The sequence below is a fragment of the Trachypithecus francoisi genome, unplaced genomic scaffold (genome assembly GCF_009764315.1).
Source record: "Trachypithecus francoisi isolate TF-2019V2 unplaced genomic scaffold, Tfra_2.0 Lachesis_group12, whole genome shotgun sequence".
Taxonomy (NCBI): Eukaryota; Metazoa; Chordata; class Mammalia; order Primates; family Cercopithecidae; genus Trachypithecus; species Trachypithecus francoisi.
The window spans coordinates 98,843,496-99,410,776 of NW_022681457.1; the positions used below are offsets into that span (position 1 = coordinate 98,843,496).

Below are 567,281 nucleotides of genomic sequence, written 5' to 3' on the forward strand. Positions count from 1 at the left end.
AAGTGTGCCAGTGACATCTTCCAGGTCAGTGCCGGGTGCAGCCTCATCCAGGGGTCCCAGGTGGCTACTCGGCTTCCCTAATGAAGCCCTTCTTCTCCCTTAGCCTTCCAACTGGGACAGGCTCTTTCCCCTTTGAAGTGAACCCCTGCAGAGGCCTCTAGACAGGGCTGAGAGGGGATGGGAGGCAGCTCTGGCTGTTGCAGTTCTTCTCCATGACGCATGTTTCCCCTCCCCACCCTGCCCACAGCTCCCCCACCCCTGCCCTGAGCACTGCTGTTGACTCTCTAATCAAGAGTCAAATGCCTCAAGTGATAAGCGGGGAAGGCAGGGACAGGAGAGAGAAACCAGACCCCTGGGGCTGGAGCCAGGTCCTGGTGGCAAGAGGCCCAGAGCTTTGGGAGGAGGGTGTCGGGGAGGCAGTGGGCAGTAGAGGCATTTTCCCTTTCGAGGCTGTTCCCTACAATATGGGGACAGAAGGGGCTCCAAATCCCCAAGAAAGGAAGCGGGTAGGTGTCCTGGCTGGGAGGCAGGATGCGAGGTTCCCCTGGGACACTTTACGATATGTTCTTTCACGATATTATCTTTAAAGTAGCAGCCTTAGGAGCTTGCTCTCATTGTAATACCCATTTCATAAGTGGGCAAACTGAGGCTTAGAGAGATAAGGTTGCTTGCCCAAAATCACTCAGAGAATTAACATGACTTGAACCCAGGTCTCCTGCCTCCCCATCCTGATGACTGCTTAGCTGCGTCTCAGGTGCTCTGTGTGTGAGGACTGGTTCTCATCGCAGCCTGCGGAGCTCCAGGTCATTAGGTTTGACTGGGGTGGTTGGGACAGGCAGAGGAAAGGATAACAGGAGATTAGAAAAGGGAAGGGCTGAGGAGGGAGCCCAGGCCTCACCTTGACCTTTGCCACGTGCAGGCTGCAAATCCCTACTGGACCGGCCGGGGCAGCTCGGTATCCATGTCTGGAGGCCGTTTCCGCTGCCCCACCTGCCGCCACGAGGTGATCATGGATCGTCACGGAGTGTACGGCCTGCAGAGGAACCTGCTGGTGGAGAACATCATTGACATCTACAAACAGGAGTGCTCCAGGTCGGTTCTCATGCCTGCTGGGGGCCCATCCTCCTTCTCAGCCATGCTGTGCCCAGCTCCCCCAAGCTCCTTCCCCCTCCTTCATCTGCTCAGGATCCAGGCCTCTAGCTGGACTAGCTACACGAGCCAGTTCAGAGACAGGATTGGAGCCCTATACACCCCAATTCAGCTCTCAGGATCACTCAGCGGATGGGAAGGGGTCCAGACATTAGGCTGCCCTTCCAGGCGATACCAAGACAGAGACTGGGGGAAAGATGAGATGTGAGAGGGAGAGGAAGGCCCTGGGGCCAGCTAAGTGGCTCCAGTCAGCAGAGAAAACGCCCAGTGAGAAACAGCTAGGTTGTCTATAAGGATAGCAACAGCTACCTTCCTGTGTGTCACGAGGAACTGTCAGTCACTGGGAATGCTTCATCTTAGTACCTTCCAATAACTCTATGAATCAGGCATGACTTTATTATCCTCATTTCACAGGTGAGGAAACTGAGGCCCAAGAGGTGAAGTCAATTAGCTAAGGTTTTCCAGCTGGAAAGTGAAAGAGCTGGGAGCTGGCCCAGTCAATCTAGCTCTGAGTCTCCCTGCTAATAAAATAGCAGCTCATTCAGAGGCAGAATGTGTGAGTGGTGGAGGTTGTGCAGGGTTGGCCTTAAACTGGGGAGAGAGGGCCGGGCGTGGTGGCTCACGCTCATAATCCCAACACTCTGGGAGGCCAAGGTGGGATGATTGTTTGAGGCCAGGAGTTCAAGACCAGTCAGGGCAACATAGTGAGACCCTGTTTCTACAAAGGTTAAAAACTAGCTGGGCGTGGTGGAGCATGCCTGCAGTTCCAGCTCTTCAGGAGAATTGTTGAGCCAGGGAGGTCAAGGTTGCACAGCCATGATCGTGCTACTGCACTCCAGCCTGGTGACAGAGTGAGACTATGCCTCAAACAAACAGACAAAAAAACTGGGAGGCCAGGCGCGGTGGTTCATGCCTGTAACCCCAGCACTTTGGGAGGCCAAGGTGGGTGGATCACTTGAGGTCAGGAGTTGGAGACCAGCCTGGCCAACCTGGTGAAACCCCATCTCTACTAAAAATACAAAAATTAGCCAGGCGTGGTGGCGCATGCCTGTCATCCCAGCTCTTAGGAGGCTGAGGCAGGAGAATTGCTTGAACCAGGGAGATAGAGGTTGCAGTGAGCAGAGATCGTGCCACTGCACTCCAGCCTGCGTGACAGAGTGAGACTCCATTTAAACACACATACACACACACACACACACACACCCCACAAAAATTTGGGAGAGACACAGCTACAGGAAAGATCTTTACAAACCAGGACATCCTGGTAAGACTCCAGGAGTGCTGACCCCACAGCCTTTAAGGTCTAAAACCTTCACCAAGCATCTGCCTGCAGGCACTGCCCAGCCCAAAGGAAGATGACAGACCAGATCTCAGGTGAAAAAACCCTGGTCTGGGGAACTGTGCTTGCTAGTCAGCCTCTGTAACTGATGTACTGTATCATCTTGGGTAAGCCTTTAGAGTTTCATTTTCTCTGTCTGCAAACAGAAACAGTAAGATCTGTTATTGTGGCTGTCAAATAAGATATTAACGGAAAATGGTTAATGTATCAACTATTTATTGGGTACCTACTGTGTGCAGGCGCGTACGAAGTACTTTCAGGCATTTTCCCTATCTATTTCTTATAGTAACCCGGGAAGGCATTCCCGTCTCCATTTTACCATGAGGAAATTGAAGCTCAGAGAGGACAAGAGATTTGTCCAAGACCACACAGCTAGCAAGTGGTAGAGCTAAGAAAGAAGGGTGTGAGAATTTTCTTTTCTTTTCTTTTTTTTTTTTTTGAGGCAGAGTCTTGCTCTGTCGCCTAGGCTAGAGAGCAGTGGTGCAATCTTGGCTCACTGCAATCTCTGCCTCCTGGGGTCAAGCGATTCCCCTGCCTCAGCTTCCCGTGTAGCAGGGACTACAGGCACGTGACAACGTGCCCAGCTAAGTTTTGTTTTTTAGTAGAGACAGGGTTTCACCATGTTGGCCAGGCTGGTCTCAAACTCCTGACCTCAGGTGATCTGCCCGCCTTGGCCTCCCAAAGTACTGGGATTACAGACATGCACCACCATACCCAGCTAATTTTTGTATTTTTTGTAGAGACAGGATTTCACCACGTTGGCCAGGCTGGTCTTGAACTTCCGACCTCAGGTGATCCACCCGCCTTGGCCTCCCAAAGTGCTGGCATTACAGTCGTGGGCCACCGTGCCCGGCCGGCCAGTGAATATTCTTAATTGCTGCGCTAGATTGCCTCTCACGTTGCTGGAGCGCGACACTACAAAATGCAAACATATTGTTGATCATAAGGAATAATAAAATCAATTCCACACCAATGTTAGCCCACCCAGTGCCGACCTATGAAGAGCGTGTTGTGTGTGAACCTTTGAGGCCTTTCCGCATAGTTGAATGGCAACGACAGCTGCCCTCTATAGAGGGTCTGCTCTGTGCCGGGCACTCCACATTCGTTACAGACAATTTCTACCATTATTGCAGTAGCTCTGGGAGGAATCCCAGGCAAGAGAGTGAAATCACTTGTCCAGAATCACAAAAATGAATGTGGAAGAACAATCTGGATATGAACCCCGACGCCAAAGTCTAAGCTTGAGAGGGTGGGCATCTGGGAGGAACTAGACCCTCAGGCTCTTGCCTCACCTCTGCATTCCCTGCCATCCCTTTATAAGGGGATGGAGGCAGGTGGCAATGGCAGACCCTTGCCAGCATAAGGACCCTGGGGTAAAAGATGCAAAAAGACAAGCCTGGAAAGGGGTTTATTTAAGAACTTAAGAGGACAATAGAGCCCAGTGTGCAATCAGTCATGTAAGGCTGTTTGGAGGTGAGGCATTGACACTGATGGGGACAGTCACCATTTGACATTTGCAAGATGCCTGTTCTGTTCAGGGCTGGGAATCGAAGGTGGTGTTGGCTCTCAATGAGTGTATAGTCTAGCTGAAGACAGAAGACTAAAAAAATCGAATCTACACCAGGCATGGTGGTATGCACCAGTTGCAGCTACTGGGGAGGCGGAGGCAGGAGGATTGCTCAGCCCAGGAGTTCAAGGCTGCAGTGTGTCTGTGAATTGCTGCTGCACTCCAGCCTGGACAATATGGTGAGACCCTGTCTCAAAAAAAAAAAAAAAAAAAAAGGAAATAAATAAAATAAAATAAAAAGCTGGGTGCAGGGGATCACGCCTGTAATCCCAGCACTTTGGGAGGCTAAGGTGGAAGGATCACGTGAGGCCAGGAGTTCAAGACTAGCCTGGCCAACATGGTAAAACCCCATCTTTACTAAAAATACAAAAATTAGCTGGGCATGGTGGTGCACGTCTGTAATCTCAGCTACTCAGGAGGCTGAGGTATGAGAATTGCTTGAATCCGGGAGGCGGAGGTTTCAGTGAGCTGAGATCATACCACTACACTCCAGCCTGGGCAAAAAATCAAAAGAAAACAACAACAAAAAAATCCCCCCCAAGCCCCAGTGAATCTAGGTTAGGAAATGACTGATGTCCCAAGAGAAGCACAAATAACAGGTTGGAGGTCTCAAGGAAGAAAGGTAGTTCTAAGCATATATGTTATAGGAGAAAATAAAGGAAGACACTTAGGCCTTTGGAAGAATCTCTGGACTAGAAGTCAGGCTTGTGCTGGGCTGTTGGACAGCCCTGGGCTACCTACTCACCAGTCACCATGACATGGGGCATACACACTGCTCCTTCTCTGAGCCTCAGGGGCAACCTCATGACTCAGAGAGTGTCAGAGGTTTATCCAAGGCCACACAGCTAGAAAGTGATGAAGCTAAGAGAAAGAGAGGGTATGACTGACTCTGTGGAAATATTCTTTTTAAAAAAAAAATTTTTTAATGGAAAATCTTAAGAAATTCAAGACAGTGAATATTATTGACTTCTATGCTAGTTATTGATTTATTCTTTCTTTTTTTTTCTTTGAGACGGAGTCTTGCTCTTGTTGCCCAGGCTGGAGTGCAATGGTGCGATCTCGGCTCACCGCAACTTCTGCCTCCTGGGTTCAAGTGATTCTCCTGCCTCAGCCTCCCGAGAAGCTGGTATTACAGGTGCATGCCACCATGCCCAGTTAATTTTTTGTATTTTTAGTAGAGACATGGTTCATCATATTGGTCAGGCTGGTCTCAAACTCCTGACCTCAGGTGATCCTCCCACCTCGGCCTCCCAAAGTACTGGGATTACAGACGTGAACCACTGCGCCCAGCCTTATTGATTTATTCTTTCTACCTTTGTTTAATTACCACCTCCTCTATGCCAGGCACTGTACAGTGTAGGCTCAGGGGTGAAGAAAACAAGCAAGTTTCCCTACCTTGATGGAGGTTACAGTCTGGTGGATTAAATATAGAATTAAATGAGGCAATCAGTATAAATTTCTTAGCTCAGAGCCCAGTCTGCAGTAACCAAAGCTAAAGTGACTATAATTAGAGCAATTGAACTCTAGCCTCCTCTGCCCTTACTTGCTGTATGACCTTGTACAAGTCAATTCACTTTTCTGGAGCCCAGTTTCCTCTTCTCTAAAACATCTCCAGGATGTTTTCCTGGAATTCTATGGCCCTTTCTGTGTCCTTTACAGTGGCAGAGCCTCAGGCTAACTCCATCTTAGGATGTGGGGACAGATTTGGTGTCATTGGCTTCCCAAGTCCTTGATCCCCAGAGGATGAAAAGATTTTAGGGCAACACTGAGAGCCCAGGGCATAAATCTGGAGATTCACAGACACACTGCAGCCTTGAACTCCTGGGCTGAGCAATCCGCCCGCCTCAACCTCCCCAGTAACTGCGACTGGTGCTTTGGAGCTGGGGTGGGGGGTGCAGGACACAGGGCCCCCATGACTTGTGACTGTTCTCCACTGCAGTCGGCCGCTGCAGAAGGGCAGTCACCCCATGTGCAAGGAACACGAAGATGAGAAAATCAACATCTACTGTCTCACGTGTGAGGTGCCCACCTGCTCCATGTGCAAGGTGTTTGGGGTCCACAAGGCCTGCGAGGTGGCCCCATTGCAGAGTGTCTTCCAGGGACAAAAGGTACTGGCTCCAGCCACTTTTACCCCCAGCCTGGGCCTGCTGGGCATGGCCTGATGATTCAGGAGGCAGATTTGATCCCTGTAGATCTGCTGATCCGGCCTTTCAGGAATAGTCCCTCTGGAGGGACTTCCCAGGCCACAGGGACAGCAGCCCTGGCCTTCCTTGGGGGAGGAAGCTGAGCTCATGGTTATACTTAGAGCCACTCGAGAGCACCTGGCTGTGGCCAGAGGGGAGCAGTCAGACGCCCCAGCCAGGCCACTGGGGTCCTCTCAGGCCACAGCTTCTCCATCCCCCAGACACCTCTTCCTGTGCCTCTCACCTCTTCTCCTAGACTTCACATTCCCCAGCAGCAGGAGGCAGCTTAGAGCCTTTTCCCTGGGGCCCTGGGCCTGTGGGGGCCTGCCACCCTGTCCGTGCAGTAAGCAGTAGCCGCCCCCTTTCCATACTCTCTCTTCCGCACTCCGCACTCTTCTCTAGGTCTCTGTCTTCTAGACGTCTCCGACTCTATTTCTTTTTTTCCCCCTTCTTTCTTAGAAACAAGCTCCTCCTCTGTCAGTTCCTTGCTGTGTGTTTTGGGCAGCTCACTTGCCTGCTGTTGGCCTCCTCTGTAAAATAAGGGGTGCAGTATCTTTCTAATATCCTCTGCTCTGAAGCTGAGCAGTACCCGAAAGAGGGGCCAGATCCCTACTGAAGGCTCTTTCTAGCACAGAGGGGAGGGAGGGAGCCATGTTGCTGCCATGCCCCGGTGGGTAGGCCTTGAGGCTATTTGTATCTCTCCTCTCCTGATCCCCACAACCCCATCTAGACTGAACTGAATAACTGTATCTCCATGCTGGTGGCGGGGAATGACCGTGTGCAGACCATCATCACTCAGCTGGAGGACTCCTGTCGAGTGACCAAGGTGAGGGGACAGAATAGTTCTGCCTGGGGGTTTGGAGCTTTCCGGGGCAGCCTGGTCTCTCGGGAAGGCTCACCCATGGGTTGTGGCTAAAGGTTGGGGCCTGGAGCCTGGGGAGTCAAGCAGGAATGGCAAGGGAGGGACTAATCCATTCACTCACTCTCTCAACAAATGCTTCTTAAGCACAGCTGTGTGTCCGGCCCCACCCGAGATGTGGGGGACGTAGGAATGAACCAGACAGACATGGTGCCTGAACTCAGGGAGTGTCCCATCAATAGTTCTCAGTATTTATTCAGCACAAATCGTTTTCAGAGCACAATTCTTTCCTATAGACCAACACTTCCCAAACTTTAAAGTGCATGAAACTCACCCTGGGATCATGTTGAAATTCAGGTTCTGATTCAGTCAGTTTGGAATGAGGCATAAGAGCTGCATTTCTAGCCAGTTCCCAGGATTTGCCCAAGCTGCTGGGTCCACGGACCACATTTTGAGTAGTGAGACTGTTGAGAGCAGAATGGAACTTTTCTTTTTTTTTTTTTTTTTTTTTTTGAGACAGAGTCTTGCTCTGCCACCCGGGCTGGAGTGCAGTGGCCGGATCTCAGCTCACTGCAAGCTCCGCCTCCCGGGTTTATGCCATTCTCCTGCCTTAGCCTCCCGAGTAGCTGGGACTACAGGCGCCCACCTCGTCGCCCGGCTAGTTTTTTTGTATTTTTAAGTAGAGACAGGGTTTCACCGTATTAGCCAGGATGGTCTCAATCTCCTGACCTCGTGATCCGCCCGTCTCGGCCTCCCAAAGTGCTGGGATTACAGGCTTGAGCCACCGCGCCCGGCCAGAATGGAACTTTTCTATCCCTGAAGAAAGCTTCCACGATTTTCCATGTTCACTTGGGGTAGGGACCTGGAGATGAGATGAGGGGAAGGGTTCGTCATAATTGCTAGTGGATGAAGAGTTGGGTGAAGGATAGGAAGGAGGGGAACATTCTGATCACCCATGAGAGGCTCCCGGGTCTGACGAGATGCTATTGTCACACCCATTTTACCGAAAAGAACATAGAAGGGAGCGTCAGTTGAGGAGGGTGCTAGGAAACGAGCTGTTTTTCCACCTCTCCTAGAACCAAATGATGCAGAGCTTCCTGAATCCAGTCTTGGTCTTGAAAGGGAGGGAAGAGTGTGATCTGAGACATATGGGAGGCCCAGGAAACTGAATGGAAGCAAATACATTAATTTGCTGAAGGTCACAAAGCTAAAAGGGAAACACAGCTAAAAGACAACGGAGAGCTGGGCGCAGTGGCTCATGCCTGTAATCCCAGCACTTTGGGAGGCCAAGGTGGGCGGACCATGAGGTCAGGAGATCGAGACCATCCTGGCCAACATGGGGAAACCCCATCTCTACTAAAATATACAAAAATTAGCCAGGCTTGGTGGTGCGCCTGTAATCCCAGCTACTCAGGAGCCTGAGGCAGGAGAATCGCTTGAACCTGGGAGACAGAGGTTGCAGTGAGCCGAGATTGCACCACTGCACTCCAGCCTGGGTGACAGAGCGAGACTCCATCTCAAAAAAAAAAAAAAAAGGTGAAAGAGAGGGCAGATCCCATGTTGGTGACTGTTGCATTGGTCTGAGAAGCGATGCTCCAATGACCAGCTAAGGCTGGGGGACAGGGGGAGGGTGCAGGAACAAGGAAGAATTTGTTGTGTCATGTGGCCCTAGAGCCTCTATTTTGGAAGAAGGGGCTAGCTGTTTTTCAAGGCATCAGCCTCCAAATATCACTGGTGTACTAAGTAGCTGTGAGGCCAGATGAGTGTTTTCTTCTTGTTAAGCCTTTGTTTCATCTTCTGTAGTGTGGGGATGTATGTAGTGAGATCTGTTCTAGCTTTAGATTCCTTGCTACTGTACCAGGAAGGGAGTATAGCAGACAGGGAGTAAGGACCCTACAGAATGTGACTGCAAGACTTCCGTCCTCAGGAGAACAGTCACCAGGTAAAGGAAGAGCTGAGCCAGAAGTTTGACACGCTGTACGCAATCCTGGATGAGAAGAAAAGTGAGTTGCTGCAGCGGATCACACAGGAGCAGGAGGAAAAGCTCAGCTTCATCGAGGCCCTCATCCAGCAGTACCAGGAGCAGCTGGACAAGTCCACAAAGCTGGTGGAGACAGCCATCCAGTCCCTGGATGAGCCTGGGGGAGCCACCTTCCTCTTGGTGAGCAGGACTAGAAGGGTCTGGGTGGGGTTAGTTCAACTCGACAGCTCTAAGGTTCCAGTTATGCTTCTCCACTGACCCCCCATGGGCCCTTGGAAAAGCCATTTAAACCTCTGTGAGCCTCAGTTTCCTCATCTGTCAAATGGGCATGTAACACCCCCACCTTCCTCTTACTGATTTTATGATGATCAAATAGGAAGATGTTTATGAAATGACTTTGTAAGCTGCAAAATACAGTGTCCCATCTATGGACTATTAATTGAGCCCCTACTGTAGGCCAGGCACTGAGGTGGAAGACAAGGAGATAAACCAGACACAGCCCTGCCCTCAAAGAGCTTGTTGGGGAGGACAGAAAAGGCTCAGTTATAAGACTTCATAGTTTAGTTCAATAAAAATGTTCTGGGCTTCTACTGTGGGCCAGGCTTTGTGCTAGACATTGGGTATGAAAAGGTGGTTAGCATTGGGGAGTTCAGGGTTTAGGAGTTTTTGGATTGATACCCCTAGAATCCAAGCTTACTGTCAAGAGAATGGGTCCTAGGGTGATGACTAAGACCTGTACAGACCACAGAGGGAAAAGTTCCAAATTCTGCTCAGTTTGGGGTGGGGAGCAGGTCACAACTGTGCTAGGGAATGGCACCAAATGTCCAGTCACTGGTTTTGCTGATTTCCTCGGGTTACCTCTTCTGCGGTCCTAATCCTTTGTTCTCTCTTCCCCTGCAGACTGCCAAGCAACTCATCAAAAGGTCAGTGTCTCCCCAGAGGCTATGATCCAGGCCCCTAGTTCCCACCAGGACCTCTGTCCAGGAAGCCTCCTCCTGGGCATTAGGTCTGCTGGGAGGGTCTAACTCTAGGCTGACTTCCCTGACCCTTTGCATCCCTGACTTTTTGGACCACTCATTGTGCTTAAGATTGGAGAGAAAATATTCCATCCCTCCAGGGTAGCCTCTGGGTAGAAGCCCTGGGCGTGGGCAAGGCATGTGCCCTCTCCTTCCTGCACGGAGCCCCAGAGATCTCATCCTGCCTCTCTCTCTGTCTCCCCCACAGCATTGTGGAAGCTTCCAAGGGCTGCCAGCTGGGAAAGACAGAGCAGGGCTTTGAGAACATGGACTTCTTTACTTTGAATTTAGAGCACATAGCAGATGCCCTGAGAGCCATCGACTTTGGAACAGGTAAAGGAGGTGGTGGTGCCACTTGTCTATTTGCCTGCCTGATCCCTGGAAACCAGCATCCCTCCCACTGAGCCCCATGGGGAGGCAGATACACTAATAAAGATCCCCAGGTATCAATCAAATTCATACAGCCAACTTCTAGCCGGCTGTGGTGGCTCATGCCTGTAATCCCAGCACTTTGGGAGGCCAAGGTGGGTGGATCATTTGAGGTCAGGAGTTTGAGACAAGCCTGACCAACACAGTGAAACCTCGTCTCTACTAAAAATACAAAAATTAGCCGGACGTGGTGGCACATGCCTGTAAATTCCAGCTACTTGGGAAGCTGAGGAAGGAGAATGGGTTGAATCCAGGAGGTAGTGGTTGCAGCCAGCCAAGATCGTGCCACTGCACTCCAGCCTGGGCAACAGAGCCAGCCAGACTCCATCTCAAAAAAAAAAAAATCATATAGTCACCTTCTAGATGAGCCCAGAGCCTAGCACAGTGCTTGGTGCAGAATTCCTGCTTCATAAATTACATAATGGATCCATGGCAGGGAGGCCTCTTGGGGCAGTAGAAATAATATGGCCTCTGGAATCAGACAGTCCTGAGTTTAAATCCTGGGCCTGCCATTTGTTTATTATCTGTGTGACCTTTGGTAAGCCCCCCTTCTGCCTGAGTTTTATTTTCTAATTTAAAAAATCAGGTTAGAAGTGAGCCCTCTAATAATGACCAACTCACGGTGCTGTTGCAAAAAATCAGATATTGATGCAGAAAGGTCCTGTAGAGTCCTAAAGATATACTAGTTATTGCCTAAAGGTAGTCTTAGCTTCAGCTTCTTCTTCTTTTTTTTTTTTTAGACAGAGTCTTGCTCTGTCACCCAGGCTGGAGTACAGTGGCACAATCTCGGCTCACTGCAAGCTCCACCTCCCGAGTTTACGCCATTCTCCCGCCTCAGCCTCCCAAATAGCTGGGACTACAGGCGCCCGCCACCACACCTGGCTAATTTTTTTTTGTATTTTTAGTAGAGACAGGGTTTCACCGTAGCCAGGATGGTCTTGATCTCCTGACCTCGTGATTCACCAGCCTCGGCCTCCGAAAGTGCTGGGATTACAGGCGTGAGCCACTGTGCCCAGCCAGCTTCAGCTTCTTCTTTTTTTTTTTTTTTGAGATGGAGTCTTGCTCTGTCGCCCAGGCTAGAGTGCAGTGGCGCGATCTCAGCTCACTGCAAGCTCCGCCTCCCAGGTTCACGCCATTCTCCTGCCTCAGCCTCCTGAGTAGCTGGGACTACAGGCGCCCGCCACCTCGCCTGGCTAGTTTTTTGTATTTTTTAGTAGAGACGGGGTTTCACCATGTTAGCCAGGATGGTCTCGATCTCCTGACCTCGTGATCCGCCCGTCTTGGCCTCCCAAAGTGCTGGGATTACAGGCTTGAGCCACCGCGCCTGGCTCAGCTTCAGCTTCTTAATGCTATCACCTATGATACTCAGGCACCTTAATTTATCAACATCATGTTTTCATTTCTGTTTATAATTACCTTCCATAAAGTGCCTATAATAATTGTAACAATGCAATCATAACAATAATAGGGGTGAAAATAATAAGAGAAATGAAGAAACTGAATGGAAGCAAAAATGTTAATCTGCTGAAGGTCGCACAGCTAAAAGGGAAACACAGCTAAAACGCAGCAGAGAAGGAGAGGGCAGATCCTACCTTGCTGACTGTTGCCTTGGTCTGAGAGATTGTGCTCCAATGACCAGCTGAGGTTGGGAGACAGGGGAGGGTGAAGGAACAAGGAAGAACTACAAATGGACTGGCATGGGAAGGAGAAGAGCTTCCTGACACCTCCTGTGTCGCTCTCTTGCAAACCTTCAGTATCTGGTGCTAAGTCTGTTTTCAGAGCTCCAAATATACCCCATAGGTAAGGACAAAATACATCCCAAAGCAGAGATACCAATGGACTTGGGGACATCCACTGCTGTAGATGAGCTGCTCCACTGTCAGCTTCCCTAAGCTAAGACATTCAAGAGTGGGTATGCTGGGCGCAGTGGCTCACACCTGTAATCCCAGCACTTTGGAGCCTGAGGCAGGTGGATCACCTGAGGTAGGGAGTTCCAGACCAGCCTGACCAACACGGAGAAACCTCGTGTCTGCTAAAAGTACAAAATTATCTGGGCATGGTGGCGCATGCCTGTAATCCCAGCTACTCGGGAGGCTGAGGCAGGAGAATCGCTTGAATCCAGGAGTCAGAGGTTGTGGTGAGCCAAGATCACGCCATTGCACTCCAGCCTGGGCAACATGAGTGAAACTCTGTCTCCAATAAAAAAAAAAAGATATTCAAGAGTGGGTCATACGTTGTGAACATAACATTGTGAAGTCCTCCACTTCATAGTCTCCCTGAGCCTCCGTTTCTCCACAAGTAAAATGAAGAGAGTACCAACAGTCACCAGTTACTGAATATTCTGTATGTCCTAGGCACTAAGCTCTTAACATAAGTTTTATCATTTAACACAACTTTATGGGATAGATTCTGTTACCGTTTCTATTTTGTAGTTGAGGGAACTTAAAGCTCAGAGAGGGTAAGCCACTTGTTCAAGGCCACACAGCTAGCAAGTAGCCCATGCAGATTCTAGAGGGCCATTTGGCTTGCAAAATTCTTGTGAGGATTTTATCAGATGGTGCAGATTCAACACTTAGCACACTACTTGGTACATAGTAAGTACTCAGCAACTGCTATTAAGAGTTGTCATTGTGATAATGATTAAACAGCAGAACTCCCTGGGTTATATTCTGATCCCAGTTACTTAGCTGGAATTTTGGTTGTCATTTTGGAGATTTTTTCTTTTTTTTTTTTTTTTGAGATGGAGTCTCACTCTGTCACCCACGCTGGAGTGCAGTGGTATGATCTTGGCTCACTGCAAGCTCCACCTCCCAGGTTGACGCCATTCTCCTGCCTCAACCTCCCTAGTAGCTGGGACTACAGGCGCCCGCCACCACGCCTGGCTGATTTTCTATATTTTTAGTAGAGACGGAGTTTCACCATGTTAGCCAGGATGGTCTTGATCTCCTGACCTCATGATCCGCCCGCCTCGGCCTCCCAAAGTGCTGGGATTATAGGCTTGAGCTACTGTGCCTGGCCCTTTTTTTTTTTTTTTTGAGAGGGAGTTTTGCTCTTGTAGCCCAGGCTGGAGTACAATGGTGTGATCTTGGCTCACTACAACCTCCGCCTGCTGGGTTCAAGTGATTCTCCTGCCTCAGTCTCCCAAGTAGCTAGGATTACAGGTGCACACCATCACGCCCGGCTAACTTTTCATATTTTTAGTAGCGACAGGGTTTTACCATGTTGGCCAGTCTGGTCTTGAACTCCTGACCTCAGATGATCCTACTGCCTCAGCCTCCCAAAGTGCTAGGATTACAAGTGCGAGCGACCAAGCCTGGCCTGGAGATACACTTGACAAATGTTCTGACTCTGTGGTGGCCCCTTCAGGGCCCCAAAAGATTAAGGAGGTGGCTTTGGAGAGGAGCGGGGAAGGGAGATGTTCCCTGTTAAAGCTTGACGGTGACATCTCAGGATGAAAAAGTGGGGACATGAGTTGCAGCTCAGTCACTGTCCCTCTGGTGCTCAGCTTCAGGGAGCAGAGGTGGCTCCAGAAGTGCTTCCCTGTCATGTCCACCCTCCCCTCCACAGGCTAAGGAATGAGGAAAATGGGACAGAGGCTGCTGAACAAGCAGATCTCATAGGCTGCGTAGCTTCCTTCAAGACAAGGACTCTGATCCCTGAGGATCGAGGAGGATTTTTTCTCCCCAGGCGATGTTTATCTGCCTACCTGAGAGATGTGCAGAAGCACAGAGTGTGCTTCCTCAGAGCCCCTCTCTGGTCACAGGCAGAGCGGGTGATAGAAGCTGCTGTGCCTGGAACAAGGAAGTGTCTTGAGCCCGGCTCCCTGGGACGGAGTGCGGGGGATTGCAGGAGCAGGGCCTCTGTGCAGCGTGGGTCTGGCAAGCCCATCACCTGCCAGACCACTGCCATCTGTGTGTGGCCGTTTGACCCAACTGGGCACAGGAAGGGGTTTAGACAGTGCTTTCTCTTCCCTGGTTCTTCTTCAAGTAACTCCTCAAGGAACTGGCCCCATCCTAACACAAGTGTTTTTTGTCACAGATGAGGAAGAGGAAGAATTCATTGAAGAAGAAGATCAGGAAGAGGAGGACTCCACAGAAGGGAAGGAGGAAGGTAAGAAATTCATCTACCTCCATTCCTTCATTCCTTCACTCATTCCACAACAACCTGAGGTACCTACTATATACAAAGCACTGTGTTAGACACTGGGAATGACGCTGAGACCTGTTCCCAGCATGTGCTTTAAACCTATTGAGGGTAAAGTCCTGTTCTCTTTACCCTTAGAAAAGAAAAAATTCCCCAAACTATTCATAATAAAATGCTCCCATTTCACATCTAAACGATCTGCTTAAATGGAAAGCATTATGGCACAGCAGAGGGAAAAGATGGGGGCTCGTGAGCTAGGCTGGGCCCATTGAGGTGCTTTGTTTGGCCAGCACTGTTTAAATTAAAAAAAAAAAATTACTTGTTTGCTAGGCACAGGGGCTCATGCCTGTAATCCCACCATTTTGGGAGACCAAGGCCAGCCTGGCCAACATGATGAAACCCTGTCTCTACTAAAAATACAAAAAATTAGCCGAATTTGGTGGCAGGTGCCTGTAGTCCCAGCTACTCAGGAGGCTGAGGCAGGAGAATCGCTTGAACCTGGGAGGTGGAGGTGGCAGTGAGCCGAGATCGTGTTACTGCGCTCCAGCCTGGGCAACAAGAATGAGACTCCATCTCAAAAAAAAAAATTACTTGCTGGCTATATGTGGTGGCACATGCCTATAATCCCAGCACTTTGGGAGGCTGAGGCGGGAGGATTGCTTGAGACCTGGAGTTTGGGACCAGCCTGGTCAACACAGCAAGTCCTCATCTTTACAAAAAAAAATTAAAAATTAGCCAGGCGTGGTGGTACATATGTGTAGTCCTAGCTACTCAGAAGGCTGAGACTGGAAGATCACTTGAGCCCAGGAGGTAGAGGCTGCAGTAATCTATGATTGCACCACTGCACTCCTGCCTGGGCACCAGAGAAGGACACTACGCTGTCTCTTAAAAAGAAAAAATTAATTGCTAACATTTTTTAAATTAGGTTTTTTTTTTTAAGAAAAAGGAGATTTCAACTAAGAATCTGCATTTTCACCTTCTTGTGAAAGTTTAGAAAAAGCAAACAATGCTGGACTTGAACTTCCCTGTAGTTCCAGAGTGCTGGCTCTGGGCAGTGGCTCTCCCCTTTAAATGGGACATGCTGGCGCGGTGGCTCACGCCTGTAATCCTAGCACTTTGGGAGGCCGAGCCGGGCAGATCACCTGAGGTCAGGAGTTTGACACCAGCCTGGCCAACATGGTGAAACCCCGTCACTACTAAAAATACAAAAATTAGCCAGGCATGGTGACGGGCACCTGTAATCCCAGCTACTTGGGAGCCTGAGGCAGGAGAATCACTTGAACCCCGGGGGGCGGAGCTTGCAGTGAGGCGAGATCACAGCACTTCACTCCAGCCTGGGTGAAACAGTGAAACTCTGTCTCAAAAAAAAAAAAAAAAAAAAAAAAGAAGAGAAAAGAAAATGGGACATGCCCTTGCCAGTTTGCTCAGCCCCACCACCATCAATTCTGCTTGCTTCACTCATTCATGTTTTCTGCTAGCCCCTTATAGGTATCTGAGTTTGCCAGCCTGGCAGAGTTTGATTAGAAGCCTGGGTTCTGAATTGCAGCAGCTCACAATTTCTCTGAGTCTTGGGCTACTCATCTGTGTACAGGGGCATAACAGTACTGACATCAAAAGGTTGTAGTTAGGAGTAAATAAGATAATCATTTAGCACAGTATCTGGTGCATAGGAAGGACGTTTGCTAATAAGCACATGCTTGCAAATGTTATTTTTCAAACCACAGCTACTGAAACTAAATTCCAATCCAGTTGAAAACTATAGGGTAGTCTTTTGGAGTTCTGTACTGATGTACAATCCATAATGTTTAGGCAGCTAAGTTCTATTTTGGTTTTAAAAGGAAGAGACCAGGAGGAATTGGAATTTGATGTTTTATTCAAACTCCTGTTTGAATAAACAATAGCTTGGTAAGCCTTGGATCCTCCTGAGTCTCTGTCTCACCACGTGCCTCTGTGTCTTTTTCTTCATTTCAGGACACCAGTAAGGAGCTGGATGAATGAGAGACCCCCCAGATGCAGAGAGACTGGAGAGGGTGGGGAGGGGCCCAGCGGCCTTGGTGGCAGGCCCAGGTGGGAGGGGTTGGGGCCCCTGGAGGGGCAATGGGGAGGTAATGTCTTCTCTCTGCTCAGAGAGCAGGGACTAGGGTAGGACCCTCACTGCTGCATCCAGCAGACACTGAACCAGAATTGAAAATGTGCTTGAAACAATCACACAGGACACTTTTCTACATTGGTGCAAAATGGAATATTTTGTACATTTTTAAAATGTGATTTTTGTATATACTTGTATATGTATGCCAATTTGGTGCTTTTTGTAAAGGAACTTTTGTATCATAATGCCTGGTCGTTGGGTGACCTGCGATTGTCAGAAAGAGGGGAAGGAAGCCAGGGTAATATAGCTGCCCACTTCCTTTCCTGAGCAGGACGGGGTAGCACTCACAGGGACGATGTGCTGTATTTCAGTGCCTAGCCCAGACATATGGGGTGGTAACTGAGTTTGTGTTATATGTTGTTTTAATAAATGCACAATGCTCTCTTCCTGTTCTTCAAAGGAGCCGGGGTTTCATTCAGCTTTTTTTCCTGGAGATGAGGGTTGGGTGTGAATGAAAAGGACCCCCGGTAGGAGGCAATGGCAGGGCTAGGCTTAGGTCCCAGTAAAGGAGTTCTTGACACCACCATTTCCCAATGTGGACTCCATGGAAAGCCAGCCCTGAGCTGGTCCTTCAAGAACAGGTTCAACGTGTTGTTCCTCTGGTTCTCCAGAAAACAGAGCCTGAGGCAAAGTTTAAATGCTTTAGTTGCAGGTTATAGGGACTTCCCCGTGCCCACTGAAGGTTCACTGAGAATCATCAACAAGAGGCAGAATAAGGCTGGGCAGGTGCAGTGGCTCATGCCTGTAATCCCAGCACTTTGGGCAGCCGAGGCAGGTGGATCACCTGAGGTCAGGAGTTCCAGACCACCCTGACCAACATGGTAAAGCCCCATCTCTACTAAAAATACAAAATTAGTTGGGCATGGTGGCGCATGCCTGTAATCCCAGCTACTTGGGAGGCTGAGGCGTGAGAATCAATTGAACTCAGGAGGCGGAGGTTGCAGTGAGCCAAGATTGCACCACTGCACTCCAGCCTGGGCAACAAGAGTGAAACTCCGTCTCAAAAAATAAAAAAATAAAAAAAAAAAGAGGCAGATTAATAGGAGAAAAGGCACACAAATACACAAATTTATTTGACCGTGGTTGTATGAGATACAGGAGCCTTCAGAATGAAGACCCAAAGATGCAGGAGAAACTGTCCATTTTTAGGCTTCAGTTCAACAAAGTATGGATGGCCATGTAAAAATACGATTGGAAAAAAGAGCCTGATCTAATGCTGATAGACTGAGTGGGGAACCCAGCGAGGCCTGTCTGTCGAGATTCTTTTCAGTCTCTCTGTGCAGCATTCCTTCCTTCCTCATATGGGGCAGGACTCTCTCTGGATGGGGGTCTTCTGACCTGCAGTCAGACAAAGGTCAAATAATTTCCTATGGCCAGTTTTACACAGAAAGAAAGGGGAAAATTAGGATAATATTTTTAGGTTTTACGGCAGGTTTTGGGGGAAGAGGGATTGTAGTTTTTACGGCTAGCCTTGGGGGAGAATAAGGAACCAGAGACAGGAGGGCAGGAGAAGGCCAGAGAGAAATGTTTGCTTCCGAGGGAGGCCTTCATTTTGGGGTATTGTTTTCTGAGACCCTACAAGGTACACTCCTGAGGCCAACAGAGAGAAGGAAAATGGAAGCGAGGCGGGCAAGGAGGGAAGCAAGTACAAAGCGCTGCGTGACTGAGCTGGTCACAGCTTCACCAAAGACTGGGCTGGCTGCTTAGTCATGTGAGATGTTTCCAGCAGGCCACAAAGAACAGAACATGATTCAAAGTCCTTCATTTGAGAGAAGAAAAGAAAGAAATGTGTCTGCTGGCTCCTTCCTGTCTCCCGCCTTCCATACTGTTCATTCTACCTTGACTTCAGGTGGCGCAGCTGCAGGGGGAGCAAGGTCACCTGCCACACTCGATGGTACTTCAGTTGAGTCTGGAAGTGGTGGGAGGTGCCAGGGCCTCCATGGTCAGTTGGGTTGGACAAGGGTGGGGGAGCTGCTGCTGTCTCCACCTCAGTGAACACAATGGGGGCCAGGCTGGTGCCCAGACTCATGCCAGGAAAGGCCAAGTCAGTCACCAGCAGTAGAGGATGAATTCATGACCATGGCCCAGTAGCATCCAGGATCTCCATGAGCAAGAAGCCGAGGGCCTGGAGAGAGGCAAGGCTGAGCAAATCTGAGGCAGCGCGTTCACTGGGGCTGATATACCAGGGATTTATAACTCTGAGGAGCATTGCAGAGCCTGTTCCCCCTTTAGACATTCAGATCACAGTAGTAAGTTAGGGGGTCTGAGCGAATTAACTTTAGACGAGGACCATCAAGTTCATGGTGCTTGGAATGCTGCCTGACCCTAAGTCTCTCATTTTGTGTGTGTGGACTGAATTTCCCAACTTATTCATATGACAGCCTCTGGAACTAGAGTTATGTGGAACTTGTTTTAGGACAGTGCTCAAAAACCCTCACAACCTCTGCCCATTTTCACGTCTGGGAGTTTTTCTAAGGCTAACTTGGTTCCTAACTTTGAATTTCAAGGAATCAGATTTTGCTCTCATTTCCAGTCCTTTCTCAAGTTCTGAAGCATTTTGTTTTAGTTTTCAAAACACAGCATAATACACACATACACCCTTACAAGTGCACCAAACTACTCATAGAGTTTAATAACCTATTGTAAAATGAAACCCTGTGTTACTACCACTCAGGTGAAAAAAAAAAGAAAAAAAAAAAAAGAACATTGCCAGCCTTCAGAAGCCCTCCATGTGCCCCTCTACACATCACAGCCCCTCTTTCTGATTGGGGTAGCAGAAAGAGGAGCAGTCAAATTTTTTTTTTTTTTTTTTTGACAATCACATACTTGTTTTTCTTTGTGGTTTGGTCTCCTAAAGTATCCTCCCATAGAAAACTGAAGGGATTTGAGTCCAGAAGGAGAAATTTGAGGCCAAAAAGACAGAAGCTTTCATCACCTTGAAATCACAATAATCAGTATTATAATGTGTGAACATTCTGTGACTTCTCTAGGCTACTGATCATGTAAGCAACAAGCATTTCAGTCCCATATCTTGTCACTTATGGAAGAGAAGAGAGAGCAGTTGAGACTTTGGGTAATCAGTTAAAGATTAAATTCCAGGAAGTTACCTGTTAATTGCAACTAAGGGGATCTTTCCTTTGCCATAGGAAGGGCTCTTCCTGTGCGTGCAAACTAGAACCCTTAAGATGGTATGAAGGGTTCTTGATCAACATGCTTCCTTTAAAATCATGCTGCAAGACAGGAAAGCTGGCTTCAAGGGGGTTCTTCCAATGAATCTTGAATACAGTTCCATGGGCTGCTACATCAGAATCGCCAGGAAAGGTTTATTTTTCCCCAAGTCTTTAATTCTGAAACTTTTTTTTTTTCCTTTTCTTTTTCTTTTTCTTTTTTTTAGACAGCATTTCACTCTCGGTTGCCCAGGCTGGAGTGCAACAGCATGATCTCAGCTCACTGTAACCTCTGCCTTCCGGGTTCAAGTGATTCTTCTGGCCCAGACTTCTGAGTAGCTGGGATGACAGGTGCCTGCCACCATGCCCAGCTAATTTTTTTTTTTTCAATTTTTTTTTTTTTTTTTTTTTTTTGAGACGGAGTCTCACTCTGTCGCCCAGGCTGGAGTGCAGTGGCCGGATCTCAGCTCACTGCAAGCTCCGCCTCCCGGGTTGACGCCATTCTCCTGCCTCAGCCTCCTGAGTAGCTGGGACTGCAGGCGCCCGCCACCTCACCCGGCTAGTTTTTTGTATTTTTTAGTAGAGACGGGGTTTCACCGTGTTAGCCAGGATGGTCTCGATCTCCTGACCTCGTGATCCGCCCGTTTCGGCCTCCCAAAGTGTTGGGATTACAGGCTTGAGCCACTGCGCCCGGTAATTTTTTTATTTTTAGTAGAGACGAGGTTTTGCCATGTTGACCAGGCTGGTCTCGAACTCTTGACCTCAGGTGATCCGCCCGCCTCAGCCTCCCAAAGTGCTGGGATGATAGGCAAAAGCCACTGCACCCAGTCAACATTTTTTAAATACTGAAAAGTAGAGGGAATAGTTATAGTGTACCCCCATTTACTCATCACTCAGTTTCAGCAGCTGGTGACATATTTGTTTCTTCTCTACCATTACCCGTACTCTCCCCACTGGGATTATTTTAAGGCAAATCCCAGAGACATTTTATCCCTAAATACTTTAGATAAAGGTTTTCCTTTTAAAAAATCGTAACCTCAGGACCAGCCTGGCCAACATGGTGAAACCCTGTCTGTACTAAAAATACAAAAATTAGCTGGGCATGGTGGTGGGCGCCTGTAATCCCAGCTACTCAGGAAGCTGAGGCAGGAGAATCACTTGAATCGGGAAAGCAGAGATTGCAGTGAGCTGAGATTGCAGTTGAGCCTGGGCCACAGAAACGAAACTCTATCTCAAAAAAAAAAAAAAAAAAAACATAAACACTATACATAAAAATGAACAATAATGCCATAATAGCACCAAATGAGAATTTTAAAAATACAGATTCCCAGGCCCTGCCCCAGACCTACTGAATCTTGGAAATATTGAGGCTCCACACCCAGAGATTCTGATTCGGTTGGTCTGATGCAGGGACCCGTAACCTGCATTGTAACACCTTCTCCAGGTAATGCTGAGCCTGCAGGTGCTCAGAGTAAACCTGAAGAAAACCAGGGTGTCTGAGGCTTTCCAGAGGAAAACCAGAGTCCAGAGAAGGCAGAGAGGCACTCAGTGAGGAACCAAGCAGAACAGGTGCACCTCCCTCCTGGCACCCTATCTCCTACAAGAGGAGAGACTGAAAGAGCCCCTTCCTGTCCCCAGTGGTGTGGGCAAGAGGCCTGTGCCTCTGACTCTTGTCTCTGTGAAAGACCATACCCACCAAGCCTATGGTCCTGGCGACAAGGGTGCCGGGGATGACGAACAGACAGGGAGGTCTCCAGCAGCTTCTTTCTACACAGAGGGCACCTGTCAGAGGCCAGTGTGGGGGCCACAGGCTCCCTAATCCCCAAGAACTGCCAGGGAAGGAGGCTGCTTCAAGTGGGTAGGGCACCAAGCTGGCCAGGAAGGACAGGGCTTCTCCCAGCGGTACCAACACGGTGGCACCTTCTGCCTGCATCTCCCAGGCTTGCTTGTGGGGCTTCCTGGGGCTCCCAGGAGCCGCTGAGGGGAAGGGGTGGCAGCAGTGGCGGTGGTCGGCTCTGCCCCGATGGTGACTGCCGATGACACTGTTCTCTGTGCGGGTGGAGACAAAGCTGGCCACTCCAGATTCTCCTGCGCGCAGGAGAGGAGGAGCTGGCGCTGCTTCAGTGGCGAGGATGGGTTCATCAGTCCCAGCTGGTCCCAGGGAGAGACACTGCCCCAGCCTGAGGGCCGCACAGCCCACCCCAGGACCCTCCTAGCAGGAGGGCAGGAACGCAAGCCGACCTCGGGCGCGGGGTGGGGGGCGGCGTCTCCAGCCTGAGGGAACATGATCAAGCCCAGGGCAGCCGGCAGTCAGAGGGGGCAGGCGCGGCCCCAGTAGCCTCTGGAGACCCTCTTCCGAAGCAAGGAGCCACATTCCTGCCATCGGGACCACCAAAGCGGATTTCTACAAACCAAAGTCGAGAACTTTTCGTTGGGGACGCGGCCTACCCGGCGCGGGAGAGGGGGCGCAGCTGTCACCCCGTCCTCACTCAGCAACACCGGGCGCCGCGCCGGGCTAAGGCTGGCAGGCTTCTCGCGGCCGGCAAGTGGGCTCCGCGGGCCCCATGCGCGCAGGCACAGGTGCGCGGGGCCACAGCCGGGCGCCCTTTGCAGCCAGCCACCGCCCCCTCTTCCCCGCGGGCTTTTGCACACGACGCGCCCAGAGCCGCTTCACACGGGTTGGCGAGGGCTGGATAAAGCCGGCGGCCGCGGGGCACAGCGGCGGACCCGAGACGCTGGAGCGCTTGGCGTGCGGAGCCAGAGCCCGAGCTGCAACAGCAGCGGGAGCCGGGGGACCTCAGGGGCCGCAGGAGCCGGGCCGGAGTGAGCGCAGCTCGCGGGGCCCACCAGACAGGCGGGAGAGAGCCACCCGGAGTCCCGCGCGCAACTTCCAGAGCGCACTCTGCGGGGCGGCCGCGCGGCTGCCGGGACCTGGCGCGGGCCTGCATGGACGCCACGGAGAAGCAGCACCTGTTGGACGCCAGGCCCGCAGTCCGGTAAGGCGAGAGCCTGGGGAGAGGCGGGAATTTGGGCGGCAGCCGATGCACCTCCGCGTTTGCCACCGCAGCAGTGGTTGGTTTTGGCGGCGGCTTGAGCTGGTACCACGCAGGAGCGGGGGAATGAGGTGAGGGAAAGAAGATAATGAGATGTGGCCCAAGGACCGTCTCTCCCTCGGTCGCCGCACAGAGCTTGACTCCTGCCCGCGGGGGGCCTGGGGTCGGGGGAGTGGCGGTTCCCGCCTGGAGTCCTGCCCTGCCCAGTACTTTGCCCAGGCAGCCCCGCCCTAGGGAGGCCCTGTGTCCCAAGTGCGCTGGAGGGGGCCTGCTTTTCTCCCAGAGCCTGCGCTCTGCTCCTTCCCCGCGCTCCACTGGACACTGGGAGAGTCCTTAGCTATTTTTCCCAGTGGACACAAGGCCTCACAGAGAAATGGGACTAGAGTCGGCCCTCCTTGCCCCATCTCAGAGTTGAGCGTTCCCTCTCTTTCTCTCTGGTCAGGTCATACATGGGATCTCTGTGGCAGGACGGGGCTGGCTGGATCCCTCTGCCCCGACCTGGCCTGGACTTGCAGGCCATTGAGCTGGCTGCCCAGAGCAACCATTACTGTCATGCTCAGAAGGGTCCCGACAGTCACTGTGACCCCAAGAAGGGGCAGGCCCGGCGCCAGCTCTATGTAGCCTCTGCCATCTGCCTGTTTTTCATGATCGGAGAAGTCGTTGGTAAGCACTTTTGGGCTAATGAAATGAAGTTAGCGCATGGATAGACTTCCTAGCAATACTGACACTAAAAGCCCCATTTACTGAACACACACTGCGCTAAGCCTTTATATACACATTATCTGATTCAGGTCTAACAACCTGAATAGGTGACGTTATTCTCCTTGTTTTACAAATGATGAAACTGAGGCATGTTCAGGTTAAGTGACTTGCCAAAGATCACGCACAACTAGTAGCTAAGGGAAAGCCTGAATTCCTAGAAGGAAAGAGCATTTACTGAGTATCTACCATGCTTTCCAGTCCCTATTTGAACTTGATGTGCACATTCACCCTCTAAGTAGATATTGGTGGCCCATTTCATAGAGAGTGGAAGTTGAGGCTCAGAGAGAGTAGGTCACTTGTCACGGTTGTACAGCTCATGGGTGGAGAGATCTTGAGCCCAGAATGTCTTCTTCCAGAGCCTGTGGTCTCCCTGCTGCACACAGTCTTGGGAGCCAGCTCTCTGGGGAGCTAATAAAGACCCTGTACCCTGCAGGTGGGTACCTGGCACACAGCTTGGCTGTCATGACTGACGCAGCGCACTTGCTCACTGACTTTGCCAGCATGCTCATCAGCCTCTTCTCCCTCTGGATGTCCTCCCGGCCAGCCACCAAGACCATGAACTTCGGCTGGCAGAGAGCTGGTGAGGGTCGCAGCTCGGCAGTAGATGGGGTTGAGAAAGAGGGTGGGTTAGAACAAGGGTTCTTAGGTGGCTGTAATGGGTGGATCCCCCATTCCTCCCCTGAGTGAGGCCAGGAGGGTGATCTGGATGGGGGAAGAGGATGTCAACCACGGCCTCTGTCCTCTGGGAAATCCTAGTCTGATGGGGAAGCCCTAGTCCCAGTCATCCAGGAGCTCTCAGTCTGCGGGGAAGCAAAGTCCACCTTCCTAAGAAGTGCAATAGCCAAGCTTCAAGAACAAATGACAATGGCATTAACACTGCACATAACTCTGTGGATCAGCTCTGGGGGGAGGGGAAGGCCAGCAAAGGCTGCTGGAAGGTATAGGCTTTAACCTCTCTTCCGTTCACCCCGGGTTGCATCGTCACCTTCCTCTTTGTGGGAGATGGCCCAGCCTCTCTTCCCCAGAAGCCTCAGTTTACTAGCTGAACAAAAGGCATACATTTTAATAAGTCAGCTTCTTTACATGTACAACAAAAAAGGTGGACCCAGATAATGACTTATTAGTTCCTTCTAGCTCTGACATTCCCAGATATATGAGGGGTGGGGTAAGGGGCAGCCATGCCGGCCATAGCTTCAGCAGAGCCCAGTGGGACCCAGGCCCTGACTTTGTGTGGGGTGGGGAGGATCCTGAAGGAAGGGGGAAGCCTCCTTAGCCTCAGGCCCATGCCAAGGTGGGTGTTGGGGTTGGGTTCTTCCTCAGAGATCTTGGGAGCCCTGGTCTCTGTACTGTCCATCTGGGTCGTGACTGGGGTACTGGTGTACCTGGCTGTGGAGCGGCTGATCTCTGGGGACTATGAGATCGAAGGGGGGACCATGCTGATCACGTCGGGCTGTGCTGTGGCTGTGAACGTCATGTGAGTGGGGCCCTGGTTCCCCTCGTCTCCCCTCCTCCTCCCGCCTCTCACACCCACACCTGTGTCTGCTTTGCAGAAGGAGACCATGCCACTTTCCAGCATCGGCCACAGGGACAGAACTTCCCTAATGGTCTGAGCTCTGGCACCTGGAACACCTGGGTCCTACCTTAGGCCTAGGCCAAGAACACTGAGAACTATAAATCTGAGTCTTCATCCACTCTACCCACTCCCTAATACATGTCAGGGACTAACCTTGGCTTCATACCTCAAGTGGGGCGGGAAGAGGCCAGTTGTTGCAGGAGTAGCTGTCCCTAGGGGCAGAACCCAAGTCTGAAATTGGTCTCAGAGACAATGGGTGTCTCTTTCGGGCTGTTTCTCTCCTTTGTTCAGAAGCCTCAGTTTCCCCATCTGTGACATGATGGAGTGAACTTATAGTGACCTCCATAATGTCCTCCTGCTCTGAGATTTAGCATCGTGGCATTGTTGTGCCCAGACTCAGCCTGGTATTGGCACTGAGCCCTATCTCCCATGGCTTTCTGAACCAAGGCCACGTGGGTTGGACTTCTCACATGACCAAAGAGATCACAAGGTTTGGGGGCTTGAGATTTTTGCCCTACGAATTGGCTAGTCCTAATAGGTGACTTCCATCTGCAACCTCAGTGAGCCCTTGGCTTTGTCTCCACTTCATAGAATGGGGTTGACCCTTCACCAGTCTGGCCATGGGCACAGCCATGGCACCACCAACCAGCAGGAGGAGAACCCCAGCGTCCGAGCTGCCTTCATCCATGTGATCGGGGACTTTCTGCAGAGCATGGGCGTCCTAGTGGCAGCCTATATTTTATACTTCAAGGTCAGAGCTGGGACACAGAGCGGTGGGGGTGTCAGGGGAGTGTAGACCACCTGAATATCCTCTCTACAGGGGGTCCTTTACAGGACTCCCTCCCAGTTCTGGGGAAAAGGGTGGGGAGAGGAAAGAAACATTTATCCAATACTTACCAAGTGTCAGCACTTCTGATCCTCACAACCTGAAGGGAGAGGTGGTAGTGTTTTCTGTAGCTCAGAAAGGTTCAGTGACTTGCACAGTGTCATATAGCTGGTAAGGCGTAGAGGCACATTCAAACCTACAACTGTGTGTTGTCAAACCCCGGGCAATGCCCATCACATAGAGGCAGGGAGCTGTAGTGGAAAGTCGCAGGCATTTGCTCTGAAGCTTGGCTCTCCTTGCTAGCCATGTGATATTGGGTGAGGTGCTTGCTCTAATGGAGCCTCAGTTTCCCCATCTGTCAAATGGGGATGAATGGTGGATCAGATGGTATCTAAGATGCCTTTTTGCTCTGTCCGTGTCTCAGCTTCTTGAGAATGAGGGGTGGGAAGGGACTGCCTTATCCTGAACTGTGGTCTGTCCTTTCTGCTCTTGCAGATGTGAAATAAAGAGCAGAAAACTGGGAGGCAGGGCCGGGGTGAGGCTCATGCCCACCCAGTAGAGAGAGCCCCTCTCCCCAACAGTGCTGAGTGGGAGGGGAGAAGGGAAGCTGAGGTGTTAGATGGTGAACCAAGGTCTATCTTCCTCTCTTCCTGCAGCCGGAATACAAGTATGTAGACCCCATCTGCACCTTCTTCTTCTCCATCCTGGTCCTGGGGACAACCTTGACCATACTGAGAGATGTGATCCTGGTGTTGATGGAAGGTAACCTGAGCTTTGTGGCTCCTTTTTTGCTCTTGACTTTCAAGCTCTAGATCAGCTCAAATAAGGTGTGTGTGTGTCTGCGGCATCCCAGCACATGGCAGGGAGCCGGAATCTGGAGCCCTGGCATCGGCTGGAAAACCTCCTGGGGCCCCCAGGCTGATCTTCACATAGAGTCTGGGCTTTTAGGTGTGGCAGTTCCTGGAACCGTACCCCAGCCCCGGTCTTCCCTGCCCCCTACCCCCAAGGGTGCCTCCTCTGCCTAGTCAGGTGGCTTCTGGGGGACATCTGTAGCATCTGGAGCTCTCCAGCTCTCCCCTATACATTTCCCAGGCTCTGGCTGCCTTCTCCCAGGGAGAGGGAGTGAGGATTATGCTTCCCATTGCACAGAGGGGCAGACTGAGGCTCAGAGAAGGACGGTCAGCCTTGGACAAAGTTACTTAATCCACTGCAGCTCAGGCCTTTCCTGCATCTCAGGGACCAAACAATGCCATACCCTGGGGGGGGACATGGCTGTAATTTGTGGGGCTGGAGAATGGTCAGTGGTGGAGAATGATCTGGTCTGCCCTGAATTACCTTTTTTTTGAAATAGGATCTTGCTCTGTCATCCAAGCCAGAGTGCAGTGGCGTCACCATGGCTCACTGCAGCCTCGACCTCCTGACCTCCTGGCTCAAGTAATCCTCCTGCCTCAGCCTCCCAAGTAGCTGGGACCATAGGCGCATGCCACCATGTCTGGCTAACTTTTAAATGTTTTGTAGAGATGGGGGTCTCACCATGTTTCCCTGGCTGGTCTCAAACTTTTGGGCTCAAGCAATCGTCTCACTTCGGCCTCCCAAAGTGCTGGGGTTACAGATGTGAGCCACCACACCTGGCCCTGCACCTTGGCTTTCTTATGCTCTAGGCCTGGGGTCTTGGGCCAGGGTCATAGGCTTCCGCGTGGTCAGGGTCAGTCTGGAATGGAGTAGGATGCTGGCCTGGGCTTAGCAGTATTTGGCTGCAGGTCAGAGCTTTTTCTCCAAGAATATGCTAACCCAGATAAAAGCGATAATGATGAAGATGATGATTGTGCCCTGGGTGGGTCCAGGGATTCTCAGGATCTGTTCTTTCCTTCTTTCCATTCAAAAATATATTCATTGGCCAGGCGCAATGGCTCACATCTGTAATCCCAGCACTTTGGGAGGCTGAGGCAGGCAGATTACCTGAGGTCAGGAGTTCGAGACAAGCCTGGTTAACACAGTGAAACCCTGTCTCTACTAAAAACACAAAAATTAGCCGGGCGTGGCAGTACGCACCTGCAATCCCAGCTACTCAGGAGGCTGAGGCAGGAGAATTGCTTGAACCTGGGAGAGGGAGGTTGCAGTGAGGCAAGATCGAGACACAGCACTCCAGCCTGAGTGACACAGCAAGGCGCTGTCTAAAAACAGACCAAAAAATATATTTATTGAGCACCTACCATGGAGTAGGTGCTGTTTTAGGCACCAAGGATACTGTGGTAAACAAAGGAGACTGTCCTGCCCTCATGGAGTGTTCCTTTTAGAGGGAGAGACTGACAATAAGTAAATTCATAAATAATTTCAATGTTAAGAGTGGAGAGGAAATATAACAGAATGATAGGGCGGAGAGCTTGGGAGGTGAAAGCAGCCTCAGACCTGCAGGCCAAGGAGGTCTTCTTTGAGGGGATGACGCCTGAGGAGCAGGAGCTAGCCCTGTACCAATGGGCAGGCGTGTGAGGGGCAGTTTACTTTAGCCCCTGTGCTTGCCATCCTCAGGGACCCCCAAGGGCGTGGACTTCACAGCTGTGCGGGATCTGCTGCTGTCGGTGGAGGGGGTAGAAGCCCTGCACAGCCTGCATATCTGGGCACTGACCGTGGCCCAGCCTGTTCTGTCTGTCCACATTGCCATTGGTGAGTGCTCGGGACACTCAGGGTGGGGTGGGAGACAGGCAGCCAAAGGCCTGGTGCCATCTCCACAGGGTCCAGGTGACCCAGATGCTCACAGCGCCCATGCATCGAGCCCAGCCTCATGCTGAGTACTTGATATGCATTATTCCATCTGATCATCACAATCTCATTTATCCATGAAGAAACTGAGGCTGGGGTTGGGTGGTAAAGTTACTGGCCCAGGCTTTTACAGCTAGTATATGGCAGTAGGTGGCAAATTCCTGGCCTTAAGGCCAGTGCTTTACCAGCTCTTTCAGGCATGAGCCAGGTCTGGGCTGGGAGGCTACCTGGCAGAGGAGTAGAATCTGGGGGCTTCTCCATGTTCATGGTCCCCCATCCTGTTCTGCTGGGGATGGGGTATGAGATTCAGGCTCCTGATGGTTTCAAAGGGCCAGAGTAAATGGTTTTCCCAGCTGTGTCCTCTCGGTCCCCAGCTCAGAATACAGATGCCCAGGCTGTGCTGAAGACAGCCAGCAGCCGCCTCCAAGGGAATTTCCACTTCCACACCGTGACCATCCAGATCGAGGACTACTCGGAGGACATGAAGGACTGTCAGGCATGCCAGGGCCCCTCGGACTGATTGCCCAGCCAGGCACCAACTGGGGCATGGACAGGAACTGCAGGTGGCTGGACTGAGTGTCCCCCAGGCCCAGGCAGGACTTTGCCTACCCCAGCTGTGTTATAAACCGGGTCCCCCTCCTGACCTCTGCTCCATGTTCAGTGCGGAGCCTTGTCCCACTCCAGGAATGGAGCTCTTCTCGACCTCCCCATCTGACTACAGCCAGCGCCAGGGTGGGGACTCAGCGGGTATAAAGCTAGTGTGACCCTGCTCTTCCAACTCCTGGGCCAGCTCTGGAAGGGCTGTATTTGGGCCTAATCCTAAGCAAATGTCGTTCTACCACTCGCAGGGGCAAAGGCAGTGAGCCATGGGATGTCCAAAGGGAGGCTGGCCCCAGCGCACCTGTACTGCCTGCCTCATCCCCCATTCTCAGCCTGGCTGGCCTTTGCCTTTATGAATCTGAGCCCTTCCCTCTGCCTATAGCAACAGGCACGGGGGTGAGGACCCTCACACTCTCATTTGAGCCTCCTTGAGGCAGGGAGCCAGGAGGCACCTGAGGCCTGTCTGTGCTTCAGTCACTTCAGCTGTGAGCCAAATGTTCCCTTTCCTGGAGGGAAGAGGCCTCTTACTAGGTAAGGGACAGGTTTCCTGTTTCTTATTCCCTCAGCTGTGCCAACACAAAACACAACCTTGGCACAGGCGGTGGGTGGAGGGTAGAGAGATTTCAGTTTGGGTTCTGCGCTAACAGCCTCCAAGCCCCTTGGCACTTCTGTCGCCCTGAGAGTGTCCCAGGGGATTCAGAGTCTCCAGCAAGATATGGCTGGGCCAGCTCTGCTGCCTACCTGGCCTGACCCAGTCAGAGCCTGGCATGGTGGAGGGAGAGGGAGAGAAGCGGGGCTGCACTCGGCCCAGAGGCCAGCCAGGAGGGAGACCGTGGCTTCCTGGGGCTTGTGTGCGAAGATTCCTGACTTAGGGTGGCTTATGTTTACAAGATGCAAGAGGGGAGATCTGTCCCCGACTCATGGAGACAACATGCCCAGTTATCAGAGAGTCCTGTGTCACAAGGTCTGTCTCTGCCGTTGTAAGCAAGTGCCTTGGGCGAGTTGGCCTCTGCCCTAGTCTCATCTGTAGACCGACCGGGTTGATGCCTCCCTCACAGGGTTGAGAACAAGAGCCAGTTGGCCAAGTACCTGTGGTTGTTGAAGACTGGTTACTTTTATCATCCTTGAGACAGGGAACTCTGCGGCCCGAGGCTGCCTCACTGAGGAGCTAGGTGGGCTTCCCGGCCTCCTCAGGGGCAGCACTGAGTTTGTCTTGACTGTTCTGGCCTAAGGTGGGAGGAGGGGGGTTTGGTCACTTGCCTCCCACTTTAAATCTCTATCTTTCTATCTGTGAAACGACCTCTTTGTGCCTTCCCAGCACTGTCATCCTGATTGCCTGTGTTCTAGGTAGGTGGGTCCTTCAGCCCCTCCAGGTCTGTGAAAAGTCTGTGGAAAGCACTGGCCTGGAGTGGGGTGGGGGGTTGCGGTGGGTGCTCCATTCCACTACAATCTCAGGGGACTCAACCTCCCCTACCCCACTCCTACCCCCCTACCCAAGCCATGGCAGGCCCCAGGAGCTTGATCATGGGCTTTGCTGTGTACCAAGTCCTTACACCCCTCTCAAGAGACAGTCATTGGCTGGACATGGTGGCTCCCACCTCCAATCCCAGCACCTTGGGAGGCCAAGGCAGGTGGATGACTTGAGGCCAGGAGTTTGAGACCAACCTGGCCAACATGGTGATACCTCATTTTTACTAAAAATACAAAAACTAGCCAGGCGTGGTGGCTTGTGCCTGTAATCCCAGCTACTCAGGAGGCTGAGGCAGGAGAATCACTTGAACTGGGGAGGCAGAGGCAGAGGTTGCAGTGAGCTGAGATCGCACCACTGTACTCCAGCCTGGGCGACAGAGCGAGACTCCAGCTTAAAAAAAAAAAAAGAGAGAGAGAGACCATCATTGCTGTGCCACATTCTTATGGATGAAAAAACGGAGGCTCAGAGGTGGAGTCGTTTTCCGGAAATCACACAGCCAGTGCGGGCAGGTCTGGGATTTCTGCCTCATTCCCACAGACCTTTTTCTACAGCAGGGCCTGGGGACCTGGTCTGGGCTGCCTGTTGGTACAATACGAACCGCTGGGACCAGCAGTGCCTGGCCCATGGGCAAGGCCATGCCAAGGCAGTTCAGTGTCCTGGGTGTCACAGCTGTGACTGGAAAGGTGCCTCTTTCCCCTGGCTGGGCCTGGCACCCAGCGCCCTCCCCACCCTGGGAATGCTGCCTGGGCGGCAGCTGTATGCTTTCCCACCCACCCTCAGTTCTTGACTGCAGGCCAGACTGCCTCTCCCCCGCCTCTTTAATTTCCACTCGCCCTGTACCTCCAGCATCTCACAGCACCACGCCTCCCGAGGGTAACCCACTCTGCCACTCAGCTGTGACTGGCTCTAGGGAGGACCTGAGTCATCCAGGGGCCCGCCGAGGTCAAGCTGGGGGGTGGGGGTGGAAGGCCTCGGAGAGGCCTAAGGGGACAGCATGTTCCTGCCAGTGAGACAGTCACGGGAGTTTCCAGAGCTGCGAGGCCATCAAAGCAGGAAAACACCTGACACCCTGGACCTGGGCTGGACCCACCACCCTCACCCTCTGGAGTCGCTCGCGCTCCCTGGCGAGCCCTGAGCCCTAGCCCCTCCCTCGAGCAGCTGCTGTAAGGGTATTTATAGCCTGGAGCATGAGGGGGCAAGGACACGCGCTTTATTTCGGAAGTGATAATTCCAGTTCCAGGTGGGTGAACCCCGGAGGACCTAGTGTCCCCTCCCTCACTCCATCCTCACCTATACCTCTGGGGACAGTACCGCTCGCGCCCAGTCCACCTAGAAACAGTCCCTTCTGAGTTCCAAGTGTGCAGGCCAAAGAGATGGGGCTGTTCTTCAGATTCCTCTTCCCAGCTTTCAGCCCCCGAGCTGCCCACAGCGCTCACCCTCCACACCCCGGCCGCCCTCTGGCCATGGGGGTGACGAGTGCGGCGCGGCGCTGACCTCTAGTGGTCAGCGTCGATAGTGCAGGGCAGACGGCAGAGGCTGAGCCGCCGGCGCGCGCCGTACAGGGCGGGGCCGGCCACTTGTTCCCGTCCTGCTTTCCTCGCCCACTCATCGTTTACCCGCACCCCTCTGCTCCTTGGCTGAGGCTCAAGGAGTGAACCTGACAACCTAGGCGTCTTTGGGCAGCTACCTTCCCCGGACTAGGAATCCTAGGAATGGGGTGGGGAGGCAGTTCTGTTTCTCCGCTCACCCTGTCCCGCTGCCGCCCGCATAGGGCCAGGCACGCAGTTAATGTCTGCCATCCACCTATTCGTCAAATATTTGCGGCACATCTGCCTAGCCAGAGAGAAAAGGACAGGAAACGACCAGACCCCCGGGGCTCGCAAGCCAGTCCTGGGGCCTGACCATGCGGGAACTGTGGCAAACACTGGGCTGCGAAAGCGCTAAGGAGACCGGTGAACCCATCGGGGGCGGGGAGGAGGGCCAGGCAATGTCCCTGGAGGCGGCAATGCTCTGAAAGACAAACAGAAGTTAGCCGGGTGGAGAAGCGGAGAGCGGCGCTCCGGGCGCCAGGCTGAGCCTGCACCTAGGCTCCGCGGCCGAGGGCGGGCGGGCGGGCGGGAGAAGGTAAGGCCACGCCCCCCGGTTGTGACTGGCCAACCGGGATCCGACGTGTGGGCCCGCTGGCTGCCATGATAGGTTCTGTGTCCCAAGGGCGGAGGCGCAGGCAGGTGTCGCTTCCCCTGGGAGCTGGGCTAGGACCTCCGCTGGGGTCTCCGCGGGTCGCCCCCTAGGGCTTCTCCAGGCTGCGGTACTTCTTGCGCTGCACGGACACCGGGTCCTTAAACAGCACCGGGTCCAGACGCAGACGAGAGGACAGCAACGGCATGTGGCCGAACGCTGCCGCTATCTGGTTGACGCAGTCGGGGGCTGGGGCCTGCGGCTTTGGCCTGGGCCCCGGGCCCCCGGAGGCCTAAGAGGGAAAGAAGCAATGGGTTAACAGGCTTCTCTGCCCTTCCGAACTCCCCACGCCCGTGCAGCAAGAAAGACTGGTATTAGACAGTGAGAGGGAATCCTCCCCGCCACCCCTGCCCAATCCCTGCCATTTCCGACCAGTCAGCCTCAGCCCTCACCAGTGGAGCAGCCTCCTGGCGTTGCTTGCTATAGGGCACCTTGATAGGGGGCAGCTTGGTGACTGCTGCTACTAGGAAATTCATCAGGACGTCCACACAGGTGGGTGCCTCATCTGCCAGGGTCCTCAGAACCTTGGGCAGGGAGTGGGTGAAGAGAGTGTGGTAATACCTGGGCAAGGGAAAAGACGGGGAGGCTGCAGCCAAATTCATCCCCAGGCCCCATTCTCTACCCTCCTGACCTCACCTCTCCCTTTGACCCCCATCCCCAAGCCTCTGAGCCTGGCTGCCTCAGAGAGCTCCCATCCCTGGCGTGAACAGCTCTCCACTGTGCTGTGGGCCCCGTGGCTCATCTGCAGTCAGTGATGTGTTCCCTGCCCTCTCTCTCACAGCTCCTTGGGGCACCCATCCTTGGGCTCTGAGCTCTGAACCCAGAGCCAGAATTAGATGGGTTGGGATCAGCTGGTTTCAAAGCCATCAAACATGGAAGCCCAAAGAACAGTTGTGGATGAACCAGGCTGATACTGCTTCGGGTAAGTCTCACTTCACACGGCCCTCAGACAGGCCAACTTCACCTCGCAGACATTAGGTTATTCACTACTCTACTGAGAATTCCCTGCAGAGTTCCTGAGTAATTTACAAGAGGTTCCAGGTTATGCATATTTGATTTAAACATGTTTAAGGAACACCTCTAAAGAGGTCTTACAGAATTCAGTCCCTGTCCCAAGACCAGAGCACTTCAGACAGCTTCTGGAAGGCCTGGGATGTTCCCCAACTCATCACATCCACATTTATAAAGCATCAGTACTATTCTCTTGTCACCCTACCCCCAGCAAACCCACACACTGCCCTTACTCACTGCATGGCTCTACTTAAAATAACAATAGCTACCATTTGTGGAACCTCCGTGCCAGGGACTTCATTTAATGTTCACACCAGCCCTGGGAGGTGAATCCATCCCATTTTACAGATGAGAAAACAAACTCTAGAGAAGTGAGGAGATTTGCCCAGGATCCCACAGCTGGGAAGTGGCAGATCTGGGCCTTGAACCTGGATCCCTGGGGTCTAGGCCACCCTACTCCATTCAGGGTGGGGGTCTTTAGTCCTCTGATCCTCTGATCCCTGGGCAGGGTGGGGGTCTGTACCTATGGTAGAAGGCGGCTGTGGTGAGAACCATGGAGAATTCGTTGGTCCTCTCAGCAGTGTAGCCCCAGCCACCATGGGCCTCATCCCAGAAATGGCTTGATGTCAGGAAGCCCACCATCCGCTCTGGGAAGCTCTGCCACACCACAAAGGCAAAGTCCACCTGGAGAGGGACTCAAGTAAGCTGTGAGGAAGGACCTCCTAAATGCCTAGAACATCCAGAGAGATGGAGGCAGGGCCAGCCTGGCTGAGGGGCCAGGGCAGGACTCAGGGGAGAGGAGGTGGGAGCCATGGCTTAGAATTGGCTGGAAGTATGGCATGAAAGCTTCTAAGGGCCACAAAAACAATTTCTCAAAAGAGTCCGTGGAAAGCCTCAACGAGACTCCTAAAGAGGAGGCTGCCTGGCTTGCTGGGGTGGTTTCAAATGCAAGAGGTTGGACCTCATGACCTGGGGTCCCCTCAACCCTGGGAACCTGAGGGGCTGCCGGGGCCCTCTGGCTGTGTCCACCCATACTGGGCTTCTCTTGGGCCCAGCCTCACCTCACTTGTGGAAAGACTGCTGTGGGCATCAAGGCTGAGGATGGCATCTGTTCTGATGGTGCTGTATGGGAAGAAGCGATCACTAACCTGCAGGGAGAAGGGGCGGGGCGGGGGGGACTCAGTCACTGGAACCTTCCCCCCACCCCCATCCAATAAGTAGGAGCCAATCAGGCACAGTGTAGACGCCTGGGCCATGAATAAAGCCTCCCTTCAGGCACAGTGTAGACGCCTGGGCCTCGAATATGGCAAGGCAGTGCAGAGCTCGTTTTGTGACCTGGGCAGCTCATTTGACCTCTCTGGATTTCAGTTTCCCCTTTGGTAAAATGGGGCAGTTGGTCTCTAGGGGCCCTTCCAATTTTGACATCTTGGGATTCCTCCATTGTCATACTGTTGCATCAACTGTGGGAGGAGTGTCAAACATCCCTCATTTGAAAGAAACAGATCTAGAGAGATGAAGGGACTTGCCCACAACCATGTGGCAGGCAGGTGGTTCACACCAACCACGGTTCCCAGAAGCCTCCCCTTCCTGGCCCAGTGTGCTGCCCTTGGTGCATATTTTCTCAAGATCCCAGGTTTCTCCTCTGTTCCTCATCTGAGATATCAGCGCACTCCTCTGTCTTCCTGCATCACATAAGCCCCCGTGCTCTGGAAGCACAATTCACAGGGACCAGGGAGGGAAGAGAATCATTACTATTAGCCCTGCAGCTGAAACCTACTGTGTCATTCTTCAGCCTCAACTGCGGCTCAGGTCCAAGTATTCATAAAACACCCATGGGTGCCCTCCCCCAGCTCCCAGCATGGGCCCACCCCTTTCATGGCTCTCCTCAGCCCTTACCTTCCTGTGCCCATCAATGACTGTCAAGGGCATGGCTGTCTCCGGCCAACTGGATGGGAGTGGCCTCTCATTGCTCCAGAGAACCAAGATCTAGAGGATAGGGGGTTGTTCCTGAAGTCTGGGGTCTAGGGCAGAAGGTGGGTTGCAGGGGGCAGGAGTGATCTTTCTCAAGGTGGAAGAAGTTTGAGAAGTCAATTTTATAAGCTGCACATGGGAGAAGGGTTTAGTTCATCACTGCTCTCTCCTTGCCTCTGGGCTTGTAGAAGGCAGGAATTCTGGTGACATGAGGGTAGTGACCTATGGCTTTAGAACTCAAGAGAGTTGTCTGTGGTAGTCCCTAGCCTGGGCCCTGACTCCATGCTCCATCCCCATCTTTTCTCGAAGCCTTCATTCTCTTCCTCAGGCTCTTTTATGACTCCCAGCCCAGCTCAATGGCCTGTTTCAAGCCGTCCCGTGTGCACCCTGGCTGAGCTAACTGCTTCGCTTCCTCTGCAAGGACTCTTATGAGTCTATCTGTCTTCTCTAGAAGTAAGACTTGACAGTCTGTGTGCCAGAAAATGCTAACCCAGTCTGAATCTCTGGGCAGGATCCTTCCCTGCTTTTTCCCTGCTCAGCATGAAGCCCACAACCTAGTGCTCAGAAAATGACTGCTGAGTAAAGGAATGAATGTTTCCTTCTCCAGCCTCCCTAAGAGACACCCTGCTTTTCACATGGCTTCATCAGTTTCCATGGGGAAGAGGCAACAGAATCTTGGGAGTTACAGAAGAAGGTAGCAAGAACACTTGGAAATCGTCCCCATTCCTCCCCTTAAAATGAGTGGTCATCCTTGGGGTCTGGAAGTCTTCAGGGCCCTGCCCTGTCCTTGCCCCCACCCTGGATCCCAGGACTCCAGCTGGGAAGGGGGCAGACCTGGGCACAGTGCTGGGAGCCTGCCACCGCCTGGATGAGCTTCAGAGGGGGCTGACCGGGGGGCCCCACCCAGATCAGGGCGCTGAATCTGCCCTCAGGGCGGGAGCCTGGGGGAATGAGACACAGGCTATTAGGGTGGGAGGGAATAGAACCCCATGAAGAGCCACCTGAGTAGGGAATCCCGGGGGCCAGGAGAAATGTCAGGGCTTGGGAAGGGTCTTGGTGGGGCTCTCCAGATGAGGCTGGGGCAGCCCTAGGTAGAGCTGAGGGGACTTCAGGTTGTCCCATCCCAGGGCATACCCTGTTGCAGGTGGTAGAAGGGGAAGTCCTGGGGGCTTGTGGAAAAAGTAGACAGAGCCAGGAGTGCCCCTGGGGGGCTATTCCACAGCAGCGAGGGGTGAGCTGATGTTCCAAAGATCCGGTCCTGAATAACCTGAAATGAGAGAGGAGCTGAGCAGAGCGAGTGGCCTGTGTGTCCATGGCCACACCTCCCCTTCCAGGCTCTGGGGAGGGTGACAACTGCATCACCAGTCCTCTGGGGTCAGAAGCTGAGGTCTAGAGTAGGGGGCACTCCATGATGTTGCTCCAGAGGTGGGAGATGGCAGGGTCACTGCTTCCCCTTCCTTCCTCACTCATGACACTAACGGGTCGTGACATTTTTCAGGACTCAGAATCCCTCCAAACATAGCACCCCAGGCAGCCGTCAGTAGTCAATTGGCATTGGCACGTGCTTTGAAATCTATTTGCTACAGCAGTCTTCTCTACAGATGGGGAAACTGAGGCCAAGATTGGAGAAGAAACTTGCCCCAAATCTCACAGCCAAGTCTCAGATTCATCCCAGGACCATCTTCAAGGAGTGGGGGTGTCCCCAAACACTGGGACAGAGAAGTATGGAGAGGTGACAGGGATGGAGCAGGAGTCAAGGGCCAGGACCCCCATCAGGTGAGCCCCTCACCTCCAGAGTGGTATGGATGACCTTCTCCACCGAGGAGAAGTAGGCATCCCATAGAAACTGGGTCTGCTGACGCAGGGCGAGGACCCGTGCAGGGGACATCTCCTGGAGGGCAGCCAGGACCTGGGGCAGAGAGGGATAAAAGTGCCAGATAATAGAGCAATTTTGAGCCCAGGAAGTCGAGGCTGCAGTGAGCCATATTTATGCCACTGCACTCCAGCCCGAGCAACAGAGCAAGACCCTATCTCCAAAAAAAAAAAAAAGCAGCAGCAGCGTTCAGGGGTCACACAGAGAGTTGGGTCTGAATGCCACTTGGTAACCATGTGACTGTGGTCGAGCTGTTTAACCTCTCTGAGTATTTGCTCATTAATTGCTTAGTACATTGTAGAGGCTCCATAAATAAATGGTAATTACTATTAACCCCCTCTACCATTCTCAGGGGATTCAAGGCAGGTCACACATACATTTTTCAGAGCTGGACAGAATTCGTTTCATCAGATGGAAAAATCTCCATGCATTTTGCTTTCCCACTCCAGTCCCCATGGAGGCGCTCTGAGTTTGAATTTTTTTGTACCCTTCCCCTAAATTGGTATTTAAAAAGTCATAGGCCATTGGAGCTGGGCCCATGGGGATTGTCTGGTCTAGCTCATCCTGTTGTAGAGATGGGAAAACTGAGGCTGCAAGAGGATCAGGACTTGCTCTCAGAGCCCTTAGGAATCTCTAGCTCCATCGGATCCTCTGGGAGCCCCAGAGGGGAGACTTGGTGCTAGGAGAAATTCATCAGTATCCATACAAGGCAGACAGGAGTGAGGACGGAGGCCAGCCTCGATTCAGGATTCTGGGTCCCTCCCCTGTCCTGGGTCCAGTTCCCACCCTGTGGGCAGGGCTCTGAGCTACCTGAAGTGGGAGCCTCTCATCAGCTACGATGGCTGCCTTGGTCCAGTCGATGACCTCGGAGAAGGGCAGCTCCCAGCGGGGACTGAGAAGCACTGGGATGCAGCCGGCCTGGGGGGCGGGGAGGTCACTGGGGAGCCCAGCCCCACCCTGCACATACTCACCCCCCACCCAGTTCCAAGTCAGTAGCTGCTGCTGTTGGGGGCAAGGGGCAAAGAGGACAGGAACATGGGGGTGTTCCAGGGAAGAGAGGTTATGGTTGTTCTGCAGGGTGTGCAGTGAATGGGGACACAGGCACACCTGAGTCCAGGAGTAAAGGGGCAGGCAGCTCACTGCTCCTTCTCATTGGCCTGGACCCAGCCAGCTCATGAGTGCTGAGGGACAGAGGACAGGTGATGCTCAAATTGGGGTTGTACCTGCAGGGCTTGGAGGAAGCGCGAGGCAGCTTCTGGACGGTGGCCAGAGATGAGGCAGAAGGTGGCATTGGGCAGAGTCTCCCGGCGCTGGGTCCTAAAGAGACACACAGGAAGGTCCCAGTACACATGAGCTTAGACAGTGCCCTTCGCCCCACTGGGCTCCCTCAATGGGAGCACCCCACACCCCTGTACCCCACACCCACACTCCCAAATGTGCAAACCCACTCATGCATACGCACAGTCACACACTGACACACACAAACACAAGCCTCACACCGGCCACGCGTCTGCGGTTGGACTAAGAGGCAGGAGCCCTGCATTCTAGCTCTGCCTCTTCCCTCAGTGGCCTTAGAGACCTCCCTTGCCTTTCTCTGACCTCAGTTTCCTCATCTGTAAAATGGGAGGCAGAGGGCGCTGATGTTTCCAAGGCCCTGCCTGACTTAGACATGCACGTCTGCCCTCCCCCACTCGGCCACAGGCAGACTTTCAGCACCCCTTGCCTGCGTGGCCTCTGAGCCTAGCCCTCCCCTACGCTGAAAGCCAGACCCAAGAAAGGCTCCTCTGTCATGAGGTGGGCTGGGCCCCCAGCCTGGAACCACACAGGAAGCTGCTGCCCAGAGGCCCCCTGGCCCAGAGGACAGGCCTCTTCTGTTCCTCCCACCTACCCCCCCACCGCCACAGCCCAGGGCCACACTCAGGCTGTGTGTGCCTGTGGGGGAGGGCAGGAGTCCCAGCCTCCTCAGAGCCACCCCCTGCAATTGTCCACCCAGGGGACCATCGCCTGTGACCCAGTCGGGGGAGGGATAAAGGGAGGGACCAGGACACAGGCCTGCTCAGTGTGGGACTCATGACTATGGCCCTGGGGGTCCTAGGACCCTCCTCAGTTACAGCCTGCTTGGCTCTGAGCCTAAACCTCCAAGAAGCAGACCTGGGAGTACTTAGGCAGCCTCGGGGCCTTGCCCCATTGAACAGATGGGGAAACTGAGGCCCAGAGAGACCCAAGGACCAGCTCAGGGTCACAGATAGGGTTGGGATGGAGCTGGGACTAGAGCAGAGATGTGCCAGCTCCTGACTCCGAGTTACCTGAACCACCCCAGAGCCGCTGCTTTAGGGGTCTCCCAGGGGACCCCAGCCTTCTTTCTCCTCCCTCCATGCTTAAGTGTCCACTAGGCCCTCCCTGGAAGAAGCCACAAGTAACCACCAGGACACCCTTCACCTCATTCTGCCACAGCAGAAGCCAACCAGGTACAGCCCCCTTCACCCCCAAGTCAACCTCTAAGGAACTGAAAACCTCTAGGTTAAGGCTGAATAAACTGCACCACTGATCCTTAACCTCCCTTGATCCTCTGTGCCTTTAAGATCTCTTCTCCCTCACACTGGAGGGCCCCTCCCTGCCTTGTCAGCCTGAGGAAGTCCTCCTACTCATCTTTTTCTTCTCAGACAAGCTCTTGTTCTGTCACCCAGCCTGGAGTACAGTGGTGCCATCACAGCTCACTGCAGCCTCGACTTCCCGGGATCAAGCAATTCTCCTGCCTCAGCCTCTTGAGTAGCTGGGACTACAGGCATGTGCTACAGTGTCTGTTTTTGTTTTTGTTTTGTAGAGATGGGGTCTCTCTGTGTTGCCCAGGCTGTCTCAAACTCCTGGCCTCAAGTGATCCTCCTGCCTCAGTCTCCCAAAGTGTTGAGATTACAGATATAAGCCACCACACCTGGCCTTTTCCTACGCTGTCTTAATGTGTAAGCTGAAACATCACCTTCTCTGGGAAGCCCTCCTTGATGTCTCCAGAGATGGTTCTCTCTGCTCCCACCTCCCGGTGGACTGCAGTAGTAATGATCCAAGCTAACCTATATTGAGTATGTAATTTGCTCCGGCACTGTTTTAAGTGCTTTGTATTAACTCAGTTCATTCTCACAGCACCTCTATGAGATAGGAGGGGAGGTATGCACTGTTATTATCTCATTTTACAGATGAGAAAACTGAAACCAAAAGAGGTCACACAGCTCTTGAGTAGAGGAGCCAGGTAGGCAGCCGGTGCAGCCTCTCTCTGCTTAACAATGTCAAACAATTGACTTGCCTGTCTCTCCTACAAGGCTGAGCTCCTTGAGGATGGGGCTGTACCTCCCCCATCTCAGTATGCCCAGGGCCTAGCAGAGTGCCTGGTGGAGAATGGGAGCTCAGTGGGTGCTGCCGAATGCTCAGTGTGACACTAGGGAATAGATGTGGGACCAAGAGACCAGGTATCTGGGAGGTCAATTTCAGCAGAAATTCTAGTGATGGAGCTGGCTGAGAGTGCAGCCAGTGGGCGGTCTTTGGAGGTGGTGAGTTCCCCATCAGTAAAGGTAAATAAGCAGAGTCTGGATGAGCACCTTTGGCGGGGAACAGGGAGTGTGTTACAGAGAAAACTTGTGCATCTATGTGGTGACCACTAAAGAAGTCTTAGGCTTCTGTGACCACATAAGGTACCTGCCATAGACTCAGGGCCTCAGTACCCAAGGGTGGTCAGTGTGGCTGTGCCCATGGCCTCAGTGCTCTACTAGGGCCTGGCCATAGGCAAGGCCACATTGTGACTTCCATGTGCCCTAGGCACTTCGGCCTTCACAGTCCCTCCTGCCACAAAAAAAGAATATAGTTGATAACTGTGTTGGTATAAAAACAAGCAATATTATATATTAAAACATTTTCTGCTGGGCACCGTGGCTCATGCCTGTAATCTCAGCACTTTGGGAGGCTGAGGCAGGCGGATCATTTGAAGTCAGGAGTTTGAGACCAGCCTGAGCAACATGGTGAAACCCTATCTCTACTAAATTTTTTTCTTCTCCCTGAAAGTTCATTTTTAATTCTGCTGTGTTTTTTTTTTTTTTTTTTTTTTTTGAGACGGGGTCTTTCTCACTCTGCTGCCCAGGCTGGAGTGCAGTGGCATTATCTCACTGCAGCCTTGACCCCCTGGGCTCAAGCGCTCCTCTCACCTCAGCCTCCCAAGTAGTGGGACTACAGGCTTGCATCACCACACCCAGCTAATGTTTGTAATTTTTGTAGAGACAGGGTCTCACCATGTTGCCTAAGCTCAGGCAATCCACACGCCTCAGCCTCCCAAAGTGCTGGGATCACAGGCGTGAGCCCCTGTGCCCAGCCCTGATTTTCAAAAAATGAAAATATTTTCATGAGCCTATAAAAGTATCATGGGCCCTAGGTACTGACTGCGCCCCTTGTTCCCAATGGATACAGCCTGGGGGATTTTAAAGCATGCATCAAATTTATGTTTAAAAATGGGGGAGAATATACATATCGCTTGTACACATGCAGAGTTTCTCAGAAAAGACACATAAGAAACTGGAAGCGGTGTTTGGCTCCAGGCAGGAAAACTGGGTGGCCGGGAGACAGGGATAGAAGGGAGGCTTTTCACTCTATGCCCTTTTGTGCCTTTGGAATTTTGTACCATGTGAATGAATTACCTATTCATAAAAATGAATAAATAACAGTTTGAAGGGGTGGAGATATATTCCAAAGCAACAAGAGACCATTCAACCAAGGTGGAAAAACATGGGCTTTGGAGCCAGAAGTACAGGGCTGAATCCCAACTCCACTGCTTCCAAGCGCCTGATTAGAAAAGTGAGGGGCCCATGGAGAACAGGGAACCTTGTCACCCTGGGCTACTCCACTCTCTGGGCCTCAGTTTTCCATTCCCTGAAATGGAGATAATAATACCTCCCTTGAAGGCTGCATGACAGGATCAGCAGTGACTTAGGTAAAGTGCCTGGCACAGCACCTGGCCCAAGCCAGGCACTCCTTAAATGTAGCCTCCTCCCCTCCCCACTCTCGCCCGGCTGAGTGAATGTGGGGCGGTGGCAGGGGCTGTGAATGGCCTCTTTCTCTGGCCGGCACTTGTTTATTCAAGCTATCTCTCTCACTCTGTCCCTACACTGTCTGGCCCAGGCAGCTGCCTGGCACTTCGGAGAAAGTGAGGATCAAGCCACTCCAGAGATGACAAGTCCTGTCACCTTCAGGGAGGCTGAGGCCAAAGACAAAACTTGAAGGTCAGAGGACAAGACTGCCAAGCTTCGCCCCCGGGAAATAAAACTTATCAAAAATGCTACTCAGAGGGTGACCCATGCTAATTAGAAAACTGTGGGCAGCTCTGGCCAATTTCAGATCCATTAGTAAACAGTTAATGAGTGCCTACCTGCTGCGCGCAGTTCTCTAACTTCCAGTTTTTCAGAGAAGTTCAGGCTGAAATCACTTTCAGGTTCATCAACAATGAACTGTGCTTAGCGATAACTAAAGTCAGCTGAAAAAAGAACTTCCTGCAAGCAAGAGTACCCGAGTGCCTCATCAGAAAAGTGAGGGAGGGCATGGCAAAGGGAGAGCCTTGTTGCCCAAAATGAGCTTCTGCCTGAGCTCTGAGCTGCAGGGGCTCGGGTGAGATCCCTGACTTTTCAGGTTCCCGCCCTGGAGACCATTAGGGATGGGTCCCGGCAGAAGGACCCTGGGGCTGATCGGGCAAGTCCGTTCTTACTCCTGGCTGTGAGGGCTGCCTGTACCCTCAGGAGGTGGAAGGATCCCATTCCCACAAGAGCCCTTTGGCTGAGACAAGTCCCAGGAGCCTCAAGCAGAGGCAAGAATTCCTGGGAGGGAGTGGAGCTCAGAATAGCTGATGTTGTTCCAGCAGAGAACAGAGAGAGAGACCTGAGGGAGGAGCAAAGGGAGGATACCAGAGTGATAGTTCCCTACTCAGGTCTGCCCCGGGAGGGGCGGGATTCAGAAGGAACCCTCTGCCACCGGGTCCCTGGACAGCCTCAGGACTCTCATTCTTGCCTGCCCAGCTCGCCTTTGGAGGCTGCTGGCCTGCTGGGGACACAGAGGGGTTAGAGTACTTAGGGGATAACTATCACCTGAGGCTCATCCCCCCAACTAGCCCAGGTGGAAAAGAGTTTCCGCGCAAGCTCACCATGTCCCACAGGCCCCCAGCCACTTATATGTCAAGGGCCTCTCACTGGCAGGAAATTCTTCTTCAGACCTGACCTACGTCATATTTGCTAGAACCAAAGGCTGTTTCCTTGAGAGGTTAATCCCCAAAATTAGACACAGGAGCAGCTTCCAGCTGTGACTGTGAGGCCCCTCTGAGGCATTTGATGAGGTTGATCATAAACTTCTGCTTAAAACTCAGAATTCTCATACTGAAGGCTTTGGAGATAGGCAATTCTGGATCAAAATACTGGCTCTTTCCGGCTGGGTGGCCTCAGGAAAATTACTTAACCTGTCTGAGCTTTCATGTCTGGTACACAAACACTTAAATGCTAACAACTAGCATATTTTATTATAATCATTATTTATAAAAGTGCTTAGCACAGAGTAAAGCACTATACAAGTGTATGTGGGGAAAAAAAAATCTTAGGGTAGGAGGTTTGGAATGAGTCATGTTTTATGTTTTGAAAGACCCCCAGGGGAAAATTCCAAAACCTACCTTAGACACCCCTTGTGTCAAGTCCCCATCTTAATGGAAGTGCTTTCTGCCATCTAACTTGGCTCCCACCTGCTGCAGCTGAGGCCTAAGTCTGCCAGGACTACCTGGTTCTCCCATCTCAGTCCTGTCTTCTGCCCTCGTCTCTGGGCTTGGCGTCTATTCCAGCCCCCTCCCATCCGGCCCCCAAGGCAAAAGTTTCACTTACTGCCTAGATCGTGGGTCTTGCTCACAGTGTGCATCCCAGGGGCAGGCAGAGGAGCCGGTGTCTGCTGTGCGCCACCCACCCCTCTCCTCTTCCACGGCTAGCAGGGCTATCCCGGGCTGGGGGCTGTGTTGCTGCAGCTGGCCAGGAGCCCCACCTCGCAACGGGTGGGCTTCAGGGAGAAAAGGGAGGGCCACATCAAAGCCAGGCCGGAAGGAGTCCACCGTAGGGCTGGCCTCAGCTACCATAGCCTGTCCCAGCTGGAAGGTCTTGGGGCAGGGAGCTGGGTGGAGACGGAGGACCAGATGGTTCCTGCCCCTGTTCCATTGCAGAGGCATTGAGCTGCACTCTCCAGTCTGGGCATCCAGGCTGAGGAGGAGGAGGAGGCAGGCCCCAGCAGGGCTGAATGTGTGGAAGCGAGAGCCCTCAATGGAAGCCAGGATCCTGTGATGAGTCTCAGAGATCGGTCCAGGAGCTGGGTACACGAATACCTTAAGGCCATCGCCCCTGCACTTCGAGGTGTCAAAGCAGGCTCCCCAGTTGCAGCTGCCACCATGAGGGGCTTGAGGAGGTGAAGCGGCATCTTCTGGGAGCTCTCCAGCCTGGGAGAAGCTCTGCAGGAGCTCTGCGTCCAGCCAGCGCGGCCAGCCTTGGGAAGCCCCAGGCCGAGGTCTGGGAGGCAATGCCAGGCGGAGAAGGGAGAAGCCTCCCAGCAGGGCAAGCAGGAGCCAGGAGGCTGACAGTGCCAGCCAGAGGGACTTTCTTCTCCTCCACGACTGCATGTGGCCACCCACAGTCAGGGCTGGGGAAGCTGGGAGGCCTCTGCCAGCAAGCAGGAAGAGCAGGGCCTGGGGCGGGCGACCAGAGCTGGGACCCACCTGCTAGTCCTGCCCTCTCATTGTACAGATGGGAAGACTGAGGCCCATTGAGACCAGGCTGCCTGTCTAAGGTCAGACAGTGGGTCACCAGCTAGGCAGGAGGAGGCCAGGTGGGACCCAGCTTGCTGGCCTGGCCCCCCTGCTCTCAGGACTCTGCCTTCTTGGCCTTTAGACAACCAAGCCAGCCTTTGCCCTCCCAGCAGGGACCCCTGCCCCTGGGCACTGCTCTGGCTGACACAACCCCTGTCCAGAATGCAGGGCCGTGTCCCCCTGACCTCCTGGCTGCACCCCTTGACCTTGCCCTCAACTGAGAGGAAGGCTGTCTGCCAGGCCATGGGGACCAGTCAGAGCTCCCACAAGGGGCGGCTTGGCCAGGGACGGGCTGGAGGGAGCTGGGCTGGTCTTCCCGCTCCTCCCCTTGCCTGAGCAGCCCTGGCTGCCCCTGTGCCCGCTGGCAGACACTCCTGGACTGTGGCCCCTGTGGCTGGAGCTAAAATTAGACCCTGCGTCCCATGTGGATCATCGGAGTCAGCTGAGGTCACAGCCTGGGTGCAGCCGGTGTCCCCCGCCTTGGATGGCCAGGCAGGTTCGGGGTCCTGGTCCTCATCAACTCTGCCACTGCACCAGCTCAGGAAGTGCAGCCCCTCTTCCCCGCAGCCCAGCAGCTGCCCTGCACCATCTGGCTTGGACCTATCATAGTGCAGGGGCCAGGGCCGCTGTGCCAAGCCCCCCAAACCCTACGGTGTCTTCTCCCGTCCCTCTCCAGTCGGCATCTGGCCCATCTAGATCTCTTTCCTTAGCAGCAGCCTGGCTCCTCCCCTGCCAGCCCTGATTCGCTCCTGGCTGGGAGGCAGGGTCTCCTTTTAACCCCTTTCAAACCAGTTTCCTCAACTGCTCATCAAACCATCAAGTACCGCAACTCACAGCTGTCCATGAGCTATCACAGCCTCTGTCTCTCAGTCCTCCAACCACCCTCCAAGGCAGAGATTTACCTGTCATTTCTTACAGATAAGGAAAGCACAGAGAGGAGGTGAACTCTTTCTAAGGTGACCCAGCTAAGAAGCGGCAGGGTGGGGATTTGAATCCTGAGCTCCTGAGCACTGATCGGCGGCCACCCCAGCTGTGGGCTCTGTGGCTGGAGCAAAAACTAGACCCTGCATCTGCTGTGGGCCATCAGAGTCAGTGGAGGTCAGAACCTGAGTGTAAGGAATCTCCGAATCAGCAGATGAGAAGGTCAACAGATGAGACGAGTGAGGAATTAAGGGGTGGGGGTGGCAGAATTGGGTAAGGTGTCCCCAACTGTCCCCAGGATTGGTCTCTTTTCCTTCAGCAGCCCCACCCCCGATCTCCTCCAATTCCCAGCCTTTTGCTCCAGTCCTTATGGAAAGTTCTTCCTGCACTTGACTCTCCATTAGTCCAGACCCCATACAGGGATTTCCCTGGTCAGTGCCCTGTGAGGGGAGTCAGGAGTGGGTGATGTCAGCCACTGAGGAATCTCTGGGGTGACGGGGGAGACACACTCTGGCCACGAGGAGTCCTGGGCTGATGAGGGAAGGCACAGGGAGTCGGCAGACTTGAGTGGGCTCCGCCTTTTCCCCTGACTGCCTCGGGAGTGTGGGGCCTCTGTCACCTTATCTCTGGGATGGGCATAATTGAAGCCAGGAATGGGTTGCCAGGTTGACCCAGGCCTGTCCCCTGGGGTCCCTCAACAAGTGGTGGCCTCCTTTCCCCTGAGTGCCTCCCCTTGATCTTGGAGGGCTGCTGATCAGACGAGGGAGCCGCCATGGGACTTTTTGCCCTCGGTGAGCAGCCAGCCTGAGACTGTCCTAAAAATGGCCCACAAAGGGGACACTGAGCTCTTGGCACTAACCGTTCAGCCACTCAGTAATGAACTGCGGCTCCTGCACACCTCAGTTTTCCCTTGCCGAGAGGCACCCACACAGGCCACTGGCTGCTCCCGCTTCGCACGCCCCCCTCTCACCGTGCCCAGCCAACACCTCATCCTGCAGGAGTCAGCTGAAAGCTTCCTTCGCACAGGAAGCTTCTCCAGTGCTCCTCAGGCTGGGTTAGAGCCCCCCTCTAGGTCCTCATGCCATTCCTTCATCCCTCTATCCCCATACACAGTCATCCATTCATCTAACAAACACTTATGAGTGTTGAATATGGGCCAGGTTCTGAGCTAGGCCAGGGGACACGACCCTGAGTAAGAGTAATCATAGCTGACACTCATTGCACTTACCCTGTGCCAAGCATCTCTCATTTGTATTAGCTCATTTCATCCTTGCCCCAACCCTAGGAAGGAGAAATTGTGATGATCCACATTTTACAGTGGAGAAAGCTTAAGGCCCAAGGAGCTTAAGTAATTTGCCTAAATTCCCATGACTTAGCCAGGTAATACACTCCTGTAACCACTGTACCATTCCAGCTCCCAACAGGGAGGGAGACAGACGCGTCCCCACCCTCCAGAGCTCACTGTCCTGGAGAAGACAATTACAGAACTAGGCAATTGCAGGCAAGTACAGAATGAGGGGAGAGTACCCCGAGAGTACACAGAGGGGCTGCCTAGCCCAGCGGGCCAGAGAAGGCTTCCAAGGAAGTGATACCTACCCTAAGACCTGAAAGAGAGCAATCTGGTTTGTAGAAAAATCGCTGTGGCTGTCTGTGTGGGGACAGACAGGAAATGGCAGTATTGGAGACAGGGACAGCTTTTTGACTGGTCTGTCACCCCACAAGTCTCTCATTCATTCAACAGCTATTTAATGAACCCCTACTGTGGGGCCAGGCAGGTCTTAAGGGCAGTGAGCAAAGCAGAAAAAATCTTGCCCTCCTGGAACTTACCCTCCAGGGAGGGGAAATAGGCAAGAAACAAAATGAATAAATATCTCATGCTATTTGACAATAACTGCTGGGGAGATGGGATGGGTTGCAATGTTAGACAGAAACACGGGAGGCCTCATCAAAAAGCTGGCATTTGTGGCCTGGTACAGTAGCTCACATTTGTAATCTCAGCACTTTGGGAGGCTGAAGTGTGCAGATCACTTGAGGCCAGGAGTTCGAGACCAGCCTGGCCAACAAAGCAAGACCCCATCTCTACTAAAAATACAAAAATTAGCCCGGTGTGGTGGCGCATGCCTATAATCCCAGCTACTTGGGAGGCTGAGACATGAGAATTGCTTGAACCCGGGAGGCGGAGGTTGCAGTGAGCCAAGATCACGCCACTACACTCCAGCCTGGGCGACAGAGCGAGTCTGCCTCAAAAAAAAAAAAAAAAAACAAAACAAAAAACACCTGGCATTTGTGTAAATTTCTGAGAAGGTGAAGGAGTGAGTGAAGAAGTATATTTTCTAGTGGAAAATAGCTCCAGGCAAGAGGAACAGCCGGGCCACAGGTTCTGAGGCAGGAGTGTGCCTGTCGCGTGATAGGCACGCTCTGACCTTGTTTTCACAGCACGACTCAGGCTCCAGGGAAGAGGCTGGCTGTAGGATCAGGGACAGCAGCAGGGAGCCCTGCTGGGCCAGGCTGTATTGCAAGTGAGCCACGGCAGTGGCTGGGACCAATGGCGGGGTGGGATGAATGAGAAGTAGTTGGATTCTGGGTATATTTTAAGCCAGGGCAAATTGCTGATAGATTAGATGTGAGGTCCGGCCTGCACCACAGACAGGGTAGAGTTGTCATTAACTGAGATGGGGAAAACTGAGAGGAACAATTCTGGGGAAGAAGCTCAGGAGTCTGTTCTCATACCTCCTTCTCATCCCCAGCAATAATAGAATAAATGTCCAGGCTGGGCACAGTGGTTCACACGTGTGATCCTAGCATTTTGGGAGGCTTAGGCAGGAGGATCCTTGTGGGGGAAAGAAAGATCAGACTGTTACTGTGTCTATATAGAAAGAAGTAGACATAAGAGACTCCATTTTGTTCTGTATTTGAGATGCTGTTAATCTGTGACCCTACCCCCAACCTTGTCCTTGCAAGAGATATGTGCTGTGGTGACTCAAGGTTTAAAGGATTTTGGGCTGTGCAGGCTGTGCTTTGTTAAACAAGTACCTGAAGGCAGCTTGCTGGTTAAAAGTCATCACCATTCTCTTAATCTCAAGTACCCAGGGACACGCACACTGCCAAAGGTCGCAGGGACCTCTGCCTAGGAAAGCTAGCATTGTCCAAGGTTTCTCCCCATGTGATGGTCTGAAATATGGCCTCATGGGAAGGGAAAGACCTGATCGTCCCCCAGCCTGACATCCGTGAAGGGTCTGTGCTGAGGAGGACCAGTACAAGAGGAAAGAAGGCCTCTTGGCGGTGGTTGGCAGCTGAGATAAAGAAAAGCATCTGTCTCCTGCCCGTCCCTGGGCAATGGAACATCTCGGTAAAAAAACCCGATTGTATGTTCTGTTTACTGAGAAAGGAGAAAACCGCCTCAGGGCGAAAGGCGGGACTTGCTAGTGCAATGCTGCTCTTTATGCACTAAAAAGGTTTATGAAGATGTTTGCATATGCATATCAAGGCACAGTACTTTTCCTTAAACGTATTCATATCACAGAGAACTTTATTCATATGTCTTACTGCTGACTTTCTCCCTACAATGATCCTATTATCCTGCCACTTCCTTTTCTTTAAGATGGTAAAGATAATTATCAATAAATACTAAGGGAACTCAGAGACTGGTGCCAGCGTGGGGGTCCTCTGTATGCTGAGCTCCGGTCCCCTGGGCCCACTTTTTCTTTCTCTATACTTTGTCTCTGTGTCTCATTTCTTTTCTCAAGTCTCTCATTCCACCTAACGAGAAATGCCCACAGGTGGGCCACCCCTTCAATCTTTTGAGCCCAGGAGTTTGAGACCAGCCTGGCCAACATAGAAAGTATTTGTCTCCACAAAAAAAACAACAAAAAAAATTAATTGGAGCTGGTGGCTCATGCCTGTAATCCCAGCTACTCGGGAGGTTGAGGTAGGAGGATTGCTTGACCCCAGGAATTTTAGGCTGCAATGAACTATGGGTGCCACTGCATTCCAGCCTGGGCACAAGAGGAAGACCCCATCTTTAAATGTATAAAACAGATATAAATGAATAAAAAAGCCAGGCATGGTGGCATGCACCTGTAGTCCCAGCTACTCAGGAGGCTGAAGTTGGAATGTCAGCAGGAGGATCTCTTGAGCCCAGGAGTTTGAGATCAGCCTAGGCAACATACAAGACTGTCTTTATTTTTTTTTAAGATATATATATATCCAACAAATACTTGTTGGATGAGTGAAGGAATGGAGGGATGGACAAAGTTGAGATGGCTAGGAAGCCAAGTTCAGCTGGTTTGGGGTTTGGAGGAATACCTAATCCCGTTCTATTAATAGCTCTATGCGTCCCCCACCCCAGTCCTGGGCTCCCTGGCTGGCTTCTGCCCATGCCCATATTTGTGCACATACATAAGCCTTCTCCTACCTTCACCCCTGTGGAGGAAGCTCTCAGGCCAGCTGGAACCTGGGCTTGTCTAACCTGCGATTCACATGGTTGCCCTGGGGCTTGGATGGAGGAAGAGAAGGCAGGGGCATCCTGGCAGGCAGGACTGAGGTCAGGGATCTGCCAGGGGCCTCCATCAGGCTTTTCGGTGCTCAAAAAAGCCACCAGGAGCCCCCATCCTATTCCTGGGCTCTGATCAATGGGACAGAAATGAACACTTTGGGCGATGGGAATAAGCCAGAGCAGGAAGGAGAGGATAGCACTGAAGGGGAGGAGAGGGCCTGGCCTCGGGTGCAATGGAAGAGGCTTCCTGGAGGAGGTAAAGGACTTGTTTCTTAGAGGACAGGGTTGAAGCAGGCATTTTTGTGAATTTGAGGACACAGATGCCTCTGGAGGCATCTCGGAGCTCTGAACACTGCAGCGTGTGTCACAGCTGTGGTGGTGTCACAGCTGCCTGGGGGCTGCCTGGACATGGGGGTGCTTCCTGCCTGAAGCACCAGGTGTCATATTGGCTAGGACGCCCAGGCAGAAAATGGGGGCTAACAATACCATGTTTCACCTGACGCGTTTCCTCTCTGCACCCTCCTTGGCCTTCCTTCCCTCCCTCCTGCTTCAGGCTGGGCCTGAAATCTCCAGAAGGAATGGCTCTGGTCCTCAGAGGAAGGGACTCAGCACTGTGTGTGCTGTGGTTAAGAGCACAGCTCAAGTGCTCTTAACAAGCCGTGTGTTCCTGTGGAGTTACTTCACCTCTCTGCTTCTGTTTCCTATCGGCAAAATGCGGATGCTAATAATAGCTCCTTCCCTGAAGGCTTGCTGGGAAGGAGATTAAAGAAATGAGGCAGTGAGTGTGTAGCATTCAGCACACCATGCCTGGTGTGGAGCAGGCGCCTAGCAAATGGCATCCTTCTGTCCCTCCTCAGACCTAGGAAGGTGAGGTGACTTGCCCAAGGGGTGCCGAGGTATCCATCTGGGTGGATCTGGACCAAGACTTGGGCTTCCCCCTCCCTGTTTCTCTTGCTGCACCTCCACCTCCATTCAGGAAGAAAGAAGATACTTGGACTCCAGGAAATGATCACCGTGGAAACCCATCTGCTGCTTCTTGTCTATGGCTGTTTGTTCCTGCAGCTCTGGGCTGCCTGAGTGTCTCACTGCAGAATTAGCAAGTGCAGAGGCTGGAGGTTTCCAGAGGCACTGAGGTCACAGCTCTCACTTGCTTGAGTGCAGATAACCATAAGCCATGGTGAATCCCAAGACTCTGCAGTATCAGTCAACTCCAGCAGATGCTTCAGTCTGCCCCTGTAGACCCCCCACCCCTGCCAGCATGCAGAGCAGTTCCTGGACCCCACAGGGTGCAGGGCCAGGGAAGCCATCTGGGGGACCTGGGGATGGGGGTTGGGAAAAGCAGGTTCTAGCCTCTGCTCCTCTTCTAGGCGTGGCTGTGTGACCTTGGACAAGTCACACCCTTTTCCTGGGCCTTCATTTTCTTTTTCATTTTTTTAAATTTATTTTTTATTTTAAAATTTGTTTTAGAAACAGAGTCTTACTCTGTCACCCAGGCTGGAGCTTACAGGTGCAATCACAGCTCATGGCAGCCTCAAACTCCTGGGCTCAAGTGATCCTCTCACCTCGGCCTCTTAACACACCGGGACTACAATGTGAGCCACCAGAACTGGTCCCGGGTTTTTCTTTTCTTTTTTAAGACAAAGTCTCGCTGTGTCACCCAGGCTGGGATGCAGTTGCACGATCTCCACTCACTGCAACCTCCGCCTCCCAGGTTCAAACGATTCTCCCACCTTAGCCTCCCGAGTAGCTGGGATTACAGGCACCCACCACCAGGCCCGGCTAATTTTTGTATTTTTAGAAGAGACGGGGTTTTGTCATGTTGGCCAGGCTGGTCTTGAACCCCTGACCTCAGGTGATCTGCCCGCCTCAGCCTCCCAAAGTGCTGGGATTACAGGCATGAGCCACCGCGCCCAGCCTCGGGGTTTCGTTTTCTTATCATCAACCTAAAGTGGTAGCAGAACTAGGCTTTTCAGAGCAAAAAGATCTGAAATTCTTACTCAGAAGTAATCCTGACATAGTTTGGTAGGTCAATCCTTCCCTTTCCCATCCTGTCAACATGACTTTGGTAAGAAAAATTTTATAAAGCTTAGAAGTGAAGCAATGAGGAGCCTGTGTGGTCTTAATCCTCCCACTGGGGCATTGCATAACAAGCCCTCAAGTGTCGTAGGAGTCCCTAAAGGGGAGTAACTTTAACTTTTTTTTTTGTTTTGGAGACAGGATCTCGCTCTGTTGCCCAGGCTGGAGTGTGCAGTTGTGCAATCATGGCTCACTGCAGCCTTGACCTCCCAGGCTCAAGTGATCCTCCCACCTCAATCTCCTGAGTACAGGAGTACTCCAGGACTACAGCCCACACCACCACACCTGGCTAATTTTATTTTATTTTATTTTTGTAGAGACGAGTTATCTCTCTGTTGCCCAGGCTGGTCTCCAACTCCTAGGCCCAAGCCTCATCCTCCCAAAGTGTTGGGATTATAGGCATGAGCCACTGTGCCTAGCCTTGTTTGAGTTTTTACACCCTGTGTATTGGGGCCCAAACTTTTTTTGTTTTATTTTGTTTTTGTTTTAGACGGAGTTTCGTTCTTGTCGCCCAGGCTGGAGTGCAATGGCGCGATCTCGGCCCAGATTCAAGCAATTCTCCTGCCTCAAGCCTCCAAGTAGCTGAGATTACAGGCGCCCACCATTATGCCCGGCTAATTTTTGTATTTTTAGTAGAGATGGGGTTTCACCACATTGGCCAGGCTGGTCTCGAACTCCTGACCTCAAGTGATCCACCCACCTCGGCCTCCCAAAGTGCTGGGATTTCAGGCATGAGCCACCGTGCCCAGCCTGGCCCAAACATTTAATAAGTCTGAAAACTATGGTGCTAATGTATAGAAAACAGATAAGTTACAAATGATTTTTGTCCAACAGTGATACAAATGACTTCTGACTAACAGAGATCACCCCTAAAGGTTCTAGTTCAAGCACTATAGAGCATTTCCCAATTTGGAATCTAGCAATCTTGTTCTGGCATTCCCTGTGCCTCCTCGACTCCTATCACTGGGTTCTCTGAACCAGCTCTGTCATCCTGAGATCTGCCTCATGAATTAGTGAAATTAACAACAGAGACATGTGCTTATTGTGTATTTGTATGATTTTTTTTTTTTTTTTACATTTAGAGGATTATAATTTGGGAGCTCACCCAGCCTCATTTTCCTCTTCTGTAAAATAGGGAATTCAAGGAGAGATTGAATATGTGCCAGGCACTACTGAGCTCTTTAGATCCACAATTTCATTTAAGCCTCACAACAAAACTGCCAGGGCAGATGGCTATTCCCCCGATTTTACAGATGAGGTTCAGAGAGGTGAAGTGATTGCCCCAAGGCCACACAGCCAGTGAGTAACAGCCTGGATCTGAGCCACTGCATCACAGGAGGCTAATTCCCTCCTCACAGGCTTACCATGGGACTCGTTGGATGAGATAAAGGTGGAAAAGTGCTTGGCAAACTGTACAGGTAAATACACAAGTGATCATTGTAATCAACCCGAGCCTACCTTGCCTTACCTTTCCCCTCATGCCACCTTGCCTAAGACCAAGTCTAACTCTAATTAATGTTGTCCCAGACCCAAATGGACCTCCACTGGGATTACACCAGCTTCAAGAGGCTACAGAAGAGAACTGAAGCCACAAAATGAGATATAGGATTTATTTGCGGAGACTTACATACAGGGTGGTCCCATGGTGGCAAGCTGGATGGGAGAACCACAACTGCTTGCAAAAATAAATGCAGTTTATATAGCATCCTCGGCCAGGCACGATGACTCATGCTTGTAATCCCAGCATTTTGGGAGGCTAAGGTGGGTGGATCACAAGGTCAGGGGTTCGAGACCAGCCTGGCCAACATGGTGAAACCCCATCTCTACTAAAAACACAAAAATTTGCTGGGCATGGTGGCAGGTGCCTGTAATCCCAGCTACTTTGGAGGCTGAGGCAGGAGAATCATTTGAACCCGGGAGGCGGAGGTTGCAGTGAGCCAAGGTTGCGCCATTGTACTCCAACCTGGGTGGCAGGGCAAGACTCAGTCTCAAAACAAACATACACACACACACACACACACACACACACATGGTATCCTCACGTAGCACCCTCCCTCAGCATTCTTCACGTGGCAGCTCTTGTTTCTTCAGTTATTGCTGTCAGGTGCATCAACCATACACCAGCCACCCCTAAACACCACCCAGGGTCTCTCCCTCTGGGAGGTGGGTCTCTGCTTCCTCTAGAGTGAGTTTCTGTTATCCAAAGAAAGCCAGGGGGGATTAAGGTGACCAGGTATCCCTGGTCCATCCCCTCACACACAGGAACTTGTTCATACCTCAAGTTGCAGGTTGAGATTTTAGTCCTGGCCACTCCTTTGGGGGTTGTATTCCTGGGACAGAGGTCTAGGGAACACCCCATATTGCCGGGGCAGGGGTCTCGGGACAAGTCAAGTGAAGTAAATTTCAAACCCTGATCCTGAAGTCATTCTATGCCATCCTCCTGAATGTCTCACCTGAATTGGACCCATTTGAAGGCTACAGAAGTCGTGCTCAGCCTCCCTCCAGTTAGTTTCTGGACCCTTCTAGAGCAGCCCACCTCCGAACACTTCAGCTCTGGGTAACAAGGGGTTAATGCATGGAGCCAGCTTGGCAAATGTTTACCTAACAGGCAGGCTGCTGGGAGCCCCAGGTAATTAACAGTCTGCTTTCCAAAGCCCAGACAGGAAGGTTTCTTTCTCCTCTCCTCCTTTTCCAGGGATGCCTCTTGGCAGAGTGAACGCAGCTTTCTGTTGGCTCTTTGAGAAGATGCCCAGTAGAGATGGGAGGTGAGGGCAGGGATCAGGCCTGGAGGGAAGCAGGCCAGAACTGGGCACCAAGGAGGAGATGAAGGGGGCTTTGTCCCATTTCTCTTTGAGTCTTGGCCCCATCTTGGGAACCTGGCCCCAGACTGCCATTCTTGAGTATGTGATAACTACTGCTATAATTGGTGGAGCCCCTGCAAAGGCTGAGACCCTTACATACTTTGCCTCACTTAACTTTCACCACTACTAGAAGAGCAAGGCCCTCTTATCTCTGCTTTCAGATTAAGGAAGGGAGATACAGGGCGATTAAATCACTTGTCTAGGCTGGGCTCAGTGGCTCACGCCTGTAATCCCAGCACTTTGGGAGGCCAAGACAGGTGGATCATGAGGTCAGGAGTTCGAGACCAGCCTGGCCAACGTGGTGAAACCCCGTCTCTACTAAAAAAAAAAAAAAAAATTAACCAGGCCTGGTGGCAGGTGCCTGTAATCCCAGCTACTCGAGAAGCTGAGGCAGGAGAATCACTTGAACCCAGGAGGCAGAGGTTGCAGTGAGCAAAGATCACGCCACTGCATTCCAGTCTGGGCAACAAGAGTGAGATTCCATCTCAAAAAAAAAAAAAAAAAAAAGAAATCACTTGTCTAGGGTCACCCAACCAGTGTGGGGTAAAGCCCATACTTGAACCACAGTCTATCTGGCACGAGATCTGCTGGATTTTTTAACTTTTCCTTATGGAAGAAAAAGCAGTGGATTTGTTCAGTACCTACTATGTACTGGACACTATGTTGGACATTTTATGTTTACCTCTAATCCTGGAGGTGTCATCTCCTTAAATTGCTTTAATAAGCTATTAGCATCAGAAGAGTGAGATAGTCACTTGAGTCCAGGAGTTCAAGACCAACCTGGGCAACATAGTGAGACCCCCCCATTTCTAAAAAAAAAAGAACCAAAAAGAAAAACTAGCCTGGCATGGTGGCACGTGCCTGTGGTCTCAGATACTTGGAAGGCCGAGGTGGCAGAATCACTTGAGCCCGGGAAGTTGAGGCTGCAGTGAGCTGTGATTGTACCCTTGCACCCCAGCATGGGTAACAGAGCTAACTAGGGGAGGAAGCATAAATGTGAATCTCAGAAATAAGAACAGAATGAGCCTCAAGTTGCTTCTTGTAGATCCTTTTGTAGTTCATGAGCATGATGATTGGGTGTGTCACACATTTGTGTGAGGTGTGCCACCATATTCAATCCTTGTTACGACATCGGCACATTCCCCGTCTGACCTGAAAAAAAAAAAAAAAAAAGTTGCTTCTTGTAATCTGAAAGGCTCCTTGTTGGATGGTCATCAGTCTCACCTCCACACAAACCTTGAAACCAGCCTCGCTCCCACCTCCCCTGCCCTCACCCTAAGCTAAGACACCCTTGCCCACCAGGATCACTGCATTGGACTCTGGTCCCTGCTTTCCTCTCTTCTTACTAAAGTACTTTCTCCTTCCAGCAGCCAGAGGATCTTGGTAAAATATAAGCCCACTCCCTCCTTGGCTTTGACCCTGTATTAACCATGTCTTTTTATTGCCTGTATTTTACTGCTTTGTCACTGGGACCTTGCTGACCCTGGAAAGACTGCGCCTCTCAGAGCTAGCCAATTCCTAGAGACAGCAAGCAAAGGGCCCTGGAGTATGCCTTTCAAGTGCAAACCAACCAATCAAGAGCCCACACCCCACGCCACCTCCTCTATTGGGCTCTCACACTCAGGGCAACGATTCTCCTGCCCTCATCACCCCAGAGCCAGGTACCAGACTACTAGGGGTAGCCCCTATCCCCTGAGCTGACAGTATTCAAACGAAAAAATGCTAAGCCTGCTTACCCTGCCTTGCCCGTTCCTTTCCAAGGAACCTAGACAGAGTGGGGATAGGGTTTGGCTTCAGCTCACCCTCACTAGAGCATTCTTTCATACATCTGCTGATCATAAAACCCACACCATTACCTCGCTGACACCATACCCGCTAACCCCAAGGCTTTGGCCAAACAAAGAAAATCACCATTCTATATTGTTCTGTGCACTCATAATGTGTAACCATGTCTTTTACTTAAAGAAATCCAGGAACTGGCCTTAGGAGATCCAATGGTTGTGGAATAATATCTGATTTACAGGCTTGTTGCTACTGGCCAGACCACCACCAGGTGGCCCATTACTCAAGAAAACCATCCAACTAGATGTGCTGACCTGCATCTCCTACCTCTCACACGCTTTGCCCAGCCCAGCCTGCATAACCTACCCACCATCAATTCTCATGCTTTGCCTAATAAAAAATCCCAGCCAGTTCTTTTCAGGGAGTCAGCCAGGGAATTCTCTCGCTCTCTTGTGCTGCCTCCCTTATGCCAAGGCATAAGCTCCAATGAAGCCTTGTCTGGTTAAACTCTTTTGGCCTCATGTCAATTTCGATTGCATTGGCAGCCCAAGAACCTGTGGTTGGTATCAAAACCACACTAAAGGCTCTTGCCCACCCGTTTTCCCCTCTGCCACCTGACAGACCCTGGTGTTTCCTCATGTGTCTCCCATGGTATAGCATGCCCCCTTTGGGATCTGTGAGTGTAACAAACTTCTTCTTCTTCTTCTTTTTTTTTTTTTTTTTTGAGACATTCTTTTTCTTTCTTTCTCTTTTTTTTTTTTTTTGTTGAGACAGAGTCTCGCTCTGTCTCAGCCAGGCTGGAGTGCAGTGGCGTGATCTCAGCTCACTGCAACCTCCGCCTCCGGGGTTCAAGTGATTTTCCTTCCTCAGCCTCCCGAGTAGCTAGGATTACAGGCACCCACCACCATGCCCAGCTAATTTTTGTATTTTTAGTAGAGACAGAGTTTCACCATGTTGGCCAGGATGGTCTCTATCTCTTGACCTCATGATCCGCCCACCTCGGCCTCCCAAAGTGCTGGGATTATAGGCACGAGACTATAATCTCTTCAATGGCAGTAATCTCGTGATATGCTGGCCTCACCATAAGCCAGTCCCTGATGGCTTCCATCATACTTAGAATAAAACCCAGACTTTTTTCCATGACCTAGAAGGCCCACCAAGCACTGGCCCCTCCCTGCCCTCCAGGCCCTTGCCTCTGCCCTCTCTTCCTTGGGGCTCCAGCCTCACTGCCTTCTTCCTGCACTCACACACAGTCGAGCCTTGGGAGCCTTCCTCTGCTCTTCCCTCTGCCTGGAACGTCTTCGCTCAGAGCTCAGCTGGGTGGCTCCTTTCCCATGTCCAGGGCTCAGTTTACAGTCACCTTCTCAGCCAGGCCTTCCATGAACACTCACCATCAAGGAACAATAACAGCCAACACTTCCTGGAGGTTTTCCATGGGCCAGGCACTATTTTATGTACTTTCTGTTTACTATTCACTCTTTGAATCCTCACAACCCTCTAAGGTAGATATCGTTACACTTTCTATTTTGCAGATGAGGAAACTGAGGCTCAGAGAGGTTAAATAACATGACCAAAGTGTCACAGCTAACAGGCAGGAAAGCCGAGACTCAAACCCGGCGGCCTGTTTCCAGAGTCCATGCTTGGAACCACAGAGCTGTATTTCTCAACACAGAGTAAGCACACAATAAATACTAGCACATTGTTGTTTTATCAGAGACTATGTTTCACCCACCAATTTTCTTTCTCTTTAAAAAAAAAAAATATCTTGGCCAGGCGCGGTGGCTCAAGCCTGTAATCCCAGCACTTTGGGAGGCCGAGGCGGGCAGATCACAAGATCAGGAGATCGAGACCATCCTGGCTAACATGGTGAAACCTCGTCTCTACTAAGAATACAAAAATTAGCCGGGTGTGGTGGCGGACACCCGTAGTCCCAGCTGCTCGGGAGGCTGAGGCAGCAGAATGGCGTGAACCCGGGAGGCAGAGCTTGCAGTGAGCCGAGATCATACCACTGCACTCCAGCCTGGGTGACAGAGCAAGACTCCATATTAAAATATATATATATATATGTATCTCTCTCTCTCTCTATATATATATATATATAGACTGTAGGACCCTAAGGGCAGTAGCCTGATGACTTTTATTTATTTATTTATTTTGAGATGGAGTTTCACTCTTGTCGCCCAGGCTGGGGTACAGTGGCACAATTTTGGCTCACTGCAACCTCTACCTCCTGGGTTCAAGCGATTCTCCTGCCTCAGCCTCCCAAGTAGCTGGGATTACAGGCATGCACCACGACACTCAGCTAATTTTGTATTTTTAGTAGAGACGGGGTTTCACCATGTTGGCCAGGCTGGTCTCGAACTCCTGACCTCAGGTGAGCCACCCACCTTGGCCTCCCAAAGTGCTGGGATTACAGGTGTAAGTCATCACATGTGGCTGACATTATTTTTTATTTTATTTTATTATTATTATTATTATTTGGAGACAGAATCTCACTCTGTTGCCCAGGCTGGAGTGCAGTGGCACAATCTTGGCTCACTGCAACCACCGCCTCCTGGGTTCAAGCAATTCTCATACCTTAGCCTCCCGAGTAGCGGGTACTACAGGTGCTCGCCACCACGCCCAGCTAATTTTTGTATTTTTAGTAGAGATGGCGTTTTGCAATGTTGGTCAGGGTGGTCTTGAACTCCTGACCTCAGGTGATCCACTCGCCTTGGCCTCCCAAAGTGCTGGGATTACAGGCGTGAGCCACCGCTCTCAGTCCCATTATTTTTTAATGTAGAGGCTGGGTCTCACTCTGGTGCCCAGGCTGGAGTACCATAGCTATTCATAGTTGTGATCATAGCTCACTCATCCTTGACCTCCTGGGCTGAAGCGATCCTCCTGCCTCAGCCTCCTGAATAGCCAGGATTAGAGGCACAGGCTGCCACCCTCTCCCTAATGTTCTTTCATTGAGTTTGAATCCCTTCACACAAGTCACTCACTGTCCAGTTTGTCCCACCTGCTCCCTATTGTCTCAGGCCAATTTAACTGACTTGGTTGAACCTTGAAGACATTTATGCCTCTTACTCAGCCCCTCATTCTTTTGTTATTGTCGTCGTTGTTTTTGAGGCAGACTTTTGCTCTGTCACCAAGGCTGGAGTGCAATGGAGCAATCATGGCTCACTGCAGCCTCTACCTCCTGGGCTCAAGTGATCCTCCCACCTCAGCTTCTCGAGTAGCTGGGACTATAGACGCGCACCACCACACATGGCTAATTTTTTTTTTTTTTTTTTTTTTCAGTTTTGTAGAGCCGGGCTTGACAGCTCACGCCTATAATCTCAGGATTTGGGAGGCTGAGGTGGGCGGATCACTTGAGGTCAGAAGTTTGAGACCGGCTTGGCCAACATGGTGAAACCCTGTCTCCACTAAAAATACAAAAATTATCCAGCTGTGGTGTGGTGGTGCATGCCTGTAGTCCCAGTTACTCAAGAGGCTGAGGCAGGAGAATCACTTGAACCCAGGAGGACATTGCACTCCAGCCTGAACAACAGAGTGAGACTCTGTTTCAAAAAAAAATATTTCTGTAGAGACATGGTGTCGCCATGTTACCTGGGCTGGCCCCTCATCTTTTAACCAATACCCACCATGCCAGGTGCTGTGCTAGGCCCACAGAAATGAATAAGAAGGTACCCTCGCCCTCCAGGAGCCCACGGTCACATGCGGAGGCAGACCTGCACCCTGGTCACTTCATTGCAGGGTTATGTGTGCTGTCCTAGGGATGCCAACAAGTGTTAGAGAAGCACCTGGGAGTACAGAGCAATCAGCCAAGGAGGACATCCCAGAGAAAGTAACATCTCTACTGGGTTTGAAGGACGAGACAGGAAGCAGACGGGAGAAGGGCAGCACAAACAAATGCATGAAAGGGGTTGAGCACTCGGGTGTCTAGGGACTGGCTGATCATGTCGGGTGTGAAATGTGTCTAGGAACAAGCCAGTCACGTTGGGTGTGAAATGCATGGAGGTGGCTGAGTGCATGCGTGTCAAGGGACCAGCTGATCATGTTGGGTGTGAAATGCATGGAGGTGGCTGAGCACACGTGCGTCGAGGGACCGGCTGGTCATGTTGGATGTGAAGGGGGTGTGAATCTGCCTGGCTGAGGGAAATTGATCCAGATCTTGAATGACTTCTGTAAGGCCTGCAACGTCTGTTGTGGAGGCTGCAAGCAATCCCAGAGGGATTTTATTTTATCTTGTCTTATTTTGCCTGGCCTCAGTTCATTCTGTTGTTTTTTTTTTTTTTTTTTTTTTTTTGAGATGGAGTCTCACTCTGTCCCCCAGGCTGGGAAGTGCAATGGCATGATCTCTGCTCACTGCAACCTCCACGTCCTGCGTTCAAGCGATTCTCCTGCCTCAGCCTCCCAAGTAGCTGGGGTTACAGGTAGGTGCCAACATGCTCGGCTAATTTTTTTGTATTTTTAGTAGAGATGGGATTTCAGCACGTTGGCCAGGCTGGTCTCCAACTCCTGACCTCAGGTGATCCGCCCACCTCAGCCTCCCAAAGTGCTGGGATTACAGGCATGAGCCACCGCACCCGGCCCACAGTCGGTTCTTAGAACACACTCCGTCACCTGGTTCCCAGAACTCAGACTGCACAATGGTGACTTCATCACTGGCCAGGGCTCACAGTTATTGCAGCAAAGGCGTCTCTATACCTCTCTCCCCTCCAGCGTCGCCAGCTGCCCCTCGCCTCTCCTGCCCCCGTCCCAGGTCCCTGACCCCACTTTACCTGCCATGTTTGTGTAATTTTCTCAGGCTCCCAGCAGGCATTGCCACCTACAGTGGGATCTGATCATGGAAGGAAAACACTCCCCTGAGGACCTAAGAATGCCCTACCCTACTACACGTGCTGCACCCCATCTGCTGCCAACCCTTCTGCCCTGCCCTGTACCCAAAACCAGTGCTATGTCACGCTAAGCAGTCTCCCTAGAAATTTTAAGCAGAGATTGGCACGATATTACTAGCAAGGTTTCCACCCCCACTCCCATTCTAACCCCATCCAATTTCTCCAAAGCTACTGAGAACTTGGTGCTCACCAAATCAGCTTATGTTCTGCAGGCTGGCAAGCCTTTACCAGGCATTTGATAGGCTTGATGATAACAGGGCTGGGGGCCAGGAAGAGAACACTAAGAGCAGGAAATCAGGCCTGCCTTGGCCTCTAGGCATCCCTGAACTGGCCCAGTTTCCAAGAATCATTTTTGATGAGAGATTCTCAGAAGCAGGACGTTGTTGAGGCCAAGTAAACTCCCAAAGGCCTGGAAGGAGCCAGAAAGCAGAAAGGGTAATGCTTCCCCCTCCCAGGTGGGAGTGAGCAGGATGACCAACTCCTTTCCTTGCAGGAAGTCTCCTCAACCTGGCTTCCTTCTGGGCTCCGTAGTCCCTTTTCCTCCCAGCCAGGGCTCTGGCAGCTGCCTTGGCAGATGCCCCCCATCTCTACACTTAGGCTTGGCAGACAGGGAATGTGACAGCAGCCTCAGAGAACCCAGTTTCCATCCCTTCCCTCCAGCCAGGCATCAAGTTATGGTAGCAGAACAGGGAAATCCGAGTTCAATCCTGGTTTTGCCAGCCATTAATTGTAAGACCTTGGGTAAGTCACCTGGCCTCTGTGTACCTTGGTTTCTGAACCTGCAAACTGGGGGTGGAGCTACTGACCTCTCAGAATCATTGTGCCAACTGAATGAGCTCAGGTGTGCCGAGCGCTTGGCACAAACATGTTCCTTCCCAGGGCTGGACACTGGCGTTTGGCATTCTTTGGGTGGAGTGGGGCCAGGGTGGTTATTGTCTGGACCACACAGAGTCAACCCATATTTTGGCAGAGAAGACAGCACTTGCAAAGGTATGCAGGGGTGACAGGCCATGGCAGGGTTGGAGAACGTTATGTTCCCAAGCAGTTTGCTGTCCCTGGAGCAAGGGGTGACCAAGAATGAGGAGGTGGGAGATAAGTCAAAAAAGATAGCTAGGGTCAGGACATGAAGGGCTTGAGCCAGACTAAAAAGCTTAGCTCCACATGTACCCCTCAAACTTAAAAGTTGGAAAGAATGTAATCCCAGCACTGTGGGAGGCCGAGGCGGGCAGATCACAAGGTCAGGAGATCGAGACCACCCTGGCAAACACGGTGAAACCCTGTCTCTACTAAAAATACAAAAAAATAGCCAGGCGTGATGGTGGGCGCCTGTAGTCCCAGCTAGTCGGGAGGCTGATGCAGGAGAATGGCAGGAACCCAGAAGGTGGAGCTTGCAGTGAGCCGAGATCGCACCACTGCATTCCAGCCTGGGCAACAGAGCAAGACTTCGTCTAAAAAAAAAAAAAAAAGTTGGAAAGAAGAAACTATATATATATATATAAAATAAAAGGCTTAGGCTCCATCTCAGGCTTGCTGTCATGGGGTACGCAGTGAGGATTGTGGAATGTGATCCAGGCAGACCTAGCTGCAAATTTCAGTTCTGCCACTAGGTTGGGTGGCCTCGGGCAAGTCACTTAGTCTTAGCTTGAGTTCTCCCATCAGCAGATCCTGAGACTCAGGAGGTGCCGGAACTAAATTGCGGAGGTAATTTCAGGAAGCAGAAGTGGGGCATGGAGAAAGTAAGACCGGGAAGAGAAAAGGTAATAAAGGGTGCATAAATGTGTGGGTTGCTGCCAGGAGCACCCGGGCGCAGTTCTGCTGGAGACCCTTTGAGAGGCAGTGTGAAATCATCCTATTTGATGGGGACATTGCTTGAGCCCAGGAGTTTGAGGCTGCAGTGAGCTCTGTTTGTGCCGCTGCACTCCAGCCTGGGCGACAGAGCCAGACTCTGTTTCTTAATTTAAAGGGAAGGAAAGGGAAGTGAGGGGTAGGGAAGCAAAGGGAGGAGAGGGGAAGGGGAGGAGAGAAGAGGGGAAGGGGAGGGGAGGGAAAAAAAGAGAGAAAGGAAGGAAGGAAGGAAGGAAGGAAGGAAAAAAGGGAGGGAGGGAGGGAAAGAAAGAAAAAATCTTCTATATGAGGACGAGGAGGTTGGGCATTTAGGCACCAACTCTCTTGATGGTTGAAAGTTGCCCTTGGGGTACATAACACGCCTATTCCTCCTGGTTCATAAATACCTAAGAAAGCTCTGAGGCAAGGAAGCCAAGAGAAGCAGGCTTTTGTGTGGCAGAGCCCTGAGCATGCTGAAAACTACCACACTGGCAAGGGAACTTAGAGAAGGGATGAGGGGCTATGAGGCAGGTGTCAACACTGTCTGCTGTTACCTCTTTGAGCCTCTGCTTTCTCGTCTGAAAAATGGAAAGCATATGACATACTTCACAGGAAGATTAAATGTAAAGTATTTGAAAGTTACCTAATGACACGGCTGACGCCTAGGAGATAATCAATAAATGGTAGGTATGCTTGGGCTCAGCTCAGACGCCAGCTCCTCAGAGAATCCTTCCCTCCCACCCTATTGAGAGTAGCTCACTCCCTTCATTCTCCATCAAAGCAGCATCCTATTTCCTGTGGAGCATTTAACATAGTATGTAATTATCTTGGTTATGTGTGTGTTTGGGGTTTTTTGTTTTTGTTTTAGAGACAAGGTCTCACTCTGTCACCCAGGCTGCAATGCAGTGTTGCAATCATAGCTCACTACAGCTTCAAACTCCTAGGCTCAAATTGTCCTTCCACTTCAGCCTAGGCACGCACTACCACACCCAGCTATTTTATTTTTTAATTTTTTATAAGACAGGGTCTCACTATGTTGCCCAGGCCAGTCTCAAACTCCAGGCCTCAAGTGATCCACCTGCCTCAGCTTCCCAAAGTGCTGGGATTCCAGGCGTGAGCCACCGCGCTCCACCTGTGTGTGTTTGTTGAAATCTGTCTCTCTTCACTAGAATGAAAGCACCATGTGAGCGGGGAATTGATCCCTCTTATTCACTGCTTTATATGCAGTGCCATGCAAAATGCCTGGGACATACTAAGTGCTCAATACTTTTTTTTTTTTTTGAGAAAGGGTCTCACTCTGTTGCCCAGGCTGGAATGCAGTGATGCGACCTCAGCTCACTGCAACCTCCGCCTCCCAGGTTCAAGCAATTCTCCTGCCTTAACCTCCCCAGTAGCTGGGATTACAGGTGCCCACCATCGTGCCTGGCTAATTTTTGTATTTTTAGTAGAGACGGGGTTTCGCCATGTTGGCCAGGCTGGCCTTGAAATCCTGACCTTAACTGATCTGCCCGCCTCGGCCCCCCAAAGTACTGGGATTACAGGCGTGAGCCACCGCACCCGGCCTCAATACGTATTTTTTGAATGGAAAAATGATTACAATAGCAAAGGAAAGAAGGACAGTTCCTGTTCTTGACCTTTGTGAAGCAATTCTTGTTAACAAGGTGTTCAAAAGGATTCATTTGAGCTCCACCTGGGTCCCAATGCTGATAACGACAAGGTGTAGCTATATGCAAAACCAGACCTAAGTCAGTTTCTCTGTCACTAGTGCATGGCCCACTGATGTGTAGGCTATAATGCAAGAAAGAGCTAAGAGTACTGGAGCAGTTTCCAGCTAAGGGCAAGGACATTTTGGGAGTGCTTATTTGAAGACAATGATTTGAAAAGAATAAAGCTATTGTATAATGTTGCCTCTTTGTCTCTTCCCACAGTCAGAGTTATTGAGAAACTAATGAAGTTTTAGCTCCAGAACCTCTTCTCAGGCCTGGAAGGAGACCTAGCAATGTGTTCCCAGGTCATATGTTTTGCAAATTTTGAAAAATATGTTTTTAAATTGTCTTTCTTTCTTTCCTTTTTTTAGACAGATCTCACTCTGTCACCCAAGCTGGAGTGCAGGGGCGCGATCTCAGCTCACTACAGGCTCCACCTCCCTAGTAGCTGGGACTGCAGGCACACGCCTCCACACCCAGCTAATTTTTGTATTTTTAGTAGAGATGGGGTTTCATCATGTTGGTCAGTTTGGTTTCGAACTCCTAACCTCAGGTGATCCACCCACCTCGGCCTCCCAAAGTGCTGGGATTACAGGCATGAGCCACCGCACCCGGCCTACAATTCTTTTTTTTTAAAGAGAGCCCCCCAAAACTGTATAAGTTTCAAGCCCCAAAACCTGGATCCATCTTGGCCCCCTTCCAAGTTCGACCTGCTTAAGTAACCAGTGATCCATGTTTAGCTCATTAACCCTTGCAACAATTCCATAATATAAATACTATTGTCATTCCAATTTACAGATGAGGAAACTGAGGCTTGGAGAATAGTCATTGCCCAAGTTCTCACAGTTAGTAAGTGGTAGAGCTGGGATTTAAATTCAGCAGCCTGTCTCCAGAGACCAGACCCTTAGTGCTTGATAATGGTGTCTATTTGTTTTCTTGTCCATTTTCCCCACTAACTAGGAAGTCCCAAAGGACACAAAGGCAAATCATTTCTTTTTCTTTTTCTTTTTCTTTTTCTTTTTCTGAGTTGGAGTCTCATTCTGTCGCCAGGCTGGAGTGCAGTGGCGAGATTTCGGCTCACTGCAATCTCTGCCTCCTGGGTTCAAGCGATTCTCCTGCCTTTTCCTCCTGAGTAGCTGGGATTACAGGTGCGCGCCACCACACCCAGCTAATTTTTGTATTTTTAGTAGAGATGGGGTTTCACCATGTTGTCCAGGATGGTCTCAATCTCCTGACCTCGTGATCTGCCCTCCTCGGCCTCCCAAAGTGCTGGGGTTACAGGCGTGAGCCACCGTACCCGACCAAGACAAATCATTTCTACATGCCAAGCATGCAGCCCAGAAGAGATGTCACCATATGTTGGGATGTAAGAAAGAGGAAAGTAGCCCCCAAAGTCCAGGGGCAGCCTAACACTCACAGCCAGGCCTTGGCCTTGTCCTGTTGAACATAAACAACTTCACAGACCGTCAACAGCAGACAAGGCCACTCTGTGACTGTGATGGATCAAAACACAAACAGGACCACTCTGTCATCATGTCTGAACACAAACAAAAAATGGGTATGTCCAAACCACAAAAAAGACCAACCATCCCCGTGTCTCTGCTAAAATGAGAGACTGCTGCTTCTTACCTATGACAGCTTCAGCCTTGGTCTAGCCTCCCCTCCTTCTAGATACGTTTTATCCAGACCCCCAGTCATAGAATTACCCTTGCTCTTAACAGCATCCAATCCAAAGCCAAGCCCTGCTTCCTTAAACTCTCCCCAGATTATCTAACAAAAGCCCAAATTCTGTAAGTTCTTTCTTCCATCCTCCTACTGAGATGCACCCCCGTACCCATATTTCCCCATTGCTTGCATTCTCCCTTGCTGCAATGAGTAATTAATACAACTTGTTTAATTACAGGTATGTTTCCAGTGGTCTTTGACTGGAATGGCATCGACACAAGTATCACCTATCAGTGAGCATAAAATGTTATTGTCAAAGTTTAAAAATGTTGCTTCTCAAAACTAGTTGATGATAAGAGAAGGAAAGTAGTTGTTCCTTCTGGACGATGGGTGGGGGTGATTGATTACAAACCGAGAAGCCAACCTTTTAGGATATTGGAAATGTTCTACATTTTGAAGTAAATGGTAGTTATAGCAAATGTTTTTAAGAAGTTAAAGTGTATATGTAAGATTAGTGCACATTACATAGTCTACTGTATACCTATTCTACCTTTATTTTAAAAGTTTTGTCCACTGGTGGCGCGTGGTGGCTCACACCTGTAATCCCAGCACTTTGGAAGGCCAAGGTGGGCAGATCACTTGAGGTCAAGAGTTCAAGATCAGCCTGACCAACATGGTGAAAACCCATCTCTACTCAAAATACAAAAATTAGTGGTAATGTGCCTGTAATCCCAGCTACTAGGGAGGCTGAGATAGGAGAACTGCTTGAACTCAGGAGGCAGAGGCTGCGGTGAGCCGTGATCCCACCACTGGACCACAGAGTGAGATTCTGTCCCTGTTCCCCCGCCAAAAAAAAAAGGAAATCCAAAGTTGGTCACCCAAATACCAACTTGAAGCAATTTACCAGCAAAGTAAAGGCCAGAGTTAGGATGGTAGCTGACAGCAGATTTGAAGAGAACTTTGGGCTATTGGAGGATGAGATCTATGATGAAAATGCTGGAAAATCAACCATTTGCTTAAAAGGTAAAGGCATTTGGGTTGTTTATCCTAGAAAAGACCGGATTGGAAGGAAGTGTAGTTAAACTCAACTGTTTTATTTTGCAACAGGGAAGAGTCAGATTGTGCCCAAGGAGGATCTTCCTAACTGTGACAAAGGAGGTAAAGGAGGCGGTGACATGCCCATCCCTGGGAAATTTTTAACTCAACTGGCCAGTAAATGGCTCCAGCATGGCCTGGTCTGGGAGTAGGAGACTGAAAGAAATGACCTCCAGCTGTCGATCTCATGACCAGGACTTCTGGCTTGTCCTGAGTGTTCTGGCCAGCTGCACAGCACGGATTAACGGGCCAAAGGGAGCCGCTCTCTGATCTGCACTAAGCTTTTCAGGTTCTGTGGCCGCCACCATCAGCCACAGATTTAATGAGATCCGGGGCTTAATTACTACAGTGCAGGGCTGCCAACACTCTCTCCTGATGACTTTATCTTGGCTGCTGGAAGGATGGGGGTGACAACAGTGTGTTGGCAAGAGAGGAGGGCCTAAAGCAGGGACTCTGGACCCTGGTGATTTAGGGGGATGTGTGCTGCAAGAGTGAGTGGCGGGGGCAACTGCAGGACTCAGTACCTGACCTCAAAGAGCTCATAATATGTCAAGAGTTAAGACCTCTAATCCAGGAGATACCCAAGGCAGTGTGAGTCAACTCACATGTGAGAGGCACACACAAATGTCGGCGGAAACTTTGGAGGCATGAACAAAGCTCCTAGAAGAGGAGGGCTGGAGGGTGGCGGGTGCCGCGTGGGGGCATGCAAGCTGGGGAAGACCTTGAATGCCAGGCTAAGCAGTTGGGACTTCATTTCATAGGTAGTAGAGGGCCGTTGAACGTTTTTGAGCTGCCTGAACGATCCAAATTTCTTTTTCTTTTTTTTTTTTTTGAGACAGAGTCTCGCTCTATGGCCCAGGCTGGAGTGCAGTGGCATGATCTCGGCTCACTGCAAGCTCCGCCTCCCGGGTTCACGCCATTCTCCTGCCTCAGCCTCCTGAGTAGCTGGGACTACAGGCGCCCGCCACCACGCCCGGCTAATTTTTTGTATTTTCAGTAGAGATGGGATTTCACTGTGTTCGCCAGAATGGTCTCGATCTCCTGACCTTGTGATCCGCCCACCTCAGCCTCCCAAAGTGCTGGGATTACAGGCGTGAGCCACCGTGCCCGGCTCCAAATTTCTTATAGAAGTTTACAGGACTCCTGAGGATGGGCTCTGCCTGACCCCCACTGCCCCCAAAATAATCTCCTTCCATCCCTCACACTCAGCTGCAGCCAGCGCTGAACTTAATGCCATACTCTGAAACGTTCTTCACAGTCTCTGTACTCCTGGCTACGTTCTTTCCTTATATCGGGTCTCAATGTTAACATTCCTCCCTCTAAGAAGCCTTGCGGACACCGCCCCTTTCCCCCAAGCCTGGCCAGAGGCCCCTTTTCAAGGCTCCAACGCTTGCTGTGTCTCCCCATGAGATCACGGCTCTGTGCTGTCATTATTCATTGGTCTGCATTCTCTGCTAGACTGTGATTCTGTTGAGGCTAGGGGCGGTATCTTGTCCATCAGTGTCGCTAAGAACCAGCAAAAGACAGTAATGTGGGGTGGATGCGGCCCAGCAGATCACTCGGGTTCCTCCCCTTTCTCGGCCAGGGAGTCTTTTGAGGACAATAGAAAATCACAGGTGTCAACAGGTGCAGGCTGGTAGGGAATGTCCCCTTAATTTGAATGATCAGTCTGTTATTCTTACAGGAAGCAAAGTGTGCAGAAGACACAAAACAAACGCCGACCTCCTCCCACCTCCTTGAGAATAAAGCGAAGCTGGTGCCATTTCTAGGCACGCCTGAGGACTATTTGAGGAGGGTGAGGCGGAGGGTTACGCACGGGACTACAAGAAAAACCCTCCGCTGGAGAGCAGAACTCGCGGCGGCTCCTCTTCAGGCCACCAGGGGGAGGAATCACACCGCATTCCCGGCCTTGGGCGGTTTCGCACGACCACGCGGAGCGGGGAGGTCGCGTAGAACTCTGGGAGTTGTAGTCTTAGGGTTGTAATGCGCAATCTCGCCCACTGCACATCGGGAGTTGTAGTTCTAGGTTGAGGAACGGGAAGTGCTTCCAAGTGTCCATGTTGAGCCCTGGAAACTACAACGACCAAAGGGCCACGGGTTCCTGGGCCGTTTCTCATTTCCGTCGAGTTAAACGTCTGGGGCTGCTTGTGAGGAATCAGCTTGACTGGGTAAGTTTAATTGAAGAAAACACCTATATGTTAATTGAGCTCCCTGCAGACTTTCGTATTCTGGCCCGGTTTGGGGCCTCGGCGTCTCTCAATCGTAGGAATTGCACATTAATCTTCGTCCTTTACCTTTCCTATTCAGACACCTGTAGCCACCCACCCTCTTGACCCTGCCACGGTCGCCTCGCACTTTTAAAGGCCAGCGCCCCTGGAATCCCCACTGAGCTCCCGTCCCAGGACCCAGCCCCCGCAGCCCCACCTTGGATCCCACAGCCCTACCCTGATTCCTCGGCCTTACCCTGACCCTGCAGCCTCACCTCCCTGAATCCCGGCTGCTGCTTTTTTTTTTTTTTTTTTTTTTTTTGAGACGGAGCCTCGCTGTGTCGCCCAGGCTGGAGTGCAGTGGCGCGATCTCGGCTCACTGCAAGCTCCGCCTCCCGGGTTCACGCCATTCTCCTGCCTCAGCCTCCCGAGTAGCTGGGACTACAGGCGCCCGCCACATTTTTTGTATTTTTAGTAGAAACGGAGTTTCACTGTGTTAGCCAGGATGGTCTCGATCTCCTGACCTCGTGATCCGCCCGCCTCGGCCTCCCAGAGTGCTGGGATTACAGGTGTGAGCCACTGCGCCCGGCCTCCCCGGGCTTCTTTATGCTCATCCACCCTTTGTATACTTTACTCTTTACTCTCAATTTTCTGTTTTTCACGGCGGTGGAAGAAGGGTCCTCATTCCTTCTTTCCGATCCGCGATTACCCTGGACTCGAAGTAAGCAGACCCGGTTCTAGGCCAGCTCTGCCTCCTGCCCTCTGTGACCTTGGGCAAATCATACAACTCTGGGACTCAGTTTCTTCCTCTCTAAAACGGAGATGACTGTTGCTCCATCAGTCTCAGGTGAGGAATGTTGAGGAGCCAATAAGCTAGTATGTGTGAAGATGCCTTGTAAACTGTAAGACCCTCACGAGAGACAGATTATTTTTATCACAATTATGAATGCTCTGGAACACTCTTATCGGGGCTCTTCTCTAGCTCTGCCACCTTGTTGCTCAAACCCATCCCTGGAGTGCTTGGTGTCTTCATTGTCTACCAGCTGGATGATATTTCTTCACTTCCTCCAGAGACCAAAGGTCAGGCCAATGAGCTTTTAGTCTTCAGAGAGCTTTATCTGAAAGGAAGCACCAGAGAAGTGCTTATCTTGGACTGTATCTTGAAATATCCACTGATGAAAGGGTTACACAGCTGGCAGAGCAGCAGTCCTCTGTTCACCAGAAACAGGGCCCCAGCAGGAGAGGACAGCTGCAACCTAAGCCCCATCCATTCCCTCTGGGCTCTTCTGGGCCTGTTCAGTAGACACTGGCTTTGGTAGGGGTGTCTGAGGCCTGAAAAGGCTGCTGGGAAAGAATCCGTTTTGCCAAAAGGCTTAATCCAGGAAAAATGAGAGACCTTGGCTAGGAAAGAGAGACATAACATTGTTAATTAGTTCCTAACATTTTATAAGCACTCAAAATGCACCAGGCCCTAGGCAATATTTTCACTTACGAAGTATCCATTTTACATATAAGGAACTTGAGAGGCCATGCAGTTAAAATAATTATAGTTGCCTCCTATGGTTATAGTACCTTCTATCCATTGAGTGCTTTGCATGTATTATTATTTTATTTTATTTTATTTTATTTCATTTTATTTTATTTTGAGACGGAGTCTCGCTCTGTCACCCAGGCTGGAGTACAGTGGCACGATCTCGGCTCACTGCAAGCTCCGCCTCCTGGGTTCACGCCATTCTCCTGCCTCAGCCTCCCGAGTAGCTGGGACTACAGGCGCCCGCCACCTCGCCCGGCTAGTCTTTTGTATTTTTTAGTAGAGACGGGGTTTCACCGTGTTAGCCAGGATGATCTCGATCTCCTGACCTCGTGATCCCTCCGTCTCAGCCTCCCAAAGTGCTGGGATTACAGGCTTGAGCCACCGTGCCCGGCCTACATGTATTATTTAATCCTCATCAACAATCTCATGAGCAGTTACTATTTCTCTTTTTTTTTTTTTTTTTTGAGACGGAGTCTCACTCTGTCGCCTAGGCTAGAGTGCAGTGGTGTGATCTCGGCTCACTGCAAGCTCCACCTCCCGGGTTCATGCCATTCTCCTGCCTCAGCCTCCCAAGTAGCTGGGACTACAGGTGCTCGCCACCACGCCCGGGTAATTTTTTGTATTTTTTTTAGTAGAGACAGGGTTTCACCACATTAGCCAGGATGGTCTTGATCTCCTGATATGGTGATCCGCCTGCCTTGGCCTCCCAAAGTACTGGGATTACAGGTGTGAGCCACTGCACCCAGCCCTTAGTTACTATTTCTTTTTGAGACAGGGCCTCGCTCTGTCACCTGGGCTGAAGTGCAGTGGCACAATCTTGGCTTACTGTGGCCTCTGGCTCCCAAGCCCCAGCAATCCTCCTACCTCAGCCTCCTGAGTAACTGGGACTACAGTTGCATGCCACCACATCCAGCTAATTTTTTTCTTTTTTTAATTTTTTGTAGAGACAGGATTTTGCCATGTTGCCCAGGCTGGTCTTAAACTCCTGGACTCAAGCAATCCTTCCCACTTGATCTCCCAAAGTGCTGGGATTATAGGCATGAGCCACCGTGTCTGGCCGTAGTTATTATTTCTGTTGTGAGAATAAATTATCAGAAGCTTAGAGTTTGAGGAACTTGTTCAAGATCACATAGCTAATAAGTGACAGGGGTAGAATTCAGAGTCATCAAAACCTTTTTCCCCCATTATACCATATAGCCTTATTTTTAGATCAAAAACAAAGATTAAAGAAGACTTGAGATGGGTTTAAATCAAAGCCAAATGAAGGAACATTTGTTGAGTCCCAACTATGTGGGGAAAGCATGCAGATAAACAGTTTGGCCTAGAAAAGCATATAAAACCCAGTCTTTACTCCTGGAGTAGATCTGAAGAGGTGAGGCATAAGTGTGCCAAAAATTAAATAGTATTCATTGGATAAATTAATTATTGAGACCAGCTGTATGCAGGGCACTACATTAAGTCTAGTGATAGGAACATGCTTCTGGGTGGCCTTGGGGATTACACCAAGTGAAATCGTAGTCGTGAAAATGGTGGACCGGAACACAGTATACACTCAGTAAGCGCCTGCTGCATGCATACATATCTGAATGAAAGAAAAATTCATCCAGAGACATTTCTAATCAAAGTCCAGACCAGAGGTTCTCAAACTTTGCTGATTAGAAACACCTGGGAAGCTTTTACAAACGAATTGATCCTCAGAAATAGGGGCCCCAGAATACACATTTTTTAAAGCTTCCCAGGTGATTGTGACAATAGGTTCAGGAACCTAAGATCTAGATTCTCCAGGGACCACTGTTGCAGGCAAGTCACTGATTGAAAACTGCTAGAATAGGTGTTAATCCAAGAGCTGCCCTAAGGTAGCCTAAGATTGGTTACCAGATAATGGATGTGGACAGTGATCAGAGATGAGAGGAGGAAAGGTTGGAAGGACATGGGAAAGCTCCACAGAGGACTAGAGATTTCACTGGGCCTCGCTGGATGGAGAGGCTTCTGGACAGGCACCACCATGAACCATTTAGACAGTGAGCAAAAGAAGGTAGAGACACATAGACTGATTTCCTTGGAAAATTCCGTGACTTTTATTAAAAATGACTCTGGATGCTTTGTGTGAATGTCTCTTTGACAAAATTTGCAAGTCAGATTGGATTTTTCCATCTCTCTATCCTATTTGGACATCAGTCAATGTGAGCCTAGGAAACAAAGATTCATTTGCATGTTAGCTTCACTCTGGCCAATTAGCTTCTGTAGTTTTTATTTCCAAACAATTTAGTTGATGATCCTCCCAGAAACTTTCCAGGAGCACAGAGAGTTCTGCTGTCTTCTGTTTTGGCCGTTTCCAAGTCCCTTATCCTGATTCCTGTCCCAAGTGCTGTTCTCTATGCAGGGTGAGACAAAAATCTCTTCCCATAAGAAGCTTAAGGACTATTGTCCTGGTTCTCCAATCTTAAAAGCTGACTTATTGGCTCTTAACTCTCCAGATTCACTCTGGCCAAATCCTAGTGTTTCTACTTTTCACTCAATCAACACGTTTCTTGGATGCTTCCTAAGAGTCAGGTGCCACACCAGGTGCTTTGAATGCATTATTTCATTTTATTTCCATAGCAACCCTGTGAGGATACATAGTGTTCCCATTGTACAGATGGGGAATCAAGCTTAGAAAGATCAGATAACTTGCATAAGATAAGAAAGCTAGGCAGGGCTGGCACGGTGGCTCACTCCTGTAATCCCAGTCACTTTGGGAGGCTAAGGCGCAAGGATTCGCTTGAGCCCAAAAGGTTGAGACCAGCCTGGGCAACATGATGAAACTCCATCTCTACAAATAAATACAAAAATTAGCCGGGCGTGGTGGCAAGTGCCTATAGTCCCAGCCATCCAGGAGGCTGAGGTGGGAGGATCACTTGAGCTGGGAGGGTGAGGCCACAGTGAGCCACTGCACTCCAGCCTGGGAGCCAGAGCAAGACCCTGTCTCAAAAAAAAAAAAAAAAAAAAAAAGTCTGGCAACATGGCAGGCAGAGAAGCTAGTGACTCTGGGGCAGCCACATCTTTCGCGTCAGGATCTCACCACGTTGGATGTTACCAAGTTGACGCCACTTTCACACGAAGTTATCAGTAGACAAGCCACAATTATACAATTATACAAGCCACAATAGATACAACTGGTCATGTAGCTCATGGAAATCCACAGTCGTCAAAGCTATTTCTGGAGTTCACACCATCAGGTTCAAAAATGAACTAGAAAGAAATATTACAATCAAGCTTAGATATGCTAATGCTGAGATTTATAAACTTGATGACCCAAGTTGCCCTCGGCCAGAATGTTACAGATCTTGTGGGAGCAGTACACCTGATGAGTTTCCTGCAGACATTGCAGGGACCAAAGGGAACTTCAAATCAGTCAGACATGTTTCCTTTGTTGACTGTCCTGGCCACGATGTTTTGATGGCTACTATGCTGAATGGTACAGCAGTGATGGATGCAGCTCTTCTGTTGATAGCTGGTAATGACTCTTGTCCTCAGCCTCAGACGTCTGAACACCTGGCTGCTATAGAGATCATGAAACTGAAGCATATTTTGATTCTACAAAATAAAATTGATTTGGTAAAAGAAAGTCAGGCTAAAGAACAATACGAGCAGATCCTTGCATTTGTCTAAGGTACAGTAGCAGAGTTAGCTCCCATTCCAATTTTGGCTCAGCTGAAATACAATATTGAAGTTGTTTGTGAGTACATAGTAAAGAAAATTCCAGTACCCCCAAGAGACTTTACTTCAGAGCCTGGGCTTATTGTTATTAGATCATTTGATGTCAACAAACCTGGCTGTGAAGTTGATGACCTTAACGGAGGTGTAGCTGGTGGTAGTATCCTAAAAGGAGTATTAACGGTGGGCCAGGAAATAGATGTAAGACCTGGTATTGTTTCCAAAGATAGTGAAGGAAAACTCATGTGTAAACCAATCTTTTCCAAAATTTTATCACTTTTTGCAGAGCATAATGATCTGCAGTATGCTGCTCCAGGCAGTCTTATTGGAGTTGAAACAAAAATTGACCCCACTTTGTGCTGGGCTGACAGAATGGTGGGGCAAGTACTTGGTACAGTCGGAGCTTTACCTGAGATATTCACAGAATTGGAAATTTCCTATTTCCTGCTTAGACGGCTTCTAGGTGTACGCACTGAAGGAGACAAGAAAGCAGCAAAGGTTCAAAAGCTGTCTAAGAATGAAGTGCTCATGGTGAACATAGGATGCCTGTCGACAGGAGGGAGAGTTAGTGCTGTCAAGGCTGATTTGGGTAAAATTGTTTTGACCAATCCAGTGTGCACAGAGGTAGAAGAAAAAATTGCCCTTAGCCGAAGAGTTGAAAAACACTGGCGTTTAATTGCTTGGGGTCAGATAAGAGGAGTGACAATCAAGCCAACAGTAGATGATGACTGAAGAATACTGGTTAAATAATACATTCGGATGGAGTTGGAAGTTGGAATTTCTCTTAACAACCAAGGGATTTATTTTCAAAGCAATATTGGGGAATTGATTTCACAGTTTGTTTCCTTAGTAGGTAACTGTAAGGTTATTCTCTTTTTTTTTGGTTATGAAAACTTAGGGACTACAATCAATATAAAAATTGGCATAATGTTGGATTGAATCTACATTTTGGCAGAAGTTAAGCGTTCCTACATAATGTCAAAATTATACATCATGCAGTTTTGGTTTTTTTGTTTATTTTGTTTTGTTTTTGAGTCTGGCTCTGTCACCCAGGCTGGAGTGCAGTAGCGTGATCCACAACCTCTGCCTCCCGGGTTCATGCGATTCTCCTGCCTCAGCCTCCCGAGTAGCTGAGATTATAGGTGCGCGCCACCACACCTAGCTAATTTTTGTATTATTAGTAGAGAGGGCGTTTCGGCATGTTGGCCAGGCCGGTCTCTCCTGACCTCAGGGTGATCAGCCCACCTCGGCCTCACAAAGTGCTGGGATTACAGGCGTGAGCCACCTTGCCCAGCCCACATCATACAGTTTGAAATGAAACTTAGCCACAACCAGTCTTTGCTGTAGCACACACATATATCACTGAACCTGCTTGAAATAAAGTTTTTTTTCTGTTTCATGATTTGTCTTTGAGTACCTCCAGGCTGAAGGACTGTTGTACCAATAAAAACTTAAAGGCACAAATTCTCCTTGAAGACCTTCTCCCTTTTCTTTGGCCCCATATTTTATGTTGCCTGAAATCCAATAGTCTTCCTCCATTGGAAAATACTGTTATACCAAATAATTCTAGATGAGTAACAAAGATCTTTCTAGGCCTTCATTTTATGTTTTTTCTTAACTGTTAAGATTGTGGCATAGATTATAATATTACTAATTTTTGGATGTTTCGAAAGGTCAAGAAGTAAAAGATGTTAGAAAGCAAAAAAAAAAAAAAAAAAAAAAAGCTATGCACCAAATGAGCTGGGCCTCCAATGTGGTTCTTTCAGACTATCTCTCATGGACATGACCTCATTTCCAGAGAAACAGAAATGCTAAAGAGAAACAACTTTTCAGCTTAGCACTTGAGGGACTGCTCCTCCCCAAATCTGGTCACAACTTTCTCTTCTCACCTTGCATTGTTTCCACACAAGCTTCCTTCTTACCGTGCTTTTACTCGCTTTCTCCTGCTGGAAAGAGTCTTTCCCATCTTCCCCTGCTCTCTACTTCCAAGCTAAAGGAGCACTGTTTCTTCTCAGAACTCCTGTGGTCTTTTATCTGCCTGTCTTTTATGACAGTTGAACTTGCAGCTGGTTCATTGTCATGTGAGTGACATGTGTCTTGTGGCCCCAGCAGTAGGTCTTCTATGTGTAGACCTCAACAACAAGTGATGGGGAAAGGTCAGGGTCTGAGGCTAAGCAGAACTCATCCCCCTTCACTCTGGCTGAACAACCCACTGACATCAGGAGCTTAGTTTCTCTTTCAAAAGATTTGGGTTTGTTTTTTAAATTTGCTAAAGAGAAACAAAAAGAAGACGCTATCTGTAGTAGAAAGAAAATAATTTCTTATCTTTCAAAGTTAAATAGAATGATGTTGGGATTATTAAGACCAGACAAGTGGCAGCTGACAACCAGGAGACTGTGTGTTGTTATCATCGTTCTGCTTGTGACTCTGAGCAGCTCACTTAATCTCTCTGGACCTTGGTGTCTTCCCTGGTAAAGCACGTGTATGTACTGGGAGAAGGGGAAGACAACTGTGGGGAGGACTGACAGAAATGCTCTCTTAGGCCTCTTCTTACCTAGACATGCTTTGACTGGAACTCCCGAATCTCTCCCAGAGCACCTTAAAAGAAGCAGAATAATGTAATCATGAGCATGTGGACCCCAGACACAGTGTGTATCCATTTAGATGCTTTTGGTTGCAACCAAAAGAAATCTAACTTCAATTGGTTTAAACAAGAAAGGGAACTTACTGACTTATGTAACTAGAAAGTCTAGGAGTGGGTCAGCTTTCAGGTATGGTCTAATCTGTGGATTCTTTTTTTTTTGAGACGGAGTCTCGCTCTGTCGCCCAGGCTGGAGTGCAGTGGCCGGATCTCGGCTCACTGCAAGCTCCGCCTCCCGGGTTCACGCCATTCTCCTGCCTCAGCCTCCCGAGTAGCTGGGACTACAGGCACCCGCCACCTCGCCTAGCTAGTTTTTTGTATTTTTTAGTAGAGACGGGGTTTCCCAGTGTTAGCCAGGATGGTCTCGATCTCCTGACCTTGTGATCCGCCCGTCTCGGCCTCCCAAAGTGCTGGGATTACAGGCTTGAGCCACCACGCCCGGCCTATATCTGTGGATTCTTAATGTCTTCACAAACGGGCCTCTATTTCTCCGTGATTCTCTCGGTTTTGCCATCCACCATGGGTATCTTCATCCTGTGCTCCAAGGCCACTTGACAGGTGACATCTGCACATCACACTAGTTCAAAACAAGGAAGAACTTTTCTCCCCTCAACCATCAAACCAAAGTCCCAGGCTTTACTCCTGTTGGACCAGCCTAATGCCATACGCCCACTCTTCATCCAAATACTGACCAGAGAATAAGAAGGACTGATTGGCTCCAGTTAATTAAGGCTCAACTCTGGAGGTTAAGAGGGGTCAGCCCCACCCAAATCACAAGGCAAGGGATACTGGGAAGTTTGATGTTCTCATGTTACAACCACATTGCCCATGATCGAATTCTGGCTCTGCTTGCTGTATGTTATTGGGTAAATTGCCTTTGTCAAGCATCCACTTCTTGATCTATAAAATGAGATAATAATATGTATCTCAGAGGACTGTTGAAAGAATTAAATAAAATAATATATGAAAAGCACTAAACATAGTTCCTGGCACAGAGTAAGTGTGATGGTGATGATGGTGTTGGAGATGATGAAATTGAAGAGGGTTAGGGGAGCACTGGCCCCAGTTTAGGAAGCAGATGAGCCGTAGGAATGTTATCTAGTCAGGAGCGTGCACGCCTGTCATGCTGAAAGCTTCTGTTTGATCTACTGCCCACATCATACTTTTCCCTACCTCTGCTCTTTTTCCTCTTAGGTTTTTTTCTGTAAGTGCTTTCTTCCTCCTCCCCTGCCTCTCAACTTCCTCATCTTTAAAGGCCCAGCATAAGTGCCACCGTGTATTCAGTAGTTTAAAGCTGGGTGTGGTGGCTCTTACCTGTTATCCCAGCTACTTGGGAGGCCTAGGCAGGAGGATTGTGTGAGCCCTGGAGTTTGAGACCAGCCTGGACAACATAGCAAGACCCTGTCTCTCAAAAAAAATAAACAGTTTTAAGAAAAAGCTTAGTTCAGTGACTTTGCATATATATAACCGAATCCCCCCCTGAGCAGGATCAGTAATGGTTAAGAACTTAGCTTCCGGATTAGGCAGAGATGGGTTTGCCATTGGGTAACTTGGGAAGGTTATTCAACCTCTTTATGCCTTAGTTTCCTCATCTGTAAAACAGGGTCTTTTTGTTTGTTTGTTTTTTGAGACAGGGTCTCACTCTGTCACCCAAGCTGGAGTGCAGTGGTACGATTTCAGCTCACTGCAACCTCCGCCTCCCATCTTCAAGGATTCTCCTGCCTCAGCTTCCTGAGTAGCTGGGACTATAGGTGCCTGCCACTGCACCCGGCTAATTTTTGTATTTTTAGTAGAGATGGGGTTTCACCATGTTGGCCAGGCTGGTCTTGAACTCCTGACCTCAGGTGATCTGCCCACCTCGGCCTCCCAAAGTGCTGGGATTACAGGCGTAAGCCACCACGCCTGGCCAAAACAGGGTCTTAATAGTACCTACTTCAGGCCGGGCGCGGTGACTCACGCCTGTAACCCCAGCACTTTGGGAGGCCGAGGTGGGTAGATCATGAAGTCAGGAGCTCGAGACCATCCTGGCCAACATGCTGAAACCCCGTCTCTACTAAAAATAAAAAAGAAAATTAGCTGGACGTGGTGGCATATGCCTGTAATCCCAGCTACTCAGGAGACTGAGGCAGGAGAATCACTTGAACCAGGGAGTTGGAGGTTGCAGCAAGCCGAGATCATGCCATTGCCCTCCAGCCTAGCAACAGAGCGAGACTCTGTCTCAAAAAAAAAAAAAAGTACCTACCTCAGAGAGTTGTTGAGACAATGAAATGATGTAATGTATATAATGTCTATAAAGAGGTCAGTACAGTGCTAACTGTAGATAACGGATCTTAGTGGTTACTGTTAGCCTTAGGAGAGCAAGGTCTGTGTGACAGTCTCTGCAGCAGTTACTGCTGTGCTGCGCACATAGTAGCTGCTGGATAAACATTTGTTAATGGGCTGTGAGGAGTATGGATGGCTCTCTTTCCTCTTCACAGCCATCTCATCACCCTAGCAAAATAAATAAAAAACAACCCCCAGTCTTGGCAAAGGCAATGTAGCAAAGTAGTAGGTGCAAGATTCAGTGAGTGACGGCAGGGAGGATGAGGTGCTAAGGAGGGGTGGACAGGGTGGCAGATAACACATATCAGCAACAGGAAGCCAAGAGGAAGCCAGCAAGCGGCTGTTCTATGTTCCCCCATCCAGCCAGCAAGTTCAGCTCCAGCAAGTCATTTGATTCACCTGGTGATGAAATGGGGGTCAGCCAGTCTGTGGGCTTTCCACCTGTCACAGGACCCCACCTCGTAGGCTGTGGGGATGTGATGGAGGGTCAGAATCTCCAGGTAAGTGTCCCCAGCTCCCTTCCGTTTGCACTGCTTCTGCCGGCACCGTGACTTACTGATCACAAGTCTGATCCTGCACTCCCACGGTGGGGAAGCTGAATCAGAGTGGGTCTGGATTTGGTTATCAAGCCCCCAGCTCTGTCTTCCCTGAGCTTTTTCTTCCTCTTTCCAAACATTAGAAACATCCCGGCCGGGCGCGGTGGCTCAAGCCTGTAATCCCAGCACTTTGGGAGGCCGAGACGGGCGGATCACGAGGTCAGGAGAGCAAGACCATCCTGGCTAACACGGTGAAACCCCGTCTCTACTAAAAAATACAAAAAACTAGCCGGGCGAGGTGGCGGGCGCCTGTAGTCCCAGCTACTCGGGAGGCTGAGGCAGGAGAATGGCGTAAACCCGGGAGGCGGAGCTTGCAGTGAGCTGAGATCCGGCCACTGCACTCCAGCCCGGGCGACAGAGCGAGACTCCGTCTCAAAAAAAAAAAAAAAAAAAAAAAAAAAAAAAAAAAGAAACATCCCAATAGACAGAGATAGTGTGTTCGTTTTCCACCTAGAGGGAAGGGGGAACTCTAGCTTTAGAGGGAGCTCGCAGATCCTCTCACCTTTCTTGAGGGCAGATGCCTGATCTTGGAAGGGTTTTAATCATATCAGAATCCGAGTGTGTGAGAGAAAGAGCCATGGGTGTGTGCCTTTGGGCTTGGATTCCGACCTGGGTAGGGGGACAGCTTCCTTTTCTCTCTCCTGCCTTGATCTGTTTCCCTTTCCTGCTTTGAATTCTGGACTGGTCCTCTATCAGGTCCTAGGACTTTTTAATTAATTAACTTATATATATGTATGTATAGTAGAGACGAGGTCTTGCTATGTTGCCCAGGCTGATGTCTAACTCCTGGCCTCAAGTGACCCTCCTACCTCGGCTTCCCAAAGTGCTGGGATTACAGGCGTGAGCCACTGTGCCTGGCTTAGTTCCTAGCCCTTTCTCTGCTAGCCCTCGACTTCCTGTCTCCCTTGAGAGGCACACCCTTCCTAGTAACCCCTCACCTACTCCCATGTAAAATGAGGGTGCTGTTGCTTCCCAATGGCCGTCCTAGCAGAGTGGCCTGGATGGGCTACCATGGCCACCCTGTTCAGCACAAGAACTAATCTCTAACTCCTGGGGCTCCTGCAGGCTTAGGCTCAGTGCCAGATTTAAATCTTCCGTTGTCCCAAACACTCAAATATTTTTGGTGCCCCCTCCCACAATGTAATTCAAAATACAGTTGGCTATTTGAAATAATGTAAGCTTTACATGTATTCTAAAAATCAAATTGCTTCTTTCCAGATTTCTGAATGTAAAATTCAGGTATGCTAATTGAAACTTAAGGTTCCCTGTTTTGCTGGTGCCCCAAACACCTGCTGAGTGTGGCTGTTGGGAAATCTAGCCTGGACTCCTTGCTCTGAGCAGCTGCTCTCTTCTTTCCTACAGGGGAGCTTCTTTCGACTCTTCTACCCCTGCCAAAAGGCAGAGGAGACCATGGAGCAGCCCCTGTGGATTCCCCGCTATGAGTACTGCACTGGCCTGGCCGAGTACCTGCAGTTCAATAAGCGCTGGGGGGGCTTGCTGTTCAACCTGGCTGTGGGTAAGGGCTGGCCTGACCTCTGCATGCTTTCCCAGTTGATTGGTTTTGTTCCTGGGAGATCCCCAGGTGGACACAGTACCTTATAGCCTACAGTGTCCAGCCTTTTGTAAGGGGCATCCATTAGTCAGTGTAGTGTGGAGAATTGGGAGAGAATTACATATGAAAGAGCTTTGGTGATTGAGTTAGACTTCTCTGGATTCAAATCCAGACTTTACAATTTACTAGCCATGGGGTTTGGGCAAGTTACTGAACCTGTCTAAATACCTGCCTTTGGGGGTTTGTAGTACGGGATGTACGTAAAGCCTCTAGTGCACTGCTTGGGACATAGAATGTGTTCCATAAATGGCACCGATTCCTCATTTATTCAGCAGGTATCAATTCCTACTCTGTGCCAGCTATTGTGTGTATCAAAGAAAGGTTCTTAACTATCAAGGAGCATACAGTATCCTGCAGTTTTCCCTCCAGTCACCCCTCTTCTGAGTAGGATAACATTGAGTCATCCACTTCCGCCAAAGGCCCCACACCTAGGAATTCCACCCAGTGCCTTGGCATCTCAGCAGTTTACCCCAGAATTCAGTACTGCCACTTTGGACTTAGCTTCCCATTTTCTTTCTTTCTTTCTTTTTTTTTTTTTTTTTGTGAGATGGAATCTTGCTCTTGTCACCCAGGCTGGAGTGCAATGGCACGATCTCAGCTCACTGCAACTTCCGCCTCCCAGGTTCAAGTGATTCTCCTGCCTCAGCCTCCCAAGTAGCTGGGATTATAGGAGCCCGCCACCACGCCCAGCTAATTTTTGTATTTTTAGTAGAGACAGGATTTTGCTTGGCCAGGCTGGTCTCGGATCTCTTGCCCTTGTGATCCACCCACCTTGGCCTCCCAAAGTGCTGGGAATATAGGCATGAGCCACCGCGCCTGGCTTAGTTTCCCATTTTCTATTGTGTTCACTCTTCCTATGGAAGAAAGGGAGAAAAAATAGGTGATTGACTGCCCTGAGCCACTCAGGGGCCGATGGTGATTGTCCAGAGGGGAGAAACACATGTCCCCACCCATACCTATACTCAGGTTGCCCTTGGGATAACAGCTTTGGGGCAGCCAGATATGCTATAGCCCATGTCTCTGTTAGGATCTTGTCGCCTGCCTGTTAGCTGGAATGGCCCCTTTAAGACAAAGGACTCTGGATACCCCTTGATCATCTTCTCCCATGGCCTAGGAGCCTTCAGGTAAGAACTTCTTTCCCCCAGACCATGCCATACTCCTTGCCTGGTGACAGCTGCTGAGTCTTAGCTTATTTCAAAGGGCAAAAAAAAAAAGACATTTCCATCTGCTAGCTGTCTTCTCTCCCATCTGCTTTGTCCCATAGCATTGGGTTCACCTTCTCCGGAAGGCCTTTTTCAAGTCCTTTTCACCTTGTGGAGCCTTTCGGCAGCCTTCATATGCTTCACTTCTCATGGTCCAGTATTTATATAAATATACACTTTTAGCTTTCCTCCTATGTAATAGCCCAGAAATGCTAGAAGGAGCATGAGCTTTGTGATCAGAGCATCTTTTATTTATTTTATTTTTATTTTTTCAGACAGAGTCTCACTCTGTTGCCCAGGCTGGAGTGTAGTGGCATGATCACAGCTCACTGCAGCCTCAACCTCCTGGGCTCAAGCAATGCTCCTGCCTCAGCCACCACGTAGCTGGCATGTACCACCATGCCTGGCTATTTTTAATTTTTTTTTTTTTTTTTTTTTTGCAGAGACGAGGTCTCACTGTGTTGCCCATGCTGATCTCGAATTCCTGAGCTCAAGTCATCCTCCCGCCCCAGCCTCCCAAAAGTGCTGAGATTATAGGCGTGAGCCATTGTGCCCCACCAAGAGTAATTTATTTCACATGAGAGTCCACTCTGTGTGTGGCACTGGCGTAGTAGCGAATAAGACAGACTTGCTCCCTGCACTTGTGGAGCCAGCAGCCTAACTTGCAAATCTCAGCCATATCCCTTGTGCGCTATGTGAGCCTGGGAAGGTTGTATAATTCTCTGAACTTAGATTCCGTCATCTGTCAAAGACGAATGCTGCTCCCACAGGGCGGTTTGTGAGGATTCAGTTCGATTGACACCTACTAGGTTCCCATCCTTGTCGGTTCTCCTCTCACTTTCTCTACATGGAGGGATGTGATGGTGGTGAACTGTAGGATCTCTTTTACCAGACCTGGGGAAACTTTGGCCTAACTTTCATTATTCATTTAGAATTCTTCCCATGAATTCTGATTTCTGCACCTTGGTATGTTATATAGCTTAATAACTGTAGTACATGTGTTCCTATTTAAGCTTTTGAATTTTCTCTCTGTTCATCCATCGACATATATGTCTAGTTTAGGTCTCAGAATGTTGCACATCTCAAAGGCATCTGTTTTTGCCTCTTAGCCCCCAAACCATTGTCCACACTGTAGCCACGGAGATCTTTTTTTTTTTTTCTGAGACGGAGTCTCGCTCAGATGCCTCAGTTGCTGAGGTAGGGGCATTGCTTGAGCCATTGATCACGCCCAGTCATGCAGTGGCATGATCTCTGCTCACTGCAACCTCAGCCTTCTGGGTTCAAGCGATTCTCCTGCCTCAGCCTCCGAGTAACTGGGATTACAGGCACCCACCACCGTGCCTGGCTAATTTTTGTAGAGACAGGGCTTCACCATGTTAGCCAGACTGGTCTTAAACTCCTGACCTCAGGCAATCCATCTGCCTCAGCCTCCCAAAGTACTAGGATTAAAGGCATGAGCCACCGCGCCCGGCAGGGAGATCTATTTTTTTTTTTTTTTTTCTTTGAGACGGAGTCTCACTCTGTCGCCCAGGCTGGAGTGTAGTGGTGTGATCTCAGCTCACTGCAAGCTCCACTTCCCAGGTTCACGCCATTCTCCTGCCTCAACCTCCTGAGTAGCTGGGACTACAGGCGCCTGCCACCATGCCCAGCTAGTTTTTTGTATTTTTAGTAGAGACGGGGTTTCACCGTGTTAGCCAGGATGGTTTCGATCTCCCGACCTCGTGATCCACCTGCCTCAGCCTCCCAAAGTGCTGGGATTACAGGCGTGAGCCACCGCACCTGGCAGGGAGATCTATTTTAAAACGAAATATGATATTGTCATTCTAGCACTCAAAGCAGTGCCCAGCATATAATAGGTACTCAATAAATATTTGTTGAGTGAATGAATGAATGTGTCTTCCCACTTAAAAGTTTTTGGCTGGGCATGGTGGCTCATGCCTGTAATCCCAACACTTTGGGAGGCCGAGGTGGGTGGATCACCTGAGGTTGGGAGTTCGGGACTAGCCTGACCAACATGGAGAAACCCTGTCTCTACTAAAAATACAAAAAATTAGCTGGGTGTGGTGGCACACACCTGTAATCCCAGCTACTTGGGAGGCTGAGGCAGGAGAATTGCTTGAACTTGGGAGGTGGAGGTTGCAGTGAGCCGAGATCGTGCCATTGCACTCCAACCTGGGCAATAAGATCAAAACTCCATTTCAAAAAAAGAAAAAAAATTAATAGCTCTTTGAACTTAATTCAGTTCTTTTCATGGTCTTACCTCGATGTAGGTCCAAGACAAAGTTTCCAGGCCTGTTCTTTGCTCTTTGTCCCACTGTAGCTCTCCAGACAAAATGGCCTTCTTTCACTTACTGAAAGGCACTGCATTATTTCCTGCCTCGCTGTCTTCATCTGTGCTGTGCTTTGTGGCTGATCTTTTTGCCTGGACTATTCACTGTTCTGCTCTTCTCTTCCTCTTCCCCCTTTCTGTCTTTTCCTGCTAATTCCAGATTACCTTTAAGATCTTAGTTTGGATGTCATTGTCCTAGGAACACCCATCCTGACACCTATATTAGGTTAATTTTTCCAGAATGTGCTTTCATAAGACAATCTGTACTTCTCAGCATTTAACATAATTGCAATGAATTAATTACTTGTGTAATTATTCTTTAACGCCTGTCTTCTTCACGAGATTGTAAGCCCTCTGAAGGCAGAGACCACATCTATCCTCTATTGCTCCGGCTTCTAGGACAGTGCCTGGAAAGTAGTTGTTTACCCATAAGTATTTATTGAATGAATACAAGGGTATACTGTGCTAGGTTCTCATTCATTCAGCAGACATCTGTGGAGCACCTGCTCTGTGCCAGCCTGTTGGCATGAGAGGAAGGTGGGACATACCAAGATTAACAAATCGAGGAAATTGCATCTGCTAGAGGAGCAGGAACAAAGACTCCCGTAACTGTAGCCCATGGCAGAAAGTGGAGAGTAAACATGGAGATGAGGTTAGAAAGGCAAGTAGATGGTTTTTTGTGGTTTTTTTTTTTTTTTTTTGAGACGGAGTCTCGCTCTCGCCGGGCTGGAGTACAGTGGCTGGATCTCAGCTCACTGCAATCTCCGCCTCCCGGGCTCACGCCATTCTCCTGCCTCAGCCTCCTGAGCAGCTGGGACTACAGGTGCCCACCACCTCACTCAGCTAGTTTTTTTGTATTTTTAGTAGAGACAGGGTTTCACCGTGTTAGCCAGGATGGTCTCGATCTCCTGACCTTGTGATCCGCCCGTCTCGGCCTCCCAAAGTGCTGGGATTACAGGCTTGAGCCACCGCGCCCGGCCTGCAAGTAGGTGGTTTTTGATGCTGCTTTCTTGTTCAATAAATTGAGTACATGCTGTGTGCCAGGGCTGGAAATTCAGTAGTGAAGACGAGAGAGTTCCTACCTTCAGGAAGATTATAGTCTCGCAGGGAAAAGAAGCAAAGAAACCTTCTCCTCCTAGGCAAACAGGAGAGAGCAGGTGAGCACTTTGGAGGTGGTCCTTTTGGTCTAAGAATCTGTATTGAGACTTCACACTTCATTAGACCTGGGCAAGTCAGTTATGAATACTCTCATTAACCAGAGTGAAATTCCAGGGAGAAAGAAAGGGAGGATAAGGAACATTATTTCCTCTCATTGCATCTGTGGTTAATTCAGGCTCTGAAATCCTTCCCATGGGTCATGGACCTATGGTTTCCTATCCTAGGGAGGAATGTGTGCGGTTAAATACCTAACCATTCTCAGTGTGCCATTGTCTCATTGGATTCCCACATCGCCCTGTGAGGTGCACAGGCAGGGATGCCTATTTTTCAACTGGGCAAACAGGCTCTGGAAGGCAGACTTGCCCAAGGTGACAATTTGAACTGGGAAAGGATCAGAAATCTCTCTGGCTGGCCGGGCACCGTGGCTCATGCCTGTAATCCCAGCATTTTGGGAGGCCGAGGTAGGCGGATCACGAGGTCAGGAGTTTGAGACCAGCCTGACCAACATGGTGAAACCCCATCTCTACTAAAAATACAAAAAAAAAAAAAATAGCCGGGCGTGGTGGCTCTCGCCTGTAATCCCAGCTACTCAGGAGGCTGAGGCAGGAGAATCACTTGGCTCCGGGAGGTGGAGGTTGCAGTGAGCCGAGATAGTCCCATTGAAGTCCAGATCATTGCCTTTCCTGGAAAAGTAGGAGAAAGTGAAAAGGAACTTAAGAACCTGATCTCCCTGTATCAATTAGAAATTGGGCAAGTTGTATTTAACAGAACACTCCCAAGTAATAGTGACTTAAATATGGTAATGTTTATTTCTCTCTCAAGTGAAAGGAAGCCAGAGGTAAACAGTTAAGGTTGATATGGTAGTTCCACAAGATGGCTGCTAGCAGAGCATGGTTGGAATAAGGGTGAAGACTCGGCTGTTCTTTTGATCCTTTTTCCTTGTTCCTTTCTGAATCTCCAGGACTTTGTATTCAGCCTTCTGCATGGAGCTGGCCTCACGTGGCTTTGTGGTTGCTGTGCCAGAGCACAGGTGAGGGATAAGCCGTCATGGATTGGGTGCCTGCAGTGAGCTAGGTAGAGGCTAGTCCCCTATCAATGTACTATTTCTAACCCTTTCGACAACCATGCAAGCCAGCATTATACCCCTTTTAAAGAAGAGAAAACCAGGGTTTAAAGGTGTTAAATAATTTGCCAAAAGTGACACAGCTGAGTTGGAATTCAAACCCAGGTCGGTCTCTAAAATCCGTATTTTTTCCACTTTCCTATGCATGCCCCAGATCTCCTTCCCTACTAGCCAAAGGGTGATCTAGAGCCTTCTGGATGAAAGGGAGGCTTTGGTAAAGGGGAAAAATAAGCTCAAGAATGTTTTCTGGTTTCTCTCTGATGATGTGTGTATTTCAGGGACCGGTCAGCGGCAACCACCTATTTCTGCAAGCAGGCCCCAGAAGAGAACCAGCCCACCAATGAATCGCTGGAGGAGGAATGGATCCCTTTCCGTCGAGTTGAGGAAGGGGAGAAGGAATTTCATGTTCGGAATCCCCAGGTAAGTTTGTGCCGGTTGGGGAAGGAGAGTTAATGAGTCTGTCCTCTCCCTACTATATTTGATAGCAAGACTTTTAGTTAACCCTCTTTTGAAATGTCAGTCATAGTGGGTCTGAGTTTGCCACATCAGTGGAAATACGTAGGATATTAATCAGGACTCTTACAATTGCTGTGACAGAAACCCAACTTAGGTTTACTTAGGCAAAAAAAGGGAATGATGGGCTCATATAAGTAGACTTATATGAGGAAGAGCAGGACAATTGGAACCAGACTTGAATGCCGTCAGGATTTGTTCTTCATCCTCATTTCTGTCTCTCTCTTGGTTGGTGGGTCTCATCTTCAAACTGGCCTACTTTCCAAGGTTAGAACCATAAGTTTTTTTTTTTTTTTTTGAGATGGGGTCTTGCTTTGTCACCCAGATTGGAGTGCAGTGGCATGATCATGGCTCACTACAGTCTCAATCTTCTGGGCTCAAGAGATCTTCCTACCTCAGCATCTTGAGTAGCTGGGACTACAGGCATGCATCACTATGCCCAGCTACTTTGTTTTAATTTTTATTTTTTTGAGACACAGTCTTACTCTATCACCCAGGCTAGAGTGCAGTGGCACCACCATGGCTCAATAGCAATGTCATCTCCTAGGCTCAAGTGACCCTCCCACCTCAGCCTCCCAAGTAGCTAGGACTACAGGCACATACCACAACACAATTTTTTTTTTTAGTAGAGATGGGGTCTTGCTATGTTTCCCAGGCTGGTCCCAAACTCCTGAGCTCAAGCTGTCCTCCCACTGTGGCCGCCCAAAGTGCTGGGGTTATAGGTGTGAGCCATGGCACCCAGTCAGAACCACAGCTCTTGACAGCTCTGACCTTGTGTGTGTTCAGCCTTGTCACCTATGAGAATAGAACTGTGTTTGAGTTGATCCCTCAGTCCCCTACCCTGGTGCCAAACTGCAGTTTGAAAAATCCTGGAGAGGGATTCCAGGCCTGGGGAGAAGTAATAAAATGGGAAGTTCCCACCAGAAATGCATTGTTTGATTGGGGGTGGGAAGGCCATCCTCAAAAGGCAGGGTTAACAGGAGAAGGAAGCGGGGTAAGTGCTTGGGAGACAAAAACAATAGATGTCTGATGTAAATGGGCAGTGGAATCCAGTACTGGATTGCTAATAACAGCACTCTTAATTCCTTTTGTTTTTAAAATGCTTTCATGTACATCATCTCATTGGATCCTTCTGACAGCCCTGTGGTTAGGTAGGTAGAGTCGGAACAACAGGGCCGAGTCTGTTATGCTGTTGGGCACTGCTTATGTGAGCTGCAAGGTAGCTGAGCCTTTCTCAGGATGTGGCGCCCAAGATGCTTGCTGAGGCATGGGTGGGCAGACTATCTGTGCATTCTTCCTTGGCTCTGTATGTGAGGGAGATTCTCACTGGACAGTTGCAGAGTGTTCCAGTCCCACTGGGACTATCTTTGTTGCAGGTGCATCAACGGGTAAGGGAGTGTTTACGGGTATTGAAGATCCTGCAAGAGGTCACTGCTGGGCAGACTGTCTTCAACATCTTGCCTGGTGGCTTGGATCTGATGACTTTGAAGGTATGAAAGCAATTGATATGACCTAGAGTCCAGTATTCAGGGCTTTCTTGGTTACAAGTAACAGAAACCTAACTAACTGGTATAAACCAAAAGAGAATTGATTGGCTCATATAACTACCAAGAAGACCAAAGGCCAACTTTAGGCCAGTGTAGTTAGACCCAGGGTCTCAGACATTATCATCAAAGCCCTGGCACTCTTCTCTCCCTCTCCTGGCTCGGTTTCTCTGTGTATATGTGGTTTTCTCACCGGACTCTCTCCTTTAGGCAAGAAAGGTGGTCGCTAGCAGTTCAAGCCTGCACATCAACTTACAGCTCCAGGTTTTTTGCTTTTTTTTTTTTGAGACAAAGTCTCGCTCTTGTCCCCAGGCTGGAGTGCAATGGCGCAATCTTGGCTTACTGCAACCTCCGCCTCCTGGGTTCAAGCGATTCTCCTGCCTCAGCCTCCCGAGTCACTGGGATTACAGGTGCCTGCCACTACACCTGGGTAATTTTTGTATTTTTACTAGAGACAGAGTTTCACCATGTTGGCCAGGCTGGTTTCGAACTCCTGACCTCAGGTGATCTGCCCACCTCGGCCTCCCAAAGTGCTGGGATTACAGGCGTGAGCCACCACGCCCGGCCTCAGCTCCAAGTTTGAAAAGAAAAGAGACTGTCTTAGCTTCCACTAATCTGGGAAAGCTGTGACCCTATGTGGGTCTTATGCCCCTCTGGGCTAGTCCCTGTATCAGAGGGAGAGGGTATTCCGATTGGCCTGCCTAGGTTACATTCCCACTTCTGGGTCAGGTAATTGACCACCCACAAGGCCAGATGGATGGTGGGGAGAAGATTCAGGCTACTGAGCAGCAAACATCCTGTGTCCACTGCGGGCTCAGTCCTTCCTTTGAGGGAATCCCAAGAACCCTCCCAGGAGGATATAAAACCATCCTGGCCATGAAATTTGGTGCTTATGAAGATATATTCTTTATGCCCCACCCCCACCCAATCTTTTTTTGTCCATAATTTCAAAAGTCATTCAGGTTCTATTCAGAGAACCAAGAAATTTCATAAAAGCATGAAGAAAAATGAAAAACCTTTTTTGATATTTTGATATTTTTCCTTCCAGTTATTTTTACATGTATTAATATGTGTATATATATTTTTTACACAATTATGTTATCATTTAATACAAGCTGTTTTGTGGCCTTATTTTCATTTAGCAAGAGAGTATGAGTATCTTCTTATGCCAATTAATATTTTTCTATGGCATGATTTAAAAATAAATTTTTTAGAGACAGGATCTTGCTATCTGCCCAGGCTGGACTCAAACGCTTAGGCTTAAGCAATCCTCCTGTATAGCTTGACTTTTATTATTTATTTTTATTTATTTAATTTTTTTGAGACAGGGCCTCACTCTGTCACCGAGGCTGGAGTACAGTGGTGTGATCACCAATCAGTGTAGCTATCGCAGTCTCCCAAGTAGCTGGGACTACAGGCGCCCGCCACCATGCCAGCTAATTTTTTGTATTTTGTAGAGATGGGGTTTCACCGTGTTTCCCAGGCTGGTGTCAAACTCCTGGGCCCAGGCAATCCACCTGCCTCGGCCTCCCAAAGTATTGGGATTACAGGTGTGAGCCACTGCACCCAACTGCATGATTTTTAATAGCCATGTCATATTGTATTGTATGAATAAGAATGGGGTGTGTGTGTGTGTGTGTGTGTATAAAAAATACGGCCAGGTGCAGTGGCTCACACCTGTAACCCCAGCATTTTGGGAGGCTGAGGTGGGCAGATCACAAGGTCAAGAGATTGAGACCATCCTGGCCAACATGGCGAAACCCCGTCTCTACTAAAAATACAAAAATTAGCTGGGCATATAGTCCTGGCTACTCAGGAGGCTGAGGCAGGAGAATCACTTGAACCCATGGGTCAGAGGTTGCAGTGAGCTGAGATTGCACCATTGCACTCCAACCTGGTGACAGAGTGAGACTGTCTCAAAAAAAAAAAAACTTATATATTTACAATTACTGCTTTATGAGACTTGGTATTTTAAGAGCTCCTCCCACAAACTTATGCAGTAAGCATTTGTACCTCTTTACCTAGAAAGAAACCAAGGATCAAAAAGGCTAAGTACCCAAGATTACCCAGCTAAGTAAGTGGTAGAGTCAAACATGAAATTGGGGCTTTTTGATTCTACAGCCTATGCTGTATGCCCCAAATGTATATTTTAGAATGTATATTTTATTTTTTTTTATTTTTATTTTTTTGAGACGGAGTCTCGCTCTATCGCCCAGGCTGGAATGCAGTGGCCGGATCTCAGCTCACTGCAAGCTCCACCTCCTGGGTTCACGCCATTCTCCTGCCTCAGCCTCCCGAGTAGCTGGGACTACAGGCGCCCGCCACCTCGCCCGGCTAGTTTTTTGTATTTTTTAGTAGAGACGGGGTTTCACCATGTTAGCCAGGATGGTCTCGATCTCCTGACCTTGTGATCCACCCGTCTCGGCCTCCCAAAGTGCTGGGATTACAGGCTTGAGCCACCGTGCCCGGCCTTTAGAATGTATATTTTAAAGGCTTTGGTAATATCCTCCAGGAAGAAGCAATCTACCTGCATGCCCAGTAGGTAAGACAGACCCTGGAATCTAGAGTGCTTTACCAACTACAGTGTTCATGTCATCAACCTGCATGAGAGTCAGAGGTGCCCTGGACACTGAGGTCCGGGCCTGCATGCTTGTGAGCCTGAGAAAGGCACTGGGAAGCCAGGCTCACGTCTGTAATCCCAACAGTTTGGGAGGCTGAGTCAGATGGATCACTTGAGCCCAGGAGTTCAATACCAGCCTGGTCAACATGGCGAAACCCCATCTCTAGTAAAAATACAAAATTCAAGCCGGGCGTGGTGGCTCACGCCTATAATCCCAGCACTTTGGGAGGCTAAGGCAGCCTGACCACCTGAGGTCAGGAGTTCGAGACCAGCCTGGCCAATATGGTGAAACCCCATCTCTACTAAAAATACAAAAAACTTAGCTGGGCGTGGTGGCAGGCACCTGTGATCCCAGCTACTTGGGAGGTGGAGGCAGGAGACTTGCTTGTACCTGGGAGGTGGAGATTGCAGTGAGTTGAGACCACTTAGCCTGAGCAACAAGAGCAAAACTCCATCTCAAAAAAAAAAAAAAATTTAGCTGGGCGTGGTGACATGTGCCTATAGTTCCAGCTACTCGGGAAGCTGAAGCACAAGAATCGCTTGACCTTGAGCCTAGGAGGTGCAGGTTGCAGTGCGCCAAGATCGTGCCACTGCACTGCAGCCTGGGTGACAAAGTGAGACTCTATCTCAAAAAAAAAAAAAAAAAAAATTGGGAAATGGCAGGCTACAGTCCAGTTAGATCAGTTAAGAGGGCAGCCTTCTGGGGGAAATACAGCATAAAAAAAAAAGCTAAGTACATTTTCATCTATCAAATTGAGTAAGATCCAAAAATTGATTACTTACTCTGTTAACAAAGTTGTGGGCAAGTAGATATTCTCCTACATTGCTGGTGAGAACACAAATCGTCCCATGGAGAGCATTTGGCAATTGATATCATCAGCAGTACAAATGCATATGTTTCTTTGACCCAGTAATTTCCAGTTTGGGGAATTTATCCTACAAATAAATACCTGCACACATGCAGCATAATAGATGGACAATGTTATTCATTCCAGTGTTGTTTGTTATGGCAAAAGTTTGATAGTAATCTAAACGTTCACCAGTGAGGGAACTGGTTCAATTATGGGACAGTGGATGTGTTTGCTTGGTTAATGCTAATTGCTAGAGTGTGTAAACCCCACATTTCAGTGGCTTAACAGAGTAGAAATGTATTTCTCTCCTACATAAAGTTCAATATGGGTGCTCCTGTATAAGAGGCAACTCAGGGATCCCTGCTTCTTTTATACTTTCTTATGGCTCTCCCCTCTCACAAAATTTGTGAATCCCAAATTTGTTGTTTGCATTAAGCCAACAGAATGGGAAAGGGCATAGAGGTTTGTATGAGACAATTTATGGACCAGGTCTGGAAGTAGAGATAGCACTTTTGCTCACATTCTGTTGGCTAGAACAATCACAAGTCCTTGTCTAATCGCTGGGAAATAGTTTAGCTATGAGACCAGGAAGAAGAGGAAAAGATTTGGTGATCGGCTAGCTGTCTGTCCCATGGCCAAGTGGCTGTGAAAAAGGGTGTGGAAACTCTTTATGTACTAATGTTGTTATGTACAAAAAGATACACCGCCACGTGTATGAAAAGAGGGAAAGTGTATATTCATGTTGACTTATGAACATAAGCAATCTCCTCAGGGACACATAAGAAACTGTTACCTGTTTGGAGGTAGATGGCGGGCAACCATGTAGAGAAAAACAGGGTAAGTAGGAGACTTCTTTGTATACCTCTGATTTTAGAGGTATATGAATATATTAACCTGTTTTTTTTAAATGCTGAAGAGGCATCCAACCAAGATGCTGATCTGAAGGTACTGAGTGAAGGGGGAGGATTTAGGTACAAAGCCTTGGAATAGACACTGGGGAGAGCAGAGCAAAAGTTCAGAGCAGAGGCTGGGCCGTAGAGCCTGGAGAGGCCTCCTGAGCCCCTTAGCAAGCAGCTGCAGTGGCTTTTTATATAACCATACCCTGAAGGCTTCTGGGGATGACCAGAAATAGATATGTGCAGAGCATGTTAGTGTGCACAGACTCACTCTTCCCTTGACTTTGGATAAAAATCACGACAGATATCCAGAGAGGAAGGAGAACCTGCACTGGCTTCTGCACAAGCAGTCTTTGCTCCAGAGCACAATGGATGGGCAGCAGGAGCATCCCTGTTTCACCCTCAGTTCAGTCCACGTGTCATGGACCCTTGGACCAGTTTATAAGGTGGAGATTCTGGAGGATGGAGGAGACTCTTATTCTGAACATGCTCATAAACCGATGGGTCAATGTGGAATCTGACCATTTTGAGCCATTCATTTCTTCATAGATGGTTTTTGTTTTTGTTTTTGTTTTTTTTGAGACAGGGTCTCACTCTGTAACCCAGGCTGGAATGCAGTGGTGCAATCATGGCTCACTGCAGCCTCAACCTCCTGAGCTCAAGCAGTCCTCTCACCTCAGCCTCCTGAGTAGCTGGGACCATACGTGTACACCACCATGCCCAGATAATTTTTGTACTTTTTTGTAGAGACAAGGTTTTGCCATGTTTGAGCCCTGGCTGGTCTCAAACTCCTAAGCTCAAGCAATCCGCCCGCCTTGGCCTCCCAGAGTGTTGGGATTACAGGCATGAGCCACCACACTTGGCCTATTCATAGATATTTGAATGTCTACCCTGGTCTACTATTGGTAGGTAGTGAGATTACAAAAGTAAACATGAAAAGTATGGTTTTCACAATTCCTGCCTACACAAGGCTGTTCAGTCTAAGGATTGCTTGACTGTTGCCCCTTCCATAGGCAAGAGATTCTTGATAGTGTGGTGTTGGTGGACTCACTTGCTGTATTGTGCCTTTGGCCTCATTGCATCACATTTCTTCCTCTTGCTCCTGATGAATTCCTAAAGAAGCAGTCCTGAGTTTCTGACTTGGCTAAGTTCTCCACTTTCCTCAGGGCAACATTGACATGAGCCGTGTGGCTGTGATGGGACATTCATTTGGAGGGGCCACTGCTATTCTGGCTTTGGCCAAGGAGATCCAATTTCGGTGAGTTTCCTAGTAGTGTTGCTGTGCTTAGCTCCATATACCATTTATTCATTTAGCAAGTATTTGTTACACAAGTACTATATTCTTGGCACTGTTTAGGGACTGAGGATTCAGTGGTTAAACAAGAAAACAAGATCTCTGATTTCATGGGATTATATTATTGTGGGAGGAGACAGACTAGTGAAAAAGCCAACAGATAATAAAATCCCCGTGACCAAAGTGCAATGAAGAAAAATAAGGCTGAGCATGATGGCTCACTCCTGTAACCCCAGACCTTTGGGAGGCTGAGGCAGGAGGATTGCTTGAAGCCAAGAGTTTGAGATCAGCCTAGGAAACATCACAAGACCCCGTCTCTGTAAAAAATTTTAAAAAGGGAAAAACAAAACGTAGCCAAGTGTTATAGTGCATGCCTGTAGTTCCAGCTACTTTGAAGGCTGAGGCAGGGGGATCACTTGAGCCCAGGAGTTCGAGGTTACAGTGAGCGCTGACCGCACCACTTTCAGCCTGGGCGATAGAGCAAGACCCTGTCTCAAGAAAAACAGAGAAAAGAAAATAGGCTAATATGTCTCTGAGAAAGTGAAACCAAGACTGGAAAGGCAAAGAAGCCAGCTGTGTGAAGATCTAGAGGAAGATCTTTCCAGCCAGCAGGAATAGCTAATGCAAAGGCCCTGCGGTGGAAAGAAGCTTTTTGTGTTAGGGTGGGAGGAGCATAGTGAGTGAGGGGGAGGCAATTTAGGCTGTGATCAGAAAGAGAAGCCGGGGCCAGATCACAGGGTCATTTGGCCGGGGTAAGGAGGTGTAGATTTTATTCTAAGTATGATGGGAAACTGTTGAAGATTTCAACAGAGAAATATCAGTCTTACATTTTAAAAGATCCTTCTGGCTACTATGTGAAGAATGGATTGTAGCAGGACAAGACTGAAAGCCTAGAGGCTCATTAGAGAGATGCTGTTTCAGAGTCAACGTGAGAGATGATAAATTTACATCAGGATTGAGATAGTGGGATGGAGAGAAGTGACTGGAGTCAGGATATGTTTTAGAGTTTTCAGGACTTGGTCATGTGGGAGGTGAAGGAAAGAGAAGAAATCCAGGTTTTCAGTTTTATTTTTTTCCCTTTGAGACAAGGTCTTGCTCTATTGCCCTATGCTGGAGTGCAGTGGTACAGTCAGCTCCCTGCAGCCTCAACCTCCTAGGCTCAAGTGATTCTCCTGCCTGAGCCTCTCAAATAGCTGGGACTACAGGTACATGCTACCGTGCCCTGCTAATTTTTTAATTTTTCTTTTAAGAGATGGTGTCTTGCTCTATTGCCCAGGCTAGTCTTAAACTCATGGGCTCAAGTGATCCTCCTGCCTCAGCCTCCCAAAGTGCTGGGATTACCAGGATGAGCCATCATGCCCAGCCCAAGGTTTTTCATTTGTGTATCTATTATTTGAGTGGAAGATGATTGTCCTTTATTGAGATAGAGAAGAATAGAGGAGAATTTCAGGGGTCTGAGGAGGGAAATGGCTAAATCTTAAGGCCATAATATTGCCCTTGGTGACATGGTTTTGCTGTTGGCACCAAGGAGGCTTTTCTTGACCTCACATAGAACCTTGTGCAATTGGGGCACTAAGCTATATTGTTTTGCCACCTTGTCTGTTCTGTCTTCCCTGCTGGACTGGGAGCTCCTTGAGAGCAAGAACACTCATTTATGTCTATATCCAAAGCACATAGTAGACACTCAATGAATATTGAATGAATGAATAATTAAATGAATGAAGTGCCATTCTATGAAACTCAGGTCAGTCACCTAAAGTAGATCCTGGAGAAGAGGGAGATCTGATCCTTGTTCTCAGGGAGTTTGAAATCTAGAAGGGCTGGGTGCGGTGGCTCACGCCTGTAATCCCAGCACTTTGGGAGGCCGAGGCGGGCGGATCACAAGACCAGGAAATCGAGACCATCGTGGCTAACACAGTGAAACCCCGTCTCTATAAAGATACAAAAAATTAGCCTGGCGTAGTGGCAGGCGCCTATAGTCCCAGCTACTCGGGAGGCTGAGGCAGGAGAATGGCGTGAACCCCGGTAGGCGGAGCTTGCAGTGAGCTGAGATCTCGCCACTGCCCTCCAGCCAAAAAAAAAAAAGAAATCTAGAAGGATCTTTGGTGAAAAGTAAAAGTGATCCCTATCTAAGATTCTAACTGAAGGCCATGGGCCCTGGTACCCCCTTCCTGGCTTTCTGAGCCTTTACCCCACCAGAGGGAGGAACTCCGCCCTCCCCTCCAGCACCCTAACTATTCTTGCCTGGGATTCCGCATGGCAACTCCAAATGTCTGGTCCTGTTCCAGGTGTGCAGTGGCTCTGGATGCTTGGATGTTTCCTCTGGAACGTGACTTTTACCCCAAGGCCCGAGGCCCTGTGTTCTTTATCAATACTGAGAAATTCCAGACAATGGAGAGTGTCAATTTGATGAAGAAGATATGTGCCCAGCATGAACAGTCTAGGATCATAACCGTTCTGTGAGTAAACCACAAGGTCGTGATCCCAGTGCCCTCTCCATTTGCCATTCGCTATGGCGCCCTTAACTTCTGGATTACCCAGAACTTTCTACCCATTAGTAGGATACCTGAATATTTCCTGAATTGCAAATAATTTAGAATTTTCTGTCTGTCCTTCTTCTCCACTAAGCTCCATCTACAGTGACTTATTCCGTAGTTTATCTGACTTTATGGCAGGATTTACCTAGTGCTTTCTGAAAAAGGGCATTATGGGATTGCGTGTTGGAAAGGAAGTGGTGTGGGTTTGGGTGAATTCCAGAGATTGCTAGCCTCATTTGGGAATTTTATTGGGTCATTGGAAGAGTGTGAATATGGTAGACCTTTGATATTCACCAGACACATTTCTAGAGACCTTCATGAATACCAGAATCACAGATCACTGTTAACATCTGTTGTCTTCCATAAACCAGCTATATTCTGGTCAAGAGAAGCCACATTTTCTTCACTTCCATCATCAGCACTATCAGTTGGTTTCCTTTTGGGAGCCATTTTCCCAGGGAAAAAAACATTTTTAGTGACTTTAAGAAATGTTCCACATGTGGGAGGTGATATTGAGGCACAGATGTCAGGCTGAGATCTCACGGACTGCTCTTGCCCTGCAGTCGAGCCCAGCAGCACACAGGATTCAGGGATCCATCTGGTTCCTATTTCAGCAGAATGACAAGTGACTGCATGCCGTGGACCTTTGGAGTCACTGGGTAGTTGAAATGCCAAATCTAGAGCCCTTGAGCACTGGGGCCGGCAGCATAGCCAGTGACTTCTTCCCTTGCTCATCTTGGTCCCGGCCCTCTTTCCTAGGGCCACCCCTCCTCCTTCAGTTAGGTTTTCATGGCAGTGGACACTGCCTGAATGCTTCCCCAGGTCAGATTCAGGATAATTGTGACCAGGAGGGAAGGGAGGTGAGGCCAGTTGGGAAGGGGTCACTCAGGGGACTTAACACCTGGCAAGGTATCATTTATTCAACCGAGTGCTGGATACTCAAGTATCCCATATATTATTCTATATACCTTTTTGTGTGCCTTAACTAATGCATTTTTTAAAGTCAGTTTTTCTGTGATATCAAATACTTTAGCATTTAAATTCTCTTTCTCTCACTGAATTTACTAGTGAATTCAGTTATGAATAATTTAGCCCAAAATTAACCTAGTGAGGATTTTACCTGCAAATTAAATGTATTTAGTGCCAAAAGACTTAAGTTCTAACCCAGGAACCGCCTTTTACAAAGCACTTACTCTTACTTTTCTGATTGTTTAAATAAAGGCAAGTCATTCCTTTTCCCTCTTCACTCTGTGGTACAGTTCTGAAGAATAACTTAATTTGTTTTGTGAATGGTTTGAAATTCACCGGGCAAAAGCCACAGCAGCTAATAGATTATAGTAACATAGAAACGCCACGTGCCACAGACCCCACCTCCTTGCTCCTGTCCCCGCTCCAGCTAGCTCAGCCTTTTCCCTGCACTGCCAGGCATTGTAGTCTAGGGGTCAAGCTCCCTTTGAAGCCAGGCACATCTGGCTTCAAATACTCACTCCACCCCCAACTACTTGTATGACCTGACCCTACGCAGATTATTTCTTCCCTTGGATTCTGTCAAGGGGGAAAATACTGCCCTTACAAGGTTGCTGTGAAAATAAAGTGTGATCATGCATGAAAAGCACCTTGCATATAGTAGGTGCCTAACACACATCTGTATGCCCTCGCCGCCAGACCCCTGCCAGTTGTTTTTCTTTTCCCCTAGTGGTTCTGTTCATCGGAGTCAAACTGACTTTGCTTTCGTGACTGGCAACTTGATTGGTAAATTCTTCTCCACTCAAACCCGTGGGAGCCTGGATCCCTATGAAGGGCAGGAGGTGACGGTGCGGGCCATGTTGGCCTTCCTGCAGAAGCACCTCGGTAAGGAGAAAACTGGAGCTCTTGGGGCAACCGTGGGGTCCCTTAGATTTCCTTGCAGCAGAGTGAAACCTCTGACGTGTCTGGGATCTGGGAAGGAGATTTATGGCAAGTGGAAAACCTGAGTGAAGGAGAGAGTTACATAGAATTACAGAAAAAACAAGGCCAGTTGCAGTGGCTCACGCCTGTAATCCTAGCACTTTTGGGGGTTGAGGTGGGAGGATGGCTTGGGGCCAGGAGTTCGAGATCAGTCTGAGCAACAGAGTGAGACTCTATCGTTACCAAAAAAAACAAAAACAAAAAAAAACGAATTAGCTGGGTGTGGTGGCACACACCTATAGTCCCAGCTACTCGAGAGGCTATGGTGGGAGGATTGGTGAAGCCCAGGAGGTCTAGGCTGCAGTGAGCCATAATCGCACCACTGAACTCCAGCCTGAGCAACAGAGCAAGACCCTCTCTCTAAATAAATAAACAATTAAACAAATAAATAAGAAAAAACACTTCACTGAAAGTTTGGAGATTCTGACTATCTTGCTTGCAGAATGACTTTGGCCTAGTCATTTAACCTCTCTGAACCTTGGTTTCCTCCCTGTAAAAGGAGTATTCACCTCTCTCTACTCCACCACCTCTCTCCTTACTCGGACTCATTATTACCCACCTTTTCTGCATTGTAGGGGAGCTTATGAGGATAATGGGCTAAATTTATGGAAGTGTTTTAAAGAAACAAAGCATGGAAGGACTATGAATAATGTTATCAGTCACAGAGCAGCTAAAGGGCCAGACCTGCAGAGGTCCGTGGTCCAGCTTCCACCCAGAGGAGGCATCCTCTTATTAAGCTTTATTGGTTACAAAGACTAGAGGCTCACAAACTCAGCTTGAGAAAAAAAGGGGAGTTTGTTTATGAGAGTGCACCTGGACTGGGTGGGAGCGCAGTTATAGAAATCAGGGTGACTGACAGGACTGACTTTTCTTTCCGTCTGTCTCATGGGGTCAGTCTCTGTGTTTTCCTCTCAGGACATCTCTTTTTCTTTGTTCCAGTATGCTTTTTTTTTTTTTCTGCTCTGTGGTTTTTCTCTCACTGATAGCAGCTGTTTATTCCGTTTCTACTTCCTCATAGCTTGAACCACTCAGAGTGTGTTCCCTCTAGCTTGTGGCATCCTTTCATCTTCAGCTCCCACTGCTCACTGCTGTATTTTTTTTTATTTCTTTGAATAGATTCTCAAGAGAGGCAATTTGATTGTATCAGCTCCTCTTTGCCTGCCAGAACACACTGTAGCCCTGTCCCAGCGAGGCTCCAACGCTGTCTGCCTCAGAGGTCCCTTTCTGATCCCTTAGCAGGTGCTGTGTGCAGGGCAGTTTCCATGAGAAAGGAACCAGGCTTGCCTGAATTTCAAAGGTTTGCCTTTAACCTAAGAGCAAGATCTCCCACTTTGTAACCCCCCTCTACTTGCCCAGATTAACCCCTCAAGAGCTACCCAGAAAAGCCTCAGACGGCACCTGGCAGTTCCCTAGATATTTGAAGTCACCTATGCTGGTCCTCTCTGAGTGTTCTGTTTATTAAGCTAAATGTCCGTGGTACCTCCACCTTTCCCTGCTCAGTTCCCCATGTTGCTATTTGTTATCCCCTTCCTTTGGAGTCAGTTTTTTGGTGCTCCTTCTGAAGTGTGGTGCCCTAGCTGGGCGTCATCGCTACATCTGTAATCCCAGCTACTTTGGGAGGCTGAGATGGGAGGATCGCTTGAGGCCACGGGTTTGAGACCAGCCTGGGCAACATAGTGAGACCCCATCTCAACAAAAAAATAAATAAAATTAGCCAGGTGTGGTGGGATGTGCCTATAGTCCCAGCTACTCGGGAGGCTGGGGTGGAAGGATCACTTGAGCCTGGGAGGTCAAGACTGCAGTGCGCCAAGATCATGCCATTGCACTCCAGCCTGGGCAATAGAGTGATACCGTCTCCAAAAAATAAAATAAATAGATAAACTGTGGTGCCCTGACTTGACTATAATGTGTTAGATGTGGTCTGACCGGTGCTGTCCTGGACAGTCGCTTCTGTGCTCTGTTTTGTTTTGTTTGAGATGGAGTCTCACTCTGTTGCTCAGGCTGGAGTGCAGTGGTGCAATCTCAGCTCACTGCAACCTCAACCTCCTGGCTTCAAGCGATTCTCCAGCAATTCTCCTGCCTCAGCCTCCCAAGTAGCTGGGACTACAGGCATGCACCACCACACCCAGCTACTTTCTGTATTTTTAGTAGAGACAGAGTTTTGCCACGTTGGCCAGACTGGTTTTGAACTCCTGACCTCCAGTGATCCACCTGCCTCGGCCTCCCAAAGTGCTGGGATTACAGGTGTGAGCCATCGCGCCTGGCCGCCTCTGTGCTCTGGACACTAGGCTTTTAGTTGGATGACCTGAGTGCATTCACATTCCTTATAAGCGCACAACAAACTTAGCCTGGATTGAGTTTGCATTGAAAACACATCTGTCTTATGCATTTATTGACTTTTTGGAAGTAAATTTTCATTTTTCTATTTCTGCCTGTTCGTTTCATCTTGCACATCATGAGCCTTGATTCCATTCTGTGTTTGGAGACCTTAGGGTCAATAAGAGATTTAGGGCATCATTCTTATCACCTGGCAAGTAGGGAATGGACCCATGTCTCAAGACTTTGATGGTGCCTGACTGCCTGGTCCTCAGCCCTCTTTCCCTGTCTCTTCATAGGCACCATGTCATTATAAAAGTTTAAGATGAAAGATGATAGGAAGCCCACCATGGCACGATTGTGCTCCCTTTAAAAGCAATACCCGGGCCGGGCGCAGTGGCTCAAGCCTGTAATCCCAGCACTTTGGGAGGCCGAGACGGGCGGATCACGAGGTCAGGAGATCGAGACCATCCTGGCTAACACGGTGAAACCCCGTCTCTACTAAAAAATACAAAAAACTAGCCGGGTGAGGTGGCGGGCGCCTGTAGTCCCAGCTACTCGGGAGGCTGAGGCAGGAGAATGGCGTGAACCCAGGAGGCGGAGCTTGCAGTGAGCTGAGATCCGGCCACTGCACTCCAACTGGGCGACAGAGCAAGACTCCGTCTCAAAAAAAAAAAAAAAAGAAGCAATACCTGTTGAGCTAAGATACTCACTGTTAGAGACCAGCAGACATGGAAATGGGGTAGGAGGCACTTAGACTGAAGGAAGATTGTTGAGGACTTACTTTATGCCAGGCCTTCTGCTCCTACTTTATCGTGGTAATTCTAGAGACAGCCCTTTCCAGAAGATACCTTTATTTTTAACTCCATTTTACAGGGGAGGATACCGAAGCATAGGAAATTAAATGATTTCTTCAAGCTTATCTGGTTATCAAGTGGCAAAGCCAATATGTAACCTAAACTGGCCAGTTCCAAGGCCCATGCCCTTAGTCACTTCACTATGCCGGCGGTGACTCTGAGTGATAAGTTCCATGGCCACAGTAGGCACTCAGTCTTTAGACTGTCCACACGGAGGACAGTTGCCTAACTTTGACAGGAGAGGAAGAACAGCTAGGAAAGGAGGCTTCCTTGACAACACAATGCTTGCCTTTAATCTTAGCAGAGGGTTCACAGGCAGGAAAGGGCGAGGGTCTTCTGGACAGAAGGCACAAATGCTTGAGTGGGCCTGGTCAGGATTGGGAAACTGTGCTTAGTGTATCTGGAGCTCAGGAGAGTGAATTGTTGAAAGACAAGGATAAAGACGTGAGCAGAAGCCAGATGAAGACGCCCATGGATTTGCTGAAGTGAGTTTGAATGTTATTCCACAGGCCGTCAGGAGCCCCTGCTGGGTTTTAAGCAGGTGAATGTCGTGATTAGACTTGTGCTTGCAGTCTGGTGCATTGTGTTGGATGGGGCAAGGTGAGAGGCAGGGAGCTTTTAGGTAGGAGGTTCTTGCACTAATCTGGGTGATAAGAGATAAGGCAGTCTGAAAAAGTTGGGCGCAGTGGCTCATGTCTACAATCCCAGCATTTTAGGAGGCCGAGGCAGGAGGATTGCTTGAGCCTAGGAAGTTGAAGCTGCAGTAAACTGTGATTGTGCCACTGCACTCCACCCTGGGTAACACAGTGAGACCCTGTCTCAAAAGAAAAGAAAAAGGCCAAGGGTCTGGGCTTGGGCTAATTAGCTTTACAAAGAGAGAAAAGCTTTTAGTAGCCACACAGTACATTGTCACATGGGAAACTAAAATAGGCTGTAAGTGGCTCAGCTGAACCTCTCACTCTGAAAAAAATCCTTCTGAGAGCACTTGTTTGGCTGCTCTGGGGATATGATCTTCTATGAAGACTGGTGCTTCCTTCATATTAACTCCATGCAGCTCCTGTCTGCACCTACTCTCCTCTCCCACTCTCCTGGAAGACTATTTCACACCTTCTTTCTCCTCAAACCTCTCACACCTCTTCCCTTATCCTGTCTCTCAGTTAACTTTGCCTCCCACTTCACCGAGAAAATGGAAGCACCCAGCACTTCCTCAGACTCCCAATACCACCTCTCCCCACCTTCCTGTATATAATCAGCTTTCCCTTTGGTTTCTAGAGTTCCTGCCTCAGTTGCCTAATGAAGGCCAACCCCCCAACACGAGATTCCATCCTCTTCTGTCTGCTCAACATGATTGCGCCAGTGATTCTTCCCTCTTTCTTTTATTTATTTATTTATTTATCTGGGACAGAGTTTCACTCTGTCGCCCAGGCTGGAAGGCAGTAGCCGCCATCTCAGCACACTGCAACCTTTGCTCCCAGGTTCAAGTGATTCTCCTGCCTCAGCCTCCCGAGTAGCTGGGATTACAGGCATTTGCCACCATGCCCAGCTAGTTTTTGCATTTTTAGTAGAGATGGAGTTTTGCCATGTTGGCCAGCCTGGACTCAAACTACTGACCTCAAGTCATCTACCCACCTCGGCCACCCAAAGTGCTGGGATTATAAGCGTGAGCCACCATGCCCAGCCCGTCTTTACTTTAGATCATCAATTTTTCCCTCTCTCCTGGTTCATTTCATGCTGAAGTTTCTCACAGAAAAAAATAATTTTCTCTTGACCTCAATATCTCCTGCAGTTGCCACCTATCTCCCTGTTCCCCATCACAGCAAAACTCAAAAGAATGTCTGCCTTTGCTTTTTCTAATTCCACTCTTCCCATTCCCTCTTAACCCACTCCAGGCTTGCATCACAGTGCTCCATCAAAACCGCTATTGTCAGGGTCCCCAATGACCTTCACAACGCTAGCTCCAATAGTTCTCTTTTTTTTTTTTTTTTTTTTTTTTTTTTTTTGAGACGGAGTTTCGCTCTGTCGCCCAGGCTGGAGTGCAGTGGCCGGATCTCAGCTCACTGCAAGCTCCGCCTCCCGGGTTCACGCCATTCTCCTGCCTCAGCCTCCCAAGTAGCTGGGACTACAGGCGCCCGCCACCTCGCCCGGCTAGTTTTTTGTATTTTTTTAGTAGAGACGGGGTTTCACCGTGTTAGCCAGGATGGTCTCGATCTCCTGACCTCGTGATCCGCCCGTCTCGGCCTCCCAAAGTGCTGGGATTACAGGCTTGAGCCACCACGCCCGGCCACTCCAATAGTTCTCATTCCCCATCTTCTGGAACTCTCTGCAGCTTCTGATGAAGTTGATGGCTCCCTCCTCTGGGAAAACCCCATCTTCACTTCGGAGATCCACACTGTGGACTTTCTCCTATCTCCATGTTTGGGTCTCTTCCATCAGCTGTGCTGCTTGCAGGGCCCAGTGCCTGGACCTCTTCTCATGGCTTTCCATGCCACCTCCATGCTGGGTACTCCCTCTGCCACTGCTCCCCATCTCTGCTTAGTCATCTAATAGAAGTAACCAAAAAAAAACCAATTTCAACTGCACTCTTTCCCTTCTTCGTTAATGGTAGCTCCATCCTTCTACTCAGGTCTAAGTCTTCATCCTTGTCTCTTCTCTCATGCTGCTCACCCAGTCCCTCAAGCAATCCTATTGGCTCTACCTTCAAAATACACATGGAATCAAATCACTTATCACCACCCCACAGCTACCATCCTGTCCAAATCATCTCTCATCCAAATTAGTGCAGTGGTTTCCTAACTGGTCTCCTCACTGCCACCCTTGCCAGTCCCTCCCCCTCACAGTCTTTTATTTGTATAAATGTAGGGGGTACAAGTGCAATTTTCTTACATGGCTATATTGCACGTGGTGAAGTCTGGGCTTTTAGTGTACCCATCACCCGAATAGTGAACATTGTACCCAGTAGGTAATTTTTCAGCCCTCGCCCCTCTCCTACCCACCCACTTTTTGGAGTCTCCAGTGTCTTATTTTTCTGCTCTGTATGTCCGTGTGTACCCATCGTTTGGCTCCCACTTATAAGTGACAACATTCGGTATTTGACTTTCTGTTTCTGAGTTATTTCACCTGGGATAATGGCCTGCGTTTCTGCAAAACGTGATTTCATTCTTTTTTTTATAACTGAGTCGTATCCCATGGTATATCTGTACACCAGATTTTATTTATCAGATCTTCTGTTGATGGGCACTTGGGGTGATTCCATATCTTTGCTGTTGTGACTAGTGCTGTGATAAACATACGCATGCAGGTATCTTTTTGGTGTAATTATTTCTTTCCCTTTGGGTAGATAGCCAGTAGTGGGATTGCTGGATCAAATGGTAGTTCTATTTTTAGTTCTCTGAGGAATCTCCATACCGTTTTCCATGGAAGTTGTACTAATTTACATTCCTACCAACAGTGCATAAGCGTTCCCTTTTCTCCACATCCTCACCAACATTTATTGTTTCTGGACTTTTTAATAATGGCCATTCTGACTGGTGTAGTATCTCATTGTGGTTTTAATTTGCATTTCTCTGATGATTAGTGATGTTGAACTTTTTTTTTATATGTTTGTGGGAAACTTGTATGTCTTCTTTTGAAAAAAATGTCTATTCATGTCCTTTGTTCACTTTTTTCTTTGAGTCCAGTTTCTGCAGAACGCCTACTTTTTAATGGGATTATGTGTTTTTTTTTCTTGTTGAGTTATTTGAGTTCCTTGTAGATTTTTCTTTTTTTAGGGGACAAAGTCTTGCTCTGCCACCCAGGCTGGAGTACAGTGGTGTGATCTCGGCTTACTGTGACCTCTGCTCCCCAGGTTCAAGTGACTCTCCTCCCTCAGCCTGCTGAGTAGCTGGGATTACGGGTGCCCACCACCATACCTGGCTAATTTTTTTGTATTTTTAATAGAGACAGAGTTTCCCCATGTTGGCCAGACTGGTCTCGAACTCCTGACCTCAAGTGATCCACCAGCCTTGGCCTCCCAAAGTGCTGGGGTTATAGGCGTGAGCCACCGTACCCAGCCTTTCCTTATAGATTCTGGATATTAGCCCTTTGTTGGATATATATAGTTCGGAAATATTTTCTTCCATTCTGTAGGTTGTCTATTTACTCTGTTGATTATTTCTTTTGTGGTACAGAAGCTTTTTAGTTTAATTAAGTCTCATTTGTCTGTTTTTGGTTTTGTTGCATTTGCTTTTAAGGACAAATTCTTTACCTTAGCCAATGTCCAGAAGAATTTTTCTTCTAGGATTTTTGTAGTTTCAAGTCTTATGTTTAAGTCTTTAATCCATCTTGAGTTAATTTTTGTATATGCTGAAAGATGTGGGTCCCGTTTCATTCTTCTTCATATGGCTATCCAATTTTTCCAGCACCGTTTGTTGAATAGGGTATCTTTTCCCCATGTATATATTTTTGTTGACTTTGACAAAGATCAGTTGGTTGTAGGTATGAGGGCTTTATTTCTGGGTTCTCTATTCTGTGTCATTTATCTATTTTTCTGTGTTTATACAAGTACCATGCTATTTTGGTTACTATAACCTTGTAGTATAATTTGAAGTTGGGTCATGTGATGCCTCCAGCTTTGTTCTTTTTGCTTAGGATTGCTTTGACAGGCTCTTTTTTGGTTCCATATGAATTTAAGGACTTTTTTTCTAATTCTGTAAAAAATGACATTGGTAGTTTAATAGGAATTGCACTGAATCTGTAAATTGCTTTGAGCATTATGGTCATTTTTAACAACATTGATTCTTCCATTCCATGAGGGTAGGATGTTTTTTCCATTTGTTTGTGTCATCTACAATTTCTTTAATCAGTATTTTGTAGCTCTCTTTGTAGAGATCTTTCACATCCTTGGTTAAAGGTATTCCTAGGTTGTGTGTGTGTGTGTGTGTGTGTGTGTGTGTGTTTTGTGGCCATTACAAATGGGATTGAATTCATGATTGGGTTCTCAGCTTGATTGTTATTGGTGTATAGAAATGCTACTGGTGTTTTTGTTTGTTTCTTCATTAGTTTTTTATAGAGACAGTGTCTCACTTTATTGCCTGGGCTGGTCTCAAACTCCTGGGCTCAGGCAATCCTCCTGCCTCAGCTTCCCAAAGTGCTGGTGTTAACAGGCATGAGCCAGTGCACCCAGAAAAATCACCACCACTGATTTTTATACACCAGCTTGGTATCCTGAAACTTTACTGAAGAGTCATTTTATTTATTTATTTATTATTTTGGCTTCCTCAATCATGGTATTATTATTTATTTATTTCTCTTTGAAAAAGACGGAATGCTTAACGAATTTGCATGTTATCCTTGTGCAAGGGCCGTGCTCATCTCTGTGTTGTTCCAGTTTTAGTATATGTGCTGCCAGAGCGAGCACTAAAGAGTCTTTTCTTCATAGAGCAGCCAGAGTGATCCTTTTAGGAATTTAGTGAGATCTTTTCACTCCTCTGCTTTGAATTCTTCAGTGGCTCCCAGTCTCCTTAAAAGCCAAAGCCAGACTCGATTATCCTGCCAGGTATATGTCACGTGGCCCTCCAGTCCCTCCTGGCCTCCTCCCCTGCTGCTCTTCCCTTGGCTCACTTCACTCTCACCACATGAACCTGGAATGCGCTAGGCACGCTGCTGCCTCAGGACCTTTGTACTGTTGCTCCCTTTGTCTAGAACATTCCTCTCAGATAGTCTCATGGCACACTCCCACTTCCTTCAAGCCTTGCCTCAAATCTTACCTTCTCAGTGAGGCCCACCCTGACCACCCTTTTTAAAACATTGGGCCAGCTGGGCACTGTGGCTCACACCTGTAATCCCGACACTTTGGGAGACCAAGGCAGGAGGATCACAAGGTCAAGAGAAAAGAGACCATCCTGGCCAACATGGTGAAACTTTGTCTCTACTAAAAATACAAAAATTAGCGGGGCATGGTGGCACATGCCTGTAGTCCCAGCTACTCGGGCTGGGGAGGCTGAGGCAGGAGAATCACTTGAACCTGGGAGGCGGAGGTTGTGGTGAACCGAGATTGAGCCACTGCACTCTAGCCTGGTGACAGAGCAAGACTCTGTCTCAAAGAAAAAAAAAAAAACATTGGGCCCTTCCTTCCTCCCTTCACCCCAACCCCCGGCTACCACCAGCGCTTCCCTTAGCGGGCTCTATTTTTTTTCCATGGCACCCCTCCCCTTTTCACATCCTATGTAATTTACTATGTTTGTTGTTTGTCTCTGCCTGCTAGATGATGAGCTCTGTGAGGACAGCAGTTTCCATCTGTTTTGTTTGTGGATATATTTTTAGCTCGAAGAACAGAGTGTGGCACATAATGGATGTGCTTATTGTTTTTTGAATTAATGACTATGTAGTGTTTATATGTTAGGACCTATTACATGCCAGGTTCCTGGCAGGGTGCTGGGAATCCAAAAATGCATGAGAGTGGTCCCTGCCTTCTGTCCCAGAGTCTGTTTGTTTTGAGGAAGGCCACCATTCACCTGCTCAGCTTGCCCTGCTCCCTCAGCCTGAGGGCTTGGACCCTTTGTGCCTGTTCTTGCTGTGTAGTTACCCCTATCGGCTGTGAGCTCGGGGCCCCCTCTTGAGTCATTCCTGGGGTTACGCTGCTCCATAATGTTGCTGTCCTCTTGCTCCTGCCCTTCACTGAAGTGGTCCTGGATTTGCACCCACAGGCTGAGCTGTCAGACACTGCTTTTTGCTTTTTTTTTTTTTTTTGAGACGGAGTCTCGCTGTGTCGCCCAGGCTGGAGTGCAGTGGCGTGATCTCGGCTCACTGCAAGCTCCGCCTCCCGGGTTCACGCCATTCTCCCCCCTCAGCCTCCGAGTAGCTGGGACTACAGGCGCCTGCCACCTCGCCCGGCTAGTTTTTTGTATTTTTAGTGGAGACGGGGTTTCACCTTGTTAACCAGGATGGTCTCGATCTCCTGACCTCGTGATCCACCCACCTCGGCCTCCCAAAGTGCTGGGATTACAGGCTTGAGCCACTGTGCCCGGCCTTTTTTTTTTTTTTTTTTAGACATTGCTTTTTGCGTAGTAACTTCCTTGAGCCTGGAACTAGACTTTTCATTTTCTCTGCCTTTTTTTTTTTTCGAGACGTGGTCTTGCTGTTGCCCAGGTTGGAGTGCAGTGGCATTATCACAGCTCACTGCTGCCTCCAACTCCTTGCCTCTAGGAATCCTCCCATCTTGGCCTCCTGAGTAGGTAGGACTTCAAGCACACACCACCATACCTAGCTAATTTCTTTATTTTTTTGTAGATTTGAGGTCTTGCTATGTTGTCCAGGCTGGTCTAGGAGTTCCTAGCCTCAAGTGATCCTCCTGCCTCAGCCTCCCAAAGCACTAGGGTTACAGGCGTGAGCCACCATGCCCAGCCATCTCTGACCTGGGTTTGAATTCTGTCTCTACCACTTAACAGCTGTAATGACCTTGGGCAACTCAGGTAGCTTCCCTGAACCTCAGTTTCCTGAATTATATGATAAGACTAGTAGTAATCATTAGTTCATAGGGATATGGTGAAAATTAAATGAAACCATGAATGTAAAGCATTTAGTACAATCCCTAGAATGAATTCTCCATCAATAAATGTTACCCTCTGTTATTGTTATTGAATTGTCATGGATTATGTAAGTGATTTATAAAGGCACTGAATAAATCATAGTTATCCTTACCGCCGCCACCACACAACCCCACCAAAATCAGTCCTTTTGGTATCCCAGGCACTTCTCTCTAGGATGACCCCTCAATGCATGTCAGCTACTCTTTGACCAAACCTCACAATGATTTGTCTAACGTTCCTGTTTTTTTCCTATTCAGACCTGAAAGAAGACTATGATCAATGGAACAACCTTATTGAAGGCATTGGACCGTCGCTCACCCCAGGGGCCCCCCACCATCTGTCCAGCTTGTAGGCACAACTGGCCGTTTGTAAAGTCACTTCAGCCAAGTTTTCATTTGGGAGCTACCCAAGGGCACCCATGAGCTCCTATCAGAAAGTGATCAACATGACCCCTTTTCTCAGATTGAAAGGTGTAATCACACTGCTGCTTGGATAACTGGGTAGTTTGATCTTAAAATCACTTTGGGACTGGGATCACTTGCTGATTGACAAACGGACTTTCTGGGACCTTGATGGAGTGGGGAACAAGCGGCAGAGTGGGACTGGAGGAGACCCAGGCCCCGGGCTGAGCACTGTGAGGCCTGGATGAGAAGACTCAGCCCAGCGAGCTCATTCCCTCACCTCTGGTCAGTGCTGCTGCTTCAGTGGAAGAGATGAAGCCAAAGGATAGAGTGAAAATCCCTACCTTCAGAGACTCTAGCCCAGCCCAACACCATCTCTTCCTACCTCGTAGTTCTCTCCCTCCCCAGGGCCACTTGTTGAAGTCTGAGCACTTTATGTAAATTTCTAGGGTATGAGCCGTGATCACATTTTCTGTTTATTTCCAAGTCTTCTCATTGTATGGAACATAGTACTACTTATACTTACAGTAGTAAGTTATACTTGTGAGCCCACAGAGAGGCAGACAGCATGGCTCTCACAACACAGGGAGAAAAACTGAGGTACAAAGAGGTACCTCAGAAGCTCTGGATTCTTTGGGGGTTTTGCTAAAAGCGTATCTTGATAGGAAACAACACAAGCAGGTTGAGATGGTGAAGATGACTCAATAACAGTGTTAAATGGCCATTTGCACAGGCCTTTGCCACAACAGAGAAGCAGTTTGGTCAGTTAAAAGTTAGCTGCAGCCTGAACAGTACAGCCAGACCCCATCTTAAAAATAAAGAAGGCTGGGCGCGGTCGCTCATACCTATAATCCCAGCGCTTTGGGAGGCCAAGGTGGGCAGATCACTTAAGGCCAGGAGTTCGAGACCACCTGGCCAGCATGGCGAAACCCTATCTCTATTAAAAATAAGAAAAATTAGCCTGGTGTGGTGGCAGGCGCCTGTAATCCCAGCTACTCTGGAGGCTGAGGCAGGAGAATCACTTGAACCCAGGAGGCGGAGGTTGCAGTGAGTCAAGATCATGCCACTGCACTCCAGCCTGGGCTACAGAACAAGACTCTGTCTTTTTTTTTTTTTTTTTTTTTTGAGATGGAGTCTCACTCTGTCGCCCAGGCTGGAGTGCAGTGGCCGGATCTCGGCTCACTGCAAGCTCCGCCTCCTGGGTTCACGCCATTCTCCTGCCTCAGGAGTGGCTGGGACTACAGGCGCCCGCCACCTCGCCCAGCTAGTTTTTTGTATTTTTTAGTAGAGACGGGGTATCACCGTGTTAGCCAGGATGGTCTCGATCTGCTGACCTCGTGATCCGCCCGTCTCGGCCTCCCAAAGCTTGAGCCAGCGCGCCTGGCCAAGACTCTTCTTAAAAAAGAAAGAATGAAAGAAAGAGAGAGAGAGGGAGGGAGGAAGGGAGGGAAAGAGAGAGAAAGAGAAAAAGAAAGAAAAAAAAGAAAGAGAAGGAAAGAAAGAAAGAAACATTTTAAATAAATAAAATTTTAAAACCCAGAAGGAACCTCCCAGAGAGGCCTAGGAGTACCTTGGTCATTTTTCTTGCCTCAAATATAAACCTCCAACTTGCTCAGAATCAGGGTGCTTTTATTGTCTGTTTTCTGGCGCTGAGGACCTCGCCCCAAATTTAAGTCAGATACAGACTGAATTTCCATTCTGTTCCATTTATAATGTGAATGATATTAATACTCTTGTTTGCTTAATGTTATGTTGGAATTTTCTGTTTAATGTGCAGGAGAGCAAGATGGAGAGCCATCTGGAATTGACTTCCTTCTGTCTTTCTTCTGTGTTCGCTTACTACTTGGACCCATGTGGGAAACAAACTTTAAAAGGAAGGAAGTCTTCTTAGGGATCCAGTTCAAAGCTATTTGAGGGCATCAAACTGAAACTCCCCTCTACACTACTCAAGACTTCGTGCCTCAGTCCAAGTAGGCAAGACCAAAAGTGAAATGCATCTCTACACAATGGCCCATGGTCAGGGCCACCAGAGCAGACTGGGCCTAGGTCTCCACCTGTCAATGGCTGGCCATTTTAAGAGGTGAAACAGCGATCGTTGAGGCTGTGGGGGACAATCTGTGAATTCCCATGAGACATAGCGTAAGCAGGGTGTCATTAAAGCCCTGGGCTCTAGAGTTACAGAGCCTGGTTTTGAGTCCTGGCTCCACCACTGCCAACTGGGTAAATTTGAGCAAATGGTATTCTCTTTCTTATCTCAGCTCCTGTGTTTCTAAAATGAGGGTCTGCATTATGAATAGTTAGGGGGATTAAGTGAGAGGATGTATAACCCATGGGTTCCTGGAAAGTATATTTCCTACCTTCCAAACATGAGATTTTTTCTAGTTATAATTTTTCTTTTCTAGCTTGATTGCTTTGTGGTCAGAGAAAATGACCCATATGGTTTCCATCCTTCAAAATTTGTTGAAACTTGGTAGTTGGCCTAGTGTGAGATCAGTGTTGTAAATGTGCCATGTATGCTTAAAAAGACCATATATTCTGAAGAAGTTGTTGGCTTGCTCTTTTACTCAAGAACACATCATAGATTTCTGTCTTTTTTTTTTTTTTTTTTTTTGAGATGCAGTCTCACTTTGTCACTCGGGCTGGAGTGCAGTGGCGTGATCTCAGCTTACTGCAACCTTCGCCTCCCAGGTTCAAGCAATTCTCCTGTCTCAGCCTTCTGATTGGCTGGGACTATAAGTGCATGCCACCACACCCAGCTAATTTTTGAATTTTTTTAGTAGAGATGGGGTTTCATCATATTGGTCAGGCTGGTCACAAACTCCTGACCTCAGATGATCCACCTGCCTTGGCCTCCCAAAGTGCTGGGGTTACAGGCATGAGCCACCATGCCCAGCCCATAGATTTCCTTCTCTAAGAGCATAGACACATATATAATGGGGCCTTTCAACTACCACTTGGGCACCAGAGCCCCTCAGCACTTGCAGAACCAACTGGAGGCCAATCCTGAGCATACGCCACCCTTGTGCTGGTTCCACAAATGCTGAGAGGCCGGTTCTGGCAGTAGCACATGAGATCCAGCTTCTACCTTAGCTCCATAAATAACGCAGGTAACTTTTACGAAACTGTGAACAAGAGACCTGGAGCCTCCCTAGTGAAGGGAGTGTTTCAGAAACTAGATCCCTTTCTTTCATTCACTTCATGTTCTGGTAGTCACTCATTTATCCAGCAAACACTGGAGTATGTGAATTTTCCATATAATTGAAAATTATCCTAGAGGCAGCAAAATATAATATTGATTATTTTGAATGGTAATTCTACCAAAAAGATAACACACACACTTTTTAATCAAAGTGAGCTGACCTCATTCAACCTTTTAGGATGTTCCAATCAGGATAGACTAGGTTGTATGGTGGTAATAGGCAACACTAAAAACAACGAAAGTTTATTTCTTGCCCATTGCCACTTGTGCTCTTTGATTGGCTGCAGGCTCCGGTCTGCATCGTTTTTATCCTCACTCTAGGATCCAGGCTAGTAGAGCTGCCATTATGTTAGTAGAGCTAACATCCCATGCCATCCCAAGAGAGCCAGAATATTTGTGACCAGACTTGCATGGGGTTACCCCCTGTGCTGCATTGCTGTTCAGAGTTGGTCTTGCCTCACTTGTGGTCAGGCTGCAACTGTCGCTCTTCAGTGCACCAGCCCCTAGCAGCCCTCCCTGGCCACTTCAAGTTTATGACTCTCGATGAGCAAGGGACTGATACATCAGCCACATTATTTAAAACTATGTCTAAGGGGAAACAAGGCAGTCAGTGAGCGAGGGTTTTAGGGACTCTCTTGCAGCTAAGGTATGTCACCTTTAGTGCATGGGCTTCATAGTCCTCTGACTGCTCCAGAAGGGGTATCACAAGGCCTTTGGTCCCTCGTTCTGGTTTTTGGTTAGCTTCCAGGGGACTGAAGGACACCTGATATATGGCCTTTAGATAAGCAGGGAAATCCTGGTGGTAACTGACATGTGCTGATAAATTGCATCCTAGTGAATCTTTTCCAGAAAGAGAATGTCTTGGGTTTCTTTGGCATCTTCTCATTCCCCATCCTACTGCAGGACTCTGTGCCTATGGAGGCCTCCTAGTGGTATAATGTGAAGTTTCTGTGCATGGGATAGTAAGCCAGTTAGGAAGGAAGATAAGTAAGTAGCCCTTCCACTTCTGGACTTCTCAGACTAAGGCTGGTTGGATTCTTGCTGTGTCCCTAACACAATCCCCAAGCCCCTTTCCACTATGCATTCTGACACAGGTCACCCTCTTGTCCTTCCTCAAAAATTCTATTGGGCTCTTTAAATGTCAAATGATGGATTCCAACTCCCTGTCTTGAGCTTGTGGGGACCTTCATCTACCCTCCTTTTTTCTGGAGCACCACTTATCCCTAGACCCACAAAGTGACAGAGGGACAGGAGAGGCCATATTGTATGTTTGGGACTCATCCTCATTAGGAAGCTCACTTTCTATCCCATCATAACCAGGTGCAGAGGGCAGCTGTCCTTGGCGATAGCTGCAGGGCACAGTGACAATGAGGGTGCTAAGGATGATAATTGTAGCTGTGTGTCAGGACTGTGCTCTGGGCTGACATGCATCATTTCACTTCTCACGGTAACCCCACTAGCTCAGGTGACATTGGCCTCATTTTATGTAGAGGAAACAGAGGCTTCAAGAAATGATTTCATCAGGTTCTCAGCAAGAATTTGGCAAAGCTGGGACGTAGGCATCAAAGTTTGAGGGTTTTTTTTGAGACGGAGTTTTGCTCTTGTTGCCCAGGCTGGAGTGCAATAGCATGATCTCAGCTCACTGCAATCTCCATCTTCCAGGTTCAAGCGATTCTCCTGCCTCAGCCTCCAGAGTTGCTGGGATTATAGGCATGCACCACCACGCCCAGCTAATTTTTGTATTTTTAGTAGAGATGGGGTTTCACCATGTTGGTCAGGCTGGTCTCGAACTCCTGACCGCAGGGGATCCACCCACCTCAGCCTCCCAAAATGCTGGGATTACAGGCACAAGCCACTGCGCCCAGCCAAGGTTTTTGTTTTGTTTTGTTTTCTTGAGATGGTCTCTTGTCACCCAGGCTGGAGTGCAGTGGCGTGATCACAGCTCACTGCAGCCTCGACCTCCCAGCCTCAATCCATCTGCCTTCCTCAGCCTCCTGAGTAGCTGGGACCACAGTCGCACACCACCGTGCCTGACTAATAAAATCTGAGCTCTTAATTACTGTACTGTCAACCCTAATACACATACTTGGCTTTGCAGTTTCTCCCATTTCTTCAAACTCTCAGGATATAGGGAATGTATTAATCTCATGATCAATTAACTAAAAAATATCAAGATCTTCAGCAACTTCTACATGACCTGTGTTGAGTTTCAGTGACATCCTCAGCGATATTGAGAAATGGGTTGGGGGAGAAAAATGGCTCCACCAGAAACTGTGGGTCAGGTACTTGGTTGATGGCGTGGAGGAGGTTGTTTGTTCTTTGTTTTTGAGACAGTCTCACTCTGTTGCCCAGGCTGGAGTGCAGTGGCATGATCACTGCTCACTGTACCCTCAACCTCCCAGCCTTAAGCAATCCTCCCACCTCGGCCTTCCAAGTAGCTGGGACTACAGGTGCATACCACCACACCCGGCTAATGTTTTGTTTATTTTTTGTAAAGACAGTGGTCTGTCTGTGTTGCCAGGGCTGGTCTCAAACTCCTGGGCTCCAGTGATCCTCCTGCCTCAGCCTCCCAAAAGACTGGGGTTACAGGTATGAGCAGTTCAGGGACTAAGAACACAGTCTTTGAAATCAGACAGCTCCAACACTATTGGCCCTGTGGCTTTATGCTAACCCATTCGCTTCTATGGCCTTTAATGTTCTTATTTGTAAAATGGGGATTCTAATAGTATTTAACTCACAAGGTGGTTGTGATAATTAAATGAAATAATGCAGGTAAAGCACTTAGCATGGTGGCTAGATTAAGGACTTAATAAACATTAGCTATTATCAGTCTTGTTTCATTTGAACCTAGCCTTACATAGCTGTAAGGTTAGGTTCAATGGGCCCTTGCACTCAATGGCCCAGTGGTCTTGGTCTAAGTTCTTTTTCTCTTTTTCTCTTTTTCTTCCTTCCTTCCTTTATTTCTCTCTCTTTCTTTCTTTCCTTCCTTCCTTCTTTTCACTCTTTTCCTCCCTCCCTCCCTCCCTTCCTTCCTTCCTTCCTTCCTTCCTTCTTTCCTCCTTCCTTTCCTCCTTCCTTTCTCTCTCTTTCTTTCTCTCCTTTCTCTTTCTCCTTCCCCTCCCCTCCCCTCCCCTTCCTTTCCTTCTTGTCTGAGTCTTGCTCTGTTACTCAGGCAGGAGTGCAGTAGTGGGTTCATAGCTCACTGAAGCCTTGAATTTCCAGTCTCAAGCTATCCTCCTTGCCAGTCTCAAGCTATCCTCCTGCCTCAGTCTCCCGAGTAACTGGGATTACAGGCATGCGCCACCATGCTTGGCTAATTTCAAAAAATTTTTTTTGTAAAAATAGGGTCTCCCTATGTTGCCCAAGCTGGTCTCAAACCCTTGGGATAAGTGATCCTCCCACCGCAGCCTCCCAAAGTGCTAGGATTATAGGCGTGAGTCACCATGCCTGATCATTGGTCTAAATTTTTATTCCAGCTTCTACAGTCTCACGGTTACCTTCCTTGAGTGGACCCTCCTAACTGCCAGCCACCTGCTACTATTGTGTCCTCATGTTAGGGTGGAGCTGGGTGGAGAGATAGTTTCCCATTCTTTTTGCTCTTCTATCCCTGCTCCTCACGTGAAAAATCAAAATCCCCACCTTAGTTCTAGCTTTGCTTGCTTTTCCACCTGGAAGAGTCCACACTCTTAGGTTCTGGTTTGGGTTTTAATTTCACATCAGATCATCCAAACACATACATCTATGCATCAGCTGCAAACTGAAGATCCTAAAATGTCAAAAGGAAGAAACGGATCTATGGAGAGGTTGGCCAAAGGGAGGAGCTGGGGACAGGGGCTTTGTAGCAGAGGCTAGTTGTGTTAATTTTTGTCTGCTGCCTTTGACACCAGCTGAGGTCAGACTGCCTGGTGACCTCCTCAGGGGAAACCCCCAGGCCTGCAGATGGCCGGTGAATTGGCTTCGCACAACTCCCTTCCTCATAGTTTCCTGGCAAGTCCTCCTGTTTCTTCACTCTTGGTGGTTCTCCCACTCAGCCCATCCTTTCCATCTTGTTTGAGCCTGCTGTCCTGCCAGCTCACCCCTGGGCTCGTTTCACAGTATTCTGGACTGTAATCTCTCCCCACCGCATTCTGCTGCCAGATCTGCCTGAAATGCCGCCTTTGCATGAAAATACCAGCCTGGCAAGATGGTCTAATGGTCAGAGGACCAGACCGGTTATCTGGAGCCCTGGGTTCTTGCCTCTGTCACCTGCTTGCTCTGTGACGTGTGCGTGTGCATGTGCGTGTGCATGTGCGTGTGAGTGTGCGTGTGCGTGTGAGTGTGCGTGTGCGTGTGCATGTGCGTGTGAGTGTGTGTCGCTTTCCTTTCGACTTTAGTTTCCTTAGCTATAAATTGAGACATGGGTTGGTGGTTGTTGAATTGGCCGATTTCTAAGGCCCCTTCAGTTCTGGCATTCAGCATCTCTGTCATTGAGTTGTCACAGATTTCCAGGACTCCCCTTTCCTTTTTTTTTTTTTTTGAGGAGTTTTCTGCTGTCGCATAGGCTGGAGTGCAACAGTGCGATCTCAGCTCACTGAAACCTCCGCCTTCCGTGTTCAAGCAGTGCTTCTGCCTCAGCCTCCTGAGTAGCTGGGATTATGGGCATGCACCACCACACCCAGCTAATTTTTGTATTTTTAGTAGTGGACATGGAGTTTCACCATGTTGGCCAGAATGGTCTCAAGCATCTGACCTCATTTGATCCCCCATCTTGGCCTCCCAAAGTGCTGAGATTACAGGCATGAGCCACTGCGCCCAGCTTCCCCTTTCCTGTAGAATCGCACTGCACTTCTTCGTTCTTTCTGACCTTGCCTCTCCTCTCCTGTCTTCTACTATTTTTTTTTTTTTTGAGACAGAGTCTCGCTCTGTCGCCCAGGCTGGAGTGCAGTGGCATGATCTCGGCTCACTGCAAGCTCCACCTTCCGGGTTCACGCCATTCTCCTGCCTCAGCCTCCCGAGTAGCTGGGACTACAGGCGCCCGCCACCGTGTCTAGCTAATTTTTTTTGTATTTTTAGTAGAGATAGGGTTTCACCGTATTTGCCCGGATGGTCTCGATCTCCTGACCTCGTGATCCGCCCTCCTCAGCCTCCCAGAGTGCTGGAATTACAGGTGTGAGCCACTGCACCCGGCCTGTCTTCTACTTCTTAATGTGCACTCTTCCCACAGTGCCCTTCATTTACCCATCCATTCCCCAAACAAAATGTCATGCAGGCTGAAGTGCAGTGGTACGATCTCAGCTCACTGCAACCTCTACCTCTCAGGTTCAAGTGATTCTGCTGCCTCAGCCTCCCGAGTAGCTGGAATTACAGGAGCTCACCAACATGCCCTGCTAATTTTTGTATTTTAGTAGAGATGGGGTTTCACCATGTTGGCCAGGCTGGTCTCAAACGCCTGACGTCAAGTGATCCGCCTACCTCGGCTTCCCAAAGTGCTGGGATTATAGGCATGAGCCACCACGCCCAGCTCTCCTGAGGTTTTTCTTGCCTGCGGAGCTTCCCCACCTCCTTTCTGCACATCCAAATCTTGCTAATGCTTTAGGCTCAGTTCTAATCCCCCGTCTTCCATGAAAGCCTTCTTGATTAAATTCGACTAACATTTGATCTCTTGGCCTCCTGTTCCCCAAGAGAAATTCAGTCTGTGCCAGATTTAGTATTGCCCTTTATCACATTATTCCAGGAGCAGGGCCCATCCATCTGTTGGACAGGAAAGAGCATCCTCCTGTTGACTGACATGGGGGACAGAGATCCCTGGCCCCGGCTCCCCATCAGCTCTCGTTCCCCAGACAGACTTGGGAACAGCTGGAGCTCCCCTGGCCCTCTGACATCTCCAGCTGCCTCTGCTTCCTTTTCTTTTGGTTTTCCCAGGTCCCAGCTGTGGGGCCAGGACAGAGCCAGCAGCAGCACAGCCAAGGCAGCTGGAGCGAACTTCTAAGTTGCACGGACAAGTAGCATTTGGGAGTTAGAAGGAGTGCAGAACTGAGCACAAATCACACCAGTGTTGAAAATGAGGGAACGCAGTTTGCCAGCTTATTTTTCCCATCTTGCTTTCATCTAAAAAAAGAAGCTGATCAGAAATACAGTCCTCTTCAGCCTGTTAAGCCAGATGGCCCCGAGTTGCTCAGCCTGCCAAGTGTGTATATATAATTATTCATCTTCATGGAATCACACCCAGGTTGGAATCCAGACTCTGACATTTTTCTTTTGTCGTTTGATCTGGAGCCAGTGAATCTTTCTGAGCCTTTGTTTCTTTTTCTGCAAAATGGGGTCACTGGCGTCTACCTTGCCCACCTCAGAATTTTTTGGGTGGGATTAGGGATGGGCTTAATGTAAGATGTCAAAGCACTAGACATGTATACGTTGCTGTTAAGTATAAAAAGTGCCGTATTTTTGTTTTGTCCTAATGTGCTACTTCTTAACGAGCACTTATTCTAGCCAGATACCCTGCATTGTATCATTTAATCCTAACAACGTTCCAGTAAGATAGTGCATGTTAGCCTCGTTTTGTAGATCGTGAAGGTGAAGTTCAGAAAGATTTCTAGCCTAGCCAAGTCACCCAGCATGCAAGTGCTAGAACCAGTATTTAAACCTAAGTGGTTTGGCTCCAAAGTCAGTGGGGATTTTGGGGTTTGTTTGTTTTTTTTTTGAGACAGAGTCTCACTCTGTCGCCCAGGCTGGATTGCAGTGGCGTGATCTCTGCTCATTGCAAACTCCACCTCCCAGGTTCAAGCAATTCTCATGCTTCAGCCTCCCAAGTAGCTGGGACTACAGGTGCACTCCACCATGCCAAGCTCATTTTTGTATTTTTAGTAGAGATGGGGTTTCACCATGTTGGCCAGCCTGGTCTCAAACTCCTGGCCTCAGGTGATCTGCCTGCCTCAGCCTCCCAAAGTGCTGGGATTACAGGTGTGAGCCACTGTGCCGGGCCCAGAGTCAGTGCTCTTAACTCCTGGTCATTACTATCTCACAATAGGAGAAAGGTTCTTGACCTTAGGTAGGCTAAAGTAGCCCACAACTTGATATCCAGCTAAATGCACTATGCAGTTAGGTCCAAGAGCTGTTTTAATTGAAGACCAGACTGAGTTCTGACAGTAAAATGTGCACCTTGAATTGTTTTTCTAGCAGTAAACATGGGCTCCATTCATTCATACACCTTGTATAAAGTGAACAATTCAGGGGACAAATCCATTAGTACTGTACCCTGTAAACTGCAGAGCCAACCAGCTGACAGAAAATTTTTAAAATCTCTAGCCTAAATATTATAGATTAGTGATTCTCAGCTCTAGATGCACATCCAAATCACTTGGGAACTGTATAAAAATACAGGCCAGACACAGTGGCTCATGCCTGTAATCCCAGCATTTTAGGAGGCCAAGGCGAGTGGATCATTTGAGGTCAGGAGTTTGAAACCAGTCTGGCCAACATGGTAAAACCCCTAAAAATACTACTAAAAATACAAAAATTAGCCGGGTGTGGTGAGGCACGCCTGTAATCCCAGCTACTCAGGAGGCTGAGGCAGTAGAATCACTTGACCCCAGGAGATAGAGGTTATAGTGAGCCAAGATCATGTCACTACACTTCAGCCTGGGTAACAGAGCAAGACTCCATCTCAAATAAATAAATAAAATAAAAATAAAGATACAGATACCCTGGCCATGACTCTAGAGATCCAGAGATGCTGATTCAGAAGGTCTGAAGGGGGGCCCAGGTGTGTACGTGTGTGTAAGTTCCAGGAATATTACTTCCTAATACACAGTGAAGTTGAGAATCCTTGCTATGATATAAGCCTACTAGTCTATTTTCTTTTTTTTGTTGTTGTTTTTTGTTTTTTTGTTTTGTTTTGTTTTGTTTTGTTTTGTTGAGACGGAGTCTCGCTCTGCCGCCCAGGCTGGAGTGCAGTGGCCGGGTCTCAGCTCACTGCAAGCTCCGCCTCCTGGGTTTACGCCATTCTCCTGCCTCAGCCTCCCAAGCAGCTGGGACTACAGGTGCCCGCCATGTCGCCCGGCTAGTTTTGTATTTTTTAGTAGAGACGGGGTTTCACCATGTTAGCCAGGATGGTCTCGATCTCCTGACCTCGTGATCCGCCCGTCTCGGCCTCCCAAAGTGCTGGGATTACAGGCTTGAGCCACCGCGCCCGGCCTTTTTTTTTTTTTGACATGGAGTCTCACTCTGTCACCCAGGCTGAAGTTCAATGGTGTGGTCTCAGCTCACTGCAACCTTTCCCCCCCGGGTTCAAGCGATTCTCCTGCCTCAGCCTCCCAAGTAGCTGGGATTACAGGTGCCCATCACCACGCCTGGCTAATTTTTGTATTTTTAGTAGAGACGGGGTTCCACCATGTTAGCCAGGCTGGTCTTGAACGGCTGACTTCGTGATCTGCCCGCCTTGGCCTCCCCAAGTGCTGGGATTATATGCGTGAGACACTGCACCTGGCCTACTAGCCTATTTTATGAAATAAGAGTAATCGCTAGCTGAAAATACAGAATCATTAAATTTTAGAATTGGAAGAGGCCTTAAGTTATTTGGTCCATGAGGAAACCAGAGCTCAAAGAAATTCAGCAGGTAGTTGGCAGACTTGAATTAAAATCCAGATCTTCTGACTTGTAGTCTAGTGTTCTAGATACATCCATGGATGCCAGGATTTTGTTGGATTATTAAGAAACTCCTCAGGACCCACCCTTTCACCATGACATCCATGATTTCTGGCAACTGTACCATCTTTTTTTTTTTTTAAGAGATGGGATCTTATTCTGTTGCCCAGGCTGGAGTGCAGGAGCACAATCACAGCTCACCGCAGCCTCAAACTCCTGTGCTCAAGCGGTCCTCCTGCCTCAGCCTTCCAAGTAGCTGGGACTACAGGTGTGTGCCACCATGCACAGCCTTTGAAGCTTTTGTATAAGAAGCAGCCTGGGCTAGAAGGCCTATAGGAAATGACTCAGATGGCAGTTCTCACGCACGTTCCTATATTCTATAAGCACACTGATGCCTGCACTACAGCCAGCCCTGTCCTTGTGGAATTGAACCTAAGGGCAAGAAGGGCCAGTCAACAGTTAGGGCTCATGTGATGAGTGCTATAATAGGGGATGTGTATGGCTCATAAGTGGCACAGGGTGTTCAGTTCAGTTCAGCAGCGGAGAGGGCTAAGAAGGCTTCACAGAGTGTTACATATTTGAATGTGGTTTGTTTATTTACTATCTATTACTGCCTAAGAAATTATTCCAAAATTTTAACAGCTTAGAACAACAAACATCTCACATTGTCTATGGCTCAGGAATTTGGGAGTGGCATAGTTGGGTGGTTCCACCTGAAGGTCTCTTGTGAGGCTGCAGTCAAGGCATCAGCTGGCATCCGAAGGCTTGAGTGGGGCTGGAGGATCCATTTCCAAGATGGTGCATTCATGTGGCTGTTGGCAAAAGGCCTCAGTTCCTCACCATGTGGAGCTCTCCACAGGGCTGATGCTCAAGACTTGGCAGATAGCTTCTCCCAAAGCAGAGGATCCAAGAGAGAGTCAGATGGAAGCTACAGTTTCTTTTATAATCCATCCTCATGCCGGGCGCGGTGGCCCACACCTGTAATCCCAGCACGCTGGGAGGCTGAGGCAGGTGGATCACAAGGTCAGGAATTCAAGAACAGCCAGGTCAATGTGGTGAAACCCCGTCTCTACCAAAAAATACAAAACAAAAAACATTAGCCAGGCATGGTTGCATGTGCCTGTAGTCCTGGCTACTCAGGAGGCTGAGGCAGGAGAATCGCTTGAACCTGGGAGGCGGAGGTTGCAGTGAGCCAAAATCGTGCCACTGCACTTCAGCCTGGGCAACAGAGTGAGACACTGTCTCGAAAAAATAAATAAATAAATAAATAATTTTAAAAACCCATCCTCAGAAGTCACACTCCATCATCGTTTCTACAATATCATATTATTACACAAGTCAGCCCTATTCAGTGCAGTAGAGCATTATACAGGAACATGAAAACCAGGAGGTAAGGATGACTGGGGCCATCTTGGAGGCTGGCTTGCCACAGTATTGAAGATGAATGGAGTTTTCTAGATGGATGAGGGGGAAGAAAGGCAATCCAGGCAAAAGAAATAAGGTAAAGGCATGTAAAAAGCAAGGTGCAGCATGTTCAGGACATTGTAACTGGATTGTAGAATAAAACATATGGGAGAGCATGCTAAAGAAATCGGAAGGGGCCTTCTATGCTAAGTGAAGGAGCTGTGCCTTTATCCTCTAGGCCAGTGGCTTTCAAATGTTGCTACACATTGGAATCTCTTGAAGAGATTTCAAAACTCCCCATGCCAAAGCTACAGCCATAGCTAGGAATAAACTCAGACATCAGCTATTTGTAAAGTTTCTCAAGTGATTCCAATCTACGGTCAAGGTTGAGAACCAGAGCCGTAGGCAATATGAAGTGACTGAAAAGCTTGAGGCAGGAGCTGTGTGGTCAGATTTCCAGTCTTCCCAGTAGTGAAGAAGGGCAGCTGTGCCTTCCTTGTCTGCTTATCTAGAAAGTTCTGTATTAGGACTAGAAAGGCCCTATCATCTGTACTTACTCAGATATCATCATCTCTACTACCAAAAAGTCAATCATAGGGCCAGGCGCTATGGGTGGTGCATAGGGTGGCTCACACCTGTAATCCCAGTACTTTGGGAGACTGGGGCGGGCAGATCACCTGAGATCAGGAGTTCGACACCAGCACGGTGAAACCCTGTCTCTACTAAAAATACAAAATTAGTGTGCGTGGTGGTGCACGCCTGTAATCCCAGCTACTCCGGAGGCTGAGGCAGGAGGATCGCTAGAACCCAGGAGGCGAAGGTTGCAGTGAGCCGAGATCACACCATTGCACTCCAGCCTGGGCAACAAGAGCGGAACTCTGTCTCAAAAAAAAAAAAAAAAAGTTAAGCATAAATATCTAAGCTGTAAGTTCCCAGCATCCTAAATTGCCTATTTTTACAAATGTCCAAATCTAATGTTGACACCAACATTCTTATGTTATCACAATCACTCTGATTTTTGTTCTTGTTATTGGTCGTTTTTTTGAGATGGGGCCTCCCTCTGTCATCCAGGCTGGAGTGCAGTGGCACTATCTTGGCTCATTCCAACCTCCACTGCCTGGGTTCAAGTGATTCTCCTGCCTCAGCCTCCCAAGTAGCTGGGATTACAGGCACCCACCACCACACCTGGCTAATTTTTATATTTTTGGTAGAGACAGGGTTTTGCATGTTGGCCAGGCTGGTCTGGAAATCTTGGCCTCAAGTGATTTGCCTGTCTCAGCCTCCCAAACTGCTGGGATTACAGGTGTGAGCCACTGCATTGGCCCACAATCACTCTGAAGGTTTATTTCCCGCTTAACACTGTTACATATATGTACTTCTCTATTTCCATCCTTCCTTTTTTTTTCTTTTGCCATACATCTGCCTTTATTGTGAGCAGCAGGTGGGACACTTCCAGCAACAGTAAAAAAAAAAAATAATTTACAAAAGTAGGAGTTCAGTGAAGCCATCTGGTTGTTACCCTTGGGCGCTTACACGTAGATGCCAACCCAGAGCAGCAGGAAGAGGACTCCAAAGCCCGTGAAGAGTGAGGCCACCAAAGAGATGAGGAGCTCTTTTAGATATCACGAGTGTACTTGGTAGAGGTGACCTCGTAAATGAAGAACCAGGCGGTGAACAACATGCCGATGGCCAAAAGCACCACAGTCAGATGGGGGAGGACAGCCGGGTTCACTGGGCTGCTGTATCTGCTCATGGCCTCGAGCTCCATTTTGTCCCTCACAGGCTAATCCGCCATTCCCTTTTTTTTTTTTTGACAGGGTCTTGCTCTGTGACCCAGGCTGGAGTGCAGTGCAGTGGTGCACGATCTCAGTTCACTGCAGCCTCAAGCTCATGGGCTTAATTGATCCCTCCACTTCCTCTGCCTCCCTAGTAGCTGGGACTACAGGCACTTGCCACCATGCCTGGCTAAGTTTTGTATTTTTTTGTTTTGTGTTTTTTTTTTATTTTTTATTTTTATTTTTATTTTTATTTTATTTTATTTTTTTTTTGAGACGGAGTCTCGCTCTGTCGCCCAGGCTGGAGTGCAGTGGCCGGATCTCAGCTCACTGCAAGCTCCGCCTCCCGGGTTTATGCCATTCTCTCGCCTCAGCCTCCCGAGTAGCTGGGACTACAGGCGCCCGCCACCTCGCCCGGCTAATTTTTTGTATTTTTTTTTTTTTAGTAGAGACGGGGTTTCACCGTGTTAGCCAGGATGGTCTCGATCTCCTGACCTCGTGATCCACCCGTCTCGGCCTCCCAAAGTGCTGGGATTACAGGCTTGAGCCACCGCGCCCGGCCTGTGTTTTTTTTTTTTTAAAGACAGGGTCTTGCCATGTTGCCCAAACTGGTCTTTAACTCCTGGGCTCAAGCAGTCCTCCTGCCTCAATTCCCCAAAGTGCTGGGATTACAGGTGTGGGCCACCACACACAGCCAATTTTTGTATTTTTTGTAAGAGATGGGGTTTTGCCATGCTGTGCAGGCTGGTCTCAAACTCTTAGACTCAAGCAATTCACCAGCCTTGGCCTCCCAAAGTGCTGGGGTTACAGGGATGAGCCACCATGCCTGGCCTACATCTCTGTTTCTTATAGTCCTTACATCCAACAGTCTTCAACACTAGTGTATAAGTAAAGGTTCGCAGTGTGAGCTTTGGAGTTAGATGGACCTTTGAACTTGAGTCCTGACGTCATCAAGTATAAACTAGTTAGGTGACTTAACTTCTCACGGCCTCAGTGAACTCATCTGAAAAAATGGTGAGAGTCGGGCACAGTGGCTCAGGCCTGTAATCTCAACACTTTCGGAGGCCAAGGCAGGCAGATCACCTGAGGCCAGGAGTTCGAGACCAGCCTGGCCAACATGGTGAAATCCTGTCTCTACTAAAAATACAAAAATTAGCTGGGCATGGTGGCGCACACCTGTAGTCCCAGCTACTCGGGAAGTTGAGACAGGAGAATAACTTGAACCCAGCAGGCAGAGGTTGCAGTGAGCTGAGATCTTACCACTGTACTGCAGCCTTGGTGACAAAGCAAGACCCCGTCTCAAAAAGAAAAAAAAGGAAGAATGGTGATAATAATACCTACCTCAAAAGACCCTTGAGGATATTAAATGAGCTTATGCATGTAAAGACCTCTCTCTGTCTGCCAAGTGCCTGACATGTAGTTAGTGCTCAGTAAATGTTAGTTATTCCACTTTCTAAATAGCATTTCAAGATTCTGTTGCATCAACTCCGTGCTCCCAATCCCACTTAGCAGTTCTTCCCATTTCTAGTTTTTAGCTATAATATTACATGTCTTTATATAAATTGGTGGGTTTTAAAATTTTTCCCTGGTGTTTTTTGTTTTTGTTTTTGTTTGAGACGGAGTCTGGCTCTGTTGCTCAGGCTAGAGTGCAGTGGCATGATCTCGGCTCACTGCAACCTCCACCTCCTGGGTTCAACTAATTCTCCTACCTCAGCCTCCCGAGTAGCTGGAATTACAGGTACCCGCCACCATACCTGGCTAATTTTTGTATTTTTAGTAGAGACGGGGTTTCACCATGTTGGCGAGGCTGGTCTCGAACTCCTGACCTCAAGCGATCCGCCCTCCTCGGCCTCCCAAAGTGCTGGGATTACAAACGTAAGCCACTGCCTTCCCTGATTTTTTCGATGTGGAAACTGAAGACTGGAGAAGTGAAATAACTTGTCAAACAAAGATCATACTGCTTTTAGTGTTAGAGCCAAGCCTAGGAACCAGGGCCCAGTACTCTGAGCCTTGGTCTCTTGTTATCACCCTGCCAGCCCCCAGACTCACTGGAGACTTGAAGGCAGGTCCTTCCTGGCTTCTATTCACCAGGCTGAATTATTCGGATCTCCCATTGTGTCCTCTGACATCTCCTCTCTCTTTCATCACCCTGGAGGTCCCTCATCAATTCAGCATAATTGGATCAGAATCTCTGCTGATCCCTGGGGAGTGGGAGCAGACGATGACTAATGCTTTAGAGACCTGGACTCCACCCTCAGCGCCTCTGGATCTCTGTTGGTTGATGTGCAGTCAGATGGGGACGGGGATCCTGTCTGACTCAGGATCCCTCTCTCCTACCTGGAGCACTGTCTGATTTCATTGAATACACCCTCCTAGAACAGTAGAGCCTAAAGAGACTCTAGAAATTGGCTGGGTGCAGTGGCTCATGCCTGTAATCCCAGAACTTTGGAAGGCCAAGTCAGGCGGACCACTTGAGGTCAGGAGGTCAAGACCCGTCTGCCCAACATGGCGAAACCCCGACTTTCTACTAAAAATACAAAAGTTAGGCAGGTGTGGTGGCGCACACCTGTAATCCCAAATACTCAGGAGGCTGAGGCAGGAGAATCACTTGAACTCGGGAGGCAGAGGTTGCAGTGAGTGGAAATCTTACCACTACACTCCAGCCTGGGCAACAGAGACTCCATCTAAAAAAAAAAAAAACAAAACAAAAACAGAGAAAGCCCCCAGCCCCAGCCCCTGTTATTTAAAAAATGAGGAAACTGAGGCTCAGCGATGCAGGTTGATCTGTGGCAGATGTGGGGCTTGGGAAGAAGGCACTGGAGCCGGGCAGGTGAACCTGGGCAAGGGAGTGAAACAACCCTGGATTTCCTGTTGTGTGAGATAGCTGTGCTCAGCTCAGGGAGGTGATAAGCATTAAATGAGATAACTATTGTAGAGCACGGAGTGCTGTGCTCAATAAACGATGGTTATTACTTACTAGAGCACAGTCATAAAGAGGCCAGCTGGGCTTTGGAGTCAGAAAAGCTGTTCTATTCAAATCCTAGTTAAACACTTACTAGCTGTGATTTGGGACAACTTATCTAACAAGAGCTAATACTGATTGAATTTTACTTGTTCCCAGCATTAAGCTAAGTGCCTTAGAGATATTATTTCATGTAATTTTACCAACAGTTTTCTGATGTAGGTACTACCAGTATCCTGATTTTAGGATTGAAGATACTGAGGCATGAGTCAATTTCACTTCAGCAGCCTTTTTTTTTTTTTTTTTTTGAGACAGAGTCATACTCTGTTGCAGGCTGGAGTGCAATGGCACTGTCTCGGCTCACTGCAACCTCTACCTCCCAGGTTCAAGTGATTCTCCTACCTCAGCTTCCCGAGTATCTGGGACTATAGGGGCATGCCACCACACCCGGCTAATTTCTGTATTTTTAGTAGAGATGAGGTTTCGTCATGTTGGCCAGGCTGGTCTTGAACTCCTGACCTCGTGATCTGCCTGCCTTGGCCTCCCAAAGTGCTGGGATTACAGGCGTGAGCCACCACTCACAGCCAGCAGCCTATTTTTCTCTGATTATCCTCTAGCTTCCATTCTTTTCTGCTATGCATACCTATCTTCTCCCAGTGCTTGAGGATTCTCTCCTGCTTTTGAGCTTTGGAATAGGCCATAGTGTCTCTCTCTCTCTCTTTTTTTGAAACAGGGTCTCACTCTGTCACCCAGGCTGCAGTGCAGTGGCAAGATCACAGCTCACTGCAGCCTCAACCTCTTGGACTCAAGCAATCATCCCACCTTAGCCCCCTGAGTAGCTGGGACTACAGGGGTGTGCCACTACACCCAGCCAATTTTTTTTTCTTTTTTTTTCCTTTTTTTTTTTTTTTTTTTTTGTAGAGACAGGATTTTGCCATGTTGCTCAGGCTGGTCTCAAACTCCTGGACTCAAGTGATCCCACCTCAGCCTCCCAAAGTGCTGGGATTACAGGCATATTTTTGCACAGCTCATTTTTTACTTATGCTCTTTTTTTTTTAGAGACAGGGTTGCCCAGGCTCTGTTGCCCAGGCTGGAGTGCAGTGGTGCAATCACAGTGTAGCAGAACCAGCCGCAGACAAAACTCCTTAGACACCGAGTTAAAGAAGGAAGGGGTTTCTTCGGCTGAGAACATCAGTAAGACTCCTGTCTCAAGAGCTGAGCTCCCTGAGTGAGCAATTCCTGTCCCTTTTAAGGGTTGACAACTCTAAGGGGATCTGCATGTGATGGATTGAGCAAGCAGAGGGTATGTGACGGGGCTGCATGCACTGGTGGTCAGAGTGAAACAGAACAGACCAGGAAGTTTCACAATGTCTTTTCTATACAATCTCTGGAATCTATAGATAACATAACCGGTTAGGCCAGGGGTCGATCTTTAACTACCAGGATTAGGTCAGGCAGGCCCAGGTCTGGTTTCAGGTCTGGTTCCTTGGTTTCAGGTCTGGTTCCTAGGCACCAGGCTACCTGCCTTTAGTTTCACTTCTCTTTTCTTTTCTGAGTATAAAACAATATAAAACAATATGAGAGGGTCTGTCTCTCTTCTCTCATTTCCCGCCTTTGAGACTCTCACTTTTTATTAGTGGGAGTTCTCATTCTTATTTTCACTACTTATGTCTTCCTGTGCAATAGATCGATAATGATTCATATAGTACACTTGTGCTGATACATAACATAAAGTGACACTGAGAGACTGGGCTATATGCTCGGCTAATTGCAAAAACAAATTTCTTGTTTTTCCTGGAATTTCTGGTACTGGCACATTCAGTTCATCATAGAAGGTTTGAAATACTGGCTCAGGAGAGCGTTTATAAATTTTTCTCAAACCACGATATTTACTTGAAGATTGAGTCCAGCTCCATCAATTTTTAGGGTTATACATTCTCTTTTTTCTAGCGAGGATTAAGGGGGTTGGTTATTACTAGCTCTAAGGGGTGACACTGACCACTGGTATAAGAAGGACCTCTTTTCCTTTGCTGAAGGTGGACAGGATTTTTTCATTTTTTTTATTCTAGTAACCTAAATGACACAAGACCAGTATCTACATTTATTTTCACACAGTCTTAATTCATGATAAATGTACTTATTTTTTGCCATATAGTCTCGTTTCTGATCACTGAAGCCTTAAACGTCTGGGCTCAGGTGATCCTCCCACCTCAGCCTCTTGAGTAGCTAAGACCATAGGCATGCACCACCACATCCAGTTATTTTTTTTTTTTTTTGATAGAGATAGGGTCTCGCTATGTTGCCCAGGCTGGCCTGGAACTCCTGGCCTCAAGCAATCCTCCAGCCTCAGCCTCCACAAGTGCTGGGATTACAGGCATGAACCTCCTGTCCTGCCTGCAGTCTCTTAAATGCCCTCTCACCCCTTCTCTCCACCAAGTCTGTTCTTCCCCTCTGTTCCAGCGTTGCTGCTGACTCTCCTCTAAGGAACCTTCCCTGTACACCTGTGCAAGCTCCTCCAGTGTCCTCTCCCTCCTGTCTGCTGAAAGCAGCTGGATCTATTCCTCAGGTTTGTTAGTTTTACTTCTCTTCTGTGTATCACCTATCAGGCCTCATTGTGCACCCTGGTTCCCTCTTAACACAGAAGACTTCCTAAGGAACACATCTCCCCAGCCAATTCAATTCAGTCAACATGGCTTGCACATGCTAATTTGACTGAGTAGAGGATTCTAGGTACAAATTCCTATTTTTTTCCCTCAGAATATTGAAGACCTCACTCCTTTGTCTTCTAGCATGCAGTTCTGTCGGTTAAAGATCTGATGCAGTCTGTGTCTCAGTCCTTTATTTCTGGAAACTTTGATGGCTGACCTTTACCCTTTTTTTGGGGGGGGAGGGGGCAGAGTCTCGCTTGATCCCCCAGGCTGGAGTGCAGAGGTGCAATCTCGGCTCACTGCAACCTCCACCATCCAGGTTCAAGTGATTCTCCTGCTTCAGCCTCCTGAGTAGCGGGGATTACAGGCACCTGCCACCACGCCCAGATGATTTTTGTATTTTTAGTAGAGATTGGGTTTCACCATGTTGGCCAGGCTGGTCTCAAACTCCTGACCTCAGGGGATCTGCCTACCTCACCCTCCCAAAGTGCTGGGATTACAGGTGTGAGCCACCGCGCCCAGTCCCTTTATCCTTAAAGGTCAGATACTTCACCGGTACAGGTACCTAGATATACATCTCTTTTGCACTGGAAGACTTTTAGAAATAGAAGATTTGGGCCAGGCGCGGTGGCTCACACCATAATCCCAGCACTTTGGGAGGCCGAGGTGGATCATGAGGTCAAGAGATCGAGACCATCCTGGCCAACATGGCGAAACCCCGCCTCTACTAAAATACAAAAATTAGCTGGGCATGGCTTGTGCCTGTAATCCCAGCTACTCGGGAGGCTGAGGTAGGAGAATCACTTGAACCTGGGAGGTGGAGGTTGCAGCAAGCAGAGATTGTGCCACTGTATTCCAGCCTGGGCAATGAGAGCGAAACTTCATCTCAAAAAAAAAAAAAAAAAAAAAAAAAGAATGGGTCTGTTATAGAAGCCATTGTGGCCATTTCTAGTGAGCACTCTCACCATATGATAGCTCTGCACCACTTTGGGACTCTGCAGAGGGTCCCCACTAGCAAGAAGGTCCTCATTGGATGCAGCCCCTAAACATTAGACTTCCCGACATGTATAAATTACTCAGTCTCAGGTATTCAGTTATAGCAAAAGAAAACAGACTCACAGGCCGGGCGCGGTGGCTCAAGCCTGTAATCCCAGCACTTTGGGAGGCCGAGACGGGCGGATCACGAGGTCAGGAGATCGAGACCATCCTGGCTAATACGCTGAAACCCCGTCTCTACTAAAAATACAAAAACTAGCCGGGCGAGGTGGCGGGCGCCTGTAGTCCCAGCTACTCGGGAGGCTGAGGCAGGAGAATGGCGTAAACTCAGGAGGCAGAGCTTGCAGTGAGCTGAGATCTGGCCACTGCACTCCAGTCCGGGCGACAGAGCGAGACTCCGTCTCAAAAAAAAAAAAAAAAAAAAAGAAAACAGACTCACACAGGCCCAATCTCTTGTGGAATTATGTAGACACCTGTTGGACCAGTCATGTGGACAGGAGAGATACTGAGATACCTGTGCCATGACCTACCTTTTACAGCCAAGGCAGGCAAGGTGCTGTGACTGTCTACCACAACCATGTGGGATGGCAGAAGCCCCCCAAGGGACAGAATTCCGGGCAGACAGACTACCCATATCCTCATAAGGACTCTAGAGTATTTCTTCTGGGATGGAGTTGCCTTTTTCTTTACTTTCTGGGACCTCTTTTTTTCCTTTTTTTAAACTAGGATCTCTCACTTTGTTTAGAAAGCATTTCGAATACCTTTAGCAGATTAAAGAAGCCATTCAATTATGAATGCATTGACACAACACTATTCAGAAGGACATTTGCCCTAGAACCAAATTATTAAATTGATAACATATTTTAGTCATCAAGTGGCATATGCTAAGCAGACATCTTCCCTTCCCTTCTGAGCCCCACCCCAATGCCAGCTCTCACCTCTGGAAATCAAGGATGATTGGCAGTGGAGAGTGAATCAGAGGCATAGTTCAAACCAAGAATGGAGTGAAGGTCAACAGTCCAGTGAAACTCGGGGTAGAGTGAACATCAGAGTAAGTAAGCATTGAGTATGTCTTTCATAACCTGCCTGGTAATTTTTTTTAAAACAGTGACTTTGTATTTTGACTCGATTCTAACAAAATGTCTCCCATATCAAAATGTTCCTTTTATCAAATTGGGTTTCCCAAACTAAGCTTCTTTGAGGCATAGTTGGACTAAGACTCACATAGCTGACTCCTAGGCCACTACTTTTATCAGAGAGGGCACAGTCTCCTGGCAGAGGGGTCCCTGGCGCAGGCAAGACAGATTCCAGGCCCAGATTCTGCTGTTATTTGTCTCCCATGGGTTGCTGCCTGAGCAGTTGTTAGATGGAGGAGATGCTCCACCCAGCCTTTGTCTCACTCTTCACACCCCCTTCCTCTCCCTTCTGCATTGCAGATCTGGAAGTGGCAAGGGTGACCTGACTGCCTGTGTCCCCAGTCCCCAATCCCAGGCCTTGCCACTGTCTTGCCTCCTTGTCTTCAATAAATAAAGGTGAGGCCCAAGAGATACCCTCACCTTCTTGCTCTCCGCAGTTCAAAACTCAGGAGCTGCAGAGCCTGTAAGATGTCCTCTGAGCTCTTTTAGGTGGCTGGGAAGACAGCTAGGGCACAGCCCTTGGATGCTTGGACCCTTCATGTAAACAAGGAGATGACTTCCCCCAGGGAGCTGTCCTTGGCACTTTAGAATCTCAGCCTTCAGTAGCTACTTTTCTTTTGTTTTTATTTTGATTTATCTTCGGCTTTCCCCTACTTTTGTTTATTCTCACACCCCCTATTTCCTTACTCTTTGGGAAACAGACTGTCTTAGTCTGTTTGAACTGCCGTAACATAATACCGGGTGGCTTAAACGACAGACTTTTATTTCCCCTAGTTCTGGAGACTGGGAAGTTCATGATCAAGGTGCCGGCTGATGAAGCTTCTGGTGCGTTGCCCTCTTCCTGGCTTGCAGATGACTGCCTTCCTGCTATGTCCTCACACCGCAGAGAGAGAATGAGCTCTGGTCTTTCTTCCTCTTCTTATAAGGACATTAGTCCCATCATAGAGTCCCCAGCCTGATGACCTCATCCAAACCTAATCACCCCCCAAAGGCCCCACCTCTGAATACCATCACATTAGGCATTAGGGCTTCAACATATACATTTTAGGGGAACACATTCAGTCATAATAGATGCTTATTGTAGAAATTTTTGAAAAATACAAAAATACGAAACAAAAGAAAACCACAAACTATCCTGACAACCAAAGAAAAGCACAAATACCATCCTATCATCCAAAGAAACTTCTAGCATATTTGCAAATCTTTTTAAGCACTTACTTTTAAAAATATACATCATATATAGGCTGGGCACAGTGGCTCATGCCTGTAATCCCATCACTTTGGGAGGCTGAGGCAGGTGAATCACTTCAGGTCAGGAGTTCAAGAGCAGCCTGGCCAACATGGTGAAATCCCATCTCTACAAAAATACAAAAATTATCTGGGCATGGTGGTGGGCATCTGTAATCCCAGTTACTCCGGAGGCTGAGGCAGGAGAATTACTTGAACCTGGGAAGCAGAGGTTGCAGTGAGCCAAGACAGTGCCACTGCACTCTAGCCTGGGCAACAAAGCGAGACTCCATGTCAAAAAAATATATATATATGTGTGTGTGTGTGTGTATGTGTGTGTGTGTGTACCTCATGAGCATTTTTCCATATTAAACAATCTTTATTTTTTTTTTATTTTTATTTTTGAGACAGAGTCTCACTCTGTCGCCCAGGCTGGAGTGCAGTGGCGTGATCTCGACTCACTGCAAGCTCTGCCTCCCGGGTTCACGCCACTCTCCTCCCTCAGCCTCCCGAGTAGCTGGGACTACAGGTGCCCACCACCATGCCCGGCTAATTTTTTTTGTATTTTTAGTAGAGACGGGGTTTCACCGTGTTAGCCAGGATGGTCTGGATCTCCTGACCTCGCGATCTGCCTGCCTCAGCTTCCCAAAGTGCTGGGATTACATGCTTGAGCCACAGCACCTGGCCTTAAACAATCTTTATAAATATTCTTTTTTTTTTTTTTTTTTGAGAGAGAGTCTCACTCTGTCACCCAGGCTGGAGTGCAGTAGCCAGATCTCAGCTCACTGCAAGCTCCGCCTCCTGGGTTTATGCCATTCTCCTGACTCAGCCTCCCGAGTAGCTGGGACTACATTCGCCCGCCACCATGCCCGGCTAGTTTTTTGTGTTTTTTAGTAGAGACGGGGTTTCACCGTGTTAGCCAGGATGGTCTGGATCTCCTGACCTCGCGATCTGCCTGCCTCAGCTTCCCAAAGTGCTGGGATTACATGCTTGAGCCACAGCACCTGGCCTTAACAATCTTTATAAATATTCTTTTTTTTTTTTTTTTTTTGAGAGAGAGTCTCACTCTGTCACCCAGGCTGGAGTGCAGTAGCCAGATCTCAGCTCACTGCAAGCTCCGCCTCCTGGGTTTATGCCATTCTCCTGACTCAGCCTCCCGAGTAGCTGGGACTACATTCGCCCGCCACCATGCCCGGCTAGTTTTTTGTGTTTTTTAGTAGAGACGGGGTTTCACCGTGTTAGCCAGGATGGTCTCAATCTCCTGACCTCGTGATCCGCCTGTTTCGGCCTCCCAAAGTGCTGGGATTACAGGCTTGAGCCACCATGCCCGGCCTATAAATATTTTTAATGTTCACATATTCACCATTTATATGACTAAATTTCTTACTCTATAACTGTAACATAATTTATGTAACCAACTTCCCAACGTTGGATGCTGAGGTTATTTTTATTTTTTTCCTGTAAAAGTTAACATTATTATTTGTAATGGAACTGTTCTCTGTCATGACTATGAGGGGGTGGTTCCACAAGTCTACATGTGATAAAATTTAGTCGAACTAAATACACACACACACACACACACACACCACACACACACACAAATGCGTACTTGTACAGTGGTGAAATCTGAATAAGGTGGGTGGATTATATGAATGTCAATTATCTGATTGTTGTTATGAAGATGTTACATTTGAGGAAAACTGGGTGAAGGGTATATGGGATCTCCCAATATTATTTCTTACAACTGCATGTTAATCTACAAATTAATTCAAAGTAAAAAGTTTTGGCCATGTGCTGTGGCTCATACCTATAATTTCAGCACTTTGGGATACCAAGGCAGGAGGATTGCTTAAGCCCAGGAGTTTGAGACCAGCCTGGGCAACACAGTAAGACCCCATCTCTACAAAAAATTTAAAAATTAGCTGGGCATGGTGGCATGGGCGTGTGGTCCCAGCCAGGTCCCATCTACTCAGAGGGCTGAAATGGAAGGACTGCTTGAGCCCAGGAGGTCGAGGCTGCAGTGGGCTGTGATCATGCCACTGAGCTCCAGCCTGGACAACAAAGACCCTGTCTCAAAAATAATAAAAATAGGCCGGGCAAGGTGGCTCACGCCTGTAATCCTAGCACTTTGGGAGACTGAGACGGGCAGATCACTTAAGTTCAGGAGTTCAAGACCAGCCTGGCCAACATGGCAAAACCCTGTCTCTACTAAAAATACAAAAAGTAGCCAAATGTGGTAGTGCACACCTGTAATCCCAGCTACTCAGGAGGCTGAGGCAGGAGAATCGCTTGAACCCAGGAGGCGGAGGTTGCAGTGAGCCGAGATCAAGCCATTGCACTCCAGCCTGGGCGACAGAGAGAGGCCTTGTCTCAAAACAAACAAACAAACAAATAATAATAATAGGTGCTTAAAAACCACTACACTGGACATCTTTTGTAAGTACATGTGTACTTCTGAACTTCTAGTTTTTCCTTTGGGTGGATTGCTGTGAGAGAAATTACTCATAAGAAAATTCAATAAGAAGTAAGAGCCCTCAATCTCAGCACATTAGGGTTTCCTGGCCATCACCCAAGGAGCTTTGCAGGCATAGAAAACTGATACGCATGCTGCCGAGGAAGAGAGCTTAGACATACTCACAGAGTTTTCCACAGACCTGGAGTGCCGGCCGACTAACGTACAATGAGAAATGTAAGCAGAGGGTCCAGGACTCCTGCCCCTAGCCTGAGTTTCCTCTCCCTATAGCCCTTCTCAGGCAAAGCCACATTCTAATGGGAAGATTGACTTGTGATGTGAAACAAGGGAAATGAAGTGACATGATCCCGGTGTTAAAGATACCAGGGTAAGCCCTGCTGTACACATCTCCACAGCAGGACTTAAACCACTGCCACCAGAGGCAGGCGCATGGGTTCTCAGGCACGGCACCCCTCCTTAGCACTGCTTGAATGGGGACAGCCTATATTTGCCTCTGTAACACTATTTCTGGGCTTCCAAGGTTTGCTAACCCATGTTCCATCAGTGCATTGCTCCTTTAGGTGTGTGAAGATGTTCCAATGAGTTACAGATCAATCTTGTTGGCCTGGAATCTGGTCTGTCTCATGGCACTTGTTCTTCTTTTTCTGAGATGGAGTCTCGTTGTGTCGCCCAGGCTGGAGTGCAGTGATGTGATCTTAGCTCACTGCAACCTCTGCCTCCCAGGTTCAAGTGATTCTTCTGCCTCAGCCTCCGGAGTAGCTGGGATTACAGGCACATGCCACCATGCCTTGCTAATTTTTGTATTTTTGTAGAGATGGGGTCTCTCCATGTTGGCCAGACTGGTCTTGAACTCCTGACCTCAAGTGATCCACACCATGCCTTGGCCTCCCAAAGTGCTGCGATTACAGGCGGGAGCCACCGTGCCTGGCCCAGCATTTGTTCTTAACCCCTAGTTCAATAGACCTCTGCAGGGCTCTTCCTCTGGTATTGTATGCAAAATTTTGAATATATGATCAAATGTGTATTTTATGGAGAGACAGTTCATAGTGTTTACTACATTTTCAGAAAAGGGTCTCAATTTAATAGTGAACATCGTGTGAGCATTATACTACATGCATTAATTACCTCATTTAATCCCCACTGAGGTCAAGAATCTTGCCCCACGTTACCAGTTTGGACAAGTTAAAGAATACTGCTTTAAAGTGGCTTTGGCCCTGGCACGGTAGCTCATGTCTATAATCTCAGAACTTTAAGAGGGTGAGACAGGAGGATTGCTTGAACTCAGGAGTTTGAGGCAATGTGGTAAAACCTGTCTCTACAAAAAATTTTAAAAATCAGTTGGGAGTGGTGCCACGCCTGTAGTCCCAGCTACTTGGGAGGCTGAGGTAGGAGGATAGCTTGAGCCTGGGAGGTCGAGGCTGTAGTGCGCTGTAATCATGCCACTGCACTCCAGCCTGGGCAACAGAGTGAGACTCTGCCTCAAAAATAATAAATGAATGAATAAATAAAGTGACTTGTAAATCTGTTCTCTGGTATAGTCGATGTTTGTACTAAGGGGAGTCTTATTTCCCTTTTATCTTCCTAGATGAAGAAAAAAAATTATTGGTGGCAAGCACACAACCCATGCCAAACAGAGCTGTGGAATGGCTTTGTTGCTGCCTCCCAGAGGCTAAACTCCGCTGTCTTGCCAGCATCTCTAGTTATCTGCTTTCTCTTCTTGCCCACGGGTCTGTGTATGCATTCAGACTAACCTGTGAACTGGCACCTTGTGCCTGCATCTCACTGACTTTGGCAGCTTGGATGCCGTCTTCTCCTATAAATGCCCTTCTTCCAAAAAGCAGCCCTGCTGCCTGTTTACTCTCTTTCACTGTATCAGAGTCTAGAACCTGCAGGTTTTCTAAAAGATCATTGCGTTGCTGTTTATCAAAAGCGGCATGCGTTTCCGTCAGCTTTCCAACAGAAAATCAGGCGAGAGGCTATTCAACATTCACTTATTCACTGAACATTCACTAATATTCTAGACATTCTTCTAGGTACCAGGGATACTGGCAAAAAACATTTACCCTAATGGAGCCTGGGTTCTAGAGGACGAAAATAGATAATAAGCAAATAAACGAATAAATGAATAGTCAGTGAATAAGTGAATGTTGAAGAACCTCTCTCCTGATTTTCTGTTGGAAAGCTGACAGAAATACATGCCGCCTTTGACAAAAAGCAACGCAGTGATCCCTTAGAAAATCCTCAGGTTCTGCCAGGCATGGTGGCTCACGCCTGTAATCCTAGCACTTTGGGAGGCTGAGGTGGGCGGATCACAAGGTCAGGAGTTTGACACCAGCCTGGCCATGACGAAACCCTGTCTCTACTAAAAATACAAAGATTAGCTGGGCTTGGTGGCATGCGCCTGTAATCCCAGCTACTCAGGAGGCTGAGACAGGAGGATCACTTGAACCCGGGAGGCAGAGGTTGCAGTGAGCCGAGATCATGCCACTGCACTCCAGCCTGGGCAACAGAGCAACTTTGTATCAAAAAAAAAAAAAAAAGGTATTGTAAGGTCCGAATGAAATTTTACATTGGCCGGGCGCGGTGGCTCAAGCCTGTAATCCCAGCACTTTGGGAGGCTGAGACGGGCGGATCACGAGGTCAGGAGATCGAGACCATCCTGGCTAACATGGTGAAACCCCGTGTCTACTAAAAAAAAAAAAATACAAAAACTAGCCGGGCATGGTGGCGGGCACCTGTAGTCCCAGCTACTCAGGAGGCTGAGGCAGGAGAATGGCGTAAACCCGGGAGGCGGAGCTTGCAGTGAGCGGAGATCGCACCACTGCACTCCAGCCTGGGCGACAGAGCAAGACTCTGTCTCAAAAAAAAAAAAAAAGAAAAAGAAATTTTACATATATGTGTGTGTGTGTCAAATATACAAATGGGAAGCATTGTCATAGCTTTTGCTAGATAATCATGAGGACCCATCCAGGCCAGGGTTCCTGTGTTCTTGAAGGGTCTTAGCTGGATCCACAGGCCCAAGGGGAGGGACTGGAGCTCTCCTTGCCTTCCTGAGTCCAGCCCCAAGATGAAGTCTGAACTTCTCTAGCCATGATTTAGATGAAATTCACTCTGCAGCAGTGTGAACACCCCTCTCTGAAAACAGAGGGTTTTCGTTTTTAAGAAAGACTCCTCATAGTTCTCTCTACTCCCTGCCTGATGAAGGTGTGGTCTCAAATCTAGTTCACTGATTGCAAAAACCTGGCTTGATTCAACACACTTGATCTATTTTCATCTCTCTGCCGCTTGCTTAAAATAAGGAGCTCATTGCTATGCTGCCCACGGCTGCGTCTAAATCATAACTGAGAGTTGAATACATTTTTCTCTCTTCTGCTAAATACCATTTTTATCTTCGCCGAGCCCACACGTCCTCAGTCGACAGTGTTTGCTTTAGCAGTCCATGCCCGGACTTGGAGGGATAGTCAGGTGACAAAAGACCCCTCCCGAGCTCCCAGTGAGCCTCCCTCCCTGTGACCTGTTTGTCTTCCAACAGGGCGTTCTCCTACCCACGAGCTAGCCAGCCGAAGCCACCTTCCAGGCTGTCACCACAATTTCTGCTTTTGTTTTCCCCACTCTTCACTGCTTGGTGAGGGCTAGGGAAGCTTTGTGAGCCTTTGGGTCCCTCATATCTCCTGGCAAAGGCTTGAATCCTTGAATCTCAGCAACCTCTGGACTTCAGTCTCCCCTTCTTTGACTCTTATTATAGGATGCGGAAAATTAGCAAAATGGGGAATTCAAGGAACTCCAAAAAGCAGCTTCATAAACATGAATTAAAAGAGACTCGACTTCTGAAAGGAATGATGTCATGCTCAGAAACCAGCCTGAAACTCGTGCTTTTCATCTCTAATCTTCTCCCGTCCAAAGCCTTAACTCCTCCCACATATCTCCTCTCCTTCTTCCCATGAGAAAGGTCAGCGTTATTATCATCATTTTACAGACAGTCAAATGAGCCCCGCTGGGGAGGGAGCCAGTGGCACAGTCCAGATTAGGATGTGAGGCTCCCCCGAGGACAGGCTGGAGCCTGAGGTGTCCCTCATCTGCTTCATTATTTTAATCATTATGAATTTTTCCTTTTCAGTTAGTCTCTGTGCACGTGATAAGAAATCCTTTCCACCCACTGTTGCAGGCATCAAGTGTAAGGAAAGGCACTAGGGGAAAAAATGCTATATTCTGCTGTTGGGAAAACAGGAGAATAACTGAGGTTAACTAGGAAAACAGAAAGGGTGAGAGCCTCAGAGAGGGTCAGGAATACAGGATAGAGATTCAGAGCTGCCCTCTGCCTCTCAGCTGGAGCCATTCGGAAATGGCGCTGTGAAGCAAAGGATTTTTTTTTTTCTTTTTTGAGAAAAACTCTCACTCTGTTGCCCAGGCTGCAATGCAGTAGCACGATCTCAGCTCACTGCAACCTCCGCCTCCCGGATTCAAGCGATTCTCCTGCCTCAGCCTCCCGAGTAGCTGGGATTACAGGTGCCCGCCACTGTGCCTGGCTAATTTTTGTATTTTTTAGTAGAAACGGGGTTTCACCATGTTGGCCATGCTGGTCTTGAACTCCTGACCTCAGGCAATCTGCCCACCTTGGCCTCCCAAAGTGCTGGGATTACAGGCGTGAGCCACCCATGCCCAGCTGGAGCAAAGGATTTTTGGTTTCCAGCAGTGGAGGTAGATGGCATTGAGCCAGCTATAAGAAATGGTAAGAAAAGAGATTCTGAAGCTAGTCAGTCTCTATCCAATCCTGATTCTGCTACTTCCTAGCCGTGTTACCCTGGACAAGTTACTTCAACTTTCTAATTCTCAGTTTCCTCATCTGTAAAATAGGAATAATAGTATTTCCACTTGGCAGCATTATTGCAAGGATGATATATAAACAAGATGATATATAAAACGTGCTTAGCACACTGCGCAGTACACAGTAGCTCTAATTATTAAATGTCCACAGTATGCCAGCATTATGCCAGTTACAGGAAATGCTTATATAAATAAGGCAGATTCCTCGCCTTTGAGGAGTCTATTGGCTTGTGGATAGGACAGGCGAGCAAACACTTACTACACAGTACTTTGGGAGTGGTGCTGGCTGGAAGGAGTGGTGCCATCTGTCTACAGTTATAGAATAGATCTTCCCACCTCTGGATAAAGTTAACTGTGTAAGAACAGAGATTGAACTCATGACCTTAAATAATGGGAACATCATAAAAAATAATTGTGGTATAGCAGCTATACCACAGAGAGAGGGTGTCAATTGTCATGGAAGCCAGTGATTTCATTTTATCCTCCTCAAAGCCTTACAAGATTTGATGATGAGTAACTGAAGAGGGGAGTGTGACTTTTTCTGGGGCCTTCAGACAAGTAATTGTCCCTCAGACCCTGGGGGATAAAGATAAATATCCACAGGGTCAGTGCTATGGTTATGTGCCCCCTACCCATCCCATGGAGGGAAAACTAAGTAGCAAAATGTACCACATTATCCACAGGGTAATGTGGGCAGGCTGGTCAGAGCCTGGTGGATCTATAAGCTACCAGTAAGAAGATTTTCTTTTTTCCCCCAGAGATGAAGTCTTGCTCTGTTGCCCAGGCTGGAGTGCAGTGGCATGATCTTGGCTCACTGCAACCTCCACCTCCTGTGTTCAAGCAATTCTGCCTCAGCCTCCCAAGTAGCTGGGATTACAGGTGCCTGCCACCACGCCCAGCTAATTTTTGTATTTTTAGTAGAGATGGGGTTTCACCATGTTGGCCAGGCTGGTGCCCAGCCCAGATTGTTTTTATGATGTCAAAGAATTTAGGAAAATGCCTTCTTGCAGGTTTAGGTGGAAGTGAAACTGTCTACCCTGCTCTTCCTTAGTTGGAAATAGTGTGGTGGAAGGAGAGGTGGAAGAGTGTGACAGAGGGCTGCCCATCCTGTGGCTGTGCCAGTGATCTCTGCACACTGGGTTCCATCTAGGGCACATCCAAGCCTGGATCGGATACCTTGCTTTGTGTGTGCCAGGTCATTTTTGTCTTTCCCTCACATGCATATGATACTTTACGGGGCATAAAGTCCCATCAGCCCTGTGAAGCAGGCACTTGTCACTTCTCAGGAAACTGAGGCTCAGAGAAAGTAAGCAAACTATCCAAGATCAAATGATTAGAAAGTAGAAATCTTAAGACCAGAGCTCAGTTTGCTGGCTGTGAGACCAGGGCATCCACTGTTAGAGATGCTTCCTTCCTTCCTTGGGGGTGTGGATTTGGCCTTTTGCTAAGAAGGAGTGGTTCCCCCAAGTGGGTCAAAGGATCCTTGGAGACAAAGCTTCTTTCCTTTTCCTGATACAACTCTATATGGGAGGTTTACAGGAACATCATGAAGGCAGTTAATTAGTCCATTCTCAAGCTGCTGATAAAGACATACCCGAGACTGGGTAATTTATAAAGTAACAGAGGTTTAATGGACTCATAGTTCCATGTGGCTTGGGAGGCCTCAAAATCATGGTGGAAAGTGAAAGACACATCTTACATGGCAGAGAACAAGAAAGAAAATGAGAGTCAAGCGAAAGGGGTCTCCCCTTATAAAACCATCAGATCTCATGAGACTTATTCACTACCATGAGAACAGTATGGGGAAACTGCCCCCATGGTTCAATTATCTCCCACCCAGTCCCTCCCAAAACATGTGAGAATTATGGGAACTACAATTCAGGATGAGATTTGGGTGGGGACACAGCCAACCGTATGAGCAGTGGAGGGGGCCCCAGCCTCAGATAAAGAGGCAGGAATCCTCCACCAACTGCTGCCATCTCTCCTGTGACCTTGAGCAGATCACTGTACCTATCTGTGTCTGGGGTCCTTGTCAGCTCTAGGGAGTCACGTTCCCTTCCCTGCCTACCTTCTGGGCGTGATGCGAATCAAATGAAACAAGCAATATCAGAAACAGCTTGAGAATGTCGAAAGTGCAATACAAACCCAAGGCATGATTCTGAACATCTTCATACAAAACTGAGAGCTCATGGCCCTCAGGTTGCATCTTTCATTTCTTTCATTCATTCACACAATGCTAGAAAAACGTTGAATACATTTCCTGCGCCAGACTCTCTGTTAGGTACTGGTGATGCAAGGAAGTCCCCAGGCTTTGAGGAATTCAAAGGGAGGAGAGACAGATTCAAACCAATAATCGTGACACATAGATGGGAGGCCTTTTATTTATTTTTTATTTTTTTATTTTTTTTTTTTTGAGACGGAGTCTCGCTCTGCCGCCCAGGCTGGAGTGCTGTGGCCGGATCTCAGCTCACTGCAAGCTCCGCCTCCCGGGTTCACGCCATTCTCCTGCCTCAGCCTCCTGAGTAGCTGGGACTACAGGCGCCCGCTACCTCGCCCGGCTAATTTTTTTGTATTTTTTAGTAGAGACGGGGTTTCACCGTGTTAGCCAGGATGGTCTCGATCTCCTGACCTCGTGATCCGCCCGTCTCGGCCTCCCAAAGTGCTGGGATTACAGGCTTGAGCCACCGCGCCCGGCCTTATTTTTGTTTTGTTATGTTTTGTTTTGAGACAGGGTCTCCCTCTATCCACCCAGGCTGGATCGCAGTGGTGCTATAACTCGCCGCAGCCTTGACCTTCCAGGCTTAAGTGATCTTCCCACTTCAGCCTCCTGAGCAGCTGGGACCATGGGTGCCTACCACCACGCTTGGCTAATTATTTTTTTTATTTTTTTTGTAGAGATGGGGTCTCCCTGTGTTGCTCAGATTGGTCTCAAACTCCTGGGCTCAGGGCTCAAGCAATCCTCCCACCTCAGCCTCTGAGTAGCTAAAAATGCAGGCTCGCACCACTGCACCCAGCTAATTTTTAAATATCTTATAGAAACAGGGTCTCGCTCTGTTGCCCAGGCTTTTACTGAACTCCTGGCTTCAGCGATCTTCCTACCTTGGCCTCCCAAAGTGCTGGGATTGCAGGCATAAGCCATTGCACCTAGCTGATGTGAGGCCTTTTAAAGAGATGACCACAGTCAGGGAGCCCTGCATTGAGGTGTCCACAGATGCTGTGGAATGTGGGGTTGGGGGGCAGAGAGCAACAGTTGGAACCAGAGAAGACCCCACAAGAGGAGGATGAGTAGGGGGCTGATGGAAGAGGGAGGGAGGAGGGAAAGGGCAGAGGAAACATCAGGCACAATGGCCTTGAAGAGCATGTGAGTCATTTAGTGCAGCTGGGGCATGGGTAACTTGAAGGAAGTTCACAGCTGGGGCACGGGTTACTTGAAGGAAGTTTGATGGCTATTTCTTTTTTATTTTTTGAGACAGAGTCTCTGTCACCCAGGATGGGGTGCAGTGGCGCAGTCTTAGCTCACTGCAACCGCTGCCTCCCAGGTTCAAGCAATTATCCTGCCTCAACCTTCCGAGTAGCTGCGATTACAGGCGCCCGCCACCATGCCTGGCTAATTTTTGTATTTTTAGTTGGCCAGGCTGGTCTCAAACTCCTGACCTCAAGTGATCTGCCCACCTCGGCCTCCCAAAGTGCTGGAATTACAAGCGTGAGCTGCTGTGCCTGGCCATGATGGCTATTTCTTATTATGGGAACGGAGCCTGCTGGTCACCCTGGAGTTCTTTTTGGGACATGTTTAGGTGTGTACATCAGTGTGTACTGGTTTGCCTCTCCGGGTGGCAAGGAAGAAGCCCACGTAAATGAACTCAGTGATGGAGCTTTGCTGTGAGGCCCTATGGGAAGCAAGATTTTTAGGAAATGATCTCAGCTGCTAGCTGGATGTGTGCTGGGACCTTAGGCCTCCAACTCAGTGCAGTGCTATCCAGGTTTTGGCCTGAGTTCCAGGGTCCCACCTTCTCTGTGAGCACCTGGTGTTGGTTGTTGGTGGCTCCTGAGAGCAGAAGGGTCTAGGTGCATTGGTTTGCTCTGACTGGTGTAACTCTCCCCATCAGGCAGGGCTTCAGCCTAGCCACCATGGCAGGAGGTGGTTTCCACTGGGTCCAGCATATACCAGGCCACCTGTCCCAGGTCCAAGCAGGACTAGTTTTAATCATAATGCACTACGACCTTATATGAAGAGAACTCTGGATCTTGAGCTGGTTCCTCCTATAGAGAGCTTTGTAGATTTCTCTCTTGGAGAGATGACTGAGTAGAACCCTTTAGAGATCACAGTCCCATTTACTCATTCACAGAGTGGGAAAGGAAGGCCCAGAAAAGGCAGTAGCCTTGCTCAAACCTGTGCAGCAAGTTCACTGCAGGGCCAGGCGTAGAACAGGTCTCCTGACTCCAGTCAGATTTTTTGGTTGGTGCATAAATGTGCTTCTGTGTTGTTGACATGTTCATGAACCCATGTACTGTGTACAAGGCAGCGGGCCATGTCCTGAGAATGGACAGGCCACATAATCCCTGTCCTCCAGAAGGTTATAATGGGGGTATCAGAGCACACATAGAAAAAGACAGCTGTTCAATTTGCAGTGGCCCTGGGGGAAGACAATACAGTTAGGCAAATTGTACCAAGTCCAAGGAAAAAAATCTGTGAGGCTCTGCCTGCCAGATCCTGGATGACCTTCTAAGAAAGGTGATTTTAGTGATTTCTTTTTTATTTTTTTATTTATTTTTATTTTTTTTTTTAGCCTATGTTGCCTAGGCTGAAGTGCAGAGGCTATTCACAGGTGCAATCGTGATGAATGACAGCCTTGAACTCCTGGGCTCTCGCCATCCACCCAACTCAGCTTCCCGAGACGCTGGGACTACATGCATTTGCCTCTGAACTCAGCTAAGATTTTTTGTTTTAGCCCGGTTAGAACCAGACAAGCCACAGCAGGACTTCTGGACTCAGCCATAGGCCAGTGGAGAGCAGGGAGAAGCCTGGGGAAATGGAAAGGGGATAAGACTGGTGACTTCGTTGCATGTGACTGATTCCCTAAGCCATCTGCTCTTACAAATCCCTACTTAGCAGCCCAGAGCAGTTACAGAGAGGCACAGGAGTCTTTGAAACACAAATCACCAGTGATGACAAGGCCACTGGGTATGAGGCTGTTTGTTCTCTTCCCGAGTAGATAAGGTTTCTAAGGGATAAATGGAGTGTTCTTACTGGCTGGCCCAGGACCTGCTGTTCCCATGCAATGGCTAGGGGATGCTGTCAGAGGCTCTAGGGAGTGGGAATGGCCTGACTTCCAGAAAAGACTAGTTGAAAATCCAGCTACAAGGTAAGCTCCAGAGCCCGGACCCTGGCAAATTAGTCTTTTGGCCTGGTTGCCATGGAGACAGGCAGGCAGCAGCTGCTGGGGAAGAGGAAACAGCAGCTCCACCAACATCCAGGATTCTGAGACAGCCATGATGGGGGAGGGGGCTTGACACCACCCTTTCTCCCCCAGATACTGAGGTCCCTGTTTGCCCCCCACCCCTCTGACCCCCTGATTCCCAGACTCACAGGTTTTGGTGAGTTGCCAGGGTCCGAACACAAGACGGTAGCAGTACTGGATCCTGAAACCCCAGTTTCCTGCTTCCAAGCCAGTGCCCCACCCTTACTATACCACAGTTGCCTCCTGCTTCAGAGCAAAAGATCTTCCAGCGCACTGCGCTTCTGGGCCTGAGAGGGTTCCCAAGCTGCCTCCTTGGAGGGGATAAGTCATTAGAGGTGAATCCCAGTGTGTTGGCCACCAGAGGCCAATTTGGCCCAGCGCTCTGTCACTGTCTCTCTGGAAAACCTGGCAGCGTCTGCATGGGTCTGTGACCAGCCATTGTCTAGGAAGGGAGCTTGAAGTGGAGCCCAGAGGGAACTCAGCAAATGATGCGGTTCATTGTTCCCTCATTTGATGCTACGTTGATAACATTAATTTGCAGCTTCACCGGCCATGCTGCCTGGCTGGCCGCCCTCCAAGTCCTGACCTCCCTAGACTAGTGGAAACAACCCTTGGCTCTCCCTCTCCTAGGGGTTATCTCTGGAAATTGAAGGTGGGAGAGGAGGGGCTTAGGATCCAGGTCACCTGAGTCCACTTTCGCAGCCCAGAGGTTGTGTCTCAGCATCTCAGTTTCATCCTCTTTGGTAAAAGGAGAAACGAGGCTGGTATTATCTAGGGCTTTGAGTTTCTGGGCTTTGGATGTGAGTAGGATCCTTACATAAGAGAACAGAGAGCTAGTGTGGAGAGACAGGAGAGGACTGGAGAAAAGCAGAGGCTGCTACTGACCAGCCTGGGCTTTTGATGTTGCTGTTTTAATTATGAAGGAAGTTCATGTGTGGGCGTTATGAAAGAAAAAAGTCAATGCCAAAGAATATAAAGGAAATGGAGAAAATGACCCATCACCTCAAGCCCCAATCCCTCTCTCCTGGTGGAAACCACTGATAATTTTGTTGTGTATCTTATCAGATTTTCCTCTATTCTTACACTTTCCCCACTATATTACTATTACTTTAAAATTATACAAATGATATAAACACATTTCTACAAAGATGCAAACACCACAGATAAATATAGAGCAAATATTAAAAATCTCCTTTTAGTCTATTCCCTTCACCAGTCAGCTATTTTGTTTGTTTGTTTGTTTGTTTGTTTTTGAGATGGGGTCTCCCTGTGTTACCCAGGCTGGAGTGCAGTGGGGCGATCATGGCTCACTACTGCCTTGACCTCCTGGGTTCAAGTGATTCTCCCACCTCAACCTCCCAAGTAGCTGGGACTATAGGCATGAGGCACCACACCCGGCTAATTTTTTGTATGTATATATATTTTAGAGATGGGGTTTCACCGTGTTACCCAGGCCGGTCTTGAACTCCTAGCTCAAGTGATCCACCCACCTCAGCCTCCCAAAGCACTGGAATTACAGGTGTGAGCCACTGCACCCAGCCTGGACAGCTATTATTAACAGTTTAATGTCCTTCATATGTTTATGTACAAACACAAACACACACTTTCAAGTTTTCTTTCTTTAGCATAAATGCAATCATAACATCCATATGGCTCCGCAAGTTGCTTTTCCTACCATAGTAATTCTTAGATTTTTTTCCACAGTAATAGACCTACCCCATTCTCTCTAACTGCTGCTTAATATTCTACATTTTGGATATTCTGTAACTTATTTAAGTGAGCTCCTCCAATAGACACAAGTTTTTTACAATCTTTTGTTAATAGTAACACTTTGAACATTTGTACAGCTTTTTTTTCTTTTTTTCTTAAGAGGCAGGGTTTGGCTCTGTCACCCAGGCTGGAGTGCAGTGGTGCAATCTTGGCTCACTGCAGCCTCAACCTCCTGGGCTCAAGCTATTTCCTGCCTCAGCCCCTTGAGTAGCTGGGACTATAGGCACACGTGACCATGTCCGGGTAATTTTTGTATTTTTTGTAGAGATGGGGTTGTAATTTTTGTATTTTTTGTAGAATTGATGTTAACCCATCAATTCTACTTCTAGAAATGAATCCTGCATAAAAAGCTGTACACCAGTCTGGGCAACATGGTGAAACTCCATATTTAATTAATAAGGAAAATTATCTTTAATTTTCCTAAATACTGTAGGGATTTATTTTTAAGTTAAAAAAAAATCTTAGCCACAGATACCCATTACAAAAAAAAAATAGAAGACTACAGAAAGCTACAGAGGGGCCAGGTGCAGTGGCTCATGCCTGTAATCCCAGCACTTTCGGAGGCCAAGGCGGGCAGATCACAAGATCAAGAGATCGAGACCATCCTGGCCAACATGGTGAAACCCCATCTCTACTAAAAATACAAAAATTAGCTGGGCATGGTGGCGTGCCCTGTAATCCCAACTACTCAGGAGGCTGAGGTAGGAGAACTGCTTGAACCCGGGAGGTGGAGGTTGCACTGAGCCAAGATCGTGCCACTGCACTCCAGTCTGGCAACAGAGGAAGACTCTGTCTCAAAAAAGAAGAAGAAGAAAAAAGAAAGCTACAGAGGGAGGGAAAAAATCACTCACAGTGTCTCTGTCCAGCAACCACAATTGTTTACTTTTTGGCATGTTTTCTCCCATTATTTTTTTATGCCTGCTACTGTTACAGTGGTCAGAGACTGGGTCTCCCTATGTCACCCAGGCTGGTCTCAAACTCCTGGCCTCAAGTGATTCCCCTGCCTCAGCCTCCCAAGTACTGAGACTGTAGGCGTGAGCCACCATGTCCAGCTTGCATACACAATTTTCTATCTAGGATTTCATTACTTAATGTTGTAAGCATTTTCCCATGTCAATAAAATTTTTTATAAACATTCTTCTTATGATTTCATGGTAGGCAGTACATGTACATACCATAATTTTCTTATCTGTTCCTCTGTTGTTGGGCTTTTAAGTTGCGTACATCTTTTTCCTGTACGATAACACCTCAGTGAATATCTTCTTGCATAAATCTTTGTCTGAAATCCATTAATTTCCTTAAGCTAGATTCCAAAAAGTAGAAGTACTGGGTCTAGAGGTAGAGAATTTATTTTTTTAAGTTGAATTTTGAATTGTTATGTACACACGGCACTCAATTCCAAAGGTACTAAAGGTTACACAATAAGAATAGTAATTCTCCTACTTGGTCATTTAGCAGTGGTTCCTTCTTTTTTTCCTTTTTTCTTTCTTTCTTTTTTTTTCACTTAAAGGCTAGCGTGATAGTAAGGCTTTTCTTCTTAAAGGCAATGTGGTTACCTGTTTTCTTCATGTGTATATTTCTTATGGGGGAATCTATATATTTAAATACATATATTTTAAAACATAGATTCCTTTTTCATATAGAAACAGTAGCACATCAGATACCTTTGCACTTTCCTCTTTTTGCTTAATATTTCTTGATGATTGCTCTATACATAAAATAGAGAACTGCCTCATTTTCTTAAAATATTGCATAGAATTCCTTTAAATGGAAGTGCCATATTAAATTAATCAATCCTATTGATGCATTTTTGGGTTGTTTTTCATCCTTTGCTCCTGGAACAGTGCCGTCATGAACGTCCTTACATGTGTATGCCATTTTGTACATGTGCAAGCACACCCATCTCTACAATGGATTCCCTTAAATGGAATTCTGGGTCCCAGGGATTTTACATGTGGGTAACTATTGCTATCTCTACAGAGGGTGGCCATTTCCTGAGTAGAGGATATGCAGAGTTTTTAAAGCTCTCGATAGAAATGGCACGACTGCTTTCCAGAAAAGCGTTCGTTACCTGTTCACACTCTCACCCGCGCGCTGCTCCCTCCTCCCACGGACCTGCCTGGCTGACAAGTTAAAACACACACGCGTGCGCGCACACACACACACACACACACAACGGTATGGAGATGTCTGCAGGGTTTATTCTCAATAGTCATTATTTCAAAAGGATCTGAAAGATTAGCAAAGGTTTGCAAATATTTAACTTTTAGACCCTTTCTAATAAAAAAAAAATTTAAAACCCAGGATCTGAGAGAATTTCCTAGCCCTCGTTTTTTCCACGCGTGACCTTGGCAAATGACTTCTCCTTTCCAAGCCTGTCATGTCTTACAATTGTCGTGGGGAGAAAGTGAGATATGACACTCAGTGAAGTGCTTGGCACACAGCAAGGGCTCAAAACGTGGTCGCTAGGAAGAAATGGTGGTGAAGGAAAAAGCACCAGCCCTCCGAGTCATCCCAGCGGTCAGAGGAAGGGAGCCTGCCAGGCTCCAAAAAGTGAGCTGGGCGGTGCCGGCGGCTTTGTTCTTTCCCCCGATGTCTCTCGCTGGTCTTTTCTCCCTTGGAGAGGAAAACGGAAACCTGCCACCAGCTCCCGGAGAGAAACACCCAGACCAAAACTGGCCCTTAACCGGGGCTGGGGCCTAGGGGCTGGGCCCTCTCCCGAGTCACTGAATCCACCTCGGTGAAGCCCAAGGAGACTTTGGTCCGCACCCCGAGTGGAGGACCGAGTTTCTGCCGCGGGCGTCCCCAGCCTGCTCCGAGACCCGGAATGCCAAGTTCTTCCATCCCTACTCGTTTCTTACTCAACCCCTGTTCTTCCTGAAGCTAACGGCAGGCACTGGCCGCAGGCGCCTCCCGGACGGGCCCCTCCCAGCGACCTGGGTGGGCGCGGCCGCGTGCGCCCGGGGATCCGGGCTTCTCTGCCACTCGCGAACGCGACCTCGTGCGGTTTCCCGCAGCACTGGCTCCCCGCCACCCAGAGACCCCACCCGCTCCCAGGGCCCCGCGAGCGGCCGGGAGGGGACGTCGCGGCACGCGTCAGTGCTGCAGTCGGGCTTGCACCTCCGCCCGGATGCGAAATGGCCCGAGCGGGCTCCGCACCGCCAGTGAGCCCCAGCCTTCCCTTCTCCTAGCACAGAGGTGCTGCCCTGAAAAATCAGCTACTAGAGACGCCATTTCGGTCCCCACCCTTGTCTCAGCCAAGGAAGAACCAATCACAACGCTTGTGTGTCGCTGTGCAAGCCGCAGGTGGGGTGGGAGAGCAGATCCGTGGAACGCAGCGAAGCCATTTTCTGGGAGGATTCGCAGTCATTTCCACTGCTGGTGTGTAACTTCCACTGATGGTATAATCACCATGTTTAATTTCAGCCATTCCCTCTCTGCCGACTCCCCTCACACCGTGGCCTTTCCTTTCCCCAAGCGATGTGGGGTCTAGTTTTGACCCTGAACCTAACCCGCTCTGTGACCCAGCCTCAGGCCTCAGTCTTTTCAGCTACAAAAATGCAAGGAAGGAATAAAATTAGAGAACGGCAAATATTGGTGAGGTTATGGGGAAATGTATTCTTCGGATTTGTCTTTGAACTGGAAATATTTATGACCTGTGCCAGATAATCCTATGTCTTGTTCTCTACCCTAGAAAAATATTTGCACATGTACTCAGGAAGGCTGTCTCTTGTGGGACCATATCTAATAACAAGCCACTGTAAAGAGCTCAAGGACTATCCGTAGGGAATGAATGAATACAATGGGGTCTAGCTACATAATGGGTCACTGCATCACAGAAGGAATAAGCCAGATCTATATATGCCTATATATATGCAGAGAAATGGATAGGGCTCTAAAATATATTAAGTGAAAGTAGAAAGTTGCAGAATAATGCATACAATATAATACAATTTTTGTAACATGTTAAGCAGAACTGTGGATATTCTGTGATTACATTCAAACATACATAAAAGCATTTAAAAAAAAACTGAAAAGTTCTTTTCAATTCAGTTCTTTTCAGTTCAGTTCTTTTCAGTTCACTCCTAATTCATCCAAGTGGCTGTCTCTGGAGAGGGATGGGGAGTTGGGATAGCAAGTGCAGGTGAGAGGCAACTTCCGCTTTCTTTGTAATATTCTAATTTTATTTTTAAAAATGACAGCCGAGTGCAGTGGCTCACGCCTGTAATCCCAGCACTTTGGGCGGCCAAGGTGGACAGATCACGAGGTCAGGCGTTCAAGACGAGCCTGGACAACACAGTGAAACCCCGTCTCTACTAAAAATACAAAAATTAGCCGGGCGTGGTGGTGGGTGTCTGTAGTCCCAGTCACTCAGGAGGCTGAGGCAGGATAATCACTTGAACCCAGGAGACGGGGGTTGTAGTGAGCTGAGATCATGCCACTGCACACCAGCCTGGGTGACACAGCAAGACTGTGTCTCAAAAAATAAAAAAATAAATAAAATAAAAATGACAGTATATTCATATATTACTTAAGGAATTTTAAGCTGCATGTTCATGAAATACTGGAGACAAATATGTCAAAATGTAAACAGTGGTTAATTCCAGGTGATAGGAAATATGAATAATTGTTATTTTCTTCTTTGTACTTTTTTGGTTTTTAGTTTATCAACATGCAGGGAAGGGATTCAAGAGTGACGGTGTGACTCATCAGGTCCCTCAGCTCAAAGAACCTGCAATGTTGTGATTCTAGATGGTCATCCTTAAAGTCCTAGCTCCCCACCCTACCCCAAAGGGCTTACAAGCTTTGCAGGGCAGGGGAGCCTCAACATTGGCGCTCCACTGGGGAAAGTTCTTGGCTTCTGCCAGGAAAGAATTCAAGGGTGAGCTAGTGGCAGAAGAAAACAGCTTTATTGAGGCAGCAGTGTTACAGCTCCGTGACTGTTCCCACTGAGAAGAGAGTGGAGTCTAGCAGCTCAGGGACAGTTCTGCAGTTTCATTTATATCCACTTTTAATTACATGCAAATTAAGGGGCAGGTTATTCAGAAATTTCTTTTTATTTGAGACAGAGTCTCGCTCTGTTGCCCAGGCTGGAGTACAGTGGCACGATCTTGGCTCACTGAAACCTCCACCTCCCGGGTTTAAGTGATTCTCTTGCCTCAGTCTCCAGAGTAGCTGGGAATACAGGCGTGTGCCATCATGTCTGGCTAATTTTTGTACTTTTAGTACAGATGGGGTTTCATCATGCTGGCTAGGCTGGATTTGAACTCCTGACCTTGTGATCTGCCCGCCTCAGCCTCCCAAAGTGCTAGGATTACAGGTGTGAGTCACTGCACCCAGCCAGTTATTCAGAAATTTCTAGAAAAAAAGGTGGTAACTTCCAGGTTGTTGCTAGGGAATGGGTAAACTGTCATGGCACTGGTGGGCGTGTCAGCTAGTCTTGAATCTGGTTCAGTGTGGAGTCCTGCCTCCTACCTCACAAGGAAGGGCCTTGGTGCTGCTGCCCCAGATCCCCTCCCCTGTCTCAAATCCAGGTTTAACATCCCTCAACTTTAAACCTGCTGGAGGGACAGGGCAAACTATTTGCAGTTCACCTACTGCTCTGGGCTGGCTTCTTCTACGCATTTGGCAGTACCATTTCCTCTTCCTGGCACCTTCTCCCCCTTTCTCTTTGCCTGCAAGCTTCCTTCAGGCCTCATCAACTCAGCTGCCCCTTCCCCTAGGAGGCCTTCCCTGTTTCCCCTCCGCTGCCTGGGTTAGCCTCTGTTCCCCTGTGCCCCTTTAGTGCTCTGAGCTGATTGTCTACTTACTATGCGCTCTTGAGGCCAGGGACATGCCTTCTTTCTTCCTGTACTTCCAGGACCTAGTATAAGACATGACACCTCATGGTTCACCGGTAACCCTCTGTTGAATGAATGGACAATCAGCATCAAAGGCAACAAATTCTTCTCTGGGCTGAGTTATCTGGTACTTATCCTAAAAACTCTGCTGAAGATAAGAGGCAGAATCAAGATTTGAACTCAGAGACCCTGACTCCAGAGCCCACACTCTCAACCGCTGTGCTCTGAGCCCCTAATGCACTTGACTGGTTCATATACCAAGTATGTATTGAGAGCCTACTATTTGTCAGGCGCTGTTCTATGGTAATGAAGAAAACAGACTTGAAAAACTAACCGTTGGGTACTGTGCTCACCATCTGAGTGGCAGGATCATTCGTATTCCAAACCTCAGCATCACACAATATACCCATTTAAGAAATCCGAACATGGGCTGGGTGCGGTGGCTCAAGCCTGTAATCCCAGCACTTTGGGAGGCCGAGGTGGGCAGATCAAGAGGTCAGGAGATTGAGATCATCCTGGCTAACATGGTGAAATCCCGTCTCTACTAAAAAATACAAAAAACTAGCTGGGTGAGGTGGCAGGCGCCTGTAGTCCCAGCTACTCAGGAGGCTGAGGCAGGAGAATGGCGTAAACCCGGCAGGTGGAGCTTGCAGTGAGCTGAGATCCGGCCACTGCACTCCAGCCTGGGTGACACAGCGAGACTCCGTCTCAAAAAAAAAAAAAAAAAAAGAAATCTGAACATGTACCTCCTGAAATCCTGAAATAAAAGTAGGAATTTTTTTTTTTTTTTAAACAGAGTCTCTCTCTGTTGCCCAGGCTAGAGTGCAGTGGTGCAATCTCGGATCACTGCAGCCTTCGCCTCCTGGGTTCAAGCATTCTCCTGCCTCAGCCTCCCGAGTAGCTGGGACTGCAGGTGTGCGCCACCATGGCCAGTATTTTTAGTAGAGATGGGGCTTCGCCATATTGGCCAGGCTGGTCTCGAACTCCTGGGCTCAAGTGATCTCCCCATCTTGGCCTCCCAAAGTGTTGGGATTAGATGCGTGAGCCACCATGCCCAGCCGGAAATTATTATTATTTTTTAAAGGTATCAACAGAACATGCTCCTCCTCCCACTCGGCTGGGGCCTGTACTCTCCAGTGTACTGCCTGCTCTGTCCCCTCTGGTGCCACCTTCTCTGGTGGGAGGGTCAGACTGAGGACCAATTGGGAGGCTGCCTAGTAATCCTGTAGAGGGATGGGGCCTGCACCCACCCCGGGGCATTACTGCTTTCTCATTCATGCAAGGGTTTAGCTGAAAGAGGTCTTGGTATCTAAGAGCAATAAGCCCCCAAGGTCTACAAATCAATAGAGTTCCAGGCCCGCTCGGTGGTTCACGCCTGTAATCCCAGCAGTTTGGGAAGTTGAGGTAGGCGAATCACTTAAGGTCAGGAGTCTGAGACTACCCTAGCCAACGTGGTGAAACCCTGTCTCTACTAAAAATAGAAAAATTAGCTGGGTGTGGTGGTGTGCGCCTTTAATCCCAGCCACTTAGGTGGCTGAGGCAGGGAAATCGCTTGAACCCAGGAGGCGGAGGTTGCAGTGAACCAAGATCGCACCACTGCATTCCAGCCTGGGTGAGAGAGTGAGGCTCCATCTCAAAAAAAAAAAAAAAAAAAAAAATCAGTGGAGTTCCAATGAATGACATATCTGCTTTTCTTCCCCTCCTGTATTTTCTCTTGCACAGCATCCCACCCTTTGCCACCTGACACCCCAGCCACCCCCACTTCCCAGCTTGAATTCTACAACGTGTAGACTTTCACCCTCTCAGAATGGGTGTGTTATCATCAGCCTTCGTTTCCACTTCCTGTGACAGCTGTAACCTCTGTTCTCACTGAATTGCTAAGATTGCTGATAGATGCCAACTGCTTGGAAGCTTTTTAAGTGACTAGGATCAAGCTCTGTGCCAAGCCATAGAAAAATGGGCTACGGAATGGCCCAGAAATTTAGTGAATTAAACTAGTAATTCCCCCTCGTTTCTAGGCCCACAAGAGCCCATTCAAGAAACAGAGTAGATCTAAAATGAAAATCATTTTAGCCTCATGTAGGAGGAAGCTTCAATCTACCCATCATCTACCCATCAGAAGCACCGGAAGCTGGCCAGGCGCGGTGGCTCACACCTGTAATCCCAGCACTTCGGGAGGCTGAGACAGGCGGATCACGAGGTCAGGAGATCGAGACTATCCTGGCTAACACAGTGAAACCCCGTCTCTACTAAAAAATGGAAAAAATTAGCCGGGCGTGTTAGTGGGCACCTGTGGTCCCAGCTACTCGGGAGGCTGAGGCAGGAGAATGGCGTGAATCCGGGAGGGGGAGCTTGCAGTGAGCCGAGATCGCACCACTGCGCTCCAGCCTGGGTGAAAGAGCGAGACTCCGTCTCAAAAAAAGAAAAAAAGGAGCACCTGAAACCCAGCAGAGGACAAGAGCCGAACTCCGGCCTCCTCATTAAAATAAATGTCACTGGCTGAGGAGACAAGATGCTACGTGCAAGGCGGTATCGTGGATTAGATCCTGTAACACAAAAAGGGACCCCAGTGGAAACACGGATTGCTTGAGGCCAGGAGTTGAATCCGATTAAATTCGGCCATTCAGTTAATAGTATTGTACCAATGTTAATCTGTTAGTTTGGATAAATGTACCATGATTATGTAAGATGTTAACATCAAATGAAGCTGGCTGAAGGGCATATGGGAACTTCATGTACCATCTTTGCAACTCTCTGGAAATCGAAAATGGTTGATTTCAATTGAAGTTTAAAAACAAATACAAATTTTCCTTTTTTTTTTTTTTAAAGAAAGAGACTAGGCGTGGTGCTTCACACCTGTAATCCCAGCACTTTGGGAGGCTGAGGCAGGCAGATCACAAGGTCAGGAGTTCAAGACCAGCCTGATCAACATGGTGAAACTCCGTCTCTACTAAAAATACAAAAATTAGCCAGGTGTGGTGGCACGCACCTGTAATCCCAGCTACTCAGGCGGCCGAGGCAGGAGAATCACTTGAACCCCGGAGGCAGACGTTGCAGTGAGCTGAGATTGTGCCACTGCACTCCAGCCTGGGCGACAAAGTGAGACTGTCAAAAAAAGAAGAAGGAAGGAAGGAAGGAGGAAGGAAGGAAGGAAGGAAGGAAGGAAGGAAAGAGAAAGAGAGAGAAAGAACGAAAGAAAGAAAGAGATGTCACTGGAATAGTCTTTTTGAATTTGCAAGGGACTAGACTGCAGAATATACACTCAGATATGCCATCTGACCTTAGCGTAAGTGTTGTTCAATGGCCAAAAAGACATTGGCTGAATGATTTAACACTTACAGAGTGTCTGTTTGTGGCACTGCAGGGATGGCAAGACAGAATCACATAGGATCCTGCCCTGAAGGAGTTTACTCACTAGTGAGAGGGACAGACATGTATACAGATAGCTGCAATAGCAGTATAGTGGTGAGGGACAGAGAGGTTAATCAAGACCTTGAATTTCAATATAGACTGAAGCCAAGGGACTCAAGGCCTTGTGAGGGTTGGTGCTGTAGACTGAATGTTGTGTCTCTCCCACATTCATATGTTGAAGCCTATGGCCTACTGTAACGGTATTTGGAGGTAGAGTCTTTGGGAGGTAATTAGGTCATGAGGCTAGAGCCCTCATGAATGGGATTATTGCCTATATAAAAAGAGGAGACATGGAATCTCTCTATGCTCTCAGCCATCTCAACAAGAAGATGGCTTTCTGCAAACCAGGAAAAGAGCCCTCACCAGCCATCAGATCTGCTGCTGCCTTGAATTTGGACTTCCCAGCCTCCAGGACTATGAGATATAAATGTTGGTTAAGCTACCCAGTCAATGTTGTTCTTTTATAACAGCCTGAACTAAGGCAGTTGGTGTCAGCAAAACAGTGGGGCATATAGACACGTAACCTTTCAGGGAGCTGCCAACAGTCCAATAAAGCTGAAACTTGGTGGGGCAGTGGGAAGAGTGAGAGTGAGTTATAGAGGTTTCAGAGACACAGGACATAAGATGGGTAAGGAAGACAAAAGTCTCTTTTATTTTTTAAATATAATTGTTGGGACCAGGTGCAACGGCTCATGCGTGTAATCCCAGCACTTTCGGGCAGATCACCTGAGATCAGGAGTTCGAGACCAGGCTAGCCAACATGGTGAGACCCCCGTTTCTACTAAAAATACAAAAAATTAGCCAGGCGTAGTGGCGTGCACCTGTGATCCCAGCTAGTTGGGAGGCTGAGGCAGAAGAATGCCTTGAACCTGGGAGGCAGAGGTTGCAGTGAGCCGAGATCATGCCATTGCACTCTAGCTTGGGCAACAAGAGCAAAACTCCGTCTCAAAAAGAAAAATATATATATACAATTTTTGTCATTAATAAAAGTAATACATGTTCATTTTAAGTTTGGAAAATCCAGGATAGTATAAAGAAAGAAAGCAAACTCAATTGTTATTTTCTTTCCAGAACTAATATTTTGGTGCATTTTCTTCATTATATTTTGTTCCTAGTTGAACTCATATTGTGCAATTGGGTAGGCTTTGTTTGTTCTATTTAGTGCAATATAGTGAGCCTCTCGCCATCTCATTAAAAAAGGACCTTAAAGCAGGAAGACAGGTCATTTAGTCCACCTCTCTTCTAATGCAGGAATCCCAGTTCAACATTTCTGATGTTTGACTTTGTCTGCACACGTCTCATAGCAAGAATCTCATTCATGAAGAGGTTCCAGTCCATTCTATTGTTGGCTAACAGAGATTGATTACAGAGCTCTTCTGTTCATCTTAGTTGTGCTTCTCTATAACCATCCCTCGTTGAGAAGACAGATTTTCTTTTTTATTATTATTATTTTTTTAGACAGAGTCTTGCTCTGTCACCCAGGCTAGAGAGCAGTGGTGCGATCGCATCTCACTGCAAGCTCCGCCTCCCGGGTTCACGCCATTCTCCTGCCTTAGCCTCCTGAGTAGCTTGGACTACAGGCTCCTGCCACCATGCCTGGCTAATTTTTTGTATTTTTTTAGTAGAGACAGGGTTTCACCATGTTAGCCAGGATGGTCTCGATCTCCTGACCTCGTGATCCGCCCGCCTCGGCCTCCCAAAGTGCTGGGATTACAGGCGTGAGCCACCGCGCCCGGCCCAAGAAGACAGATTTTTCAAATGCGTCAAGAATCAAAGAATCTTAGGGAAAAGGAGGGGGAGGTCCTTGAGGAAGACTGACCTGGAGGTCCTCATGGAGATGAAGACCTGCAGTGACTTCACAGACGGTTTTAGCTGCCGTGCCAGGAATGCTTGGACTCTAAGCCAGGGAGGGGAGTCTTTTCTTTTAGGTTTCAGAAATTTTTGCTTCTCTCATGTCATGTATCCCAAAGTTGAATCTGTCAAATGTTTTCAAGCAGAAAATGGCATGATCAGAGCTGTGCTTGATAGCTAATACCTTAGCTGTCATTTACTGAGGGTTTATTGTGTATAGACACAATGCTAGGGACTTTACATATATTATTTTATTTAGTCCTGACAGCTCTATGAGGTAGGGGCATTCTTCCCATTTCACAGATGATGGAAACAGGCCCCAAAAGGGGAAGTCACGTGCCCACACTCATAGGAATAGTAACTGAGCAGTACCTGCTGCATCATATAAAGGACAGGATTTAAATTCCCCCTGACATGACACAAACTAGCCATGTGACGCTGGGCAAATGTCTAGAGTTCTCTGGTCTTTTCTCCCCTATTTGTAAAATCTAGGGGTAGCCTGATAAAACAGTTTAGAGTGATAGCTGAAAGCATAGGGTCAGGGCCAGACTACAAAAACTCTGCCACTTCTGTGTGGCCTAGTCGAACAAGTGATCTAATCTTGCTGCAAACCTGCTGCTAATGTTTGCCAGACCCAGGGCAGGAGTATAGAAGGGAAGCCCACATACCATATGGCTAAGTATTTAAGAGTTATAAATCAAGCTAACAAACTATTTTTTAAAAATATATGTTCTATCCTCCCACCTTGACAAATATACCTCCATAACAACCTAGAAAGCTAGGTTTTGAGTTGAGAATTCTTGGATTCCCTGGAGTTCCATGTGGGAACGTAGCAGAGCCAGTTCCCTTCTCTTCTCATTCCTGTGTGCATTCCCCAGCCCACATGCTCAGGCTCTGTCCACACCCCTTTCAAATAGCCAGCTCTAAGTACAGGGGTGCACTCACTGGCAGGAAGTTTGCCCTTGGGAGGATGGAACCAGGGAAGGGGCTGGCACAGATGCTGAAAGTGAACTTGGGCCATTTGGGCAGGGAATTCTGGAGTCCTGTGTTGAGAGGGTGGTCTAGAAGGGGTGCACAGGCTCCAGATGGGTACATCTCTTTGGCCCCAGGGAACTGTGAGGAGGGACACAACAGGAGGAGGATTAGGGTGCAGCCCTCTAAAGAGTAGGGCCTAGGACAAGGAACCCCATTTGACATGTCTAAAAAAGGACCGGGTACGGTGGCTCACGCCTGTAATCCCAGCACTTTGGGAGGCCGAGGCAGGTGGATCACCTGAGGTTGGGAGTTTGAAACCAGCCTGATCAATGTAAAGAAACCAACATGGAGAAATGTCTCTATTAAAAATACAACATTAGCCGGGCATGGTGGTGTATGCCGGTAATCCCACCTACTTGGGAGGCTGAGGCAGGAGAATCGCTTGAACCTAGGAGGTAGAGGTTGCGGTGAGCCGAGATCGCGCCATTGCACTCCAGCCTGGGCAACAAGAGCGAAACTCTGTCTAAAAAAAAAAAAAAAAAACAGGCCGGGCGCGGTGGCTCAAGCCTGTAATCCCAGCACTTTGGGAGGCCGAGACGGGTGGATCACAAGGTCAGGAGTTCGAGACCATCCTGGCTAACACGGTGAAACCCCGTCTCTATTAAAAATACAAAAAACTAGCCGGGCAAGGTGGCGGCGCCTGTAGTCCCAGCTACTCGGGAGGCTGAGGCAGGAGAATGGCGTGAACCCGGGAGGCGGAGCTTGCAGTGAGCTGAGATCTGGCCACTGCACTCCAGCCTGGGTGACAGAGCGAGACACCATCTCAAAAAAAAAAAAAAAAACCTGTAAAAAGGTACTATCTCTCCATGCCTCAGTTTCCTTTATTGTATTATTTTTTCCCTCTAAAAAAGGCATTCTAAATCCGTTCCTTTATTTAGAATGACCAACTCATCTGGGCTTGCCTGGAACTTTCCCTGTTTTAGCACTGAAAGTCTCAAGTTCTGGAAAAACCCTTCAGTCCCTGGCAAACCAGGACAGTTGGTCACCTTCATTGCCTCATCTTTTCAATTAGGCTAATAATACCTCATAAGACTGTCATGAGAATTAACTGAGTTAGTACATGTGGAGTGTTTAGACCAGTGGCTGCTGTGTGGTAAGCATTCTATGTGAGCTATTAACATTTAAAAGATTCCAGTCTAGGCCAGGTGTGCCTGGACCGGCTCATGCCTGTAATCCCAACACCTTGGGAGGCCAAGGCAGGAGGATCACTTAAGACCAGGAGTTCAAGATCAGCCTGGGCAACGTGGTGAGACCCCCATCTCTAAAAAATTTTTTTAAATTAACCAAGCATGGTGACACATACCTGTTGTCCCAGCTACTCAGAAGGCTGAGGCAGGAGGATCACTTGAGCCTGAGAGGTTGAAGCTGCAGTGAGCCATGTTCATACCACTGCACTCCAACCAGGGTGACAAAGTGAGAGCTTGTCTCAAAACAACAAGAACAACAAAAAAGATAAAAGGCTGTCAATAATTATGACATGCTATTTATTGACTATGAGGACCAACTGATTTCAAAGATCAAAAAATGTAGGGAAAAATACATCTTAGAATTAATTACATAAGATCTGTGCCAGGCATATTGGGAGGGGAGTGAGACACAGCAATGAGAAAGACCCTGCCTTCAGAAAGCTTCCAGTCTCACAGTGCACTTCCAATCTCAGTGCAGTCCAATCTCTTCCAATGGAGGTGCACTTCCAATCTCACCGCAGCCATGTGAGTCACAGGACTGAGACGGGTGCCACAGTGCAGGCACCAGAGCTGTTCTGAGATCAGCCTGTTGCTTGTCAAATATTTATAGGAGTTATTAATATAGACAGAATTGACAGCCATGTCTTTCTTGGGATTTCAGTTCCTCCCCCTCCTTTTCTCTAATGCCTGAAATTTCTAGGGACAAAGCCTTTCAAATCATTTTTGAATGAGTTGAGATAATGAATTAAAGTGCCACATGGCGAGTGTTGAATTGGTACAACGTGGAAGGCAATTTGGCACTATCCAAATTACAAATGTGCTTGCCTTTTAGCCCTGAAATACCATTTCTAGGAATATGTCTCCCAGATATACTCACACCCATGGGAAATGCCATATGAACTAGGTCATTCATTACAGCATGGTGAGCTATTCTGAATATTGGGAATAACCTAAGAGCCACAGATAGAGCACTGGTTAACTGCATTTTGGAATATTCATACCATGGACACCAAATCAAAGAAATGCTTGATGTGTGAACAGGGAAAAGACCCCTGACATGGTTTTTGTCTGTTTGTTTAAGAGACAGGGTCTCTGGCCAGGCGTGGTGGCTCACGTCTGTAATCCCAGCACTTTGGGAAGTCAAGGCGGGTGGATCACTTGAGGTCAAGAGTTCAAAGACAGTCTGGCCAACATGGTGAAAACCCATCTCTGGCCGGGCGCGGTGGCTCAAGCCTGTAATCCCAGCACTTTGGGAGGCCGAGACGGGCGGATCACGAGGTCAGGAGATCGAGACCATCCTGGCTAACACGGTGAAACCCCGTCTCTATTAAAAATACAAAAAACTAGCCGGGCGAGGTGGCGGGCGCCTGTAGTCCCAGCTACTCCGGAGGCTGAGGCAGGAGAATGGCGTAAAACCCGGGAGGCGGAGCTTGCAGTGAGCTGAGATCTGGCCACTGCACTCCAGCCCGGGCGAAAGAGCAAGACTCCGTCTCAAAAAAAAAAAGAAAACCCATCTCTACTAAAAATACAAAAAATTAGCCGGGCGTGGTGGCATGTGCCTGTAATTCCAGTTACTCAGGAGGCTGAGGCAGGAGAATCCCTTGAACCCAGGACGCGGAGGTTGTAATGAGTCGAGATCGTGCCTCTGTACTCCAGCCTGGGTGACAGAATGAGATCCTGTCTCTTTCAGCTCGGGTGACAGAGTAGGACTCTGACTCAACAAATAAAGAGACAGGGTCTCATTCTGTCACCCAGGCTGGAGAACAGTGGGTGATCCTGGCTCACTGCAGGCAGTCTTTCCACCTTAGCTAGGACTACAGACCCATGCCACCGTGCCAGCTAATTTTCTTTATTTATTTGTATTTTTTCATTTATTTGTAGACACAGGTTCTTGCTATGTAGCCCAGGCTGGTCTCAAACTCCTGGCCTCAGGTGATTCTTCTGCCCTGAGCTCCCAAAGTGCTGGGATTACAGGTGTGAGCTACCACACCCAGACCCTGACATGTACTGTTGTGAAAACTGCTAAGCAAAGAATAGTTATAGGAGGCTATCATGTGTATAAAAAGAGAGGGGATATGAATGCATACTTACAAGTTTGCTTGTGTACACATGAAGAAACTCCTGGATACACAGGAAACTGATTAGCAGAGATTATGGCGGGGGAGTGGTTGGTAGAGAACTTGGAAGATAAGGAGGGCTTCTTATACTTTATCTTTAAACCATGTGAATGTGTTACCTATTTAAAGTGTTAAATGAATTGAATTTAACCCCATGGGAAGAGTTAACCCAGTAACTACAATTTCCATCAAAGGGTGAAAGTCTAATAGTCATTCACTCATTCAATAACCTATAGCAGGCCAGGCACAGTGGCTCACGCCTGTAATCCCTGCACTTTGGGAGGCCAAGGCAGGTGGATCACCTGAGGTCAGGAGTTCGAGACCAGCCTGGTCAGCATGATGAAACCCCATGTCTACTAAAAATACAAAAAATTAGCTGGGCGTGGTGGCGCGCGCCTGTAATCCCAGCTACTCAGGAGACTGAGGCGGGAGAATCGTGGGAGAACTGCAGCCTGGGCAACAAGAGCAAAACTCCATCTCAAAAAATAAAAATAAAAATAAAAATAAAATAATCTATAGCAATCAGGAAACATCTCTAGCAATGATACCTAACAAGTGCTCAGCACTTTACATGTGCCAGGCATTGTGCTAAGTGTTTTCATTTGCATTATTTCATTTAACCCTCACCAGTCCCATAGAGTTCAGGTGTCTAATATCACAGAAGAGACAGAAGATCACAGAAGGATGAGAGAGGTTTTTTTTTTTTTTTTTTTTTTTTTTTTTTTTTTTTTTGAGACGGAGTCTCGCTGTGTCACCCAGGCTCAAGTGTAGTGGTGCTATCTCAGCTCACCGCAACCTCCGCCTCCCAGGTTCACGCCATTCTCCTGCCTCAGCCTCCTGCGTAGCTGGGACTACAGGCACCCATCACCACGCCTGGCTAATTTTTTGTATTTTTAGTAGAGACGGGGTTTTATCGTGTTAGCCAGGATGGTCTTGATCTCCTGACCTTGTGATCCGCCCGCCTCGACCTCCCAAAGTGCTGGGATTAGAGGTGTGAGCCACCATGCCTGGCTGAGAGGTTGTTCTTTCCCAAAGTTCTCTGCAAACATTCAGGCGCCACCATCCTGGGCCAGGCCTCAGGATGGCCACTGCACTAGGGATACCAAGACAAAGACAGCACCCTGCCCTCTAGGACCTAATGGTCTAGTGAGGGAGACTGACATGTAAAATAACAGACTCATAGACAGGTTTTGAATAGAGAAGGGAGTGTTAGAGCATAGTGCTTGAGGATTAGGGGACAAAGGGAACAGAGAGACTGGGGACAACAAGCAAACCTCTCTCTCCCACGACACCCTTTGGCCAAGGACAGGCCTCACAAGCAGCTGTGGAACTTGGAGGCGCCATGTGGGAGACAAACCCTGCAGCCTCAAGGCCAACAATGAACAAAGGCTGCCGGGCTCTCTGGCAGGAGAGGAGATCTGACAACGGCCTGGCCCGCCGTTCGATCAGCGTAGACATTCCTTCTGGACTTTGAAGCCTGAAGAGCTCTCCTTTAGCCGTCTACACAGATCAAATAAGCTGGATGACTGCCATAGCTCCACTTCGTTGTGTGGCTCCATAGTCACAGCCAGCTCCATAACAATCCAACCAAACCATCTGAGCAGAGGCAAAAATAATTCTCATGGGTAAAGATAGACAGTTCCAAGATGTGAACATTAACTCCTTGCTGCCACTTCAGAAGAGAGTGGATCTTGAAGTTCGTTTTAGGAAGCTTTGGAGAAGGGCGATTCTGCCTCTCTCCAAAGTGAAGTGGCAAAGCTGTTGTCTCTCCTTACAGCTGAAAGCCCTTCCTATTCCAAGGCTTATATAGGATACCCACAAAAGCTGACGATGAGCTGTGATCTGGCTCTCGGAAAGGCAGCCCCACCCTAAAGGACAGGGATCAGGTTGGGTGTGGTGGCTCATGCCTATAATCCCAGCACTTTGGGAGGCTGAGACAAGAGGATCGCTTGATCCCAGGAGTTCAAGGTCAACCTGGGCAACATAGTGAGACCCTGTCTCAATTTTTTAAAGTCAAATAATAATAATAATAATAATAATAGTAATAAAAGGACAGGAATCATCCCACCTCAAAAGCACCTTTTTATTCACAGGCTCATTCTAGGGGAAACTTTAACCTAGCCCTCTCAGTCCTCAAGCAGCTGTGAGGAGCTTGGGACATTGTCACAGACTGGCCGAACCAGGCATCTCCCAACAAACCAAGAAGCCAAGTGGCATTGCTAAAAAAGATTAAAAATCGACATGAGTTCTAACATCTACGTTCCTTGCTATGGTTTCCATGGAAATAGACATCTGCTCTAGGGAGAAAGAAAAGGTGGGGGGAAGCAGTCTAAGTGCTTTAAAATAATCAGTGTTTTGAAAGATTTATTTCCTTTTTCTGTCACAACATTAATAGTCAGGAATGTGAGATTTTTGTGTGGCAATTTATTGTACTTAAAAAAATGCATTAAATGAGTGGGACTTTCCTCTGTGAACCTCCAGATCAAATACAAAGACTTCAAGATAAAAAGCCTGTTCAGTGGGTAAGGACCTCTTGGGCTTGGGTTCCTTGCTCATTTGTGTTGCCTGCTTATCTGTCGCTTTCCTGAGGGGTCTTATCCCCATCCCTCTCCAACTTTTCTAATGATTTCTGAGACTCTGTTCAGAAAAATGACAGATGGAAGCTCCTAGCCATTTTGAAGTCAAGTTTGGTCTGAGAAGCCTGTCAATGCTCAGAATCTGAATTATTCCTGGTCCTGCTCACAGGCTAAGTGAAAACCACTTAGATTGGCTTCGGGGGGAGGCCGACCCCACACGAGGGCGATTGTTGGAAAAAGTGCCGCAACAAGCATATTTCAGGCAACAGCGCATTGCTAATTGTTTGCTTTGTGTAGTGTGCTGCTGCTTGTATGATCCAGTTTTTATTGTCTCGGGCACCTTATTAGTTGTATTTTATCTCTGGCACATGCCTAGTGGCTAACTAGGCATGAGAGTCTTTCTAAATTAGAACTGCTGTTTCAGGAAGGTTGGTCACATTTGTTTCTTGATTTGGGGAGATGCAACCCATTAATAAAATAAAGATACCTCTTCTGTTTAGTCAAGATCTCAAAGCAGGTGCCTTGGTGTATTGACCACCAACCGAGGACACAGTCTTGGTCAGAGAATGGGAGGAGGCGGGGACCATGTACATTTCATTAATTTTTTCCCTCTTCTTGTGGGAGAAAGGGCCAGTTATTCTAAGCCTGGGTCAGACCAATTTCCTTTGTGCCTCTGCTGAGGTTCTGAGCTATCCAGGTCAGGGGGAACAGCGACCTTGTGGCTCCTTTTTTGATTTTTAAAAGGAACCCAGTGCTGCTCTGGGGAGCACGTGCTCTGAGAACAAAAGCAACACTTAACTGCAATCTGTGTAGTCTAGAACGACTATTGCTCTTCCTCTCCTATCATCCGCGGAAGGCTTGGCAGAACAGATGGAGTCTGCATTTAAGCTGAGTGGCTTTGTTAGACCAAAGGCGATCAAATTCCAGAGCCTCACGCTTTCCCGCACAGGTCCCTGGTCACCGGCTCGGGAACTTGAGGATGCTGGCAAGAACGCACACAGCGAGGGAAGGGACACGCCCGCGACCTGTGGGCTGAGTGGATTAGAAATTACGATGATGTCACAATATGGGTGTCACGCCGGTGTCGGTGTAGGGCGCCGGGGGCAGGAGGCCCCGCAGGGGCGTGGAGTGGCATTGTGCTGTCACAGGGGCTCGGGTGTCTTAGGTACCCATGTGGGTGGGGCACTAGAAGGGGCACTGCTCTGAGTGCTGCCCTTGCGGCGAGGCGGGCACGTGGCTCTACAAGGCGGGGTCCAGGCGGCCAAGGTCTGGAAAGGTAGGGAAGGACCCCACCACCACGCCTGCTCCGCCCTGCCCTTGTTCTCGAGAAGGGGGAGCTGGTTCGGACCCAGTCCGGGGTCCACTGCCACTCCCTCTTCCACGGCGAGACCACCCCCGCAGCCCCAGGCCCACACCTGGGGATGCTCCCCAGGCGTCCCGCAATCCCCCGCATTGTCCTCCTGCCCTGCCGGCCAGGACTACACTTCCCGGGGTGCTTCGGGGTCCCGGGGGGCGGGGCTACACGCGGGTTGTTGGGGGCGGGGGCGGCACGTGCCGCCGCTCTCGGCCAATGCGGAGCCCCGCGGGGAGGTCACGTGCCGCTGTTTGGCGCTTTTGTGCGCGCCCGGGTCTGTTGGTGCTCAGAGTGTGGTCAGGCGGCTCGGACCGAGCAGGTGGGTGCGGGGCTCGGAGGCGGCGGCTGCTGGCTGCGGCCAGCAAGGAGGATTCGGTCGGCGGGAGGGGCTGGGCCGTGGCAGCGACCCCCTGCTGCAGGGCGGCGGGCGGGGCTGCGGGGCCCGGAGGGGCTGGTGGGCGGGGGTCGCTCCGCTTTGTGTGTGGATCGGGCGGAGCCTCGCCTTTGTCCCCGCTGTCTGGGGGCGCGGCTGTTCGTGGGCAGGGGGCTGGGCGAGCACCCGGAGTCCGCTCCGGGGTGCCGTCGAGGAGACAATAGGGGGCGTGGGCCCTCATTTACCTCCCTTCCTCCCTTCCCTGCGGGCCCCGCCGGGGTCCCCATTGTCTGAAGGGACGGGGCGGCGCCCCCCGCGACCAGTGGCTTTAGGGCCAAACTGCGGGCAGCCAGGGACGCGACCCTCCCCGCGACCGTCCCCTGGCGACCGCAGCTGGTGACTGAGGGGCGGCGCTCCCGGTCCCCGCGAGGGTTCTTCTGTCTTCGCGGCCGGACGGGCGGACAGCTTGGATGGCGGCAGGCTGGGCATAGGGACGGCGGGAGGCGGTGACGAGCCCACCGCGGGGCCACCCGGGGGCCTGTTCCCAGGGCCTGCCCCACCCGGTGAACTGTGACGGGGGTGGTGGCGGCGGCCTGAAGGTGTTTTTGGCGGGAGTTGGGGGGGGCGTCCGCGTGGGGGGAGTCAGGCAGGGGCGGAGTTACCCGGATTGGACCGTTAGCCCCGCCCACCCCTCCCCTTCCCACGCGCGCGGGCTCTGGGGTGTTGAGAGTTCGGGGAGATTCGAAAAGGCGCGGGGAGGAAGGGGGCGGGGCCAGGGGCCGGAGCGCAGGGCGTGCTCTGATTGGCCGGAGGCGACCGGTCCTCTTTTCCTCGTTTGGACCAGGACCACGCCCATCCTGGGTCCGGTGCTGCGTCTAATTTTGTGCTTTGCCTAAATCTTGTCGCTGCCTCTGGTTTAAATTTCTAGCTTTTGGGAACCTGTCATCCTACGTTTTTGGTACTAGCTGGGGTCTACAAAAATCATAATCTTAAAAAGATCAAGAGATACAGCATTTTTCATGACATAACGGCAGCAAATATTATAAGTAAAAATCGAGAGGTTCATAAACATTTTGCTTGCTGTTGGGCAAGGGAGCTTAAACCTGAGGGACAATAGGAGTTCAACATTATTGGTTACTATTAGCTTGGGCGTTTTTTTATCCACCACGTCAGACACAGACAAAGCAGGGGTGGGTATTTCATTTACACAATGAGTTGTAGGCAGTATTAAGATGGCTCCGGGGGCACTGTTGAGTTGAATCTGGAATATCTTCTTACAGTTTCGGGGAAATGTTAAAGAGTTTATGGGGGAGAAAGATCCTTCACCCTTGTGACTTCTGATTTTAAAAATCCAAGAGTTTTATGAACGAGCAAACTCAGTTAACTTGATTTTCTGCAGCCAATATCATATTTAAGTCATATTTCCTAATATGTTTATTTAGATTTTGATAAATTTTTTCGTGGTTAATGACGTCTTTATTCTACGTAGTGATTTTTCTGACGATGTATGTAGATGTGATGTGAGATCTCTTTTGGTTGATGACATATAGAAAGGCAAAGAAAGTGATTGCGTGTTTTTGAAAATCATTTTCAGGGCTTTCCTTATCCCAGTTGATTGTGCAGAATACACTGCCTGTCGCTTGTCTTCTATTCACCATGGCTTCTTCTGGTAGGTAATCTATTTGGAAAAGCTGAAATTGTGATGGGCTTATGATTTTAGATTGAGATGGCTCAGGTCTTCACCTTTGATTTGGCACTTATGGTCTTATCCAAAACCTATTTTATGAATAGGAGAATTAAAAAATGATTATCACTTGAATGTGCCAAGAGCTCATAATTGTTTATTAGACAGTTTGGCTTAGTCTGAAGCAAAATTGTGGAGTTTGCACAAGTCTTTTGTTTATGAAAGTGATTATCAAGACACTGATGTCTCAAAACAGTATTTATTAATCCAAAAATGTTGAGCTTTGTTTTTCTGGGAGATGGTTTTTGTTTTTTATTTTTGAGACAGGGTCTCACTCTGTTGCCCAGGCTGGAGTGCAGTGGCTTAATTATAGCTCACTGCAGCCTTGACCTCTGGAGCTCAAGTGGGCTCAAGCGATTCTCCCACCTCAGCCTCCATAGCATCTGGGACTATCGGCATGGGCCACCACACCCACCTAATTAAAAAAATTTTTTTTTTGTAGAGATGGGCTTTCCCTTTGTTGCCAAGGCTGGTCTCAAAACTTCAGGGCTCAAGGGATCTTCCCATGTTGGCCTCTTGATAAAAGTGCTGGGATTATAGGCATGAGCCATGGTACCTGGCCTTGGGAAATGGTATTTAGATAATATCTTGGTGTAAACACATCTTCCCCTAGTGTCAGTAGGCTGATAGGAATAAAAAGGGGGAAAAACCACAACTTTCCTCATTAGCCCTAATTTAATACATTAAATTGATTTGGATTTTAGAAAATTACTGTTTATTAGAATAGGAGAATCTTGGTTTTCTGAATTATAAATATAATCAATTCTAGATATCCAGGTGAAAGAACTGGAGAAGCGTGCCTCAGGCCAGGCTTTTGAGCTGATTCTCAGCCCTCGGTCAAAAGAATCTGTTCCAGAATTCCCCCTTTCCCCTCCAAAGAAGAAGGATCTTTCTCTGGAGGAAATTCAGAAGAAATTAGAAGCTGCAGAAGAAAGACGCAAGGTAAACGAAGCAATTCACAGAAAGCAGGATATTAATATATGTAATGGGCAGATCAGTTTTATTTCTATAACAAGAAGAAAACAGAATTGTAGCTACACTGTGATTATTACATATGCCAGTGACTGGAAGGAAATACCAGTCCTCACTTATTGAACTCCTGTTACGTGCCAGCTCCTTTGTTTATATTTTTCTCCTTTAATACATGGTGTTGCCTCGAATAATGGAAATTAGAAACGGTTTCAGGAATGTTAAGTCGTTTTTCTGCAGTCATACAACTAGTAAGTGTTGGGGTCAGAATTCAAGCCCTGGTCTGTCTTAAACCGAAGCTCATGCTTCCTCTTTGAAAAGATATGTTGCCAGATGATTCTTTGGCACTGTTTTTTTTTTTTTGAGACAGAGTCTCACTCTGGGCAGGCTGGAGTGCAGTGGCCGGATCTCAGCTCACTGCAAGCTCCGCCTCCCGGGTTCATGCCATTCTCCTGCCTCAGCCTCCCGAGTAGCTGGGACTACAGGCGCCCGCCACCTCGCCCGGCTAGTTTTTTGTATTTTTAGTAGAGACGGGGTTTCACTGTGTTAGTCAGGATGGTCTCGATCTTCTGACCTCGTGATCTGCCCGTCTCGGCCTCCCAAAGTGCTGGGATTACAGGCGTGAGCCACCGCGCCCGGCCTGGTTTTGTTTTTTGAGAACTGTACAATAAAAACATTTTAAATTGCTAGTGTGATTGTGTTGCTCAGCTGGTATGGTAGCTTTTCTTATCTAAGCAATTATAAAGTAACTATCATTAAAAGCTAATTTGAAGAATCAATAAATATGCTAGTTGTAGAAAATTTGGAAAATACAGAAATTTATAAATGGAAATTAAAGGTTTTCATTATCCCACTTCCCAGAAGCAACCAGTGTTAACATTTTGGTGTGTTTCTTTCCATTCGGTGTTACTCATTAACAACTGTAGATAACTTTTCATTTAACTCGCTTTCCCAACAATCCTGATTGGATTGATTTTAAAGTTGGGGCAAGTAAGGCACAAAAAGTAAGGGTAATAACCTTCCCCAGACCAGCATAGTGTGATTTGTAGGACACACACACACCCGCCCAAAGAGCCACAGTGCTTACACTAAGAGTCATCTTCTATGCTTCTATGTAATAGTGTGAGTTCATGGAGTAGGAGGAAGCAATACAACCAAAGGTTGGACAGTGGAAAGTTTTTTAGACATCAACCCTGGCCCTGTAGTCATTAGCCTGTGCTTTACATAGTAACTGGCTAAATATAGTGAAACTCCCATCATGACTAGGATTTGGCAGAAGAGAGTCAATAGAACCAGTGGCAGATGCTCTGTGGTTATCCTGCAAGTCTGGTTCCAAACACATCTGAATGTGTTTTGAGAATAAGCTGTTCTATTGAAGGGGTCATACCAAGGGATGGTCTGGTAATTAATGCAGTTTCCTGAGACAAAAGCTAATAAGACTTTTCCTTGAAACAAATTTTTCTGTCTTAAATAGTAATCTGCAGGCTTAGTCTTACATTTCCTATAATTGTTTTATCAGTTATGGTTAAAATTTTTACAATGAGCTAGTTTTCTTTTGAAGTTAAAATAGTGAAATTCTCTACAATAAAAGTGCTACTCACAAGTACATATTCCTCAAGTCATCCAGATACCATTAAGCAGTAAATCTTACAAGGATTTCCTTAAGGACTAATTGGGTAAGAGATTTCTGAACAGATAAGCAGTTTTCCAAAATTAAATACAAATACTAGAAAAAATATCATTTTTACAGTATGATAGGGATAATTCAGGTCCTAACTTCGGTATTATTTAAACCGGACCTTATTTTCTGCCCCTTTTCAGTCCTCTTAGTAAATGATTTTTATTGTAATTTTAACTAATGCTGAATACATTTTATTTTTTGAGGCAGAGTCTGTCACCCAGGGTGGAGTGCAGTGGCGTGATCTTGGCTCACTGCAACCTCCACCTCCTGGGTTCAAGCAATTCTCCTGCCTCAGCCTCCCAAGTAGCTTGGATACTACAGGTGCCCGCCACCACGCCTGGCTAATTTTTGTATTTTTAGTATAGGTGGGGTTTCACCATGTTGGCCAAGCTGGTCTTGAACTCTTGACCTCAAATGATCCACCCACCTTGGCCTCCCAAAGTGCTGGGATTACAGGCGTGAGCCACCACTCCCAGCCTGAATACATTTCAAAGTGCCTAGCCTATTAAACTTTTTTTTCCAGTCGCATGAAGCTGAGGTCTTAAAGCAGCTGGCTGAGAAACGAGAGCACGAGAAAGAAGTGCTTCAGAAGGCAATAGAAGAGAACAACAACTTCAGTAAAATGGCAGAAGAGAAACTGACCCACAAAATGGAAGCTAACAAAGAGAACCGAGAGGCACAAATGGCTGCCAAACTGGAGCGTTTGCGAGAGAAGGTTGGTTTCTTACCTTGTAAAAGGGTTGAGCCTGGAGTTTGATGCACCAGTTAGTTGGCTTGAACTAAGTGCTTTGATAAAAGATGTTTGGTGTCTTTTTGTCATCCATTTGGGGCTTAACATGTTAAATGAAAGATATATTTTAAGATGGAATGTTCAGTAATTCCCAGCATAATTGCACAGTCCTTCAAAGACCAGTATGCGGCTTGTTAGGTTCTACAAGGGACCCAGGAGATTCGATCATGTCTCAGAACTCAAATTTTGTGGTTCCGACAGGCTGTAATATATGCACCGAGGTTATGTTGGGCCTCTTTGATGTGGGGGTTGGGGGTCGTGACTTGACAGGCTTTTTTTTTTTTGACTGATGACACCTTACCCTTCCTTTACAGGATAAGCACATTGAAGAAGTGCGGAAGAACAAAGAATCCAAAGACCCTGCTGACGAGACTGAAGCTGACTAATTTGCTCTGACAACTGACTTTCTCCCCATCCCCTTCCTAAATATCCAAAGACTGTACTGGCCAGTGTCATTTTATTTTTTCCCTCCTGACAAATATTTTAGAAGCTAATGTAGGACTGTATAGGTAGATTCAGACTGTAAGATGTTGTTTTAGGGGCTAAAGGGGAGAAACTAAAAGTGTTTTACTCTTTTTCTAAAGTGTTGGTCTTTCTAATGTAGCTATTTTTCTTGTTGCATCTTTTCTACTTCAGTACACTTGGTGTACTGGGTTAATGGCTAGTACTGTATTGGCTCTGTGAAAACATTTGTGAAAAGAGTATGTAGTGGCTTCTTTTGAACTGTTAGATGCTGAATATCTGTTCACTTTTCAATCCCAATTCTGTCCCAATCTTACCAGATGCTACTGGACTTGAATGGTTAATAAAACTGCACAGTGCTGTTGGTGGCAGTGACTTCTTTCGAGTTAGGTTAATAAATCAAGCCATAGAGACCCTCCTGGTTGATACTTGTTCCAGATGGGGCCTTAGGGCTGGTAGAAATACCAACGCACAAATGACCGCACGTTCTCTGCCCTCAGTTTCTTGCCCCAGTGTGGTTTGCATTGTCTCCCTCCACAATGGCCGCTTTGTTTGGATGCCTCAGCCCAGGTCAGCTGTTAGTATATTCTTTCAGATGTTTATTTGCAAACAAGCATTTTTTGTTCTGTGTCCCTTTTAAAAGGCAGATTAAAGGCACAAGCGTGTTGCTAGAGAACAGTTTAGAGAGAATCTCAAGGTCCTACTTGGTGGTTTGCTTGCTCTACATTACAGGTGGGGCATGTCCTCATCCTTTCCTGCCATAAAAACGATGACGCGAGAATCAGAATATTAATAAAACTTTGTGCTGCTGTAGCAACTCCTGTGAAATGACTAAAGGGAACCTTTATTATTTCTAGAGTAGCATTTGACAGATACGTCATCTTGTATCCAGAGGCTGTCATAGTCCCCATTGTCAGTGCATTGCCTTTCAGGGAACGCCTTTGGCAGCTTTCCTGTGCTATTTGGGAAATAGCCTAATTATATATATTTTGTGGCTCTTAGACATCTGTATAAAAGCTCTTGGAAGCCAAGCACTTATAGCAAAAGATGATTGCTAATACTGCGGTGGGGTCCACGTGTTGCTAACACATGTGCCTCTGTGGCTTGGGCTGTATCTTGAGATTGGGGTTTTACCACACTTATTTATGAGAACAACAGCCTACCTCAACTTACCTAAGATTGTTAGGATTAAATGGGTTTGTGGCAAGAGAGCACACTTAGAACATAGGTATTTAGCATTCCATATAAATCACGATTACTGTTTTCAACCAGAGGCTAATGAGTGATTTAAGTTTATACTCTTGAGTTGGAAATTATTATGCAGTTTTTGTATTCTTTGAATTGACTTTTAAATTTACTTAAATGATGAATCAGAGGAATTCTGAACAAAGCTTGGTATTAAGAGTTATGCCCATGTAGGGCAGATAGGAACAAGTGCAAGTGTAGTTGAATACAACAGTAGGTTCCGAGCAATACTTAAACCAAGAGGACCGGGTGAGGCTTGTGTGCAGTGGTGCAGCACAGTTCATCTTGGCTCCTGTCTGGCACATAGTAGGTGCCCTGGGATCTTTAAAATGCCAGTTCTGAGTAGATGGGAATACAAAGAGGGCCTGAGGGTAGAAACTTGGCATAATGATACAAGGTGTCCTACAAGTGGCAGTAAGCTTTTGTTCATCTAGGACATTTAGGGAGGGAAACTGGCCTCAGGAGAAAGCAGGGGAAGGATCAACATAGGCCTGAAAGGATGTCCCGTCAGTTGCCACCAATCCCACGGTGGCCCTGACTTCTATCCAAGGATGATCCTGAGCCCCTGCCTTGTGACAGGCTTAAGTCACAGGAAACTGAAGGGGATGCATCTTACCACAGAAATAGAAGCTCTGGCTTTTCTATTTCACCTTGACCTTTGGAGAAGCACTTAGTCCTGGACCCCCATTTTCTCCTGGATAAAATGAGACAGTTGGGGGATATCAGTTAAGTAACTGTCACTCCCACATTCTTTGCATCTGGCTTGGAGTGAAGCGAAGGAGCGGTGGCACCTACGAGCTTCTGGGAAGTGTCTCTTGGCATGCTTTCCCGGGCCCAGTGTTCTCTTTGCCATCATGGGAGTCTGCGTCTGTCCCAGTGGGGCCAGCCTCTCCTGGCAGCACTTCCAATAGGTTGGCCTAATAAGGCCAGAGTGGTTTCACAAGCAATTGAGGCTGTCACCAAGGCGCACACTCCGTTCCTTTTGTCTTGAATGGAAGATGAGGCTTGTCGCTTCCTGAAGATTTTGCACTTGAGCCTTATGATTGGGCTCAGTGGAGAGAGGTTTGAAGGATGTGAAGGAGGCCCTTAAGTTAACATTTGACAAGCACCTAGATTGTGCTCCACTCTGGCCTGTGTGCTAGGGATGGAGAAAAAATGGGATGGGGCCAGCACATCATGTGCCCATGTGAGGGGAAAGAGAGCTTACTTACCTGAGGGTGAGGCTCTCGACCACATACTTGTACTCACCAGGGTGCTCTAGTGCTTTGGTAAAAGGAGTGATCACAGAGGGCTTTGTGGTCTGGGAAGCTTTGAGAGGAGAAAGGACTTGAGCTTGTCCTTTGGGAAGTCAGATGAACCTTCCAAGCCAAACCCCAATAAAGCACTTAATTGTTAAACACTTAGTAAGCCTGTGACTACAGCATGCATAGAGAACCTGCCATAGTTAATGGCCTGTGGTAGGCCCTCCAGGCAGGCCCCCTCCCCATTTCTTTATTCTAAGCAGTGGAGGCTCTTTGAAGGCTTTTGAACATGGGGACTGCAGTGGTTAGTAACAAAGCCATTTTAAGGAAGAGAAAGTGGAGGCAGGGTGAGTTGACTGGAGAGTGGCTGCCATATAGGCTACGGTGGTCATCATGGCTGTTGGGGCAGCACAGGGATGAGGTGGGAGGGCCTGCTGGGCTCTGAAGCAATCCATGTGACTGACACTGCACTGAAGAACTGGGACATGTGCTCTAAACTTGGGAAGCTGGAAGAGAAACAAACCACTCCACTTGGGAAAATGGCAGTGCCACTATTTACTGAGCACTTGACGTCCAGGCATCGTGTTCATTGTCTCCACCATACAGAGAAGTGAAAAGGCAATGTAACGTACCCAAGGTCCTAAGCTAGTAGGAGCAGCTTACCCAGGCAGTCCTGCTCTAGGCCCTGCACAGGGAGGGAGGCTGCTCTGACAGCTCAGCGTCCCCTCATCGCCTGGAACACTTCCCCTCTGCCTCAGACCTGTTCACAAGATTCAGTGAGCAAATGAAAGTCCTACATTCAGCTGGTCCCACCTCCTTAAAAAGGCAGGGCCTCTTGTTATCTTTGCATGCCTTGGAGTGAGGTCTCATCCCCCGCCCCCAACACTTTTATAAAGGTGCTCCTGTGTACTCTGTATCACTCTCCCTGTGGAGAATTCTGATTTTCAGCGATGTTTTAGCTCTCCCAGTAAAGCTGGGCACCCAGATGAGTTTGGCTACCTTACTGCGAATTCGTTTGTTTGCATCATTGTTAAATGTGGTTCATTTAGGAATACAAAAGATGAAGACCAAGTTTCTTTTTTTTTTTTTTTTCCCCTGAGACAGAGTCTTGCTCTGTTGCCCAGGCTGGAGTGCAGTGGCACGATCTTGGCTCACTGCAACCTCCTCCTCCCAGGTTCAAGCGATTCTCCTGCCTCAGCCTCCCAAGTAGCTGGGATTACAGGCATGCGCCACCATGCCGGGCTAATTTTTGTATTCTTAGTAGAGACCATGTTGGCCAGGCTGGTCTTGCACTCTTGACCTCGTGATCTGCCTGCCTCGGCCTCCCATCACGTCTGGGATTATAGACGTGAGCCACTGCACCCAGCAAGGCCGAGTTTCTTATAGAAAAGCTTACCCTTTTGGGTGGAGGTTGGACTAGATGCTCTAGAAGTTCCCTTCCAGATCCAAGACTCTGATTCTCTACAGGGTTGGTTTGCAGACTACCTGAGATCAGAGACCATGTCATAAACACAGAGCCAAACTCCAAGTCCCCAGACACATTGTTGGTGAGTCAAGTCTCTTGATACTTGCCTCTTCCCTTTTTGCCCAAGTGAAAGAAAGGTCCAAAATGTCCCTGTGGCTGAAGCCTCTGCCAGCAGAAGCTGGTATTCTGTACTTAAGGGCATAGGAAAGGGATTCTGACTTGTTTCTTACATGCACTTAGATTTTTAAAACTTAGTTGTAGGGTTTGATGAGCTCCAAAATGCAGCAGCTTCGTGGAGGGGCTCTGGTTCATAGCTGGAAAGGCCTGGCCTTCTTCCATCATGGCCAAGAGCAGAGCAGTACCTTCCCAGTCCTTGGACACCAAATCCTACTGAGACAAGTAGGCTGCTGAAATTGGATCCACAGGAAGAAGAAACAGACAGGAAATGAACCAGCTGCCTCACTGCAGCCATCTCAGCAGAAGAGGACTGAGCCTCTGCTGGGCCTGGAGCTTCCAACCCCTGTGGCTTCCTGCTCCCCTCACTGGCAAAAAGCCCCAGTATTCACTGGAATGGGGAGGTCCCCATGCTAAGCCTAGGCTACCCTCTTCCCTGCTCTCACAGCTCTCTACTTAATAGCAGCAACTAATAATTATTTGCATTGTCTCAGTGAATCCCCAGAAAAACCTTAGGAGGTTATCATGGCCATTCCACAGGCAAGAAGTAGGGCAACTAGACCTAGATTAGGGGATTTGCCTAAATTGACAACTAGCAAGCAGTGGACTCAGGACTCAAACCCAGACTATTAACCCCCATGCTGTACGGCAGCTCCTCATGTATCACAAGTGTTACTCATTAATTCAAGTGTCTCCCCCAGCTAGAACAGAGGGCAGGGGTTCCGCCTGTCACATTCACCACTGGATCTCCTGGCTCGTGGTGGGAGGTTAATGTGCTGGATTAAATAATGATGAGTGGGTGGGTGACTCCCACGGTCTACTTCAGGGCACTGGCTTTGTCCTCATCTTTTGCGGACCCCATGTGGAGTCAACCCTATTTTCTAGAAGCAAATGATGGGTCTTCACCTTCTTTGCAGATGGCTCTGAGGTGCACAATCCTTAATGGAATCCTCCTGGATCCGAACACACAAACTGGTGGCCTGCAGCCAATGTTGAACCATAGGCATGTTGCGTTCAGCCCATGCTGTGTTTTAAATTGAATTAGCTGACAATTCCATGTGAAAATCTGATTTCAAGCTTATCTTGAAAAAAGCCGACAGATCTGGCAACCCTGGGCTCGCAGTCCCTCCCAGCTGCAGTCAGCGGACTCTGGGCAGTTGCTGCCCCCTCGAGGTAGGACTTGTGTTCTGCAGCTCTCCATCCCACTTGGGCCCACCCATTTCTGTCTTTTGCTGGATGGGCCCTGTGCCTGCTGGAGGCCCAGGGTTTGTAGTCCCTGACACAGAATAGTGACTCCATCACTCCAAGTCAGCCAAACATTTTTTTTAGATCAAAAGTCCAATCAGTACAAAAGGATGTATAATAGCCTGTAATCCCAGCACTTTGGGAGGCCAAGGCGGGTGGATCATGAGGTCAGGAGATCGAGACCATCCTGGCTAACACGGCGAAACCTCGTCTCTACTAAGAATACAAAAACAAAATTAGCCGGGCGTGGGGCGGGCGACTGTAGTCACAGCTACTCGGGAGGCTGAGGCAGGAGAACGGCGTGAACCCAGGAGGCGGAGATTGCAGTGAGCATAGATCACGCCACCGCACTCCAGCCCTGGGCAACAGAGCAATACTGCGTCTCAAAAAAAAAAAAAAAAGACGTATAATAAAAGTGAATCTCCCTCCTTCCCAGGTCACCTAGCTGTCTCCCGTGTCAGAGATGTGCTGTACCTCTAAGTCCAGTCACCAAACACTTGCTGGCACCTCTGTGGGCCAGACACCAGCTGGGTATCGGGATCACATGGTACTTTTTCAAAATATGAGACTCAGGACCCTCATCAGACCTTTGGAGGCAGAATTTCTAAAATTGGAGCCAGCCTGTGGCTGGGTGTGTTGGCTCACACCTGTAATCCCAGCACTTTGGGAGGCCGAGGTGGGAGGATCACTTGAGCCCAGGAGTTGGAGACCAGCCTTATTAGGTGACATAGCAAGACTGTCTCTAAATAATTAAAAAATAAAAGTAAATAAAAAAATAAAATTGGAGCCCCAGTGTCTAGAATTTTTTTTTCAGACAGGGTCTCTGTCACCCAGGCCGGAGTGTAGTGGTACAAACTCAGCTCACTGCAGCCTCAGCCTCCTTGGCTCAAGCAATCCTCCAACCTCAGTTTCCAGAGTAGCTTGGACTATAGGTGTGTGCCACCATGGCTAGCTAATATTTGTATTTTTCATAGAGATGAGATTTCACCATGTTGCCCAGGCTGGTCTCGAACTCCTGAGCTCAAGCAATCCACCAGCCTCAACCTTCCAGACTGCTGGGATTACAGGCATGAGCCACCGTGTCTGGCCTAGATTTTTTTTTTTTTTTTTTAAGCCAACAACGTTTCTGTTGCTCACCTAGGCAGAGACCTCTCTACTCAGGATGCAACATCTAAACACCATTGCCATCTCTCCAGTACCAGACAGCCTGGTGGAGATGGGCCTGCAGCTGCACCCGTCACAGCCCCTGCTCACAGTGTGCAGACCGTACCCTGCACAGGGGATCCCGCCGAGGAGATGTGGGGCCTGAAATCCAGTCATACGCCACAACCAAGGCACATACTACATTCCCTCATCTTCCCAGGAGCAGGCACCACTTCCTAACTTACCATGTCACTTAATCAATACAAATACAGGGAGACCTGTGCTCTGCTGTGGGACACAGATAGGGGCTCCTCAGGATGTAGGCCCAGGGTGACTTCCTCTAGGAGATAATGCTTGGGCCAAGTTTGATTTAGGGAGTAGAAGCAAAGAAGATGCCTCTCTATTTACCTCCCAAACCCAGACTGCCCCACCCCACACCCTACCCCATGACTCCCTGTGGTTATCAAGGGCACCACCATTCTCCTGGCCACTGACAAGGACACTTTAATAACAGTACACATTGGCCAGGCACGGTGGCTCACACCTGTCATCCAGGGACTTTGGGAGGCCGAGGTGGGTGGATCACCTGAGGTCAGGAGTTTGAGACCAGCCTGGCCAACATGGTGAAACCCCATCTCAGCTAAAAATACAAAAATTAGCCAGGCGTGGTGGTGGGTGCCTGTAATCCCAGCTATTTGGGAGGCTGAGGCAGGAGAATTGCTCGAATCTGGGAGGCGGAGGTTGCAGTGAGCCAAGTTCACACCATTGCCCTCCAGCCTGGGCAACAAGAACAAGACTGTGTCTCAAAAAAAATAAATAAAAACCAGTGCACGTCAAGAAGTCCCTAGGGGACAGCTGGGGCATAAGGAGGTGTCAGCCATACATGAGACCAGCATGCCTGCCCTGGGCTGCTTGGGGTTGACCAGCTTGGTGTCCAGAAGTGCCTGCTGGAGGGAGTCACTGTGCAGGAAACTTGTGCTCTTGGAAGATCTCCTGAGAGGCCCTGCAAAGCCAGAGTCCCTCGTAGCAAGTTGGATCAATGCTATCAAAGTGTGGCTCGGGGATTGCTGCCAGCACACAAATTTTTACTGGTCTGCAACGAGGTAAGTACAGAAATTGAAAGTAAGCATTTAGAAACTTTTATGACAATTTTACAAGGTCTTGTCAAATGCTATTAAAACGAAGCTGAGGCTAGAATTTCCTTTTTCATTTTTTTCTATTTAAACAAATTATTGTAGTAAAATATAGATAACATAAATGTACCATTTTAGCCATTTTTGAGCATACAATTTAGAAGTGCTTTCACAATATTGTGTAACCACTAGTGTTACATAGTATATATTTTTAAAATTTTACAAAAGCATAAGTTAGCAGCAGATTAAACTTTTTTTCTTAAATTGAGCTTGAGAAGCTCTGGTCTAAATGGTAACCCATGGGGAAGCCTTGACAGTTTGGAGGCTCCTAATTGAGTCCATTGCTTGGCTTTTTTCCCCAAATCATGGAGTGGAGTTAGGTCCCAGAGAATGGCGTGGGCTGAGGCCCAGGCTCCCTCCCGGGTTAGAAAACTGGGCAGACGGGCATCACCCATGAAGGGAGGCCAGCCAGGCACTGCACAGCCTGGGGCAGTGCTGTCCTGTGTGCCTGGGCCAGGAAGGCTGGGTGAGAGACCCCGGGGGCGTTTGGTTTAGAGGCCCAGCAGGCCTTCCTTCTAACTCAGTGTAGGGAGGCGGTTGTTTAGAATCACAAAAATCTCAGCTTCAGCTGGGAGAACCCTCAGCGGCTCAGCCGTGGTGGCATCTACCCTCCTTGTTTAAAGAAGGAATCTGAGGTAAGAGAGAAAGGACTGGTTTGAGGTTGTAACCAGTTAGTGATGTAGTGATGGTCTCAAATACAGGCCTTTTAGTTCCTAGGCAGAAGCAGGGCAGAGATTTTTTTTTTTTTTTTTTTTTTTTTTAAAGACAGAGTCTTGCTCTGTCTCCCAGGCTGGAATGCAGTGGCGCAATCCCAGCTCACTGCAGCCTCTGCCTCCTGGGGTTTAAGCTATTCTCCTGCCTCAGCCTCCTGAGTAGCTGGGATTGCAGGTGCCCCACCACCATGCCCAGCTAATTTTTGGGCCCGGCCCTGAATGAATCCTTAAAACAATCTTGGGAAGTAAATACTATTATTTTTTATCCCATTTTATAGATGAGGAAACTGAGGTTCAGAGAGAGTTAGGTCACTTATCCGCTGCTAATCAGAGGCAGAGCCAGCAGGCTGCTTGCTCTCTCAATGCCATTTTCCAGATGGCACGGTCCCATTCTGGCCTGAATTCAGGGGGCTCGATATGGCAGTGCCTGTGCTCACCTCTTTCCAGTTTTTTCCAAATGGTCTGTGACTCGGCCCCCGGATATGCTTGCCTAGCAGGATCTCCTGGGCTGCCGGGTCTGTCCCGCAGACCCTGGCTGACTGATGATGAAATGAGTAGTCAGACACGTATGCAGTGTAACCGCAGCTAAATGACTGCCTGGCTCTAGTGGCCAGAGAGCAGCCCCCAGAAGCTGGAGCTGCTTGCTTTTACTCCATGCAGGCACAATGCCGAAAACCTGGAGCCCACACAACCTGTAGGCAATTAACATTTATTCTTCCCCTTTAGGGGAACTTCATGTGCAGATAATCAAAGGTCAGTTTCTGGTCAACATAAGTAAACAAGCCTGTTTAAGATAAATTCCCCCACACTCCCTTGTACCTACTCCTCGCCCTCTGCCTCAGAGTTGTAGAACAGCTGGCTTCAGCCGTTCTCTCCTGGAGCTTTGCAGAGCCCTCTGATCTTTCAGAGGGCCTGCTTCTTTTCCCTATAGTTTGTCCCACCACTCTGGTCTCCTACACTGAGCAATCAGGGAAGAGGGTTGGGATGTTGGTTCCAGTTTCTGACATACCTCATGTGTTGCATTCCCTACCCCAAGTTCCTTCCTCTCCTTTCTCTTTAGACCTCCAAGAGCTAGAAGTTTCCCTAAGAGACCACCCAAAACAAACCTCTCCATCCATGTATTCATTGAATGAATACACAGTCCTACTTACCAGGCAGTGTTAGGGCCTGAGGAGACAGCGATGAACACGGCAGACAAGGTCTCAGCCCTTGTTTACATCCTGGGGGAGGAGACAGACTATAAAAGAGATTCGGATGAGTGCTGTCAGGATGAAAAGGGTAATATAACAGACAATGACTGTGGGCAGGGGCAGTGTGTTCCTGGCAAAGGGAACTGCTAGTGCCAAGGCCTGAGGGCAGGAACTAGCAGGTATGAGGAAAGCGCCTAAGTGAGGCCCTCTTGGCTGGATGAGGTGGGCAAGGGGGACCCCATGCAAGGAGGTGCTCAGGGTCCAGCTGTGTAGCCTGGGGCCAGGGGGAGGGTTTGATTATAGTCTGCATGATGCAAAGCTTCAAAGGGCTTTAAGGTGGGAGTGATGTGATCAGATTACTTGTGTAACGAATTCTTCAGCCACCAGGAGGAGAATGGATGGTGAGGAGAGCCGGAGTGCACAAGGGAGAGAGATGAGAGTGGTTTGGACAGTGAGGTGGAGGGTCATGGTCAGATTCAGGATCCAGATCATGGTGAAGCTAACAGGAACTGTTGGACTGGATGTGGGCATGGAGTGAGGGCTGACTCTTGGACTTTTCACTTGGGGAGTTGAGTGAAGGGAGGTGCCATCTACTCAAACGAAGAAGCCTGGAGAAGGAGTAGGTGTAGGGGGATGGGTAGAGGGGAACAATGGTTTCATTTGGCCATGATGGCAGACCTTGCTGGCTGCTCTCCAGGACTGAGCCTCTCCTCCCTTATAACAGAAACCTGAAAAGTGTTTCATTTTGTTATTGTTGTTGTTGTTTTTGAAATGAAAGGTCTCACATATTTATTACTGAACCCAGCCACCCAACGCATTCATAACAGATTCAGAAAGGAAAAATATATTCCCAATAAAATGTCTAACTCTCCAGATAATGGTGACGTTTTCAGCTTGATACGGCAATGTGATTGTGACCTTCAGACAGCATAAATGTGTGTGCCATCTCACGTGCGGTTCCTTATAGACCCAGCTTGGTTCTTCTCCGATGTCTCCTTTTGGAGTTGTCCCTGATCTTATTGCCAGTTTTCATCCGAATCCACTGGGAAATGGAACGATTTTGCTTTTGTTTCTTGGCCAGGAATTGCTTAATCCTGAAAGTCTTGTGAGAAGACATGGCAAGAAGCGGAGTCAAGCACACACCATGATGGCAGAGAAAGGAAGAGAGGGGCCATTGTTATTGCTGTTTTTTTTTTTTTTTTTTTTTTTTTTTTTTTTTTTGAGGCAGAGTCTCGCTCTGTCGCCCAGGCTGGAGTGCAGTGGCGCGATCTCGGCTCACTGCAAGCTCCGCCTCCTGGGTTCACGCCATTCTCCTGCCTCAGCCTCCTGAGTAGCTGGGACTACAGGCGCCCGCCACCACGCCCGGCTAATTTTTTGTATTTTTTTTTTTTAGTAGAGACGGGGTTTCACCATGGTCTCGATCTCCTGACCTTGTGATCCGCCCGTCTCGGCCTCCCAAAGTGCTGGGATTACAGGCGTGAGCCACCGCGCCCGGCCGTTATTGCTGTTAAGTACTCACCTGTCTGGCTCCTTCTTGTACCTTCTGCCCTTTTCCCATCCTCCTTTTTCCTGGAACAGAAATGTGATACCTAGAAGTACAGCAGCCATCTTGTGATCATCAGGGTAAAAGTCACATAATGGCTGGGACAGGGAGATGGATACATCCTGGGTCCTTGATAATATCATTGAGCTGACATACCAGTCTAGGCAAGTTGGTCATTTTACTTGTTTAAGCCACTGTTTTTGAGCCACCACATCAGGCCCTTTGTGGCTTTTCATTGCTTGCTGCTGAATGAAGTCATAGCTGATGGAGTCATGTTGAGTTCAAGATTTTTGGAGGAGAGACGTGGGTCTAGGGAAGGAGAAGGAAGTTACCCCTATACACTGAGCTAGCCAACCCAGAGTTCAGTCATTTATTCATTCAAGAAATATTTATTGAGGACCTACTGTGCACCAGGAACTATCCCAGGTGCCGAGAATTTAGCAGCAAATAAAGCAAAGATCCCCGCTCTTGAGGAGTTTGCATTCTGCTGTAATCAAGAAGCCAGCCTGACTTCTGGGCAATTGCATTTCATTTAATCCCAAGGGTGGTGGGGTTTGAGGTATGAACACGTGATGGTGGTCAGGCATGGCATGTCTATTCCCACAGCCCTCCTCACCCACTCGTGATGTTAGCAAATCAAAATGGTCAACATATTTCTCCAGTGTTTTCTAGGAGCCAGGCACTGTGCTGTATTCTACCTCTGAGGGAGGTGTTCTGATTATCCCCATGTTCTAGGAAGGTTAAGAAAGCGGCTCTAGTCACAGAGCTAACCAGCGGTTGTGCTAGATTTAAACCCAGGGCTTTCTGACTCCAGAAATGCACTGACCCCCTCCACCCCCGGGCAACCTCTTTAAAAAAAAAAAAACAAAAACCAAGGGCCAGGCGTGGTGGCTCACACCTGTAATCCCAGCACTTTGGGAGGCTGAGGTGGGTGGATCACGAGGTCAAGAGATCGAGACCAGCCTGGCTAACATGATGAAACCCCGTCTCTACTAAAAATACAAAAATTAGCCGGGCATGGTGTCACGCACCTGTAGTCCCAGCTACCCGGGAGGCTGAGGCAGGAGAATTGCTTGAACCCAGGAGGCGGAGGTTGCAGTGAGCCGAGATTGCACCACTGCACTCCAGCCTGGCGACAGAGCAAGACTCAGTCTCAAAAAAACAAAACAAAAAAACACATCTTTATTGTCTAGAAATGTATATTTTCAAAATTTCCCACAAAAGATGCTGCTCTCTCATTTCCCCCATTTTCTTCCTTTTCTTCCATACCTCTACTATAAAGGACATTTTTATACTGTATTAAAACTTCACCCAGACATCCAGACGGCTCTCCACCTATGTATTCCTCTTATTTGCAAGCTGCATGTTCATGTAGCCATCTAAGATGCCAGATAGCCCTTGTACTCCATTCCCCACTTCATTTCAGCATCACCGGCTTTCTTGTTAACCCACTGAGGAAAGCTTTGGGATTGAGGGGTAGACTTACTGTAACTATGGGCAAATGCTGCAGGCTCCTAGACAACCTCTTGGCCCCTTTTGCTGTACCCCTTTTTGTCATTGTTTAACAAACCATTTCCTGATTTCCCCTTTCTCCTTGCTTTGGAAAGGGACAATGTATCTTGTTCATTCCCGTGGTCCAGGCACCTGAGTGAAGGCCTGGCACCCTTCATTCCTCCATCCTACTTTTTAGGAAGCTTTCTCTATGCTGAGTGCTGGGAATATAGACAAGCCACAGAACAAGACACACAGCCGGGGAGGGAAACAGGTAATTAACAGGTGTCACAGTGTAATGGGTCTGGTAGGATAATCAGAGGGACCAACCTTTCCTTGGTACAGGAAAGGGCATCCAAGTCAGACCAGGGTGGTGGGGACCAGTCAAGGAGAGCTGCCTGGAGGAGTTGACACCTGAGCTGAGTCCCAGATGAGAAGCAGGAGTTGAGCAGGTAAATAAAAACAGTGGGGCCAGGCACGGTGGCTCACGCCTATAATCTCAGCACTTTGGAAGGCCGAGGCAGGTGGATCATGAGGTCAAGAGATCGAAACCATTCTGGCTAACATGGTGAAACCCCTCTCCTTAAAATACAAAACTATTAGCTGGGCATGGTGGTGCGCATCTGTAGTCCCGGCTACTCAGGAGGCTGAGGCAGGAGAATCTCTTGAACCTGGGAGACAGAGATTGCAGTGAGCTGAGATCGCACCACTGCATTCCAGCCTGGGCAACAGAGCGAGACTCCGTCCCCCACCAAAAAAAAAAAAAAAAAAAAAAGCGGTGGGGGTGTTCCAGACAAAGGGAGCAGCACATGGAGGGTGGAGAGAGGCGAGATGGCAGCATGTGAGCATGGCTGGACTGTGGGTGGAGGCACACTCATCTCCCACTAAGGAGTCCTGCCTGGGCATCCTAGAACGCTGGGGCCAGAAGGATCTTTAATCATCAACAAATCCAACGTCCTCCTTTTCCAAATGAGGCCCAGAGAGGAGAAGCCATTTTTCCAAGGTCACATAGAAAGCTAACGATGGAGAATAGACTCAAACTCACTGCACTGCCTGAGTTTTGGATTTTCTTTTTTTTTCTTCGATTCCCTCCCTCTGCCTTTCCCACCCACGGTCCTCCAATTCATATTTCTCATGTGCCTACTTTGCACCAGCCCAAGTACCCTGAGCTCCCTGCCCTAGAATCTTAGGCTTCCGGAGCCTAGGTCATCACCACCTCCTCCTATCAAACCTCCTCCCCACACCCTGTTCCTGCCTGATCTTTCCTACACATTAAAAAATCCAGATGCCTAGGTTGCTTCCCATACCAACAAGATGGAATGTCTGGGGGCGGGGGCCAGGTGTCAGTAATTTTTTTTTTTTTTTTTTGAGGCAGAGTCTCGCTCTGTCGCCCGGACTGGAGTGCAGTGGCCAGATCTCAGCTCACTGCAAGCTCCGCCTCCCGGGTTTACGCCATTCTCCTGCCTCAGCCTCCCGAGTAGCTGGGACTACAGGCGCCCGCCACCTCGCCCGGCTAGTTTTTGTATTTTTAGTAGAGACGGGGTTTCACCATGTTAGCCAGGATGGTCTCGATCTCCTGACCTCGTGATCCACCCGTCTCGGCCTCCCAAAGTGCTGGGATTACAGGCTTGAGCCACCACACCCGGCCAGGTGTCAGTAATTTTTAAAGACCCCTGGATGATTCCATCGGTAGCAAAGTTTGAGAACCACTGTTTTAGCCTTGATGAAGGGCCCCTCCACCTCCTGTCCCTTGGCCTCTAGGTTGCAGATGACCTGGTGATGTTTCTTTTTCTTTCAGATGTACTTCTGGACTCAGGGGTCTGGGCCCCAGCACAGGTCTCTGCTGAGCAATCTTGTCTCTGCTCTGTTCCTGCCCTTTGTCCAGCCCTGGGCCTCCAATCTGCATTGATTACCTGGTCTGACCTATCTCACCATCACTAGGTACTTAATAAATATTTGCTGTTGATGATGGCAATGACCTTGAGACTGATGAATAGTCTGGCCAAGAGGATCCTTGATGTAGAAGATAGAAAAAGCCTTTGGGGTCAGGCAGACTTGGATTCTAATACCAGCGAGTTGTGCTTGCTGTGTCTGAGCCTCAGTTTCTCATCTGTGAAGAGGAGGTAGCAGGAATGAAAATGCCTGCCTTGCAGTTTGTTGTAAGGGCACACACTGCCAATGTAAGAGAGATCAGCAGCTCGCAGACCAGTTGCTCTGGGAGCAGACCACTCTCACGCTGATGGTAGGGAACTATTTTTGTACATGGCAAGTGGGACCTTAGGAAGGAAGGCAACTGTGAGGCTTCTGAGAAGGACCCTACACAAAGGAGTTTCCTCCCAGGGCACGTGAATGGAGAGGGTGGCAGAAGCCTATGGGCAGGGGTCACAGGGATCAGCTACAGAGTGCCACCACCCTTCCTGGGGAATGCAGGGCAAGGTCCCTGGTGGGAATTTTCCTGGGAAGCCAGAGAAGCACCCCATGAAGACAGAATCAACATTTGGGTACCTTCAGTACCCAGAGGCAGCAATGCCAACTACAACCACACTCCGCATAGATTCTCTGATCTCTTCCTCCTTCATGGCACCAGCCCTGGGGAACCAGCATGGTGGGGAAATAATGAAGCTGGAATACAACCACTTATAGACTTCACAACCTCCTCCTGTAGATACCAAAGGGATTTTAGGAACACATTTTATTTCTCACCTGAGCAAGAAAAGCTACAGGAGCATCTCAAGCAGGGGGCAGGAGTCTCCAGAGGAGTTCAAGGGGCTCTGGCAAGAAAAATCAAGCGGCTGCGTTCAAGAACTGGCTCCCCTGGCAATTGTATTACGAAGCCCATGTGTGCTGGGTGCCGGTGAAATTGCTGTCAAATGCCTGTGCGGCCTTGGCAAGGCCCTTTATTTCTCTGGGTCTCCATTTCTCTAGCTGTGAAATGACTGTTCTAAAAGAGCCCTGCCGGACTTTGGCAGTCTGTAAGAAGACCTGAGTTCTCCTCTCAGTTCCAAGCAGGAAAATTAAATGTATCCTGAGCCCAGAGCCTGCAACAAACTCGGCAGCCTCAGGAAGTCAGGCAGTGAAGTCCAAAAAATGATCTCTTCTGTATAGGGAGGAAATAAAAATTTCAAAATTTGTAGTTTGAAAATGTCAGTTGCTATGTTAATTTTTATATTACTATTTTTTCCATTTCCTGGTAATGACATGCTATGTTATCCTTATTTATTTATTTATTTGTTAGAGATGGGGTCTCGCTTTGTCGCCCAGGCTGCAGTGTAGTGGCACTACTATAAGCTCACCACTGTCTGAAATTCCTGGGCTCAAGTGAACCTCCCACCTCAGCCTCAGCAGCTGGGACTAAAGGCACATAATACCACGCCCAGCTAATATTTAAATGTTTTATAGAGACTGTGTCTCACCTTGTTGCCCTGGCTGTTCTCCAACTCCCGGCTTAAGCAATCCTCTGATCTCAGCCTCCCATGTTCTTTTTTAAACAGCTTCTTTAGAGCACAACTTACATACCATAAAGTTCACCTCTTCTAAAAATGTACGTTGCGCCAGGCGCGGTGCCTCGCGCCTGTAATCCCAGCACTTTGGGAGGCCAAGGAGGGCTAAGCATGAGGTCAGGAGATCGAGACCATCTTGGCTAACATGGTGAAACCCTGTCTCTACTAAAAATACAAAAAATTAGCCGGCGTGGTGGCACGCACCTGTAGTCCCAGCTACTTGGAGGCTGAGGCGGGAGAGTGGCATGAACCCGGGAGGCGGAGCTTGCGGTGAGCCGAGATCGCGCCACTGCACTCCAGCCTGGGTGACAGAGCGAGACTCCGTCTCAAAACAAAACAAAACAAAAAGAAACAACAAAAAAAGTGTACATTGCGATGACTTTTAGCAAATTTACAGGGTTTTGCAACCATTACCTCAATCTAATTTTATTTATTTATTTATTTATTTATTTATTGAGATGGAGTTTCACTCTTGTTGCCCAGGCTGGAGTGCAATGGCATGATCTCGGCTTCCTGCAACCTCTGCCTCCCAGGTTCAAGTGATTCTCCCGCTTCAGCCTCCCAAGTAGTGGGGATTACAGGCACCTGCCACCATGCCTAGCTAAAATTTTTTTGTATTTTTAGTAGAGATGGGGTTTCGCCATGTTGGCCAGTCTGGTCTCGAACTCTTGACCTCAGTTGGTCCACTCGCCTCATTCTCCCAAAGTGCTGGAATTACAGGCGTGAGCCACTGCGCCTGGCCCTATTATTATTATTTTTTTCTTAGAGACAGAGTATGGCTTTGTCACCCAGGCTGGAGCACAGTAGTGCAATCATAGCTGACTGCAGCCTTGAACTCCTGGGCTCAAGCAGTCCTCCCGCCTCAAGTCCTCCACCTCAGGCTTGCACTACCATGCCCAGCTAATTAAGGTGACATTTAAATAGACCTGAGGGAAGTGAGGAGCTGCTGCTGTTTGGAGTTGTGTGACCCGAGCCAGGCACAGGGCCCTGCACTTAGGAGGGCCCCATGCTGGATGTCAGCTCTGCTGTCCCTATCTTGAAGTGCTTAATTTTTATTTATTTAATTTTATTTTATTTTTGACAGAGTTTCGCTCTTGTTGCCCAGGCTGGAATGCAATGGCACGATCTCGACTCATGGCAACCTCCACCTCCTGAGTTCAAGTGATTCTCCTGCCTCAGCCTCCTGAGTAGCTGGGACTACAGGCATGCGCCACCATGCCCGACTATTTTTGTATTTTTATTAGAAACAGGGTTTCTCCATGTTGATCAGGCTGATCTCGAACTCCTGACCTCAGGTGATCCGCCTGTCTCGGCCTCCCAAAGTGCTGGGATTACAGGTGTGAGCCGCCATGTCCGGCCTGAAGTTCTTAATTTTTGTGTACATTTTCACTGTGTACAGGGTATGTGGCCAGTCCTCCTGAGGCCAAATGAGTTCCAGGCAGAAGGAACACCAAGTGCAAAGCTCACAGAGTGGGCAGGTGTTGACATCTGGAGTAGGAAAGGAGGCCACAGTTGGCTTCTCCTCTCTTTCTGCCCTTTGCCCTTTCATCTCCTCCCCAGCTGCCCACTGTGGTTCTGGCACCTCCAGGGCTGATGCAGGAGGGAGAGGGAAGAGGTTCCGGAGTTAAGAAGGGTCTGACTCCTGGGTACTATCTTGAGCAAGCGTTGATGCTTTCTGGGCTTGGCAGGGGTTTAAAGCTGATGCTCGGCCCGGTGCAGTGGCTCAAGCCTGTAATTCCAGCAATTTGGGAGGCTGAGGTGGGTGGATCACCTGAGGTCAGGAGTTCGAGACCAACCTGACCAACATGGTGAAACCACCATCTCTACTATAAGTACAAAAAATTAACCGATGTGGTGGTGCGCGGCTGTAATCCCAGCTACTTGCGAGGCTGAGGTGGGAGAATAGCCAAAATTGCACCACTGCACTCCAGCCTGGGCGACAAAGTGAGACTCTGTTTCAAACAAACAAAAAGCTGATGCTCTTTCTTGTTTGGGGGGTGGGAGAAGCACTTTCATGGAAGTTCTGGTCTGGCTCCCACCGCAAAGCCTGGGACAGAGACTTATGTGGCAGAGTTTGTATGGGAGGTGATCCCAGAATGTCGAGTGAAACAGGAAGGAGGTTGCTGCTTTAGGTAATGGAGTCCAGATTCCAGGAAACCCAATGGACAGACAGAACGAGTTGTCTTCTTTTGGACCAGAATCCGGGGTTTCCTCAACTGCTCCCACATCCCACTGGGTGTCAGCTGCGTGCGCCTCTAGTCTACATCTAAGCTAGTGGGCTGAGCAGCCCTCCCAACTTCAGAGGGAGCCCTGAGGCAGAAAGGAGAGGAATGCCAGGTGGGCGAGTGGGGTGGGGCTGGTGTCAGCATGTGTGGCACAGTCCCCACTGCAGAGGCTGACCTGAGCTAGACTGAGAAGCTGTGACCTGGCACACTCTTATGCCTACGGCCCTGGGGGTGGTCGCTGCGGGGTTTCCTGGCTGCACCCTTGTGGAAGGTGGATAGGTCTCCACCAGCCAGGTGCTCATGATGACCCTCAATTCCAGGATATCCCAGATGCCTCCAGCTTCTTCGTGCTGAGGCCTCACGCCACCAGAGGAGACCTTCCTGGGATCTGGAGCCGAGGCCGCCCCAGGCAGACTCTCTCTCCTGTGGCCACCCGTGTGTGCGGTGCCCTCTGGCCGCAGCCCTCTACTCTACCGCCTCAGGGGGCTTCAGGCAGTCCTTTCTCTTTGGCTTCTCAGGCAAGAGTCAGACACCAGGTCACAAGGTCCCAGGGCACACCCAGCACCTCTCTGACTGGTCTCCTGGAAGGCCCGTCCCTGGGCTTGAAATGAGAGGGAAACCACCCCCTCCCACCCAACTTTCTACCCCTGCTTTCCTAATGTCATCTGCCACCACCAGGTCCCCTGTGCACCAGCCCCAGAGCATGACGAGGCCCCATTCCCTAAGCTTACCCCTCCCCTCGCACCACTGTGCTCTGGACATGCTGTTCCCTTTGCCTGGAAAGTCCTTTCCCCTCCTCAGGACTTGGTGAACTCCTCCTCATTCTGTGAGACTCATCCTAGGAGGCCATAAAGCAGTGAATCTGTTTTGGAAATCAGTCCTGCTCCACCATGCTCCCACTGCACTGTGTTCACACTGCCCTGTGCTCCTACTACACCATGCTCCCATTGCCCTGTGCTCCCACTGCCCTGTACTCCCATTGCCCTGTGCTCCCGCTGCCTTGTGCTCCCGCTGCCCTGTGCTCCCATTGCTCAGTGTTCCCGCTGCACTGTGCTCCTGATGTCCTGTACTCCCGCTGTGGAGTAAAGAATTGAAATAGAGTAATACTTGGCATTTCTTGAGCAGTTACTATATGCCAGGCATTGTAAGCCCTTTCCTTCTGTGATTCCATTCGCTCCTCATGCCAACTCTATGAGGTGGATATCATGACCCTGCTTTTGAGTTGAGGAGACTAGTGTCAGGCGGGGTTATAAAACTTACCAAGATCACAAAGACCTGGTACACGGTAGAGTTCAAGTGTGAACCCAGGCAGAAGACACCCACGTGCTTCACTGCTTTGCTGCCTCTAGTGAATGGTGGCCTTGTTTTGGGGGAAAAGAAAAGAAGGTGTCGGGGACAGCTCAGGCCCCACACATTTATTGTTTCTCTTGCTTTAGGTCCACTGAAACCCTTACTGATGCTCTCCCAGCTCAGAGCCTGACTCCTTTTGGTCTCTGAGCTGATGGTCTCCCAGGTCAGAGCCTTTTGAGTCCTTTCAGGTACTGGACTTAGGTCTGCCCAGAAATCCAGGCTCGCTGGAGAATTTGATCTACTTGGGGCTGAGCCTGGTAGCTGGAAGGGCAGCCAGATGATGCACAGGCTACCCACAAGGCTCCCTTTCAGGGCTCAGAGCTCACAGGGTTATAGGGGTCCAGGCTTCTGGAGCCATGTATCATTGGGCCTTACCTAGATGGCCAGAATGCTGTCAGACTGCCCAGACTGGGCTGGGGAGGGCAGGGCAGGGCAGGGAGGCACCTGGACTGGGGAAAGAAGTTGAGCAGAGCAGGACAGAGAAAGAAGTGCCCCTGCCTGCAGCTTCCCTGCTTGATATCAGCACCGTGGAGCAGATAAGAGTAGGCTTGGATCCAGGTCCACCACTAGCCAACTGGGTGGCCTTGGGCAAGTAGCATTCTCCCAGGCCTGTTTCCTCATCCACAGACGAACATATTGGCAGAACAGCCTCATGGACCTTCAGCACATAAAAGGGGCTTTGCATCCAGCCATAACTGTCCACTGTCTTTACTTCCACTATTTTATCCTTCAGCTCTCAAATAGCCACAGCCTAGTTTCATGCAAAGTGAATTCTCTCCCACAAGCACACCTCCAGATCCACGTCCCAGAACCTGAATACCTCTGGAGCTGTGTGACCTGGGACACGAAATATCTCCTCTCTGGGCCTCAGTTTTTCTATCATAAAATAGGGATTGTAGGGGCAGAAAGGGTAATCTCTTTCCCCTCTATCATAAGGGTCATGGCTAACACGCCTGTAACAAAGACAAGTTAACAAGAAAGAAGTATGACAAATTGATTATAGTTGTATGTGGCACAGAGCCTTCAGAATGAGGACCCAAAGACATGGGGGAAACTGTCCATTTTTATGCTTAGGTTTAATGGAGTATGGACAGCTGTGGAGAAATATGACTGGACAAAAAGGGCATGTTCTAATGCTAATAAGAGACAGAGTGAGGAAGCCCAGCAAGACCTGTCTGTCCAGATTCTTCCTGGCCTTTCTGTGCAGCATTCCTCCCTCCTGGGTATGGGGCAGGACCCTTCTGGAATAAGGGTCTTAATTCCCCTCCCTCCCTCCCTTCCTTCCTTCCTGATGGAGTCTAGCTCTGTTGCCCAGGCTGGAGTGCAGTGGTACAATCTCAGCTCACAGCAACTTCCACCTCCTGGATTCAAGCAATTCTCCTGCCTCAGCCTCCTGAGTATCTGGGATTACAGGCACCTGCCACCATGCCCAGCTAATGTTTATATTTTTAGGAGAGACGGGGTTTCATCATGTTGGCCAGGCTGGTCTCGTACTCCTAACCTTGTGATCCACCCACCTCAGGCTCCCAAAGTGCTGGGATTACAAGTGTGAGCCACCATCCCCAGCCAAGGGTCTTAATTTCTTTATGGCCACCTGTTACACAAAAAGACTGGGGCGGGGTAGGGGTGGGAGGCAGGAAAGTTAGAGCAATATATATAATATATATTTTATATAATATATATTTTAGTAGAGTATATTTAGTAGAGTAAATTTAGTATATTTATAACATATTAATAATACATCTCTACTAAAAATATATATATAAAATATATATATATTATATATATTAGAGATGGAGTCTCACTGTCACCAGGCTGGAGTGCAGTGTTGCGATCTAGGCTCACTGCAACCTCCACCTCCTGGGTTCAAGCGATTCTCCTGCCTCAGCCTCCTGAGTAGCTGGGACTACAGGTGTGTGCCACCACACCCAGCTAATTTTTGTATTTTTAGTAGAGACGGGGTTTTACCATGTTGGCCAGGATGATCTCAATCTCTTGACCTTGTGGTTCGTTCGCCTCGGCCTTCCAAAGTGCTGGGATTACAGGTATGAGCCACTGCGCCCGGCCTGGAGCAGTATTTTTAGGTGTAATGCCTGGCTTTGGGGGAAAAGGGTTCTAGTTTCTATGACCTGCACTGGGGAAGAGATATTCTAGTTTCTATGGCTTAGGGGTCAGAGACAGGAGGGCAGGACAGAGACTACTTTTGAGTCTGCTTTTTTCTTTTTTTTTTTTTTTGGAGACAGAGTCTCACTTTCTTGCCCAAGCTGGAATGCAGTGGCGCTATCTCAGCTCACTACAACCTCCGCCTCCCAGGTTCAAGCGATTCTCCTACCTCAGCCTCCTGAGTAGCTGGGATTACAGGTGTGTGCCACCACGCCCAGCTAATTTTTGTATTTTTAGTAGAAATGGGGTTTCACCATGTTGGCCAGGCTGGTCTCAAACACCTGGCCTCAAGTGATCCACCCACCTCAGCCTACCAAAGTGCTGGGATTACAGGAGTTTGCTTTTTCTTTTCTTTTCTTTTCTTCTTTTTCCTTTTTTTTTTTCTTTCCTTCCATCCATCCATCGAGTGCAGTAGTGAGAAGGGGTGAAGAGTCGAACAAGGAGTTTGGTCTGTAACTGACTGAACAATGAAACTGAGATAATTCACTACTTTTGGAAGAGACTGAGGCTGCTTCTTAGGCCCTCACTTTGGGGACTTTGGTGTATTATTTTCTGAGCCCCTACAGGATCATCACACTCACCTCAAAGGAATGCATGAAGGTTAAATGAGATAACAGAAAAATCTCTTGTCACCTCTCTGAGCCTCAGCTTCCCAATTTATAAAATGGGTTAATTATCGTATGTATTTTATAGAGCTGTCTGGATCAAAGGAGGTAGTCACTGTAACCATTTAGTGCACCGATTGGCACATGGCAAGAAATTAACAAACTGTAGCTTTCGAAAGGAGCCCAGCATGGAGCAGGTGTTCCAAAAATGAAGGCTGAGTCCAAGTCACCTTCCAAGTTTTTAATTTTTATTCACGATAACAGAATATATTCTATTATGCAGAATATCTTCTCCATAATGTCCTTGTTTTCATTGTCTGTTCTCTATCAGCTCTAAATGAAGATGTTCTATGCTATTCTTCCTATTCATGCATGTAACAGATTTAACTAATTCTTATGGGTTTGTCTGAACCTGTTGAAGGAGAGACCGGTTTCATGCTATTAAGATTACATAACTAGCCTTCCTCCCTCCCACCCTCCCTCCCTTCCTTTCCTTCTTTCTCTCTCCCTTTCCTCCCCTCCTTTCTTTTCCCTTTCCCTTTCCTTTCCTTTCCACGGGGTCTGTCAACCAGGCTGGAGTGCAGTGCTACAATCATGTCTCTCTGTAACCTGGAACTCCTGGGTTCAACCAATTCTCCCACCTTGGCCTTCCAAAGTGCTGGGATTACAGGCATGGGCCACCTTGCCTGGCCTGACTATATTAATTTCAAATATAATAGAGAAATATATCTTCCTCTAGGACTTTGCAGTGGACAAAGACCCTTCATGCCCATTGCTTTATTTAATTCTTCTAACAGTGCTGGCAGATTGGTGGTATTATTTCTATTTTACAGTTAATAAACCTGTGGCCCAGAGAGAACACGGAGACTGTCCCAAGGTTCCATGGTGAGTTACGGGAGCTCGAGGACTGGGATCTTGGCATCGTGCTTAGGCACAACCGCCTCTCCCAGCGGTCTCAGAACTCCCTAAGGGCAGAGCGGCGTCTTCTCCTAGACTGTCTCCTCTTGGCCTCCCATCCGTCAGACTGTGTGCTCCCAAGAGCCATGAGAGTGGGGGTCTCCCCATTCTGCCTGTTCCAGGTCTTTGCATACTAGAGCAACGGGCAATCTGTGGCATTGTTGATCCAGTATTTACGGAGGGCCTGCTATGTGGAGGGATTCCTCACCCTTCAGGTGCTCCCAGACCTGGGAAGGTGTAACACCAGAGGATAGAGAGTGGGTGTTTGAATACAGGTCCAGACTGGGTGCACTCGGCTGGGCAGAGCTGCGGAAGCTGCCCGAGGGGCGGGTTTCGGGTGGGAACTTTAAGAAGCCAGGGGTGCCCAAGGAGGGGTTGGAGCTGCCCCAGCAGAGAAATGAAGGTGCGAACGCTGGGGCGTATCTCGAGCAGAGTGGCCTCGGGAGCGGGGGGGCGGAGTGCGCTGAGTGAGCGTGGGGGCCGGCCGGGCTCTAGCTGGGAAACTCAGCCACTCTCCTGCGGCCGCCCTCCCCAACCCTCCCAGGGTCAGCCGGGCCCAGAGCCGGAAGCTGCGCTTCCCGTCGTCCCGAAGTGCGAGAAGCGCGGCCGCAGCCCCGCGCCGAGGAGCCCCGGGAGTCCACTCCCGGGCCTCGGTCTCCCCATCTATGTGACGCCACAAGAAGTCCTGAGACGCCGCCTCAACGCGGCCGACCCCTCTCTCGCGCGTGCAACACGTGGGCCTGCCGGGGCAGAGCTGCTTGTGCGCAGCGGGCTAGGTGCGGGACGCTCGGCATCGCCCGGGCCCGGGGAGGCGGCTGCAGCCGGAGCGCCGGAGGCCGCCCGCCCTCCCCCGGCTTGGGGCGGGGCCGCTGCCCAGCCGCCCCTTTATCTGCCGGCTCCGCCGACCCGGCCGCTGCGGCCTTCCCAGCTCGGCTCCGGCTCAGGTACGGGGCTGCCAAGACGGGGAGGCCTGGCTGGCCGCAGACGAGGGTGCTCCTCACGGGGCGCGGCGGGGCTGCGGGGCTGGACGTGGGAAGGGCAGGGCTCCTCGGGGCAGGGGAGGACGCGGAGCCGGAGGGGAGCACCTGGGCTAAGGGAGAGCACGCCCGCCCGGGGAAGCAGCCAGCGGAGGGCGCAGGAAGGAGGAGCTCGCTGGATGGGGGCGTCTTGGGAAGGGTGGGAGGAACAGAAGGAGCACGACTGAGGAGGCTGCGGATGGGGGGCCTGAGAGCCTGTTTGCCCAGTGAGCAGGGAAGGGGAGCGCTGCTTGGGGAGAGTGAAGGATGGAGGGCAGGGAGTGGGCAGTGGCGTCTGGTCCGGGCAAGGCCGCTGCCTTCCTGGAGGAGGACAGTCAGGGAGCTCGCTGCTTTCTGGAGGGTGACTCTAGGTGAGACCGGGACAGGAAGGGGTGTGGGTGCCCAGAACCGCCTGATGTGAAGGATTCCCACTTAGGGATCCAGAAGCAGTGGGAATAGCACTGCTGGGGGCCAAGAGGGGCACTTGCTCCATGGGCCCAAGCAGCCTAGACACCTTGGGGGATGAGGGAGCCTCCCCGGTGTCAGGAGAGCCTGGGGGTTCCCCACACACAGTGTGGGAAGGGAAAAACCCACAGCACTTGCCTCAAGGCTGCAGGCTTTGAAGATCCCCAGAAATTTCCCTGTGGCAGCCCCTGGAGGAGGCCTGTGGGGCTAGGCCAAGGTAAGGCTTCCGAGTCTGAAGGGTTTGATGGATTCTGAGTCTGGCTGCTCCTGGGTGGACAGCCCAGGACCCCAAGTCTGAGCTCCTATCAGAGAGAGGGACCTAGCCTCTGGTCATGAGGCCTGTGGTACCTCTGGGTCTTCTTGTTGAGAGACTGCCCCTCTCCTGCCTTAGTTTCTCTGCCCAGAGGGTTCCTTGCTGGTCAGCAGTGAAGCTCAGGTCCTTTTTCTGTGCCCCATGCTGGGTGACTCGTTAGCTCACCCAACCTCTCTGGGCCTGAGAGATTCCCCCTCCTCAGAGCAGTTGTGAGTCTCAGCTCCACAGAATAATTTCTTTAAGAATTGTTTTTTCAGGCCAGCTGTGGGAGCTCACACTTATAATCCCAGTGCTTTGGGAGGCTGAGGTGACAGGATGGCTTAAGCCACGAGTTCAAGGTTGCAGTGAGCCAAGATGGTGCCACTGTACTCCAGCCTGGGGGACAGAGCATAGACCCTGTTCAAAAAAAAAAAGAAAAAGGCCGGGCGCCGTGGCTCACGCCTGTAATCCCAGCACTTTGGGAGGCCGAGACAGGCAGATCACCTGAAGTCGTCAGTTTGAGACCAGCCTGACCAACATGGAGAAACCCCGTCTCTACTAAAAATACAAAATTAGCCGGGCGTGGTGGTGAATGCCTGTAATCCCAGCTACTCAGGAGGCTGAGGCAGGAGAATCGCTTGAATCTGGGAGGCGGAGGTTGCAGTGAGCTGAGGTCACGCCATTGTACTTCAGCCTGGGCAACAAGAGCAAAACTTTGTCTCAAAAAAAAAAAAAAGGCCGGGCGCGGTGGCTCAAGCCTGTAATCCCAGCACTTTGGGAGGCCGAGACGGGTGGATCACGAGGTCAGGAGATCGAGACCATCCTGGCTAATACGGTGAAACCCCGTCTCTACTAAAAATACAAAAACTAGCCGGGCGAGGTGGCGGGTGCCTGTAGTCCCAGCTACTCGGGAGGCTGAGGCAGGAGAATGGCGGAAACCCGGGAGGCGGAGCTTGCAGTGAGCTGAGATCTGGCCACTGCACTCCAGTCTGGGCGACAGAGCGAGACTCCGCCTCAAAAAAAAAAAAAAAAAAAAAAAGCAATGAATGAGGCTGGGCACAGTGGCTCATGATTGTAAGCCCAGCACTTTGAGAGGCCAAGGCGGGAGGATTGCTCAAGCCCAGGAATTCAAGACCAGCCTGGGCAACATAGTGAGACCTTGTCTCTACACGTAATAAAAAAAATTAGCCAGGCATGGTATTGTGTGCCTGTGGTTAGGGCTACTCAGGAGGCTGAGGTGGGAGGATCGCTTGAGCCTGGGCAGTTGAGGCTGCAGTGATCGCTGCACTGCACTTCAGCCTGGTGACAGAGTGAGACTCTATCTCAAGAAAAGAAAGAATTACTTATTTCTTCTTTTTTTTTGAGACGGAGTCTCGCTCTGTCGCCCAGGCTGGAGTGCAGTGGCCGGATCTCAGCTCACTGCAAGCTCCGCCTTCCGGGTTTACGCCATTCTCCTGCCTCAGCCTCCAGAGTAGCTGGGACTACAGGCGCCTGCCACCTCGCCCGGCTAGTTGTTTTGTATTTTTTAGTAGAGACGGGGTTTCACCGTGTCAGCCAGGATGGTCTCGATCTCCTGACCTCGTGATCCGCCCGTCTCGGCCTCCCAAAGTGCTGGGATTACAGGCTTGAGCCACCGCGCCCGGCCAGAATTATTTATTTCATTCTGATCACATTTTCCAGTATACATGGAGGCCCCAAGTGCTAAAGTTACAAAAAAAACCAGTTTCTGTTCAGTTTTGGAAGACATGTAGGGACTTTTTCTTTAAACACTTTGGACCAAGTTGGGGAGTTAGCTTGCATTGAGGGAGGTGACCCAGTTGCTAAGAGACTGGGAGGCCAGCCAGGGATGAAAACTTTCTGTATAATCTGTGGTCACCAGTGGGTGCCTGGGAGTTGCCCATGCTGGACAAAGGGCAAGAGCACTGGTTTTGGAGTCAGATAGATGTGCTGTGCCCTCCCGCCTCCGGGGCTGGGCCTCCAGGTTGGCTGTGGATCCAGAGAGTTGTGAGGGAGAGGTAAAATGTGTGTGAAAGTTCTTGGTAAACAGCCAGCCACTATATATTATGAATGGTAGCACCTAATCTCATTAATGATATTTCAGGTGCCATATTGGGTCATCCTCACTAACCCTTCAAGAGGATTTTCCTCTGACAGCCCCAGTGTTAACATTGGTCTGGCCTTATTATTTGTATCTAATGGGGTTAGACTTTGCCTTCCATGCTGAGAAAAAGTTATCTTTAAGAGAATGTGCTGGAACAATCAGGGCCCAGAGAGGCAACAATGAATATTTTGCATGCCAAGGAGGCTAAAGACGAAGTGGAATTGTAACCAAATAATGCTTATAATAGGTGTTATTTAGCTGAGCTATAAGCTCCAGGAGGGCAGGGTATTAATATATTGAGGTGTTGGCTGGGCACTGTTGCTCACGCCTACAATCCCAACACTTTGGGAGACTGAGGTGGGAGGATGACTTGAGACCAAGAGTTCAAGACCAGCCCGGGCAATGTAGCAAGACCTTGTCTCTGCACATAATTTAAAAAAAATAGGCATGGTAGCATGCACCTGTGATCCCAACTACTCAAGAGGCTGAAGAAGGATCACCAGAGCTTGGGAGGTCGAGGCTGCAGTGAGCTGTGTTCACACCACTACGCTCCAGCCTGGGCGACAGAGCATGACCCTGTCTCAAAAAAAAAAAAAAAAAAATATCCTGCGGTGTTACCATTGGTATGAATTCCCTGGGCTGTTAGTTCTATGAGGGCAGTGGTTTAAGTGGCTCTGTCACTGAGGAAGCTCCAGTGCCTGGCACAGAGGAGGCCTAAAGTAAATATTCTTGGACTGTCCCAGGGCCTAAGGGCCCTTGGAAGTCACTGGTGAATTTACTCTTTCCTTTGACATTTGGAAAAACAGGGCCACGAGGGGAAGGGACTTGTCCAAGGTCACACAGGGATTGAGTGGCTGAGTCAGGATGAGAATCCCACAGAAACAGCAGGGCCAGCACTGTGCCAGAGCCAACACCTGGCATCCATGGCTTTGTTTTGCTTCCACAGGAGCCCAAGAGGCAGCTATTTTAATCCTCTGATTCCAAAGAGGAAACAAGCTCAGAGAGGTTGAGGGACTCTTGCAGAATCACACAGCAGGTGAATTCCAGACCCGAAATTTCATCCTCATATAAAAATGAGGCTTCTGGCCTCTCTTGAAACAGCCTGCTGGAGATTAGTGGAGGATGTCCACCCCTGGGGCAGCAGCCTTCTCCAGTTCTCCAGGCTCACCACCTGGCTGGCTTCCCTCCAGGCTGGATCTTCCTAGGCCCCATGGGCATTTGTGTGGGTGAGCCCGTCGGGGCAGGGAGCCTGTCTGCTTCATTTTCTGTGTGCCCCAACACATAGAATGCCTGGGTAGCATCGAGGCTGGCATATAGTAAGCACTGAGTGAAATCTGTGAGGCTCTCCCTCTCCATAAGCCCATTTTCCAGCACATCCCTGCAGCCTGGTCTGTTTTGCCCCAGGGGTGTTATGGGAACCTTTGACAGTGTGTATCCTTGGAGAGCAGGCTGGGGCCGGCAAGCCTTGGTTAAGGAGGGAGGTGAGCAGGGCTGACCCTGAGTTGAGGAATATGAATTGGGAGGGGTGGGGAAGTGGAGGGGAGGGGAAGGGAGGAAGGAAGGAGTGGCTTAGACTGACAGAGGCATTCCCACTGGAGCCCTGGAGATCGCACTTCTGAGGTTTAGCCAACCCAGAAGCCTCCCAAACCTTCTGTAAGACATGTCCAGGCCAGACCGCGTGCCATTTGGATCACCTGCTAATTCGGTTCACCCTCTTGTGCCCTCCTGCTCTCCAGGGCTGAGCTGCTGGAGTTGAGGCCCCTTCCCCTGGGGCTGTCACTTCTTGGCTATGTCTCTTGGGCCTGTGGGTAAGCACCAATTTTCAGGGCTCTGTGAATTCAGAACAGTTACTCTGAATGGTCTTTGCTAAGAGCAGTTTAATGATTAAGTAAGGTCAGTGTCCTTGGAAGTCCAAACTCTAGCCAAATTTCCCTAGTCTGTACCCCCAGGGATAAGGTAAATGTTTAAGAACACAGTGAAATTCCTGAGGCCCCCAAATCCAATGGAACTAGCTGTTGAGGGCTAAAAGAAGACAGTTTTTTAGAAAACTCCAAGCAAATCTCTCAGGCTGGGGATATTTCAAAGACTACTACTATTATTAATAATAATTGCAATCATTTGTTGAGTCCCTAAATGAAGCCAAAACTTTGTTCTATTAAATTTAATATTTACAGCAACCTGAGGTAGATAATGTTGTCATTCCCACGAGAGAGCTAAGAATCAGAGAAGGTGAGTCACTTGTCTAAGGTCACACAACTAGCATGTTTGGAATCAGGAGTCAAACCTGGTTTGTCTGAATCTGAAGTCCATCTCTGTGCGCTTTTATAGTGTCTTCTTTTTCCTTTATTCCTAACCTCCTTCCATTCTAGTTCCCACTGAGTAGTGGACAGGAGCCACCGAAGTTTGCCTGACGCCATCAACCAGGCCCTAGTCACCTGGCTTTGCCTTTGCCTTGCTGTGTGATCTCAGGTAAGTCAAACTTTTCAGCTGGCCCTCGGTTTCCCCATAAGTCTCATGCAGAGGTGAATGGTGAGCTGCTTGCTGCAGCAGAGGCCTGGCTAGGAAGGCACACAGTGTAGCATGGATTTCCCCACTATGGGAGTGGTGAAGCGGAAGAGGAGAGGTGTGGGAGGTTGTCTTTAGCCCCACCCTCTGGTGACATCACACAAGATACCCCCAGTCCCTGGAAGCCCCACCCCTAGTGCACCTCATCTGTGGAAGTGCTCAGCATCTGGTGAATTTGCCCAGTCCCACAGTAGAGGTCACCAGCTCCCAGGCTTGAGAGAAACCCCCAGGTACCCAGTGTAATTTGCCAGACTTGGAGGGGCCTATGGAGGTGAGTTGGGCTGAGCTGCCTGAATAGACAGGGCCCAGCAGCCTGGTGGGCACATGACTCAGAGGCTGACCACTCAGAGGATGCCCTGATGGTGCCCTCTGGATACCCATCCTCATCCTGCTGGCTCAGGCTTGACCCCTGCCCCTGCTTTTTCCTTTCCCCTAGATCAGAGTCCCTTTCCATGGAGTCAGGAGGTGGAAACTAATTCTGAAAACAGAACTATTTAGATGGAGTGAGGCTTCTAGCTGAGGTCTAAAGAAAACAGGGTGGCGGGGCCTCTGTCATCCTAGCATGTTGCCTCCAGGTTTTGTCCATAGGGCCCATTATGTCTGGCGGAGAGAGGTGTAAGGGAGCGCTGTCACTAAGCTAAGGAAGTGGCTGTGAGCCAGGGCCTCCCTGGAGAATATCGGGAGCAAGCGGGTAGCTAGCAACTTAGGGAGACTGAATTGCTAGAAGCCTAAGAAAGTAATTTATAAGAAAGGGCCTGGTTGCCTGCTTTAGACCAGGATTTTGCAAAATTATTCTGTAGGATGCAGACAAGGGTGCCTGGAGCAGGGCAACAGCCGTGTCTGCAAGCATCTACAGACCAGTCCTGGCTCTCCCTCCTCCCTCCCCCATCCTCCTACCTTGGGTAAGGAGCTTTTTTTTGGCTTTTTTTTTTTTTTTTTTTTTTGAGAGAGCCTCACTCTGTTGCTCAGGCTAGAGTGCAGTGTCATGATCTCGGCTCACTGCAATCTCAGCTCCCCAGGCTCAAGTGATTCTCCTGCCTCAGCCTCCTGAGTAGCTGGAATTACAAGCATGCACCACCATGCCCGGCTAACTTTTGTATTTTTGGTACACATGGGGTTTCACCATGTTGGCCAGGCTGGTCTCAAACTCCTGACCCCAGGTGATCCGCCCACCTCAGCCTCCCATTGTGCTGGGATTATAGGTGTGAGCCACTGTGCCCAGCTGGGAGCTTTTAACTTCTCTGAATTTCATTATTCACAACAACAAAATGGGCAGAATAGTACCTACCTCACAGGCAAGTTATGAGAGTTAATTGCAACAGGACTGTAAAGAGTGGGCATATAGTAAACACTTTCTGCATTGCAACCGGCTTTTTTTTTTTTTTTCTTGAGGTGGAGTCTCACTTTGTTGCCCAGGCTTGAGTGCAGTGGTGCAATCTTGGCTCCCTGCAACCTCTGCCTCCCAGGTTCAAGCCATTCTCCTGCCTCAGCTTCCCAAGTAGCTGGGACTACAGGTGGCCGCCACCACGCCCAGCAAATTTTTGTATTTTTAGTAGAGACAGGGTTTCACCATGTTGGCCAGAATGGTCTCAATCTCTTGACCTCGTGATCCGCCTGCCTTGGCCTCCCAAAGTGCTGGGATTACAGACATAAACCACCACGCCCAGCCTCAGCTGGCTTTGTAATTATTACTAGGGAAAGAATCCATGGTCACATAAGCTTGGCAAATGTTGATTCAACAAAGCTAAGCTGACTTCTTCTTCACTGCAGGACTTCTTGGAGCTTTTTTTTTTTTTTTTTTTTGAGACAAGAGTTGCTGGAGTGCAGTGGCACAATCTTGGCTCCCAGCAACCTCCGCCTCTGAGGCTCAAGGGATCTTCCTGCCTCAGCTTCCCAAGTATCTGGGACTACAGGTACACACCACCACAGCTGGCTAATTTTTGTATTTAGAGACGGGGTTTTACCATGTTGCCCAAGCTGGTTTCGAACTCCTGATTGCAAGTGATCTGCCTGCCTTGGCCTCCCAAAGTGCTGGGATTACAGGCATGAGCCATCGTGTCCAGCCCTTCTAAGAGTCTTTAATGTGCTGTTATATCTTGGGAAGTTCCAAGAGTGGGATATGGAGCACAGGACTGGACTTATCAGATCACAAGCACCCAGGAGCTAGGTGTCCACAAGGCACAGCCATCGCCATCATTCGCTGGTCTTTGACGCAATAGTGGAATAGAAACCTTGCTGGGTGGGAGGACTCTGGGGAAGGCCTTCCAGTTTCTGGGTTCTGCTTTCCTAATTGTAAAACAAGAGAGCTGCACAAGATGCTTTCAGAGGTCTTTTCTGGCCCTCCAAGGTTCTCAGTTGGGAAGACAAAGTTGTGGACAAGAGTAGGGGCCAGATTGTTGAGGTTGAAGCCATCTCTTGGGGAGATGGAGAAATCCAGTACTGGCTCCCCAACCAGTAAGGCTGGCCAATGGGGGTCTTGTGGTCTGGATGGAAGTGGCCCCATTAATTAGTGCAGCAGTAATGTCTGCTTCCCAAATCTGCCCTGTGCCAGGCTTGCTGGGGAATAGAAGAGTCCTGCACATGCCTGTTGTCCTAAGTAGCAGCCCTTGTGCAGCAGTGTAAAAACTCCTGCTTCCCCACTGGACTAGGAAAGGCTGGGGAGCAGGGCTGATGCCAGAATCCTAATGCAGGAGAAGCTTAGGAATGCAAATCAGGCTCCGGAGATGTGGGCTTGGGGGGTTGGGATCGTCTTGATGCTGCCCTTGCATATAGCAAGCACCCTGCATTTACTTGGACTGCGTGTGACTTATTTGATTGGTTTTGGGGGTGATCACAGTGCCTCTGGGGGCAGAGAACATGAATGCTTTATCCTGCCTGAATCTCTTTTCCTTGTGTGGTGACTGGTGCAAAGGTAGTCACAATAAATATCTGATGAACCTGAACACTGAGTCCGATAAGTAAGCTTGGAGGGAATTTATTTGGCGGGCAGGGAGGGATTGTCTGGCAGATTTTTCAATAAATGTTTGAGTTAATGAGTGACACAGTGAATGATGGTAAGTCTGAAGTTTGTAATTGAAGCCAGGTAAAACAGTATATAATTAGGAAATGATGAATAGCCCTTGCCACCTTGTGTTGCAAAGTGCAGTTTAGGGTAGTGATTAAGAGCACAGTGGCTCACACTTGTAATCCCAGCACTTTGGGAGGCCGAGTGGGAGGATCGCTTGAGGCCAGGAGTTCGAGACCAGCCTGGGCAACAAAGTGAGACCCTGACTCCACAATAAAGTAAAAATAAATTTTAAAAAATCAGCTGGGCATGGGAACATGCGCCTGTGGCCCCAGCCACTTGGGGGCTGATAGGAGGATTGCTTGAGTCCATGAGGTCATGTGTTTCACATGGCCAGATCTGTTCTTTAGGAGAGAAAACAGCTGGTGCTGCTGTGTAGAGCCTGGAACGGAAAGGAAATTAACAAGGCAGGGAGCCTTATTAATTAATACATTCCTTAGACATTTATTGAGCACCTACTATGTGTCAGGCACTGTTCTAGATACCTGGGATATATCAGGGATCCTTGCTCTCATGAGGTCAGATATGGGAATTCCATAGGACCAGTCTTCTCTTCTTAAACCCAGTGTAAGGATAAGACCGCTGGGGAGGAGGGAGTAGGATTTGGACATCAGAGCCCCCCAGCTGCTGCTCATGGGGGTGAGGACACCAGGCCCCTGACTTTGCTCTGGTCTCTCTCCCAGCTCCCTGCCAAGGCCCACAGCCATGGCCATGGCCCAGAAGCTGAGCCACCTCCTGCCCAGTCTGCGGCAGGTCATCCAGGAGCCTCAGCTATCTCTGCAGCCAGAGCCTGTCTTCACCGTGGACCGAGCTGAGGTGCCACCGCTCTTCTGGAAGCCTTACATCTATGCGGGCTACCGGCCGCTGCATCAGACCTGGCGCTTCTACTTCCGCACACTGTTCCAGCAGCACAACGAGGCGGTGAATGTCTGGACCCACCTGCTGGCGGCCCTGGTGCTGCTGCTGCGGCTGGCCCTCTTTGTGGAGACTGTGGACTTCTGGGGAGACCCACACGCCCTGCCCCTCTTCATCATTGTCCTTGCCTCTTTCACCTATCTCTCCTTCAGTGCCTTGGCTCATCTCCTGCAGGCCAAGTCCGAGTTCTGGCATTACAGCTTCTTCTTCCTGGACTACGTGGGGGTGGCCGTGTACCAGTTTGGCAGTGCCTTGGCACACTTCTACTATGCTATCGAACCCTCCTGGCATGCCCAGGTGCAGGCCATTTTTCTGCCCATGGCTGCCTTTCTCGCCTGGCTTTCCTGCACTGGCTCCTGCTATAACAAGTACATCCAGAAACCAGGCCTGCTGGGCCGCACATGCCAGGAAGTGCCCTCTGCCCTGGCCTACGCACTGGACATCAGTCCTGTGGTGCATCGTATCTTCGTGTCCTCCGACCCCGCCATGGATGACCCAGCTCTTCTCTACCACAAGTGCCAGGTGGTCTTCTTTCTGCTGGCTGCTGCCTTCTTCTCTACCTTCATGCCCGAGCGCTGGTTCCCTGGCAGCTGCCATGTCTTCGGGCAGGGCCACCAACTTTTCCACATCTTCTTGGTGCTGTGTACGCTGGCTCAGCTGGAGGCTGTGGCACTGGACTATGAGGCCCGACGGCCCATCTATGAGCCTCTGCACACGCACTGGCCTCACAACTTTTCTGGTCTCTTCCTGCTCACGGTGGGCAGCAGCGTCCTCACTGCGTTCCTCCTGAGCCAGCTGGTACAGCGCAAACTTGATCAGAAGACCAAGTGAAGGGGGGTGGCATCTAGTAGGGAGGGAGGTATTGTGGGGGGACAGGGGTCTGGGCTTGGCTCCAGGTGGGAACAAGTCCTGGTAAAGTTGTGTGTGTCTGGCCCACAGTGACTCTCTGTGCACGACTCAACTCAAGGGCGTCACTGGCCAATTCTTGGATTTAGGGATTGGCTGGGAGTTGCTGGGGTCCACTTCAGGGCCTGCCTCAGCTCCTTGTCCAGGGAGCGGGAAAGAGTTAAAGGTGTGAGCCACTCCAGCTTGCCCCTCCACTGCCACTCACTGGGGTGAGGCTGGGGATCAGCTTGATGAGGATTGGGGCTTCTAGATTGTCTAGGCAGGAGGTGAGACTTAGGCTAGAGTCAGATTTGAGCTGAGCCAGGGTAGGCCTTGGCAACCCACTTCTACTCAGATTTCCTTGCTGGATGCGGAAGGGGCAGGCCCAAAATATATGCAGGATCTTACTGTCCGTTGAAGCCCAGCCACAAGTGTTGGTGCTGCAGAGAGACCCCAAAGGTAGTAGATTGTGCCAGATAGAAATGGGTCCCATCCAGTGCTTCATACCCCTTCAGTCACCATCCCAGACAGTGAGCCCCAGATCTTCTAGCTCTGGCTTCTGTGTCCCACACAGCCTGTTTCCAGCGTCTTTCCTGGTTCCCTTGTTAAGGATTCATTTATCCATTCAGTGTTGAATGGATAAATGGCCTGGGCCTCTGCTCAGAGGCAGGTCACCGCTGGGCCCTGTGGATCAATGCAAGATGACAAAGACTTTTTTTTTTTTTTTTGAGAAGGAGTTTCGCTCTTGTTGGCTAGGCTGGAGTGCAGTGGTGCAGTATCGGCTCACTGCAACCTCTGCCTCCCGGGTTCAAGTGATTTTCCTGCCTCAGCCTCCCGAGTAGCTGGAATTACAGGCATGTGCCACCATGCCTGGCTAATTTTCTGTATTTTTAGTAGAGATGGGGTTTCTCCATGTTGGTCAGGCTGGTCTCGAACTCCTGACATCAGGTGATCCGCCCGCCTTGGCCTCCCAAAGTGCTGGGATTACAGGCATGAGCCATCGTGCCTGGCCGACAAAGGCTTTGATACCAGAATGAACTGTCAAGAGAAGTGCTGAGGAGGGATTAACCTGTGCTGCCTGGGACCCTCAGGGTCTTGGGTTGGGGAGTGTGAATAGGAGTTTGCAGATGGAGAATAGGAAGGGCATTCCAGGCAGAGGGAAACTTGTGCAGAGACCCAGAGGTGCGGAAGGAAAAGTGGGGCTGGGGGCTGGGGTGGTCTGGATTATGGCCTGGATGCAATAAAGTGACTGTGACAGTAGCTGCCTCTTTGTTTTTTGTCTCCTGTTCAGGGAGGGGCCCCTGCTCACATTACTGGAGGAGGTTTTCGGAGGAAGCTGGGGCCCCTGGGAGTGGACATAGGGTGGAGGGAGCAGTTCTTGTTTTATCTTTGCTGGGGGATGGGGTTGGGGCCTTATATACCATATCTATATATACAAAATTTGTTTGATAAGGGAGTAGGGGACAGTTTTATTACTAAAGTTCTAGAAGTAGTTAAAATAATGTGTTTAAAATATATATAATCCCACTTTATAATCTGACAAAGACTTTTGTTCGTTCTTCAATTAAGGAGGGTTTTCTTTGTTTTTACTGGAGGGGGCAGAGGCATGCACACTCCACCATGCATATTGAGCCCCCTCGCATGCGCACCAAAGGAGTATGTTATGTTAACTTTTATAATAGTGCTTTTTCCATAGTACACAGCAATATATATACAATGAAGGAAAATTGGGAAGATAAGAAAACCCAAATTAATTAGAAATTTCACTTCACTGCTAAAATATCGTGGGGGACCTTACGAAATACACACACGTAAAATATGTGTATATAAATATTTTGATATAGGCCAGGTGCAGTGGCTCACGCCTGTAATCCCAGCACTTTGGGAGGCTGAGGCAGGCGGATCAGCTGAGGGCAGGAGTTTGAGACCAGTCTGGCCAATATGGCGAAAATCCATCTCTACTAAAAACACAAAATTAGCCAGGTGTGGTGGTGCACACCTATAGTCCCAGCTACTTGGAAGGCTGAGGTGGGAGGATCACGTGACCCCAGGAAGTTGAGGTTGCAGTGAGCCCAGATTGTGCCTGGGTGACAAAGCGAAATGGCTCTGTCCACAGTGAAGACAGGCTCTGGCTGCAGAGATGGGTGAGGCTCCTGGCTGACCTGCTGCAGACTGGGCAAGAGGTGGCTGAGCTTCTGATCCTCCCCCCGCCAAAAAAAATTAAAAATTTTTTGACCGGGCACGGTAGCTCACGCCTGTAATCCCAGCACTTTGGGAGGCCAAGGCGGGCGGATCACGAGGTCAGGAGTTCGAGACCAGCCTGGCCAATATGGTGAAACCCCATCTCTACTAAAAATACAAAAATTAGCTGGGTGTGGTGGCGTGTGCCTGTACTTCCAGTTACTAGGGAGGCTGAGGCGGAAGAATGGCTTGAACCCAGGAGGCGGGGCTGCAGTGAGCTGAGATCCTGCCACTGCACTCCAGCCTGAGTGACAGTGAAACTCCGTCTCAAAAAAATTTGTTTTTTATATATATACAATATGTAAAAATTACATATAATATACATATATTCCATCTATGTAGATTGTGGTTAGGGACGGAAGGATGGGTGGAGTGCCAGCATTTTTGCATTTCCAAGGGGTTTTCTGAATTCACAAAGTACTTTCACAAACCTCATTTGATCCTCTTTTAAAATCCAAGACACAGTAAACAGTGAAAGCAGGACTGAAAGCTAGTTTTGGACCCCAAATTTTAACCTCTTCAAAATCCTCTTCCATGTGGCTTCGTAGTTACGCTTACATTAAAAAAAAAAAAATTACCAAAGACCACTTAGGGCGAGGACCCCTGGTCTGGAGTCTACGGGCCTGATCTCGTATCAGCCGCTTCCTTCTTGGGGTGATCGCGAAGATTCAGCGATGACACGAACAAATTCCTAAGCCCGGGGTAGTTATTATATTTACTGTAAGAAGTTTTCAATGCAGCAAAAAGAAAATGTACGTTTCTGAGGCTGTCGAGAACCGTTCACACAGCAGTTTCCGAAATCCGCTCTTGAATGAACAGATCAGAAAGAAAACGCACTCCTCGGCGCAGGGAAAGGCGCCGCAAGCACTCAAGGACGCGCGGCGAAGGTTAGTGAGTGGGCGGGGCACAGCGAAGGGAGCTGGCCTTGCCGGGGCGGGGCTGACGCCCGGGGCAGTCGCGACGTAGCCCCGCCCCCAGCGTTGGCGCGAGATCCGAACGTCGGCGGCAGTAGTTCTGGCGTTTGCTGAGGTGTCGGGAGCCTGAGCTGGCGTCCTGCTAGTTTGGTCCCCTCAGCGGCCATGAGGCGGACAGGCCCCGAGGAGGAGGCCTGCGGCGTGTGGCTGGACGCGGCGGCGCTGAAGAGGCGGAAAGTGCAGGTGGGACGCTGGGGGATGAGAGGGCGTTGGGGACCAGGTAGGGCCTGGAGGCGTAAGACGGGAGGAGTAAGACGGGAGGAGTTGGGGGACACCCGGGGGTGCTGGAAGCGAAGTCAGGGACAGAGGGAACAGCATTGGGGATTCACGGGCAAGAGGGATTGGGGTCTGAAGAAGGTTGAAAAATGGGGCTTGGAGAGGGTGGGAGGGACGGAAGAAAGGAGCGTGCTGAGGGGTGTGGAGAAGCGATGCGCGAGGGTTCAGGTGTGGGAGAGGCGGAGGTGGGCGGCGAGGGTTCAGGTGTGGGAGAGGCGGAGGTGGGCGGCGAGGGTTCAGGTGTGGGAGAGGCGGAGGTGGGCGGCGAGGGTTCAGGTGTGGGAGAGGCGGAGGTGGGCGGCGAGGGTTCAGGTGTGGGAGAGGCGGAGGGAAAGTTCGCCCGGAGCAGTTTAACTGAGCAAGCTCCCAAGGAGGCCGGAGTCCCCGCGAGACGTCCTAGTAGATGCTGGAGCATTGGGAGATGCATGCGAATGCAAATTTGGGAAATTCTCACCCCAGGGTCTGTTTCCACCCAATTTGCCAAGTTGCAGGCCATCTACCTGCCAAGAACCGGTAACTCTGAGGGGAAAAGTAGAAGCTATGGGAAGGGGGCCGGGCGCGGTGGCTCAAGCCTGTAATCCCAGCACTTTGGGAGGCCGAGACGGGCGGATCACGAGGTCAGGAGATCGAGACCATCCTGGCTAACACTATGAAACCCCGTCTCTACTAAAAAATACAAAAAAACTAGCCGGGCGAGGTGGCGGGCGCCTGTAGTCCCAGCTACTCGGGAGGCTGAGGCAGGAGAATGGCGTGAACCCGGGAGGCGGAGTTTGCAGTGAGCTGAGATCCGGCCACTGCACTCCAGCTTGGGTGACAGAGCGGGACTCCGTCTCAAAAAAAAAAAAAAAAAAAAAAAAAAGAAGCTATGGGAGGGGAGCTGGCCTCCTATCTACTGAGCAAGGCACTGGGTGCCGGATACTGCGTTCGATGCTGAATATGCGTTATATGTGTTGTCATTCTTACTGGAAATGAGGAAACTGAGGTTCAGGAACTAACCTAGGCCCGCCTAACTAGAAGGAGCTGGAAATCACACTCAGGTCTGTCACCTAGGCAAGATGCCCTTCAGTTTCTATAAAGAAACAAAAGTGTGAGATAATAATCGTTCATGTTTATTGAGCATCTTATGCTGGTGCTAAGTATTTTAGGTATGTTATCTTGTTTGGTACAGTTCTATATGGTAGATAGTGTAATGATACCCATTTTACATAGGGAAACAGGCTCAAAACAGACACTAGGGGCAAGATTCTTGCTCTCAAGTTGCTCACAGTCTTACAGGGAAAAAAAGAGGTGTATAAATAATAACAATACCTGACCTTTATTGAGTGCTTTCTATGTATCAGGCACTTTGCCGGGACTCATCAATGGCAGGTACTCACCAAAATTCAATAAAGTAGATTTTGTCATTATCCTGGTTTTATAGATGAAAAATTTGATCGTTTTAATATTATTTATTATTATTATTTTTAGACGGAGTCTTGCTCTGTTGCCCAGGCTGGAGTGCAGTGGCGCAATCTCGGCTCCCTGCACCCGGGTTCACGCCATTCTCCTGCCTCAGCCTCCCGAGTAGCTGGGACTGCAGACGCCCACCCCCATGCCCGGCTAATTTTTTGTATTTTTAGTAGAGATGGGGTTTCACCGTGTTAGGATGCTCTCGCTCTCCTAACCTCAAATGATTCGCCCATCTAGGCCTCCCAAAGTGCTGAGATTACAGGTGTGAGCCATCGCGCCTGGCCGATTGTTTTATTTTTTAAAAAATTATCAAAATGGCCAGGTGCAGTGGTTCACGCCTGTAATCCCAGTGCTTTGGGAGGCCGAGGCGGGCAGATCACCTGAGGTCAGGAGCTGGAGACCAGCCTGGCCAACATGGCGAAACCTCATCTCTAGTAAAAAAAAAAAATACAAAAATTTGCCAGGCGTGGTGGCAGGTGCCTGTAATCCCAGCTACTCGGGAGACTGAGACAGGAGAATTGCTTGAACCTGGGAGGTGGAGGTTGCAGTGAGTCGAGATCGTGCCACAGCACTCCAACCTGGGTGACAGAGCAAGACTCCGTCTCAAAAAAAGAACAAAATGTACAGTAGCTATTTATTACTCCTTGAATTAGGAATATGCCGTTTGTACCCTTAGAATACATTCTTGAATGACATGGGATGGGTGGGAAACTTGTATACTACTTTGATTTGTTAATTTTGGAGACAGGATCTCTGTCACTCAGGCTGGAATGTGGTGGTATAATCACAACTAACTACAGCCTCAGCCCGGTCCCCGGGCTCCAGGTGATCCTCCTGCCTCAACCTCCCAAGTAGCTAGGACTACAGGCATAGTACCACAAAGCCCAGCTCATTTTTTGTATTTTTTGTTTGTAGAGATGGGGTTTTGCTGTGTTGCCTAGACTAGTCTTGAACTCCTGAGCTCAAGTGATCTGCCCACTGTGGCTTCTCAAAGTGCTGGGATTACAGGTGTGAGCCACTGCACCCAGCCACCAGTATAATTTAGAAAGAAGACAAAAATAGAATTAGGGGCCGGGCGCGGTGGCTCAAGCCTGTAATCCCAGCACTTTGGGAGGCCGAGACGGGCGGATCACGAGGTCAGGAGATCGAGACCATCCTGCGAACATGGTGAAACCTCGTCTCTACTAAAAAATACAAAAAACTAGCCGGGCGAGGTTGGCGGGCGCCTGTAGTCCCAGCTACTCGGGAGGCTGAGGCGGGAGAATGGCGTAAACCCGGGGGGCGGAGCTTGCAGTGAGCTGAGATCCGCCACTGCACTCCAGCTTGGGCGACAGAGCGAGACTCCATCTCAAAAAAAAAAAAAATAGAATTAGGAAGAGTTCAGGAGAGAGAGAAAGGGAATATTCCACAGGGAAGAGGAGAGCCAATATTTGTCTCTCTGTCTATAATTCTGTTTTGTTTTTTGAAAAGGAGTCTCACTATTGTTGCCCAGGCTGGAGTGCAATGGTGCAATCTTGGCTCACTGCAACCTCCACCTCCTGGGTTCAAGCAATTCCCCTGCCTCAACCTTCCGAGTAGCTGAGATTACAGGCATGCACCACCTTGCCCTGGTAATTTTGTATTTTTAGTAGAGATGGGGTTTCTCCATGTTGGTCAGGTTGGTCTTGAACTCCCAACCTCAGGTGATCTGCCTGCCTTAGTGTTCTGGGATTACAGTGTGAGCCACCATGCCCGGCCTAATTCTGTTTTTTTTGTTTGGAGTCTTGCTCTGTCACTCACGCTGGAGTGTAGTGGCATGATCTCAGGTCACTGCAGCCTCTGCCTCAGCCTCCCGAGTAGCTAGATTACAGGCATGTGCCATCACACCTGGCTAATTTTTGTATTTTTTGTTTGTAGAGATGGGGTTTTGCTGTGTTGCCTAGACTAGTCTTGAACTCCTGAGCTCAAGTGATCTGCCCACTGTGGCTTCTCAAAGTGCTGGGATTACAGGTGTGAGCCACTGCACCCAGCCACCAGTATAATTTAGAAAGAAGACAAAAATAGAATTAGGGGCCGGGCGCGGTGGCTCAGCCTGTAATCCCAGCACTTTGGAGGCCGAGACGGGCGGATCACGAGGTCAGGAGATCGAGACCATCCTGGCGAACATGGTGAAACCTCGTCTCTACTAAAAAATACAAAAAACTAGCCGGGCGAGGTTGGCGGGCGCCTGTAGTCCCAGCTACTCGGGAGGCTGAGGCGGGAGAATGGCGTAAACCGGGAGGCGGAGCTTGCAGTGAGCTGAGATCCGGCCACTGCACTCCAGCTTGGGCGACAGAGCGAGACTCCATCTCAAAAAAAAAAAAATAGAATTAGGAAGAGTTCAGGAGAGAGAGAAAGGGAATATTCCACAGGGAAGAGGAGAGCCAATATTTGTCTCTCTGTCTATAATTCTGTTTTGTTTTTTGAAAAGAGTCTCACTATTGTGCCCAGGCTGGAGTGCAATGGTGCAATCTTGGCTCACTGCAACCTCCACCTCCTGGGTTCAAGCAATTCCCCTGCCTCAACTTCCGAGTAGCTGAGATTACAGGCATGCACCACTTGCCCTGGTAATTTTGTATTTTTAGTAGAGATGGGGTTTCTCCATGTTGGTCAGGTTGTCTTGAACTCCCAACCTCAGGTGATCTGCCTGCCTTAGTGTTCTGGGATTACAGGTGTGAGCCACCATGCCCGGCCTAATTCTGTTTTTTTGTTTGGAGTCTTGCTCTGTCACTCACGCTGGAGTGTAGTGGCATGATCTCAGGTCACTGCAGCCTCTGCCTCAGCCTCCCGAGTAGCTAGGATTACAGGCATGTGCCATCACACCTGGCTAATTTTTGTATTTTTAGTAGAGACAGGGTTTCACCATGTTGACCAGGCTGTTCTCGAACTCCTGGCCTCAAGTTATCCACCTGCCTCAGCCACCCAAAGTGCTGGGATTACAGGCATGAGCCACCGTGCTTGGTCTGTCTATAATTCTTATACCCCCAAATCCTACCTTTTTCCCTGGCAGTGTTATGATGAAAACATTTGTCTTGTTGATGTAGTGCATGGCAGGTATGGAATCCTCCAACATCTCTTGATTTCTGGAGGCCTGGACCTTATGACCATACTTACTAACACCATTTCTCCTTCTTGTTACTTGATTCCCAAAGATACTCGTTAAAATCTTTGGTTCCTGACTATTATCTATTACTCTGACTTCCAACCCAGAGAAGAGTACTAAAGATTCCCTTTCACAAGGTGCCTCTTCCTAGAGTGGCTATCCAATAGGCGTACAGTCCTTTGAGATTTAATGTCAGGGATGGATGGGCAGTAGCTAGTGGCTGTGTTTTTGAAAACATGCCTCTTCCCACTTGATCTCTACACAGAATTGTTTGCTATTTATGAGAGAATAAGTAGTTTGTAGTCTGGCCAGTACACAATAGTGGTCTATGTTTGGAGTGAGTTTGCTTCTCTCCTAATTTGAACTACCCATTTGGCCTCATTACTTAGGCCTTGTATGTATACTAGTCATTTTGTTTTTATATTATGAAAGTAATATATGTTTGTTTAAAAAAAAATAAATAGGGTTGTGGCTCGTGCCTGTAATCTCAGTACTTTGGGAAGCTGAGGCTGGAGGATCACTTGAGGCCAGGAATTTGGGACCAGCCTGGGCAACATAATGAGACCCCAACTCCACAAAAAATAAAAAAAGTTTATCATGGGTGGAGGAGTGTGGCAGTTTTAATATATGTCCACAAATTCTTCAGTACTTTTCCTTCTAAAAGATAGAACTTAATTCCCCTTTCCTTGAGCACAGACAGTATTTAGTGACTCCGATGACTAGAATGTGGTAGGTTATAGTGTTAGAATTCTGAGTCTAAGCCTGGCCAACATGTGAAACCCTATCTCTGCTAAAAACAGAAAAATTAGCCAGGCTTGGTGACGGGTCCCTATAATCCCAGCTACTCAGGAGGCTGAGGCAGGAGAATTGCTTGAAGCCGGAAGATGGAGGTTTCAGTGAGCCAAGGTTGCACCACTGCACTCCAGACAGGGTGATAGAGCAAGACCCCATCTAAAAAACAAAAAATTCTGAATCTAGGTCATAAATGACATTGCAGCTTTAGCTTCATTGTCTCTTTGGGAGAAGCCAGCTGTCATGGTGCGAGGACACTCAAGCAGCTCTGTGGAGAGGTTCATGTAGTGAGGAGCTGAGGCCTTTTGTCAACAGTTGTGTGAGTGAGGGAGTCATCTTGAAATTGGATACTGCACTTCTGGTTGATATTTTGAATGCAGCCTCACTAGACTGTGAGACAGACCCACCCATCTAGGCTTAACTCAAATTCTTCATGCACAGAAGTTGTGCATGCCTGCTGTGCATGAAGTTGTAAATGCCTGGCTGGATTTCAGAATTGCCATTGACTGGTGACCCACTTGTACCTCTTATTTCCCCCTTTTTGAACAGAATGTCTGTAACAGTTATGCCTGTTCCAAATTGTATGTTAGATGTATGAGGGAAGATAATTTGTCTTTAGTTCACAGGCCTGCAGATCTAAAGGAACTGTACTTAAGCTACACTTTTGGACTTCACATGTACCTGTTTTAGATGCTAGTATCTTTGATATTAAGCTAATGCTATAAAGAGATGAGATTTTTGTAGAGTTTTGGGAGGGAGTATATTTTGTATATGGGAAGAATGTAAGTAATTTGGGGCCAGAAGGTGGACTGTGATGGTTTTAAAACATGTCCACACTCTTCCCTTCAAGAGGTGGAGCTTCATTCTCCTGCCTTTATGTTTGGATTGGACTTGGTAACTTGCTATATATATATTTATTTATTTATTTTTTTGAGATGGAGTCTCACTCTATTGCCCAGACTGGAGTGCTGTGGCGTGATCTCGGCTCACTGCAACCTCTACCTCCCAGGTTCAAGCAGTTCTCCTGCCTCACCTTACGAGTAACTGGGATTATAGGCGTGCATCACTATGCCTGGCTAATTTTTGTATTTTTAGTAGAGGCGGGGTTTCATCATGTTGATGAGGCTGGTCTCAAACTCCTGACCTCAGGTGATCCACCGGCCTTGGCCTCCCAGAGGGATTACAGGCGTGAGCCACTGCGCCCGGCTGTAACTTGCCTCTAATGAACAGAATATTGCGGGAACTGATGGTGTGTGATTTTTTCAGATTGGGTCATAAATGGCATTATGACATCTTTTGATTGCTCACTCTGGGAAAAGCTAGCTTCCATGCTGCTACATGCAGCCTGCTCACAGCCATGTTAGTGAGCCATCTTGGAGGTGGATCCTTCAGCCCCAGTTAAGGCTTCAGATGATTGTAGCCTGAGCCAACATCATGAATGCAACCTCATGAGAGACCCTGAGCCATAACCACCAAGCTAACCACCGTGAGAAACTGTGTGAGATGAATGTTTATGTTTTTGTTTTGTTTTTGTTTTTGTTTGTTTGTTTGTTTTTTTGAGATGGAGTCTTGCTCTGTCACCCAGGCTGGAGTGCAGTGGCCGGATCTCAGCTCACTGCAAGCTCCGCCTCCCGGGTTTACGCCATCTGCTGCCTCAGCCTCCCGAGTAGCTGGGACTACAGGCGCCCGCCACCGCTCCCGGCTAGTTTTTTGTATTTTTTAGTAGAGACGGGGTTTCACCGTGTTAGCCAGGATGGTCTCAATCTCCTGACCTCGTGATCCGCCCGTCTCAGCGTCCCAAAGTGCCGGGATTACAGGCTTAAGCCACCGAGCCCAGCCTTTGGTTTTTGAGACAGAGTCTTGCTCTGTCACCCAGGATGGGGTGCAGTGGCACGATCTCAGCTCACTACAACCTTCGACTCATGGGTTCAAACGATTCTCCTGCCTCAGCCTCCTGAGTAGCTGGGATTACAGGCGCCCACCACCACACCTGGCTAATTTTGGTATTTTTAGTAGAGACGAGGTTTCACCGTGTTAGCCAGGATGGTCTCAAACTCCTCCTGACCTCAGGTGATCCGCTTGCCTCAGCCACCCAAAGTGATGGGATTACAGGCATGAGCCACCACGCTGGCCGAATGTTTATTGTTTTAAGCTTCTAAGTTTTGTGGTAATTTATTACACAGCAATACAACACTAATACAGCTAATGTTAAGAACGATTTTGTGAACAATATTTGGAGACTTTAATACCCGCTTTCAATTATGGATATCAACAAGGAAAAAAGACTTGAACAATACTATAAACCAGGTAGACCTAACAGACAAAAATATAGAACAGTCTACTCAACAACAGCAGAATACGTAGTTTTCTCCATGACACATGGAACATTCTCCACAAATACTAGGTCACAAAACAATCTCAATAAATTTAGAAAGATGGAAATCATACAAAGTATATTCTCCATAATGGAATGAAAGTAGAAATCAGTAACAGAAGAAAAAGTACAAATAGGTTGAAATTAAACAGCACATTTCTTTTTTTTTTTTTTTTTTTTTTTTTTTTGAGACGGAGTCTCGCTCTGTCGCCCAGGCTGGAGTACAGTGGCCGGATCTCAGCTCACTGCAAGCTCCGCCTCCCGGGTTTACGCCATTCTCCTGCCTCAGCCTCCCGAGTAGCTGGGACTACAGGCGCCCGCCACCTTGCCCGGCTAGTTTTTTGTATTTTTTAGTAGAGACGGGGTTTCACCGTGTTAGCCAGGATGGTCTCGATCTCCTGACCTCGTGATCCGCCCGTCTCGGCCTCCCAAAGTGCTGGGATTACAGGCTTGAGCCACCGCACCCGGCCTAAACAGCACATTTCTAAATAACCAAGGGTCAAAGAAGAAATCAAAAGGAAAATTATAATAGAAAGTACTTTGAGATAAATGTAAAGAAAAACACAATGCACCAAGATTTATGGGATGCAACTAACACTATGCTAAGAGGGATATTTATAGCTGTAAATGCTTTTATTAAAAAGAATCTCAGCCAGGCACAGTGGCTCACACCTGTAATCCCAACATTTTGGGAAGCTGAGGTGGGTGGATCACCTGAGGTCAGGAGTTTGAGACCAACCTGGCCAACATGGTGAAACCCTATCTCTACTAAAAATACCAAAATTAGCTGGGCGTGGTGGCGGGCATCTGTAATCTAGCTACTCAGGAGGCTAAGACAGGAGAACTGCTTGAACCCAGTAGGCAGAGGTTGCAGTGAGCCAAGATTGTGCCATTGTACTCCAGCCTGGGCAACAAGAGTGAAACTCCCGTCTCCAAAAAAAAAAAGAATCTCAAATAACCTAATCTTCTACCTTTAGAAACTAGAAAAAGAAGAGCAATCTAAACCCATAGTAACCAGAAGGAAGGAAATAATACAATTTGGAGTGAAAATAGTAAAGAAAAAAAAATGAAGATCAAAAGTTGGTTCTTTGCAAAGATTAACAAACTCAACACAACTTTAGCTAGACTGATCAAGAATAAAAGAGAGTGCAGTGGCTCACACGTATAATCCCAGCATTTTAGGAGGCTGAAGGTGGGAGGATCCCTTGAGCCCAGGAGTTCAAGACCAGCCTGGGCAACATAGGGAGACCCTGTCTCTACCAAAAATTAGAAAAATTAGCCTAGTGTGGTGGTGCATGCCTGTAGTTCCAGCTACTCAGGAGGCTGAGGTGTAAGGATCACTGAACCCAGGGAGGTTGAGGCTGCATTGAGTGGTGATTGAGCCACTGCACTTCAGCCTGGGTAACACAGTGAGACCCTGTCTCAATCAATCAGTCACCAAGAGTCTAGGTGAAGTGGCTCAAAAAACCCCATCTCTACTAAAAATACAAAAATTAGCCAGGCATGGTGCTGTGCGCCTGTAGTCCCAGCTACTCGGGAGGCTGAGGCAGGAGAATCACTTGAACTGGGGAGAAAGAGGTTGAGGTGAGCCGAGATTGTGCCATTGCACTCCAGCCTGGGTGACAGAGTGAGACTACATCTCAAAAAAGAAAATAAAAAGAGATAAAAAGAATTATAATACTATAAACAACTATGCTAACATATTGAGATAACTTAGATGAAATGGACAAATTCCTAGGAAGTCACAGACTACCAAACTTGTCTCAAGAAGAAATAGATAAAAATCAACTGACTGTAAATGTAAGGGTTTACTTCTGGACTTTCAGTTCAATCCCTTTGGTCTATAGACCTATAACAAAGAGATTGAATTAGTAATTTTAAAACTTCCTGCAAAGGAAAGTCCAGGTCCAGATGGTTTCACTGGTGAATTCTACCAAACATTTAAAGAATTATACCAATCCTTCAGACTCTCCCAAAAAAATAAAATAGAAGAGGAGAGAACATTTTCCAACTCATTTTGAGGCCAGTGTTACTCTGATACTAAAACTAGACTCAAGATATCACAAGAAAAGAAAATTATGGGCCAGTATCCTTTATGAATACAGTTACAAAAATACTCAACAAAATGCAAGCAAACCAAATCTAGCAACACATAAAAAGGATTATAAATCATGACTAAGAGGAATTTATCTTAGGAATGCAAGGTTGGTTTAAATTTGAAAACCAATTAATATACCGTAGTAATAGCATAAAATACAAAAACCACATAATCATCTCAATAGACACAGAAAAAGCATTTTGACTGCATCATTTTGTGATTAAAACACTCAACAAACCAGGAATAAAAGGGAATTTTCTCAGCCTCACAAAGGGCATCTATGAAAACCCAGTTAACATCATACTTAAGAAGACCGAATGTTTCCACTCCTAAGATCAGCAACAAGACAAAGATCTTGCCACTGTTTACCATTGCACTAGAGATTTTATCTAGGGAAATTTAGCAAGAAAAAGAAATAAAAGATATCCAGATTGAAAGGAAGAAGTAAAATTACCTGTCTGGAGAAAATATCTTTTATATAGAAAATCCCAAGGAATCCACTTAAAAAATTAGAAAAAATGAGTTCAGCAACGTGACCTGATACAAAAATCAATTATACTTCTATACGGTAGAATTTTATCCAAAAAATGAAGCTAAGGAAATAATTTCATTTACAGTAGAATCAAATAGAATAAAATACTTAGGCATAAATTTAACAAAACATTGCAAGACATACACTGGAAACTATAAAACTCATTGAAATAAATTAAAAATGTAAATTGATCAGAAGACTTAATCTTAAGATAGGAATACTCCCCAACTGATCTATAGAATCAGTGCAATCCCTATCACCATCTCACTTGTCCTTTTTGCAGATACTGAGTCTGATCCAGAAATTCATGACATTTGAGGGATCCAGAAAAGCCAAAACAAGCTTGAAGAGTAACAAAGTTGGAGGAATCACATGTACTGATTTCAAAATTACTATACAGTAAAAGTACTTAAGATGGTTTGATACTGTCATAAAGATAGACATATTATAGACCAAAGGAATTGAAAGTCCAAAAGTAAACCCTTACATTTATCGTCAGTTAATTTTTTTTTTTTTTAGAATCAGGGTCTCAATTTGTCACCTAGACTGAAGTGAGATATGATTCATATACCATAAAATTTGCTTTATTGAGATATGATTTATATACCATAAAATTTGCCCATTTAAGTATGTACCCCCAAGAGATAGGAAAACATATATATGCATGAAAACTTGCACACAAATGTTCTTAGCATTTCTCATAATAGCCAAAAAGTGGCAACAATCCAAGTAGTCATCAACTGATGAACATCAATTGGTAACCAAAATGGTGTATCTAGGGCCGAGTGCAGTGGCTCACACCTGTAATCCCAGCACTTTGGGAGGATGAGGTGGGCGAATCACTTGAGGTCAGGAGTTTGCGACCAGCCTGGCCAACATGGTGAAACCCTGCCTCCACTAAAAAAAAATACAAAACTTAGCCAGGCATGGTGACAGGCCTGTAACCCCAGCTACTTAGGAGGCTGAGGCAGAAGAATCGCTTGAACCCAGGAGGCGGAGGTTGCAGTGAGCCAAGATCGTGTAACTGCACTCCAGCCTGGGTGACAGAGTGAGACCATGTCTCAAACAAACAAACAAAATAACACAAAATGATATATCTATACAATGGAATATTATCTGGCAATATAAAGGAATGAAGTATTGATACATGCTACAACATGGATGGACCTCCAAACATCAGGCTGAGTAAAAGAAGCCAGTCACAAAAGACCTGATATTGTATGATACATAAAAGACCCAGAATAGGCAAATCTGTAGAAAAGAAAGTCAGTGATTTCCTGGGCCTGGGGTGGGATGGGAGTGAGGAATGACTGCTAAGGCTAGAGGGTTTCTTTTGGGGGAAATGATAACTGTTCTAAAATTAGATTTGGTGATAATTACACAACTTCATAAGTATACTAAAACTTAACTGTATACTTAAATGGGCAAATTTTATGGTATGTGAATTGTATCTTAATAAAGCTGTTAAAATGAAAAGAAAGACTCTTTGTGGAAGAGTTAGACCTTAAACGAAGGGCCAGATTTTGTTGGAAAGCAATGGGAGTGCAGTGGGACAATATGAATAGTGCCACAGAAGCAGGAAGTATAAGGGATGTTTGTGAAACACGAAATAAAAGTTAAGGAGTTTCGAAGACCACCATAATTTTTGACACCAACTGCAAGTTTGGAGGTCCCCAAAACCATTCTCAGGTTTCATAATTTGCTAGAAGTACTCACAAAGTCACCGAAAGCTGCTATGGTTACAGTTTATTGCAGTGAGGAGACACAAATGAAAATCAGCCAATGGCAGGGGCATAGAGAGCCAAGTCTAGGAGAATCCCAAGCCTGAATCTTCCAGTGTACTACTCTCCCAGTGAAGAATTAGACAATGCCAACTGCTCTCAGCAGTGATATGTAACAGTACGCACAGAATACTGCCAATCATGGAAGCTTACCTGAGCCTTGATGTCCAGAGTTGTTTTGGGGGTTCGGTCACATACATGTGGTTGAGTTACCTTCCTGGCTGACCTTAGTTTTCAGCCCTTATAGAGGTCATGCTGATAATGCATGGCCTAAAGACCCCTCCATAAATCACATTGTTAGCATAGATTATTTGGTGTGGCCCAGGGCTCCCAGGTTAAAAAACAAAACAAAACAACACTGCTATCAGGTGGGACATTCCAAGGATTTAGAGATTATCTCTCAGGAGCTGCCAGGCCTCTCCTTGGGTAAGATTTTTTTTTTTTTTTTTTTGAGATGAAGTTTCAAAAAAACTTCACCTGGGCTGAAGTCCAATGGTGCGATCTTGGCTCACTGCAACCTCCGCCTCCTGGGTTCAAGCGATTCTCTTGCCTCAGCCTTTCAAGTAGCTGAATTACAGGTGTGTGCCACCAACCACGGCTAATTTTTTTTGTAGTTTTAGTAGAGACGGGGTTTTACCGTGTTGGGATTACAGGCATGAGCTACCGCACCTGACCAAGATTCTTTACTACATAGGGAGTAATTCAATTTGGCTCAAGTGTAGACTATTCCCCAGAGTTGAAGGTGAGTTTAGGAGGCTAAACTAGTGCTATGTTGTTGGAATTTGTTGTCATGGGAGGTATCTCTTAAGATTAACCCATTAGCGGTTATTTGAGAGTGTGTAGTATCCTGACAGGCTAGAGGAATTTGGAGGATACTGCTGAAGTTTGGATAAGAAGTAACAAGGACTTAGTCCAGGATGGTAGAAGTTGAAAGTTGTTTATTTTTAGTTGTTTATTTTATTTTATTTTATTTTTGAGACAGGGTCTCACTCTGTCACCCAGGCTAGAGTGCAGTGGCATGATCTTGGCTCACTGCAACCTCCTCCTCCCAGGCTCAATGGATCCTCTCACCTCAGTCTCCCAAGTAGTTGGGACCACAGGCGTGTGCCACTGTACCTGGCTTTTTGGTAGAGACTGGGTTTCACCATGTTGCCAGGCTGGTTTTGAACTCCTGAGCTCAAGTGATGTGCCTCCCAAAGTGCTGGGATTACAGGTATGAGCCACTGTGTCTGGCCAGTTGTTTACTTTTATTTTGGTTTATTGGTCTCTATAATTATATATATAAAAGTATATATACACTCAAGAAGAACCTAAATAGGCTTAGTAGGGGATTGCTTAAATGTTTTTTAAGGCCGGGCGTGGTGGCTTATGCCTGTAATCCCAGCACTTTGGGAGGCTGAGGTGGGCAGATCACTTGAGGTCAGGAGTTTGAGACCAGCCTGGCCAACATGGTAAAACCCCATCTCTACTAAAAATACGAAAAAAAAAATTTAGCTGGCATCGTGGCACACGTCTGTAATCCCAGTTATTCAGGAGACTGAGGCAGCAGAATCGCTTGAACCTACGAAGCAGAGGTTGTGGTGAGCCAATATCGCACTACTGCACTCCAGCCTGGGTAATAGTGTGAGACTCCATCTCAAAAAAAAAAAAAAAAAAAAACGGCTGGGCGTGGTGGCTCAAGCCTGTAATCCCAGCACTTTGGGAGGCCGAGACAGGCGGATCACGAGGTCAGGAGATTGAGACCATCCTGGCTAACATGGTGAAACCCCGTCTCTACTAAAAAATACAAAAAACTGAACAGCTGCCCAGGCTGGAGTGCAGTGGCATGATCTCACTGCAACCACTGTCTCCCAGGTTCAAGAGATTCTCCCGTCTCAGCCCCCTGAGTAGCTGGGATTACAGGCGCCCGCCATCATGTCTGGCTAATTTTTGTATTTTAGTAGAGACAAGGTTTCACCATGTTGGCCAGGCTGGTCTTGAACTCTCCTGACTTCAGGTGATCCGCCCGCCTTGGCCTCCCAAAGTGCTAGGATTACAGGTGTGAACCACCACACCCGGCTTTTTTTTTTTTGAAATGGAGTCTCGCTTTGTTGCCCACTGGAGTGCAGTGGTGCAATCTCTACTCACTGAAGCCTCCACCTGGGTTCAAGTGATTCTCCAGCCTCAGCCTCCCAAGTAGCTGGGACTACAGGTGCATGCCACCAGGCCTGGCTAATTTTTTTTGTATTTTTAGTTGAGATAAGGGGTCACTATGTTGGCCAGGCTGGTCTCGAACTCCTGACCTTAAGTGATCTGCCTACCTTGACCTCCAAAGTGCTGGGATTACAGGCATGAGCCACCGCGCCTGGCCTGCGAGCACTCTTTTATGAGACTTAGTAATGCCAGTGGATGTAGACATATCAGGTCTCCAATTAGGAATTGTGATAGAAGAAATTTGCTTTTCTCTTTTCCCTGTTGAGTTTTCATGAGGTTTAGATGAAAAACCAATACAGGGTGGTTCTCGAAGATTCCTGCAATAATTTTGTGTTGTTAGATTACTTTGGGATGGAAAACTTCATAGTTCTCAGTGGGTGTACACGTCCATCCTGTCTGTGTCCTGGACCTTATATGTGACATCAGTTATAGTGACAAGAGTTCATCTTAGCTTGGATCACAGCACTAGAAAAGCCTTAGTGGGCTGGGCGCGGTGGCTCAAGCCTGTAATCCCAGCACTTTGGGAGGCCGAGGCGGGTGGATCACGAGGTCAGGAGATCAAGACCATCCTGGCTAACATGGTGAAACCCCCTCTCTACTAAAAATACAAAAAATTAGCCGGACGTGGTGGCGGGCACCTGTAGTCCCAGCTACACGGAGGCTGAAGTGGGAGAATGGCGTGAACCGGGAGGCGGAGCTTGCAGTGAGCTGAGATCCGGCCACTGCACTCCAGCCTGGGCGACACAGCGAGACTCCGTCTCAAAAAAAAAAAAAAGAAAAGCCTTAGTGTTTTCTGTCAGCTCTATTGCTGTTGTGCTGAATATGTAATAAGTAGCTGTAAATAAAATGAAAACGGGAAATCTTTCCTGCATATTTACCTATTTATTGAATCGAGTACCTATTATGTGTATTAAGCTATATTAAGTCCTGTGCAGGATAGGAAAAAGGTATGTGGATCACATGCTGATGCCGGGATTTTGTAGGATGATAAGTTTTGAGACACCAAGTGATAAATGGCCAGTTCAGAAGAAGAAGAGACCACACATGGCTGGGGGAATCAGGAATGCTTGGTGATAAGCTGAAGAGTATGTTTCCGAGCTGGGTGTGAAAAATGCCTTTCTGGCCGGGCGCTGTGGCTCAAGCCTGTAATCCCAGCACTTTGGGAGGCCGAGACGGGCGGATCACAAGGGCAGAAGATCGAGACCATCCTGGCTAACACGGTGAAACCCCGTCTCTACTAAAAATACAAAACCTAGCTGGGCGAGGTGGCGGGCGCCTGTAGTCCCAGCTACTTGGGAGGCTGAGGCAGGAGAATGGTGTAAACCTGGGAGGCGGAGCTTGCAGTGAGCTGAGATCCGGCCACTGCACTCCAGTCCCGGCGACAGAACGAGACTCCGCCTCAAAAAAATAAAAATAAAAATAAAATAAAATAAAAATGCCTTTCTCCGTGAGGCATACAAATGAGGAAGTTGGAGGCCGTCAACAGATAGTTGGGTATTATGTTACAGGATGCATGGAGGGCTTTTGGTAGTAGAGAAAAAGGTAAACTGGAATCATCAATGTGTGCAGTGTGAGTCTACACACTATGCTACAGGTAGTAGAGAAACTACTGACAGATTTTGAGCAAGATGACATGATCACAGCTGTACTTTAAGATTAATCTAGAAGTTATGTGGGGATGAATTGAAATAGGTGGTGAATGAAGGCGTGACTAGCTAGGAGACTATTGTCATAGTTTAGGGCTAGGCAAGAGTTTATGAGATCCTAAACTAAGGTAGTGTGTTTTTAGTTCTGCAGAGAACTAAGAGAGGTTTGAAGCAAGTTTTGAATGAATACTTTGTTACTAATTCAACAGAGCTAACTTAAGTTGTTAGAGATGTATAATGATGAGACCCCTGATAGCTTTTCTTGGTAACACTTCTTAAACAGTCCTCCTTAGGGCGTGCTTATGAGGTAGCGTCATCCTTTCAGCCTGACTCAGTGAGGCATGACAGTGCTGACTAGAAAGGTTTTCATCCTAAATGTCATCAAATTAATGCTGGGAAAGACTAAAAAGAAAGAGGGACTTAGTGATGATGCTCTCAGTGACTCTAAAAGTGGGAGGAGAATGAGTAGGGGCCCTGGGAAGCCTAAAGGAAGAAGGAGCATGGCAAAAAGGAATAATACTTTCATGTGTGTCAATGTGTGGAACATGAGAGTTCATATACAAATTTAAGACCAGAATGACCATTATGAAAAAAGGAATTAGATCAAATTATCTACTGGAGTTGAAGGTCAAAGTGAGTCATGAAAAAAAAAAAAGAAATTATATTTGTTTGAAGCAAAACTTTAAGATAAACTCATAGATAAATTATCAGGAGATAAAAGATAAAATAAGAGCTAAACTGAATTTAAGTGCTGTGGAACCATGAGAACATTTTCTAATAGTGAGAGGAGTTATGTATATGATCCTAGCTCTTTTTTGATAATAGAGTTGTTGAGCATAAGAAAGGGTCACACTTGGCCGGGCGCAGTGGCTCACACCTGTAATTCCAGGACTTTGGGAGGCCGAGGCAGGTGGATCATGAGGTCAAGAGATCGAGACCATTCTGGCCAACATGGTGAAACCTTGCCTCTACTAAAAACACAAAAATTAGCCAGGCATAGTGGCACATACCCGTAATCCCAGCTACTCAGGAGGCTGAGGCAGGACAATCGCTTGAACCCGGGAGGCGGAGGTTGCAGTGAGCCGAGATTGCACCACTGCACTCCAGCCTGGGTGACAGAGCAAGGCTCTGTCTCATAAATAAATAAATAAATAAAACAATGAAACTTGCTGCCTTGATGACTCTTCCTTTCATGGAAGATTTCTCTGTAGCATATGTTGCTGTTTGATAGCATTTTACCCACAAAACTCCTTTCAAAATTGGAGTCAGTCCTCTCAAACCCTGTCTCTGCTTTCTCAATTAAGTTTATGTAATGTTCTAAATTTTTTGTCGTCATTTCAACAATGTTCACAGCATCCTTGCCAGGAGTAGACTCTATTGCAAGAAACCACTTTTTTTTTGCTCATCTATTAGAAGCAATTTCTCATCCGTTAAAGTTTTTATTGGGAGATTGTATCAATTCAGTCACATCTTCGGGGTCTACTTTTAATTCTAGTTCTCTTGCTATTTATATCACATTTATGATTACTTCCTTCACTGAACTCTTAAATGCTGCAAAGTCATCCATGAGAGTTGGAATCAATTTCTTCTAAATTCCTATTCGTGTTATTTTGACCTCCTCCCATGAATCATGAATCCTTTTTTTTTTTTTTTTTTAAACAGGATGTCACTATTTTGCCCAGGCTGATCTCAAACTCCTGAACTCAAGTGATCCTTTAGCCTCAGTCTCCTGAGTAACTGACATTATAAGGCAGCACCACCATGGCCAGATAATCGCGAATGTTCTTAGTGGCCTCTAGAATGGTGAATCCTTTTCAGAAGATTTTCAATTTACTTTGCCCAGATCCATCACAGGAATTATCTGTGGCACCTGTGGCCTTATGAAATGTATTTCTTAATAAGAATAATAAAAATAATAAGACATAGAAATCGAAATTACTCTTTGATCCATGGGCTACAGAATGAATATTGTGTTAGCAGGCATGAACACATTAATCTTCTTGTACATCTCCATCACGCTCTTTAGTGGCTAGGAACATTGTCAATGAGCATATATATATATATATATATATATTTTTTTTTTTTTTGAGATGGGGTCTCTGTCACCCTGGCTGGAGTGCTGTGGCACGATCATGGCTCACTACAGCCTGGGCTCAAGATATCCTCCCACTTTGACCTCCTAAGTAGCTGGGACTACAGGTGCATGTCACCACGCCTGGCTAATTTTTAAATTTTTTGTAGAGACGGAGTCTCACCATGTTGCCCAGGCTGGTCTCGAACTCCTAGGCTCAAGCAATCTGCCTGCCTCAGCCTCCCAAAATACTGGGATTACAGGTGTGAGCCACTGTGCCCAGCCAATGAATAGTAATATTTTGAAAATCATCTTCTTTCTAAGCAGTAGGTCAAGAGTGGGCTTAAAATATTCAGTAAACCATACTATAAATAGATGTGCTGTCATCCAGGCTTTGTTGTTCCATTTATAGACCATAGGCAGAGTAGATGTAGCATAATTCTTAAGGCCTAAGGATTTTCAGAATATTAGGTGAGCATTGGCTTTAAATCACTAGCTGCATTAGTCCCTAACAAGAGAGTCAGCCTGTCCTTTGAAGCTTTGGAGCCAGGCTTTTGACTTCTCTGTAGCTATGAAAGTCCGAGATGGCATCTTCTTCCTATATAAGACTGTTTCGTCTACAGGGACAATCTGTTGTTTCGTGTAGCCATCTTTATCAGTGATCTTACCTAGATCTTCTGGATAACTTGCTGCAGCTTCTACATCAGCGCTTGCTGCTGCACCCATGCTTTTATGTTATAGAGACAGTTTCCTTCAAGAACTTTTCCTTTGCATTTACAACTTGGCTGTTTGGTGCAAGAGGCTCAGCTTTTGGCCTGTTGGGACATGTCTTCCTCACTAAGCATGATCATTTCTAGCTTTTGATTTAAAGTGAGAGACCTATGACTCCTCCTTTCACTTGAACACTTAGAGGCCATTATAGAGTTCTTCATTGGCCTAATTTCATAATTAAATAGGGCAGCCCAAGGAGAGGGAGAGAGTTGAGGCAGTGGCCAGTCAGTGGAACAGTCAAAACATGCACAACATTTATCGATTAAGTTTGCCATCATATATAGATGTGGTTCATGGTGCCCCAAAACAATTACAATAGTAACATTAAAGATCACTGATCACAGATATAGTAATGAAAAAGTTTGGAATACTGCAAGAAGTACCAAAAGGTGACACAGAGACATGAAGTGAGCACATGCTGTTGGAAAATGGCACTGACAGACTTGCTCAACACAGGCTTGCCACAAACCTTCAATTTGTAAAAAACGAAACAAAACAAAACAGATTTTCAAAGTGCAGTAAAGCAAGGTGCAATAAAATAAGGTATGTCTATACTGTATAAAGTACAAACAGCTGCCTTTATTTTGAGGTAGGGATAATCACCTGAAGGACTTTTTACCTGGGGTCTTTCTCAGTTCCAAATAACCTTTTCTCACACAGTCTTAACAGTCCACTGAGATAGACGTAGATCCTTGAAGCCATGGGTCTTCTAAGAGAGCTATAACTGGGACAGTATCACTTCTGACCTCACTCTGGCCTAAGGAAGGTACATCCTTCGTCTCCTGCCAACTTAGCAAAAAGCTTTATTCCCAGATGTTTTGCTAATTGAGGTCTTAGTGTTTTCTGATAATCTGTAGCTTTCTGTAAAGCTTCTTTATAGGACTTAGCATACTTGTAGTAATTTAAGTAACTATTAGTCTGTTATTCTCTCTTAAGCTATAAACTTTACTGAAGCAGAAAGTCTATTTTGTTCATCACTATCTTCCCAGTCCTAGCATACAGGTACTCAAATATTTGCTGGCCTACTAACCGCATTATTTCACAAATCTAGGATGTGGCTCCTATAAAATTTAGAGAGCCATGTGCCAGCTTGTGCATCCTCATAATGTGTTGGGTGGGTCCCAAGAGTGAGCACCTCAAGTGAGCAAGGCAGAAGTGCATGGCATTTTTATGACTTAGTTTTGGAAATCATGTATAGTGTTTGTTACTTCTGTCATACCTTATTGGTCAAAGTAGTCACAAAGTACTTTCCAAGTTCAAGGTGAGGGAATAAGGACTTCATCACTTGATGGGAAGAGTGCCATAGTCACATAAGAAGAACATGTGAAATGGGAGATCGTGTATTGGCTATCTTTGAAAAAGAATGTTACAGTTAATTTTCACCAAATTTGGAAAACTTTTTGGCCCTTATTTCTTCAAACATATTTTCTGTCCCCCTCCACATTGTTTTTTTTTTTTGAGACTAATTATAGGTATGCTTTGTATCTCACTGATTAAGACTCTGCTTCTTCCTTTTCAGTTATTTTATTTTCTCTCTGCTTCATTTTGTGTAGTTTGTGTTACTATTGTCTTCAGGTTCACTTTTATTTTCTTCTGTAGTCTCTAGTCTGTTGTTAAGCTCATTTGTTGAATTTTTTTATATCTTCTGTTTTCTTACATTATGTTCATATTTTCCTTCAAATCCTTGTGCATATTTATTCTAACTATTTAAGTTAACTATTACTTGTCGGCTAATTCTCTTACCTATCACATTTCTGGGTCTGTTTCTATTAACAGATCACTCCTATCCCAATTACAGTATTTTTCTGCTTCACATATCTAGTAATTTTTTATTGCATGCTAGACATTACAAGTGCTACATTAAGTATCTGGATATTGTTGTCTTTAAAGAATATTGGCCAGGCGTGGTGGCTCACGCCTGTAATCCCAACACTTTGGGAGGCCAGGTGGGCATATCGCCTGAGGTCAGGAGTTTGAGACCAGCCTGGCCAACATGGTGAAACCCTGTTTCTACTAAAAATACAAAAATTAGCCAGGTGTGGTGGCAGGCACCTGTTGTAATCCCAGCTACTCAGGAGGCTGAGGCAGGAGAATCGCTTGAACCCGGGAGGCGGAGGTTGCAGCGAGCCGAGATTGTACCATTGCACTCCAGCCTGGGTGACAACAGTGAGACTTTGTCTCAAAAAAAAAAAAAAAAAATTGAAAATTGTTTTGGCAGGTAGTTACTTGCTAGTCAGCTTGATACTTTCAAAGCTTGCTTTTAAGCTTTGTTAAGGTAAGTGTTTGGAATAGTTTTTGCTCTAGGGCTAGTTTAGCTCTACTACTAAAGGATGAGTCTCCTTAGAGCTCTAATGAATGTCCCTGGTATTCAAGGTCGTCCTATCCGGATAGTGGGAACACAGATGTCCCCCAGCCTGTGTGAGCTCTGGGAATTGCTCAGCTTGCAACTCCAGTTTGCAGTTTCATTGCCTGGCTTCATGGGGTTTCACCTAACACACGTGTAGGTTAGTATTCAGTAACGGACTAAAGGGATCCCCATGCGGAGGTCTCCCCTCTGGAGGTCTTTCTCTGCGCTGCAAATCTCAGCCACCTCAGTTTCCACAAATTCCAATCTCAGTCTACTCAATTCATCAAAAAAATATATACTGTGGTCTGCAAAGCACTTTCAGGCAGAAAGCTGGAATGATCATCGGGCTCACCTTATTTGTTTCCCTTTTCTCAAGGATCACAATTCTTTACTGCCTATTGTCTGCTGTTTATATCAATTTTTTCATGTATCTTTGATCCAGTTTTCTAGTTGTATGTGGTGGAAGAGAAGATTCTGTACCAGTAATACATGTTGAAGTATGAATTTTACCTCCAGGATTTCTTTCTTCTTTTAACCACTTAAAGTACAACTTAGTTTCCAAATGTAAAAATGAAGTCAACTTTGAGTTAGAATAAATAACTTGGCTTCAAGTTTCAGGCCTACCTCTAACTTGCTGCATGAATATTGGCAAATCTTATTTGTTTTTTGGCAGACACAGCAAAATTGAATTGAATATAATCCTATTCGCCCTGTTTCTCAGGCATTCTGTAACAAGCAACTAGAAATAAAAACAAATCACATTAAATAAGGATGAGGTTATATTTATAGTTAGTTGACAACTCACTTCTCAAACCTCTCTTGCCTATCTTCCAGTTCCATTCTCTAAAGAATAAAAGTGCCTGAGTTAAAAGTGTAGTGAGACTGGTGCTGTTTCACAGCTTCTCCTCTTAATATTAGCTAACTGCTACTGAATGTTTTCTATGTGCCAGGAACTGTGTAAGCCTTTTATGTGAATAAATTTACTAAATTTTCTTTTTTTTTTTTTGAGATGGAGTCTCACTCTGTCACCCAGGCTGGGGTGCAGTGGCGCAATCTTGGCTCACTGCAACCTCTGCCTCCCGAGTTCAAGCGATCCTTCTGCCTCAGCCTCCCAAGGAGCTGGGACTACAGGCGTTTGCCACCACGCCTGGCTAATTTTTATATTTTTAGTAGAGACAGGGTGTCATCATATTGGTCAGGCTAGTCTTAAACTCCTGACCTGGTGATCCGCCTGCCTCGGCCTCCCAAAGTGTTGGGATTACAGGCATGAGCCCGGCCTTACTAAATTTTCATAACTGCCATAGGGATAGCTACTATTATTGTCCCCATTTGACACCTGAGAATGAGATTAAGCAACTTGGAGAAGGTCACATAGCAAAGTGGCAGTGGCAGAACTAGGACTGATTCTTGAGCCATGCTCTTAACCACCACTATGTGACTACTTAAAAACTACTGAAAATGCATCAACTGCTGCTGATGTAGAATCATTAATTATCCTTAAATATAAAGAGCCTCATCTCTGCCATCCTGTTAACAAATCCTGTTTGTTTAGTCAGCCTGACTGATTTCCATGGGGAAGCAGAAAGATTGGGCTATCATTGGAATATGTGATTCCTGAGAAAAAGACCATTAGGATGGCTGGAAATGGAAGATGATGTCCAGCACCAACTACCTTGAGAATAGGCTATAAGTGGAGTATAGAGGGTCTAGTGTGTTTCTCAGAGGGTCACTGGTGTGTACTGAATCTCTACTGTCTGTCTTTTAATATTAATAGGCTCATTATTCTTTTTTCTCTCCTTTCTCAGACACATTTAATCAAACCAGGCACCAAAATGCTAACACTCCTTCCTGGAGAAAGAAAGGCTAGTATTTATTTTACTCAAAGAAGAGCTCCATCTACAGGCATTCACCAGAGAAGCATTGCTTCCTTCTTCACCTTGCAGCCAGGTATGGTGACCCATATGGGAATACTTCATTATCCAGAGCAAAAAAGGAGTGTGTTCATTTGTCCATGTTAGAACATTTATGAGAAATGGTGAAACCAGTGCATTATGTTAAACTTAGCCTATTAGAAGAGGTTATAAAACATAAGAAGTCATTGCCTTTTGAAAAGCAATATATGTGTGCTTTTACAAACATACTTTTCTGGTTCTGTTTTGCTCAACTTAAATATTTGTATTCGCTGACACAGCAGTCAGGAAAGGTGTACTTGGGAGTTGGAGGTGCACTGGGGAGTTGCCCTGCCAGTAGTTAGGAGGTATATATCTTGGGTTGGCCACAGTGGGTACTCTGTCTAAGGTTAATTGATAATTGATATTTTTGTGTGAAGTTTCTCAAATTAGTGCAAGGTTCAAAGATGCTTGTTCTTAGAAAGCCTCACATAAAGTTGGTTTATGTCTCATCCTTTGGCAGTTCTTTGCTTCCAGGTCCCTGTTCAGGGGAGCAGCTGACTCAGAGCAGGCTGGGCCTTAAGCAGCAGGGTTCCTGCCACTTGGAGGGTGTTGGGAAGAGTGCTCTAATGCTGGGTGTGATTCTCAGGATTGCTTTGCTTAAACCTTCAAAATGCCCTCTCCCTCCTCCAAACAAAAACTTATACTCTTTTGTTTTATGTAAGGGCAGATTTAAATTAAAAAAAAAAAAATTAACAAAAAAAACCTTTTCTACTTATAAATTCTGGTGTATTTTATAATCTATATTGAATTCTAAGGAAAAGCTGAGAATTCTCACAAAACCTAGTTTCTGCAGTATAATTCTTATTGGAGTTATTCTGCTTTGTTTTTATAATTAGATCTTGATATAATTTGAGCCAAGTTGGGAATTCCATGTCCTCCATCCTTATCTTAAGGCAGAAGAGACTGCACTCTATGCCTGATAAAATTAACAGGCTGGACACTAGTAGTTGTTTCACTATTCTACGTACTGACTGACTTAGCATCCTAATTGTGTCTTCACTCCCTTTCCAATGAAATGCCTGGGGAGTGGAGGACCCACATTTTTCACACTGTCACCAGAAGGTTTCTCAGAGTTGGATGGTTAATGTCATCTTTAAGACCTTACAAAACTTGTATGTGTTTAGCATGTTTCTTTTTTTTTTTGAGACGGAGTCTCGCTCTGTCGCCCAGGCTGGAGTGCAGTGGCCGGATCTCAGCTCACTGCAAGCTCCACCTGCTGGGTTTACACCATTCTCCTGCCTCAGCCTCCCGAGTAGCTGGGACTACAGGCGCTCGCCACCTCGCCTGGCTAGTTTTTTTTTTTTTGTATTTTTTAGTAGAGACGGGGTTTCACCGTGTTAGCCAGGATGGTCTCGATCTCCTGACCTCGTGATCCGCCCGTCTCGGCCTCCCAAAGTGCTGGGATTACAGGCTTGAGCCACCGCGCCCGGCCTACCATGTTTCTTTAAGGATAATGTCCAGGAATGTATATTTGGCCAGGATCATCATTTAGTAAAAACCACATTAAATAAAAAACAAAAGCAAAACTGATGTGCCCTATGTTAAACAAACCTATAAATGAAAACTCAGCTGGTAAAGTAGGCTGTGGTCTGATTGTACGCGATGTTTGACTTTATTAGGTAGGTGATGGGAAGTGTCCGTGTATTTGAGTAGGGAATATAAGATCTGATGTTTTAGAGTTCATTCATGAGAGACTGACAAGATTGAAAACAGGAAGACTGGCTACAAAGTTATGTGAAGAGGCTAAGACTCCTGCACTAGGTAGTAATAGTAGCTGATACTGATTTCAGAAAAAGCCAACTGAATCCTGCTTAGGGCAGTTTTTCTGCAGAATAATATTTGTTCATTCCTGTTTTATTAGGAAAGACAAATGGTAGTGACCAGAAGAGTGTTTCATCTCATACAGAAAGTCAGCTCAACAAAGAGTCCAAGAAAAATGCGACCCAGCTGGACCATTTGATCCCAGGCTTAGCACATGATTGCATGGCATCCCCTTTAGCCACTTCAACCACTGCAGACATCCAGGAAGCTGGACTCTCTCCTCAGTCCCTCCAGACTTCTGGCCACCACAGAACTGAGCTATCTTTGCTCCAGCCTGATACTCTAGACTGTGCTGGAGAGAGTAATACCCCATTGGCTTTTTCCTTCACCGAGGACTTGGAAAGTTCTTGTTTGCTAGACCAAAAGGAAGAAAAAGGGGATTCTGCCAGGAAATGGGAATGGCTTCATGGGTCTAAGAAGAACTATCAGAGTATGGAGAAACACACCAAACTACCTGGGGACAAATGCTGTCAGCCCTTAGGCAAGACTAAATTGGAAAGAAAGATGTCTGCCAAAGAAAACAGGCAGGCCCCTGTCCTCCTTCAAACATACAGGGAATCCTGGAATGGAGAAAACATAGCATCAGTGAAACAAAGCTCTTGTCCGGTTTCTGTGTTTTCCTGGGACAATGAAGACAATGACAAGGACTCCTGGAGTCAGCTTTTCACTGAAGATTCTCAAGGTCAGCGGGTCATTGCCCACAACACTAGAGCTCCTTTTCAAGATGTAACAAATAACTGGAATTGTGACTTAGGGCCGTTTCCTGACAGTTCCTGGGCTCAGTGCCAGGAGGATGGGCCAACTCAAAATCTGAAGCCTGATTTGCTCTTTACCCAGGACTCTGAAGGTAATCAAGTTATCAGGCACCAATTCTAAATGTTTTGAAGCTTTGTTCCTAAAAGTACCTTGAAATGACAGAGATGTAGGAAAATACAGTTGTGGGTGGAGAGACGAGTGAGTTTGTTTAGGTGGGAAGGTGGCATGGGATGAAGTTATCATTACTGAGCATCTTCCCTATGTAAATAAAGGGCAGTACCATTGTTAAGACACTGGGTTTGGCATCATGGTTTTCCCTCAGGAAGATGGTGGCTGGTAAATTCCCTGAACAAGTCTATGATGAACACTGAGGCAGCACGGTGGGTATTTCTCTCTCCATGAAAGCGCCTTTTACTTAGCCTGCAGAGCCCTCCAGATGTCTGACTGGGACCTTGCTTATGGATGTGTAGGTTTTTTTTTTTTTTTTTCTTTTTTTTTTTTCAGATGGAGTCTCACTCTGTTGCCAGGCTGAAGTGCAGTGGTGCGATCTCAGCTCACTGCAACCTCTGCCTCCTGGATTCAAGCGATTCTCCTGCCTCAGCCTCCCGAGTAGTGGGACTACAGGTGCATGCCACCAAGCCCAGCTAATTTTTTTTTGCTATTTTTAGTAGAGACGAGGTTTCACCGTGTTAGCCACGATGGTCTCCATCTCCTGACCTCGTGATCTGCCCGCCTTGGCCTCCCAAAGTGCTGGGATTACAGGTGTAAGCCACCGTGCCGGGCCAGATGTGTGAGCTTTTAATCTCTGGCTGATCTAAGCTTGGGATGATTACTCTTGACCCTTTTTTTGAGTGATTAGCAAATCTCCCCACAACCCAGGTGTGGGCAGAAGAGAGGTAGAATGGTGTTAGTTTCTTATTTTATTTTTGTGGTAACTGTACAGCACTTTAAAGTTATATACTCTATGTTTAAATATCCCCCTTAAAAAGCCTGAGCTCTAATAACAATCAGGATGTGACTGTTACTTTTCCCACAAGATAGGAGGGAATCCCCTTTGTAAAACTATGCTGTCATTGCCCTGAGTCTGATCTGAACCAGAGTCTAGTTTGACCTGTCTTCTACCCAAGGCATTATCCTTTGTTGTTGATATGGTACCTAAGAGCTTAAACAATCTCTAGGGGACAAACTTGCAGGTTATAAGATAGAACTGCTTTTTTTTTTTTTTTTTTTTTTTTTTATTATACTTTAAGTTCTAGGGTACATGTGCATGACTTTTATATCATGTATAATCCCCCAATGCAATCCCTCCCTCCTCCCCCCTCCTCATGATAGGCCCCAGTGTGTGATGTTCCCCTTCCCGAGTCCAAGTGATCTCATTGTTCAGTTCCCACCTATGAGTGAGAACATGCGGTGTTTGGTTTCTCTTCTTGTGATAGTTTGCTAAGAATGATGGTTTCCAGCTGCATCCATGTCCCTACAAAGGATGCAAACTCATCCTTTTTATGGCTGCATAGTATTCCATGGTGTATATGTGCCACATTTTCTTAATCCAGTCTGTCACAGATGGACATTTGGGTTGATTCCAAGTCTTTGCTATTGTGAATAGTGCCGCAATAAACATACGTGTGCATGTGTCTTTGTAGTAGAGTAATTTATAATCCTTTGGGTATATACCCAGTAGTGGGATGGCTGGGTCATATGGTACATCTAGTTCTAGATCCTTGAGGAATCGCCATACTGTTTTCCATAATGGTTGAACTAGTTACAATCCCACCAACAGTGTAAAAGTGTTCCTATTTCTCCACATCCTCTCCAACACCTGTTGTTTCCTGACTTCTTAATGATTGCCATTCTAACTGGTGTGAGATGGTATCTCATTGTAGTTTTGATTTGCATTTCTCTGATGGCGAGTGATGATGAGCATTTTTTCATGTGTCTGTTGGCTGTATGGATGTCTTCTTTTGAGAAATGTCTGTTCATATCCTTTCCCCACTTTTTGATGGGGTTGTTTGTTTTTTTCTTGTATATTTGTTTGAGTTCTTTGTAGATTCTGGATATTAGCCCTTTGTCAGATGAGTAGGTTGCAAAAATTTTTCCCATTCTGGTTTTGCCTGTTCACTCTGATGGTAGTTTCTTTAGCTGTGCAAAAGCTCTTAGTTTAATTAGATCCCATGTGTCAATTTTTGCTTTTGCTGCCGTTGCTTTTGGTGTTTTAGACATGAAGTCCTTGCCCATGCCTATGTCCTGAATGGTACTACCTAGATTTTCTTCTAGGGTTTTTATGGTATTAGGTCTAACATTTAAGTCTCTAATCCATCTTGAATTAATTTTCGTATAAGGGGTAAGGAAAGGATCCAGTTTCAGCTTTCTACTTATGGCTAGCCAATTTTCCCAGCACCATTTATTAAATAGGGAATCCTTTCCCCATTTCTTGTTTCTCTCAGGTTTGTCAAAGATCAGATGGCTGTAGATGTGTGGTATTATTTCTGAGGACTCTGTTCTGTTCCATTGGTCTATATCTCTGTTTTGGTACCAGTACCATGCTGTTTTGGTTACTGTAGCCTTGTAGTATAGTTTGAAGTCAGGTAGCGTGACGCCTCCAGCTTTGTCCTTTTGACTTAGGATTGTCTTGGCAATGCGGGCTCTTTTTTGGTTCCATATGAACTTTAAAGCAGTTTTTTCCAATTCTGTGAAGAAAGTCATTGGTAGCTTGATGGGGATGGCATTGAATCTATAAATCACCTTGGGCAGTATGGCCATTTTCACGATATTAATCTTCCTATCCATGAGCATGGTATGTTCTTCCATTTGTTTGTGTCCTCTTTGATTTCACTGAGCAGTGGTTTGTAGTTCTCCTTGAAGAGGTCCTTTACATCCCTTGTAAGCTGGATTCCTAGGTATTTTATTCTCTTTGAAGCAATTGTGAATGGAAGTTCATTCCTGATTTGGCTCTCTGCTTGTCTGTTACTGGTGTATAAGAATGCTTGTGATTTTTGCACATTAATTTTGTATCCTGAGACTTTGCTGAAGTTGCTTATCAGCTTAAGGAGATTTTGGGCTGAGACGATGGGGTTTTCTAAATATACAATCATGTCATCTGCAAACAGGGACAATTTGACTTCTTCTTTTCCTAACTGGATACCCTTGATTTCTTTCTCTTGCCTGATTGCCCTAGCCAGAACTTCCAACACTATGTTGAATAGGAGTGGTGAGAGAGGGCATCCCTGTCTTGTGCCAGTTTTCAAAGGGAATTTTTCCAGTTTTTGCCCATTCAGTATGATATTAGCTGTGGGTTTGTCATAAATAGCTCTTATTATTTTGAGGTACGTTCCATCAATACCAAATTTATTGAGCGTTTTTAGCATAAAGGGCTGTTGAATTTTGTCAAAAGCCTTTTCTGCATCTATTGAGATAATTATGGTTCTTGTCTTTGGTTCTGTTTATATGCTGGATTACGTTTATTGATTTGCGAATGTTGAACCAGCCTTGCATCCCAGGGATGAAGCCCACTTGATCATGGTGGATAAGCTTTTTGATGTGCTGCTGAATCCGGTTTGCCAGTATTTTATTGAGGATTTTTGCATCGATGTTCATCAGGGATATTGGTCTAAAATTCTCTTTTTTTGTTGTGTCTCTGCCAGGCTTTGGTATCAGGATGATGTTGGCCTCATAAAAAGAGTTAGGGAGGATTCCCTCTTTTTCTATTGATTGAAATAGTTTCAGAAGGAATGGTACCAGCTCCTCCTTGTACCTCTGGTAGAATTCAGCTGTGAATCCATCTGGTCCTGGACTTTTTTTTGTGGGTAGGCTATTAATTGTTGCCTCAATTTCAGAGCCTGCTATTGGTCTATTCAGGGATTCAACTTCTTCCTGGTTTAGTCTTGGGAGAGTGTAAGTGTCCAGGAAATTATCCATTTCTTCTAGATTTTCTAGTTGATTTGCGTAGAGGCATTTATAGTATTCTCTGATGGTTGTTTGTATTTCTGTGGGGTCGGTGGTGATATCCCCTTTATCATTTTTTATCGTCTATTTGATTCTTCTCTCTTTTCTTCTTTATTAGTCTAGCTAGCGGTCTGTCAATTTTGTTTATCTTTTCAAAAAACCAACTCCTGGATTCATTGATTTTTTGGAGGGTTTTTTGTGTCTCTATCTCCTTCAGTTCTGCTCTGATCTTAGTTATTTCTTGCCTTCTGCTAGCTTTTGAATGTGTTTGCTCTTGCCTCTCTAGTTCTTTTAATTGTGATGTTAGAGTGTCAATTTTAGATCTCTCCTGCTTTCTCTTGTGGGCATTTAGTGCTATAAATTTCCCTCTACACACTGCTTTAAATGTGTCCCAGAGATTCTGGTATGTTGTATCTTTGTTCTCATTGGTTTCAAAGAACATCTTTATTTCTGCTTTCATTTCGTTATGTACCCAGTAGTCATTCAGGAGCAGGTTGTTCAGTTTCCATGTAGTTGAGCGGTTTTGATTGAGTTTCTTAGTCCTGAGTTCTAGTTTGATTGCACTGTGGTCTGAGAGACAGTTTGTTATAATTTCAGTTCTTGTACATTTGCTGAGGAGTGCTTTACTTCCAATTATGTGGTCAATTTTGGAATAAGTGCGATGTGGTGCTGAGAAGAATGTATATTCTGTTGATTTGGGGTGGAGAGTTCTATAGATGTCTATTAGGTCCGCTTGGTGCAGAGATGAGTTCAATTCCTGGATATCCTTGTTAACTTTCTGTCTCGTTGATCTGTCTAATGTTGACAGTGGAGTGTTGAAGTCTCCCATTATTATTGTATGGGAGTCTAAGTCTCTTTGTAGGTCTCTAAGGACTTGCTTTATGAATCTGGGTGCTCCTGTATTGGGTGCATATATATTTAGGAGAGTTAGCTCTTCCTGTTGAATTGATCCCTTTACCATTATGTAATGGCCTTCTTTGTCTCTTTTGATCTTTGATGGTTTAAAGTCTGTTTTATCAGAGACTAGGATTGCAACCCCTGCTTTTTTTTGTTCTCCATTTGCTTGGTAGATCTTCCTCCATCCCTTTATTTTGAGCCTAGTATGTATCTCTGCATGTGAGATGGGTCTCCTGAATACAGCAGACTGATGGGTCTTGACTCTTGATCCAGTTTGCCAGTCTGTGTCTTTTAATTGGAGCATTTAGTCCATTGACATTTAAGGTTAATATTGTTATGTGTGAACTTGATCCTGTCATTATGATATTAACTGGTTATTTTGCTCGTTAGTTGATGCAGTTTCTTCCTAGCCTCGATGGTCTTTACATTTTGGCATGTTTTTGCAATGGCTGGTACCGGTTGTTCCTTTCCATGTTTAGGGCTTCCTTCAGGGTCTCTTGTAAGGCAGGCCTGGTGGTGACAAAATCTCTAAGCATTTGCTTATCTGTAAAGGATTTTATTTCTCCTTCACTGATGAAGCTTAGTTTGGCTGGATATGAAATTCTCGGTTGAAAATTCTTTTCTTTAAGAACGTTGAATATTGGCCCCCACTCTCTTCTGGCTTGTAGAGTTTCTGCCGAGAGGTCTGCTGTTATTCTGATGGGCTTCCCTTTGTGGGTAACCCGACCTTTCTCTCTGGCTGCCCTTAAGATTTTTCCTTCATTTCAACTTTGGTGAATCTGGCAATTATGTGTCTTGGAGTTGCTCTTCTGGAGGAGTATCTTTGTGGCGTTCTCTGTATTTCCTGAATTTGAATGTTGGCCTGCCCTACTAGGTTGGGGAAGTTCTCCTGGATGATATCCTGAAGAGTGTTTTCCAACTTGGTTCCATTTTCCCCCTCACTTTCAGGCACCCCAATCAGACGTAGATTTGGTCTTTTGACATAATCCCATACTTCTTGCAGGCTTTGTTCATTTCTTTTTCTTCTTTTTTCTTTTGGTTTCTCTTCGCTTCATTCATTCATTTGATCCTCAATCGCTGATACTCTTTCCTCCAGTTGATCGAGTCGGTTACCGAAGCTTGTGCATTTGTCACGTATTTCTCGTGTCATGGTTTTCATCTCTGTCATTTCGTTTATGATCTTCTCTGCATTAATTAGTCTAGCTGTCAATTCTTCCACTTTTTTTCAAGATTTTTAGTTTCTTTGCGCTGGGTACGTAATTCCTCCTTTAGCTCTGAGAGGTTTGATGGACTGAAGCCTTCTTCTCTCATCTCGTCAAAGTCATTCTCTGACCAGCTTTGATCCGTTGCTGGCGATGGGCTGCGCTCCTTTGCAGGGGGAGATGCGCTCTTATTTTTTGAATTTCCAGCTTTTCTGCCCTGCTTCTTCCCCATCTTTGTGGTTTTATCTGTCTCTGGACTTTGATGATGGTGACGTACTGATGGGGTTTTGGTATAGGTGTCCTTCCTGTTTGATAGTTTTCCGTCTGACAGTCAGAAGGACTGTCTGTTGGTCTGTTAGAGATTGCTTGAGGTCCACTCCAGACCCTGTTTGCCTGGGTATCAGCAGCAGAGGTTGCTGAAGATAGAATATTGCTGAACAGCGAGTGTACCTGTCTGATTCTTTCTTTGGAAGTTTCCTCTCAGGGGTGACGCCACCCTGTGAGGTGTGGGGTATCAGACTGCCCCTAGTGGGGGATGTCTCCCAGCTAGGCTACTCAGGGGTCAGGGACCCACCTGAGCAGGCAGTCTGTCCGTTCTCAGATCTCAACCTCCGCGTTAGGAGATCCACGGCTCTCCCCAAAGCTGTCAGACAGAGTCGTTCGGGTCTGCAGCGGCCCCGCTCTTTCCCCTAATGGACTGCAGCTGTGCGCTGTCCGCAGGGGTAGAGTCTACAGAGACAGGCAGGCTTCCTTGAGCTGCTGTGAGCTCCACCCAGTTCGAGCTTCCCAGCGGCTTTGTTTACCTACTTAAGCCTCAGCAATGGCGGGCGCCCCTCCCCCAGCCTCGCTGCTGCCTTGCGGATAGATCGGCGCAGACGGCTGTGTTAGCAGTGAGGGAGGCTCCGTGGGCGTGGGACCCTCCCGGCCAGGGTGGGATATATTCTCCTGGTGTGCCTGTTTCCTTAAAGCGCAGTATTGGGGTGGGAGTTACCCGATTTTCCAGGTGGTGTGTGTCTCAGTTCCCCTGGCTAGGAAAAGGGATTCCTTCCCCCTTGCGCTTCCAGGTGAGGCGATGCCTCGCCCTGCTTCAGCTCACGCTGGTCAGGCTGCAGCAGCTGCCCCGCACCGATTGTCCGGCACTCCCTAGAGAGATGACCCCAGTACCTCAGTTGAAAATGCAGAAATCACCGGTCTTCTGTGTCGCTCGCGCTGGGAGTTGGAGACTGGAGCTGTTCCTATTCGGCCATCTTGCTCCGCCCCCCCAGAACTGCTTTTTTTTTTTTAACTTAAATTTTAGTTTTTTGAGACATGGTCTTGCTGTGTTGCCCAGGCTGGAGTGCAGTGGCAGGAACACAGTTCACTGCAGCCTGGACCTCCTGGGCACAAGTGATTTTCCCACCTCAGCCTCCTGAGTAGCTGAGACTACAGGCACATGCCACCATGCCCAGCTAATTTTAAAAATATTTTGTAGAGATGAGGTCTTGCTTTGTTGGCCAGGCTGATCTTGAACTCCCAAAGTGCTGTGATTTAGAGGTATGAGCCACTGTGCCTGGCCTAATTTAAATGTTAAATTCTACTTTTGTGTTCTATGTCATCTCTCCGGTCATTTTCCTGGAAGACCTGCTTTTTTAAGAATGTATGGGGCTTAGTGCGGTGGCTCATGTCTGTAATCTCAATGCTCTGGGAGGCTGAGGTGGGAGGTTTGCTTGAGACCAGGAGTTCAAGACCAGCCTGGGCAACATACAAGATCCCATCTCTACAAAAAAATTAAAATATTTCCTGGGTGTGGTGGTGCATACCTGTAGTCCCAGCTGCTCAGGAGGTTAAGGTGGGAGGCTCACTTGAGCCCAGGAGTTTGGAGGCTGCAGTTAGCTAATGATCCCACCACTGCACTCCGGCCTGGGCATTACAGAGCTAGATACTGTTTCTAAAAAAAGAAAAAGAGTATAGGGCAAAATCTCTACAGAAAGGGGGAAGAAACCCCCTAGAAGGGCAGGACCTTATAAGGAAAGAGGAGAAGCCAATAGCCTGTTTAAGTTCATACACTTTAAAATGAACAGTAATCCTATCCCCTGAAGGATACTGGGTAATCACAACTCAAGAGATGGACACAGCAAATGCATTCTCTCTCCAAGTCCTTCTTTTAATGTCAGGTAGTGCTTCAACCCAAACACACACAGTAATACATACCACAGAGAAAGGGACCTGAGGGCATCTGAGTCATGCATGGTGTGGTAGGTACAAACCTTGGCCCAACCCAAAGGAGCAGTCAAGGGCCTGGAAGAAAGATGGTATGCTCTTTCCCCCTCCTCCTTTCTCTTTCCTACCGGGCTTAAAGTCCGTGAAAGAGAAAGTTTTTAATCAGTGGAACTGATAAGGCCTCAGGGCCATGGAGGGTAGATTTGGTTGTTCAGTAATATAAAATGTGTTTAAGAAAAAAAACAGCCCAGGCTTCCCAGCAGTAGCCCATGTGTTGGCTGGTTCAGCAGCCTGACCTCTACATCTAGACAAGGAAATGAGAAGGGTGATTGCTGGGCATTGGTGTACGTTTATGATGGAGCAGCATAAGATTTTCCATGCCCTGTGAACATGTATACAAACATTTATAGCCCCTTCCCCTCAGCCCTGCTCTGCTGCAAGGAAGCTGCTGAGAGTGAGTGACAGCTGGGCACAAAGTGTCTTGTGAAACCAGTTATAGGGTCTAATGCAGTGAAGTCAGTCAGTCATTTCGGACCTGTTTTCACACAGGGGCAAGGAAAAACCAGAAACAATTTCTCTCTTACCCTTTAAACTGAGATACTTCATTCTACACAATTACCTGAAACAGATGTCTCAGGTCAAATCACAAGCCTTAGCTTCTGCTAGGGTTTGAAGTCTGGGAAACATATAATCCAGCTCTTCTCTTTCAGTCCAAGCTCTAGCTTGTCAGCAAGACTGTTGCAGAAGATTTCTCCTTTAGAGGCAGAAACATCTGTGGTGAGGAAGGCAGCTATTGAAGGTATTCCAGGAGCATGAGACTGAGTTTGCAGAGCTGAGGGTTGTCAGTTTCCTTTTCTACTGATATCTTCTTCCTTTAGAGCAAACTTCCTTCGTAGGACCTCAGAGATAAGCACAGCAGGGTCTTCCTCCTTCAGTGAACTCCGGTTCCTAGAGACACAATAATAGCTTGAGTACTTACTCTTTCCTGGGTAGTGTTGTATATATTTGAATACACTATCTCATGGAATCCTCACAACAATCTTACGAGGTAGGTGCTATTACAATTCCCTTTCACAGATAAGGAAATTGAAGCACAGAAAGGTTATACAAGTTGCCCAAGGTCACTAGTCACTGAGCAAGTAAGTGGTGAATCCAGAGTTCAAAACCAAACTAGCTGGTTCCAGATCTCTTCTCTTAACTAGAATGCTTTACTATTTCCTGAAATAGCTATAAAGTGTGGGCAAAGTAAAGGACCATCAATCGGTTAGAGTTGGCCGCTGGTGGCTAAACTTCTGCTTCTGACTTCTGGCCCTATGTTTTCTTAGTGGCATTTCCACAGAGGGTCAGCAGGGGAAGTGACTGATGACTCTTGGCTATTCTGACCCTTAATAGTTCTGGGGAAAAGGTGTGCTTGGGATTCCTACTTCCTGGTCTCCCCTTCAGGGGAGATGATTTTTTTTTTTTTTTTTTTTTTTGAGACGGAGTCTTGCTCTGCCGCCCAGGCTGGAGTGCAGTGGCCGGCTCTCAGCTCACTGCAAGCTCCGCCTCCCGGGTTCACGCCATTCTCCTGTCTCAGCCTCCCGAGTAGCTGGGACTATAGGCGCCCGCCTCGTCGCCCGGCTAGTTTTTTGTATTTTTTAGTAGAGACGGGGTTTCGCCGTATTAGCCAGGATGGTCTCGATCTCCTGACCTCGTGATCCGCCCATCTCGGCCTCCCAAAGTGCTGGGATTACAGGCTTGAGCCACCGCGCCCGGCCGGAGATGATTTTTTTATGAGAACCAGAATTAGAGCAAAACTTTCACACAAGAAACGCATGGGAACAAAACCAACTCCAGACTGAAGTAGGCCCAAGTTATCTGATACATCATATAAGAGGGTCCTAAATACCTGGAAAATAGTTGCTTGAAATCCTAGTGAATGGCCGGGCGCGGTGGCTCAAGCCTGTAATCCCAGCACTTTGGGAGGCCGAGATGGGCGGATCACGAGGTCAGGAGATCGAGACCATCCTGGCGAACACTGTGAAACCCCGTCTCTACTAAAAAAAAAAATACAAAAAACTAGCCGGGCGAGGTGGCGGGCGTCTGTAGTCCCAGCTACTCGGGAGGCTGAGGCAGGAGAATGGCGTGAACCCGGGAGGCGGAGCTTGCAGTGAGCTGAGATCCGGCCACTGCACTCCAGCCCCGGTGACAGAGCAAGACTCCGTCTCAAAAAAAAAAGAAATCCTAGTGAACTTATATACATTCATCCTCAAGAAGGTGTTTTACTGGGGAGTAAACTAAATATAAGAGCCAAGACTGATTATTCAACCTTCAAAGCAACAAGAGGGACTGCGTTTGGTTGGTGACATATCTGAACCTTTGCTGACTGGGGTACTTTCCCATTCTTATTCACTGACCCAGCTCCTGATCCAAAGACACAAGTGGGAGGAGGGGGCTGGCAATAAGGGTCTTGAATCTAATTTGGTCCAAAAGGCAAGTAAGAGAAAGTTTGAGAGTCAACCTAAAAAACATTGTGTTCAGAAGAAAACAGCTCAGAGAAGACCAAAAGCAGCAGCAACTGAATTTGGGAACGTGGAAGACCAAAAAGATATGGGTGAGTATGACCAACCTGACTAGGGCCAGTGAAGGAAGCTTAAGAGTGACTTCTCTAAATGGGTCAACTGCCAGGAGGCAAGGAGGGAGTCACTTAGCCTGGTCTACTTTTCAGAGGGAAATGGATCCCAGGAGACAAAAAGGGATCCAGGGCAAGTAACTTTCCCTTTAATGGGAACTTAACATCAACTCAGGAGAAGACCTCACTTCCCTGTCCCCAAAACAGTTTTTCATCTGCATTAACAAACAGCTGCACAAGCTGGGCGCTGGCCATCAAGGTCTGGCTCTCAAATGCCCAGGAACCTACATTCAAACCAAGCTCCTCTGGTGAGTCCTGTGCAGCTGTTGAAACCACAACCCACAGCTGGAGAAACACTCTGCAATGGGGTGACTCCCTGAGGCTTCTTTGCCAGGTAAAGTTTTTCAAGGTAGGTATTCCCCAAAGTCCCTCATACTCCATCGGAAAAACCTAGAGCTCCACTCCTTGGGGTTCTACTTTATTAAGGTAAAGGTGTATTTTTAACAAATCTGAGCAATTCTGATGGACAGCTAGGTTTTGGAACTACTGGCGAGTCTCAAAAGCCTTGTTCTCAAATCACTGAATATGCAGGGTTGGTTTGCACAATGGACCACTGTATTTTAAAGTAGAAATCTCCAACTTTATGAAATTCTCCTCCCACCAAAAAAGCCTACCAATTTGAGGCCGGGCGCGGTGGCTCAAGCCTGTAATCCCAGCACTTTGGGAGGCCGAGACGGGTGGATCACGAGGTCAGGAGATCAAGACCATCCTGGCTAACACGGTGAAACCCCGTCTCTACTAAAAAAAAAATACAAAAAACTAGCCGGGCGAGGTGGCGGGCGCCTGTAGTCCCAGCTACTCGGGAGGCTGAGGCGAGAGAATGGCGTAAACCCGGGAGACGGAGCTTGCAGTGAGCTGAGATCCGGCCACTGCACTCCAGCCTGGGCGACAGAGCGAGACTCCGTCTCAAAAAAAAAAAAAAAAAAAAACCTACCAATTTGAGATAAGAAAACATAACAAAACATAATGTCATGCAACCCCTCACTTTGAAGGGTGGGGCATGAAGACATTGTCCCTAGCAGTATGAGAACTGAGGTGGTAAAGCCACCTGAGGACAGAAGTTGGATTAGATGAGCTGTCTTGTAAAAATCCCTACTAGCCTCATATTTGGTTGGGGTGACCTAACCCAATAAATGTAAAGTGTTGCTCTTTCCTCAAACTGGGGCCCCAGGCACTGGCAAGCAGGTAGTCAGCAAGCTTTATGAATGACATAACATATAGTACTACTAAGAACTTACTATGTAAGTATGTTGCATTAGATCACTGGCCATGGGCAACTCAGAGTAAATAGATACTAGAGCTCCTCATCAGATACTTACAGATCTTGGCTCTGTTTCATTCGGTGAAAGTCCTTCAGGATACCCATCATGTCTGCAAAGCTGCTGGCCTTGGACAAAGAGATGCAGTCATCCTCTTCAGACGAACTGCAGGTAGCTTTGTGTTCTGGTTTGCAACATTCAGGGCTGGCAGAACAAAGCAGGGGGACTGATGGAAGCTCAGGGACCTCCACCTCTGTCTCCTCGGTGATGTCACTAATGACAAAGGAAGTTGTAGAGTGGAATGAGGATCCAAAACAAGGTAAGGGAGAAGAGACATTTGAACTTCCTGGAGATAAGAAATCTGGCGTTAATGAAGCCGAAGCTGAAAGAGAAAACAATAGGCATGGATGGACATTGGGGCTAGAACACAGTAGGAATATCTTCTCCCCATAGCCCTGCCTACTGAACATTCATTTCCTGGGCTGACACCATGACAGTCTGGGAGAGCCAGGATGGTATCTGCAGCCACTGGAGGGTCATTCCACTATGCTTCTCACTCAGGGGCTCAGAAAGCTATAGAAGCACTGGGCTTTTCCAGTGTTCCAGGAGGGTAGGAAAACCCAGCCCATAAAGGCCTTGGCATTTAAAACTCCCATTCCACAATAGGCTGTGGAGTGATAGCTCTGTCATAGGCCAAAGCAGCAGTGGCAGCTAAGGCCTGAATTTGTCCTTTTCTCTAACTAGGCTAGTGCTTTTGACTATGCTCCTTTGAATCTTTTTATCTGTGAACTAGAAGACATGTTCCGAGCAAAACAAGAATGGTGACAAACCTCCCAACCTTCCCAAATTTCAGTGGAGAGAATTTCCTTAACTTCTACATTTCTAAAAATACTTTGAAAACACTAAATACACTAAAAACTGTGTTTCTAAAAAACATGTTACTTCAGTTTGTCTCTTGGATGACAAAAAAGTAGCCAAGAAATATAAATGGAGTTTCAGTGCAATTCTTCATAAAACTTCCATGTGAAGAAATTAAATACATGAAGATTTCAAAGAATACTATGATTTTCATGTGTCCTACCAACTGATAAATTTCGGAGCTATGACTCTGAATCAATGCAGAGTGAAAAAATGAGGATGGGAGGAATATGAAGATAAGCCCTGAGCATCTTGGGAGAGATCCACCTGTTGGTTGTCCATGCCTCTGGTCAAGGCAGGCTTCCCATCCGTTTCCAGTGGTTCTGCCTTAACTGTAGACAGAAAGCTGGAGGGGTGGGTTACAGGGCTTGTTTGCATAATGGACCTTTTTTTTTTTTTTTTTTTTTTGAGACAGAGTCTCTGTTGCCCATGCTGGAGTGCAGTGGTGCAACTTTAGCTCACTGCACGGTCCACCTCTGCCTCTGCCTCCGCCTCCCAGGTTCAAGTGAGTCTTGTGCCTCAGCCTCCCAAGTAGCTGGGATTACAGGCACATGCTGCCACGCCCGGGTAATTTTTGTATTTTTTGTAGAGACAGGGTTTCACCATGTTGGCCAGGCTGGTCTCGAACTCCTGACCTCAGGTGATCCACCAGCTTCAGCCTTCCAAAGTGTTGGGATTACAGGCATGAGCCACAGTGCCCGGCCACTGTATTTTTAAGGCCAAAATCTCCAACTTTATGAAATTCTCCTTCCACCAAAAAAGTCCACTAATTTGAGATAAGAAAATGTAACATAATGTCATGCAACTCCCCACTTTGAAGGGTGGGGCATGGGGACAATGTCACTAGCAATATGAGAACTGAAGTGGTAAAGCCACTTGTGATCCCTGGTAGAAACGACAAGGCAAGGGAAGATAGGTGCTTAAAAAGGGTAAGTCTCGGCCGGGCGCGGTGGCTCAAGCCTGTAATCCCAGCACTTTGGGAGGCCGAGGCGGGCGGATCACGAGGTCAGGAGATCGAGACCATCCTGGCTAACACTGTGAAACCCCGTCTCTACCAAAAAATACAAAAAAAAACTAGCCGGGCGAGGTGGCGGGCGCCTGTAGTCCCAGCTACTCGGAGGCTGAGGCAGGAGAATGGCGGTAAACCCGGGAGGCGGAGCTTGCAGTGAGCTGAGATCCGGCCACTGCACTCCAGCCCGGGGGACAGAGCGAGACTCCGTCTCAAAAAAAAAAAAAAAAAAAAAAGGGTAAGTCTCAGTGGTGGTGGGGGATATGTTTACTTGTATTGAAAAGGAAGGTAGGGTGCGGTGGCTCATGGCTGTAATCCTAGCGTTTTGGGAGGCTGAGGCAGGTGGATTGCTTGAGCTCAGGAGTTTGATACCAGCCTGGGCAATGGCGAAACCCTATCTCTACTAAAAATACAAAAAAGTAGCTGAGCATGGTAGTGTGCGCCTATAATCCCAGCTACTCGGGAGGCAGAGGCACGAGAATTGCTTGAACTTGGGAGGTGGAAGTTGCAGTGAGCCAAGACTACGCCACTGCACTCCAACCTGGGTGACAGAGTGAGACTGTTTCAAAAACAAAAAGAAAAGGAAAGCCAGCAGGCATGGTGGCTCACACCTGTAATCTTAGCACTTCAGAAGGCCGAGCTGGGTGGACTACTTGAGGCCAGGAGTTCGAGACCAGCCTGACTAATATGGCAAAACCCTGTCTCTACTAAAAATACAAAAATTAGCCAGGCGTGGTGGTGCACACCTGTAATTCCAGCTATTCAGGAGGCTGAGGCATGAGAATTGCTTGAGCCTGGGAGGCAGAGGTTGCAGTGAGCCAAGATTGTGCCACTGCACTCCAGCCTGGGCAACAGAGCAAGACCCAGGATCCTGTCTCCAAAAAAGGAAAGCTGGCCAGGCTCGGTGGCTCACGCCTATAATCCCAGCACTTTGACAGACTGAGGCGGGTGGGTCATCTGAGGTCAGGAATATAAGACCAGCCTGGCCAACATGGTGAAACTCTGTCTCTACTAAAAATATAAAAATTATGGCCGGGCACGGTGGCTCACGCCTGTAATCCCAGCACTTTGGGAGGCCAAGGCAGGCGGATCACAAGGTCAGGAGATCGAGACCATCCTGGCTAACATGGTGAAACCACGTCTCTACTAAAAATACAAAAAAATTAGCCGGGCAGGCCGGGCGCGGTGGCTTAAGCCTGTAATCCCAGCACTTTGGGAGGCCGAGATGGGCGGATCACGAGGTCAGGAGATCGAGACCATCCTGGCTAATACGGTGAAACCCCATCTCTACTAAAAATACAAAAAACTAGCCGGGCGACGAGGTGGGCGCCTGTAGTCCCAGCTACTCGGAGGCTGAGACAGGAGAATGGCATGAACCCGGGAGGCAGAGCTTGCAGTGAGCTGAGAGCCGGCCACTGCACTCCAGCCTGGGCGGCGGAGCAAGACTCCGTCTCAAAAAAAAAAAAAAAAAAAAAAAAAAAAAAATTAGCCGGGCGTGGTGACGGGCGCCTGTAGTCCCAGCTCCAGACTCAGGAGGCTGAGGCAGGAGAATGGCGTGAACCCAGGAGGCAGAGCTTGCAGTGAGCCGAGATCGTGCTACTGCACTCCAGCCTGGGTGATAGAGCGAGACTCCACCTCAAAAAAAAAAAAATTAGCCAGGCCTGGTGGCCCATCCCTGTAGTCCCAGCTACTCAGGAGGCTGAGGCAGGAGAATCGCTTGCACCCTGGGAGACAGAGGTTGCAGTGAGCCGAGATCGTGCCACTGCACTCCAGCCTGGGCGACAGAGCAAGACTGAGGGAGAAAAAAAAAAGCTACTGTGGGCTTATGTAAGATGTGATCTTAAAGACACTTGGAAGAGGGTGTCAGTTTTGGGGCTAAGGGAGGGACTCTGCCTGGGGTCACAGGTTAAGTGAAGATTTTGTTCCTAACCAAACCATTCAGCCCAAAATGGCTGGTGGAAACCATCTAAGAGGCACTATAGGCTAGCCAGGTTTCAAGACAACTCCAGGGCCCGGAACCTAAGTACCTCCAAACCAAGGACTACCATTTTCTTTACCCCTATCCTGCCCAAGAGCCAGGAGAAAGGAACAGCCTGTTATGTTCTGGCCCTGGCACAGGGGCTCCTACCTGCATCAGCTGCCACTATCTTTGCAATCTGACTGCGCAAGTGGCTCAGCTCATCCTGCAGCTCAGTGGTGCGGCTTAGGGCTGGCAGGGCTGGCTTCTTCAGGGCCAGAAGCCTCTCCTCGGACCCACGCAGGTTGGGAACGGAGGCATTGCGCTGCATGACAATCAGAGGGCTGGGTTTCCAGGTGTGCCTCAGGGGGCGCGTATCACTCCTGGACCAGGGAAAACCAAGTAGGTCAGTTAGAAATGGCAGGCCACTGTGCTCCTGAAGTTCCTTCCCCCACTCCTGTAAGAGTAGCACATTAAGGTTCTGCTCCTCTCTGAGCCCCCACAGTTCTCCTTCCTCTCTCCTTGCTGCCTGCCACCTCTTCTGGGAAGTTCTCCATTCCTCAGCAGACCAGCTACTGCCTCAACTACCTGACCCGGGCATATGTCTCCTCTTCATCTGCAGCAATCCAGGCGATGTCAGCCAGGGTAGGGACTGGGGGCACATCTCTCAAACACAGGTCAGAGATGTTGGGCAGGGTCTATGGAGAAGCAAAATTCATCAACATTTACAGACGCCATGATAAGCCAATCAGAAACTGCAGAATACACAGGAGGGGTACCTAATCTGGCACTGGGAGTCAGGAAGGCTTCCTAGAGGGGGCAGAAGAAGGTTCCTGGTCGAAAACATTGAATAGAGGCCAGATGATAGTTAGGCATGGTGGCTCACACCTATAATCCCTGCATTTGGGAGGCCGAGGCAGGCAGAATGCTTGAGACCAAGAGTTTGAGATCAGTCTGGGCAACATGGCAAAACTCTGCTCTACCAAAAAGAAAAATACAAAAATTATCTGGGTATGGTGGTATACGCCTGTAGTCCCAGCTATTCAGGAGGCTGAGGTGGGAGGATGGCTTGAACCTGGGAGGCAGAGGTTGCAGTGAGCCGAGATTGCACCACTGCACTCTAGCCTGGACAACAGAGCCAGACTCTGTCTCAAAATAAAAACAAAAAGAGGCCAGATGCATGAGAGTCCATGGGATTACAAACAGTTCTGTGTCTTCAGTGGGACAGGCCTGCATCACCTTTTAATAGAGATGGCTACTGTCTAAAACCACTGTGCCCTCTGGTGAAAATACAAGTACAAGGTCATCAACAACCTGTTACAGCAATAGGAAATTTCTCCTGACTAGCTCTTTATAATCCTGTATAGCTAACTGAGATCGACATTGTCACAGCAATGGTGTTTTAAACAAACCTGATAATTTGAATATATTTAGATTTAAATAAAAAGAAATTAATTATACAAAAGGAACCATAATAGGATTTCTTAAAATAGCTCCTCAACCCAAATGAGCAACAACCTAGAGATGTTGAGTAAAGTGAAAAATTAGGATTCAATCATGTTGACTGTGATTACAACAAAGTAAAAAACATCTATCTAGAAAAAGAGAGGACTACACTAAGACATTAATAGTTACTGTATTATTACTGTGTAATTATAGGTAATTTATTTTCCTTTTACTTTTCATAATTTTAATATTTTCATGTGCTTAAATTTTCAAAATAAATTGGTAAGAGTCTCTTAATATTTAAGGTAATTTAATAATAGTAATAAATGCATATCTAAATACAAGTAAAATTCAGCTGTTTCTGCTACAAATTATTTGGTATGGTGGATGGATCCAGGATTGATAGCTCCTGCATTCAGATAGGAAACCTGGGACTCACAGGAGTGAAGTGATACTCCAAGGTCACACAGAGAAGAACTTCCACTGACCCAGGAACTAGTGCTAAAACAGGCCATTCGGGGGAAGCCTCCATTTGTTTTCCTGATTAGCACTGAATGCTCCTTTGCTCTTGGCAATTAAATGAGTAAACACAAAGTACTCAGCACAGTGCCTGACACATAGTATGTGCTCAGTAAATGTTATCTAGCATTACTAATACTACTCACATATATTCCTGCTCTGTGAGAGCCTGTGCCCTTGACCGTCTCTGCCAGCATCTGGCCAAAGGGTACAGCCAAGTGTGAGGGCAGCCTCCATGGAGTGAGCCATGCTCCCTAGCTGTCTCCCTTTTTTTTTCTGATGCTTCTGAGGCAGTTAGGACCAGTTCCTGCCCAGGACCTTTAGGCAATTCTGGACAGCTGGCAATCTGAATACTGGGACAGCTTTTCCTGGCCCCTACCCCTGCAACACATATACTTCCAACTCCATTCCTGACCTAATACCAACCCTGACACCTCGTCTAATTCCAGATCCAGTTCCTACAGACTCTGCTGCTTAGCATCTTTTATACAGATTTGGCTCCTTCGTTTCTATTTCTACCTGGGCCACATCCTTTTATGCACATATTTCTATCTCCTCTGTGTGGGTAGAAAGCAGAAGTATTTACTTTGTGTCCCAGCTCCCCAAATGCACAGAACTGAACTATATAGTTTGGGGCTGGTGCTTAACCATTAGTTCCTAGAGGGAGGCAGCTGGGACTAATAAATGCTACTTTGCTTTCTACCACAGAAGGGGTCTCAAGAAACCTGGGCCAGGTAGGAATCTCTGCTGCAGAGTGGGTGCTAAAGGATCCCTAGACACAGAGGTAAGACCGAAGTACCCCAGTAAAGGATGCCCAGATTGGCCAAAAAGAGCAGGCTGAGGAATTATGGCCTCAGAGAAACACTAAAAATAGTGGAGCTGGGCATGGTGGCTTGTGCCTGTAATCCCAGCTACATGGGAAGCTGAGGCAGGAGGACTGCTTGAGCCCAGGAGTTTAAGACTTAGCCTGGGCAACATAGGGAGACCTCATCTAAAAAATTAATAAAATAAATAAAAATACTGGCGACATAGCCAATTCTTAGGGCTGGTGAAGAAAAGCAGAGTTCAACTCAAAAATCACAACACTCACTGTCCCATGTGGAGACCTGTCAGGTTCCTTGTAGTCACAGGTTTGTATGCACTCAGGAAGGCACAGTGACCAGGACCTATTATAAGCATTTAACAAATATTTCATAACAGAATGAAAAGTGACCAGGAAACAACCTACTTGGGCAGTACCAAGGGGTTTGGGGCACAGAAGCAGCACTCTGAGCCTCTACCCTCCTGCCCTTCCAACATACTCACCTCGAAGGACGCCCGGGGGCACGGCTTCAAGGGTAGGTTAGTCCCAATTCTTCTTACTACACTTCGAGCAGCCCCATGCGGCTTGTTTTGCCAGATTGGTATGGTCTGGAGCAAAGAAAGAGAGACAGTCACAACCTCAGAGACTGAATCCAACTACTGTCCCTGTCCTCTCCTCTCTAGCAGGGAGACTGAATTCCACAAACCTAGGGACAGGGCACACTCTAGGGGCAAGTCAACTCTCAATTATAGTGAGGGCAGGTTCCCCAGTTGCCAGCCTACATACACCCTGGCCAGCCACCCAAGGGAATACCTGCTGCTGCTAAGGCAGTCAATGTTGGGAGGGTCAGTGAAGGGAAGAGGAAGTAGCTAAGTGTAGAGATTATCCAGGCTTTCCTTCCAGCCCTCTGTACAGAAAGGCAGACATACACTGACTCCTGAAGTGCCCCAGGATCATAGTTGGTTCTTCTTAGGGAGAGGGAGTGAAATGGTGGCCTTGCTCCAATTCCAGGCCTCTGGAGAAAGGAGTGCTCAACTGGAGAGTCTCAGAACCTTATACTGTACCTCAGCAGGCCCAGCACCCAACCTTCCCCCACCGTATCCCTGCCGTGGGAATGCCCCTTACCACACTGGCTTCCATTCCCGACACGTGAACCAGCTCCTTCACTTGAAGGACAAGGCAGCCACAGGGCAGCTCCAGGAGGTGGGAGGCGTGACTCCTTCATATCAGGCCATCTGGAGGAGCACCAGATTTCCCTCTTGCGAAACAACCCCCCACAGTGGGGATTCAATGGTCACCACACAAGCCCCACAAAACTAGGCCCTGCAGAGCCATGACTAACACCAAGACTTCTCTGAAGATGCAAATAGAACCCTTTGGTAGCCAGAAAGCTCATCGAGCCAAGTTATAGGTACTATCCAAGCCCAGGATTCGTTCTTGGAGATGTAAAAGCACTGCTGGGCCCTTGCAAGGGGAGAGATCAGAGAAAATAGGAGAACAAACACCAGCTCATGCCAATCTCAGTCTCCCGAGCTATAGAGGAAAAGAGCCAAAAAAGTTTATCCTGGCTCAGCCACCTTCTGGCTTTGTAGCTACAGGCAAGTTATTTAACTTTGCTGAACATTGGTTTTTCCATCTGGAAAAAGGGGACAGGAAAAGCTGCCACTGGAGGCTACCTTAAGGGTCAGTGAGTGAAATGGGGTTGAGTGCTTAATGAACTGTTAAAACATGACACAGATGGGTAAGGTGACATCTGACTGCTCTTCATAGCAGTTCTTGCATGGTGAGCAGATGCAGTGTGCTCGTTCATTCACTTGTTCATCAAACACCAACAGTACCCACTTGTGCCAGGCCTTGTGCTGGGCACTGTAGGGGCTATGGGGGGAGTAAGACACAGTCATGCTCTCGAGGAACTCGCTGTCCAGCAGAGTGATAGGACATGAATACGTACTTCTAGCAAAGGCTGAATATCACTAGGCAGGTGGCCAGATGAGGTCAGAGCTCTGGCCCTAGTGCCCTGTAGTGAGTTTTGAGGGAGTAGGAAATGAAGACAAAACAACAAGAGCACAGGTCCAGCACAGGAGGGTGAAGGATGTGGAAAGAGGAGCAGAGCATAATAAAGCTACTAAAGTAGGGGTCAAGTCATGAGGTCCCGGTAAGAAGTCACTGGGGAGCCCTGGACAGGCTCTGAACGGGGGACAGACTAGACTGACAAAGCAGCTCTAGACCTCCCGTGGAGGGTCCCCTCTTCTACCCGTAGGAGAGGAGGGGTCACTCACTTTACGATAGACATGGGGAAAGGAAGTTGGAGAGGGGAAGGCACTTGTCTAAGGTCACTCAGTGGTCATGCCAGTGGAAAGCACCCAAAGCCTGGTCCAGGTCCTGCCACCTCCTGCCTGGGCTCCATCTTCTCAGCTCAGTTCAAGCCTTTATTATCAGAGTCCCTCTGTGTGCCAGGCTCTGTGCTGAATGTCCGTGTTGGCCACGAATTGCACTAACAGTGCTTACTGCCACTTTCTCTCCGACCTTACCTCCAAAGACCCAGCTGGGCCTAACCCTCACACACAGCCAGAGGAATCCTTCCCAAACACACTGTTAATTACATCGCTCTTCCGTTTAAAACTGGCTTACTAAAGCCAACACAGGATAAAATCCACAATCAGTTCCAAACCCATCTTTCTCTGCCCTCTCTAGACCACACTCACCGAGTACCAAGGCCTGCACATTTCGCAGCCAGCCCTCCTGCTCTCCCCTTGCCCTCCAGTCACACTGGCCCTCAACCCCCAATACTGGGCCCACCTCTGAGCCCTGCATCAAACACCAGCACCCCCTTCGCCGAGCTCATTCTTCATTCCTCAGAGCTCAGCTCAAGCATCACCTTCCTTCCCTGCGACAGGGTCAGGTCCTTTCCTGTGCGCTCCGCAGCACCCTGCCTGTCCCTCGGAGTCCTCGCGAGAAGAACTAGATAACCGTGATCCCCGCGCACAGCACGGTATCTGCCTAGGACACAGTGAGCGCTTCAACGCGCTGAACTAACTAAACGAATGAAGGAGAACACCAACTCAGCTGTCACCCCCGCCCCCAAGTCTCACTGGCTAGAAGATCTTCCCCCGTTCTCTGGCAGCACCGGTGGGTCTTGTCACCGAGGCTGCCGTTGCTGTCTATTGACAGGCGTCCCCCACAGGAGACCGGGAGCTCCTCCAGCGCAGGGCCCCGCTCAGCACCCCTGGTCCCGGGGGACCCCACGGCGGCCGCCGCGCTCAGTGAAACTTTGCCGCGCGCAGCAGCGCCCGGAGACCCACGTGGACCCTCTCCCTGCGGGGACAGGTCAGGGCGCGCCGCCCCTCCCCCGCGGCAGCCGCCCCGACCTGGGCCAAGGTCGGCCAAGTCCTCGCCGCCTGCCCAGCGGCCCTTGGACCCACAGGCCCTGGACCCGAGTGCGCGGAAGCCTCCGAGCCGCGGCCAGGTCTCAGAATGCGCGGCGGGACAGCCCGGCCCGTCAAGCAGCGAAGCCGAAACTAGAAGTCTCAGGTCTAGCTTGGTCACTGTTTGCTGGGGGACTCCGACGAGCAACTACCCTTCGGGGACTCAGTTTCCCCCGGGCCAAGTGAAACGGACACCAGCGTCTCCCGCGAGAACTCGCGCAGGAACAGGAGCCGCGAGCTCCGCACAGCGCCTGGCACGTAGACTCAGTCTACTAACGGGCTGGAAGGCCGCGCTCCCGTCTCCACACCGCCCTAGAACCTTTCTCACCTCAGTCTCGGGCTCCGGGACTCTCTCACCTCACTGCCCCTCCTTCCACCGTGGGCCGCCCAGCCTCTACCGCCCTCACTTCCGCTGACCCGCCCCCCGGAAGCGATCCTCCGCAGCTGCGCACCAAGCCGCACCCCCGCGCACCGTCGGGAGGCGGGTCCAGCCGGGTGGCAAGGGGAGGGCGGCCCCCGAGTGGGCGGGGCGCTGGCGGGCGCTCGCTCAGATCCCGCGGAGCACACCCTCTGTCGAGACCGTGTCCCCTCGGGGTCTGTGTCCCCGGGAGGAGTTGGCTGCGTTTGGAGATCCCTGAGCCTGATATTCGTCGCGTCTCCCTGCTTGTTACTCTCCACGTTTAGCCCCATACGACTTCTGGAAGCCGAGGGATGTGTCGCTCGTCCCCTAAAATATGCTCCTACCCCTAGGGCAAACTTCAGAATCCTCACCCTGGCCCCCTTTCCAGTTCATGGTTCCCAGGCAAGCCCCTCTGCAAAGCCCCTTTCCAGCAAGAATGGGCAGAATGGGCCTCTTTCTCCTCTGACTCCTGCCCTCCAGCACTTTGCAGCTTTCTTCTCTTTTAGTCTCTGTCTCTCTCTCTCTCTCCTCTCTCTGTCTCACACACACACGGTATATTCAGTGAGTTTGCTCATTAGATGGGTACTTGATGCACAAGACCCCAGAGGCACTGTGGGAAGAGCCACATTCCTTCCAGGCTCACTAACCCACTCCCTCTTTGTCCTCTAGCCCTCACTGTCCTGGTCTGTGGCATGCAGTTCCTGGGTCACATTTCCTCCTCTGCTTTCAGCACAGCCTCAGGCTGTGCGTGGCTCCCAGGCTGGAGTTCCTTGGTCCCAAAGCCTGCAATCCCCTCTGCCAGAGACAGAGTTGGTTTCATGGGTGACCAGCCCATGCAGTCACAAAGGGCCCCATGCTCAGAACCCTGTACCTGGTTTAGTACTCTGCTGTTGCCGTCTCGAAATGATTACTTTTCTAACAGGTGGTCTTGTGTTTTCATTTTGCACTGGGCTCTGCAAAATTATATAACTGGTCCTGGCAAGAGACCTCAGAGGTTATCCACCCTATCTCCACCATATCTCAAATGCTGAAGACTGACTCCCAGGTCCAGCCCTCTTTCCAGGATGGCACATTGTGTTTTAATCATTACTTTCCCCTCTTGTGCGATGGCGGATCATGCAAGTTCACGCTGGCTGTCTGTCCTGGGTGTAGATGCTGATTTGCTGTCCCACTCAGATCCCCTTGCAGGAAGAATGGAGCCCCCTACCTGGGAATTTCCTTCACCTCCCAAGCCAATGACTGATACAAGGCCCAAAAGGCCAGTTCAACTCTGCAGTGTGGTTTATGCCTCACAGCTCTTCCACTGTGGGTCAGGCCAAGGCTGGGCTGAGACTGGTCCTGCTCAGCATTTTTCCTTTTCCTCTTCTGCTTCCCTCCTTCTTTTACAGATTTTTCTGGAAGTACACTCCCCACCCCACCAAAAAAAAAAAAAAAAAAAAAAATCACTTCATGCCTGTCTCAGGCTCCGCTTCTAAGACAACTTCCAGATCTTTCTCAACAGAGAGCACCAGATTCTCAAAACAGTAAGTCCTACCACTTGGTCTATCACAAACTTATTTTGGGCAAGTCACTCAAGCCCTCGATAGGTAAGATAGTCCCTGAAAGCATTCCAGCCAAGTCCACCCCAGGAGGGAGCCATCGCTTGGAAGGACAGAGCTGAACATGCCACTCAAAGGAAAAGCACTTAGAACCACTCTAGTCAGTCTTCTCTAATTTTATTACAGGGCATGTTGGGGACAGGGGAGGGAAGTGGCAGAGGAGGGACAGGAGGGCAGCCAGGGGCCCTCTCCCACCCTGAGCCTCAAGGCCTGGTGGGGGACAGGAACTACAGAGGCGTCAGATGAGGCCTCAGAAAGCCCAGGCCACCAGCATTTTCCACGGGACCAGGCTGGCTCAATGTGGAATTGCCTCTCCCAGAGCAGCGGGAGAAGCGTTTGCATGGGCTCCCCTGCCCTCCCACCAGTGCCTGACAGGATGGGGGAGGCGCAGAGAACATCAGGTGCCCTCCCTCCCAGTAAGGGGCATGAGGGATGGGGGCACTTCCTCTCAGGACACACGGAGCCTGGCTGAGCTGGCTGGCTCATGCCTGGCCTGGAGGTCAGAGGGGAGTGAGACACTCTGGTTTAAAAGGCCTTCCTTTCCATTTTGGGGAAAACAGGCAGGGAGAGAGGCGATGGTGCTGTGCCAAAAAACACCCCCAAATCCAGACGCAGGCTTTGGAGCCACACGTGGGTTTGAATCTGAACTCTACCTGGCTGAGTGACCCTGGGCAAGTCACTTCACCTCCCTGAGACTCAAGTTTCATCAAGATGGGAACAATGAGCATCTGCCTCACAAGCTTGTCGTGAGGATTGAGAAAGTGCATGTAACATTAGCAATGATTGGATAATACAAAATTAAGAACAAGGTTGGGCGTGTGGCTCATGCCTGTAATCCCAGCAATTTGGGAGGCTGAGGCGGATGGATCACCTGAGGTCAGGAGTTCCAGACCAGCCTGACCAATATGGTGAAACCCCATCTCTACTAAAAATACAAAAATTAGCTGGGTGTGGTGGCATGCACCTGTAATCCCAGCTACTCGGGAGGCTGAGGCAGAATTGCTTGAACCGGGGCGGGCGGGTTGCAGCGAGCCAAGATCACACCATAGCACTCCAGCCTGAGTGACAGAGCAAGACTCCATCTCAAAACAATACAAAACAAAATTGAGAACAATTCTGGCTAGGGAAGGCTCAGTGAACACGCCCAAGGCAAGCAGGGTAACTCGGCGAATAGAAGGCCCAGGAGTGGCTGCAGAGATGTCTGCCTTCCTTCTTCCGCTGCCAGGTTTAAGAGTGAGCCCCGGGTGCGGTGAGGGGGTGGGGGGAGAACTGGGGGCTGGGGAGCGGGCAGCCTGACTTCAAGGTCTTCATGAAAGAGTGCGGGTGCGCCCGTGGGCCTGCGTGGAGAGGATGTGACAGTGCTGGGGGTCGTGGGTCCTCTGAGGACTATTTTTAAGAAGCTGAAGAGGAGAAGGAAGAGGGGACTATTTCTTCCCATAGGTGCAGCTGCAAAGACATCAAGCTGGACCCATCGAGGATTTCGGATTCAGCCATCATGGGGCTGCTGCCGGGGAAGCCACTGCCCCTCCTTTCTCCTCAGCACTGAGGTTATAAAAAAATACCTACAAACCATGAGAAAGTTTGTATAAAAACACTTTTCTGCACATATAAAAAGAAAGACTGGCCGTGGTCAGTGGCTCAGGACGTGGACCAAAGTCCCAAGAGTAGCCAAGGGGAGTCCGTGGTGCCCCAGTGGTAGAAGAGCTAGCCTGGGGCACCCCTGGTTGCCGGGACAGCGCCGGCTCTGGAGAAGGCTGTGGTCTTTGGCCGGGCTGTGCTTCTGTGGATGCGAGGTCTGAGGGGCAGGAGGGGGGCAGAAGCGCTGGCTCCCGCAGTCCTGCGGACACCCTATGCTAAGGTAGGTGGTGGGAGTGCTTTGGCTCCAGGCCTCGGGAACCCACTTAGTGCGCCCCATTGCTAAAGGCAGAAGCCCCTTCACAGTAAACTTCCCCAGACATCTGGTCAGTGGCGTGGTCAGGGAAGCCGCAGGGGGTCCAGTCTGATTTCCACTTCGATGGAGGGTTCTGCCCAGAGGCTCTGAAGACTGGCTCCTACTGAGACCGACCCCAACTGGGGACATCAGGCACAGGAGGGCAGCCCAGGGTATGGCCGGGAACGAAGGCTCTAGGTAAACAGGAGAGCCGCCTTGGAAGCCTGGCCCCTCGTGGCTGGGGCTTCTTGATGTTTCCTGTGGGAAGGGCTGAAAGCAAGGAGAAGGTGGTGGCCCTGTCTTCCTAGCCTGCTCCTCCTTCCATTCTTCACCCAACAAGGGCCTAGACTGTGCGGCTCACTGGAAAAGGTCCAGAGAGTTCACCCAGGCCCTGATCTGGGGGTGCCAAGCAGCTTTCCAGAGCCAAATGGGTAGGGAGAGCGGAGAGTGACAGTCAGAGCTAGAGGTTCCTCTGCCCAGCCAGCCCAGACACCCCTTGTCTACCCGCCACCATGGAGCCAAGGCTGTGGTGGCCACCCTCAGTGGAGCTTGTACCCCCAAGGCAGCCTAGGAGTGGGGTGGGAGTGGGCGGCATCTGCAGTCTGAAATGGGCTGAGGAACACTCTGGCTCTGGGGTGCGGGGACCTGTGCATCAGATCCCGTCCGGCCCCGCAGGCCCTCTAGGGCTGGAGGAGGGGCAGGCCACGCCGGAGTCCCTCCTTCAGGAACTGCATGTAGGTGGCCGTGGATGGGTCTTCAAAGGTGGATGAGAAGCTGAAGAGATTGCTCTCGACTTCCTCGGGCTTCATGGAGGTGATGTCCAAGAAGTAGTTGGCATTGATGTGGTGGACCTGGGAGAAGGGCTGGGTGAGGAGAGTGGGACGGAGGGGGGCCCCCAGGCTCCCTGTGCCCTCTGCTGTATGGGAGAAGCAGGGACGCTATCAGGCCTTGACTGTCCTTGTCTGAGGTGGATGGTGGGCAGGCAGTGCTCCCGGAAGCCCTCGCCAGCACCCGACACCACCTCATCACCCTGTGTCTGACGAGGGGGCACCTCCCTGCCTTGCCTACCAGGTGAAAACCCAACACTTTCCAACATCACCTCTTCACTAGCCCTCCACCTCCACCCCCCGAAATGACCTCTCTCCTCTGTTCCTGTGGCCCCAGACTCCATCCTGAACTCCGTGCTCACTTCTCTCACTGGGGCCTCACACACCACGGGCCTCTCCTTTGGCCTCTCGCCCCAGACAGTGAGCTCTTTCAGCACAGGGCCATGTCTTCATCTTTGTGCCTGGCACAGAGTAGGTGCCCAGCAGATGAACAGACGAATGAATCAGCATTCAACCAACATTCATATGCGTGGGAGGCCTGGTTCTCCCAAGCAGGCCCAGCCTCATCCAGTTCCCCAACACCATCTCATCACCCTGTGCCTGGGACAGCAGATGCCTTCTGCCTGGTTCCCTTTACTTTGCACTGAGCCCTCACTGGACACCTTGCCCGTGCCAGCCCCTGCTCCTGAACTGCTCCCGTCCTAAGATCCTGAGGAAGCTGGCCTCCTCCTACAGTCCTGGATCCCACACTAACCATGCCTTGGGACTTAAAGTATAAGGGGTCGCTTTGATCAGAAGAGCTGGAGATCTGGGGCTCAAGGGCAGGCCTTGGTTCAAAGCCAGCTGCACTTAATTAACTGCAACATTTGTCCAGTCTCTGAACCTTTCTGGGCCTCTTTCCTTGTTTATAAAACGGGCATTCATGATCATCCGTCTCCCAAAGCTGCTGTGAGGCCCCCGTGAGAAGACTTGCTGAGTGCTAAGGGCCCTGAGGGAGAGGTGGGGTCTTGAACCTTGGCTCAGGGCCCTCTTCTGATCTTCTCTGTCACAAGGTCCGGCTACTCCCTCCCCTTCCATCCCAGGACTGGCTGCCATGGTCCAAGGCCAGCCTTCCCTTCCAGGCCGTGTTTCTAGCGAGGCGCTGACTCTGCCTCGGGACTATGCTCGCTGCTGCATAGCCCCCGATGACCAACACCTGCATCACGATTCCTGTTTCTACATAGGGACAACAGAGGCTTAGACTGGGTAAGAGACCAGCTTGAGGCTTTGCAGCCAGGACGTGGCAGGGCCAGACCCGAAACCGATGAAGCCTGCACATCCACGCCCCCTGCTGGTTGCTCCCTGGACCCCGTGGGGTCTGGGTGGGGGTGCCTACCACGGTGCCATTGGGCAGGCAGATCATCATCTCCACTGGGAAGCTGTACTTCTCCAGGTGCAGGCCAGCCAGCTTCTGATGGGACGGGTTCTCCTGGTTGTTCTGTGGGGACAGTTGCATACTCCTGATGCCGCAGCCCCCACCACTGTTCGGGAGGCTCCTGTTCCTGCCCACCTGCCGGCTCACCTGCAGCTCCTCCAGCTCCTTCACCAGGGACCAGGTGCTGATGAAGCTCTCGTTGAGCAGGGTGAGGATGGGCGAACTTTCCAGGACAGTCTCCCGGAGAGTCCGCCCTGAACCTGTTCAGGAAGAGGAAAAAGCTGGAAGACAGAAGTGTGAGGCGCCCCCACATCTTGCTGGGGTGCAATCTTGCTTTGGGGACACCTCACGGGCTGAACAGTCTCTGCACCCAGGTGAAATAACAGATTCAAAGAGCCTGAGGCAGAGTAGGTACTGAATAAATGGTTGTTGGAATTAACATCCATAATACACCTGCATCCTGGGCTGAGATTAGGGTTAGGGGTTCTACCTGGCCCCGGGGACTTGCAGACAGTGACAGCTTCTTAAATCCAATAAACGTTCTATGTCCCAGGGCCTTTGCACAGGCTGTTCCTCTACCTGGGACACTCCATCTGGTCACCTGACAAACTCCTACTCATCCTTCAGAGTCTCAGCGGAAATATCACTGTCTTCACAAAGCCTTCCCTGACCCCCAGCTATACACTCTGGTGCCACTCTGGACTGTCCCCTGTAGAACACTCACCGTGCTTGTACTGATTCATTCGGTGTCTGCCTTTGCACTGTGTCTCCCCCTTTGAGGGCAGGGACCTCTTCTGACTTCCTCCCTGTGGGACGCCAGCACCCAGTCCACTGCTACACTGATGGCTGACAGGGTGAGGGCGGGGCACTGTTTCATTCATCTTTGTGCCCACTGCCAGACACCCAAAGAACGTTGCATCTAGGAGGTCTCTGGTGAATTTTCTGAATAAATTAACGCAAGACCAGCCTCTGGCCCGATTTTCCCTCTTACACGTATGTAAGTGTATATACACTTAGACTTCACAGTGTATGCGGTACTTTCACCCCCATGTCCACAGCTCTGAGAGGTAAGTGTATTATCCCTGCTTACTATTGAGAACGCTGAGGCTCGGGGAGGGGAAGGCACTTGGTCAAGGTTACCAAGCTGACAATGGCTGAGTTTGAACCCAGTCTGCCAGGGCCCTTTCTTCAGCATCTGGTAGCTCCCACTAGGCTCAGCACAGAAACTCCCAGGCCCTCACCTCACGCCCCTACCCTGGGCAGTCCCCGGGGCCCTCATGACTCAACGGGAGAGTCCCATTGGTCTCAGAGTCTCCGGTACCCAACAAGGTGTGGACTTTTCCCCCTGCTCCCCTTAGATTCAGCCGGGCCCCTCACCTCAGCAGGACTGGTCGTCCAGGGCCCCCCACAGCAGGATCGAGTGCACCAGCTTGTTCTCAGCCTTGGCTCGGTCGAAGGCCTCAGTGAACGGCAAGTAGGAGACCTGGGGCCACGCCGAGACAGAACGAAGCCATCATCAAAGCGGCCAGCGTCCCGCTCGGGCTGTGAGTCTGTAGTGTGTGCAAGTATGTGTGTGTGTGTACATGTGAGTTTGTGTGTAGGCAAATATATGTGTGTGTGTACATGTCTGTGTATATGTACATTTGTATGTGTTTGTGTATGTTTGTATATATGTGTGTGTATGTGTGTATGTGTGTGTGTATGTATGTTAGTGTGTTTGTATGTGTGTGTGAAGGGGGTGCTGCTGAGCCAGGGGATGGATGTCTCCTCCAAGTTCTATTTATTATTATTATTTTCATTTATTTTTTCTTTGAGATGGAGTCTCACTCTGTTGCCCAGGCTGGAGTGCAGTGGTGCCATCATAGCTCACTGCAGCCTTGAACTCCTGGGCTCAAGCAGTCCTCCTGCCTCGGCCTCCCCAAAGGTTTAGTACTACAGGTGCGTGCTAACACCACCCCCAGGTAATTAAAAAAATTTTTTGTAGATATGGGGTCTCGCTATGTTGCCCAGACTGCTCTTGAACTCCTGGCCACAAGTGATTCTCCACCTCAGCCTCCCAAAGTTTTGGATGATAGGTATGAGCCATTGGACCTGGCCTCTTCCTCTAAGTTCTGAATGGCAGCAGGGAAGCCCCGCTGGCACACGCTGGGAGCAACAGTGAGACAGCCTCAGTAGCAAGCCCTGAACACACGCCAGCACCTGTGCCCAGCTGCTGCTCCACAGCTCCCAGCCTCTGCCCGTGCAGCCTGACCCTGGCCTTCACCCCTGCCCAGCCTCACCTTCTTGAAGGGGTACATGGCCACCTCCAGGCGCCGGGCAGCCTCCTCCCAGCTCAGCTCCTGCTGCCACTTGATCTCCTCAAACACAAACTGCAGGGACTCCCCCGAGGGCAGGTGGCTGTCGATCACGCTGCCATCCTCATCCAGGATCACCGAGGGCACTGAGGGGCCCATGGCCTCCAGCTCCATCTGGGCCAGAGGTCATTGGTGGGGGGAAGGCTCAGAGATGGGCAAGAATCCTCAGGGGCTCCCTGAGAGACCCTCCAAGATGCTCCACTCATTGCAGAGGAAGGGCGGGGCCCTACAGCGAGCCCACCTGGATGGAAGCCTCCTGTGCGCTCACCTGGGGTATGTAGCCGATGTCCACCTCCATGTTGCTGCTTTCACTGGCCCCATAAAGCCACTCCATGTCCACATTCAGAGACCTGGGGATGGCCAGGGCAGAGTGACACCATCATCAAAGCCCATTATCTGTGTCACACTTTATCTCACATAATACCTGCAACTGTCTCCATTTTCCAGATGAGGACACTGAGGCTTCTCAAGGTGAACACCTGCTTCAGAGCCACTGGGATTCTGGCTGCAGAGTCCTGGCCCTCTCTCCACCAGGCTGCCCGTTCCTAAGGCACTGGAGCCACTTCACCGTCCGCCGGCCCTGCCCCTCACAATCCACAAAGGGCCTGCACAGCCATGGCCCGTGTATTCTCCAGGACCCTTCGAGGCAGAGATGGCCAGTGACTCACGGTGGGTCACAGGGTGGGGCAGGAATGAAAATGAGCACCGTAGTCCCTGCATAGGCCTCTGGCGGGCAGCAGGATATCTGAGCCAAGCAGTGCAATCTGCAGGTCCGCCGCACGGGGGAGCCCCAGCACTGACAAACCACCACCTCCACAACAGGTGGTGCAGAGGGCAGAGCTAGGTAACCCCCGGGGGTCAGCAGCCCCTGATGCCTGGTCCTCAGACATGAGCCCAGGAGCAGCTGGTCCTGGAGCTGGTCACTGCCTCTCTCCTTCTGTCCCATGCAGTCCAGGTTGGGGCAGGTGTGCCTAGCCCAAGGGCTGGCACTTTGACTGGGAAGCCCCTGCTCTGCCCACCCTGGGGAGGGAGGGAAGCCATCCCCACTCCTGGGGCAATTTTCTCTTCCCATGTTATCCCAACCATCCTCTCACGCCTGCCCTGTGGGGGAAATATATCAGGAGTCAGTCCCCCATCTGGCAGATGAGGAAACAGGCCTACAGAGGGCCAGGGCCTTGCCCACAGCCACACAGCCAGTGGGTGCCACAGTTGAGACGTAACTGCAGACCTCCTGGCTCCCAGCCAGGTCTTGTCCCTGTAGAGCGGTCACTCAGGCCCACTAGGTGGCCACTTGCCATCAGTTAGGAATCTGGACAGACTTGAAGCCAGAGCCTCTTGGGTCCTCTACTCTGCTGACAGGTGGCCAGCCCTGAGGAGGTGAGGCAGGCAGGTGGCTGGTGCAGCACTGTCCCGGAAGCCTCTCCGGGGGTCTGCAGCAGTGGAGGGCCTGCCCTCGTCCTTTGCCTGTGCTGTTCCTCTACCTAGCAAAACCCTCAGAGCCCCTTGTCTCTGCTGAGATGACCTTCTTCTGAGAAGCCTTCCTGGACCCCACAGCTGGGTCCCTGCCTAGCTGCCGGCCTTCCCCTTGGTGGCACGCACAGGCTGCGATTACAGCTGTGATTAGGGCCTGTCAGCAGTGTCAAGGCAGGGAGGCCCAGCTTCAGGAAGAGTCTATGGGCTGCTGCACTGGGTCCCAGGCACAGAGGTGGAGGGCCAGGCCACGGGGTGCCTGGGAAGAGCTGGTGGGTGATCAGCTCATCCTCTTGCCTGCCTCATGCTGCCTGCTCCCACGCCAGCCCCACGAGATGGGCTCTGGGGAGCGAAGGAAGGGGCAGAGACAGAAGAGGTCCCTAGGCTCCTGGAGCTGGAGAGCAGGACAAGCTGTAGGAGGGAGCCAAGGCTGGGCCAAGGTCAAGCTCCCACCTGTGGTTGGGCACGAAGAGCCGGAAGTCGCGGACGTGGGTGGCGTCTTTCGAGAGGATGATGTGGCCGGTGAACTGACCAGGGGAGAACCAGAAGGGGAAGTCGGGCGGCTCACTGAGCTGGAACTCGGCGTGGATCCTGTGTGAAGGGAATCTCCTGCAGCAGAGCTGCCCACCTTCTCCCCAGGAGCCCGGGAAGCCTTGGCCAGACTCATCAGGGAGAGGAGGCTGAGTGTGGAGGTGGAGGTGGATGGGCCGGGGGCAGCAGCAAGGCCCTCCAAATGCTGCTCGTCCTTCGAGGCCCAGGTCACATGTCCCTCCTCCAGAAGCCCTGCCTGGACCCCTCCCTGAGCCCCCACAGCTTCTGGAGGGCATGTGTGACTGGATGTCCTTCCCACTTCTGTGTGGATGGCACAGCCATGGCTACCAGCCCCGTGCCAAGCAAGTTCCACAGCTTTTTCTTTCGGAACCCTCACATGCCCTACGAGGAAGTCAGCAGCACCCTGATCCACAGGTGAGAAAACTGAGGCTCAGAGAGCCAAAACTGCTTGCCCGAGATGGCAGGGGGAGGAGAGACAGAGTTGGGGGGCTCAAGCCAGGCCCTCCCCTCTGGGCGCTAAACCGTCTGTGCCTCCCGGAAGCTCCAGGCTGGCCTGTGTGGCCCACTCACCGGAACATCACGGTGTAGTAGAAGTCACTGATGGCAGTCAGGCAGGCCACGGCCCCCTGAGGGGCAAAGCGGGTCTTCACAAAGGGCCGAGGGTGGAACATGCTCAGGAGCCGGTGGATGATGACCTGGGGGCGGTGGGAGGCATGTGCTATCTTGCTGGGTCCCGCTGAGCCTGGATCCGCTGGGGTGGGGGTCAGCCCAGACCCAAAGGCCCAGGGGCCCCATGGGGAGGGGGCAGGTCCAGAGGGAGGCAGAGAGCAGGTAGGGCAGGCCTGGTACTGGGGTCCAGGCGCAGACAGAGGGGTGGCCACTCCTGGGCTGGGGCAGAGGGCCTCAGGTCGCACCCTGGCTGTCCTCACCTCCTTGCCCTTGGGCGGCGGCGGATAGAAGCGGTTGTTGGATAGGTAGCCAGTGAACACGCTCAGCTCACTGGGGATGATCCACCAGGGCTCGCCCAGCTCCTGGCCTGGCGGGGGAAGGAAGGGCTGGAAGTGGCGGGCAGAAAACACTGCACTTGGTGAGGCTGCGGCTGTCCAGTTTCGGAGGCCAGACAGGGCGAGGCGGGAGACCTGGGGCAGGGGAAAGCGAAGCTCCAGATATCTAAGAATCATGACTCCGGGGCCTCGTGTCCCACATGGGTGGAGGTCTCCCGCAAGCCCTGAGCCAGCCCACACCAAGGGAACAGATGGACCCCAGGCAGTTTCCTGCCCCAGTGATGGCGACAAGCTTAGCAATATCCCACCAGAGAGAGGCTCCTCTCCCTGCTCCAGTGCCTCTGCAGCTCACCCAGGCACAGCCCAGGCCAGAGCAGCTCGCTCAAAGGCAGGGTTGGAATGGGGGTGGTGGGGCTCTGTGCCTCACACCATCCCACCTCCCTCCTATGCATAAGCCCATGGGCCAGCCTTGGGAGCCACCACCCTGCCTGGCTTCCCCGGCCTTCCAGCAGCCCTGCTCTCCCTCCCCAGTCTCCTCTCCAAGTCTCTTCCCAGGGACTAACGTCCCACTGGTCAGCTCAGGATTTCGGTTTGGAGCTAAGTCCGATGAGGGTGGTGGCCAATCATGTTTCAGGTGAGAGCTCCAGGGTCAAGAGCAGGATGAGACCACGGGGAATGGGAAGGAAGGCCTCCCCCAAAAGGGCCCTGCCTTAAGTACAGACTGCCCCACCTTGGGCAAAAGGCCTTCCCTAAGCCCGAGTCCTCATCAGTGACCTGCCTCGCCTCTGACAAACTGATGGCTTGAAGAGGACACTCAGAGACCACAGAGCTGTCTACACATCCGCCAGCATTTGGGGAACAGCAGGTTCCCTCTCCTGTCCCCACCTCCCTGGCAGCAGGAGCTCAGGCTTGGTGGGAGGTGGGAGGAAAGCCGTGCAGGGAGCTCCCGTGGAGAGAGGTTTAACAGGCAGTTCTCAAGGCAGAGCTGGCTATGTGGGGCCAGGCCAAGCCCGCCCTGCTGGGTCCTGCTTGTAGGCTGGCCACCCCCTGCAGGGGACCTGCCAGAGATGGGTGCTGGGCTCGGTGGAGCTCTGCTTGGGGGCCAGGGCTGGGGGTGCTGTTCCTGCCTCACCCCAGTTCTTGCTGTCTGTGGGGACTCATCTGCTCAGATCAGCCCATCACTGCCAGACCCGTAGAGATGGGTTCCCCACCTCCTTCTGTGGAAGGTCAGACCCGTTTCGACCACTTCCTGGACTCCTGCCTATCTGCTGCACTCTCTCTCCTTGGCTGAGAAGAACATGTTTATTCATTTGTTCATTCAACAAGATGTTTTATGCACCTAATGTATACGAAGTTTCTATCAGAGTACACTATGCAGCCTGTCTTCTTGGAACTTATAGTGGGAGACGGCAAGTAAACAGGAACCAAAATGGGCAGCGCCCTTCCCTGTGAGCTCCTCCTTGGAATTCCCGTCCCTGCCTGAACCTGCAGCGATGAGGTTAAGAAAGCGGCTCTCGGCCGGGCGCGGTGGCTCAAGCCTGTAATCCCAGCACTTTGGGAGGCCGAGATGGGCGGATCACGAGGTCAGGAGATCGAGACCATCCTGGCTAACATGGTGAAACCCTGTCTCTACTAAAAAATACAAAAAACTAGCCGGGCGAGGTGGCGGGCGCCTGTAGTCCCAGCTACTCGGGAGGCTGAGGCAGGAGAATGGCGTGAACCCGGGAGGCAGAGCTTGCAGTGAGCTGAGATCCGGCCACTGCACTCCAGCCTGGGTGACAGAGCAAGACTCTGTCTCTGCTCCCGGCCAGGCGCGGTGGCTCAAGCCTGTAATCCCAGCACTTTGGGAGGCCGAGATGGGCGGATCACGAGGTCAGGAGATCAAGACCATCCTGGCTAACACGGTGAAACCCCGTCTCTACTAAAAATACAAAAACTAGCCGGGTGAGGTGGCGGGCGCCTGTAGTCCCAGCTACTCGGGAGGCTGAGGCAGGAGAATGGCGTAAACCTGGGAGGCGGAGCTTGCAGTGAGCTGAGATCCAGCCACTGCACTCCAGTCTGGGAGACAGAGCGAGACTGCGCCTCAAAAAAAAAAAAAAAAAAAGCGGCTCCCAGCCGGGCATGGTGGCTCATGCCTATAATCCCAGCACTTTGGGAGGCTGAGGTGGGAGGATCGATCAGGAGATCGAGACCATCCTGGCCAACATGGTGAAACCCCATCTCTACTAAAACTACAAAGAAATTAGCCGGGCGTGGTGGCAGACACCTGTAGTCCCAGCTACTTGGGAGGCTGAGGCAGAATTGCTTGAACCCGGGAGGTGGAGCTTGCAGTGAGCTGAGATCGTGCCACTGCACTCTAGCCTGGTGACAGAGTGACACTCCGTCTCCAAAAAAAAAAAAAAGAAAGGAAGAAAGGGGCTCCCCAGCACTGCTTCCTTGGGCTGGGCCAGGTGGCAATTCCGCCACAGGCACCAGCCTCACGGTCATTCCCAAGTTTCTTTTGCCATGTGGCCGCCAGGCTCTAGAGTTGGGCACTGCCAAGGGGCTGCTGCTGGGTGGTGGACATCCAACATCCCCTGGGGGCCTCAACTTCAACATGTGCAGACTGACCTCATTCTCTGCCCCCTTCTCCCTCCCCCGCTACAGTTCCCATCTGGGCGAGCAGCCCACCATGCCCCTGGTCACCAGCCAGAAGCTTGAGTCATCCAACTCCTGCCTACCCATTGTCCATGAGGAGCTGCTCCCTGCCCTTTCTTCCTTCCCCAGCATCCTCCAGGCTGCCCTTACTCTCCATCTCCTCTCCCTCGCCCATCCAGAACTGGTCTTCTTGCCTCCATTTCTCCCCATTCTTCCCATGCCCCGTCCCTGGCCTGGAAAGCCCAGGTCTCATGAGCAGGCTGTCTTATTTAAAATCTGCTTGGTGTTCAGCCGCCACAGAATGAAGGCCAAAGGCAGGCAACAAGGCCCTTGGTGGGGTCTGGCACCTTCTCTCCTGGCCCCACTGACCGGGATGCCCCTGCGTGGGTCCTGCATGCCTCCTGGGCCCAGCCACACCAGCCGCCTGGCCTCGGTGACCAGCCTGGCACTCCTGCCTTCAGGCCTCTGTTCGTACTGAAGGGGCGTTGGCTGAGATGAAAAGGCTGGGTTGGTGTGGGCTGGGCACAGAGAGGCAGTGTTCCTGGCAGAGGGAACCGCGTTTGAGAAGGCTCCTAGTTGGAAGAAAGCCTGGGGATTTGGAAGGAAGGAAGTCTGGTGTGGTTGGAACAGAGGAAGCCCACAGAGGGGAGGAGAGAGTGGGAGACAGCGCAAAAGGGCAGGCAGGGACTGAGGCAGCTTCATCCTGCAATGCGCTCAGGACCCTGTCCAAAGGGCCTCGGGCTGGGGAGGGGCTGGCAAGGAGAACATCTATCCACCTTCTACCTCCACCTTCTCAGGTGCCCTCCCCACCCCACAGCCCTCTGCTGGGGACCAAACCTCAGGTCTAGATCATCAGAGTTAACAGAGTACCTATCAGGAGCTGTACAGGCATCGTGCTGTACCCTAGGGGGAAGAGATGGCTGTGTGGGAAGTAATCATCATAGTATGTGGGACAGCTGCACTGACAGGGTCTCTACTGCACTGCTGCTTCCTCCGAGACCCCCCACCTGCGCTCAGTCACCCTGCTGAGCCCTCCTCATCCTGCAGTCTACCAGATGTCACTTCCTCTAGGAAGTCATCCCAGATTCCCCCATCTAGGGTGGAGACTAATGCTTCTCTCTCCTGCTCCCCCAGCAGGCTGTATGCCTGGACAGCAGGGACAATATCACAGCCACATGGACCTCCAGGGCCTGGCATGGGGCCTGGCTCCAGTGGGCACACAGAGGGCAGAGGAAAGAAAGATAAATGGAGCAGAAACTCATCCTCAGGAGACGGACGCACACAGATGATCCCGCTGCCTGTGGTCCCCTACTCACCCCTAGGAAGCCATCTTTGCTCTTGGTCATGGTCTCCGGGAGCAGAGGCTGGAATCGGGCTTCTATGGTGAGTGTCTCCTCGCTAGGGTCAGGGGGCAACTCCTCCTCCTCGTAGCTGGCCGCAGGAGTTGACCCTGTGAGACACAGATCATCGGAGAGGCACTGCCCTTACGCTGCAGGGCTCAGCTCTCCCTGGTCATCCACACTAGCTGGTGATTAAGGCAGCGGGTGGGGGTAGCTGGGGTGTTAACAGTTAACAATCACCAAAGTAACAACCAGTGTATCACATTTTAGTTTCAGGATAGCCCAGGGAGGCAGATAATAACATTACCAACTGTATTTGACAAATAAGAAAGTGAAGGTTCAGAGAGGTAAAGTCACTTCCCCAGGTTACATAGCTAGATGATGGAGGAATCGGGATTGAAACCCAGGCCTGTTTTACTTGAAACCCATGACCAACCATGACCCTTTTCTGGGTCTTCTGGGACTGAGAGGAACTCAGTCAAGGGAATCAGAGTAATGAATGAAGCAAGAAACAGAAACAGGCTCTTTGGTGTCATAGGGAGAGCACTGGTTTTGGAGTGAGGAGACCCACTTTCCCCTACTTTTTTGGAGGGAAGGGGAACTGCCCTGGCTGCAGGAGGGGCTGGACTGGCAGTGGCTGGATTTTATTTCTTGGATCTTTTCCTGCTCAGAGATGTGGCAAGTCTGTAACCTTCCCAGTGTGGAAGGATTCATTTTGAAGGGCTAAGGGAGAAATGATGCCTATTTCAAAAGGGGTGAGTAATAGTCACCAGTAACAAAATGAAGCCGGTGAGGGGTGGGGGTGGGTCTTGTCCTGTCTGCCCTCTCAGGGCAGGGTAGTGGTACAGAGATGATGCCTGGCATTTGCTGACTGAATGGCTAGCAGGCTGAACGATGCATTAAACTTCTGGTTCTCAACCAGAAGTCCTCAAAATCACGCAGGATGCCTTTAAACTACAGATGCTCACAACCCACCTCAGACCTACTGAATCAGAATCTGCAGGGGTGAGAGTCTGGAAACTGCCCTTTTAACGAGTGCTCCCTGCTGCTCCTGATGCAAATCCCTATTCTGAAGAATCACTTATTTCTGTATTTGTAAGTCAACGCAATAAAACTTTCCAACACGCAATCTAGAAACCCAAGAAGGGAGCAACAGGAATATGCAGGGTTATTAGTCGGCCTTGCTTATTCAATTATTTCACTGATATCACAGATAAATAGTAATAATAATGATTCCTAAGGCAGCTCATGCCTGTAATCCCAGCACTTTGGGAAGCCGAAGCTGGCGGATCACCTGAGGTTAGGAGTTCGAGACCAGCTTGGCCAACATGATGAAACCCCATCTCTACTAAAAATACCAAAACTAGTTGGGCATGGTGGTGCACACCTGTAATCCCAGCTTACTCGGGGGGCTGAGACAGGAGAATCGCTTGAACCCAGGAGGCAGAGGTTGCAGTGAGAGTGAGCCGAGCACTCCAGCCTGGGAGACAGAGTAAGACTCCGTCTCAGAAAAACAACAACAACAACAACAAAAGCAACACAATAATAATAATGATTCCCCCACCACCTAGCTGTATGATCTGGGGAAGGGACTTCACCTCTCTGAGCCTTTACTTTCTCATTTGTCAAATGGAGTTGGTAATAATGTTATTAATTATAATAATAATACTCAGCATTTTACAGCCCTTTGGCTTTGTTTTTTTTTTGTTTTGCTTTTTGTTTTTTTTTTTTGAGACGGAGTCTCACTCTGTCGCCCAGGCTGGAGTGCAGTGGCGCAATCTCGGCTCACTGCAAGCTCCGCCTCCCGGGTTCATGCCATTCTCCCGCCTCAGCCTCCAAGTAGCTGGGACTACAGGCGCCCGCCACCACGCCTGGCTAATTTTTTGTATTTTTAGTAGAGACGGGGTTTCACCGTGTTAGCCAGGATGGTCTCGATCTCCTGACCTCGTGATCCGCCCGTCTTGGCCTCCCAAAGTGCTGGGATTACAGGCGTGAGCCACCGCGCCCGGCTGCCCTTTGGCTTTTTAATGAAAACTTTTATTTCCTGACTTATGAGTAACATTCGCCCATTAGAGGCAATTTGTAAAAATTTTAAGGGATAAGGCAGAAAATTAAACACACTCATAACTCTACCAAATAGAACTAGTTGGCTCTATTTCCTGCTTGGATTTGATTTTCCCCCCTTTGATTTCTCAAAACTTGGTCCGTTTTTGCATTCACAGCCTAGAGGTAATGGGGGTTCACCCTGCTGGAGAAAAAGATTTCTGTGCAAAAAATTAAAAGTGCGCCTCAAGCCCAGCAAGCTTTGCTAGCGTGTCATTATGAGAGAACTCTCTGGCCACAAAAAAGGACAAAGAGGTGGCTGTGCAAATGCTCATAAGTGTATGCAAAATAAGAGGTACAGGCAAGGCCACAAGGAGACAAGCTGCTTATCTGCCCATCTGCTTTCATGACAGAACTGCCTGCCACCGAGAGACATCCATACACATCCACTCCAGCTCATTAGCATTTTCCATCCAACCTTTCTCCTCTAGCAGCGATCACAGGTCACCGGGCCAGCATGGAGCCAACCTACCCAATACACCCCTGAAAAACAGCAGGCCCAGGACAGTGCTTTGGAGCTTATGCACCCGAAACAGCCAGCACGTCTCCTTTGCCTTTCCTATCGATGACTGATTGACACCAGGCAATCTGGGTAACAAGTAGGTGCCGAAGATCCCAAGTTCAAGAAATGTCACAAGAAGTTGGAAGAAAATGGACACAGAGGTTGGGGTGATGGTGGGGGCAGCGAGAAAAGCATTTTATAATTCATTAGAATGTTTCAGCCCCTCATCTTTTTTTTTTTTTTGAGACGTAGTCTCGCTCTGTCACCCAGGCTGGAGTGCAGTGGCGCGATCTTGGCTCACTGCAAGCTCCGCCTCCTGGGTTCATGCCATTCTCCTGCCTCAGCCTTCAGCCCCTCATCTTTAACCAAATAAATAAATAAATAATCACTGACTGCACTAGGCAAAAATGATAGCAAGAATGGAATAGGAGACCGGACACAGTGGCTCATGCCTGTAATCCCAGCACTTTGGGAGGCTGAGGCGGGTAGATCACTTGAGGTCAGGAGTTCGAGACTAGCCTGGCTAACATGGCAAAACCCCATCTCTACTAAAAATACAAAATCAGGACGGTGTTGTGGTAGGTGCCTGTAATCCCAGCTCCTAGGGCGGCTGAGGCAGGAGAATTGCTTGAACCAGGGAGGCAGAAGTTGCAGTGAGCTGAGATCGCGCCACTGCACTCCAGGCTGGGTGACACAGCAAGACTCCAGCTCAACAACAACAACAACAAAAAGAATGGAATAGGAATCTGAAAACACCTAAGCAGAGTTTCAGATTTAGTAATAATAGTTACAGCTCCTGGCTGGGCGCGGTGGTTCACACCTGTAATTCCAGCACTTTAGGAGGCCAAGGTAGAAGGATCGTTTGAGCCCAGGAGTTTGAGACCAGCCTAGGCAACTTAGTGAGACTATATCTCTACAAAAATAGAAAAATCAGCTGAGCATGATAGCACATGCCTGTGTCCCAGTTACTCAGGAGACTGAGGCAGGAGGATCAACTGAGCCAGGGAAGTTGAGGCTGCAGTGAGCCGTGATTGCACCACTGCAATCATCCAGTCTCGGTGATAGAACAAGACCCTGTATATATATAAAAAAAAAAAAAGTTGTAGCTGTTGTCTATTGGAAATCTGCATATTCGTCACTGTGCATTTCTTTTCTCTACTCCTGAAACCTGTGAGCTGGTACAGGACCCTGGAGCCAGATGGCCTCAGTTCTAGCCCTGGCTCCCCACCTTTCTAGCTTGGGAAACTGGGAAGCCTGCCTGTGTCTTAGTCTCTCAAACTATTAAACATGGGGATCATGACAGTGTCCATCTCCCAGGGCTACTGTGAGGTGTAAAGAGAGAACCCACATGAAGCACTTAAATGCCTGGCACGGAGGAGGTGGCCAAGGAATGGTTTGTTTTTTTGGTTTTGCTTTGTTTGTTCTGAGACAGGGTCTCACTCTGTCGCCCAAGCTGGAGTGTAGTGGTGTGATGTCAACTCATTGCAACCTCTGCCTCATGGCCTCAAGTGATCCTCCCACCTCAGCCTCCCAAGTAGCTGGGACTACAGGCATGCGCCACCACACCCGGCTAATTTCTGTATTTTTGTAGGGATGGGGTTTTGCCATGTTGGCCAGGCTGGTCTTGAACTCCTGGGCTCAAACAATCCTTCTGTCTCCCAAAGTGTTGGGATTATAGGCGTGAGCCACCTCACAGACCAAAGAATGTTAACTGGTATTATTGTTCACAAGTCTGAGAAAAACAGGCTCAGGGGTTGCTGGAGCAGCTAGTCCAAGCCACCAGCTACAAAGTGTCAGAGCTGGGAGGAGTCCAGGGCCTCTGAGACCCCAGGGGCTTCCCTCCACTCCAGACAGCCCCTCCTGCTCAGTGAAGACACCGTGGCCAAGGCGCCCTCCTCCCCAGCCGCCAGCCTCTCCTGGTACCTGTTAGCTTCTCAGCAATGGGTTTGAACTCCTCAGGGCTGATGTACATATCCCCGTCAGTGTCCAAGGAGGAAAAGAGAAAAAGGCCATCTGTCCCCAGGGTCTTCAGTGCTGATTCCTGCTTGGGAGGAGAGACTGGGCTGGGCACCAGTTGGTGGCCTCATCTCCTGGTCCCCAACAAGCAGTCGCTTCCAGATGGTGGGAGCCCCTCCTCCCACCATTTTCCTGAGTCCTCCCAGGGCCTCCCGGTCCATCTGTGCAAATGTCGCCTCTGAACTGCCCCCAGAGCCTTCAGTCCCTCCTGGTCCCTGCTCATCCACTGTTTGGTCCGACTGCCCCTCCCAGTTTGTCCCCAGCCCGCCTTTGGCCTGGCCCTGGCTGCTTGGCCCTGTTCCTCCTGCACCTTCTGTCCTCTCCTGTGTCCACTCCTCACTGTCCCAGGGCTCCCCAGTGCCCCTTTCAGACTCTGTGGGTCCCAGCTTCACTGTGTCCAGGTCACCCCCTGGACAGACCCCTCCAGTCTGTCCCAGCTCCACAGTGACCTCCGTTCGCCTCCTCCCCATCAGTCCGGCCCCAGGCTCCCCCACTAGCCTACCGTGTCCCCTCCTTCCCGTGCTCCCCCCATCCGGTCCCCCTCCGTCCCCCGCCTCCCTCGACTCGCCCCTGCCCATGTTCCCCCTGCTGCCGAGGCTCGGGCCTTCAGTCCCGGCTCCCGCGCCCCCGCCCCGGCCTGCTCGGCCCGGACCTGCCGCGCGGCCGCCTGGGCCTCGGCGTGGCGGGCGCAGACCCGGACGGCGGCGGCGGCGGCGGCGGCCAGCAGGGCTCCGAGCAGCGCCAGGGAGCGGGCGCGGCGGCGCGGTGGCGCGGGAGGCTGCGCGGCGGGGCCGGGGCTGGGCGGCCCGCGTTGGCCCTGCCGGGCCGGGCCCATGGCGGCGGCTGGCGGCGGCTGCGGGCGGCCCCCAACGCGAAGGAGCGGGGCGGGGCCAGGGGCGGGGCTGCCAGGGCGGGGCGGGGCGGTGGCAGGGGCCGGGCAGGGGTCGCTGGGTCCCCGCTTCGCTGCACGGCCCGCGCCCAGGGCGGGGTCGGCTACACCGGAGCGCCCAGAGGGGCTGAGCGCGTCTATGCGGTAGGGTCTGTAGTCGCGACCACCCCAGCCTCCTCAGGCCGCTTCCTGCCTCTCCGCACCCCTTCCTATGCTTCCGTTCCCAAAGCTAAGCCAGGCCTCTGCGGCCCACTTGCCTGGCCCAACCCGGAGAGCGATTGCAGGCTGGGGACTGGGACAAAGAAGGGACTGGGGCCAGAGGCTGGGGAGAAGTCACACACCCTGTGCTCTCCTGGAGAAGGGGCGTCGAGGGCCACTGAGGCCTCGTGTCCACCTCTGCTGGCAGCCGTGTACGAGGCCAGAGACTGCTGAGGGGCATCCGTCCATCCTTATCCCACAAGTTTTCTAAAAGTTCCTCTGTCATCTAGAGCAAGACAAATTAAAAAGAAAGCCCAGCCCGTGTTCCCCTCATGTGCAGTTGGGGGGCCACCTCCGCAGATGCATGGGTTATGGGGATTGGCCTTGTTCCAGGCACAGCAGGTGCTGCTCTGAACCTGCACTTCCCTGGGCGCAAATTTCCTCATCTCCAGCAAGGAGGTAAAAGAGCTCCCCGACCCCCACCCTCCGGGCTCTGGCCTGGTGAGGGGAAGGCGAGGCTGTAGCCCCTCAGCAGCTGGAGCTACCAGAGGCCCTGGCTTTTCTGGAGAACAGCACGTGGCATGCTTGGAGGAGAGCCTTGGAAATAGAGGTGGGTGGAGTTGAGGACATATTTTAATGCCTGTCAATCCCCAGGAGCCTTGGTTCCTTGGGGCTCCCTTCCATTCTTTCAAAGCCCCCAGTTGCCACGGGGTGGCTCTACCTGCATTTTCTCAGGCAAGGGTGGCAGCTACAGAAGCCTCTAGGCAAGAACTCTGGGCCCAGAGGTGAGCAGTGCCTGCCCTTGCGGAGCCCCACCAACTCCCCAGCGCAGGGGCACTTGTTAGGCCTGAGGGATCCAAAGGATGCTGAGCTCCGCCCATGTGCTGGACTTGGGGCAGGGTGATTTACACACTCTCACTCTGTTCTCAAGCCACCTTATGAGGCAGAGACTGCTTGCCTGGTTTTCAAATGAAGAAGCCTGAGCTCTGGCACCCAGGTCTACCTGGGTCCAAATCTGCCATCCTGCCTCCCAGGCTTCCCAGGGGATGGCCTAGTCGACTGAGTTGGGGGTGGGGTCCTGCCTCCACTGCCCATTCTGTTCTTTGGTAGCCAGCCATGGCAGCGCCAGGTGAGGCCTTCCCAGTGCCCATGCAGGGCGGGCACATGGTGGGCGCTCCTCAGTGTCTGTCAGATGAATGACTCCCAGGGACCTTCCAGAATTGTGGGCCCGACCCAACCCTTGCCCTGTGCTCTGGCCCCAGTGTCCTTAGAGGGGCCCACTGAGGGCCTGACATCTGGCGTTGGCTTCTGAAGGCTTCCAACTGTGCCACTTTCAACTCATTATTGCTACTATTTGGGGACACCCTGCATATGACAGATGCTACTAGAAAACCAAATTCCGTTCTATCGGAAGCAAAACTAGCCGAGCACAAAGCAGGTTAGGAGGGGAAGACTGATGAGCTAAAGCTTCTGGAAAATCAACAAAGGAAGTTTTCTTTCCCAGATAACTTTTATTTATTACGCTTGCTTTTTCTTAAAGATACAGATACCCTACTGGTCTCTGCTGCCCAGCGCTGAAGAAATGGGCTGCTGGGGCTTGCGGGACTTGGGGGATGATTCTAGAAGCTCAGGAAGGCATACAGTGGGGTTGGGTTCATGACACTCAGGTCAGATCAGTGTGCCTCTGGGAAAAGGGTCAATGTTGGGCCCAGCTCTGGGAGATGTCAGCTCTGGGACTGGCAGTGGAGCAGGGCTGGTTTCCCACTGGAGGGCGCCCTTCCCAGAAGGGCTTGTCCCAAACCAAGATCCCGGGCAGGGCAAGACCTTGAGAGATAGGGCCTAGTGGGCGGTTCTGGCTGGGGCAGCCCTGCAGGATCTCTTTGGCACCTCGCTGTTGCCTCCCAGTGGGCAAGGGTGGCACGTGCGAACTGGCAGCCAATGGGAACCACAGCGAGGTGAGTGACGCACCGGCCACATCCACGAGGGTCTCGGAGGTTAGTGGGCACTCGTTCATTCATCCTTTCAACACGTGTATTGAAGGACTACTATGCCGTGTCCTGGGGATTCTGTCTCCATCGAAAACAAAACAGTCTGTGCTCTTCCAGATGAGTCGATGGATACTGCAACCCACCTCTGGAGGGGGGCTCTGAAAGGGGTGTGCACAGAGGAGGGTCCCCCTGACTATCAGGAGAGCCCAGAAGAGGCTTCCCAGAGCAGAGGTCTGGCCAGACCTTGACTTCAGGAGATTACCAGGCACAGCACCCAGGAAGATCATTCCAGAGGGTGAGAACAGCAGAGGCGAAGGCCCGGGGGTGTGAAACCCGATGGAGTATCCATAGCGTCTCGAGAACATAGTCCAGTGGATTTGAGCAGAGGGACCTGGAGGGGAGTGTGAGGAGGGAGGAGGAGGCAGGAAAGTTGGGCTGGAGCTCTGGTCCGCTTGTGAAAACCCTGGACTTTACCACTGAGACAGTGTGGAGGCATCAGAAGAGAGGGACATTCGGCCACTGCAGCACCCTTCAGACTCCCTACTGCGTCCCAGCTTCTGCCTGGGGGCAGAGGACCACAGATTTCCACACCCACCTCCTGTGCAGAGGGTGTTGGTGTAAGCACTCCAGGCCACTCCATCCACCCACCAGAAGAGGAGGGAGCCTGACCTGCGTGCAGCCACACATTAAGCAGGGGCAGGGTCACTGCCTCGAACCCTGGTCTTTGTCTGTCTCTCTTTCTCTGTTTCATACACACACACACACACACACATACACACACACCCTGCCGGCCTCCTAGTAGCATCCTCTCTTCTGCTTCCCTAAACTCACCAGGGTTTACTTCCTGCGGTGGGGGGGGAGGGTGCTGCTGCCCTCCAGGGAATCAGATCAAATTAGGATTTTCCACTCCAGTTTCGCCAGGGACAATGAGCCAGGGAGAGGACCATTTGGCTCCGTTTTTTTTTTTTTTTGTTTCTCCTTTTCATCTGGGACCCTAGAGAGGCAGGTGATTTCCCCCAAACCCAACCTTAACATCTTGGCAGCCAATAATAGGACCAGCATTTGAGAACAAAGGATCACCTGGGGGAAACAGGCTTCTGGTGCCACTGTAGGCGTTGCTTAAGCATGCCTGGACCACGTGGCCCTCTCCACAAACTAAGTACCTGCTGTGTGCGAGGGACTGTTCGCAGCCCTGGGAACACAGTAGGATAGAAGACGGGCAAGGCACTTCCTCTCTGGGGGCTGAATATTCTATTCAGAGGAAGGAAATGACAGACACACAAGGTAATTTCAGAGAAAGGCAAATGTGAAGGAGTGAGACAGGGCATTGTGGCACAGTGCCAAGGCAGGCATGAGCAGCGTAGCTGGGAGGTGACATGTACACTGGTCCTGGAATGTGAAGAAGCAGCCAGCTATGAGAAGAATTGAGGAAGGCGCATCCCAGGCACAGAGAAGAGGGGAGAGCCAGTGCAAAGGCCTGGGGTGGAAACAAGCTTGGCATGTCCAGGAGACACAGAAGGCAGAGTGAGTCATGGGGAGAGAAAAGCTTGGTGACAGAGGCTGGTGCAGGACATCAGAATCTTGCAGGCCATGGCAACAAACTTCATTCAATTTATTGATTTATTGAGAGAGGGTCTCGCTTTGTCACCCAGGCTGCAGCACAGTGGCACGATCTCAGTTCACTGCAACCTTGAACTTCTGGGCTCAAGGCACCCTCCCACCCCAGCCTCTCCGGTAGCTGGGACCACAGGTGTGAGCCACAGCACTTGGCCAAACTTCATTCTAGATATGATGTGAAACCATTATAAGGTTTTTTTTTTTTTTTTTTTTTTTTTGAGACAGAGTCTCGCTCCATCACCCAGGCTGGAATGCAGTGGCACGATCTTGGCTCACTGCAACCTCCACCTTCTGGGATCAAGCAGTTCTCCTGCCTCAGCCTCCCAAGTAGCTGGGATTACAGGTGTGTGCCACCACACCCAGCTAATTTTTTGTATTTTTAGTAGAGACAGGGTTTCACCGTGTTAGCCAGGATGGTCTCGATCTCTTGACCTTGCGATCCACCCACCTTGGCCTCCCAAAGTGCTGGGATTACAGGCGTGAGCCACCGTGCCTAGCCCCATTATAAGGTTTTAAGCAGGGTGGTGACAATGTGTGACTTAGTTTTTTGTTTGTTTGTTTGTTTTTGAGATAGAGTCTTGCTCTTGTTACTCAGGGTGCAGTGCAGTGGCGTGATCTCGGCTCACTGCAACCTCCGCCTCCCGGATTCAAGCAGTTCTCCTGCCTCAGCCTCCAGAGTAGCTGGGATTATAGGTGTGCATCACCACGCCTGGCTACATTTTGTATTTTTAGTAGAGACAGAGTTTCACCATATTGGCCAAGCTGGTCTCAAACTCCTGACCTCAAGTGATCCGCCTACCTCGGCCTCCCAAAGTGCTGGGATTACAGGAGTGAGCCACCACACCCGGCTGGTGACTTGTTTTTTAAAAGCCCTTTCTGATAGCCCAGATGCAGAAGCAACCCAAATTCCAGCAATGAATGGATAAGCAATGCGGTGTATCCATTTGATACGTATTAGTTGGCAATAATAAACCTTATAAACCTTAAGCTGAGTGGAAAAAGCCAAACACAAAGACCACGGCTTGTGTGATTCATTCAGTGAGATGTCCAGAATCCACAGATCCAGAGAGACAGAAACTAGATTAGCAGTTGCCTGGGGTTACAGTGGGAGACGGGGAGGAGGAGGCTGGGGAGTGACTGCTAATGGGTACAGGGTTTCTTCTGGGGTGCTAAAATGTTCTAAAATTAGATCATAATGATGCTTGCACAACTCTGTGCATATACTAAAAAAACATGAATTGTCCATCTTTGAAGTGGGTGGATTTTATGCCATGTAAATGATATCCCAGTAAAGCCGCTTGGTTTTGATGTTTGTTTAAAGACCTTTCTGGTTGCTGGGTAGAGAATAGAGTTAGGGGATGGACAGAGGAAGGAGGGAGACAGGAGGCTAATGCAGTCCCCCAGGCATAAGATGGCAGGGCTTGGGCAGGCGTGGATAAGATGTATGAGTGTAGTGGAGCCACAGACGGGATTTGCAGATGGGTCAGACGTGGGCGGTGAGAGGAAAGACCAGCATCAGCCGTGGGTGGAGCTTGGGTAGCTGGTAGCACCATTCTGAGATGAGGCTGGAGGAGCCCTGACTTGGGAGAACCCTCGGTCCAGTCTGCCAGGTTAAGGAGCCTGAGAGCTGGGCGGGCGCAGTGGCTCACACCTGTAATCCCAGCACTTTGGGATGCTGGGGTGGGCGGATTATGAGGTCAAGAGATCAAGACCATCCTGGCTAACACAGTGAAACCCCGTCTCTACTAAAAATACAAAAAATTAGCTGGGGTGGTGGCACGTGCCTGTAGTCCCAGCTACTCGGGAGGCTGAGGCAGGAGAATCACTTGAACCCGGAAGGCTGAGGTTGCAGCGAGCCAGGATCACGTCACTGCACTCCAGCCTGGGTGATAGAGGCAGACTCTGTCTCAAAAAAAAAAAACAAACAAAAAAAGATGCCTGAGAGCCACCCTCACGGAGGTGTCAAGGAGGCAGTTGTGTGTGTGTGAGTGTGGGGCTATGAACTGTAGGGAAGGGGGCATGGATTATAAATCTGGGAGTTGCCAGTCTAAACATGACATTTAAAGCCACAAGGTTCAATGAAATCATTGAAGAGAGAGAAGAGAAGAAGCCTTTGGCCTATGTGGCCGCAGATGCCACCGTGTCTTGGAATGTTGAATGGCTTTGGCTGGATTTACAGGCATGGGCTGTGGCTGTGATTAGCCAGAAACTAGATTAATGTTAGAGGTCATGACAGCCTTGGCTTGGCTCTCGTGCTGTCCAGGCTGGGAGAGAGATGTGTTCCCCGGGGTCAGTAAATGCCCCAGGGACTCTGCCAGACGGACAGCTTTACTGTCAGCATCACGAGTGCAGAAGCTCTGGTTACCCAGCCTGGCTGCCCACTAGTCACCTGGGGCCTTTGAAGGAGACCAATGTTTAGGGCCAACCCCCAGTTCGTTGGGGGAAGGAGGGACATTTTTACCAGCTCTCCAGTGATGTTGATGCACAGCCAAGATGGAGAAAATATATAGACGGCAAAGTTCCACACACAAGCCACAAAAAAGAGTTTGACATTTGGGGCCTTTCCAACGGTGAGTGTCAGGCACAGGCAGATGGTGCCGGGTGATCTGCCCTGAATTCTGCTCCGCTTGTCTTGTGTGTTTTGAACTGGGTCCAGGGCCAAGGAGGGAACAGCGTTAGGGGGGTCAGCCACCCTGTTCTGCTCAGGACTGACACTGATGCAGCACCGAGGATGCATCGGTCCTATAAGCAGGAAAACCCAAACTGGGATGAGCTAGTCACCCAAACAAGGGAGAGGCATATCTCAGCTTGCATCTGAGAGGCTTTATTTCATCATCTCTGATCTTGGTTGTGCACTTCAGAGGTTTTTTACCACAAATGGGTAGAAGAGGGCTTCATAATGATCAGACAAAAAAGTGTGAGCGTCCTTATTAGGAGCTAAGCGGTTATAAGTTGTATTGTATAAATTAAGACAGAAAATGCAGAGGATTTTTTTTTTTTTTTTGAGACAAGGTTTCACTGTTACCCAGGCTGGAGTACAGTGGTGCAACTTCAGCTCACTGCAATCTCTGCCTCCCAGGCTCAAGTGAACCTCCTACCTCTGCCTCCTGGGCTCAAGAGAGCCTCCCACCTCAGCGTCCCGAGTAGCTGGGATTACAGGCGCCTGCTACCACACCCAGCTAATTTTTGTATGTTTAGTAGAGACAGGGTTTCACCATGTTCACCAGGCTTGTCTCGAACTCCTGACCTCAGGTGATCCGCCCACCTCGGACTCCCAAAGTGCTGGGATTATGGTTGTGAGCCACTATGCCCAGCCTATTTTATTTTATTTGAGACAGGGTCTTACTTTGTTGCCCAGGCTGGGCTTGCTATGGCACAATCACAGCTCACTGCAGCCTTGGACTCCTGGCCTCAAGCGAACTGCCTTGAAACACTGGTTGAAAACACTGGAGCCTTGGAAAATTACAGCATGATGAAGGCAGACATGCTGACTGGGCTGGAGGAAAGGAGTGATTTCTCAGGAGACAGGTGGGACATGTAGACACAGAGATGAAAGGGAAGAGGAGGCAGATAGTTCCTGACTGCTCCGAAGATAGGCTAAGGGGATCGGGAGATATTAGGGATCCAAATGGCTCCATGACCCCTGGGAGGACCCTGAGAGCTATGGTTGGTGGCACCAGTCAAGGCTTGGGGCGGTCCTTTGGTGATCAGGTGAGCTGTGGACAGGGAAGGTGTCCAGACCACATGGTGATCATAGGTGGGAAACGTGGAGTCAGGACCCTTCAGGAAGCACACGGAGAATGACACAGCAGAAAGGGACCCAGCCAGGCAGACTTAGGTAGAACCTGGGCAGGTGCAGAGCACTGGATGTCCTGCTTGGAGTTACCCACGGAGGAGTGGTGAAGGTGGACAATGTTATGTTTCAGCAATATGTGCGTTTGAGAGACCCAGAACTCCCTGACTTCGTACCTACCACAAATCCTGAAGGTTTCAAAGAAGAATGAAAAGAAGGCCCCAGGCGCCACAAGCAGCCTCCGTTGCGCATGTGCGAGAGAAGGAGCAGGGCCATCTTGGGAAGCAGCTTCCATTTTTCAAAAGCGCAGCTGGGCCCGCTTGAAAGGAGTGGTGGAAACAGAGGGGGCAGCAGCCTGGAGGCTTGATCCGCGGCTACAGGGAAGAAGGGTCAGAGGAAAGGTTTCTGGTGCCCTTGAAGTCTCCCAGGCTCCTCAAAACCCGGACTACAAAAGCAGAGGAGAGGCCATGCACACGGGGCAGGGGGCACTCGGGCCTCGCAGCACTCCTGGGGCACAGGCTTCAGAAGCTTCCGCTTAGGAATCTGAAAATGTTTTCCACTGAGACAGATGTAAGAGGAAAAAGAATTCCTAGGTCTCTCCACTCAGAAGTCAGAGGAAACTTTCAGAAATGTAAAGTGGGTCATCTCATGCGCTGCTTTAAACTCTTCCTAGCTGCTTGCTGCTCTCAGATTAAAATTAAACTCTGTCTTAGTCCATTTTATGTTGCTATAACAGAAAACCACAGACTGGATAATTTATAAAGAAAAGGAATGTATTTCTAGAGGCTGGGAAATCCAAGGTTGGGGGCCTGCATCTGGCAAGGGCCTTCGTGCTGAGTCTGCTTGTGGCCAAAGGCAGAAGGGCAGGAGAGTGCCAGAGAGCGAGCAAGCAAGCAAGGGCTGAATCGGCTTTCAGAACAACCCACTTTCCTGAAAATAACATTAATGCATTCACAAGGGCAGAGCCCTCACCGTCAAATTACCTCTTAACAAGCCAGGTTCCACTTCTTAATACCATCCAAAGGCAATCGCATTTCGACATGAGTTTTGGAGGGGACATTCAAAGCATAAGAAATATTTACCTGCCCACCAGGCACTGAGGGATGGAGCCTCTTCTGCCGACTTCCTTTGACCCCCAGATCAGCACCCTCCCACTTGCTCACTGCCTTTCTGTGCCTCAGATGCAACACTTCCTACCTCTGAGCCTCTGCATTTGCTGTTCCCTCTGCCTGGAATGCTTTTTGCACAGACGGTCACAAATGCCAGCTCCCCAGGGGCCATCCCTGACCTCTCCATCTCCAGTGATCTCCATGTGAACTCGATTCCTGGAGAAGGTGGTCCATGCAGGTCCTAAGACCTGGGAAAGCCACAGTTGAAATTCTGTAACTTGTATAAGACGATGGAATTATGCCTAAAGGTCTCTCTCTCTTTGAGAAGTGGCCCAGGGGGTATGGCGGAGGCCCACATCTTCTCCTTTCTGTGCTCTGTTTACACTCTGTCCTTGCTCTGGTCCCTGGATGGGGAGGACATGGTGGGTCTGGATTATCTGGGTTCTGGGAGCATGATTTTGCTAGGATAACTGCCAGAGGAAAAGGAGTGTGCTGGTATTTTCTAACCTCGGGCAGCTGCTGGGAGTCTCATCTCTATTGAGTCAGACTTTGGAAGAGCAGATGCTCCGGAAATTTGGGCTAGGGTTAATTCAACAGTGGAGGAGGTGAAAGTACCACACCAGCGACGGAGGAAATGACCCAGGAGGTGGCTGGGGCTGCAGGGCCTGACCCTGGAGGGGTCCTGCCATCTAAGGAGCCCTCCTGGTCAAGATTGAGCAGAATAAAAATTGAGGATGGAAGAATTTGGATGTTTCTTTGGATTTCAGTTTTCATAGAGAGGATTTCACTGTGAAGTTAAAACATTTTTTTTGGGTGGAAAATTACATGATTAGAGGGTGTTCCTGTTGGTCGAAGATGGGACAGTTTTCTTTTTCTTACCTGGATCATTGCAGAATTATCTGCTGACCCACCAGGGGACAGAGAGGCTGTAGTAAGTAAGGAGGGTAACAGGCTCAGGGAGGGGTTTGCTGTGGGGAACAGGGGACCTGGGAGATGACCCACACTGCAGCTGTATCATAATCACCTAGAGGGCTTGCCAAAGACACTGACTGCTGGGCTGCCCCAGAGCTGCTGATTCAGCTCCTTGGGGCCTGAGAGTCTGCATTCCCAACAAGCTCCCAGGTGCTGCTGGGGCTGGCTGCAGGCTCCACACTCTGAGAACCGCTGATGGAATTATTGCCTGGTTCTGGATCATTTTGTGGGTGAAAGCAGAGCTTCCCACCCCAGGGCTCCAGGGAACTCCCAAGGGAGTAACAAGTGCCCAGCTGATGAGGGGCCTCCAAAGAGTCAGGACCATCTGGATATGCAGCCGGTGCCACCGAGAGACAGCCACCCCCAACCCCTGATGACTGCAAGCTTGGTCAGGAAATCCACAGGCTTAGAGGAAAGTCAAAGTGTGAATGTGTGTATGTGTGTGTGCAAATATGTGTGTGTGGATGTGCTTATATGTATGTGTGAACGTGTGTATGAATGTGCATATGTGTGAATGTGTGTGTGAACATATGTATGTGAATGTACGTGTGTGCATATGAACGTGAATATATATGTAGGTGTGAATGTATAAAAGTGCGTGTGTGTGTGAATGTGTTTATGTGAATGTGTATGAAAGTGCATGTATGTGAACGTGTGTGTGTATGCATTGGTATGAATGCATGTGTATGAATGTGCATGTGTGTTTATGTGAACGTGCACGTGTGTGAATGTGTACGTGTTTGAACTCATGTGAATGTGTGTATATGTGAATATATGTGTGTTTGAATATGCATGTGAGTGTATGTTAACGTGTGTGGGTGTGTGTGTGAATATGTGTTTGAATGTGTATGTGTGAATGTGTATGTGTGAATGTGTATTTGTGTAAATGTGCACGTGTAAGTGTAAATGTTTATGTGAATGCACATGTGTGTTAATGTGTTTAAGTGAACATATGAGTGTGTGGGTATGTATGTGTGAATAGGTGTATGAATGTGCATGTGTGTGTATATGTTTATGTGAATGTGTGCATGTGTGTTTATGTGAACGTGTGTATGAATGCATGTGTGTGTGCATGTTTGAACGTGTGTATGAATGCATGTGTGTGCATGTTTGTGTGAACGTGTATGAATGCATGTGTGTGCATGTTTGTGAACGTGTGTATGTGTATAAATGTGCATGTTTTGCATGTTTATGTGAACGTGTGTATGAATGTGTGTGTGTGCGTGTTTATGTGAACGTGTATGAATGTGTGTGCGCATGTAAGTGAACGTGTGTGTATGAATGTGTGTGTGCATGTAAGTGAACATGTGGGGTATGCATGTTTGCATGAATGTGCATGTGTAAGTGAACGTGTGTATGGTTATGCATGTATGTATGAATGTGTGAGCGTGTGTGTGCATGTGTGTATGTGAGTGTGGGTATGTGTGTGACCCCTTTTCCTCTACACTGCTGCTCAGTCCCTAGCCTGGGGACTTCTCCACTGGATAAATGGGCTTGGCCCATTTCCACACACTCTGTAGGATGGTGTGGGACTTGTGATTGGAAAACTAGGCAATTCCTGACAATCTCATTGCAATCACCAGTGGAAGGGGGGGTCACTGCACTGAGAAAAGGCCACTTGACTAGCCATCTTGTACCCCATCTTTCTGGGACCTTCCTGTTAATGGAAAGAACTCTCCTCCCTTCCCACCTTGCTTTCTGGAATCTACAGTCGGTCCATGGACCAGACCAGGATGACCCACAGAACCCCTGCAGTGAAACCGCTCATCGTTTTTCCTGCCTGGTTCAGTGGGTCCACTCTCAGCCAGCTGCAGCTGGGAGGGAGGCCGGGTGCATGGTTAATCCCCAAGTCTTCAGCACAGACCTTTATTTTCGTCTATAACATGCTGAGGACACAAAGGTGAGAAGACAAGAGTCCTGTGACCGGGGAGCGGTCAGTCTATGGTGGAGAGGCTCATGCATATCTGGATCTGCCCTAGGTGTGTAGGAGCCCAGGTCAAAGGAGTTTCTATGCCTATGTCAAAGGAGGGGCAGGGAGGAGTCAGGGAAGGCTTCCTGGAGGAGGTGACATTGAGGGCAGCCAGGTGGACTGGAGAGGAGTTTAGTAGGCATACCTTGGGGGTGGAGTCCAGGCAGGAAGCAGCATGCAAGGAGACATGGAGGTGTGTGAGAAAATGGGGAGTTTCCAGCTTGGTTTCTAAAGGAAAGAATCTCTGGGATATTTGCATGTTTTTCTGGGCTGAGTTTTACCATTTCTCAGAGCACCAAAGGCTTCTGGGAAAAACACCTTAGTTATCATTGTTTTCACTTAGACCAGGGGGCCATAAAATTTACTGTCCAAGTTGGGGCACTTTTAAGAGCAAAGGGGGTACTCTTATGATGTTGGAACAACAGGTTAAAATCTGTCATAAGCAAATGTCATGAGTGGGATGGTCACCCTCGCCTTGGGGGTCATACACAAGGGTGGGGTGGAGGAAGGGTATGGGGAACAGTAGGGAGTGCAGAGTGGGCCTCTGTGGAGGCTGCCCAGAGGCCGGGAACAGCTGTTTGACCTGGGCAAGCCTGTTAGGGCCTCAGTTCCCTCCTCTATAAATGGGGGTGCCATCTTTTCCTGCCCACCTCCCTTCCAAAGTTTTGTAGACAGGATTTATCAGGTACTCCAAGAAGAGGAAAAACTAACTGGACCTCAAACATTCCTGGGCACGCTCTCGGCATCTTCCTCACCCCTGGGCCCCTGCCTGAGCATCCCCCACCACCAGACAGGTCCCTGGAAGACCTTGAACAGTCAACAAATCTTCATCCCGGTTTCCCGATTTCTGTAGATTCAGGGCTAATGGCAAAATGCTTGCTCAATGGGAAAAGCAGAAAACGTTCAGATTTATTGCTTTGAGATTTTGGTCTGTCTCCTGGGCCTGGTTGATACAGTTTCCTCCAAGTTTCAGAGCATTTTGTTTAAAAAGAAGAATTTTTTGACAGCAGTGTTTTGCCTCAAATTTACACAAGGTTTTATAGTTTACAGAGGTTCACATCATAACAATCACTACTAGGATGCATTGAGTTCTTACAGGGGGTGGGGAGGCTCGATTAACCCTTGAAACCACTTTCCTTTTCCATGGATGGAGAAGCAGAGGCTCAGAGGAGCTTAACTAAGGGGCTTGCCCAAGGTCATACAGCCCTGGAAAAGGGCAGGGCAGAGCTGAACACAGGTCCACCAGTTTCAAAGGCTGTGCTTGTATGAAACCGACATGGGTTGTCCTCTTCTGTTGTGCCCCTGTGCCTCTCTTGCCTTCAGCCCACCCACTGCATTCCCTGCTGCAGACCGTAAGAAAACACAAAACCAAACCTAACCCAGAGGCTTGTGCAGAAAACAGAGGCTGGAATGAGTATAAAAATAACCAGGTATGTTCAAGGGAATCCTTGAGTCCCTAAACAATGTGTTTTCTGCTAAGATGATTTATGTAGTGGTGCAGGTGATGGAGGTCTTCGCGGCATCAGCAGCGTAGTTGCTTTCTGAGTTCTAATTCTGCACTGTCCAAAACAGCAGCCAGCAGCAATGCACAACTCTTTACATTCAATTAAAATGAAATGAAATTAGCCAGGCGCGGTGGCTCACACCTGTAATCCCAGCACTTTGGGAGCCTGAGGTGGGTGGACCACGAGGTCAGGAGATCGAGACCATCCTGGCCAACAAGGTGAAACTAAAAATACAAAAATTAGCTGGGTGTAGGCTGGGCGCGGTGGCTCACACTTGTAATCCCAGCACTTTGGGAGGCCGAGACGGGTGGATCACGAGGTCAGGAGTTCAAGACCAGCCTGGCCAAGATGCTGAAACCCTGTCTCTACTAAAAATACAAAAATTAGCCTGGCGTGGTGGCACACGCCTGTAATCCCAGCTACTTGGGCAGGAGAATCACTTGAACCCGGGTGCCAGAGGTTGCAGTGAGCCGAGATCAAGCCACTGCACTCCAGCCTGGGCAACAGAGCAAGACTGTTTCAAAAAAAAAAAAAAAATTTAGCTGGGTGTGGTGGTGCATGCCTATAGTCCCAGCTACTCGGGAGGCTGAGGCAGGAGAATCGGTTGAACCCAGGAGGCAGAAGTTGCAGTAAGCCGAGATTGCACCACTGCACTCCAGCCTGGCGACAGAGCGAGACTCTGCTCAATAAAAAAAAAAAAAAAAGGAAATGAAATTAAAAGTTTAGTTCCTCCATTGCACTCACCACATTTTAAGTATTCCAGATCCACATGGGGTGACCCTACTGGACGCCACTGTTTTAAGCCACCAGCAGCCTGCTCCTGTCTTATCCTGGCTGTCCTGAAGAAAGGAGAGCTGTTGACACAGGCAGTAGGCACACCTGTTTTAAGGTAGGTTGCTCTGCAGTCAAAGTATCTATAGATGCCATCCCAACACCTGAGCCCCTCTACGCCACTCTGGAGCAGTTACAGCTCCAGGAATGCAAAGAAAAGGCAGAAATCAAGGCAGTGGCCACCAACTGGGGTCTTGCTACTCAAAGTGTGGTCCAAGGACTGGCAGCATCAGCATCTCCCGGGAGCTTGTTAAAGAAAAGCAGAATCTGGCTGGGTACAGTGGCTCACGCCTGCCATCCTAGCACTTTGGGAGGCTAAGGCGGAAGGATTGCTTGAGCCCAGGAGTCTGAGACCAACTTGAGAAACATAGCAAGACAAAAAAATTAGCTGGATGTGGCGGCACACACCTGTAGTTTCAGCTATTCGGGAGGCTAGGTGGAAGGACTGCTCGAGCCCCAGAGATGGAGGTTGCAGTGAGCTGTGATGGCCCCACTGCACTCCAGTCTGGGTGACAGAATAAGACCCTGTCTCAGGAAAAAAAAAAAAAAAGGCAGAATCTCAGGCTCCATGCTAGAGCCACTGAACATGAACCTGGATCTTAATAAGCTCCCAGGTGATTCCTGTGCATTTTCAAGTTTGAGAAGCTCTGACTTAACAGACAGGCTGAGCAGGAACAAAATAGTGCTCCAAATATAGGAAACCAAACTGATATTTTCAGATACGAAAAATAGAATCAGCACCCCCTCCTCCAGTAGGGTGTAATTAAGCATGAGTCACAGAGGGCCGAGCATCTCTGTGCCACATGACCAATGACCATACTTACAAGGACAGGCCCCCAGGGGAAACGCTGGGGGAAGCCGGCCCATTCATCTCTGGCACTTTCTTAAACCACAGTGGGGTCACCTCCTCAAAGCCGAGGGAATGGAACTGAGAATCACATCTTGGATGCTGCCTTTAAACCAGATTTTCCATTTTTGCTTTTCTTCCCAATGCCTTTGGCCGGTCGGACCAAATGGCCAGTCATTTAAAGGGAGGCACCTAGAAAAGGACTGTGCCCCCCACTTCCCCCTTCCCGGGGCCGTGTGGCTCTGCAGACCTCAGTGCCAGGAGCTGGGTGTTGATGAAGCTTTCTGGGAAGGAGCCGACATCACGCCCTTCTATGAGGGAAGCAGGTGCAAATGGTACTTCCATCCTCAGCGAGGGCACAGACAAGGCTTAAAATGAGCCTGGCAGCTGCGCACTGACCCCCAGCTGGGGAAGGAGAGGGCTGCTTCAGGGAGAGGTTTGGGTGTTCAGATTCTGTGGCTTGTGAAGCTCTCTCCTACCTTCAGTGAGGATGAGTCATCCCTTAATTCCTCTTTCCTCTCGGCCTATCTTGAGTCGTACTTATTTTTATCCATGGAATGGAGTTAAATTGCCAAAAGGATGATATTTCTCCACCTGCAACGGCCCTCCTGGAGGATACATTTTAAAATATTCACTTTTACAATTTCCTCCCAGCAATACAGCAGAGGACAGGAGAGGAGAGGGAGACAGCCACATGGGCCTGGCAGGGGAGCCTGGGGCTTAGGGAACTGCAAAGTGGCTTTGAGACAGAGACATTCTAGAAGTTATTCTGAGCACATAATTGGACAAAAGTGAAAAGGAGGATGGTTAAGTATGCTCTTCATAACTCTCTGTATAATACTGAAGAAATCAAAGCAAACTGTAAACAGTCCTGCTGTTTTTGCCTTTGCAGCCTGCAGGTCCCTTATTTTGGTGATGAATCTCATGTTTTCCTCTAGGGAACAGCCCATCACCCATTGCACAGGGTAATCTCAGGGGGTCTGCCAAGTCAAGATGCCTGGCCCTGCCCTTGGCTAGGGGCGGGCATGTGACCCAGGCCAGGCCACATGGAAAGGAGCCACAGTAGGATCTGGAAACATTTGGATTCAGCCCTCCTGATGGCGGTGCCTAGAGAGGCTTCCCTGGTTCTTGAAGCGTCCCTGCCCAAGTCCTTTCTAACCCTTATTGAGGTTTGGCTGCTTACTCCTTCCTAAGATTCCATAAGCCACCCCATGACATTTCAGTAAATCCCTTTCTGTGCTTAAGTTGACAGAATTGGTTTCTGTGATTTGTAACTAAAATCCCAGATGGACACAAACCCAAATGCCTGGCAACAGGGGCTTAGATCAGCAAAGTAGGCTACAGTACACAATGGAATACTCCACAAGCATGTACAGCGATGAGATAAACGTGTATTTGTTGACATGGAAAGAGGTTCACAATATATAGTTAAGTGCAAAAGCAGATTATAAGAAAACAGTGTGCATAGTAGGATACCACGTTAGCAAAATATATATTCTATATATTCATAGAAAAAGGCCTAGAAGAAAATATAACAGTATTCACCCCAGAGAGTGGGATGGCCAATGTGTCTTCTTTCTGCTTCTATTTTCTAATCGTTCTACAATGTTTGTGTAGTCAGTTATCCTGGTTTGCTTTTTTTTTTTTTTTTGAGACGGAGTCTTGCTTTGTTGCCCAGGCTGGAGTGCAGTGGCTGGATCTCAGCTCACTGCAAGCTCCGCCTCCCGGGTTTACGCCATTCTCCTGCCTCAGCCTCCCGAGTAGCTGGGACTACAGGCGCCCACCACGTCGCCCGGCTAGTTTTTTGTATTTTTAGTAGATACGGGGTTTCACCGTGTTAGCCAGGATGGTCTTGATCTCCTGACCTCGTGATCCGCCCTTCTCGGCCTCCCAAAGTGCTGGGATTACAGGCTTGAGCCACCGCGCCCGGCCTGCTTTTTTTTTTTTTAAGTGAGCACAGGTGGGTCATGGGAGTCACGCTCTCATGCTGCCTGTCAAGAGCATGGTGACTTGCCACAGGGGCTACTCCCCAGCGGCTCTGCTTAAGGAGATTCTGGGAATGTCCTGAGTCTCCAGAACCAGGAACAAGCACTTCCTGTGCCCAGGGTACCAGCAGCTTCCCACTTCTCACAGCAACCTTGTGGGGTTGAGGTTTTCTGTCTGCTTGATGGAAGAGAGCCCAGAGAGAGGAGGTACCTGCCTAAGTTCACATAGCAGGGATTTAAAGCCAGGTCGCCTGGCTCAGAGCCCCAGGCAGGAGCTACTAAAGCTTATGAATAGAGTAAGCAGCTGAGCCCAGGGAAGGGCTCAAAATTCTCCCGTGACTTCCATTGTGTTGATAAGCTGCAAATGTGCCAGGAAAGGGCTGGGTGTGGTGGCTCATGCCTGTAATCCCAGCACTTTGGGAGGCTGAGGTGGGTGGATCACCTGAGCTCAGGGGTTCAAGACCAGCCTGGGCAACATGGCAAAACCTCGTCTCTACTAAAAATACAAAAAATTAGCCGGGTGTGGTGACACATACCTGTAATCCCTGCTACTGGGGAAGCTGAGGCAGGAGAATTGCTTGAACCCAGGAGGTGGAGGTGGCAGTGAGCCAAGATTGCACCACTGCACTCCAGCCTAGGCAACAGAATGAGACTCTGGGTCTCAAAACAAAAACAAACAAACAAACAAAAAAAGTGTCAGGGGAGGAAGCGCTGTCACTTCAGTGTTAGGACCTGAACTCTGCTCTGCACAACAGCCACAGTGTTTCAGGGCCCCTCCCAGGGAGGGCATCGGAGAGGGTGGGAAAGGGGGCTGGGTTATGGGAGGTTTGTTCTTCTGCCAGATAGTGTTTCTGCTGTTCCTTTGTATCTTCTGGGCCTTGGCTTGAAGGTCACCTGCCCGGAGAGGCCCTGCCTGGCCCTGTAGGGCGGGTCCCCAGCTGTCCATCTGTCTCCTTTGTGGCATTTCCTATGACCTGCAGTCACTTCACTTGCTTGTCAGTTTCCCTTACCATCGCCGTCTCCCCTCTTGACCCCTAGACTGCAGGGCTTATGACTGTCTCACTCCCAGCGGTGTCCCTGGCCTCTAGCCCGGTGTCTGGACCGTTGCAGGCACTCACTAAGCATCTGCTGAATGATGGAACAGACACTCAACTGGGGTGGCCAGGAGACAGCAGGGGCGAGACTCTCCTCTGCCTTTTTTGGGCTGTGTGACCTCAGGCAAGTTGCTGCTCCTCCCTGGGTCTCTTCCCAATCTCAACCTGAGTGTAAATAAACAACTGCATCTGAAGGGCTGGCCCCACACTTCTTGAATATATCAGGACTGATTTCAGGGGAGGTAATAGAAGTTGGAATCATTTACTACATTATACCTTAAATCAACTGCTGGCTGATTATTCTTTCTGATGGTAACATTGCAATGGTTTTTCTAGGAGTCACTGATGTGCAATAAGCCCAATCATATTTCTTATTCAATAAACTCTTTTATTCTAGTTCACAGATTTTTCCATTACAATAATAATGAAAAGAGCACTAGTGATTTGTAACACTGAGGCCCAATCAAAGGGAAACCCCTCCTCAAATTATAAGGTAAATGACACATAGTCAAATGCAGGGTCAGTGTTGGGCAAAAAGCATTTAAATATAGATAACAGGGTCAAGATTTTGTATGTGTGCAAACACTGGGTTTTGTTTATCAGGATGACATCATTTTAGAAAGCGCATAATTCTGAAAATTGTATGTATAATTGTGATAAAACTAAACCATAGAGAAAACACAAAATCAAGCAAAAACAAAAATCGAGAAACCAAAAGGAAGCAAATCAAATACATGGGGCAGATTGCAAACCTCCGGTCCTTTGGCCCTGGAATGGCAAGTGAGAGGGCTTCATAGAAATTCTCTGTAGAAAGGAATGTGTGGGCCAGTGTGGCCATGGCCCTGGCCTTACATTGCTGCGTCTCCAAGTCTTGTCTCCTCACAGAGGAAAAGAAGTTGCTTGTCTGACACATCTGCTGGGGGTCTGCCCGAGATGGGGCCTTTGTTCCCAGTCCCTTTGAAAACAGTCCCAAATCCTGAAAAGGCAAGGCATCCCTGCAGTGGCCCCAGGGCGGCGGCGCGGGATGAGGTCAGTGTCTGCCCCAGGCCCGGCCAGAGCTGTCTGAGTGGTTCACTGGGAGCGGGTGGGCCTCGGTGTTGAACACCCAGTCTTCCAGGGAGAGCAAGTCATCTTCAGAGAACAGAAGATAGAGATACCTGTGCCCCAGGCAGGGCAGGGAAGCAAGACACAGTCTGTCAGTGGCCTGGGGAAGAAGGGTGGGCCGGGGAACAAGTCTCAGGGCCTTTGTGATGGGCCTGTGACCAAGGTCAGGAAGCCTGAAACCTCAAAACTGTGGGCGGCAGGGTGGGGGTGCTCGTCCTGGGGAAGGAGGCTGTGAAAAGCAGAGAAAAGCCTTGAGCTTTGAGGTCAGAAGGACTTAGTTTACCCTGACTCTGCCATCAGCCGGCTTCACCTGCCCGGCCCTGTATGTGAGCCCTTATGGCCCAGATCTCCTGTGCAGGGTGCCTGAGGGCTGCTCCAGTCCAGTCGGCTCTCATGTGCCCCACTGCTGCCCGCAGAGACTCTACATTCAGAGTACACATTAGGGCACTAAGACAAACAGGGGGTTGTGACTCTAGAACTCCAGCTTCCAGGTTGTGGGTTTTTTCCCCACTGGAAGGAACTGATCATTCTGACCCACCCTAAAGGGTTAAAGCACAAGGGGCTTGCTTTGGGGAACAGCGAGGAAGGGGGGTGGCCAACTTCCACGGCAAGAAATTGAGGGGGGCACAGCACCCACACTGCAGAGGCCACAGGAGGGAAAGTTAATGCCAGCAACCAGCACTGACATCATCCTCGTTAATCCTATCCCATTTTACACTCGAGTTCCCAGAATGGAAGCAAGCCGCAGAGATAGGTGGGAAACTGAAGGAATGTGCGCAGATAGGTGGGAAACTGAAGGAATCTGCGGTATCACACGGGGCATCCCTAGGGAACTTGGATTCTAGCCTAGTCTCACTCTCCAAGAAAACGGCCTGGCCCAAGGCTCACCCCGGGGGTGCAGCCCTCTGGATCCCAAGCCCTTCACCCCTCTTGGGCTCCTGTCCTGTGACTACAGAACATGACTGTGGAAGGGAGGGACTGCAGACCCCCGCCCCCAACCGCCCACCTGTCCATCCCTAGGAAAAGCCCACGCTGCTCACTTTAGTGTCTCCGCAAGAAAGAAGCTCTGCTGCTTGTTGTCGTGGCTGGGGGTGCTACTGTACACGTCTTGGATCCCGGAGAAACCGGCTTCTGTCCGACAGTATTTCTCCAAGGCCTGAGGAAGGGGAAGAGGAGGAGGAAAACAGCCTTAACACGGGACAGGAAAGGCCCCTCAAGACTTGTGCATGCCTGGCAGGCTGGAGCTAGAAAGCAGACAGCACCCCAACCCTTTGGTTGGGGACTCCTGGCATTTGTGGGAACAGAAGATCAAATTATTCTTTCAGGGTTTAGCCACCTGTCCCCAGGCTGGAGGGACCACACTCCCTCCACCCACACCTCTGAGAGCTCTGGCCCGACGGGCTGCCTGTCCTGAGCTCTTCACCTGGTTTGAACTTAGAGGAAGCTTCTCTTCGTGTTTCAGGGGACTAGGCCGGTCTCACAGATTCACCCACAGTGGTAAGCAGAGGTGAAGAGAGGCCACTGGTTGATGGCCATGGGCTGGGATCTGGGGATGGACTTGGCACCCCAGGGATTCTCAGGAGAGATGGCCCCTGGGCTGGAGGCAAGTGGGCCAAGCCATTCATCTTTCTATATAAATGCATTTTTTTTTTTTTTTTGAGACAAGATCTCATTTTGTCACCCAGGCTGGAGGGCAGTAGGGCGATCATAGCTCACTCTGCAGCTTCAACCTCTGGGGTTCGAACAATCCTCTTGCCTCAGCCCCTCAAGTAGCTGAGACTATAGGCGTGCATCACCATGCCTGGCTAATTTTTGTATTTTTTGGTATAGATGGGGTTTCGCCACGTTGCCTATAGGCTGATAAATACAATTTCTACCCACTGAGGGGTCTGTGGACTGGACAGAGGAGTACAAGATGCTTGAAGGCCAAGAGCAATGGTCCTGGGGAAGCAGGTGGACTTAACAGGGTCAGTGAACCTGAGCATGCCCCTGACCCCGTCTGAGTGCAATGCTCGGAGTGGGCATGGGGGTGGTTGGGGAGATAGGGGCAGAGAAGGCTCAGCATCCACCAGGGAACCTTCTGGAATCCCCACACCTGCCTTTGACACCTCCCCCAAGACAGCCATTAAATTTCCACCTAGGTGTGGGGCTGGGGGCTGAGGGCAGAGTAGGCCTCGAGGGCCAGTAGAGACTAGGGTGGGGGCTCCCTGGGGCTGGGCTGCCTGTGGAAAGAGGAGGGAGGCGGAGGCGAGCTGCCCAGCTTTGGGATCCAGAAAGCGTCTGTTGGGACAGTGGTGGCCGCGTGGTGCCCGCGTGGTGCTCTAGGCAGCTGCCTAGCCTCTGACCCTCTAAGTTTACTGAGGCCTGGTCCCAGGTCCCAAGGCCATGGGCACTCAGAACCCTCTTCACAAGTCTGCCCTGTCCTGTCTCAGGACAACTTTGCCCGGCTAGGAACTCTTGGCTCTGTAACCATCACCTTGACCCTTTGCACTCTGAACTGTGGCCAGAGGTCAATGTGGCTTGGACTTCCACTCCGTGCCCAAGCCAGGGCACCTAGCACCCAGCCTGTCTGTGAATTCTCAGGGGGCATCTGGCACCTGGCTGCCCATCCCTGGGGCCCACTCACCAGCACCACCTCCCAGCCCCACTCCCTGTAGATGGGGTTGTGGGTCTGTCGCCACAGGTACATGTAGCTCTCCACCACCTCTGGCCGGAGGATGTAGTAGCTCTCGCTCAGCTGGGTGGCCATGGCCTCTCTGCCGGAGTTAAACCAGAAGGCCTCGGGCCCGAGTTTGGTGTCTGGGGAAACAGCCAAGCAGAGGGCCCAGGTCAGTCCTCCCACCTCCTGCTTTTCGGGATCCAGGAGGGATGTCAGTTGCCTCGAGCCCGTGGCCAGGGTGATGCCAGGGGTGTGTGGGTGTGAGGCGCCCCTGCCTGGACTGCTGCGTAAGGCTGCACTGGGCACATGCCCAGCTTCCCTCTTGGCCTGGGCTGGACAAAACAAGACCCTCGGGGACTCGAAATGTGAGCAGCTTTGGTCCAAATGAACTACTCAGCAGTCTGGGTAGGTGAAGGTTTGGGCGGGGTTCCACAACTGTGTACTTGGAGGCAATACCTCTGCAAGAGGTTAGCCAGACCTCAGCCAAGAGGGTTTTGGGTTTCAACACATCTGGGGAACCGAGGGTTAAACAAAGTGAGTCTCCCATCTGCAGGATTTATCAGATCCTTTAATATGTTAATATGCAATGAGGCATCTCCACGGGACCCTTTCTCTTAGAAAACTGCTTTTAACACCTCCCAGAACTTCTAGAGTTTGGGAACAGCTGAGGTGGAGATGGAGGGAAGATTGCCCAGGAATGCACCTACTTCCACAAAGGGAGCTGAGGAAGGAAAGCCGGAGGAAGCCTGGGTTCTGTTATTGTCACTGTTTTGTTTTGGGGCAATGTGCTGTCATTCTTGTTGTATGGCCATAATTGTAACCACCTCTGCAGTCACCGCTTATGATTTCAAAGGCTGTGCTGGGTGCTTTAATACACTATTTCAATTCTTAAAACATGGTTCTTTAGTAAGGTAATTGCTACTATCCCTCTCACGCAGGTGGAAACTGAGGATCAGAGAGGCTAAGTAATTTGCCCAAGGTAACACAGCGAGTTGTGGCTGAGCTGGGACTTGACCCTGGATGTGTCTGATGCCTCTCCTAGGGTGGTGCTCTTTCCCTCCTGGGTCTGACCCTCATAGGCCCAACATGTAGGGTATGAGGGCCAGATCCTTCAGCCTTTAATGCCTCTCCCTCCTGTCCAGGTCACCCGAGTCCCCAGCTCCATCCTAATTGAACCTCTTCCCTCCCACCAGGGTTCAAAACCCTGAGAGGCCCTGGGTTGCTTTGACTCTAGAGGCAGGGGCTACAGGTTTGCAGGACTTCCACTCTTCCACGGAGGGCTTCAGGGAAGAGGAATTAGCTAGACCCTAGCCTCTCAAATCTTTTCAAATGGCGTAGCAGCTCCTGGCCATCAGAAAACAGTCGTTTTGCCAAGTCGCTAGTGGGGTGAAGGCAGGAGCCACTGCTGCAGGCGTCCACGGGACAAGCCGAGGCTGGCTGGAACAATATGCTCTGTTAAGCGGCTGTCTTTTATGGTCTGAGCTGATTGTCTCAGACAAATAGCAAGCTTTTTATTATTCCTGAGATTTGTTATTTGTTTATGGCCCTGGCAGAGTGAGCTCTTTGAAGAGAATGGACGACCCGTTTTACAGACCCATTGCGAATCTCTGACTTCCTGGAAACAGCTCCAGGAGACCCCATTCAGCTGGGGCGGGTACAGACACATCACAGTGGACCGTCAGCAAGTGGCTGCAGTGCTGTTGGCAGAAGGCGGCTGCCAAAGTACTTTCTCATGGGACCCTGTGCCTCACTCTGAAACCTGTGTCATTATTCCCATCGAACAGATAAGAAAACAGAGGCTGCCCAGCTGGCAGTGGCAGAGCGGCACTCGAGCCTGGAATTTTTACTGCAAATCTTGGCTCATCCCCTCCAGCCAACACTGGGATTACCACTTGGAGCAGCGGGCGTCTCCTGGGACCACATGGGGGCTGGGGATTTTTCTGAGGAGTGCAGTTTGCACACGGGGTGGAACCAGGCAACAGAAGGCCTGGGTTCCAGCCCAGGATCAATTCCTTATGTGTAGTATGACTTTGGCTAAGTCACTTCCCCCTCTGGGCTGACTCTGCTTCTCTGTGTAAAATGAGGAGCCAGGCTCAGGCTCTCAAATGCGACCTCTGACTCTAGCATCTGACAATTCACTGGTGAGTGGTGGGTGGGGAGGACCCAGCTCTCAGGCTTTCCGGTGGTCACGGGTCAAAGAGGGCGACTAAACAGGTGGGAGCAGGAGGCGGTGAGACCCCCTCTAAGGAGGGTGCTGGGGGAAAGGCAGAAGCACATTCAAAGGCATGGGACTCAGGGTGGGACATGTGCTGGGCTCAGGAAGCTGCTGTTTCTGCCTCCAGAGCTGGAGGATCCTTTATTCCGTGCCCCTCTCAAGGGACCTTGGCCAAGTAATTTCTGAGCCTGTTTCCTCACCTGTGTGGTGAGGTTCAGTGATGATGTGTGTCAAGGGCGGAAGAGCATTGGGTACACGCAAAGCGCTTCCTGCGTCTGTACTAGTTTCCTTTTCATTCAGGGTACAGTCTCAGAGCCTGGACAGCACATCTCTCAAATTCTACCTAAGTTCCAATGGGAGGCTTCCCTAAGGCCATGTGCTCCCTTCACTCACTGCTGCTGGTCTTTCCAGTTCTTCCTGGTGTCTAGCCTCAGTCTCTCCTGCTGCCCCTTCCCCTTGCAGGGTTACCTGAGCGGGCGTATGACTCGTGGCACGTCTTGGTGATCTGGGCTGCGAGCTCTCGGTAGTGGACCCTCTTTTCTTCCTTGGCATCCTCGGCGCCAAGGGCGATCATGCCCCCGGAGAAACAGGCCAGGTGCCCCATCTTGTGGTCCAGAATCCCCCCTCGCCACTCGGCGATGTAGGTCAGCCCCCCGGGAGAGACATTCAGCAAGTAGGTCTCTATCGCCTGGGAGCAAGGTGGGGATTGGGCAGGGAGAAGGGGCGTGGGAGGGCACAGAGAAGGGGGGGAAAGGATGGAAAATGAACATTTTGGAGACAGTAGCAAGGGCAGCTCTGCCAAGCCCTCCATCCCAGGTAAAGGAGGCCCACTGATTTCTGCTGGTCAAGATGCCTGCCAGGGCACAGGAGGGGCTGCTATTCACTGGGAGGCTCAGACACACGGCAGCTCCCCAGGGCAAGTCTCTTAGTCTTTACAATCTTCCACGTTTTAAAAAACATTAAAAAATATTTTAAGGTGATCCTCCTCCTCCATTACGTCCTCTGTTTGATCTTAACCAGAAACCCAGCTGGCCTGTGCACAGGCTTCAGGGGTCCAGCCCTTAAAACTGTACCCAACACTTTTTAGTGGATGTGCATCTTTATGGGAAGAGTGTCCATCTATTCTTCTCAGTTTCTCAAAAAGAACCTGCAGAAAATTAAGAGCTGCTCTCTATGGTATTTTGTCACACGTTTCCTCATTTAATGCCTACAGCAAGCCAGGCACCTGGGCTGTGGCGCCCTACACAGACAAATGGGAGGGGCAGCTTGTCCCAGGCCATGCAGCCACACCAGCCTAGAAACAAGATCCCACATTGTCCAGAGCTCTGCTTCTTCCTCTACCCGATGGCCACGCCTTTTGGTGGGAAGGGAGGTGATGCTGTTGTAAAGACTCTGGGATGTCGGGGACATGAGGGGGTCACACTGCTGTCAGTCCCAGGAGCCCTGGGGACCCAGGGGAGGAAGGAAGCTGCTCACACAGCCTTGAGGCCAGACTCCATGGGCTGGTGGGGCCTGGCCCATGGCTGGGGTCCTCTGGGGCCCTTGCCAGGCCTCTGCCTCCATTCTCACCCCTCCAATCTACTCTCCAGGGGGTTTCTGTACTCTGCAATTAACACACCGGATCATATCATTTGCCTGCTTAGAACCTGCAGTGGTTTCCAAGTGCCCTTATGTGAAAAGACCAGAGAGGCCGCCAAGACTCCACGATCTGGACTCCGAGGGTGGACCTGATGCTATGGACATGGCTCTGGGGCACAGACTCGTCAGGTTCAAATCCCATCTCCACCAGTTCCATGCTGTGTGACACTGGGCAGGTTGTATGTTCTCTCTGTGCCTCAGTTTCCTAACGTGTAAACTGGGGATAAGAGCATTAACTGCCTCAAAGGGTTGTGAGAATTAAATGAGATACGCCTGCAGGGCTTGGCCTATTTCCCAGCACAGAGCGAGTCCCCAGTAATTACTGGCCCTATGATTCCTCTCCAGTCTGTCTCCTGCCCCTCCCTTCTCACACCCTACCTCACCCACACTGGAATCTTTTCACTCATGTACACCCTCCTGGCTTCCAATATTTCAGGAGCCATGTAATATTTCCTTGGTGTCAGTGCTGTGCTAGGTACTGGGGCTACAGGTGTGCTGGAGAGGAGCCTGGACTCTGCCTCAGGGAGCTCACCCATTAGTGCAGGGAATTCCCAACAAAACCAAATGTACACGAGAGGTGCAATTTGTTCTGTTTTGAAACACTGTCTTAGACTGTCACCCAGGCTGAAGTGCAGTGGCACCATCTTGGCTCACTGCAACCTCCGCCTTCCAGGTTCAAACCATTCTCGTGCCTCAGCCTCCCAAGTGTTAGCTGGGATTATAGGCGTGTGCCACCACCCCCAGTGATTTTTTGTATTTTTAGTAAAGACAGGGTTTCACTATGTTGGCCAGGCTGGTCTTGAACTCCTGACCTCAGGAGATCCACCCACCTAGGCCTCCCAAAGTGTTGGGATTACAGGTGTGAGTCACCACAACTGGCCCAGAGGTACAATTTGTGATCAGCATTTTGAATAAAACAAAGTGAGAGGATAAGATTAAAAAATGCAGGGGGAGGCGGAGAGGGGCTGGACACAGTGGCTTATGCCTGTAATCCCAACACTTTGGGAGGCTGAGGTAGATGGATCACTTGAGCCCAGTAGCTTGAAACCAGCCTGGGCAACATGGCAAAAACCCATCTCTACTAACTGCACTCCATCCTGGGAAACAGAGTGAGACTCTGTCTCAAAACCAAAACCAAAACCAAAACAAAACAAAAAGCTGGGGTGGGGGCAGTGCTGTACTTTGCAGAGTGAGGTCTGGGAAAGTCTCTTTGCAAAGGTGACATTCTTGAAGGCTGCATTTTTCTTCCTGCTTTGGGGCTTGGCTGGTGCTGGGCCTCCTCCCTGCATGCTCCAGCCCTGACTCTGCTAACTCCACTTCCTCCAGAATGTCACTTCCTTGGAGAGAATGCTGCAATTTAAACCAGCACTGCCACTGCCATTACTATGGGCCCGTCACCCTTCTACATGGTGCCATTCCTACTTGGCGTATGTTTCTGTTGTATATTTGTCCCTCTCTCAGACTCGGAGTACCGTGTGACAGCAGAAGCCACCACCAGCAGCCTCCAGCCAGTGCCTGACACACAGGAGATGCTCAAGGAACATTTGCTCACTCTTGGGTCTGTTTTTTCCTTTTTTCTCTACTGTCAGGGCCCAGGGCTGGTGGGCTGGCTGCAGGACCCACACTGAGTGGCAGATAGAGAAGCGCTGACAATGTGACATGCCAGGGCACCTGTTCCACATGGGGGAGTGCTGAGGACACCTGCAGAGCAGCCGGGCTGCAGGCCCGCAGCTGCTCGGCGTCACTAAGTGTGTGGCGCAGGGGAGGAGTGTCAGGGCTCAGAAACCTGGGTCAGAGTCACCAGTTGTCAACACTTTGGAGAGAACACAGATATCTGAGGGAGACCTCAGGATGCCACACACCAGAGCTGGCATCTGCACCTTCCAGACCGCCTCCCACAGGTTATTTCCACTGCGGGTTGGCCCCAAGCTAAGTAATTGCGGTCAAGAGGAAATTATAAACCAGTGCCTCTTTGAAGACACAACTGAGACACGCAGATGCAAAGATTAAAAAACAAGGCTTTTTAAAACAAAACACAAGACAGCGCAGGCTGGCAGACGACTGGTAAAAGGTTTAAATCACAGCAAGCAGAGGTGCAAGGAGCTAACTGGGGTGCAAGACCAGGGTTTATTTAAAGTATTAACAAAAATATTTGTACTGTTCCTTGCAGAGCACGGCTAACCCATAGGCAGTGAGCCCAGAGTGGCGAGAGGCCTGGGTTTGAATCTCAGCTCTGCGATTTAGGAGCTAGATGACTGTGGGCAAGTTATTTCACTTTACTGAAGACTCACTTTGCTCATCTATAAAATGGGAATAATGATTCCTGGATCGGTTGTGAGGATTAAAGGAGAGGATATTTGAAGCCTGGCTCTGTGCCTGGCACTGGCTGTTGCTTCCTTTGCCACCTGCAGGAGCCCCATCTGAGCACTTGTGGGAGGGGTTTCAGGCAAGCCAGGCCCCTCTGTGACTTGGCCGCTGGTAAGCAGAGGCCAGTCCACTGCATCTGGAGTTGGACCCGTATTTGTGTCCTCGCTCTGACACCTGCTGCTATATGGACCTAGGGCCTTTCTGACCCTCAGTTTCATCATCTGTAAGATGGGGGCTAAAGAAGATGAGATACTTAGAGCACTGGCCCGGAGGAGGCCAAAGTGACCAAAGCTCTCCCTCTTCTTCTTGTCACCTGCTGTGACACTCAGAGGTGTGCCCAGTCTGAACTGTCTGACCTTCCCAGGCCCACCCCAGCTGGACACTGGTCTAACCTGGTGCTTTTCTGACCCCAGGTGCACAACAGAATTGTGGAAGGAACTTTTTTTTTTCTTTTTTCTTTTTTTCTTTTTTTGAGACGGAGTCTCGCTCTGTCGCCCAGGCTGGAGTGCGGTGGCGCGGTCTCGGCTCACTGCAAGCTCCGCCTCCCGGGTTCACGCCATTCTCCTGCCTCAGCCTCCCGAGTAGCTGGGACTACAGGTGCATGCCACCTCGCCCGGCTAGTTTTTTGTATTTTTTAGTAGAGACGGGGTTTCACCGTGTTAGCCAGGATGGTCTTGATCTCCTGACCTCGTGATCCGCCCATCTCGGCCTCCCAAAGTGCTGGGATTACAGGCTTGAGCCACCGCGCCCGGTCTCTTTTTTTTTTGAGACGGAGTCTCGCTCTGTCGCCCAGGCTGGAGTGCAGTGGCGCAATCTGGGCTCCCTGCAAGCTCCGCCTCCCGGGTTCACGCCATTCTCCTGCCTCAGCCTCCCGAGTAGCTAGAACTACAGGTGCCCGCCACCACGCCCGGCTAATTTTTTGTATTTTTAGTAGAGACGGGGTTTCACCGTGTTCACCAGGATGGTCTCGATGTCCTGACCTCATGATCTGCCCGCCTCGGCCTCCCAAAGAGCTGGGATTACAGGTGTGAGCTACTGCGCCCGGCCGTGGAAGGAACTTTTTTTTTTTTTTTTTCTTGAGACAGAGTCTAGCTCTGTCACCCAGGCTGAAGTGCAGTGGCCGATCTCAGCTCACTGCAAGCTCCGCCTCCCGGGTTCACGCCATTCTGCCTCAGCCTCCCGAGTAACTGGGACTACAGGCGCCCACTACCTCGCCCGGCTAGGTTTTTGTATTTTTTAGTAGAGACGGGGTTTCACTGGGTTAGCCAGGATGGTCTCTATCTCCTGACCTCGTGATCCGCCCGTCTCGGCCTCCCAAAGTGCTGGGATTACAGGCTTGAGCCACCGCGCCCGGCCGTGGAAGGAACTTTTTAAAAAGCTCAGATTGGGATTTAATTGGCCTGGGGTGAGGCTAGACATGGGATTTTTAAAGCTCTCCAGGTGTTCCTAAGGTACAGGCAGGGGTGAAGGTCTTTGGTCAGTGATTCCCAACCCTGACTACACACGGAAATCCCAAGGAGGTTCATGTGTGGCCCAGGCCGCATGCCCAGAGGTTCTGAGTTAGGGGTGCAGTCTGAACATCAGGACTTTGCAGCTCCCTAGGTGATTTTAACATGCCAACAAGGTTGAGAACCACCAGAAGATTCTTCAAAACCCCAAACTTGCCAGAGGCCCAGCCTTTACCCAGGGTCAAAGATGCTCCAGGCTCTTCACTGGGAAGATCAAATGCAGAGAGCAAAGCCTCTTCTATTCAAAGTTCTCGCCTACAAAATCAAGTGCTCCGAGTTGCCTTAAATAATTCATGGCCATTTCTTCCCATGAAGCCTCAACTATAGTGTGCCCTGAGGGCAGGGAGCCTGGCTGCTCATTAACTTTATGTTTACTCTGCAAGAGAAGGCATAAAGGGCCTCTGGGCAGCACACTCTGGCCACCACCAGCTGCACACTAATTCTCTGACCAGGGCTCTGGTCTGAGCTCAGCCAAAGACCGGAGTGAACAAGGCTGGGACTCAGACTGAGATGAGACTATAATCCCAGAAGCTGCTTCATGATTGAGGTCTTGTGCCAGGGAGCTGGACAGGGAAAACTCATTGCTGAGCCTATGGTTTAAAGGGTCCAGGGCTCTAGCAGTCTGTTTCAATGTGTGTCTTTTAAGCACCACCATTCCTGGCCAGATTACTGTGATCAGAGGGTAGTCAGAGACCATCTATCCATCCATCCAACTGCTCACACCCACCCACCCATCCTTCCCTCCATCCATCCTTCCCTCCATCCCTCCATCCTTCCCTCCATCCATCCTTGCCTTCATCCATCCTTCTATCCATCCATCCTTCCCTCTATCCATCCTTCCCTCTATCCATCCATCCTTCCCTCCATCCATCCATCCTTCCCTCCATCCATCCATCCTTCCCTCCATCCCTCCATCCTTCATCCATCCATCCCTCCCTCCATCCATCCTTCCTCCATCCCTCCATCCTTCCCTCCATCCCTCCATCCTTCCCTCCATCCTTCCCTCCATCCTTCCCTCCATCCCTCCATCCTTCCCTCCATCCCTCCATCCTTCCCTCCATCCATCCATTCTTCCCTCCATCCATCCATCCTTCCCTCCATCCCTCCATCCTTCCCTCCATCCATCCATCCTTCCCTCCATCCATCCTTTCAGCATTCATGCATGCATGCATTCATTCATTTGTTCACAAAACAGTTACCATGTGCCTGCTATGTGCCAGGTACTGTTTTAGGAGCAGACAAGATCTCTGATTCCAGATAACTGACATTCTATTTGGGGAAGATAGAGAATGAGCAAGTAAACAAATACGTGCCTGCCTGTGATAATTGTAGAGGGTGATGAAGGTGAAGAGAATAAGCCTGGGTATGTGACAGGCTGGGAATGGTAGTTTCAGTGGCATCTGAATTGACAGTTGACTAGTGAGTGGGACCTAGCCATTGGAATGATATTCCAGGCAGAGGGGACAGCAAGTGCAAAGGCCCTGAGGTGGGAATTGCCTGGGGTGTCTGAGGAAGAGCAGGAAGACTGGTGCCAGGGCCCAGAGAGCACAGGGCAGAGAGGCAGGCGTGAAGTCAGGGTGATCAGCAGGGCCCAGGGAAGGCGGACTCGATGGGTAAAGGAGAGGAGTTGGATTTATTCCAGGTGCTAAGGGAAGCCAGAGAAGAGAGGGATGTGCATGTCCAGCTCTTCTGGCTTCTGTTCCCTACACAGCATTCAGAGAGCAGGGCAGAGGGGAAGCCAGTTTAGAGGAAATAAGGAGGTAGTGTAGATCAAGGTGGTGGCAGAGTAGATCCAACTTGCTCAACTTGCTTTATGGGGAAACTGAGGCCGAGAGAAGGCCCAGTGCCTTTTCCTTAGTTGGGCTCCGAGGTATCTGTTGAGTCATGGGATTCCCTAGCCCTCTTCCCAATGGCTCAGGCTAACTGCTTCCCTCTTCTGTCCTGGTCTCTCCTCTTTGGAGGGACTCACCTCAGCCTTCCAGCCCTCGTTCATTCCACACCCCGTGGACAGACCACCAGTGGTACCAGCTTGGCCAGCTCTGTGCTGTGTGGCCTTGGGCAAGTGCCTTCCCTTCTCTAGGCCTTGGTTTCCATCCACATAAGAGAAGGAGCAAAACTGGATGCTCCACTGAAGGAGGCCTCCTCCAGCTTGGACATACTTCTCCTGTCACCTCTGTTGTCCAAGGAAGACACGACTGAGGGTCCCACTCTGGCAGCCACCCTTGGGGGTGCCAGCCCCCAGTCTGGCTGCATTCTGGGCTCTGACACATCAGCCGAAGCACAGACACCGAGCAGGTGGCAGTTTCTGAATCAGACTGACGGTCACTTCCGATGAGACCTGAGACACATGACTTCACCTCCCCGAGCTTGGGTTTTGCATCTAACACAGCCCCAGTCTTAGAGCATGTGGGAGGGTCACAGGGGTGTACAATGCCTGGCTGCGAGGGGGCTGTCCTGTCAATCTTCTCACCAGTTCACTGCAGGGGGTGGGAGCAAGCCTCAGCCCATCTGGCCCCACAGCCCCCCGCACTCAGGGGCCTGTGAGAGAGCCGGAGGCTGGTGACCAGCGGCCTGTGAATAATCCAGTGCTTGTCTTACCTCCAAGGCTTCGTAGTACATATTTTTAGCCTCCATATCTGTCTTGCCCGACATCAACCAGGATTTGATCAAATATTCATAAAAACTGTCCCCGAGTCCTCCAACTGAGACGTGGTCTGTGAGGGGAAAGAGGACAAGAACATTATCTCCATCTGCTGCCGGCTCTCCTGGGGCAGAGCCTCGCACACCCGCCTGGCCTCAGGGGCCTGGTGCCTGTACGGGTAGGAAGTGGGCATCTCGCCAGCAGCCACCAAACCTGGAACGGGGACTGCAAAGCAGACACAGCCTGCAACTCGGAGGAAATCCGGGCTGTCTAGAGCGCGCTCGTCCTGCACAAAAATGCATGGGCTCATCCGGCGGGTGCTATAAATCACCTTGCCTTAGCAGGCTGGGGACAGGCAGGGCCTCTGGTTATTAACTGTAAGTGAGTTGCATTTCTTTACAAAGATAATCTGGTGGCAGGGAGTTCAGAGGTTTTTATTACCCAGTGACAAACATGATAATTAATGCTGGGTAGCTTCATAAAAGGCCATGGGAAAGAGGAGGAAAAACCTTAATTTAGTCGGCCAAGCCCTCAAGTAGAGCCTCTCTGGAAAAACTGAGTTTAAGTTTAGCAAATTGGGATAAATGGAGTTCAAAGGAGCAGGAAAGAGAAGAATTGAGTCGTAACACCCCCTCTCTGCCCTGGTGGCCTCTGCCTGCTGGACAGTGGGCCAGCCAAGGAGCAGGGCCTCACAGGCTGTGGCTGAGCCCAGAGGTCTCTCCACCCAGGGCCGACCCAGGAGGAAGGCGGGTTGCCTGAGGAACACTTCACCACAGATGCAAGACAGAAAACGCTTCATTCCTAGGCTTTGACAATTGACAACGGGGAAACGTAAAGGCATTTGATAGATTTAACAAAGAACAAACCAGTTCTGTGTTCTGATTCACTTAAGCAGAGAAACAGAGAGAAGAAAGAAAATGGGGGTGGACCGAAGGCGGGGTGGGGGAATGGGCAGAGTGTTTTCAACTCCTCAGCAGAAGAAGGGGGCCAAGAGAGAGGGGAGAGGTAAAGTGGGTGGGGCGAGGAGGGACAGAAAGAGAGAGAGAACACACCAACAGCTACCATTTACTGTGGGCCAGGAGCCTCACTGTATTATTTATAACTTAATCTTCCAGGGCACCCTGCAAGGTAGGTGCTATCGACCCCATTTCCCAGGTGGGAGAACGGCAACTGGGCCTAAATGGCTCATCCAAGACCATCAAGCGGGTGAAGGGCAGAGCCTCACCTTCCGCAGCTGCACACAGTCAACCAGACAGTGAAGACAGAGACACGCAGAGAAAGAAAGACAAGTGTGCGGACCGAGGGACCAAAAGGGCGAAGACAGATGGGACCCAGGAATGGGGATCGAGAGGAGGCCAGCCACACGGTACACCCGCCCTTCCGGCCCCCTCCAGCCCTGATCCATAAATAAGTCCTGGCCCAGCAAGGGTTCCAGACGGACCAGCATCTGCAAAAATTGGAACAGACAAGATGAAGCATGTGCTTTGGGGAGGAGCTGGAAGGGGCCGGGCTGGGCTGGACTGTGCTCTGGTGTGGAGGGAAGACAGAAGTGGCACCTCTTTCCTTCCTAGGTACCCCATGGAAGGGAAGGGCTGGGCCAGGCCTGGCATGTGGAGGAGGGGCAAGTCTGTTGCAGAGGAGGGGTCAGGCTCAGGCTGGAAGTCATGGGTCGGCCTCTGCTCAGAGCCCTTCTCCAGCCCCATCATGGGCACGGCAGCTACGAGCACTGTCACCTCTCGGTGTGGCGCACCCTCCCCACCTCATCCCCTAGTCGGGGGCTCAAGCGTTCTCACAACCCTGCTCATGGTCCCTCCCCATAGGGTGGCCACAGGGATTAAGTGAAACAAGGCCAGCCACCATCAGAAGCCCTCAGTGGCCGCACTCTCCTTGGGCGGTGGGCCCACCTTGCCATCAGGTGCCCGCCGGGTATGGGATGAGTGCCTGTGCACGGGTCTGCCTCCCTTACTAGCCCGTGGGCTCTTTGTGGGGAGGGATTGCATGCGACTCCCGCTTGGTGCCCAGTAACTATATGGCGCGCAGAGATGCCCATGGAGTGCTGAGCGGGGGAATGCAAGGGAGGCTTGGGCTCTGTCGGGATGCGAGGCTTGAGCTGTGCCAGGAAGCGCCTCAAATGCCAAGCCAAGGAGTTTAGACACAATCATGCGGTGACGGAGTGTGCGCGTGACAAGGTCCAGGCTTCCTCTGGAGGGACATGCAGGGGAGGGAGCCAGGTCATTAGGGTCTGCAGTGTTGAGATGTGGCTGCCTCTCAGGGGCACTTATGTGGGCGTCTCACATATGAGGGTCCCACTGCTTTACAGCTTATGTGTGGGGGTGTGTGGGGAGTGTGTGTGTATGGATGGGGTATGGGGTGTGTGTGTATGGATGGGGTGTGGGGTGGGTGTGTGTATGGATGGGGTGTGGGGAGTGTGTGTCTATGGATGGGGTGTGGGGTGGGTGTGTATATGTGGTGAATTAATGTGTGTGTGTATGTAGGTGAATGGGGGTGTGTGTGTGTGTGTGTGTGCTGAGGGGTAGGGGTGTGTGGATGTGTGTAGGGAGAGTGTGTGTCAAGGAGTGTGGTGTGTAGTTTGTGTGAGGGGACTAATGAGTAGTGTGTGGGGTGTGTGCGTGAGGGAAGTGTGTGTAATGTGTGGGGGGTGTGTGTGGAATGTGTGTGTGAGGGGAGTGTGTAGTGTGTGACGGGAGTGTGTATGTGTGTGCGTGTGGGAGTGCCGGTGGTGTGTAGTGTGCGGGAGTGTGGGTGGTAGGTGTGCGTGTGGGAGTGTGGGTGGTAGGTGTGCGTGTGGGAGTGTGGGTGGTGTGTAGTGTGTGGGAGTGTGGGTGGTGTGTATGTGTGGGAGTGTGGTGTGTAGTGTGTGTGGGAGTGAGTGTGGGTGGTGTGAGTGGTTGGGAGTGAGTGTGGGTGGTGTGTAGTGTGTGTGGGAGTGAGTGTGGGTGGTGTGTAGTGTGTGTGGGAGTGAGTGTGGGTGGTGTGTAGTGTGTGTGGGAGTGAGTGTGGGTGGTGTGTAGTGTGTGTGGGAGTGAGTGTGGGTGGTGTGTAGTGTGTGTGGGAGTGAGTGTGGGTGGTGTGTGTGGGAGTGAGTGTGGGTGGTGTGTAGTGTGTGTGGGAGTGAGTGTGGGTGGTGTGTAGTGTGTGTCGGAGTGTGTGGGTGGTGTGTAGTGTGTGCATGAGGGGAGTGTGTAGTGTATGTATATGTGAGAGGAGTGTGTAGTGTGGGTGTGTAGGGGAAGTGTGTGTAATGTGTGTGGGGTGTGTGCATAGTGTGTAAGGGGAGTGTGTGCAGGGGAAGTGTATGTAATGTGTGTGTGTGGTGTGTGTGAGGGGAGTGTGGATGTGAGGGGAGTGTGGATGTGAGGGGAGTGTGGGTGTGTGGGTCTGTGTGTATGGGGGAGTGTATGTAGTGTGTGTGTGGGAGTGTATGTAGTGTGTGTGTGGGAGGGAGTGTATGTAGTGTGTGTATGGGGGAGTGTATGTAGTGTGTGTGTGGGGAGTGTATGTAGTGTGTGTGTGGGGGGGAGTGTATGTAGTGTGTGTGGGGGGGGGAGTGTATGTAGTGTGTGTGGGGGAGGGAGTGTATGTAGTGTGTGTGTGGGAGGGAGTGTATGTAGTGTGTGTGTGTGGGGGGAGTGTATGTAGTGTGTGTGGGGGAGTGTATGTAGTTGTGTGTGGGGAGGTATGTAGTGTGTGTGTGGGGAGTGTATGTAGTGTGTGTGGGGGGAGTGTATGTAGTGTGTGTGTGGGGGGGAGTGTATGTAGTGTGGTGGGGGAGTGTTATGTAGTGTGTGTGGGGGGGAGTGTAGTGTGTGTGTGTGGGGGAGTGTATGTTGTGGTGTGTGGGGGGAGTGTATGTTGTGGTGTGTGGTGGGGGAGTGTATGTAGTGTGTGTGTGGGAGTGTATGTATGTGTGTGTGGGAGTGTATGTTGTGTGTTGTGGGAGGTGTATGTAGTGTGTGTGTGTGGGGGAGTGTATGTATGTTTGTTTGTGTGGGGGGAGTGTCTGTAGTGTGTGTGGTGGGAGTGTATGTAGTGTGTGTGGGGGAGTGTATGTAGTTGTGTTGGGGGGATGTATGTAGTTTTGTGTGTGTGTGTGGGAGGTATGTAGTGTGTGTGGGGAGTGTATGTAGTTGTGTGTGTGGGAGTGTATGAGTGTTTTGGTGTGTGTGGGAGTTGTATGTAGTGTGGGTGTTGGGAGTGTATGTAGTGTGGTGTGTGGTGGAGTGTATGTATGTGTGTGGGGGGAGTGTATGTAGTGTGTGTGGGGGGAGTGTATGTAGTGTTGTGTTGTGGTGGGGAGTGTTGTAGTGTGTGTGGGTGTATGTATGTGTGTGGTGTGGGATGTACGTAGTGTGTGTGTGTGGGGGGAGTGTACGTAGTGTGGTGTGGTGGGGGGTGTGCATTTAGGTGTGGTGGTGGGTAGTGTATGTAGTGTGTGTGGGGGAGTGTATGTAGTGTGTGTGTGGAGTGTATGTATTGTGTGTGGAGGGAGTGTATGTAGTGTGTGTGTGGGGGGCGTGTATGTTGTGTGTGTGTGGGTGGGGGAGTGCATGTAGTGTGTGTGTGGGGGAGTGTATGTAGTGTGTGTGGGGGAGTGTATGTAGTGTGTGTGTGGGAGTGTATGTAGTGTGTGTGGGAGGGAGTGTATGTAGTGTGTGTGTGGGGGAGTGTATGTTGTGTGTGTGTGGGTGAGTGTATGTAGTGTGTGTGTGTGGGAGTATATGTAGTGTGTGTGTGGGGAGTGTATGTAGTGTGTGTGTGGGGAGTGTATGTAGTGTGTGTAGGGGGAGTGTATGTAGTGTGTGTGTGTGGGGGGGAGTGTATGTAGTGTGTGTGGGGGGGAGTGTATGTAGTGTGTTTGGGGGGAGTGCATGTAGTGTGTGTGGGGGGGAGTGTATGTAGTGTGGTGTGGGGGAGTGTATGTAGTGTGTGTGTGGGGAGTGTATGTAGTGTGTGTGTGGGGAGTGTATGTAGTGTGTGTGGGGGGAGTGTATGTAGTGTGTGTGTGTGGGGGGTGTATGTACTGTGTGTGGGGGGAGTGTATGTAGTGTGTTTGGGGGGAGTGCATGTAGTGTGTGTGTGTGGGGGGAGTGTATGTAGTGTGTGTGTGGGGGAGTGTATGTAGTTGTGTGTGTGGGGAGTGTATGTAGTGTGTGTGTGTGGGAGTGTATGTTTGTGTGTGGCGGAGTGTATGTAGTGTGTGTGTGTGGGAGTATATGTAGTGTGTGTGGGGGGGGTGTATGTAGTGTGTGTGTGGGGGAGTGTAGGTTGTGTGTGTGTGTTGGGAGTGTATGTATGTGTGTGTGGGGGAGTGTATGTAGTGTGTGTGGGGGGGAGTGTATGTAGTGTGTGTGGGGGGTGTATGTAGTGTGTGTGTGTGGGGGGGAGTGTATGTAATGTGTGTGGTGGGGTGTATGTAGTGTGTGTGGGGGAGTGTATGTAGTGTTTGTGGGGGGGAGTGTATGTAGTGTGTGTGTGGGGGCGTGTATGTAGTTGTGTGTGGGGAGTGTATGTAGTGTGTGTGGTGTGGGGGAGTGTATGGTGTGTGTGTGTTGGGAGAGTGTATGTAGTGTGTGTGGGGGGAGTGTATGTAGTGTGTGTGTGGTGGGAGTGTATGTAGGTGTGTGTGGGGAGTGTATGTAGTGTGTGTGTGGGGAGTGTATGTTCGTGTGTGTGTGGGGGGAGTATATGTAGTGTGTGTGTGGGGAGTGTGAATGTATGTGAGGGGAGTGTGGGTGTGTAGGGGAGTGTGTAATGTGTGTGTGTCTGGGAGGGATGGTGGGTGGGGTGGTAGGGGGGGGTGTGTGTGTGTGTATGAGTGTGGTCTTCCCCAACACTGTGAGGCGGGCTAGGAGAAGTACAGGCATAGTAATGAGAAGACATGGCTCTACATTAGCTCAAGGTACACCCCCGCCCACTCTGGGCCTCGGTCTCCCCATCTCTAGATGTGTGAAGGGGGCATGAGCTGGTGTCCCTGAGCCCCAGAACAAAGGCAGGCTCTGCTGCTTCCTGACCGCGCCAATGCGCTCGTCACACCTGGCAGGAGGCTGGGCCACAGGCCTGGAAATCAGCCGATCTAATGCCAGGGAAGCTGCCAGGCTGAAGCTCACACTCCTGGACCTGCCAAGGCGGTCTGGACTTGCCACTTCCCTCCTACAGAAGAAAGTGTGGGATTCAGGCAGTGGACAAGTTACTCAGGCGCCACACTGAGGGGCTGGTGACCCCTTCTCGGCAGCTCTCAGCTCTCAGCAGGTCGGCCTCAGGGTCATCTCATTTGTGTTGGGCGCCACTGGGAGCCTGGTGGGTTTCTCCTGGGTGTGAAGTCTTAGCAGTAGGACTGTCTTGGGGCTCCCCTGTTGCCCCTGAAGCTCGATTTCCAGGAGGAGTGGGAAGCCAACAAGAGCAGAGGCCTAGGTAACTGAGAGGCAGTCCTAATTCCTTCTTTGTCTCTCTAGGCTGCAATTTCTGTGGTTGCAAATGGGCTACACAGTCCCTGCCTGTCCTGCCTTCAGGCTTGCTCTGAAGACTCAAGAAGAGAAAACGATGTGCATGCACTTAAGCTTATGCAAGGTGGTAATGCTATCGTGTGCTAAAAGAATGTGTGCACCAGAAAAAAAAAAAAGAACACACACACAGGAAAACTGAGATGACCCCAGGCACCAAGGCCAGCGGAGGAAGAAGGCAGATGTTTGGGCGAGCTGGACGTCATAATCCCCTCTGCTCTTTAGCAGGCCAAGGGCTCAGATTTTATTAATAGGAAACAATTTCCCATATGCGACTGGCTTTGCCCAGACCTGCAGCCCCCAGCACAGCCTGAGAAGAAAATGATGCTTCCTGGCAGGGGCTTCCGTATAATTTGCCAAGGTAACTGTTGAGCTGGGAAGCCCACACCCCTCTCGGCCCTTTTCATGGGTTCTGCTGCCTTGCCCTGGAGCAGCTCAGCCCAGCAGAGGGGTTGATCTCCTTACCCAGTCAGGCCTTGCAATTAAAACCAGCAACTGTTATTGAACTGCCTCTTCCTGTGGCCATAATCTGCAATTCAAGCTTCATTTTCTCCCCATACTTTTGGATTTGCCAGTGTGTTCTGATTAAAAATACTTTCCATTTCTGTAAGTGGTTTTTACAGGAGGCCACCTGGGGTGAGGTCATCACTGGGGGAAACTCCTGGGTGGAGTTTTCTGGGGGAGACTCGGGTTGGAAGGAAAGGCCTCAGCTGCTTCGCCACAGTGTCCCCAGTGCCGCCTCTCTAGGTCCCACTTGCGTCGTTCCCTTTTGGGACAACTTGGATCGTCTTTGGAAGATGGAAGTGAAATCTGTTTCCTGCAGCCTTTGACCATTCTTCCTACGCCTCTCCATGGCACACAAAGAATGCATCTCACTCTCTTCTTTCATTTTGCAGTACAGGAAACCGAGGTTCAAAGAGATACAGTGAATTCCCTCCAAGCCATGTAGTCATTAGACTCATATCCACTTTGCCCCCGAGCCCTCACTGATGTCACAAAAATTGGGTTGGAGGCAGGAGAAAGGGAAGGGGGTCCTTGTTTGCACAGAGACAGTGGGGATGGGTGCTCTGCCAGGTCTTGGGAGGCCCTAGAGGCAGTGCCCATGGAACCTATCACTGCCAATTCTGGCTGACCATGACCATGTGACCAGGGCCCGCCTCTGCTTCCCAGAGCTGGGCTTCTCAACAGGCATGCGCATTCCAGGGGCCTGGGAGACTTGTCCACACTCTCACACCTAAGCGATCCCAAACCCCATTCTGTTGCAGTGGGTGGGGCTGGGGGCTTGTGAATTATGTTCCATGGGTGACTGGCTATTATCTGGCTGAGAAACAAGTCTTTGAACAGAGAACAACTGAAAACTCTGGGACTGATTCTTTCTTGTAGGTCTAAGATGCACAGATGAATTCATGATGTCTTTTTTTTTGGGATGAAGTCTCTTTTTTTTGCAAACAAAAAAGAGTGGAGTGGAATTTTTCTTTTTTTTTTTTTTTTGAGCCAGACTCTCACTCTGTCGCTCAGGCTGGAGTACGGTGGCGCGGTCTCAGCTCACTGCAACCTCCGCCTCCCGGGTTCACGCGATTTTCTTGCCTCAGCCTCCTGAGTAGCTGAGACTAGAGACGTGTGCCACCACATCCAGCTAATTTTTGTATTTTTAGTAGAGACCAGGTTTCGCCACGTTGGCCAGGCTGGTCTTGAACTCCTGACCTCATGATCCACCTGCCTCGGCCTCCCGTCATGCGCCTGGATGAATTCATGATTTCTACATTGTTGTGTAGTTTTTTTTTTGTTTTTTGTTTTTGTTTTTTTTTGATTAAAGTTAGGGCCAGGTGTGGTGGCTCATGCCTGTAATCCCAGTACTTTGGGAGGCCGAGGCAAGTGGATCATTTGAGGTCAGGAGTTCAAGACCAGCCTGGCCAATGTGGTGAAACCCTGTCTCTATTAAAAATACAAAAAAGTAGCCAGACATGCTGGCACATGGCTGTAATCCCAGCTACTCGAGAGGCTGAGTCAGGAGTATCATTGAACCTGGGAGGCAGAGGTTGCAGTGAGCCGAGATCCCACCACTGTACTCCGGCCTGGGCGACAGGGCGAGGCTCTGTCTCAAAAACAAAACAAAACAAATTGAAGTTGGAAGTGGGGAACCTGATCAAAGGGGCTGGGAAAGGATGCCTGGCCTCTCTTGGAGCCACTTCTAGGATGGATGACTCCACTTGGGACCCTCCCGAGAGCCTGGGGTAAAATGCAGGAGGCTCCTGCAGCAGGATAGGAGATGGAAAGCTGCAGCATTGACGGCACCAGATAAGGTAGGTAGGATGTGGAAAACACAGGGCAGGCCTTCAGTAAACAGCAGCCATCACACCCAGCACTGCAGCAGCGGACAACCACGGGCAAGCCCCCAGGATGCGTGGGAAGACAGGTGGTGTCCAGGAGCACCGAGAGAATGCCTTGCTGGCTGCACGGCTCTGACAAACACATCCTCACTCAGACCAGGGGCCTGGCAGGGTCTTCCTAGGAAGCCTGGGCAGGAACCTGCTGAATGAGGGGCAGTGGCGTCTCTGTACTCACGTTGCACCCAGTTCCCACTCACTGGGCTGAGGAAGTTGGGGTAGAGGCCAAAGGGCTTTTCGATCTTCCTGAGGACCTTGCGGATGTTCCTGACCTGCCGAGAGACAGACACCAAGTGAGCCTTCATGCTTCTGAAGAAGCCAACTGCACCCAGCCGGCTGAGGATGGGAGGCAGCTGGTTCAGAGGCACGTAGGAAACCTTACGAGGAGGCAGGAAGGGAGAGCTGCCCAACGGACTGCAGACTCGAACCCGGGGGTGGTGACATGGCCTTGCCCTGGTGCCACGTGCAGGGTGTGGCAGGGCCTGATCCATAAGCCTCTCCACTGACTGCTCTGCCTGGTGCCTGGACAGTCTCACCCCAAAACCACTGCCTGGCCAACTCCTACCCCACCCCACTCTCAACACGTCCTCATTGTTGGCTGCTTTAGGGGTCCTTTTTGAAGGGTTCTTTCGGGGAGGGTTTTTTTTTTTTTGTTTTTTTTTTTTGAGACAGAGTCGCACTCTGTCACTCGGGCTGGAGTGCAGTGGCATGATCTCGGCTCATTGCAACCTCTGCCTCCCAGGTTTAAGCAATGTTCATGCTTCAGCCTCCTGAGTAGCTGAGATTACAGGTCTGTGCCACCACACCCGGCTAATTTTTATATTTTTAGTAGAGACAGGGTTTCACCATGTCGGTCAAGCTGATCTCAAACTCTTGACCTTTTTTTTTTTTTTTTTGAGACAGAGTCTCACTCCATCAGCTGAGTGCGGTGGCGCAATCTCAGCTCACTGCAACCTCCGCCTCCTGAGTTCAAGTGATTCTCCCGTCTCAGCCTCCTCAGTAGCTAAGACTACAGGCATGCACCACCACGCCTGGCTAATTTTTGTATTCTTAGTAGAGATGGGGTTTCGCTATGTTGGCCAGGCTGGTCCTGAACTCTTGACCTCAAGTGATCCACCAGCCTCAGCCTCCCTCCCAAAGTACTGGGACTATAGGTGTGAGCCACTGTGCCTGGCCTATGGAGGGTTCTTTTAAAGGTGGGGTTAAGTGACAGTAGCTCATTTGTTAGCTTTAGGTAAAATTGCCTTGCTAATAGGTCAAAAATGGTCAAATCCAGCAATCCCACTATTGGGTATATATCCAAAGGAAATGACAACAGTATGTTGAAAAGATTACCTATATTCCTGTGTTCATTGCAGCATTATTCAAATAGGCAAGATATGGAATCAACCTAAGTGTCCATCGACAGATGAATTAATAAAGAAAATGTGGTATAGCCAGGCATGGTGGCTGACGCCTGTAATCCCAGCACTTTGGGAGGCCAAGGGGAGGTGGATCACTTGAGGCCAGGAGTTTGAGACCAATCGTGGCAACATGGTGAAACCCCATCTCTACTAAAAATACAAAAATTAGCCAGGCATGGTGGCACAGGCCTGTAATCTCAGCTACTTGGGAGGTGGAGGCAGGAGCACTGCTTGAACCTGGGAGGCAGAGGTTGCAGTAAGCAGAGATGACGCTATTGCACTCCAGCCTGGACGCTGTTTAAAAAAAAAAAAAGAAAGAAAGAAAAGAAAATGTGATACAGTATAGGCTAGGGGTGGTGGCTCACTCCTATAATCCCAGCACTTTGGGAGGCTGAGTTGGACAGATTGTCTGAGCCCAGGAGTTTGAGACCAGCCTGGGTAATATGGCGAAATCGTCTCTACAAAATATACAAAAATTAGCTGGGTATGATGGCACATTCTTGTAGTCCCAGCTACTCAAGAGGCTGAGGCGGGAGGATCGTTTAAGCCCAGGAGACTGAGGCTGGAGTGAGCTATAATCATGCCAGTCCACTTCAGCCTGGGCAACAGAGTGAGACCCTACCTCAAAAAAAAAAAAGAAAGAAAATGTGGTATACACAATGGAATATAATTCAATCTTAAAACAGAAAGAAATTCTGTCATTTGCAACATGTATGAACCCAGAGGATATTGTGTTAAGTGAAATACGCGAGGCCAGAAAGACAAATACTTGATCTCACTTATATGTGGAATGTAATAAAGTTGAACTCATCGAAGTAGAGAGTACAGGCTGGGTGGCATGGCTCACGCCTGTAGTCCCAGCACTTTGGGAGGCTGAGGTAGGCAGATCACTTGAGGTTAGGAGTTCGAGACCAGCCTGAACAACAAGGTGAAACTCCATCTCTACTAAAAATACAAAAATTACCTAGGCATGGTGGCGGGCACCTGTAATCCCAGCTACTTGGGAGGCTGAGGCAGGAGAATCACTTGAACCTGGGAGGTGGAGGTTGCAGTGAGCTGAGGTCATGCCACTGCACTCCAGCCTGGGCAACAGAGAGACTCCGTCTCAAAAAAAAAAAAAAAAAAAAAATGTAGATGTAGAGAGTAGAATGGTGGTTACCAAGGGTTGGGGAGACGCTGATCAAAGTATATAAAATTTCAGTTAGGAGGAATTAAGTTTAAGAGATCTATGCTGTAAGACATGATGACTGTAGTTCATAACAATGTATTATATTCTTGAAAACTGCTTAGTGCTAAGTGTTGCTAACTTAAGTATTCTGGCCACTTAAAAAACAATAAATATATAAGGCAATCAAAAAAAGGCCAATATTGGCAGTTTCATATGGCCCAGTCTAGTAATATGCTATTTTATCTGATATCCTGGAATCATTTCAGGGGAGAGGCTTGGGCTCCTGAATAACCCATGCCCTAACAGGCATTTCAGGGTTTTAATAAAAAGAATAATAATTATAAAAAGCAATGACAGCTGTTAACCTTTCTCAGTTCCTTTGAGCCAGATCCGTTATATACATTATCGCCAACCCTCATAACCGACAAGGGATTATCTCAGTGTAACAGACAAGAAACCTGAATCTCAGATAGGTTTGGTGACTTGCTGATGGCCACCTGGTCCTTAAGTGGCAGAGCCAGGACGTGAATGAATTCTGACAACATAAACCATACATATTCCTGCCTGACACAGGGCAGCACTGGGCCAACACAGATCAGGGTGGTGACCACGCAGCAGAGGCTGCCCCAGCTGGAGCAGGAAGAGGCTGGGTTTGCAACCTTTGGGACTCTGAAGGTGAGAAGTGGAATCCAGGAGGGCTTTGTCCATAGTGCCTGCTCTCCGACAGTGGTTAAATCCTACTCAGCACATCCTAGCCAGCACAAGACCCCTTGGGAGAGAAAGGCCCTTGGGACCACACTGTCTCATGTTGATAGAGTTATATGTGTACAGGGCCGGGAGTGCGGGACAGCCACCTTTCTGCAGTCAGACCTTCCTTTCCAGGCGACAGCACTTGGCTTTGCCACGTCAGACTTCATATCCATTTATGTTAACGAAGTCCATTACGGGGACAGGAATGTGCTTGTACCTGAGTTACTCTCGACTGTCCTGGTGGTGAGCAGTGAAGCAGGCTAAATTAGCTCCCCTAAGGGTGCGGGCGCTTCTAGAATTTGGGCCAATTTGTTGACTGCCAATAATTGCCTCTGTGGGAGGCATGATTGGGGGATGAAAATAGCCAGAGTATGTAAATGTAGAGGAGACAGAGACAGACGGATGCACTCTAGAGCAAAAGCCTGCAGCCTGCTCTATCAATCTGGTCTGGAAGGAGCCAGCACGTCCTGGACTTCAATCACGGCTTTATCACTGACCAGCTGGATGGCCCAGGGCAAGTGACTTGACCTCTCTGAGTCTTAGTTTCCTCCTCTGTAAATATGGGAACACCAGGAAGACCCACCTCACAGGGTTGTCGGGAGGAGCGGAGCTATTATAACGTGCGTAGCACATAGTGGGTGCTCAGGCAGGGGTAGCTATTACTCCAGAATAACCAGGGACTGGAGTGAGTTCCCTGTCCTACTCCATTCTGAGCTGGTCAGAACCTTCCTAGAGGAGTCTGACTTAAGAGCAATGGAAACAGGGAGGTTGGCGGATGGGACTTGGAGGTGGGGAAGGATCAGAAAATAAGAGCTACCGGGAAGTGAGGTTAAACTCACTGCACGAGCTTTCAAATGGGGGAGTTCCAGGGAGGCAGAATCCCTCTCAATGTAAGGAAAACACTTTTGAAGGAAGGGCTGCCAGGAGGATGAGCTGTTTAAGGGTGGCAGTGAGCTCCTTGTCAGAGAAAGTAATCAAGAAGAGGCTGAACAGCTCTTCTTGAGCTTCTTAAGGACACTCAGGTGGACTCCTACATTGAGTAAGTAGTGCTCCCAAACCATGCGTCAAAAAGCACATAAATGCGTATTAAAAATGTAGATGCCTGGCCCTGGAGTGAAGCCCAGAAATCTGTTTCCTCACAGCTGAGCCAGGTGATACTTTGAGGCTGGATGGCGACATGATACTGGGAGCCATGGGGTAGCTGTGGGAATCGATCATCTCCCAGCCGCCAAGCTGGGAGCCGTGGCGTAGAGGTGGGAATCTATCAGTCATCTCCCAGCTCCCATACTGGTCTAAGAGGCGGGCATTCCAGGGGGAAGACAAGGCTTTAGGAGTGGCGCCGCCACAAAGTTCTCCTTCGGGGGCTCTAGAGGATGGGCAGGGCTTCCATCTCCCCAGGCAGCCCTCAGGGAGGGACCGTAGCTGCTGGAGCCTGAGTGCCATCTGAGAGGGAGGTGTGAGCACTTCCCTTCTTTGGATTTAAGGTCAGACCTACAGCGACCCTTCCAGGTAGTGGGGGCTGCCCAAGGCCAGTTATGGGCAGCTGTCAGGGCTGACTGGTGCTCTCAGCTTCCTGTGTGGCCTTGAACAGCAGGAATGAACAGTTGGGGCATCTGCCATGGCAGGGTATTGCCATGCCAGCCTATTGACGGCATGAGCTAAACAGGCACAGGGAAGAAGGCAGTCAGATCTCACATGGAAAAGCTAAACGTCTCTGGAAAGGGGACTTCTGCACCAGGTGGCCAATTCCTGCCAATGCAAGGTGGTGCCTAGATTTCAGTGGCACTTTCTCCAGACTTCACATATGGGTGGTTGCCACTGAGCTGACGCAGACCAGTGAGAACCTTTTTCCCAGCAGAATCTTGTCTCTCCCTTTCCCTCTGTAGAATCTTACTGACTCTGCGTGCTCACCTTCCCTGCCACCTGCCGTTAGGGCACAGGTAGATGCTATTTGCTATCTTAGCAGTAGCTTGGGCTTCCGGGCTCCCCACTGCCCTCCTGCTGATCCATGAGGGAGGACACATTCGCCTCTGAAAACCCCGTGGCAGCTGCATGCTCATCCCTCTGCTCGGCAGGAAGAAGGTGGGAGCTGTTTGGGAGGGAGTGGGGAGGAGACTTGCCTTTTCAGCGAAGACTTGGTTGCCAGAGAGCTCAGTGAGGTGTAAGAATTCCAAGTGCAGGGATCCAAACTCCGCCAAGATGCTGCTGCTGCCGGCCGTGGCCCAGCCCCAGCTCCCGCTGAAAAGACAGAAGCAGCCCCCGTCATCCCCCTGCTGGCCAGGCCGGCTCCTCTGCTGGGAATAACGGCAGCTGCTCGGTGGGGCACCTACTACGTGCCAGGCACGGAACCAGGAGCTTTTGCCGTACAATTCCAGTGAATCCTCCTGATGAGGACACTGAGATAAAGTAACTCACTGAAGGTCATTTGAACCCAGGCCTGACTTGGAATATTCTCTGTTCCATCATCAAGCAACCCCTGTAAGAGTTGGGAACTCGAGACCTGGTACAAGAGTTATGTTGAGTTTACAGATGATGTGGTTAATGCCGTCGGGGACCACAAAGACCCCACAGAACACCCAGTTGCTGTCCTCTGGCTGAAGGCACCGGATGGCTCACAACCATTGGTGGTTCTGCATGTGGAGGATAAACAGTGCTCTGATTCGGGTGCAAATGGGGCCGATGAAAAGCAGTGCCCCGCCTAGCTCTTTCCCTCTCCCAGCACACTGTCAGTGCTGCCCATGGACACGAAACGGCCCCGGCCTGGAATTTCATGGAACCTACATGAGACAGGCAGAGAGTTCTGGTGTGACCACACATCTAGAGCTGTGTGCTTTCAAAGACAAAGAATGCAGAGGCTGGATCCTGGTTAATCCTCACAGCTGCCCCTTTTGCAAATGGGGTAAACAAGGCACAGGACAGTGATGTCCCCGCCTGAGATCACACAGTAATTTGAAGAGCTGGGATCCAGCGCTGGCTCTGATGCCAAAGCCTGTGCTAACTGCTGTGCAGCTTGCTTCTCTTTTGATCACAGGATAGGGAACAAGGACACTGCCTTTCCGGGAGCATTCATTTACAGTCTCCCTGAGATCTGGAGCCAGAAGGTGCAGGTTCAAGTGTCGCTCAGCTGAAGACCTCGGGCAAACCACTTAATCCTTGCTTGCCTCAGTGCCTGCCTCCGTAAGACACGGCAAAGGTGATGCCTCCATCTCCTAGGTTCATGCCTCCTCCTTCCTGGGCTTTTGTGGGGATAAAGAGGAAAAGAGGGTACAGAATGGGGGTGGTTCTGGGCAAGCTGCTCCCCCTCCCTGCACCTCAGTCTCCTCTATGTATCATGATTATTTTTCCTGTGGGACATTTAGGACAACCAGGGGCACACAGTCTCTGCAGGAAGGCTGTAGTGGACAGAGGTGGAGCAGAGCAGGGTGGAGTGACGTCCTCCCATTTGTAGAGGCTCTGAGGTGCAGTTAGTGTGGAATAGGTTGAGGGACTGGCTCTGCCAGGGGCACTCTGCTTCCTTGCTGCTGGTCGCACTGCCCTCCCAGGAACTGGCCCGTCTGCCCCTCTATCTCCATGGACGGACTTAGGAAGGCAGGCGTGGGGGTGTGGAGGTCACTGTTTGCCACTTGAGGGGTGCTGCTTTTCCTGGGGTAGGGCTGGGGCTCCCCTGATGCTGCTGTTCTCTCTTAACTCCATTCTTGGGGCTGGATGTGGTTTCTGGGAAAGTAGGGACACTTATCAGCCTCCCAGCTTCTGGGAACAGATGGAGGACTCAGATTTTGAGATCTTTGGGGTCAGGTGACCTCAACACATGTAGAGACAGCCACCCCCTTCATCCTGGCTTGGGGCAGGGGACAGTGGGGGAGGGATGGGTTGCACAGGAGGGGAAACTTGGCTCCTGATCTGAATAAACAAAAGAACTTCCATTTATTGAGTCACTATAATGTGCCAGGCACTGAGGCAAGCAGTTTACATCATTACTTCATTGAAAGCCCATAACGTAAAGCATCATTCATACCCCTATGCAAAGGAGGAAACTGAGGCTCACACAGGGAAGTGAAGTGTTCGAAGTCAGAGGCAGAAGATGATGGAGACAGGATTCAAACAGGTGTGCTGGGCCTCCCACCCGAAGACGGCCCTGCACTCACCCAGAGGGCAAGAGGGAGCTGCCATCCTGCCCCCTCTGTCCCTCTTCTCCAAGGCTAGCTGAGACTTCTCTCTCCAGCTTGTGATCTCAGTGAGTCTCACAGAGCTTCCTGAATAATTGATTCTTCCTGCATTTTCAGGGAAGTTTAAAGTAGGAAAAAGCCACCAGCCCTCCAGCTGTCTTTTGTTCTCATTTTCCCCCACATGGGCCTCTCCTTCCTCTCTCCCACTCCCACACGTTCACCCTCCCAAGTGGGCTTCCTGTGGTGGAGACGCCCTGGCAGACAAGTGAGCCGGCCTGAGCACAGGCAGGCAGGTGGCTGGGTGCCTTTCCTCTCCTGCCCAGCTTCCAATGCTGGCTTCTCCGAGTCCCAGCAAGGTGACCTCGGGCAGGTTGGTTAACTTCCCTAGAACTCAGTTTCCTCATCCCTTAAGTAACAACACCCACACTTCATAGAGTTATTGTGAGGTACAAATTATGCATGTAAGTATTGTCATTTTTATCATTATGTAATTATGCACATGTAAATGTTGTTGTTACTAAGTTTCTAATCTGTGCCAGGTGGTTCTGATTTTACCTTCATAACCAACTTCGGAGGTAGATACCCTTATCTTTATTTCATAGAATGAGGGCGAGGCCACACAGTAAGTGGTAAAACTGAATCCAATTCCAAATCCTAGGTGTTCTGTGCCCCAAATGCATCTGCTCTGGGCAGCATCCCAGAGACCAGGAGGTCCTCTGCTCAGCCCTGTGAGCCAATGGGTCAGCAGGAAGCTCTGCCCTCCTCTCCCAGCCTTTCAAGTGCAAGTGGGCGCATAGCCTGTGTTCTCTCTCCTGGCAGGAGGGGCTGCTCCACAATGCCCCTCCCCACCCTGGCTATAGCTCCTAGGCAGGTACACTCACGAGTATGGTGTAATCATCAACTTTAGAGGCAGACAGACTGGGATTCTAATTAAGTTTGCTTTGCTGCTGTGTGACCTTAGGTAAGTGACCTCACCTCTCTGAGCCTCAGTTTCTTTACTGGTAAAATGGAGTCCCTGTGATTGCCGTAAGGTTGAAAAGACAATCCATGTCACGTGCTCACGTGATGCCTGACGCACAGTGACTTCTCACCAGACATTTGCGACTGTGAAGACATGTCTATTTGTGTGTGGCGGAAGCATGCACGTGTAAACGGATATTCGTTTGTGAATGCGTGTGCCTGTGTATGGATGCCAGCATGTCTGTGACAAAGGCCAGCTCGTGTATCCGGGCCTTTATGATCTATAAGGGTGGCAGGAGAGTGTTTCCATGTTTGTGAGAGCATGAGTGAAAGAGACAGACTTGGCTGCAGAGGTCCTTGCACAGGCCGTCGTCACTCTCCCAGGCAGTCCAGTGTCCCTGAAGGTCCCAGGTCAGGCTGGTCCTGCCTCAGTCTCCCAGGCCGGTCTGTGCAGACACCAGGGAGGAGGTGCAGCTCAAACCTGCTGGGGAACGGCCTCCCCTCAGGGGCCTTCCCACCCTGACGTGTAGGGCAGGGCTGGTTACCTACTCTCCTGGAGGGCCCACGTTCTTGCCCCTCCTGTCGAGGCTGCCCACAGTGAACCCTGCCGGGGGCAGGTGCAACAATAGTAGCCCAGCTCCTGCCAGGAGGCCCCCTCCGAAGAGCAAACTCAGTGCCACATGGGCCCATACAGCCCTGCCACTCTCTGAGGCAGGCATTTTTAGCAACAGCCTCTCTTACCAAGAACAAAAAGGGGGATGTTGCCAGGAAATACACATGAACGCACATGGCATGGAGAACACACAAACAGCCTAAAAGCAAATGCGCTTCCTTAATCAGAAATGTCAGGATTCATGTCCGATCAGGTCCCTGCTCTGAGAGACCTAGGGAAGGGCTAGGGACAGAAGAGGAAGGGATGCCCCCAACGAGGTCCTACCCCAGACCCGGGGAAGGGGAGCCAGAGGACAGTGTGTGTGTGTCTGGGCTTCATGACAGCTGGCCGTGTCTCTCCAGGATCAGTGTTTGGAAGAGGGATCTCAGCAGAGATCCAAGAGTCCAGCTCTGAGGAGTCAACCCTGGCATCGAGACTGGGATTTCTACAGCCCCCGAGAGCACCCCCCTCCCTGGCCTATGGTCAGATTCCAGTGAGCTCACACCCTGGGAATTCTTCCCGACCACAGGGAGGACAGTTGATGAAGATGCTGAACATGCCAAGCCCTCTTTTTGCAAGACCAGAGAAAGGTGGTGAAGCCCTTGAGGCTGACACGAAGGGTGTAACCTCCCCAGGACAGTGATCGGAGCTACAGGACCTCCAACCAGAGCCCAGGGCCCCTGCCTCTCCTCCTGGACAGCTGGCTGAAGCTTCTGTTGGGTTGAGAGCCCTGAGATGAGAAATCACTTCAGGAGATGGGATGGGAAGTCTGGTACGGTGGAACATCACAGCCTTCCTAGGGTCGGGGTTGTGGGAGGGCCTCGAGGATGGCCCCAGAGAGCTGCTGGGTGACCGGAGATGTGGCTTCTACTAAGTAGCTCCATGCAGCACAGGGACAGTGGCTAGGGCTCCTTGAGAGCTAGGCTCCTGTCCGGGAGGGCTGGGATCCTGAGATCTCCTAGCAGCTTCGGGGACCTCCTCACTGGGGGAGGAGGAGGGTGTGATGTGCCTGCTGGGTCTGGAACCCCAATGGGGGAAGAGAGTGTTTGGGGCCATTGTGGAGGGCTCTTAAGACAGCACTGTGGGATGTCCAGAGGAACTGCCCCTGCCCACCCCAGGAGGTTCAGGCTTATGTGGACTAAACTCTGAGACCCAGGTTTGGTGACAAACACCTGTCTGGGAAAGTCGTTGGCACTTTTACCGTGCCACTGACTCACTGTGGCTCCCAAGGCAGGTATGGTCCTCTCCCTGAGCCTCAGTTTCTACATCATAAAAGAACGAGCTTGACAGAGGTGGTTCCAAGGGTCCTCCCTCCTGCTTGCCTGCCCACTGCCCCTGGAGCCTCCTCACCAGCCCCACCCAGAGAAGACACACAAGCGGTGGGCATGGTTGCAGCAAAGCCCCAGTGGGGAATGAGATGGCATCCTACCTTTTGAAGCTCACCACGCCCTTTGGGATTCCCGTGGGGGTGTTGAACGCCGGCAGAAGCTTCTCTCCCAGCCTGATGGCCTTTATTCGGAACACCTGTAAAGGAGGGGGGTCAAAGGGCTTTCGACTCCAGGCTGGGTGAGGGAAGATCAACCCCAGAACTGCTGCAGGCAGGATGAACCACCCAGGGCTGCAGCCCACCAGCCCGGCCCTTCCAATGCTAGCCAGGTGGGCTTGGGCAAGGTACTTCTGAGCCTCAGCTTTTGTCCATAAAATAGGATAATATTGGCCTTCTTAGAGAGTTGTTGGGAGAAATGAAAATTAGATAATTGTGGCAAAGCATCTACCACAGTGTCAGGACTCTGGTGGCAAAGGCTGGATGCTGCTCATTGGGACGGGGTGGCTACTGGGAAGACGAGGGAGAAAGCAGTGATGTGCCGGGGGTAGGGGGGGCACCTCCAAGTCCGAATGAAGACCTGGCAGAGACGGGCTGGTCTCCAAAGGTCCGTGCCTGCCCATACTGCAGGACGATACCACAGGCAGAGGGCATGGGAACGGGTGGTGCCATTTGGACAGACTGTCAAAAGCACTGGACTGGGAGCCAAGACCACCCTCAGGTTCCAAAGACCACTTCCTCCTGGGCGACAGTTTCCCTCTTCCTGTGTAAGAGCAGTGGACAGGCCTGTCCCGATTTGACATCCTGATCCTGCCCACCGTTCCCATTTCACAGATAGGGAATGAAGGGAGAGGGTGAGTGGCTTATCCTCAACCACCCACAGGATAGCAAGGGAGCCACAGGGAGATCCCAAGCGTCACAGCCTCTGCCTGAGGCTCGGACCCCTTCAAACTATTTTGAGATGTGTGATTAATTCGAAAGGACCTGTGACCTTCTGACCCAGCCGTTTCCTGCCTGGGAATTTATTCTGAGGAAATAATCGAGAATGTTGTAAAGATTTATTTATTCCAGCACTGTTTAGAATAATGGGAAAAACTGGAAGTGTTCTAAATATCAAACAATAGGAAAGTGGTTAGATAATGGCTCCATGCAACAAAATCCCATGCAGCTATTGAAACGATGCTGTGGGCCGGGCACGGTGGCTCACACCTGTAATCCCAGCACTTTGGGAGGCCGAGGCGGGCGGATCACCTGAGGTCAGGAGTCGAGACCAGCCTGGCCAACATGGCGACACCCCATCTCTACTAAAAATACAAAAAAATAGCCGAGCGTGGTGGCGGGCGCCTGTAATCCCAACTACTCGGGAGGCTGAGGCAGGAGAATCGCCTGAACCTGGGAAGCAGAAGTTGCAGTGAGCTGAGCAAGACTCCATCTCAAAAATAAATAAAATAAAATAAAATAAAATGATGCTGTAGAAGAATATTAACAGCAAAGAAAGGGTTTATAATCTATTAAGAGAAATACATTTCAAAACGGAGTAATTCAACTTTGGTAAAGATCCTGTGGACATGGAAGAAAGGAAAGAAATACAACAAAATATTAATAATGGCCTTCTAGGGGGTTAAGCATATGGATCATTTTTATTTTCTTTTGGCTCATCTCTATTTCCTGTGTGATTTTTATAATAAAAGAACACCTACAATAAATGTTATTTATTTTTAAAAGATGAGACACAAGCCCCTAGGAAACCACTCAGAGTGGGGAATACACAGGTCTTTTCACTTTTGGAGCTTGAGGGGGCCCAGTTTGCTGACCTCCTGTGGTCCTTGCAAAACAAAGCCTTCTTGAGTCCTGCCCCGGCTCCCCGACAATTAGAAATTGCCGAGGCAGCTGTGTAGGGAATGCAGGGGGAGGGGAATTTCAGGACACTTTAAACGGGATGTGGACTTGAGGTCTCTGAGGTGGGGGTGGTTTTCTTCTCGTGGGAGGGAGGGGCTGCGCTGTGTCTGGCAGTGATGGGTCAGAGAAGATGAGAATGTCTAGTGCCAGACAGAGGGGCCCAGAAGCGGGCACAGGGACCAGTCCCATCAGATCCCTTGGGGAGCTGGTCTAGGATTCAGATTCCAAAGCCCAGAATGACAGACAGATCTGCTCTCTGGGATTCTGGTGCACAGCCAGGCTTAGTAACAACAAAGGGCTCTCAAGGCCCTTGGTCACACTGAGGCTCTTTACATCTTCATTTGCCCCCAGGGAGGCTGCCCAAGGTGAACAAACGAACCCACCAGAACCAGAGCCCAGATGCTGAGGCTCCACGCAGCCAGCCGTCTGGCTGCCCTCAGCCCTGGGGATGCTGAACTAACACTTCTTAGATGCTCTTCTCTGCCAGCAAACCACAGCCCCTCCTCTGAAGGCCCTGATGCTGGCTGGCACTGCAGGTCTCAGCTGTCCCTGGAAGGATGCTGAGTGAATGTGTGTGGACAGGCGTGCCCGGCCTCAGCCCTTGCAACCGCCTGTGGGGAAGGCGCTGACCCACTGTGAGGATGAGAAAACTGAGTCTCAGAGGAGCAACTTGCCCAAGGTTGTGGAGCTGTTAAGGGGCTCTTTTCCAGGACACCAAGCTGTCTCTCCAACGCAGAGATACAGCCTAGTGGCCACAATTCCAGAACAGGGGTGAGAGAAACCAGTAGGAATTGCATTCTGCGAGGTGGGAAGGGCTCAGGGCTGCGAGTCAGGGCCCAAGTGCGGATCCTTCCACTTTGCAGTTGTGTGGCTATAGTGCGCCCCTTAGAATAGTGGGAAAAACTGCAAGTATTCTAAATATCAAACAATAGGAAAGTGGTTAGATAATGGCTCCATGCAACAAAATACCATGCAGCTATTGAAACGATGCTGTAGGTCAGAAGCGGTGGCTCATGCCTATAATCCCAGCATTCTGGGAGGCTGAGGTGGGTGGATCACCTGAGGTCAGGAGTTCGAGACCATCCTGGCCAACAAAGTGAAACCCCGTCTCTACTAAAAATACAAAAAATAGCCAGGTAGAGGAGAAGGGAGGGGGAAGGAAACCTCACTGCACCTTGGTTTCCTCATCTGCACAACACAATGGTGGCACGTGCCCCGCTGCTGCAGGGGTCTTTGTGGAAATCAAATGAGAGGATGTAGAGAAATGAATGTGCTTTGTAAACTGTGAAGTGCCGTGCCAACATCACATGTGTAACTGTGGTTATGCAAGTTATTCCCATGGGCACTGGCTCTCAGTAGGACTGGCCTACCCAGCAGGGGGTCTCCCTCTGAAGCTTCATCTTAAGCAAAAAAGGCCTTAGCCTAGGAAAAGTGTGGGGTCTCCTTCACTCTTCATTCCACAAACCTTTGTGGGAAATTTTAAGAATGGAAAGACCCACCCGACAGGCACCCACTGCGTGTGAGCTGAAGGACTAAGGGAAGAGCGAGGCCTCAGTCTAGTGTGGCTGAGCCCGGGTGACAAGCAGTGATGCCATGCCGGGCTGTGACCCAGGCCCATAGCACAAAGGCCACAGGGTCAGGAGTCAGGCCCAACACAACCCTCAGAGACTGTGCGACCCAGAGCCAGTTACTGCTTCTAAGTCTCAGTTTCCTCATCTGCAAATTGGTGATAACATGCACCTGATGGGGCCATCCGAGGCTCCAGTGAGAAAGCACACGAGGAACACAGCATGGCATCTGGTTCAGGGAGGTGTTCGGGGGACAAATCAGTAAGGTGTGGCCAGATGGCAGGTGCTGCACTGACTGGCACAGGAGCCTGCCTGGCCACCCAGGGGTTCTGGCCACGTTGGCCTCTCCTTGAGCCTTTTGAGCTGTTTTTCAAGTCACAGGTGCTCCTGTCCACACCCCACTATCTGGTCTATGTTCTGGAAAGCTGAGTTGCTGGTGCCTTCTAGGAAGTTGAGGCCTCAAAGCAAGTTCTCAGAACCACAGATGCCCTTGAAGAGGGAAAGGAGGAAGGGAAGAAAAATGCAGGGAAGATGCATGATGGATGGAAGGAGAAAAGGACAGAGGAAAAGATGGATGGAAGGAGAAGGAAGGAAGGAAGACAAGACAGAAGGAAAGATAAATGGAAGGAAGGATGGAAGGAAAGATGAACGAAGGGAAGGATGGAAGAAAAGATGGATGGAAGGAAGGACAGAAGGAAAGATGAACGAAGGAAAGGAAAAATGGAAGGAAAGATGGAAGGAAGGAAAAAATAGATGGAAGGAGGGAAGGAAAGATGAATGGAAGGATGGAAGAAAAGATGGATGGAAGGATGGAAGGATGGATGGAAAGTGGGGAGGGAAGGGAGGAAAGATGGACAGAAAGAAGGAAGAACGGAAGGAAAGATGGACGGAAGGGAGGAAAGATGGATGGAAGAAAGGAAGAGGCAATGTGTCTCAACAGCCACCAACTCTTTCCTGAATTGCTCACCCCCAAACCACCCCGGGAGTCCTCAGTTGTGTCCTCCCCTCTTCCTTCCTGCAGGCTATCTCCACTGACCACGGCCAAGCAGGGAGGCTGGGCACATGCCCTGAAGAACACGGATGCTTTTTCTGCTCCTTCTGTCATTTTCCTGTCCTGGAGTTTTCAAATGGAATTCGGGCTCCGGGTGGCTCAAAGCCGAGGGCTTCCATCTACAATTATTTGGGGACAAATTGGTACAAGCGCTAATCTCTGCTGAGGAGATTATGCTCGATGGAGAGAGGCCTGGAGCAACTGGAGAGATAAGGCGCCCGCCTGTTGCCTCGAAACCCTTGACTTCAGCCCCTGGCACCTTCACAGATGAAGGAAAGTGGAAATGACTTTCCAGACAGCAGCGGTGGAGGTGAAGAGGGATTATTCTGTGACTTGCCCACCTCACCTCCATGGCTCCTTGGGTGGCAGGGGGCAGGCATCATTATTTGTCTCTGGGTGGTCAGAGCAGGGGGGCGTCCAGCCTCACGGCAGTCCATCTGAGTAATGGGGAACAGAACTGACCAATGACTGATGTTTTGGGGACTCAGCCAACCTCGCCACCAGATATCTGGGCTGTGCTTTTACTGGAGCTCAGGATGGGGGATGAAGAAGCCTCCCATTTCTATAGAGCTATGTGGTTTTCAAAATTCTTTTGCAGGGAGGAGAATATGGGCTTTGGAGCCATCAGCCTTGGGGCCCCACCCTTTCCTTCCTATCCCATGTCCTAAGAGCTCTTTGAGTGAAGGGGTATCAGAACCATCCATGCTGGGGAAGGAGGTGAGGCCCCGGGTGGGACAAGGAGCTCGCTAAGCCCACGAGTAGGTGAGGGTGGTGTGGAGTGAGGGCCAGGTTTCCTGACTGCACCAGCTCTGCCTTCCTGCAGCGTGCACTTCCCAGCCCTCCTTGTGGAAGCCAACACAGCTCACCTGGGGGCAAGGCCTGACACTGGCAGATACAGCAGTGGCTGCACCACCTCACCTGCTGCCCCTGTGAGACCTGGAGCAGGTGTCTGGCTGGTGGTTGGCCCAGGAGGGGAGGGCAAGGGGTGGCTGTGGAGGACAAGGCCTGGGGGTCTTGGTCTTGGCTTTATGAGTCCTGAGAACAAACACCCGTGCAAAGCAGCCCAGGTGTCTGCTGGATGCTGGGTGGGATCTGAGTGGATGATGCGTGGACCCAGCTGCTGCTCTCAGAGAACGTACAAGCACCCGTGGGAGCCAGTTGGGTTCACCTGGGCAGCAGAATGGAGGCATCAGAGTAAAGGAGGAAGAGCCATTCCCCTCTTGCTGCCGCTGCTTTTTGTGATAGATTCAGCCTTGGGGGGCCGTCCGGGGTGGGAGCAACATGCCCACCATAAGCAATGACTGATTAAGCAGGGAGGGGAGGGATGGTCGCAGGGAAAACAGGCCCTCAGGGGTGGACTTGGGCGGCCCCAGGCCCATCCCTGCCCCCTTAAGTCTCTTTTCCCATGGGTGGCATGAGGGGGAAGGACTGGATGTTTTCCAAAGCCCTTTCCAGCCTGGACAGTCCAGGGGTCGTGAAGGGCCAACCCACCTCTTCTCCCGTCAGGTAGAAGGCTGAGAGGAGTCCCCCGATGTAGCGGATGTTCACCTCAAACAAGGATGCTTCTCCACTCTGCAGGACAGAAAGGAGGGGGACAGTGGGGACACTTGTAAGATTCAGACCCTTCAGACAGGTCACCCCGGTCACTGATACTCCTCCCGTACCTGTGCCCAACTCTGGTGAGCCAGGCAAGGTGGTGGTGGTTTTCATAACAAAAGTTGAGAGGAATCAGCACCTGCCTGGCAGAGCTCCTGCAATTTCCAGCATTCCAAATAAATACTGGGCTTGGTTTCCTTCCCCAGCCCTTGCCAAGGCGATGGCAGCAAAGTGATGCCTGGCTATGCTCCAAGGAGCGCCAGAACCTGCCTGGAGAGCTGCTGGCTGGAGCTTAGACTGAGGGGAGGCGAATCCCACTCTGGTCAGGCTACTTCCCCTTCCCGGGGAGACCCCAAGGCTTAGCAGGAAGACAGCGAGGCCCTTCCCTGGTTCTCTGAGGCTGTGAGGCAGACAGGGACAGGCTGGGGCTAAGAAGGAGAGGCCAGGCAGCTGCATATTCAGTGAGCAGCAGTTTCTTGGGCCCTCAGTTCAGAGTGCACAGGGCACGCCCATACTTGCCTTAACCATTTCTATTTTCTTTCCTAAGTTGGGATTGCAAATCAGGGGTGCTGGAGCATCATGCCAGGACCAGATCTGGGGTAAATCCCACCTGAACCACTGACCTGGCTTTGGCACCTCTGGAAAGATGTGCAGCCTTTCCCTGCCCCATTTCCTCAGCTGCAGAAAAGGGCTGCCAACCCCTCCCATGCAGGGTGGACATGGGACACAGGGGTGCTGCAGAGAGAGGCCTGCCCATAGCCAGACATGCCTGTTGTCACCCTCCTTGCCCCAGAGGGTTCCCCCAGCATGCTTTGCACACCACTGTCTTTATTACTGAGAACAGCAGTGCTCATCTGTTAACCTGGGGGAACTCTTCCACCCACAGAGCACATCCAAAACCGCTCCCTTTCAGCCTCCCAGGGCTCAGCGAGGTCAGAGTGTGGCAAGGGTTATCATTCCCACTTCTCAGATGAGAAAGTCAAGGTTCGAGGTCGAGTGACCCCACCTTGCTTTCTTCCAGGGATATTTCCTCACCTCCCCCAACTGCCTGAGTGTCCCCCGGTTCCTAGGGCACTGTGGGTGGCTGCCTGAGCCCATTCTGTATCCCAAAGAGCCACTGTCTACACAGGGGACAAGGAAGGCCTAGGGGGACACTCCTTCCTTCTCCTTCCTCCACCTTTCTCCAACCCAAAGACAGGGGTAATGGAGGATTCTCAGCTTCCTTGGCCTCACACACACAACCAGAAGTGTTAACAAGCCTCAAAGTCATCCTAATAATGACAAGGGTGACCTCACTTTACATCAGCATCAGACTTCACAGTGTTATAAAATGTGGTTACAACTCTCCACTGTATTTAATTCTCATGATAAGCCTATGAGTTAGGCATTATTAATATCGTTGCTGTTGTCATCATTCTCATTGTATAGTTGAGGAATCTAAGGCTCAGGGAGGGTCAATGACTTTTCCAAGAGGTGCAGGGCAGCCAGGACTTCAGAGGCCTCTGTCTCCAGGGAAGTTCCCCTACAGTGTTGCATTCCCAGGCTCTCCCAGACTCTCCGCCCTGCTCTGTGCTGGCAAACTGTCTCTCAAGGAGGCAGGGGCCTCGCTGCTGCCAGGAGCTGGAGGAGCCGGTCCCAGACCTGTCTGCAGCAGGACCTGGCACTCCTGGAGCCCACATGGAGGCTGCTGTGTGCTTGGATGCAGCCCCTCCTCCCCTCGATCTCCACTGCTTACTCCCCAAGTCCATGTAAATAGCCTCTCTCCGTGGGGAGCTCACCTCTGGGATGCATGCCTTGCTTTAGTCTGGGCTGAGAGATCAACACGGTGGGGTCTGGTGTTCAAGGCTGTTGTGCCATCCAGACACATGACCATCCCCTCTGCAAGGCCCTGGTCCCTGACCAAGTGTGCCTGCAAGACTGGAGACCAAGAGGTCCCAGGCCTGGTCATGGGCCTGCAAAGGGACGTGCACCACCCATTCCACGCCCACCCCACCCAGCCATCTCAACAGGCCAGTGCAGGGCAGGCTCAAGGCTGGAGCAGCTCTGAGCAGATGAGCCACTTCCCTCCTCCACAGAGCCATTCCCCACTTGCTGCCGCTGCTTTGTGTGACAGATCCAGCCCTGGGGGGCCGTCCAGGCTGGGAGCAATGTGCCCCAGATGAGCAATGACTGACCTTGCAGGGAGGGGACAGATGGTTGTGGTGGTGTCCCCTCCCTAGGGAGGATGCTAGACTGGGGAGGATGTCCCCACTTCAAGGCTGTCTTAAGGGAGGGGCTCAGCACAGAGTGCACGGCAGCCCTGGTTCTGAGACTGCTGGGCTGTGCAGCCTTGGGCGAGACCCTCAACACCTCTGGGTCTCAGAGATGACAGGGTGAAGCTGGCTGTTGGGCCTCTTCTGACCCCCACTCCCCGAGGGCCTCTGACTCACCACATTCAGGTGGAAGTTCTCTTCCACCCAGGCCTTGGCCTCCTGGAACTCCTCTTTCAGCTCCATGAGGTAGAGGGTGTCGAGGGAGTCAATGACCGTCGCCCCACTGAGGCCTCCTGCAGGCACAGAGCATTGAGGGTGTGACCCAGGGCCATCCTTCTCTTTTCCCCAAGCCACCGTTCCCAGGGCCCCTCCAATGCCAGCGCAGGCTCGGCGGCAAAGGCTGACCTCAGGCACCATCCAGGTGGGCTCCAGTGCCACCATCAAAGGTGAGGCCGAGACCCAGAGTCCCCACCATGGGCTGCTTCCTCCTCAGGGCAGAAAACAGTGGCCAGAAACCGAGGGCTCAGGCTGAGCCACTTCCCAGACCTCGGTCCACTCTTCTATTGGTCAGCGGGTCAACTATCAGTGCCAGTCAGCCACCCACTTTTCTCTACTTTGGCATACAAAACTCTTTTTTCTTTTTTTTGAGACAGGGTCTAACTCTGTCATCCAGTCTAGAGTGTAATGGCGCGATCTTGGCTCACTCCAACCTCTGCCTCCCAGGTTCAAGTGATTCTCCAACCTCAGCCTCCCGAGTAGCTGGGACCACAGGTGCTCACCACCACGCCCAACTAATTTTTGTATTTTTAGTAGAGACGAGGTTTTGCCATGTTGGCCAGGCTGGTCTGGAACTCCTGGCCTCAAGTGATCCACCCACTTTGGCCTCACAAAATGCTGGATTACAGGCGTGAGCCACCACACCCAGCCTGGCATACAAAAATGTTTTTTTGTTTTGTTTTTGTTTTTTTTGTTTTTTTTTTTAGACAGTCTCATTCTGTCACCTAGACCAGAGTATAATGGTGCTATCTCAGCTCACTGCAACCTGCAACCTTCACCTCCTGGATTCAAGTGATTCTTGTGCCTCAGCCTCCCAAGTAGCTGGGATTACAGATGCACGCCACCACACCCAGCTATTTTTTGTATTTTTAGTAGAAATAGCGTTTCACCATGTTGGCGAAGGCTGGTCTCGAATGCCTGGCCTCAAGTGATCTGCCCACTTCAGCCTCCCAAGGTGCTGGGATTACAGGCATGAGCCACCGCATCTGGCCCAAAAATCATAACTGTGCCAATCCTCTATCTCTTCAAGATTAGTTGTAGCCAATAGAGGGTGAACTGAGGCTCAAATAGAAAATAGGATACCATGCAGCCATCCACACAGGTGGGGTCAACCTGTGCCTATTTACCTGGGGAGACATCCATCGGATCTGTTTTTTTTTCTTTTTTTAAAGTAAATTGCAAAGAAGAAAAAAATAGTATAATTCTTATTGTACATCAAAGTATAAGTGTACAGAACTAAGTCTGGATAGAATGACCCAGCGGCTACCTCTGAGTGCCGGGATTACAGGTGCTTTTTGATTTCTTCAGCTCATAGGTTACTTTTTTATAACCAGAAACTTATTTCCATTAAAAAAAAAAAAAGGAAAGAAAATTTGGGCAAAGAAATCAAACAAATGCACAAAGCAAAAATTTGTGGCCATTCTCATTCTAGCGCATGAACGAACTACGAGGCCTGGCCCCTACCACTGGGCATCAGGCACCTGTCCTGGGAGTAAAGGCTGACATAAGTGCAAAATGATAGTTTTCCATCCCGTGAACCAGACAGAAAAGTAATGAGGAAGACACCCTCGGGCACAACCAGAGCCTTCTGCACTCAGTGCAGGAAACTGTGAAGGTGAAGGGGAGGGAGAAAGAGACATGCCGGCTACTATCTGAAGGGCTTCCTGAAAGAGGTGGCGTCTCTCATCAACTCCTTACAACTATGGAGTCATTGCAGGCAGCAGCAATTTCCTTTAGGGACCAGAGTGCAACCCTAAGAGGAGTGATTGTTCCTTCAGTGTCCTCCCTGCAGAGGCTGAAAACATTGAGAGTCATAGGCTCCACCTTTTGCAGTGGAAACTCTGGAGTCTGTTGAGCCCACTTGAGTCTGCAGTGTGTGCTTTGCGGCACCTCCTGAATTCAGAGTTAGCCTCTAATCTCCTTAATGAGGGCTTCCTAACTGCTCACTTGTGTTGACTGAAGGAGGAGAATCCTGAAATTGACACACTTAACCAACTCTCTAGGCTGGGCAAGGTCTGAAAAAGGACACCGCCCAGAAAAAGAACGGAAGTGAGAGAGGGAGGGAGCAGTTAGGAGGAAGATGAGGCTGGAGTTGGAAGAATCTATTACCAGAAGGGAGGGCTCCCCAAGGAGGGAGCAGAGGGCTGGAGGGACCCAGCCCTGTGTCTTGGGATGGGCTGGAGGTTGGAGAATTTATTACCAGAAGGGAGTTCGCCAAGGAGGGAGAAGAAGGCTGGAGGGACGCAGCACTGCGTCCTGGGATGGCTTCCCTGTTTGGGCTGAAGTGCATTTCCAGAATGTCAGCCCTCCCACGCTTAAGGAGTGGTAGGAAAACACATCCCAAAGCCAGACAGACTTGATCCTTTGCTGGTTCATCCCAGCTGCTTCCCCTGTAGGTAGCAGGGCTGAACGGAGTTCCTGGGCCTTATTCACCCTCTCGAGGTGCTCAAGCAGGGAGGCACTGAGGAGCCCAGGCGGACTGAGCAACGCACACAGGGTGCAGGCCTGGTGTCCACGCTCCTGGCTGCAGTTCAGGCCCCTTCCTGTTCTATCACAGGACCTCAAACCAGATGTTTGAAGGGCCTGGAGGAATTTGGGGGATCCTGCTGCCCCTACCCCTTCATTGTCATAGATGAAGACCTCAGAGAGGGGATGGGACACACTCAAGTCTAGACCAAGGGGGGACTGGCCTGGCCCCAGGCCAAGTGGAATGTTTTCCACACATGGGGCATGGCGGGGCCGCTCAGTTCTCTGTGAAAACAGTTGCAGATCTGATTACCCACCCCACCCCACCCCACCCACTCGGATCAGTTACGGATCAAGAGAGGCCCAGGCCGTGTGTCCTTCAAGTCCAGGGGACAGGCAGCCACAGTGTCTGATTTCTGAATCCTGCCCTGGGCTCCCTGGTGTTTTCACCCCATGCGCCCTTCTTCCTCTAGATCAGGCTGGGAGGGCAGCCAGGGCTCCTCGTGACCAGCTCTGCCCCGTGACGTCCCTGGGGACGCTCTATGCGGCCAGCTGAGAAAGCAGCTTGCTAAGAGATTTGTTGGCAAGTTCCTGACCCTGCTCTCAGGCTCCTGAATCCTTCTCTTGGTTGGTCTGCCATCCCCATTCCCACCTGGCACATGGCTGAGCTGCAGTCCAGCAAGGCACTTACTGGAAAGCCTTTCATTCCAGGCCAGAGGTTACCCAGCGGTCAGGCTGGGCAGGAGGGAAGGCCCTATCCTGAATTCAACCCTATTTGCACCTGCAGCCACCCTGGGGCAGCTCCCCAGGAGGAAAGACACACTCCCTTTTCAGCAAACAGACCATGATTTATATACAAAGAGCCAGCTTGGACGCTTCCCTAGGGCTGCGGCTGGGGCGGGCTCCATGTTGGTCCACTCTCCTGTTCCAGTTCTGAAGCCATGGGGTTCACCCCTTCCTGCCAGTGCAGAAAGCAGTGAGGTGTCTTAGAAATAATACTGACCCAGGAATCAGCAGCCAGGTGTTCAAATCCCGTTATGGGCAACACATCTGCTCTAAGCATCAAAGTTCTCATCTGTGAAATGAGGTTAAGACCACTGGACCAGGGCACTGGGGAGCCACTGCAGGTTCCTGAGCCAGGATAAATACATCATATACACACCTGGCCTAGATACATCTGATAAATACATTCTATATGCTTGGCACAGACTAAGTGCTTGATAAATTAGTTCATTGATCTTATTTCTGGGGTCCCTTAGTTCACCTTGAAATAGCAGCCTGGCCAGGGAGTGAGGAAGGGCAACGAGGTTGGGGAGACCCTCTTGATCCTTTCCTTTGGGAGGGTTCGGACCTTTGGCTACTGAATAAAGCCTTTGCAAGGCAACCTCACACATAGCTAAGAGGCTGGCTTTGGTGTCAGGGAGATGCATGTTCAAATCCTGGCCTCTTACACCCTAGCTGTGCAATAGCACAAGCCATTCTACCTCTTTGTGGCTCATTTCCCTCATCTGCAAAATGGGGATGACACTAGGACCTGCCCCATAAGGCTGCTGGGAGGGTTAAAGGGCAGGTTGATGGACAGGGGCTAGCATGAGAGTGAGTACACGTGGTCCTCCTTGCCCCCACTGGCCCTGGGCAGCCTCTCCACAAAAATCTTCCTGGGTCAGTGAGGCCTTGGGTTGTAACTGCATTCCTGGCCCTCTCCCTCACCCCTGCAGGGCAATGTGAGTATGAGATTGCAGCTTGCAAAAATCCTTGGCCCAACTTAGAGGAAAACCACCCCATAGGTCCCATATGTATCTGCTGCCGAGGCCATCACTACCTCATCTCGTTGTGTAGCTGCCTCCAAAAGGGTGCTCCTACCTCCAAGACCCCTTCCCTTTACCTCTTATCCACCCTAAATCCAGATCCAACTTGGGTCTCTCCCCCAGCTCAGGAACCGCCAATGGATCCCCAGTACCCATGCAGGAAGGGGTACAAGCTCCTGCTTCCATACCTTTGCACGTGTGGTCTTCTCTGCCAAGAAATCTTCTCTGTGCATCTTGGCATGTTCAACACCAACATGTTCTTCAAGGTCTGCCTCCCAGGGGCAGCCTGACCTGGTTCCACTAGCTAACCTCTCCTTGCCCTAAGAGTGCCCACAGCACTTTCTTGGACACCCACCACCATCTCCCTGCACTGTGGGGCTTTGCCTCCCTAACTAGACTGTGAGCCTCTTGAGGTTAAGGGTTCCCACTGCCTCTCTCATAACCCCTCCCCACCTTCCAGCCTTGTCTCTAAGCATCCCAAAGGTCAGAACCCCCAAACCCAAATGGGCTACTTGCCATTCCCTGCAGCCTCTTCACACACCGCTACTTTTATGACTTTTCTACAAACTCTGCCAGGAACTGCCTTTCCCCATCCCACCTTCTCCTGTGGAAATCTAGGGCCCACCTCAAATGCCTCATTACCCACAAAGCCATGCATGTGATCTCACCTTCTGATGTCCGGCTTAGAGCCCTTTCTCTGCGAGAGGGTCTTCCCCAGCTCCCCATGTCTACATTCTAGGCCCCTACACTGTGCACCTCCACCTTCCCCCATTCTCATCTCATGCTAATGGACTCATGCATTTCCCTGTCCCTGTCACTTTATAATAGTGGGGACTATAGTCTGCATCTGTGTCTTCCCCACAGTGGGACGGCAGGAGGGCAGGAGCCAGGCTGGTCTCCCAGTGTCATGGATCCTGGCTCCTTACTGGATCTTGGCCTTCAGGCTGCCAGTCTTCCTCTTGCTTCTCCTTCTGCCCTGGGATGGCTTCTTCCCAGTCTCCTGTGCTGGTTCCTCCTCATCTCCTGACCTCTAAAGACTGGGGTGCCTTGGGGCTCTGCCTTTGGGCTTCTTTTCTGTCCTCCCTCATTCTCTTAGTGATTTCAAATCTTAAAATCCATCAGCCAGGCACAGTGGCTCAGGTCTGTAATCCCAGCACTTTGGGAGGCCAAGGCAGGCGGATCATGAGGTCAGGAGTTTGAGACTAGCCTGGCCAACGAAGTGAAACCCTGTCTCTACTAAAAATACAAAAAATTAGCTGGGCACGGTGGCAGCCACCTGTAATCCCAGCTCCTTGGGAGGCTGAGGCAGGAGAATCGCTTGAACTCAGGAGGTGGAGGTTGCAGTGGAGCTGAGACCGTGCCACTGCACTCCAGCCCGGATGACAAGAGCGAAACTCCATCTCAAAAAAAAGAAAAAAAAATCCATCTACATGTTGATGACCCCCAGATTTAAGTGTCCTGCCAAGACCTTGTCCCGAAACCCCAGACTCACATATCTAACTCTGCATGCACGTCTCCACTTGAAGGTCTTCGGGCATCTCATGTTTCACTGTCTGAAAGCCAATCCCATGCCTTCCTCCAGACCTGTTCCTTCCAGTCTTCCTCATCTTGATTAATGTCAATGTCCTCCTCCCAAGAGCTGTGGCCCCCAACCCTTGATGCTGTCTCGTACCCCCTCATCCAGTCCTGCAGCCCATCCTGCTGGCTCTGTCTCTGCAACATTTCCAGACACTGCCCACATCTCACCTCCTCCGTGCTACTGCCCTAACCCAGCTACCTCCTCTCTCTTGCATTTATTTCACTGGCTTTATTATTTCTCTGCCCCCCTGGCATCTACCCTTGCCCTTCCCTCTTCCCACCCCCGCCACCCATCTGTCCTCAGTGTGGCAATCAGAGAGATTTTTTTAAAAATTCAAGTCAGCCGGGCGCGGTGGCTCACGCCTGTAATCCCAGCACTTTGGGAGGCCGAGACGGGCGGATCACAAGGTCAGGAGATCGAGACCATCCTGGCTAACACAGTGAAATCCCGTCTCTACTAAAAATACAAAAAATTAGCTGGGCGTGGTGGCGGGCGCCTATAGTCCCAGCTGCTTGGGAGGCTGAGGCAGGAGAATGGCGTGAACCCAGGAGGCAGAGCTTGCAGTGAGCCGAGATCGTGCCTGCACTCCAGCCTGGGTGACAGAGCAAGACTCTGTCTCAACAACAACAAAATTCAAGTCATATCATGCCACTCCTCTGCTCGAACCCCTCCATGGCTCCCATCTGACTGAGAGTTGAAAGCCTTAGTCCTTCCCATCCCTGGGGCCCTGTGATCTGCCCTGGCTCCCTCACTGCCTCTCCTCCTCCACTTTGACTGCACACTGTCCCTTCAGCCTCCACTTCAGCCTCCAAATCCTGCTCCTCGCCTAGGCCCTGGCAGCTGCAGGCCACTCTGCTGAAACTGTTCCTGCCACTTGCAGTCCCTTGTCCTCTCTGGTTTTCCCCAGCCTTCATCACCATGGGCACCATGCACGGATCTGCTCTCCCAGACACTCCGTCTTCTCCTGAGGGGTTGGCTCCTACGGGGGAGAACTCAGTTCACCATCCCCTTCCTCTGCCCAGAACACTTTCCAGCCCCCACGGGGGCACGTAAGTATTTAGGAATGGAAGACCCCCTCCCCAAGGGGGGCTGTGGCGCATTCACAACCCCCAGTGCCTGGCTACAGTTTGACCCTAGGAGGTATTAAAGGTAAGGGGTTGGGCTAAACAAAATGAGCCCACAGCACGGTCATCTGTGGTGACCACGTCCAGAGCAGGGTCGTCTACTCCAGGGGCTGCCACCACTATAAAAAGACCCTCCCACCAGGCTGCCCAGGGTAACAACATGTGCCCAAAGCCTCGCCCTGCACAAAGCTTTCTGTGAGGAGCGTGTCAGTCTCTACAAGGAAATGAACCTCCAGTTCCCAGAACCTCCTCCCGAGAAGCTGCTGAGCCAGGAACCAGCCTGCCTCCCTGGATCGTGGTCTGTATCCCACCCTGCTGACTCTGCCATATTAATGATGATGAGGTTTTTATGTGATATCATATTAGCAAAGAGAAATGGTCAGGCTGGCAACACAAACTCCAGGAAGAACATTTAGAAGAAAAAAAATCGCCCAAGGCATAGCCTATTCCCACAATATCCCCAGAGCCACATACTAATGGCTGCATTTAATTTAATGAGATAATCCACAGCGATTTTTCCTAATCTGTAAAGAAACAACACACATGTTTTTCTCAGCATCCACAGAAACCCATGTGGCTGTGTGGCAGGCCACCTTTTCAAAGGCGGCTGCTGTGGTGTATCTTATCCCACAAGAAGAACAAAGCTTTTCTTGTGACACTGACACACCTCCCATGGCTTCTCCCCTTGAACCTGGGCAGACCATTGTGATCACCTGGATCAACAGAATGAAGCAGAAAGGATGAGGTGCTCTTTTCTTTATTTTTTTGAGATAGGGTCTCTTGCTCTGTCATCCAGGCTGGAGTGCAGTGGTGTGATCATAGTTTATCATATCCTTGAATTCTGGGGCTCAAGCCATCCTCCCAAGAAGCAGGGACTATAGGAGTGCACCACTATGCCTGAATAACTTTCAAAATTTTTTTGTAGAGATGGGGGTCTCACTATGTTGTCCAGGCTGGTCTCAAACTCCTGGCCTCAAGCGATCCTCCCATCTCAGTCTTCCAAAGCACTGGGATTATAGGGGTGAGCCACTGTGCCTGGCTTGACCTTAAGGCCCAGACCTTAAGAAACTGGCAGCTTCCACCTCCTGCCTCTCAGAATGCTGGATCTTGAAACCAGCCACCATATTGTAAGGAAGCCCAAGATAGCTAGCTTTCAAGGAGAAAACACGTAGAGAGCCACGTGTTGGTTTTCTGACTGACAGTCCCATCTGAGGTTCTAGCCAACAGCCAGCATCAATTGCAATGCATGACTCAAAAGCTTCCAGATAATATCAGCACCCAGCTATCGAGTCAGCCTCAGCCTTCAAGCCTTCCCAGCTGAGAGCCTATACATGACTGCACAGAGACAAGCTGTCCCCTGTTGTGCCCTTTCTGAATTACTGACCCACGCAATCTGTGCGCATAATAAAATAATTGTTTTAAGCCCCCAAGTTTTGGAGTAATTTGCAATATAGCAATAGCAACTGGCATGTTTTTGCCACATGGATTTTTAGGAAGATTAATTAAAGTGACATCCCCATTACCCAAAGTTTATTGTTTAAAACCAGATCGTCTAGTATGATGAGGTCTTCTGGCTGCATAAAACCCATTTATGGATTGGGACCTCTCCATTTCTATCTGGTCTGTTTTTCGTGTGTTGTGTTTTAATTTTTTTTTTCCTTGAGCAGGAATATTTTCCTTGAATTTTCCCATGATGGCTATTTCCTGGGTCACATAGCACTGTGCTCTGAGGCTGAATATTTCCAGGCAAAGGTTTCTTGAAGCCTCTGGAAGGAAAAATATTTTTTAGGGACTCTTCCTGGAACCCAACAGAATGCTCTTACTGGAGGCTGATGCATGAGAGATGAACACATAACGATCACATCGTTGCCCTGTTTAACTGCCCTCAACCTCACCCCTGCCTCTGTTCTCCAAGTTCAAATTCCTGGGCACAGCGTGCAGAGCCCATGGTCCCAGCCGTGGCAAGCTCTCCAGCCTCACCTCTTGTCCTGCTCTCTTTGCATGTGATGCTTGACCCACATCAGACCACCAGCAGCTCCTCAGACTCCCTGGTGTGCCTGCTGCTATGGGTCCCTCTGCCTGGGATGCCTTCCCTTGCAGTTGGCTTGGTAAACACCTACTCATCTTTCTGGCCTTGGCTCATACATTAAGCCTTTTCCCAAGACATTCCTGAGCTGCCAAACAGAACTGACCATGCCCTCCTTTGGTGCCCACCCACTCCACTGCACGTGACTTTGTCCCAGCACCGTGTGCACCATATTGTATGTCTCTGCGTAGATGCCTGTGAATCCTAGGGTGCAGTGGCTGGGTCTAACATTTCCCAGTGGCCCCGGCATCCATCCTCAGGCTGGGCACAAAGAAGGCAGAAACGAGTGGTTGTCGAATGAATGAATGAATGAATGGCGACTGGAAACATGAACAGCTCTTTCTTGGGGGTTGCCGACACTTTACCAGGCCCCTGGGCCTCAGAGAAGACACAGCACACACAGTACAGTAGTGGCCAGCTACCAAGGAAATCCCTGTTGAAGGGGTGAAATGGGCAGCCACAGATGTCAGGGTCCTGGTGGAACTAATGGCTTCCTCCACCTTTCCCGAGCAGATGCCACGCTTTGCTGCCACAGCTGACTGGAGAATGGTTACCGCAGCCAACGGCTGGAGGAGGTTCCCTGTGACAAGTGGCTGGACACAGTTCACTGAAGCAGTCCGCTGGACAGAAGCTGGAGCAGCTCCTCATTGGAAAACAGAGTGTGTTTGTAAAATGTTAATGTTTGTTTTTAAACAAGAGTGGAGGGTGCTGTCTGATCTGGACACCTGTGTTTAAAAGCTCCCTCTGACAGTGCTGTAGAGCAAGCTCTGAACTGCTTTCATCTCAAAACTGGAACTCAGAATTCTGGAGTGATATCTCCAAAGTCACAAAACTCAGGGCAGAGCTGTGACCAGAAGCCACCTTCTAGCCATGTGACCTTTACATTTCCTGTGAGGCCTTGATAGGGAAGAGAACATGGGCTTTGGAGCCAAACAGACCCAGTTCTGATCTCAGCCTCAATCATCCTTGCTGTGTGAGCTTGGGCAACTGACTTGACCTCTTGTACCCTCAGTGAAATGGAATAATGAGCCGGGGTGCAGTGGCTCATGCCTATAATCACAACACTCTGGGAGGCTTAGGCAGGTGGATTGCTTGAGCCCAGGAGTTCAAGACCAGCTTGGGTGACATGGCACAACCCTGTCTCTACAAAAAATGCAAGGGGCATGTGCCTGTGGTCCCAGCTACTTAGGAGGCTGAGGTAGGAAGACTGCTTGAGCCCAGGAGGTAGAGGCTGCAGTGAGCTGTGATGGCGCCACTGCACTCCAGCCTGGGCAACAGAGCAAGATCCTGCCACAAAAACAAAAGTTAAACAAAGTAAAATGGGACAATGAGGTCTCCCTTTTAGGGTGGTATGGTGATTTGTTTGGATGAATACATATAAAGAACCCCCATACACTGTCCAGCACTCAGCAGGCACTCACTACAAGAGAAAATGACACACCCAGCATACAGCAGGTACTCAATGCATGGGGCTGTTATCACAAGGTTCAGTTCCAACAGAGAAAGTCACCCTCAGGCTTGGCAAAGCTACGAGCCCTGGCAGATGCTTGGCCCAGCAGAGAAGGTACTGCCTTTGTGCCAGGCAAGCAGAAAGCGTGAGTCACAGGGAAGACAGGACTGAGCTGGGCAGGGACTGGGGCATTTTAACTACCCAATAGGACTGCAGTACTCTTTTTGCCTCAGCGGGGAGAAGGGCAAAAATCAGAGCCCTTTGCCACTCATCCCACCAGACATCAAAGTCCAGCTACTGTTCTGGTGAGCTCCTGACAGCAGACACAGAGACCCTTCACGCTCTGGCCTCTACTTGCCTGGGGAAATTAGATGGTTGTTCAACAAATCTTCACTCCCTCCCTCTCCCTCCTTGGGAGGAGTAAATATCCCTATCCCATTAACCCTGGGCTTTTCCATGTAACTTGCTTTGGCTTCATGGTGGCTGGGGAATTAAACTCTGCCCTTGATCTTAGGTTTGGCTATGAGACCTGCCACAGGGATTCGTGGACATGATCTGAAACATGCTTGTACGGCTGGGCTTGCTCTCTTAGGCCCCCACGCTTCACCATAAGGAGAATGAACCTCAAGTGGCCACTGGTCAGGAAGGATGAGATATGTGCAGAGCAGACTTGGACACAGCTAGATGCAGCCTAGATAAACCAAATTCCAGCCTATCTGCAGTAACAAAAAACACTCACTGTGGTCTGCCTCTCACTGTGGAATACTTTGTTATAATACAACACTGTTATGGAAATAGTTGACTGATACAATGCTCTTATAGTCCTATGTCATATATATACATATATATACACACACACATATATATATACATATATACACACACACATATACATATATACACATTTTGAGACACAGTCTCGCTCTGTTGCCCACGATAGAGTGCAGTGGTGCGACTCTGCAACCTCTACCTCCCGGGTTCAAGTGATTCTCATTGCTTCAGTCTCCTGAGTAGCTGGGATCACAGGCATGTGTCACCATGCCTGGCTAATTTCTGTATTTTTGGCAGATGTGGGGATTCGCCATGTTGGCCAGGCTTGTTTCAAATTCCTGGCCTCAAGTGGTCCACCTGTCTCGGTCTCCCAAAGTGCTGGGATAACAGGTGTGAGCCACCGCAACTGGCCCCCTGTGTCTTAATCATCTTTTCATGTGTTCCACATTCTAGGCAAACTACTACTTCCATGTGGCCCATTCTCTCCAGCTTCCAGCCCTTTCTTCAAGCTGTTTCCTCTTCCTGGCATGCCCTCTTCTAACCTACAATGTCCCCACACGCCTCAATCCAATGTCTACTTCAACTTCTAGATAAAATGTTTCTTCCTCCGTGAAGACATCCCTGATTCTCCCATGTGGACCTCAGGTTTTTCTCCTCTGAGCATTTTTATCAAAGGCACTGTTTATCAACTTCTGTTACAGTAATTTGTGTCCTTTTCTCAAATCCGTTCCAGGCAAGGAGTGTCTTCATGGCTAGATCTAAGCCTGGTTAATTTAAGCCTACACAGACCCCGCAGAGTCAAGGTTTCTTTGGGATCTGCGGAGTGAAGGACTGGATTCCCTCCCTGCACTGCCTCTATGTGAGGAGGCCTCCTTGATAGCCAGTGCCCTGGCCAGAGGCAATTCCTCTGTGGTGTGAGGTTCTGGGAGCCAGACACTGACTCCATAAGGCTCTGAGATCCTGGCCCAGGGTAGACACCCCCAAAAAAGTTTCTTGTGGAATGTGGAATGCTAAATGCCAGCCAACCCTTCCTTATCAGAAGTTAAGAACAATCCTTTTGTGCCTGGCACTGTGCTGTTTGTTTCACATCCATCTTTTAAAAACTCTATCATTGGGCCAGGAGCGGTGGCCCATGCCAGTAATCCCAGGACTTTGGGAGGCTGAGGCAGGTGGATCACTTGAGGCCAGGAGTTCAAGACCAGCCTGGCCAACATGGTGAAACCCCATCTCTACTAAAAATACAAAAGTTAGCCGGGCGAGATGGTGCACGCCTCTAGTCCTAGCTACTCGGGAGGGTGTGGCACAAGAATCGCTTGAACCTAGGAGGTGGAGGTTGCAGTGAGCCATGATTGTGTTGCCAGGAACTCCAGCCTGGGCAACAGAGACAGACTCTGTCTCAAAAATAAATAAAGTAATTAATTAAAATAAATTAAAAATAAAAAAATAAAAACTCATTGTCCCTCTTACAGACAAAGATTGAGGCTTAGAGGAATTCAGTCATTTGGTCAAGATTCATTCATTCATTCATCCCAAATATATTTTTTGGGTGCTTGGGGTATGCCTGGCACTGGAGTCTAGTGGAGTGAGGGGAAGTACCCGCAGAGACACATCTAAATGTAACATATGTGATGCAGAAAAACGGAGTGGCCACGGAGGAGCTCCATTTAGGTGGAGGTGGGGGACGCAGCCAGGAGATGGGCAGCATTTGGGCAGAGGCTTGAAGGAGGCCCAGGAGGAAAGGGGCCAAGGGCACGGCAGGCAGAATGCATAGCACACTAAAAATCCCGAGGTAAGGGCTGTGTACGGTGGGAAAGGGGGAAAGCAGTGGGCAGTGAGGGGGTGGGGGCCAGACCACACGTGGTCCTGGGGCTCCAGGAAAGGGGGTCTGGATGACTTAGGAACTGGATCTGACTGGCTGCTGTATGATGAGTGGCTGGGCCCATCTTGGGTAGACTCCAGAGTTACCCATCTTGGTTTGGTGAATTGTCCTCTAGGCATTTATGGATGAAGAGGACGGAGGCAGGAGCACCTGGGTCTGCGCTTTGAGACCCTGTGAAGGCAGCTGGAGATGCTCCCCAGTGGTGGCGGGCAGCTGTTTACCAGTCCAGGAACAAGAAGAATTCAACAAGACCATGGGGCATGTGAGCCAGGTGCCTCACCTCAACTCCTGGGGGAGGCTCCAGCTGTCTTTGACAGTGCCAGAGCCTCCTGGGCCCACGGGCACAAGGTTGCAGTGCTGTCTTGGGTATACATTGTGGCCACACAGAGCTATGCATTGATCATGGCAAACACAGCCTGTGGACCACAGACAAGAAGCGCAGATGCATGGTTCTGATAACAGGATAAATGATGATTATTGGAAAGGGGAAAAGAAAGGAAATCAAAGAGGTTCCATTCACCCTTGCAAAACATTAAGAGATAGCAGAGGCAGTACCAGGAGGGCCTGGTAGGGAGCTGAGCCCCAGGGAAGGTCTTTGTAGTTGCTGGGATGGCTTAGCTGCAGGCAGTGGGCCAGCAGAATGGATTGAGTCCTGGAAACCCATGCTTGGATCCACCACTTACTAGCTGCCTCAGTTTCCTCATCCTCCACAGTGGGAGCAAGATCTCCACCTTGCAAACCATCCTGAGGGCTAGGGATCACGCAAAATGCCGGACGCCACAGACGCAAACCTGCGTGGAGGCCAACACCATGTTGCTGAGTGCACCACAGGCAGCACCTCTTTTAAGTCTCACAACACGCGAGGAGGAGGGTGCAATTCCTGCCCCTCTTTTACAGATGGGGAACTGAGGCTTAGAAAATCATCTCAACCTCCCAGTGCTGATGAACAGGGATCCGGCTATCTGCCTTGGTGGCTCTGCCCTTCACTGCTGTGCTATTCCATTCCTGCACAACCTAGGAGACTGGGCCTGGTTTGGAGGGCCCAAGAAGGTCCCAGGAAAGTACTCTTGGCTTTGAGACCGCAGGCTACCTCCTGCGGGCCTGTGGCTCAGCCTGACCCTATCTCTCACCTCTGGGCTGGAGCAAGGCCCCGCTGCAGCAGGCACTATCTTGCAGAGAGCTGCCGCCTCTCCCTGGGAGCCGGGGCACCCTCTGCAGGAGCCTGCCCATATGCCCTCGAGGAGTGGCTCTTCTTACCTACACTGTTCTGGGACCCACCACTGATCCCCTGGCCCAGGCTCACTCATAGGAGGGTCTGAATTGGTCTTTTTCTCTGACAGATGGGAGCCTTGGAAGGAAGAGATCCTGCCAGATGCATCTGTGGAACCACCAAAGAGCCTAGTGTGATGCCAGGTGCATGGTAGATTTGGAGTAAATATATAGTAAATTAACCCTGAGATAGAACAGAGCAGGAGCCCAGAGCACGCATGACCACAGGCCGGACAGGTGGCCCTCTCTCCCTCAGGCCATGACGAATCCACCTGGTTTACTCCCAGCATCAGTAAAGAGAAGGGGACCAGCCTATACTCCTATAGACCAAGAGCCTTCCTTTTCTTTGGTCCACAGGCCCCTTCCAGAACCTCACAGAAACCACTCAGGCTTCCCCTTGCCAGACTTACCTGTGTCTAACAGAGAGGGAGGCAGGGGCCTGAGACAGATTCCTACAAAGGACAGAGTAGGGCAGAAACTTTGCAATCAGGTAGACTTAGAATAAAATCATAATTGGCCTATTACTAGCTGGGTGACTTTTGGTTAGCCACCTTATCCCACGAGCCTCAACACCCTCCTCTGTGAAATGCAGATAATGTAGATTACTGAAGTCACTGGTGCTAGTAGATACACAATGAGGTTTGTTTGTTTTCCTTAAATGTAAATAGACTACAGAGGATACCTATGAGCTGCCTCTCATTTGATTATTATTATTATTGTTATTATTATTTTTTGAGACAGGGTCTCACTCTGTTGCCCAAGCTGGAGTGCAGTGGCATGATCATAGCTCACTGCAGCCTTGACCTCCCCGGGCTCAGGTGATCCTCCTACCTCAGCCCCCCGAGTAGCTGGACTACATGAGCATATGCTACCACGCCTGACTAATTGTTTTGTACAGACGGGGTTTCACCATGTTGTCCAGGCTGGTCTCAACCTCCTGGGCTCCGATGGTCTGTCCACCTCAGCCTTCCAAAGTGCTGGGCTTACAGGCATGAGCCACCAGACCTGGCCTCATTTGATTTTTTAAAGGCAGCAACGATTGTGGGGGAAGCACAGGTTTCTGGTTAAACCATGTGCCTTGGCTCTGTGGCTTACCAGCCTGTAACCACAGCCAAGTGACTTAACCTCTCTGAGCCAGCAGTGAGTCTGCATCTGTCTAAGGTACCAGCAATAACCCTGTCACAGATGTGGGTGGCTTGGATTAGGTGAAGGGTGCAGGACTCCACACACACAGTCTGGCAGGAGAGTGAAAAGGAGGAGGAAGTGCCCACGCAGGGAGAGGCCCGCCCCTCGCCACCGCTTACCCTGTCCACCCACCCACAGTCAAGCCGGGCCTCATCCAGTTGTGACAGCCCTGAGCATGCTTCCAGGGCAAGAGCTGCCTCTGTTTCAGACCTCAGTGCCCAAACAATTCACAAATGCAGCAAACGTGCTACGGCCCAGGAGATAGCTCTCCGCTTCAGAGAAAACACACAGTTCAATTTCCTAAAGATCGAACCCCAGGAGCGTCTCAAGGCTTTCCCAGCAAGAGCAGTTCTCGGAACTCAGGAGGCACCACCCTCATGTGACTGAACAATTAAAGCCCTGAGTGTTTGTCATTCTCGGCTAAGGTTTTCAAGGACAGCTGAGAAAACTAAAAAAAAAAAAAAAAAAAAATCTGATTTTGGCAGTGTGGTTTTCAGAAATATATGGTAATCCATTTTTGTCAATCCACAGAAGGCACAGCTCAAATCATTAAAAAGCCATCGTACTTAATCATGCGTGGAGAAGGCCAGTCTGCCTCTGAGATCATTTTCAAACGGTTTCAGGGTAACTTTCAAAAACTCACAGGCAAGCAGGGAGGGGATTATGACAGACCGTAATCTGAGGAATTTCTCTTTCTGGTTCTCAGAGGGTAAGGGATTTATTTGAGAGGAAATCACCACCCAGACCTTGGCCTTGGTAGTGGTGGTGACAGTGGTGAGGAAGATTCTAGGATGGATCAGGCCTGACCTCTGTCCTTACAGAGGCTGCAGCTGCTTTCGCAGAAAGACAGTAAGCAATTTCCCAGCAAAACAGCAAGTAAATGAATGATTATGAAGACTGTGACAGGTAAGAATAGGTGGAAGTTTATGTAGCTGTTAAGGCCTGGCTGTGAGCCACAGGGACCTGGGTTTGGAATTTGACTTTGCCACTCTGCAGCTGTGTGACCTTACACACACTCCTCACAGACCTGGGTTCCTCATCTAGAAAATGGGATGCCTGGCCGGGCGCAGTGGCTCACGCCTGTAATCCCAGCACTTTGGGAGGCCGAGGTGGGCAGATCATGAGGTCAAGATCGAGACTATCCTGGCCAACATGGTGAAACCCTGTCTCTATTTTTTTTTTTTTTTTTGAGACGGAGTCTCGCTCTGTGGCCCAGGCTGCAGTGCAGTGGCCGGATCTCAGCTCACTGCAAGCTCCGCCTCCCGGGTTCACGCCATTCTCCTGCCTCAGCCTCCCCAGTAGCTGGGACTACAGGCACCCGCCACCTCGCCCGGCTAGTTTTTTGTATTTTTTAGTAGAGATGGGGGTTTCACCATGTTAGCCAGGATGGTCTCAATCTCCTGACCTCGTTTAGGCCTCCCAAAGTGCTGGGATTATAGGCTTGAGCCACCGCACCCGGCCTGTTAAAAAAATAAAAATTAGCTGGGCATGGTGGCAGGTGCCTGTAGTCCCAGCTACTCGGGAAGCTGAGGCAGGAGAATCACTTGAACCTGGGAGGTGGAGGCTGCAGTGAGCCAAGATCACTCCATTGCATTCCAGCCTGGGTGACAGAGCTAGATCACTCCATTGCACTTCAGCTGGGTGACAGAGCAAGACACCGTCTCAAAAAAAAAAAAAAAAAAGAGAAAACGGGATGCCTGCCTTGTAGGCTTGGGAGATCAATGAGTTAATTCCTGGGAAGCTTTTACTGCAGTGCTTGATACACAGTAAGCTCTCAATAAATGCTGGCCAAGTGGCTAACTCTGCTCAGGAAGACTTGTGGACCTGTGATGGATCGGGAAGAACGAGCAGGAACCTGCAGGGTGGAGAGCAGCAGGGGGGACATTCCAGGCAGAGAGCACAGCATGTGCAAAGGCCCTGAGGTAGGAAGCCGGTCAGAGAGGAGCACAGGTTTAGGTGGAGGGGAATGAGGGGAGCAATGTGGCCAGTCAGCTGGAGCCATCCTGGGAAAGACTTCAAATGCAGGCCAAGGGGTTTCGTCTCTATGTTGAGGGCCATGAGGAGCCACAACGGGGTGTCTCAGGGCTGGGCCATGAGCAGCCGTGTACATTAGAAGCTAACGAAGGGGCAAGAGGCTGCCGAGAAGGCTGGAACAGCATTTGGAGATCCAGAATCCTTCTGGGGTCAGAGCCACACAGCGAGTTTTCTTTCAGGTCTCAGACTACGCTGGGCACTTGTTGACTCCTAGGTGACCAAACTCTCACTAGGGGACCCCAGGCTTTGTTTGAGGTAATACCCTCTACTGTGCCAGGAAAGATTCTGCTCCCGTTTCCCTTCCTTAGGCAGAACCGGTGAAGAGAAACAGCCGTCCAGGCAGGAACTGCATTTCCCAGCCCTTCTACATCTAGGTGGGGCCGCAGGACCCAATGGGGTGTGGGCATAGGCTCCATACACCACTTTCAGGCTGGCCTATAAAAACCATTCGTGGATCTTCCAAGGCTGAGGCAACCTTGGGAGTTACAACCTGAAGACAATGGCGTCTCCATCACCCTGAGTGCCTGAGTCATCAGAGGGAACAGAGCTCTCCCCACCATCAATTTGACTTTCCATGAGCAAGAAAGAAAAGTCTGTTGTCTCCAACCACTGAAGTCTCTGGATTTCTCTGTCACAGCAGCCAGCACTGCCCTCAACAGACCTACCAGGCAGAATGACATTGGGCACTTTACCTCCCTGAGCCTGTTTCTCTCACACAGATTGTTGTGAGTGCCTCATAAGATGACAAGCATGAGTGCTTTGCAAGCAGCGAGGAACCACAGAGATCTGTCTGTCACGGGGTTATTGGCTTTAGTCCCTCTGAGAGCCCAAGGTTGCAGAAGGGAGGGGACTCTGGCCAGTCCCTGCTGAGGCAGAGGAGTGCAGCAGCTAAGGCCTGGAGAAGCTCCCAGCAGGGGCTCAAGATCCACCAGCAGGTCCTGGCCTAGGCTGGGGCCTCTCACTCCAGGCTTTAGTTCAGCCCTTTGAGAGATGCTCCTCAAATAGCTGAGCTCCCCGAAGGGAGGAGGCTGGGGCCTGGCTTCCATCTCCTGGTAGCTGCCCTGGGAAGCAGTCGGCCCAGCCTCCCTCTGATAACTTGTTCCAGCCTCTCACAACTCATTAACAGGAAATTGCATTCCCTGCCAGGAAGACGCACGCCTGATTTTTCAGACATGGCAGGTAGACTGTGTTATCAAAGCCTTGTCATGTGTCTGCACGGCCCCCACACTCTCCTGCTCTCTGGTGTCCTCGGCCAGGCTCTGTGCTCAGAGCACACATTGCCTTTGGATGTGGCTGGGCAATCTGCCAGCTTGTCTGGCCTGGGCCAGGGGCCCAGGATGGATTCCCGCAAGGGTGCCTGAGGCTCAGCCTGTACCCCTCTCCTAAGCATCCCACACTCCCTGTCCAGGACTGGGGCTGAGACCCCGCAGGGGGACAGGGTGGGGAAGGCCTGAGTGACACAGGATGTGAAGAGCTGTCTCCGGCCTCAGCGACTTTCACACAGAATACCCTGGGCACTCCGCGTCCTTTTGCTGCTGGGTTCCTCCGCCACAGCTTCAGAGTGGGGGTAGAGAATGCTCACCCCCAGCCTCTGGAGCCTGAAGTAGGGTGCAAGGCCACTTTGTCCTGCACGTATCCCCCACTGTCCCGTTCTCGGGCAGGGTGGGTGCAGACGCCAACCTCCTCCACCTCCCATGCTATCTCATCCCTTCACACAGTCACTCTCCGCCTCTCACTGGGGACCTGTGAGGAGTTCTCAAATCACCTGGCAGAGGAAACACTATCAGTGCCCTGGACTACGACAAGGACATGAAGCATCCATTTCCAAAGTCTATCCACAGGCAGGACTTAGCCTGTTTGTTCCTCATCCCCACCCTGAGCGGTGTCATTAAACCTGGTTTACAGAGAAGGAATTTACATGACTGGTGCCTAAGATCATCCAGCTAGTCTGCTGGGCAGTAATCTGAGCTGGGTCTAGCAGCCTCCATGATCATCATGGCTATGTGTTTAATACATCCTTCATGCCAACAACTAAACTGAGAATTTTACTTTTTTTTTTTTTGAAACAGGGTCTTGCTCTGTCAACCAAGCTGGAATGCAGTGGCACGATCTCGGCTCACTGCAACTCCACTTCCCAGGTTCAAGCCATCCTCACACCTCAACCTCTTGAGTAGCTAGGAGCACAGACACATGGCTTTTTTTTTTTTTTTAAATAGAGATGAGGTCTCACTGTATTGCCCAGGTTGGTCTCACACTCCTGAACTTAAGTGATCCTCCCGCCTTGGCCTCCCACAGTGATGGGATTACAGACGTGAGCCACCATGCCTGGCTGAGAATTTTATACTCTTAATCTTCATAATTATACTGCAGTGTAGGTGGTTATATTATCTCCATATCTAGATGACAAAACTGAGGCTCAGAGAAGCTAAGAAGCTTGTCCAAAGCTGCACAGCAAATAAGCAGGAACCACGGCCCGAATGCCTACCGTACTTGTGCTCTCTCCCTACACCAGCGGCCTCACAGGTGAGATGGGGCCCACCTGGGGAAGGCAGATGATGAGGCTTCAAGTCCTACCAAGCAAAAAAGCAGGGTATAAAATTGCACACATGCTGGTGACCACACCCCATTACAAAATGTGTGTACATGGATGACATGGGATGGGGTCTGGTAGTCAGTGGCTGTGTGTCTCAGAGGGAGGCAGGGCCTGGCAGCTTCTGTTAGTGCCTGGCCACCGTTGGCTGAATTCTTCCTTGTAAGGATGGCTAAGGGTTAAGGTAAATAGGAACCAGGTGGGCACGGGTGTGGTGGGTCCACCTTGCTGTGGCCCTGGAGATAGTGGTCATGGTGGTCCTCCCTCTCATTCCCTTTCCCCAGGTGTAGGAGCCACCTGGTCAGATAACTTCTCCACCTCACTGCATTCCAGACAAGCTTCTGCCTTGGGCAGAGATCCAAGCAAACCAGAGACCACTGCTCTGAGCACTGACTGCTTTTGAAGAAGTGAAGACTTGCAAGAGAGGGGCTATAGTCGGAGCAGTGTTAAGAGAGTCCCCCACCATAGAGGCCAAGGCCAACGAGCTAGTCTGCAATGGCCTGTAAAAGGCCCTTTGCGATCCAGCCCCTGCCCAGCTGGGCAGATCACTCAAATGAAAGCGTCACCTTTCATTTCATGCCACAGCCACACTCAGCTCAGCATGCTGTACCGCCGAGCCTCAGCCCAGGCTGGACCTTCTGCCCTGAGCACCTTCTCCTTCTTCAGCTCTACCGTGTGCATCTGTTGTTCTCAGATGCCTTGAACACCAGCCCCCAGTTTTCAGATGGTGCAGTCTCCCTCATATGCCACATGCCTTCGACTTCCATTAAAACAAACACCGGGAGAGAATCCTTAATAATGCCATCTAGAGGGCAAAGTGGGAGGCGAGGCAGGATCCCGAGGCACTGAAAAGTGAGGTGGGATGGCCCAAGGACACGCTGCACACTTTATTCTAGGAGGAGCTAGGATAACCCATGAAGCCCTCAGCAGGCTTGCTCTAGTGGGCCCCTAATAAGCACTCCGGTACTCTCACGCCGTCATGCCCTTGCACGTGCTGTGCCCTTTACCTAGAATGTCCTTCTCGCCTGGGAGACTCCAGCTTATTCTTCAAAGCCCAGCTCAACGTTACCTGCTCTGTCAAGTTCCCAGAGGCAGAATCAGTGGCTCCTTCCTCTGTATTCCCGTAGCACTTTGACCTCATAATTATGCGTGAATCCCTCCTCTGAGAAGAGAACTCTTTCGAGGCAACGGACATGGCCAGTGCACCTTTGCATCTCTAGCATCCATCCCAGAGCTGGCCTAGAAATGCCTCTGAATGAATGAATTAATGAGCTTCCTTTTGCTAAGATCCCAAGATACCTATTTTCCCACCTCCTGCTGGGCCTTCCCCTCTCTAGTCACAAGAGGAGCAAACTGAGCCTTTTGTCTTCACACCACATTGGTATTGACCAGGGTTGGGTTTTAATGGTGCTTTGACAAAAGGCAGCTCCCACATTCATTTTCCTTGGCTAATTACATTTCCCAATTGAAACGCTTATCTCTGGACTGGTGTTAAAGACATAATCAGTTTCCAGAATGGATTCAAAAGAGGTGAGAGCAAGAAAATAATTAAGCCAACTTCTGATTGAATCAAATAATTAAGCAGATTTAATCGGTTGCCTGTGATCTACAGCTCCAGCCTGGGCCTGGGGAGTGTACTGTTCTATCAGAGAGATCATGTCTGATTGTTTTAGAGATGGACGGCATTTCTTCCAGTAGCAAGTAAAGGATTGGCTCTTTTAACTGAATGCACATCAGGGTGGCAGAACCCCAGGTTCCTTGTTTAGGCAAAATATTCTGTGTTTGCAGGAAAATAATAGAGGATGGGGGGTGCTCTGTTCGTGAGCCACTCACAGTAGAGTTTGTACCAGTGGTCCCAATTCCTTATCCCTTCCTGCATTCATGTCCTTTGCCACTGAGTAGGATGTCTCTCCCCATCCTCTTCCTCTGGGCTCAGACACGTGGCTAACTTCAGCCAATGAGAGCAAATGTGACACACGCAGAGGCTTGAAAAAGCACGTGCATGTTTCTGCTTGTTTTCTTGTCCTTTTGCCACCTCCATGGGAACACATCTGAATGAGAGCTGAGATGCAGAGATGCGTAGAGCAGCGCTGAGTTGGCCCAGTTGTCCAAGCCAAGGATCTCTTAGATCAGCCAACAGTCAGCTGCCCTTGGGCACAAGGGTGAGCCCAGTCAAGACCTGCAGTCGTAGGCCGGGCACGGTGGCTAACGCCTGTAATCCCAGCACTTTGGGAGGCCAGGTGGGTGGATCACAAGGTCAGGAGATCGAGAACATCTTGGCCAACATGATGAAACCCCATCTCTATTAAAAATACAAAAATTAGCCGGGCGTGGTCACGTGCTCCTGTAGTCCCAGCTACTTTGGAGGCTGAGGCAGGAGAATTGATTGAACCCGGAGGCAGAGGTTGCAGTGAGCCGAGACGGCGCCACTGCACTCCAGCCTGGGCAACAAGAGCAAAACTCTGTCTCAAAAAAAAAAAAAAAAAAAAAAGGTAGGCAGTCATTTGGCCTGCCCAGCCTGGGTCAGCTGAACTCTGAAGATTCCTGAGTTACCTAAACACTTATCACTGCATGCCAGTGAGGTCTGTGGTTGTTTGTAACTGACCTTTTCTCCAGTCCTGGAGGTGGCGGGCGCCTGTAGTCCCAGCTACTCGGGAGGCTGAGGCAGGAGAATGGCGTAAACCCGGGAGGCGGAGCTTGCAGTGAGCTGAGATCCGGCCACTGCACTCCAGCCCGGGCGACAGAGCAAGACTCCGTCTCAAAAAAGTCAGTCCAGGCTGACCTTTTCTCCGGTCCCAGCCTCTAGAGGGTACCCCTCAGTCCTTTAGTCCAAGCACCACTTAGAATGGAGAGTCATACATCCTGCTGTTTGAATGGTAAATCTTTATGCAAAAACCCATCTGATCTTCACAAAGCCTCCTGGGTAGACATCAGGAAAGGGATCTTTTGTCCCACTCTACAGATGATGATGTTGAAGCTCAGGGAACCCAACAGAAGAGCCAGAGACTGTGGTTAAAGATTGTGAGTTCAATGAATGCACTAGCCTCTATTTCCACCCAGAAACTCCACTAAGACAATGGTATAATTTTTTAAAAAATGCATCAATCCACAAAGATAGAGCAACCAGGGAAGAAGACGATAGTAACAAAGTTTGGCAGCTGGGAAAGAGATGTGGAGTGCTGACTCGGCAAAGCCAAGAAAGCAGAACCCTAAGCCATGACAATGCAAGCAAACAGGCACTCAGGTTTGTGCTAGAAAACTCCAAAGGCTCTGGGGTTGGTGGCAACACCAAGTATCTCTGGAAGTGAAAGAAGAGGACGGTTTGTTGCAAGTCAGCTTCAAGGCAGTAAGATCCCTAGATCCTCTTCCTACTTCTGCCAAGAAAATGTTCCCTCTCATCCCAGCAGAAAACCAGAGGCAGAGTCTCAGAAAGGAGTAAGACAATGGGCCCCTGGATGTCTGGCTGAGGCACCGTGTGCCATCCTGGGAGCAGAGTGGGTAAGTGAAGATTTTTGGGCTGCCCACCTTTACCCTTCTTGCCCACATGGATCTCAGAAGGTCCATTCATTTCCCAGGACAATGAATGAAAAGAGACCTATACTGAGGTATATCGTTGTGAAATTTCAGAACATTGAAGACAAAGAGTAGGCCCTATAAGCTTCCAGAGAAAAATAGGTCACAATCAGAAGGCTGTGATCATGAGTCCATTTGCTAGGCAGGAGAATGAAAACATCTTCTATGCAGAACCAGACTAGCTAGCGCTAGAGAACAAACAACTATATTGAGTTCCCACTGGATTTTCCTACTGGGAGGCATCAGTCAGCAGAGCCCACTCACCACACAGAGCCCCAACCATCTTCTTTTCTGCCCCACATTTAACTTGAAGACACAGCCAAGGAGCCACAAACATTTTTAAGGGAAACTTAACACGAGAGATGGACATACACACAAACAGGAAAGGCAACTGGGAAGACACAGAGACTGCAGGAAGAAGAAAACTTTGAAAACAAAATATCATCAGAGATTAAAGAAAATGGCGTGTCTGTGAGACAAGAACAGAATGCTCAACAAAAGAACATTCACAAAATAAAATGGAGCTCTTGGAAATAAATACACAGTCTGACAGCAGAAATGCACACTCAATAAAAGAGTTGGAAGACAAACTTGAGGAAATTTTCTAGAGTAGAACCAAAACTAAAGAGACAGATAGAAAATAGAAGAGAAATTGGAGGATCAGCTCAGGGGTCTAACATACAAAATGTAGGAATTGGCCGGGAGCGGTGGCTCAAGCCTGTAATCCCAGCACTTTGGGAGGCCGACATGGGCGGATCACGAGGTCAGGAGATCGAGACCATCCTGGCTAACACCGTGAAACCCTGTCTCTACTAAAAAATACAAAAAACTAGCCGGGCGAGGTGGCGGGCGCCTGTAGTCCCAGCTACTCGGGAGGCTGAGGCAGAAGAATGGCGTAAACCCGGGAAGTGGAGCTTGCAGTGAGCTGAGATCCGGCCACTGCACTCCAGCCCGGGCGACAGAGCGAGACTCCGTCTCAAAAAAAAAAAAAAAAAGTAGGAATTCCAGAAACAGAAAAATCGGTAGAAGGAAATAATCAAAGAAATCATTCAAGGTGTCCCAGAACTGAAGACACGGATTTTTAGACTGAGAAGGTCCATTCATTTCCCAGCACAGTGAATGAAAAGAGACCTACACTGAGGTATATCGTCTCGAAATTTCAGAACATTGAGGACAAAGAGTAGGCACTATAAGCTTCCAGGGAAAAGACAGGTCACATACAAATGACGAGATATCAAAGTGGCATCAGGTTTCTCATCTGGAATGTCAGAAGCTAGAAGCAATGGATCAATTTCAAAATTCAGAGGGAAAATGACTTCCATCCTATAATTCTTTATTCAGCCTAATTATCGATTAAGCATGAGAGCAGAATAGAGTTTCAGACTTCAAAAAAATCTCAAATACTTCATCCCTCCCCTATGCACACTTTTCCAGGAAGCTACTGGATGGCGCTGACCAAGAAAGAGACAAAGGAACCAGCAAATGGGGGATGGAAAATGAGAGAGATTCACAGCTCACATCACTTACGGTGAAAGGCCAAAAGCCTTCCCCCTAGGATCGGGAATAAACAAGGATGTCCACTTCTACTTAACATTGTAATGGAGGTTCTAAACAGGGCAACTGGGCAAGAGAGAGAAATAAAAGGCATCCATATTAGAAAGAAGGAAGTAAAATGATCTCTGTTTGCAGAAGACACATCTTGTATATAAAAAATCCTACGGAATCTACTAAAACACCATTAGAACTAATGAATGAGTTCAGCAAGGCTATAGGATACATCAATTGTAATTTTATATACTGGCAATAAACATTCCAAAATGTAAATTAAGAAGACAATTCCATTTACAACAGCATCAAAAAGGAATAAAATACTTAGGTATAAATTTAACAAAATAATTGCAAAATTTGTACACTTTAAACTATAAAATATTGTTGAAGGAAATTAAAGAAGATCTAAATAAATGGAAAAGCATTTCATATTCATGAACTGGAAAACTTAATATTATTAAAATGGCAATAGTCCTCAAATGGATCTATAAATGCAGTGTAATCCCTATCAAAATCCCAACTGGCTTTTTCACAGAAGTTGACAAGCTGATCCCAAAATTAATATGGAAACTGAGATTACACCAATCCTAGCACTCTGGGGGGCTAAAAATGAAGGACTGCTTGAGGCTAGGCAGCACAGCAACACCCTTGTAAAAAAAAAATCCATATGGAAATAAATACAAGGGACCCAGAAGAGGCAAAACAACCTGAAAAAGAACAAAGCTGGAGTACTCACATTTCGTGTTTCAAAAACTACAAAGCTGCAATAATTAAGACAGTGAGATACTGGCATAAAAACAGACATAGATGGGCTGGGCGCGGTGGCTCAGTCTGTAATCCCAGCACTTTGGGAGGCCGAGGTGGGTGGATCACGAGGTCAGGAGATCGAGACCATCCTGGCTAACACAGTGAAACCCCGTCTCTACTAAAAAAAATACAAAAAAAATTAGCTGGGCATGGTGGCGGGCGCCTGTAGTCCCAACTGCTTGGGAGACTGAGGCGGGAGAATGGCGTAAACCCGGGAGGTGGAGCTTGCAGTGAGCCGAGATTACGCCACTGCACTCCAGCCTGGGCAACAGAGCAAGACCCTGTCTCAAAAAAAAAAAAAAAAGAAAAAGAAAAAACAGACATAGATCAATGAAATTGAGAGTTCAGAAATAATACCTGATATTATGCTCAACTAAGTTTTGACAAGGATGCTAAGACAACTCAATCAGAAAAGAATAGTCTTTTCAAAAAAGTATGCTGGAACAATTGGATATCCACATGCAAAAGAATGAAGCTGGAGTCCCACCTCACACCACAACCCCAAATAAACTCAAAATGAGTCATGGCCTAAAAGTAATAGCTAAAACTATAACACTTCTAGAAGAAAACACAGGAATTATGTTCATGACCTTGGGTTAGGCAACGGATTCTTAGACGTTAAAAGCACAAGTAACAAAAGAAAAAAATCGGTACACTGGACTACATCAAACTAAAAACTTTGGTGCTGAAAACTATTCCATCAAGAAAGAGAAAAGATAACCCACAGAATGGAAGAGAATACTTGCAAATCATATGTCCCATAGAGAACTGGTATCCAGAAGGAAGAACTTCTACAGCTCAACAATAAACTACCCAATTAAACTATGAGCAGCAGCTAGGCTCGGTGGCTCACACCTGTAATCCCAGCACTTTGGGAGGCCGAGGTGGGCGGATCACCTGAGGTGAGAAGTTCGAGACCAGCCTGGCCAACATGGTGAAACCCCATCTCTACTAAAAATACAAACATTAGCCGGGCATGGTGGTGCGTGCCTGTAATCCTGGCTACTTGGAGGCTGACGCAGGAGAATCACTTGACCTCGGGAGGTGGAGGTTGCACTGAGCTGAGAATGCACCAGTGTACTCCAGCCTAGGCAAGAGTGAGACTTTGTCTCAAAAAAATTAAAAAAAAAAAAAAGGATTTGAATATATATTTGAATATACATTTCTCTAAAGAAAACACACAAAGGATGAAAAAACACATGAAAAGATGTTTAACATCATTAGACATTAGGGAAATGCAAACAAAAACCACTATGAGGCCAGGCACCGTGGTTCACACCTGTAATCTCAGCACTCTGGGAGGCTGAGGCAGGTGGATCACTTGAGGTCAGGAGTTTGAGATCAGCCTGGCCAACATGGCAAAACCCTGTCTCCACTAAAAATAAAAAATTAGCCAGGCAGGGTGGTGGGCGCCTGTAATACCACCTACTCAGGAGGCTGGGGCAGGAGAATCGCTTGAACCTGGGAGGTGGAGGTCACACACAGTGAGCCAAGATTGCGCCACTGTATTCCAGCCTGGGCAACAGAGTGAAACTGTCTCAAACAAACAAACAAAATAACAATGAGATATCACTTTCCACTCACTAGAATGGCAATAATAAAAATGTAGGTCAGGTGTAGTGACTGACACCTATAATCCCAGCACTTTGGGAGGCCAAGGCAGGAGGATCACTTGAGGCAAGGAGTTTAACACCAGCCTGGGTAAGACTGTGAAACCCCATCTCTGTAAAAAACTTAAAAATAACTAACTGGGCAAGGTGGCATGTGCCTGTAGTTCTAGCTACTCAGGAGGCTGAGGTGGGAGGATTGTTTGAAACCAGGAGTTCGAGGCTGCAGTGAGCTAAAATGATGCTACTGCACTCCAGCCTGAGCACAGAGTGAGACCCTATCCCCCCCGCCAAAAAAAAAAAAAGATAAAAAACAGTAAGTGTTGGGGCTGGGCGCAGTAGCTCACGTCTGTAATCCCAGCACTTTGGGAGGCTGAGGCAGGCAGATCACCTGAGTTCAGGAGTTTGAGACCAGCCTGGCCAACATGGCTAAGCCCCCTCTCTACCAAAAACACACAAAAAAGCCGGGCATGGTGGCATGTGCCTGTAGTCCCAGCTACTCGGGAGGCTGAAGCAGAAGAATCACTTGAACCCAGGAGGCAGAGGTGGCGGTGAGCTGAGATCGCGCCACTGCAGTCCAGCCTGGGCGACAAGAGCGAAACTCCGTCTCAAAAAAAACAATAAGTGTTGGAAAGATATAGAGAAATTGGAACCCTCATATATTACTGATAGGAATATAAAATGGTGCAGCCTCTTTAGAAAACAATTTGGCAGTTCTTCAGAAAATTCAATGTAGAGGTCCCAAGAGAAATAAAAACATGTTCATAGAAAAGTCTGTACACAATGTTCATAGCAGCATTATTCATAGTAGCCAAAAAGTGGAAACAACCCAAATGTCCATCAACTGATAAATGAATAAATAAGATGTGGTAGATTTATAATGAATTATTCATCAATGTAAAGAAATGAAATACTGATGCATGCTACAACGTGGATGAACCTTAAAAAACTTATGCTCAGTGAAAGAAGCCAGATACAAAAGACCACAGGTCGTTGCTTCCATTTCTATGAAACATCCAAAAAAGGCAAATGTATAGAGACCGAGGGAGGATTACTGGCTGCCTGGGGACGGCAGTGGAAATAGGAAGTGACTGTGATGGGCACAAGGTTTCTTTTTAGGTGATGGAAACATTCTGATGATGTTTATACAATGCTGTAAATATACTGAAACCCACTGAATAGTACATTACAACGGGGGACCTTTTATGGTAATGTAAATTACATGTCAACAAAACTATTTAAAAACAAAACAAATAAAAGAGAGGTAAAAAGATCCCAGGGACAGCAGCTGTGCAGCAGGCAGAGGGTCAACTGTCCAGAACAGGGCAGGTCAGAAGCCTCCAGGACAGACGTCTTCAAGAGGATGAAACTGGCATACCACCTAATGCACTGGAACACACTTCGAGAAGGTTTACACAGTGAGGGGAGATCGTGGAGTTAAAAAGTGCTAAACATATGACAAACTAAGCATCAAACAAAGAGGACGATTATTAACTCTGCAGAAAACAAATAGTTACGTAGGAAAGGGAAGGAAATCATAGTATATGAGAATCAGCCATGAAGAGTGTGTACAAAGCCATAGGAGGTCACACCCTGAACAACCAATATTTTGATGTAACTATAATGGAAAGAATGGGGGAATGGCTGTGTGTGTGTGTGTAAATAACACTATAGTGTGATATCAACACACATCTACTAGAACAGCCTTAAAAAGAAAAAGACTGATTTTGCCAAGTGTTGGTGAGGAAATGGAACAACAGCTGGTAAGAATGGAAAATGGGGCCAAGCGTGGTGGCTCATGCCTGTAATCCCAGTATTTTGGGAGACCAAGGCGGGCGGATTACCTGAGGTCAGGAGTTCAAGACCAGCCTGACCAACATGGAGAAACCCCATCTCTACTAAAAATACAAAATTAGCCAGGGTGGTGGTGAATGCCTGTAATCCCAGCTACTTGGGAGGCTGAGGCAGGAGAATCACTTAAACCCGGGAGGCAGAGGTTGCAGTGAGCCGAGATTGCACCATTTGCACTCCAGCCTGGGCAACAAGAGTGAAACTCCATCTCAAAAAAATAAAAAGATGGAAAATGGTACATCTGGTTTGAAAAAGATAATTTGGCAAATTCTCTGTTTTTGAAACAGGGTCTCACTCTGTTGCTTAGGTTGGACTGCAGTAGTGTGATCACAGATCACGGCAGCCTCGAGCTGTATGGGCTCAGGTAATCCTCCTGCCTCAGCTTACTGAGTAGCTGGGGCTACAGGCATGTACCACCATGCCCAGCTATATATATATAATTTTTTCTTTTTTCTTTTTTCTTTTTTTTTTTGAGACGGAGTCTTGCTCTGTCGCCCGGGCTGGAGTGCAGTGGCCGGATCTCAGCTCACTGCAAGCTCCGCCTCCCGGGTTCACGCCATTCTCCTGCCTCAGCCTCCCGAGTAGCTGGGACTACAGGCGCCCGCCACCTCGCCCGGCTAGTTTTTTGTATTTTTTAGTAGAGACGGGGTTTCACAGTGTTAGCCAGGATGGTCTCGATCTCCTGACCTCGTGATCCGCCCGTGTCGGCCTCCCAAAGTGCTGGGATTACAGGCTTCAGCCACCGCGCCCGGCCAATTTTTTCTTTTTTTTGTAAAGACAGGGTTTTGCCATGTTGCCCAAGCTGCTCTTGAACTGCTGGGCTCAAGTGATCCACCCACCTCAGCCTCCCAAAGTGCTGGGATTACAGGTGTTGAGCCACTGCGCCCAATCAGCAAATTCTTACAAAGTTAATAAATGTAACATATGGCCCAACAATTCCACTTTTGGGTATATATCTAAGAAAAATGAACACATACATCCACATGAAAACTGCTTGTGAATGTTCAAAGCAGCATTATTTTTAATAGCCTCAAACTGGAAACAAATCAATTGCCAAATGGAAAAAATAAACCACAGCATATCCATACAATGGAATACTACTCAGCAATACACAGGAGCAACTATGGACAGACAAAAAAACCCCAAAAACATGAAGGAACCAGACACAAGAATACACACCATGTGATTCTAAGGAACTCCAGAAGGCTCAGGTTAATTTAGAGTGACAGCAGATCGGTGATTGCCTAGGCCAGAAGCTGAGGAAGGATGAATGGCAAAGGGACCTGAGGAAACTTTCAGATGTAAAAATGTTCAGTGCCTTGATTTTAGTGGTGTTGAAATACATTTTATTGAGTTAAATTAAACTGTAATACAGTGGATTTGAAAATTTAGAAAGGGTAAAGCTATAGATTCCAATTGGGATTAAAACCCAGGGGTTCCATAAAGGAGACAGTCTGTAAGCCTGGTCTTTAAAACTGAATTTGAGGGCTGGGCACAGTGGCTTATGCCTGTAATTCCAACACATTGGGAGGCCAAGGTGGGCAGATTGCTTGAGCTTAGGAATTCAAGAATAGCCTGGGCAACATGGTGAAACCCTGTGTCTACTAAAAATACAAAAACAATTAGCCAGGTTGTGCCTGTGGTCCCAGCTGCTCAGAAGGCTGAGGTGGGAGGATGGCTTAAGCCTGGGAGGCAGAGGTTGCAGTAAGCCAAGATCACGCTACCATACTCCAGCCTGGGTGACAGAGTGAGACCCCATCTCAAAAAGAACAAAACTGAATTTAAGAGACACACAGAAGAAAGAGCAGGGACCTGTCAGGCAGATCTGAATGTGGCCAAGTATGCTAGTTGCCCCTAATATCTATTCTCCTTCAATTTCCATAGAAACAGAAGCAACAATTTTAGCTGAACACATGGCCATGAGAATAAAAACTACATCTCCCAGCCTCCCTTGCAGCTATGTGTAGGCATGACTGAGTTCTGGCCAACAGGATTCAGTTGAAGTGCTGCATGTGACTTCTGGAAAATACATTTAAAGGGAAGTGACATTCTCTTCTCTTCCTCGGTTTCTCTTCCTGCTGGCTGGAATGTGGACACGATGACTAGAGCCACAGCAGCCATTCTGGACTGTAAGGTGGAAGCCAGTACTGAGGGTAAACAGTGGAACCCAAGTCCTTGATGATGGTGGGGTCGCTACTCCAGTCCTAGACTAACTACCTGGACCTATAAATGAAAAAGAAATAAACTATTTGGTTAAGGCTTGCTATTTTGGGTTTCCTGAGTTCCAGCAGAATCCAGTCCTAACAGATAAAATGAACAGAAGCAGAGAAAGATGTGAAGTGCTAGCATCCCTAGTGCCACAGCCTCTCCTGAAACCACCATCGTTCTTCTGCTCTATACTGCTCAAGGGAGAGGCCCTGGCTTTCCTCATCTTTCTGTTTCCAGGGCTTGGCATGTAGCAGGTACTCAGTAAAGGTATCTAGTCAGCTGAAAGACCACGGCATGGTTCAAGCCCTGGCACTAGCTAGATGCTCTCTTAGGGCAGAGCCTGGACCTTTCTGTTCACCACAGTAACTCTCACACCTAAGTCCACAAGGTCTGTTGTGAGTGCTTAGGTATTTGTTGAGAGAAGGACTGAAAAGCTGATGTGGCAGAAATCTAGGGTTTCACAGCCCAGCATCCACTAATACTTTCTCTAGTTGATGGGTCCCTGAATCACCTTCTACATCTCCCCTCCTTCCCAACTACTAGTTCATGTTCTGCTTGAGGTAGAACTGCCTTGACCCCAACAATGGGCATGATCATGTGACCTAGGCCTTGGCCGGTCCAGCCCTTTCATCCTTCTGGACATGAGGATGAGTTAGGGATAGGCAGAGCCATGGGCCCAATTAAAGCTCACCAGCACTAATTTTGGGCTTAAACTGAAACAGAGTTGGCACTAGCTCTTCTGCACCAGATACAGGATGGGCAGGCTAAAGTTGCTGTACCAGCTTGTTCACATCAAGGAAGACGAACCTGAGAATGAAGACAGTGAAAACAGGCCACAGGAAAGAGAAAGAAACAGAGTGTCTGTCTTCATTCGAGACTTGGATCAAGCTGTGCCTGAAGTCTAATCCTAGTGACTTTCAATCAAGTAATCTAGTAAATTAAACTTAAATCGGCTTCAGTTTTTTTGTGTCTTGCAACCTGGAGAGTGCAAACTAACAGAGTTGACCTTGAGGGTCAATGTCACCCTTAAAATATGTCATCCTAGGTGTAGTGCTAGCACTTAATACAGGTGGGAGCCAGGGTACCACCAGCTTGTGGCATTAACTCTACTTCCTTTAGAGTGTAGCTGACTCTGAGAGCTCGAACAAAGCTTCATTGATTCTACCTGGTATGTGACATTGTAAACCAATCTCACATTATCAGCATTGCAAAAATTCCCCTATAAAAAACACAGGAGTCTAAAATGTTAATCTGAGAATTAGTGGACATTTATCTTCTTTTGGATCGGTATAATTTCCTCCCATTTTTTTAATCTGCTTTCTGAGCCACCTCATTTATCTAAGCTTTCAAAAGCTCATGCAAAACACATAATGCACTTCAGTTACAAAAATCAATGCTTGAGGATGCATTTTTACCAGGGTTGGTGCAGAAATTCCTCTACTGCTTCTCAGAGGCCTTACTGCAAACATTTTTGTCCATGAATAAGAGCCAGAATAGTTTTACTTATAAACAAATCTTTTCCCTAATTATCAAATCAAGGAAGTAATGTCACTTAGAAATATATTCTTTTTTATTTTTGAAGGGATAAAAATTTGTATTAGTTTGTGCTTCAAACCACTCTCCTCCCCTAACCATCCAAGACAACTGACTGACTTTAATTAAAGACCATTTACCCTGGGAATGGATTGCTTGCTGCAATTTGTACCGAAGAGACACATTTGCAGACAAATGAATCGCAGTCCTCAGATTTTGCCCATATGACAAAAGAAGTGATTATGTTCCCTCATCACTTCCTCACTCTGAAGAACTCTATTAAGAGAATAATTTGAACTGACTCTCTGCTACGCTGCATTTTAAAGTGTGATCTATTTCAACGCCACCAACATTTTTTCCCCTTTTAAAAATGAGTGGTATTTAAGGAAAAATGCCAGCTGGTGTCTATTTGAGGAGGGGTTGCAGGAAACACGAAGGTTGATTTAACTCCCTCTGAAGTTCCAGTCACTTGCAAGTGCATGAGGAACCTGGAGCCTTGGTTCCTGGCAGCAAAGAGCAGACACTGGGCCCAAGGAAGTCCAAACGCTGGTCCTGTGTTAAACTGAGCCCCAGGAATGCCTTCTCCATGGCCCTCTGATCACCTGTGCAGGCTGCATTATAATGATTTATGTGTCTGCACCCTACAGTCTGAACAGAGGCCGGTGATGAGGCAGATCCATGAGCCTCTTTTCAGACCTCATACAAATCAGGAAGGCTTAGGGCCCAACTGTCCCATATAAACTCCAAGTCTCTGGGGTTAGACAGCAGCATCCAAACGCCTCTAGCAAAATAGTTCCAGCCTCCAGAGAGCTGCTTTCAAGAGCCAGTGCCTGGATTGTGCACTGTCACGTCCTGCGTATCTGTTTCACCCTCTAGACTGGACCCTAATAAACTCTGTTTCTAGAAAGGAGGTCTCTGCCTGCTACTGTGGAGACTCAAAACCTGGGTATGAATTTTGCTTTGTTATTTGTTACGCTTATGCTGGGCAAATCGCTCAGTTTACCTGGGTCTGTTTCCTCATCTGTAAAGTGAGTATGGCGCCATCTCGCCTGATCGTGATGAGGGTGCAATGTGGTAACACAAAAGCACCCAACACATCCCTCCATCTCTCTGCTCCCCACCCCCACCTCATTATGAGAGGACATGACGTATAGCAGAAAGAGCACTGGACTGAGAGGCAGGCAGGAGGCCTGTGTGATCCCAGGCAAGTTATTTACCTCATCTGTAATGACCTCAGTGTCCCCATCTGTAAAATGGGAAGACTAGTTCCTAATTCTGACCAGCCTCAAAGGGTTAAAGTTAGAAAGATTACGCAAGACTCATATCAAAGTATTTCTAAAATATAAAACATTGGACAACTGCATATATGATCTTAGTATCTGAGGCAATGAGAGTTTATTCCCAAGTCAATATCAAAAGGCCACTGGCTTGGAAAGTATCTGAGAAAGTCCCTGGTAAATTTCATTCCACTCCAGCTGGGGTCTTGGCACTTGCATTTTCCCGAGACCAGCCCCAGGGGCCGTGGGAATCCACAGATCTGCAGGGATGAGACATAGCCGATGCCCACCGCCATGCAGGCGCCTAAGACCTACTAGGCTGAAAGTCACCCTAGGGCACTAAGCTGAGGAGGGTTGAAGCGGGTGGAAGAGCATCAAGGGAGAGAGAAGGTTTTCCTATTTGAGAAGTGGAAGGCGGTATGGATGGCTGTCCTCCATGCCTTGGATAGTAGGTGGCATTTCCTGCTCAAGGAGAAGGGACTCAAGACAGGTAAGCAGTTTCACAAAGACCTCTAAACATGCTAGAACCATCAGGATAGCTCACCTTTCTGTCACCTTTACAAACCCTCCCAACAGGCCAAGACCCCTTCTCCCAGGAAGCTGCCCCAGATTACCAGCATGAGCCCATGTGCTCTCTCACTTCGTCTGCTAGGCTGGGGCTGCTGTGGAAAGCTCCACAAGTAGCCCATCTCCTCTCCAGACCCTCCCTGAGAGCAGCCCACCCAGGGGCTTCCCCAGGGACTTTACAGCAAGTGAAATCAACAAGGTGCCTAATGGGCACGTCAATATGTGCAAACCACCCAAAAATGTCTTTTATAACTGGAGGTTAGACATGGGGAGCCAGACAAAAGAGCTCCCCTGCCAAGACGCTGGCTTCTGTAGACATTTATTTAGCACCTACTTTATGCCAACATGGAGGGCCTGGAGCTGCTGTTGTTACGACTGCAAGATAAGGAGGTGGCCCTGTTGGACTTTCCTAAACCCACCCAGCTTCGCTGGTCTTGTCGCCTCCTCCATGTTCTGCATCAGGATGAGCAGGGCCTGGGCACAAGGATGGCACTCCCTGACACACACTGTGAGTCCGTTTAAACAAACATTCCTGAAAGCTGTTTACACATCTGTTCTTAAAGACCAAAAGGAATCTTTTAGTAAAATACAGAAAGTATCCTCTTTCACACACAGGACAGCACAGCTTGCAAAGACTGACCACTTCCTTCCATCAAGACAAGCAGTAGCCTGGGCTGAGCAGGCACAGGGGGAGGAGGCGGAGACGGGGCGGCTTGCAGCATGCACGGGAGGGGCGGGGCCACAAGGAGCAGAGCCCGGCACACAGTGGTGCTCAATACATGCAGAATGAGTGCTTCAATAAAAATATGTACTTTAGTTCTGTACATTTGATCAAATGGAGCTAAGCTCAGCACCAACAGGGATCAGGTATCTGGACTATTTATCTCAAACCCAGGAAAGGCATGTCCAGCTTTGGCCTAAGGAGATGAGAATTTGACTTCTTTCTCCTACACTGACCCATCCATGAGCGATTTGATTTTAGAGATGTCTGAGTGGGAAGGAGTCTGGTGTGACAGACAGAATGCAAAAATGTTCCTGGTTTCCTACTTCTCCCTGTAGCCCTGACTTTGGCCATGAGACTTTAGCAGTTGTTCCTATCAAGAAATGGAGTCTCTCTCTTCACTCCTTGTGTCCAGGCTAGCCTATTAACTTACTCTGACCAACAGCATGCAGAGGAAGTGACTGTGTGCCAGTTCTGAGCCTAGGTCTTAAGAGACTGCGTGCTTCTGTTTGTTCTTTCGGACCCTATCTCTGCCATGAGAGAAGTCCAGGTCCATGTGGAACAGAGCTGAGTCATCTAACCAAGGCCATCCTAGACCAACCAGCTCCAGGGGACAGATGAGTTAGCCCAGCCAAGACCCACAGACTCAAGAAATAATAAATGGTCTTTGTTTAAGCCATTAAGTTTCAGGGTGGTTTGTTACACAGCAACTGCTAGCTGATACACTGAATTCAGCATTCCAAACAAGTGGGGACCCTGAGGCCTAGAGAGGGGAGAGACCTTTCCTAAGATCACATCTGCCAATGCAAGAGTCCAAGTAAGAAACCACTCATCCAGGATCCCATCAACTATACCCAACCTTGACCTTTCTTTAAGAATCCGTTGTTTTCATCTTTACTAAGTCATCAGCCTTCAGGTTCTGAACAAAGGGCAGCAGTGGTTCATGCTTGTAATCCCAGCACTTTGGGAGGCCAAGGCGGGCTGATCACCTGAGGTCAGGAGTTCGAGACCAGCCTGGCCAACATAGTGAAACCCCGTCTCTACTAAAAATACAAAAAATTAGCTGGGCATGGTTGTGGGCACCTGTAATCCCAGCTACTCGGGAGGCTAAGGCAGGAGAATCGCTTGAACCTGGGAGGCAGAGGTTGCAATGAGCTGAGATTGTGCCACTGCACTCCAGTCTGGGCGACAAGAGAGAGACTCTATCTCAAAAAAATAAAAAAATAAAAAAATAAAAAAAATTAAAAAAATATATATATAGTCCTTCCTTCTGCTAGAAAGGCTAACGTTAAGAAGACTGACAGTATCGGGCATTGGTGAGGATGTAGAGCACTGGAATCTCCATGCACTCCCCTACCCCTGCCACCCCAGGCCCTTGCAACTTAAAGTACATTTACTGTAACCAAGAGGGTGGAGAGGCAATGCAGCCACATCTGATTAACACAACAGAATAGGGCTCACAGAGCCCTGCGTAAGAGCATGGGCTTTGGAGCTGGAGAGTTAGGGTGGAAAAGAAATATCTGTGTGCCTGCCTCCCAGAACACTGGTGTGATTCAGTACTGTTACTTTTCACAGGACTCATTCATTACTTCTGCAGACATTTATTGAGTACCTACTATATGCCAGCATTGAGGGCCTGGAGCTGCTGTTGCTATGACTGCAAAATAAGTAGATGGCCCTGCTGGACTTTCCTAAGCTCACCTAGCTTAGCTGGTCTTACTGCCTCCTCTGTGTTCTGCATCAGGTCTCTGAGTGTCCCTTCTTCTTGAGCAGGAAATGCCACCTACAATCCAAGGCATGGAGGACAGCCCTCCATAGTGCCTTTCACTTCTCAAACAGGAAAACCCACTCTCTCCCTGATGATCTTCCACCCGCTTCAACCCTCCCAGCTTAGTGCCTTGGGGTGACTTTCAGTCTAGTAGGTCTTAGGATCCTGTATGGCGGTGGGCATCGGCTATGTCTCATCCCTGAAGATCTGTGGATTCTCACGGCCCCTGGTCTCGGGAAAATGCAAGTACCAAGACCTCAGCTGGGGTGGAATGAAATTTACCAGGGACTTTCTCAGATACTTTCCAAGCCAGTGGCTTTTTTTTTTTTTGAGACAGAGTTTTGCTCTTGCTGCCCAGGCTGGAGTACAGTGGTATGATCTCAGCTCACTGCAACCCCCACCTCCCAGGTTCAAGTGATTCTCTTGCCTCAGTCTCCCAAGTAGCTGGGAGCACAGCAATTGCTCAACTAATTTTTGTATTTTTAGTAGAGACAGGATTTCTCCATGTTGCCCAGGCTGGTCTCAAACTCCTGACCTCAGGTGATCCTCCTGCCTCAGCCTCCCAAAGTGCTGGGGTAACAGGGATGAGCCACTGTGCCTGGCTGCAACTCCATCTTGAATAGGGACTGGGTAAAATGAAGCTGAGACCTACTGGGCTGCATTCCCAGGAGGTTAGGCATTCTTAGTCACAGGATGAGATAGGGAGAGCAGCACAAGATACAGGTCACAAAGACCTTGCTGATAAAACAGGCTGTGGTAAAGAAGCTGGCCAAAGCCCCACAAAAACCAAGATGGTGATGAAAGTGACTTCCCATTGTCCTCATTGCTCATTATGCACTAATTATAATATATTAGCATGCTAAAAGACACTCCCACCAGCGCTATGACTGTTTCTAAATGCCATGGCAACGTCAGGAAGTTACCCGATATGGTCTAAAAAGGGGAGGAACCCTCAGTTCAGGGAATTGCCCACCCCTTCCCCAGAAAACTCATGAATAATCCATCCCTTGTTTAGCATATGGTCAAGAAATAACTGTAAGTATATTCAGTTAAGCAGCCCATGCTGCTGTTCTGCCTATGGAGTAGCCATTCTTTATTCCTTTACTTTCTCAATAAACTTGCTTTCGCTTTATGGACTCGCCCCAAATTCTTTCTTGTGTAAGGTCCAATGAACCGTCTCTTGGGATCTGGATTGGAACTCCTTTCTGGGAACAAAATGAGCAAACAGCTGCTCTCCTACAGCCAGTTCATGACTCCTGACAGGGTCTATCCTGGGGGTCCATCCCAGCCTCCCCCAGATAGGAACAGAAGCCACAATCCTTGTCCCAGGCAGTTTCTCAGAGTGGCTAAACAGAGGCTACAGGCCCTTCCTTTCTACTCCCAATATTTGTTTCCCACCCCTGCATTTTGACTCTTTGCAGCGGTCTTCCATGTGACATTACAAGCAATGTAAGTGCAGATCCAAGTCGGGTTTATCTCTGAAATCTCCAGGGCCTAATCCACTACTTGGATTTCTGTAGCAGTTCAACAGTGGCTTGTTGAATGAACAAATGAATAAATGAATGGTAAGTCCTGTGGAGGGGCTGGTTCACTGTACCAGGGATCCAGCTGGTGGTGAGGACTGTGATGATGATAGGGAGGAAGAGGGGAAGTTGTTGGTCAAGGTTACAGCAAAGCTCAGAGCAGAACAGAAGCTGACCTTCCCAACCTGAAGGCCTGCAGTAGCTTTTCCCAGTTGGTCTGCACCCTTTAAAAGCCCTCAAATGCATTTTCTCCTCCAGATCAAGTTACTTCAGAGGCAAACCAATTCTCTTGTTAAGTAAAAAGAATGTGAAAAGATTATGTATTGATTGCCTTCCTCCCCTGGTTTCACAGATAAAGCCCCCCTACCTGGGCTCTGCACAGAGCACTGATGGGCCAAGTGGCAGCTTGACGGGAAGTCCAGGGGCCAGCACTTTGAATGGTCTGATTTTAGTGCTTTGGAAATCTCTGCCTCATGCTGATGGCTTTATATGTTGGCATTTCCGCTCCCTGGGTTTTAAAGAATAAGAAATCTGTGGCTGATCACATATTCAGCAACCAAGTGTACTTATTTGAAGACCCAAATTGCAGAAATAACTCATGTGATTAGTTGAATGAATATGAGTCTGGATCATCAAGCTCAATCTATGGATAAATCGGGAGGAGATAACTGGGCCAAGTGGAGGGCAAGCCCTCCCCATTCTGTCTCTTCTGCTGGGCCAAGACATTCCCTGCAAGGCAACTAAGGTGGGAATCCTACAGTCCCTGCTGCTTGGAGATGGTATGCCTTATTCTGCCTGTGTACTGGAACCAGCCACACCCACACCCTGTTCCCCATGGCAGAGGCAGCTGAACTCTGGTTATCCCCAAAGGGCAGAGCCACTGACAAAGAACCAGGCCTAGCAGGGTCATGAGAGGAGGGCTCTGCTCTTACCCCTGAGCCACAAGCCTGTCTTACTGCTTGCAGGTGAGCATTCTGTGCAAAACAGGTGGCCCGCTTCAGAGCCCTGGCCTTAGATTTGCCCAATCTAGGGGCATTCTCACCAAGTAAATCACCCACAGGCCCTGTCTAGCATTGTATCTCATTCAGCATCCTTCTTTTCCCAGCACACTCTCTGTTGAGGACTCAGACTCCCAGGCTGCCCTGCGCATGTCCAACTCTCCCTAGAATGGCCTGCAAGGATTCCCCCCAGCCAGAGTCCTGTTGCTGCAAAGAACCTGGTCTAGGGAGAGCACAGATTCTTCCAGCACAACTTGGTCTAGCCCTGACTGACACGCCCACAACTCCCCTAAGGCAGGTTTCCAGTGGCCACATCTTCCTGTCTCCGGATGGTTCCCTAGAAGGTACCTCCCAGGGACTGAGAATCCAGGAAGGGGTGCTAGATGCACATCTGGGTCATGTGGGACCATGCTTTCCCATTCTTCGGGCATGGCACAAACACTGCCGATTCTTCCTTCCTGTTCCTGTTATGCAAGTGCGGGTGTGAGGGGACTCCAGGAGACCACAGGGTAAAGATCTGGAGGAGAGGAAGCCAGGGACAGGCATCCTTATACCGTGCAGTAAGGCTAAACACCAGAAGCTGCTGGGGTCAGAGAGCTTGGGTTCCAATACTGGCTCTGCAGTGTGCCAGCTGTGTGACCCCAAACAAGGTACCCAACCTTTCTGTGACTCAGTTTCCTTATCTATAAAATGTGGATGTTTCTGTATAGAATCATGTGTAAGATTCAATAGATTATTTATTTATGTATTTATTTGACACAGGGTCTTGCTCTGTCACCGAGGCTGGAGTGCAGTGATGCTGCTCACGGGAGCCTCAAACTCCTGGGCTCAAGTGATCCTCCCACCTCAGTCTCTTGAATACCTAGGACTACTGGCATGTGCCACCACACTCAGCTAATTTTTAAATTTTTTGTAGAGACAGGGTCTCCCTAAGTCATAGACTTTCAAGGTCTCCTGGCCTCAAATGATCCTCCTGCTTTGGCCTCCAAAAGTGTTGGTATTACAGGCGTGAGCCACCATGCCTGACTGATAATATATTTAAAGCACTTAGCAGAGTGGCACACGGTAAATGCTTGAAAATGTTAGCCAATCCTGTTCTAAAAACTTATCCTAAGAAAACATTAAGACAAATGTGTAAAGATTAGTGAATCAAATTAGGACATTCATCTCACCATTGCTTAGATTGGCCAAAAATCAGAAATAACTGAAATGTCCAGTATATGTAATATAATAGATTATATAACAACAGTCCATCCATTTGATAGAATACTGGACGGCCATTGACTATGACACTTCAGGTGTTTACTGTCTGACAGCTTCAGAAGATCCCAAAATACTGATAAGTGAAACTGCAGGTCACAAGACAGCACTTATCAAATGATTCTGTACATGTAGAAATACATATCTCTCTTTCCTTTCTTCCTTTTTTCAAAATACAGATTTGTATCAGCTCATCTGTATGGGAACATATCTGCAGGGATACACGGTGGTGGACACTTCAGCAACTTATCCTTCTGGTTCTTGTTTGTAATTTCTAATTTCACTATAATGGGCATGTATTAAATTGATCATTTAAAAAACAGAAAAAAAAGGATCAAGTAATTTTAAGGGTAGAAAAGTATTTTCACACTCAGATACTTCCAACACAAATAAAGGGATTTGTTCAAAATTTATCACTCTCCAACTGAGAAGAGGCATGAAGACCGCAGCCTTGACAAGAGGGAAAATCCCACGCGTTTCAAGACTTTGCATTGGAGGAGAGGAGCTTAAAAATCCAAGTGTTTCCAGCTATCCTTCTCCACGGCTCCATCCCACGGAAACCAACTTAAAATCAGCAACAAACCGGATAGGAAACATGCCTTCCTCTCAGATAATGCTAAATCAGAGTATCTGGATGACAACAGATTTCTCTTTTTCCTGGAGTAGAGACCCCGCCTGCTGAGATGAGAAAATTTGGGGGCACAAATCAGCTCTCTGGAAGGAGAGACATTTTAACAGGATCAGCCGGAGGTCGGGGAAAACTGCAAAGTCTAAGCATTCTTAGTGTCATAACTTTGTCAGCTGTGTTAAAGTTGACAAGATGCTTACCCAGCACCTCTAGACATGTGCCAAAGGGAAGTGGTTAAACGTGTAAGCCATAACAGCCATCAGGGATTCTTTAGCAAGCAAGCGCGTGCTGAGCGGCCAATGCCACGCTGCCAAGTGATGCCCAGATGTCGCTACTGCTTCCCTCTTATCTCCACATTGGGAGGCACATGGTCCTGCTGTCTGGGATTGGGTCTAAGGATGGGATATGGCTTCGTTCTGTCAGGCGCCCATTCCCAGCATCTGTACTGCAGGCCCCAGGCTGGCTTAGGGGCAGCTCAGAGGCAGCTCTTGCCTTCAGGAAGCTATTTCGACTGTAGAGCTGTTCTCCAAAGACAAACACAAGTCCAACTTACCTCACAAAGGCAGCAGCAGGACTGGGGGCAGGAAGGAAGATAAAGGGGCTGGATGGCTGGAGAGAGGCTGTTCTCAGCCTCGGGAGAGATTAAAGGAGTGAGCCTGAAACACTGCGGGACTGCTTTCCTGACTGGTTGCTATTGATCAGGGAGAGGAGCAGAGACAGGAGCCAGGATGAAGGGACAGGTAGCCAGGCGCATGTGGCAGGGGCGTCTGTTGGCAAGCTGGATGATGGGATGGGCTTGGGCAACCAGGAACTGGGCACACAGACCTAGCCAGTGCCCAGGGAGGTGGGCCCTTTGTGACCCTAAAGCTCCTTGGAGGTTTGTCCTACCCAAAGCATCCCAAAGCTTCTGGGTGGCCATGCAGGAAACTGGGACTGGCATCCATCCACACCTCAGCCCCTTTCAACCGCACTTCAGAAGCAGTGCAGAGAGTCTCCCATGATACCCTGAGGGTAGGATTAGCACCCAGGTATCACATGGCCAGGGGACACCTCATTTTCACAGTTGTTCTGCTCCCATCTGCAGATCCCACTTTCTTTTTTTGTTTTTTAGACAGAGTTTCACTCTTGTTGCCCAGGCTGGAGTGCAATGGCACGATCTCAGCTCACTGCAACCTCTGCCTCCCGAGTTCAAGTGATTCTTTTGCCTCAGCCTCCCGAGTGGCTGGGATTACGGGCATGCGTCACTACGCCCGGCTAATTTTATATTTTTAGTAGAGACGGGGTTTCTCCATGTTGGTCAGGCTGGTCTCGAACTCCTGACCTTAAGTGATCTGCCTGCCTTGGCCTCCCAAAGTGCTAGGATTACAGGTATGAGCCACCGTGCCCAGCCTACAGATCCCACTTTCACCAAACATCTGCTGAATGAAAACTCCTAAATGTGCCGGCTCCACTCATACCTCAGGACTGTTCTCCAGTCACCACTGCTTCCTGTGGAACTGGTGATCTGCCACACCTAGTGAAGCGGGACCCCCCACCCAGGCGACAGCCTCAGCACCCACAGAGAGGGCAGGAGCTTCCGCTTTGCTAAAACACCACCTGAGCTCATGGGAGTGAGGGAAGGGGATCAATCACTTCAGGATCCTAACCTGGTTAACTGTGGCTCCCAACCTGGGTTGTGCATCAGAACCATCAACGGAGATGCTATTTTTAATGCAGATCCCTGGGCCAGCTCCAGACCCAACGAACCAGAATTTCTGGAGACGGAACATGGAAGTCTATGTTTGCAAAAGCCCTGCAGGCAATTCTGATGCTTTCTCCTGGCGAAGAGCACAAATTCATCCAAACTGTTCATTTCACAGAGTCTGAGTCCCAGGGAAGGGTGAGGAAAGCGATTTGTCCAACGTTACATAGGCAGTCACTGGCACGGCAAAGATGCTGCCCAACTCTCCTGCTTCCCTGGGCAGCTTTGACAATACTAATGATAAAGATAATGATAATCATGATGACAGCAGCTGCTATTTATTGGTACTACTCTAAGCCCTTCACAATGCATTAACTAATTGGATTTTCACAACTACCCTATGAGGCAGGTACTATAATTTCGATTTTTCCAGGAGAAGAAACTGAGGCACAGAAAGGTGGATTCACTTGCCCAAGGTCATACAGTCAGAAAATGGTGAACCAGGCCCCCTGATGCCAAAGCCTGTGCTTCTGTTAAACTGCTTCAAATCCCTGAGATCCTCCCTCCAAGATTTTGCTTCCTCCCCATTTCAGTGGGTTGAGCTGTAGACTCTGGGATGTTTTGTGGGGATGGGCCCTGAGGAGCTGCCTAGATTTGCTCCTTGGCGGAGGAGGAAGAGCTGCAGCTCCGACCCTCAGAGCCTGGGGGAGCCCAGGAAGCACGCCTCTCCACTGACTGCAGGACCCACTTTTGTGCTTACATCTGGATCTGGGTGAGTTTCATGTCCTGGGAAATCAAGGCCCTTTGGATGAAGCCACACTTCCAGGGGCAATGTGGGCCCCACTGTTAGCTCTGGCTAAGAATGAGAAGCGGCTTGCCCTGGTCCATCTGGGTGTCGAGTTCTTTCTAAGCAGCCCCACGGGGACATCCTCTTAGGCCGGTGATCATCATGCATTAGCTTCCTCTCGGGGGTTCGGGATTTTATCCTCCTTGGTTTGGGGAATGTAACTAACTAATTTGGCTTTATTTTTAATTACTTATTTATTTTTTGAGACAGCATCTAGCTCTGTCGCCCAGACTGGAATGCAGTGGCGAGATCTAGACTCACTGCAACATCCATCTCTCAGGTTCAAGCGATTCTCCTGCCTCAGCCTCCAAAGTAGCTGGGATTACAGGTGTGCACCACCACGCTGGCTAATTTTTGTATTTTTAGCAGAGTTAAGGTTTCTCTATGTTGGCCAGGCTGGTCGTGAACTCCTGACCTCAAGTGATTCACCCTCCTGGGCCTCCCAAAGTGCCGGGATTACAGGCGTGAGCCACTGTTCCAAATCATGGCTTTATTTTTAAAGCCTAACACAGGGAAGAGGGACACAAGGAATTAAGGTGAACAGAGTCAATAGAGGCACACCGCATGTCCTTTGAATCAATGGCACACACAGACCCTGTTTTGCCATTTATCATCTCCAGATACCCCAAAAAGCGCCAGCTGGGCTGATACCATGTGTCACTGCACAAGGTAAGCTGAATGGGAGGTCCTGCCTGTTGGGTAGTTCCCAGTCCCTGAGGCAGAGGAAACAGGGAACGTGGGCGTTGGAGGCAGATGAGCCTGGTTGTGACCTGCTGCACGCCTCTTTGCCAGGTGTGCAGGCCTGGGCAAGTCGCCTCCCTCTCAGCCTCAGTTTCCTCAAGAGAACGACACCCACTTCAAAGTTACTGTAAGCAACACATGAAACTCACAGGAAGGGGTCTGCACTAGCCGGTGGGCACCCATGGCTATGCCCTTCCTGCCCAGCACTAGAACCCGAATTCTCAGTGGGTTTATTCGCCAGCTTTTGGGACAACAATGCAAAGGGACCCTTCCCATGGAGTCTGAGCAGGCGCAGGCTTTCAGGCCCCTGGGCTGGCGAAGAAGCCAAGGACCAAAAGCAGGACTGCACGATGACTCCCCTGGCCCTGGCAATGGTGCCTTTGCAGCCCCTTCCTCCATAAAATATATTTAAAATGATTGTTGACAATTGCATTGGTATAAAGATGGATATAATCCAGGCTGGCTTCATTATTATATGCACTTTTTCTCCTTGGATTTTAAAAGAAATTAAAATGAAAACATTTTTGTGGGCCCTAGGTGCCAAGCCTAATGGAGAAGTCAGCCCTGTCCAGACAGCCGTCTAGGGGGGTGCCTGGCTGGTGCTGGATGCCCCAAGAGGCCTCTTCCCTTCAAGACTGCACTCCCCGCCTCCCACCCCAACCCCATCTGCAGCACCAACACTGCCCAGAAGGGCTTCCTACGCTTGGCCTGGCCTGTCCCCCGACCTGTCACAGAGAAATTTACCAATGTCTGTCAAAACCTACCATCCCAGTCCACCTCCTCCCAGCCTCCATTCAAATTCTAATATCTGTGTGATTCCCCGGCAGTGAACTGTGGGGAACTTTATGAAGACACTTAAAGAGTCCCAAGAGTATGACAAGCCTCTCTTCTTAAATGCCCACTTTCTCGTAGATGTGTTCCTTAGGCCGGCCTCATGTCTGGTAGCACAGGGGGATGGCCTGTGTCTTCTCTCTGAGGAGCCCACTCACTGTGTTCTACTCATTTTCACATCCTCTGCTCCACTCCATTCCCAGCTCCCAGCCTGGCAGAGAGAAGGTCCTCAGGACAAACTTGCAGAATTGAATGGGAACTAAAGAAATTACTCAAATTCTCCATGTTCCCATGCACTGTCAGTTTCTTGTTGCAAAACAATCTCCAGATGCATTTCTAGGCAACTGCTGTTTCAGGAGGAGCATGATCTGGGAGCCACGCCCTGCGTGCTGGAAGGAAGGCAGGGAGCCAGGGTGACTCCTCTGCTCCTGGTCCTAATCCTTTGCGCAGCCATTGGAGGGATTAGACAGCAGCAGTTATCCCCACGTGGTCTATTCCCAGAATTCAAAGTTATTGGGGGAGAAAATGCAATTGTGTTTTATCCAGTCATTAAAAACAAAAACAACAACAAAAAAAAAACAAGGGCAGTGGATTTCCAACTGCCTTTCAGACTTGATGAAAAGAAAAACAAACTTGAGTATTAGCACCAAATTGTGCTGACAACATACTTCCGGGGCTCTTTGTCTTCCTCCAGGCTCCCTTTTCAGAATTTTTCAACAATTCCTATTGATCCCTGCATAGTTCTCATGCTGACTGTTTATGCTTGGGAGAACAGCCGTCTGTGGAGCTTGGAAACAGATCTGCCTGCCTCAGAGGCCCCGAGTAGCAGCGGGAAGTGAAGCCCTGGCTCACACCTTCCAGAGAGGTGGCCGTGGCTCAGTCTCCAGTGGCTGTGGGGCCACTGTGATCCATGAAGCACCTCTGTCTCCAGGGCTGATCTTGCTGCCTGCCTGGCTGCACCCGGCTGTTATCAGCCAGGATGAAACACGCCCAGCAGTGGCCCAATCACCTGCTATTTTAGGACCTAGAAGTAACCCAAGAGACCATATGTCAGACACCCACACTCTGTGATGGGGATCAGGCCTCATCTGGGTGGCCGAGTCGATTGATGGCTGAAAAGCAATTAGAAGGCAGGTATCCTGGCTCTTGGGGCCTGGAGTGGGGAGGAAATACCAGGAGCTGCATTTATGACCCGATTTATATGCCAGCACCACTCACAGATGGCGTCTTACCATGGTCCCCACCCAGTACAGCCACACCGAACATCTTTTAGACCTCAAGGGGCCAAGGTCTTGCCACATCTCCCGTCTAGGCCTTTGTCCATGTGTTTCTGTGCCATAATCCCTCTCTCATGTTTCTTTCTTTTTTTTTTTTTTTTGAGATGGAGTTTCGCTCTTGTTGCCCAGGTGATCTCGGCTCACTGCAATCTCCACCTCTCCGGTTCAAGCGATTCTCCTGCTTCAGCCTCCTGAGTAGCTGGGATTACAGGCATGTACCAACAAGCTCAACTACTTTTGTATTTTTAGTAGAGACAGGGTTTCTCCATGTTGGTTAGGCTGGTCTCGAACTCCCAATCTCAGGTGATCCGCTCGCCTTGGCCTCCCAAAGTGCTGGGATTATAGGCATAAGCCACTGCGCCCAGCCCTTCATGTTTCTTCATTCATGCTTCCAGTCTCAGTTTGGAGGTCAGCTTCCCCAAGAAGCTTTTTTTTTTTTTTTCCAAGACAGAGTCTTGCTCTGTCTCCCAGGCTGGAGTGCAGTGGTGCGATCTCCACTCATTGCAAACTCTGCCTCCAAGGTTCAAGCAATTCTCCTGCCTCAGTCTCCCAAGTAGCTGGGATTACAGATGCATGCCACCATGTCTGGCTAATTTTTGTATTTTTAAGAGCGACAGGGTTTTAACATGTTGGCCAGGCTGGTCTCAAATTCCTGACCTTGTGCTGTGATCTGCCTGCCTCCACCTCCCAAAGTGCTGGGATTACAGGTGTGAGCCACTGCACCCAGTCCCAGTAAGCTTTTTTGAAGCTCATCCCTCCAAGAATGAGTTGAATAGCCCTTGGTGTGAGCCTGTACCTCACAGTACTCACACAGACAGTCTTCACTGGAAGTACGTTTCATGCGTCCGTCTCCTCACTGGCCGGGGAGGGACACAGAGTGTCTATCTTGCTCTCTGCTACTTGTCTTGTGCCTAAACAGTGTGTGGCACACGGCAGGCACTGAACAATCACCCACAAGAAGGAATGGTCTCATGAGATCCCAACACCAATCCTGTAAGAGGGCATTATCATCCCTACTCTACAGGACAGAAAACTGAGGCTAAGAAAAGAAACGTGATCCCTGCCCAGTGAGTTAGTGGTGGGGCCAGAATTTGAAGAACCCAGCCTCCTGACTCCCACGTCAACACTTTCTTCATTAATACCTCTATCCTGGTACCAGACTGGAGAAGCTCTACTTCAGGAGAAGCTTAAGCCTGTCACACCAGAGCTGCAGTGGAATGGGAAACAGACCACCCCATGGCACCAGGGAGTGTGAAGAGAAGAGGGTGAAAGAAGACTTCGCCGATTGCTCCTTCTGCTGCAAGAAGCACTCGAGGCAGCTGGTGTGGGAGCCCCAAATCACAAGTAAGTGAAGGCAGGAAGAGCAGGGACCATCTCTAGACCAGCGCTTAGCAGGCAGTGCAGGAGAGCTCTGGGCCAGGAAGCTGGGGCTTTGAACATTATGGGGTTTGATGAGGAGAGAGGCAGCATTCAGCAGGAGGCAAAAGTGAAGCATACTGACAATAGCAAGCATTGGCAAGGATAGTGGGGCAACTAGAATTATCACACACAGCTGGCAAAACTACGAACTGGTTTAACTACTTTGGAAATCTGGCAGCCTCCAACTAAAACTTAACATACTAATACAGTCTGACCCAGCAATTCAAATCCTGGGTGTATTCCAACATAAACGACTCCTTATTTCCACCAAAAAACATGCACAGAAGTATTCATAACCCTTAAACACCCCTGGTGGGAATTTAAAATGGTGCAGCCGCTATAGAACTGTCTGGCAGTTCCTCAAAAAGTTACATGTAGAGCTACCAAAAGAACCAGCAATTCCACTCCTAGGCGTGTACCCAAGAGAAATGAAAACCTATGTCCATGTAAAAGCTCATACATGAATGTTTGTATCAGCATTATTCATAACAGCAAACAAACATAGAAACAATCCAAACGTCTATCAACTGCTGAACGGACAAACAAAATGTGGTATATCCATATAGAGGAATGTTTCTAGGCAATTCCAAATAATACTAGGAATGAAGTACTGATGATACATGCTACAATGTGGATGAACCTTGAAACCTTATGCTTAGTGAAAGCAGTTAGTCACAAAAGACCAGATACGGTATGATAGCATTTATATGAAGTGTTCAGAACAGGCAAGTCTATACAGAGACAGAGAGTAGATTAGTGGTTGCCTAGGGCTGGGAAATGGGGAAAAGAGGATGAGAAATGAGAAGTTACTGTCATTGAGTACAGGGTTTCTTTTGGTATGACACAACCAAATCCCGAAAACAAAAATGTCCAGGAACAGAATGGAAAGAAAAACAGGAAAAACAAACTAGTGTTCATGATACAATAATGAGGAAAAAGGCACACCATAAAAGAGTGCATGCAGTATAATACAAAATTTTAAAGCAGACAAAACTAATCTATGGTGATAGAAGTCAGAATAGTGGCTACTCAGGCATGGTGGCTCACGCCTGTAATCCCAACACTGTGGGAGACTGAGGCAGGAGGACTCCTTGAGGCCAGGAGTTTGACACCAGCCTGGGCAACATAGCAAGACCTCATCTCTACAAAAAATAAAAAAATTAGCCAGGTGTGGTGTCCTGTGCTTGCAGTCCTAGCTACCCAGAGGCTGAGGTGGGAGGATTGCTTGAGCCCAGGAGTTAGAGGCTGCAATGAGCTATGGTCATACCACTGCACTCCAGTTTGGAAACAGATCTAGACCCTGTCTATATTTTAAAAAAGAAGAAAGAAAAAGTAAAACCAGAACAGCAGCTACGCTTGGGGAGCTACAGACTAGGAAGGGCCTGAAAGAACCTTTTAGGGTGATGGAAACGCTTTTAATCTTGACCTGCATGGCAGTTACACAGAGGTATCTATACGTAAAATCCATTAGACTGTGCACTTAAGATTGGTGCATTTTAATGTGGACATGTTATAAGCTATACCCCAATTTTTAAAAGGTAATTTTAAAACAAAAAAGTAGAGGATCAAGTTAGAAGACTAGGGTTTGATCCCGGCTGACCTCAGGGAGTCCCAGCCCTCTCAGGACCTGCCTCCCGGTCCTCAGACACTGGACCGCAGGCTACAAAGGATCCAAGTGGCCTGGTAGTCTGAGATTCTGGGAATGCACATACCTATTTGTCACAGGGTTTGCTGGGAAACTTGGCAAGTGCTTGCCATCAATGCGGTGAGAAGAAAAGGAGGCTGTTACTGTAGGCTCAGCCTTGTTTCTAAGGAAGGAAAGGTCTTCACAAAGTGGGCGGAACACGCTGCCACCAGGAGAGAATGTCAATTTCAATATGAATCATCTCCTACATCCCCAGCAACTTGCTCTGGGAATAGACACCCTGACTCACTCCTCTCCTGACAGGAACAAGACTTGTTGCTCAAATTTCAGATTCCAAGAGGACCAGCCCAAATACCCACTTCGAAATGAAAAAGAAAGAAAGAAATCAACCTAGTAAGCAACCAGCAGTCACAGAACCCTGGGCAGAGACAAAGCAAACTGCTTTGTACTGATGAAGAGACGAGGCCCGGAGGACGTCGGCTCACACGGCCACTGGCGCCAGAGCGGGGACACGAACCCAAGGCTCTTAACCTCCAATTTTCTTTTGACAACAACTTGCTACTATATTTTCTAGAGAAATAAATTATGCTCTGTGCTAGTGGAAAGCCTTTTAAAGAACAAGAAAATGGCCAAGATGCATCTTAATTAGAAACTGCTCGGCAAAAAACTCTTTGAAGAAGGAAAGGGCAGAGCATGGAGCGGCGAGTGGTCGGTCGGTGGTGTGAGTGCACGACACTGCGGCAGGCTAATTTCGAGGCATGTTTTGCTCTGATGATCACCCCTTGCGCCCCAAGAATATTCTAATCATCAGAAGGTGGCCAAGGAATTGTGCACATGTCACTCAAGGCCACAAGGAGACCACCATGTCTAACAGCAGGTTCTCTTAACTTCCTTGGGCTAAGGGCCTGGCTGTCAGTGACCAGTGCTCCTAAGTCGTTTCCTCTGACTTTTATAGCCTCTGGCCTCCGGATGGAGCTTTCAGGGCTCTCAAAGCATGTGACTACCAGGAAGCTTTGCTTGCTGCCCTTAAGCCTGACCCATCTATCCAAGGAATTGCAACATCACCACTTACAAAGCTGATGACAGCTTTTTCTCAAAACAAACTCAAAGCCTGGGTCAGGAATGTGCACCATGGCCTGCCAGAATCAGTGAGCAACATAGCCCGAGTTTCTGAGTTTCCAGGAACTATGGATTTTTTTTTCTCCAGAGAAAAACCTGCAAAAAACAAAACTCATCAAGTAGTTATGGTATTTTCTGTCAGATAAGTAAAATGTACACACCAGGAAGGGTGTGTACACCTTCAGGGAAGGAAAAAAATGTAATGTTTGGTGAAGGCTTACTGTGTGCCAACCCCCCATTTCACAGGTGAGTAGACTGAGGTTCAGAGAAGTTTGTGACTTGCCCAATTTCACTCAGCCGGTAAGTGCTAGCGATGGGATTTAAACCCAGGCATTATCTCTGAAGTCAAAGCTGCTATCTCCCAGAAACATACGTGGAGATCTATGGAAAACTAGTGAAGCAGCTGGTTTTCACAAACTATCTATCTGGCAACATCTGCAGTTCCCAAGGCAGCCACACTGGTGGAGTAACTCTCACCCCCACAAAAAGACCCACCAAGGCTGGTGTGTGTGTGGAAGGGGAGAGTGTGAACAGTTTGCAGAAGGCACTACTAAGTCACATGCCAAAAAGCAATTGTAAAAATGACATCTTGGGGCCTGGATTTATTCCCTCTTCAACATCATATTTGCTCCGTTTACAAGGCAAAGATGATTTTTCTCTCTGCCAAGGCTGAACATTCCCAGCCTGTGATCTGAAAATCATGCTGTGTTCATTTTGCGTCTTAACTCACCCAAGGCCATAAATCATCCCTCGAAATGGGGATTTGGCTGGCAGTTCTATTGGGGATTTGCGAGGCAGAGGCGGGATCCAATTTGGGGCTCCTCATGGTCATCCTGGGACTGGTTCAGAGCAGGGAGACGTTACTTTTGGCCACGCAAGCACAGAGAAGATGCCTGAACATCAGATCTGCTGACTAAAGGGAACTGCTACTTTTTACAGGGTCTGTCTGCTGATTCTGAGTGTACTCTGTGACAAGAGGTCAAGGCAGCTGCAGGGGATGAGAGGAATAGAGAACACAGCAAGACCCAGCCCTTACCCAGCCAAACCCAGGCCGAAGGGCATGAGGGAAAATAGGGCACGCAGAGATTGCACTAGGCAATTTATTTATTCTACAAAATGTACTGAAAGCCTACTCTGCGCCAGGCACTGTTTCTTTCCTTGGACTATAATTATTCTCATTATTACTTTTTACCAAACATAATAATGACAGCAGCTTACATTTTATGACTGCGTTATTGGCAGGTACTATATACCAGGTGTTTTACACACATTAACTTTATTTAATCCTTACAGCTTTTGAGTGTAGTAGTTGTTATCCCCATTGTACAGATGGGGAAACTGAGGTGCAGCAAAGTTAAGAAACTCACCCAAAGTTATATGACTACAAAGTAGCAGAGACAGGATTCAAACTTAGGCTGGTCTGGTTCTCAAATCCATTCTCCTCTCTGTCCATCACACTGACAGCCAATGGTATGTTTTGCAAGTACATTTGGCCTTGATCAACATGAACTTGTAATGCGTGAGTCCACTTAATCGCAGATTTTCTCTCTTTCTTTTTTTGAGATGGAGTCTCACTCTGTCGCCCAGGCTAGAGTGCAGTGGGGCGACCTCGGCTCACTGCAATCTCCACCTCCCAGGTTTAAGCAATTCACCTGCCTCAGCCTCCCGAGTAGCTGGGACTATAGGTGGGTGGCACCACGCCCAGCTAATTTTTTGGTATTTTTAGTAGAGACAGGGTTTCACTATGTTGGCCGGGCTGGTTTTGAACTCCTGACCTCAGGTGATCCGCCCACTTTGGCCTCCTAAAGTGCTGGGATTACAGGTGTGAGTTACCAGGCCCAGCCAATGCAGATTTTCTTCTGCCTCTGCCATTCCTGAGACAGAAGACCGACCCCCACTTCCTCCTCCTCAGCCTGATCAACATGAAAATGATGAGGAAAATGATGAGGACCTTTATGATGATCCACTTTCACTTAATGGACAGTAAATATATTTTCTCTTCCTTGATTTTCTTCATGACACTTGCTTTTCTCTAGCTTATGTTATTGTAATACAGTATATAATACACAGAACATACAAAATATGTATTAACTTTTCATTGGTAAAGCTTCCAGTCAACAGTAGGCTAATAAGCAGTTATGTTTCTGGGAAGTCAAAAGTTAGACTCAGATTTTCACCCGTGCAGGGGGTTGGCGCCTCTAACCCCTGTGTTGTTCAAGGATGAACTGTAGATGTTTTTAGGTTATGAGGCACAGACAAAAGATGTTCCTATGGTGGAAGAAAAGAGGGAAATCTAAGTCTTCTGTTCAAGCCCTGAGTACTCAGTTGATGTCTAAGAAATGATGATGCCTAGAGATGGGAGGCTGCAGACCCTGACCCCGAATCACAGGCCTTGCCTGGCTTTCCACTGGGGCAGTGGTGTGCAGGATGTGGCATACACCAACCCCGAGCCCATTCCTCTACCCCACTGTGTTCTTGACGGCCACTGTACGTGGTCACTGGGAGATACAGCAGCATGGTAGTTAATGGCTTGGGTTTTGAAGTCCAGCGGAACTGGGATTAAGACTTTGCAAGTCCTCAAACTTGCCAAATCCCAGTCTCCTCATCTGTGCAATGGGGATAAGATGGGTAATTTAGATGTTATAAGGGCTGTGAGGTAGAAAAAGGAAATACAGCTATGGGCTGGACGTAGTGGCTCCCGCCTATAATCCTAGCACTTTGAGAGGATCGCTTGAGCACAGGAGTTCAAGATCAGCCCAGGAAACATAGCAAAACCCCGTGTGAATTAATTAAAAAATATATATATTTTAAGAAGAGAATGAATACAGCTATGGTGCCTGGCATGATGTATGTGCAAGGAATGGGTTCTTGGACCTGAAATCAGACACCTCCTAAGAGACAGTTTCCCCCTGCTAACGCTCTGAGGATTTCTAGTTGTTGTTGGTGACTTGGCCATGATGGGCAGGGCTGTGTTTTCGCAGCACGGCCTTGAACGATCTAGCTGAGCTCAGAGTGTGTGGCGCAAAGAGCACTGCACTGAGACTCAGGCCACAGGAGTTCCAGTCCCGGTCCTCCAGTTAACATTCTGGATCACACCAGGCAAGCCCTTTCCCCTCTGAGCCTTAGTTTCCTTCACTCTAAATGAGGGGGTTGGACTCACCATTAAAGAACCCCTCCAGTGGTAACATTCCAGGACTCTGTGCCCCTTGACAATTTCCCCTGCTGCCAAGGGAGGATGAATTTCTCACGGACTACACAGATTTATTGGAAAGATGGATATCTGTTAAGTACTTTCAAGGTTGGCCAGCTGACCCCCAATGGCCATTGGCAGGAGGCCTTTATTCCAAGGTCGTGAACCCTAACCTTCCCCACCTCCTCCTGTTACAAGTTCCCGTGTAAGCTGCTTACATGAAGGTGTGAGAGGTACAGAGCCTACCAATGATCTGCCCGCCAAGACTTCTGCCATGGGCATTTGAGGGCTGGGGGAACAAACAGAGGGAATCAGGGCTGGGAAAGCCCTGAAGTCCTCATGTGGCTTCCTGGGTCCAGGGGACTTGGACACCCACCCCAGTCAAAATGGGAGCAGCACACACTGTTCTAAGGGCTTTGCAGCATCCTCATCACAGCTGATGCTTGATGAATGCTTCCTATGTGCTGTGCATGAATATAAGCACTTCATGTGTGTGAACTCATTTCGTTCTCAAAACAATCTTGTGAAGGAGGTACTATTATTGTTCCCACTTTATAGATGGGAAAACTGAGGCCCAGAGAGGTTAAGAAACTTGCCCAAGGTCACGCAGCTAGTAAGTGGCAAAGCAGCATGCATATGCAAGCCATCTGGCCCCAGAGTCTAAGTCCTTTTTTGTTGTTGTTGTTTTTGACACGGAGTCTCTGTTGCCCAGGCTGGAGGGCAGTGGCACTATCTCAGCTCACTGCAACCTCTGCCTCCTGGGTTCCTGAGATTCTCCTGCCTCAGCCTCCTGAGTAGCTGGGATTACAGGCGCCTGTCACCACGCCCAGCTGCTTTTTGTATTTTTAGTAGAGATGGACTTTCACCATGTTGGCCAGGCTTTGTCTCGAACTCCTGACCTCAAGTGATCCACTCGCCTCGGCCTCCCAAAGGGCTGGGATTACAGGCGTGAGCCACCACACCCGGCTGAGTCCATGTTCTTTAGCTGGCTTATTTAATATTCCCCCAAAGCCTAGCAGCAGGTGTAACATCTGCACCCTTTACAGGCAAGGAAGCTGGGCTTCAGGGTACAGAGCCACTTTACGGTTGGTTTCTTCCTTGACTCTGCCATGCATTCTTCAAGCTGCAAATTCACCTCTGTGACATAATGGCAAGAACAGCACCCCCCGATCAAGTGACTGCTCTGTGCCTAGCACGGGGCTAAGCCTTTGCAGGTCTCTCTAATCCTCACCACAGACTGGAGGCAGGGCCCCTGCTCCACTCCACAGCCCCTAAGCAGTAACCCAGAGTTTCCACCCAGGCCTGTCTGGATTCAAAGCCCATGCTCTTTCTGCCGCCCAGCCAGACACTAACTGCCCTATCTGGCCACCTCTCAGCAGAGGAGAAAGAGGCAGAGATAAGCCAGGCGTGGTGGCTCACGCCTGTAATCCCAGCACTTTGGGAAGCCAAGGAGGGGAGATCATGAGGTCAGGAGTTCGAGACCAGCCTGACCAAAATGGAGAAACCCCGTCTCTACTAACTATACAAAAATTTGCCAGACATGGTGGCACACACCTGTAATCTCAGCTACTCAGGAGGCTGAGGCAGGAGAATCGCTTGAACCCGGGAGGCAGAGGTTGAAGTGAGCTGAGGTTACGCCACTGCACTCCAGCCTAGGCCACAAAGCAAGACTCCGTCTCAAAAAAAAAAAAAAAAAAGAGGCAGAGATCAGCCTTGGCCTGAGCCACAAGGTGAGGAACAGGCTGCATCCTCTTTGTTGGTGGCCACTGGGGTTTGGGGAACATCTTCTGACAGGGCCTGCTGAGCCGGATGTGGGTAAAAAGAAAGCCACTTTGACACTGACTTGTTTAGGACACAGAAAGTTGCTTCAGAGGCGCCTGACCCAGAGATCTTGTCCTTAAAGTAAGAACAGATTCAAGGAAGGGCAAGTGGGCAGCTGGGAGGGGATTTGCTTGGTGAAGTACCACACCGGGAGACCAGGCTCGGGTATCCCACTGCCCCCCGCTGCAGCTCCTGTAAATCTCAGCAAAACGAGGCACCCGTGTGAACTCATTACCCTTCTATTACACAGCCCTGCCAGCCCTGCAGGCCAGGGACGAGGCTGCAGGAGCCTGTGTCCAAGCCGAGCACCAGGAGGCGGGGCGCCGCTCAGGGTCTCCTTGTATACCCTACTCAGCCAGCACAGCAGACTGGGCACAGCCTGCCACCTGACTGCACCCAGTGTCCCATGTCTGCAGGGCTCAGCCTATAGGGAGGACATTAAATGTCCAGGGATGATGCAACCCAGCAGCCCCCATGAGTCCAGAAAAGAAGTGGTGGGTGACTAGCTGCTTCATTCAGGCCAGTTCATCTCCTATCTTCGGGAATAGTCTAGCTTCAGTGCCCATCACGGGATCACCCCAAGTAGAACCCCTCTCAGGCCCCAAGAATGCCCCTCAGCCCTCATCCTTTGGGTGTCTTCCCATAAGCCTCTGTATCCTGAGACTCATTTGTGGTGACAGTGATCTGAGCTACCACTATTAACAGGGTCTATTTGTCAGGCAGTCCCTAGGCCGGGATTTAAGTTTCTCATTAGCTCCAATTTACAGAAAAACTCAGCCTCAGAGAGAAATGACTTGTTCAAGGTCACACAACCACGAAGTAGTAAAGTCTGAATTTAAATGAGGTCTGCCGGAAGTTCCAGCCCATAAGGACTGTCCATGTCAGTACCTGTGGTCACCCGCACTTGTCTCTCTCTCCGAGAGCACCTAGACAGACCTCCAAGAGACTCCAGGAAGGGTTGCCAGTGCATGTCTTGGCAGAGTTGGTAGAACTTTCACTGTTCCATTTATCCCTGTATCCCCAGCAGTCAGCACGAGGCACTGCCACCTAACAAGTTATATATGGAGAGAAGGAGTCAATCAAGACCGGCTCTCCCCGTTCAGCGCCAGGTCCCCATACATCTCCCTTTCCCGGGCGCCAGCTGCCCACTGCGGCTCATCTGCTGGCTGCAGAGGGAAGGCTCTGCCTCACTGCTATGAATGCTACAGGTACTGGATGACCGGGCTCCCTGGGCCCTGCCAAGGCCGCTCCTGAGACAGACAACCCAAGGGACCTCAGAGCCTGCCATGGGCTCACTGGGACAACTGCCAACCTCATTTATTACAACAGAAATCATAAATCACTCATGTAGACATGGCCCTTTGCTTGTTCGTACACACTCATTTATATCCTTCTAGCAGTCCCAGTATGAATGATGAATGTACAGGGGCCCAGAGAGGTTAAATGCCTTGAATTTGGCCACACAGCTCAGGACGGAGTGAGGACTTGTGCTCAGGTTATCCGATTCTAACTCCGGGCTCTTTCCATCATTCCAGATGGCTCAAGCATGCGCCACCAGGCTAGGTGACTAGAAAGGGGCCAGAGGGTTGAGATTTACATCCTAGGCCCTGAGGAATTTTACAAAATGGAACCTCTCCCAGAAGCGTTTCCTGTGATGGTCTGAGCCATACCTGTGCCCATGTTATGTGCAGTTTCAGAAGTCAACAGCCCCTCCCACCCCACCACCAATTCCCTGAATATTTGCAAACTGTGTTTAGAGAGAAAGAGGAAGCTTTCTTGATAACTTCCCTGTTTATACTAACAGCAAAAGCTCCAACAACTTTGATGGGATCTGCACCAGCAATCTTTCCCTAGGGCTGATGCAGGATATTTAGGGAAGCTCTGTGTTCTAGGCAGGTAAGATAGCCAGGTTCCTAACAGGAATCAATATAGCTCTTTAATTCATATTTGAAGTAAAAGAAACATCTCTCTTCCTTCCTCCCATTTGGCTCAGGAATTCATCTCTAAAAATCTATCCCGAGACAAAATTTTATGCCCAAAGATAACTCATGTATTATTTTTAATAGCAAAAAAAATGGAAACAATCTTTGCCCAACATTAGCGAGATGGTTAAATGAATTATGGCATATCCATACAATCACAGACACCATTAAAACATTCTTTATGAAAACATTTAGATGACTTCAGGAAACACGATGTAACATGAAGCCAAAAAAAAAAAAAAAAAAGAGCAGAAAGGACATAAAATGGTATATAAAAGGAAAAAAAAAGCAGAAAGAAGAAAAGATTGAGAGGAAATAAGCAAAGATGTCAATGGAGGCTGCATCTACAGAGCAGAACAGATTATTATTATTATTTTTTGCCTGATTTGCACTTTTTTGATACTTTCCTTTTCCCCCATACACTCCTAGGATAATGAGAAAAATAAATACATAAAGCTGCCCCAGTTCACACCCCATTTCCCAGAAGGGGAGTGAAATGTCTGAACAGCCAGACAGGTGACGATCTGACTGGTGAAGGGGAGGAGGGTAGATTCCTGTCACTTTTTCCGTAACATGGACACCTCTGATAGGGCCGCACACGATGGGGGTGATGATATCCCTTGTAAATTTGCCTTTAAGATTTTCCTGGGAACTCCCATCTCCGACTCAGTTATTTGGTTCCTGACTTCAGGAAACTGTATCTGTAAGGGGTGAGGAATCCAGGTACAGGACTGCCCCTCTCCAGCCCCACACCACTCTTGTCCCTCAGGGGAGATGAAGGCCAGGCTGCAGACAAGGGGGATGGCAACTTGCATGGGTGTTACTATTGGAATCTGAGGCCATGCCCACAAGAAGGCAACTTGCAGACCCTCTGAGCCACAGAGAGAGGCTCCCAAGGCTCGGGGTTAGGAGAATCCTGTGGTTGGGCGAGGACAAAGACACCAGCAAGTGGGGCTGCAGATAAAACACAATGAGTTGCCAGGCAGCAGCAGGACCCATGCCACTGCTCCTGATACGCAGCTGCTCCATTTGGCTTCCAAGTAGCTTGTGAGCCATGACTCTATACCCTTTTGTTTTTGCTGCTGTTGTCGTTTTGAGATGGGGTCTCAATATGTTGCCCAGGCTAGACCTGAACTCCCAGGCTCAAGGGATCCTCCCACCTCATCCTCCCAAGTGACTGGGAGTACAGGTGAAGGCCACCATGCCCGGCCCCCAACGACTCTAAAAAGCACGTACTCAACCCCATCAGATACATGTTCAGCAATCTACGAAAACATCCAAGACCATTTCATGGCGACACTCCAGAGGAGTGGATTTAAACCTGGTCCTCTGTGTTCTTTAGGTCTTCAAACCTCCACGGGAACAAATCTCCATCCCTCACTATCTCTACTCCTATTTCCAAGTTTCTCCACTCTAAAAAATAAATGATAATTTCATACAAAGCAGTCTGTAAGGCTAGAGAGAAGCATATAGGATTTCCCCTAAATCTAGGAGGACTCAGAAGCCTGAACAGCCCAGAGGAAACACAGACTTGGAAGACCCCAGATCTGAAGAACTGAGGAGTCCCCACAACTCAGGAGGTGAAAAGGCAAAAGTAAAATTCCACTCAGTCACCAGGGGGGCAGTGGGTCCCTCCCCATATCAAAGTGGTTTCAATCGACTCACCGAACATGTTACCCTCGTAGCCGTCTTTCGTTAGTGGACGGAGTTCGTTTTTCCCCATTGCATAACGTTTATAGCTCTGCCAAGCAAACTGCATCATCTGCAAGAAAAAGCAGCAAAGAGAGAAGCTCAGTGTGACGATTCCTGGCAGTGCGCACTGGCCGCCTGGCTTTGCCCTTTGCAACAGGATTTTAAACTACGTCTAAAAAATAATGTTCCAAATTTTCCAAATTGAAGAAAGTGACGTCCCCTCAACATGATTTTATGTGTACAGTTATAGCGGCTGGGAAGGTCATTCTTCTTAGACAACGCCACGTGTCTAGGGCCTACCCACAGAATTCTTAGAGAAGACAGAAAAAGCACTAAATTCTAGACATCCTTCAGTGCCAAAGTGAAAAGTCACCTCTTCCAGGAAGCCTTCCCTGTTTTGCTCGCTTAAAGTCATCCTCCGAAGGGAAGGAAAACGAGCGCTTGCTGTAACGGAACACTCCCCTGAGCTAGATATCGTTAACCCATTTTATAGCTAAGGAGACAGGTTGTGGACATGAGGTATCTCATCCGAGATCGCTCAGTCAGTGAGCATGTTGGGAATTGAGCCATCCCCTCTGGCTCCAAAGCCTTAGGTCTGTCCCCAAAGCCTTGGTTTTGTTCCCTAAAATCACCATTCGAGCTCTTTGAACTCCTTTGACCTACCCTGGCCTCCCATGCACTCCAGCTCACCCCAGTTACTTGTTGTTCCTCTGGCTCTGGACCATAAACTCCTTGAGGCTAGAAACAACACTTGCCTTGCCTCAGTTTCTCCCACAGCAAGCAGCACAGGGCTTGGCACAGGTAGGCATCAAACCCAGAGTATGCACGAGTTCTTACGATGCAAGGCAGCTACGTCAGCTCTCAGGAGCATCACACCAGCACCTTGCTCCCCAGCTGCCCCAGGATCTTCAGGCTGAAGCAGATGCAAAGTGACAGTCCACCCCCAACCCTGTGCTGCAGCCCCCAAGGTCTCCCTCATTTGCCTTTATGGTGTGCCCCTTTTCCCTTGGCATGGCTGGCTGCAGAGGGAGCACAACACAGCAGAGTTCTGGAGTGACCTGTGGAGCAGAGGAGGAGCCAGGGGCCCGCAGTGGCAGCAGAGCTGAGACACAGGTGGATGGGGAGGCAGCCTAGTGTGCCGGGAAATACTCAGGCTCCCAGATCAGAGATGCCTAGGTCCTAATCCCATCTCTGCCGCGATCTCTGTGACTTTGGCATGAAATCAGTTGCATCAGCTGAGATCTGCTTTAGCAAGGGACAAGGCCAGCCTTGCCACCATCCTGATAGGTTGAAATGAAAGAAAGTAGTGGGAATGCCCAGTTTTCGACTAGACACAGCAAGGGATTGACAAACACTAGCTCTATTTCCTCCTTGACCTTTAAATTACTGGTTCTCCAAGCCTCGTCTATCCACTCCTCCTTTCATCCAGTCTCTTAGCTCTCAAATGTTAGCTGGCATCAGAATCACTGGGGGGCTTGTTAAAACAGGTTGTTGGGCCCCACCCTGAGTTTCTGATCCAGCAGGTCTGGGGTGGGGCCCAAGAATCTACTTTTCTACCAGTTCCCATGTGCTGCTGCTGGCCCATGGGCCACATCTGAGAAGCACCAATCTGTTACATTGTATCGCTCACTTCCAGACACTATCCTGCATCCGTTGGCTTTACCCTCCTCTCTCCCAGCCTGTGTTTCCCGCCTTAGCGGCCCACTTTCTAGGATATCATCACCTGTATTCTCCATGCTCGGCCACTCCTGGTGCCCACGCTTAGAAGACGTCTCTTCCAGGCACACCGGGACAGTAAACAGCTGCTCTCACTGCTGCAGCCCAAATGTACAGACCAGGAGGGCAGGCAGACCTGACAGGTGCATGGCCTGGACTCTCCGTGAAATGGCAGAATAATCTAGCACCACTGCCCCATTTCACAGATGATGAAACTGAGGTCCAGAGATGAGAAGAGGTCAGGGCAGCACAGCAGCCAGGTCAGAACCTGGCTCACTCATCTCCCAGAGCAGCAGACACCCCCCAGGCTTGGCCAGACATGTGGCTTCCCATGTGACACACATGCAAACGTCATAGTAACACAGTCAAGCACTTGGCACGGGCTTTGAGTCCCGGTTCCATTCCTCTGTTATTTTCTACTTATCTTGAATCGGCAATAACAACAAATAATTGCCAGGCATGAGTGCTTGAGAGAGAACGGCCTCCTCCCTCAGTCTCATCTGGGGGCTCTCTCTATTAAGTCAGTGTTGGGGGAGAGAGGGCAGGTGGCTGGGGGGCTGGGGTGGAGAGCAGCAAGCTGTTAAAGCATAAATGACAGCAGAAAAGGAGGAGGAGAGGTCTAAGTGGGGGGCCACACCCCACCCTGAAAATTCCCCCACCTAGAGAGAGAGAAGTGGGTGTTCGGGAGTAATTACGAGAATCACAGGTATCTACGTGGTCTCAAAGAAGCTGTCACTGCAGGAATGTGAGGTTTGGAATGTGGCCCATTTTCACAGTCATGCACACCAAGGGAGGGAACGAAGACACAAAACATGTCAGCATCACTGGGGACTGAATTCACAAGGCAATCAAAGCTGACTCTTCGTGCTTTCGTTCCTTCAATGCACACGTGCCTCCTGACTCAGGCCACGGGTGGCTCAGCCTAGGTGCTGGGTGAGCAGGGGACAGGGGATGAAGGGGACAGCCTCCCAGAAAGGTGGTCCTTCTCTCTCTCCCTAACACACCCTAAGCAAGCCCCTACTAGATGTCCTGCCCTGTGTCTGGGCTATAGCCGTGGTGGGAATGCACTCCCAGCTCCTACCCTCTGCCCCCCTGCCAACTGCCCATCTTCCTTCAGGTCCCAGCTGAAAGGGCACCTTTGCAGGGAGGCCTTCTTCCCAGCCCGAAGTCAGACACCATCCCACATTCCTGATGCAGACCTATGGTGGCCTGCAGTCAAGCTTTTACACCTGCAACTATTGGGTCAGGCCCCCCACCCCGATTCACAGTTACGTGCCCCACAATGCATCCAAGGGCTGGCACAAAGAAGGTGCTTGTTAAGTATTTGCTGAATTGGCTCTGGAGCTTAACACATGGCTGGAAGACTCAATGTGGACCACACGCCTCACAGGCAAGACATGTAACAGGCAAACAAGCCAGAGAGGAGGGGCTGCTGGACAACAGGTGTTCAGAAGAGGGCAAGTGTGTGTCTCAAGGGAAGCTTCGTGGATGGATGAACAAGAGTTCTGATGGACAGGTAGAGCTGTGAGGGGCACAAGAAAGGGTGACCCACAGAAAGGCTAATGTTTTCACTCTGGAACTGGTGATGTGTGCCATGAGTAATACCTGGACTGTAGAGACAGACAGTTCCTGACATCATGCTTAGGCAGTTCTGAGACCTCAAAGGTCACCTGGGGAAGTTCCTTAATAGTAGTCTCTCTCTCTCTCTCTCTCTTTTTTTTTTTTTTTTTTGAGATGGAGTCTTGCTATGTTGTCCAGGCTGGAGTGCAGTAGTGAAATCTCAGCTCACCACAGCCTCCGCCTCCCAGGCTCAAGTGATTCTCCTGCCTCAGCCTCCCGAGTAGCTGGGATTACAGGTGTGCGCCACCACGCTCAGCTAATTTTTGTATTTTTAGTAGAGATGAGGTTTCACCATGTTGGCCAGGTTGGTCTCAAACTCCTGACCTCAAGTGATCCACCTGCCTCGGCCTCCCAAAGTGCTGGGATTACACGTGTGAGCCACCATGCCTGGCCAGCGGTCTCTTTTTGAACACTCTCAGTGATGGGCTGCTCTCCACCTTCCCAGGCAGCCCATTCGATTGTGGAGTTTCACAAAGTTCTTCCTTAATCAACTGAAATCTGTTTTCCCTTATGGGCCACAGGGGAGACAATTCTTCCTGCTTCCATACCACAGACCTTCAGCCACGGGGAGCCAGCTCTTGAAGTGCACTCACCTATTGAGCCCTCTGAAACTGCAGACCCACATGACATAGCGTTCTTCCAGGTGCCCCATGCCTCTGTCACTCACTTGCTGTGGCTGGTCATTCTTTTGGAAATGAGCAGAAACCGAAGTGCCCACTTGCTCTGGTCACCTCTGTGCCAGACTGTGTAGGTGTGGACTTGTCATTTGTCCCTAATAACTTCCATCTCCTTTGACTCTACCTATCATTCCATGCTGTAAGGATCTCTCTGGTTCCAGATCCAACCTTTCTGGAACCAGGTCTTATTCAACATATGTGTCTGCCTCCTTTGGGTAATCTGCAGACTTGATGGGACTGCTATCTGCATCCATCCTCAGGTTTTGAACCAAAACATAAACAGCCAGCTGAGGACTAAGTCAGGAAAACAGCCTCAGGAGTCTCTCTCCTGGACCCAGCTCCGTTCTTTTTTTTGTTTGTGTGTTTTGTTTTGTTTTTCTTTGATGTCATTCATCAGCAAGTAAGAAATATGCCAAGCAATCCGTACAACCCCCGATTCTCCATTTTTGTACACCAAGATATTGTGAAAGACAGGCTAAAATATAAAAACACTCTGCCCTAGTACAGCTAGTACAGAAAAATAAATTGCTTTTTTTTTTTTTTTTTTTTTTAGGAAAATAAGGGTTAGACTGGCATGATTATTCTTAGAGAACCTATTTTGGCTTCTACAGATCATCATTTTTTATCCTAAATGCTTGCAAATCACTAACTTAAAAATCTATTAGTCCCACTAGGATGGCCATACTAAATAAGATGGACGATGAAAAGTGTTGGCCAGGATATGCTGAAATCAGAAGCCTCATACATGGCTGGCTGCAGTGAAAATGGTGCGGCCACTTTGGAGAACAGTTTGGCAAAAAAAGTTAAATATGGAGTTACCATATGACCTAACAATTCTAATTCTAGGTACGTATTTGTGCAGAAAAGTTAATGCAGTAGGTCTTAGACGTCTGTCCTCAGAAAGGCCTGCTTGTGAGGTGGGTCCTCAGCTGGTGTCTAGGAACCTGGGTTTTGCGAGTGCTCCTATCAGTCTCTAACTGATAAAGGTGGTTTCCTGTGTCTGGACTGTTTGTACAATGTGGCTTATGCTAAACAGCTACTTTCCTTCTGGAGTCTGGAATGCTGGTACTTGTTAGGAAGGGGGTGGCTACCTTGGGCACTGAGTCTCTAAAGAGCTTCCCTGGTCTATAACACCTTACACATCTTCACTGGGAGAGAACTCGTGGAAGCCTGTACCTGGTTTCCTCTGGATTTGTCCCCATCCACTGTTTCCTTTGCTAATTTTGCTCTGTAATGTTTCTTTTTTTCTTTTCTTTTCTTTTTTTTTTTTGAGATGGAGTTTCGCTCTTATTGCCCAGGATGGAGTGCAATGGAACAATCTCTGTTCACCGCAACCTCCACCTCCCAGCTTCAAGCGATTCTCCTGCCTCAGCCTCCTGAGTAGCTGGGATTACAGGCATGTACCACCACACCCAGCTAATTTTTTTTTTGTACTTTTAGTAGAGACAGGGGTTCCCCATGTTGGTCAGGCTGGTCTCGAACTCCTGACCTCAGGAGATCCGGCCGCCTTGCCTCCCAAAGTGCTGGGATTACAGGCGTGAGGCACCGCACTCGGCTGCTCTGAAACCTTCCACTGTGATAAATCATCGCCATCACAAGAACAATGGGCTGAGTCCTATGAGTCTTCCTAGTACATCACTGAATCCAGGGGTGGTGTCTTGGGGACCCCGATACATACCCCAGAAAGATAACAACATGTAGCCACACAAAAACCTGGACACAGATGTTCACAGTGGCACTATCTGTAATAACCAAAAAGTGGAAACAGCCCAAATGTCCACGGATTGAATGGATCAACAGAATGTGGTATACCATGCAATGGAATATTATTCAGATGGAAAAAGGAATGAAGCACTGTCATGGGCTACAGTATGGATGAAACTTGAGATACTATGATTAGTGAAAGATGCCAGATGCACAAATGCTACCTGGAGTATGATTCCATTTGTAGGAAATGTCCAGAATAAGCAAATCCACCCAAACAGAAAGCAGATTAGTGGTTGCCCGGGACTAGAGGAAGAGAGAAATGGGGAGTGACTGTTCATGGGCATGGGGTCTTTTCAGAGTAATGAAATTTTTCTACAATTGATTGTGGTGATGATTCACAATTCTGTGAATATATTAAAATGACTGAGGCTGGTCGTGGTGGCTCACGCCTGTAATCCCAGCACTTTGGGAGGCTGAGGTGAGTGGATCATCTGAGGCCGGGAGTTCAAAACCGGCCTGGCCAACATGGTGAAACCCTGTCTCTACTAAAAACACAAAAATTAGCCGGGCGTGGTGGCAGGTGCCTGTAATCCCAGGTACTCAGGAGGCTGGGGCAGGAGAATTTCTTGAACCCGGGAGGCAGAGGTTGCAGTGAGCCGAAATCGCGCCACTGCATTCCAGCCTGAGTCACAGAGCAAGACTCCGTCTCGCGGTGGCTCAAGCCTGTAATCCCAGCACTTTGGGAGGCCGAGACGGGTGGATCACGAGGTCAGGAGATCGAGGCCATCCTGGCTAACATGGTGAAACCCCATCTCTACTTAAAAATATATATATATAAAACTAGCCGGGCGAGGTGGCGGGTGCCTGTAGTCCCAGCTACTCGTGAGGCTAAGGCAGGAGAATGGCATAAACCTGGGAGGCGGAGCTTGCAGTGAGCTGAGATCCAGCCACTGCACTCCAGCCGGGGCAACAGAGTGAGACTCCGTCTCAAAAAAAAAAAAAAAGACTCTGTCTCGAAAATAAAATAAAATGACTAAAATGTATACTTTAAAAGTCAGATTTTATGGTATGTGAATTCTCTCTCTCTCTCTCTATATATATACACACACACACATATATATACTTTTTGAGATAGAGGTCTTGCTGTGTCACCCAGGCCTCTATCCAGAGGTAGGCTCTGTCTCAAAAAAAAAAAAAGAAAGAAAAGGAAAACGTCATTCTTTTTGGAAATACACAATGAAGTCTTTAAGGGTAGAGGACATTATATTTGCAACTTTCAAATTGGTTCGCAAGACAATATGTAGGTACATGCGTATATGTATATTATGCATACAGTTTCATATATATTATATATATGTAAAGCAAATGAGTGAAAAACAGAGAGAGAAAGCAAACAGGGTAAGATGTTAACATTTGTGGAGTCTGGGTGAAGGTAAATGTAAAATCTTTGTTAGATTTTTATAACTTTTCTGTAAGTCTGAAATTTTTTTTTTTTAACTCATTTACGAAATTTTACTGGAGGCTGTCATTTTCACCCAAATTTATACATTACAGAATTCTATTTTCCTTCACTTTTTATAAATTGCAACAGAATGTGGCCATTGTCAGTCTTCCTGAAGTTCTTCTTAGCCCCCAGTTCCTCAATGGCCTGGATGGTCTCACCAAGCCTGTTCCCCACGCTGGTCAGAGGAGGAAGAAGTCTGGTGAACAAATTAGGAACTAGCTATTTTGGTTTCTCCTTTTATAATTATATTAGCATGCTCAAAGGAGGTGCCTGTTTTCTTCCTACTGCAAAAAAATTAAAAGGCTCCTTTGGTGGTTCTGAGAATTTTCTACAAGTCTCAGCTCAATTCAGGCTTCAGCCCTCATGCCCGCTTCTCCCACTTCTGGGTCACTCCCTTCTCCTGAACTCAGTTCTGTGCCCCTTCCTTCCCTCTTCTGCATAAATCCTTTCAGGAAATCTTAAAAACAAGGTTCACCTCGCGCTCTCTTTTCTCGTCTCTCTCTTGTCTTATCTCTCTCTGTTTCTCTACCTTTTAATGTATTGAAGGCACATAAGCTCACTGAAGAAAAGCAGATTACAAGAGAAGGAAAACAACTGCCCGTTATTTAACTCCGACCACCCATTCCCATTTTGGTGTCTTTCTCTCCACTCTTTTCCCTCTCATATTGTACCTTTGTTTCTTCCCATAATTATGACATATTCCAATTTTATTACAAAGGTTTTGTAAACATCACTTTTAACAGCTATATAATAGCCTAGAAAGTAGGTTCATCATCATTTACTTCACCTCCTTCCCATATAATTAGACATTTTGGTGATTTCTAGTTTGGGGCTATTGTAAATAATGCCACAGTGAACATCTCTGTGCACATAACATTTTGAATAATTTCCTTAGACCAGAGTTTCTAAGAAATTGCTAAGAAAAAACTTTTAAAGCTATTAATATGTAATGCCCTTTTAAGATATTACAGTCAGATACCACGTTTTGCCCACCACTGTGCAAAACTTGGTGAACAGGAAACTGTATAATGATTTTGTGACGATACAGTAAAGTAGTTCAGTTGGGGAGATAAAACGAACAAAATGAACAATCATCACTCACATCTGTGCAGCTCTTTGCATATTTTAACTCATTTGATTTGGCCAGTTCAGTGGGCTTGACAGGATAGATATTTTTTCCATTTGGAAATAATTATGCAAGGGCTAAAGTAGGAGATGTAAAGTAGTAAACAGGTATTAAAAATTATGTTTGCAAATGTTTCATGATAGGGAAAAACACTCATTATATATTATTAGGTGGGAAAGCAGAACACAAAATTACATAGCATGAAATTCACTGGCCTATGTATGAGTGTTTGCAAAAAAGACTGAAAGAAAATACACCAAATTCTTAACAGTGGTTATGTCCGATACAAGTGTAGTTATTTCCTTTTCTTCTTATTGACCTATATTTTCTGAATTTTCTACAATGAATATCTAGAAATGTTTTGTGATGTGAAAAATACAGGTTGTTAAAATGAAAAACAAAAAGAAGACATCATATGGCGCTACCCTTAAGTCAGAAGAAAGTGCTTGGGTGGTCAGCCGTGGGGTAGGTGGGACCAAGTTAGGTTTTGATTAAAAAAAAAAAAAAAAAAAAGGAGGTCTTTACAGCAGGGAGTCAGAGAGAAGGTCACCCAGCAAGAGAAACAACATCAAACAGAAGCACAGATCCAGAACTCCAGAGTCAAAGAGAATTTTAGGACCAGAGACATCATCTATTCTCAAAGCCACATTTTATAAGAACTATATGAGACTCAGAAAGGGAAGGGACTTGCCTCGGCTAGGACTCAGACACTAATAGTACAGAGATAATCATGTCTCTAAGAACATGGGCCAGGGCGGTGCCATAGCTGACTGGGGAAAGGGCCAGAGCTACAGCAAGAGATACTCAGGACAGGTGCAAGAACATGATAGTCGGAACCAATCACTGTGAGAAGTACATACCAAAAGAAACTGTATCCCTGTCCCCACTGGGTTCTAGAAACGTACAACAGACAGTCATTGTGTGTGTGTGTGAGTGGTGTATGTGCATGTGTGTGTGTGTGTGTGTCCATGCTAGAGATACAGGGTGGCTCTAGATGGTCTCTGGAAGCCCCTCCCTTCCTGTAGCCTGTGATTTATAGATTCAAAGAGCACCTAACAATAGACCACAAAGCCTTCCCTTCACTCAAGTCTTGCAAAGGCGGAAAACAAAGCTCCAAAGATAGAGAGACACAGGCAGAGCCATTGGAGCTGAATCCTAAGAAATCTCTTCAGTTCTTCCTCAAACAAAAGATGTTCTTGTCTACCTGAACAAATCAAAATGACATGGAATTTTTTAATGCAAAATATTTACTAGTGTGAGGCAGGACATTATTATTTGGTTTAAGATTTTCTTTCTACTTGTGTCAGAGCTCAAGGGTTCTCTCCTGCAGAAAAGAGACTAGAATCGATCACCCAGGCACAGATGTCCACTCAGCTGAGGACCCCAGAACAATGCCATCAAGAGAGAAAGGATGCATTCGAGGAGGGGAGGACATGTGGGTGCCGGCAGACCACTCCCAGAGTGGAAGACTCTAAAGTTTGTGTTGGACAGTTATTTGGGGGGGACAACTTGGAAGGAAGGGGGTGAGCACTGAATACTGAGACATTCTCCCCTACTTTAAAAAATCACACACATACACACAAGGCCAGCTCTGGCAGTGACCCAGAACCACAGTTGCTACATTCAAAGCTGCCAAGAAGGGAAATGGATTTTCCTACTCATTAAAGACAAGTGCTCACACCATGACATGCAGCCTTATTGGCGTTTCCCAGTAGTGACACCTGGCCCCATTTGCAGGGGCCAAGTGGGAAGAGATTTGGTCTCTAATGATTCTGGGATCTAATGACTATGCAGACAGAGAGCTTAGAACATTGGTTTTTTTTTTCTCTCTCTCACTTTCAGCACAGTCCAAGCAAAGAGCTGACAGCTTGGTACCTAAACACTGTCCACGTTAGATTTTCTGATCCAGTCCCATTTATTGGCACAACACAACATGACCTGGTTGGTGATTCCAATGAGGCTCTTGCAAGTACACAGCCCAGGTCTATCGCTCAGAAGCTGGGCACAGGAGGGGGTGTGGTTGCCCTGGGAGGTGGAGCTGGGGAGTAGAAGGGGAGTGGCTGCCTCCAACCCTCTCAGTTTCGGGTTTATTCGAGCTATTGAAAGGCCAATGTGGGGAATGAGCATGTGATACAACTCCCATACACCTGAGGTCCAGACAGCTCACCCACATCCTGCCCACAGGGATTCAGGTTTGAGCAGTCTCAGGAATCGCATCCTGTCTGCAGCTGTTTTTAAGGCATCAGGGTCGAGAGTGTGCAGGCACTCTCAGGCAGAGACCCTTGCTGCTCAAAATGCTCCAGGAACCAGGGGCAGGGCCACCCAGGGAGCACGTCAGAAACAGAGTACTTCAGCTCCACCCTCCCACCTGCTTAATCTGAAGCAGCATTTTAACAAGAGCCCCAGGTGATTCAAATGCACATTGAAACTTGAGAGGCTGCTCCAGGGTTCTGCCACCTTACTGGCTGTGTGGCCTTGAGTGAGTGCCTTAACCTCTAAGAGTCTCAGTTTCCTCATCTGTGAAAGGACAGAAATACTTAATCCTTAGAATAACCCTGGGAGTAAATAACATATGTAAAGTGTTGAGCACAATGGCTGGTATACAATATGTGTGCAATAAAAAGCAGCCATGGCATGGATGTGGTGAAAAGGGAACACTTTTACACTGCTGGTGGGAATATAAGTTATACAACTGCTACGGAAAACAGTATGGAGATTCCTTAAAGAACTAAAAGTACAACTGTCATTTGATCCAGCAGTCCCACTACTGGGTATCCACCCGCCCCAAATAAGTCATTACATGAAAAAGACACATGCATACACATGTTTATAGCAGCACAATTCGCAATTGCAAAGATACGGAACCAACCCAAGTGCCCATCGACCAATGAGTGGATAAAGAAAATGTGGTACATATACACCATGGAATACTACTCAGCCATAGAAAGGGATGAAATCATGTCCTTTGCAGCAACTTAGAAGGAGCTGAAGGCCCTTATTCTAAGTGAAATAACTCAGGAATGGAAAACTAAATATTGTATATTCTCACTTATAAGTGGAAGCCAAGCTATGAGAACACAAAGGCATAAGAATGATATAAGGGACTTTGGGGACTCAGAGTTGGGGAAAGATTGCAGGGGTTGAGGGATAAAAGTCTACATATTGGATACAGTATAAACTGCTCAGGTGACAGGTGCACAAAAATCTCAGAAATCACCACTAAAGAACTTAAATATGTAACCAAAAACTACCTGTACCCCAAAAACTATTGAAATAAAAAAATTAATCAATCAATCAATAAAAAGCAGCCACTGGATACTGCTATCCTATTAACGTATTCACTAAAAGAGAAATATCTCTCCATCCACTTATCTTCGTACCACCACCGTGAGCACCACCCTAATCCAAACCACTCCCATCTCTCCATGGAACTCCTGCGACTGCCTCAACTGGCCTAGACCGGTCCTCCCTGGCTTCCTACACTGCTCTCCACATTGTAGCCAGGGTGGTTATTTGAAGTGCAAATTTATTCATCTCTCTCTGCTTCATCCCAAACACACACTTAAATAAACTCCTTCTTGAGGCCCATCAGGCCCCAGGAAGTCACCCCACTCATGCCTTCAGTCAGCTTGTCCTCCCCATCTCTGCCCCAGCCACACTAGCTTTCTCTCTCCGTTCCTCAATGAACCATGCCTCCCCCTGCCACGCAGCCTTTGCGCACAACAGTCCCGCTCCTTGGACCACTCCTCCCTCCTCTTTTTGCCTGCTGAATTCCACTCATCTTTCAGTGCCCAGGCTTGGCTGACACTTCCAAGAGAGGTCTTCCCTTCAGGTTGAATCACCCTATTATGGAGGATTATTAAAGTCAAAATTTTACATCAGTTGTGTGACTGATTAATTAGTATCTATTTCCCCCACGAGAATGCAGGCTCCATGAGGCTCTGTCGGCTCCATTGCTCATTATTGCTCCCTGGCACCTAGGAGAGTACCCAGCACATAGAGACTTTCCATAAAAATGTTGATTAAATGACTAAGGATGGTGACAACACAGGAGGCACCCTCTAGGGCTGCTCATGTCAAAGGATTAAGGGGGATGCCTGCGACAGAAGCACTCACTGCCCAGGGGCCTTGACTCAACAAGGATTTATCAAGGGCCCAACAAGAGGACAGCTCCGATTGTGAGGCCACAACAGCAAGAGCAGGTGAGATCCTTCCCGGGGAGACTTTGGTCCTGGAGCAGCATGCAGACAAACAAAAGTAGCTGTGCAGAGAAGGCCACCAGACCTGGAAGCCGCTGCATTGGGATGGGTCCCCATCCGCTCTGTTCTATCACAGATTGGGTGTTAGGTGGGGGCAGGGAGACAGCGTGTGGGGGACACAGATGAGTGACAGTGGAAAAGATCTTAGGGCACCCACGGTGAAATTCCAATGCGAAATGGTTCAACAAAACCTGCCCATGTGCAGGTGTCTCCACCATTTCCAAAATGCTTTGCTTTTTTCATTTGAGCCTTACAGTCACCTGTGAGTTAGGCAGGGTAGGGGTCATCACCCCCATTTTACAGCAAAAGAAATCGCACTTCCACATACAGACATTCATGGGACGTATTGTGTCATGTACGCTGCTAAGTGCTTTTGTATGCACGTGCACATGCTGTTTTCACCACACCTCCGTGAGGTGGTCCTGGGGAGGAGGTAAGGCATAGCAGTTCGGAGCCTGGCTTTACCCAGCTGTGTGTCCTTGGACAAGATACTTAACCTCTCTGTGCCTCAATCTGTTCATCTGTTTAAAAATAATGATACTGTTATACTTATCTAGTGTTTTCCATGAGTCATCAGTGCTTTACATATAAACAATTTTAACCTTCACACTAATCTTATAGAATTGGTACAACATCACTCTCATTTTCAGGTAAGGAAACTGAGGTACTTGCCCAAGTATCATACCAAGTAAGCAGCAGAGCCAGGATAGGAATGCAGGTGGTCTGTGCTCACAGCCACAATACTCCACTGCCTCACAGAATGGAGCAGTAACCGTGCCTGCCTTCCCTGGGTGCTGCAAGGATTAGTTACAATGCCAAGGCCCTGGGCACAGCACCTGGGCACAGCACACTCCGCTAAGTGTTCGCAGGTGCTCCACCTGCCCCGGGCTTCCCATTCATTGTCTTCCCTGCATCGGGAGACAGCACCGTCATCCTGCTGCTGGCTCACATCAGAAACCAAGTCCCCTCAAGTGTCCTTTTCTCCCCACCCAAATCCATTCAACAGGATTTCTGGCGACGACATCTCTGACTCACCTCCTTTCCCCCTCCCTGTCCACCTCTGGCTGGCATCTGATCATCTGTAATGGTTTCCGGCTGCCTTCTCTCCCCCCCCATGTCACCCCCATCCTTTCTCCAAAGAGCTACCAGGGCCACCCTTTGAAAATGCAAACCATTAAATGCCATTCCTCTCTGTAAGAGTCTCCAACCACCAGCCCCATGGCACTAAGCCTCAAAACACCCACCTGCCTCTTGGACCTTTCCCCACCACGCTTCAGCCGCAGGGCCTTTGCCCATCACCTCAAACACACACAGCCCCTCTTGCCTAGGGCAGGAAGATCAATGGCCCCCAAAGGTTCTAATCCTCAGAGCCTGTGAATGTTGGGTTACAAGGTAAGATGGAATTAAGGTTTCAGATGGAATTACAGTTGCTAATCAGCAGACTTGGGGAGAAGGAGATTAGCCTGATTATCGAGGTGGGCCCAGTATAATCAGAAGGGTCCTTATAAGTAGGACAGAGAGGCAGGACAGTCACTGTCAAAGTGACGAGATGTGAAAAAGACTCCACCACTGCTGGCTTTGAAGATGGAAGAAGGTGGCCATGAGCCAAGGAATGCAGAGATGCAGGCGGCCTCTCGAAGGGATTCTCCCTGTGATGGTTCATGGTAGATATCAACTTGACTGCACTAAGGGATACCCAGATAGCTGGGAAAGTATTCTTTCCAGGATACTGGAAAGGGTATGCCTGTGAGGGTGTTTCTGGAAGAGACTAACATTTGAGTTGGTGGGTTGAGTTAAGAAAGCCCGCCCTCACCATCCCATCAGCTGAGAGCCTGCACATAAAAGGTAGAGGAAAGGCAAATACTCCCTCTCTCTCTCTCTCTCTTCTGGAGCTTCCTGCCCTTGGAATCAGAACAAGTTCTCTGGCCTTTGGACTCTGGGACTTGCACCAACTGCCCCTCCACCCCCAGGTTCTGAAACTTTCAGCCTTGAGCTGAGAGTTACGCTGCTGGCTGCCCTGGTTCCCAGGCCGTTGGGCTTGGACTGAGCCATGCTGACTTCTCTGCTTCTCCAGTTTACAGATGCCCTGTTGTGGAACTTCCCAGCCTCCATAATCATGTGAGCCAATTCCCCTAATAAGTCCCGCCCCTACCATCTCCTATTGGTTCTATTTCTCCACAGAATCCTAATTAATGCACTCCCCTAGAACCTCCAGAAAGGAATGCAGCATGGCCTGGCCAACACCTGCGTTTAGCCCAGTGAGACCCGTTTCAGATCCCTGACCTACTAAACTGTAAGAGAATGAATTTGTGTTCTAAATCACTGAGTTTTTGTGATTTGTTACTGCAGCAAGATAAAACTAATACACTACCTCAGGGCCTTCATACATGCCAATGAATAACCAAATGAACAAACCAACCCACCAAATCTCCAGTGCATTTTCCATTCCACTACGGCACGTTCCTACATGAGGAGTTCTGATGTTCTGGGGCACGGGCACCAGCATTCTGAATTCACTATCTTCCTATGGCCCCCTATTGTCCATCAGTGATAATACCTAACACCTCTGTGGGATAATCATTTATTTCATGTCTGTCTCCTTTGCCCTTGAATGCTGGAACCTACTCCCCTCTGTATCCCCAAGCCCTAGCACAGAGCTTGGCCATAAAGAGGGAGTCAACATAGCACATCAGTACTAACAATGGACATGCATTACCTCTATTATCCAGTAGTGGGCATCTACTGAGCACTTACTATGTGCCACCCACTGGGTTAGGCCCTTCACAAGCATTTAATCCTACGCCAGCCCCTCAAGGTAGGTTATTATTAGCCCTATTTTACAAGATGAAACAATGAGTCCTGGAGGGTGAAATAACTTGCCCACGGACATGGAACAAACAGCGGCAGCGACCATGTGCTGTGGCTCAAGCCTGTAATCCCAGCACTTCCAGAGGCCAAGGCAGGTGGATCGCTTGAGCCCAGGAGTTTGAGACCAGCATGGGCAACATGGTGAAACCCCATCTCTACTGAAAATACGAAAAATTAACTAGGCATGGTGGCACGCACCTGTGGTCCCAGCTACTTGGGAGGCTTAGGTGAGGGGAATGCTTGAACCCACGAGGTGGAGGTTGCAGTGAGCCAAGGTCACACCACTGCACTCCAGCCTGGGTGACACAGTAAGACCCCATCTCAAAAAAAGTAGTGGCAGAGGCAGGCAATGGATGCAAGAGGCTAACTCAGAGCTGCAGTCTTAACCATGACAGCAAATTGCTTCCTACCCAACCACCCTCAGAGGTAAGATCAGCCTCTCCTTTTGCCAACATTTGGGCTCTGTAGCTGGCAGGTGGCAGAGCCAGTGTTTGAAGCTGGGGTCTGGCTGATTCAAAAAGCTTTGTCTCTTCCATCTCACCAGGCTGCTCTACTGTCTAATGAATGAACCAACACAACATGGACCCAGCACCTCTGGACGGCATGTGGCACAGAGAATCAAACGAGGGCCGGCTGCTGCTCTGTGCCTGGCTCAAGTCGCCCATCCTTATGTCTGTTTCTCTTTGAAAATGAGAAGTGTCCAAATTCCTGCCCCCTGAAGGCTCAGTCTGCTAGAAGGAACGGACCACCCACTTTAAACCTGCCCCAGCAGAGCCTGGAGCCTTTGGAAACATGAAAGAGGCGGAACCAGTTATTTTACCCAAACTTTAAGAATTATTGTTTTAAAGAAACAGGTTTAAGTGAAAACAAAGAAAATGCCAATGCGAGTGGTACAGAGATCCTGCAGGGCACATGGAACACAGGAATCTCCACGTGCTGGTTTCCCAGGGAGGTGATGTTATTTGAAATCTGGAAGTTCAGCCTTGATAAATGCCGTCTAAAGGCTGCTTAGTGGCGTCTCTGCGTCCACAAGGGGATTTGGGTGATGGGTTTCAGAGCCTTTGGGGCTTATAGGGAGGCCCTGGGACAAGCACAAGAACAAAGGCTGCAGTAGGGCAGGAGTCTTGTTTTTCAGGCAGTGTTGTCATTTCTGGAGAAACCAGTTGTGGGCATAGACTGCTTGGGAAATCCATTTAGAATCATGTGAAACCATCCACATTTTCTGGTAGTTCCACATTTTCTGGTAGTTCTTGGAACCAAAAGAGGATCAGCAAGATTCTTCTGACAGATTCCTTTCCTGGACTCAAGAAGGGGGCCTGAGAACAACTGACATTCATGGGCAGTAAAGAGACTTGTTTTTTGTCCTGTGAAAGCATTTCAGTTAAGAACTGGAGAATAAGCCCGTATTTATTTGTATGTATGTATTTTTAGAGACAAAGTCTTGCTCTGTCGTCCAGATGGGAGTGCAGTACAGTGGTATGACAGTAGCCCACTGCAGCCTCGAACTCCCAGGCTTAAGTGATCCTCTCACCTCAGCCTCCTGAGTAGCCGGGATTACCGAGTAGCAGGTGTGTGCCACCACATCTGGCTGATTTAAAAAAATTTTTTTATAAAGATAGGGTCTCGATATGTTGCCCATGCTGGTCTTGAACCCCCGGCCTCAAGTGATCCTCCTGCCTCGGCCTCCCAAAGTGCAATGATTAAAAGCATGAATGAGTGTGCCCGATGGTGCCAGTATTTATTGAGCACCTCCATGTACCAGCCCTTGTGCCAGATGTGATCACATATTTTATCTCATTTAATTTTCCATTGCTACTCCCAGAAGCAAGTATTAAGCCCATTTTATAGATAAGAAAACTGAGGTTGAGAGCAGTTCAGTAACAATTCCAAGGGCACACAGCTAACTGTGTGCCCAAGAACTGAATGCACCTTCTCTAGGTCTGCTGCTCTGATTTCTAACAGGACCAGGATTTTCTCCTTCCTTAGCTGCCTCCAGATCTGGGACTTCCTGCTGGGGCCTGTAAACCAGCTACAGGAAACGGCAGCTCGTGTCAGTCGGCAAAACAGACCTTGCCATAGGCAGGGCACAAATGAACCCATGGCCCATGCCAGGTGTTTCAAAACCTTCACAGAATTCCTCTTCCCTGCACTTGCTTTTGAGGTACAACTATGGGTGATGGTGGCTCATCGGGACTCTTTCAAAATCTCAGAGACAGGCCCTTTCAGATTCTCCCCATAAAAGAAAGGCCTGGCTGAGATTTCTGTCGCTGATGCTGTATGTTTTGTATAAAGGAGGAAACCATCGGGTTTTCTCAATTCTGAGCACAGCAGCTAAAAAGTAGAAGGGTTGGATTCAAACCCAGGTCTGTCTGATTCCAATCTTTGCATGTTAAGCGTTCTTTTCTCTCCCCACCTGACATCCATTCAGAAAATATTTACTGAGCATCTACTATGTACCCCATGTTCTAGTACATATGGCAGTAAACAAGATAGGAAAGGCACCTGCCTTCATGGCCTCTACATCCTAGTGTGGGGAGGCAGACAGCAGCCAGCAGGAGAATTTTGAATGGTGACAAGCACTATGAAGGAAAGTCAAGCAAGGTAAGGGGGTGGGGGGTGACTGAGTGGGTAGGGTGGCCAAGGAAGGCCTCCCAGATGATAGCTGAGCTAAGTGAGACCTTAATAAACATCTGAAAAAAATGCACCTCGTTTCCCATTTATAGCCCGAGAAAGGCATTCGGGTTTTATCTTTGTTCCTCCAGGCCCCCATCAGAAGAGATTCCAAAGTACATATTTTCTTTTCTTGGCTAGAAAAGCTTGCAAAACCCACTGATAAGGTTACCAGTTCACCCCAGGAGAGAGAATTCCAAAGCAGTAAACAGATCGGCCTAGCCTTACAAATGCCACATAAAATAACTGAGGTCCTGGAGTCATTCTTCCCATGAAGCCACGTAGCTGCCACCCATAGGCGCTCCTTGAGTTTGCATTAATCAGGCCGCTCAGTGTGGGTTTTCTTTTCATTTTTCCAGGTCTGTGATGATGGGCGATGTGTGGTGGCACTTCTGGGTTCATAAAAAGGGGCTGGTGGTGTTTTCTCACTCCTACAAGAGTGAATTTCAGGGGCCACTTAGGATATTCTCTTTGACAGTGCTGAGCTAAAGCACTGTGTTCTTGAAAGGATTATTGCAGTTGTATTATAAAAGATAACCTAATCACACAGGAGAGAGTAAAAGATTGAGCAATTTGATTTCAAAACCCTGAAATAGAATGCTGAAGAACAATTAACTATGAAAATCAAAAGGCTGTAATTGTGATGAACTAATGGGGACAGACTAGGAGAGAGAGAGAGAAAAAAAAAACTCACATCTTCAAGTTTCATTGCTTCTTTTTCTTTGATTTGCTTTTTTTGTTTTTTTTGTTTGTTTGTTTGTTTGAGATGGAGTCTTTCTTTTTTTTTTTTTTTGAGACGGAGTCTCACTCTGTCGCCCAGGGCTGGAGTGCAGTGGCTGGATCTCAGCTCACTGCAAGCTCCGCCTCCCGGGTTCACGCCATTCTCCTGCCTCAGCCTCCCCAGTAGCTGGGATTACAGGCGCCCGCCACCTCGCCCAGCTAGTTTTTTGTATTTTTTAGTAGAGACAGGGTTTCACCGTGTTAGCGAGGATGGTCTCGATCTCCTGACCTAGTGATCTGCCCGTCTCGGCCTCCCAAAGTGCTGGGATTACAGGCTTGAGCCACCGCGCCTGGCTGAGATGGAGTCTTAATCCATTGCCCAGGGTGGAGTGCAGTGGCCCCATCTTGGCTCACTGTAACTTCCAGCCTCCCAGGATCAAGTGATTATCCTGCTTCAGTCTCCCAAGTAGCTGGGATTATAGGTGCTGCCACCACGCCTGGCTAATTTTTGTATTTTTAGTAGAGACGGGGCTTCACCATGTTGGCCAGGCTGGTCTTGATCTCCTGACCTCAAGTGATCCGCCCACCTCAGCCTCCCAAAGGGCTGGTATTACAGGTGTGAGCCACCACTCCCAGCCTCTGAATTGTTTAAATGGCCAAAATCAAAGCTCACACAGGCCTTTCACTGGCAAGATTTTGAGCTCTCTCCTCCTACCTCCCTCCCATTCTCACATCCTCTTCCCCAAGAACTGAATACACCTTCTCTAGGTCTGCTGCTCTGACTTCTAACAGGACCAGGATTTTCTCTTTCCTATGCTGCCTCCAGATCTGGGACTTCCTGCTGGGGCCTGTAAACCAGCTACAGGAAACGGCAGCTCCTGCCAGTCGGCAAAACAGACCCTGCCATAGGCAGGGCACAAATGAACCCATGGCCCATGCCAGGTGTTTCAAAACCTTCACAGAATTCCTCTTCCCTGCACTTGCTTTTGAGGTACAACTATGGGTGATGGTGGCTCACCGGGACTCTTTCAAAATCTCAGAGACAGGCTCTTTTAGATTATCCCCATAAAAGAAAGGCCTGGCTGAGATTTCTGTCACTGACGGCCATATGTTTTGTATAAAGGAGGAAACCATCAGGTTTTCTCAATTCTGAGCACAGCAGCTGAAAAGACTCTATTACATAAAACGATGTCGGTTCAGCTGCCAGTTGTGGGGGAGTGGGGTCCTTTCCAGCTGCTGTTAATTAAACACCACCAAGTCTGCCTTTTCTAAGGAGGGTGGCTTCTACACAACCTGCTGCCCTAAGAAGCTGCTGTTTTTGTCTCTTTTCTGAGCAAGAGGAAGAAATTCCTCTCCCTTTCACTATGGACTTGGTGTTCTGTTTGTGAACCTGAGAAAGATGTGTGCTACCGTTTGCTCTCAGATTTGACTCCAGGTCTAGCTGGGACCAACTTAAGAGGAGTGAAAAGATGAGGCTCATTAGCTGGAATTCAACAGCCCCCCTCCTGGATGTGAAGTCACTAAGTGAAAAATGGGGTCAGCGATGAAAATGATGCAAAAAGACGGAGAACTGAAATGCAAAAATGTTTCCTGGGTGGCTAGCTATGGCTACTTAAACCATTAAAAGTCTAAACCCTCCTGAGGTCAGGGAAAGAGCCAGAAGAAATCAGAGGCATAATTCCTCTCTTCCTATGACCAGCAAAATTTTAAAATGCAAAGCATCTCTAAACAGCTATTTGATTAGAGGGTTTTTTTTTTTTTTCTTCCAACTAGGCTATGATAATTAGCAAATGCCTGGGAGATGAGATTTAAATATGCCAATCAGTCCATCTCAAGAGTTTAGCATGAACAATGTGGAATGTAATTATCTTCAAGCGATAGCCACTTTTGTGGAGTTACAGCCAGAACTTGAGATCCGAAACCCAGTAGATGACCTCTCCCCACGGCTAGAGCAGCTGCTTTCCTACTAAAAAAAAAAAAAAAAAAAAAAAAAAAAAAAACCAACGCCAAGTATTACCTGAAAATTCCACTAGTGTGACCTTTCAAGAGAATGATTTTGAGTACTTCTGGTGATAACTCTGCCACCATTTCTTCTACTAATGGGCCATTTTCAAAATCAGCAGGATGAGGAAGAAAACCTGACTTCACAGGCCAAACAGACTCCACCCGCAAATATCCAATGCCCGATTTTCTCCATCAGTGATCATTTCTTAGCTTGGAAATATTCAAAAACCTAAAGACTCCCAACTTCTCATGTCAGGGGTGTGCAAAATGGGTCTCAAGGCAGAGATTGGTCTGTAATGGGACAGAGCGTTATCCAATGATGATGGCAGAATGCAGCTAACTATTTGGAAGCATTTTTCTGTCTTGCTACTGGGGAACATTGTATCGTGCAGAACTACTCCAGTTAATATTAAGTCTTTTTGAAGATGTAGGCTGTTATCACACCGAGTCCATTTTTCACCCCACAGATTGGGCACTCTCGCTTCTTAAAATAGCTTTTTATAATATTGTGATGGCAAATGGCTGAGAGGAAGGTATCACTTCTACAGCCCATAACTACAGAGATATGTGTACGTGTGTCTCAGACACAAAGGGATGTTACCAGGCAACATTGCAGAAACGAATAACATTGATAATCCATTCCACAGTAATAGCGTCTATAATTAAAGATTATTGCAAATACAATAGATCCTAACACAAATGGAAATAACGAAGAGACACAACCATCTCTCTGCCTCTTTGTCAGAAACTGTTTCTACACAGGCCATGCACCTCTGTGGGAATGGAGGGCCCTATAATTAACCACCTGCCAGCATTGGTGGCCATAACTCTAACCAGGCTAACACTTTCTTGACTAAGTTCTCACAAGTGATAATTAAAGCCACCAGCCTCGCTTGTGAGGTCTGCTCTCAACTGAGCAGTACATATATTTGTTGGCATGTCTAACAGTGACGGATTCTCCAAGTAGCACTGGCTGGAGTCTGGGCTGCCAGCATGTCCAATTGTGCGATAAGTGCCTCCTTATATGAGTACCTTGAGTCACAGCCCCCGCCCAGCGACTCTTCCCCTTTATCGAACAATGCTTTGCAATTTCAGCTCCATCTATCAGACACTTCCATTGTCTACTAATAGAGTTTACAGAATCCTATTCCCCAGTCTGTAGCCAAGGCCAAGAAATCTTCCGTCATTCCTGTATGTCCGAGAACATTTCAGATGCACTGTAAACTCGACTTGAACTCTGTCCACCATTGGCTGCCGAGCTGTAAAAGTGCCAGCCAGGGCTTTAATTCACAATTAGATGTTGGCTAGACAAAGTATCTGTCTATAGTACCTTTGCCTACCACTATCATATGGCAGAATAATGTTCAATGTAGGGATACATGGAAAGTGAGCACTCTCCTGGGAGGAAATGTTTTGCAAAATCTATTTCCTTGACAACTGTTTTTCAAGCAAATTCTAGTACTGTAAGGTTTTTTTCCCCCATGGTTTTGAACTATTCTGGTGTCTAAAAATCAGCATTGCCAAATGCCTCATATGAAAAATAGGGATTAATATAAAATAATAAAAAAAAAACTAATAGGGTTGAACATTTTAAAAGCCAGGATTGACTACTTTTTGGGGTGGTAATGAGCAGCATAGGGGTGCCACTAAGGCTCAGGTCCCCCAACACAGGTGACCAGAGAGAGTGGGGAGGGTAGATGGGCTGCCATACTGGCCCCCTCTACCCAGAATAACCTAGTCTCTATGGGGAATACAGCCTAGTCCCTGATCATCTCCCTTCTGGGAGGCTTAAACAATCACCAAGAAGAACCCTGCCAGCCTCAGGAAGGACTCACTCATGTTCCTTTAAATTCATATAACCCCTGGTTTTGTGAGACAGGCCCAATTTCAAATATTATGTCCCATTATCAGACAATGTGTGAGACATCGTGTTCTAACTTTTCATTTGGAAAATGGTCTTATGGACTTGGTGGGCCTCCTGGGTATGGGGAGAACCCACAGGGCCAGGACAGAGCAGTGGTATAGAGTGCTACCACTCTGCTCTAGGGGCCCTCTCCCTCACGACTTCAATGGAATTGTCAGTTCAGCTCCATGTAGGTCATGGCAAACCCACACACTCTTTTTACATACCCATCTCCCCATTCGTCCCACGGTGCCCCCAACACGGTAATCCCGATACAGTAATCCCCCCATATCTGCAGTTTCACTTTCCGCAGTTTCAGTTACCCACACGTCCAAAAATAGGTGCGTACAGTACAATGAAGTATTTTGGGAGCAAGAAAGGCCACATTCACATAATTTTTCTAATAGTAGATTGTTCCATTTTTGTTGTTAATCTCTTACTGTGCCTAATTTGTAAATTAAACCTTATAGCGACATATGTATAGGAAGAACATAGTATATATAAGGTTCAGTACTGTCCGCAGTTTCAGGCATCCACTGGTGGTCTTAGAACATATCTCCTGTAGGTAAGGGGGGGTACTGTATTATAATAAGTGCTGCCCATATGCCAAGAACTGTGCTAGACATTGGGGCTAAAGAGGAACAGGAGGTGTGTCTGCTATGGAGATCACATTATTTATTTATTTTATTTTCATATATATATATATATAATATATATATATATATTTTTTTTTTTTTTTTTTTTTTTTTTTTTTTTGAGATGGAGTCTCACTCTGTCGACCAGGCTGGACTGCAGTGGCACCATCTCAGCTCACTGCAACCTCTGCCTCACGGTTCAAGCAGTTCTTCTGCCTCAGCCTCCTGAGGAGGTAGGACTATAGGCGCCTGCCACCACACCTGGCTAATTTTTGTATTTTTAGTAGAGACAGGGTTTAACCATATTGGCCAGGCTGATCTCGAACTGCTAACCTCGTGATTCCCCCATGCTGGCCTCCCAAAGTGCTGAGATTACAGGTGTGAGCCACTGCATCCAGCCTAAATATATTTTTTAATAGAGACCATCTTACTGTGTTGGCCAGGCTGGTCTTGAACTGCTGGGCTCAAGCAATCCTCCTGCCTCAACCTCCCAAAGTGCTGAGATTACAGGTGTGAGCCACCACGCCCAGATGGGACCACATTTTTAAAAACAGAGTTCTTGATTTGGAGTTTGTGGATGGGCTTTAGGGAACCGTGTTTGCGTGTGTGTGTGTGTGTATGTGCACATGTGTGCATGCCATGAGCATTATTCCGGGGAGGAGCATTTATAGTTCTTATAAGGTCAGCAAGGAGACTGTGACACAAGGAAATGTTAAGACTTATGTATAAACTGCAATGCAAACTGCTGTGCTCTGTTCTAGAGGTCTTTCCATAGAGGAATAGGAAAAGGCTATGCAATGGAGGTGTTGTCTAGCTGCACCTGGACAAATGCTGAGGAGTCTGGATTCACTTGCCTGATGTCAAAGAACAAAGGCTCGTTCTCCAGGACACCCGTGAGGCCTCTCACACCATCTCCTCCTCCACTCTCACTCCTCCCTGCATTTGCTTATTCAATAAGGTTTTCCTGAGCATTTCCTCAAGCCAGGCCCTGTGAATAGGACAGACATGGGTGCCTGCCTCCTGGAGCTGACATTCTTGTGAGAGAGACAGACATCAATCAAACACACAAACAGATGCAGAATTATAAACTGAGGTCAATTCTAAGTGAGGGGACAACAGAGAGAGGAGGCTGACTACCTGCAAGGGCCTGATGACTCCAGAGAGATGGGGAAGGCTTCCGGAGCATTCTGACCACTGTTTGCTGGCCAGCAATCTGGATTACAAATTGCCCCAAGTTAAAAAATGTCTCAAGGGGAGAGACCGTAGATAATTTGGCATTACAGTTTATAGAGCTTATAGCACCTGATGTGGGATAGGACTTGCATTTGCAAAACAAATGGATGAGGGAATGAGCAGGCTATCCTGTGATATTTCTTTCATTACATATTTTTAACTCCTTGCAGGTGCACAGGTTTCATCTTAGATCTCCCTTCAGCCCCACACACAGCACTGAGAACAATCAGCACATCCTTACATTAGGAGGAGACATCCCATTTTCACGAGCTCTAATGAAACTGTGGCACTGCTTCCTGCTTCCTGCCTGTCTTCCACAAAGCCAGGCCTCGGTCTCCAGTTCCCGGCTATGCACACATCTCTGCTCAGACCCTGTGCTCAAGCTAAGCCTTGTCTCCTTCGGTGTGAGGTTGAAGGATCCGGCCACAATGGAGACAACACCTCCATTGCATAGCCTTTTCCTATTCCTTGATGGGGGAGAGCAAGACACAGAGGGGGACATTTGTGCTCTGGGAAAAGCGGGGAGAGTTTGAAACTGCATACCACGCCGTTTACATATTTATTTTGCTTACTGTTCCTCTAACTCCACTAGAACAGAATTTGTATTTTGTGTCTGTCTTGTTCATTGCTGTGTCCCTGGTGCCTGGCACATAGTCCACACTGGATACTTATTTGTTAAATAAATGAGTCAGTGAATGAAAGGGGACTCGGGCGAGACAGTAAAAGGAAATAGCCAGGAGCAAAGGCATACAGGTGTTGAAATACATGGGCCACGCAGTACAGCTGCACCCAGCAGTGTGCGGTTTAACAACCAACCCTCTGCATGTAGCACCAACATGGGCAATGGTTATTTTCATGTACCTTAACAAATAAGATAAAACTGAAATTTAAAAAAACACCCAGAATTTCATGTGTTTGTCAATGATATAAGCCACTTCTTTGCTGAATTGGATGGTAAGTTTTGAATACTGTCATTTACAATGACACACTTTTGGCCAGGCATGGTGGCTCACACTTACAATCCCAGCACTTTGGGAGGCCAAGGCAGAAGGATCACTTGAGCCCAGAAGTTCGAGATCAGCCTGGGCAACACAGTGAAACTCCATCTCTACAAAAAATAAAAAAATTAGCCGGGCATGGTTGCATGCACCTGTGCTCCCAGCTACTTGGGAGGCTGAGGTGGGAGGACCCCTTGAGCCCAGGAGTTCAAATCTGCAGTGAGCCATAACTATACCACAGCACTCCAGCCTGGGTGATAGAGTAAGAGTCTGTCTCAAAAATGGAGTTGCACTCTTGTTGCCCAGGCTGGAGTGCAATGGCGCAATCTCACCTCACTGCAACCTGCATCTCCCAAGTTCAAGCGATTCTCCTGCCTCAGCCTCCCAAATAGCTGAGAATACAGGCATGAGTCACCATGCCCAGCTAATTATGTATTTTTAGTAGAGACGGGGTTTCTCTATGTTGGTCAGGCTGGCCTCGAACTCCTGACCTCAGGTGATCCACCCGCCTCGGCCTCCCAAAGTGCTGGGACTATAGGCGTGAACCACCACACTGGACCATATATAAACACTTTTAATTTTAATCTGATTAGTATTCTCTCTATCACTTTTCTAAGTCTAAGCAATTATCAAAACAATAAATCAAACCCAAATTTATAGTGTTTGCCAATTTCTGTGGCGAACAGAAATATTCCCACCAGGGCTGATTTAGAGCTACCAACATGATGTCACTGAATGTGGATTTGGTGTGGGCTGTGACATTTCATTATATATAGACACAACAGGTGCATACAGATAAATAATACAGTAAAACAATTAGGAAGGGATGAGTTTTGAGTATTGGCTACCCTTGTTTTTAATTTATTTAACTATAATTTTAAATAATTTATTTTTAAAGAATGGCTATTAACAATTTGCACACAACATTTCTGAAAATGTAACAACTGGCTCTCAGGAGTCATCCCTGAGTGCATCCTACAGGCAGACCAAGCCTTGCTTTGGGCACTGGCAAAGCTGGAGTCCAGGAGATTCTGCTTCAATGGACTCACCCAGGACTGCACAATCAGAAATGGTAGAAAAAAGCTACATCAATGTTTGCACAACATGTAACTTTTATCATTAAAAAAAGAAAGATTTCTTTTTTTTTTTTTTTTTTTTTTTTGAGACGGAGTCTCGCTCTGTCACCCAGGCTGGAGTGCAGTGGCCAGATCTCAGCTCACTGCAAGCTCCGCCTCCCGGGTTCACGCCATTCTCCTGCCTCAGCCTCCAGAGTAGCTGGGACTACAGGCGCCGCCACCTCGCCCGGCTAGTTTTTTGTATTTTTAGTAGAGACGGGGTTTCACCGTGTTAGCCAGGATGGTCTCGATCTCCTGACCTCGTGATCCGCCCGTCTCGGCCTCCCAAAGTGCTGGGATTACAGGCATGAGCCACCGCGCCCGGCCGAAAGATTTCTTTTTAATTATATTTTAGGCTCCATAATCTCCCCAGGTTTAGGGATTCAAAAAGTCACATTCTGCCCACATCCCAGGCCTGCTCAGTTCCTGGAGGGAACAGCTTGAGAAAGAGGTAGCCAGCACTGGGCTTTTTACATAAGGAAGTATGTAATGTAGGAAACTGCAGTCTGAGGACCAAAGCAGCAGTTCCCTGCAGGTCACCCAGGTAAGAGGTGTTTCCAAGTCTGATGTGAGGGTGGGGGGCAGAGCCAAGGCTGCTCCAGAAATAGAACTGTAAGCCCCAGGGAGTGTGGGAAAACAACCCTGGACACAAGCCACCTAGAACCAAACAGCCCTGACTCTGAAGGCTTCCCAGGATACTGGCTCAGCCACAGGACGAACCAATCCCCAACCCGAGTCACATCCAAGTCCCAGCTGGGTGCAGCTGTGCTTAGATTAGGGAACATCCAACGCAAGCGCGTGCCTTTGCAGCTCCAGTCCTTCCTCAGCCCTGCAATGGCCTCCTGCTCTTCCCAATGCATCCCCTCTGGGCAGCAGACTCAGGCACGATGCAAGACGTCTGGCAGGACCAGGGCTGCCGATGATGCTGCTGGCCAGGACTGAAAAATGCAGACTGCAGGCAACACAAGCAAGCAGGACAATCCTGCTTAGCTTCTGTGTGTGTGTAAAGTTTGATGGAACTGCACAGGCTGGGGGTGTCTGGGGAAATATCTATAAGTGGCAATCGGCTGAGCAGCTGGGAGGAACTTCAGAGAAGAGACAGAATATTAAGAGGTGAGTTTGGGGCTGGGCGCAGTGGCTCACGTTTATAATCCCAACTCTTTGGGAGGCTGAGGAGGGCAGATCATTTGACCTCATGAGTTCAAGATGAGCCTGGGCAACATGGTGAAACCCCTGTCTCTACATAAAATACAAAAAAAAAAAAATTAGTCAGGCATGGTGGCGTGTGCCTGTAGTCCCAGCTACTCGGGAGGCTGAGGTGGGAGAATGGTTTGAGCTTGGGAGGCAGAGGTTACAGTGAGCTGAGATGGCGCCACTGCACTCTAGCCTGGAAGATAGAGCCAGACCTCGTTTTAAAAAAAAAGAAAAAAAAGCAGCAGCAGCAGCAAGTTTGGATGAATAGCCAGGCTGTCTCCTTACTAGGTTCATTCTAAGCCCGGGGCCACCCGCCTTCACTCCCCATGAAGCCTCGAGTCCCCTCCCACTCATGCTAGCCTTTAGGGTCTATGGTTTGGGATAACCAAGGACTTTATTTTAGATTCAAAGCCTGGCTACAGGTTCACAACCTGGCGCTGCCACTTTCAAGCTGTGTAACTCTGGGCACACTTAACTCTGGGCACGCTGCTTAATACCTCTGAGCTTCGGCTTCCTCACCTGGAACTCAGGAGAACCCGTCTCCCAGGACCACTGCGAAGGTGAACAGTTTTATGGGAAAGGCCCACCCTCTGCAGCAGTCACTGAGTCTTGGTTGTGAATTACTAATATCTACTAGGCCACCCTGCATAGGACCAGGGGCTCCTGTAGAGCAGGAAAGGTGGTCTCGTCTTCAGACAGGTCAAGGCCGGGGGGCAGGGCAGCAGGCAAGGAGATGGTGTCGAGCACCACAGGGCCTCGGCTGGAAATGCCGATGGGTGAGCCCTGAAAGTGGGCAGCAGTCCAGCTGGTGGGTCAGGCTCTGTGTGTGCCCATTCACTTCCTTCCATCCACACACAGACTCAGCCTGGGGTTCATATCCCTGGGGCCTCAATGCAGAGCAAGCAACTCACTAAGAGTTACATGGGTGTTTTCACTCTAGTGAGGATGATATATACAAGGCGGTACTAGCCAGTAATAACTTACTGAGGCCAAAGCCCCCATGGGTAACAGGGCACGACATGAGGTTCCCATGTTCCCAGGGCCTGTCATCTTGTTTGTCTATGGCTCCGGCTATATCAATCTCCTTTTTGTGTGTTTGTCAAAGGGCAGCCCCCAAACCCCCAAATGGGACATAAATAGAACTGAAGTACAACAAGCTACTATATTCTCAGCACAGGGAGTGTGAAACCCTTAGTCTTAAAGTGACAAATGGGTAGGAAATTATTTCTTGCTAAAGAATAATGAAGAGCATAAATTGCTTCTATGTGCGGATGATTCACTAGAAGGTAGGCACCTCTGGCTGCAAGGGGAAGGTGCCACCACTTCAAGCCTCAGCGCCACGCTTCATGGCTTTCCCCCTACATCAAGCACCCCCACCCAGCTGCACCCTGGCCAGGCTGGCCTGATAACCCTTGCCTCTCCTTCTCCCCAGCCTCTGGGGAAGAGGCACTGAGAAAGGCACGGGAGAAGGCAGTCTGCTCAGTCTGAAAGTTCCTTTACTCCTAGAAAAGGGTTTTCAGGACCCAGAACTGTGCCCTGGGTAATGGTAAGTATGGCTGTGGCAGGCTCTCCTTGGAAGGCTGAGGGCCTGGGGTTTTCCAATTGGACCCCAGGGAGGAGACCTTTCCCCTGCTTGGTTAAGACCCAAGGTTGGTCTATCTTTCCATCTCTCTCCATCTCTCTCCCCTCCTTGACTCCTCCCTGAACAGCAAACCTAAATGGACAGCAAGATGCCAGCTTGGGCAGGACCCAACAAGTGTCTTCTCCTTTAATTTGTACTTCTAACAGCACTTTCAAATGAACCACTGCAATTAAGCAGGCTTAAGCACAGCCTCACGTATAGCAGAAAGACACACAGAAGATTAACTGCAGAAGGTAGAGACCCTGGAAGGAATTCAACACTCAGGCTTATTTATCCAAACATGAAGGTGACCCTGTAACATTGAAGAAAGTATTTCAGCAAACACTTGGGCAAAGCACTATCAAAGCAGGCAACTCAGCCGCCCAGTGCAGTTGCCAAATGTCTCCGTAGCCATATTATGAAATGATGTCTTTAAAAGTAAGTGATACATGCACACGTATGTTTATTGCAGCACTATTCACAATAGCAAAGACTTGGAATCAACCCAAATGTCCATCGGTGACAGACTGGATTAAGAAAATGTGGCACATATACACCACAGAATACTATGCAGCCATAAAAAAGGATGAGTTTGTGTCCTTTGCAGGGACATGGATGCAGCTGGAAACCATCATTCTCAGCAAACTATCGCAAGAACAGAAAACCAAACATCGCATGTTCTCACTCATAGGTGGGAACTGAACCATGAGATCACTTGGACACAGGAAGGGGAATATCACACACCAGGGCCTATTGTGGGGAGGGGGAAGGGGGAGGGATAGCATTAGGAGATATACCTAATGTAAATGACGAGTTAATGGGTGCAGCACACCAACATGGCACATGTATACATATGTAACAAACCTGCACGTTGTGCACATGTACCCTAGAACTTAAAGTATAATAAAACAAACAAAAAAAGTACGTGATAGGCCCAGCGTGGTGACTCGTGCCTGTCATCCCAGCACTTTGGGAGGCCAAGGTGGGCAGATCACCTGAGGTCAGGAGTTTGAGACTGGGCTGTCCAACATGGTGAAACTCCATCTCTATTAAAAATAAAAAAATTAGCTGGGCGTGGTGGTGCATGCCTATAATCCCAGCTAGTTGGGAGGCTGAGGCAGAAGAATGGCTTGAACCTGGGAGGCAGAGGTTGCAGTGAGCCGAGATTGCGCCACTGCACTCCAGCCTGGGCGACAGTGATTCTCTGTCTCAAAAAAAAAAAAAACTGATAATCCCAACCCAAGACCCACATCAGCTTTGGACTCTGCTAGTCCATTTGGGGCCCTCCCAAAAAGAGGAAGAAGCTCCTGAGCTCCCTGAATCCAGGGCCTCTACCCACTCCCTCACTCACAGCTCCTAAGCACCCCCAGTCCAGGGCCTCTACCCACTCCCTCACTCACAGCTCCTGAGCACCCCCAGTCCAGGGCCTCTACCCACTCCCTCATTGGCAGCTCCTGAGCTCCCTCAGTCCAGGGCCTCTACCCACTCCCTCACTGGCAGCTCCTGAGCTCCCTCAGTCCAGGGCCTCTACCCACTCCCTCACTCGCAGCTCCTGAGCACCCCCAGTCCAGGGCCTCTACCCACTCCCTCACTGGCAGCTCCTGAGCACCCCCAGTCCAAGGCCTCTACCCACTCCCTCACTCACAGCTCCTGAGCTCCCTCAGTCCAGGGCCTCTACCCACTCCCTCACTGGCAGCTCCTGAGCACCCCTAGTCGAGGGCCTGCACTCTCTCCCCGACCCACAGCCCTGGGGGAGTTATTCCACACTGTCAGCCTCAAGGACAAGACTTTTCTTCTTTCAAGCAAACTGCAACAAGAGAAATGGAGGTTTTGGGGCAAAAGTGAATTTCTTTCCACTCTCCTGTTAACCCCCAGAACAAGTCCCTGAGGAAAAACTGGCATCTTTTTCCGGAGGAAAAAAGGAAGAATTTCATTCAATAGACTTGCAAGTCCGTACCCCTAATCAGAGGCCGATAAGAGACACAAGGACAGAAAGCCGGAGTTGGAGAGGATGTCAGAGGAAGAGCCTGCCTTCTAACCAGCTACACTCTGCCCAGACATCGATCACCCACTATCCCCAATGGCCAGAGGAAAGAACCCAAGAACAGTTTTCCATTTGTGCTTGTCAAACTCAGCTCACTCCCTTGAAGCCGAGAAAAGAGATTTAAACTACAAGTGTCCACCAGTTCCCTGTAACTAAACTAGCTCTTTGGTATTTTCAGAGCATCTGAGAATCATAATTGCAGAGGCAAGAAGAGAGGCTCATTTCTTATGCTCGCCCTCACCTTGCAGAAGGGACACTGTAACCCTGGAAGAGCAGTGTTGGACAGCAGGTTCCCTCCCTGAGAGCCACGGACTCCAGGAGCTGAGTGAGAGGCTGCAGCAAGAGAACCTGGAGATCGAGTCTTATCCCCACATTTTGTAGTTGCAACTCAGACCTGGAGAAGTCGAAAGGACTTGCCCAAGATCACACGGTAAATACATTCCTTACTTAGTCCGGATCTCTGGGGGTGAAGGAGGCTGAAGCTCTCAACTGGAGATAGGGTCTCAGATTTGCTTTTGTTTTAAAAAAGCACAAGCACACAAGATGGTTTGTTTCAAACCAATCAAGACTTGTTTTGTTTTAAGCCACTTCAATTATCAGAGGACAGCATGTGTTCCAGTGAACTCCACAGCACTTTGGAACCATGGAAAATGTACAGCCTAGGCTGGGCGCGTGGCTCACGCCTGTCATCCCAGCACTTTGGGAGGCTGAGGTGGGCAGATCATGAGGTCAGGAAATCGAGACCATCCCAGCCAACATGGTGAAACTCTGTCTCTACTAAAAATACAAAAATTAGCCGGGCGTGATGGCGGGTGCCTGTAGTCCCAGCTACTCAGGAGGCTGAGGCAGGAGAATGGTTTGAACCCAGGAGGCGGAGGTTGCAGTGAGTGGAGATTGCACCAGTGCACTCCAGCCTAGCGACAGCACAAGACTCCATCTCAGGGGAAAAAAAAAAAAAAAAGGAAAAGAAAAGAAAAGAAAAGGAAAAGAAAAGAAAATTTACAGCCTAAACGTGAGCAGAATATGTTCCACGGTATCTGCCATAAAGTCAGCCTTTCTGGTGCAGCCACACACAGATTAAAGTAAAAAGCCTGCTAAGCATAAAGAAAGGACAGTTATTTGGAGAATAGAAAAGCTGCTTCGGCAACAGCTAAGTCCTCGGACCTGGCAGGCTTGGAGGTGAGCACCCCCTTGGTGTGGGACAGTTTCCTCCACTAGGGGCCTGGATCTCACTCAGCAGCAGCAGCTGCTCAGCAGTCTCCCCACCCCAAAGTAAAAGTCAGAACTGCTTTCCTTTTACAAAGCCTTACCCTTTGGAAGGGGTCAGATGCCTCACGGATCAGTATAACAGCCTGGGGTCCTCTAAGACCACGTACACAAGACTTCAAGTCTTTGATAAACTTCATCTGGAAGGCAACCTCAGGACCGCTGTCTAAGAAATGAAAGCCAAGGATCTGGTGGGGGCAAGGAATTTGTCTATAATTACACAGCACATCAGCAAGGATAAGTGACTCTAGGTTCTTGGATTGGGGGATGAAGGGATGAAGGGCTCAGGCTGACCCATCCGGGTGATACTGCTTCTACAACCCTGGGAGTTCCCAAACTTGTCTCACTGTGCAGCCAGGAATAGGTCAGGGTTTCCCTGTCCCGGCACTGCTGACATGCTGGGCCAGATAATTCTTTGCTGTGGGGGCTGTCCTGGGTGCTGTCTGATGGTTATCAGCTTCCCTGACCCCTATCCACGAAATGCCAATAGCATCCCCAGTGTGGCAGCCAAAAACGTCTCGAGAAACTGACCTTCGACTCCCATAGGGGAGCAAAAGTAGCCCAGTTGAGAACTGGAGTAGATGGCAAGTTTCGGAGCGCGCTGCTCCCCACCCCCACCTGGCCCTGCTCTGCCCTCCCAAACATGCCTGATCCCCTGCCCTCTAGGGAAGAGCTGGGCTACTCAGCAAACTTCCTGCAGAAGCCAGACTTGTGGGGAGCCAAGGCCAAACCACAGCAACTTAGTTCTGGGGAAAGCAGCTCTTACGACCAAAGGCCTCTGTGATGTGACCCCTCAGCCCTGGACACTGATACCTACTATGTCCGAGAGCGTTCAGAAAGGTCAGGGAATCCGTGGAGCACCCCACCTGAGAAGCCAGAGGTCCTCCTCCAGGGTGGGATGACAAGACACCTAATTTGACTTAGGGCCACATGAGTTGTCACAGCACAACACAAAAAGATGGTTTCCTATAAGGGCCCATAATAAGGTACCAGCAGTATTGGGAAATGGTTGGGGGTTTCAACAGAGTAGTGACAGCTGTGCATGGTGGCTCACACCTGTAATCCCAGCACTCTGGGTGGTTGACGCAGAAGGATCGCTTGAGCCCAGAAGTTTGAGACCAGCCTGGGCAACTGAGTGAAACCCCACCTCTACAAAAAATTAATAAACTAGCCTGTCATGGTGGCATGTGCCCCCATAGTCCCAGATACTTGAGAAGCTGAGGTGGGAGGATGGATTTGAGCCCAGGAGGGCAAGACTGCAGTGAGCTTAGATTGTGCCATTGCACTGCTGCCTGGGCAACAGTGAGACCTTGTTCAAAAAACAAAACAAAACAAAACAAAACAAAACAGGCCGGATGTGGTGGCCCTCACCTATAATCCCAGCACTTTGGGAGGTCAAGATGGACAGATCTCTTGAACTCCTGAGGCCAGCAGTTCAAGACCAGCCTGGGCAACATGGTGAGACCTCATCTCTACAAAAAATACCAAAAAATTAGCCAGGCATGGCGGTGCATGCCTGTAGTCCCAGCTACTCTGAAGGCTGAGGTGGGAGGATCGTTTAAGCCTGGGAGGTTGAGGCTACAGTGAGCTGTGATCACAATAAAGCCAACATTGATTAAACACCTCCTACGTGCCAGGCACTCTGCTGAGCACTGCAACCCCGAGGGTGATCCCACTGTCACCCATTGTACAGAAAAGGACATTGAGGCAGAGGTTGAGTAACTTTTGCTCCGGGCCCACCATTGATCCTGCATGTTGGTGGGAGGGCACCCACGCTCTGCTTTGGGAGGAAGCAACCTCATGCCAACGCCAAGACCCACCAAAAAAATGACATGGCTTCAGGCAAGCAGCAGGCTCTGGTCTTTGCCAACCAGCCATGCACCAAGGGCTGCCAGCAACTCGGCCCCATGCCTGAGTGGGTGCTGGGGGGCTCCAGCCCGTGGGGTGGGAAGGGCTGGCGCCAGCTGGAACAGAACTTGAGAACACATTTGCAGTGTCTCACTTCCCAGGAGAGCGACACTGCCACACTGAGCAGACTCCTTGGCAGTGAGTGATCCTTGCAAGAGTTCCAGCGTTACTTGGAGAAGCCATTTGTTTCCCAACAGCAACCGAAGGCAGCAGCTGTCCTGCACAGGAGTCCCTCCTGCTTCCTGGACCTCTGGTCAGGGAGGCCTCTTCTGGGAGCGACACAGGCCTTCAGGGCCTGACATGTAGCAGCGGGAAGGCTCCTCAGCTTAGACCCCAGGACAAGAGTGTCCACACATGTCCTCGGGAAGTGCCTGGAGGCCTTGGGGTCAGACTTTTAGAAGTCAGTACCTGCTATGAAGAGGCCAATCAGAAAGATCAAGTACTTGGCTTCGAGTGGCCATTGCTGGGCAGCAGGACAGGCCCACTGGGTTCCCAAACTACTCCACAATTCCTGCTCAGGCCAATCTCTGGCCCCGGCAGGCAGGCAGCAGGGTCTTCTCTCCTCTTTCACAAGCACCCATCATAGCGACGTGGGAACATGTTGCTAACACCCTACATGGAGCAGGACTTAGTTGCTTTTCTAAACCTTACAATCTATCAGTCTGAGGAAACACCTGAAATCACCCTGATATAACCCCCAATGCACAGATTTTTCCCGTGGGGAACATCTTATTTTCTTTCTGACATTTAATCTCAGGTCATAGCCAGGGTGGGGATTACAACACCTTTGAACGGACCAGAAGGACCCGTGTGTGGTTACAGAATAAGCACATTAATTCTGAATACCTGCTCCGTGCAAGGGCAGAGGGAGGTAGCACTGGTCTCTCCCTGCAGACAGCGTTTTCCTCTAAGAAAAGGATTTTCACCTTGGGTCACAGCCCCTCTGACAAAGGAACGGCTGGATACTTCTTTGAGGAGTCTTGGACCACAGTGCTGGGCTGCCCCTTCCTTCCTGCCTGTCACATACAACCAGGGCAGAATGGGAACAGGAATCCATCCCACTTATACCACTTGCAGGGCAATGAGCAGCCCAGGCACCAGCAACAAGGCAGTGAGCTCAAGAGAGGCTTACAGGACAGCTGAAGAGCCGTGCAAGGCCAGCGCAGGCTGGGACCAACCAGGGCCTTCCTGCCCCTCAGTCAGGGCGGTCTGTCTTTCTGGCCAGCTGAGCCTGGTCACTGTCAGGAGTCTCCAACCAGGGCCAGTCTGCCCACTTCTCCTCTGGGACAGAAGAAAGGGTGGCAGAGGATTCTCCACTAGTGCTCAAGAATTTGGCAGCAGCCGTCCCGGTCCTTGGGATCTGCTGATTTCCAGAACACCCGCTCAGTTGGTGAGCGGCCCCTACTGTGAGTGTCCACCCAGAGGGAATCTCTCCCACCAAGCTTCCATTCACTCACCTCCTCCCCTTCTCCTAAGCCAACCCCCGCCAGCTTTCCTTAGCGGAGTTCTTATTTACTGAACGAATAAGTAAAAAAAAAAGTTTAAAAATAAGCCTGGATAAGAGCAATAAAGCCTCCTTTTAGCCTTTGCTATTAAAACTGACTTGAAATAGGAGAGCTAGATTTTCCAGGTGAGAATTACAGGGTTTGTGGATTAGGGAGACAACCAAGTCTCCTTTATTCTCCTTCTGTAAGGACTAAATTGATATTTACTTGCACAAGCCAAGAGCGAAAGGGGGCAGCCAGCTCTCCTAACAGCCATTTATACATCCAAGTCTAGTAGATTTATTGGTGTCTAAAACGGCAGAAAGAAAGAATGAGAACATACTATGTCAAAGCCAAGTTCTCTATTATCCCAAACAGAATTTACTATTGTTAAAAGCCCCGTCCCTTGCTGGAGAGATTTGGTTAGGCTATGGAGAGGCCATAGAGTCAAATAGGCCATACCTGGACCTGCTCTCTCTGCAGGGGGTCATGAGGTCCCCAAACAGGCCCCCAAATAATCTCAGAACAACCTCAGAAGCAATCGTTATGTGGAAGTAGACTGGAGCAGTGGCCACCTGCAGCAGCCTCAGAAGAGCAGACACTGGACACCGTATTTGGTAATAAAAGGTTCTTCTGTACCCCTACAGAGTTGCTGGTACGATTCCCTCAGCTCTTGGTCAAATTTACACACATTCAATAAGGTCACAGCCCAGCCATGAGCCAGATGCCTCTAGATTAATCCCTTGAGGGCCAGAGAAATAAACACTGAGTAAGAAACAATGTTAAGGACCTGATTTATAAAAGCAAGAAGGACATTGTCTTTTGGCAGAAATGACCTGCTGCATGACCCACAGTCAGCAGAGACCCACACACCCCAATCAGGGGTGCAGAGCTGTGGACATGGGGTGTTCAGAATGTATAGCCCCTGCTTTGAGAGTCAGAAGCTGGGTCTGTGCACCACCCCCTCCCCTGACTTTGGCAACTCAGCCAGGCCAGTGGCTAAAGGTCTTCTCCGGAGCCAGTACAAGCACAGACAAGATGGAGCGTCCTAGAGTTTTCAGCACTAAAAGCAACAAGGTCAGGCCGGGCGCGGTGGCTCACACCTGTAATCCTAGCACTTTTGCGAGGCTGAGGCAGATGGATCACTTGAGGCCAGGAGTTCCAGACCAGTCTGGCCAACATGACGAAACCCTTTCTCTATTAAAAATACAAAAATTAGCCAGGTATGGTGGCACGTACCTGTAATCCCAAATACTTGAGAAGTTGAGGCAGGGGAATTGCTTGAACCCGGGAGGGGCAGGTTGCAGGGAACTGAGATTGCGCCACTGTATTCCAGCCTGGCTGACAGAGTGACACCCTATCTCCAAAAAAGAAAATGGACTGCTAACCGGCGCCAAAACTGGGGAAAGGCGGCCCAATAACCCAGTCAAAGGGTCCGCTAATATGGACCAAGGATCCCCTCAGAGACTGCTGGTAAAGTCCAGAAACATAAGGACCTCGTTGCCCACAGAAAGGCTCAGTCAAGAAAGTCAAGAGGACAAGTGAAAACAGAGTGAGGGTGAGGATCAACCTGAGCCTGAGCCGAGAAGACCAGAGGCATGCAACCAGACTCAAGTCCCACACTGTGGACTCACACCACCACTAAGAAAACATGTGGGATTTCCGAGACTCAAAAAGTGCCTTCGTACTGGCATGCTCTATATGCTGTCACATCATGCCCTTGTCACAAAGACAAAAGCTCTGGTGGGAAACACAAAGCCTCTTCAGAAGCCCTATTCAGCCTGCACTTGCCACAGAGAAATGGTACCAGGAGTTCTTCTGAGTACTCGTGGGTGGCAAGTGCTAGACAGTCCAGGAAGGTACCTTCTAAGCTTCCAGATGCAAACTCAAATCAAGAAGACCTGGTATCCTTCCTGGTACACGCTTGGCATGAGGGTTAAGAACAATGCTTGTGAAATTCCTAAGGAAATGTGAGAGACCCAGTCCTGCACACTGATTTGCCTTCCCCTGTTCAGTTGCTGACAGGAAGTAGAAGACAGGTAGTGAGGGAAGAATGACAGTTTGGGGATTAGTGTGATGACAATTAGCCAAGTTCTGCTCTGCTTCTCTTTACAAAGAAAACTTCCCTTCTTTCTGCTCTTGGAATGCCACATTAGAAGACAGACATTTCCATGGCAACCACATACACATTTGGTGATGTGTCACTAATGTGTGTGTGCACAAAGGCACATTAGATTTTTTGAATGTGTAAGAGAAATAGATTTTCATAATTGAATTATGCCCTCAAGTAGAGCTGACCATTTGCTGAAAGCCGGGGCCACAGCAGAGGAAGCTGACTGTGCCTCATCAGAATTGAGGCTCCACTCAAATATTTCTGCCAACTCCAGGTGAGGGCTTGTCTCTTGGGGAGGCTGCTGCCCAGTAAAGGGCTGGGACAGATGGGGCAGAGCCAGGGGTCAAGATGGCCTTGACAGAGCTGGGTAAAACAGATCCATTTCATATGTGACCAGCGTGTGGGGAGGAGAAAGCACCCTGCATAAGAATCAGGTGTCACCCTCCTCCTCCTCCAGATTCTTTGCAACCCCAAGACCATCATCTGCTCTAACAAAGAGAGGGTAGGAAAAGATTAGCACCAATATCAGATAGCTTCTGCAAGAAGTACAACACAACAAAAAGAATGCTGAATCTAGAGCCAGAACCCCAGATGTGTGTTCTAGTTCTGGCTCTTCCTACTCATGGAACTTAAAGCCACTCTTTTTCTAAACCTCAATCTGTAAACTGGGAATATGCTCCCTGATGAGCAGATGCTTCCAGGAGGCAGTGACTGTAGAAGCATCATCAGGAGATGGTAGCGCTGCTAAACCCTAATGCTGCTTATAAGATGGCACTGACTGGCCAGGCGCGGTGGTTCACACCTGTAATCCCAGCACTTTGGGAGGCCGAGGTGGGTGGATCACGAGGTTAGGAGATTGAGACCATCCTGGCTAACATGGTGAAACCCCGTCTCTACTAAAAATACAAAAAAATTAGCCAGGCGTGGTGGCGGGCACCTGTAGTCCCAGCTACTCGGGAGGCTGAGGCAGGAGAATGGCGGGAACCTGGGAGGCGGAGCTTGTAGTGAGCCGAGATCGTGCCACTGCACTCCAGCCTGGGTGACAGAGCGAGACTCCATCTCAGGAAAAAAAAAAAAAAAAGACAGTACTGACTTGGCCCACATGCCCCAAAGGAAGCCTCTGCCAGATGCAGGCAGGGCTCCCAGAGCTTGGGCACAGCAACAAGTGCCCAGCCGACACTACTTGTGCTGATTGGGGCTGCTGTGGGCTCATGGTGGCCTGGCTCCAGGTCTTTCCAGCAAGGGGTGGGAAGGACAGTCCTGCAGCAGCACCCCAGAGGCTTTCACATCATCCTTTCTGGTCCTCTCAGACCCCTATCCTACCCTAGGTCCTAAGCCATTAGCCAGCAGCCAAGAGAGCTTGGGGACTCACAACTCACATGCATTGACCTCACCATATCCCATTCCACCTGTCTGTACCCCTCATCCCAAGTTCTACTCCCCATCGCTCTTCCCCACCCAAACCAGACCTTGGCCTTTTCTGCCCTGAAGAGAGAGACGCCACCACTGGGAGCAAATAAAAGAAGCCAAATCTTGGTTCCTGAGCTTCCAAGGGACTGGGTCCTGGCCAGAGATTTTCGGGGATAGTTTTGACCATGTGTGCTTGATTCAGAACCTAACCCCAGGTAAGAATCAGTTGCCTTGGCCTCAGGATAGGGGCATCACTTGGAGTTAAGACACGGTACCTTCATACTGGAGCCCAATGAAGCACCCCTAGCACCATCACATATCAACCTAATCTGTAAGCTGGGCTTCGACCCCCCTTTTCCTTTGGGCTTACAACCTGTCTTCCCTGGGTGAGCCCACACTCTGCCATTATCCCAGCCCTAGGGTCAAACACCTTGCACCACAGGCACCACCTGGATCAGCCCTCCCAAGCTCACCACGCAGCCTTGCACCACCCTAGTCCCCTGCCTTCCCACCGCATGCTCCCACAAAACTGGAGAGGGCTCAGCCGCCCAGGACCAGATGCTGAACTGCCCAGCTGCACCTGTGAATGCCACCTGACTTCCCCAGGCCCCACATGCCCTCCCTGCTCACTCCTTATGCCACTGGTCCCAGCGACCCTCCACTGAGGGTCACTCCAGGTAATTCTGTCTGTGCTAGAGAGGGGCTGGCACTCTGAGCTTCCAAAGTCACCACCTCCCTTCATACACTGCTACTGAGAGTGTAAAGTGGTGCAGCCACTGGGAGAAACAGTCTGCCAGTTCCCCACTAAAGTGAACAGAGTCACCATATGACCCAGGAGTCCCACTCCCAGGTGTATGCCCCAAAGAACTGAAACCATGTCCACCCAAAACCATGTACACGAATGTCCACAGCAGCATTATTTATCACAGCCCAAAGGTGAAAACAGCCCAAATGTCCATCAACGGAAGAATGGAGAAACAAAACGTGGTCTACCCATACGACGGGATTTTCTCCAGTCATCAAAAGAAATGAAACTCTCGCACACACTACAACACAGTGAACCTCAAAACAGTCGTAAGACCTCATATTCTATGGTTCTATTTATATAAAGAATCCAGAATAGAAAAATTCAGAGGCAGAAAGCAGATTCGTGGCTGCCGGAGGCCGGGCTGGGGGTAGTGGGTCTGGAGTGACTGCCTAGTGGGTATGGTTTTCCATTTGGGGTGATAGAGTTGTGGATAGTGTAGGCAGTGGTGATAGTCACATAACACTGTGAATGTATTATACCTAGTGCCATTGAGTTGTACATTTTAAAATGGCTAACATATATTTTTATGTTACATGTATTTTACTACAATTTTTTAAAAGCCACCACCTCCCACAGCCATCTATGCAGTTCCTTGGTGCTCCCAGCACCCTCTGCAGCCTGGAAGGCCCAGGACGATCAGGGCACCATCTCCGAGCAGCTGGCAGGCCTGGGCCCAGCAGGGAGGCTGCACCGCACATGGGCGTGGTGTCAGAAGTCAGATGCATTTCAGTGTAGTTGGTGAGATGGCCACAGGGTTCTCCACCACAAGCCCTGCGGGGACCAGCATGGAGGAAGGAACAGGAACTCAGGTTAGCTTTCCGCGCCTCTGCGAGGAGGCCAGGTAGCCCAGCACTGGCTGCTGAAAACACAGTGAACACAGAGGAGAAAGTCCCCGCACATTTCTCAGTTCTGCAACAGTGAACTGGAATTGATGTGCACCGGCCCCATCTCACCTGCTACCCTGGGGGACAGGCAGACCTCAATATTCATTCTTCAAGATGCTCAAGCCACTGAAGAAAGCTCAGAATGACTTGGGCAAGACAGCAAAAGCCAAGGCTACTTGGTGCCAGAGACAGGGACTGCTGTGGCATCAGAGCCTTCAAGACCTCCTTAGACATGCAGCCCAACTGAGGAGCTGTGTTCAAACCCAGGCAGGGCCAAGAAGCAGGGCGGCTCCAGTGGCAGCAGCGAGGGATCAGATATTGGGGAAATCTGGAAGGACGGCTAGAGCCAGAATGCCACTTAGACATAAGTGGATGACAGTTTCAGCAGGAACTTTGCCAAATGACTCTCCCTTCAATGGTTGGGGCTTGGTTTCAAGAGAATGCTACCATTCGAGTTGAGGATTCCAGGCAGAAACTAAGAAGAACACATGGTGTTATCTATTTGGCCACTGTGTGCTTGTGGTCACTGAGTAAAGACAAAATACATCTTCACCACTCTGCAATTTCTTCCTTTCCTCAACAGCAATGAAGATGAACTTCTTTCCTGAGGAGGGAGCTAGCCTGTGAATCTTCAGTGTGTGGCCAGGTCAGAGCTGCATCCCGTTTCCAGAAAGGCGATGGAGGAACGGCTCTGGGCATTCTGCTGGGTTAAAGAATGAGCTACAAGCCTGGGCTCCAGCAGCACAGTCCAAGAGAAGAGACACAGAACGGTCCTCAGGTGAGCTCTCGCACTCTCAGTGGGAAGCTGGAAAGCAGACAGCGCAGAGCGCCTCGCGCTCCTTGGCAGAGGTGGAATGGTGAGGTTTGACCAACGTCAGAAGATGGGAGAGAAAGAGGCTTTCCAATCCTTGATGCCAGCAAGGAAACAAAGCCCAGGAGCCTGCAGCCAGTGAAGACGCCCTCAGCACACCAGGCGAAGGGAGAGGAGAAGGGGAAACTGCAGGCAAGCCCCCCAGTGGCTTAGGCCTGCTCACCAGGCTCAGCAGACAGTCAGGTTTGGCAGAATCAGCTAGTAAAGGGAAAAGTAGGCTGGATGCAACACTTGGTCTTTCTGCCACCTGACTCAACCTTCTCCTCCAACCTCTGGTTCTTCTTTAAGACACTAGCGTTCCCAAAGCTCTGAGCCCTCTCCCTTTCCATCCAGGTTTTCCTCAAATGGCTCTGTGCTCAAGTCTTCGAGCCCTGACTCACCATACAATGACCTCTAAATCTACATCTCTTGGCTGGGCGTGGCTGTAATCCTAGCACTTTGGGAGGCCGAGGAAGGAGGATCGCCTTGAGCCCAAGGGTTCAAAACCAGCCTGGGTCATATGGCGAAACCCCATCTCCACAAAAATACAAAACAATTAGCTGGGTGCTGGTGGCATGTTCCTGTAGTCCCAGAGAGGCTGAGGCTGGAGAATTGCTTGAACCTGGGAGATGGAGGCTGCCGTGAGCCCAGATCGCACTACTGTACTGCAGCCTGGGCGACAGGGTGAGACCTTGTCTCAAAATAAATAAATAAATAAATAAATAAATATAAAATAAAACAAATCTACGTCTCTGGTACCATTACCCCAATCAGTCCTAAGCCCATATTTCCAACAACCCATTAGATGTGTCCACCTAGATTTCACAAGCATCTCATTTTTATCATGCCTAGCATTAAACTCCTCTCCCTCTTCCAGGATGTCTCACTGTCTCCCACTTCTTTATGTCACCGTGTATCCCAGGTGGAAGCCTTGGCCTTTCCAAGCTGCACCATATCCACAAGTACAACACCTCCCACGACTCAGTACACGGAGCTTTCTGCTAGTTTGCAAACCCACTACCCCCAGGATTGCCCACATTCGCCTGAAATGCCATTCTTTCGCCCACACCCATGACTCACGTCTTCAGGTGACTCCCCAGCCCTTTGCTCACACCTTTATCTAGCATCTCCATGGTGTTACCATGGTGCACCCATCAGACCTTTCCATCCTCAGCATGTAGGATACTGCCTGGCACACAGTAAGAACAAAGTAAGGCCCTGAAAAAGCTGAAGTAGAACAAAACAGATAAGCAGCAGTTAATATTCCTCTCACTGCATATCAGTTCAACTACATTATTTCATGAAGTCTGGTTTGGACCTGTTTGACAACTAGATTTCCAACATGAATCAGTTCTGCAAATTCTAGCAGCCATATGAAGGCAATTTTTAGGACAATAATGTTAGGGGGTAGAAAACAGCAGATAAAAGGAGGTAGGGCCAAGAGCGATAGCTCATGCCTGTAATCCCAGCACTCTGAGAGGCTGAGGTGGGTGGATCACTTGAGCTCAGGAGTTCGAGACCAGCCTGGCCAACATGGCAAAACCCCGTCTCTACTAAAAATACAAAAAAATTATCTGGGTGGGGTGGCAGGTGCCTGTAATCCCAGCTACTCAGGAATCTGAGGCAAAATAAATAAATATATATATATATAATGTATATAAATTTATATACATTATATGCAAATATATTAAAATAAATAAAAGGCTGGGCGTGGTGGCTTAGGCCTGTAATCCCAACGCTTTGGGAGGCCAAGACAGGTGGATCATCTGTGGTCAGGAGTTCGTGACCAGCCTGGCCAACATGGTGAAATCCCATTTCCACTAAAAAAAAAAAAAATTAGCCAGGCATCGTGGCGGGCGCCTGTAGTCCCAGCTACTCAGGAGGTTGAGGCTGGAGAATCGCTTGAAACCAGGAGGCGGAAGTTGCAGTGAGCCGAGATTGTGCCATTGAACTCCAGCCTGGGTGACAAGAACGAAACTCTGTTTCAAAAGTAAGTTAATTAATTAATTAGTAATTAAAAAGGAGGTAGGACTAAGGATTGCAGCCAGACAAAATAAGAAGATAGAGGGAGAGGATGGAGAGCTGGAAAGTCCCTCCCCAACCCCGTCCCTCTGCAACCTAAGAAATGGCATTCACCTGGGAGAATGGACAGAAATGGACCCATGCAGAAATGCCTCAGCATCGAACTAAACATTTTAGACTCTACTGCACATGAGAAGGGAACCTACATCCCCCAAGGAACCCTGACAAATGAGTCATTTCAAATCAATCTACCACCATAGCATCTGGGTACCTCAGGAAGATGAAAATAAGACCAATACATAAATGAACACCAATATACAAACAATCACCTCCCCACAAAGTCCTCCAGGAAACCACCGCTACAACCATCTGCCAAGCTCCATCCTCGTCACTGCTTCCTGCAGCCAGCAGCCTCGGAGCAAGCTTGGTTTCATATACGATTTAACAGAGGGAAATATCTTCTCTGAAGTCTGACTCTCTATAAATGCTCTTAGGCTAAATGTCCACCCCTTGAAGCTGGAATGAAATAAGTCTGGGACAAATAGGATGTGTTTTCTATGCTGCATTAGCCAAAGAATTTGCCAGAAATAGTTGGGGCAGATTGAAGATTACAAGTTGGCAAAGGTTGAGAATTCACAGGTTTCTTGCATAGAAACAGAGCTCTCCAAGGGACCATCATTAAGCCCTGGGGAGGATTCTCACACTAATCTACAGCATATTCTCACTTGCTGCCGCCTCTGCCAGAGGTGGCCTGGATAGATTTGATCTGATCAACCCAGGTCAGCAATTCTCAGGTGAAGTCACATCTAGCACCTGGCATGGCTGAGATGCAATAGCAGAGCACGGCTGCAGAGTCGGAACACCTGGGACTGGGTTAGGCTCTTTCACTTCTTTTTTTTTTTTTTTTTTTTTTGAGACGGAGTCTGGCTCTGCCGCCCAGGCTGGAGTGCAGTGGCCGGATCTCAGCTCACTGCAAGCTCCGCCTCCCGGGTTCACGCCATTCTCCTGCCTCAGCCTCCCGAGTAGCTGGGACTACAGGCGCCCGCCACCTCGCCCGGCTAATTTTTTTGTATTTTTTAGTAGAGACGGGGTTTCACCGTGTTAGCCAGGATGGTCTCGATCTCCTGACCTCGTGATCCGCCCGTCTCGGCCTCCCAAAGTGCTGGGATTACAGGCTTGAGCCACCGCGCCCGGCCAGGCTCTTTCACTTCTTCAATATCTCCTATTTCCTGAGCATCAATCAGTTACTGGATTTTATAGATGACCCCCAGCTTTGTTGCCCTCAGGATCTCTGTAAGGCCCAGGCAGCAACAGGGAAAGGCTGCTCTGCTAATGAGAACAGCAGAGGCAGCCACAGGAAGGAGGGCGATGGCCTGTGGGGTAATCGACTTCAGGACAAGCAAATATTTTCATTTCAGCTGTTTATGTCCTGGCTGCTTCCTCAAAGAAGATTTAGGTGGGACAGGCAAATATTGATGCAGCCAAGCAATATGTCCCTACATCCATGCACCTGTATGTGGTTAGAAGTGATTCTGGTACATGGCAAGATTACACAATAAAATTCCTTAAAGCCAGAGACTCGTCTCTGTCTTTCCTTCAGCTCACTGCAACTGACACTCAATAGATGGTTGATGTTTTCAATATTTCTCTTAAAGTTTTAATAAACTCATGGCTTATCCAGATCATGTAAACAGCGTCTGCTCTTAACTCTGGAAAACTCAGTTTTGAGTCTTTTCTCCAGCTTTTTTCTGACTCAATTTCGGTGCAGGTCTTAATAAATAAAGAAAATTTCCAACCTCTTCCATAAGTGAGTCAAAGGGAACTACAGCCAGAAAAGAGGTAAGGCGAGGCTAAGACACAATTGCCATAGGTTCATTCTAAAGATTTTTCAATCCCTGGGCTCAGGCTGCACCCCAGACCAATTAAATCTGCATCTCTGATTTAATTGGAGGAACTCAAACATCAATATTTACTAAAATGCCCCAGGCAATTCCGGACTGCAATAAAGGGTAGATACCCTGGTCTAAAGATTCACAAGACCGGTTCTTTTGCATGCCTATCTAGGCTATGACAATTTCTATTTTCTTCCATTCCAAAGTGAAAACTCTTCCTCCAAGTCATCACCCACCAGGCTTCAAATGACGTCACAGAAAGAACATCACCCTCGGAGTGGGGAGGGAAGGTTTAAGTCTAGGCATCACAATTTAAGCTGGTAGGACCTGGGGTTGGTCACATCCCTTTTCAGGGTCTTCATTCTCTCAGCCTTAAAACAGGATGAGAGCCCATGCTCTGTATGCCGCAAGGCTGGCGGCCGGATCAGCTAAACTCCTAAGGGGATGTGTGGGCTCTAAGAATACCCCGCACACTGGGAATTTTTGAACTGATCTGTCCAGGAAGCATTGTTCCAGCCTAGCCCCGACTCCCCTTCAAAGCAGACTCCCCGGGGATTCTTACATTTAAAAGACTACAGGCTGTACAGTCTAAAACCCCCTTTTCTAACAGGCAAGTTGACTTCAAGTTCCAGAACTGATAAACCTGAATCCTGTTCCTACTAGCGCCAAGTTGAAGAGCATTTTACTCAGAGCACAGAGAAACTTACCACGCTAAAATCTACTCCAGTGTCTAATCACAGAAATGTCTAATGTTGGTCTCCCTCGGCTCCATCTGGATTTATACCACTCTGGCACCATTTTTAGTTACTCAAGGATCAACAATCAGGCACAGATATCCTAGCACGATTATAGGGAAGTTATTACACAATACCACCTGCATGCACATTAGTGTGGGGTCTCTACCCCTCACCTAATTATACACACAAAAATGCCAGTTTCTGAAACTGCTAGAGAAGTCTCTAGACTGAGCTGCTATTATTCTGCCAAAACATGAACCTTTCTCTACAAAGGGTTTCCTTACACTCAGAAGTAGCAAAATTGATTCTATTTTATAGGCTGTTCTCTAAGGTCTAGTTCTGAAAGGAAGAAACTAAAGTCTTCCTTTTCTTATTGATTCTTATAATTAAAAAACAAGACTACTCCAGAGCTCTGTAAGGTATGTGACAGACATGGACAAGGGCTTCTAGAAGACTTGGAAAGGAGGAAGATTTGCTGATTTAGGTCAAGAAAGTGCAGAAAAACACAAAAGGTGTTGAAATGTCTTCCCAGGAAATCAGCATTTACTTGGCAAAGTATAGGTTTAACCTCCGAAAAGTTCATTCCAAGAATGAGGATGGGGGAGAGGGATCTTAACTAAGAGACTTAAAGCTTTTATTCAACACTTTCACCCATCCCAAATCAGACAAATGAAATTAAAGGCAGCCTTTGCAATAAAATACAATATTTACTTCACATTGAAATTTTCTGAATGAGGAGATACAAGAGATCAGACCTCCCAGATGGTGCCTTGGAAACTCCTTCAGCTACTTAGCATCCCTATGATTAGTAATTCAGCAATTTGGCTTATGTGAACAATTCTCCTTTTAAAAATTGTTTTAATGTGAGGATTTACAAAGTAAGTTTTAAAAAGTAGTCGTGAGGCTTAAGGTAAAAAGCCCAGAGAAAATATTTGACAGGTTATGACATACTGAAAGTCACACTGATAGAGGCTATGGGAACATGACAAATATTAGCAAACATTTTCTTCTAACACTAAAAGCAGATGAGCAAAAACTACACAAATAACTTGGGATGACATCAGCCAGAAATTAGGAGCGCTTTGGAGAACTGTTGTCTCTCTTCAGGTCATAGTTTCAACACAAAATTATATTTCACTCATCCAGTGCCAATTACAAAAAATAAGTAAGAATCTTTAAATATCTAAATTATGCAAAAACCTGTACACTGAAGTTCATGCATTTGATTCAGGAGTCTTTAGAGATCTACTCAATGTCTGTTTATTTGTACTTTACATATAAGGCTAACAACCTAGATTAAATGGTTTCCTAGCCAACCGCTGGTTAGAAAATAACAAAGAAGAAAGGGTGGAGAATATAGTAGCCAGAGGCAAGTATTCTGACAGCTACAAGAAGTAACATCTGACAGCCCAACCAACAGAGGGGAGAAAAACTGTTTCAAAGCAGATGAACCTAGAATCTCAAAAAAGCAGCATCCACAATGTGTAGCATAGAATAAAAAGTGTCTAAACACATTAAGATGTAGGAAGCTGTGACCCATGGTCAATATAAACAGGACAAATGATGACAAAGATGTTGGAAATAGTAGACAACAAATTTTTTAAAAAGCTATTATAAACATGCTTTAGGATTTAAGGAAAATATGGAAACAATCAGTGAACAGATGGTAAATCTCAGAGAAACAAAAACCATTAAAAAGTCCAAATGGAAATTCTAAACGTAAAAATTATTTGAAATAAAAAAGTCACTGGGTGAGCTTACAACAGATTGTACATTACAGAAGGGTTCAGTGAACTTAAAGATAGGTTACTATAAATTATCCATACTGAAGTACAGAGAGAAAGGAAGACTAAAGAAAAAAAGTGAGCAGAACCTCAGTGAACTCTAGGACAATATCAAGCAATCTAACTTATATGTAACTGGAGTAATAAAAGAAAAGGAGATAGTTTGAGTGAGAAGAAATATGGGCCAAACTTTTTCCAAACTGATGAAAAAATATCAATCCACAGACAAAATAAGCTCAAGAAACCCCAAGAAAGATCAACAACGACAATCACACCTAACTACAATAGTCAAATTGCTGAAAACCAAAGATAAACTGAAAATCTTACAGCATCCAAAAGGAAGGAGAAACCAGCACATGCAGGGGAATATCCTGTAACTTCTCATCAGAAACAATTCAGGCTACAAGACAATGGAATGACATCTTTGGTGTAAAGAAAGAGTCAACCTAAAATTCTACTTCCAGCAAAAATATCCTTCTGAAATAAAGGCAAAATAGAGATGCTTTCTGATAAACAAAAGCTGCAATAATTTGTCACCAGCAGACCAACACTACAAAAAAAATGTTAAAAGGGATTTTTCATGCTGAAGGAAAAATAATACCAGATGGATATCAGATGCATAAGAAGAAATGAAGAATACTGGAAATGGTCAGTATATGGGTAAATAAAAGGAATCTAAGTTATTAATTTCTTTAAGACAACTGACTGTTTAAAGCAAAAAATAATACCAATATATTGTGAGATTTATAACATACCTAGCAGTAAAATACATGACAGCAACAGAATGAAGTCTGGGAGAAGATAAATGGAAGTATATTGTTGAAAGGGCTTACATTATACATGAAATGATTATTATTTCAGGGTAGATTGTGATAGGAATGAAAATTCTAATCACCAAAACAATAAAGTATGTTTCTCTGTGTGTGTATATGTATAATGGATGACATAAAAATAGAATCTGAAATACCTGATTAATTCAAAAGAAGGTATGAAAAGGAAAAAAGAAACAAAGGATATGAGACTAATAAAAAATGCTATACAACAGATTTAGACCCAGTTACATAAATAACACATTAAATATAAATGGAATAAACACTAATTCAAAAGCAGATTGTCAGACTAGATTCAAAATGCCAGACCCAATTATGTGTTCTTTATAAGAAGTACATTTTAAATACAAAGATACAAACGGGTTAAAAAAATAAAAGAATGGAAAAAGTTCTACCATACAAACACTAATCATATGAAAGCTGAAGAGGCTATATCAATCAGGTAAAATATACTGCAAAGAGAATTATCAGAAATGAAGAAACACATGTATAATGTTAAAAAGGGCCAATTCTTTAAGAATAATCCTAAATGTGTACATACCTAATAACATAAATACAAAAAATGTGAAGCAAAACCTGACAGAATGAAAGGGAATTGTGGAACAAATCCATAATTAGAGTTGGAAAGCAACATTTTTTTCTCCATAAAAGATTTTAAAAGTAGAACAACAACAAAAAAAATACATAGAGTTTTGAACAACACTATCAACCTATCTAACCTAAGTGACAGTTATTGAACACTCCACCCAACAACCATACAATATACATTTCTTAATTCAATGTACATGGAACATTTGCCAATATAGACCATATAGCTGACCATAAAACAGGTCTCATGTTTCAAAAGCTTCAAAAATTAGAGTATGTTCTTTGAACACAAGGGACTTAAATTAGAAATCAATAATTAAAAGATATCTGGAAAATTAAATTCCAAATCAACGAGCCTCTATCTTAAGTTAGGAAAAAACAAAGTGAATTAACCCCAACATAGGCAGAAGGAAGGAAATAAAGAGTGAAAATTAATAAAATTTTTAAAGGGATATTTTTAAGAAGACTAAAAGTTGATTCTTAGAAAAGATTAATAAAACTGATAAAGTATGACCTAAATTATTTTTTAATTTAATTTAATTTTTTTTTGAGACAGAGCTCTCGCTCTGTTGCCCAGGCTGGAGTGCAGTGGCGTGATCTCAGCTTACTGCAACCTTCATCTTCCTGGTTCAAGTGATTCTCCTGCCTCAGCCTGCCGAGTAGCTGGGATTACAGGCACATGCCACCATGCCTGGCAAATTTTTGTATTTTTAGTAGAGATGGGGTTTTGCTATGTTGGCCAGGTTGGTCTCAAACTCCTGACCCCAAGTGATCCACTCACCTTGGCCTCCCAAAGTGCTGGGATTACAGGTGTGAGCCACTGTGCCTGGCCGAGTGTTGCAGGAAGTCAGGGACCCCGAACAGAGGGACTGGCTGGAGCTGCAGCAGAGGACCATAAATTGTGAAGATTTCATGGATAATTATCAGTTCCCAAATAATACTTTTATTATTTCTTATGCCTGTCTTACTTTAATCTCTTAATCCTGTTATCTTCATAAGCTAAGGATGTATGTCACCTCAGGACCACTGTGATAATTATGTTAACTGTACAACTTGATTTTAAAACATGTGTTTGAACAATATGAAATCAGTGCACCGGCCGGGCGCGGTGGCTCAAGCCTGTAATCCCAGCACTTTGGGAGGCCGAGACGGGCGGATCACGAGGTCAGGAGATCGAGACCATCCTGGCTAACACGGTGAAACCCCGTCTCTACTAAAAATACAAAAACTAGCCGGGCGAGGTGGCGGGCGCCTGTAGTCCCAGCTACTCAGGAGGCTGAGGCAGGAGAATGGCGTAAACCTGGGAGATGGAGCTTGCAGTGAGCTGAGATCCGGCCACTGCACTCCAGTCCGGGCGACAGAGCGAGACTCCGCCTCAAAAAAAAAAAAAAAAAAAAAGAAATCAGTGCACCTTGAAAAAGAACAGAATAACAGCGATTTTCAGGAAACAAGGGAAGACAAGCATAAGGTCTGACTGCCCACGGAGTCGGGCAAAATAGAGCCATATTTTTCTTCTTGCAGGGAGCCTATAAACAGATGTGCAAGTAGGGAAGATATTGCTAAATTCTTTTCCTAGTAAGGAATATTAATAATTAATACTCTGGGGAAGGAATGCATTCCTGGGGGGAGGTCTATAACCTGCCACTCTGGGAGTGTCTCTCAGTCTTACGCAGTTGAGATAAGGACTGAAATACGCCCTGGTCTCCTGCAGAACCCTCAGGCTTCTTAGGGTGGGGAAAAACTCCACTCTAATTAATTTGTGGTCAGACTGGTTCTCTGCTCTCGAACCCTGTTTTCTGTTGTTTAAGATGTTTATCAAGACAATATGTGCACAGTTGAACATAGACCCTTATCAGTAGTTCTGATTTTGCCCTTGTCCTGTTTCCTCAGAAGCATGTGATCTTTGTTCTGCCTTTTGCCCTTTGAAGCATGTGATCTTTGTGACCTACTCCCTGTTTGTACACCCCTTCCCTTTTTAAAATCCTTAATAAAAACTTGCTGGTTTTGCGGCTCAGGTGGGCATCACAGTCCTACCGATATGTGATGTCATCCCCAGAGGCCCAGCTGTAAAACTCCTCTCTTTGTACTCTTTCTGTTTATTTCTCAGTCGGCCGACACTTATGGAAAATAGAAGGAACCTACATTGAAATACTGGGGGCAGGTTTCCCCGATAGCTGAGCTAAATTATTTTTAAGAAGGAAACAGAGAAGTAATTGCCAATACCAGGAATGAAAGAAGGAATACCACCACAGATCTCACAAACATTAAAAAGAAAATGGGCTGGGTGCAGTGGCTCACACCTGTAATCCCAGCACTTTGGGAGGCCAAACCAGCTTGGCCAACATGGTGAAACCCCATCTCTACTAAAAATGCAAAAATTAGCCAAGTGTAGTGGTAGGCACCTGTAATCCCAGCTACTTGGGAGGCTGAGGCAGGAGAATTGCTTGAACCTGGGAGGCGGAGGTTGCAGTGAGCCAAGACAGAGCCACTGCACTCCAGCCAGGGTGACAGAGCAAGACTCCGTCTCAAAAAAAAAAAAGAAAGAAAATGAGGCTGGGTATAGTGGCTCATGCCTCTAATCCCAGCACTTTGGGAGGCCAAGGCAGGTGGATCACATGAGGTCAGGAGTTTGAGACCAGCCTGATCAACATGGTGAAACCCTGTCTCTACTAAAAATACAAAATTAGCTGGGCATGGTGGCACATGCCTGTAATCCCAGCTACTTGGGAGGCTGAGGCAGGAGAATTGCTTGAACTCGGGAGGCAGAGATTGCAGTGAGCTGAGACTGCACCACTGCACTCCAGCCTGGGAGACAGAGTGAGACTCCATCTCACAAAAAAAGATAGAAAAAGGAAGGAAAGAAGGAAGGAAGGAAGGAAGGAAGGAAGGAAGGAAGGAAGGAAGGAAGGAAGGGGGGAAGGAAGGAAGGAAGGGGGGAGGGAGGGAGAGAGGGAGGGAAGGAAGGAAGGAAGGAAGGAAGGAAGGAAGGAAGGAAGGAGAAAATGAGAACCTTAGGAACAATTTTAGACCAATAAATTTTACAACTTAGATGAAATAGACAAATTTCTTGAAATACATATTGAGAAAACTGCCACAAAAAATTCTGACTACCCTATATCTGTTATATAATTAAATTAATAATTAACCCCCCCCCAAATCTTCTAGGCTTCATATAATGCTCCACTGATAAAGTCTATTAAATATTTAAGAAAGAGAAAACATTAGTGCCCCACAGACTCTTTCAGAAAACAGAGAAGCTGAGCATGGTATATGGAGGCACACATCTGTAGTCCTTGCTACTCTGGAGTTGAGACAGGAGGATCACTTGAGCCCAGGAGTTCGAGGCCAGCCTAGGCAACATAGTGAGACACTGTATTTAAAAAACAAAAGGAAAGAAAGAAAACAAATGGACATGGAATACAAGTCAAGTTTATTTTATGAGGTCAACATAATGTTGACACCAAAAACCAAAGGATTTACAAAAAAACTATAGACCAATATCCCTCATGAACATAGATGAAAAAGTCCTTAACAAAAATATTAGAAGATCAAATGCAAGTTTGATTTAGCATTCTTTATTATTATTATTATTATTTTGAGACAGTCTCGCTCTGCTGCCCAGGCTGGAGTGCAGTGGCATGATCTCAACTCACTGCAACCTCTGCCTCCCTAGTTCAAGCAATTCTCATGCCCCAGCCTCCCGAATAGCTAGGACTACAAGAGTGTGCCAAAAAGCCTGGCTGATTTTTTGTATTTTAGTAGAGATGGGGTTTTACCATGTTGCCCAGGCTGGTCTCGAACTCCTGAGCTCGGGCAATCTGCCCACCTCAGCCTCCCAAAGTGCTGGGATTGCAGGCGTGAGCCACCACACGCCCAGTCTAGCATTCTTTTAAAATCAATATAATTCACTCTATTAACTGAATTAAAGAGGAAAACAATATAATCTACATAGATGCAGGAAAAGCATGTGACAAAACTTAATCTCATTACAGATAAAAACCCTCAGCAAACTAGGAATAAAAGGGAACTTCAACTTGATAAAAGGCATCTACCAAAAACCTACATCTAACATCATACTTAATGATGAAAGACTGGATACTTTTCCCTCGAGATCAAGAATAAGGCAAAGATGTCAGTTCTCACTACTTCTTTTAAACATTGAACTGGAAGTCCTAGTCAGTGCAACGAATCAGGAAAAGGAAGTAAGAAGCATATAAACTGTAAAGGAAGAAGTAAGACTGTCTTGACATAGACAACATGATCATATACGTAACAGACCCTAAGAAAGCTACCAAAATATACATATATATATACACACACACAATAAATGGGTTCAATAAGGTCATATGATACAAAATCAATATACAGAAAAAACCCTATTACATTTCTATGTACTGGCAACAAACAATTGGAAAACAAATATTTAAAGAATATCATTTACATGGTGAGGGAATTTGTCACTACCAGACCAGCCCCACAAGGAATGCTAAAAGGAGTTCTAAATCTTGAAACCAAAGCTTGATATGCACCAAAATAGAAGCTCTCGAAAGCATAAAACAGAGCCTATAAAACAGTAACACAATGGAAAAAAAACGAAGCATCTAGGTAACAACTAACATAATGAATGGAACAGCACCTCATATCTCAGTATTAATGTTGAACATAAATGGCCTAAATGCTCCACTTAAAAGATACAGATTGGCAGAATGGCAGAATACGAACCAAATATCTGCTGTCTTCAAGAGACTCACCTAACATATAAGGATTCATATAAACTCAAAGTAAAGGGGTGGAAAAAGATTCCACACAACGGGAAACAAAAGCAAGCAGGAATACCTATTCTTATATCTGATAAAACAGATTTTTCAGCAACAATAGTAAAAAAAAAAAGAAGACAAAGAAGGTCATTACATAATGATAAAAGGATCAATCCAACAAGAACATATTACAATCCTAAATTTATATGTACCTAACACTACAGCTCCCAGATTCATAAAACAATTATTACTAGATCTAAGAAATGAGTGAGAGACTTTAATACTCTACTGACAACGCTAGACAGATCATTGAGACAGATCAACAAAGAAATAATGGACTTAAACGATACTCTAGAAAAAATTGACCTAACATATTTACAGAACATTCTACTCAAGAACTGCACAATACACATTCTCCTCATCAGCACATGGAACATTCTCCAAGACAGACCATATGATAGGACACAAAACAAGTCTTGATAAATTTTTAAAAAATCGAAATTGTGGCCAGGCACAGTGGCTCACGCCTGTAATCCCAGCACTTTGGGATCCGAGGACGGCAGATCATGAGGTCAGAGATCGAGACCATCCTGGCCAACATGGTGAAACCCCGTCTCTACTAAAAATACAAAAATTAGCTGGGCATGGTGGCATGCACCTGTAGTGCCAGGTACTTGGGAGGCTGAGGCAGGAAAATCACCTGAATCTGGGAGGCGGAGGCTGCAGTGACCCAAGACTACACCACTGCACTCCAGCCTGGTGACAGAGCGAGACTCCGTCTCAAAAAAAAAAAAATCAAAATTGTATCAAGTATCTTCTCAGAACACAGTGGAAAAAAGCTAGAAATCAATTCCAAAAGGAACCCTCAAAATGATACAAATACATGAAAAGTAAACAATCTGCTCCTGAGTGATTTTGGGTTAACAATAAAATCAAGATGGAAATTCAAACATTTTTTGAAATGAATAATAGTGACACAAGTTATCAAAACTCTGTATACTGTGCTAACAGGAAAGTTTATAGCACTAAATGCCTACATCAAAAAGTCTGAAGGATCACAAATTGACAACCTAATGTTACACCTCAATTCTGTAGTTCTCAAGGAACTACAGAAACAATAACAAACCAAACCCAAAGCTAGCGGAGGAAAAGAAATAACAAAGATCAGAGCAGAAGTAAATGAAATTGAAATATAAAAAAAGATGAAATAGGCCGGGCGCGGTGGCTCAAGCCTGTAATCCCAGCACTTTGGGAGGCCGAGACGGGCGGATCACGAGGTCAGGAGATCGAGACCATCCTGGCGAACACTGTGAAACCCCGTCTCTACTAAAAAATACAAAAAACTAGCCGGGCGAGGTGGCGGGCGTCTGTAGTCCCAGCTACTCGGGAGGCTGAGGCAGGAGAATGGCGTGAACCCGGGAGGCGGAGCTTGCAGTGAGCTGAGATCCGGCCACTGCACTCCAGCCCCAGCGACAGAGCAAGACTCCGTCTCCAAAAAAAAAAAAGATGAAATAAAAAGCTAGTTCTTTGAAAAGACAAATGGATAGACCATTAGCTAGATTAACCAAGAAAAAAAAAAGATTCAACTAAGCTCAATTAGAAATGAAACTGCAAGTATTACAACCAACACCACAGAAACACAAAAGATCATTAGTGACTACTACGAACATCTCTATGCACACAAACTAGAAAAATCTAAGGAAACTGCTAAATTCCTGGAAACATACCACTCTCCTAGTTTAAATCAGGAAAAAACAGAAACCCTAAACAGACCAATAACAAGTAGCAAGATTCAATCAGTAAATTTAAAATTGCCACACACATACAAAAAAGCCCAGGGCTTGATGGATTCACAGCTGAATTCTGTCAGACATTCAAAGAATTGGGGCTGGACACAGTGGCTCACATCTGTAATCCCAACACTTTGGGAGGCCAAGGTGGATGGATTACTTGAGGTCAGGAGTTCAAGACCAGGCAGCCTGGCCGACATGGTGAAACCCCATGTCTACAAAAAATACAAAAATTAGCCAGGCATGGTGGCACGCACCTGTAGTCCCAGCTACTCAGGCAGCTGAGGCAGGAGAATCACTTGAACCTAGTAGGCGGAGGTTGCAGTGAGCAGAGATCATGCCACTACACTCCAGCTACTGAAACTATTCCAAAAGATTAAGAAAGAGGAAATCCTCTCTGAATCATTCTATGAAGCCAGTATCACCCTCATAACAAACCCAGGAAAGGACATAACAAAAATAAGGAAAACTACAGACCAATGTCCCTGATGAATACAGATGCAAAAATCCTCAACAAAATACAGGCTAACCAAATCCAACAGCACATTGAAAAGCTAATACACCATGATCAAGTGGGTTTCATATCAGGGGTGCAGGGATGGTCTAACATATACAAGTCAATAAATGTCATACATCACATAAACAGAATTAAAAACAAAAACCATATGATCATCTCAATAGTTACAGAAAAAGCATTCGATAAGATCCAGCATCCTTTTATGATAAAAACTCTCAAGAAACTAGGCATAGAAAGGACTTATCTCAAAATAATAAAAGCCATATATATGACAAACCTATAATAACCAACATCATACTGAATGGGGGAAAGTTTAAGGCATCCCCCCCTAAAAACTGGAACAAGACAAGGATGCCCACTTTTACCACTTCTATTAAACATAGTACTGGGCCGGGTGCAGTGGCTCATGCCTGTAATCCTAGCACTTTGGGAGGCTGAGGCAGGTGGATTTCCTGAGCCCAGGAGTGTGAGACCAGCCTGGGCAACACGGCAAAACCCCGTCTCTTCTAAAAATACAAAAAAAATTAACCGGGCGTAGTGGTACATGCCTGTAATCCTGGATGCTCAGGAGGCTGAGGCACAAGAATTACTTGAACCCAGGAGGCAGAGGCTGCAGTGAGCCAAGATCGTGCCACTGCACTCCAGCCTGGGCGACAGAGCGAGACTCTGTCTCAAAAAATAAAAATAAAAATAACCAAAAAACAAACAAACAAAAACATAGTACTGGAAGTCCTAGCCAGAGCAATCTGGCAAGAGAAAAGAATAAAGATCATCCAAATTGGGAAAGAGGAAGTCAAACTATCACTGTTCACAGATGATATGACTGTATACTGAGAAAATCCTAAAGATTCCTCCAAAAGACTCCCAGATTTGATAAATAAATTCATTAAAGTCTCAGATTACAAAATCAATATACACAAATCAGTAGCACTGCTATACATCAACAACAACCAAGCTAAGAATCAAGTCAATCCCTTTTACGACAGCTGCAAAAATAAAATTAAATTAAATTTAATGTAATTTAAAAACTTAGGAATATACTTAACCAAGGAGGTAAAATTTCTCTACAAGGAGAACTACAAAACACTGCTGGAAGAAATCACAGATAACACAAACAAATGGAAACATATCCCATGCTCATGGATTGGAAGAATCAATATTGTGAAAATGACCATACTGCCCAAAGCAATCTACAGATTCAATGCAATTCCAAACAAAATAACAACATCATTGTTCACATAAAGGGCCTGAATGGCCAAAGCAATCCTAAGCAAAAACAACAAATCTAGAGGTATCACATTATCAGACTTCAAATTATACCATAAGGCTATAGTTACCAAAACAGCATGGTACTGGTATAAAAGTAGGCACATAGACCCATGGAAAATAACAGAGAACCCATAAATAAAGCCAAATACTTACAACCAACGAATCTTTGATAAAGCATATAAAAACATTTGTTTTTTAAATAGGGTAAAGGACACCCTATTCAATAAATGGTGCTGGGAAAACTGGCTAGCCACATGTAGAGGAATGAAACTGGATCCCTATCTCTCAGCTTATACAAAAATAAACTCAGGATGAGTCAACATCTTAAATCTAAGACCTGAAACCATAAAAATTCTAGAAGATAATGTTGGGAAAAACTCTTCTGGACATTGGCCTAGGCAAAGACTTCATGACTAAGACCCCAAAAACAAATGCAATAAAAACAAAAATAGAGGCCAGGAACGGTTGCTCATGCCTGTAATCCCAGCACTTTGGGAGGCCGATCACAAGGTCAGGAGATTGAGACCATCCTGGCTAACATGGTGAAACCCCATCTCTACTAAACATACAAAAAACTAGCCGGGCGAGGTGACGGGCGCCTGTAGTGTCAGCTACTCGGGAGGCTGAGGAAGGAGAATGACGTGAACCCGGGAGGCAGAGCTTGCAGTGAGCTGAGATCGTGCCACAGCACTCCAGCCTGGGCGACAGTGCAAGACTCTGTCTCAAAAAAAAAAAAGATCAATAAATGGGATCCAGTTAAACTAAAAAGCTTCTGCACAGCAAAAGAAATAATCACCAGAGTAAAAAGACAATGCACATAATGGAAGAAAACATTTGCATATTATATATTCAACAAAGAACTGGTGTCTAAAAACTACAAGAAACTCCAATCAGAAAAAAAAAAAAAAAATCCATTAAAAAGTGGTCAAATGGCCAGGTGCAGTGGCTCACATCTGTAATCCTAGCACTTTGGGAGGCCGAGGTGGGCAGATCACCCGAGGTAGGGAGTTCGAGACCAGCCTGACCAATATGGTAAAACCCTGTCTCTACTAAAAATACAAGAAATTAGCCTGGCATTGTGGCACACGCCTGTAATCCCAGCTACTCAGGAGGCTGAGGTAGGAGAATCACTTGAACCTGGGAGGCGGAGGCTGCAATGAGCCAAGATCGCACCACTACACTCCAGCCTGGGTGACAGAGGGAGACCCTGTCTCAAAGTAAATTAATTAATTAATAAAGTGGGCAAATGACATGAATAGACATTTCTCAAAAAAGATACACAAATGGCCAAGAAACATGAAAAATGCTATACATCACTAATCATCAGGGAAATGCAAATTAAAACCACAATGAGATACCACCTTACTCCTGCAAGAATGACATTATTAAAAAGTCAAAAAACAATAGATATTGGCATTGATGTGGTGAAAAGGAAACACTAATACACTGCTGGTAGGAATGTAAATTAGTACAGACTCTATGGAAAACAGTATGGAGATTCCTTAAAGAACTATAAGTAGATCTACCATTCGATCCTGCAATCCCACTACTGGGTATCTACTCAAATAAAAATAAGTCATTACATGAAAAAGATACATGTACACACATGTTTACTGCAGCACAATTCACAATTGCAAAGATATGGAACCAACCTAAGTGTCCATTGGCCAACAAGTGGATAAAGAAAACGTGGTATATATATACAATGGAATACTACTCAGCCATTAAGAGGACTGAAATAACATCTTTTGCAGCAACTTGGATGTAGCAGGAGGCCATTATTCTAAGTGAAGTAACTCAGGAATGGAAAACCAAATACTGTATGTTCTCACTTATAAATGGGAGCTAAGTTATGATTATACAAAGGCACACAAAGTGATATAACAGACTCTGGAGACTCAGAAGGGGGAGGGATTTTTTAAAAACCGTACATATTGAGTATAATCTATACTAGTTGGGTTAAGGGTGCACTAAAATATCAGAATTCACTGGTATATAATTCATCCATGTAACCAAAGACCACTTGTACTCCAAAAGCTATTAAAATTTTTTAAATGGCTGGGGTGGTGGCTCATGCCTATAATCCCAGCACTTTCGAGGCAGGGGCAGACGGATCACCTGAGGTCAGGAGTTTGAGACCAGCCTGACCAACATAGTGAAATCCCGTCTCTACTAAAAATACAAAAATTAGCCAGGCGTGGCGGTGTGCCCCTGTAATCTCAGCTACTTGGGAGGCTGAAGCAGGAGAATTGCTTGAACCCGGGAGGTGGAGGTTGCAGTGAACTGAGATCACGCCATCGCACTCCAGCCTGGGCAACAAGAGCGAAACTCTGTCTCAAAAATAAAAATAAAAATAAATGAAAATTTAAAAATATTTAAAAATAAAAATAAAGAATATCATTTACAGTATTTAAAAAGTAAAACAGAGATACAGTTAATAAAATATGTTCAAGCTCTCTTGAACACAAACACTATAAAACACTGTTGAGAGAAATTAAAGAAAATCTAAATAAATGGAGAGAGATACTACATTCATAGAATGAAAGACTCAATATTGTTAAGATAACAACTCTCTCTAATTTGATCTATGGATTCAAGACAAACTCAGTCAAAATCTCAGCAAGGTTGTTTTTTTTTTTTTAGACAGTGACTTACTCTGTTGCCCAGGCTGGAGTACAGTGTTGCAATAATGGCTAACTGCAGTCTCAACCTCATTAGGCTCAAGTGATCCTCCCACCTCCCAGCCTTTCCAATAGCAGGAACTATAGGTGTGCACCATCATGCCTGGCTAATTTTTTTTTTTTATTTCTTTTCTTTTATTTTCTATTTTAGAGATTGGGTTTTGCCATGTTGCCCAGGCTGGTCTGGAACTCCTGGGCTCAATCGATCTAACCATCTTGGCCTCCCAAAATGCTGGGATTGTAGGTGTGAGCTACCATGCCCAGCCTCCCAGCAAGATTTTTCATGAAAAGTGACAAATTTGTTCTCAAATGTATACAGACATGCAAAGGAACTACAATGGCCAAAGCAATTTTGAAAAAGAAGATCAAAGATGGAGGAATCACAATGCCTGTTTTCAAGACTTACTATGAGGCTATAGTATCAAGAAAGCATGGATTGGCTGGGCACAGTGGCTCACGCCTGTAATCCCAGCACTTTGGGAGGCTGAGGCAGGCAAATCACTTGAGGTCAGGAGTTCAAGACCAGCTTGGCCAACATGGCAAAACCCTGTCTCTACTAAAAATACAAAAATTAGTCGGGCGTGGTGGCTCATGCCTGTAGTCTCAGCTACTTGGGATGCTGAGACAGGAAGACTGCTTGAATCCGGGAAGCGGAGAGAGCTGAGATCACGCCACCGCACTCCAGCCTGGGCGACAAAGCAAGACTTTGTCAAAAAGAAAAAAAAAAGCAAGCAAGCAAGCATGGATTGACATAAAAGATAAATCAGTAGAGTGGAAGAGTCCAGAAACAAAACCACATGTATACAGTCAATTACTCCAACGAAGGTATCAAAGCAATTCAGCAGGGAAAGTTTTTTTCAACAATAGTGCTAAACAACTGGACATCTAAATAGAAAATAGTGAACTTTAACTCCTACCTTACATCATATACAAAAATTAACTTGAAGTCAATGAAAGACCTAAATGTAAAAACTGAAATGATCAAGCTTCTGGAATTAAAAAATATTCATAACCTGGGGTAGGCAAAGTTTTTTAAAAGTAGATACAGAAAGCACTCATCAAAAGGAAAATACTGATTCACTGGCCTTTATAAAAATTAAAACTTCTGCTCTTTGAGTGACACCATTAAGAAAATGAAAAGACAAGCCACAGACTGGGAACAAACATTTATAATACATATATCTGCTAAAGAACTTGTATCTAGAATATGTAAAGAATTCTTGCGATTCAATAAGACAGTAAACAGACCAGTTTTTGACATTAAAAAGGAACAAAAGTTTTAAATAGACATCTACAAGAGAGATATACAAATAACAAATAAATGGCTGGGCACGGTGGCTCACACCTGTAATCCCAGCACTTTGGGAGGTCAAGGCAGGAGGATCACTTGAGGTCAGGAGATCGAGACCAGCCTGTCTAACACAGTGCAACCTCGTCTCTACTAAAAATACAAAAAATTAGCTGGGTGTGGTGGTGGGCGCCTGTAGTCCCAGCTCCTCAGGAGGCTGGAACAGGAGAATGGTGCGAACCTGGGAGGCGGAGCTTGCAGTGACCCAAGATCGCACCACTGCACTCCAGCCTGGGTAACAGAGCGAGACTCCATCTCAAAAAAAAAAAAAAAAGGCAAATAAACACATGAAAGGACATTCAGTATCAACAGTTAACAGGGAAACAAAAATTCAAGCCACAACAAACTGTCACTACATACCATCTTGAACAGCTAAACCTAAAAAGGTTGACAATAACAAGTGTCAGCAAAGATGCAGAACTCTCACATATTGCCAGTGCATATAAAATGGTCTAACTACTTGGGGAAAGTGCTTCCAGTTTCTTATAAAGTCAATCACACATCTGCTCTATGGGCTAGTAATTCCACTCCTAGTTATACAAAAGAAATGAAAACATATGCTCACACATAGACTTGTACATAAAATGTTTATAGCAGCTTTATTCACAATAGCCAGAACAACTCAAAAGGCCAACAGGTGAATGAATAAACAAACTGGGGTATAATCACACAATGGAATACATCTCAACAATAAAAAGGAATGAAGTACTGATACACACAATATGGATCAATTTCATTACTGTCTTCAATGAACGAAGCCTTTTCCACAGGGCATGTACTGTACTATTCCACTTATTTTTTACTTTTTTTTTTCTCTTTTTTTTGAGACACGGTCTCGCTCTGTCACCCAGTCTGGAGTGCAGTGGCTTGATCAAAACTCACTATAGCTTCAGACTGATGGGCTCAATGAATCCACCCACCTTAGCCTCCTGAGTAGCTGGGAACACAGGTGTACACTACCACGCCTGATTATTTTATATATATATATATATATATATATATAGAGAGAGAGAGAGAGAGAGAGGAGAGAGAGAGAGAGAGAGAGAGAGATAGTCTTGCTATGTTGCCCAAGCCAGTCTTGAACTCCTATCTTCATGTGATTCTCCCCCCTTAGCCTCCCAAAATGCTGGGATTACAGGCATGAGCCACTGTACCTGGCTTACTACTCCATTTTTCTGAAGTTCTAGAACAGGCAAAACTAATCTCAACTGACAGAAATCAAGACAGTGATTGGGGCTAGATGAGAGGTTGATGATGGGTTAATCGTCTGTCAAGGAGCAGAGGAACTTTCTGCGATGATGGAAATGTTCTGTGTATGATAGGACTGTGGTCTACATGGTTTTCTGCATTTCTGAAAATACAGCAAACTGTGTATTTAAGATCTGTGCATTTGGCCGGGTGTGGCTCACGTCTGTAATCCCAGCACTTTGAGAGGCCAAGGCAGGTAGATCACCTGAGGTCAGGAGTTCATAACCAGCCTGGTCAACATGGCAAAACCCCGTCTCTACTAAAAATACAAAATCAGCTGGGTATGGTGGCACACACCTGTAGTGCCAGGTACTCAGGTACTCAGGAGGCTGAGGCAGGAGAATCGCTTGAACCCGGGAGGCAGAGGTTGCAGTGAGCAGAGATTGTGCCACCGCACTCCAGCCTGGGAGACAGAGCAAGACTCTGTCTCAAAAAAAAAAAAAAAAAAATTCTGTGCATTTCACTATATGTATTAATTAATTATACTTAAATAAATGGTAGCTACAACACAAGGTGGTTGTGTAAAAACTAAGACGAGATCACAAAGAACAAAAGCTGGGACGCAAACAGTCTTAGTGACACATTCCATCAGCCTCAACAGGACATCGCCACATCCACAGTGGATTTCACGGCGACCACGAGCCCAGCAAGAATGATTTGTGTTCAGCATGAGGTTTAAGAAGATGGCAGAGGCCGGGCGCGGTGGCTCAAGCCTGTAATCCCAGCACTTTGGGAGGCCGAGACGGGTGGATCACGAGGTCAGGAGATCGAGACCATCCTGGCTAACACGGTGAAACCCCGTCTCTACTAAAAAATACAAAAAACTAGCCGGGCGAGGTGGCGGGCGCCTATAGTCCCAGCTACTCGGGAGGCTGAGGCAGGAGAATGGCGTAAACCCGGGAGGCGGAGCTTGCAGTGAGCTGAGATCCGGCCACTGCACTCCAGCCTGGGCGGCAGAGCGAGACTCCGTCTCAAAAAAAAAAAAAAAAAAAAAAAAAAGAAGATGGCAGAGGTGGGAGGAGGAGAGAAAAACTTTCTGTTATTTGGCCATTGAAAATGGTTGCTATTTAGTGACAATTGTTTGCCCAGAAGGTTCACCTTGGGAGCAGCTGACTCCCAGAAGATGCCAGATAAAAGCACAATTATTGGTCATCTATCAAGGCGGGCACTAATCAATATATCAAAGTTTCTTCTGTAAAAGTTACCACTAAAGGTACTGTACTAAAACAGATGGACAATTGCCCTGGTGGTAGCCTTTAATTAAAGAAGATTCCAAGAAATTCAGAGTAAGAACTGTTCTGACCACCTGCCTGCCAAGTGTGGGGAGCTCTCAATCAAATCTTAGTAACAGCCTTCTAGCAGAGGAAACACCTGCAATTGAGTCCCCACACTGAGGCTGTGGTCTCTGTGGCTTCCTTTCTCTGTGAGGGTGGAGACACCAAAGCAGGTCTAACTTAACAGCAATCTCAGTTGCATCAACTCTACATTTAAGACATCCAAAACCCTGCTGTCAGAGCTACTGACCAGTCCCCAGAGTGAAGGGGGAGTGAGGAGGAAGAGGGAGGGGGCTAAGGTCCTTGAGTCCCTGGAATTCTTTGAGGAGTCTCCAATTTGGCTTCTTACCATCATCTGCATGGAAATATAGAGCTAAGAATATTTGTTGTTTATTTTCCCCAAATTATGCAAATGCTTATGCATAAAGGCCTTGCTTGGTCCAGGAATAGTAGGGAATCAAGAACCAGGGCTTATTGTTTGGATGAGCCTGGTCTTTTTGGACTGCAGGTACACAGAACTGGAATAATAATCCTTGACTCACGAACTTGTCCCTGCTCCATGAATGGCTCCTATTTTCAAGTAATGTAATCATAAATCCACGAGCTCGCCTGAGGCAACTATCCTACGTCCATCATTCCCTTGGGAAACCCTTCCCAATTTCATCAATGAAAGCAATGCAGGGATAGCCTAAAGCTCCCAACACTTCCTCTAACACAGATTCAACTTAGGATGCAAAGAGAGGTTTCTTCTCCAAGCCAGAGTCAGTATCCACAAGGCTGGGTGCTCACCTGGATTACCAAGCAGCTCCCTGCACGGAGGCTTTACAATCTGCAAGCCTGATTTATTTTTTTCAATAAGAGAAAAGATGTAAGTCCCTTTGAGCAAAGTATGCCTGATACATATCGCAATATTTATTTTTGGTGGAGTAATGGATCCGTCTTCCGGGAAAGCTAGAGAAAAAGCATTTCTTGAACTCAGATGTAAATCAAGTCACTGTGAAAACCACAGGAGAATCTATATTCTTATCCCCTCCTCCCTCCGCTAACTGTACTGTGAAATAGGCAGTAACTTTTAAAAATCGTCCATTTGTTTCTAGCCCTAACACTAAAGACAAGAGTTAAGAATACGGAGCCTGAGAAGCAATTGCTCCTGGAATGCCTAATTCCCTCAAATGGTACAACTGGAAATGAAAACAGAGACCCAACCAACGTGTGGGAGTTAAGTTGTATACCTGGTAGGGACAAGTACTAAGCTTTACTCAACTGCGCACTCCGTCCTACAGAAGGAGGCGTGTGGCTGGGCTGAGGATATAAGGGTTTTGCAAGGGGCCTGTTCAGTTATTACAGGCCAGTCTCCACCTATGTTAAATGTACTGTAGAGCAGGACAAGAGGGAAACTGAAGAGACTGAAGGACCAGGGAGGAGGGAAAGGATCTTGAATGGATTTGCAAGTCAAACAGAGCTCTTTGAAGGAAAGCTATTTAAATCTGAGCTGTTCCTAATATTAATTATCCTGAACATCTCACAGGCTCAGATTCACATGCTACAAAGCCTTTTAATTTTCCTACCTGTCCCTGGCACTAGTGACAATAAATCAGATATACAGAGAAACCACAAAAAAAACCACACATGACTAACGAACCAGCCCGTTAATGGGGAGCAAAGATCATTTGCCAAGATGACTTATTCAGACACTGTCACAGATCATAACCAGCAATACCCTGGCGGCTGAACGCAGCAGGCACAAAGGGCAGGAGCTGGGGCGCTCCCTGCCAAATCACAGGCACCCTCCGACGCCTGCTATCTAGGCATGACAGATTTTACTCATGGGTGCCACCTCCACTCCCTCAAGTCAGATTTGCCCTCGGAAAATTGCTGCAACTTCTAAAAGGCCTGCTGGGTCACTGAGCTGCTAAGCTTCTAAACCTGACTATAGCTCTTACTTTGAGGCTCCTTGGAATTCCAGGTACCCTGAGGGAGAAGACCCAGCCTCAGCCACTAGCAACCTTAACTGTTAGTTTATACATCTTTAATGTAGCCATTCATTCAAGTATCTGAGTTCCAACTAAATGTCAGACCCTATTCTAGGTGCTTGGGCAGATCCATAAACAAAACAGTAAAGAGGTGGAAGTGGAGGAGAGAGAAGGGTCCCCTAAATGACAACCTGCTGGTTTTACCATGAAGACTGAGGTCCAGTAATAAACAGGAATTTCCAATCAGAGTTGATGGAACAGCTACGACTTGACCCAGCTTGGATTCTTAACAGAACTGCAGCATACAGTGGTTTATAAGAACACTGGGACAACAGCACAGGGAAGGTGGGGAAATTCAATCCACATTCTCCTCGCCCAGCCCTGGACTCTGGAGTGGTGCTGGTGCTGCATCTGACCAGAGGAAGGAGCCCTTCTGTGGTTTGTTTGAAAACACCATATGGTCAAGGGCAAGTCCCAACGCATTCTCAGTGCCCCAGCCAGCCTAATTCCCTTTTATAACAAGCCCCCTTCACTGGAAGGAACAGGTTCCCCAGAACCACCACCAAGCACTGGCCAGGTGCGGAGGCTCGTGCCTGTAATCTCAGCACTTTGGGAGGCCGAGGCGAGTGGATCACCTGAGGTCAGGAGATCGAGACCAGCCTGGCCAATACAGCAAAACTCCGTTTCTACTAAAAATACAACAATTAGCCAGGCGTGGTGGGGCACCTGTAATCCCAGTTACCTGGGAGGTTAAGTCATGAGAATCACTTAAACCTGGAACCTGGGAGGCGGAGGCTGCAGTGAGCCAAGACCACACCACTGCACTGCAGCCTCGGCGACAAAGCAAGACTCCGTCTTAAAAAACAAAACAAAACAAACACAAACAAACAAAAACACAACCAAGAATCATGGGTAGGACCCAAGGCAGTCTGAATTCTTCCACTGAGATATAACCCGAAAAAGCTGTCCATTTCCATGTGTGAGACAAGTTTGTTTGAACTTGAATCCATAGGCAACCCGCCTATGAATGACATCCCTCATTTCCTATATTATCCTTAGATCTGAAAGGCAAGGCTACTACCAAGTCTTCACCCCTTTACATTCTAGCCAACACCTTTACTCTTCATGATTCCAAGCTGAGGGTAATGGGAATAATTAACTTAATCAACAGCCTGAATATCTACTCTTGGCTAGGTGCTAGACAGAGATACAGCAGTGAATATCACCACCCCATCAACACCACCACTACCACCACACCATTGTCCCTGATTTCCAGTACAAGATATCTCAAAACAGAGTTCGGATAGCCCAGCTGCTATGGAGTCCCTGACCAGACTGGCAGTTCACTTAGAGGGCCAGGGCCAGAAGCAAGAGGGTCTATAACCAGCTTATTCTCCTCTCTTTCACCCCATTTTACAAGATGGTCCAGGAAGGAGAGGTGGCTTGCCCAAAGTCAGACAGTTGAGAGTGAGCTGAAACTCCAACCCATATCCTGTGGGTCTCCTCTCTCCACCACATTGCTTTTGCCAAGGTTCCAAAATTGGAAAGTGAGAAAAAACAGTTGGTCCTAGTGACAGAGTGTTTCCTGACGTATGCATGTCCAGAACCTGCAGCCTCAACCATCTTATCAACACAGACCTGCTGACCATGTCCATCTCTCCGGATGCTCACGAATACATGGTGTTGATCCAGAGTCCAAGCGTCCAGTTTTCACTCATGCTCATTTATCACCCTCTCTGACTCTCTCCTGATATTTACTTTCACTTTAAAATCTTATAAGAACAGGGCCTTTTATAACTGATGCCAGCTCCCCTCTCTGTTCCTTGGATTTAATCAATCCATGTCTGGAAATAAACAAACCAGAGAGGAAAGCAACAGTCCCTTTTGTGAAAACAGGCACCTTTCTAAAATGATCTACCCCTGGGCATGACGCAGATAGAATTTAAATGTGAAGGAAATAAAGACATCCTCCAGCAACCATCATATGCATTCTTCCTGGGGTGGGACAGCAGAAATGGTAACTGTGTTAACAACTAAACCAAAAACCACTCTACATCTTTCAGGTTGTAATGGGAGCATGGTCAGTGGCAGGAAGCCTGAAGAGACAATAGCTTTCAAAACACAGAAACCAGTCCTCTCCATTCTGAGAAGCTTAAGGTCTTCAAGATTAGTAAGAGAGGGCTAGCTGAACACTAACTCCAAGTACATGCAGCATGCCTCCAGCTAGTACCAGGGGGTGCAAGAAGATGCCAGCTAGAAAGATCCAGACATCTGGCCACCAACTTAGACCTTCTCCCATCACATTATTTTATACCCACCTGCAAAGCACAGAATCCTCACCCCTCTTACCACCCTCCAGTCACTCCAGCAAGCATCATCCAAGACTCTGCTGGCAAAAGAAACTGTCTTACACAGAGAGGGAAAATCAAGTTTCCTACTAGCCAGCCCGCCCTTCTTGCCATGACTCACAGCCCCAGGCATTCGGAAATGGACCACCATCTAAGTGCAAACACAGAGAGCAGCTCTTCTGAGGAGGACAGTAGTTATTCTTTTTTTTTTTTTTTTTTTTTTTTTGAGACGGAGTCTTGCTCTGTTGCCCAGGCTGGAGTGCAGTGGCCGGATCTCAGCTCACTACAAGCTCCGCCTCCCGGGTTCCCGCCATTCTCCTGTCTCAGCCTCCCAAGTAGCTGGGACTACAGGCCACCTACCACCTCGCCCGGTTAGTTTTTTGTATTTTTTATTAGAGACGGGGTTTCACCGTGTTAGCCAGGATGGTCTCGATCTCCTGACCTCGTGATCCGCCTGTCTCGGCCTCCCAAAGTGCTGGGATTACAGGCTTGAGCCACCGTGCCCGGCCAATTCTTAACCCTTTGGGGGATCAGTTTGAAAATCCGATAGCACCTCTGGATGCCCCATGAAAAACTGCATGCATGCAATTTATATGTAATTTCACTGGGGGTCACTGCCCTCCTAGGAAGTCGAGAGAGGCAAAAAGAGCCACTGTGCTCAGAAGCAGCTTTGAGAAAGAGCTATGGGTGGTGCTTTTGAGTATTCAACAGCTTAGTTCCTTAACAAGAAAGGGAGAAATTAATGCCCCTTACTTAGCTGCTGCAAGTTCCAGCTTTCAATCAACCTGAGATTTCAACAGGAATCGGGAAACTGAGAGCACACAAACATGCACACACACACACACAAACCAAGCACTCAGCTTCCTTGTGGCTTCCTTAACTTCACAAAATGTCCTGCGATTGCTAGTTAAGTCTCCAAACAAAGTAACAGCAGAGAGAAAAAGAGGAAGAGAGGTGGGCGCTGGAAGGGAGAATAGTTCAGACAAGGAGAAGGGGATAATCTGGCTAAGCTCTCCATCGGCTCTGAGCAGGTCTTGACAGAGCAGGTCCTGATCCTTGCCGCCTGCTCTTCCTCGAAATCAGGGCCGACCTGCTGACTTCTTTGCAGCAAATCAAAAGTCCAGGCAAAAGCAGCCCTTTCTTTCCTTTGAGTCTATGGGGAGGGGAGAGCATCCTCTCGTTTCTAGGGAGGAGACCCTGGCCCACAGCTTGCCCACGGCCCCCTCGTGGCCTGGGGGTGTCACTGCAGCCCCCTCTGCATTGCTGGGCACCATCCGCACGCAGGCAGTTCTAACAGTGGTCCAGCAGAATATTTAGTCAGCAGTGGCAAACTGGCAACTGTCTTCAAGCCTTGTGAGGCTTGTGTTTGCTTCTGATTTCTTAAACTAAGACTCAGACTTAAAGTGATCCTTCTAAATCCGTCCTTTTACAATCCCTACAGGGAACCAGCTCAAGACTTGCTTCATTAAGCCAATAACCTCGGAGCTTCTGTAACATGACCACTGCTTTATCATCTCTTCCTGCATTACATGCAATTATGTACAATCGTGTACACTTGTTCCAAAGTTCAATAGAAACAGAATGCACAACATCCTCTGGTTTGTAGGTTGCTTACTAGATTACAAAATATTTGCAGGACACCAAATATCCCCTTAAATCCTGTGTTTTCAGGTAAGCAAGTCCTACAGGGGTTTTGGACTTAAGGTTACACAGAGAAAAAGAATGGAATCAGTGACTCTGTGTCCATAAATGCAAAAAGCGGGTGCATTAAGAAATCTGAACTCCTCTCTCATTAGCAACTCCGCAACGGGAAGGAGTGGAGCTCACTGGGGCTGGAGGTTGGACAGGACAGACCAGAGTCTGGGAGTGAGGGGGCAGTTGGTCTAGGGGTTCAGCTGCCATCTGTCACGGTGGGGACAATTAACTGACCCGAGTGGTGGGAAACTGTGTAGGGAGAAGAGAAGGTGGGACATTGGGGAGGAAAAGGGAAGGTGCAAAGTGCAGTCTGCAGGGCCATAAGTAGACCCGGGACCAGGAGTGACTGAGGCAAGGGAAAGGGGTGGGAGCACCGGGATCAGGAGTGACTGAGGCAAGGGAAAGAGGATCTTCTCCTTAGTGGGGGCAATTGGTGGGAAGAATTGGGGGGGCTGAGTCCATACCTCCTTGACTTTCTCCCGCTGGGCTCGCACTCGGCTCTGGGGCTCCTGACTCTCATCGGCCCTCATTCCCAGGACCGGGTGGCGGAGGCGGCTCCGGAATGCGTTGAAGTCAAAGCGAAAAGAGACGCCCTCATCCCCGGGCCTGGAGGCCGGGATGCTATTGCCCCGGGCCGCCGTGGCCTCCTCGCGGGGCCCGGTGGGGCGGGTGCGCCGCAGCCCCCCTTTCCTGCGGCGGGGACTGGCCCGGCTGCTGGGGTCATCCTCGCCCGGGGCCGGCGCGGCAGGAGCCGGGTTGGGAGGCGGCTCCTGCTCGTGGGCTGGGGCATGGCCGGCGATTTCGGCCACCACCTCCAGCCCAGGTTGCTGGGTCCGGGGGGCCAGGAAGAGGCGCTTGAGGCGAGAGGAGTGGGGCAGCAGGAAGAGGGCCCCGAAGCACAGGGTGACGAGACCCGAGAGGAAGAGGAGGAAGAGGAACTTCTGTGGCAGCCGCAGCCCCCACGGGGAGGCCGGGACGAAGCCGGGCACTTTCCTCATTAGCATCTTGGCTGGGCCGGGGGCTCCAGAGGCCCTCAGAGTCCCGGCACGTGTCTGCGGGGCCGCGGTGAGGAGAGGGCGTCCGGAGCGCCGCCCGGGATGGGGATCCCTGGGCAGGGCTGCCAACCCGAAGAGTTTCGCCGCTTCGGGGGACTGTCCCCGAAGTTCAGGGAGTTTGGAGCGAGTCCTCCCGCGAGGAGGCGGGGGCGCAGCGGCCTCGGCGGGGCCCGGGCGAGCGGAGCGGCACGGCTCGGGGCCCGGGCCCGCAGCGACCGGCCGCGCGCCGCAGCCTCCCCTCCGGCCGAGCCCTCCCCGCCGCGCCGGGGCCCGCGCCTTCCCGCGCTGCGGCCTCCGGGGCCGTCACATGCCGTCCGCGGCGTCCCGGCTGTCCGCGCCGAGGGGCGCCCGCAGGCCCGCACCCAGCCGCCCTCCGCCCTTCGGGCTCCCGCCTGCGCTGGTCAGCGCCCAAAGTTTCAGCTTCAGAAGCAGTTTCCGGAGGGGACCGAGGTGATGGGGGGCAGGCGTGTCAGCACCGCCCCAAGCGCGCGCACACCCGGCCCGGTCGCGACGCGCCCGGTTCGACTATCGGGACACGTCCACAACTTTCTCCGCCGCCGAGCGGGCGCCAAGAGCGGCCAGGGAGCAGGAGAAGGCACTTCCGAGCCTGCGGGGGTAGGGGGCTTCCCCGGACCCCAGAGAGCGCAGGGATGCCCGAGTCCGGAGCCGCGGCTGGGCAGCTGCAGCTGCGCCCAGGAGCGCGGGCTCCCGCCCCTCCAACTCGGTAGGGCGCGGGTCTCCAGCTGGGATCACCTGTTCCCGGCCCAGCCGGCTCCGCGGAGCGCGCAGCCCCGGCCGCGCCTCCCCCGCTGCAGCTGTCGTCCTCGCAGCGACCGCTCCAGACGGGCCGCCGCCGCCAAGCCTGCGCCCCACACGCGCTCACAGCCGCCGGGCAGCCTCCGCCGCCGTCCCCGCCGCCGCCGCTCGGGCTTTCACTGCGACAGCGCTCGCCGCCCCGCCTCCTGCCGCCCGCCGGCCACGCCCGCCGGCCACGCCCACGCGCGCGCCCCGCGCCCCCTCCCGCCGCCGCCGCCGCGCCGCAGAGGGGCTGAGGGCTGCGCGTCCGGGGGCGGGGCAGAGGCAGAGCGCGGGCGGGAGCGCAGCCCGGCTCCAAGCCCCGCCCTCCCCGAAAGGCCGGCGTCGCGCGCACCCCTGATCCCGCCGGCGCCAATGGTCCAGCCGCGCAGGGCTGGCGAGGGCGGGGGCGGAGAGCGCAGCGAGGGCATTGGCTGCATCCGAGGGGTCCCCGTTGGGCCGCAGTCGCCCATTGGTTACTGCCCAGTCTTCGCTGGACCCCCGAGCGACCGAGACCACCCCTCAATCCGCTCGCTAGGCTTGGGTTGGTGGGCCCCGGAAGCGGGCCGGAGACAGTGCTGCTCTGGAGGGCTGTGCCCGTCGCTGGGTGACCTCTCTCGCCCCCCAGTGTCAGTCCGGGGTTGTCAGGGAGCTGGCAGCCCGCGCCCTGGCGGCTGTCCCGGGCTTCTCAGCGCTAACGCCGAGCCGCGGCGGTGCTGCTAGTGGCTGGAGCCAAGCCAGAGAGCTGTGACCGCGGCGGGGTCGGCGGAGGCGGTGTTTTCACTAACCTCCCGCAGACCACTGCGTGCCTTCCTTTTCCTACAACCCTAAACGGGGCCAGGGCCCCTGGGTGGAGCAGGGAGGGAGGCTGACCGCAGCCTTGAGAAGCAGCGAAAGGAAGAGCACCCCGAGCGTGTCTACAGAAGACCACACACATCATGTGACGGACGTGTACCTTGATGCCTACGTGTGTTTATATGCACATGTGTGCGTCTGGGCATAGATCCATATGCACACAGAGACTGGCATGTGGGTGTGTACGTGCACTCAAACATACACTTAATTTGGGTATGGACACCCAAGTGATTATACCACAGTATGCACAGACATATATGCAAATTAGTACAAACATGGACATGTGCACCGGCATACCCACATTCAGGCAACAGATACCTCCAAAAACAGCCGGGCATCAACTCCCAGACATGCGTGTCCTCAACCGCAAGGCCGTCACACCTTCCTCCTTGGACTTAGTCTCTGCATCTTCCCTTCCTGTTAAACCTAACCCAGGGTGAAGCAACATTGTGCTGTGTGGGTCTTTCATGCAAAACACTTTATAGAGACAAATAACAGCAGAGGGAGAGACAAATTAAGAGGTTTGTAATAGGCAAGAGGGAAAATATCTACTTTCAACTGCAATTTAAAATGAAATGCAGCGTTGACGAGACAGAAAATACTGCAGGGAAGCCTTTCCCAACAGAAGAAGGGGGCCAGGCAGGCTCTCTCCTCGTAAATCTTGCTTCTTCCCTGAGGTCTGATGCGGATGGGCGGCTGGGACTCAGTCATCCTTCTACCTCTGGCCAGACAACTGACAGCAGACCCACCCTCGATGTTTAAATATCCCTGGCATGCAACTTTCTCTCAACTGAAAATGAAAGTGGGGTAACAGGTGCAAACATTTTGGTCACTGGAGATGACTAATCCTTCCCAAACCCACAAATACACGCAGCTTAAATATAAAATTCTAATTCAGATATTTCAATCTCTTGTGAGTTTGGTTGGCAGGTTGATGTGGAGCCAGCTGGGCATGTCAGAGATAAGCATGTGACCCTTTTGGGTGCAGGAGCCCAGAGACCTGGCCTGGCCTCACCCATGTCGCCAACACCCAAGCATCGTCTCACTGGGTCTCAGTGCAGGAAAGGGCAGCCATGTCTTTGGAGAACCAGGCAGGGAGCCAGCATTCATTAGAGTCGTCATCTGCATTGTTCCTCATTGAGAGTGTAGGGGAATCACTGTTCAGTCCCCTGTGAAGGTAGGTTCCAGAAAGGGAGAAGAGCAGAGCTGAATCTCAGAAGGAAATATCTGTTTGAACTAGATACTCACTGTGATGTGACACTCTGACCAAACTCTGCTATGCTCCGTGATCCAGGGTAGAAAGTGGGGCTACAGCAAGACTGACGTGCCTTTCAAACTCAGGCTACGAAAACTGGAGGCCCCAGCAGGTAACTCCATTTCAAAGTGATGTGATGTTGGTGATCACACCAAGTTGTTGATACCATCACTTGCTAGGGAGATACCAGTCTCTCTCTAAAAAGCTTTCTGAAACCCTGGGTGTCCCCTTGCCCCACACCTCTAGCCCCCAGAGACCTCATACATCCCGTGGCTCTTCTCCCACTGACTTGTGACTATTGGCGTGCTTTCCCAAAGCAGATGCTCCATTCTTCACCATGGCTTGCTCACTTCTCTAACTCTCTAACTTACCTAACTGCCCGGGTCTTAATCACAATGCCTTCCACATGGGCACTGCCTTTGCTCAGTAAATGAATGAAGAAATGAGTGAGTAGATGCCCATTTCACAGATGTGGAAACTGAGGCTCAGGGAATGGAACAACAGTGAACTAACATTTTCTATGTGCCAACTACATATTGTCTCATTTACTTTCCAGAATAATCTTTGTGGTAGATAATTATTAACAGCCCCATTTTACAGATAAGAATACCAAGGAGACTTGGGATGAGTTATAAGTATCTATATTAGAGTTCTCCAGAACAACAGAACCAATAGGCTATATATAGATATATAAAAAGAGATTTATTATGAGAGATTGACTTCTGTGATTATGGAAGGCTGAGAAGTTCCACAGTCTGCCAACTGCAATCTGGAGGTCTAAAAAACTGGTGGCGTAGTGTTCCAGTCCAAGCCAGGAGGCCTGATAGTGTAAATACCAGTCTGAGTCTGAAGACCCGAGAACCAGGAGAGCTGACGTCCAAGGGCAGGAGAAGATGGATGTTCCAGCTCAAGCACAGAGCATGGATTTGCCATTCCTCTTCCTTTTTGTTCTGTTTGGGCCATCGGTGGATTGGATACTGCCCATCCACATTGGTAAGGGCAGATCTTCTTTACTCAATTTACTGATTAAATTACTAATCTCTTCCAGAAATTCCCTTACAGACACACCCAGAAGTGATGTTTTACCAGCTATGTAAGCATCCCTTAGCCCAAATTGACACACAAAATTAACCTTCACAGTATCTTTCTCAGTTTAATTCAGAAATTCAAACGGAACTGAGAACAGAAACAGCTATTTCTAAAAAATCTATTCTGTCAACAAATCTTTATTCAAATTAGATGCAAAATATTGCACTAGTTTTGGACACAAAGGTGAGCAAAGCATGGTCCCTTGTTACTATCGATTCATTCATCCAGTAAAAAACTACTTATTGAACACCTGCTATGTGCCAGGTACCGAGAGGCGGGGGATACAGCCCTGTCACGTGAAGCCTGCCTTCATGGAACTTATTGTCTAAAAGGCAACAAACACAGACCAATCTGGCCCATCAGGAAGGGAACCCCCAGGCACCAGTGTTAGTGCTTAACTCACATCCTGTCTTACCCTCGCAACAGCCCTCTCTGAGGTAGGTCTCAAGAACCCAGTCTAGCAGATGGAGAAATTGAGACTCAGGGTGTGACGTAACTTGTCCAAGGCCACATAGGGCAAATATGAGAGGAAATCAGGCCCATCTAATCACAGAATCTATGTACTTTCTGTTAATATTAGCAACTACTAAGATTGATGGAGCACTTACTATGTGATTGAACCCTTTTGAAAATATGTTAAAGACTAAACAGGCCAGGCACAGTAGCTCATGCCTGTAATCTCAGCACTTTGGGAGGCCAAGGTAGGCGGATCACCTGAGGTTAGGAGTTCAAGACCAGCCTGGCCCACATGGGGAAATCCTGTCTCCACTAAAAATACAGAAATGAGCTGGGCATGGTGGCATGTGCCTGTAATCCCAGCTACTCGGGAGGCTGAGGCACGAGAATCACCTGAACCTGGGAGTTGGAGGCTACAGTGAGCCAAGATCCTGCCACTGCTCTCCAGCCTTGGTGATACAGTGAGGCGCTGTCTCAAATAAAAAAAAAAAATAATAAGACTAACTTATTTGATCCTTACAGCACCCCATGTGAGGGGTACCATTAAGCACAGAGATGTTAAGGAACTTACCCCAAGTCACACAGCTGGGAAGTGGCAGAAGAGAGATTTGAGCCCAGACAATCAGGATCCAGAGCCCTCTATGCCTGTCAGAGTCTACTGTCTCCCTCTTATAATGCTGTGAGAGCAGGTTCTATAGGTAGTGAGAGCAAGGAAAGAGCACTGGCCTCAGGCAAGATCATCACAGGTTCGTTGGGAGGATTATGTAAGTTCATTCAGTTGTTCAACAAGCAGGTACAAGACACCTGATGTATATACCCAACCCAAGGCAATACACTAAGCTTTAGGGATACAGTAGTGAGGAAAAACAGACACATTTCTCCCATCATGGAGCCTACAGTCTCATGGGGAAGATGAGTTTAAACAAATAACTTCCAAAGCAGTATGAGCTGAGATGAGAGAGAGGAAGGAGAGAGAAACATTGCCCTAAGAGCAGGCAACAGTGGGCCTGGACCCAGGCTTCCCTGGGTGGCCAGGGGAGGCTCTCCCTGAGGATGAGTGCAGTTACCTAGGCAGAAGGAGAGTGAGAATGCCCAGGCTGAGGGGGCAGCACAGGCAAAGTCCCTGGGTTGGAGGGAATATGGTGCTTTTGAGAATAGAAGTCAGTAGGTCTGGAGTAGAGAGAGTGATGGAGAAAGACAAGAAGTGACACCGAATGAATTAGGGCAGGAGTGGGAATGTGTAGGCAGAGGTGGGTGGGCAGATTCTGATGAATATTTTTAAAGGTTATTCTAGCTACAGTGTGGAAGGCAGAATGGAAGACAGGGGTGAATGAAGGGGGTACCTTTCAGAGGATATTGCAATAGTCTGTGCTAGACTTTTTGGGGAGTGGGAGATGGATAGCACCACAGGATCCAAACCGTATTTAGAAGTCAAAATTGACAGGATCAGGTGCTGGCTTGAACTTGCGCAGTGATGGAGAGGGAGGTATCTCCCAGGGTCTCTTATGTGCCTGGTGGGGGTATTTGTTGAGATGGGAGCAGTGAACCAGGCTGTAAGGGATTCCCCTTCAGCTCCTGCACTGAGGAGGCAGCTGGGCAGTTGGTGCAGAATCTGAATCTCAAATGGTCATTAGTCTCATTTAGAATCGAAGACTAGAGATAAAGTCAAGCTCGAGCCAAGAGACCAAGAGATAATCATCGGCCGGGCGCGGTGGCTCAAGCCTGTAATCCCAGCACTTTGGGAGGCCGAGTCGGGTGGATCACGAGGTCAGGAGATCGAGACCATCCTGGCTAACACGGTGAAACCCCGTCTCTACTAAAAAATACAAAAAACTAGCCGGGCGAGGTGGTGGGCGCCTGTAGTCCCAGCTGCTCGGGAGGCTGAGGCAGGAGAATGGCGTGAACCCGGGAGGCAGAGCTTGCAGTGAGCCGAGATCCGGCCACAGCACTCCAGCCTGGGCGACAGAGCGAGACTCCGTCTCAAAAAAAAAAAAAAAAAAAAAAAAAGAGATAATCATCAAGCAGCTTCCTTAATAGCCACCAGACAAATTTGGCACTGGGCAGAAGAGACACTGATGACTGTGGGAGGGGCTGCACCCCTGAGAGCACACCAAGTTAGTCCTGAGAGACAAAAGGCCCTGCAGTCATCCTGGCCTCACCCCAGCAGGCTGCGGGATCCAGTCAATACCTCACTGTGCAGTAGGGGTCAATTTCAGGGTCATAGAACCAGGAACACCTGGCATGAGGCTTTTAAAATGACAACGTAAAGGTTTTATTTTAACTCTTCTTACCCGAGTCCCCGGTCCTGCAGCAGAAGCAGCGGTCAGCTGGGGCTTTGCCATGGGTCCTAGCACTGGGTGCCTAGTGGTTAGAGCAGGGGAGCAGAGGTTGTCTATCGGGGGCAATTTTGCCCTCAGGGAATATTTGGTGATTTCTGGAGATAATTTAGATTGTCACAACCGGGGGCGGAGTGCCACTAGTGGGTGGAGGTCAGAGATGCTACTGCACATCCTGCAATGCACAGCACAGTCCCCCACAACAAAGAATTATCGGGTCCCAAATATCAGTGGTGCAAAGGGTAAGAAACCCTGGCTCCGAGCCAAGGCTGTGAGATCAGACAGGTTTGGGTCTGAAATCCTGATTTTACCACACATTTGGCTGGTTGATCTTGGGTAACTTGTTTGACTTCTCTGAGCCTTAATTTCTCCATCTGTCAAACGGGATTAATAGTGATACTCACCTCAGAAAGATGATGTGAGGATTAGATAAGATCACTGGCAAAGAGCTTGAGGCAAATGTTTACTCATCCTTTGAGTGAGCGGGTCTACTCCCAAAGCCAAGTCCTTAGTATGCTGGAGAAGGGAACATGGAGTGGTAAGAATGAGGACCCTGCAGCTACAGTGCCAGCTCTAAGCCTGGACTCAGTCACTTACTAGCGGTGACACCTTGGGAAATTGCCCACTTTTTGAAGCCTGAGTTTCCTCATCTGTGAAATGAAGATGATCATAGTGCCCACGATGTAGGATAGATATGAGGACTTAGGAGCTAATTTTTATAAATATCTCAGCATAGTGTCTGGCACACAGCAGCACTCAATAAATATGAAGTAATGTTACACAAGACAAAAAGAATCAGCACTGCCTCATTTCCTAGTGGCAGGCAAGATAGCAACCCAAACTGCTATATTGTAACTCAGAGCTTTCAGAGATGCTAGAATTTAAAATACTCTGTCCATGGTCCCTATGAGAACTTTCACTTGTCAGACTGTACACACCGCTTTTTCATTTCAGAAGATATGATCCCTGTTTGGATGATATTTCATTTCAGAAGATATGATCCCTGTTTAGGAAGCCCTGTGGTGCTAAGCGCTGCTCAGAGAAGCCCCTCCTCTCCAGGAGTTTCAAGATCATTCAACCAATGGTGGAATGTTGCGGACGTGCAATTTAAGGATCAGAGCCTGTAAGTAACTTGCAGCTGGAGGCAGAGCAGACGCTGCCTAGCAGTACTTAAGAATCCCAGCTGAGACTGCTTCCACACAGGAAGGCATCAAGGTTCTTCTTGTTCCCATGGTCCTGAGTTATGTTTACCTCACTGACATTGTGAGGATAAAATGAAATAATCCATATTAATGTCTAAGCAGTGTGCCTGGCATATAGTAGGAACTAAATGTTAGCTATTATTATTTACAGTCCGAGCACTTTTTAAAGGGCATGTAAAATAAATATCTTTGATTCTCATAAAAATACATTTCCAAAAGCTTACATCAAGCACCATAAAGCCAGAAATAAAACAGTCCCTTTAAAATGCAACCCTGACATAATTTAGTCACCTGGTTCCCCTTGCTAATATCAAGGACTTTTTGTTTGTATGTGTCTGTTTTTTAAATGTCCATGAGTTGAGGCTCCATGTTCTATGTAGTGTGTCAAAGTGTCTGCCCCAGAAGGGCTCAAGGCACCAGCCAGGTATTGCTGGGTGAACACCACCCAGACCATACAATCATGGGAAGTCCCCTTAAAACTTATCCCCTATGCCATTCAAGTTTTTTTCTAGAAGCAGATTAATAAGCCAGAGTGGCAGAAGGGCATTGTGGTTGTAGCTTTGATTCTCATAAATCCATGTTCGAATCCAAGTTTTGCCTCTTCAGGGACACGTAACCTTGGGCAAGTCTCCTCCTCTGTTTGAGCATCAGTTTCCTTAGCAGTGATGATAGTACTCAACTCAGTATGTTAAATGTTAGTATTATTAGAAGAAGTAAAGCATAGCGAGTTGAAGATCTGCGGTTGATATAGGAAAGAGAAGAAATATTGGGGTTTGAAGAAGGAGTCTCATGGGTTATCTTACTTGTTCCCAGGTCCCACTTCTGCCACTTGATTGGGCGACCTCGGCAGGTCACTCACCTGTCTTAGACCAGTTTCTTCATCTGCAAAGAGGCCCATAATACCTTAAATGAGACGACCCACGGGCAAGCACTTTGTGAGTGATAAAGCCAAGAAGGCATATTCATAAGCGCTGTGATCCCTTTTCAGAAAGAATTGTCAACATTCCACAAATATTTATTGTGACCCACACATGATATAAAAAAGTTTAAACACACCCTAATATTTAAATTTTTAAATTAAAAATTTTAAACATACCGTATTTCTTATTTTATTCCGTTTTATGTTTTAAAAATTATTCTATTCTTTGTATTTTAAAGAAAGAAAAAAGCTGCATGGAGCTAGTCATTTTGCCCTCTTGGCCAAAACGTTCCAGATCGCTGCCTTTGGGGCACTTGGTAAGATTGCCCCGCCCCCTTGTGGTTGAGTGGAGCCGTGTGACGAGCTGTGGCCAATAAGCTGTGAGCAGAAATGACAACTGTCACTTTGAGGCCCAAGCATTTAATTGAGGGTGCCATATCCTCTAGAGCTGCGGCTGTCCCACTAGCAAGGTGACTGACCGTGATGAGATGGCAGCTGCATCCTCAGCCAGGGCCCCGGTGACCAGCAGAGCCTTCTGAGGATCCACAGTGGCTGCACCGGCATGGGGCTTAAATGAGAGATTATTAATGTGTGTAGTATTGACTTCTGAGCTTTGGAGCCACTGAATTTTTAACTTTTCAAAAGTTATTTTTTTGAAGGTAAAATTAATTTTAATAATATATTTTATTTCACCTCATACATCCAAAAGATTATCACTTCAATTTTTTTCTTTTTGTTTTTTTGAGTCAGTGTCTTGCTGTGTCACCCAGGCTAGAGTGCAGTGGTGCAATCTTGGCTCACTGCAACCTCCGCCTCCCTGGTTCAAGCGATTCTCTTGTCTCAGCCTCCCGAGTAGCTGAGATTACAGGTGCACGCTGCCACGCCCAACTAATTTTTTGTATTTTAGTAGAGACATGGTTTCACCATATTGCCCAAGCTGGTCTCAAACTCCTGAGCTTGGGCAATCCACCCGCCTTGGCCTCCCAAAGTGCTGGGATTACAGGCGTGAGCCACTGTGTCTGGCCAAATCTTTTTTTTTTTTAATTGCAAATCCTCCGTGAGGCCAAGTGCAGTGGCTTATGCCTGTAATCCCAGCACTTTGGGAGGCCCAGGCAGGTGGATCACTTGAGGTCAGGAGTTCAAGACCAGCCTGGCCAACATGGAGAAACCTCGTCTCTACTAAAAATACAAAAATTAGCCAGGACTGGTGGCACAAATCTGTAGTCCCAGCTACTTGGGAGACTGAGGCAGGAGAATCTCTTGAATCCAGGAGGCAGAGGTTGCAGTGAGCTGAGATCATGCCACTGCACTCCAGCCTGGGCAATACAGCGAGACTCCATCTCAAAAAAAAAAAAAATCCTTCATGAGAAAAGTTATATTCTTTTTTACATACCAAGTCTTATAATCTACAGTGGGTTTTACGTTTATACCCATCTCAATTCAGGCGAGCCACATTTCCAGTGCACTGCAAGCCCTGGTGACTTACGGCTGGTGCCTATGGACATATGTGCTGCCCAGCAACTTATCATCCCCTAAAACTGAAACTCTGTACTCATTAAACACTAACTCTACATTCCTCCCATCACCCAGTCCCCGGTAACCACTATTCTACTTTCTGTTTCTATGAATTTGACTACTATAAGCACCTCATGTAAGTGGAATATACAATATTTGTCTTTTTGTGACTGTCTTACTTCACTTAGCGCAGTGTTCTCACAGTTCATCCGTTTGCATGTGACAGAACTTTCTTCCCATTTAAGGCTGAATAATACTCCATCGTGTGTATCTGCCACATTTTCCCTGTCCATTCATCCATCAAGGCACACTTGGTTTGCTTCTATGTTTTCGTTATTGTGAATATGCTGCTATGAATATAAGTATGGGTATGTAAATGTTGACTCGTTATGTTATGTGTGTTGTCGTTGTTAAAATGGGATGTTGTACCATGCTCACTGCTTAGGCAGTCTGCTTTTTCTAATGTACCAATATGTCAGGAGCATTTCCATGATATTAAATATTCTTCTACTTCATTGTTCTGAACAGCCAAATAGTATTTCTTATGTGGCTCTATGATCATTTATTTACCCAATCTGCTACCATCGGACATTTAGGTCATTTCTAATTGTTAATTACTTTTGACAAATAGTTTCTCCTTCTCATAATGCCTCATCGCTAACAGAGCGGACAGTAGGAGGACACATTCAGATGGAGGATGGCGTGTCACCCCAGGGCATCCACTGTCACCAGGGTTTTGCCACAGAAGACCCAATATCTTTGTAGCTGTGGAGGGCAGAGCTTTCTCCGGGCATTGCAAGGAGAGCTGTGCACAGCTGTGAAAAGAGCATTGGAGTCAGAAGGCCCTGAGCAGTTCGAGGTCCCGCCACGTTGAAGCCCTCAGACATCCTCTCTGAGCCTCAGTTTCCTTATTTGGAAAATGAGGATGATGATATTGACCCCTTGGTAGTTTTTGTTTTTTAAATGGACAAATACAACTTGTATACATTTATGGTGTACAGCATGATGTTTTCACATCTAGTCACATTGTGGAATGGCTAAATCAAGCTAGCTAACATATGCATTATCTCACCTATTGTTTGTGGTGAGAACACTTAAAGTCTCCTCTCAGAAGTTTTCAAGTATACAATACACAGCTATTAACTACAGACACCAGGTTGTACAATAGATCTCTTGAACTTATTTTTCCTAAGTGAAATTTTGTATTCTTTGACTAACATCTTCCAACCTCCCCTCCTTGCTGCTGATAACCACCATGCTGCTTTCTGCTTCTATGAGTTTGACTTTTTTAGATTTCAGTTTTAAGTGAAATCACACAGTATTTGTCTTTCTGCATCTGGCTTATTTCACTTAACAATGTCCTCCAGGCTCATTTTCTTTATCCGTTCATTTGTTGATGGACATTTAGGCTGATTCTGCATCTTGGCTATTTGAATAATACTGCAACAAAATGGGAGTGCAGATATCTCTTGGACTGATTTGACTTCATTTCCTTTGGATACATACCTAGTAGTGAGATTGTGGGATCATATAATAGTTCTATTTTTAGTTTTTTGAGGAACTTCCATACAGTTTTCCCTAATGGCTATTTTTTTTTTTTTTTTAAGTCAGAGTCTCACTGTGTTGCCCAGGCTGGAGTGCAGAGGCGAGATCTCAGCTCATTACAACCTCTGCCTCCCAGGTTCAAGCGATTCCCCTGCCTCAGCCTCCTGAATAGCTGGGACTACAGGTGTGTGCCACACCATGCCTAGCTAATTTTTGTATTTTTAGTAGAGACGGGGTTTCACCATATTGGCCACACTGGTCTCGAACTCCTGACCAGCCCATAATGGCTATTCTAATTTACACTCCCACCAACAGTGTACAGGTTTCCTTTTTTCCACATCCTTGCCAACATTTGGTATCTTCCATCTTTTTGATAACAGCCATTCTAACAGGTATTAGTTGATATCCTGTGGTTTAAATTGGAATTTCTCTGATGATCAGTGATGCATTTTTTTCATATACCTGTTGTCCATTCATATGTCTTCTTTTGAGAAATGTCTATTCAGGTCCTTTGCCCTTATTTATTTATTTTTTTTTTGAGACGGAGTCTCACTCTGTCGCCCAGGCTGGAGTACAGTGGCCGGATCTCAGCTCACTGCAAGCTCCGCCTCCTGGGTTTACACCACATTCTCCTGCCTCAGTCTCCCGAGTAGCTGGGACTACAGGCCAGGCTCACCCGGCTAGTTTTTTGTATATTTTAGTAGAGACGGGGTTTCACCGTGTTAGCCAGGATGGTCTCGATCTCCTGACCTCATGATCCGCCTGTCTCGGCTTCCCAAAGTGCTGGGATTACAGGCTTGAGCCACCAAGCCTGGCCCCATTTTTTAATTGAGTCATTTGTTTCCTTGCTATTAAGTTGTTTGAGTCACTTATATATTTTGAATGTTAACCCCTTGTCAGATGTATAGTTGTGAATAATTTCTCCAATTCCATTGGTTATCTCTTCACTGGGTTTTTCTTTTTTTTTTTTTTTTTTGAGACGGAGTCTCGCTCCGTCGCCCAGGCTGGAGTGCAGTGGCTGGATCTCAGCTCACTGCAAGCTCCGCCTCCCGGGTTTACGCCATTCTCCTGCCTCAGCCTCCCAAGTAGCTGGGACTACAGGCGCCTGCCAACTCGCCCGGCTAGTTTTTTGTATTTTTTAGTAGAGACGGGGTTTCGCCGCGTTAGCTAGGTTGGTCTCGATCTCCTGACCTCGTGATCCACCCATCTCGGCCTCCCAAAGTGCTGGGATTACAGGCTTGAGCCACCGCGCCCGTCCTGTGTTGTTTCTTTGACTGTGCAAAAACTCTCTAGTTTGATGTAGTCCCATTTGCCTATTTTTGCTTTTGTTGCCTACGCTTTTGGGATCATATCCAAAAAACCATCGCCCAGACTGTCACGGAGTTTCCCCCCTATGTTTTCTTCTAGTAGTTTTCTTCTAGTGTTGAAGTCTTTCATCAATTTTGAGTTGATTTTGATGTAAGAGAAGGGTCCAATTTCATTCTTCCGCATGTGGATATCCAGTTGCCCCAAACCATTTCTTGGAGAGACTATCTTTTCCCCATTGTGCGTTCTTGGCCCCTTGATGTTGTCATGAAGGTAAGTTTGACTGTGAATTCTGTTAAGGAAGTCAGACTGAGCACACACATAGAGCTCTGCTTTCTCCCGATGCTCCGCTAAACTCGAAGGCAGAAAGGATTATTTTTTAAAGACATGAAACCATGAGGATAGTTAGCACAAAAGAGGAGATAACATTAGAAAAATTTGGAAGGCAGCAGATCGATGGCCTTTAACTTAGCGGAAGCAAGAACCCCGAACCCATGGGGTACTGTGGCTCACACCTGTAATCCCAAAACTTTGGGAGGCTGAGGCGGGTGGATCACTTGAGGCCAGGAATTTGAGACCAGCCTGGCCAACATAGTGAAACCCCGCCTCTACTAAAAATGCAAAAAATTAGCTGGGCGTGGTGGCATGTGCCTATAATCCTAGCTACTCAGGAGGCTGAGGCAAGAGAATCGCTTGAACCCGAGAGGCGGAGGTTGCAGTAAGCCGAGATCGCGCCACTGCACTCCAGCCTGGACCACAGGGTGAGACTCTGTCTCAAAAAATAAATAAATAAAAATAAAGAACCCTGAACCCTAAACTGCCAATGGGGAAAGATGAAAGTAACCCAGTTTATGCTGCAGAACCCCCAATGGCTCAGTGATTGTCTGCAGATACCAAGGTGAGGTGGAACTGATGACAGCAGAGTGCTTCCCTTCCCTTCTTTGACTTCCCTCCACCCAGTTACTGCGTCTGATGGAAACACTGGTCAGGTCTGAGGTGCAGGGGTAAGCGAGGCTGTCCCCTCTATGGGCACATGCAGCTGCTGTGTGCCAGGCACTCTGATGGGCTTCAGGTGTCTGGGGTGGGGGAGGGCGGCAGACACAGAAGCACAGCCAAAGTGGGTCTGTCCCAGGAGGTGGACTCTTCCGGACCCAGAAGAAAGCCTGCAGAGGCAAGTTACAGACCAAGACGAAGGAGATGCAGGCAGGGAGGTCTGGCGGGCTGCCTCACCCAGAGGTTGGAGCAAATTCTTAAGATGGGGTCTTGGAAGCCTGAGGGGACAAAGGCCTTGTCCCAAACTCATACGTAGCCTGGCCCTGTCCATCACTCCAGCCCTGGCTCTCTCCTTGCCTCCTTTTCCTTCACCCAGGCAGACAATGGCTTCCTCTAGACCTCTGCTCCAGGTTCTTTCTCTTCAGCCCTCGCTTGGAGAGGTGCAGGAGATGTCCTGCCAGTAGCTAGGCACAGAGTCCCCAGTGTGGGGCCCTGCCACTCCCGCATCAGATCATTCCTGCCCTCTGTTAGCACCATACCCCCTTCTAGGAAATCACCCCTGAATCCTGCTCTCAGAAACTCCTTCTCCCCATCAGTTGTCACATGAAGTGCTCACTGCCGTGCCTTTAACCCTCCCAGAGGCACATGTGCTCTTCTAACCATCTGAAAAGAAACAAGCCTCCAGCAGGACACGGTGGTTCACGCCTGTAATCCCAAAACTTTGGGAGGCTGAGGCAGGCGGATCACTTGAGTTCAGGACTTTGAGACCAGCCTGGCCAACATCATGAAACCCCATCTCTACTAATAATACAAAAATTACCTGGGCATGGTGGCAAGTGCCTATAATCCCAACTACTCAGGAGGCTGAGGCAGGAGAACTGCTTGAACCCGGGAGGTGGAGGTTGCAGTGAGCCAAGATTGCTCCACTGCACTCCAGCCTGGGTGACAGAGCAAGACTCTAGGAAAGAAAAGAAAGAAAAGAAAAGAGAAGGGAAGGGAAGGGAAGGGAAGAGAAGGGAAGGGAAGAGAAAAGAAAGGAAGGAAGGAAGGAAGGAAGGAAGGAAGGAAGGAAGGAAGGAAGAAGGAAGGAAGGAAGGAAGGAAGGAAGGAAGGAAGGAAAGAAGGAAAGAGAAAGAGAGAAAGAAAGAGAAAGAAAGAGAGAGAGAGAGAGAAAGAGAGAGAGAAAGAAAAAAAAGAGAAAAAGAGAAAGAAAAGGAAAGAAGGAAGGAAAGAAGGAAGGAAGAAGGAAGGAAGGAAGGAAGGAAGGAAGGAAGGAAGGAAGGAAGCCTCCAAAGGTCAAAGGGCTGTAGTTCTAATGGTGGATACCTAGGCAATGGGACCAGTCATTCAGACAAAGGAATGCTGCTCCAATCTCACCTGCGGGCAGCCAGCCTTCTCCAGTGTAGGTAATGCCCACTATGCTAAGGGAAAGTAGGGGAAGGTATTCCTGCTCCTGTTTATCCACATGGAGTCAAGTGCCTTTAGCGAAGGCAAACACTCCCACAGGACAAGGGCCAAGTCATTTCAGGGCCATGTCCTCTGCCCCTGGGTTGCTAGATTTAGCAAATAAAAACACTGGGCAGGCGCCAGAGGCAGTGGTTCATGCCTGTAATCCCAGCACTTTGGGAGTCGAGGCAGGTGGATCACTTGAGGTCAGAAGTCCAAGACCAGCCTTGCCAACATGGGGAAACCCTGTCTCTACTTAAAACAAACAAACAAACAAACAAAAAACGATAATTAGCCGACCGTGGTGGCACATGCCTGTAATCCCAACTACTTGGGAGGCTGAGTCAGGAGAAGTGCTTGAACCTGGGAGGCAGAGGTTGTAGCGAGCCGAGATTGTGCCACTGCACTCCAGCCTGGGTGACAGAGTGAGACTTTGTCTCAAAAAAAAAAAAAATACTGGACAGGAAGTCCAGTTAAATTTGAATTTTAGATAAGCTACAAATAATTTTTACTAAGTATGCTCTATGCATTATTTGGGACATGCATATACTAAAAGGATACTCATTATTTATGTGAATTTCAAATTTAACAGGCTTTGCTGTATTTTTAAAGATGATTCAAGCTGCCCTTAGCTGACTATACCACACACAGGGGCTGGCACATGGTAGGTACTGATTGAAGGAGGGATTTGTTTCACCTTCGAACTGGAGGCAAAATCAAAATTTTACATTTCACTGGGTCAGGACTTTCTAGTTACTGCTGTGAGTTTTAATTATCAAAATGAAACTGTTTACTTTGACCAAAAGGGGAACAGAAAGTCATAGATCTGCCTGAATTATCAGCAGGAGTCAAGAAGGGAAATCTGTTCTTTATAGAGCAAGTTTGCAGGGAGAGGAGACCATTTCCTCATTGTCCCCCTCAATTCCAGCCTATTCAATTCATTTATACAACAAATATTTAGTGAGTGCCTACTGTGTGCCAGGCACTGCTCAACAAACCAATGACATTATTATTATCATTCTTCTTATGGTCCCATTTGATTGAAGAGGAAAACTGAAGTCCAGAGAAGTTAGGTGACTTGCCCGAGGTAATACAGCAGGTAGGTGTTGGATATAAGATTAACACCCAATATATCCAATACCTGAGCCCTTGCTCTTTCCATTGTGTGACTCTGTAGAGGTATAAGGCCCTTAGAAGGACCTAGGCAGGTAGAACTCACACAGAAAGCCTGCAGCCCCTCAGCCAACACCCAGTATTATCCTTTTATCTCTGATGCATCTACCTGGCTCCCCTTCAACCACTACCCCCTGTCCCAAGCCACACTCGCTCTTGCCTCGACAACAGCAATAATTTCCAGGCTGGTCCACCTCTCCAGCTCCCTGCAATCTGTTCTCCACACAGAAGGCAGAATGATCCATATGAAAGGTAGATGTAACCAAGTCACCTTTCTACTATGTCATTTTTCTTTCTCTCTTTTTTCTTTCTTCCTTTCTTTCTTTTCAGTTTTGCGCCTGTTGCCCAGGCTGGAGTGCAATGGCATGATCTCAGCTCACTGCAACCTCCAACTTCTAGGTTCAAGCAATTCTCCTGCCTCAGCCTCCCAAGTAGCTGGGATTCCAGGTGCTCACCACCACGTCCAGCTTATTTTGTATTTTTAGTAGAGACGAGGTTTTGCCATGTTGGCCGGGCTGGTCTCGAACTCCTGACCTCAGGTGATCTTCCCACCTTGGCCTCCCAAAGTCCTGGGATTACAGACATGAGCCACCGCACCCAGCCACCTTTCCACCTTTCTACCTTTCTGTCTATGTCCTCAGATATCCACAAAGCTGCTCACCATTGTCTGGCTAATAATCCACCTCTGCTGACTCCTCCAGCTGCCTCTTGCTTCCTCAGCCTGTAGCAATCAGTGTTTTCTTTTACCGCCTATCATCCCAACATTTAGTGCCCTAAAACAACTGTTTATATCTCTTGTCATTATTTGGGTTGACTGTATGGTTCTTCTGGGGCTGCAGTCATCCGGAGGCTTGACTGGGTTGGCTTTCCAAAGTGGCTTACTCACATGTCTGATGGTTGGTGATGGCTGTTGCATGGGAGTTCAACGGGCTGTTGCCTGGAGTGCCAACATGTGGCCTCTCCATGTGGCTGGGGTTTCTCACAGCATGCCAGCTGGGTTCTGAGAGAGAGTGTCTCAAGAGTGAGCATTCCAGTAGCTCTTAATTTCCAGGCTAGGCCTAGAATTGACAGAGCATCAATTCTACCACTTTATTTTTGGTTAAGAAGTCACAGGGCCAGTGCCAATTGAAGGGAGGAGAAATAAGCTTCATTTCTCAATGGGAAAACTTTATGGTTTGCTTTAAAACACCACAGTCAGTCTTGGTTTCAGATCACAGGAACTGTAGCAGCTTGTTTAGGAAGAAAGGAATTTAATACAAGGGAAAGGTGCTTACACCAGCATTGGGAGGGCCGGAGAGGCTGGCTCTAGGCTGAGCTTCCAGATATGATCCCCAGAAGAACACTGCAGAACTGGCCTCCCAGGGGAGCTGCAGCTACCACCATGATCAAGAAGCTGGGAAATCAGGTGACAACCACACCTGCTGGCCCCAGGAAGGACAGTACTCTACCCTGACCCATGCGGCAGAATGGGTGACCCAAGCTCTTCCCCTACAATCACAACACATGGATCTAGATGCTGAGCCCTCCGAAACAACTGCTGTGCAAAAACAAATACCTCCTTGACTCTGCTTGTCCAAAGACCAGAGAAACATGGCCCCCGCCTTGGAACATTAACATCCATGGTACACCTGATTGGTAAAGCCTAAGTCACATCTGACCTGCACCCTTGGCTTCAGAGACATCTAGTTTCCGAGTCTCTCTAGTACAGGAAGGCACACAATGAAAGAGGCTGAGCAAGCCAAGCTGTCGCATCTCTGCAGCCCTGGGCCTTCTCGCAGTCTCCCTGCCTCTTCTTGCTGCCGCAGGGCTTTGCACACACTGTTTGCTTCTGTCTGCGATTCTCTTCCTTCTGTCTTCTTTCCCTCTTCCTTCGGATCCCAGCACAAGTATTTTCTCTGATTTTCCTATCATTTTATATATCCATTCTACAGATGAGGAAACAGAGGCCAAGACTGGTTAAGTAATTTGCCCAAGAGCACACGAGTAAACAGTGTAGCTGAGATTTGAACCCACACAGCCTCACTCCAGAGCCTGCTCTTAACCATCACATGATGTTATACAAACGTGAGTTCACCTGCGTTAAAAGGCCCAGGCAGAGCAGATAAACAAGTGAGAGGTGACAGTGTGCTAGCAGCCCTCACTCTCAGCGCCTCTTCAGCCTCAGTATCCACTCTGGCGGCGCTTAAGAAGCCCTTCAGCCCGCCACTGCACTGTGGGAGCCCCTCTCTGGGCTGGCCGAGCCCGGAGACGGCTCCCTCTCCTTGCCGAGAGGTGTGGAGAGAGAGGTGTGGGCGGGAACCAGGACCAGGCGAGTTCCGGTGGGCGCAGGCTCGGCAGTCTCCGCAAAGGGAGCAGCTGGCCGGGGCCGCCGGCCCAAGCTTAGCACCCAGGCCAGCAGCTGCAGAGAGTGCCAGCAGGCCGGCACTGCGCTGGAGTTCTCGCCGGCCCTCAGCTGCCTCCCCGCGGGGCAGGGCTCGGGAACTGCAGCCTGCCACGTCCCAGCCCCCTCCCAGCTCACGGTGGGCTCTCGTGCTGCCCGAGCCTCCCTAACGGGTGCTGCTCCCTGCTCCATGGCGCCCCATCCCATCTACCGCACAAAGGCTGAGGAGTGCAGGCGTGGCTAGGGACTGGCGACCAGCTCCGCCTGCAGCCCCAGTGCAGGATCCACTAAGTGAAGCCAGCACTCTGTCAAAATGGACCAATCAGCTCTCTGTAAAATAGACCAATCAACTCTCTGTAAAATAGACCAATCAGCTCTCTGTAAAATGGACCACACAGCAGGATGTGGGTGGGGCCAGATAAGGGAATAAAAGCAGGCTGCCTAAGCTGGCAAAGTGGTAAGCTGTTTGGGTCCTCTTAGGTGGTGTGGGAGCATTGTTCTTTTGTTGTTTACAATAAAGCTTGCTGCTGCTCACTCTTTGGGTCCACACCGCCTTTATGAGCTGTAACACTCAACGCTAAGGTCTGCAGTTTCATTCCGGAAGCCAGTGAGACCAAGAACCCACCAGGAAGAATGAACAACTCCACATGTGCCACCTTTAAGAGTTGTAACACTCGGCCGGGCGCGGTGGCTCAAGCCTGTAATCCCAGCACTTTGGGAGGCCGAGGCGGGTGGATCACGAGGTCAGGAGATCGAGACTATCCTGGCTAACACGGTGAAACCCCATCTCTACTAAAAAATACAAAAAAACTAGCCGGGCGAGGTGGCAGGCGCCTGTAGTCCCAGCTACTCGGGAGGCTGAGACAGGAGAATAGCGTGAACCCGGGAGGCGGAGCTTGCAGTGAGCCGAGATCCGGCCACCGCACTCCAGCCTCGGCGACAGAGCGGGACTCCGTCTCAAAAAAAAAAAAAGAGTTGTAACACTCACCGCGAAGGTTTGCAGCTTCACTCCTGTCAGCAACACCATGAACCCACCAGAAGGAAGAAGCTCCAGACACATCTAAACGTCTGAAGGAACAAACTCCGCACTACCATCTTTAAGTAACTGTAACACTCAACGCAAGGGTCCACGGCTGCATTCTTAAAGTCAGCAAGACCAAGAACCCACGAATTCTGCACACACAAGGATAATGCTTCAGCAAATGCTGGTGAGAACAAAAAAACTCAAGAGTGACAGCAAGTGCAGGTGGAAGGTCTCAGGACAAGGTCAGATGCAAGACAGCTTGGCACTAGATCCCAGAGAACATCAACAGGCTGAGTTTCAAGAGGAGCTGAATTAGAGGAGTCCAAAAATCCCCAAAACTGCTGCCCTCCACTCACGGAGTAGAGAGCTGTTTGCCCTATGTATAGGGGGAAGAAAGCATCCCGTGTCTCTCCTACGTGGGACTGCCATTTTCAGTGGCAAAAACCCACAATCAACAGTGAGCAAAATGTGCTCAGCTCTCATAACCTTAACAGAATTTTGTAAAGCAAAGAGACAGCTATGGAGGGGAGGCCTGGGCATGGTGGTGCATGTCTGTAGTCCCAGCTACTCAGGAGGCTGAGGCAAGAGTTTGGAGTTGCAGCATGCTGTGATAACACGTATGAGTAGCTAGTGTACTCCAGCCTGGGCAACAGAGCAAGACCCTGGTTCTAAAAAAAAAAAAAGAGATAGGCCGGGCGCGGTGGCTCAAGCCTGTAATCCCAGCACTTTGGGAGGCCGAGACGGGCGGATCACGAGGTCAGGAGATCGAGACCATCCTGGCTAACACGGTGAAACCCTGTCTCTACTAAAAAATACAAAAAACTAGCCGGGCGAGGTGGCGGGTGCCTGTAGTCCCAGCTACTCCAGAGGCTGAGGCAGGAGAATGGCGTAAACCCGGGAGGCGGAGCTTGCAGTGAGCTGAGATCTGGCCACTGCACTCCAGCCCGGGCTAGAGCGAGACTCCGTCTCAAAAAAAAAAAAAAAAAAGATATATGTATTTTTTCTTTCTTTTGAGACAGAGTCTCGCTCTGTCTCCCAGGCTGGAGTGCAATGGTACAATCTCAGTTCACTGCAACCTCTGCCTCCTGGGTTCAAACAATTCTCCTGCCTCAACCTCCCAAGTAGCTGGGATTATAGGTGCCCATCACCATGCCCGGCTAACTTTTGTAGTTTTAGTAGAGATGGGGTTTTACTGTCGGCCAGGATGGTCTTGAACTCCTCATCTCAGGTGATCTGCCTGCCTCCCAAAGTGCTTGGATTATAGACGTGAGCCACTGGGCCCAGCCTTAAAATACATATTTTTAAAAAGAGGAAAAAAGAAGGGAGGAAGGCATCATACAGGAGGGACTTAGGGTATAATTTTCACCATGCCTGCCTTTCCTCAGCAGCCAGAGTCTCACTCTGTCACCCAGGCTGGAGTGCAATTGCGCAGTCTCGGCTCATTGCAACTTCTGCCTCCTGGGTTCCAGCAATTCTCCTGCCTCAGCCTCCTGAGTAGCTGGGATTACAGGTGTTTGCCACCACACTCAGCTAATTTTTGTATTTTTCGTGGAGACCGGGTTTCACCATGTTGGCCAGCATGGTCTTGAATCCCTGATATCAGGTAATCCACCCATCTCTGGGAAGCAGAGGCTGCAGTGAGCCAAGATTGCATCACTGCACTCTAGCCTGGGCCACACAGTGAGACTCTGTCTCAAAAAAAAAAAAAAAATAGGAATGTAGGACTCAGTAACTAGACCATTCCCAACCTCCTGTGTGAGGCCCTTCTCCTTGAGTGAGAAAACACTGAATGAGCTGATGTGTAAGGATGCTTTGAACCCTTCCATTTTAGAAATCAATACATACTTCCAGGAACTGGAGGATTTAGTTTGGGAAAGCAAAGGTTCCTTACACTGCAGCTGGCTCACTGTGACCTTGCTTAAGTGCCTTGTCCACTCTAGACCTCAGTTTTCCCATCTAGAAAGTAGAAGCACTGAACCTGGCTGTCCAAGTCCTTCCAGCTTTGACTCTAGTCCTCTGCCCTGGTAAGGTTGTGGGAAAAGACCCAGGGAGGACTGTATGGGGGCAAGGGGTCAGGGACAGCAAGAATAAGGTGATTTTTCAGAAATTCTACTCAGGGACAATCCAAGAAGCAACTCAGGTAGGACTGAGGCTTGTGCGAGGCAATAAGACCCCAGATCTGAAATCAGTTAAAGAGGTCATGGCCATAATTTCCATGTTAGAAAGAATAGGAGGAGAACCAGGGGATTGTATTATGTGGGATTGTATTGTGTTGGATAGAGAGAAGGGTGGATGGATGGGTAGATGGACAAATGAATGGATTAGTGGATGAACAGATGGATAAATGGATGGACAGATGGATGGAAGCTTGGGTGGACATATGGATGGATGGATGGATGGATGGATGGACAGCTGAATGAAAATTTGGGTAGAAGAATGGATAGACAGATGAATGGAAGGTTGGGTGGACGAGTAGATGAATGGAAGGTTGAGCAGACAGATGGCTGAATGAATGGGTGGATGGATAGATAAATGGACAATGAATGGATGGACAGGTAGGTAGCTGGAGGAAAGGATGGAGAATGTTTAAGAAAGTGGTTTGGTGGAGAGAGAGGGTACATATATTTGGCAGGTGGGAAGATGCTCAGATAGATGGGCAGGCAGATGGGTAAGTAGATGGGTTTGTGGATGGGCAGGCAGATAAACAGAAAAGTTGGTGGGTGTATGGCAGGAGTATGCCCAGGTAGTTGGATGGATGGTGAGTGGATGAGTAGGTTTTACAATGTAAGGGGAGTGAGAGGACAAAACTTGATTGATTGATTGATTGACTTATTTGGTTTTCTTAGCCATCTACCTCATTTCCTCTTCCATATCCTGCTCCCATTCAGCCAGACACCTGAAAAGTTTACAGCAAGTTTATCTATGTATGGAAATTGTACCACTTACAAGATTATTTGGCCTAGCCCAGTGGCTCACGCCTGTAGTCCCAGCACTTTGGGAGGCCGAGGAGGGCGGATCACTTGAGGTCAGGAGTTTGAGACCAGCCTGGCCCACATGGTGAAACCCCATCTCTACGAAAAATAAAAAAATTAGCTGGGCGAGGTGGCTGTAATCCCAGCTACTCAGGAGGCTGAGACAGGAGAATTGCTTGAACCCGGGAGGCAGAGGTTACAGTGAGCTGAGATTGCACCACTGTCCTCCAGCCTGGGTGACAGAGCAAGACTCCATCTCAGAAAAAAAAAAAAAAAAAATTATATATTTTATATATATATATAAAATTTTATGTAGTTACTGAAATACAGTAATCTTAGAAAGAACCCAGACAGAAAGTTCCATCTGGTGCTACCATGTCTTTAACACTTTGTTGACACTTGTGATTCTCCCTTTTTAAGGAGAGAAAGTTGAAATCAGAGTCTTAGACGATGAAATGTAACATTGCAAACAGTCCCTGACTTAAATAGATGGTTCAACTTACAATTTTTTGACTTTATGATGATCCAAAAGCAATGGGCATTGAGTAGAAACTGTACTTGGAATTTTTTTTTTTTTTTTTTTTTTTTTTTGAGATGGAGTCTTGCTCTGTCGCCCAGGCTGGAGTGCAGTGGCCGGATCTCAGCTCACTGCAAGCTCCGCCTCCCGGGTTTACGCCATTCTCTGCCTCCGCCTCCGAGTAGCTGGGACTACAGGCGCCGCCACCTCGCCCGGCTAGTTTTTTGTATTTTTTGGTAGAGACGGGGTTTCACCGTGTTAGCCAGGATGGTCTCGATCTCCTGACCTCGTGATCCACCCGTCTCGGCCTCCCAAAGTGCTGGGATTACAGGCTTGAGCCACAGCGCCCGGCCTGTACTTGGAATTTTGAATTTTGATCTTTTTCTGGGCTAGCAATATGTGCTTTGACTTGGAGTCACAGCTTGTAGTCAGCCACAGGACTGTGAGGGACAGCAGATACTCCACCATGGACTGGGTTGCCAGATGACTTTGCCCGGCTGTAGACTATTTTAAGTGTTCTGAGCATGTTTAGGGGAGGTGAGGCTAAGCTAGGATGTTCAGTAGGTTAGGAATATTAAATGCGTTTTTGACATAGCATATTTTCAATTTACGATGGGGTTATCAGGATGTAACCTCATGTTAAGGAGCATCTGAATTTTGTTTTCCTTTGGTTTAGTTTTACTGTTACTTTGTGTATATCACACAAATTAGGATAGTGTTACAAAGGGTTTCCTTTTTATATGAATTAGTTAAAGTGATTCAGCTATAAGTAAAAATATTAAGCAAACAGTATTTATCACCAGGACAAGAGATGCTGGATGTGGCAAAGTTCATGGAGCTATTTCCGTATATTTGTTCTGGGCATGTCATGTCCAGACTTAAGAGCCACTCCAGATCCTTCATGAGCCCACCTTGCTCTCCCCATTCTCATACACACCCATGAATCTTTATTTTCTACCCACTTGCCAGACTCTCTCTTGCCTTCAGAACTTTGCACCTGTACATCCCTCTATCCTGAACTCTCTCCTTCTCTCTCTCTCTTCTTTTTCTTTGAGACAGAGTCTCGCTGTGTCACCAAGGCTGGAATGCAACGGTGCAATCTCGGCTCACTGCAACCTCCACCCTCAAACAATTCTCCTGCCTCAGCCTCCCAAGTAGCTGGGAGTACAGGTGCCCACCACCACGCCTGGCTATAATTTTTATATTTTTAGTAGATATGGGGTTTCCCCATGTTGGCCAGGCTGGTCTCAAACTCCTGACCTCAGGTGATCCACCCGCCTTGGCCTCCCAAAGTGCTGGGATTATAGGCATGAGCCACCGCGTCCAGCCCTCTCTCCTCCTCTTTAAGAGAATTCCTACTCAGCCCTCGGATCTCAGTTTAGATGTGGCGTCATTCAAGAAGCCTTGCCTCATCCTCCCAGCAGGGCTGCAAGTCCTTCCTCGGTTTCGCAGGGCATCCTGCACTGCCTCCATCACACTGCCCGCTGGCCCGTGTGGGAGACACAGCCGGGCCAGGTGCCTGCACTGCTGAGAGGGGGCTGGCGAAGGACTAGGACTCTGTCCTCATCACTCATTTGGCACAGTTTTACCAAATGCCTGCTTAGGTGCTGGGCGCTGTTCTAGGTGCTGGAGATACAGCAGTAAACAGGACAAACTTACTTATTTAAAAAAAAAAAAAAACGAAAAATGGGCTGGGTGCAGTGGCTCACACCTGTAATCCCAGCACTTTGGGAGGCCAAGGTGGATGGATCATGAGGTCAGGAGATCAAGACCGTCCTGGCTAACACAGTGAAACCTCTCTCTACTAAAAATACAGAAAAAAAAAAAATAGCTGGGTGTTGCGGTGGATGCCTGTAGTCCCAGCTACTTGAGAGGCTGAGGCAGGAGAATCACTTGACCCTGGGAGGTGCAGGTTGCAGTGAGCCGAGATCGTGCCCCTGCACTCCAGCCTGGGTAACAGAGCTAGACTCCATCTCAAGAAAAAAAAGAAAAATGGCCAGGCGCAGTGGTTCCCACCTGTAATCTCAGCAGTTCAGGAGGCCGAGGTGGACAGATTACTTAAGTCCAGAAGTTCAAGATCAGCCTGGGCAACATGGCTAAACCCCATCTCTACAAAAAATACAAAAATTAGCCAGGCATGGTGGCATGCACCTGCAGTCCCAGCTATTCAGGAGGCTGAGGTAGGAGGACAGCTTGAGTCCCAGAGGTGGAGGTTACGGGAGCAAGATCATGCCACTGCACTCCAGCCTGGGCAACAGAGCAAGACTCTGTCGAAAAGAAAAGGCCAGGAACAGTGGCTCACGCCTGTAATCCCAGTACTTTGGGAGGCCGAGGTGGGTGGATTGCCTCAGGTCAAGAGTTCAAGACCAGTCTATCCAACATGGTGAAACTCCATCTCTACTAAAAATACAAAAAAAATAGCCATGCATGGTGGTGAGCTCCTGTAATCCCAGCTACTCAGGAGGCTAAGGCAAGGGAATTAGTTGAACCAGGGAGGTGGAGGTTGCAGTGAGCCAAGATCACACCACTGCACTCCAGTCTGGGAGACAGAGTGAGACTCCATCTCAAAAAAAAAAAAAAGAACAAAAAGAAAAAAATGTATTTTGTCCAACTTCCCCTCCAGAATGAAGAGGGAATCAGATAAAATTAATAAAAACAAATGTATTTTATAGACAATTTCAACTTGTAATAAACCCTTTTGAGAAATTAAGGCAGGGTGTGGTGGCTCACACCTGTAATCCCAGCATTTTGGGAGGCCAAGGCGAGCAGATCACCTGAGGTCAGGAGTTCGAAACCATCCTGGCCAACATGACGAAAATCTATCTCTACTAAAAACTGAAAAATTAGCCGGGCATGGTGGTGCATGCCTGTAAATCCCAGCAACTCAGGAAGCTGAGACAGCAGAATTGCTTGAGCCCAGAACCCGGGAGGCTGAGATTGCAGTGAGCTGAGACTGCGCAACTGTACTCCAGCCTTGGAGACAGAGGGAGACTCTATTTCAAAAAAAAAAAAAAAATTAAAAATTAAAACAGGGTTAGGGGATTTTTTTTAAGGATAATGATGGCAACAACAGCTGCTATTTTATTTTTATTTTTAAATTTTTCTCAGTATATTATACCTCTTTGTGGATGCTAATTTTGAGTGGGGTCAGATGAGGCCTCTCTGAGGAGGTGACATTTGTACAGAAACCTGAAGGAAGTGAGGAAAAGAGGAACAATAGAAGAGCACAGGTGAAGCCCCCAGAGGCAAACCAGCATGGCGTGTTTAAGGACCATCTAACTGGGTCTGACCACACACTGCACCCCCGCACACCTGGGTCTGACCGCACACTGCACCCCCGCACACCTGGGTCTGACCGCACACTGCACCCCCCGCACACCTGGGTCTGACCGCACACTGCACCCCCGCACACCTGGGTCTGACCGCACACTGCACCCCCGCACACCTGGGTCTGACCGCACACTGCACCCCCGCACACCTGGGTCTGACCGCACACTGCATCCCCGCACACCTGGGTCTGACTGCACACTGCATCCCTGCATCCCTGGGTCTGACCGCACACTGCATCCCTGGGTATCTGGGTCTGACCGCACACTGCATCCCTGGGTATTTGGGTCTGACCGCACACTGCATCCCTGGGTATCTGGGTCTGACCGCATGCTGCATCCCTGCACACCTAGGTCTGATCACACACTGCATCCCTGTACACCTGGGTCTGACCGCACACTGCATCCCTGGGTATCTGGGTCTGACCGCACACTGCATCCCTGCATACCTGGGTCTGACCACACACTGCATCCCTGCAAAACTGGTTCTGACCGCACACTGCGTCCCTGCGTACCTGGATCTGACTGCATACTGAAGTAAAGTGAGCTTCCAGGATGCAGCAAGCCTGGGACTGTGGCACCCATTCTGGAATTCAAGAAGGAGGCTTCCCTAGGCCTGAGAACATGTTCTGAGCAAACAGGAAGGAGGAAGCCTTCTTCGCCAGCATGCCGGCCTACTCTGAGCCCAGCCTGAGACCGCCAATGTTTGCAGAAATACTTCCTGTTAACATTTACCTTGGCTGATGTTTATTAATCGGGTCTATTAATAGACTTTTTGTTTGGCCTTTCCTAAGGAATAACTTCTAGAAGAAGCATTCCTACCCAATTATGCCCTGCCTTGCACAATGCTTAGGGTTTGTAAATTGTTATTCCATCCTTATCTCTTGATCCATTCATTTACTTATCCATAGCACACAATTATTGAGCAGGGAACAAGACAGACTCAACCCTGCCCTTGTGGAGCATATATATTTTATGAGAGACAAATGTGGCTAATTTTCTTCCTGTCTTTGGTAGTTTAGCAGAGCTGTCTCTGCTGGACCAGGCCAGGCTGCAGGGAATAGCTGACATCAGCTTTGGTGGATAGCAGTGTTCTTGTGTGCAGAGGATTCTTCAAGAGACTTCCTGAGTCCTCGGCATGCAGCCCTAGGCCTTAGTGCATTAGTCAGGATCTCTGGAGAAACAGAGCAAATAGGATATAGAGAGATATACATACAACAGGGTATTTATTTAATTAGGAACGGAGTCTCCCTCTTTCATCAGGCTGGAGTGCAGTGGCGCAATCTCGGCTCACTGCAACCTCCGCCTCCTGGGTTCAGGTGATTCTCCTGCCTCAGCCTCCCAAGTAGCTGGGACTACAGGCTCGTGCCACCACGCCCAGCTAATTTTTTTGTGTTTTTAATAGAGACAGGGTTCCACCATGTTGGCCAGGATGGTCTCGATCTCTTGACCTCGTGATCCGCTCGCCTCGGCCTCCCAAAGTGCTGGGATTACAGGCATGAGCCACTGCTCCCGACCTGTAAGAGGGTATTTATTATGGGAGTTGGACCACACAATTATGGAGGCCAAGAAGTTCCATGATCTGCCATTTGCCAACTGGACAGCCAGGAAAGCCTTGGTGTAATTCAGCCCAAATCTGGAGACTCAAAACCAAGAGCTTCAATGCTAGAGGGCAGAAGAAGATGGATGCCCCAGCTCAAGCAGAGAGGGAGAATTTACCCTTCCTCCAGCATTTTATTCTATATATTATTCCTCCATTCTTTCATTCTATGAGAGACCGGATGGTGCCCACCCACATTGGTGTGAGTGGATCTTCTTTACTTAGTCTGTGGATTCAAATGTGAATCTCTTCTAGAAATGCCCTCACAGACACACCCGTAATGATAGTGGGTTTACCAGCTATCTGGGCATCCCTTACCCCGGTCAAGTTGATACATAAAATCAACCGTCACACTGGACAAGCACACTCCTTAGTGTTGCTCACTGCCAGCCACTGATATATGTATTTCTTTTTGAAATGGAGTCTTGCTGTGTTGTCCAGGCTGGAGTGCAGTGGTGTGATCTCGGCCCACTGCAACCTCCACCTCCCAGGTTCAAGCAATTCTCCTGCCTCAGCCTCCTGAGTAGCTGAAATTACAGGTGTGTGCCACCATGCCTGACTAATTTTGGTATTTTTAGTAGAGACAGGTTTTGCCATGTTGGTTAGGCTGGTCTCGAACTCCCAGCCTCAGGTGATCCCCCTGTCTTGGCCTCCCAAAGTGTTGGGATTACAGGCGTGAGCCACCGCACCCGGCCCAGGAATACTTCTTAGAGGAAGGAACACTTCATCTTGCAGATGCAGAAGTGGGCATGGAAAGAGGAGTGGTCCAGGCAGTGGTGAGAGCACATAGGACCTAAAGGCAAGATGGAAATGGCGCTCTCAAGGAGCTCCATGACCCAACAGAAAAGCAGGTCAGGCCTGGAGTGTGCGCTGTGCCCAGAGTGGGAGTGAGGCGGGAGAAGCCCAGTGAGGGCAAAGATACACCTCCGCAGAGCCCCACCCCTGCTGCAGTGCTGTGCTCCAGACCTCCCAACTCGTCCCCTCCTCGACCCACAACACACACACACGTGCACAGGCACACACATGCGCATGCGCACACACGCACACACACGTGGGAAACAGAGATCTAGGTATCCATGGCCCTGGGAAGTGCTGTGGCCCTGACGGACGCCGGTATCTGCAGGGACCAGTCCGCCCAGATCAGATGCGGCTGCAGCACAATGAGCTCTCAGGCAGGCCCAGAGATGAATGCAGGGACAGGGAGGGGCTCAGGCTGCAACTCTCCAGCCAGCCTACCATGAGAGCCCTGGGTCACCCAATCTGAATACCAATCCTTGGTCACTCTTTCTCTCCTTTGGCTTGGCCATTCCCATTCTCCTATTACAAGAGGCCCTCAGCCACCTGTCTTCAGAAGTCTGGGCCTCCACAAAACCATCCGCCTTGCCTACAAGTAGGCCCCTTGGACTGGCATTGCCCAGACCCCTGGAAAGCTGATGGCCAGTTATAGGGGAAACAGCCTTGGGCTTGGTGCTGGGCTCCTGGCTACCACTGTCTTGCTTCCCTCTCTGGGCCATCTGTACAATGGGAATAAAATGACACTCTCAAGGAGGGTGGGTATTTGACAAATGAAGAAACTCACAATCAGAGAAAAAGGAAGAACCTGACTGAGGGTCACACAGCCCAGTGAGGGGCAGTGTGGGGACTAAAACCCAGGCCTGCTGACAGCAAAGGCCTTACTTCTCTTGCCAATCAGTCTCCTTTGTCTCAGAGGCTGACCTGTTCATGTCCACCCCAGCCCTTCATGCAGGCTCCTGGAAGGAGGCAGTAGAAAAGAAGAAGGGGTGGGTGGTTAGGGGCGGGACAGACTGCCCTCTCCTTGGGTCTGCTAGGATCTCGGAGCACAGGAGAGTCGAATAGGCCCAGAGCCAGCTCCAGCTCTGGACCCAGGTTAAAACCCCAGCTTCCCCACATACCTGCTGTGTGCTCTCAGGTGAATTGCCTAACTTCTCTGAGCAAGATTTGAACCTCCATCTACAACAGAGAGATAATCAGAGCTACTTCCTCTTTTGGATTATTAAATAAGAAATGCATAAACAGAAATGATCTATAAATGTTGCTGTTGCCACTGTCGCCACTGCCAGCCTCAACTCTCACCGCTCTGTCCTCGGTTTCACCACCCCGCACTCACCGGTCTTCCCATCTCCCCATGTGCCACACTCCTTCCTGCTTCAGGATCTTGGGACATGCCATTCTTTTGACCTGGTCTGACCTCCAAAAGTCACTTCCTCAGAGCGCCCCCAGATGAGATCAGAACATTCTCTGCCCTGCCCTTTGTAGCAGTTGCCAGGACTGTAACATGAGGCTGGGGTTTTATGTGGAACAGGATAGCAGCAGGAACTTTTCCATTTGCCCCAAAATTGACAACTGGGATGCAGAGCCAGGGTGAAGTATTGCAGAACACCCCAAATCCTGAAGACAGGCCCCAACAAATAGGGCCAGATGCTCCCTCTAGGGCTTGCTGAGAAGGCAAGACTGGCCCTCCCACCCCTCTACTTCTAGATGTATGTGGGGGAAGGGATTCTTCAGGGATACAAAGCTTCCGTTTCATATGGAAGCTGTGGATTTTCTCTCCTCTTCCCCACCACCCGGGCCCCTCTCAACCAAGCCCAGTGGGAGAGGCACCAAGAAAATCACACGTTATTATGGAGGTGGGAAGGTCCCTGATGAGAGACAAGACTGGCATCTCCCTCCTGGGGACCTTGGAGGGAGGCCAAGTGTGGCCAACTTGTTCTGTCCCTGGGCCTGTCTGAGCAGGGGAAGAGAGTAGTGGAGAGAAATGGCAGGGTGGAAGGGGCTGGCAATAAGACAGTCTGCATGCTTGCCATTTGCTGAGGCCAGCAGAGAACACAGAAAAAAGAGGTGAACTTGTACCATCTTTTGGGACCCAACCAAGAAGACACCTACCACACAAGGAGCCCCAGCAACAGGAACCATGGGGCGGACTGCTGCAGGCAAGGGCAGGGGGTTGGGGGGCATTGGAATAGGTTATCAAGGAGCCAGATAACCACATCAGGTGACTGTGGAGGCTGAGGCTCCCACAGGACCTCCAAAGAGCACACACATGCTTCCACAGAGCACACACATGCTCCCACAGAGCCAGTGTTCAGACACCTGCCACGCAGAGGACATTGGCAGCTGACAGGCTCGACCCACAGACAGGAGCACGGTCTGGGTGGATGAAGAAGGAGATATTGCCTGTCGAGCCCCTGTTCTCTCAGCCCCTATGCCGGAGAAGCCAGATGTTAAAAATAGGGAGGAACGAAGCACTGGCATGTGCTACAACATGATGAACCTGGAAAACATCCCACAAAGCAAAAGAAGCCAGACAAAAGATCATACAGGTCATATGAATCAATTTATACAAAATGTCCAGAACAGGCAAATTCGTAGAGACAGAAAGCAGATTAGTGGTTGCCTAAGGCTGGGGGAGGTCGGGAGTGTGCAGACATGGTGGAGGGTGGCATAGGGGTTTATAATGGATAGGGATGGGAAGCTACAAAAGGTGTAACTTACATATAATGGGCCTACCAGAAAGAGAAGGCAAAGAGAAAGGAACGGAAGAATATTTGAAACGATGACAACAAAATTTTTCCAAATTTATGTCAAGCATCAAACCACAGATCCAGAAAGCTCAGAGAATCCCAAGCAGGATAAATACAACAACAATAACAAATCTACACCTAGCATATTGTTTGCAAACAACAGAATATCAAAGATTTTTTTAAATCCCAAAAAAAGCTGGGCGCGGTGGCTCACGGCTGTAATCCCAGCACTTTGGGAGGCTGAGGTGGGCAGATCACTTGAGATCAGAAGTTTGAGACCAGCCTGGCCAACATGGTGAAACCCTGTCTCTACTAAAAAAGTATAAAAAATTAGCCAGGCGTGTTGGCGGGTGCCTGTAATCCCAGCTACTTGGGAGGCTGAGGCACGAGAATCACTTGAACCTCGGAGATGCAGGTTGCAGTGAGCTGAGATGACTCCACTGCACTCCAGCCTGGGACACAGACTAAGATTCCACCAAAAAAAAAAATCCCCACAAAAGCCAAAGGAAAAAAAAACACCGTACCTACAGAGGAGCAAAGAGAATTATATCCAACTTCTCAGAAACCATGCAAACAAAAAGAGAGTGGAGTGGAATTTTTCTTTTTTTTTTTTTTTGAGACAGAGTCTCCCTCTGTCCCCCAAGCTGGAGTACAGTGGTGTGATCTCGGCTCACTGTAACCTCCGCCTCCCAGGTTCAAGTGATTCTCCTGCCTCAGCCTCCCAAGTAGCTGGGACTACAGGTCTGCATCACCACGCCTGGCTAAGTTTGGTAGTTTTAGTAGAGACGGGGTTTCACCATGTTGCCCTTCTGACCTCAGATAATCTGCCCACCTCGGCCTCCCAAAGTGCTGGGATTACAGACGTGAGCCATCGTGCCTGGCTCGTTGTACACTTTAAATGAGTTGTATAATATGTGAATTATATCACAATAAAGCTGTTATTTTTAAAAGGAGGGGGATTCAAGTTTAAGGTGATGAAAAAGTTCTGGAGATAGCGGGGAAGGCTGTACAACGATGTCAATGTATTTCATGCCATTGAACTGTACACTTAAAAAGGTTAAAATGGTAATTTTTTTTTTTTTTTAAAGATGGAGTCTCACTGTGTTGCCAGGCTGGAGTGCAGTAGCCCGATGTCGGCTCACCACAACCTCCGCCTCCCGGGTTCAAGTGATTCTCCTACCTCAGCCTCCCGAGTAGCTGGGACTACAGGCGCCCGCCACCGCGCCCGGCTAAGTTTTGTATTCTTAGTAGAGACGGGTTTTCACCATGTTGGCCAGGATGGTCTTGATCTCTTGACCTCGTGATCTGCCTGCCTCGGCCTCCCAAAGTGCTGGGATTGCAGGCATGAGCCACCGTGCCCAGACCATTCTACCATAATTTTTTGAGACAAATTTTAAAATAGAAGGGCAGAAGTATCCTACAACCAGATAATGCATCCCCAAATACTGGAGTCAGTGGGCCAAAGATGGACGATCGCAGTCAATGTCTAATGAAAGAATGAAGAGCTTTCCCTATTTGAGAGACAAGAAAACTGAGGCCCAAGGGGAAACCACGGCACTGCCCAGGGCTGCACAACAGGGCCAAGGCAGAGATCCGGACCAGAATCCAGATAAGTTCCAGCCCCGGGAAGCCCAGGCCTGTGCTGGGTGGGGTTGGATTTCACCAAGCCCCTCCCCCAGCTGTGCACATCTGTCCGTCTCAGTGGGATGAGGCCATTGCCCAGGAAGCTGGCCAAGGACTCAAACATCCAGGATAGAACAACAGAGGTGCTTCCAAGGGGCGGTATTGGCAGCCTCACACTTGAACCTGGGCCCTGTGGGGCTGCCCGCTCCTGCCTGGCTCTGGGGGCTGTATTCCTAAGGCCACACTTAGTCTCCTTACCCCAAATCCTCCTCCCTCAGCAGAAGAACCAGGATGCAGTCCAGGTCAGCTACTCCCTGGGGGAGGCACTCAGCAGGTCCCTGACCCTCCCAGGGTCTCCATTTCCACTTCAGCATAGTCAGGTTTCATCCAGCTCTGCCGGTCCCACTCCTCAAACCTGAGCAGCCTTTCCTGACATTGCTGTCTTGGAATACTTAGCCCTTCAGGTGCCCTAGTCGGAGGGAAGAGACGTGCTGCCGTTAGAAGGCTCAGCCTGAGGTTGGAGACAGGGCCCTGCACCCCTGCACACAGGAGCTCCCGATGTGTCGGAGGGCGAGAGTTCTGCCCTTAGGAGCCTCCAGCTCAAAGAGGATTTCCAGATTCAGGAACTCCTGATCTGATGGCGGAGACCTGAGCCATCACAGGAGTCTCCTGTGTCAGTGCTTGGGCCGTGGCTGGTATCTCTCTTTTTCAGAAACCCTCTCCTCTCCCCAGCTCAAGAGGCCAGGGGCCCACACCTCCCTCTCTGCTTCTCAGAATTCAGCCGCTCTCCTAGTTTACTTAGCAGGGCCCCAACCCCAGGCTGCTGGCTACGGCGAGCATCACGACAGACTGCCCATGTGCTGAGGCCCGGCAGAGAACACATGTTCCTCACACCATATTTGCTTTTGGTGAGAAGCTCTCCAGCCCAGCATGGCCCCCTCTTGGTCCAGGACTGGCCCCCAAGCAGGCCAACGGCAGTAACATCTAGAATTAGGAAGTACTCAGTCTAGACAGGCTCTTCCTGCCTTTGCTAAAGCCAACAGACTAAGGCTGGCCTAAATTTAGGGAAACCCCTCCAGAGCCTGGTTCTGAGCCATCCAGGATTCACGGTGTCCTGCCAGGTTCCCACAGTACCCCAAAGCCTGGGGTTACTACTGATGAAGAAACTCAGAACCTGTTCCCCATCTATAAAATGGGGTTGATAAAAGCAACACCTCTTGAAAGATAATTGTGGGCCAGGTGCATGGGCTCACACCTATAATCCAGCACTTTGGAAAGCCAAGGCAGGAGGACTGCTTGAGACCAAGAGTTCGAGACCAGCCTGAGCAACGTAGTGAGACTCCCATCTCTACAAAAAAATTAAAAAGTTAGCCAGGTATGGCGGCTCACACCTGTGGTCCCAGCTACTTGAGAGGCTGAGGAGGGAGGATGACCTGATCCCAGAAAGGTCAAGACTGCAATGAGCTGTGATTGTGCCACTGCACTCCAGCCTGGACAACAGAGTGAGAGCCTGTCTCAAAAATAATAATAATTGTGAAGATTTTTTTTTTTTTTTTGAGACAGAGTCTCGCTCTGTCACCCAGGCTGGAGTGCAGTGACCGGATCTTGGCTCACTGCAAGCTCCACCTCCCGGGTTTACGCCATTCTCCTGCCTCAGCCTCCGGAGTAGCTGGGACTACAGGCGCCCGCCACCTCGCCCGGCTAGTTTTTCTGTATTTTTTAGTAGAGACGGGGTTTCACCGTGTTAGCCAGGATGGTCTCGATCTCCTGACCTCGTGATCCGCCCGTCTCGGCCTCCCAAAGTGCTGGGATTACAGGCTTGAGCCACTGCGCCCAGCCAATTGTGAAGATTAAATTGAGATAACGAAGCCAAAAATGTTAGCACAGCATCTAGCCAAGGTGAATATTTTCTTTTCTTTTCTTTTTTTTGAGATGGAGTCTCGCTCTGTCGCCCAGGTTGGAGTGCAGTGGTGTGATTTCGGCTCACTGCAAGCTCCACCTCCCGGGCTCACGCCATTCTCCTGCCTCAGCCTCCTGAGTAGCTGGGACCACAGGCGCCCACCACCACGACCGGCTAATTTTTTGTATTTTCGGTAGAGACGGGGTTTCACCGTGTTAGCCAGCATGGTCTCCATCTCCTGACCTCATGATCCGCCCGCCTCGGCCTCCCAAAGTGCTGGGATTATAGGCGTGAGCCACCACGCCTGGCCTTAGGTGAATATTTTCTGGCTTTTGGTTTTGTTTTGTTTTTCTCATTCAGCATTCAAACCCCTTTTTAAAATTTTTTTGTTTGTTTTAGAGACACTCTGTCACCCAGGCTGGAGTGCAGTGGTGCTCCTTAGCCTCCCAGAGTGCTGGGATTACAGGCAGGAGCCACCATGCCCAGCCTCAAGCCTAGTGAACCTTACAGGAGACAGCTCTGTCTTCCCGTGCAGAAGCTGATGTTCACCATAGTCAGCTAGAAGCAGGCATTACAACGACTCCATCCCCCAGGAGCCTACCCTGAATCTGTGGAAAATAGACAGAACAGACAGAAGCAGACATCTTCTATAGCGGCACCCTGCCTGTGTCCTGACTGCCAGCCTCCCTCGACAGCTGTTCTCTCTCTGAGCCCACTTCTCCAGCCGATTGCCTGAGCTCCTTGGTGTCTTTCCAATAAGTTCCTTTCTGCTTAAATTAGCAAGGGTCAGTTTCCATTGTTTTCAACTCAGAAACCTGGCGGGTTTGGAAATTGGTTGGAGGGGGTGGGTTTCGCGCTCCATACGCTCGGGGAAACGATCTGGTCTAGTAGGAGCTGAAGGAAGGGAAAATCCAGTTAGTGTTCAGGGATGAGAATCTAGCAGTTGTGGTATGTAGTGGTGAAACAGCTAATTAAGTTATATTAATTAATTAAATTATGGCCTGTGGCCATCTGGAAAAAAAGCGCCATTGAAGGTAGAGCTTTGAGGGTCTGAGTCGACACTGCTATTGAACACATGAATGGCATGAAGATTTCAGAGATGGGGTAGCTGCTTCTGTGGCACTGGGCAATTCAAGGAAAAATAATAACAGGCTTAAATCCCTAAATTCTTGGCTCAAGGCATAGACTGGAGCCTAGGAACTTTCTATAACTGTGCTGAAAAAGAATGCTCTTATCTTTTATGGCAGCAGGATTAAGTCTGTGAAAAAACAAATGTAAAATCTGACCCTTGGCATCACCACGGTACTGTGGCAGCTGAGCTCACGGCCTCCTCTTCCTCTGCCTGCTGCACAAATCCTGTCCGTTCCTCTGGGCTGCTCCTGGGTTTTCTTCTCTTCTTGCCGTGCAGTCCTCCAGGGTGTGGGATGTATTTCGCCCCAAGTAACAGAAAGCTGCCCACGTGGAGGCAGATCCGTGGTGCAGATCTGTGTGCAGATGCTTTTCGCTCCCAGCTCTGCTGTTCTCAGGGCTGGCCTCACCGAGTGGGGTGCTGGAGCCGACTCTTCCTGGCTTGCAAGAATGGACTGTGGGCATCTTAACTCCAGGTTAAGTGATGCCATGTTGGTAGCTTGACATTGGCCATATTTATACTAGGAAACAGACAAACACTACAAATCAAGGTTTTACACAACACATGGAGAGGTGGCATACTGCATACTGTTAGCTTCTTCCCAGATCTGGTCCTCTGAAGGGGTAGCATGGGTCATATAAGACAAAGTAACAAATTTAAGAAGCCATGTTTCTCATTTCTGCATGCCAGCATCATTTCACAAGCCCCTGATTCGATGACAACATGCAGCTCTCCAGAAAGATGCTTTAAAGACAAACCCCCCTACGTCTCTTGCCTGAGTCACTATATTCTTTAAAAGATAAATGAGACCAGGGTGGTGGCTCATGCCTGTAATCCCAGCACTTTGGGAGGCTGAAGCAGGTGGATCACCCAAGGTCAGGAGATCGAGACCATCCTGGCTAACATGGTGAAACCCTGCCTCTACTAAAAATACAAAAAAATGGCCGGGCGCGGTGGCTCAAGCCTGTAATCCCAGCACTTTGGGAGGCCGAGACGGGTGGATCACGAGGTCAGGAGATCGAGACCATGCTGGCTAACACTATGAAACCCCGTCTCTACTAAAAAATACAAAAAACTAGCTGGGCGAGGTGGCGGGCGCCTGTAATCCCAGCTACTCAGGAGGCTGAGGCAGGAGAATGGCGTGAACCTGGGAGGCGGAGTTTGCAGTGAGCTGAGATCCGGCCACTGCGCTCCAGCCTGGGTGACAGAGCCAGACTCTGTCTCAAAAAAAAAAAAAACAAAAAAAAAAACAAAAAAATTAGCCAAGCGTGGTGGCGGGCGCCTGTGGTCCCAGCTACTCGGGAGCCTGAGGCAGGAGAATGGCGTGAATCTGAGAGGCAGAGCTTGCAGAGAGCCAAAAGATGGCGCCACTGCACTCCAGCCTGGGCAACAGAGCAAGACTCCATCTCAAAAAAAAAAAAAAAAGATAAATGGCCACACACCAGGCACAGTGGCTCACACCTGTCATCCTAGCACTTTGGGAGGCCAAGGTGGGTGGATTGATTGAACCCAGGAGTCTGAGACCAGCCTGGGCAACATGGTGAAACCCCGTCTCTACAAAAAATATATAAATTAGCCAGGTGCAGTGGCATGTGTGCCTGTAGTCCCAGCTACTTAACAGGCTGAGGTGGAAGGATTGCTTGAGCCAGGGAGGTTAAAGCTGCAGTGAGCCATGATCACACCACTGCACTGCACTCCAGCCTGGGCGACAGGGTGAGACCTTGTCTTAAGAAAAAGAAAAAAAAAGGCCGGGCGTGGTGGCTCAAGCCTGTAATCCCAGCACTTTGGGAGGCCGAGACGGGCGGATCACGAGGTCAGGAGATCGAGGCCATCCTGGCTAACACGGTGAAACCCCGTCTCCACTAAAAAATACAAAAATCTAGCCGGGCGAGGTGGCGGGCGCCTGTAGTCCCAGCTACTCCGGAGGCTGAGGCAGGAGAATGGCCTGAACCCGGGAGGCGGAGCTTGCAGTGAGCTGAGATCCGGCCACTACACTCCAGCCTGGGCAACAGAGCGAGACTCCGTCTCAAAAAAAAAAAAAAAAAAAAAAAAAAAAAGATAAACGACCCTATTCCTTGCTTTTTACTGCACATAAGGTAATGATGTCTAACGGGGTTAGTGATGATGCCTCTGTAATCTATCACCAGATGGGCTCCTGCACCCAAACTTCGATGTGATTTTGTACTACTGAACCTCCACCAGCTGCATATCAGCAGTGGGCTCAAATGCTGTGCTGTAGTCGTCTGACAAACCCCCTCTGGAGAGTTGCTTGTGGGCCATAGGCCTCTGTCTATAGTCATCAGCAAGACTTCTGTATAAAACTAATGTCAATTATTTAAAAGCTTGATTTTTGTCTTTAGTCGATGGTCACCCGCTTCTTTGTGTGCTCAAGAGAGAGGGACAGACAGAGAGAGAGGAAATAACTCTCCCAGTGTTCCCTGAAGTGCAAGAGCCCTGTTGGGGTCAGATCTCTGAACAAAACTGTTTTTTTTTTTTTTCAGGGAATGAGGAAAGAGGACATGGAGGTGGGGGGGCTCATCCACACCTGCTGCTTTACCGATGACACAGCTACGTCCCCAGCCCAGAGCCCCCTGAGCTTATGTAACTGATGACCTGCTGGAGACCTCCACTGCGACAATCCTAACAACAGTCCCAACAGCTCGTGCACACGCACTGACGCGTGCCAGGCGCTGCTCCAAGTGCTCTCTGCAGCTCCTCTCATCCACGCAAGAGCCTCACCATCACCCCCATTTACAGATGAGGAAGACGAGGCTCCGACGGGGGCATAACCTGCCCAGGTCACTTGCCAGAGCCAACTCATGGTGATACCAGGACGTGAGCCAGCTGCCCGGCGCCAGGCCTCTGCTCTGCACCCTGTCTTGTCCCCGCCAGGTGCCTCAAACGCTCCGCCTTCCCTCACACCTGCTTGGAGCCCTTCCCCTCCTCATCGAACTTCAACACAGTGAGGTCTCACCACAGGCCTCCGTGCTGTAGAAAGCCTTCCTAATCGCACACCAGGCTCAACGCCCATCTCTGGCTGGCACGTGACTCTGCCTCCTGCACTGGGAGTGGTAACTGTCTGCATGAACCCTGAGATCCTTGAGGACAGGAAACCAGCCCAGGACCTGCCCACAGGGCCACCTGGTACGGAACAGGTCAAGGAAAGCCCAGCCCAGGCCTTGGTGGTCCTGGCACGTCCCTTCTGCCTAGCCATCCAGGCCTTCATCCTGGCAGCCCTCCCCAACTCCACCTCCCAGCTGGGTCTGCTCCTCACGCTCAGCAAAGCTCTCCTCACCTCCGTTCATCAGCCTCCTTCCTGCTCTACTCTTTTATTAAGATTCCAATTAAATAATTCTAATTAAATGTAATGAGCTGAATCCACAAACTTATTGCAATAAAGGAGCGTGCAGAACATGCTTCCTCCCGATCTTTCTCAGGCGGTGGATGCAGGGATGGCACAGGGTCTCTGCTGCCTGGGGTGACTAAGTGGGGCTAGGACTGACTGCCACGCTCACAAGAACATCGCCACAGGAGGGAACCACTGGCTGGACATCCATGGCCCAGTGGGACCTTCCCACGGGGAGTCGCCCCAGGTTCCCTGAGCCAGGCAGAAGTTCCTCTGCTCTTAGAGACAGCCGGTGCGGGCCTGGACCACCCTGCTGGCTCCTCCTTGGGTCTGTGTCTCAGGCCACTCCTAGTGCCTCTGCCTGATGGCACCATCCTGCCTCCTCCACACCAGGAGGGGCAGCCACCACTCCAGGCCTACAGTGGGGGCTTGCTAAGCATACGGGTGTCTGTCTGCCCCTCAGCCCTGCTCTCTGAAGAGGAAGAAGCCCTGGGCCTGCAGGCCTGCTTCTGTGTGACCTTAGCCAAGTCCCACCCCAAATCTGGGCCCCATCTCAGTTTCCACTGAAGGGCAGGCCAGATGGGGTGGGAGAGGGCCTCTGTGAAAGAGAAAGTGGATGGTGTGTTGGGTTAGGCCCAGCCTCAAATCTTGGCCCCGTTCCTTCCTGGCTGTGTGGCCTGGGGCAAGTTGCTTCATCTCTCTGAGCCTCAGTAGTAACAGCTACCACTAGCCAGGTACCCAAAGCCAGGTGCTCTGCTTTCCTTTCACTGTCTTGTGCTGCTACTTTTGTGTTTTTTTTGTTTTTTGTTTTTTTTGAGACGGAGTTTCACTCTTGTTGCCCAGGCTGTAGTGCAATGGCACAATCTTGGCTCACTGCAACCTCTGCCTCCTAGGTTCAAGAGATTCTCCTGCCTCAGCCTCCCGAGTAGCTGGGATTACAGGCATGCACCACCATGCCCGGCTAATTTTTTATTTTTAGTAGAGACAGGGTTTCTCCATGTTGGTCAGGCTGGTCTCGAACTCCCGACCTCAGGTGATCCACAAGTCTGGGCCTCCCCAAGTGCTGGGATTACAGGTGTGAGCCACCGCGCCTGGCCTACTTTTGCTTTTTTTGAGGTGGAGTCTCTGTCACCCAGGCTGGAGTGCAGTGGCACGATCTCAGCTCACTGCAACCTCTGCCTCCTGGATTCAAGCGATCTTCCTGCCTCAGCCTCCTGAGTAGCTGGAATTATAGGCACGTGCCACCACGCCCAGCTAATTTTTTTTGTATTTTTAGTAGAGACAGGGTTGCACCATGTTGGCCAGGCTGGTCTCGAACTCCTGACCTCAAGTTATCCGCCCACCTCCATCTCCTAAAGTGCTGGGATTACAGGCATGAGCCACTGCACCCAGCCTCATACTGCTACTTTTGAAGTCAGGCTGCCCGGTTCAAATCCAGGCTCTGCTCATTCCCAGCTGAATGACCATGGGCAAGTCACACCGCCTCTCTGGGCCTCAGTTTCCTCTTCTGCAAAATGGGGCCAGTACCCATTCCAGAGAGTTATCATGAGGAGCCAATGGGGTGATGCAAAGCTCTCAGCCAAGGGCTGGGTACATAGTCAGTGCTCATTTAATCTCCACAGTAGGTCCAAGAGGCCAGTCCCGCCTCTGCAGATAAGGAAAACTGAGCAGCCATTTGACTAAAGTTTTGGAACTAGGAAATGACAGAGTGAGTTTTTGTTTGTTTGTTTGTTTGTTTTAGACAGAGTCTCATTCTGTGGCCCAGACTGGAGTGCAGTGGTACAATCACAGCTCATGCAGCCTCGACTTCACAGGCACAAGCGATCTTCCCACCTCAGCTTCCTGAGTAGGTGGGACTACCAGTGCATGCCACTACACTCGGCTCGTTGTTTTTCTGGGGGGTTGTTTTACTTTGTTTTGCTTTGTATTTTTTTGTAGAGACAGGGTTTCTCCATGTTGCTCACATTCCTGGACTCAAATTCCTGGACTCTAGCAATCCATCTGCCTTAGCCTCCCAAAGTACTTGGATTACAGCATGAGCCCCTGTGCCTGGCCAGAAGTGGGATTGGAACCCAGGTCCTTCTGACTTCTAACTCCGTGCTCTTTCCACAGTGCTGGAGTCCTGGCCTTCCCAGGAGGCCCCCAGGTTTAGGGGTCTGACTCTTCCTTGGGGCTGGCAAGGCTCAAACATCATAGAGTCTTCCCAGCCGGGTGGTGAGAGCCCTGGTCCAGCCTTGTGACCCAGAAAGGAGGGTCTCTGGGTTTAAAGCATTGCATCTGGGGACCAGGACAGTAAGTCTTCCTCACCTCCCCAAGATGCCCGGGGAGCAGACCCTGAACCCAAGTCCCCAAGAAGCACAGGCCAGTCCTGCTGGGTCCTGGGGGCTATCTGTTTCGATTCATTGCAAGAACTAGAGCTGAGTTGTGGAATGTCAAGCGAGCATGACCCAGACAGGCCAAAGTCAAAAACACCCCTCATTGCTGCCCACTACGGACAAGCAGGAACCCACGGACATGCACAAGGAAACACACAGGCCTCTCACCCTCAACTCATGTACAGACCTGCAGGTCTACACGCCCCTGGCACATACACAGTCCCACTCACATACACCCAGAGAAATGATACAGCATGCCCAGAACACTCGCTGCATCAGCCTCTCACATGGCTGGCAGGAACCAAGAGACACCACCCCTCCACATCACACGGGGATACATCAATCTCCAACTCAGGCCACTGCCAGAGGCTGACAGACACCCACAGGACTCCCGACACACAGACTTGGGACCACCACCAAACCCAGGCCACTGGCCACGCACACGTCCTTTTCTTCGACAAACCTGGAAGCCCCGAATGGGACAACAGAGCAGGCAGACCCCGGGGTTGCCTTTCCAACCTTCCATCTGCCCCCTTGCAAGCCTGGAGGTTGCTCTTTCTTGGGCCTGACCCCAGCCTCACTCTCCGAGAGCCTCAGTCTCTGCATTGCCCCTGGCTGTGCAGCCTTCGTGTCCTCAAGACCCCACACTGAGCCCTGCACAGCAGATCTGAGCCTTGCCACTGCCCCCTGGTCCAGGCGTGTGCCTGCTCTGAGCCCATTTCCTAGCTCACCTCCTTCCTCCTTCCTCTCCAGCCTCAGACCTCTTCCTGCCCTTGGCACATTCCAAACTGCAATCCTGGGGTTTTGTGCTTGCTTTTTGCCCTCTCAGGTGCCTTTCTCTCGGGCCTCCCTACCTTCTCCAGGACTCTGTCCAACGCCATCGATCACCCCAGGTGCAGCAGCACGTCTGGCCAGGCCACTCCCGTCCCCTCCCCTGCCCTTTTTCCTTCGAAGTGCTTACACCACACTTATTTTTACATATTTATAAATATTTATACATATTTGGAGGAGCGTCAGCTCCATGAGGATGGGGATTTCTGCTGTTTTGTTTGCTGCCATGTTCCAGGTGTCTGGCATGCATCCTGGCATGTAGTGGGCACTCAATCGCTGGGCATTGGATGAATGACCCTTGACCCAAGCCTGGCTCAGGGAGAGCCAGGAGCAGGCCCCACCCATGTGAAACAGCCCTGGGGTGCTGTCCTAGCTTTTCACATCTCAATCAGATCAGTTCATGGTCTCACGTTGCTATCCTAAGGATTACATGATAATGTGTGCAAAGCCTCGGCATAGCTCCTGACACAGTAGGTGTGGCAGCCAGGTTTTCTTGGGGCTAACCTCCCCCAGCTTCTTTTACCCTCCCTGCCCCCCAACAGTGTCAGGGTGGTGGGGTGCCAGAGGGTCTGGGGCATCTCAGCACCATTTCCCTTCCCTGTGCCCTCCTGAGCCACAGGGGCTGGATGTCTGCAAACCATCTCTTCCCAACTTCTGTTGTCAGCAGCTTCAGGCCAGCTCTGCCCTGGGATGCAGCCACCGGGACGCAGGAGCAGCAGCCGCCAGATCCCTGAGCCCCTGCAGGGACCACCTGCACCCTCACCCTGCCAGGGCTTTTGTGATCTGGCGCTCTTCACTAAATACCTTCCTAATGGAAGCAGCTAGACTGGAATGCTTTCCTGGCTAGACCGTGGAGTTTGTTGAGTTTTTCCTGAGAGCACAATGTGGTGGTCTCAACGTGGCAGGGCCTGAGTGTGCACCTGGGTGCATCAGGGGAGCTGGTAGGACACAACTTGTCTCCTCCCCACCTCGGCTACCCTGGGTGGCCCTTACCCCTCAGGAGAGACTCGTCATCCTCACCCCCATCTGACCTCCCCTGGCCCCGCAAAGCAGCCCCTCTCTGTTTGGACTGCACCTTTATCCTATTTAACAGGTGAGGAGACTGAGACACAGGCTACTAAGTTGTTTCTGCAGCTAAAAAGCGGTCGTCTGGGATTGAAACCCAGTCCTGACTGCTGTGGCCCCAGAAGCTGCCCTCAGAACCGCAGCTCCATGTCCCCTCTTCTAGGCGTCTGGCCAGCAGCCTGAGCTGTAGATGAGACTTCAGGGCCCTTGAGGGGGACAGTGGAGAGACGGGTGATGAGCTGGTGCTCATTACATGCTCAAGAATCCACCAAGGTCCTTTCTCCAGCCTCTTCTTATCATCACATCCAGTTCCCTGCAAGCGCGTGGCCCCCTTCTAGCGAGAGTGGAAGGGACTTCTCTCTCCTCTCCCCCTGGTGGATGGAGGACTGGGCATGGAGTCGGTGGAAATTATAGCTCAGATCCCAGCTCTCTTAACTGCTGTGAGTCCCGGGCGAGTCCTGTGCCCTTTGCAGGCCTTAGCTCCCCATTATAAGCCCAGTGGGTGGGCTGGGGAACCATCAGGGGCTCTCCCAGTACTAACATTCCAGAATCTTACTTTGAAGACAGCACGAAAACCAAGATCTTCGGTCGGGGCAGAGGGTGGACCACACAATATGTTTTACAAACCGGGATGGGTGTGCCACGCCACGGGCTGTGTGTGATGGAGACCCAGAGCGTCTAAGCGCAGTGCACACCGGGGAGCTGCCACAGGATGAGTCTGACAGCTGGCAAAATGGACCCCCGGGCTCCAGCGCCGCCTGCTGAGCCAGGGCTGCCCCTTCTTGCAGCTCTCATGGGAGCCAGGCTGGTTCTCCCCTCCTGATGAACTCGATGGCCACTCTGTGCCAGGTGGTAGGCTGGGCACTGAGGCCATGGGGCGAATCAGACAGGCATGTCCTCAAGGAGCTCCCAGGCTAGCAATGCAGTCGCCAACCATTCTACCCTTCCTTCGAGGCCCACCAGGAATAAGTCCCTCTTCTAGGAGCCTGCCCCGGCTTCCCCAGCTGCCATACCTCAGCTCTGACTTCCAATATCTCGCTGGCCTGGTGCAAGCCCAGCCCATACCCGGGAGCTTTCCAGGGTACCATGAATTATAACCCCTGGACTGCAAGGGGGTCAAGGGCAGCTGTACCTCAGTCACCCTGGGACAGGCTGTGCTGGGGCTCAGCAGGTGGAGTCAGAATTGCTGTCTGGCAACAAGGATTCATGACACAGCCCACATCTGTCCTGGCCACAAACGCACCATCTGATCCAGTACCTCTGTGCTGGACACTTGGCTAAGGTTACACTGCGCTGGGTTCAGAAGTTTCTAAGCAAGCAAGGTCATCCTGATTTGCCAGTGTCCCAACTGGCCTGCAGAGGTAGCCACCCAGCACAGTGGAGAACACACAGGCTCTGAGTCCCAGGCCTGCCGCCGAATAGCTACGTGAGGCTGGCCGATCATGTCATCTCCACAGGCCTCGGTATCATCATGTCTAAAATGAGCTAACAATACCTACAGGCACAGGTGCCGTGCAGCAGCTTAAACTAGCTGGTATGTGTGGATGCTGCTAGTGTTCAAGATGTGCACCCTCCTTCCTGCCCTTTCGAGGCTGGCATTCACCTCCCAGAGGAAGCCTTCCTTCTCTGAGGGGCACCAATGCTCACTGTGGGCCCCACTGGCAGGCTGAGCAATGCCACTGGGGACAAAGCAGAGTCCCAATGCAATGAGACACATTCTAAACTAGACATGTTCAGAGAAGTGGCCCCAAAGGGCAGCCACTGGGGAAGAGGTGGGATCTGCTCTGGTGTCTAGCTAGGAAGTCAGCCCTTGCCTGTGGAGACACCCACTGGCCAGCAGCTTCTGGCATCTTCCGTGGTAGCTGGGGCTGCTGGCGAGGAACAGCAAGGCACGGCAGCTCGGTTGGGGTTTACCTTGATCTACACGGAGAGGCACTGTGCAGTAGAAATCTGGAGCGCTGGAGTCAGAGAACAGGGTTCAAATCCCAGATCCCCGAGTGGATGTGAGACTTTGGTCAACTTGTTGATCCTCCTTCACCATCAGCTGCCTCATCAGGAAAATGGGACTAGGACCACCTACCTGGTAGCATGTGAAGTTGCGAGGACTAGTATCACTGGTGTTAGCTGCAAAAGACCTAACAGGCCCAAGGGTTACTTCTTTTTTTTATTTTTTGAGACGGAGTCTTGCTCTGTCACCCAGGCTGGAGTGCAGTGGCGCCATCTCGGCTCACTGCAAGCTCTACCTCCTGGGTTCACACCATTCTCCTGCCTCAGCCTCCCAAGTAGCTGGGACTACAGGCGCCTGCTGCCACACCCGGCTAATTTTTTGTATTTTTAGTAGAGACGGGGTTTCACCGTGTTAGCCAGGATAGCCTCAATCTCCTGACCTTGTGATCTGCCCATCTTGGCCTCCCAAAGTGCTGGGATTACAGGCGTGAGCCAGCGCACCTGGCCGGGTTACTTCTTAATATACAAACAGGCACCTGTTCTGATCAGTACCTGGGAATGGTCGGGGGAGGGAGGCCGGAGGAAGACCAGGCCCCAAGCCGGCACCCCAGATGCAAATCTGCCCTGATTCCCTAGCCAGGCTTGTTGCAAAGTCCCCAGAGAGATTTACATGGGACAGGATCTCTTCCTGGGAGAGAAGATCCCAACATGCACCCAGTGAAGCTGAAGGTCACATCAAATCTGAAAGGTGACTTTGTTCTCCCTGGCTTCATCCCTTACGCATGAAAGAGCACACAGCGGGTGCTCAGGATTCATAATCCAAGACATCCGGAGACTAAAGACATTTGCCAAATTTAAACCGAAAGATGAACTTGTTGGGTGTCTTTTCAGATTATGAGGGAAAGAAGAAAGGGGAGAATTTCTTAAGTCATCCACGAACCACTGAGAATTCACAGGGAGTTGGCCTGATGCTGATATGAGGGCTCTGCCTCTGGGTTCTGGACACTTAAAATACCACCGTTTGAAAGGGATAAAGAGATACATGCCCAAGGGGACCCCCACAAGCCATAGCTGACGGGCAGGGGAGTCTCCGGAGAGTGGCTGAAAGAACCTGAAAAGAGTGGTCCTTCTGTGAAGGTCACCGCACAGGTCAACAGGCGGCCTCAGGCAGCATATGGCCAGACTGGGCTCCTGGGAGGCCAGGACATGGTGAGATGAGGGCCACACAGGTCAGAGGCTTGGCTGTGGCCCTGTCCAGCACTGGAAGCACAGCTGCCTTCCTCTCCCAGTCCCGGTGTCCTCAGCAGTAACGGGAACTAATGCCATCTAACACCATCTGGGCTCAGCACAACCGTTCCGATATGGTGCAGAGCTCAGCACAGCCCTTGGCACATAGCAAGAGCTCAGTTAACACTAGTTGCTAACAATTTTACTTTGCCATTCTTAAACATATTGAGTTCCAATTGCCTTTGGCTCTGAGATAACCTGAATGCACAAGTGTTCTACCAACAACGTGATCATGGTCACTGTTGAGTCACACAAAACCCAGGGTGGTAAAAGCGGGGAGGTCGTTGCACCATTTTCACAGATGGGAAAACCAAGGCTCAAGAGAAGAGGTGACTGATCAAGTGTCACAGCCTCCAAGTGGCAGAGCTAGGGCTAGACCTCGAGTCTCCCAAGACACTGAGATACTTCCCACCACCCCCCAACACACTGAAACGACACATCCTGAGTCCATCGGGGACGCCTGGACCCGTCCCCAGCACTGAGACCCAGGCCCAGTCCACGTTCGGCCTGGAGCAAGGCTGTGCAATGAAAAAGTGTTGCGGATCCAAAAAGCGATGGAAATAACGGACATCCTCTCTGGGGAAAACGCCCATGTGGACACGTACACAACCTCATGCACATTGCGGGGAACTCACAGCCCCTGGCCAGGGTCCCCCGCCCAGGCTTTCAGACGCTTCAGCTGATGCACCAGATCCCTGGTGTGGCCTCCGTGAGTCATCCAGAGGTGACCTCATCACACACACACACCCAGCTGCTGGGTGAAATGGGGGCCCCACTGGGCCTTCAACACCGGGAACCTAAGACCATCACCCCCCAGCTCAGTGCTGCACCTGGGCACGTGGCCCCACCCAGCCTGCAGTCACTGCTACTGCCATCCCCAAAGGGCAGCAGCCGCCGGACGCTGCCGACGGTCATCCATCTGATGAGTGCTGCTTGCGTTTCAAAATGAGAACATTTATTATTTGTTTTTTCCTCATTAAACTTTCACAAATAAAGCACAGCAAGACTTGTCTGCAGACACACAGGAGGCACACGGACAGCCCGTCAACGAGAGATGGAGACGAAGGCCAGTGTGGCTCTCATAGGGCAGCGCTTCTCAGAACCCCTGGCCCCCCTTGTGCCAAGGCTGGCCTGTGTCAGGCCTCGCCCACGCCGCCTTATGACACATACAGAGGCTGATGCCAAAAAGATGGCTACAGAGCTGGGGCAAGAAAGTTATCCTCTTGTTCTGATAATGACCCTACAAATCCCACCCCACCCTCAGGCACCTCCATCTAAGGTGTCCGGTTACTCCAGGTAAGGAGGTTCTAAGGAGGGCTGTGTTTTCCCTGGGGCTGATGAAACTTGCTCAGACAAGCCAGGCCACTGGGAGGCACCTCAGGATGGCAAAGATGCTGGAGGCTTTGCTGGCTTTCAGGATGCCGGGAGCCCCACGGGGGCAAAAGGGGAGGAAGGAAAGAGATTGATTCTAAAGACAGACTGCTGCTGGTATGTCCCGACCCAGGGTCACAGTGTCAGCAAAGAGAACAGCATGATTCTGACAGGGTTGGATTTTGTTTCACCCTCGGGATGAGCAGACTTCAAACACTGCATTTTCACGGAAATCAACAAGAGAGACAGCTAGCAGGACACGGGGCTCCTGCCAGTTCTGTGTGGAAAGGCACCAGATGGTTTGTTATGAAACACATTTTGGTCAGAAAATAGCTGGGGTTTTTTGGTTCCTGGGAGGACAACAAAGCTAGAAGCAAAGGAGGTGTGAGTTGTGTGAGGAGGAGGCAGAGAAGAAAGCAGCTTTGGCATCAGACCTGGGTTCTACTCTTCACTCTACCCCGCCATGCTTGAGGCCTCAGTTTCTTCATCTGTAAAGTGGTCATAGAATATTTCCAAATAAATCTAGGTGTCAGGTTTCACACATCATCCCAGGAAGTATGGGGAGGCGGGGCACAGAGACACTCAAAGAGACACACAGAAAGCAGAGGAGGAGCACAGCCTTGCGTGCAGGGGAGAAGGCAGGGAGGGACCCGACGGAGGGCGGTCAGAGATGATCCCCGCAGTCAGTCACTGGGAGCAGCCAGTTACACTGGTTCCAAGCACAGGTGGAGACCATCCACGGGGACCTTGGGCCCCTTCTCCTGGAGGAAGGGCAGGAGGAAAGCGGGATTCAATGCAGCACCATGGAGGAGCCTTCAGGGCCACACCTGCTGTGAATGCTCTAAAGTGCCAAGCTGTATCGTCTTTGGTCAGGAGCTGCCCCTTAGTCTCTAAGAGCCTGGGGTCCAGGACTCAAGCCCCACCTGCTGGGCCCTGAGGAAGGAGAGCAGGAGGACACATTCCCCTTCTGAGGCTGTGGGTGCTCTCCTGTGCTGGGGGGTGAGGGGAAAAAATCACTGAAATCCAACGGCTTTCAGGAAGCAGGATGCCCCCAGGGAAATTTGGGTCCTTAGCAAGACAGAAGGGACTAGAAATGCTTTGGTCACAGTCCTGATACCCACAGCCAGGGCAGAGCTTGCTACAGGAGAGCAAGCGGGAGCCGACTGCAGCACTGCACACGTCATGCAGCAGGAGACGTGCCTGACGCAGACTGGCTTCCGAGCATAAGCCAGAAGTCACTGAATAAATATTCAAGGCATCTTTTGGTTCTCAGAGAAAGAGCAGGGCTTTAAAAAAAAATCTCTCCCCTGCCTGACAGGCTGCAGCTCTGATCTTCAGGCTGACAGTGCTGAGGGCTGGGAGAGGTGGCGGGCGGGTTCCGGAGCCGGCTCCCCCGCAGCAGGTGGCTTTGGTCCGTCAGACGTCAGGGTCGCTTGTGTCCGGCTGGCCCCGGGCCCTCAGAAGCTGAAGAGGTCATCCTGCTCTGGGCCGCTGCTGTCAGGCTTGTCCCAGTCGACAGGCGAGAGGCACTGGGCGTAATGGATGTCCTGGGCTGTCAGGCCAGTGTCCAGGACCTGAGGGTTCGTCCGAGACTGGGCAAGCCTGGAAGGCAGAGCTGTGTGAGCCGAGGGCCTGGGTGAGGGCCGGCGGGCCCCGGGGTCAGATGCGAGGAGGCACCAGTGGGGAACAGCAGGGCAGGTGGCCCAAAAAGGAAGCCCCAAGTACAGTGGAGGTGGAGGAGCCTCGGATCAAAGCACCTCCCTTGAAAGTCAAACAGCTCAGAAAAGTCTGGGGCAGCCAGCAGTGCACCTACCCCCGGGAGAGGCCAGAGCACTCACTGTGCCCCAGCTCAGTCAGGATATGCCCAGGAAAGAGGAGAAGGGGCAGTGCTAGTAAAGGGAGCGGCAGGGGTGGGGTGCGGTGGGGAACAAGCTGTGGGAGGGAACACGGAAGATTCTTTGGCTATAACTGTGTCAACACCGTGCTGTTCGAAAAATAAATTTACAAAGGGAGACAACCTACATGTCCAAAAGAACAGGGGAGAGTTGGCCGGGTGCGGTGGCTCAAGCCTGTAATCCCAGCACTTTGGGAGGCCGAGAAGGGCGGATCACGAGGTCAGGAGATTGAGACCATCCTGGCTAACACTGTGAAACCCCATCTCTACTAAAAAAATACAAAAAACTAGCCGGGCGAGGTGGCGGGCGCCTGTAGTCCCAGCTACTCAGGAGGCTGAGGCAGGAGAATGGCGTAAACCCGGGAGGCGGAGCTTGCAGTGAGCTGAGATCCGGCCACTGCACTCCAGCCCCGGGCAACAGAGCGAGACTCTGTCTCAAAAAAAAAAAAAAAAAAGAATAGGGGAGAGTCAAGTAAATCACAGCTGCTTCCCTTAGGAGAATGTTAGGCAGTCAATGGAAGGGGTGTTTACGAGGAGTTTTTAACAGCCTGGAACAATGCTTCTGACACAACGCTGTTAAGTGAAAAATCAGGATCCCAAAATGCAAATACGATGAGCTGATCAATGCAAAATAATGTATATGTATAGGATTAGCATGAATTAAGCCCAAAACTCTGAGCTGTGGGATTATGGGATGGTGTTACTTTCTGTTTAACGCTTTGCTGATTTTCAAAATTGTTAATAAAGGGCACACGATGCTCAAAACAGTGTGGAAAAGCAAATAAAGGATTTTCTTCAGAGGGCGGGTTTAGTCAGCCAGTGAGGCAGGGAAGGTGTCGCCCTCGCCCCAGGCTGGACCAAGGGGTTTCCACCACTCCCTGGCAAGGAGGAGGCAAGGAAGAGGAAGGAGGAAGCAGGAGGGCAAAGACCCTGACTCTGTCCCCACTCGCTGGACCAAAAGTCACGGACCCCAACCCCAAACAAAGCCCCTGATGTGGGAGGGCTGTAGGAAGCTGCTGAGGGTCTCAAGGGAGAAAGGGAGGCCTGACAGACGGGGACCCAGGGCTTGGAACCCTGACCTGCCCAGGCCTCTCCTCAGCCACAGCCTTCTCAGTGGCATGTCCCCAAGCTGCAGGGGACCACAAGGATGGCCCCTGGGAAAATGGGGACATGCCACCACCCTCAGGCTTTACCAAAACACCTCCCCACTGTGCCTGACCTTCCCCGCTGTGGAACGCTCCACAGCTTCATTAAGCACTTTCTCCCTTCCCTTTTTCATAAATGCAGACCTCTGGAGAGCAAAGCCTATAAAAAAAACAGCCCATTTTTGAAGGCCACGCCAGGCGGAGGAAATCAACTTGAGCTGCAGTGTGTTTCGCTCAGCTCAGACTGAGGCAGAGCAGTCACCAGGAATAGTTTTTGACTCAACAGTAAGAACTTTCTAACAGCTCTGGACAACGCTGGAAGGGGTTCCCTCCCCAGACAGTCAGCTCCCTGCCCCTGGAAGCATTTGAGTGGAGGGATGGGTCTGTTGCTCTGGAGGGGGTCCGAGTGGCTCGTGTTCTTTCTTTCTTTTTTTTTTTTTGAGACGGAATCTCGCTCTGTCACCCAGGCTGGAGTGCAGTGGCCGGATCTCAGCTCACTGCAAGCTCCACCTCCCGGGTTCACGCCATTCTCCTGCCTCAGCCTCCCAAGTAGCTGGGACTACAGGTGCCCGCCACCTCGCCCGGCTAATTTTTTGTATTTTTTTCAGTAGAGACAGGGTTTCACCGTGTTAGCCAGGATGGTCTCGATCTCCTGACCTCGTGATCCGCCCTTCTTGGCCTCCCAAAGTGCTGGGATTACAGGCTTGAGCCACCGTGCCCGGCCATGGCTCGTGTTCTTAATCACATCCCCAGGGGAAAGGGTGGCAGGGCCAGCCCACACACGCCAACCCCGCCACAGGTTTCCAGCACAGGAAGCTCACGTTACCTTGAAAACGCTTCATCCAGGCCATCATCCAGCTCCTTGGGGAAAACAAAGCAGGAGATAAGAACTCTGTTTGGGGGAGCCCACGCTCACAGCTGGAGCTTGTCCCAGCCTTAGGTAAGCTACAGGGACTCAGGACACAAGCTCAAGGTGGGCGCCTGGAGGCACGGGCTCAGGCAGGCCTCCTGCCTGGGTGCATTGCCAGCATCTCAGCCCAAGGACCCAAAGCTGGAGACGTGGGAGAGGAGAAAGGGCATGTCCTAGGGTGTAGGGTGTCTGGAGACCCAGGTGGGTTCAGTACCCTGCTCCACTGCTACCTGCCCATGAGACCTTGGGCAAGTCACTCCTCCTCTTTGAAACTCAGCTTGTCCTTCCGTAAGAGGAGGGCGCTGGACCTGATGACTTCTATGGCTTTCAAATTCCAAAAGGAAGAGGGTAGGGAAGGAAGTTTTCTTGCCTTCATTTATTTCCAAAAGCCAAGCCAAAATTCCAAGCTCATGAGGGATAACTGATGCCAGGAGTCCCATAGCCTCAGTGGAAAAGCGATGGGTGAGGTCCCTCCATGGCCTGCTGGTGAGGATGGGCAAGTGGCAAGGGTAGTTCCTGAATGGCAGAGAACAGGCTCAAGGGACACCTGGGGAACTCCCAGTACCCAGATTTTTAAAAATTGAAGAGACAAGTTAACATGTGATTCTGCAATGGATCCTGGGCCAGAAACAGGACACCGGAGGGGCACCTGGAGAAATGTGTAAGTTCTACAGATTATACACAACTGCACGGTATCGTGTGTGTTTCCTGATTCTGACCACTGTAATGTGGTTATGCAGGATGTCAAAAATTGGGGAATCTGGATGAAGGGTGAACAGGAATTCTTTGTACTACTTTTGTAACACAGTCTGAAATTATTTCCAAATGAAAAATTAAAATTTCAGGTTCCTCGGGGAGATTCTATTGGCAGAGGTCATCACCCTTACTGAGATGAAAAAGCTGAGACAGAGAGGTCAGGGGGCTTGCCTGAGTCCCTGAGGGAGTCAGGGACCAAGCTGGTGACTGCCCAAGTCTCTGGGTCCTCATTCAGGCAGCTGAGGGGGAGGGGTGTCAGGAGCGAGCTCTGCCACGCCAAGAACAAGGGCGCCTTTGGCTGGTCTTGTGGTGGGCAGAGCCGTGGATGCTCAGGCCAAGAGGCCAAGCATTGTGAGGAGACAGCTGTGCTGGGAGCCAAGCCTGTTGGGGACGCAGCCTCAGGTTCAAAAGGGACATTGTTTATTCCCTATCCTGGGCCTGGGCACTACCGGGCTGGGTCTGGTCCTCCCAGAGGCCCACAAGTCACGGGTCCCAGGGCCTGGTCCCTGGAGCAGCCCAAGGCTCGCCCAGAGGTTAGGCTGAGGATCACCGATCTGCTGGCCACACAACCACTCACCCAGACAACACTGCTGCCACTCAAGGCTTGTGGCCGCGGCACCTCGTCCACGTTGGTGGTGTTGGCGCTGACTGTGGACAGCGGGGCCTTAGCCGTCTCCTCTAAGTCCAGCAGGTTCCCAGTGGCGACCACTGTGAGGGATCCGGTCAGGCTGTCAGTGGGAGATCAGCCTCTTCCTTCCTGGCCCCCTCCTGGGCTGTCCTGGCCCTGACCCTCCCCTCTGATGTGGCCTTGCCCAGGCCTCCTAGCAGAGCCCGGCCCTGACACCTCCCCACGCCAGGTGCACAGCTGCCCACAGAGTGAGAACCTGACTAATGGCTTAGACTGAAACTTTTGTAATCACAATAGTTAAGTTTTCTTAAGCGACCACACAACAATATGTTAAGTATATACAAAGGTAGACATATATTTATATATTTGCATAGGGATATATCTCTAGAAGAAAATGTACTAAAATGAGTTATTTCTTCCCCTTATCTACATTTTCTAATTGATCTGTAATGAACATGTATTATTTCTCTAACAAAACAAAAGTGAAACACCAAGAGGCTGTCCCAGCCCAGGCAGGAGCGGGACCCCCTGGTGAAGCACAACCCCAACACCCCACGGCCGAACCCCGCTTCCCTGTCAGGACTCACAGCTCTTCAAGGCGGGGGTGCAGTCTCGGCGGACCCCCAGGACATCCCCTCCCTCTTGGCTGGCTTTGTCCCTCTTCTCTTTCTCTGCAGGACCAAGGCACAACATGTTGGAGCCTCAGACCCCAGCACTCCGTCCCCAGCAATCACCGGGCGGGGTGATTAGCCGTGGCCAATCTCAGGGGACAGTTTCAGGTTTCCAGCCGGGAGGAAAGAAACCTTTCGGATGTCAGTTAATACTCACAAGCACCCTTAGGGAGGGAGACAGCTGTTCCCATTTTTCAAATGGGAAAACCGAGACTCTGAGGGGTGAAGGGACCGGCTCACAGTCACAAGCCGGGTGGGTGATGAAGCAGGAAGTCGGTCCAGGTCTGACGCCAGGGCCTTCACCTCCCACCACACCCACAATGTAGGTGCAAAGTCTCACCTTCCTTGGACACCTGCCAAAACTCAAAGGCGACTTTGAAGGCCTGGGCTACGGTGAGGGTAACAGCTTGTGCCTGAAAACAGGAAGTGGGGATGGGGAGGGGTGCAGTGTCAGCCAGGGCAGAGCAAGTCTGCACTGGAGGGCTGGGGACTCCAGGCCAGGCCCCCTGGCTCCCTCCCTGCAGCTTCTGCAGCTCCATCCCAGGCTCTGGAATGCCTCCTGGGCAGAGCAGGGTCCTGGCCCTTCCCAGGTCTCCAAAGCTGCCTGGCGTGTCATAAGGCCACAGCCTCGCAGAGGCAGTAGGGGCTTCATCTTTACCATCTCTGGTCCCACCAAAGTTCTCACCCTCACTCTAGGGCCCTGCCTGCAAAGGCTGTTCATCTCCATGTCTTTTCCTTCCCCTTTGGGCTTCCCTAAATTCAAAGAACTGTGAGGCTTACTTCCTCCAAGAAGCCCTTCCTAATTACCTGTGGACTTAACTTAGCCCTTGGAATTAGAGAACAGAAAAGCCAGAATTGGAAGGGCCCAGCCATTGCCCCAAATGAGCCACAGCCAGAGAGGTGAAAGTTAGGTTCCGGTTGGGACTATGCCAGGGTTTATAACTGGATCCCACAAAGAGAGTAGAAGGCTTGTCAATTTCCTGATAGGAACAAGATGTCAATGAAGGCCCGGGGACCAAAACCGGTCAGTGCTACAACCCACCTGTAAGGAAGGGCCACACCTCGGCCCTTCACCCCGGGGGAACTCCCCCCACACCCCTCCAAACCCAACTCAGATATCTGTCACCACCTCTCTCCTATCACCAGCCCCAGACTCCTCTAGCCCCACCCACCTCCCTCTGGCACCATGCATGTGAAAGTGTCACTGGCTCCCCTGCCTGTGTTTCCCCCAGCTGTGTGCACCCCAAAAGCAAGAATCAGTCTGAACACCCCCGCCCTCTGGAGCGGGCCAAAGCCTCCCAGAGGTGGCAACAATGCTGGGTGAATTACATTCATCTGAGGGGCAGGCCTCATTCCAGCCAGGACCTATCCCCAGCCCATATTCATCTCAACACCTTCCTCTCTCAGCCATTCCAGTCCAGGGTTAATCAACTCAGCTTCTGGGAGTGGAAGTCCCAGAGTTCGCAGCTACAGCCGGAAACATCTAGCTTCCCTCTGAAGCCCTGGCTGAGAGAAGAAAGCACCAGCCTCTTTCAAGTTCACAACAAGTTCAGGCCTTACCAGCTTCAGCCCCACTCCCTGGCCCTCCCCACCCCCAGACAACTCAATTTAATTGAGAGACGGACCTGTAGCCACTGCCTTTAAAACTCCTTTAAGGCCGGGCACGGTGGCTCAAGCCTGTAATCCCAGCACTGTGGGAGGCCGAGACGGGCGAATCACGAGGTCAGGAGATCGAGACCATCCTGGCTAACACGGTGAAACCCCGTCTCTACTAAAAAAAAAATACAAAAACTAGCCGGGCGAGGTGGCGGGCGCCTATAGTCCCAGCTACTCGGGAGGCTGAGGCAGGAGAATGGCGGGAACCCGGGAGGCAGAGCTTGCAGTAAGCTGAGATCCGGCCACTGCACTCCAGCCTGGGCGACAGAGCAAGACTCCGTCTCAAAAAAAAAAAAAAAAAAAAACTCCTTTAAAAAAATATTTAAAATTCCTAAACAAACTGACGGATCCGTGCCAATTAAACTTCACAAAGTATAAAACCTCATTTGAATGTCTCCAACATTTACATTTTTGCTGGAAGTACAGGCACTTTATGGCAAAACTTAAATATGGTAATTAAGTATGAAACTCTTCGCAGCTGTTTACAATTTAAGCTGTCATATCTGAATCAAGTTTAATAGACCCAGTTACCATTGAGAATTGTCCATGAACTAAAAATATGGGCTAATTACCAGCCCAAGTCAGATCACTAAACACCCAAGCAAGGGATGGTCACCCAATGTGGCAGGGATATGAAAACCCCATTATTTAAGCCTGCTGGAAATCTGGAGACACAAGCTTAGACTGCAAAGCTGTTCACCTCCATGTCTTTTCCTTCCCCTTTGGGCTTCCCTAAATTCAATGAACTGTGAGGCTTACTTCTTCCAAGAAGCCCTCCCTAATTACCTGTGGACTTAGCCCTTGGAATTGAAGAACAGAAAAGCCAGAATTGGAAGGGCTGTGCCTTGGAAGGGCTTGCATAAATCTGCTTGTTCATTTGCATACATTCCTACCCTTTTGCCCTGAAGTCCTAAGCTGTAAGTTAAACCGAATACAACCCAAGAGGTGGATGTGTGCAGGTGGCTGCAAGCCCAGGCTGGGCAGGGACTGGGAGTGGGGTAGGCCCTGCTTCCTGGGGTGGCTGCAGGAATCCGAGGACCAGCATTAGGTGAGAGACTGCTTGGGCCTGCCCAGGCGGGATGCCCGCCCCTCCTGACTGCCTCTGGCCTGCAGGTCTGCCTTATTAACCTTGCCCAGTTTTTCACATTCCTTGTTCCCAGGAACCAGGCTGCTCATGGCTCAACAGGGGCCAGAAACTCAGACCAAGACAGCCATGTGCCCCCCAGGTGGAAATGGGGGTAGCACTTTGCTTACCATCAGCCCAGGCCCAGCAGCTGCATGATGCCTTCACTTCGGAGCCCAGAGGCCTCCCAGTTGGGCAGATGGAAGGGAGTCCTTGGAGGAACCCAATGCTGGCTGTGCCCAGCAGCACCAGGGAGGGGAGAGCTGCGGTGGCTGTGCCCAGCAGCACCAGGGAGGGGAGAGCTGCGGTAGCTGTGCTGCCCCAGAGTTCAACTGACTGGTGGGTGATGTAGAAAGGAGCCCCTCTCCCCCAACCTGAATGGGTGGGTCATGAACTCATTCAGGCAGCCCAGCCAGGAAGAGTAGGGATGTGGAGGCCCCCAGCCACAATGAGTGCGGTTTTGTCAACATTCCGATTCAAGTCCCTCAACATTCCGATTCAAGGCCTGCTGCAAACGGAAGTCGCCTCACCACCCACCCCAGGGGAACCATTTCACTTTGCCCCTCTGTGCTTGCATGTGTGTTAATCCCGTGCTGCTGTGCGCTCGCCACCCACCACCCCACCCCCTTCTTTTGGCCTGGCAAACTCCTCCTGGCTCCTCAGCCTTCAAAGCTCCATTCGAGGTGTCTGTCTCAGGGAAGTCTCACTGACCCTCCCGTGAGATTTACTAACTTCCACCCCAGAACTAAGCCCCCCTGGGTTCCAGATACTGAAGCTGGGCTGTTCTCTACCGCCTTGGATGTTTTCTCCATGGCTCAGACCAGGACAGACGGTGCCAAACATCTGTGGCGGAGCTGCCAGCAGGTGCGGAGGCTGACACAGCCATTCCATCTCCTGCCTCCCCCAAGAACACTTCCACTTAGCTCAAGAATCTAGGATTTCCAACATGACGAGGTCATCAACACACTGTCAGCCCGGGCTGGGCTAAGACCGTGAGGCAGCAGGTGATGTATGTACACCATGCTGGGCTGGGCTGCCTTGGAGAGGGCTCCGCAGGGCCCCTGAAGCAGGGAGGCCACGTAGCAAAGGGTAGGGAGATAGATAAGCCACTCCAGCCATCAACCCAACCCCAGAGAAGAACACACTAAGAAAGATGAAGAATTTGGGTGTCTGGCAGGGGCCCTTCCTGCTGCCTGGTCAGGGCCCTGCAGTCAGTGGCTGAGCAGTGGCCTGGCTCTGTTTTCCTGGGTAACTGACCCCATGGCCTGAGGGTAGGCTGATTTCACTCAAGTCTGCGTGAAGTCCTCTGACCACAGGCCAGGTCTCCCTTGTAAGAGCTGGGCCTGCACCTCTCTTACTCCTAGACCCCTCATCCCAGAGGAAGCCTCTGCACTGTCGAAGGCCCCTCCCACCCAAGGCCAGCTGTCGTGCCCAAGGCCTGCCCTGGTCAGCAGGGAGGAAGAGATGAACAATGGGGACATAAGGAGCTGTATTTTTAAGTCTGCGTGGGCTCCTAAAAGACAAAGCCACGAGTCACATCTGTGGGAACTCACAGGAGATGCCACAGCAACTTGGAGCCCTGGGACCTCACGAGGCAAATGGCCAGCGACACTGAGTCTGCAGGAAAGAAACGAGGTGTTCAAAAGAACCTGGGGCCTTTCAGAACAACCCTGGAGGTCACTGAGGCAACCTTCTCATTCTGCTGACAGGCAAGCGGCCCAGAGAAGGGCAGGATCTTCTCCAAGGTAACACAGCAAATCAGCCAGGATCAGACGGCTAGACTGTCTCCTCCTACAGTGCCTCTTCCATGACACCTGTGGTGGGCTGAATTGTGTGTCTGCCCCCAAGATGTCCACATCCTAATCCCTGAGACCTGTGAATGCTGCCTTACACAGCAAACGGGCTTTGCAGATGTGGGTTAAGGATCTGGCGATGGAGATTAACCCAGATTACTCAGTGTGTCCAAACGTAATCACAAGGAGTGTTGAGAGAGGTAGGAATGTCAGAGCTAAAAGCAGCAATGTAACGATGAAATCAGGAGACTGGAAGATGCTACATTGCTGGCTCGGAGGATGAGGACAGGCCCATGAACCTGGAAGTGCAGTTGGTCAGTCTCTGGGAGGTAGAAAAGGTAAGGAAATGGATTCTTCCCTAGAACCTCCAGAAAAAAAACACAACCCTGCCAACCTAGTTTAGACTCCTGATCTACCTCTGTCACAGAATACATTTTTCTTCTCCATAAGAGAATAAATTTTTGTTGTTTTAAGCCACTAAGTTTGTGATGATTTGTTACAACTTACACAATATCTGAAGTGTGCCCTGATGGGCAGCAGGAAGCCTGGGGACGACAAAGACTGTGATGGACCTGACATGTCCTTTGATGACAGCGGAGGGAAGGGGATCTTGTCTCCTATAGGTTCCAAGGGCTACAGGGCATGGGGACTGGGGCTCTGAGCTGTCAACAGAGGTCAACAGGTGTCAATGCTCCATCAACGGATGTCAGGAAGCACCTTATAGGGAGGATGCTCAGATCCTGGGGGTCTCAGAAACAAAAGCTGCAATGCCAAAGGTTGACCCACTCCACTCCTTGCCCCCAAATTCAGGACGAATCCCCAGTGACCACCAAGGTTCCCACTCATCCTGGCTAAGATGTGGTCAGGGGTGTCCTGGAAACGAGACAAGGAACTCTGAATTTCCCAGTCACGCAGGGAGGGGAAGAAATGTGGGTTTAAAACCCCACTCTAACCCTGACTGGTTGTGTTACCCTCAGCAAGACAGCTGGCCTCTGGGAGTCTGTTTCCTCATTAAAAATTTTAAAAATGAAGAAAAAAAAATGGAGAGAGTAACAGTTCCCACCTTGCAGAGCTGTGAGGATTAAACGAGTAAAGACCTGGAAGCCTAGCACTGGAATGCACACACAGGAGGCGCCGAGAGATGGTCACCGCCCTCCACACTCCGGTCACAGCTGGAATGGACATGCAGAAGGCACCAAGAAATGGCCATTGCCCTCCTCACTCCGGTCACAGCAAGCCCAGTTCTCTGACGGCTCTCGCCTTTGCTTTCCACCCCAGGCCCCCCGATCTCCCATCTCCGAGGACCAATCCCTACAAGGCCCTGCACCCCTAGACCATATTAAAGACAGGAGATCCAAAACAACCTCAACCCAACAAATCACGTTACAGAGAGAAAGGGGCCCAGACAAACACTGGGGACACGGGCTAGCCACTGCCCACCTCACCACTGTACCACTTAGCTCTCAGCACCCACTTGGGGTTCCCAGGGATTTCACCCTCTTCTTAAGTAATGGTCACCTTTGGGTCCTGCCTCCCACACCAGACAGCCCCCCCACCCACAGCAGGGCTGCCAAGGCCGCTGGAGCCTGCCCTAGCCCCAGCCCTCCCCGCTGACCATCTTCCGCTTGGTGCAGAGGAAGGCGTGGCACTCGAGGCTCTGGTTGTGCTGGCTCTGTGCGATGTATGCAAACACCTTGTCATGCATCTTATCTGCCGTGCAATAGGAGATCCTGAAAGGCAAGGAGGAAGTATCACCAGACCTGGCATGGGGGCCTGAGCACATGTGGGATGCCCTGCAGGGCAGCTCCCCTGAGTTGCAGAGAACCTGCTACTCCCATTCCACCAGGGCAGACTCTGAGAATCCAGCCTTGGCCTCCAGACTGGGTACCTAGGCCATCTGTGCAGGAGGGGCCGAGGCCAGGCAAGAAGGAAGGAATGGGGTAAAGACTGGAAGCAGGGCACTTCCCCCTCTTCCTCCCATCCCACACTGAGCCACACCCCAAAACAGTAATAGCTGAACCCTTACCACATACCAGGCAATGTGCCAAGAGCTTTGTAGATCTCGCCTCATGTAATTCTCAAAGCTACCCTCTGAGATGAGTTCTGTCACTATCCACGTTTTTCAGATGAAATAAACTGAGGCTAAAGACCTGAGCCCAGACCTGAACTCACTTGTAGGACTCCAGAGGCCATGACTGCCATGCTGCCTCTTAAGGCTATGTGCCAACTGGCTGGAAGGGGAAGCAGAAAGCAGGACACTCCCCTGCTCACCGATGCCCTTCACCTGGCCTCCCCATCCCACCTGCCCGCCGACCCATGCCCCTGCCCAGAGGTCTAGTGAGATTCAAGTCCGTCTCTCTCAGGGTGACTGGGACCATTTGCATGTTCTGGAGCTGTGGCCAGGGGTGGAAGAGTTGAGAGTAGGGGTGGGGTGTGTGTGTGACAAGGACCCAACAAGGAGTCCCAGTGGGCCTGAGAGGAGACACACAGCAACTCCCTCTGCATGGAGCACCCTCTCTGCCCCCAGTCGCCACCCGTAACCTTGGGGCCACCCGAGCCCTTGGGCTCCCACCCTCCCTCACGTGTCTGGTCCCAGCTCGTTGCCTCCAGTCAGCCTCAGAGTCTCAGTCGGGGAGGGGCCGGCAGCCCAGAGGTGGGACAGGAGTGCCACAGACTCACCCCTCAACCCAGAGGTGGGACCACAGTGCCACAGACCCATCCCTCAACCATGTGGCCCCAGCTTCAATCACAGGCATCAACACCACAGGTGGGCAGAGAGAGAAGGTGCCAGGGCCCTTCCCACCTATTCTCCATCCCAGGGGATCCAGCTTCCTGCCCTAAATGTTACTGGGTCCTTGGTATCAATAAACTAGATCCTGTTATTCCTCAAGCCTCAGCAAGGTGCCACCTCCCCTGGGAGGCCTTCCTGGATTTCCCTGGGCAGACCCTCTCCTTGCCTTCTTGGAAAACACTATGCTCTATCTCCCGTTTCCTCCCAACTATTCCCAATTAGAGTGGAAGCTCCTTGAGGGCATGAGCAGGATTGGAGTCCTCATCTGGCACAGATGTTGGCAAAACAGGTATCTTAAACTGTTGACTGAAGGCAGGCAGGTATGATCAGGCCAGTGAGAGGAAGACATCACCCGGGCCCCCAAAACACACATCTATCCACCCTACTACTGGCCTGTGCACCAAAGGGCTGAGCCATCTGCTTGGAGACAAAGCAAGAGGGTGGAGGGATGCCTGGCAGATGGGAGCCTGCTGGACAGGGCTCTGGCCTGGGTATCCTAGTTCCAGTTCAGCTACTACCTCACCATGCAGCCGTAGGCAATCCCCTCTCCGGGCCTCAGATTCTCCATCTATAAAATGGACCTGAGCTATCCCTTCCAGTTCTGAAAAACTACAACTGACCAGCTGAGAGAGGTGGGGATAGCCTGAGGCTCTAAGGGCTGACCAGAGGACCCACTAGAGAGACCATCCATACTCTGACCTCAGATCTTGGCTGAGGCCTCCCTGGAATGCCTGGCCAGATACCCAGAGCTGAGCCGCTGCATTCACAGAAGGAGGAAAAGGCAGTGACTCTGCAGTTCTCTGCTCCAAGCCCGGCTCAGTGGCATGCCGGTGGGGACTAGGGGCTGGGCACAGGCGGGCTCAGCTGTCTTCTGTAACTGGTGATGATGACAGCAGCAGCTGCCCCTTAACCAAGTGCTCATCGTGAGCCAGGTGCCATGCACTCGGCGTTTCCTAACAGCGCTGTGCAGCAGGATCTGTTCCGAACCCCATTTTACAGATGTGGAAACTGAGGCTCCAGTGTCACCCAGGTAGGAAGTGGTAGAGCCTGGATTCAGATGGGACACTCCACCCACTGCCCCAAGTGGCAGAGTGGATGGGCCAACCCCATGCTGAGCGTACCTGTATATGGACACGTTCTCAATGAGCTGGTTGGTGAGGTTGTCTGTCAGGATAATTCCCCGTGGAGACACCTTCAGAGTCACCTTCTGCAGCTTCTTCCCACTGGCCTTAGCCTTGAGGCAGACAGGAGTCAGAGGAGTCTGCCAGCCTCACTTGAGACCCACGCTCATGGCCTACACTGCATTGTCCCGAGGACCCAGACGTGGGGTCCATCTCAGCTCAGGCGACTGGCAGCGGCATGGGGAAGACCACTCAGCCAGCACCCTCTTGTAACAGAAACAGGAGCAGCATCTGCTGAGCACCAGCTATCTGTCAGGCACCGTGGACCTTGAGTCATCCTCCCTCTCCCCAGAAGGAGATGGACTCAGAGAGGCTAAGGGACTTGCCCAAGGACACACAGCTAGGAGGGCACACAGACTCGGCACTGAATGAGCCAGCACAACCCAGCAGGATGACTCTTGGGGACTCTGCTCCATCCACTGAGCTGAGGGGTCCGAGGCCACCAAGGGAAGTGGATTTAAAAGGCCCACTCTTGCTCAAAGCTAGGGGGGCGCAATGTGCTCTCGGATGTGCTATGCTATCTCTCAAGCCATTGGGCAGCTAGTCAAGGGAAAGCAACCTCCCCACCCTTCCTGGCGCTGATAAGTCACCAATGCATTGGTAGGGAGCCTGAGACGGGGGTGGGGAGGCTGGAAGAGGTCATAATGGCTGGAGGGAAGCACCAATGCATCGGCAGGGAGCCTGAGACGGGGGTGGGGAGGCTGGAAGAGGTCACAATGGCTGGAGGGAAGCCACTGACCTTGCAAGTCCAGTGCTTCCCTCTATGAAGGCCCAAAAGCTGGATGGAAGGAGAATCAAGGGCAGGGCCAGGCTCAGACACACCCAACTGGAGTGACAAGCTGGGACAAGGGCACCCTGGGAAGAAGCTGGTCCTTGGTCCCTGGTCCCTCCACCCTTCCCAACTGGGGTGCTCACCGTAGCCACGATCCTCTTGATGGCGGCAGCCGACAGCTCCTCGCCCTTGGGCTGCTCCACCAGCGTCATGCCCAGGTATTTGAGGCTGAACAGCATCCCCTCCAGCAGCGTCTCCCGAGTGTCCGTCCAGTTCTCAGGCAGCTCTGGGGTAGGACAGAGAAGGCCCTCAGACCCTGCGGCTCAGGGCCCACCACCAGCAACGGCTCTCACCAGCCTTCTTTCCTAGGAAACCCCAGCAAGTTGGCTGGGGGTCTCCCCTACCACTACTGTCATTTTTTTTTGAGGCTGAGTTTCACTGTCACTCAGGCTGGAGTGCTGTGGTGCGATCTCAGCTCACTGCAACCTCCGCCCCTAGGTTCAAGCGATTCTCCTGCCTCTGCCTCCCGAGTAGCTGGTCTCGAACTCCTGACCTCAAGTGATCTGTCTGCCTCAGCCTCCCAAAGTGCTGGGATTACAGGCATGAGCCACCGCGCCGGGCCTACTGTCACTTTTAATAAAAGGCTAAAGCTTTCTGGCACATATCAAGGCTCCATGTAAGCAGCTTTACCTAAAATGTTCTCATTAACCCTCCTCAAGAACCTATGAGGTCAACACTTTTATCAAACCCATTGACAGACAAAGACATGGAGGTCATGGAGACTCAATCACATAACCAAGTCCAGAGAGCCAGGAAGTGCAAGAGCCAAGTTTCGAGCCCCATTTTCAAGCCCGGAGCCCTCTTTACTTCAATGCCACCACTTGTTGAGGGCAAATCATAGCATTTCTTACTGAATCCTTAGTGCAATCCTGTGAGATAGTGATTCTACAGATTAGAAGACTGAGGCTCAGGGAGGCAAAGTCATGAGATGAAGGCCACATACAATGAGTCAGACTTCAACCCTGAGTGGTTCCCACGGCCCCAGCCTGCACTGCTTTCCTCCCTGTGCACATCGGTAGAGACCAACAGGGGCGGGCGTGCGGGAGGCTGGGAAGGAGACAGTAGCCCAGGGAGAGCAGGGTAGGGTAAGGCTGGGTGGGAGAGGAGAAGGTGATTTCCCAAATTTGAGAAGGCTCGAGACCCACTCTGTTTCCCACTCCCTGGATGGTCCTAGGGAAGTCCTCTCTCCTCTTTGGGACTAACACTGCACCCCCTCTCTGGGCTGTGGCAACGGCACAGAGCAGGGTCCACAAGGAGAGTCCTCTAAAAGCACCAACCACACAAATGTCAGGAAATAAGGGGATGAGCCTGCCTCACTGGTGGGCAAACGGACCAGGAGGGACATGTGGAAAGAGTGCCCTACCACATGGGTGAGGGCCTTGCGGAGGCAGATAGGCATGAGGGGAAAATCGGGCTACACTGGTGGTTTCTGATCATCCCCAGCTCCTCAGAAGATGAACAACGATGAACGAACACCCCACACTTCCACCTGCCAGAGCCCCTGCCTGTCCTCTACCATCCCCTCACAGATGCTGTGCTTGTAGGAGGTGTTTGTTATGATTGCACCATTTTACAGATGAGAAAGAAAACTGCTCTTCAGCCTCACACACAATCTTGTTAAGGACAGAGCAGGATCCAGCCAGGAATCAGTTTCCAGGGGCCACGAGAGGTAGCCAGGGCCAGCTTCCCTAGACCATCCCCCAGGGAGGGGCTGGGAGATGTCCTGGGCCCTCCCTATCTCCGCCTGGGGCCTTCCTCACTGGCTCCGATTGAAAAGCCACAGGAGGCCGGGTGCGGTGGCTCAAGCCTGTAATCCCAGCACTTTGGGAGGCCGAGACGGGCGGATCACGAGGTCAGGAGATCGAGACCATCCTGGCTAACATGGTGAAACCCCGTCTCTACTAAAAAATACAAAAAAAATTAGCCGGGCGAGGTGGTGGGCGCCTGTAGTCCCAGCTACTCGGGAGGCTGAGGCAGGAGAATGGCGTGAACCCGGGAGGCAGAGCTTGCAGTGAGCTGAGATCTGGCCACTGCACTCCAGCCTGGGCGACAGAGCGAGACTCCGTCTCAAAAAAAAAAAAAAAAAAAAAGAAAAGCCACAGGAAGAAAGTTTAGGTATCGCTGGTTCCAGGGCAGCTGAGGCTCCGGCAGGGATGTGGGCCCCTACTACAAGGCTCTGCTTGGCTCTGGAGTTCTGGCTCTGTCAAGAGCAGAAGTCTGGGTCCAGGTGGCATCACCAGGTCCCCTACCCAGTCTGGATCCCTGCTGCCCCTCTCAGCTCCTGTCCTAGAGCTCTGGGCCTCCAGGGGCTCTGGTCCCCCTCTCCACAGCCAGAAGAGGCCTTGTACACCCACATTTCTCTGGATTTGCCTTGAGAAAGCCACTGTCTCTCTCTGAGGCCATTTCTTCATCTGAAAGAGGGTACAGGTGTCAGGGCTGCGGAGGGTTATACAGGAACTTACATATGTGCCCAGTTCCCCTCCTACCTTGAGATCAGGTGAGCAGGGACTTACTGACTGTCATCTAGAACCTGGCATGCAGCTAGTGCTCAATACTCGCTCAAGGAAGAAATGATGAGGACAACCCCATCCCATCCCCAGCTCTGGCCCCAGGCCCACTGCCCCTTCAGCGCTAGCCTTTATCCCCGGGCTTCCACCCCAACATGAGGCCGGGCCCCCACTGAGATGACCCCAAAGCCCAACATGACCTTATCCTCTGTCCCATCAAGCACAAGCCTATTCCATTTGATCCTCCAAAAGAATGTGAAAGTCCCTGAGGTGTCCCCAGTCCTGGGTTGAGTGATGGGGCCCTAAGCAACTCAGACACAGACCCTACTCTCAAGCTCAGAATAACAGCACCATCATCACGGAAAAATGGCGCTTTCATATAACAAAGACACAACGATAATAAAGCTGTAGCTATTACCATCACCTCTAACACTCACAGCCACCTTGCAAGCAGGCATTCTTTCATTCCCATTTTACAGACAGGAAACTGAGACTGACTCTAAAGCCCAAGCTCCTGACCATGAGACCACACTACCTTATCACGCAGCAAACTACCTTAATTCTAGCAAAAGATCAGGTTTTTGGAGGTGGAGGCATTTCTTCTCACCTGGAATTAGGTGTTCCTAATACCTAAGGTTTCCCGTCTGCAGGCTAGGATATCCAGACCACCACTTTCAACCTGAGACCCATCTAAGCAAGGACAGCAATGGAGAGAAGTGCTACTGTGCCTATGGCCCGTGCCCTTGGCAGACACTGATAATCAATTGCAGCTCTACTTCCCTCTGACCGTCTCTCAGCACAAGGCCCCAGGCGGGCAATACTGATTGATCAAGTTTTGAACATCTCATTATCCATTCCTACCCCTGGCAAACATTCTCCACCCTCCCTCTCCAGCCCCCATTTTCATGTCCCCATTCTCCCATTTCCTCTGGTTCAGCCCTTTCCTGGCCCCTTTCCAAAGCCACTTCCGCTCCCTCCATTCCAAAGAGCCAAAGCCTGCCAAGGTCACTGGTGATCTCTTTGCTGTCAAAACATTCCCTAGTCCTCCCTGACCCCTGAAATGTTCAGCATTTTTCTGCATTCCTCCTTTCCTGGACTGACCCTTCCTCTCCTCTAACCACGTCCTTACAGACTGGTTGCCACTCATCAGCCTTAGGCCCTCAGCTCAAGCCCCTCACTTGATAGATGATACAACTGAAGCCCAGACAGGGACGGGACCTGTGCAAGGTCACAGGGCAAGTCAGAGGGCCCCTCCTGACCCCACCCAGCCCGCTATAGACAATCCCCACGATGCCCAGTGACTGTGAGGAGATTTTAAGTTTCCCCGTCTCTTCTCCCACAATATCCCTACATGCTCCCTACCCCAAGGCTCCAACCATGCAGAGCTTCTTCCTAATAATGTAACATTTACTGTCTAACTTCTGTGCCTTTGCTCGAGTAGCTCCCTCTATCCTAAATGCCCTTTCTTCACTTGATCAAATCCCACACATCCAACCTCTGCCAGGAAGCCTCCGTTGAGGCAATGTAGCCTTGTGGTTAACAGCAAGGGCCTTAATCCTAAGATATCAGCTCCGATGCTTCACGTCTGAGTCATCTTGAGTGAGTTCATTACCTTCCCTGAGCCTCAGTTTTCTCATATTTTAAAATGGGGGAAACAACAGCTCTGACTCCTGGGGGGGGGGCTGTTGTGACCCGTGGGTAAGTTTATAGAATTTAGCAGAGAGGCAGGCTCATCGTAGGTGCTCAGTACACCTTCCAATGGGGCCTCATCCCTCCTGTGGGAGGGCTGCTGGTGCCTTTCTTGAACGTAAATCTCTTCTTCCTCCCGCAGCCACACCACCCACTGCCAAGCACTGCCCGCACGTCTCTTCCCTTTAAAGAACCTGCCATTCATGTCTGCTTCCCCCGGACCTGGCACGGAGGTGTACGCCTGCCCAGTGTGGCCGTCCAGTCTGGTCCTGTTTCTCCCTTGTCCCCCATGTTCCCAGGCCCCACTGAGATGCTCCTTTCTCTCTAGGAAGCTGCTTCCCTCCTGTGGTCTGTGCACGTGACTCATCTCTTCACTAGAGCGTAAGGCCCCTCATGTCCACATCCTCCCCACAGAAACCAGCACCTGGGAGCTCTCAGTGAAGGCTCACTGGTAGGGCTCAGGACCACACCCGCCCCACTTGCCAGCCACAGCCGGAGGCCTTATTCCCGGTGCTCCCGGAGGACCCGGGCAAATACAGGCCTGAGTGCACAGCCCTGTTCCGGTCCTAGTTATTTTTGGCCCTGTAGTGGGTAATGACTGCGCTATTTTAACGCTGCAATTTTACAGATGACCTCCTGCCGGAGTTAGCTGGGGACAGACCATATGCCTGGTCTAAATTACAGCTGTGAACACGTGCTCTTTCCTCGTTAAGGTCCCCCCAACCACCCAGGAGTCAGAGCTGGGCTGAATGCCCTTGTTCCCCTTCTGCCGCTCCCAGAGACCCAGCCTGGATGGTGCGTCTGCAACATCAGAGTTGCAGCCAAACCCAGGGGCTAGGGGACCCTCCGACCGGGGCTCTGGCCTCCAGTCCCCCTCAGCCTGGTGGGGAGATGGCCTCAGAGGCCAGAGTGACAACATCTCAGAAGAGGGCTCAAGCTCTGCCCTGACCTGGAGTGTAGCTGCTTCTCTATAATTCTATCTGACAAATGGGTTCAGCCCCTCAGGAGCATCATCAGAAGTTTCTGGATGTGAAAAGTACTAGGAAAATTTCAGAAATCAAAGATGTTGAGATTGTTATCAAAAGAAAATAAGTTTCAAAATGATAAATTGCAGCAGCTACCACTTCCTAAGTACCTACTTACACAGTAAGAGAAAAATATGCTATGGGCTCTGGAGTCCGTAGTCACTGAACCTCCCCACACCTCAGTGTCCTAACTTTGAAACAGAGACAAGACAGGCACAGTGGCTCATGCCTGTACTTCCAGTGCTCTAGGAGGCCAAGAAGGAAGGATTGCTTGAGGCTGGAGTTCAAGACCAACTTGGACAACATGGTAACACCTCGTCTCTACAAAAAATAACTAGCTGGGCATGGCAGTGTGCACCTGTAGTCCTAGCTACCCAGGAGGATCCCTTGAGCCCAGGAGGTCGAGGCTGCAGTAAGCTATGACCACATCACTGCATTCCAGCATGGGCAACAGAGTGAGACCCTGTCTCAAATAAATAAATAAATAACAGGGACAATAGGAGTATCCACCTCAGACAGGTGTGGTGGCTCACATGTAATCCTAGCACTTGGGAAGCTGAAGCAGGTGGATCACTTGAGGTCAGGAGTTCAAAACAGCCTGGCCAACATGGTGAAACACTGTCTCTACTAAAAATACAAAAAAATCAGCTGCGCGTGGTGGCGGGCACCTGTAATCCCAGCTACTTGGGAGGCTGAGGCAGGAGAATCTCTTGAACCAAGGAAGTGGAGGTTGCACTGAGCCAAGATCCCACTGCTGCACTCCAGCCTGGGCAACAGAGGGAGACTCCCTCTTAAAAGAAAAAAAAAAAAAAAAAGAGTATCCATCCATGGGATTGTCTTGAGGATGAATTGAGTTCACACCTGAGGTGAGCTTAGAACCTTGTCTGGTACATACCAAGTATCACAAGTGTGAGCTACTGTCATTACCAATGGTCAAATGCAAAGAGCTTTAACATGTCCATGGCCATTCTCATACTGAAAGAAGAGTCCAGGATAGATCAGTGTTCCCATTTCACAGATAGAGAAGCTCAGAGGAGTGTGACCATGGCTCACAATTGACAGCACTGGGACTCCAGTCCACACCTGCCTCCTGCAGCCCAAGCCCCTTGGTGGGATCAGGCAGAGCCCTGTAGGGCTGCTCAAAAAGAGTATCTGACCCTCAGTGGGCAGTGGGTGACCTCTGACTCCTTCAAGCCACATGCCCCTCACACAGCCCCCAGGCCCGTGAGAAGCAGAGTCTTAGGCTCCAGTTCACCACTCCCTGCACTTGCTGTTCCCTCTGGCTGGAACACTCTTCCCAGACTCCTCCCTCCTGGTATTCACCGGTGTGTACTGAGTCACCTTCTCACAGGGACCTTCCCTGGTGCTGTCAGTGGCCGCCCTTATCCCCTCTGCATACCCTTTCCATGTTGTGCTGACTGCCAGCACCTGCCACTCTACCGGCTGGAGATGCTGAGGCCGGTGCAGACTGGGGAATGAAGATCTCCCATCCCCAGGAGTCCTCCCCACTGGGCTGCCAGGAACTGCCCCTCCAGTGGAACGCCTCTGAAGAGCACGTTTTACACTGCCTCCTGCAGTTCCCAGTGCGGGGTTAAGCTCCAGGAGTCCCTGGTGGTAATTTGCTTTATTTATTTATTTATTAATTATTTGAGACAAAGTCTCACTGTGTCCCCCAGGCTGGAGTGCAGTGGTGGGATCCCAGCTCACTGCAACTTCTGCCTCCCAAGTTCAAGTGATTCTCCTGCCTCAGCCTCTCAAGTAGCTGGGATTACAGGCCTGCACCATCCCACCTGGCTAATTTTTGTATTTTAAGTAGAGATGGTGTTTCATCATGTTGGTCAGGCTGGTCTCGAACTCCTGACCTCAGGTGATCCACCCACCTCAGCCTCCCAAAGTGCTGGGATTACACCGCGCCCTGCCGGTAATTTGCTTTATAACGTCCACTTTGTGGACTCTCCTCCCTTCTCACTTGTCCTAACAATATTTCCTGCCATCTCTTCCCAAATAAATGACTTGCACTCCAATGCTTCTCCCTAGAAGAACCCAAATGAAGACACCATCCTATCTTAAAAGGCTGTCCCATCACTTCCTCACCCTGCTTCATTTTTATTCGTCCTGCTACCAACGTCCACAACCACACCACGGATCTACACCCTTGCTGTGGTGCACGAGACCGTAAGCCAGAGGTGTCTAATCTTTTGGCTTCTCTGGGCCACGTTGGAAGAACTGTCTTGGGCCATACATAAAATATACTAATACTAATGATAGTTGATGAGCTTTAAAAAATCACAAGAAAACTCATAAAGTTTTTTTTTTTTTTTTTTGAGAGGGAGTCTCGCTCTGTCGCTCAGGCTGGAGTGCAGTGGCAGGATCTCAGCTCACTGCAAGCTCCGCCTCCCAGGTTCAGGCCATTCTCCTGCCTCAGCCTCCCGAGCAGCTGGGACTATAGGCGCCCACCACCTCGCCCGGCTAATTTTTTGTATTTTTAGTAGAGACGGGGTTTCACCGTGTTAGCCAGACGTGGTCTCGACCTCCTGACCTCGTGATCCACCCACCTCGGCCTCCCAAAGTGCTGGGATTACAAGCATGAGCCACCGCGCCTGGCCAAAAACTCATAAAGTTTTAAGAAAGTTTATGAATTTGTGTTGGGCCACATTCATTTGGAACATATTTTATTATAAGTGTCATTAGATCCTCCCTCCCTTGCCTTCCACCATGAACTAGCTTTACTGGAACCTGCACCTCCTATTTCTTCACCTCTTCTCTTTGGGTAAGCACAACCCACAAAGGAACAGGAGGGCCTGAGTGATCCCAGTACCTCTAGAAAGGGTGCCGAGGGGCCAAGGTGAGCCCCTCTTCCAGGCAGCTGGAAGGAAAATGCCTGGCCAGGGACTGAGATAAAATATTGATGTCTCTCCAAGGGATGGGAAAAGCCATGTGTGGGAGAGGAGGAGAGTCCTCTTTCAAGGTCAGGACAACCAGGAATCCACTGCAGGCTTGAGGCTGGGTGGAAAGAAGCCTGGGGCACTGGCTTTGCTGTGTGACCTCAGGCAAGGTGCTGCCCTTCTCTGGGCTTGTTTCTACACAAATAAGCAATGCTCATGCTAATCCTAGTGAGGACCTTGACGGGGAGGAACAGGTCACAACTGAGAGCAGGGTTCGAGTCTAACTTTAACTCCACTGGCTTCAGTTTGGTCTCAAAACTCAACCGCAGGGACCAGGTCCAAGGCCCAGATGGGTCACAACCCTGAGCAAGGTGACCCTAGCACCCCCACCCCCACATACCCCATCGCCCCTGCTCTAACCTGTGGCCACTGCTGTCAGAGGCTGCCAGCCCAACCTGGGGTGGGTGGGGCCTGCTCCCAGCTCCTCCCATGGCAGAGTCCACCAAGCACACTGGTAAGACCCCTGCGCTAGGAATGTGGAGCTCTGCCTCTTAGACGCTCTGTGTCTGGGGCCAATGACTCCAATGCTCAGAGTCTCAGTTCCTTTGTCTCTAAATTGGGCCTGCTCTGTCACCTCACAGGAGTCAATGGGAGAATGGAAGCAAAAACACGTTGTAAAACAGTTACAAAAAAAGTAGTTACCATTTACCAAACTCTTCCTCTATGCCAGGCAAACGCAATTTCATTTGATCCCCACAAATAGTTGGAGGCAGGTACTACTGTTATTTGCAATTTACAGGTGAGGAAATTGAGACTTCATCACGAGGGACAGGTGGGGCTCGGCCCGCCCTCCCTCAGGTCCAGGGGCTCCAAGACAGCACTCTGGGCTTACTGGGGCCTGGAGGAGGGGGAGAGGTGCTCCTCTCCTTTCCTCCAAAGGTGCAGACGAGCTCTGGGCCCCCAAAACCCATCTCACCACAGTACTAATCATGCTGGCGGCGTCCCAAGGATAGGCAGGGGGAAGAGGAGCAGGGGAGAAGAAAGCCACCAGTTAGGAGGGAGCATTATTACCAATAATCTCCTTGATACTCCTGCCAGGTAAGAGGTTTTATCCCCATGTTGCAGATGAGGAAACTGAGGATCAGAAAGGACAAGTGACTTGCCCAAGATTGAAGATGGCAATAGAAATTCTCTTCCACCATCCAAAGTGGCTACCTCTTCTGCGTCCCCAGATTCAGAGATGTTTCCTTCTAGCCTCCCTTCCCTTGCCAGCCCCCCTTCCTTCAAAACCACTTCTCCGGGGGCTGCCCTGCCACACTCCCTCCCTCATTCCTGGAGAAAACCGCAGGATTCTCCCGCTGGAACAGATGGCCATTCTCAGAAGTTCTGGTCAAATCCTGCCAGTTTTTAAAGGGTCTATTTTGGGAGGCAATCAGTGTGATAAACGGTACATCCCCTGGCCTACTGGCCCAGCCCTAATGGGTCTCTGACGCCACCCCCCACCAGCAGGCACCACCCCACATTCCCAATGCCAATGCCAGTCTCAGCTGGGAGGCGGCCACAGCTGAACAACAGAGTGGGGCCAGAGGAGGAGCAAGGCGGGCCCTCTAGGCCCAGACACGCTGGCATTCCTAGGACCAGGGAGCTTGGACTCCCCTGGTGGAGCCCTGTAAGGCCAAGAGGGAATGGGGTGAGGGGGTACTGTACTGTCAGCTGTTTCCTGATGAGGGGAGAGGCTGTGGCCCGAAGTGGGTGGCAGGGAGGTGGGAGTGTGCAGCAGTCCTGGGTTCTGGCTCCAAAACCGGCAGGAAGGTCTGTGTGACCCCAGGCAAGCCACTCTCTTCTCCCTCCCAAACAACGAGACCTGCGACCTGGCGCTGGGCTGGGTCTTCTGGCTTCAGGGGAAGGTGCCAGGTGACAAGTTCCTTGAGCGTAACCAGAGACAGGGAGAGAAAGGAGCCGGGGGAGGCCCCTCCCAGCCTCCCAGACGCTCCAGGGAGAGGTGACAGCGAGTCTGCCGTTTGCCTGGACGCCCAAGGGACTTTAGAAGCTCGAGGGGAAAGGTGCGAGAGAAAACAGGTTTCAAAAATAGTTGGGACGCAGGCTCGTCACCCGGACCCGACTAGAGGAAGGGCGCAGGAGTCTAGATCGCCTGATGTGGGGCTCTGCCGAGGCACCCCAGGCGGGGCCTCTCTCCCAATTTCAAGTACGTACCTGCGACCCCGGGCTCACACCTGGGTGGGTGTCTGGACACCCGGAGTCAAAAGTTGGCCCGGTGGGTCGGACAGGGGGCGGGAGAACGGGCCAGTGGGCTCCTGGCCGCCGCAGCCGCTGGCTGGGGCGCAGGGGTGCGGGACAGGGGCGTCTTCCCAAGCTCCTGCGCCCTTGCCTCCTCCCCCAGGCACCGACGACGAGCGCCTGCCTCCCCCTGGCTGGCCAGGACAGCAGGGCGGGAGGTGCCGAGGGTGGCGGGGGCCTCTTCTCCCAACCTGCACCCCACCCCATGCCGGCTGCACCTGGGGACCTCGAGCTCGGGCTGCCCCTCCTCGCAGCGGCACCGAGCGGCCGGGGAGTAGATGCGCAACTTGACCCCGGCCGAACCCCTGCCCCGTAGGGCCGGGAAAGGGCCACGCCGGGACCTGAGCGCCGGTCAGGCCCCGCCTCTGCCCAACTTGGCCGCACTCCGGACGCCGGCGGAGGCCCGGCGCGCCGACCCCGGCCCGGCCGGGCTGACGCGCGCACACTCACTGCGGTGCCGGCCGCCGCCCCCCCAGCTCTGCTTGGCCAGGCTGGGGCTCCGGATCAGTGCCCGCCCAGCGGACTTGAGTGCGTCCATGGCCCGCTCCGGCCGCCGCCGCCGCCGCCGCTGCCGCCTCCAAAACTCCGTCAGGAAAAACTTTCCGCCCGGCCCTGCAGCGCGCGGGCTGCGCGCTCCTCCCCTCCCGGCGCGAGCTCCGCCGCGGCGTCCGACGGGGCGGGGCAAGGAAGGGCAGGCCACGCCCCCAGGCGGGCCCCGCCCTGTCCCTATCCAGGCCCGGGGTCCAGGCACCAAGGGCTTCTGAGGCCGCCCGAAGGCGCCAGAAGGTAGCGAATCGCAAGCCCCAGACGCCGCCGCTTACCTCCTTCTCCCCAATCCCCACCCCGTAGGGCCCTGAGGGTCTGAGAGCAGCGACCTAGGACTTCCAGTGACCATTTTACAGATGGGAGACTGAGGGCTCCTCCAATGGTGAAAGGTCTTGTTCAGGGACAAGAGCAATGCGATGTCCAGGGCAGTGGGAGACTTAGGAAAGAGTGGAGGCTGTAAATCAGGGATATCCAGACTTTTGGCTTCCTTAGGCCACATTGGAAGAAGAAGTGTCTTGGGCCACACATAAAATACACTAACAACAGCCCATGAGCTAAATATATATATATATATATCTAAAAAAAAAAAAAAAAAAAAGTATGAGTTGTTGTTGTTGTTTTTTCCTGAGACACAGTTTTACTCTGTCGCCCAGGCTGGAGTGCAGTGGTGCGATCTCGGGTGACTGCGACCTCTCCCTTCCGGGTTCAAGCTGTTCTCGTGCCTCAGCCTCCCGAGTAGCTGGGATTACAGGCATGCACCGCCATGCCCGGCTAATTTTTGTATTATTAATAGAGATGGAGTTTTATCATGTTGGCTAGGCTGATCTCGAACTCCTGACCTCAAGTGATCTGCCTGCCTCAGCCTCCCAAAGTGCTGGATGGCTGTAAGCCACCGCACCCGGCCCAAAAAGTCTCATAATGTTTTAAGAACCTTCACGAATTTGTGTGGTGCCCTATTCGAAGCCGTCCTGGACCTCACATGGCCAGTGGGCCACAGGTTGGACAAGCTTGCAGTATAGACCCTTGTTAGGCACAGGGCCGGTATATAAAAGTTTGCCCTTAGCAAGTCCAGCCAGGCACTTTACTCATCCATGTAGCTCCCTGGCTGCTCCCTGGCACCACCTGAGCATGCTGGGCCACCCCATGCCCCTGCAACTTCCCAGGTAGCCTCAGAAATGGTATGATCTGGAATGTGCCCCTGACACTGACTTGCTGTGTGACCTCAGGCAAGTCCTTCCTCTCTCTGAGTCTTGTTTTTCTGTGAATGAGAGTCAGTGCTATCTCTAGTGATCCTTCCAACCTGCCAGGGTCAAGAATCTGCATGACCTTGACCCTGACCCCATGCTGCTTCCTAGGAGCATTAGGAGGGCAGTCTGAACCCCAGAACTGCTCAGACACAGATGTTCTAACTCCAGGATTGGAAGGATTTGTTCTAACTCTCTAGGATGCCGTGCCTTCCTTTCAAACTGTGCCAAAAGTAGCCAGAGGGAGGACACACACATCCAAGCCACAGCCTGGCTTCTTTTAGAAGAGGGTGCCGCAGGCAAGGCCAACTTCAGCCTCTGTAATTACTCTCAGCTCAGAAGCCAGCAGGCTTCTCTGTGTCGGGAGAAAGATAGCGCTGTGCTGTCCCCAGCTGGAGAGGGTGGCCTCACTGACATTCCCCTGTTTATAAACCAAGTGCTTTGTTAGCCAGTCTGTCCTTGGCTTCCCCAACAACACTGCTTAGGTGGACCCACTTTACAGATGAGAGCCCTAGGTCAGGGAGGGAAGCATTCACTGATAGTCTCCAAGAGTCTGAGATTGGGATCAGACTCAGGCCCATAGGCGATGGGGTAGAGTATAATGCCAGGGGTTAGAACCCAGCTGTCCTTTTGGTGATTGTGAACTCACCCTTCTGAGCCTCATCTGTAAAAGGGGCAACTGTACCTATTTCACAGGGCTATCCGTAAGGACTAAATAACAGGAGTTGGAATGGCTGAATCCTGTTCTTGAGAACCTACCTTTAAAGTTGCCTCCTCCAGGAAGCCTTCCCTGACTACCACCCATGGATTAAGTTTCTCTTTGTGGGCGCCCACAGTCCTGAACTTTCAGCACTGCAAGCACTGCTGCTGCCTGTTTATACTCTTCTCATCTCCATTAGACTTTGTACCCTCCAAAAGCAGGAAGTTTTTCTGATTCATTTCTGAATCCCAAATGCCTAGTAAGGGGTCCAAATGGAGTTGGAACACAGTCAGTGTTCCTATCCTTCCTCCCTCCTTTCCTCCCCTTCTCCCTTTCTCCAACTTTTCACCAAACCAGGCTGCCTTCTGCAAAAGGGTTGTGGCAATAGGTAGGTGGGTCCACAGGGCTGAGTCCCCCAGCTCACTTATCCCGAGCCAGCTAGATTCTGGAATAGTAGAGAGGGCATTCTGGAGCAGGGAGGAAAAGTGAACCCCCAGGGCAGACTGGCCAAGGGCAGCTGGTGGTGTCCGGCTGGCAGGGGGCACCATATGGGCCTGATAAGCAGGAAGGCCTGGGAACTCTGCGTGTGCAACGAAAGCTGTTTACCGGCCTTTGCAGTTTCCCGGAGATGGCTTGCTGGGAGCTGTCAGCCATGTGTCCCCTGCAGAGGGGCAGCCTGCTAGTGCCCCTTCTGCCAGTCGCAGAAACAGAAGCAGAAACAGAATGTCAGAGCTGCGAGTGGCCTCCTCTGAGGTCACTGTGGCTGAACCCTCATTTCACAGATGAGGAGGCTAAAGCCCAGAAAGGGACAGGGACTTGTGCAAGGTTACACAGCAAGCCAGGAACAAATGCCAGGTCTCCTGCCTCCCACCTTGGATGCTTATAATAACAAGGAGGAGGCAAAGAAGTAGGGCCAGGCGTGGTAGCTCACGCCTGTAATCCCAGCACTTTGGGAGGCCAAGGCAGGCAGATCATCTGAGGTTGGGAGTTTGAGAACAGCCTGACCAACATGAGAAACCCCATCTCTACTAAAAATACAAAATTAGCTGGGCATGGTGGCACATGCCTGTAATCCCAGCTACTCGGGAGGCTGAGACAGGAGAATTGCTTGAACCCAGGAGGCAGAGGTTGCAGTGAGCCGAGATCACACCATTGCACTCCAGCCTGGGCAACAAGAGCAAAACTCCATCCCAAAAAACATAAATAAATAAATACATAAATAAATAAAAAAGAAAAGAAAAGAAAAAAATAAGTCCTGAAAGTAGCTCAGTATTCAAGAGGGGCTTGAAAGGGGATTTTTCTTTTCTCTTCTGTTGTTTGGTTTTCTGTTTATCTGCCCTAACTTCATAAACATTTCTGTAGTGATCATGTTCCTTTAGTAATCAGAAAAAGAACAATAAAAGGGGTGGGGGAGCTACCTATGGGAATAAATGGCTTTTGGCTTTAGTCAAATGGCATCAGCTACAATCTTACTCATTTCTTCCTCAGCGGACCCAAAAGACCCCAGCAAGATAGTGGTTGCCAAGGAGTTGACAGAGCTCTCAGCCTCTCTCCAGCCATCATTTGGGCTTGTAGTGGGACCAAGACAAAAGCCTAAGCTGGGATGAGAGGCCCTGGGGTCCTCAGGTGGTCTGTCCTCCCTACTTCCCTGAGCCAATCCCTTCCTCTGTTTCTTCATCTGTAAAATGGGAGTTATTAGTGGAAGACACCAGAGCGCAGTAGTTAAGCACACTGATGCTGGATCCCGGGATCCAGGCTCCCCTATTTCTTTACTGCATAATTCCATGGACCTCAGTTTCCTCTAAAATGTAAAATTGGTGCAATGGACTGAATGTTTCTGTCCTATCAAAATTCGTAGGTCAAAATCCTAACCTTCAAAGTATCAGGAGATGGGGCCATTGGGAGGTAATCCCTTCATGGAAGCAGAGGCCTCATGAATGGGATGAGTATAAATAAGACCCCAGAGAGATTGCTGGCCCTGTTCACTCTTACGGTGACAAGACAGCCGTCTAGGAACCAGGAAGCGGGCCCTCGCCAGACAGAATATGCCAACACCTTGAGCTTGAACTTCCCAGCATCTGCAACTGTGAGAAATATATTTTTGTTGTTTATAAACCAGCCAGTCTTTGGTATTTTGTTAGAGCAGCCTGAATAGACTAGAATAATGGGGATTACACCTCATAGAGTCATCATGAGGATTAAAAGTTAATGTTGGCTGGGTGCCGTGGCTCATGCCTGTAATCCCAGCATTTTGGGAGGCCAAGGTGGGCGGATCACCTGAAGCCAGGAGTTTGAGACCAGCCTGACTAATGTGGTGAAACCTCATCTTTACTGAAAATATAAAAATTAGCTGGGTGTGGTGGCAGGCGCCTGTAGTCCCAGCTACTCGGGAGGCTGAGGCAGGAGAATCACTTGAACCTGAGAGGTGGAAGTTGCAGTGAGCCAAGATTGCACCATTGTACTCCAGGCTGGGCAACAGAGTGAGACTCCATCTAAAAAAAAAATGGCCGAGCGTGGTGGCTCATGCCTGTAATCCCAACACTTTAGGAGGCCGAGGCAGGTGGATCATGAAGTCAGAGGATCAAGATCATCCTGGCCAACATGGTGAAACTCCGTCTCTATTAAAAATACAAAATTAGCCGGGCATAGTGGCACATGCCTGTAATCCCAGCTACTTGGGAGGCTGAGGCAGGAGAATGGCTTGAACCTGGGAGGCAGAGATTGCAGTGAGCTGAGATCATGCCACTGCACTCCAGCCTGGTGACAGAGTGAGACTCTATCTCAGAAAAAAAAAAAAAAAGAGTTAATGTTTGTGACATGTTTAGAATTCTGCCTGGCAAATAGTAAGTGATATATATGTTGCATATATATATATATATATATATTTTTTTTTTTTTTTTTTTTTTTTTTTGAGATGGAGTCTAGCTCTGTTGCCCAGGCTGGAGTGCAGTGGTGCCATCTCGGCTCACTGCAACCTCCACCTCCCGGGTTCAAGTGATTCTCCTGCCTCAGCCTCCTGAGTAGCTAGGATTATAGGTACCCACCACCACGCCCAGCTAATTTTTGTACTTTTAGTAGAGACAGGGGTTTCACCATGTTGGTCAGGCTGGTCTCGAACTCCTGACCTCACGATCCGCCTGCCTCAGCTTCCCAAAGGGCTGGGATTACAAGCTTGAGCCACCATGCCCGGCCACATATTTTAATAAAACTAAAATTGCTTTCCTAACTGGGTGGACAATGAAGATGGCATGGCTGGAGCACCTATGAATATCATAATTCTTGGCTGGGCCCCAGGGAAGGGAGCTCTCTGTCTCGGGGCTGGAACCAGCATAGTCCAGTCTGAGCGGTAGGCAGGCTAACATCACACCCTCAATGGACAGGGTAGGGTTGCCCCACCCTCCCTGGGGCCCAGGTCGGAGACAGTCCTCTCCCAGGGAATCAGAAGGAGCCTGGGTTACTTACTGGTGAGTCACAAGCCCCAGGGCTCTGACCTTTTACCCCAAATGCAGGGCCTTTCCTGCCTGCTGTGCCCGCTGACCTGACCACCCCAACCAGTTGCCTCTGAACCCGTCCTTCCTCAGACCCTTCCCATGCAGCTGCTTCTTCCAGGAACATCCAGCCAGACTGCTTCAACTCTCCTGGCCTCCCCACCTTTGCCTTGAACAGCTACTTAGCCTCCTCCCTAACACCCATGGTCACAGCCACCCACATACCAGTAATCTCTCCCCAACACACACACACTCCTAAACAACTGTTAGACCTTGGAGCTCCACATACCTTGACTCTAAAACAAATCCTCCATGTATGTATATGTAACCTTAGCTATCTCTGAGCCTCAGTTTCCTCATCTGTATAGTGGGCATAATACCTGCCTTAGAGGGCTTTGTAAGGCTTTTGTGGGATAATATATGGAAAATGCTTAGTCTAGGCCGGGAGCAGTGGCTCAAGCCTGTAATCCCAGCACTTTGGGAGGCCGAGACGGGCGGATCACGAGGTCAGGAAATCGAGACCATCCTGGCTAACACGGTGAAACCCCGTCTCTACTAAAAAATACAAAAAACTAGCCGGGCGACGTGGCGGGCGCCTATAGTCCCAGCTACTCGGGAGGCTGAGGCAGGAGAATGGCGTAGACCCAGGAGGCGGAGCTTGCAGTGAGCTGAGATCCGGCCACTGCACTCCAGCCTGGGCGGCAGAGCGAGACTCCGTCTCAAAACAAAAACAAAAACAAAAACAAAAAACAAAAAACAAAAAACTAGCCGGGCGACGTGGCGGGCGCCTGTAGTCCCAGCTACTCGGGAGGCTGAGGCTGGAGAATGGCGTAAATCCGGGAGGCGGAGCTTGCAGTGAGCTGCGATCCTGCCACTGTGCTCCAGCCTGGGCGACAGAGCGAGACTCAGTCTCAAAAAAAAAAAGAAAAGAAAATGCTTAATCTAGTGCCAGGCATGTGGCAAGTGCTCAGTAAATGGTAACAGGGCTGGGCACGGTGGCTCACGCCTGTAATTCCAGCACTTTGGGAGGCTGAGGTGGGTGGATCATCGCTTGAGCCCGGGAGTTCAGGACCAGGCTGGGCAACAAAGCAAAATCTCATCTCTATAAAACAAAATTTTAAAAATTAGCTGAGTATGGTGGCACACACCTATGGTCCCAGCTACCCAGGAGGCTGAGGCGGGGTGATAGCTTAAGCCTGGGAGGCAGAGGTTGCAGTGAACTGAGATTACGCCACTGAACTCAAGCATGGATGACAGAGACCCTGTCTCAAAGAAATCAAAATAAAGATAAAATTTTTTTAAAAGAGTAACTCTGATTATCATTATTATGATGATGGTGAGCCTGTTTGCCTCTTCCAGCAGCGGGGCATGCCTCAGGCATGGGGGCTGGAAATCAGCATTCACTCCAGGGGCTCCTAGAGCTGCTGACCAGTGCCTGGCACAGAGGAGGTGTCTCACACACATCCAATGGCTTAACTTCTGTCCTCTGGTTCTCACAGTGTCTGACAAGTGGGTGAGGAAGGAGGAGAAACAGCAGGTGGAGAAACAGCAGCCCCTAATGGGCCTGGGGAGGTGCTCCTGAGGGGGGGCCCTTGGTCCCTACCCCTCCAAATCGCCCTCCATGGTGGGACCAGCAGCTGTCTCCTCCCCCAGCCTGGCATCTACGGGGAGATCTCTGGGCTGTGGAGCCACTGAGCTAATTAAGAATGACAAAGCACCGTGTAATTGCCAGCAATTGATGAGTCCCCTGCCTCCTCCTGCCCCCGCTTCCCTCATCCTCCTTGGCACTGTCTGGCCTGGAGGTCACCGCACAGACACGGAGGCAGGCAGAGTGGTGTGACTGAGCACAGGCTGGTGTCAGAAGACATGGGGGCTGGCCGCCTCTGCCACCCTCTTGCAATGGCACTTTGGGCAAGGAAGTTCCCTTCTCAAATTGACTCTATTTCCCCTTTTCTGTCTACAGGGATCTTGACCTTGTGCTGAAAAGAGGTAGGAGGAGGGACAAAGTGAAGGGACGAGGCCAAAGAGGACTCTGCTTAGGGGTCTGCTGCACCTTCCAGACTGGTTGAGTGCAAGGCAGACAGCCTCAGGTTTGAGTCCCAAGCCCTACTTAGCAGCTGTGGGATCGTGGGCAGCCCACCTACCTACCGTCTCCATGCAGCAGGTTCCTCAGCTCTAAAATGGGACTCGTCTGAGAGCACTTAGCTCTTACTAGGACAACCTGCAAGTGTCCTGAATCTGGGCCTATAAAGAGATCCCTGGACAAGCCCAGTCCTATCAAAGAGAGTATAGATATTAAGGGTTGAGAACTTTTAGAGCAATTTGATAATTTTATGTCTGTTGCATCTCATTTTTAAAATTAGGCTTGTGTTTTTTGTCTTATTTTATTTTATCTTTCTAGTAATTCATTTTCCTTGTATTTTACAAAAGCATTGGTCTGTGACAGATTAGAAATTCTTTTAAAAACGGTCCTGCTCCACTGATGCTTTGAGAAGCACTACTTAGTGGACTTTATAAAACAGCCATCGGTGGCAATCTTGCCATAATATCTACATAGTTCCAGGGTTTGATTTCCAGGAACTTTCAACTTCTCCAAAGCCTGTGGGATAAAGACCAAACCTCTTAGCCTGGCTTTCAAGGCCCTTCTCACTAAAGTCCCAACCCACCTTTGCATCCCTCATCCTCCCCAGCCACATAGCCTGTGACACTACCGTGTAGCCCCTTCCCCTAAACTTCCCGTGTCCTCCTACTTCTCCGTGCCTTTGCTGTTCCTTCTACCTGGAACGCCTTTCTCCACTTTGCCCTTCAACTGGCAAACTCCGATTCATCCTTCAAAGCCCAGACTAAATGTCACCAAGCCTGGGAAGCCTTTCCCGATGCTACCCTAGCACTCACCCCAGGTGGGGTTGCTCCCTTCTCCATGCTTCACATGGAACATGTGTGGGGACAGGATATTGCTGGGGTTAAGGCTACAGGCTCAGCAGTCAGAACAAAGTGGGCTTCAGACCTAACTTTACCAGCTGCACAATCCTGGGCAGGTGACTTAATATTGCTGAGTCTCACTGAGTCTGCGCAGTGGAGTCTAGAGGTGATGTGTGAAAAGTTTCCAGCACCATGGCGCACGGTAGAGACCTCAGATACGACAGCTGCTGTCAATGGTATCCCTTTGGTTCATAACTTTCCACGTTGCTTTTCTGTCTCCCTACTAGGCTGGTTGCTCCTTGAGAGCAGAGGCATTGAGAGTGTCTGGTTTGCCTAGATGTTTTCTGTGCCCAGCCCAGGGCTTGCATGGAGCTGTGCATTGAATGTGGGTCTCTGGGTGCTCCCTGTCTCATGGTGCTGGCAGCTGCTACCTTGTCAGCGGCGTGCTGATTAACCCCATTTCTGATTTGTGCTGTTTGCCAATCTCCATGATGCAAATACACACACCACAGCCAATTTCAAGTTACCAGAAGTTTAATAACCACCTTGCAAAACTGCTAAATATTAAACAACCTGCTCATTTGAGAAACCCGGCTCCTGCACCCCTCTGGGTGTCACTATGCTCAACAGAAGATGAGCCAGAGCAGGCGTGGGTCCCGGTTGAGGGACAGGCTGCCTCCCATGCCCTCTGCCCAGCCAGCACATTGAGGACCACCCAGGGAAGGACCATAGGGTCAGCCATGCCCCACACAGGCCGTCGCTCCTTGCCCTCCCCCAGGCCTCCAGCCCCTTTGTTCTCTGAGATAAAAGCCTGTGAACTTGTTCATCTGTCTCCTCCCACAGAAGGAAGAACAGAGGCTGGTTAAGGGACCTGGCAGATCCATCCGTCAATGGTTCTTGGGGGCCTGGGCAAGAGGGTGCTAGCCATGCAGCCCACAGGGCCTAATTTGCGACAGCCCTGTCCCCATAGCTGTTGCAAGTGAATAAGCTAAACCTGGTCACAATGGAGATCAAAGAAAGCTTGTGCACAACCTCCTCTAGTCTCCTTTCCTATGACCCCTTCGTCTCCGAGGCTCAGAAGGGTCCCCACTTGGCATTTTATGCTCTGCCATTATTGTCCTGCAAATCTTCATAATTTCTTTTTTTTTTTTTTTCTTTTTGAGAGTCTTACTCTGTCCCCCAGGCTGGAATGCAGTGGCGCGATCTCAGCTCACTGCAACCTCCACTTCCTGGGTTCAAGGAATTCTCTTGCCTTAGCCTCCCTGGTAGTTGGGACTACAGGCACGCACCACCATGCCCAGCTAATTTTTGTGTTTTTAGTAGAGACAGGGTCTCAGCATGTTGGCCAGGCTGATCTCAAACTCCTGGCCCCAGGTGATCCGCCTGCCTCGGCCTCCCAAAGTGTTGAGATTACAGGTGTGAGCCATCGCACCCAGCCAATTCTTCATAATTTCATCTTTCTGATATTTGCATTGTAAACTGACATTGCATAATACAAAGATGAATGGTAAAATTCATGCTAATAATTTAAATGTTTAATTTCTCCTTACTTAGAACCACATAAATAGCAAATAAAAAACACAGTGACAAGTGAAAAACCTCAGAAGAAAGAAAAAATAATTACGCGTGTATCTTCTTTTTTTTCTTTTTTCTTTTCTTTTTTTTTTTTTTTTTGAGACAGTCTCGCTCTGTCGCCCAGGCTGGAGTGCAGTGGTATGATCTCAGCTCACCTCTGCCTCCCCAGTTCAAGTGATTCTCCAGCCTTAGCCTCCTGAGTAGCTGGGACTACAGGTGCACGCCACCACACCTGGCTAACTTTTTATTTTTAGTAGAGACTAGGTTTCACTATGTTGGCCAGGCTGGTCTTAAACTCTTGACCTCAAGTGATCCACCCGCCTCGGCCTCCCAGAGTGCTGAGATTACAGGCGTGAACCACCGTGCTGGTTTTGTTTCTTTCTTTTTTTTCCAAATAGAGACAGGATCTTGCTTTGTTGCCCAGGCTGGGCTCAAGTTCCTGGGCTCAAGCGATCCTCCTGCTTTGGCCTCCCAAAGTGCTAGGATTACAGGCGTGAACCACTGCACCTTTACCTGCCCACATGTACCTTGAATGGCCCCTTTTGTCTGCTTTTTGAACAACAGGCCCACACACATTTTCATCTGGGATTGGGCTGTATAAATTATGCAGCTGGCTTCCTGTGGTCACTCCTGATCCCTCTTAGCCTGTGGTTGTTTTGTTTTAAATAGCATGTATTGCATCCTGACACTCTGTGTAACTGATTTACTTTTTAAGGTTGTTGTCTATGGTCTGCTCCTGCCACTGGAATGTGGACCCTTAGAGGATGGGGTTTTGAATGCTGGGTTCAGGGCATAGCCCCAGGGCACAGAGTAGCCCAGTACACAGTAGGTGCTCAGTAAACATCCTGGGAGTATGGCATGATGAATGCTCTCCAGCCTGACTTTGGTCTTTCCACTCCCCAGCTGTCCAGGCTTCAGTCCCTCCCCTTGTCCGTTTCGCCCATTTTTGTTCCGATATCTCACATTAGAACTTGGTGGTTCCAGCATTCTTTTCCAGACTTGAGTGATTCAGCCCTTCTGCTTCCTGCCAGCCCCGGGACTGTGGGTTTGAATGACGACTGCCCAGCAGGCTGCAAGGCACTTAGCCTGGACCTCCGGGCTTCCCTCCTTCCTGGGATTCCTTAGGTCATTTCCATCGATTGTCTTTGGCTGCAACTTCTTGAGTTAATCTCTCCGTGTTGGAAAGCTTCCGTTGCTGGTTTCCCCATCTGCTTCCAGCTTCAAGTCCTTTTTGGCTCCGAAACCACATGCCTGTGGTCCCAGCTACTCAGGAGGCTGAGGTGAGAGGATCGCTTGAGTCCAGGAGGTGGAGGTTGCAGTGAGCCGAGATGGCAACACTGCACTCCAGCCTGGGCAACAGAGTGAGACCCTGTCTGAAAAAAAAAAAAAAAAAAATCAAGAAACTTGGGTTCTGCTCTGTGTATTCCACCCAGGGCAAGTCCCTGCCCCTGTCTAATTTCCTCACTGTGTCTACAGAGTCACCACTAGCATATTTGATACCCATGTCAGAACTACTGATAGGTTCCCTCACCAATGGACAAAACACAAACAGGTGTCCCTTCCCCTATGCTGAGACATACAGCATGGAGACAGGCTGTCTTTCAGCCACCCTACCCGTTCACTTTATGCGTTTGTGCAGTGCACAACCCACACAGCTGTGTTTAGGCAGCAGTCTTGCCAATCAGTCTCCCTGAGACGTATTTTCCCAAGGCCGTAACTGCTATGAGAACGGGTCTAAGCATCAATGACCCCCAGAAAACCCTTGGTTTTTTTTTTTTTTTTGAGATGGAGTCTTGCTCTCGTCACCCAGGCTGGAGTGCAATGGCGCAATCTCAGCTCACTGCAAACTCCGCCTCCCAGGTTCCAGCGATTCTCCTGCCTCAGCCTCCCAAGTAGCTGGGATTACAGGCACCCACCACCACACTTGGCTAATTTTTGTATTTTTAGTAGAGACGGGGTTTCACCATGCTGGCCAGGCTTGTCTCGAACTCCTGACCTCAAGTGATCTGGCTGCCTTGGCCTCCCAAAGTGCTGGGATTACAGGCATGAGCCACTGTGCCCTGCCAACCCTTCTAACAAGCAGGTTTTCTTTTTCTTGGGTTCTGCAACAGGGCTGGGACTAGTGTGGGGCCTGGGGTACAAAAGTCAAGACTCATATTCAGGGCTCGCTGAGGATGAGAGTGCCTCCGTAAACCTTGCACACAAGGCACCTTGCTGGCCTCACCTTCACCCTGGTCTGTTCTATGGATTCCCGACAGCTCTAGGAGGTGGTGGCAGTGTTTTAAAGGAAAGTGCCAGAAAACCGCCTCAGACTCCCAGAGGGCAGCTTCTTTCAGCAGCTGGGAGCCATGGAGGAGGCTGACTCTGCAAGAGGAGCCCAGGGCAGGAGACAGAGTCCAGGGAGCTGGGTGCCGGGGAGGCGCTGTGCCGGGAAGTCAGCCTTGCGTAGAAAGAGGGTGACCTGATGCCCATGGGAGGGCAGCAAAGGGAGGGCTGGGTAATCAGCCCCCTTGCTTGTGATCGAGGAGTGAAGGGAAGGCCGGGTAATCAGCTGTGATCGAGGGGTGATGGAGGGGTTTATAGGAAAAGCTGTGGGGAAGGGGGTGGGGAAGAGAGAAGGCCACGGCAGACCTGGGCTCTGCAGGCTGGGCTCACACTCTGGGGCGGACACAGGGTCCAGCGGGACAGCCCGAGCCAGGCCGGCCCCCACCCAGGAGTGGCCTTCTTGGCCCCCAGTACACTTCCCTCCAGTTGCTTTGGAGACCCGGAGGCTGACACCCTGATGCTTTGAGATACAATGCCACCTGTGAGTCAGTTACCATTGTCAGCACCTGGAGAATACCAGCACTACTGTGTCACCTGGAGAATACCAGCACTACTGTGTCACCTGGAGAATACCAGCACTACTGTGTCACCTCCCAGATCCCAGAAACCCTTTAGGCTGTGTTTCCAAATCTCTGACATCCAAAATCACTTTCATCTTTGCCTGCACTGATAGCTATATGGTGTGTTTTGGAAAACCCACTCCTCTTTACTTAAATAATTATTTTCAAAGGAAACTATGCAAATAGAAAACAACTCGGTTGCCATACACAGATGCGGGTATTTTTCCTTCTGGCTGGATTCTGGTGCCCCCAGGGCTCTGAACCCAGGGCCAGTCTCTGTTCAAAGAGGAGCCCCGCAGCCCCGCAGAGGCTCGCCCCTCTCGCCAGGGAAGGAATCACTTTCTCCCTTGATGTGGAGGCTGTGCCCACATGCCTCATGAATGTGTCTCCTCCTTGTGAAAAATGTTCCCAGGGAGTCCTGGGCAGTGGCTGGAAGAACTGCCTTTTGCAGCTGGGGAGGGGAGACTGCTGGCTCTGGGAATGTCTGGGCCCTGAGCACGCCCCCAGCCTCAGCCTTGTCCCCCTGTCTCAAGTGAGCAGCGGCTGTCGTGACAGGTGTTCAGAGGCGTCTTCACATGAGATCCTCTGAATCCGGCAATCCCGGGATCCAACCTGATGACAGGTGCAGCCTCCACCAGGCACTGCAGGAATGGGAGGCTGGAGGAGGCCCAGGCCCTGCCCTCTGGGTCTAGTTGGGGCTACAGGACACTGCAGGTCCCTAGAGGTGGCATCACTAAGGGAAGGAACGGGGGACCCTGAGCGGGTGGGAGGGTGCTGGAGGCTGGTAAGTGGGCTTGGTGGGGCTGGGCGGGGAGGGAGGGCAGTGGAATGAGCCAGGTGTGTGGGGGTGGGCGGAGGGGGTGTTGAGGGGCCCTAGACAGAGCAGAGGGACCAGGCCCCCAGGGTCTCCCACACCAGTGAGAAAAATTAGGACTGACTCCATCAGAGGGCACCAAGGGATTCTGAAGAGGAAAAGCTAACGAAGGCGGTGTTTTCAGAAGAATGCCCTGCACCTGCGGTGTGGCGTGCCCTGCGCACTCCCCTCTTCTCCGCTATTCCCTGGGGCAGATGCTGTAGGCGCCTCCATCTGCAAATGAAGAAAGGGACTCCCTGCTGATGCCCATGGTGGAGTCAGGGTAGGAGCCCTGTGGCAGGAGCATGGGCAGTACCCCCATCCCACTGCAGACGGGACTGGGCACCCCTTCCTTCTTCTGCTCCAGTGGGTGAGTGTGCCAGCAGCAGGGCTGGCTCCTCACAGCCCCTCCCTGACCACCAAGCCACTTCCCCCTGCTGGGAAGGGAGAGGAGGGGAGCTGTCTCTGCTGTCCCCTTGCACTGCGTAAAACACAGTGCACCACAGCACACACAGTATACACACGACTCACAATACACACAACACACAACACATATACACAACACACACACCACACATACACAACACCACACACACACACACCACGCATATACACACAAAACAGACAACATACACATACACACAAGACAACACACACATTTGCACACCACATATACACAACACATACATACAACACAACACACATACGCACAACACATATACACAACACACACACAACACACAGACACAACACATGCACACATACCTATATGCACAACACACACATACACGCATACATACACAACACACATACACAACACACACATACACCAACACATATACACAACACACATACACACAACACACACACACCACATATACACAACACACACAACACATACACAACACACAACGCAAACATACAACACACACGACACAACACAGCTCACACATACCACATATACACAACACAACACACATACACACAGCACACATACACAACACACACATATACACACCACATATACACAACACACACATACACACATCACAACACAATTCACACATACCACATACACACAACACACACATACATCACACACAACACACATACATACACTCATACATACACATAACACAGACATACACACACCACATATACACATCACACACACACCACACACACCACATATACAATACACATACATACAACACACATACAACACATACACACAATATAGACACATAACAAACAGCACACAACCTAAATACACACACAACACAAACATGCATGCAGCACACAACACACACAACACACAGGCACAACCCATACATACAACACAATACAACATACACCTACAACACTCACACATACACAGAAACAACACATATGCACAACACACACAACACACCACATACAACACACACAACACATACCACACACATACATAGATCACACACAACACATATACAGAACATACTCATACGACACACATACACA

General features: G+C 49.3%; 13 protein-coding genes, 1 long non-coding RNA gene, 3 other non-coding genes and 3 pseudogenes across 41 annotated transcripts in view; 10 read left to right on the forward strand and 10 right to left on the reverse strand.

Annotated features, from left to right (window-relative positions):
• Nucleotides 1–17,217, forward strand: part of TRIM63 (tripartite motif containing 63) — a 17,508-nt gene extending 291 nt beyond the window's left edge. Inside the window, exons 1-9 of one of the 2 annotated variants that reach the window (XM_033227698.1) lie at nt 1–24; nt 920–1,092; nt 5,995–6,163; nt 6,969–7,064; nt 9,025–9,258; nt 9,979–10,001; nt 10,303–10,427; nt 14,562–14,634; nt 16,630–17,217. The exon at nt 1–24 is cut by the window's left edge and continues 291 nt beyond it. In XM_033227698.1, the coding sequence (XP_033083589.1) occupies nt 1–24; nt 920–1,092; nt 5,995–6,163; nt 6,969–7,064; nt 9,025–9,258; nt 9,979–10,001; nt 10,303–10,427; nt 14,562–14,634; nt 16,630–16,648 (936 nt within the window). In that variant the 3' untranslated portion in view covers nt 16,649–17,217. Of the gene's footprint in view, nt 25–919; nt 1,093–5,994; nt 6,164–6,968; nt 7,065–9,024; nt 9,259–9,978; nt 10,002–10,302; nt 10,428–11,991; nt 12,518–14,561; nt 14,635–16,629 lie in introns of those variants that run through there. The other variant, XM_033227699.1, reaches the window with a different exon arrangement.
• A 5,318-nt stretch (nt 17,218–22,535) lies between these two features.
• Nucleotides 22,536–30,644, forward strand: SLC30A2 (solute carrier family 30 member 2). 2 transcript variants are annotated; one of them, XM_033227701.1, is made up of 8 exons: nt 22,536–22,978; nt 23,478–23,698; nt 24,231–24,377; nt 25,118–25,271; nt 25,962–26,121; nt 26,853–26,958; nt 28,726–28,860; nt 29,331–30,644. In XM_033227701.1, the coding sequence occupies exons 1-8, from the start codon at nt 22,929–22,931 to the stop codon at nt 29,474–29,476; spliced, it is 1,119 nt and encodes a 372-aa protein (XP_033083592.1). In that variant the 5' UTR covers nt 22,536–22,928; the 3' UTR covers nt 29,477–30,644. The 2 variants fall into 2 exon arrangements, with proteins under 2 accessions (XP_033083592.1, XP_033083593.1); XM_033227702.1 differs by lacking the exon at nt 24,231–24,377.
• Nucleotides 30,645–32,215: 1,571 nt separating this feature from the next.
• On the reverse strand, nt 32,216–46,717 carry EXTL1 (exostosin like glycosyltransferase 1). 2 transcript variants are annotated; one of them, XM_033227703.1, is made up of 11 exons: nt 45,011–46,716; nt 39,344–39,437; nt 38,931–39,038; nt 38,037–38,156; nt 37,382–37,514; nt 37,082–37,188; nt 36,173–36,262; nt 35,338–35,424; nt 34,800–34,960; nt 33,658–33,826; nt 32,216–33,497 (listed from the first exon to the last, which is right to left on the reverse strand). In XM_033227703.1, the coding sequence occupies exons 1-11, from the start codon at nt 45,787–45,789 to the stop codon at nt 33,315–33,317; spliced, it is 2,031 nt and encodes a 676-aa protein (XP_033083594.1). In that variant the 5' UTR covers nt 45,790–46,716; the 3' UTR covers nt 32,216–33,314. The 2 variants fall into 2 exon arrangements, with proteins under 2 accessions (XP_033083594.1, XP_033083595.1); XM_033227704.1 differs by lacking the exon at nt 38,931–39,038 and having other exon boundaries at nt 45,011–46,717.
• Nucleotides 33,663–43,378, forward strand: LOC117093080. The gene is made up of 3 exons (XR_004441023.1): nt 33,663–33,757; nt 34,047–34,187; nt 43,282–43,378. It is a non-coding gene; the product is annotated as an uncharacterized LOC117093080 (long non-coding RNA).
• Nucleotides 46,718–57,373: 10,656 nt separating the features above from the next.
• On the forward strand, nt 57,374–57,481 carry LOC117094093. The gene has a single exon (XR_004441418.1). It is a non-coding gene; the product is annotated as a small nucleolar RNA U13 (small nucleolar RNA).
• A 5,202-nt stretch (nt 57,482–62,683) lies between these two features.
• LOC117094062 lies at nt 62,684–62,766 on the reverse strand. The gene has a single exon (XR_004441389.1).
• Nucleotides 62,767–71,304: 8,538 nt separating this feature from the next.
• PAFAH2 (platelet activating factor acetylhydrolase 2) lies at nt 71,305–114,149 on the forward strand. Of its 4 annotated transcripts, none has more exons than XM_033227708.1 (12): nt 71,324–71,451; nt 72,164–72,337; nt 82,047–82,183; nt 83,642–83,795; nt 84,919–85,015; nt 89,542–89,610; nt 89,982–90,123; nt 91,593–91,706; nt 97,294–97,385; nt 99,710–99,880; nt 101,655–101,809; nt 112,901–114,149. In XM_033227708.1, exons 2-12 carry the CDS (start codon nt 72,313–72,315, stop codon nt 112,993–112,995), a joined length of 1,251 nt encoding a protein of 416 aa, XP_033083599.1. In that variant the 5' UTR covers nt 71,324–71,451; nt 72,164–72,312; the 3' UTR covers nt 112,996–114,149. The 4 variants fall into 4 exon arrangements, with proteins under 4 accessions (XP_033083600.1, XP_033083598.1, XP_033083599.1 ...); XM_033227706.1 differs by lacking the exon at nt 112,901–114,149 and adding an exon at nt 103,022–103,544; XM_033227709.1 differs by lacking the exon at nt 72,164–72,337 and having other exon boundaries at nt 71,305–71,451.
• Nucleotides 76,196–78,443, forward strand: LOC117093082 (eukaryotic translation initiation factor 2 subunit 3-like). The gene is given in 1 exon segment (XM_033227710.1): nt 76,196–78,443. A coding segment is annotated over 1 exon segment (990 nt). The 5' UTR covers nt 76,196–76,462; the 3' UTR covers nt 77,453–78,443.
• LOC117093991 lies at nt 110,370–110,473 on the reverse strand. Its single transcript, XR_004441333.1, has one exon. It is a non-coding gene; the product is annotated as a U6 spliceosomal RNA (small nuclear RNA).
• Nucleotides 114,150–127,729: 13,580 nt separating the features above from the next.
• Nucleotides 127,730–128,206, reverse strand: LOC117093925 (annotated as a pseudogene).
• A 42,431-nt stretch (nt 128,207–170,637) lies between these two features.
• STMN1 (stathmin 1) lies at nt 170,638–177,739 on the forward strand. Of its 2 annotated transcripts, none has more exons than XM_033227712.1 (5): nt 170,638–170,832; nt 172,878–172,952; nt 173,797–173,969; nt 176,201–176,392; nt 176,782–177,739. In XM_033227712.1, the coding sequence occupies exons 2-5, from the start codon at nt 172,940–172,942 to the stop codon at nt 176,851–176,853; spliced, it is 450 nt and encodes a 149-aa protein (XP_033083603.1). In that variant the 5' UTR covers nt 170,638–170,832; nt 172,878–172,939; the 3' UTR covers nt 176,854–177,739. The 2 variants fall into 2 exon arrangements, with proteins under 2 accessions (XP_033083603.1, XP_033083602.1); XM_033227711.1 differs by lacking the exon at nt 170,638–170,832 and adding an exon at nt 171,093–171,229 and having other exon boundaries at nt 176,782–177,738.
• A 9,504-nt stretch (nt 177,740–187,243) lies between these two features.
• Nucleotides 187,244–187,743, reverse strand: LOC117093084 (60S ribosomal protein L39-like). Its single transcript, XM_033227713.1, has one exon. It carries the CDS (start codon nt 187,653–187,655, stop codon nt 187,500–187,502), a length of 156 nt encoding a protein of 51 aa, XP_033083604.1. The 5' UTR covers nt 187,656–187,743; the 3' UTR covers nt 187,244–187,499.
• Nucleotides 187,744–189,270: 1,527 nt separating this feature from the next.
• LOC117093567 lies at nt 189,271–190,005 on the reverse strand (annotated as a pseudogene).
• A 10,313-nt stretch (nt 190,006–200,318) lies between these two features.
• On the forward strand, nt 200,319–213,215 carry PAQR7 (progestin and adipoQ receptor family member 7). Its single transcript, XM_033227714.1, has 3 exons — nt 200,319–201,316; nt 206,616–206,715; nt 210,559–213,215. The coding sequence occupies exon 3, from the start codon at nt 210,581–210,583 to the stop codon at nt 211,619–211,621; it is 1,041 nt and encodes a 346-aa protein (XP_033083605.1). The 5' UTR covers nt 200,319–201,316; nt 206,616–206,715; nt 210,559–210,580; the 3' UTR covers nt 211,622–213,215.
• A 1,679-nt stretch (nt 213,216–214,894) lies between these two features.
• AUNIP (aurora kinase A and ninein interacting protein) lies at nt 214,895–241,163 on the forward strand. 4 transcript variants are annotated; one of them, XM_033227722.1, is made up of 4 exons: nt 221,775–222,024; nt 225,816–225,906; nt 238,147–238,288; nt 240,155–241,163. In XM_033227722.1, the coding sequence occupies exons 3-4, from the start codon at nt 238,174–238,176 to the stop codon at nt 240,988–240,990; spliced, it is 951 nt and encodes a 316-aa protein (XP_033083613.1). In that variant the 5' UTR covers nt 221,775–222,024; nt 225,816–225,906; nt 238,147–238,173; the 3' UTR covers nt 240,991–241,163. The 4 variants fall into 4 exon arrangements, with proteins under 4 accessions (XP_033083610.1, XP_033083613.1, XP_033083612.1 ...); XM_033227721.1 differs by lacking the exon at nt 225,816–225,906 and adding an exon at nt 236,368–236,498; XM_033227719.1 differs by lacking the exons at nt 221,775–222,024; nt 225,816–225,906 and adding an exon at nt 214,895–215,073.
• Nucleotides 241,164–249,029: 7,866 nt separating this feature from the next.
• On the reverse strand, nt 249,030–263,591 carry MTFR1L (mitochondrial fission regulator 1 like). Of its 6 annotated transcripts, none has more exons than XM_033227728.1 (7): nt 263,445–263,591; nt 260,817–260,926; nt 260,195–260,299; nt 257,513–257,622; nt 257,096–257,307; nt 253,101–253,313; nt 249,030–250,058 (listed from the first exon to the last, which is right to left on the reverse strand). In XM_033227728.1, the coding sequence occupies exons 2-6, from the start codon at nt 260,829–260,831 to the stop codon at nt 253,147–253,149; spliced, it is 609 nt and encodes a 202-aa protein (XP_033083619.1). In that variant the 5' UTR covers nt 260,832–260,926; nt 263,445–263,591; the 3' UTR covers nt 249,030–250,058; nt 253,101–253,146. The 6 variants fall into 6 exon arrangements, with proteins under 6 accessions (XP_033083619.1, XP_033083618.1, XP_033083614.1 ...); XM_033227727.1 differs by having other exon boundaries at nt 253,101–253,386; XM_033227723.1 differs by having other exon boundaries at nt 253,101–253,422.
• LOC117093568 lies at nt 262,736–263,754 on the forward strand (annotated as a pseudogene).
• A 1,460-nt stretch (nt 263,755–265,214) lies between these two features.
• SELENON (selenoprotein N) lies at nt 265,215–284,118 on the reverse strand. 3 transcript variants are annotated; one of them, XM_033227715.1, is made up of 12 exons: nt 283,916–284,118; nt 283,171–283,288; nt 278,619–278,752; nt 274,591–274,800; nt 274,232–274,356; nt 273,563–273,700; nt 271,908–271,989; nt 271,565–271,753; nt 270,663–270,768; nt 269,433–269,545; nt 269,247–269,348; nt 265,215–267,895 (listed from the first exon to the last, which is right to left on the reverse strand). In XM_033227715.1, the coding sequence occupies exons 1-12, from the start codon at nt 284,096–284,098 to the stop codon at nt 267,725–267,727; spliced, it is 1,671 nt and encodes a 556-aa protein (XP_033083606.1). In that variant the 5' UTR covers nt 284,099–284,118; the 3' UTR covers nt 265,215–267,724. The 3 variants fall into 3 exon arrangements, with proteins under 3 accessions (XP_033083606.1, XP_033083607.1, XP_033083609.1); XM_033227716.1 differs by lacking the exon at nt 265,215–267,895 and adding an exon at nt 267,902–269,086; XM_033227718.1 differs by lacking the exons at nt 265,215–267,895; nt 269,247–269,348 and adding an exon at nt 270,010–270,131.
• A 14,618-nt stretch (nt 284,119–298,736) lies between these two features.
• Nucleotides 298,737–477,607, reverse strand: MAN1C1 (mannosidase alpha class 1C member 1). 3 transcript variants are annotated; one of them, XM_033227730.1, is made up of 12 exons: nt 476,075–477,607; nt 404,494–404,590; nt 344,067–344,182; nt 341,533–341,613; nt 335,629–335,723; nt 330,542–330,659; nt 325,279–325,372; nt 316,150–316,265; nt 308,507–308,726; nt 305,791–305,963; nt 304,205–304,320; nt 298,737–299,589 (listed from the first exon to the last, which is right to left on the reverse strand). In XM_033227730.1, exons 1-12 carry the CDS (start codon nt 476,612–476,614, stop codon nt 299,484–299,486), a joined length of 1,872 nt encoding a protein of 623 aa, XP_033083621.1. In that variant the 5' UTR covers nt 476,615–477,607; the 3' UTR covers nt 298,737–299,483. The 3 variants fall into 3 exon arrangements, with proteins under 3 accessions (XP_033083621.1, XP_033083620.1, XP_033083622.1); XM_033227729.1 differs by lacking the exon at nt 298,737–299,589 and adding an exon at nt 300,921–303,217; XM_033227731.1 differs by lacking the exon at nt 298,737–299,589 and adding an exon at nt 303,229–303,393.
• Nucleotides 477,608–525,346: 47,739 nt separating this feature from the next.
• Nucleotides 525,347–552,226, reverse strand: LDLRAP1 (low density lipoprotein receptor adaptor protein 1). Of its 6 annotated transcripts, XR_004441026.1 has the most exons (10): nt 552,019–552,226; nt 541,248–541,390; nt 540,273–540,385; nt 537,976–538,090; nt 532,129–532,201; nt 531,705–531,788; nt 531,067–531,197; nt 530,104–530,213; nt 529,650–529,684; nt 525,347–527,386 (listed from the first exon to the last, which is right to left on the reverse strand). XR_004441026.1 is itself a non-coding variant. In XM_033227733.1 (9 exons), the coding sequence occupies exons 1-9, from the start codon at nt 552,104–552,106 to the stop codon at nt 527,242–527,244; spliced, it is 927 nt and encodes a 308-aa protein (XP_033083624.1). In that variant the 5' UTR covers nt 552,107–552,226; the 3' UTR covers nt 525,347–527,241. The 6 variants fall into 6 exon arrangements, 3 of the variants coding, with proteins under 3 accessions (XP_033083624.1, XP_033083626.1, XP_033083625.1); XM_033227733.1 differs by lacking the exon at nt 530,104–530,213; XM_033227735.1 differs by lacking the exons at nt 530,104–530,213; nt 552,019–552,226 and adding an exon at nt 551,485–551,951.
• Between the last annotated feature and the right edge of the window lie 15,055 nt (nt 552,227–567,281).

Excerpts from the sequence above, each read along its gene's own strand:
- SLC30A2 (XM_033227701.1), top strand. The coding sequence starts at position 22,929 with ATGGACGCCACGGAGAAGCAGCACCTGTTGGACGCCAGGCCCGCAGTC. Across the intron at positions 23,699-24,230 it reads CATGATCGGAGAAGTCGTTG|GTGGGTACCTGGCACACAGC; the intron begins GTAAGCACTTTT and ends TGTACCCTGCAG. Across the intron at positions 28,861-29,330 it reads GTCTGTCCACATTGCCATTG|CTCAGAATACAGATGCCCAG; the intron begins GTGAGTGCTCGG and ends CTCGGTCCCCAG.
- EXTL1 (XM_033227703.1), bottom strand. The coding sequence starts at position 45,789 with ATGCAGTCGTGGAGGAGAAGAAAGTCCCTCTGGCTGGCACTGTCAGCC. Across the intron at positions 37,189-37,381 it reads CTTCTACCACCTGCAACAGG|GCTCCCGCCCTGAGGGCAGA; the intron begins GTATGCCCTGGG and ends TCATTCCCCCAG. Across the intron at positions 33,498-33,657 it reads GCCAGGAGGCTGCTCCACTG|GCCTCCGGGGGCCCGGGGCC; the intron begins GTGAGGGCTGAG and ends TTTCCCTCTTAG.
- PAFAH2 (XM_033227706.1), top strand. The coding sequence starts at position 72,313 with ATGACTGTTGCTCCATCAGTCTCAG. Across the intron at positions 82,184-83,641 it reads TGGAGGGTCAGAATCTCCAG|GGGAGCTTCTTTCGACTCTT; the intron begins GTAAGTGTCCCC and ends TCTTTCCTACAG. Across the intron at positions 89,611-89,981 it reads GTTGCTGTGCCAGAGCACAG|GGACCGGTCAGCGGCAACCA; the intron begins GTGAGGGATAAG and ends TGTGTATTTCAG.
- STMN1 (XM_033227711.1), top strand. The coding sequence starts at position 171,127 with ATGCGGAGCCCCGCGGGGAGGTCACGTGCCGCTGTTTGGCGCTTTTGT. Across the intron at positions 173,970-176,200 it reads CTGCAGAAGAAAGACGCAAG|TCGCATGAAGCTGAGGTCTT; the intron begins GTAAACGAAGCA and ends TTTTTTTTCCAG. Across the intron at positions 176,393-176,781 it reads TGGAGCGTTTGCGAGAGAAG|GATAAGCACATTGAAGAAGT; the intron begins GTTGGTTTCTTA and ends CTTCCTTTACAG.
- LOC117093084 (XM_033227713.1), bottom strand. The coding sequence starts at position 187,655 with ATGTCTTCTCACAAGACTTTCAGGATTAAGCAATTCCTGGCCAAGAAA.
- PAQR7 (XM_033227714.1), top strand. The coding sequence starts at position 210,581 with ATGGCCATGGCCCAGAAGCTGAGCCACCTCCTGCCCAGTCTGCGGCAG.
- AUNIP (XM_033227719.1), top strand. The coding sequence starts at position 214,996 with ATGAGGCGGACAGGCCCCGAGGAGGAGGCCTGCGGCGTGTGGCTGGAC. Across the intron at positions 215,074-238,146 it reads TGAAGAGGCGGAAAGTGCAG|ACACATTTAATCAAACCAGG; the intron begins GTGGGACGCTGG and ends CTCCTTTCTCAG. Across the intron at positions 238,289-240,154 it reads CTTCTTCACCTTGCAGCCAG|GAAAGACAAATGGTAGTGAC; the intron begins GTATGGTGACCC and ends CTGTTTTATTAG.
- MTFR1L (XM_033227723.1), bottom strand. Across the intron at positions 257,623-260,194 it reads GCCCCCGGGCGTCCTTCGAG|ACCCTGCCCAACATCTCTGA; the intron begins GTGAGTATGTTG and ends GCTTCTCCATAG. Across the intron at positions 257,308-257,512 it reads GAGACATATGCCCGGGTCAG|GAGTGATACGCGCCCCCTGA; the intron begins GTAGTTGAGGCA and ends TCCCTGGTCCAG.
- MAN1C1 (XM_033227729.1), bottom strand. The coding sequence starts at position 476,614 with ATGCTAATGAGGAAAGTGCCCGGCTTCGTCCCGGCCTCCCCGTGGGGG. Across the intron at positions 344,183-404,493 it reads CTACGAGGGTAACATGTTCG|GAGGCCTCAGTGGGGCGACG; the intron begins GTGAGTCGATTG and ends CTGTGCCTGCAG. Across the intron at positions 308,727-316,149 it reads TGTACTACGAAGCCTTGGAG|GCGATAGAGACCTACTTGCT; the intron begins GTAAGACAAGCA and ends CCTTGCTCCCAG.
- LDLRAP1 (XM_033227733.1), bottom strand. The coding sequence starts at position 552,106 with ATGGACGCACTCAAGTCCGCTGGGCGGGCACTGATCCGGAGCCCCAGC. Across the intron at positions 541,391-552,018 it reads GGGCGGCGGCCGGCACCGCA|AGCTGCCTGAGAACTGGACG; the intron begins GTGAGTGTGCGC and ends GTCCTACCCCAG. Across the intron at positions 527,387-529,649 it reads CTGGATGAAGCGTTTTCAAG|GCTTGCCCAGTCTCGGACGA; the intron begins GTAACGTGAGCT and ends TCTGCCTTCCAG.